Below are 505,229 nucleotides of genomic sequence, written 5' to 3'. Positions count from 1 at the left end.
GGAGCATCCCCGCAGCTCTGCTGAAGATGCAAAGAAACATTCAATTGTTCGTTTGCCTTTTCCTGGGGATTCTGGCTCTCATCATGCGATGCTTTGGGGCATCCCCATGGTCGCACGGCAGGACCATGGCTGGATGTGGGTGCTGAGCTCAGAAACGAGCTGGGGCTGAGCTGGGGGGATATTGTGCATCCCGCAGCATCCTATGCTCACCCACATGGCTGGGAGGAGGGTGACAGGGCAAAACCCCCAATTTCAGGGACCTGGGGGAGGCACCGCTCTCCTTCCACGTGTGGGACATCCCTGCTCCCTTTCTTCTTCCCACTTGGCCTCCCGCAGTGAAGGTCGGGGAGCTGCTGAGATCTGCCGGCTTGTCTCTTGGGGGCTGCTGGGCACGGCTGGTGTTAGAAAGGCACCCGAAATGCCCCATCCACTGCCCTGCGGCTGAACTGGCCCAGCAGAACCATTAAATGACTCTGAAATACCAGCGCTAATCTGGCTTCTCCTCTTTATTGACTCCCTTTCTCCATCGGGCAGCGCTGACCCCCACCGCTGAGGAACCGTGAGCGAAGGCGATGGTTATCCCACGGCCCAGCAGTGGCAGCTGAGAGTTATAAAATCTCTATAAACATATAGTTTCACCCCACATCTCATTCCTGAGCCTCTGCCAGAGCTGGAAGAAATATTAGTTTATCTCGTCGATAGCACAGAATATTCCCTCGACTGCCGAAAGGGCTCCCTTATCGCCCTTTTAATTTCCTTTCTAGTGCTACGGGGCAGGATGAAAAGCCACGGGCACCATCACTGCCGGCTACAAGAGCCTCGCACCGGGCTGAGCTCGGAGCTGGAAGTCTGCGGTGGGGATGGTGTCTATGCCAGGGGAGGTTGAGTTCAATCCCGCCATCCCCTTCCCAGGGAATAGAAATAATGGACTAAATCCCCAGAAAAAAGCAAATGTTACTCCACGCTGCCTGCAAGCAGGGGTGCAATGCTGCTGTGTTCATTGCAAGGGGGAGGCTGAACAAGGTCGGACCCACACCTGAGCTTTCCTGCTCGACTCTGCCTTTTAATTTCTGTTCAACTGAAATGAGAGTCATTAAAGAGGACTCGGCACCCGACGACCACACTAAGCAGCTGCTGGGGCTCCCATTTTGCTGTTTATACTGGGCAGAAGACACAGTGGGATGACACCACCAGCATTTTGGCTTGTACCAGCACTAGTGTGGCCAGCAGGACCAGGGCAGTGTCCAAAGGGCAACGGAGCTGGTGAGGGGCTGGAGCACAAGTGTGATGGGAGTGGCTGAGGGACCTGGGGGGTTCAGCTGGAGAACAGGAGCTGAGGGGAGACCTTCTGATCTCTGAACTGCCTGAAAGGAGCTTGGAGCCAGGGGGGTCGGGCTCTGCTCCCCAGGAACAAGCGCCAGGAGCAGAGGAAATGGCCTCAAGTTGCGCCAGGGGAGGTTGAGGTTGGATGTGGGGAACAATTTCTTCCCCAAAGGGCTGTGGGGCATTGGAAAAGGCTGCCCAGGGCAGTGCTGGAGTCACCAGCCCTGGAGGGGTTTAAAAGCTGAATAGATGAGGTTCTTAGGGACATGGGTTAGTGCCAGGGCTGGGTTAATGGTTGGACAAGATGATCTTAAAGGTCTTTTCCAACCACAATAATCCTATGATTCCATGACATCTTGCTGGGTTGTATCTGTGTGCCATGGAAGGTGGGGAACAGCACTGCAGGGCTAAGAGAAACTGCAGCCACCGGCCCCGTGCCGAGGAACCCGGTACAACCTGCTGCTCCTTCACAGGATGGGGCTCATCCCATTGGCCCCAGCCGCCTGCTGCCCCATGCCCAGCCTGGCGAGCATCGCTCCTCCCGGAGCTCAGCATCCAAGGGCCCTCAGCAGCACTTGCAGCAGGGAAATGCCCCTTGCGTGGAAAGCTTGTATTTGTGAGGAATAAATGCCCCCCAGACCCTCTGCGAGGGGCGGGGAAGTGGAAGGAAATTTGGGCAATAAAAGAGTCCCAACCATGTTACCCCTGATCAGCTCATGCTCAGCACTAGCAAAGGTGTCCAAAACACTTGGGGTTTATTAAGCAGCTCTTCACTGTCCTTGGACACCTGAAAGGTTTGCAGGTACCTAAAATGAATGCCCTTGTCCCCTCTAGACCTGCTGGGATCAGAGGGCTCACACCCTGAGGCTGCCAATGTTGTTTTTAAGCCATTACAACCTGATGTTTGGCTGGGATTAAATTGGTCACCACAGCAAACTTCCCCAGCTGAGCAGGTAGGAACAGGGCAGCAGCACGGTACGCCAAGACTCTGTTTAAATATTTGGAGCTCTGCTATTTAACAATAACGTCCAGAGGTTACATTCGGAAAAGGGCCAGTTATTTTAAGAGGGATTAATTAGCCAACTTTCCCATCTTTAATAGTGTTGCAGGAATAGAAAGTGTCATACACATATGGATCCTACACACCCAGTGATCCACTGAGGGTGGGTTTGCAAAGGGCATAAAATGCTTCCAAGCCCAGGCAGAGCCAAGTGTGTTTTGGGCCGAGTTAGTTTTACTGGGGTGGCTGCGGAGAGGGACAGGGACACCAAAGGAACCACAGGTGCATTTTTGATGGTTTTCTCTTCCCCATGGAAAGGGGAGAAAGTGTGCATCTGTGCCTCTTTACAGACTGTCCCATCCCACGCTGCTGCTGCCATTTGGGGATGATATAGAACACCGGTGCTGGGTGCTGGTGTTTGCTCTGGGCTCTGCTGCATTGGTACAGGGTCAGCAGGATGTAGCTGAATAAGCTGGAGCAGAGGTAATGTGGTAAGGTGAGGTTTGTGGTGTTGATAAGATGGAAAATATAAAGGTGTTTTGGGCTAGAAGTTGTCTTTGCTGGGGGGTCACATTGTGCTCATCACTTGGGAGCCCAGGGAGGTGTCTGGAGCCCATCGTGTTGGGGATGTAAAGCACCTGATTGTCCTCTGAAGGAGCCTCCATCTGTGTTTTCAGGGCGAGGGTGATGGAAGTGGTGATGTATTTGTGATTTGTAACGAGCTTTTAAAAGAAATCAGCAATCCTCGTTTGAAAAGCAGAACAATGTGCAAGAAATCATTGAGGTTTTTCTTCCTTATTTCAGAAAACATAGTTGTAATGAAACAGCAGTGATGGGTAAATAATAAAAGCCTTTTGTGTGCCTTGCTCATACTTGATAAAGTATAAAGCCCCTCTGATGCAGGGCTCAGAGTGGGCAGAAAATATTCCACCTGAGCAACAGCAATTAATGCACTTGGTTTTGTCTTTGTTGTGCTCTGTAAATATAATTCTGAGCAGCAAATAAGCAGATAAGCTTCACCCAGACATAATAAGACGAATATCCTTTTCTTCTGGCTCTGCTGGGAAGAGAATTTCTCTCTACTTGTGCAGCTGTTGGAGGAAAATAGCTGCAATAAATTGCTTGGGAATTTGCAAACAGCAAACATGGTCTGCAACATTAACAAAATTACTGTATAAATGAGTAAAGAAGCACCGGGGAGAATATTCTTGTTTATATCATGAGCATTCCTTTGACAGAGTTTTAGGCTGGAAGAACTTTAGGAACTTTCGTGGCACGAAAGCGTTTTGTTCTGCTGGTGAGTGCCCGTTTGCCCTCCTGCTGCGCCTGGAGCTGCTTTTCTGCCCATGGTGCAAATCTCCTGCAGCAGACGCGTTTTTTGGGGGGAGAACGGGTCGAATTGGGTACTTGAGAGAGGATGCTGGAGCTTTACACCTCATGGTGGAGAAAGAGCAGGAATTGCTGACTCAGCGGATAGGTGATGCTCAGCATCAGCACCCAGCGTGTGCGCAGGGGCTGGAGCGGGGAGGTGCTGAGCTGCTGGTTTTAAATGGGAGCAAAACACGGGTTCGAGCAACTGTGTGTGGATGCGCTCTCTGCCTAAGCTATCCCTGAATTTAATCTGGGTATAAATCCTCTTCTTGAACTCAAATGTTGCTGAATTGCTCGGCTCTGAGACATGATGCTGCTCTGCCCCAGGGCTGGTTGCATTTGGCGGGTGAGAAAACCCCCTTGTCTCTTAATTGCCTCCATACAAGGACGCTAAGTTTCAAGTAGTGCCGTGAATCCTCTTACCCACCCCGTGCAAAGCATCCTCTCAGTAGCTGGAACTTATCTCTTTGCCTTCATTTCTTACCAGTAAAATGGGAACAAAACTTCCCAGCGGATTGTGCGGTCCTTTGTGCTCCAGACTTGCCTCCAAGCATTTGAAAACATCACCCCAAGTGATGAAAAGCTGAGGGTGCAGCTGCTCCGGCTGGCCTGGGGAGACCCTCCTGCTCCAAGGTGAAGAACAGAACAGCAGGGATTTGAGGTGGAACTTGCAGAGATATTGGGTGAGATGAAGACCTGGCATACTGTTGGGTTTTAAGAGGCCTGAGCTGCTCCTATAAAACTAGCCTGGAAAACATCCTTCACTGTTTGGGCAGGGTTGTCTGGTGGTTGGTCTGGTGTGTGGGGGCCAGTTGTGTTGTGTGCTGTTATTTGTTTTGGTGTTTTTTTGTGAAAGTCCTATTGAAAACTTCATTAACCTACCGCAGAGAGTATCCCAAGAGAAGAAGAGAATCCCAAGAGAATCCGAAGAGAATCCCAAACGACCTGCGAGCTCTCTGTGCAACATCTCTGCTGGTAAAGGTGGTGTTAAACCCACAGGTTATGTGCTGAATTCAGTGGTGTGGCTGCTGAATCCTTGTTTCTCTGTGATAACGAGCAGCTCTCCAGTTCTCCCACAGCAGCACAGCGTCTGCTATTACAGATGAGTGACCTCCCCAACACAGTGACCTCCCCAAATACAGTGACCTCTGCTTCGGGGCACGATACTTTACATGGTTTCTCTGTGCAAAACGTCAATTTTATGCAAACTGGCGCCTCTTGCTTTCTGAGGGTTGTGTTTCTGGGTGCCTGGTGGGCGATCATCCCCTCGCAGGTGCTGAGAGCTGCTTCTGTTTCTTGGCAGAGCGCTTGCCAGAGCCTCTGCCGCCGCACGAACGTGCCGTTTGCTGCCTCTGCATCTGCCCTGCCTGCAGAAACCTGCCCTGTGGGTACAAGTGCACGTTGTTTCACATGGTGCTTGGATCTCAATGCAAAATCAGGTTTTTCCATGTATTTGCAATGTCACCACAATTCTTCACAGATTGCATGCAGAAACAAGTCAGAGCAGGGATGTGTGGCTTGGCTAAGCGCAGCTTTCCCTGCCCTTCCAGCATGGGAAGGAAGATGCAGCTGCCTAAGGGGAGGTCCCAGTGGACAGTCTTCCTCACAGCCCTGATGAGGACAGGCTGGGACGTGGGGTGTTCAGCTGGAGAAGAGGAGCTCCAGAGAGACCTTATTGCAGCCTTTCTGTACTTAAAAGGGGCTGATAAGAAAGATGGGGTCAGATTTCAGCAGGTTCTAATGGTTTTAAACTAAAGGAGGGAGATTCAGGCTGGACATGAGAAAGAAATTGTTGGCCCTGAGGGTGGTGAGAGCCTGGTCCATGTTGGCCCGAGAGGTGGTGGATGAACCATCCCTGGAGACATCCCAGGCCAGGCTGGACGGGGCTCTGAGCAACCTGAGCTGGTGAAGATGTCCCTGCTCATGGCAGGGGGGGCACTGGGGAGCTGGGAAGGTCCCTTCAACACAAACCACCCTGTGATTCTATCCTGGTGCCATCCCTGCCCTGCAGACCTGGACCAAGGGAACCTTGGTGCTGTGGTGTCCAGCTCCTGCTGATGCTGGGCAGAGGATGACGATGGGAGCACAAAAGGGGTCACTGGGAGCTGCTGCCCCACAAGCTGTGGGGGAGATGATCAGCCAGACCTGAGCTGTTCTATTTCTCTGGAACAACAGTTTTGCTGCATATTGGGTTCTGTTAAAGGAATTCAATTTAGAAAACATTATGCTGGGTAAAGGATGAGAAGAGCAAAACATTATGGCTAAATAATTTCAATTAACCATTCCAGACCTTTCTTGCTAATTCAGTTGAAATAAGTGCCGCCTGGTCTACAGACCTGCAGAACTGAGATCCCTGTGCAAACGCAGCTTCAACGTCTACAACAACTTCATCCAGCTGAGAGCTGGACCTAAGGACGCGCTGTTTTGATGTTATCAAGCCTTATTTCTTGAAGCAAAACAGAGAAGGAAAAACCTGGACTGTGAAATAGAGCTCAGATACCTCTTCTGCAGTCAGTCCTTGCTGCCACTTAACTTGGCACATGTGACAATTTTCAAGCTGATTTTTTAAATCGATGTAAACATCCAAGTAGTGCCTAGAACTAGACAAATTGTCTAACTCAGTTCTACTCTGGAAAAACAACCCAGCTCCAAATGCGAAGCTTTACCAGAAGTCTTTGGCAATCAACCATGCTTTTGAAAGCTAGCAGGTACTCATGCTAGAGGAAGTTAATACACTGTTCAGATTAGTTATTCTTTTTCTTTGACCTTTTAAGTTGTTGCCCTTGGTATTAAGAAGCCAAGTGGTGTCGGGATGTTCACCTTCCCCAGCTGCACTTCAGGCTGATTTTCAGATTTGGATGACAGAAATATTTACTCATGTTTGAGTGCTAGAAATTCCTGGGGTTTCAGCTCAAAAATCAAAGGAAGCCGCAACACAGGGAGATTGGGAATTGTTGTACAGCCCTGACCAGCCTGGCTGGGCTTCATCCTCACTATATCTCTGCCAGCTTTAATTTCTGCAGGGAACGTCTTCCCTGAGCTTCCCAGCCAGCTCTGATTCCTCCAGTCCTCTTCTCTGGCATCGTAAGGAATCAACAAAGAAGTGTTGAAAATAGCTTTTTTTTCCCAAGGTGTTTACATACCTCCCCTATTCACTTGTCTAAACGTGTCTTCCTTCTGGTTGTTTTCCTTTCTTGTGTGAAGTCCTAATTTGGATTACAAATTCCTTGGGTCAAAGACCATGTGGCGGCAGAAGTTCGTGGACTGTGTGGTTATGGGCACAAATAACCTCAGAAGGCACAGTATAAACTCTCAGATCTTTCAGTGCCTTTCTTTTCTAGCATGGTGGAAAATCCTGCTTGCTCTCCTCAATCCAGCATCTTTCTATTCTTTCCCATTTTTCCCTGTTTTCACTCTCTAACTTCACATTTCTCTTGCTGCTCTCTCTGATGTGTCTTTCACCCATATCTGCTTGTGCAGGGGGGGAAACAAAAAAGCTTTGATTATTTTTCCTCTTAGCAGGAAAAGCAGCTCCCGCACGGGGCGACCTGAGCTTGTGCTGCTCGGACTCTGCTGGGCTCTGTGTTTGAGGACAAACTGTTGCTACTGCATGAGCTCTGGGGATTTTGCTTTTCCGAGCCCCCCGGCTCCCATCACCTGTCCCACACTCCCTGTGTCAGGTTACCCAGAAGATCCTGGGTTTTGATGGGCTCTGTGGGGTTGTTTTCTTTTCTCTTTCAAGAACAGCAGAGCTCTTGATGATGTTGGTTTGTGCATCTTTGCTCTGCTGGAGAGATGCAGGCCTGGGAGCTGTCAAGGAGCCTCTTTTATGAGCACTTTAAAGCAAAAAAAAATGAAACTGGTGCCTGAGGAGTAGATAGAACTAGCGAAGCTGTTTTATCTTTGCTGTTTGTCTGTACATGGGGTTGGGGCAAGGAGGATCCTACAGAGTGTTGCAAACGCATGTAGGGTAAAGCAGTTAATAGGATGAAAATGAGATCAATACCCAGGACTTAATTAAGAAGCTGTTTTTATTCATGTCCCAGGAGAAAAGTCCCCCCAGATCAGAGACTCCAAACCTGTGCTGATCGCAGGCTTGCACAGGCTGTGTCCTGCAGGCCACCGACAGCCCAGCAGCCTTATTCAATGTTATTTTCAACTGCGTCCTCAGTAGATAACAAGAGAAGGCAACGAGGGAAGAAATGAGGATTCAACCCAGTGGTCCTTCAGCTTTGGGAGCTGCTGCTCAGAGTTGTGTGGATATTTGGGGTTAGTCTGTGCAACCCCTAAAATCCTGTACGTGGTTTCTTTTGTGCATGAGCGTATCACCTTCTGAGCACCGAGAGGGTTGATAGGGCTCCAAGGTGGGATGAGGAGGGAATGCAAAGAGTGCCTAATGCTTCTCTTGGGAAGCACTGAGCTCTTTTGCTTTTATGCCTCTCGCAAAGCAAAATGAGCTTGATGTGTTTATTTCTCAGTGAAGTGAAAAATGCAGCCGTTCCCAAGAACTAATCCTTTATTAAACTGTCTGAAATAGGAACAGTAAAGACCTCGGTAAAGAGAAATATTCCAAACAGTGAGCTGGGCTGCTCAGTGTGGTGTTGGATGTTTTAGGACTAAAGCAAACAACCAATTTTTGATTAAAGTCTTGAAGTTTTATCTTGGTTACATATCAGATGAGGCACTTGGAAAGGCTGGAAAATGGATGGTGCAGAGCACACCTGGCAGTGTGAGCTCGGTGCTGGACCTGGTGTCTGCAGGGCAGGATGGAGCTGGGAGGAAGCTGAAGAGCAGAGCTGTGCACAACCACCTCAGCAGGGAGGAGAGGCCTCAAACTGGGATAAAAGGCTGTGCTCCTGTCAGGCTTTTCCATTCCCAGATAGTGTAAATCAGTCGCAGTGAGGCTTGCTGGTTTATATGGGATTGGTTTTGCTGGTAACTATTCCCCTGTTTGTGCCCTCTGCTGCTGTTGGTATCTGAGCAAAAGCCAGGTTTTATTAACGCACCTCCGGACTCTCCTTTGTTTTGAGAACTATCTTTTCTACAAATCATACTACTTTTTTATTTGGATGGAATTATCAACCTGTGTGGCTGTAGCTACCTGCTCGAGTGCTGTGCTCTACTCTCCCTCCCCAGAAATGGCTGCTGGCCACGTCCCTGCTGCGTCCATGGTGGTTCAATGGGGCTCATCTGGGCTGTTGTCCCCTCCAGCCCTGTTGCCTCTGATGGCTGTTTAGAGCAGGGAGTGTTTCTGGCAGCTTTGTGAGCACAAGGATGTACCATTCCCCATGGTTCCCACTCAGCTCAGGCCACAAAACCAACTGGTGTTCCTGTCAGAAATGCCCTGAAACCATTGCCACAACCTTGCTGCCCATCTGGGAGATGCCATCGACCTTACTCAGCTCATACCTGATGAGTCAAGTCTTGCTCTCACTACAGCTTCTGGTGCTCTTAACTCTGTCCTTATTGTTCAAAAGTGTAGAGAGCTCAGTGTGCTGCACACCAACCACTTCTGCCCATCGACCGACTCCTGGTCCTGGTGGTCTTGACCTTCAGCCCTCATGGGGCTGCTCTGCAGCCTCGAGTGAATGGTCCCATGGGGACGAAGGGTGGCGATGGTGCTGGGAGCTGAGCTGACCACCCTCCTCACCAGCATTAATGCACATTTCTGTTCTACCCGAGTGATGATCCCTCTAATTTCCATGTTCCAGGAGACGATGTCAAGTGGATACTGAATGCCCCATTCACTGGCAGAGAAACGTATCCCTCCCTGGAACACTTGCGAGCCGTAATTACTGTGTTTAACTTGCAGAGATGCCAGTATTTAAAACACTGGCTGTACGTTTGTATTTTGCCAAGGAGTAACTTGAATAGTGAACACCATCATTTGATGGGAACATGGGGACTCGCCTCTTCCCTGGGAGGGTGGGGGACGAGGCCGTCACACCGCTGTGCTCATGGAAGAAAACTGGCCTGGGGAGAGGAGCAGTCCTGGTCGCATCTGAAGGTCTTTGCTGAGCTCACTGAAGAAGCATTTAGAAGCAGCATTTGATCACGCAGGCTTCTTAGATGTCAAAGACAACATCAAACAGCTGGACATGAAAGGCAGGCTGCTCCTGGGACGTGGCCTTGCCTTCCTCGGCTGGGTGTTGAGTACCAGCCCTCCCTGAGTTCTTCTTTCTCCATGAAAGGTCCAAGTGTTGCAGCATATTGAGATGGGATAAATTCCAAAGAGAGAGAGAGACGGTGGGGTCTGAATTTTTTTTTGATCCAGATCAGGAAAGATTTTATTTTAAGACCGTAAGCAATTCCCTGATCCAAGAAAACCAAGTGATGGCACAGGAGTGTTTTCTCACTAAGAATAATGCAATCACGGGCTTGAAGAATTTTTTTTAAATACTTGTGACCTCCCTTTGGTTTCCCAAAGGTTTTCTTAATAAGGCTAGATTTTGTCTTGCAAAACACTTCAACTGCAGCCAGGGTGAAAAAGACCTGGAGCTGTATGTTAGTCTAACCAGTGAGGTCCTGGGGAAGGAAGCAACCAGCAGCACTTGATGGGGTATTGTCACCTTCAGGCGCTGTGTTGTGTGTTTGGTGGTGGGACATCACCTTCTGAACGGTCCCAGCCTGGAAATAGTAGACATGGCCCCTGTGTGAGCTGGATGGTGCCCCTCACCACATCTTTGGTGTCACTGTCACATTTGGGGGCTACAGCACCATCAGCAGGCGTGTCCCACCACGCTCTCAGTTGCTGTTGGGGATGAAAAACACGTTGCAGTAAGTTAAGTGCTGACTTCATTAGGAACTGGGTGCCTGTTGCTGAGGCGCTTATGAGAATCCCACTGGGCCATAAATGCTTTTTGAAACTTTGCCTTAAAGTAGTTTTTAAAAATGGAAATGCTTTAGAGATGTTTACAGCGTGCTTGTTTTCCACAAGCTGGCAATAGGTTTAGTGCTTGTGAAGAGTTGCCAGATACCTTCAAGGCCCCTCTTCTGACCAGTGGATTCCGCTTGCTGCCAAAACTCAGACAAGAAAATGGGTGTTCTAGTCCTAAATCTGCTTTGCTTTATTGTATTTATTATTTAGAGTCCCTGTTCTTACCAGTTCTTGCAACGTGGCATTATTAGCTCCAGTTTCTTCCTCTAATTTCCCACTTTTTGGCACTGCTGGGCCTCTTCTGCAGCACTACGTGCTGAAAAGTTTCTCAGCTTTGCTATGTTTAGACAGTTTCTCCTGTTCATGGGTCAGGCAGGCAGATGCAGTTATATACAGCAAGGGTTTGAAATATGAACTCTTCAGCCATCTGACTTGCAGTAAATGTTTAGGTTTGACATGTGCTCTGTTTGCTGATTAAAATTATTTTCTTGGTAATAGAAGCTCTCAGTATCTTCTCTAATGTGAGGAGAAATCATTAAGTCCTCTCAGTAATGCAAATAAATAATGCCTTTGGAGAGTCCTGATTGCATCATAAATCATCAGAGTTGTGTTCCTGAGGTGCCACCTCCTCGTGTCCTGGTGCTGAATGATTGCAGCAGGGTTTTAGCACGCGCTGAATACAGATCACCTGCTGGCCCCTAATGCCACCTGTAATGTCACCACCTGAAGAGCCTGGTGACGCTGTGGTGTCCCTGATACCTGGTTATGGGCTCTTATTGTTTTATGTAACCACTTTATAACAGGGATGGAGCATCTTGGGGTTTTTGACTCTTTCCTCCAAGTAGCCCAATCATAGATAGAAATGCTGCCATTCCTCCATCTGTACTGAGGTCAAAGCACATAAGACCTGGCCTGACAGAATCCAGTGTTATGCTATAATCATATATATACACATTTATGTATGTATATTTTTAAATATATATCTTCATGCAGATAGCAACATTTTGTTTGTTTGCTCTGGTGCTGTTAGAGCTTTGGGAGCCCATACTGAGCATCTGGGCACCTACCAGGGCAGCTGGGGCAAATATCATGGAGAAAGGTGCAACTTTTCCACTAATTACCCAACAGGACGTAACTATTGGATTCTGAAAAGTTTCTATCATACTCATTCCTCAAGTTGTAGCCTGTGTGCTCTGTCCTTGAGGTTTGTCTTCCAAGAAGACTGAGAAGAGGTGGTGGAACCTCTGTTGTGCATTACCCCAGTGATGAGACAGCAGGAGCACTGGTGAGGGTGTGTCACACTGAAAGTGCCTGATCCATGATGCTTGCTGGTTGTGTGAGCATGTGGCTTATTGACTTGGTTTTGTAAAGGGCTGGATAGTGTCAGGTATGATCAGAGGTGGGTGTTTAGAGAGAGGAAAAGTTTCTGGTGGAAACTTGGAGCCTTAAAGACTTGAGGTGCCACCAAGGTTAGGGAGCAGCTGGGCAGGGGGGTTGCAGCTTTGGGTGGAGGTTCTTCAACAGCAAGGGGCAGAACAGGTGTCCCCAGGTAAGTGTCTTCACTTGTGTGTTTTTGAGAGCTGCTCTAGGAAGAGCTAGAATCCTAAAGATTTTTAGAAATGTCTCATGTTGCATATAATGTCTCCAGTTACCTACAGCAGGTTCCAGTGCTGGAAACCAGCACATGAACAAAAATCCTCCCTTCATCCCTGCAAGTGACTGAATGGACCCACCATGGGCCAAAGTTGCTGTTCCCATCTTTTGAGAGGAAACTTCTCTTGTGCAGAGCAGAGGTGACTTGTTGCTTCGGGAGGCTCAGCTGAAAGCTTTTCGGAATGCAGCTTCCCTCTGCTGAGACAGACTGGCTTGTTTTTAGTCTGGCCCATTTACAGAGTGGCACATGAGCATGGAGAGGAGCTGCAGCAGCAGCTCTGTGCTCTGAGAGAATCAGTCTGTGCACAGACCAGTGTCTCACGTTGCCTGACCCCAGAGAAGGAGGAGAAGGATCTGGACCCCTCTGCAGGGATGAGAGCCCTGGCTTTCCCAGGGTCTACATCCTGGGAGGAAGAGCTGGTGGTGGGCAGGGGGTGCTCTCCTCCTACCTGCTCCCAGAGCTTGTGGGAATTGGCAAGGAGTGGCCAAGTATCTGTATAAATATCTGAAGAAGCCATACACAGCCATGCTGAGGATGGACGAGCTGTGTAGCTCAGCACTGGCAACTGCCTAAAATCTGATGCCAGCCCTGAGGCTGTGTCTTGTGCTCCTGAGGGAGCCATAAGCAGAGCGGCTGCAGAGATGCTGCTGATGCTGATATCCCTGGGCTGGGCAGGAGGCTGTAAACCTCCCCAGGCAATTTCTCTTGCAAATCATTAGTGTTTCAAAAGTGTTGTATAAGCCAGAAACCTGCTTAATTTATAAGGCCATGCTTCTGCATGCCAGGGATTGTGCTGTCTGGTGAGCTCAGGCAGAGCCAAAGGCAGAGGTGACAGCTGGGGCGATATGTGCCTGCAGAAGAGCTGCCTCCTGTCTGTGGGTGCGGGTCGGTGGTACCCACAGCCATGGCTGGGATGGGGTGCGGGGTGAGAGGATTTTCATAGAATCCTAGAATCATTTTGTTCGAAAAGAACTTTAAGATTGAGTCCAACCATTAACCCACCCCTGGCACTGACCCACATCCCTGAGAACCTCATCTCTGCGTTTGTTCAACCCCACCAGGGATGGTGACTCCAGCACTGCCCTGGGCAGCCTGTTCCAATGCCCCACAGCCCTTTAAATTCTGGCTGTGCTGGAACAGAGGGAGCTGGAGCCTGATAAAAATCCCGAGGCTGCAGCAAGCGGCTGCCACATCCCCCAGCTCCCACCTGCACCAGGGCTGAGAGACCCATTGGGAAGGGGAACCCACGGGGTGCTGGGTTGGTCCAACCCTTCTATGGCTGCAGAATGGCTTCTGCAGGATTCATCTGCCCCTTGACATTTGTGATGATGATGAGCAATTTTCCCCTTTGCTCGCTGTCACAGGTCTCAGCAGCATGGGGCTGGGCAGGGGAAGCAGCTGGGGCTGCAGTGAACGGTTTTCCTCCCAGACAGCTTCCAACATTCTTCCCAGCAGCCCTGGGCACTCTGAGGAGTCCAGACCTTTGCTGGGGCTTCTGTCCTTGTGCACCGGCTCAGGAGCAGCCTGTGCTCTGGTTCTTCCACCCCAGGGTTTCCAGCCTCTCTCCCTTGGCACCGGGAATCACCTCCCAGCAGCTGGTACTTATTGACCAAGGCAGAAGTACCTTAAAACGCTGGTGATCATCTACTTTTGTCTTTGGGATTGACACTAATTCACACCCTTTTAACCCCTCTGTGCTGGCTTTATCACCTGAAAAAAAATCTTCAGATTGCTCGCTTACCTCTTTAGTGCAGTAATATTTGTCTAGTGACGGGGTTTCCCCTGTCCTGTGACCCCGAGGGTTGATTTTCAGCCTTTACCACCTTTCTGTTTGGCTGCAAACTGTGTGGCCCCCATCTTAATGAGGTGCTCAGATTCCTTTGCTCCCCCATCTGCAGAGAGCAGAATTGTGCCCCTGTGTCTGCTGCTCCTGGCCAGGACATGGCACTGCCAGGGGTGGGGCACCCAGCTCCCTTCCGTGGGCTTGTGGCCAGGAGGAGCTGTAGCCCTGTTAGCACATCTCAAGTCCAAAGTGTAGCAGCTCCCTCTACCCCATTGCCAAGGAGCGAGTCCCAGCAGGTTTTTCTTTATGCCATCTATAGGTGTGACGGGTCTCCTGGGCAATGAGCTCATGTTCCGGGTGGTTTTGCTGGCTCATAACCCAAATTTTCTGCCACCATTGAGGGACAGCAGACCCCCCGCTTCATTTAATGTTTGTGCAATGAGGGTAAGTGATGTGCTTAAAGGATTAACTCCTCATTTTCCTCAGCCTCTCTTCACTTTACCATATAATCCAACAGAGAGGTAGAGATTGCTGTATCTTGTGTGTGACCACAAGAGATTAATTAAACAGTAAGCCCTAATTACTGAAGCTAAGGCTGACCGACTTACTGTGCCTTGTAAAATAGCTGAATACTTAATTTACACTAGAGTGTGGACATAACTTTCACCATTAGCTGAATAAACAACGAGCACTGAAGCTAAACGGATTGGTTGCCTGATAGGTGTACCATTATAAATGTGTACCATTATATAGGTGTACCATTATAAATGGAGGTATCTCCTGGCACAGGCGCCTGGCTCTTGTCTGCCTCACTCAGGCTGGCCAACAGATACAAAAGAGCGCTTTTTCTTTTGTAAGGGGGAGCTGCTTTACAATGCATCAACCTGCCTTAAGCCTGGGGGATTCCCCACCTGTCAATATTATTCAGCTCTCAGGCTGCTTATCAAAGCCGTCGGTGTTTGCATTTTACTGCAGGATGGGGAAAAGAAATGGGGAAGCTATTGAAAGGCATAAACCAAAAACCCAACTCCCAGTGCAAGGCAGTGGAAGTAGGGCATCTTAGCTCCTATTTCTGCCTTTCAATATCTTCCTTAATAACAACAATAGATTCTGAGAAGTGAAAGTTAATCTGTAGCTCCAGAGCTTTTTATTGTGTTTCTCCCTTTTTGCGTGCATTAACCTTTCAGATCATAGAAGGCTGTGGATTGTGCAGTGCTTTTTTTAAATTGCTATTATTCTTGCTTGCCACATAGTTCCTGATCTGGTCCTAGGCAGAGTAACAGCACAGCCACCCATTAACTGTAGCTTGTTGAGCACTTCATCAGACCTTCAGTCTGTCTTTTATATTTATATATGAGATGGATTAAAGGTTCTGAGTGGGTTTGAAGCTTTGCTGAGCTGAGCACTCTGCAGAGGAGAAGAGGGATCATGGAGGGAATAACTGAAACAGGGAAAAGGTAAGCAAAGGGCATCTTGATGCCTGTTTCAAGATGGGAGAAATATAGAGATTTAAAGACCTCAGGTGTGTCCACGTGCCCAGGATCGTTAAGTGTGCCCATAGCAAAACCTGGTGAACCTCTGTGACAGTAGCACTCGCTGCATGTTGGTCCAAGTAACTCCTGTGTCTGCAGGATTTTGGGAAGGGGGAGAAGTTCCCACTGCACTGAATTTGCTTCTGCCTGTGTACCCAATGTGTGGCTGAATACGTATCCGCAATCTAATTCGGTTGGAATGAGTTAAATGCCCAATTTTTGAGACAGCTTCCATCCACTTTTTAGTATGCTTTATCTCTTTCATTTTGTGCCATGTGATCTGAAGATCCCATGCAGAAAACAAATCCTTGTTTTCTATAATCTCAGCTCATCACTAAAACCTATTCCTTTTCCTAGCCTCAGCAGACTAAAACCATCCTGAAACTGGGAAGATTTGGGATGCGCTAGTGAAAGGATTCAAAGATGGTTTGAGGACCATTTCCCTGCAACAGTGTTCTGCAAGAGGACACAATGTGTGAGTGTCACTAACCTGGTTCTGGCTTCACCAGGATTTCCTAAGCCTGTATTAAAAGATGAAGGTGAAGTCTCCTATTGCAGCTGCAGCACCTTTGCTACTGCCATTACTCTATATTGCTTCTTTGCTTTATAGTGTTGCCTTCTGGGAGATAAGCTTTCCCAGACAGCTGTTTCCAGCTGTTCCAGAGAAAAGCCTCTTCTTCTAGTACATGAAAATACTGTGGATGTTACCTGTTCCCTACATGTCCTCCCTCAGACACATGGCATATGCAAGTGTGTAATGAATGATGTTGCATACATAAAAGACCAACTTTTGCAAATGTTAGGTGCAGAAACACCCACCGAAGCTGCAGATATCTGGAAATCAAACCATCATCTTCCTTAGTTTTAGAAAATGAACTGTCACAGCAACAACCATCCTACAACTGAGGAAGAAATCGGCTTTGCAGTATGTTATTGTCGTTGAGTAATATTCTTCAAAACTTTAGAGGACCTTGGGAGTCTGGGTCCTTGTCACTGGGCATCTCACACTAAAACTTGACAGCTGTAAACATGGAACCATTTCCCTGTGTGTTCATTTCCTTGTATTTCATCTCTTTATGTCTGAATAGCTTCTCTTGCCCATCACTAAGACGACAGGCCCTTGCTCCTTGATCAATCTGTGTTCAATAATAATGGTGAAAGTAATCTAGTCAAAGTGGGATTCCTTTTGCGGTGTGATTTGACATGCACCTGGTGTGCTGGGAGCTCTGCATAATATACAGCAGATGTCTGCAGGGGACAAGTCCAGACACTGCTGGGTGTACGTGAGAGGAACCTGGACACAGGCTGTCCTCAACTTGTGTTGACCTTTGGGCAAGTGACTGATAATTTCCCCAACTTCTCTGACTTTCGTTTGCCAGCCCATCTAGCTCCTGCTCTGGACCAGAACAATCTTGATGCTCTATCAGTTTGTATGATGCTTCACACTCTTGGATTTCAAGAGTGATGCTCACCCAGAGCTCGGTCTGTACATTAGTTTGTCTAAAGTCAGATTTGAAAAAGTGTTTTGACATCTGCATGTTGAGAAGCATCTAGGCAGATTTTCAGAAGAGCCTCAGCAGAGGACAGACCTGAATCTTAATGAGGATTAGATGTCTAATCATTTTTGTACCACAGACGGATATGTACTGAAAGACAGGCTAAGGGTCACCAAATTCCCCTCTCTGGTGATCAAGTCCTCAGTTGAGTAGAGGTCCACAGCAATGGAAGAGAAGATATGAACTTGTTGCCTTGCCCCACTGTCTGGTTGGTCTTGGAGAGCAACCAATGGTGTAGAAATAATCTTAGAAATGCCAAAGAGAATAAAATTATTAAGCCTGATGTAAACCCAGTATTTTTTACCCACCACCTTATCACAGTTCCCATGCCATGAGCAGCGGGTATGCGCAGCCAGGTTGCTTTTCCACAGAGCAGAAACTGTGATGGTGCTGCTGGGGCTCGGACACTGTAAGTGTGACACTGGGCACCAGATAGAAGGGTTCTTGTCTGTCTCCACCACATGGACAGCCTTGCTTCACTATGTCTTGTGGGGTTTTTTGTAGTTACCCTTTGCTGTGAATTTTCTAGCATGTCATTATTCAGCCACGGGTCCTGCTTGTTGAAGGACTTTCTGGGCTGACTGCCTGGTTATTCAGCTACCTGGGATGTGAAGCAAAGATGCCAGCAGACTTAACACAGTTGACTTCTTCCACCAACAAGGAATGGCTGCTGGGTTTTGTGTCATGGTCCATCTACAAGGGAATTAAGTTCAAAAAAACAAAACAGGTGCAACTGCTCTTGGTCTCCTTGGGTTCACTCACAGTGGAGAGGTGATGTGGAGAAGATGCTAAGCTGGGACTCATGGTACCTGATTTTCCTTCCTGACCTGCTCTGTGACTGTGAGCACTGTGCCTCAGTTTCCCTTTCCTTCATTTGGACTGTTTAGCCTAAGCTCTTGTAAATAGTAAGGTGGGTCTGCTCTCCTGGGCTGTGAGAACTGTGTGGTGCTGTGGACTTGGGATGGTGCTGGTTTGGAGGTTTGGGCACCCCTTGTGTAGAGATGGAATTGCTGTGCGAGCCGAATCCAACGCGGGGGCTTTGCCATCAATATTCTCAGCCCAACCGAGGAGCTCTTGGGGACAGGGTCTCTTACTCTCCATTTGTACAGCAGCTAATGGTAATTGGTCCCACTGTTTTAGGATGCTGTTTGTATTACAGATGATACCACAATCATGACACAGGAGTAAGAGCTGTATCTCCCTGAAGCTTCTCTTTTCTTTTGTTCATGCTTTTGTGCTTTTATTCTTGATAAAAAGTAACAGAGCACCTTTGTCACTGCCCTCCCCTTGCTGCCTCTTGCATAATGCTGTTCTGCAATTGTCTGCCAGACTCAAGCACCATCTTTAACAAATTTCTCTACCTGCATCACAGCAGGATTTTCCTCTAGCACAGCTGGTGCAAAATACCAGCATGTGAAGGAGGAGAGCAGGAATTGCTGGCCAGGAATGCCTCAGTAAGCTACTTTTCTTGGTCTGGACTTTGCTGTGGGCTGGAAGGTGATGTGCAGTCTGGGGCTGTTTGTTTTTTAAGGAAATATGTTCTTGGGAGCTTCTCTCTTTGGCGATAGCCTGGGTCTACAGATTCAAGATGTGTGGGATTAAAGCGGCTGCTCTATTCCTCAACTTTATGAATTTTGTGAGGCAATAGCAGCCCAACTAGAGCTCTGTGAGCCCCGAGCTCACCTGGACACAGGTGTGCCAGGAAACCTTGTCCTTCCCTCTAGGCGGCACAAGGACCCAGGGGAGTCAGTCTGGTGGGCGTCTTCCTCTATTAAAGGATAAAATATTTTACTCTCCTGCTGCTGTTTCTGCAAATGTCCCTCTTAAGCTGCTTGCTGGGGGAGGACAGCTGAGATGTTTAGTTGCGTCCCCGAATTTTAGCCACCATCCCTCATATAGGACACCTGTGCTCATGTCTCCAGAGCAGAGCAAGCTGGAAGTCCAGTTCTTTGTGGTTCAACCAGAAACCTCCCCCAGGGATGGATCCAGACTGTCTCAGGACTCCCTGTGAGCTGCCTTGCCAGGTGAAATGAATGATGCGCTTTAACAAATGCCCCTGGATCATGTGCTTGCCGTGATCCAAGTGTCCCAGACATCCGACACACACAGACCTGTAATATTGTACCCTTTTCTCAGCAAGGCAGGCTGCTGCTTTCCAGATGGACGTGCTGCTCCATTAAACCCAGTCACCTGCCTCAGGCTTGGCGCTTGGGCTGGAGGTGAAAGTCCAGGGTGATGCTGGGTAGCCTGGCAAAGCTGCTGGTGGGGGCAAAACGGCTCCTGGTTGAAGCCAAGACAGCCAGTGCTGGCGAGCAGCGCCATTTATTCACCTCTCTCTTTGGGGCTTATGAGGAGGAACTGCTCATGACTACATCCACTTTTAGAATTTGCCATGAAATGCTCTTTGCCCTCCTGTAGTGGTAGATTATAGATGTCTGACCTGTTTCAGTGCTCCACATTTTTTGCTTTCTCTTAACTCCCCTGCTCTTTCTGTAATCTTAGAAAGCCCAAGTAAATCTTGATGCTTCCACTCTCAAAGCTAAATAATCCTTGCAACTGCAGTTTCTGTCTTTAAGGCTTTCGATGCTTAAGATGTGTGATCTTCTCTATGGTGGTGGTGCGGGGAATAAAACCCAAACCCCGAGCATGCAGGCTGAGAAAAGAGCAACCTGTGGTTTAATAGAACACGCCCATGACATGCTCGCATCGTTTTCTCGCTGTCACAAACGCCCCCACCACCCTGGCTGCTGACTCGGCTGCTGTGTCGTGATGGGGAGTTTGTTCTGGGAGAGGTGGGGTGCTTGGGTGGCTCTGGGGGGAGAGAAGGGGATGTGAGGATCGGAGTTTGACTTGATTCTCAATACCAACTGATGCAAGATACAGCACTTTAGTCTTGTCTCTTTTTTTGACTTTTCAGAACTGTTCTCCCCCATCTTGCATGGGGGAGGATGCAGACATGAAGATTTGTAGAAACCAATGTATTTATCTTTTCCAGACGCTGATTTGTATCAGAAGAGCTGGAGGATTATGGAAAATGGCATTTCCCCTTCTAGTGGTTAAAGAACCGTATTTTTCCATTGAAAAACAGAAGACCATAGCATATATTAGTTTTAGTGACCAAAAGCAAAGTGAAAAACTTGGACAACCAAATAAATCAGCTTTTCAGTTGAAACAAGAAATTAATTGCAGAAAAGTTGAAATGAAAATGTCTTTAGGGGAAAGTTTAAAGAGAAAAGAGCATTCTCCTGCCCTGTTCAGCCCAGGAGCTGTGAGCTCCCTGCACCCTCCTTCTAACTCGGTAAATAAATAAACTTTCCCTGATGATCCAGTTGTGTGAATCAGCCTAGCAGCATTCAGGAGTGAAGGCTCATAGGAGGAAACACTCCCATTTTAATCTCTGCCCAGGGACAGGAATCCCAAGCCAGTGGGAGCTGGAACAACCTTGTGGTGGCCAAAGTGTGAGGCCTCGTTTCCCAAAGACTTAGAATCACAGAACAGTTTGGGTTGACGAGACCTTCCCAGCTCCCCAGTGCCCCCCTGCCGTGAGCAGGGACATCTTCACCAGCTCAGGTTGCTCAGAGCCCCGTCCAGCCTGGCCTGGGATGTCTCCAGGGATGGTTCATCCACCACCTCTCTGGGCTTCAGCTTCTTTCTCCAGGCAAAGTTTTTTTCCTTTTTGTTTCCTCTGCAAATTATCTAAAACTGGGATTGAGGGGAAAGTTCTTTCATCATTCATGCACATGCATGGGAAGGGGACTTTGAGACTGGAGATTTTTCTTGCTGACCTTGTTCCCAGGGCTTGCAGAAGATGGGTTGGCTGTGTCAGGGTGGTTGGTGGCTCTGGCTGTGTCTGGCCCCCAAGGCAGCAGGGTGTGATGCACCTTCCTGCCTTGCTGCTTCCCTCTGTGGCTCTTTGAGTTCATGCTGCTCCTGGCTCACCTTGGCAGACTCTGGGGGTATCTTCTGGCTGTGCTGCAGCATGAGAAAGCCCTTCAGGTACAAATCCCTTGGGTAAAAATCCAGTTTCTTCTGGGGAGTCACCCTTTGGATATTGCTAGCCCTTATTTGTGCCATTTGCAGATATTGCCAGCCCTCTCACTGTCTACTGAAGCCAGCAGATGTTACTGGTACAGAATTGCCTAGTTGGTGTGTTGGTTTTGAACTGAGATGGCTTGGATGACTAAGTCAAAAAACACATTCACATGGAGTCCAGGGTTTCCTTACTATGGGGGAAGTGAAAATGTCCCCCTGTTGACAGCCCTGACTTCTATGGAGACTCTCTTCTAAAAGTTAAATGTTTGTCTTCCAGATTTAGCCTAAATGCAGCAGCATATCCTCACCAGCTACTGCAGTGATTGGAACAAGGGGGAGTCAGCTTTCTGACTTGTGGTGGATGGAAGCAACAGAGGCTGTCGGAATAAACAGGATTAAAGGCTTTCATCCATAAATACGGGATTAAAGGTAACCAGTGCTCTGCAGGAGTCATTCAAACCAAGGAGAAACAAAGTAAGTTGTCCAGAAGGGCGCAGCTCTCTGTTTGAACCCAGCCCGTATACACACAACCCTGCACCACCTTCTCTGTGTGTGCTGGCATGTGCATTCCCCCTCCACCTGTATCCGCCGGCCTCGTGGTCACAGGGTCTGCCCCCCAGTCCCCACCTTGGGCCCCCATTTCACACTGTTCCCCCCCCATTGCCTCCATCCTTCCCTGAGGCTCCTGATGGCACAGCTGGGGGGGACAGGAGCTCCGATGCCTGGCGGTGTCGGAGCCCGCGGCTGGGGGCACCCATGGGTGTAGCAGCTGGGCAGCGCACATCTGGGCAGCGGCGCGCAGGCGCTGGGGCCGCCTCGCCTGTTCCCCCCAGCCGGCGACACCCCCGGCCGGGGCTTTGCGAGCCCGCGGAGCCCTGCGCAGCGTGCGGACGGGAGAGGGGGGCCGATCCCTCCTTCCCTGGGGAGTGGCCGCGATTCTGCCGTATTTATCGGGCTTGGGCGGTGGCGGCCGGGCCGGGCCGGCTCCATCCTTCCCTCCCTCCCTGCCCGCCTCCCGGTGCCGGCGACTGGAGCGGGCGGAGCCGCCGCGGCCGATTGGCTCCGGGCATCACATGCGGCGGGGCCGGGCCGGAGCCGGGGCCGGGCTGGGCTGGGCTGGGCACGGCGGAGCGCTCCCGCGGCGGGCACACGGCAGCAGCGCAACCCCTTCCCAGCCCAGAGCCCCGCCGGACACCGCGGAAGGGACCGCGCCCGCCCCGCCGGCCATAACCCCCGCCGCTCCGGCCATGAGGTCCAGCCGGAGAGCCGGCACCTGTGCGGGGAGGTGAGCGGAGCCCCGGCGCCTTCCTCCGACCCCCGGCGGGGGAGAGAAGGGGGTGGAGGAAGGGAAAGAGAATTTTTTTATTATTATTATTATTATTTTTTTTTTAATTTTTAATCTGTATATTTGGCTGCTATCAATCCCGATCCCGCAACTGAAGCCCCCGGAGGGAGAAGTGCTGCACGCTGTGATGCGTCTTCCTCTCGCCTCGGCTGCCAGTTTGGATTGTAGCGCCCGGCTCTGTGCACTGAGAGAATGGCTCGGTTTGGGGATGATCTGCCGACCCGCTATGGAGGTGGAGGGCCGGCCGGGGCTGGAAGAGGGAGCAGCCGGCAAGGTGGCCCCCAGGCCGGCCAAAGGATGTATAAGCAGTCGATGGCTCAGAGGGCCAGGACTATGGCTCTCTACAACCCCATCCCTGTCAAACAGAACTGCTTCACAGTCAACAGATCCCTCTTCATCTTCAGTGAAGATAATGTTATACGGAAATACGCCAAGAGAATAACAGAATGGCCATATCCTTTCAGGGAGGGTGTGTGGGCACCGTGGGGAAGGTGGGGAGGGGGAGAAGGAGGCTGGGGGAAAGAGAAGCCAGGCAGCTAAGAAGGAGTGTGTGGTGCTAATGTAGATGTACGTGTGTGATCCCGGGTGTGTAATGGGTGTGTGTGATATGGATGCGTGTGCCTGACATAACGTACGGCCATGTAGCTGGGTATCATAGGAAATTGCTTCTGTGGGAACAGCAGAGTGTGCTTTTGACTATGCCAGGGGTGTGTAAGACACAGTGCATTTTGGTGTCTGTTTAGGTGTGAGATGTATGGTTGCATAGATTTACATTTCCTACAATATAAGTCAAATGCAAAGGGTTCTCTGAGGTTTATGCTAATGAATCCTGATTCTTATTTTTACCTTAGAACCTTTCAACTCTTCTTTCTCAGTCTGAATAGAACGTAGGTTAAAAATGGTGACACCTTAGCATTAAAGCTGCATTGGTAGTAGGGACTTTGATAGCTGAGGTACATTGTGAAATCCCATTGATACAATCTTTGCTGCTAGGTTTTTAGTACATCACCCCCTGAATCCATTAGAATCAACATGAATCTTGTCACTTTGATTAGATGCGTAGCCTAGGCTTAGGCTGTACTAAAATAAAAATAAACCAGAAAAGCTTTGTGGCAGAGGGAGGCAGTAAGTGGAGAGAGGGATCATCTGCTATATTGGAAAGGGGCAGATGCTTTCTGTCTCAGAACCAGCTCCCAGGCCAAATAAGCTGCAGCGATCTTCCTCAGAAGGGGGCTTTGCTTGTAATGATGCACACAGTGGGGTTGTAAGCTGTGAGAAAAGGGAAGCAGACTATTTGAGGTTACCAGGGAGCAGACACAGTGTTTGTGTGTGTGTGTGTGTGTATGTGTACAGGAGTGCATTACACTGGTGATCTCAAGGGAGCTGGTTATTTTATTTTCATTTGATATCACACACCTATTGATCCTCAGCTAACAACAGCAAGGCCTCCTCCCAGCCTCCTAGCAACACTTCCAATTGCCACAGAGGCCAGATCCCTGTCAGGCTTCCCCAGTTTTTACTTCTTGAGGGGCTAACAGGAAAAAAAATCAGTAGAGCGAATGCATCTCCTTTCCCCTGAACATACAGATGTATTTATCTCTCTGTCTGTATTACAGAATCACAGGGATTGCTCTACTTCCTCATCCATTTCTCCTTCCCTGCATTCAAGTCTGAATAAACAAGCTCCAAAGCCCTGGTGGCAGCCAGCGCATGGCGCTTCCTGCAAGGCTAGACGCAGTCTATCCCTCGCCTGTCTCTTGGGCCACTCGTCTGCGTCTTTCTTATGAAGTGTGGGGACAGGGGACCCCACATCGCTGTGTGTCTGTGAGTTCGGCAGAGCCACCAGCCGATCGGCCTGGGTGGGGTGGGGCGCTGTCCGCCGTGCTGAGCAGAGCTGTCCAGGGTGCTGAGTGGAGCAGTCCAGGGTGCTGAGCGGAGCTCCCCGCGGTGCTGAGCCGAGCTCTCCGCCGCCCTTGGGCCCCGCTGCCGCCCGCGGCTCTGCCCTGCGAGCACAGGAGCTGGGCACGGCTCAGCGCTGGAGATGGTGGCACAAGGTGAGGTGGTACCTAGTGCTGGGTTTCCCTTCTTTCCCATGAGATTGCTTTCCTCCTACATCCCGATAGCGTGCTGATGATTTGATTCTCACCAGGAGCGGGCATTGCAATCTAGCAGTAATTCATGTTTTGGACCTGCGTAGATGCTCTAAATGAAACTTTTCCAGCCCATTGCTTATTTACACTATGCACTCAAGTTAAATGACAGAATTTCTGAAGAACAAATCGGCAGATGGCATTCAGCTGTGTAATCTATTTTGGGGCACTTTAGCTTATCAATCTCATCTAAAAGTAATAATTATTAGTAGCTTTTGTTTCCTTTAGACCTTTTGATTTCTTGCTTCCAAATTCCTTGAGGAGGTCAGATTCTAAATCACTAACTCACTCAATGAAAAGAGTTTCCTACTTTTCTTCCAAATATACCCCAGAAAGACCTGAGGAAGTCAAGGAGACTAAATGTCTTCAAAAAAGATGAGAGATCCTAGAATGCTCAACTAATGTAACTGTTGAGGTAGAAACAGGATTTGAATGAGGTTCTCCTTGTGTTACACCGGTTTCTTCTTTAACTTCTGGTCCCCACTCCATTTGAATACATGATTTTAGCTACAATCATAGCCAATTGTATTGTGCTGGCTCTGGAACAACATTTACCGGATGGAGACAAGACACCTATGTCAGAGAGATTGGTGAGTTTTATTCATTTGTTCACTTTTTATTTTGTTTCTGGTTTAATATAAAAAGCAGTCAGCCACCCAGTGTTGTGAGGGCTCATATCTTATGTTAAATATCCGCATGTAAACAAATGGATATCGACCTTACAATCAGGAAAACTAAGTCAGTGACAACAAATATAACTCTAACCTCCTGATCCCATCTTCACAAGAATGCTTCATCACTCTAGCCAGCCCTGCCCAATTGCAGAAGAGATGGATCTCACATTATGATCTAAAGAGCAGCAAACCTAGGTTGCCTGTAAACCAAGATAGGAAGGGAATGCCAAATGCTTGGAATTATCTGTAGGATCAAATGAACTTCTGTGATATTTTCCCAGGAAGCGGTAGAACAGCGTAACCTTTTAGGATCATACGTCTTTCAGCTATTTTCCTGCTACAGTGTATACCAAGGACCCTACAAAGCAAACTTTGAATTTAGATGATTACCGTTCCCTTTCAAAAAAAGAAACCAACTTAGAGAGGAAAATAATTTACCCACAGGCTTTATGGTAATGAGCCCAATTACCTTATTTCAAAAGAAAATATAAGAAGAGCTTCAAAATAATTCTTCCATTTATCATCTCTGTAGGAGAAATGGGTAATATTTGGTTCGATTTTGCTCCTGCTGCTAATGATCTGGAACATCTTTCATGCCTAAATGCATTCATCCTGGTGCATGTTCAAAGGATAAATAAATATGGATACATATGTGTTTTACATGTAGATATTAAATTATGCAAAGACAATATTAAGCTTGCTGCCAGAAGCTAGAGCCTCTGAACGCTGGTTGCTACAGTTCCCAAGGTTGGTCCATACCAATGGGCAGCTCTCACAACCTCATTCTTCAGAAACAGGAAAAAGTGTGTAAGTGGTAGATCTAGAAAGAGCTTCAGGGTCTGCAAGTTGATACTGCTTGGAAACGTATCCGCTGATGCTGGCTGCCCACTTACATTGTGTTTGCTTAGTCTCTTTCTGCTTGAATTACTCCTAAGATCAAGAGATGAGGAAAAATGGAAGAAAATGCATGTATTTTGATCCTCCTGATCTTAAACATGCCTTTGTATGTTTTGGGATTGGTGAGCAAGGGAAGCCTGGGTTTTTAAGCAAAGCACAGGTTTAGACCCAGGGTAATGATCGATTTGGGGAACATTTGTGCTAGTGAAGCAGAAAAGTAGTTTTGTGGATGTTCTGGCTTGGTAACCTTTAGGTGATATAATAAAATTTAAGCAGCAGTAAGTATGGTTAGCAAATTGTTTCTATGTTCCTCTACCTTCAGTTCCTGCCCAAACCATTCCAAAGGGGGGCACTGGTATTACCTCCAAATTGTGTAAGACAACTGAACGAGTTAAATGCACGCACGGTCTCCACCTTGTTGGTGCTGCCTCGGTGGTGAAGGAAGAATTAACCCCTATTTTTTTGCCCTGGACACCGCTGTGCAGTATTGTCTTTGATCAAGATATTATGAAGCCATTTTAACTACAGCACATTTGTAACTCTGAAATATAAAGGCATTTATCATACCATAACACTGTGAATCTTTACAAGTCATGAAGTATTTTCTGTGTTCAACGTAAGCTGGGAAGAGTAATCATTGTGAATATGAAAAACTGTTTGCTGGTTTTCAAAGTGAAACCTCAGACTGCTCCTGCTGTTTCCGCAACCTGTAAGTTGTTTCATTGAAAATGTTACAAATCTGTGCTAAACCAGAATGGCTGAACATTCCCATACGTTTACATTTATAGGTTTGTTGAGCCAAATGATAAGTCCATGCAGAACAGCAGGTGCTTTATTACTGTCTTTGGCAGGAATGAAATTGGCCTTTTTTTGGTTAATGATTTATGGATATACCTTTTCTTCGCTTGGGTTCATTAAAATCTTGTTCAAGGAAAACCAAATCTGCCCGAATACTTTGTGCCACAGATACAGAGACAAAAATCTTAAGATTGCCTGAGGGAGGAGTCCATACGAATGTTTCCATGATTTTTCTCTTCTGATCAAAGTTTTACTATACATGACTCCCCAGAGACCCAAGATATGAACCTGCAGCGTGATCTCACTTGGCTGTTTTCTGCACTCATTTTACTTGTCAAGCAGAGTTAATTAAGCACATGGGAAGAGCAAGTGATGTCTCAGTATATGCAATATTTCAAGATTTGGAATGGTTGAGTTATAAGTAACATTTCTCTGTCCATTTTCTGTATGTAGTTTTTTGCACAGAAAGGCATTACTTGGCTCTAGGATGGAAATTCTGGCCTAAAGAACCAGCCCGATGGTTGAAGCATTTAGTGGTGAACTGGAGCATTGGCTTCAATTCCTCCAGACAAGACAAATAAGATCATTCTTGCCCTAGCAGGAGAATGAGCTACCCCCTAGGTTCTTGGCTGCTTTGAGCTGAGGGTCTCTCATGCTTTGGCTGCTGGGAGTGTTTACTTCATGTTAGTAACTATCCACTGGAACACAGATGCTGCAAACTTGCTACTGTCCATCTCAGCTGAGTGCCTTAGCCAATAGATTGTAGAGCCTGCCTCTCTCTGTCCTAATAAATATTGCATTTTTTTGTGCACACTGGAGTGATGCCAACTGAAAAGATGCTGAGGGAGTTGTACTGAGTGACCCAGAGCCTTGCAGTGAGAACTCCAAGTGTGGGAATGTGAGCTTCACTTCTGAGCCCTGGATGGCCTTGCGGGTGGATGCCTTGCTCATGATGCTCTCGGCTGTCCAGGCTGTGCCACACTCATTCTCTCCCCGTCTCCTTCCTGATTTCTCACTTTTTCATGAGAAGCTTCAGTAGACCATGGATCCGTCCCAGCTGACAGAGACGATACCAGAACTTGCGGTACAGAATATCTATTTTCTGCCACACCCCGGGGCACACCTGGTTTAAGACACAAGCGGGTCTGTAGGATGATCATCCCTGTGCCACTGTTGGGCTCTGACTGTCTGGCTCCCCTGGGTGGTTTTGATGTGAGGACAGAATATAACTGTTTTCTCAGATATTCAGCACGACAGCTCTTGCATTTCACTAATGCATTTAATTCTTTATCCTATCCTCAGGCGCTTTGTGCAATCGTATGTGGGCTGTTCATATTAACCTTTGCATGAACAAAGCCTTACACACCCAAACCTATCAAGGCTGTCACATCCAAAGGCCAAGGAAAGGCACCAAGACTTAGACTGAGAATAGTAATGACTTTCCAGACTCAGAAGTTGTTTCTGATCTGAAACATATTGATTAAATGCGTGTTTGGCCCAGTCTCAAGCTTTGCTGTGTCCACAGCAGACAACCTGCTGGCACAGCTCTGGCTGCTGCCCAGATTCTCCACCATCCTTCCAAACACACACACACACCGATACTCATCGTCACCTGCTTTCCCACTCACGAACCCGAGGAGCAGCACAGTCTGAAGGGGGCTGCGGGATGCCCTGGCAGCAGGATTTTGGAGGTGAGAGCAGTGGCATTTCAGTGCATACCACCCATGTCCTTGCCTGCCAGCTCATTCCATCAGATAGGCATGCAAATCCCTTTTTCCAGCAGCAGGCACCACTACCTAATGGGGCATAAACTTTATTTTTCATCTCATTGTTGTTACTGCCCTGATTCCTAGACTAAATTAGCATACATTTAGATAGGCTTTAGATCCTCTTTCTATCCCCTTTTACTTCCCTGGCTATTCACTGCCAACCCTATAGATAACAGTTTTCCTTTGTAATAAATACCCAAGCCCATCTGTGAGCCTTCCTGCTTCCTTAGAAGCTGACAAGAGCTTCTTTGACCCACTTCCTAAGAGCTCTGTGTAATCTTAGCTTTGGGAAGAGCATTTTCTATCAAACCCTTGAGTACCTGAAGCCTGGCTCTTTAAGGCTGGCAGCTGTAATCGCAAGGCACCTGACCTAGATTGAGCAAACGAGGGGTAGCAGAGTAGATATAAGGCTTCCACCAAGTGAGGAGGAGTGTATGTGGGTAAAGGTATTTTTTTTTAATGTTAGAAGAGTTATTTTTAGAGGTGTGCTAGTAGTTGTGGGATAGAAATATAGAAAGGGCTAGGAGGCCTTTGTTTGCAAAGGTTTTTTTTAATACTTGTTGAATTAGAAGGTGTTGTAAGGTTGAGGGGCAGGCAGTCTAGGCTGTTAGAAGGCTCCTGTGTGCATAAGGGAAAGCAGAGGAGCAGTAAGGTAATTTCTCCTCAAATCACACATGATGATTTCTGATCCTTCTCTTATTTTTTCCCCTGTTTTCTGTACTGGGTTGAAATCCTGGAGTTCCTTTAACTCTTGCTGTGGGCAAACTGCTGGAAGAAGACTCTTACTGTAGGATTTCTGTTGAAGGTCATAGAAGGTCTGATGGCCTTGCCTTGTTCCTTTTTCTCTGTGGGTAAACAGCACTGAGATGGGGAGCTGGAGTTTCTCAGTTTGGTACTGATACCTTCTGTGTTTTTTGAGCAGTGCCAGTAAGGCTCTGGGAAGGGGCAGAGGGCTTGGAGCTGCTGCTGTTAGTGGAAACAGCTTCTTGCCTGAAGGAGAAGCTAGTTTTGGGTTGTAGGTGTGATTTTGGTGTGTAGTTTTCTATTTTTTAAATTTTCCTATTCAGCAAAAGGGTCTCTTGCTCTGTTTTGCTGTCTGGCCACTGTGTATGTGTGTGACCCACAGGTGACTGGTCGTCTTGCCCAGTTGTAGAGGAAATGGAGGTGGAGTTGCTGGGGCTGGGAGAGGTGGAGGGGAGTATAGATATCACATAGGATGAAAGACAAAGTATATGGAGGAGCTGGGTTCACTGAGGTGTGTAGGGATACGATGTCTAAGTGTGTAAGCCTCTCTGGGAGGGCTGTGCTCTTATGTTGGTGTGGAAACCTGACTCTCTGTAACAGGTACCGTGCCTGAATCACAGGTCTGTGTGCTAGGGCTGGGTCAGTTGAGCAAGAGTTGCCATGTTTGTAAGATAAATTGCTGTACCCCAACTGATTCTTTCCTTGTTCTGTGGCCACAAGGCTTGACATTTATGTTCTTCCTGCATTAGAGAAGTAAAATCACCTTCTGTCATTAGTAGAATTGCCAAATGTAAACAACTGTGCGTCAAACAGCAACTCAATTCTTTAATGGTCAGAAATGCCAAAGTCACTGGAACAAAGATTTCTAGTCTCTTAATTTGGGTGTTTTTTCTGTTTTGGGTAGGCTGTTTTACTTCCATTGACTTCAGCTGAAACCATGGATCTATCATACATTTGAAAATTGGCTACAGGTGCCAAAGCTAATTAACGTGTTCTTGAAACTAATGCTCATTGCTTTCACCTCTTGCTTTGTTCCAGTTTCTTGCTCACATCTTCCAAATGTGAATGCTTCCTTTTGGCACCGAATTTGTGTTGAAACTCTTATCAGTAAAGTAGAATACTGAGAGATCTACTGCCACAGACAGAAAAAAAAAGTTTTAGTAAAACTTTGGAAATTAAGCTTGATTTTTCTCTTTAGTGTCTAGGACACAAAGCTGTGATCCCATAGCATACTGTGAGCCTGAGACACAAACCTTACTACTTCTGCTGTTAACTGAAGGGAATGGGTCTTTATTCCTGAACCAGATACACGGCAAAAGGAAAATAAATGAAACTGCAGCTGTGGAAATAGTGGAGAAAGAGTGAAGGAAGAACTGGTGGAATAAATGAGAAATAAATAATTTCCTGCCGGCATTTGCAAGGTTGCTGTGCTGTTACTCCCCAGGTTGCCCTCTTGTTCCAGTTTCCTGGATGAAGTGGAAATCACGTGTTTTTTCCATGTCAATAACTATGGAAATATGTGTTCTTGAGTTTATATATACCCTTAGAGCAAAATTGCAGTGTTAAAATTCCCTCTAGAATCTTGAGTAAAGGTGGAAAGTGTGGGGCGAAATGATGAAAGTCAGGGCAAATGGAATATTCTAGTGTGAAAAAAACCAGAACAAAACCCACACAAAATAAAAACAAACAAAACCCCAAACAAGTTTACCTTCAAGGAAATAATAATGTTCTTCTTTGTGCTTAATTCCAATAAGCTCAAACCTTTTGGTTTTTGGCTCTGTCTGGAGAGCTGGGAAGGGCGGGAAGTCAGTGCATGTAGTAGTTTGTGACTCTTGCTGTGGAAGCACATGTATCTCCTTAATGCCTTTGATTTTTATCCTTTTCCAGGATGACACCGAGCCGTATTTTATTGGAATATTTTGTTTTGAAGCCGGTATAAAAATCATCGCTCTGGGGTTTGTTTTTCATAAAGGCTCTTACCTCCGGAATGGTTGGAATGTGATGGATTTTGTCGTGGTCCTCACAGGGTAAGTGACCTCTTGCCATAAGTTTAAAGGAGATTCTTGCTTTGCTTTGTGTTGTTTTTTAATTGTAGGCTGGGATGGGAGCAATTTTAGTGAAATAGTACTAGAAAACGGCATTTCTGACTTTACTGTCTTTGAATAATGGCTGTTGTGCTGAATGAGTCGCTTTTGAAGTGTTGTTTGAACCAACTGAAAAGAGGTTTTTGGGATATTTATTGATATACATGCTGACACGTCTTATCCAGATGCTTACTGACGTTTCTCAGACTTTGCAGGTTCTAAATGACACTGGGTACTTGAACCTGATTTAAATCAATCTATCCTTCTGACATTACAGGATGACTTGAAAAGTCAACATGGAGTGGGTTAACAAATTAGATTTATCCCATTTTTAAGCTATTACAATTCTAAAATCAGTGACATTTCTGCAGGAATGGGTTTGGTCTTGCTAGAAAATAACTTTTCCAAAAGTAATTCAGAGGGGGTGCATGTCTTATAAAGGACAGAACTGACAATGTTACCTGTGTGTTTTGTACCTGGTTTGAAATGATATCACTGACTTATTTATTGGAAATGCTTACAGTATTTTTGTTACAGTTTCTATCTCTATTTATGCAGATGAATGTAATGCTAGCGGGTTATGAAATGCAAATGTTAAGTCCGACAAATTGTGCTTTAAAATTCCAACTGAAACATTCCAAAGGTCCACGTGAGGTCCCGATCTTGCAGCCTTCATCTTGGAAGGATTTCAGTTAGTTTTCCCCCCAGAAGGCTGCAGTCTGGCTCTTGTTATAAATATGCACTCATTTTGTACACCTTCTCTACTACTGTGTGACAAACATATATATTCTTTGCTCTGGTTAGTGGTGTAGAGTAGGATGCTGTTAGGAAGATGCTTGCGTACATATACAAATGTATTCATTAGGTACATTATCACTGTAATTCTATTTGCATTCGGTGTACCATGTGATAGAGCAATTGAGAGGCCAAAGGGAATTCTTTATGTATGGTGAAGAAGAAAATACATATTCAGGGCTTGATTCTCCTGCTGCTGGGGCTGGGTATTTAATCAATAGAAACATCAGTGGAGCTAAAAGGAGATTCAGATTTACATACTTGGAAGCAGAGGGGGCAGCAGGATGAAAAAGAATTAGCACAGATGCTACAATTATTCACACTGATGGTACGTTCTGATTCCTAGTTAGCACTATGGCCTTTTGTGTGTTTTAAAAAAATAAATATATAGATATAAAATCAAGGCCTTGATTCTGGAAAGGACTTGGGCGTGTGGTTTAATTTATCCTTCAGCAAGGAATTCAAGTACACATATAATTCAGCTGACTCTGGTGTTTCTCTACTTAAGATTATACATAAAAGCCTTCCTGAATTACAGCCATATTGCTATTTGTTTAGGCATGTTTTAGGTTTGTTTTTGTCATAAACACAGGCCAAAAATCAAAATAGAATTTTTTATTTAAAGCTGCCTAGCCGTGACTGAGATGCTCGGGGTTTTGCAGCAGTAGCTGAGACATTGTGTGTGTGCGTCTCGTGCTCGTGGCATCGCAATCCGATCGGTGATGCTCTAGGCGTGACCCCCGCGTCTTTCTGGTGCCGGTTTTATTGTGAGCACTGTTTTCAGCGCTCTTTGATCTCTGAGCATAATTCTGGAATATCGGCTTGATTAGACAGCTGTAATAAGGAACCCTGTTGCCATCTGCAAACATGCGTGTTCTTTTGAAGTACAATCCCGTTAACGTCAAAGCTGCTGGTTTCCAATGGTGATGCTGGCTGGGCTCTATTGAAATTGTCTTGTACATGGACTTCCCACCAGGCAGGCGATGCAGGGGAAGCAACGCGTAAACCCATCGACATCCAGTCCAAGAGTCATCCCCACTGGGGAAACCCACAGACCTCTAATTCTGTAATTCGAGGGCTGGATTCAGCCAGGCGCTTGAGCTCAGGCCTGGTTTTTGGTGTCTGGGGGGCCCTACTGAAAATAACAGGGTTACTCATGTGCTTGGTTAGTGCTTTCCTGAATCTGGGACTGTATTTCCAAACCCAATAATGAGGTGGAGGGACCTATATCAGAGAAATAACACTGAAAGATCTGCAGCTTCACACAGGGGATTGATTTAGTGTTTTCTCTGTAGCCTGTTGTTTTGCTCTGAATTTCTTAGCTCCTTATTATGTTCTCTCTCTGTTGCTGTGGGTCTGTGCTAGAAAGCAAGAGCTCCTCTTCCTTGGGCTCCCTTTGCTGGCCAGAAACCCTTTCATCTGCCCATTGCCTGTCCTAACTCAGCTAACAGGGGGAATTCTGAGCAAAGCTGTTTATTGGGAGCATCATCCTGGCATTTCTGCATTGAGACTTCAAAGGCAGGTTGCTGAGGAAAAGCATTTACTGCTGACAAACCTGGCTCATTCTCCAGAGAGGGGCTGGGAGGTGATGACTAAAGTAGAACCTTAATTCTTGTTTTTGTGGAAGGTAGTCTTGGATATGTGCGTTTTGAAAAAATGATCGAGGTCCTGTAATTTATTAGAGAATAACAGAAAGGGTGGTGCTAAGCTTGTACTTTGTGTTCTTATAGATAGGTATGACATCGGTTTTTGAAATATCGTTTTACTACTCTATCAAAAGCTTTTCTTTGCCATATGTGCAAGATTTCTACTTGAAAATGTTGCTTCATATTTCCCAGGCAGCTATCAGTATTCGGTTTCTAAGCTCGGTTTCACATTGATCTTCAATATTGTAGAGGGATTTTGATTTCTCTCTTTATTCTCGTGTAAGCATGAAAGATGATGAAAATGTGCTTCATGATACCACACACAGAGTTGTATACCTGCTAATCCTGTTGAGTGCATGTTCTTATGACGGTAAATGTTGAATGTCAGAAAATCTGATCTGATTTTCAGCTTTCAGCTAAAACCCAGGAAAGCCAAGAGCAGCTTGGCTCCCATTAGCTGTTTCCATAGGAAGAAGGGCAGCCAGTGTCTGGGTGTGTTTCGAAGGAGGCTGAGGGGGAAGGCTCTGCATTTATTGAACTTACCCGGATGTAAATATTCAAGTGATCATGCAGTAACCCTTTCCACCTGTTTTTCCAACTCCTTTTTCTGCTACTCAATGCCTGTACACTGGGATTATTGATAAATATGTATTTATTTTTATTTGCCTGCAATGATGGACATTTTGTTTGTCAAAAGGAGACAGTAGAACTTGTTAATCAGAAAATAAATCAGGGCTGTGTTACGTACAGCCAGGATCAATATCCTATTGAGCTCAACTGGAATCTAACAGATAGGGGACCAAAATGGCTTGGTTTGTTCTAGAAAACACTCCCTCTGTTCCTTGCCACAGCAATGCTGTGGTGCCTTTTTCTCATTTGCTTTCAAGGATTTGCTGTTAAGAAAGTCCTAGGAAAATAATGGATTGCTGCTCCTTCCAAGATTTTGTTTCCTCTGTCATTTATTTTTAGTTATTTCTTGTAAACTCCTCCAGTTGTAGATGGGAATTGAGGGAAGCTGCCCTGCTGTGATGTGCCTGTTGCTGTTGTGGAGAGACACACATATTTTATAGTTCCTGCTCATTTTATTTTCACATTTTTATGGGATTACGTTTGCTCCCGTGATGACATCAGCCATTAGCAGCTCTAAATCACACAGAAATGCGATTTATCAACTGGCCTGGGACTATATGATCTCAATGCACTCTTTCTAAGGGAGGAACAAAGGGACATCTTACGCTATTGCTGTAAGCTGTCTTGGGGTGGAAACCTCAGAAAGCCACAGCTGTCTTGGGAACAAAGTTGTCCCGACATCCAAACCCCTCAGACGACAGTGGATGGAGCGATGAGCCTGGATTCAAGACCTTGAGGTTTGACATCTGTTCTTGTTGGAGTTCATGGAAAGATTTATTTCTCCTGGTGTCCTGGATGCAAGAGCCTGAAGAACTGCTGGACTGGGCTAAATTATGAACACCCTCTCTAGCTGGAGCTGTGAAGGGGAATAATGGAGAACAAGGCATGGATAAAATGATCCTTACCTTCCTGATTCCCAAAATTCAGATGTCTAGGGATTTTTGAGGAGAATGTGTCCAATGGCTTTGAAACTATGTGGTCCAAGGGGATAATTCTTCTTGGCTATGTTTTGAAGCCTATCTGTACTTTTGGCTTCTTGATATCCTGGGTAATGGGTCTCATGGTTTAACTACATAACACAAGGTGCTGCTTATCCTTTTTTTATCACTAGCTACCTGAGGTTTCCATTGGTGCTTTCTAGATTTTGTATAGTAAGGTCTGGACAATAATAATTCTTTTTTTTCCTGCATGTTTTATGACTCTCCAGCATTTCCCTGGTCAGAGATTTATTCTGCCCAACCTCCCTTGACCTGGGAGCTTGTCAGTGCACCACTGACATGTACTACTGTTTGGTCCTTTCCTAGTTCTATCGTATCATCTTGGATGCAGTGCCCACAATCGCGTGCATTGTTTATTCAATACAAAGAGTTGCTAAAGACTGGTAAAAATAAATGGAGCACTTGAAAGTATCACACTCTGTCGTTTATGAGCAGAGTTAATTTTTTTGGCTTTCAGTCACCCTGGGGTGAACACTCTCGAAGAGTCCTGGTAGGTTCTTGAGCCAGTTGGATCAGCTGCCTGGATCTCTGGGTGGGATTGGCAGAGACAGCATGTGCCAGGCCTGGAGCTGCCAAATGATGTGCACAGAGCCTCTTGTGCTGTTACTGATGTCTCAGGCTGTCGGGAACAAATTAAAAAAGCTCAAATTATCTTGATTGTCTGGAGGACTGAGAAATGTGCTCCTAGCTCCGGGTGATGCTAATCATTTGGAAGGTAACTCATTTAGTAGCATAATAAAGACCTGTTCATCCTTGATGTTAGCTTTACAGTTACCGGGATCATCTTAGTATGTGGGCAGCCTGAGATGCTATTCCTGGTGCAGCGTATGAGGAGCAGCGGCAGCCTTGGTTGCAGTGACGGTTGTCAAAGGGGGAGGCATCAAAACTATCAAACCTGGTCTGTGCAGCAGGCTACGGACCTCTGATCTTTCAGTTCAAGGTGGATGTACCTCCTAGACAGGTTGTGGGGTGTGATGTGGCCATGAAAGGATTTGAGAAGTGAATGTCTGGTTTAGGGCTGGGATTCTGAAAGCTGTCAAATACACAGAAATAACTGTAGTTTCTTTTTTCTCCATATACATGTTCCTGCGCATTCAAAAGCCTTTGGACTAGGATGTCTGAATTATGGGATCCAACGTGGCTGGCTCTTGTGTACTCCTCAAAACACCTCAATCTTCCCACCCACAAATAACCACAGAATATAACAGTATGAAAAGCAAAATTAAAATGAAATTAAAACCCTTGGATGCCCTTCCAGCATCGCTTTAGACAGTGTGCTTGGTGCTTTGCCTACAAGCTTTAGATCTAGACACTCAGGGGATAAAGAGTCTAGGAGCAGGAAAATGTGGATTTCTCTTCGCTTTTCTGATATAGAACTTTTGGCACTTGTGTGCTAGAAAGCAAAGCTGAGCGGCAACAGGAGTTGGGAAAATGGATACTTTAAGAGCGACAAGCTTCATCTTGATTAGTTATCACAAGGAAAACGAGTAAGCCTCTTTGCATGGTTACACAGTCTGGGTGGTGATGGACTAAGGCTGATTGCTATTAGCACTGTGCATGAGTCATGCTAAGAGCGAAGCCTCTACAGATTTTAATGGAGCTGATCCTTGTTTTCAATTGTTTTTATGCTCTAATGATGGATGGATACTTGCTGGCTCAGAAAAGCTAAGGGTACCTTCTGAAATTAAATCAGATTAAAAAATTGGTCAAGGCAAAGGGAGTTTACCTGTTTTCCTGAACGCAAAGCATTAAATGCCAATCTGACTGGTGTATGGGGGTGGTAATGGAGGGAGAAAAGTAACTTTTTTTTGTTTGGAGGCAGAGAAAATGAGTGGTTAGTAACTGGAAGGGAAAAGGGCATGTGAGTTCTCAGTCTGAGCAGTCTAAAGTAGTTTGGAGTTCTGTTTTCTGTCCTTTTGTCATCTGGGCTCTTGGGGAGCTGCAGAAGCAGTTTCCTTCAAAGGAGAAGATGCTCGGCAGGGAGGAAGGATTTGTGGGCTCTAAACCCACCTTGGCAAATGTTCCTATTTCCTTTTATGCATTTTTACAGCCAGTTTTGCTCAGTGGGGCAGCAGGTTCCCTCAGACTGGATCTTGCTTTCCCTCTGGGCTCGTTTCATGGACCAAAGGGGGTCCCAGGCCATGCTGAGCCTGTTGGAGTGTTAATTAGGGCTTGTGTCTTTTTATGGGAGTTACAGCGGCTTTTGCGCATTGATTTTGGTGGGGGTGGGTAGAAGCAGGTTGGGTTAAGCAGGTGGACGTGTAATTGTGTAGCTGGCTGGTAAATTAACAGGAGATCCTCCTGAGCAGAGGAGGACTCAGGGCTGTGCTTGGAGGAAGGCTGCAGATGGTCACAGACTCTCAGGGGACCCGCGGGTGGGGACAGCTATTCCTTGGCAGAAGCCACCCTTGAAGCACGGCTCTGCTCTGGTTGTGGCAAACGGGATCTTTCAGGTCAGAGCACTTCTCAAGGGCAAATAGGTAATGAGATTGACGTGCTTCTCTCTTGTTTTATTAGAAGTGACTGCAAGGTATTGAATATCTGGTCTGTGAACTGATAAATGATGGTGCTGCACAACAAGAAGGCAGAAAGTTGAGGCACGGACAAATAACTTGTCTCTGAAGAGAGAGAAAAAAAAGCGTTTCTTCAGGTTTACATCTTGTGCTGCTTACTGTGTTTTGTGCCTGTTTATGCTGCTTTGAAGCTTTTTGTCCACAAAGAGGGGAGTGTCGGATGTGCTCTGAGGATGCGTATGTCTCCTTGGCCTTGAAGTTGGGCAGCTGTACAGTAAAAGTGGCCATCGCAGAGGAAGGGGCAGTGTGCTTTCTCAACAAATCCAGGCAGGATCACTAGTCTGGAGTCCAGACAGCATTTTCAGCTTTTTATGGCTCTCAAAGGGAGGCTGGTGGCAGGGAAATATTCTCTCTTACAAGTGGACCAGCCATAACACGTAAAGGCAATTGTGGAGACTGAAGGTGGGAAGAGGACTCTGAACATTGTGATCTGCTCCTAAAATCTGACCCTGCTCTGGCAATCATGTGGTGTGGAAATCTGCTTGACTGCTTGCTCTTCTCTATAGGTGGAAATCATTGCATACCCAGGTGATATTATAGCTGGGTGTGAATACTAGGAATTAAAAACCGAAACAACAAATAAAATTGCTGTTATGAAGTTTTCTAATGTTCCGTTTCTTAACGCTTTCCTGTTTAAAAACAAAACAAAAAACCCCAAGCCACCGAAGTCCTCTGTGTGATGTTGAGTGCTGTCTCATGATGAGATGAGGAGGAGTGTTCAGGATTTCTCAGGCTCTTGTTTCTCAAATGGTGCTTTTGCTGCTGTGTCCTGGTTCCCAAGCAGCAAAGTGCCTGCTTGTCTCAGATGGTAAGAGCTGGGCTGTGACTGTTGAAAAGCATGAGGATTTAGCAAATCAACCTAGGTTTAATTGTAATCTAATACTGAAAGCTAGGAGCAAGAGCATCACATTTGCACACGCATCCTTGAGTCCACAACTTAATCCAAAGGTTTTGGGTGTTTTGGGACGACTGCCTTTCTCAGGGCTCTCTGAAAACATGAGGGAAACTTAGTGGAGGAGGAAAACTCATCTTTCATGTTGTTCTTGAACCACTAACAAGATGTGTGGGATGTTCTGGCCAGGGCTTCTGTGCTGGAAGCTGGAACCAGGAGGATGAGTGACTCCACATCTCTTCACAGGTAACTCAAGCTCTAGCCTCAGCATTTGGGTACCTGGAGGTGCTCTTCAATGCCAAGGCTAGGCTCATGGCTTAACTTCAGCTCTCTTGGATCTTCTGTGCTGAAGGATCTGACTAATTCTGGATAGAGGGAAGTGATCTGCTCTGAGTGAGTTCGTATTACCAGTGGCTGCAGGATGGATGGGGCAGGGTGCATCGCAGGAGCTCCTGGCTGCATGGTGAGGCCACTTTTGTTCCATGGGGAAGCCTGGCAGCTTAGGCTGAGAAAGAAACCCCACTTCCTATGTTGGGCACATGTCAAACCTGTAGCGTGAGCTACAGGATTTGGAAAGTTGTCTGATCTTCACTAATGAGTATGGCCACCTAAACGGTGCTCTTCAGCTACAAATGAGAAATCTTTCCTTGCTGGCATGGTCAGCAAGAGCTAAATCAATGGCTGACAATAAATATAAGGTTTTGTTTCCTTCTCCTTCCTCTATTTTCTCATATGATGGTGGTCACGAAAACCACCTTTCATTGTCTTGATTAATAAATGAAACAAACTTATTTCTTCAGTGGACTCAGGGTGGAATATTGAGGAACAGGCTTCTCCAGTGGAAGTTCTTATTCTGTAAGTGCTGGTGATGTCTTGGTTTCAAGAGCTGGCTACAGGGGGATGTGTGTGTGTAGGTGGTTCTTGTGATCAGCTGTAGACTTTTAAAAGCATTCCTCTGGAGCAACAAGTTCAGGTCACTCCTAAGTTAAACTCCAGGTTTTAGCCAGTAATGGGTTTAGCTGTTGGCTCAGTTCAAGTCAGTTCATGTTGGGCTGTATAAGATTTAAGCGAGGAAAAGATCAGAAGTAGAGATCGGAGCAGTGCTGTGGTTCAGTGGGAATAGAAATTGTACCTAGGGCTCTCCAAAGAGGAGAGGGCTGCTCTCAGCGTGTCGTCCTTATACCATAAATCTGTTTGCAGATGCTGTAAATGTTGTTCCTTATGGATATTTCTGGAGAGAGGCTAAAGTTGACTCCCCTGCTTTGCCTCATTAAACATGTAAAAATTCCCGGTGAGGGTCTGCAAAAGGGACCCTGTGTCCGCCTGAGGGTTTAGAAATGTGTTGCTGATCCATGGGGTGATGTAGCGAGAAAGGAGTGAAGGACAGAAATTAACTCCTTAGAGGAGACAAAGGCTTTTTCAGCTACAGAATGTCCTTGTGCTGAAGAGCTCTCAAACTACACTGGGAACCAGAAATACTTAGTTGGATGTATCTCAGTTCTAGACCTAAAAGAACTTAAATTTAAGCTCTCAATTTATTTTCTGGTTAAAAAAAGAAAAAAAAAAAAAAAGATGAAAAAGTGAAGACTAAAAGACTGAACTGTCTTTTTGGCTTAGTTCCCCATTTAAACATCCTGACCAGCACCCTTGAATAGAGTTTAGGCATGTGAGTTTTGGAGGAGGGCTGTGAAAATGATTAAAGGGCTGAAGAAACATCCATTTAAGGAGAAATGAAAAGGTTGAGAGAGTTAAAATTAGAAGGAAAGTCTGATAAGGGTGAGATAGATAAAGAAAAAGAGAGAAAATCATGTTTCCCTATCTATTTTGGAAAGATTAAAAAAGCATCAGTAAAGAAATGGAAGTTTTAGAACTTCTTTACTAATGGAAATGTAATTAACTCGTCACAAGAACTTGCTTCAGCTGAACTGGTCTGTTTTGAGTCCTGGGACCAAAGGAGCCCAGAGATCATCTAGAGATTCACCAGAGGGGAAATGGGTTTTTGAAGGAGGATGATTAGGCCCTTTTGCTTCCCGGTGCTCCCAGAAATAAGTTAGGTGGAAATGTGAACAGGCTGTTTCATAATTGTCCTTTTATTTGTCTTGTAACTTCTTCTGAATCATGCCGGAGACACGACTCCTGAGCAGCAATCCAGTCTGTTCCAGCATGACCTGTGAAATACAGCAATATATGTCAAGGCTAAACTTTGTATTTTTATACATGAAACAATATCGATAGGAGTAGTGGTATTCCATCACTTAATGTCTGATTTAAAGATCAAATGTCTTTTTGCAAGCTGTGCTACAGCTTAGAGAGAAACTTCAATACTCCAATGCTGTGTTAAGGGTGCCCTCAAAACCTGCAAGCCGAAGCTCCAGTGAAAGATCCATGTTTGAAAATTGTCACTCATTTAAAATGAATCCAAGGTTGTTTCTAATAATGCAGGTGTCACTTTGAAGATGTTCTGGTTTTGTAGAGGAGGTGCTACAGAAATGGTACCGCTCTCTTTCCGTGGTGACACGTAGCCTTGTCCTTGTTTGGTTGGAGAAGGCTCTCCCTGTCTGCAGTATTCAACCTCTGCAGAATTTGGACCATGGAAGAAGACTCTGCAGGTGAAATTATCATGTCAGAGGGTGACCTAGACCTGAAGGAGGCTTCGGTCAGACCTAAAAACACATCCAGCTGCCAGATGTTGGGCACTGAAGCTCTCACGCTGGGTAGGAGTGTTAACAAACCTCCCTTCCAATGCCAAAAACATATCTCTGCTGCTTTTCTGGCCTCCAGTGTTGGGTGAAGGGTGGTAGCCAACAGCTGCATAAAGCGGTAGTGAGCTATTTCTGCACGGTGAAGAAATGTGCAGTGTTGCCTGGTTCATTTGGTGGTGGATGGGTAGCACCTCTCTTGATGGTCGTCAGATGTGGGTTTGGGGAAAAGATAAGATGAAAGCTTCAAGTCTTGGCTTGATAAAGACATGAACCACTGTATCCTGTCTTACATGGCTACAGGACAAAGATCAAAGTGCAGAAAACTCCTCAAATGTTCATTCTTCTTTTTAAATTCCATTATCTTCAAAACCCCATAACCACATGCTTCAAGCCAATGATACTGCAACAGTCCAAAAACATTTAGCTGTTAACATTTATATGCTCACCACTGATCTATGCAGATTATTTCTACCTGGAGAGATATGTGTTAAAATTATCTTCTCTTCCAATGCCAAATCCCAGTCTTGCTTACCTGCTTCCTGGGCAGGGGCACTAGGAATTCCTGCAGTCCTGTGGTCAGACATATTAATATCTCCCGGCCTGGACTGCCTGGTGAATCCTGAACTTGTTCCATAGTTTAAATTTGGTTTTGTGTGGTAATGAATAAAGTACTCAAGCAGGTTAGGTACAGTGTAGGTGGATTTGGAAATCCTAATCTTGGCTACCAGTTGTGGACAATAAGACCACTCCATGATCCTCTAAGTCTTTTATTAAGAGAATACTAATTTTTTTTCCATCCCAGGTTATAACATCAAAGCTAATTATAACAGGTGTAAAATGATGGTAACCCCTGACTTTCACAAGGAGTAAAAAGGACAAAGGAAGCTCAGCATGATCCCATTTCCTTGATTTAATTAGAAGACTTGAAAGAACATGAGACTATAGCAGCAGATAATGCTGTGTCTGAGGCAGATCCAGGATAATACAGTTTCAATTCTCTTGCCCAGCAGATCAAGCAGTTGAGTGAGATTTTGGGTGTCCTGTTTTTTTTTTGCTCATGTCATTGGCTAATAAAGGATTTTAGGCTGTTTTTTTGTGTCCACATTTCTGCTTCTAAAAATGAAGGTAATAATAGTACCTGAATTTGTAATGTACTAGTGAAAAATGCTGGTTGACAGTATTGAAAAGAAGTGAGTTTAAAATGTCTCAAAAGAAGTAAAAATAAGTCTTTAAAAATGTTGAAATCAAGTGAGGAGAATTTGAATCAGAAGTAAAATAGATGGTAACAGCATAATCTTCTAGAAATGCAGATGCTCACTCACAGTGAGTGGGAGAATTTTGCATGGAGCTCAGTGTTCATGTACCACGGGGAATGTGTTAAAAGGATGGTGTGCTACACAGGGGAAATTGCAAATGTGGGTGTCTGTCAGATTTTAACCTGAGGAAAGATTGGACCTTTGAGGGAGGTGACATGCTTTGAGTCAAAATGTCCAGAAGTATTGTCACCGATTTGCTAGGGAATAAAAAAAGAGTGGCTTCACTTTTGCTGGAGCAGAAGTGACTGAATGTCATCCATGGCAAAGTTAGCATTCAGGGTCATGTCCTGGCTTTAAATTGGCTTGAACCATGGGTGGATTTTGAAAAGAGATGGCTCGTGGTGCATATGGGGAGTGTATAAAAGAGACAAATTACAAGTCCTTCCTGGTGCCTCTTTCCCCAGGAGGAGGACAGAGGCCGTTATGGTTTCCTGCAGCACAAGCCTCCCTGGGTAAGCTGGTGCTGCTGAAGCCATGGGCTATATAACACTTGCCAGGTTCAGCTGTTTGGCTTTCAAAGATCTGAGAAATCAACTAATGCCTGCTTGGCATGAAGGAGCCCAGAGAACAAAAGCAAGCAGGACATATGTTTTATTTTTCTTCTTTTTGAAATCTGGAAGACCTCCAGCTCATCAAATGGTATTTCTGCTTCTGATGCCCTCTAGGGCTGCCCTCTGGTCTTGCTTGTGTGGGCAGGATGAGATAAACTTCTCTTGCAATTGCCAACCTCTGGTCTATAGCACTGGTGGGATCAATGTCATGTGAGATGGAATATGGGGAATTAGTGTCCCTTTTCCCCAGGTCACTGTGAAACTTCCTTGCCCGTTAGCAGGAATGGAGTAGCCCCCCTGCATCTTTGGAAACCTTTGTTCCTAGGGAGAAAGGTTTGGGTGAGGCTTAATTTCAGTCTAATAGCCTGTTAAAATCTTCACATGGTTTCTTTGAGAATGTCATTAAAAATCAATTACATTAATGGGGCTCAGTTGGAGATGTTCTGAAATATGGATAGGATCGAGAAAAGTGACTTTGCAAAACAGGGCCCTTGGTGCTGCAGACATTTGCTCTGCTTCATCTTCCCACTTATATGTATGGACCAAACCTGATCTTTGTTGTCAGCTCTGCCGCAGCCAACCTGTTCAGGACCAAGCAGTAAACTGCTGTGCAAAGCCATTGCCAGTGTGGTCAGGAGGAGGGAATTCTCCTTCACTGTTGCAGATGATGTCCCGACAGCACACTTGGGCTGCTTGCCTGAAGTTATCCCAGCATCACTGTCAGCTCAAGGAGCTCCTTCAGGCCTTAATCATAGAATCGCAGAATAGTTTGGGTTGAGGGGACCTTCAAAGCTCATTCAGTCCAACTCTGGCCATGAGCAGAGATATCTTCACCCAGACCAGGTTGTTCAAAGCCAACTGTAACTGTACAGTAGATGTCTGGTACTCCTTGCTGTTGGTGTTGCGGCATATCTATGACCTTACCATGTCATGGTGTGGCAAATGGTCCATGTTCTCACTCTGGTCCCAAACAGAAGGACTACTTACTGGCTGGGCTCCAGCCTGGCTGAATGGAGATCAGCTTTACTGCATGACAGCCAGCACAGGCTGGGTCATCTGGCCCCATCTGGGAAATAGTGGCACTGCCCAAGTGAGTGTGTTCAGAGGATGAATGGGTTGGAGCATCTTTAATAGTGACAGCAAGGGAGGTTGTGTGGCTTTCTGAAAAGGCCAGATAAGCAATGTTGTCCCCATTCTGCCTGCACTGAACAATATCTTCACCTCTAGTTCATAGCCTGAAACTTACCATCCTCTTGAATCTCATTTTATGCGCAACTGTGAGCTACTATTTTTCACATAGAAAATAGATGAAATGTAGGTTACACGCCTATTCCTCCCTTTAAAAAGCCTGTTTTATTCACTCGTCAGTGGATCTTTTTGTTTAAAAGCTGAAAACAACTCCTGAGAGGTTTGTAAACAAGCTCTTTTAAACATTAGGATGTGGTATGTACTTGCTTTAGCAGGTGGGTTGCACTGGATGATCTCCAGAGGTCCCACCCAACCCAAACCATCCTGCAATTCTGTATCACCCCAGCAAGCAGCTCCAGCGGAATGAGAGGATTGAGAAAATAACCTCCTGTCCATGGCTAGGTTGTTAAAAATTGCTTTAATGCATTTTGTGAAAGATGATCCTTACCCATGGAAAGAAGCCTGTGATAGTGTGAAGCTTGATGTCCTCGCAGGGGTGGTGCAGATGGTGTGTATGGCAGGGAAAGGTGAACCATGTGGGCACCTTGTTATGAGGTTGATCAGGACCTCGTATAAAGGAGGAACATCCTCCACTGCTGCTTACTTGGGGTGTGACTTAGCGGGTGCTCACACTGTGCTTGGGGCTGGACTAGAGGGATGGAGAACCACTGGTCTCCACACGTAGCTTATTCCTGGTGGTGGTGACATTGCTTTGGCTGTGCTGCTGGTGTAGGAAGCACAACTGAGCTGGGATGGCAATGAACATGCTGGTGAAAGCTCTTTACCAGGAGCCTCATGACACTGGGATGGATGGATTGAGGCAGGGCTGGGAAGGAACCTGTAGTAGCCACAGTGTTTTGGGGTAAAGAAAGCACAGGAGAGGGACAGAGCATCTTCAGCAGGACAGAGGCAAGGCCTTTGTGTATGTCCCTGCTGGGCTCCTTCTGTCTCACTTTTAGACTCCCAGCTCTTTGCAGGGATGTTTGTAGGGTGGGAGGAGATGTGTGAAATCCAGCTGCCTTATGCCAGTGTTTCCAAATGGTGTGTGGGCAGCTCAGCTGCAGGCAAGTGGTCGGAGGGACTCAGCCACGAGGCAAAGTCCCGTGGTGTTTGCAGCCAAGTGTCGGGCAGCTTGTGGGTGTCTGTGTGAGATGCAGGGAGAGCCTATGAGTCTTGAGTGCTGCCTCTTGTCCATGAGAAATTTTGTCTGCTAGTGAGTGCTCATCTTCACCAGGATCCATGGGTCATACTTACATCTGCTTTCCCCTTGGGGATGAGGGACTTGAGCAAAACCAAGACAACCAATACATTCTTTAAAACACTGGCAGCAATGCTTTGAGGACCCATGTGGTTGCTCTGTGTGCCTTGATTGAAGGACTTACAAGGTGTGGCTAAAAAGAGCAGTCTGTTGCCTTAGCTAAAGTGTTGACGCAAGGTGACAGGTAGAAAACTGCTGATCTGGTCCCCTTCAACAGAGCTGCATCCTGTGCAAGGGCTTCAGTTGGAATGTTATCACCCTTATTATCTCGGGGCTGACATCTAAGAGGGCACGTGAGCTCCTTGGGCTCCCTGCCTTCTTTGGCGCTGCTGCTGTGTCCAGCCTGCTGGATGTGCTTAAGATGCTGCAGGCCCTGGGAAGGTGGCATGGTGGAAATGGCTACCCAAATATTCAGGCTGTTTTGGCCACCTGAGGCTGGATAGCCGTGGCCTGTCTTTTGTGAGACACAGAATTAATGTTGTTAAAGCTTGGGCATTAAGTAGTCGGCTCCTGCAGCATGGAGCTAAGCTGCAGTCTGTGCTGCATGCAGATCCTCTTGTGCTATGATTAAAGCAAATTCAGCAGCATAAAACCCACCTCTTGCCACTTCCCACCTCATCCGGCCCCGAGTCTGGTTTGTGTGAGAGGAGGATCATGAAATCCATGAGCTCAATATGAGTGTAACGTCGTGGCAGAGAGATGGAAAGGGCATTGCTTAGACTAACCCCAGCCAGATTGACGGAGATGAGCCGTGTTTAAGGCAAATATCTGGGAACCAGGGATTTTTTTTTTAGCTTGTCTCTTGTTCATTTTCTCCCTGGCACCAGAACTGCAATTCCAGGAACCTTGGATATACTTGAGAGCATTTCTCAAACATGGATAAAAGTAATTAAACATCTCAGCTTTCTCCTTTTTAGACTCTTCAAACCTAGATTTAAGATAGGGACAAAATGTACAAGCTGAGATCTGACATCCTCTTCCAGCATCAAGAAGGGAAATGAAAGGAGGACAAGACTACACAGAGGCTCCAGTGCTGCTCCTGAAGCAAGGAGAGGTGGTTGGTTGCTGCCAGGTGCAGCCTTTCTTACTGTTCCCCTCTTCCCCCCCATAATTAAGCAGTTAAGTTTAGCTGTCTGATAGGTATGGAAATGTATGTAGCGCAACCACTTTGGTTGTGCAAATAGCTGGTGTTTTGGCTTGCTTGTACTCTGAAAATCAAGGCAATTGTTTCATGCCATGAACAAGCACTGAAAGAATCGAGTTTCGGATGAAAAGCAGATTGAAAGGACAAGATGACTGGGGAAAATGAGGAATAACTTTTTTGTCTAATCTAGATTAAGTCAACTTTTTGAGCTTTGAATACAGTCAATAACTTAAGTTTTATTTGTGAAATTGAAATGCAACATCCTTCCAAGCAGAGAAGACCAAACTCTAGAGGTTTCAATTTAACAATGTTGACGTACAAAATGTTCTCCACGTTCCTTTCCTTCAAGGAAATGTTTTGGCAAACTTAGTGTGAGTTACTGAAGTGTTGTGGTTGACCTAAATCTATGGTGGGGGGAATCTAACAAAAATTATCTGGCAAAAAATTTCTCTTTTGCTGCTGTAATACTCAGTTCCTGGGCAGAAGGCTCCAGCAGGCAGAGCATCCTTAATGATGCAGCCTTTTGCTGAAATGTCTTTGTTAATGAGTCTTCCTGATTGCTCTGAGCTGGCTGGTGTGGAGTGATGGCCCAGCCTGCAGAAGCTGAACTTCCACCTGCTTGGGCTGACTTCAGGGTTGTGCATCAGTGTTGGAGTCCTTGGAGTCATTTTGATGTACTGTGGGTCTCCATCTCCCTAGGAGCCACCCTGCTGTGCTCATCCCTGATGGAATCAGCATTACAGGATGGTTTGGGTTGGAAAGGACCATCCCAGCTCTCCCAGTGCCACCCTGCCATGAGCAGGGACATCTTCACCAGCTCAGGTTGCTCAGAGCCCCGTCCAGCCTGGTCTGGGATGTCTCCAGGGATGGTTCATCCACCACCTCTCTGGCCAACCTGGGCCAGGCTCTTACCACCCTCAGGGGCAACCATTTTTTTTCCTTATATCTAGCCTGAATCTCCCTCCTTTGGTTTAAAACCATCATCCCTTCTCCTGTTTCAACAGGCCCTGCTAAAAAGTCTGTCCCCATCCTTCTCATTGGCCCCTTTTAAGTCCGTAAAGGCCGCAATAAGGTCTCCCCAGAGCTTCTCTTCTCCAGCTGAACACCCCAGCTCTCTCAGCCTGTCCTCCCAGCAGAGCTGTTCCAGCCTCGGATCATTCCTGTGGCTCCTCTGGCCCCTCTCCAGCAGCTGCATGCGTGTCCTTTGCTGAGGACCCAGAGCTGGACCAGCACTGAAGGGGGTCTCACCAGAGCAGCGAAGCCATTGCTTGTGCTTGCTCCCATCACTTGCTCTCACCACTGCAGGCCTGAGACGCCTGCATTCAAGTCCACAGAGCAGGTGAGCATCCTGTTGGGATGGTGTGTGCTGTGCTACCGGGGTGCAGATGGTCTCCTTGCTCTGTTGAACATTAACTTGCATCCCTCTAGCACACCTGCCCTTGGAGCCTTTTACAGCCCTGCGTGTGGCACACACGTGATGGGTGGTGGTGTAGCTCTGTTTGCTCTCGGTGCTTTGCTCCTGTGGGGTGCAGCATAGTAGGGAGGAAGGTTTGTGGTCTGCCTTGTCCTGGATGCACCCATGGCATGGCAGAGAGCAGATGCTCAGTGGGGATGCTCCTAGAAGCAGGGTTATCCTGCTGGGCACCTGGTCTGTCTCCAGGTCGACTTGTACTGTCACAAAGCAAGCTTGATGCCCCAAAACCATGTTCTGTTCAGTGAATGCTTGGTCAGAAATGGGGAGGTGTTGGAACTAACCCTGTCTGGCAGCATGTCTGTGCTGAGTTGGTCTTTGATCATCCCCATGCTTCTCTGCTGGGCTCCAGCTTTGTGTGAGGCTGCAGAAGGGACCGCACTAATCTCATTTGCCGTCTTTGTTGTTCGCTGCACAGCCCCAGGTCTTATTTACAGCTCATGATCCAAACCATGGACTGAAGATGGGAATCTTCATTTCCTTCTAGGCCTTTTTTTAATGGACCTCATTGTTATAGTATGAGTGCTTCACACAAACGTTAATTCACTTTTACAACACCCCTGTGAGATAGACTTTGATGTTCCTTATTTTACAGTGGAAAGGGAGGTATAGGGATATGAAAGACAAAAGTAACCATTAATTTTCACTTAATACTTTCAAAGCATGTTTTTGGGAGCAGTGATAGGCTCATTTCTCCTGTATGGGCTTGTTCCCTGTCAAGTTTCAGGGCATGAAGCCAAAATGAAAGATTTCTGGGGCTTTTCATAAGTCACTGGAGTTTTCGTACAGTCCTCTTTGATTTAGGAAGGGGCTCTGCCACTTCATCAGTCACTGAAGAACACTCAGACCTCTAGAAAACTTCACCTGAAAGCAAAAAACTACAAACAATAAAAAGAGGTGGGAGCGTTTGGCTTTAAGTCTAGTGGTAACTTTATGTATTTCTTGTCTCATGATCCATAGATGTGTAGAGGAAGAAGAAAATCACGTAGGTGATGTGGTAAAGAACGTCTTAGTGGACGCTTTAGCTTAAAGATGACAGTTTATGCAACTTGCACTGAATGCTCATCTGAAACCTTCTACCACTCATCCCATCATTTAGCCCTGTTTGCCATCTGTTAGTGAAAAGTGACTTTTAAAGTTGTTGGTGATATAGCTGTACTGTGGAGGAAAAAAACCTCAGTGGTATTATTTCTTCACTTGGTATACATGTACTTTAGGAGGAAGATGTCCAAGAATAATTGAGATGAATCAGTTTTCTATATGTGGCTTGTTTGAATATTTAACATCTGAGATCTTGTGAAGCGAAAGGGGCAAGGAACAAACTCTGTTTATTTTTAGGACTGGAAAATGGATGAAGCTGTTGGCCTAGTTCGTGTGCTCCTTCCAGGAGGAGCAAGGGAGAGAACAATCACAAACGGAATGTGTCTTTGTGTGGTGGGGAGTATTTTTCATGGTTAATTAAGCTGACAAAACTGGTTAGTGTTCATATTGAATTTTTTCTGTTGCAGGGGGTGGGTGGAAGTAAGAAAGGACTTGTGGAAACTTGGGATAAAAATCTCTTCCTTCTTCTTGAAACTGATTTAATTTCAATTGTCAAAATTGAAAATTGTGTGAACTATATATACTGGGGAAAAAAGGTAAATAAAGTAAGGGAAGACCTCCTCTCTCTCTCCACCCCTTCACCATCCGGTTATAGTTGTTGCCTTAAAAGTTTACCCTTTTGACCAACTGGCTATAAGAAGAGGGGATATGAATCTGTGAATAGAGGAGCTCTGAGAATTAACCCAGCCCCTCACCACCCCCTGGTCCGTTTTCATTTGGGGAAACAAGGCTCAACCATTCAAAGATAAAATAAGTGGTATCTGTTTCCTTGGGCAGTAGGTGCTTCCTTGCTTTTCCAGCTACCACAATATTAACATCTTGGTAGTTTTGTGAGCATTTTCTCCTCCTCTGTACCTTTTGTGGCTGATGGTGGTTACAGTGGTTACAGTGAATGATGCTCCTTAATGCTACTGACCTGCTCACAAAAATTCAACTGATTGTCAAAGGAGTTATAAATAGTAACTAAGGCTTAATTTGGAGACAGGTCGGGAAGAAGTCTGTGCTTTTGTTACGCTTCTTACTGGAAGATCTTGCTGTTACTTCAAAATTAAAAATAAGAGCAAGATACATAGAAAGGATGGAAATAAACGAGGAAAAAATTTCCTTTCAGCTGAGACAGAATGGAAAATTTCTACCCAAAAGAAGAATATTTCTGGAAATGACAACTCAATGGCAATGTAATTCTCTAATGCATTCACTGTTAAGTGAGCATTATTTATACTGGAGGAAAGAAACACAATGTGGCATAAGTTTTGTTGCATGCTTGAAAAACAAAAAGAAAATCCATGAGCAGACATTCATAGTTTGCAAGTGGGGAGACTGGGATACAGATAAAGGATGAAGACTCCAGACTATTACTCCTGTAATTTGCATTTTGTTGGTGTGTATAAAATTAAATGAGAATTACATTTGTTTCAAGCAGAAGTCCTTAGCAGGCATAGGAAAAGCTGTCTGAAACATTAAGCGTATATTCAAACTAGTTTTCTCGGAATGAAATCATTAGAAGTAAATAGCTACTGTTTTCTTGCTGAGGTGGGATCATGTTCTCCATGTCGTTTTAACAGCAAATCTAACGCTGGTTTTGAGGCTTTTTTTGGAGAGGCAACTCATTCTTAGCCATGTGATCCTGCAAACCGCTGTTGTTTTATGTTAATGCTTGGATGCTTTTTGCTCCAAAGGGGAGTTGTAAACCCCAGCTGACTTGGGCTGGTTTGTGTGATTGACAGATTAGTTCAATCCTGGTGCAAATCTAAGCATGAGTTTTATTCTTCCTTCCCTCAGCCCTTCTAAAGGCGTTAGCATGGTTTGGGCCCTATGGTTGTTTGCTGCTGCTGTTCCTGTACCGTGGGCTCTGTGGTTGCCGGGACCTACATCTCCAAGGTCCCTTCCAAACGAAATGATTCTATGGTGGGGACCTGATATAGCTGCAGCCAGCATGGATAGCTGGGCCTGCAGGGTTCCTGTGTCCCATTAAATTATTCCCTCGGTGACAAAGGAGTCGGACTGGTGGCTAAAATATTTTCTCTTTGTAATGACTTTTTTGACTCAAAATTTATGGATGTCTTTATGCTCATAAAACATAGAAAGTATATTCTCTGTCCTATTCCAGCATCTCTTGTGTAAATTGGAATCCATCGCTTTGAAATTATGTCATTGCAAATGGGGTGGACGAGAAATAACGAAATATCTTGAACCCTCGTAACTTCAAATTAATGTCCTTTACTGCAGAGTAATTACGGTCCCATAAACTGATCCTTTGTACCTCTGAATTAGGCTTTCCAGCCCCTCATGCCACCAAGTCCTTCAAACTGTCCCTTTCAAGCTGGTCAGAACCAAAAATATGCATAGACACCAGGTCCTGATAATTTTTCAGCCCTTTAAATTGGTTTTGCAGAACTGTTTGAGGTCGGGAGTGTGACTGGACTGTCTCTCTGGGTGACTTTGTCTTGGGCACCGGCATGACTTGCAGTCACCCTGTTGCTTTTTAGGTCTCTCGAAGAGCATACCAATTTTGCAGCTCATTCTTGACCTTTTTGGAGCAAATAACGTTGCAGTCATCTTTTGTTGCAAATATGTTCTATCCTGTTCTTACAACTGTGAACAGATGCTTCTAGGAACATCTCACAATAGGATTTTTGCTGATGAAAGGAGAGGAAAAACTGAAGCCCTAGGTACAGGCCAACATAACTCCTGTCTTTATGTGTGTCAGGTTTGCTTCTGTTTCTCAGTGCCCGTGGCACAATGAAGGAGAATCTGGGCCTGGTTATTTCATGTGCAGCTCAGAAACAACTGGTGTCATTGAGTGTCTGGAAATTTCTATCTTCTCTCTTCCAGGAAAGTCTCTTCTCCCACTTAACCAGATTGATCTTGCTGAATTCTAAAATTGCTCTCTTGGTTATAGATGAGGGACTGACTCTGGTGTCTGAAAGGAGCCTTAGCAACATGAATATCTCTCCACAATTTTTAGGATGATTACTCTGTCTTACAGGCTAACAATCAGATTTTCCTCTTTCTTCTTTTGTGACTTGCACAGTTATGTTTTCAATTTGTCAATTCTTGTAGTATTATTCAATCTATTCTGTATAAATCTGAAGCCTGTGGCTGGTGTTTTTGTACCAGAAGCCGCCATACAGACAAGTTCCCTCTTTGCTACCTTAAAGTCTCTAAGGATGTGAAAGGCTGGACAACAATTTGGAGAGACTTCAACTTGTTTGTGGGCTGATGAATCTGCTCCATAATTACCTCATTTTTGATGACTAGTTGGTGCCAGAAGCTTCAGGAAAAATCAGCCCCAACCCGAACTACCATCAGTCATTAACCAGGGACTGACCCAATCAACCAGAGCTATTAAAAAATTTAAATATAATCTCTTAGGCGTCTGTCTCCGCATGCATCTCTGGAGCCTGCAGATCCACACTGGGTATTCTAAGAAAAGTTTTCAAAAGAGATTTAACTTCTCTCTCTTATGCTTAGGATCACAAGCGAGATGACCCTGATGATCTAAGTAAATGAATGTGCTGCCGTTGGACCATTTCATCTTAATAAGGATCATTTAGCACTATTCTATTTTTTCCGCTAGTCCAAAGGAGTTCTTCAAAGTAAGGGTCAAGGAACTCGATGCAGACAACTGATGCCATCCTCCGAGCTGTCCTTGCCAGCCACCCAGCTTTAAATATCTCCGATGACACTGAAAGGCTCCCCGCGGGGCTGCGAGAATCCAGAATGAATGAGTATCCTTGGATTAAATGATGATTAAGTGGCTGACGAAATGGGATGAATGAGGTGCTGCAAGGCAAGAACTCCTTCATTATAACAGCCGACCTCAGGCCAGATTTCCTCTATTTCCTCATCTGTAAAAAAGAAAATCTGTTGTGTCATGAGTTAAGGTTGAAGTTAATGCCTTAAAAGCCAACTTGCTCTGAAGGACAGAGATCACCTTTCTGTTCGTAGCACCTACGCCAATATTTCTGCACTACCAATGATCCTTAGTAGAATCTTTCATACAACAGGCTGGGACACGAGGCAGGTTTTTCCTAGGTTGAAATCCTTTGTGTGAGCTGTGTACCAAGTCAAAATAGCTCCACAAAGATGTCCCCTGAGGAAGGTTTTCATGATCCTGATGGAGATGGTCATGCTTCCAGCTTCTGTGCATCTTTCATCGAGGAGCTTGCAGCAGCTGGCAAGCAGACAACTATCAAATATCTCGTGAAAGACGAGAGAGAAATGTAACTATTACCCATCTTCTAGGAGATGAAACGGAGGAGGGAGGTAGTAGAATAGTAACAAAGCAACACAGAACAAAAATGCAGCCGTCTTGATGTTTGATTTAGGCAGTTGCCTGCTTTTTTAGGAGTAGGGAGAGGAGTGGATACAGAACATGCTAAATTCCTCCTCCTCTAGAGCTGTGTGTGAAGATCATTGCAGATCTTCCCAGTACAGATATAAAAGTGAGGCCCCAACCCAGCAAGGTCTCTGAGCCCACATGGCACTTCTAGCTGAACTGGGGTTTGTCATTTGAGTGTTTTTTTTTAGTCTTAGCCCCCTGGCAATGACACATCTTTGCATCTGCCTCCGTAAGCCTTCCTTGCACCTTTAGTTGCACATGGTTTCTTCTCAGCCTTCTGGCTGGGTCTTCAAAGTGCTGTTGTACGTCGTGAAACAGCTCCCTGCCATCCACCCCTGTGGTTGCATCTGTGTGCTACCTGAAGTGACTCTTACAACTTGTAAAACATCCTGAGATATTTTGCTAAGAGAGGTGCTGTACGCATTTAGGATGATGATTATTCAATCAAGGTGTCTCACCTGCACAGTTTGGTTTTACATAAAACCAATTACTACCTGAATGATGAGAAAAATGACCCATTGCAGTCTGGATGAAGAATCCCTGGCTCTTATAAAAGCTCAGCGCTGTGTCTAGGAGCTACTCGTTACGGCAATCTGACAGTTGAAGTAAAGAAGTGGAAATGTGGTTTCTGATGGAAAACTCCTTTAATTCTTTACAGTCATTGTGCATTTGAACAATAGTGTTATCTGGGTATCTCAAACACAGCAGGAAGCATCTCTGATATTTCCCAAATGAACTTGCTGCCCCCTCCCATCTTCTAAAAAGGAAAAAAAAGCATGCTTAAAATGGATAGATTACAATGACAAATATCAATGCTATTCTTTTGTATCAGTGCTGGAGATCTGTTTGCCTTCTTGGAAGTGACTATTTCTTCCACAATCAGTTGATTGACTTATTTCTTCTGGATGATGCTATTTTCTTGAGCCTTGCATATATTTCTATCAAGCAGAAATAGCAGGTGTGATTCTGGTCTTGTTCCCTGGTATAAGTCATTGCCATCAAGAGAATCTTGTCACCCACCTGAATCAGTACAGAGTCACAGAGAGCCTTGTTTTCCTGTATTCCAACTTATTTTGGTTAGTTTGACCAACTATTTAATGATCCTTTTCTTCAAATGAAGTCAGAGGTCTCCCTGAGATTGTTCTAAACAAGCTCTACAAGCTTCTTCATGCAGATTTAAGGCTGTGAGCAGTTTTCCTTGCAGTCTAGGTGATACATTCTGCCTCTCTGCACAGACCAGATGTCCAATGAATCCATGGAAAAATCTGGGTTTGAAGTGGTAACTGTTGACATGAAGTAACAGAAGGACGTGGCAATTTGGTGTGTGGGACATGGAAGGGCACATAGAGATGATCAGAAGGGCTCAAGATGGCTGAGACCAACACATTTTCCTCAATGCCGTGGAGCCTGATGGAGAACTCTGCAGTCCAGTTCATCCAGGCAGGCTGGAAGGGATGCAGACTGGGTATCAGAATTGCTTTTCATGTCAGATATATTTTGGTATAACTGAAAAATAACAGGATCTCTGCTTATGGGCAGTGTTACTGTCCTTTAATGTGTTCCTGGTGCTGGATAAATGTGGGTGGGCAAAGCTCTGCTGAGCTTTCTCAGCTGAAGCATCTTGTGAGTACAGGGGCTGTGTGGAGAAAGAAGAGATTGTATTTGCCAGCTTCAGGAGAATTCAGTAGGAAAAGAGCTGTTGTTGCGAGCAACGATGTGTTTTCTAGGTTTGGGTGCTGGGTGAGTCTGACAAGAGGTGGTTACCAGGCTATTGGCCACCCAGACTCTTGCCTAGGATAGGCAATACAAAGTCTTAGCTCTGGTTTAACTTCAGGGGCTGGTGCACATGAGGTCTCTTTCATCCTCATTTTTAAACTCTGTTTCTGACATATTTATAAGAGCTGTCACAAATGTGTTGTGGTGCAAGCAACGTTCATCAGTTGTGCTGAACAAAGGGCCTTCCAGAAGGCCAAAGAGACTACAGACATAGGGAAAGAAGCAATAACATAAGGGAGGAAAACATGAGATTTATTTTTTTCATCTGTTAATACATTTGTTGAAAGATGAGAATTTTGACCCAGAAGTGGGGAAGAAAATTTAAAGTCTTTCATTTTGAGTGCCCCTAATTATATTGCTTCTTTGTATTTGAAGTGATACTCTTTGACTTTATGCTTCGAAGCAGCACTGATCTAAACTGTAAATAAAATTAATTAAATGACTCAGACATCATAAATCCATTACCTTCTGGTCAGGCTAAATATCTGGTTGACCTAACATGGCTTCTCTCAGATGCTTTTCCCTAGGAAAGCACTTTCTTGCAACCTTTTTTCTCAATTTCTTCATTTGGATCATCAAACTGAAAAGTTCCCTTGTCCAACTCCAGGTGGCAATAATTATTTGTTTTTCTGTTGTTTCTACACTCAGAAATTTGATATTTTTTTTTCCCTTGGGGAATAGTCTGCAATCAGGATTTTCTGTTGCCAGTCTCCTGTGAAATGCATTCCTCTTGAATTAGAAGAGACCTGCCTGCTGGGAAGTACTTAAACCTGACAGGGAAACAAAGTCAATCTAGGAGAATGAGAAAACTAGGATAATGTTTCTGATTGTTTCCTTGGGCCAAGCCCTGTCAGGATGTTATGTAGAAATAAATGGTCCAGCATGATTAGAAAAACAGCTTTTATTCTGTTTATCTGGACTGATTTCACAGAATCTCAATGTCAGAGGTTGAAGGGACCTGGAAAGCTCATCCAGCGCAATCCCCCCATGGAGCAGGAACACCCAGATGAGGTTACACAGGAAGGTGTCCAGGCGGGTTGGAATGTCTGCACAGAAGGAGACTCCACAACCTCCCTGGGCAGCCTGGGCCAGGCTCTGCCACCCTCACCAGGAAGAAGTTTCTTCTCAAATTTAAGTGGAACCTCCTGTGTTCCAGTTTTTACCCATTGCCCCTTGTCCTATCACTGGTTGTCACCGAGAAGACCCTGGCTTCATCCTCCTGACACTCCCCTTTTCCATATTGATCCCCAGGAATGAGTCCCCCCTCAGTCTCCTCTTGTCCAGCTCCAGAGCCCCAGCTCCCTCAGCCTTTCCTCACACGGGAGATGCTCCACTCCCTTCAGCATCTTGGTGGCTGCGCTGGACTCTCTCCAGCAGTTCCCTGTCCTGCTGGAACTGAGGGGCCACAACTGGACACAATATTCCAGGTGTGGTCTCCCCAGGGCAGAGCAGAGGGGCAGGAGAACCTCTCTGACCTACTGACCACCCCCTTCTAACCCACCCCAGGTACCATTGGCCTTCCTGGCCACAAGGGCCCAGTGCTGGCTCATGGTCACCCTGCTGTCCCCAGGATCCCCAGGTCCCTTTCCCCTACATTTGAAACCTCTGTTGAGGAAGCATGTTGATAGGAAGAATATTCTGGTACATAAAGAATTAGCATGTTTACAGTTTTCTGTAGTCTGTAATGCCAGAATAAATACATGGAAAAAAAGATTCCTTCATGTGGCATTTGGGTGTTGCTGGTGGCAGCTCCTGGCTGCTAAATTCAGTTTAAAACATCTGAAGGTTCTACTGAAGAAGTTCAGACCTCAGAAGGAAACAAAAAAGCAATGCTGAAAGGTTAAGGAGCTCCTATCAGCGTTTTCCTGGAAAACAGGTGGTGTTACAGGTGCTTTTGTGTAACAAAGAGAAGGTTGGACAGTGTTCAAATGCTGGTGATCGGAAGGGGCTGCAGTCAAGCAGAAGATGCACCTAATCCAGGCAAGAGGCAGAAATGCATCTCTAAGCAAAGTTCCCTGGAGATGAAAGTGTAGGTGGCTCCTGCCCCATAGAGATCAAAGCCTTTTATTTTTTCTGTTTTCATTGGGAAAGTGTTTAAAAAAACCTGCACTGATTATTTCAAGTCTGAGTTTAGAAGAAGGGCAGTTTATATCGTTAAATCTCCCTGATCCTCCTAGGACAGGTGGATTGCTGAAGAATCATCTGAAGATTTCATTCCATTTTGTTTTTCCCTCATCACCTTCAGCCCCCTGCATTGATGGGGAGGACATGGAGTCCCCAGTTTTCTCTGGATTTTGATGAAGCTGTAAGAAAGCAGCCTACTCTTCATCTTATTTTCCACAAAACGCTTTGAAGGTTTAATGCTCTTTGTGACAAGCTTCGTGCTCATCAAATGAGGCTCTGGTGAGGTAGGGGAGGAATGAGCTTCAAGGCAAAATACCACTCAATAGCCATCCCCTCCATCCAGCCAAGGATTCACATGTCCCCTCTGCCCGAGAGTGAAAAGGAGCTAAAGTCAAATGAAAAATGATCGCACAGTGTCCGAAACAGATTCCTGGATGGAGTGTGTCGCCTGCCAATCACTGCCCTGAACGTGCCGTGTGCTTGTCGCCTTTTGTCTGGTCTTTTTTGGGCTGTGAGTTGTGTGTGGTGATGGGATTGTCTTACAGCCTGTTTGTTATACAACAATTTGCCCAAGATGGCCCTGGGCCAGTTGTAGCTGGGCCTGGGATCCCTTGGGCAGGAGAGGAGCAGCCGAGCCCTCCAGCCTTTTCCAAATGCTTCTCTACCTGGGATTTCTTCTGAGCTCAAGTCTGTGTTCATATATATATTTACATGCCTTTTTTCCCCCCAAGTTGTGTTGAGCTGGGAGCTTTGACACATTAATAACTTTATTTTCACTTGTCCCACCAGTTTCACCCCTCAGCCCAGGCAGGAACGGAGCAGATTTCATCTGACTTTTTAGGTTCCTCCTTCTATTGAGAATTTTCCAGTAACCCTGTTTTCAGGGTTTGGTCAGCTGTATACCCCATTGTGACCAAGTTCTTCTTCCATTTTGCATTGGATCTTCCAAAGAGGTACCATTTCTAGAGCTATTAAGGTGGAAAAGTATGTTTTTATATATCTGTATCTAAATGCACACACGCAACACTCCTCTCCCTGCCACCCTCACACACACATCTTTGAACTAAAATGCTTTCTTCCAGTGTTCCTAAATTCAAAGCACCTGAAGAATGCTTTTAATTTAAGTGAATTCCTTGTTACAGAAGCAGGTCTCAATCACAGATAATCTTACCTTCCACTCATCGTGTCTGAAATATTTTAATTTAAGAAATTATTACAAACCATTTAATTTTATTAACTTATATATCTGCATTTGCAAAGAGCCCATAGATGATCCAGGACTGCATTTTTACTAAGTCCTATACAAATATGAATTGGATCTGAAACCAATTAGAGGCTCAATTTCAACATGTAGGTCAGTCATTCATCTCTGGGTTGCCAGACATTATAGCTACTTTCTCCAGTACAATAGCTACACATCTGTATTTTGGGAACGGGATTCAGAAGAAATTAAGCTTGCATGTAAGACTGTAATTGTGGCATCTCTGCTGGCAGGAAACACTAACAGCATCTGCTTTAGCACTGATGTATATTGTATTTGTTAATGGCCCAGAAAAGTGGGTTGTGAAGATGCAAGGGTCAAAGTCTCGTGTAATTAGTGAGATCAGCCAAGACTGAAGGGTTTCAGCAGGCAGGCTTCAAGCTGGCAGGATGATCTAATAGCAGGTGGAAGTCGGTGCTGACAGCCGCAGAGAGACAGTTTATGCTATGGAAAGGATAATCTGAGCTTTTAGTTTGATAACAGCACCCTAAGTGAGTAGTAACCATGGGGAAGAGGGAGTGAGGTAGATCCAGGTGATGCTGTGGAGAGTGAGTACAAAATCTACTCAATGCGTGGCAATACTGAGAATAGTAATAAACATATTAGGATTAAAAATGTGTGTCATACTATGAACAAAAGACCCTTTCCTGAGCTACTCTCTCATCCTTGCATCTAATGGAGTATATGGAGCAGAAATAGATGTTGTCAAGATGAAAAACCAGTAGAACTAAAGCAATACTAATGACAAGTCTAGAGTCAGTTAATGTAGAGAGATGACTAAATGGAGACATGAGAAAGGCAAAAAATAAACGTTAGGCCAGTGAATCGGTGTCTCCTTTTCTTACTTATAAACCACAAGTAGAAATTGCATTTAACTATTGAAAATAGCAATAATAAAAGAACATGTGCAAGGAAGCACAGTGTTTGTACTTTGTGCAGAGGACACAAGCTGGAGAACTTAGTCCCTGGGTATTATCAACATTGAAGATCTGCATACGCAAGATCTCAGGGCAGTCCAGCATTGCCAGTGCTGCATTAAAGACACAGATGTGGTTGTGTTTTGTGGCATTTGCAAGCCTGGGAGGCAGGGAAGAAGGAGAGTGGGAAACACTCTGGGCTTTCCTGCCTCTTCTCCAAAGCGTTTGGTCCAGGCTGAAGTCAAAGATGGATTCTCTGAGGCATCTCATTCTCCAGAAAAGACCTTGCTGTGTGCAAGACTGTCTCCAGGCTGGGGTTGGATTTAAATCTGTTGTAGGTAGAAGGTTCAGCATCTCTGTGATCTGCTCCTGGGTGGTTCCTTTTCTCTAGCATCGAAATGTGCAAAAGAAAAGGCGAAGGGCGCTTTGTCCCCACCGTGTGCTGTGTGACCGCGCTGGGTGGGTGCGGGCGTGCGTGAGGGGGTGAGCAGGACCCTGTGCAACGGCAGCATCCTGGGGGCCACTGCATCGCAGAGAGGCGGTGGGCAGCTGGGGAGGAAGCCTGCCTGCACCTAAAAATAACGCCCAGGAGGCGGGCGGGGGATCTCCCCACCGGCACACATCTGTTCTCAGGCTGGCCCTGCTCCAGGCATCCTTCTCATCTACCCCACCTCGATCCGAAGTGGCTGGGCTCTCTGGTTGCTGTCACGTTGAAATGAGCTGGGGGAGAGACACTTCACCCATTTCCTCGCCTAGTTTCTATGGTGATATTCCACTCAACTGTTTTCAGCAGGTCTGAGTTTATTTCCCTGCAGATAAGACAGCCTATGCTTATATACTGCAGCCTGGGCTCTATGACTTGGCAACAAGCCGAGGGTTTGTACCACTGAAATTAAATGGCTCTAGGTAGAAGGTATTTCATGCTGGCTGTGGTGATAGCTGGCATTATCTCATAAAATAATATTTTGATTGTTTATTGGTGCTGTTTGACACGCTAAGCTGGAAGGCTGGGAAGCACTCGAAAATGTGCATTCTCATGTTCTTCCTCTGTGCTCCCTGGTGCAGAAAGCTTGGGGACTGCCAGCTCTGGCTTGGTGATGGCTGAAATACAGTGCATGATGTGGGAGGGAGGAAAAATGTGTGAGAGAAGGTGTTGGAAGCAGTGGGAAAGGGGCTGTGCTGGGGATGTTCAGGCTGGTTAGATCTGTGTGGACTCCAGGTGAGTAATTCTCACCCTTTCCTTCCATGAAGAAGCTGCTGCTGTTCCCACCCCTGCTCTACCTAGAAGGTCTTGGGGAGTGGGCCCACCTGCATTTTTCTCCAGCATGGACTGAATGCTTTGGCTGCTGGCAAGGGAAGGGGATGAATGTCCTGCGATGTGCAAGGGGATGATGGGCATCTGTCTCTTGGAGGCTGGTGTAGATCCATCCAGGCTGCTTGCTGAACACCTTCCCTTATGTTGGCTGACAGGGCTACTACAGCTCATCAATCCCTGTAGAAACTGTCAGTCATTGAGATCCCCATGGCCCCTGTCCTTCACTCGCATCCCAGAAAAGAGGGATTGGTGCCACTGCTTGGTGCACCACATACTACAGAGGGATGTGCAGCAGCTCAGCTTTGACTGTGGCGTGATTTGGGAATGGAGATGTTCTCTTTAGCCTTCTCCAAAGAAAATATGGTTTCAAACTTGCCTTTGCACCAGCACTGTTGCTGTGACAGGAATATTCTCTCCCTTTTGTTGTGTGTAGTTGTTTGTTCTTGCCAGACAACGTGACAAGTTTACTGAGGCTCATCTACCCTGGTCGCACCGGCATGTTTGCTGCAGGAGGATGCAAATAAACTTGGGGGGAAAATGGAAACCCCCACCCCAGCAAGCCAGGCTGTGACCTTTGACAGGACCCCAAAAGTATGGACAATTATTTTAATGATTTAATATAAGTTCCTAGAGGTGGGAGGGAAGAAGACAGGGAATACTGTAGCAGAACTCAAGGCAGTGATGCTGGTGATTGTGGTTTTGCTCTGAGCAGGAATACTCCTGTCCAGCAGCAAAAAGGAGGACAGGCAGTTCCAAATGCCAGGGCTGTGCCCTGGGGACCAGGGACCCTGCAGTGCATCCTGGAGCTGGCAGTGCAGCCAAGACCTGGTAAAGTCATAATATCTTAACAGCCACCTCACATTGCCCTGTGATCATTGGACTGTCAGCTCAGGTCTTCCTCATTCTCACTTCTTCACCTCCATGCCCTCAGGCTAAAGCCTGCTTCCAGTGCTGCCATCTTCACAAGTGTCTTGGAGCCTCAGTAATGCTGACTTTTCCCGTGGTTTCTGTGTGAGCAGGCAAGAAAGCAGGTCTGTTGTGGGCTCAGACAGCATCTGTGCCTTTGCAGGAAATGTGGTGGCACCGTCAAGTCTCCTGCAATGTGACGCAGGTAGTTGGCTGCTTCCCTCATACGCTTCACACCTCTCAGAAGTATGACTGATCTCACCAGTGGCATTTGAACATACCCACCACCGAAGCTCTGGGCTGACGCTTCCAGCAAATTCTGTTCCCTTTCAAAGGGCTTAGAGAAGACCTGTGAAAGCAAATGAAGATTTTGCTTAGTGAGTTGCAAATTTAAGCTCATCCCAGGCTCCCCCTGAAGATGCTGCCTGCCTCCCACAGCTGAGGTGACTGAGGATGGAGCATCTTCTAACCATGGGCTCAGCTCCCACTGTGTGCGATCAACCCTCTGCTCCTTGGCCAACTTTGGCAGCCAGGGCTCCTGTATGTGGAAGGGAGGAGGAAATCCTGCCCCAGGGTGAAGAAAGGATTTGGGGAAAATCACCGTTGTTTCTGGTGGGCTCAGAGTCCACTTGCAATGAATGTCGTGGAAAAAACACAGCACACCTCAAACAGCCCTTGGCCCTGGGGTTGCTCCCTGAAAGTCCTGACTCCATGGGGACAAGAAACATGATCTCATTCCCCTGTTTTTAAACATAAAATGTTTTCTTGGACCCAAATAGAAGATACTGATGTAGTGAGCAGAGTTGGGCAGTTCAGGAAACCTTCTAAATTTATTCCAGTCCTCCAGGACACTTATGGGCCCAGAGCACTCTCCAACTCCATGTTTTATAAGGAAAGTTTAGTACAGTTATGGTTATAGCCACTAAGCAACTATAGACAACTGACCTGTGTTGCAGTTAATTGTGCTGCTTTGGTTTATTTTTGTCCATCTCAGACTAACAGCTTGTCTGTCTGACAGAAGCTTGCTTTTTCTTTTCCCCTTCCAGTGAAGGATTATTAATAGATGAGGCATCAACAAAGAAAAGACCATTTGAGAAATAAGATGGGACACTTGCTTTACAGTGGAAAAAAAACAACAGCACACACCCACATGAAACATTCTTTTCTTTTTAAAGAACATTGACAAGAAAGCCCTCTTTCCTTCGGGAGGTGTTCGTATTCCCCAGAGTTCATGATTCAGCCAGCATTTCTGCCCTCTTCAAATAGATTGAAATCTGAAGGACTCTTTTTTTCCCCCCTATCATACTTGAATGATTTTAACTTAGGTCAGATGCTGACTTGCAAAAGGCTGGGCTTGAGCATCGTTTCCTTTTATCACTTCCATCTGAGACTTCTTGGTCTCTCTTCAGGCTCTAAATAAAATGGGACTAAACATAATAAAATCTTATACTTCAGGGCAAAATATAATTACCTGAAGGGATCAGGAAGAAATAGTTTTTCTTCTATGAACAGCACTGATTAATGCAATGTGGTTTGAGGGTGGTGTTTTTCCAACAAGCAGTTATGGGCTGCCCCTGGAAAAGGACTCCATGGGCCCAAGGTCTTTGCTTGTTATGTGCTGATGGCTCATTTCATGGGGCTTGGAAAGTGGATTTTGCGAAGCAAAGAAACTTTAGGCTCTGGGCTACTTTTGGAGTCAGAGCTGAAGTAGGACTTCACAGCAGGGTAGTACAGAGGAATTACAAGTGTTTGTGGAGAAGGAACGTGCTGCCTCTGTGTGGGCACCCAAAGGATGCCACCACTCATGGGATGCTGCTGCCCTGGCCACGCTTTCTGTTTGGCCTCCTGTGAAACCCAAGTGATATATTTGTCCTCAAAACTTGGCCCCTGTGGTGCTGTAACGCACTTTCTCTCAGCTCAACAAGCAGATCCCAAATGCTCAAATGGTTTTGGAGGAGAATTTATTTTGCCAGTGCAGCACCTGCCCTATTTCCCCGTGGATCCTGTTGAAACATTCCTTTCATTAGACAAATGCTTGAGAGTATTGGGAACACTGATGGGAAAAATGAAACATCACTGAGTTTAGCAGGAGAGGGCTTTTTTGAAGGCCTTGAGCCACCTTCATCTCAGCTACCTGGTGGGTAACAGCCTGAAGCTGATCTTTGCCAGGTGGCTTCAACACTAATTGTAGTCCTGGGACCAGCTGAGTGAGAAGGAGGATTAAAAAGGCAGAGGATCACTAGTTTCACCCCTGATGCCAAGAAGAGATGCTGAGGCTTGGGCACAGAAACCAGTTGAGCTGAGATCTGGGCTCTGGCATCACCTTTGGGGCTGAAGACGTGTTAGATGTGCGGCTGATGATGTGCTTGCTCCTCAATTCCTTCTTTCTGTGAAAAGAAGGTAACAGTACATGTCTGGTCTAAGTCTTGTGTCTTTTGAGAATACAGGTTTTGTGGGGCTAGATGTGTAATTTTTGTGTGCAAAAGCCAGTGTCTGTATGGGGTGTGATGGGGTGTTGACCCAGGTGAGTTTTGGCCTCTTGTGGTGTTGCATGGTGCTACTGGTTTCTGAACCTCAGGCTGCAGTTCCTGTGTTTTAGCATCACTTGGATTGAAACTGCTGGTTATTTTCCCATAGTGGCATAGAAATGACTATTTATTAGATAGCTAAAGCTTATGAAGGCCCTATGGAAAGAGAACGAAGGCTCTGCTGGTGTCCTTAATGGCGGGCTGTGAGAGCTGTGTGCTACGTGACGCAGGGAAGGCAGCAGCAGTGCCAGGCCTGCCTTCTGGAGAAGGTGGCTGAGTGTGAAACTGCCCTGTTAACCTTCTCCCTTGGGTTAAACCAAACAATAGCTGTGTTTCCTCATAGAACCAGAGTCTCACTCAAGCCAGGCCTCAGGTCCCCCCTAATTTGAGAGTGCATGTTGGAAAGGGAGAGCATGCTCAGATCAGTGCCTGGTACGTCTTGATTTGCACTATAGCTGCACGTATAATGATAATTTAGTGATCTAGGGTCACCCAACCCTAGTTTTTTCAATTTTCCTGTTTACTGCATGTGAAAATAAAGTAGCCATAGGAGCAGCACATTTATGTATCCCAGGACCTCCTGGCACGATGGGCTGTATTTATTAATAATATCATCTGTCCTGTTGGCTGCAGAGAATTGCTGGCTCAAGTACCATTAACATTTAAAAAAGCCTCTAAGAAAGTGATATAAAAAGAAACATAAAAAGGTGTATTATACTTCTGGAACTGAAATGTGAATTACGCAGAAAACAAGAAGTATAACAACTCCAAAAGTCCTGTTAGTTATGTATCTGAAAGGCGGAGATCTGCTGAGACTCCAGCTGCTTGGCCAGAAGTACGAGCACCAAAACTAATAATCTGGTGGCTATACCAGGACATGCACAAACAAGGGCATGTAACATTGACCATGGGATTCATAACTTTGCAAAATGTGGGCTTTTTTAATTGAACTTCAATCCTTAAGCTTATTAACAATTTTATTTCTGAAGTACCTTATTGGAGATGCTTAAGGTATTGCACAAGCTATAAAAACGCACTAATAAAGAAAATAGCTTCATAAAAAAGTACAGAAATGAAAAGAGACACTAAAAAGGTGCTATCAGCAAGACAGCAGCTGTTATGAGCCATGTATTGATGTCAAAATTGTGTCTTCTTGTGCTGTAAAGACTAATACTCTGCTACTGGGAGCTCAGATACCATTGTGACAGTACCAGGGTAAGACTTTGGGTAGAACAAGACGGATGGAAAGGGTGACGTGAAAGCAAAAAATGCCTTGTCAAGGGACTTACAGAAGCTCTGCCCAGTGAACACAAAGCTGTCCTCTTGGTATTTGTCTTGAATTGGGGCTTTTCTGGTATTCTGCTTATTTAGAGGTAGAAAACCTGTGTTATGCACTCATTTGTCCCTGTTCCAAGCCATTCCTGTCCTGCGAAGTTTCTGGTGCGAGGATTTCTGGAGCTACGGCTCCCGAGCACCGGTGTGCTGTCCTCGCTGTGCATTCCGTTATGTGCGATGGCAGGAATGTATGGATTCTACAAGCTGGGCTGGGAGTGGAAAAGGTCAGGGACTAGGAAGATGTGCAAAAAAGTGGCTTATCCAGTTTCCTCTGCTGAGCCCAGAGACAGACTTGACTATTGCACAACACTAGTGGCACAGCAAATTGTGCCTTTTGTAAGAAAGTGGGTTTTTTAATCAGTGGCAATTGCTATGTGATTTCTCAGAGAGAGGAGCAAAACATACCCCGCTTCCATCCCCACCTCCGTTTTCAGCCCCCAGTTTATTCTGCCTGGTCTATTTTTGACTTCCCAGAGTTACTGGGAGAACAAGATTAGTAACTGATCATTTATGCTGATTTTCTAAGTGCTGAAATGTCTTTCATTAAAGCTGTCATTCAAGGAAAAATGTTAAATTGTGTGTTCAGTTTCACCATGTGCTGCAACTATAGATGCAGCTTATATCCATGTCCCCGGGATGGAGAAATTTGGATGTTGCCGGTTGCGAAATTGCCTTGTCTTGAAAGGGAGGGGCAACAGAAGCAGCTGGAGGGGGTAATTGGTCCAGATTGTGCCTGATTTTGTCCCTGAATGCTCTTCTGAAAGCTGTTGTATGCTGGAGGTAGTTGCACGGAGCAGGACGTGGTGTGTCGGAGCGATGCTGTGTGTGTGATCCCTGCTTTTATGCAGCCACAGGTGAAGGTGCTCTCACGGCCTGAAGAAAGAAAGGGCTTGTTTATCAGCACTGTTGACAAGAAGAGTCTACTTCTGCCTCCCAAGGCTGCTGAAAATGCTTCCCAGTGTCTGACTTAAAGGCATTTACGGTCTGAAGGTGGGGGTGTGCTGCTCTCCAGGATGGAGGTGGTGTGGAAAGATGCCAGCCCAGTAAAAGCTTTCAGCAGGGCTCCCCGGGGGCGTGCTGGGGATTTGAGGCTGAGAAGGGATCTGGCCTCCAGCTCATCCTGTTAACTCCTCCGTGCCCGATCCAACGTTCCTCTCCTTCTCCCTGGCGCTTTGGTGTTTTTTGAAGGCGTTTTCCTCTGCTTAGCTCCAGAGCCACGTGCGGCTTTGCCGATATCCCACCGGCTGCTCAGCCAACCTGCCTTGCCCTTCCAGACTCCAACAAGGGCGCTGGGGTTGTACATGGCAAATAATTGGGCCCAGCCTGTGATCATCTCCTTTATTCCCTTTGTAACAGCAGGCAGCATCTGCAGTGCTGAAAGGCTGCTGCAATTACCCACCTTGCCACCCGTAGCTTCTCTCCGTAAGCTCCATTTTGATCCATGCTACTCCTGGCAACTTGTAGTATTACCTACCAGCGCTTTGATGTTCAGAGACTGAAGTATGTCGGAGGCAGCATAAAAATTGCATGTAATTATCTTTGGTCTGGGTCTACAGGAGTAAGGAAACATCAATATTGATGCGTGACAGCATTTATGTTTTATGTGCGAGCATATATATGTCCTCTCCTCCATATTCAGCAGGAGTTTTTGATCACTGCCTGTATGCTGCACCATTAGAGAGCTTCTCTGGTACTGCTTCCTTTCCTCCTGGGGCTGGGGGCTGGATGCCGCGGTGGCCCCCAGAGCTCTTTACAGCGGAAGGAGCCCGGTCCTGGGGGAACGGCAGTGGCCGCGCCGCCGGGAGGGAGCGAGGCAACAGCTTCCCAAAGTGTCTCTGCGCTGGTGTTTCTTCTCTGTCTGTACTTCTGCACCACCACGGGTATCAATGAATAATTCAGGCTGAAAGATGCGAGCTGGAGGATGAGTGCTCTTGTGGCTGGGAGAGGGGAGGTGGTGGGGAGGGGGTGCAGCAGCGACCCTGCAATTGCTGTGGAGCGGGGAAGGGAGGGCGTCAGCAGCGGGGTCTGTTGGTGGGGGTATATCCACTGGTTTGGGGACAGAAGAGAGGGCAGTGTGACTGTGGAGGGAGCTGGTTCAACTCTCCTTCACCTGAGGATGCAGGGGACATGCTGTAGTTCCTATATGCTATATATGAAGGGGTGGGTAGTGCAGAGAAGGGCTTGGCAATGTTTGGGCACATACCACGCCATATGGGAGAAAATCCTTGGCAACTCTGGTTCTCCCTGATTTGGCGTTAAATCACAGCCAGGACCAGGCATTTCACACCTCACCGTTCCTCCTGCACCCAACCTGCAGTTCCTGCTCTGCCTTTTCTTTCCAGTGTTGGTTGTGTTTGGACCATGTTGTTTAATAAGCAGCTGAATTTCAGCAGGAATTTGTGCCCCGAATACCTTTGAAGGTCATTCCCCTAAGAGGAGCATGTGGGGCAAACCCTCCCAGGGCAGAGTGGGATAGGGGAGCACGGGGTAGTGTTTGTGCAGAAGAGAAACATTGCATCCCTGACGGACCACACGTGGTGAAATGGGCCAGGGGAAGTACAGGGATGAGGTTCCAGTGGGACCTTGTCGTGTCCAGGTGGGATTTGCTCTGAACCAAAGCTTAGGAATGAGTTTAGACAAGTCTTTTTAGAAGATTAAATAACAAAGAGCCATGCACCAGAGGGAACCTGTGGGACAGCGGCATCATCCCCTTTGGGACAGAGCGTGTGCCAGGCAGAAAGCATCAGGGATGGTAGGATATCTCTCTCTGCTCACAGCAGCATCGGATGCTTGTAGTGCTGCAGTCTCAGCAGTGCCATACCCAGCTCTGCCCCAAAGTAGAGGCACATTCAGGCTTCTAAACTCCCAACCTTTTGCAGCTTCAACAAACCTGGATCTTGAATTTTGTGCACTGGGGTCTTGCTGACATCGCTCCAGCTTATGGAAAACAATCTGGTGTTTCTGAATGGGGCAAGGCTGGTAGGAGAGAGGCAGAAACTGATGGTGCTGCAGGACCAGAGGCACAGACAGAGGCTCTGGTAGCTGTGGGTTGGTCTTCTGGTGTGTAACACTATGGATTGGGTTCCTCCTGGCATTTCACGATGCCTTGGGACAATGAAAGTATTTCTATCCCTGTACTGGGCACTAATGAGGCCCAACCTTGAATCTTGGGGTCAGTTCTGGGCCTCTCACGACAAGAAAGACCTTGAGGTGCTGGAGTGAGTTGAGAGAAGGGAACAGAGCTGGTGAGGGGCTGGAGCACAAGTGTGATGGGAGCGGCTGAGGGACCTGGGGGGTTCAGCTGGAGAACAGGAGCTGAGGGGAGACCTTCTGATCTCTTAACTGCCTGAAAGGAGCTTGGAACTTGCCTTTTGATCTCTGAACTGCCTGAAAGGAGCTTGGAACCAGGGGGGGGTCAGGCTCTGCTCCCCAGGAACAAGTGCCAGGAGCAGAGGAAACGGCCTCAAGTTGCGCCAGGGGAGGTTGAGGTTGGATCTGGGGAACAATTTCTTCCTCAAAGGGCTGTGGGGCATTGGAACAGGCTGCTCAGGGCAGTGCTGGAGTCACCGTCCCTGGAGGGTTGGACAGATGGACATGAGGTTCTCAGGACATGGGGCAGGGCCGGGGTGGGTTAAGGGTTGGATTCGATAGTTTTAAGGGTCTCTTCCAACCAAAGTGATTCTGTGTTTATCTGATAAGCCATGCTGTGCGTGGGTGTATACCCACACAGAGGTCATGCTTACACCAGCTTCTCGCCCTTGAATATCCATCGTGGTGATTAAAGATCTGCCCTGGTCTCCGGGGAGCTGTGCTCATCTGCACGGATGTACCTGGGAGCATCATCTGGCCCGCCAAGCGAGCTCAACACACAAGATTTCATCAGCTTCTTCCTCCTGCGCCTCATTATTCCTATTCTCAACTCTCAGAGGAGTGATTTGATGAGAACTGCCACCGCTCTGGTATTTGTGACTGTGAATGGTTTCTCCTGGGGGAAGCTGCCATTTTGCTAATACCGCATCAAAATGGATTTCCTTCCCAGATATGGGGTAAACCACAGAAATAGCAAAAAAATAGACTCCCTCTTAGTTACTATGAAATTTATACCTCTCCATACATTCAGGAAGCGAAAGACATTTCCTGTGCTTTTTTGATCCTGTGGTCGTTTTTAAAATGTCCTTTACTGAGATGGCTTCATGACTTTGTCCCTTTCAGTAAATACAGGGTGGTATCTGTTGAACTAAAGCAGACGTGGCCATGATACATCATCAGGTTGTCAGTGTCACCTCCTCTTTATTTTTAAAATTTTCCTAATTACAATTGAGATACCTGGAAACACTTTTTTAGCAGCTTTCTGCTCTTTGTTGAAATGAGTTGCTTTGATGAGGATAATCCATTATGCTTCAAAGTGAGGTTGGGTTCTTGTAAGTAATCCTGTAAATTGAGTACCGCGGGGGCTTCTCATGCCAAACGAGAGCTGAGTAACTCAAAGGGGACAGAAATTTCTCTCTTAAGTTAAACACTAGTGGAACTTCACAGGACAATCCTGATGGATTTCCTGGAGTATGTTGGTTCATTGTGACATTTCCAAGAAAACTCAATTAATTCACAAATTTTCTTAAAATATAATAATTTTTAATGCTGGACTCGATGGATTGTGTCCCCTCAGTTATCTCATGGAAGGATGATGGATTTTGACGTAGCTGATCTCAAGAGCTTCTCTCTCTCTCTCTGTTTTGGTGGATTTATTCAGTTATTCATCGGTCCAATCTGATTGTGAACAGTGACACTGAATAAGTATTGGTTTTGGTTTATTTAAAAAGCCTTTCTTCCCCAAGATGCATTGTTTTAAGGAAGATTACAGTTGATATTCGTCTGGGTTGTTCAAATCTCTAAATAAATAACTTTTTGCTTTTATTTTTTAAAAAAAAAGACGGCTACCAACAGCTTTTATTTTCAACACATTGTAACCTACTTCTCCGCGCAGTTAAAAGCTGCCTCTGCTGCAAGGCGCTCATTGAAACTATGACCTAGGGCCCAGATTAAACAATCATTTTGCTTGTTTGTCCCCGTGTTGGCATATTTGATGTATTGCTGATCCAATTAAGTTTTCACACAGTGGTTGCATTGTTACTGCAGGACTTCTTTGTTTATTAACCTTTCTTAGTGAGAATTTCCTTCCATAACCCTCAGCAGATTGGACATATGTTAATCTCACACAATAGAGAAGAAGTGGTGTCAGGAAGAGATGAAGGAGCTGCGGTTCTGCGGGAGGAGTAACCAGGGCTCAGGTTGGGGGATTCAGCAGTTTGTGGGCTCACAGCTGCTGTTACAAAATTAAATGTTCCTGATGGTAAAAGAAATATATTTTTCCATCTATCCTTCCATTAAAGCTTTCCAAGTTAGGCAGTTTGCAACCTTGAATCATCCATATTTTTGTGGAAATAGACTTTTGCTCTCCATCATGTCACTATTGGCATTTCGACTGAATTATGTTTGTTCGCTATTACTGCAGACTAATAAGTCACTGAAGACCTGGGATGTTGTTTCTGCTCCTTGACTGGCTGGTGTTTGATATGCCGCAGAAACTATATTGTGGGAGGGCACCTTGGCTCCCAGGGACACCCCGGTTGGTTTTTGCCTGTGTGTGCACCGCACCACGTTGGGAGGAATAGGAGCTTGTATTCCCCTGGGTGGAATTTGCAGGGTTGTAAAACAAGGGCCGGAGGTGGGTGGTGTGTTTCTCATTGCGTGAGCAGCACGTTTGCTTACAGAGCCAGGAAATGGGTAGTGACTTGGGGCTCTCTGCTCCATGTCATTCAGGTGAGTGTGCTTAATAACACGTCTGATTTACTCCTCCCTGGAGCCCGTACCTAGAACCTCTGGCTGGAGATGCACAAATCCCCAGGACTCGGGCTGCAGAGCCAGCAGCATCTCCATGAAGGGGAAAATCTCCCATGTCTCTGTGCCTTTTCCAGCCCCACAGGGGAATAAATTTCCCCATGGAATGCGTGTGCATGGATCAGCTGCTCCTCACCATCACTGGCTGTATTACCAGGACTTCGGCTGAGAGAATTTGAATCACTGTGTTTGTGTGTTCTTGCTTTTAGTGTCCAGCAATGCTGCAATAATGGTCCCTCCAAGTGCAGGGGTTGAATGTTCTGGGTTTTGTTTCCTGGCACTGTTTTTCCTCTGCAAATTCTGGCAGAATAAGGAGTAAATCTCTTGTAAAATACTAGTGAAGCAAACCTTCCTCTTCAGGTGATGTACAGGTGTACAGAACCTCAGGTAACTGGGCTCCTCTCTATCACAATTCACTATGCACCAAGCCAGGTGTTGGTACCAGCTCCAAACCACATGCTCAACTCTGTCCCTAATCAGTGAAATCTCAGTAACGTACTTAAGCCAGTGGGATTTTCCTGTGGTTCAATGCAATGCTCACAGGCTTTGCTGGGTCGGGGCCTGCACCAATACTAACAGTGAAAATGAAAGTTGTTGATGCAGATTGCTTTCCATAACTTTAAACAAAACCCAGACTTATTTCCTCTTGGTTTTGTCTTGTAGCCAAAGTTTTCTGGACTTTTTTTGTTCTTCTGTTGCATCTACCCTGGAGCAACTTGCAACAGCCCAGGCTCTCTGCAGCTCATTTCCCCGCTTAGATATTTACTACCCTGCAACAACCCCTATAGGAATTCTTGCTTTAAGTAGCAACCTGAATCTTAGTAAGCTGTGAAGAGGGGGTGAAGGGTGTTTGACTTGCCGAGTGCTCTCTCTGACAAAGAACAAAAGTAAATAGCTTCTTCAGGCTTTACTCCAGTGTTCTGCTTTGACTGCGTTCTTTTTGAAGAACCTATGGCGTCTATAGTATCCTTTGAGAGAGCAGACTTAGCTTGCTGAAAGAAAAACATTGGGAGGGACTGGAAAAGAGCAAGGCTGGCTCCCAAACTCAACACACAGCTCTGTTACATCACTTAAAGAGAATTTTCTTTACTCTAGTTACCCCTAAAAATATGGATTAATAGTTCCAGCATACCAGGTATGTTGTTGCTTGGTTTGGGAAGCTGGTTAAGAGGGAAAATGCTTCAAAAACCTTGGGCATTCTTGACAATTCAACAGTTGTAACGTCAGACATGGAGCAGCATCCTGTTTCCTTCTGTTCGGCTGCTCAGCAGCTTTTCTGTACCAGCCCGATGCCGTGGGCAGCTGCCGGGGCACACTGAACCCCACGACACCTTGGGGGGGCTCTGTACCTATTAAGGACCTACAGTTCTGCCAGCACTGCCCTATTTTTTTTTTAATGCCTTAGATATTTTTAGATCATGAGTGACAAATATAGTTAATGCATTCAGCACTGACGTCAAACCCAGAGCCAGTGGGTAGCTGGAATAGCTAACATTTTATTTAATCATCTTGGTAAGCAATTTTTTTCCCCCTTCCATTCTTTTTCAGTTAGAGAAAGAGGATCTAGAAAGGCAGTTCAGGCTCGGCCAGGATGAGAGTATAGGGAAAGGTTGGTTTGTTTTGGTCTCCAAGAGGAGCCTCATTCTCCACCTTGTTGCTCTTCAGGCAATAATATATGTTGGAGAAGTGAGACTGAGATGCTGTCCTTTTGATCTGGCATCATCAAAATGTTGCTCTTAATAACTGGATAGTTATGTTTGTTCCTTTTTGTGCCCAGTCCACTGAAGATATGAATTACAGAGCAGTTACAGAGCTCTCGTGTTTTGCTGTGAAAGTCTGTAGTTCAGACCCAGGTACGTTGGTTGCTGGTATTTTAGCTGCCTGCCCCTGCCCGATGCAGTCAGGGCTGGATGAAGCATAAGCTTTCCATAGGAACGATGGAGCTGTGACCTTTCCGTGACATGAAGCACACGGAGAACTAGTGTGGGAATCAATCCAAGATATATTTGCACAAAAAGACAATGTCCACAGGCATCAACAGCAGCTGAGGTTGGCCCCAACCCTAGCTGTGGTTTATTTTTTGTATATAAAGTATTTGACTGTCTTTAGAGCTGGCCTTGGAGCTCAGCTCTGTGGGCTGACACTGAAGACTTGGCTGTTCCTGTGTGGACCATCCGGGCTTCATGGTTAACTTCTGCCTCCTTCTGGAACACATTCTTCCAAAAAGGTGTGGGAAGAAATAAATATTTTGGGGTATTATTATTTTGTCTGAATGCAAAAGTTCTTGTTGAAGTAGCACTCTTGATAAAAGAGATTGCCAGAAATGACGACTTCCAGTCATGCACCAGGGAGAACATAAGCACTGGCCTGCTTGATGCTTGAAATTTTCGTGTACAACCCCTCTTTTTACTAAGTTCTGCCATATCCAGCTCTCTCTTGGAAGGACCAATTTGGAGGAGCAGCGGATTCCGTTCAACTCTTCTGCGGGCTGGGTGGGAGCAGCAGCAACCTGTGTTTTGGCACTTGGCACCGCTGTTGCCGCAGCAAAGTGCTTGCTTTCCTTTTTCAAACACATCCACTGAGGGAAGGGGAATACGAGCCTCCCTTTGTAGGCGGCTGGAGGATTGAACAGCTGTGATTGCAAGGTGTGCTGTGCTCAGACAGGATTAAATCACAAGTTCCATTGCATTAGCGCCCAGCAGTAAGCTAAAGTATTGTAATACTGCATGATTAAAACTTGGAGACAGTGCAGGAGAGACACATTTCTACAGGTAGCTTTGGAGCTCACTTAATTGTTTTGCCTTAAAGCAGTCTGAGGATGTGCTAAAGCTTTGGCTTTGCTGAATGTATAGGCCTGTAAATAAGGTTTTTTAAGTCATGTAGTACCATGAAATAACTGCTTGCAGAGCAGTGGGGTGATATCCACGGGGGTCCCAGTGGGGGTCCATTACCATTGAGCCAGGTGGTGAGAAGAACTCTCTGGTGGCTCCAGGTGCTGGTTTGTGCTTGGCTGGTCCTGGTTCCTGTGCTTCCTTGCTCAGCCTTTGCTTCTGGCTGTGCCACAGCCGCTTGCTGTGAGCTAGCTTGTTATTCTGCTTGGGAACTGGAGGTTGTTTTACCTTGTGAGCCAGCGAAGCAGAGCTCTCTTGTACTTCTGGGGCACCCGCTGGCTAAACGCGAGGCTGACGAGCATCCCTGCGTCCTCCTGGGAGATGGACCATGTTTCCTGGCTCCCCCTGCTCTGCTGCTGCAGGGCAAAGCTGAGACATGCTGCACGCAGCCACCACCACAGCTGGGTCCACAAGGCTTTCTTATTGTTGAAGGATATCGGTAAAAGCGACTCCATGGCCCCTCGCCAGCAGGTTCTGCCTGTGCCCAAGACTGTTTTGCCTTCTTTGAGCCATCCAGCATGTCTTTCCCTTCCCAGTGCCAGCAGCTCCCATTATTTCAGCTCTTTCTCTAGGCTCGTTCTCCAGGTAATAATGTTCTTTCTCTGCAACAGTAAAACCAAACTTGTTTTTGGTGCACAGGTATCTTTGTGCTATTATGTGCTTTTTTTTCCCTTTGGAAATCAACATCACCGCAATCTGCATTCTAGAAGATTTTGGCGGGATTTTTGACCATTAACGGACTGGGGTCTGATCACTTTTATTATGGGGTACATTGATCCAGAAATGAGACAGTCTTGTGATTCATGTGTAGCTCAGACTGGATTTGGACCATAACCTGGTGTTGATTCAGCCAAAGAGCAATGACTTTCTACCCTAAATCGATTCTTAGGAAGGGTTCTGCTGGGACTCCTCTTTTCTCCCTGCCTAGTGAGCATATCAGGTAGGTGATCTCAACTGAAGCTTGCCAAATATTTTAATTTTGCCATACTCTCGCTGTTGCGAAGCTCAGCACGTTCCATAGTGAAATGAAGGTCAGTATCGAGCTGCATCAACTTTCTTCAGCTCAAATGCTTGAGGAAGGATTTGGGGTGCTGTGTTTTTGCTGTCTCCCCAGGGTTGGGGTGCCTGTAGGTGCCACCCTAGTATAATTGCAACTATTTGTCTGTCTCTAGGAAAAGGAATTGGGCTTGTTCATAGTCTTTCTGCTCTGCTGTGGGGCTGCATGGCCACTGCAGAACAGCCAGACCGATTCCCTTTGCTCAGACCTACGCAGCGTGGCTCAATGTCTTCAGCAAAGTGCTCTACATGGTAATTAAGTCGCATATGTGGCTCTGTAAGCACGCCACGAAGTCAATACCTCCAGTTCCTCTGCAGACACCCCCTGCCAGGGTATTTATAGCACACCTGCCTGTGGGTGGTGTGATTCTTTCGTGTAATTTTTTTTTTTTTTTAATATTTTCATTCATGAAGGATGAGGCCATGCCGCCCACTCGGGAGCGATGCTGTCATCCTGCGCTGCTGCAGGCACCCAAGCTCTGATTCCTGCACAGAGGTGCCCACTCTCTGCTGGGCATGGACCAAATCCCACTGCCCTGCACTGCTGAGGTGCCTCTTGGGGCTGTGGTTTTCACTCTGCTTGTACCCCCTTCTCCCACCTGAAAATCAGGGCTGCTTTACTAAGTTCCAAGTTGTACAGCCAGAATCCCTTCTTGCTTAAGTTTTTGTGACATTACTCCACCCCTTCAGCAGCTTCCCCAGCATCTCCAGCACCCACCCCTGCTTGCCTGCAGTCTCCCTCGCTGGTATCTTCATCACCCCCTTCTCCTTGACAGCTTATCTCCTGTTCCTGATGGACCCTGATGCCTTCCTTGATGCTTCAGGCCTACGCCACCTTCTTTCTCTTCCATGCTGTGGCCTTTCTAGGGAAAATTCCTTCCCTTTGCTTAATAAGATCCACTCTGTGTAAGCCCTAACTGCTGGCTTTGCTTCTGAGCCCTCCACCACCTTCCCGAACCACGTGTGGGATGGGAGCTGGGACGGTTGTGGCTTTTGGGCTCTTTGCTGTGCAGCTCAGGTATAGAATCACAGAACAGTTTGTGCTGAAGGGACCTCCCCAGCTCCCCCAGTGCCCCCCCTGCCATGAGCAGGGACATCTTCACCAGCTCAGGTTGCTCAGAGCCCCGTCCAGCCTGGCCTGGGATGTCTCCAGGGATGGTTCATCCACCACCTCTCTGGCCAACCTGGGCCAGGCTCTCACCACCCTCAGGGCCAACAATTTCTTCCTCATGTCCAGCCTGAATCTCCTCTCCTTTAGTTTAAAACCATCACCCCTTGTGCTATCACAACAGGCCCTGCTAAAAGGTCTGTCCCCATCTTTCTTATGGGCCCCTTTTAATCATGGAAAGGCTGCAATAAGATCTCCCTGGAGCTTCTCTTCTCCAAGCTGAACAACCCCATCTCAGCCTGGCCTCATAGGAGAGATGTTCCATCCCTTTTATCTGGGTGGTCCATGGTGTCTCATGGGCCTGGTGAACATGGAAAAGGGATGCAATGGAGAAACTGCATCACCCAAAAGGGATGCAAAACTGTGGCTGTTCTCAGCGCAAGGTGCCAGACACGGCGTACAGTGTCTGACCATGAGCAGGTGCCCACACGCCTCCGCACCAACAGACCTCAGAGGAGCCCATCCTGCTCATGCCTGGCATCCACCCAGGCTCTTCACAGTCTGAGACACGTGGACACCTGGACCAAACCCACTCCCTTTGCGCAAGCCACCAGCCCGCTGTCAGATGGTGGTTCTGCATCCCTGCTGCTCTGGGCTGGACAAATGCCCGCCAGGCTGCGGTAGCCCTGAGCTGCTGGGAATACTGGAGACCTGCAGGTAGACGTGTGCTGGGCTGCTGCACGTGGACCTGCCCAGCAGGAAAGCGTCAGGGTGATATTTTTGGCCTTGCCCTTCCTTAGGGATAGGGAATGTCGATACAATAAAACTCACTTAAATGCCGAATGTGAGGTTAAACATACTTGGAGGGCAGAGTTATTTTGTAGGCTTTTTAGACAGCTGCTGAGTGCACTGGAGGCTTTCAAGTGCAGTTTGGAGAAATAGATGAAATTTGTTGGAAGAATATGACCCCAATGCACAGGTGGCTTTGAAAGAGTAAACTTCTAGAATCACATACCAATAAACCCTCTAAACAAGGAAACCCAGGGATCAGTCTCTCTTTACTTTTTCTGGTATGGCTGCAAACACTTCCCCACCCCGCCCCGAATCTAATAAAAGAAAACATTTTGAAGAAATTAAGTCAGTTTAAACAGTGTGTTGTAGAGTGAGCTCTTCCGATAGCTCTCCAGTCCGTCTATGTGCTATGGAATGGGGGTTACTCAGAGCTGGTGACAAGTCGGAGCTGCCCTCCTGCTGACCCTCTGTGGTCCTGCTCCTGTTTCTGGAGCACTTTCTTCCATGTTTCTTCTATATTTCTTTACCTGGAGCCTCTGAGCACAAGGAGTTAGAATGGGAAGTGGGCACAAGGGACAGAGCTGCAGCAGGAGGGTTGAAGGGAAACTTCGAGCAGTTACAGAGCCAAGGCCCCTCTGGAAGATGTTTGGGTTTGGGCTAAAGGGTTTCAGGAACCGAGGGCAAATTCTCCCAAACACTAAGGAGAGCTTCAGCCATAGCAAGTGGTTTTAGGGTTATCAGGTCATGGCAGCTGCTTTCAACTTCTTTTAGTTCCTGATTCAGGAACATCTGGAGAGAAAGGTTCCTGTGTGTCACAAAAGCAGATTGAGCAGGATTTGGCTGCTCCAGAGCTCTGCTGAGCCAGATGAGTGAGTCTGGTGATATATGGACAGCGTGGGCTTTTTCTTTCTTTGTCCACATGTTTCTGGATCCCATCAACCAATCTCAAAGTGCTGCCAGCAGCTTTCTAGAAGAGAACGTGGGTTTTCTGTCTGCTAAGTGGCATCTTTCTGGGTCCCACTGACTGCAGCCAAAAAAGATTTGTTCTCTTAAAATATTTTCAAGTTATGCCCAGCAGCCTAAGCTTATAGTTTATGCCTATTCCTGTGACTTGAAGAGTCATTTGCTGTCGGTCAAAAGCAAGGAAAATGTTACGGCATCAGATGGGTAGCACTTTGCACCGGGGCAGTGATGGATTGAGCGAGCCCTGGGTCGTGTTTGATCTGGCACTCGCCGCCGCACGATCCTGGCTGGTTTTCAGCCCAGCACGTATTTGGTTTGCCATATTGCGCTGCGGTAAGTGGCAGCTCGGGCGAGACGTGGACGGGTTCCCAGTCCTGACCCTGCCCAAATGGGAGCCGCTGAGCTCTGGCTGCTGGAACTCGGTCCAGCTACAAGGGGATGGTTGGGATGGAAAAATAAATCTGTGCCTTCCCTCTTCCTATCCTCCCGAGGGTAATCGTCTTATGGGTCACTCCTATGACACTGCTGAGAGAGCAAGTGGTTTTTGCTGGTCCAGAGGTTTGAAGAAGGAGGAGGAAGGAGATGGGCAGGCTCAGGAGCGGTCCTGGGAAAGCTGAGCCCTGAGCTGGCACCAAGGGCAGGGAGGTGAAGCTGCTGCCAGCTGGGCTTGCAGATCTGGATGCTTCTGGATAATGTGACCCCCAATCTCTTCAGTGTGGGCATCACCACTCAGCATCTCTCTGCTCCCTGGTTGCAGCACCGTCAGCTCTTAAAACTGCGGCTGCTCAAACTTTCTGTAGTTTTCCCTTCTCATTGTTTTGTTCAGACTTGCATGGCTGCCCATGAGTTGCTTGTTTGGTTTTCTTTTTAAACAAAAGTCTCTTCTCTTTCAGTGCTCTTGGCTGCAGAACAGGGTTTTAAATCAGGACTGTACTGGCTCAAAATCTAGAAGAAGAATCCTTTTTGGGACTCCTTTGGAACACTCTCTGGCTTCCTCAGCCTTGTCTCTAGGCTTGTGAGTGGGGCTGAGATGTGCGCACACGGCAATGGCAGCGGGTTACGGGCACAGTCCCTGGCCGCTGAATTTCACTTCTGGTTTGATATCTCCAATGTAAGCTGCGAATTTCTGCCTGGAAGTGGCAGGCTGTCCTCCTGTATCAATATCATTCCGATCTGGTATTGCAAATCCCGTGCTATAAAAACATGATTAGGAGAGACACAATAAACAGAGCAGCCATCATTGAAACCACATAATGCATTGTGTCCTTACAATACAAATTTTTCCATTTCCTTTTCTAATTTCTGGTAATTGAGCTCAATGAGCCTGTTTGGAGCTGATTTCTCCGTACAGTTTTCTTTACATCTATTTCTGATTTCTGGCCTCACTCCAGCTGCTTGCTTGATGGTGCATTTTATTTTAGCTTCTTAATTTGCTGTTAGAGTTGTCAACACCACGGGGCCCCCTTGCTGCTTTGCTTTGCTTAAGTAGAGTGCCTATATTTCTTAGATTAGTTAACCACTTGGTTGCTGCTAATATAATAAACCTTGCAGGTGTTATTAGAAGACACCTGCTGTATTGGTGGCAGGTGAGTTTTAAGCAGGCAGTGGGTCTGCCAGGCTGTGCTGCTGGATGTGCCAGGTACAGAACAAGCCACGGATGCAGAAATAAATTTACTGGACTCATCCTCACGTGCTTTCAATTCTAGTGACGTCCTCGTGCAACTCGCAGCTGCCCAGCAACAGCCTCAAAGGACCAGCTGCAGATGCGGCTGTTGTCACTTCCCCCCATCCACATCCAGGTAATTGCATTTGAAAGGAATATTACAGACTCACAAGCTAGCTGTTAAGCACAGATCGCTCCGATCGCAGATCTGAGGAGGTCAAAATCTCCCTCTTTCCAAGCCCGTGCAGTTGTGCCGATCACTGCAGAGCGACATTGACCTGCAGCTCCCTCAGAGCTGGCACGCTGCCTTTGCACTTCTCTTTCACTCTGGTTTTTGTTGATGCAACAGAAAGCGTTTCCATCTTCTCTTGATGCAAGTAACAGACATGATCAAATCAGGGTTGTGATGAGGCAAAATGAAAACATGAGACACGAAACAGAAACGCAAACACTTTCCTTTGTGCTTTCCTTGTTCCCCTCTGTGGCTTTATAGAACTTTTCCCAGCATGTTTTTCTTGCATTACCCATTTGCATTTTGCAGAGCTTGGTTATGCAGGCAAAAAGTAGCTGTTTTGCAGGTGTCCTCATACGTTTTCACTTTTCCAGAAGATCTTTTTGACATAGTGCGTTCTCCTAGGCACTGCAGTGCTACTGCTGGTTGAAATGTCCCAGCTGGTCTGTGTTTGCTGCTGTCTGGATATAAAATACTGGTATTAGAATGTGTGAATCCCCTATGGGCCTGATTTTTTTTGAGCATTCACGTTGGTCCTTTGGGTTGATGGTCATGCGATTAGCTCTTGACGGTGGGACCGTGCTGTTGCCTGGTGGCTGTACAAGTCAGCTTATTCCATTGCTCACTGGAGAATCATCATTGAGAAAATAAAGCACATGTTTGTAGCTTGTTACTCAAATTCTGATCTGCTGCTTGGGCTGAATCATCACCCCTATGCATATAATCACTGTTTATTGTTTACCTTGCTTCTGAATTAATCAGTGAGTTGCTTTATAGAGAAGAAAGGAAGAAGCAGTTGTTTAACCTCGCTTGTGGCAAAATCTCTGGATTCCTCATTGCTGCAGAATCGCTTCTGCATCCTGGGCAAAATAACTTCCCTCACATTTCATACGTGGGGCTCATAGACTAGCACACAGTTGTGACTATTACCGCACTGGAGAATGTCCAATTATGCTTATTTTTTGTGTTATGTAGTAAGTAGGAATTAAAAAAAGCAGCTTAATCTCCTTGTGCTCTGTGATATACTAAGGAATGGGAAAGAATAACAATCCCTGCCATCATTATCTAGGTGTGGGGTGGACAAAACAGATGACCAAGGGAGATGTGGTTGCGCTGTGGGTAGGATTGAGCAGGAGAATGTAAAGCTAATGTACAAATTGCTGATACAAATTAGGCACTCTCAGCCAATGCCATCAATAGCACAGTTTCTTTTGCAGCAAAGAAACCAACTGCGATTACTTTCTGTTTATTAGCCAAACGAGGATTTTGTTGCTGTTGTTTTTTCTCCCTTGAACACAGACATCTGCAGAAGATGTACATCAGCCCACTTGTAGCTTGAATAGAAGAGGATTTTGAGCTTGATGATGATGGAAAAAAACCAATGGTTAACAGTTTCTAGCTTTAGTTCTCTGCTGGGTGCTCGTATTGACAAAGGCTGTCCACCCTTGGAGGCAAGTGGGTGTTGATTTGCATGGAAAGGAAGAAAGAAGATGATGCTGGACTGCAAAGTAGAAAAAAAGAATTGCCGTTAATTAGAGAAAACCCTGGATTCATCCCAGTTAACTTGAAGCACTTGAAAGAGGTACCTGCGTTAGAAGGCTGGGCGTCAGAGAGGAGTTCCACATATTGGAATTGCCCCAGGGGGCACCTCTGTGCATTGGGGGAGATAAATCAGAGCATGCGTGGGCAGCCGGTGTGCCGCAGGGTTATTCCGCCCCAATTTGTCTTTGCCAAACCCTCTCTGGTTCTGGTCTTCCCTTTCCCAGCCCTCCAGTGGGGTAATGACACTGAATGTGGCAGTGGAGGGACAGACCTCAGTGAGCTGGAGATCACAAAGCTAAATTAATTACTGGTTGGAAACAGCCTTGGCTTGTTAAGGTGGATTTTGCAGTTTGCAGCGCAGCCAGCAAGTCTCTGGCCATATGCAGGGAGTTGTAGACTTGTAGGGTTGGGGCTTCAGTTACCATCCCTACGCTTTTCCAGCCTGGTTTCCGAAATCTGAGGAGACTGCGGTGTGAAGCTCGGTGGCAGCGTGCCACGGAGCATGCCAGACGAGTGCATATTTACATCTTCTATGCAGAGCACACAAACCAGTTTTTACAGCCTGAGGTAAAACTTTAATAGTTGTTTGATGGTAAATTTCCATGTCAGCTGCTCAGGAATTTGGTTGCAGGGCCGAGCCAGGAGTAGCATATTGTAGCGGGGGGATTCCTGGTTATGTGAGAGCCACAAATGTGACCTGGTACGGCAGAGATCCAAGAGAAGAATGCGAAGTTTGAATGATAGCAGTTGCCTCATTCCAAGATGCAAATGAAACACCAAATGTTCAAGTTCAAGCTGGGGTGGCAGCTTTTTTTTTTTTATCCCCTCTTGAAGGATCTGGCCACCCCCAGACTGGGTCTGATGTAGTTTCTTTCTTGAACATATTGAAGGCAGAATTCATCATCTTGGTAACTTTTTCCATATGGCTGTTATTCCTCATGGAAATAGTTCTGTGTTTGGCTTCCTGTTCCCTGGTCCTCCTTTCCCATGTCTGTTTTTTTTCTTTCCCCTGCTTCAATGTCATTGTGGGTCCTTTGCAATTCCTATCTTGAAAATGCGCCCGGGTTGAATTTAGGATGAAAAATTAGCAGTTAGGTACGCGCAGGGATGCTGTCGCAGCACACACGTCTCTAGCCCACTTGTTCCCTCAGACGTACTCGCTCCTCCACATGGTACCGGCACCGGGCTCAGTCATCCCAGCTTGCACACACTCATTTATGGCCTTTGCCAAGTCCTCAGCTCCACCTCGGTGTCAAAAAGCAGAATAATTAAATCCGCATCACCTCTGTGCCACTCTGTGGTCTTTATACTAGCAGGTCTGTGTATGGATGCCTGTTGTCACTGGTCAGCTACTGAAAGGGAAAAAGGTTAGTGGGATTCTGTAGTTTTCTGAGAGCAAATCAAATCAGCAGCATGCTTTATGCTCCTTTATTAGAGCACCGCCTCTGCCCTTGGTTGCTGGGCCTGGTTGGGGAGTTTTGATTCAGAGTCCTGATCCTTGGCTGTGAATCCTGATTGAGGTCTTGCAGGTGTAACTGAAGCAGCCAAAAGAGGGGAGGAATTTTGGCAATGATGCTTTCACAGCCATCTCTTTTTCTTGATATTCTCAGTGACTAACACCTGATGCTGAAGTAGACTTGATCTTTGCTGGAGCAACCTCAACGTGCTATGTTGCTGGTTACGGTTCTGCACGAGTGCCAAGGGCTGACTCCCAACGAGCTGCTCAGGGCCAGCAGCTCTGGGCTCTGTTCAGCCTGCAGCATTGCAAAATGACGTTTAGTGGTGTAAATTGGTTGCCTGTGAAAGTTAGGAGCTGATGCTAACTCTGGAAAGAAAGAAAGAAACAGAATATAGGCTGCCCTCCCACGCTCTGCTCTGCCCTACACCTATATCTCAAACTACATTCATCTCGAAGGGAAGAGTTTGAGCGCTTGCTAAGCAGACTGAGAAACATCCATCTGAAAGCTCTGATGCTCATTTGATTTGCACTGTCTTGTTCGTCACATCCCCTTCTCCAGTAGTGCCGGGCAGTGGCAGCACCCACTTGGTGCCAAATACTGACTTCATTGGGAAGTCTGGCAGATCACAGGTCAAGCTCTGAATGACCAGATGGCAGCAAATTGCCTATTAGGTGAATAATTGTGTTTTCTGGAAGGGAACAGGACCTGCGGCTGACCTTTGTTCCCAAGAGACACTGCTTAGGAACCTTAGATATTGGTCCTGGAGCTGATGGCGTTTGGGGAACGTAGAGTCCTCCTGGCTCCCCTGGATGCTGGATAAGCATGGTACCCCTGCACATATGTAACCCATTGCAGTAAAGGCACTAATTAATTATATTTTTTTTTCTGTGGGGCAACATTAGATGGGGCCTGGAGACCAAGGAAAGCTTTGCTTTTGGATTTGAAGCTCTCCTGAGCTCCTGGCTTGTGGAGCCCTGAGGTTCGTAGGGGTTGTTGTGGGATACCAAGAAACACAGGAGGATGTTGTGTATGATGCTGGGCTCATTAGCACCACCTAGCAAATGAGAGTGAATAAAGTCCCTGAGAGAAGGCTGGAAAATAATTAAAGTAGATTAAAACCCCTGAAATGAGGAGGGAAGAATCACAAACTAAGTTGTCTTGGCCAGAAGCTGATTCATGTGGTAACTCCCAGATAGGGGACACTGAGAAACAGCCCAATTAGTGGCACAGGCTGATTGACAAATGCTCCAACCCCAAGCAAGTGCTGCCAGGGCTGGGACAGAGCTGGGGTGCAGAAACCACTGGCTGGCCTGGAAAAACTGGGTTGGGTGGGTCTCTGAGGGATCCTCTCTTGACACCCAAAAGAAACCAAATGCATTTAGATCTTCTCATAACACCTAAAAGGAATCAAATGCATTTAGAGCTTGTGTCATGTCCTCACCCAAAGCAGTTGATCTTTAAGAGAACAAAAAATAAATATTTTATTTTGTTTTTCTCTTTGCTTTCTTGGCAGTCTGTTCCCATTGTAACTGTGAAACAGCCAGACTCTCCCACCATAGCTTTGACCAGCCAGTGCAGCCCATGTTTGTGTGTGGACATTTGCTGCCTTCTCAGCTGAGATGTGAAATGCCTGAGCAAGCCCAGTGCTATAGAAATGGAATATTCTTTAACACAAGGGAGAAGGGAGCAAGTGGAATGGATGGCAGAAGCCTTTCCTGGGCTGTGCCAGTTGACATGCATTCAGCTTTTCCAGATAGAAGTGGTAGTTATGTTGCCTTCTACCCAAGATGTGTTTAATCCACGGGAGCATAACACTGCTGCAGTGGCTATCTGGATATTTCGGAGCAACTTATGGCGCTGCTGAGAAGGCAGCTGCATTACCTGTATCTTACAGACAATGTACTTGGTGTTATCCTTGATATTCAGCATTGTTCTATTAATTTCTCACATTAAAAGCTACTGCCCTTGTTCAGGAAGGAGAAGGGGTAAGGACAGACACGGGCATTGCTGCTTTGCTGTGTCCCACCTTCCAACAGAGGGGCAATTCTCTCTAGACGGGGAGGAGAGCAGCTTGGTTTCCTACAAAATAGCGATTCTTATGGCACCAGAGCTACTTGGCAAATATTTTCAAGTGCTAATTGAACAACACTACGTGCTTTTAACTTCCTTTACTGGACTATCTGATGATATTAATTCAGCCATGCAAGAATCTCTGGAAGTTGGATAAGTGTGATTGCTAATGCCTGTTTGTACACATGGGGAAACTGAGGCACACGCTGACTAAATGCCTCCAAGAGCCTGTGCATGGAGCTCCTTGCTCTAAATCACTGAACTCCTCTCAGATTTCCTTCCTCCTCTCTGCCCTGAAGTCAATGGTGGATTTTGCACTCTGGGAGATGGTAAATAATGGCTCCTGTCACTTGGTGTCATCCCCATGTGAGGACTGATGCCATATTATTGTGTTGCTACGGCAGAGCCTGACACAAACAGAGGCAATGGACTGTCAAATATTAAAATGTGACCTGTGACTGTTATCTTGGTGTGCAGATGTGTTTGCAGACTTAGGTCCTAATTTTCTTTCCAGTCTTTACCTGGTACAGTAGAGCTTTCTCTGACTCTGCTAGCACTTCCATTAGGAGCTTTTGTTTTAGGACATGCCCAGCTCTCACCCCATTCTTGTTAGCCAGACAAAGGTAACCTTTCAGGAAGCTGTTAAGATCCCACGTTTCCTCCCTGAAGTGTCAGTCTCAGCCATCTGTACCCCTTCTCTCACCCAGAGCTGACGCTCGTGCTTTTGTTTGCTCTGAATCTCCCACCCCAAGGCCAGAGCAAAAGCAGCCGGGTTCCTGCAGCATGTACCCGCTGCGCATTTCCCATTCCCAGATACCATCCTGCGACCCACCGCACTCACCAGCCTGACCGAGGGTTTGCTGTGGGGACGTGCAAGGTGGGTCTGAGGCAGCTTGGCAAACCCCAGATCACTGCGTCCAGCTGGGGCCACCCGAAACACCAGCCTGACACCTGCTGCAAGCATTTCTTGGCCTTCAGCAAGGACTAAAAGCCACTTTCACTGTTTCTAGTAACCACTGGAAGATTAGTTTAATGAAGAGTAATGACGAGCGTGTGCTAATTGCTGGCTCTGTTTCAGCCTGGGTCAGTCCCTTGGTTCCTCGGGTTATTTGTGGTTTCTCTGGCCGTTCCCTCCTGCTGGATCGGTTGGCAGAGGGGGGTCTCCCTAGAGCCCTCTGATGCTTCTCTCCTTGTGTGCCTCTAGTGAGCCAGCAGCACAGCACATTTCCCCCTTTAATTAGGTTAATGATGTGTAGGAGGCATCATGGCTGTTTGTTCAGCCCGGAAGCTCAGCCTGAGGCACCAGCGAGGGGACGTTTTGATGTTTGGATGTTGTGGGATGTGACGCTGTGCCAGAGGGACCCAAGCCAGCACGGTGTGAGCCACATACAACCACACAGGTGTGACACACTCCAGAGCCAATAGCCTGGGTGTCACCAGTGGGGACCATTCTGCCCTGGCTGAGATGCCCCTGCTCCCAGCAAAGGTGACCGGTTCAACTACTTGAAAGGAGGTTGTAGCATGGAGGCGGTTGGTCTTCTTCAGTATCAAGTGACTGCACAAGAGGAAACGGCCTCAAGTTGCGCCAGGGGAGGCTGAGGTTGCATCTGGGGAACAATTTATTCCCCAAAGGGCTGTGGGGCATTGGAACAGGCTGCCCAAGGCAGTGCTGGAGTCACCATCCCTGGAGGGCTGGACAGACGGACATGAGGTTCTCAGGGATATGGGTCAGTGCCAGGGGTTGGTTATGGTTGACCTTGATGATCTTGAGGGTCTCTTCCAAACAAATGTTTCTATAATTCTAAGAGAAGGGCTGTGCTCATGTGCTTTTGGCTCTGGAGCTACACTGAATATTGTGACACCGGTGGCATTGCACAGGGATGTGTCATGCAGCCCGAATAGGCACGGCTGCCCTCTTGCCTTGGTGTCCCATGCCACAGGGTGTACTGTGGTGACGTTGGAGAAATTTAGCTGCTCTCAGTTGTGTCATGACTAGAAGGTAAGTTTTAGGGTGTCTGTGTAGGTGTTCTATGCCATGCTGGAGAAGCCTGACTCCTTGCAGATCCATCCAGTAGCTGCTTGATGCACCTACAAGTCTTGCTCCATTCGTGCTGAAGGTCAAGGTTAACAACAAGCTCCCAAGTGATGTGCCTTGATTGTCCCCTCTGGCCCCAAGATTATGATTATCACAGGATGAACTCTTGTGGCATTTGGATTTGGAGTATTAACCAATTTCTCAAAGGTTAATATTAAGCGAGGATGATAAATAAGTAACGAGGCGCACCGGTGGTGTGATGAGAGATGTCTGGGAAATGCCTGGGTCTTGGTGAATTATCCTTGGGAAGCACTGAATTGTGCTGTGCTTAACAAGCCCAGCTCTAACCACTGCTTGGTGTGTTAAGTGTCCCCGTCTCTGCAGGAGTTGTCTCTGGCTGGTAATTTATCCCATTGAGATTTATATGCTTTCCTCTGGAGACTTTGTTTCAGTCCCTTGTGCTGGGCAAAGTGGCAGATGATGTGGAAAGACAGATTGTTTCCCCTTCGCTGCTGGGCACCAGCTCACCCTCAGTTTGATCCCATGGCAAGATCCTGAGGGCAGGGCTGATGGATGTGAGGAAGGGCTTGGTGTTTATATATAAATATATATATATAGATACTGTACCTGGGTTTGGGGTTTGCTTAAAAGGACACAGATTTACAGTCTTGAGGGCTTCCACTAGCACGAGATTTATAAGAGTTTGTTGTTAAACATGTCCTTCTCTTGCTGATTGACTGTGAATGGAGGAGCAGACTGGATTCCTGAGACTTATCCCTACAAATGCCTGCCACCCTGTCCTAAAAGATCCCAGGATTAAATTCCCATTGATGGCTGCCTTAGTTACCCTTATTGTTAACAGCTGAGATAGGAGACATGCAAAGAGTGCATTAGAAGGCTAAATATGCTCTGGAAAGATAAGAAGATGAGGATTAGTTAACTTGGCTGTGTCACAGTGACTGCTTGACATCTGCTTTGTGTGAAACGTTGTGTCATGTGACCAAAGTGGCTATTTTGGACCCAAAAAGCACCACCTGCTTGCACAGCCTCTGGAGGCCAGCAGACCAGGAGGGAGGAGATGGCCCCATCCTGTCCCTGAGCAGCCCCATGATAAACACCAGTCAGTGGTAGTGAGGCCAGAAACCAGAATTTCTTGCCATCCCCTTCAATATAGGAGGTTGCAAATGATGCAATTTTCTGCCTTTTGCTTGCAGTTCTCCTTGCTTCCCAGCTTAGGGGTTGGGGAAAGCTGGGACTACCAGTTCTCTGCACTATATTGCTTTTCAGAGCCCAGTTTATGCCAGTGGAGAAGACCAATGTCTTGTGCTTCAGTCTTTCTCACCGTTGTCCCCGCACTGCAGCACGGTGTCTGCAGTGGGGACCAGCTCTGCCACCCCATGCCCAATGGTGCTCCTGCCCTGCATGGGGCATCTCCTCACGCTCCTGGTGGCCATTGACATGTGAAGCTGGGCCAGGGGACCAGCCTGGCTCTGGACCACTTGTATAATGTGCAGAGCTTCTAAGTGGGACCTGCTGAGCCACAGCAGGGCTAAAATGTGGTCTCTCGCCTATAAATACAGTGAGTAGGCTGGTTTGCCTTGACTCAAGAATCTTTCCTCCCCTGGGAACATCCTAAACTTTCATGCCTGATGGAGCTGGAAGCACTAAAGAAACTAATTCCTCCCTATTAATTCCCCCTTGACTTTTCTCTCCCCTTGCTGGGGTTTTTAACCTCAGCTGTAGTTTGAGTGCTCCTGTCCCAGCTCCCTGGGTGAGGATGCTCTGCTGAGGGATGCCTTGGTGGTGGATATTGGAGAGTATTCCACAGATGGCTTCCTAGGAGAGAGGAAAATCTGAGGGTTCACTTGAAGAATGGTTTTGCAGAGGTATCTGTGGGCAATTTCCTTCTGATAAAGACAGACAACGTGAAGGGCAAGTGGTTGAAAGACTCAGGCCACCCTGCCAGGCTCAGACCTTGTGTGTGAATTTCCATCTGAGGGTCAGCCTGGAAGCAATAACCTCTCTGCTTCACTCATTGCTGGAACCAAAACTGAGCTGAATCTTAAAAAAATTCTCATATATTCTCTCAATTTGGTGTTTGAAGTTCAATCCTTCTTTTTATATATATTTTTTTCTTTATCTATATATATAAAAATATATATATTTATTTACTGCTCTGTTAATCCAGCCCCCAAGAACCTGGTGGAATTTTGGAGCTATGCCTCTCCCTTACCAGCTTGAAAATATTTCTATATTAAAGGCTCCAAGTTGCTAGTTCAATACTGATTCATTTTCATTCATTCCTGCTGCAATGGATAAACGAAGTATGCTGAGGAGCTAATTATTTTGGGATGTTTTAAACTGTTTCTGTAGCCAGGTGTTCTGGTTCTTATTTCTCACTTGGCCCCAACTCTGCCTCCTGCCAGCTGCTCCCATCAGTGCTCTGTTCTCTTGCCGTAGGGTGAATGGTTTGGATTATCAAAGCAATGCTTTGATAATTGTTTTCCTGGGTAAAGCGGACTCAGTGGCTCAGGTAACATTTGCTGAGTCCTCATGTTCCCCCCCCGAGCAGCACGTCTGTCCTGGCCCTTCGCTGCCTTTCTGGTACCACGGTGCTCTCACTGGGACCTCAAATTTCCTTTTTCTTTAGCAAATGATTATTTTTAGGAATGTCTAAATAGATTTTCGGCAGGAGGAGGCCTTTGCAGAGAGGAAGCGCTGTCTATCTGTAGCTCAGTATATCCGGCAGACCGGGTGTCGCTGAGCTCTGAGCTCATGCTGAACAGGGAAATGACTCAGAATAAAGAACAAACCTCCTGTTTTCTCCAGGTACAGAATGACAAGGGGCTGATGTAAAAAATTATATGTGTGTGAGATGTATATAAAGATATATATGTACACACACACACATAAAATCTGAGAAACTGGAAATATTGGTACTTCCCAGCACAGACATCACCTGGGGAGACCTGGGGCATCATCATTTGGGTCAATTGTAAATAAAGCTCCAGTCAAATAAAGCAGTTAAACGTTTTATTTTTCTTCTTAAAAATGCTCTGAAACATGTTTCTGTATCTGCTTAACTTGTCATGCTTCTTTCTTGCTTTCATCCTCATTTCTTGTCTGTCTGGTAACAGCAGCCTGGTTGTCTTTTAGGAGTTATTGCTTTCAGTTTGCAGGACAGTGCTTGGTGTCCTCCCAAGTATCTTAGGGATTAGAGGGGATATGTATTTATTTTGTGCTTCTTGCTCTCTGGCTTGCTGACTTTAACACCTTAGAATCCCCCTGAAACACGTCTTGTCCTGAGATTTGGGATTGATTCTTTTTCCTCCTGTTTCAGTGGCTTTCCTCACCGGCTCATAAATTTCACCAATAAATCTATGGACAGCAGCTTTAATGTTGTCAGCTGAAAACAGGTTTAAAGAAAATATCTGTGTAAGGAGCCAGATCGTCCTTAGCTTTAATTCTGATATCCCAATCCTGAAATTATGTATTTCAGTGGGAGAAAAAAAAAAAGGAGTGACGAGATTGGTTTTGTGCTAGTTTTGCTCTGTCATCCCAAGGTGGATCTGCAGCAGTTACCAGAAGAATCCTCCGGAGATGGAGATGAATCATTTCCCAGCTGAGGCGGGCGCTGGGAGAAGCCCGCAGAGCCGGGGGATGCTGTGCAGAAGGCTTTGCTGTCTTTGGTCTCCTCAGTAATAAGAACCTGTGGCTTCTTTTTGTGTTACTCCACACATGAAGATGCAGTTGCAACCCACTCAGGAGACAAACGATCCAAGTAAACAGCCGTTCCTATTTAGGCTTTACTATCTGCATTCTTTCATTTGCTTTAAAAACCAGGTTGAAATTTATGAGGCTGGTCCAAGCGTGTGGTGGATTGTAAACTGCTTAGGGACAGTGTGTGTCATTTGAGTTGAGTTTGCATGAAATCAACTCTAAGAGAGTCTGGAAACCCACAAGAATTCAGGAAATTCTGCTATAACTAATTTTCTGCTGAGTCTTTGCTGAAGGCTGCAGTGGACCCTGGAGGGTTATTGTTGCTCCCACGATTAGTCAGGCCGGACTTTGCTGCTCTTCTGGGGTGTGTGGTGTCCTCCCCCACGGCCAGGAGAAAGCCAAGTGGTGCTTTGCCCTCTCTGTCTCTTATGAGGAAAGGCTGAGAGAGCTGGGGCTGTTCAGCTGGAGAAGAGAAGCTGAGAGGGATCTTATCAGCGCTGATCAGTATCTCAGGGTGAGCATCAAGAGGATGGACCAGACTCTGTTCAGTGGTGCCCAACGCCAGGGTGAGGGGCAATGGGCACAGACTGAAACACAGGAGGCTCCATCTGAACATGAGCAGAAACTTGTTTGCTGGGAGGTGCCAGAGCCTGGCCCAGGCTGCCCAGAGCGGGTGTGGAGTCTCCTGCTCTGAGACATTCAAACCCCCTGGACCCACCTGTGTGATCTGCTCTGTGACCCTGCGTGAGCAGGGCTGGGCTGGGGATCTACAGAGGTCCCTTCATGCTAACCCTGAGAGTTGCCTGTGGCATTTGCTGGAGGGTTTTGAGGATGGTGATATTACAGGGTGTTTCAAAAAGATGGACCCCATTTCAAAGCAGTATATATTAATATTTCAAATTGGGTCCATCTTTTTGAAGCACCCTGTACTACAAGAGAAGAATTAGGCAGCACCTTGGGGTAAACAGAGAGACAGAGGAAGCCTGAGTGGGACAGTTATCTGCAGCTCAGACACTTATTTAATGTGGTTGCTTTCCTTGCTTTTCTGCAGAACATTTGACCCCTTTGTAGCAGGTTGGTTTCCTCCTTCCCCCTTATTTCATCCCAAGTGTTTCTGCTTTCACCCTATCACCTTCATCCTGGATAAAACCTCCAAAGGCACTTGCTGTTTCCTGCTCCTGATGCAGCTGTTACTGATCTTACTCATGGGCCCACCTACGTGGAAGTACTTTTTGGTGGCAGTAGGACCTGATTTTTGCTGTGGTCTTGCTGTGGGTGGGAAAGTAAGAGAGAAATCAGGGACTGTAACATTCACTTGGGAACAGCAGAGGGAGCTTGGAGATGGGTGCAGGATCCGGGCTGGGGGTTTGATCGATGTCTGGTTTGAAGGCTGCAGCTGGGGAGCTCTCCCATGGCCAGACAGCTTCACCTGTGTGAACGGGGAGGGAAGGGACAGGGGAGCTGAGCAGAGCTTTATTGCTCTCAGGGTGTGTGAGATCTCACAGGGGTTATATACTGCATTAACCTTTGTCTCCTCAGTGTTCTGGGAAGCTTTTGTACTTGGACCTCTCTGTTAAGCCCCAGAGCACAAGCTCAACTTAGCACTTAGAGCAGAGCTCCTCTTCCAGGACCCACCGGGGGGACACAAGTGGATGTGGCACAGGCTGGGAGGGAACCGGGCACTGTGAGGGGGAAAATACAGGGAAAGGAGCCAAATGTCCCTGGGCTCCTTCTCCCAGGTTTCCATTGGCTTTGTTACGTGGCCCTGGGCAAGGTAATTAACGTCTGTCCAGGCTGGGAGAGAGGAGCTGACACCAAAACACCAGCAGTGATGCCAAGTTCTGTGGGATTCGGTGGAACCACAACCGTGTGCTGGGGTTGGCAACTGTGGGAGACACGGGTACGACCCTGGGGCCTGGACACGTCTGTTTGCTGCGCTCCATCCAGACCATGTTAACAAAAGATTATCCTGCTTCATTTTTAACTGTAAAAGTTTGTTGGTTGTTAGTGGAAACAGACCCTACACCATCATGTTTTGCATGTCAAATGAAGGAAATGATGTGTCTGAGGAATGGCTCCATGCCATGCTGAGGCTGATGAAAAGCTTTCTTTTCATACAGCTACCCTATATCGTTCCCAGCTCATGTGTTTTGGGAGTTCATTTGTTGTTTCTCCTCTTTGTTAATCACTGCTGATAGCTCTTAGTCTAATGATTTAAGGTTTGGGGTGTTTGTTTTTTTTTTTTTTTTTTTTTTTTTTTGTTGGGTTCTTTTTCACTTCAGGATAAAGGCTAAAAAATACCCCAAATCCTAATCAACCTGTAAAGTTGCTGGGATAAGCAAGGACCAAAGGGCTGTGCAGCTTGTTAGTGCACGCACAAGGGAAATACCAGTGCTGAGCAATCCGAACAGCAAAAGCTGGCTGGGTTTATTGTATGTATAACATAGGTGCCGTCTGCTCCCCTGGAGCCGTGCTAAGTCGGGTCTTACTCATGCCGCTACTCGCATTAACGTGGAATTCGCACTCAGCACTGATGAACAAAGCAGGGTTTAGCGTGGGTTTAGCGCGGTGGTGCTTACACTGCTCAGATTATAAACCGCTTATAATGTTTGGCGTGCAAGTCCCTGCGGTGGGGAGCCCCTGGGGAACGGAGGGATCCCTCCCTGGGGCTCGGCTCCATGGGATTTACTCACTGCAGAGCCTGGCTTTACGGCATAAGCTGTTTGAGGTGGTGGTGGATATGTTTATTCGGCCAGACAGGGTGAGCTGCTGAGGCTGCATGTGTACGGTGTGTTGCTTTGTGGATAAAGCGTTGCAGATGTGCTTTTGCTGATTGGGGCAGGCTGGCATGAGAAATTACTGCCCTCCACTGCGGGTTCCTCTGCCTCTTAGGAGGTAACATCAGGGACAACCATAGGAAAATGCACCAAGTTTTTTAAGAGGGAAAGGAGGGAGGTGAAACAAGGTCACCCAAACCCTGATCCAAAGCTTGCTCCTGGCTTGCTGTAGGCAAAGCAGAGCAGGTTGCTTAGTTCTATCTCCAGAGCGGGTTGAGCTGAGCTGCATTATGAGCCGCATCCCCGAGGTGGGACGATTGCTTCCAACTGAGTAGGAGTTTCCTGCCTTGTCCTAGCGAGATCCATAAGAATGTTAGGGAAAATGAGGTGGTGGCCCAGTGTCACCTGGTCAAGATACAGCCCCAGCCCATCTCCTCTGGAAGCCCCTGGCTCCATCCTTCTTTAACATTTTAAATTTTAAAAATATAGTGCTAGAAAAAATTCAGTGCAGACTTCTCCACTTGTGTCCACCTCCCAAAGCCAGAGAGCAGCAGGGATGTGGTGTGAGCAGTGGGGTTTGGACCCTGTGGTGTGTCCTCTGCCTTCAGACCTTCAACTTGGAGCGTGGCTAATCAACAGGGCTATTTGAAAGGCAGCTGGTTTTCCCCCTCTGTCTTAATATTAAATGAAGAACAGGTGTATAACGAGAGGAGGGTGGTGTTTTTTGAGTGCAGCTGAGTTTGATTCTGTGTGCTGAAGGCATCAGAATTAAAAAAGAGATGCTTTTAAGGTCTGAAAAATGGAAATGAAATTAAATTAATGTCTTCAGAGTACCAAGGGAACAAGGCAAAGGCAATGATGAATGAAATAAACTGTGTGGTGACAGGAGTGAGGGGAAAAAATGAGAAACAGGGAAAAGAACAGAGAGGACATAGCAAGTGTGAGAAATAATATCCCTTGCCTGGTTCTGCGAAGGATTCGACTCCTGGCTTGATTTGAAATCAGTAGGAGTTGTGAGCATAAATATTGTTGTCATTCTGGCCCTCAGCTGTTTTGCTTAATTTTTTTTGGTATTAACACTGCAGTTTTTTGCTCTGCTTTTGGCAACATCTGGAACACCAACACCCAAGAAAAGCTCAGAAAGGTCAGAGGACCCGCTGCTGCCCACCCACGGGGACACGTCACGCTCAGCATCCCCAGCTGGCTCTGCTGGAGATGGGGGGATTTTACCAGTGCATTTCCAGCCTTCTTGGCACAGGATCTAGCCATGATTTGTAGCCAATAATTAAAAAAACCCCACCAAACAACAATAACAAACCCCCAGAAACAACCAGAAAAATCACCACCAACAAAACACCCCACACGATAAAAAAAATATAACAAACAAAAAACCAACAACCCACCAAAGATGGGCAACAAAGATGCTGAGGGGAGTGGAGCATCTCCCGTGTGAGGAAAGGCTGAGGGAGCTGGGACTCTGGAGCTGGACAAGAGGAGACTGAGGGGGGACTCATTCCTGGGGATCAATATGGAAAGGGGGAGTGTCAGGAGGATGGAGCCAGGCTCTTCTGGTGACAACCAGTGACAGGACAAGGGGCGATGGGTACAAACTGGAACACAGGAGGTTCCACTTAAATATGAGAAGAAACTTGTTCCCAGTGAGGGTGGCAGAGCCTGGCCCAGGCTGCCCAGGGGGGTTGTGGAGTCTCCTTCTGTGCAGACATTCCAACCCGCCTGGACACCTTCCTGTGTAACCTCATCTGGGTGTTCCTGCTCCATGGGGGGATTGCACTGCATGAGTTTTCCAGGTCCCTTCTGATCCCTGACACTCCGGGATTCTGTAAAATCCCAAACTACCAAATGAGAAGATGTTCCCATAAAGCACACCCAGACTAGCATCAGCCTCACTGCTTCTCATTGAGAAGTGCGATTACAGTTAATATAGCTTTAAGAATTAAAACAACTGTTACAAGCATTCTAGAGAAACAGTTCATCCTGTTAACCCAGCCAGGCAACAAATATTTGTGCCAGTTCAAGGTCAGGCAGAATGTGGAGTTTCCATCATGGAAAAGTATTTTGCAATGTCAAAATCTATGTTTGGAAGGTGAAATGTGGATCTTCCAGCACAATGAAAATGGCCTGTTTCAGATTCAATAAAAATACTTTCATTTTGTTTTCAGAATTTATTTTTGGTGTGACTTTTAATAAAATGAAAGTAAATGTGGTTTTAAAATAAGACTAAACATGTCCAACCTGATGATAAGACAGATTGCAGCTATTTTCCTAAATGAAGTTCTTAGGAATTTGACCCATTCTAGCAGGAAATTTTTATATGATCAAATTGTCATTTTCTGTCAGAAAACCATTCTTCCAGAAAATTTGCAGCCAGTTCTAATCAATATTTTCCTTTCTTGTGCCCTGGGCATCCTTGGAATCGAATGTTCTGGTACAGTTCATTGTAATGTTTTTCCTGCTCTCTGTGACATAATTCAACTAAATTGCACCTGGAGCCAGAGGAAGCTCCTCATAAGCCCTTCCTGCCTCCGAGCAGCTTCCACTGCAGCCTGCTGAGCTCAGCAGAATCTGCATCCCTTGCTCGAAGCTGCTGGAAGCGCTGCTGTTCTCCAACCCTCGCCCGGTCCCCGCTGCTGCTCCCTGCCTGAACTTGAACCTTTTAATACATCCTGACACTGCAGATGGTGTTCTCAGGGACATGGGTTAGTGCCAGGGTTGGGTTAATGGTTGGGCTTGATGATCTTGAGGGTCTTTTCCAACCAAAATGGTTCTGTGATTCTGTCCTTCTTATCCAAACCCCTGTGGCATCTTGTTGCATGTGGCTGGCTGTTTGCAGGCTGGGTGCTGCCCATCGTGGTGGTGGCAATGTGAGGAAAGGGGAGCACAAGGTTTGTGCTGGCCAGCAAGGCTTGCACCAGCATTTCTGCGCAAGGGGGAGCACTGACAAACTGTTGCTTTACTACAGAGGAGAGGATTGAGGTGGGAGCTGGGCTTGAGTCTTTGCATGTGGTAGCAGTTACAGGAGCGAACGGGAACTTTTGTGCTCGCTAAATTCCCCTTCTGCCTTTGATCCTTAATCCCACCAATGGGGGTTTTTGATGCTGGTCTGGCAGCATGAACATCCTGGCCCAGTTATAGGCATCTGGAGTCCAGCTCTGCCTCTCCCCCGTGCTGCTGGAAACCAAGCTGGGGAATCCCGGGAGGCGATGCACAGCGTCTCCGGTGCTGGGAGAGCAGCTGCTCCATGCCCCAAGGCATGTAGGCAGGGACCAGATGGGTGGGCATCTCTGCTGGCAGCCATCCTTAAGGCCATTTCAGTCCCCAGCTCCTTCTGCATGGAACAAACTCACGTGAGCATGTTGGAGTGTCGAGCGATACAGGAGATCTCAAAGGGTTGGGGTGAAATAAGCCCCAAGTGGTGTGTGGCACCAGGCAGTGCGGTGGGGTCGAGGGGAGCATCTCTCTGGGGTGGTGATTTGGGGCAGAGTGACCTGGAAAGGGGTCGAGAAGTGAGTGATTATTTGGCACCTATTGTTTTACCTGACATATCTGCTGAAGACTTGTTCTGCACATGTTTTCCTTATTGCATCATTAGCTCCTGATGAACTTCAGCCACATGACAGGTGAGATGAATCAGGTCTGTGAAGAAAAGGGAAGGAGGATGTTGGGTAAATAACTTCTAGAAGACACTTTCCTCTTCTCTGAGCCTTTGTAGCTCTGCTCATCCCCAGGAAGAACAGAACCCCCAGGATGGGCTTACTGCCTGGTGGTGGAAGCCATGGGTTTGGGAGAGATGGAGGGACAGGTCAGCAGCTCTGGGTACAAAGCTCCCGGTGGAGCAGAGAGCGTCTCTGCAGACTGGTCCCATCGCTTGGGCCATGGGGAAGCTTTGCCACCTTAGGTAAGACCAGCTCCTCATCCAGGTGGCAGCGAGGTCACCTCCTCCAGGGTGTCCATCACCTTGGAGCCTCTGCTACTGCAATGTAGCTCCCCTGGTGTGGAGCTCCAGGTGTGGGGTGGGCCAGGTCCAGGGGCCTCAGGGCATCCTTCTGAGCCTCATTTCTAGAACTTGGCCTATTATTTTCCATTTCTGCTGAACAATCTGAGAAAAATAAGCTCCAGCATGCTTGGTGGACCCTAGATACTCTTTTTTTTCATGAGACGTGAAAATGTGTCGCGGCATTTTGCTAGTTTTATATATATTTTAAAGCTTGTTTCTGCTGACATACTGAGAATTACTGAAGTTAACACACCATTTTGAACCACCTAATTTAGCAAACACCGAAAGGAAAGGTTTGATTACTCCTTCAGCTCTTCATTTTTCCCCGGCTGAGGCTATTTACTGTGTTCAGCCCAAATTAGCCAACGCTTTTGGTTTCACTCCACATGCATTTTCCTTTGATAAACTGTTTTTCAGAAGGAGTTCGCTCAGCTCTCTTCCATCCCCAATGTTTAAAATGAGAATGAAAATAATATTTCTCATCCTCAGAATGTGTTGAATGGGGAACTCATGTTATTTAGGATGCACACCAGTGCTTCTGTAAGGGAATCTGAGTGTGGGGGTTGAAGATGCTGTAATACATTCCATACAGATTTTATTTTCCTCAAGTGATATCTGTGTTCGTAGACAAACCAGGAATTTGCGCACGTGTGTGCCAGCAACCTATTTATTTGTGTGCCCCAAAAGGTGTTTTGTATGAAGACAACCTGTCTGGGGCTCTGAAAATCAGTAGCTGACTCTTAATTTTCCCTTGGGCAGCTGTAGAAGATGAGTTTCTCGTGTTGCTAATATCGAGGCTGAACCTTACCGAGAAATCTTATGTGTGTTTAAATTTTTATTAGGGTAATTACTGTAGAATAATTGAGAGTCTTGTACTGGTTTGACCTGTATCAATTAATTTGGTTTTCCCTTCAGTGGAAGAGAATGGTGCTCTCCACCATCTGAGGTTTTAGTTTAAAAGTACTTTTTTCCGCTCCTTCTGATGTGCTGCTGTGATTGAGAAAGAAAGAGAGGCGCTCTCTTTATGGATGGCTTTAATTGAAATTCACTTACAACACAAACGCTACAAATCTTCAAAGATGTTAGCAGTTAAGAGTCTCTGTGTAGATTTTAGATATGTTTTCCTTTTGGTATGAAGTAGAAAACTGCGTGTTAGGCCGTTACCTGTCTCTGGGGTGAGCAGGGAATTTGGGTTTGGCAGGGACATCTCTGCACTTCAGGCAGCTGGATCCGCTCTCCTGTTTAAATATGCAGCAGAAATATTCATGTGTCGCTTTGATTAGCCCTGCTCCAGAATTAATTTGCCCCTTGTCAGTGCTCACACATGGCTGAGGCAGGTGTAGACAATTTTGGCATCTTCCCTGTTCCTCTTATCGTCGCAGCTTGTGGTGTGTGAACGCCCTGACACGGGTCCCCGCAGGTCCCCAACACGTCACTGGTGCTGAGGAGGGGGTTGTGCATCTCCCTCCCGAAAGGTGCCTGGTCCCCCATGCAGGACATGTCCCCCCAGCCATGTGGAGGTGTGCAGCCCTTGTCCCTCCTGCTTGGTCATTCCCAGGTCCCTTTATCAGCTTGTGGGGTTTCTTTGTGGGTCAGCCACAAACCCGGCGTGCTGCACGTGAATCCAGCTGCTCATGAAACATATTGGCTTGCTTAGGGGTGAGGAATTTCAGAGAGATTTCAGTAATGCTGTGCTGGCTCGCAGGCACAGGAGCTGGTGTTCTTATTAGCCCTGTTATATATATGTGTGTGCTATGTACATATATCTGCCTTTTGTTCTCCTTTATGCCTTTTAAAGATGAAAAAGCTCGCTTAGATCACTGCAGCTGTGTGCCAACCTGCTGTTTGGGGAAGCGAGGGGAAGTGTTCGGTCGCTGGCTGGGTGTGCAGGGTTTGTCTTCAAAGCCTTTACCCTGCTGGGTTACACGTTGTTTTTGCAAGAGAACTTGGAGGGGCTCAGGGTGGTGATGGGGTTTGTGTGAAGCTGGGCCATGTCTGGGATGGTGCAGGGATCAGGCGTGCAGTGGGAAGGGCAGTGGACCCTGGGGACTGGAGGGGACAAAAGAAAGTTGTAAGTTTAAAGGTTTTTCCCAGATGAATCAGGGTTGTGACGTAGTAGAACAGGCTGCCCAGGGCAGTGCTGGAGTCACCATCCCTGGAGGGTTGAACAGATGTGGAGATGAGGTTCTCAGGGACATGTGTCAGTGCCAGGGTGGGTTAACAGTTAGACTCTATGATCTTGAGGGTCTCTTCCAACCAAAGTGATTCTATGAAATGGCATCTGTGGGGCAATCTTTTTAGAAATGTTTGTGCTGGACTAGAAGAGATGGCAAATAGCAATCTACCTCTCCTCATATTGCTTGGTGCCTCTTCCTAACCTCTAGTGTCTGATGAATGGGTTGTGCAGATCATTTTGTTGTGTTAAAAACCTCCTCCATGGTGGCCAGGAGAGAGGGAGGGGTTTGGTTCCTCGTGATGAGCAGGTCCTTGCCAAACCCAGAGCCTCTTAGAGGAAGCAAAATATGAACAGCTCCTCATTAAATGCCATTAATATCTAGAGCTGTAAGCTTTGGAGCAAAGGAAACCGCTCAAGCTGGTGTAACATAATTTATAAGAGGCATTGGCACTTGCGGGCTGGATGGGGGAGACCAGCACATGGCTTCTAATGGGAATACTTGGCCTGGGCCACAGAGGGAACCTGGGGTGGTGTCTGACCCTCTGCATTGCTCCTCTGCTGAGTAAAACCTTGAGCGCTGGTGTCCCCAGCCAGCACCGCTCTTCTCTGTGTGAATTATCACTGTTTCTTATTGCTGATGTTCTGTTAGTGGGGGAAGGCCCTCTCTTTGAGATGTTGTTGAGGTGCAGGGAGGGGAATGTGGTTCTGGCTCTGCAAGTCCCTTGCCCTTGTCCATCTGAGGTGTCCGGCTTGGCTTGCTGAGGAAGAGGAACTGCTTTCCACGATGCTTCATCCCACCCTGCCCGGGTGCTTCTCTTCACAGTGTATCGCCTTTGGGAGGTGGATGTAGAGGGACCATGAAGGATTAGCCTGTGTTTTGTGAGCGTTGAGGATCTTTAAGGTTGCAGTACGTCGTGCCAGGCTGGAGCTGCGCGGTGCTGTGCATGGTTTGAGGGCAATGGGGATGGTGTGAAAATCTCAGGTGCTGGTACTGGTGCCTGCGAAGGGCAAGCTTGTAGGCTGAGAGAAAAAGGCACTGGGCTGTCCCATATGGGAGGGGTAAAAGGTTTCAGGTCAGGCAAACCAGAAATCCCTTGGGACAGGTGTCTCAGTCCCTGCAGTCCCCGTGCTCACAGGTCTCCTGTCCAGAGGGAATCCAGCAGGTTTGGTGCCTCTGTCCGTTTGTCCTCCAAGGCTGCCTGTGAACAGCACAACCTTGCAGACGTGGCTGGTCTTCAGTGATTTCTTTTTGGCAGGGAGAGAAGAGAAGGACAGGGTAAAGCTCTAATTATAAAGCTACTCTTGCCAGATATTTCATGCTCCTAATTGCTGACACAGGCTGGCCTGGGATGTTTTTCTCCATCCTTTCCTACTTAAATAAATAAGTAAAAGCAGGTTAAAGGATGCTCATGTTTCAGAGCAAGCTGCGTGACAGATGAGAGAGGAGATTTCTCCAAGTGCTTTGGCCTGATCTTTTCATAGCTGCACTGAAAACCGTGGGGTGAGGGTGGTAGGGATTTATTGACCAGCAAGAGTGGCAAGAGGCACCTTCAATTTTGAAGGTGCAATTTGACTTCACCTTCCCAGCCCAGGGAGGAGATGAAAGCCTGCAGATGAGTCAATTATCTGAGCTGCAGGCGAACTCAGGCTGAGCGGCGGAGGAGAATTTGCTGACCTTGCACCCAACCGAGAGGCTGGGTATTGCGACGGAAGATGATCTGTCATTGAGGTGGGGGGCGCAGGAAAGTGCTGCTGCGGCTCGACCTGGCTGGAGGGAACACCTTGCAGGGCCGGCGATGGGAGAGGAGAATCTGTCCCAGGAGAGACGGTGCAGTGAGGGGTTGTCACTTGTTTGCTCTTCCAAACTCACTCGTTGTGGTGGAGGTTCTGAGACAGGCTGTGCTGCAGGGAGGCACTGGCTCTCCTGTGGCTTTTGCCTGGGTACCGAGCCAGGGGATAAGGATACTCAGAGAACTAATTTGATATATGCATTTTTAACTTGATGAAGTCTCATCAGCTCCGTAGCCCTGGGCTTTTCAAGTGTCTGGCCCTGGTGTCAGTGCAGAATTCAATGAGATTGTGCCTGTGAGTTGGCAGCATCACACTGCCTGGTGGGGTCTGCATTGCCTGAATGAGAACCAGATAAATTCTGCTGGTTTATGGTTCCTTTGCTACTGCCGTTGCCCACCTGGAAATAATGAGCGGGACAGATCTCTGGGATAAATGAAGGGTTCGAGAGGTATTTCTGTAAGCATGTGGGGATCTAAACTGCCACATTTGAAGGCAGAGGGGAAGCAGTGAGGGCGGGTGGAACATCCCATTGGATTGCACAACTGATTTTATCTGCCTTTGCTTCTCCCCCACTGCTTCATCCGGATTAATCCAGCTGCACTCAGCAGCTACCTGGGCAGAGTTGTTTACAGCCTGAAAGTTTTAAACCTCAGAAAGCACTAAACCAAGCCAAATCCCCTGTCCCAGTTGCCCCATCTCTATGCATAGCCGGTGGCTGGCTCCTCCCCACGCAGTTTCTGGAATGAGCTGGCTGGGTTTCTGGGAAGCGCACCCTGCAAAGCTGGAAAACACTGTTTTGCTGGAGTCGTGCACTGTCAGGAGATGCTGCTGGAAGGGCAGGTGTGGGATGCAGCAGTGCTTGCTTCCCACCCTGTCCTCCCGCAACGCAATTGTCCTCCGTCCCTTCACCCTGGTGACGCTGTTTTGAAGCCCCGGCTCCCACACAACCCTTCATTAGGGAGCTATAACTCCCCCAAACACCCTCCTGCTGCATCAGGTGTGCTCAGGAGGGTCAGCGGTGCACGGGGAGGATGTTATGAGCTGTTTGGGATGGGGCCTGTGCCCTTGAAGGAGCTGGGAGGGGTGATGCCAAGCACAGAAAAGCTCTGATGCTGCGTGAGGACTCTGTGCATGTCTGTGAGGATGCAGGACAGTCTGAGGGGTTGAGGTTTGTGACAGCATGAGGGGAAAATGAAACACTGTGATGCTGGGTAGGTCATGAGTGCTATTGAGTGGGAAGAGACAGAGAAAGGTCATGAGGTTGCGCCAGAGAAGGTTTAGATTGGATCTTGGGAACAATTTCTTCCCCGAAGGGCTCTGAGGCATTGGAACAGGCTGCCCAGGGCAGTGCTGGAGTCACCATCCCTGGAGGGTTGGACAGACGGACATGAGGTTCTCAGGGACATGGGGTGGGTTAGCAGTTGGACTTGATGATCTTGAGGATCTCTTTCAACCAAAATGATTCTGTGATTCTATGATCTGCTGGTGCCCAACAGAGCACTGGTGTGCACCTGTGTCCATGCTGGTTCTTCTGTGGTATCTAGAGATGTTGGCTGCTGGATGGTTTCTGGGGGCTGGGATCAAAGTCCTGGAACATTTTAGGTCTGTCTTAAAATGGGAAGTACTGGAGGTGTGGAGTAACGGCCCACAGACACCAAACTCTCAGTCCTAGGAAAATTAGTGCAAATTTTGATGTTGAGGAAACTCAGCTGATATGTTTTCACTTTGGGCTTTTTAGAACTTTCTGAATCATTAGAGTAACATTAAGGGGAAAAAAAAAAAATCCTCTTCTGCAATGGTGTCAGACAAACAGTGCAAGCTGTGGACACTGATCCTTCCAGGAGCTTTTGCAAAGTCCTGTCCTACCACTTAATTTGGAAAGAAGAAACTCTGGTGGTAATACTATAGAGGACACCATGTGGTCAGTTATGCATTGGTAAAAGACAGTAATTTTTCAAAATGTTCCCAAAAAGCTTATAATTAGTACAATTAAGTCTCTCAAGTGGTAATTTTATTCTACTCAGTAATCGTACGAAGCACAAAAAAACCCCCTATGAAACAATGCACCCAGCATATGTAAGCCGACATCTTGGTGTTGTGATCTGTACAATGTGTGCTTGTTTAAAATTATGTTTAGCTCATTCAATTCTGGGTACTTTATTGTCTCACAAAGAAGAGCCCTCGTGTTACTTCCACACTTAGAAACACGAGTGAGGATGGCTCATGGATCAAAAGTAGCTTTGGTCCAAATTCATGCAGTGAGACCGTTTGGGTGGAGTTGAAGGTGGGTGAGAGTTGGGGGGACACCCATGGTCTTGCACTGAGTTCCCTCTTCCACTCCGTGTCTCAGTTTCCCTTTTCATCTGCAACCTGCCGGCAACACGGTGAGCTGCTGTGGTGATGCTGGCATGGCACTCTCCCTACTGCATGAATCAGTGGGTTCACAAAATGAAAACACATTTTTATTTTCACATCCCCTTAGTCCTCCTGGTGGTTTGGAAACTGTCTGGAGAGCAGGATCCATGGTCCAGGTGCCTTGAAGCAAATCCTGGGGAGGTTTGGATTGGACATGAGGAAAAATTAATTAGTGGAGAGGGCTGTCGGGCATTGGGACAGGCTGCCCAGGGCAGTGCTGGAGTCACCATCCCTGGAGGGCTGGGCAGATGGAGATGAGGTTCTCAGGGACATGGGGCAGTGCCAGGGGTGGGTTAATGGTTGGATTCTGATCTTGAGGGTCTTTTCCACAAAAATGATTTACAGTTCTATAAATACATATTTGAGACTGTGCTGCCATGATTTGGGGTGCTCATGTCTGAAGGTGAACGCCCAAGGTTGCCTCAACCAGCTCTGCAGTGGGACACGGGCACCAGCCGAGAGCTCTGACTTGTTCCAAAATCATGGCTCCCCGCTCCTTCCTCCTCAGCCTTGATCTGCTCAATCTCACACACTGAACAGGCAATTAATTTTTACATTTGCCAGTGATTTTTGTGGTGGTCGGCCTTGTCGCTGCAAACATTAGCTGGAAAAGTTGTAGAAAGAAAGCACAAAGGTGGAAGAGGAGATAATTACCTTTCTAATATAATTACAGCTGGGCTGGTGAGCCTTTTATCTCAATCCATGTACTTCTGGTGGTAATACAATAACAGGCAAGGACTAAAATTTACTAGGTTATCGCTCGCCTAAGGCAGCCAGAGCTGTTTTCTCTCCACGGTGGGGAGGAGTTTGTTAGAGGAGATTTCAGATTAAATGACTGTGGAAGAGGATGATTTTGGAGGAGGAAAGAGCTGGGGGAGAAACCCTCTGTGCTGTTGAAGCAGCTGGGAGGGACGTGCACCATCCCATGTGTGAGCTTGTGTCTGGGGATGGTCCCGTCCATGGCTGAGGTGCTGCAGTTCAATGCAAACTGGGCTCTGGATGTGGAGCACAAAGATGGTTTGGTCTGTTTGTGTGCTGGAAGCAATTTCCCCATCAGGGCTGTTGTGTGTCCGTGCATGTGGGTGCTCTGCTTTGAACCATCTCTTCTGCGCCTGCCAGAGGAGCAGGGACGGCAGCAGATGGGGATGTGAGCCTGGGGAGGAGCCAAGTGCCTGTGTTAGAGCAGCAAAGCAGAATTATAGAATCATAAAATTATAGAATCATTTGTTTGGAAGAGATCCTCAAGATCATCAAGGCCAACCATAACCAACCCCTGGCACTAACCCATATCCCTGAGAACCTCATCTCCGCATTTGTTCGACCCTCCAGGGATGGTGACTCCAGCACTGCCCTGGGCAGCCTGTTCCAATGCCCCACAGCCCTTTGGGGAAGAAATTGTTCCCAAGATCCAATCTATCCTAATATCTCCCTTCCGCTCCCAAATCTCTTCCTTTGGCTGATCCCATACAATGTGCCATAGAAGAAAACTCCTCAGTTCTCTCCCACCAGGAAAGCCCTGTAGCAGTTTTGCTCTGAGCAATGTGGTGCTGTCCCCTCCACCCGGCTCGCCCCAGTTGAGCATGGAGAAGGGGATGAGTGGGTCTGGACAGCTGATCAAATTACAAAGCACTGAAAAGGTCAGAGCGGTACCGTTTGCTGTTAGCTTTCGCAGAACATAAGACGCATTACAATTCTGCTGTCTCATTTGTGTAACAAGAGACGAAAATGAAAAGGGGGAAAAAAGTCTTCCCTTCTGTAATCAGGTCAGGGAAATGGAAATATTGTAAGTTTAATTATTGTACTTAGTGGTAGCTTCCAGGGGCTTGATGTAGCTGCGTGTGCAACTCCAGACTCTAATTTCTCTGCCAAGAAGTTAAAACAGTCACTGCTGTAATGAATTCGTTCGCCTCAACTTTCTCCTCATTTTAGGTTCACCACCTTGGGTTTGGGCGCAGCGTGCACTCAGAATCCAAGAGGTGATGGGGTTGGGGAGAGATCAGTCCTGGTAGGTCAGTTTGAAGTGATTTAAAATGGAGTAAGATATGAGGATGAGTTTCTGGCTTAGGCAGAAGTGTGTGAAATGCTGAGGGCTGGGACAGCAACGACCAGGATACACGTGGATTCAGTGCCTCCTCTAAAGGGGGTGACAGGGCTGCGTGGAACAAGGTGGGACAGCACTGATGTGCTCTAACTGGGGACCTGCTGCAGTAAAATGGCCTCAGTGGATACACTGACCAAGCTGTCATTGAGTTTGGCTTTGCAGGAGATGGGTTCAAACTTGTATATCTTTACCTGCACACTCAAATCACAGTGAAAAAGCTGTTCCCAGCAGTGAGCAGGTCTACCCAAGCAGAGCCTTGTTCTTTCTAAAGCAAGATGCATAAATATAAAGGGTGTAGCTGTGTGCCCCAGAGAACTGCCTGCTGATTCCATCTCCATTGTTGGTTTTTGGAAACTTCTAGGCTAAAACGCTCTTTTTTTTTTTCTGAAGAAGAGAAGGGCCTGAGATAAATTCCAAATCCTGACTTCTGCCACAGCCTGTAAATTTGGCATCTCCAGAACCCAGGTGCAAACTGTAGCACTCCAGCTCCATCCTGTGCTCTTGGCAAAGCCAAACTGATGTTGCTTGGCATCCTCCGGCCTCTCTCTCTTTACCTTCTTGTTTTTCTCTCCTTCCTACAACCTGACTTGTCCTCATTTGCTGGAAACTTTGCTGGAGATCTGTGTCCTGTACAGCCCTAAGACCTGTTCTTCAGGTGAAGGACACATCTTGCCAAGTATGTTCCTTTGGAGGTGGATCTTGCTTGCCACAGCGTTGCATTCACTTCCCACCTCCTCCCTGAGCTGCAAAACCCACCTTGAACCTTCTGCTCTTCCTCAGCAAACTGTATTTGTGTTTAACTGAGCTTTCCTGCCCTCACCTCCATACATGTCAGGCTACTGGGCAATGTGACAAGCCAAAGGGCCACCATAAATCCATTGCTTCTCCACAAGTCACAAGAAACCAAAGGAGTTTCCTTGCCTGCCAGAAATGCGGTTTACTGTGACAAGCAGCACGCTCATACAGATATCAAAGTGCCATCAGTCATCTGAGCCACTGGCAGCTGAAAAGGCGAGTGGGTTTCCCTGAGAAATGGAGCTGGGAATGATGGGGGGACCTTGTGTCCCCTGGCGCACATGTGGCTCAGACCCCCATGGCGTGTCCCGATGGGCAGGAGCGATGAGCTCGCTTGGGCAAGGGCAGATTCCCTCCAGGTTTTGTGGATGGCTGCCCACAAATGCAAGTTTTTCCCCAACGAGTAACAGTGGAGGAAAAAATCCTGGTTCCAAAAGTTTTATTTCAAAAGGTAGAGTTTCCCCTGGGAAGTTTCAACCTGGTTTTAAGTGGAAATGCCTTCTTTCAGCCAATTTTATAGTATCTTTGCAGTTAAAAACAACCAAATAAAAATAAAGTCTGAAGTCACATTTGAAGTTAAAACAAAAGCAAAATGTTTTGTTTTTTTCCCACTGGAAAACTGAAATTGATGTTTCCCTGAAAACAAACATTTTTAGTGGAAAAAAGACTTTCTTCAGCACAAAAACCTTCTTTGCTGAATGCTTTTTTTCTAAGAACTAGCAATACTTCTTGATTTGCTTGAATTATTGCCACTATGATGCCACCTATTTGCATTTTGCCGGGGTGGCTCTTAACGTAGGAGTTACACAGTACAATGTTTTGTTCTGTTTCTGTTACTTGAGGCAGGGCTTAGAGCCCTGAAACTTGATGGCAATGCCGTCGTGCTGGGCGCTGCAGAGCTGTGGGAGGCGTCTGCCCTGAGCTATGGACCAGTGCAATGAACCGGGGAAAGAATCAGAGCACGAAGAAAGCAAGAAGTTGCTGTAGACCCCCAAACAAGCTGAGGATCTGATGGAAGATGATCTTTACATTTTTTAGGTGCTTCTCGTGCTGGTGTCTCCCCAGACATCAGTGCCATGGGTGCACTTTAGCCCCAACCCTCTGTCAGCATTTGTTACCCCATCCTGAGTTTTTTGATACAGGAATTACCAACTCAAGGCATTACCTGTGTGCTTTGGGGAGATGGACCAGGTGGTGGCGAGGATGGTGGTGAGGGGGACAAAGCGGGAGCCCAGATTTCCCCCCCCCGTGCCGCTTAGCTGCCATATCCACATCTGCAGCTGCCACGTCCACATCTGGAGCTGCCTCCTCCTGCCGTTTCCAGGGCTGTCAGAGAAAGGAATTGCTCATGGGTACGAAACCAGAGGGAAGGCGATGACTAAGCAAGTGTCAGAAACACTCTGGAAACCTGGCTGTGTCCTCCTTGCACCTCCCCTGGTCAGAGCTTAACGTGGTCTAGACAATGGTCTGCTCTGTGCAAACTCTCAGTTAACAGTGCTGATGGGCTGGAAATGTGCTCAGAGGTCCTTTCCTCCCTGTGTGGGGGTGGGTGCAGCCCTAGAGCTGCATTTTTTGGGGATTTTTTTCTGCTTGGAGAGCATCGAGTTGGGTCATTTAACAGAGAGGGATGTCATGGCCAGGAGAGGAACTGAATGGACAGAGACTTGAGCTGGGTGCTACAAGCCCTTTAGGGCTTAAACCAAATCAAATGCAAACCATCTCCTTCCTAAAAGTTGCAGCTGAAGCAAGAAAGTTATATTATAAAGAGAAAACAGCAGCATGGAGTGAAACAGTAACTTGTTTTGCTCACTCGATGATTAAACTCAAGTCAGAGCTTAAAGCCGCTCTTGCTGCTCTTGGTGGAGCTGACTCATGCGTTTTGAACACCAGGGATTGCCGGGCGCTGCTTCTGGTTTCTTTTTCTCTGCTTGTGCTTTTCTCTGTTGGCTCTAGAGGTAAGCCTGAGGTGATTTAGCTCCTAATGAAACACTTAACTCCAGTGCAGAAAAGCTAGGAGGGATTTCTGGACCATTTCACAGCAATAGGCTGCATCAACAAAAGGCATCTTGATGCTATTGGCCTCCGTCCCAAAATCCTTGGTGCTGTATTCTCATGCGCTGCCTTGTCATTAAGCTGAGGTGGACCACAGGGTACTTCTCTCCTTCAGTGAAGAAATTCCCCACAGATCTCACTTTCCTGACCCATAATTCAGGTCAACCTTCATGTCACCGGGAAAACTTGTCACAGCAAATCAGCAGCACCAGTGAAGCTAGAGGCTTGTCTGCTGGACTCTGTTGTCCATCTGTATTTCAGGTGACTGCAGCACATGGAGAAACTTGTCTGTCTGGTCAGTGGAGTGAAATGAGGCTCCAAAACCCATGACTGATGCAAGGACAGCCCCCCTGGAAAACTAATTTCCATCTCCTCCCTGTCGGCTTATAACTGCCCGATGGGCCCGAATGGACAGCTCTGGAAATCTGGAAAACACAAACATTTGCTGCTGTGCTGGGACCTGGTATGTCAGGTTTTCAGCCCAGAGCATATATTTTTTAATGGCTGGATTACACAGCCCAGAAATGTTGAGCTTATGATGAAAACGCTGCCAGACTTTTATCTGCAGCAATTCCGGCGTTCTTAACGGCCCAGTGGAGAGCGAAAGCCTCTGTTATTCGAACTGTCGATTAATTTAAGCACATTCCCCTCTCCTGTGATAAAGATGTCACTTCTCTGCACCGGTGACATTGGTCTGAGGTCCTGCCAGCTCTGCTCAGGGGGACATGGCTGCGGTACCATTGCTGGCTTGTAGGCGTCTGTGCACTCACGGTGGGTTTGGGAAGGGGATTTTCATGCTGGGGTGGGTGAAAAGGGATGGGGAAAGAGTGGGAAACCAGTGTGGGGAGGAGGGGGAGGAAAGCAGGACCATCAAACTGATGCTTGGAGACAGTGTGATCATGGGCATGCTTTGTATTGCATTGGGGGGATCCTCACCGTCATCGGCTGTTGCCTCCTGAGCGTGCTCTGTGTTCTCAGAACATCTTGACTCCAGGCCAGTGTGTACCTGGGTGTATCTAGTTAATTAGATTTTGTAGGCAACAAGCTGTTGTTTCTTCAGTCCCTTTGTCCATGGACCTTGGTGGTTTTTGACTCTGGTGCAAATTAGCTGAGCGCTGCTGCTCTCTCACAGACACACATCCCACAGAGGGTAAATTCAGGCAAACATCCTCCTCTTGCTGCACATCTGCTGTGCGGGGTCCTGGACACTAGAGCTCGATCCCTATTTCCCCAGCTTTGCCAAGGAGGAGCTGCTGTGATTGCTCCTTTGGATTCAAACAGGGGAAAAACAAGATTTAAGCATTAGAAAAAAATGAGATTGTTCAAACAGTTGAATAGTTGTGGGCTCATTTCGGGTGGGGATGATCAGGTGAGTAACTCCCCAGCAAATCTGGGTGATGGTGACTTGGATGCCTTGGTTCTAGCAGCCAAGTGTAACCAGAAGAGACTTTCTAATTAAGCCCTAAAGTTTCTGGGACTTCTCCTCTGGGATGGTTGTTCTCAGCCCTGGTGTTGTGTAGTCATTGTTGAATTATATCGTGTGGTGGCTGCACAGTGCTGGGCAGAAACATACTCTGAGGTTGCTGTGCTGCAAACAGAGCTTGCCTGGGGCTGCTCTGAGCTGAGCTTTATGTAGGCAAGATAGGGGGGAAAAAAGGGAGTTTCTGTCACCTGCATGAAATACTGTTCCCCAAGCACACAAGCTGACATGGCTAAATGATCCTAACAAAGAGAAGGGGAGAAGTTACGATTTCTGTTTTAAGTATGGAAGGAATAAATTCTGACTTTCTTGTGTCCACAGCACAGCTTGCAACAGGTTTAAAGCACGGTACAGATGGCTGTGTAATTATTGCCAACATCTACTCATTATATTAGATAAGGCCCTGGGTTTATTTAGCAGAAGCAGATGGAGGGAATACACAATATTTTAGATGTCTTGGCAAACTGTGTTTTCCTTAGAACAACATCGCGTATTTGCTGCGATAGTTCTGGCCAAAAAAAAAAATTCTGAGAAAGAGTGAGAATATCTTTGGGGAGTGACAATGAGGTGTGCGTTAAATAAGAGATATTATATTGCAATTCTTGAGATATCTAATGCCTTGTATTAATCTCATGTCAAGAGGAGAGTTTCAGCTTTCGTTTGAAAGTGTGTGTTTTTTTTGTGTCTCGTAGACTAAATATCACCCCAGCTGCCAATAGAATCTGAGGAATCAAGACATATAGAGAGCCCTAATATTATTCTCCTTTTAAAATGGTTTTATGGCTTTTAATCCAGCTGCCTACTTATTTCCAGAGTGTGACCACTGGCAATACTGCATCTCTGGGCAAGGGGCATGTACTGCAAGGTGGAAAATGCTTGGGGTTTGGGTCCTTTGAGGGCAGCACATTTGGATGGGATGTGTATGAGGAACATGTGTATCCCTCTGCTTGCTCAGAGCTCTCATGGGCAAACCCTCCTGCAGAGAGCAGTGACCTTGGTGACAAAGGGTGCCATCCCATCGCTGTGCAGTGGGTGGTGACCAGCCCCCTGGCCAGGCTTCAAGGGGAAGAGAATCTCTGTGCCCGCTTAAACAGGTACCTGATAGCTTTCCGGTCTTTGTCCTTCTTCAAACACTGGCCTATCAGAGGCATTTTGTGTGGGGACGTTTGCCAGTGGTGGATGGGGTGCAGTTGTCTTGTGTGGTTGAACTCAACTCCAGCATCATCCAGCATGTCTGGGAAGGCAGAGATGAGGGAGTCAGCACTGCCCAAGGGTCTAACGAGGTGGTGTAATGTGGTTGATACTTGGAGCCCATGACCTTGGGAAGCAGTCTGAGCCACTTAACATGCACGTGGGAATAACAACAAACCCAGTTTCTGTCTCAGCCCCTCCGGAGTTAAGCGTTTGCTCTCATCCGCAGCTTAAGCAGTTTCCTGTGAACTAAATGCTCAGTGTATCATGTGCTTGTGATGGTTTTAAACAGGTGCAAAAACCAGGTGATTAAATTAACTTGTCACCCAGTGTCCCCCCTGCCATGAGCAGGGACATCTTCACCAGCTCAGGTTGCTCAGAGCCCCGTCCAACCTGGCCTGGGATGTCTCCAGGGATGGTTCATCTACCACCTCTCTGGCCAACCTGGGCCAGGCTCTCACCACCCTCAGGGGCAAAACAACTCTTCCTCACGTCTATCCTGAACCTCCCCTCCTTTAGTTTGAAACCATCACCCCTTGTCCTATCACAACAGACCCTGCTAAAAAGTCTTCGAACCGTTTTGTTTTGCTTTTCAAACACTAGTGTAATTTGATAGTGATGACATTTTCTGCTCAACTCCTGAACAACTACTTCTGGGGACTGGCCAAATGCAGAGGGTGATGTGGTTCTGGTTCCAAATAACACGGATTTCGTCAGCGCTCCCAGGGCAGTCTGGCAAGGAGACTCTTGTTCGATGGGTTCTGTAAGGAAGGAGGTTTGGACACGTGCTTTTAGTGACTCAGATCTCTTCCCTCCTGTGGTGCCTGTGCTGCCCTGCTAGCCCACCTGGCAGAAAAACGCATCCCCCATCCACCGACCAGCTGTCCTGTGCCCTTTGCCCACTTTCGAACCACCAGCTCTTAGAGAGCAGAGTCGCGCTCCTCCCGACTTTCTGGCAGAGAAATAACAAGGAGTGTCTAGTTCGAGGGGTATTTTTCATGCAGGCAGGATTTGAGGGTTTGTATTTCTCAGGGAAATGGCATCTTTAAATCAAGTAAAAAGTATTTGCAGACTTGACATGAATTGCTTTTGCTAAAAAAACACATTAAAAGTCAGAATACTTCATTTTCGAATTTGACAAATGATACAAACAGTCCCAAATGATATTTTGTGTCTCTCTTTTCCTCCCCCACACCCTAATGTAAAAATACTTGAAACATTTTGCTGACCCTGAAATTCCCCCCTCTTCCTTACGAATCTTGTTTGCTACCAAGCTAAAACCCTTCTTAGCTTGTCCATACGCAAGAGACCATGGTGTGGGATGTGTGACCCCAGACATCTCCAGAAAAAGGCTTTGGGCTCCTGGCTGCTGCTCTCCACACCCTCTGATACCAGGTACAAAATTCCGGGGTGCCCATTTCTAAGAAGGAAAGCAGTGTCTCTGTCTCTCCTTTGTGATGTTAATGGAGCGAGACTCAAGGTATGACCTACTTTCCAGCCACAATGAAGCGCAGGATGGTTTTAACTCCTCTGTGCTCAGTTTTCCCAGTGTGAGCTCAATAAAATGTTTTGGACGTGTGCGTTTTCCTGCCAGCTGTCACCGCTTACTGCGGATGAGCCTCTTTGTCTACTCTGTGGTGTGGTATGTTCACATCTCTCCTGTGTAGAAGCAACAAGGACTTATTTGAGCAATTGCCTCATAGCTAGAATATCGTACTTCATCCTGAGCAGAAGCCAAGCCCTCAGCTCTCTGTAAAACCACATTTATTTTGTTGCAGTGTCGCACGCTGCAGGTCTTGCTGTAGCAGGAGTGTGTGTCTGCAGATGCTGCTCTCCCTGTCTTCTCCCTGGAGCCCGGCTCAGGAATTAGAGTCAGGAAAGTAGGTTGCAGGTGGTTTGTGGGGAAGGAATCCTGCTGTCATTTTGCTGTGTCTCCTCCCAGAACTCGGGAGCGTTTCTGCCACGTAAAGAGGATGAGAGAGTTCGGTTCATGTCCAGGCAGCTCGCTCTGTGCTGGGGGCTGGTGGAAGGTTTAGTGCTGGTTATAAAAGGCTCAGAAATGTACGTGTTTGGTGTGAGACCAAGGGATTAATTTGCTGTTTGTGCCTCTGAAGCAGAGCAACCCCTTATCATTGAATATTGTTATTAGTGTATTTTATTTTGCCCTCTGTTCTCTTCATGATGTAGCTAAAGAGAGGTCTGTTCTTCACCACAGTGAAGGCTGTTTTGATGGATACGTTCAGGTTTGGGATGAACATGTTTATCTCGGCAAGGGGATCAGCCTGAATTGCTCTGAGTAAGCTGATGTTAGGGAAAAGTTTGGGACCTGATACACAGTGTTGTAGATGTGCTTTGAAGAGGAGGAGTAGGCTTAGGTGCAATATGCAGATACCAGCTTCGGTGGTTAGACTTGGTGTTTGTCATCTGAAGGAGAGGCAGGGAGCTGGCAAGTTGGGGCTTTTCATGTGGGAGGGACCAGGCACAGCTGGTGGGGAAGTCACTGATGCAGTGATGGAGCCAACAGATGAACCTCGTAGTGCCATAAATTAAACGGTGCAATTAGCATGCCAGATCCACTTATCAGCTCAGACCTGGCATCAGCTGTGTGTCTTTGGTAGTCAAGATAAAGCTCACACACCGTGAAATCAAACTGAGTGAAAAGGGGCATCTTTCCAACAGCTCCACTCACGTGCAGGTTTGTGCTGTGGCTGGGAGGACCAGGAGCAGCAGGACTGATGGCTGTTTTGCTGTGGTCCAAACATGAACCAGGCTTGCTGTGCTGAACAGAGCGGCTGCTGGTGTCTGAGGGGCTCCCGGCACCCCTTGGCTGGTTGCCTCTGCTGACCTTCCTTTGAGTCCTGGGCAAGGAAATCATTCAGACCACATCACCAGCTTTTACTGACCCATCTCCTCAGCGTGTGCTCTGGAGCTAAGGAAATGAAAAATACTAATTTTGATTTGGGGTGCCTCTCAGCAGAGAGATGTCTGCTCTCAGCACTTGCTGCATCCTTTTACAGTCTTTAGTGTGTGCAGCTGGTGTGGTTTCTCCCTGTGGGTCTTGCTTGTTGGCTTCATGCCCCTTCAAGACTTTGGTACATGGCAGGAAAGGCAGGCAAGTGATGCCCAGTTGCCACAAGTTACTGGAGACCTTGGTGCCTCCTTCTCCACGGTGCTGCCTGTTTGCTGTTGATGCTTTGCTGACCTTGGAGGTCAGTGCCACAGGGCACCTAGATTTCTTGCTGTGATGCCTCCAATTATTCTCTATTTCTTGTTTGCCCTCCCTAAACCTGGTGCCTTCCTCCTGCAGCTCCTCCACCTGCTGCCCCGGTGACTCCACCAGATCTCACCTTGCGCAGGTGGAATCACAGAATCATTTTGGTTGGAAGAGACCCTCAAGATCATTGAGTCCAGCCAGGTCAGGGACCTTCTCCACTCCTGAGCAGCGGAGGAGGATTTGTAAGGAGTGGGTGGGCAAGGGTCACAGCACAGATAGAGAAGATGGTCAGCTCATGGACCACCCCTAGATAGGGGAGACATCTTTGAACTAGTCAGCCAATACTTATGAAAATATTTATTTTTCCCATTGGTTTCTATTTCCTGGGGGTCACTGGGGCTTGTTAAAAGTTGGCAGCCTGTGCCCAAAGACTCTGGGAAGGGGGTGATTTACTGGAGTTTTCTAGATTTTGAGGATGATGTTCCCAAGGTGTCTGCATTTGACAGAGTTGAATCTGTGGGTAAGAAGCAATGGTTACTGTCTCTTTTCATAAGACAGCTGCTGTACTGCTGGCTAGCTTTATCTGTTATTGAGGAAAGCTATCTGGTGGGTATTTAGCCTCTCTCCTAATCCTTCTGAAGAGATTGATTTGGTTCTTAGGAACAGGTGCTTGGGATAAACTCTTTGAAAAAATTGCTGCTTCTACTTACTTTCTAGGACTAGAGTTTATAATAAATAGAAAAGTTACATTAAAATTGCCTGCAATTCATGCAACTTCTCCTCTGGCTGAACCTGCTCTGGCACCTGCGCTGTCCAGTAACGAGATCCCCTTGGAAGTGTTAATACTTCCCGGTGATTAATCCCGCCGCTTTTTGCTGTGACTGCGTGTTATCGGCTCGCAAGCAGACGCGCTGAAGCTGCTGGACTCGCAGCCAGTCCCAGTTCCCTCCTGCACGTCTCCATTGTGATTTACAGACGGTGATGCCAGGAGATGATGGAAAACATGATCCATCACCTGCGGATACGTGTGTGCTGAGTGTGGCCTCGCCAGCTGCTCTTTGAGGCTGGACCCACGTTGTGGCTGCTCCTAGGAGTGCAGACACCTATAGAAACACTGTATTTGTGCTCGTCTATTCTTGGCTCTTGTTTGGGGTGTCTCCTGTATTTCTGTTCCTTCTCTTACTGCCTTGGGGGAGAAGCAAAAGCACCTCTGTCACCTGCTCCCTGAGAGACCATCTGGAAAAGATTCAATAAATCCACTAAAAGGCCATTAAGGAGCAATGACAAGGTGGGGAGGATCCTGAGGAGCAGAGTTAGCTTTTCCCTGCTCTAGTCCCTGGGTTTAGAGATCTGGGGCTAAGTTTGAAGCAGTTTTGAGGCATTTTCCTTGGTCAGGGTTTCATCATCATGTAGTTCTGAAAAATGCAGCGTCGTACATCTTGCTGAACCGGCACACAGAAATCGTGAGCTCCGAGGTACTTTAAGAAACAGATTGCTAATTATTTATGTTAGCATAACGTTCAGAAAGGAACTTTCCCTTCTTTCTTTGCTTTCTTTTATACCCAAAGGAATAAGCTAGTTTTATAATTTATTCCAGGCTTTGCCAGAACACGAGTTATCAAGCACTTATCACAAATTTGGCCTCTGTCTCTGCGAACAGATGTCAGTCAGAGCTTGGTAGTGGAGGTGGTGATACAGAAAGCAGCATTGAATCAAGTTATCGTGAAAGTGGGGAAGAAGTGCAGCCGTCCTGAGCACGGCTGGGCTGGCAGGACACGTGCCCAGGTCCCCAGCACCATGGGAGCACAGTGGGTTTGATGGTCGGCCATCCTGCTCGCAGGAGGAGTTTATTTCATTGCACTTAAACACTTGAAGTGCTATCAAATACAACATCCTAAAGCTACCAGATCTCCATGTTACATCCGTTAAGATGCAAAAAGGGCTGCAAATCAATTCATTTATTCTTCTTGGTGAGGTTATCTCCTAAAATCTTCTCTTTTGCTATTTTTTCAGCTTTCACAGCTTTTCCAGCACCGGTTTGCCCATCACCTCTGTTTTGTTCTGGGCTGTTGGCTGTGCAGCCGGGGATGCTTCGTGCTTGTCAGACAGCTCCTTTGATCTATTTCTCTTATTTCTAATGATAATTCCCTCCTTGTTCTGGCCTAACCCACAGTGGCTTCTGCAAGTTTTCAGCTGGAGCTGGGGGAAAAGTAGAACAGAATAATGGTACCTAGGCAAAGGTTATCTAGGGGATCACAGCACTAATGATGTGGGAATTAATGAATGATGGGGTGTTTGGCTGAGGGAAGGGCTGCCGTGGTTTGAGCAGACTGTTGGTAGCATTGAGCCTGTTACGAAGACAGGACTGGAACAAAGATCTCCAGCCATAGGAACATTTACAGGCACCATGGAACTATCTGATGGGGTCCCCCATTCCCTTCTATTTTGTCTTTGAATTTGGAAACAAAGCGATGAGCGTATCAAGCATCTCTCGTCTCAGCTTGTACCAGAAACCAGAGCTCCGCCTGATGACAGCACAAATCCATCTTAGCTCACTGGAGACTAATTGTGCTGTTAGTAGCAACATCCAATGTGGATGTTTGAGATTATCTTTTGACTTGAAGCGTGCGCTCTTCCCAGGCTGCCGAGGTTTATAAGTGAGCTATTAAGTTGTGAGGATGGAGAGAAGGAATGCAATCATTGCCATGGGTGCAAAAGATTAAATTAGAAGTCTCCGACTGCGATGGTTCTTAGTTTAAATTGTCTCCTGTTGCTTATGTTCAAACTGCTGATGTAATGCGAATTTTCTGGTCCTAAAAAATGTCGGAACAGGTGTCTCAGATATAGATACTCTGCTCCTCAGGTCCTGGCTTGTGCTGCCTCTCTTGCCATCCAACACCTCAGCATGTTTTTTTCCTGATCTCCAGCACCTCCTGCTGATGGAGTCTGGCCCTTTCCACACAGTGATGCTGCTACCGCTCCTCCCTAAGCCAGGCTTGGCAGCACTCAAGGACAGGGCTTATATCTGAGTGTAGCTATGCCCTGAACACTCCCTACACAACTGTGTCACCTGCAGCTAAGTTTGCCAGACATCCTGCATAATACATATTACACAGTAAAACTATATGTTTCATTTGAAATACTCTCTTTTTGTAGTATTTTTTATGGCAGCCTGTTACCAGGCAATGAGAAAAAGGCCCCTGGGCAGGTGGAGGTAAATCATGGGTGCACACTGTGGGCGCTCAGCATCTCTGTGCGCCAGCGTGGGACACTTGCTGTGTCCAGGTGTTTAATCCCCAGGGATTCAGTGCCCAGGTCTGGCAGCCTTCTCCCAGCTCTGGAATCCCAGGTTTCAGCTGGGTTTGCAAGCCCCTCTTGGGGAAGGGATGGCAAAGTGTCAGGTTGTGGTGGAGGTTGGGTCAGTCGTTGTAGCTAACAAAGTGCTGAGATCTTCTATGGTGAGTACCAAGTGCCTGGGGGCTTGCAGATCCCATCGGTGGGCTGGGGGCCTAGCTGTTTCCACCTTGGTAAAACAACCTGGGGACAAACCTGGTAAACTCACAGCAATTGCTTAAAATCACTTTAAATGGTGCTGTTGAGGAGGAGCTGATAAGAGGGTTTTTCATCAGTACTGACTGCATGGTTGGCTTGTGTTAGAAAAGCCCCATCTCAAATAAAGAATATTTCAGTTGAAGCATCATAGGAAGTGCTGCAGTAACTCACAAACAGGGGTTTGCTCTGCTCTCTGTGTGCCTTGCAGGCTCTTCGCTTAAGGAGTTTGCATCATTGTGGCTTGTGGACACTGACAATAGTTTTTTCTTTTGCTGGAACACTAAAGGCATTTCATTTCCTCTGTATGCACTTGAATTTTTAAGAATCATTTGGTTTGAGGGCTCTATTCCTTATCAGGGTAACTGCAGGGTATCAGAGGAAGTGTGTGCACCCGCTCACTGGATATTCTCCTCAAATAAGATACTCTGAACAAAAGTTAATTTTGCACATACAGAGTAAACTGTTTACCTAGAAACTCCTTCAGCTATTAGGAAACACCAGACACCAGTACGTGAATTATTTCTGCCGGAGAAGCTCTGGCAGATAATTTCTAGCATAAGAGAGGGTTTTATTGCTTACTGTACCCTGAGAAAGCGATATATGCCTTCCTGTAAGCACAGGGTGCTGCTCGTCAGTGGCCAGACCCAGCCCCATTCACTATGTATAAATAGCCCTATAAACAGGCAGATATTTTGGATTTTCTTATAAGCTAAGCAAGGCTCAGCAGCTCTGGAGGGGCATCTGAACTGATGATTTTCAGTGGATGCAATTTCTAATATAATCACAGGTACAAAGTTTAAAGCAGTTTGAACATTTGCTGTTTTTACACAAGACTTGTCTGTGGTTTGGATACAGGAATTTGCATTTAATCTCATCTTTTGCACCTCTCTTTGCTTTTGCAATTAGGATTTTAGCAACCGCTGGGACCGATTTTGACCTGCGGACCCTGCGAGCCGTCCGGGTGTTACGACCTCTGAAGCTCGTGTCGGGAATCCCAAGTGAGTGTCATGATAATGTCATCTTCAGAGGAGCTCTATGGCTTTTGGGGTGTCACACGCTCTTTCTGAGCAACATTTTCTCCCTCTGCTTCATCACGGTCTGTGGCTCCTGCCCTTGTGAGGTTCTGATTTTGTGTCTCCCCATTTTGGGTACAGCCTGCTAATTTTCACCACTACCTTCCCAAATTTTGCAGGTGAGCAGGAGGGGTTGGGGTTCAGCAGAGCCTTTAGGGCTGAGTGGATTCTCTGGGGTGTGAAGACCCAAATTTGCAGCTTTCAGGCTCCCAACCCCGAGTGTGGATCTTCTAACAGCTTCTACCAGCTGAGCATCCTGCATTGGGGATTTTACCCCTTAGATAAGGTGAAATAATGAAGGGAAGGAGCAGGTAGGACTTGGTGCTGCCTACACAATAGGCAGCTTGATATATTAATATTTTAGATGCTAATGTGAAGGGTCTGAATGCTTCGGTGAGGAGCTACATCACACCTTGCTGAGGCCCTGGAACCATCAATATCCCCACACTGTTGCTTACAGCCTTGTTTTTAGCCATGCTGTGAAAGCTGAGCATGCTGTGGTTTTTCCTCCTGTACAACCTAGAGCTGCACTCATACAAAAGCATGGTGTGTGCTTTTCTTCTACACTCTTAAGTATTTTTCCTCTCCAACAGATCTTCAGGCTTTATTTTTACACATGTACCTGATTGACCTTTGTAGTGCTGTGCAAGGTGACGAGACAATGATGAGCATTCTCCATACGTTAGGAGAGGTCACCAAGGTGTCTTTCAGCAGCTGCTTATCAATTAATTTTTTTGTTGTTATGTGCAACTGGACAATGTTATCTGACATTTCCATCTCTCCAGCCTTATCTCCCTTGGTTTTAATTGAAAATGAGTGTTGCTGCCAGTGGAAAAGCTGTGGATGGGTCGCCCTGGAGACAGGGGTTTGTTTCTGCAGAAATGGGGTGTGGAGGACATGGCAGCATCGTGGCTTTTTTGTGCCTTATGGAGGGGAGGCAGCTCCTGCACAGCTCAGTGCATCCTGCCCCCGGGACAGTGGGTACCGCAGCAGCGCCCAGCTCTGCTCCTGCATCCACGGAGCTGCCTTAAGGACTGGGCCCAGCTCCAGGATGAGTTTTAAGACTCCACCGGCTTCAGGAAAAGTCATCTTTTTGGTCTCTGAAGCTGGAGAGAGCTTTGAATCGGTGATTTCAACAAAAGGAGTCAGAAAAAGATAAATCTCCTGCTTGTCTCTCTCACATCTTGAGTATATTATGGCTGTAGCAGCATCTTTATTGCACCCTGGGAAAAGCAGCATTGCTCGATATTGCCAATCCTTAGAACCCCCTCTCTCCTACCTCACCCCACCCCAAGCCCTTGTTTTCCTTCCCTCGCCGTTTACGTGTTTTGCTTTGTCCCCACAGGCTTGCAGGTTGTCCTCAAGTCCATCATGAAGGCGATGGTGCCCTTGCTTCAGATCGGGCTGCTCCTCTTCTTCGCCATCGTGATGTTTGCCATCATCGGGCTGGAGTTCTACATGGGCAAGTTTCACAAAACCTGCTTCTCTAACGAGACGGGTGAGTGTCGAGCTTCACTGCCACCCCAACATATCATCTTGATGCTTCCAGCCCCCTCAGTTTGATTGGGATGCTTTCTATCCTGCTCTTATGTTGCTTTTCCTTGTCTATGTTGCTTGCATTTTTCCCCCTTTTTACCCACCTATATTCAGAGTTAACAAGCTTTTGTGCTTGGTCCACACAAGAGTGAGATGAAGGTTCTGAGGTCTGCCTCTCATGGGATTATTTTTTTCATAGCAGAAATGCAGAACCACATGCCTGTTGTTCCAGCTTGTTGAAGGGAGGGGGGTTTTGTCGTTATCTTTTTGATTCCTTGGTGTCTGTTTACATTTTCATCAGTTTTAGCTCTATAAACAGCTGCTGAACACTGACTTTCCTTGCAGGGTTTCTGGAGCAAGTTGCATGGGTATGAGAACATCAGGGAGAAACAGTGAGGTTGGGAAGACTGGGAGTGACCAAAAAAAGGGGGGGACACACAACAGATGGAAGGCAAGAAGCCCTTTGATGGAGAAAGGATTTAAGCGTCCTTCGAAGAGAGCAGGGCAAGGGAAATTGGGTAAATGTGTCTGCATGGGGATGAATGATTAACCCCAGAGATGGAGGTGGAGTGATGCCCAGAGACCCTCGCTGGGACCTGCTGCTGTGCCAAAGCCCCCTGCTTGTCCACAGCTCAGAACTTATCCCAAATTAAAAAAAAAAAAAAAAAAAAGCAAAAAAACCCAGAACCCACCCATTTTTTAGTGTAATTTTAAAATATTCCTTTACAGCAGTGATAATATATGTTGGTTATCTGGGCTATCCACAGACAAAAATGTTATTTTTGTCTGCAAAAGATTGCAACTTAAAGTACAATTGACCGTCTTTAAAAACACAGTCTTGTGTTTTCAGTGATTATCACTAATAGGTCGTAATATTGATTTATTTGTATGCATTCAAATGATAATAAACCAACATCCCAGCCAAATCTCTGGGCATCCTTCACAGCGCTTTCTAACAACAACATGGAAACAGTTTAATATATTCAGTTCACACAGAGCCAAATCACGGTGAGTCTTTTTGCTTATGTTCTTATGTAACGTTAGAAAACCAGAACACAACTTGTAAAGGACGGTCAGGTGTTAGAGATGGCTTGTGAGTGGAGCACAACGATTCTTGGGGAAAAAGAAGGAGTTTTTGGACTGGATTTGTAGAGGAGGAAGATCTTCTTGTGTGGGGGTGTGTTCATGGCGAGCAGAACAGGTCACAGCCCCCTGCGCTGCCTCAGCAATTACAGAGGACCAGTAACAGTGACAATACGGGTGTGCAGGGAGCACAAGCGCTCTTGGTGGGGTGGCGGAGAGAAAGCAATTACCAACAGGTTTGTGTTTTCTAGGAGCACTTTCAGGTCTGTTAAATTGCAGCCTCAGAATGAGGTGGGTGATTTTTCTCTTTGCATCCTTCATTTGCAGGGAGCAGCCGCAGGCTGAGCTCTGAGGATCTTGCTACCCTCTTTCCCCAAAAATAAGACAGGGTCTTATACAATTTTTGCTTCAAAAGGTGCTTCCTTTTTTACATGTATAGCGGCCTGGACACTATTCAAATTGACCGATTTTTTTTAATGAACTGTAACTAGGGCTTATTTTTGGAGTAGGGCTTATATTTTGAGCATCCTGAAAAATCATGCTAGGGCTTATTTTTTGGGGTAGAGTTTTATATTTGGGGAAACAGGGCAATGCACTGACTTTAGCCATTGGGCTAAAGAGAAAAAAGATTAAAATATATATATATATATTCTTTTTTTCCCCTCTTCTCAGAAACTAGTTAACTTAAACGGGAAAAGACAGCCCAAATCTGTTTGCATTCTCTGCAGACAAGGCTCTGACATCAGTGGTGACTGAGAGATGGCTCTGCCAGGCTCGGGGACAGAGAACAGATTTTAGTCACGTGTAATGTCGTGTGTAGGTGACTCTCGCTTGCTGGGCAGCCCCCAGCTGGGAATCGGGAGCGCAGCCGAATAACTCTGCATCGCAGCACCTGGTATCTCAGTGGGGGGACACGGCGTGGCCGGCCTCATCCCCCCGAATCCCCTCGCTGGGCAGTGTGGGAAAGCGCCTGCGTTTACAGGCACCGGTCTCTGCTTTTCTCAAGGGCTGATGAACTGGTTGTTGGATGAATTACAGGGATCGATTCACCCCGCTCGGCGGGAAATGGGGTGATGGTTTTTCTGGAAAGGCAGAGAGCGGTGAGGTTTCCTGGCGCTGCGGTCCCTTGTGAGCGGAGCAGCAAGAGCATCCCACAAAACCATCAACCGAGCTTTTTAAAGCCTAAGTGCTCATCGTCTCCAAAGAGGTGCATTAATAAGGCCGGCACTGAATACTGCGGGCTCCAAAGGCTGGTTTAGGGGTGGAAATGTGAACCTTGTTGAAGAGATGCCTCTACCAGAAGGTTGTATATTGGAGGATGATGCCCCAAATTGAGCAAACGCTTGGGATTTTTCCTGAAATCAGGAGCTGTACGAGAGGTACCAGCTGTTACTTCAGGACATCATGGAAGGAACCGAGTAGAGGTGTCAACAGCAATGTTGCTCAAGCCCTGGGTAGGTCAGTAATAAACTGCAATCAAGAGGAATGTTGGGGACCAAAATATGGCAAAAGGGTCATTCAAGGCCTCTGCCACTCAGCCTGTTCTAAGCCAGTGAAAACTTTATTTGAATGAAAAATGGGTAAAAATGAATGGCAGTGCATGTTCCAGCGGATGCCTGACTTGTTTTCCTCACCCCACATCCTCCTGTTGCGCTGAGACATGATTTTGAAGCAGCTGAGCCAGCCCAAGTGCTCCAGGGTAGGAGGGCATCACGTTTGATTCCCTGGATTCCCTGTTTCCCTTGAGACTCTGCTTTTCTCTGTCATCTCCAGCCACAGGATAGGGGCACCAGTTCTGGTTTCCTTTACAAAAAGAAAAAAAAAAAAAAAAAGAAAAAAAAAAAAAAAAGGAAACCAAAACCCCATAGTCCTACTTAGTAGACATGCATTGTATTTTCAAGAGCATTACCCAGCAACAAAAGGCCAAACAGACATAAAACCGGATTCTCTTTCAAGGCACACTCTCAAACGGTCTGTGAGAGCCGGATTCAGTGTTTTCTTTTTGTAGGCTTCTCTTAGTAAGCCCTTGTGAAAGCCTGTGGTGACCCATATGGGAGCTGCAAAGAGATGCCCTGTATTAAGGTGTTGAGCCAACAGGAAAACATGTCACACAAACACACATATATATATATATTTATCCTGGAGCCATAGTGACAATTTTGTTTTCCTCCTGCAGACTTTGCTCTATGGAATGATTATTCCTAATTATTGTTAGTGCTGATCTTGTTTTCCCCCTGATGAATCTGATTTTGTGCAGTTTGCTGCTCTGTTACCGTAACATGTCACTTTTAAAACCCTTTAATATTCCCCAAATTGCATCTCTGTGTAAACAGGAATATTACTTGCTCTATTTATTTACTTTGAAAACCCAGCACTTCAGTTTTCCGAACTGCTCTGTGTTGGTGCTCGCAGCGTCTCTGGGGGGCTGCAATGCTCCAGATTCTACAGCTGACTCTGGAAGACGCTGACCAACCTTCTGGCCAGCCCTTGTGGTCCTTAGTGGTGAGAGACCCTTTCTCCTTTGACTTCTTTGAGAAACCCCATCCCTGCTGCACGCAAGGTTGCCAGCTGGACGCTTTCCCTGCCATGGGTACCTGCGCTCCATAGCTTTGCCCTTTTGAGCAGAAATATGAGGTTTACAGAGGAGCTGGAGCTCTTAGGCTACTCGCAGGCTGCTGTGGTGGCACCGCCTTCTGCTGAAGCCAAGGGATCCTCATGCAGCTGAGGTCTCACGTCTGTATCTGGGCAACTTTGGGCTGTCCACAAGCAGGTCTTGCTTAAGCCACTGGTGTAAATTTGCCCTTTTGCTTTAATGTTATTGTGCCAGTAGTTAGCCCTTAGCTATGCTCTGTGAGGGTCTGTTGTTGGCTCATGTGTTTGGAGTGTGCACCGTCCCTAAGGTCTTACTTTTAACATGCTGGGTTTTTTTGTGCTATTTGTCATATATGCCATGGCTGAACACTTGGACAAACTTTAAATTATAGGCACTGCAGGGATAGTTTTGCTCCACCCTGCCACTAAACCATCTCTTACAACATATATAAATGATTACATGTGTGTAATGACTTCTACACGCCCGTAGCAGCACGGGGAAGCCTGAACTGGAGCAGACGTCCCTGCAGCGGTGCAGGAAGGATGCAGCAGCACCAGCTGCTCTAATGGCTTCAGTCGGTGACTTTTTCCTGGTTGTTGTTCTCTGCAGGTGACGAGGTGGGAGATTTTCCGTGCGGAGAGGAGCCCCCTGCCCGGCAGTGCGAGAGCGGGACCACCTGCAGGGAGTACTGGCAAGGGCCCAACTACGGCATCACCAACTTCGACAACATCCTCTTCGCTGTGCTCACCGTCTTCCAGTGCATCACCATGGAGGGATGGACCGACATCCTCTACAATGTGAGTCTGATGGGGCATCTCCTGAGATGCTGTTGCACAATGTGTTAGTTTGGAAATGATTGTTCTGGAGAGAAAAAGAACAATAAGTAATTTTGTTTGGGCGTTTTCCCCTTGTTGATTAGCACCTCGCCCTGCTTTTTAGGAGGATTGTTCCTGTTTTCTTGAGGGTTGTTTTGCAGGTCCTGGAAAAGCCTTTGAACCACTGCTGTGGCCTGTGGTGGTTTGAGGCTGCAGATTTGCTTACCTACAACGTGATGTCCTGTGTCAAGTGTGGTGTTAGCATCTGTAAGAATTGGTATGTGTCCCTCCAAGGTGCTGGTGTGCTCAGCTGTAAGATGGCTGGATGTGTAGGAGAAAGTTCTCACAATGTCTCATAGAAAATGACTTACTAAACTGCACAATACAGGGTGGCAAAACTAGTGAACCATTAATATTTTGTACCTAGAGGTTTCCTCTCCTGGCCAGGTCTATCCTTCCTGTCCAGACTTGTAGTCTACATCAATGAACAGCACCAGCTGGATGTGAGCACTGACATCCGGTACTAGTTTGGGCAACTCCAATACCATTTTACAAAGCCTTGTTGGTCACCTTCATGCTTGGCATGACTCCATTGGCTGTAGAGAAGATACATCAGGTTGAATTTCCTCACCAGGGTCTTTGCTGGCTGTATCTCCTGCCAGCTGGGACCAGGACTGTCATAGCCGCTTGAGGTTGGAACCTCTTGATTGGTTTTACTGTTTCAAATTTTACAAAGAGTAGGGCAACCTCACGCAGTTAGCAAGATCTGAATTGGCTCTGCTGTCTTTCAGGCAGAGCGATGCTCTCATGTGTGTCTGTAATTTAAACCTACCCTTTCGAGGCATCCTGTCTTGAGATGCAAGCACTAACCCTTGCTAACCAGCTGGGAATGGAGCCTTTCAGCTGGTTTCCAGTGTCCGTACCATATTCCGTTGCAAAATGTGGCAGCTGCTCTTTGGGAGCTGTACGGGGCCCGTGTGTCTGTTGCAGACCTGTTGTCCCCAGTTTTGTGATTTGCTTAGATCTTCACATGTTTCTGAAGTCGTGTTGATAGCAATGTGTGGCTGCACCGCCTTCTTCTGTCTGTTGACTGTAGAAGGAAGGATCATCTGACAGCCAAAGGAAGGACAAACTGACAGCCACACATAGATGATCTGAATTATCCCCTGGTGTTCTAGTCAGAAGTGCCAATGTGGACAAATAACTAAGGTAGGCATTAATAATGTTTCCAGACCATTTCACTGGCTGGTAGGACTGCAGAGTGTTCAGTCTGCTTCGTTATAGACTCTAGACCCATGCTGGGCTCTTTTGCAGGCTTTTCTGTGGGGGTTTCTGTAGCAACAGGAAAGTATTATTAATATCAACCACAGTAAATTGCAAGGTACAAATCAGAGGTGTTTGAAGTCAATATACCTGATATATTACCTTCTCTGTTTATTGCTCAGTTCCTCCAGTTCTTCCCAGTCTCTACCTGCTTGGAACAATGTCTAGAAGAGCCCATTTCCCACACTGCTTGTCCTCCCTTTGCCCTGAAACTTCATCACACAACCAGTTACTCCCATTCTCATTCAGCAATCCTGCTCCATCCTTCTAGTGCCAATCGTTGTAAGAAAAGCCCATTAGCATCCTGACTGGAATTGATTAATCAATATGTGGTGTATTAGATCATCTTCTCCCAAACTGCCTTTTGTACCACATGCAAAAACCAGAGCTTACTATTGGGATATCGATTTTGGGGGTTGCTTTGAAGATTATTATAGCATCATTCTTGATACCCATTAATCTAATTGGAAAGAGATGCCCGGATGAGATGCAGCGGGTATTTGTTGTGCAATGTCAGACCTTGCCCGAGACCCCAAGTTAGGGTTTAATGCTTGGCAGGCTCAGGTCTCTGGCAGGTATGAGGGTCTCTGCATGTTCTGTGTGTTGGGTGGGGGGTGAGGGTGTATGTTGTGCTACAGAACCACTTGGCAGATGCTGCTCATGTAACTACTAGAGCAGACAGCTCTGTCCCCTGTCCCTGCCCCACGTGCTGTGTCACCCCATGCCCGTGCTGCTCCGCTTGCCAAGGAGCTGGCTGAACTTTTGCAGGTTAGTAGCCGAGAAAAGCCGTGAGTGGAGAAAATCCACTCTGTGCAGCCCTTCACTTTTTCAGAGCCTCAGTCATCTGCTCTTTTCTGGCTGCTCGGCTTTCGTCTTGGTTTCTTCTGTGCCCACTCTAAGTTCGACAAATTTAAAAATGAAACAAAAGCCCAAACCACACTGAAGCAATGATGGAAAAACCAGTGTGGTGGGTGTTACAAAGATGCAGTTGTCAGGCTGTGCAGAGGTTGCAGCAATGCAATCAGCCCATCTTTACAACACCAGTCAACCCAGCAACTGCACAGTAATGCCGCCCGAGGCAGTTGGGTCCTTACTGGACCCGTATTGGCAAGAAGCTGGAAGATGTTACATCTTGCCCCCAGAACCTGAACGGTGTGGTGAGCAAGCATGTATGAGGGTCCTTCCCATTGGTTTTGGAAGATCGATAAGTCAGGCAGAATATTTAGGCTCAGACAACGGCTGAATGCCAGAGGTTATTACTTGTTTAGGAAGCTTTGATTCACCACTTGGCTTTTCCACTGCTGAGGAGAATGTTTTTGGTGAGGAAACTTTTGCAATGGTGGAGCTGGTTTCCCTCCTCAAGGAAACCAGCATTCCCTGATGCAGGATACTCATCAGAGCTGAGCTATGAACCTACTTTCAATGTGCTGCTTAATTAAGATTTGCAAAAGGCTGTGGGACCACAAAAGGCAAGATATGGTCTATGTAAACTGTGATTATGCATCAGTAAAAAAAGAAAAGGCTGGTGCTTTTGTTGCACTAACTAGAAAGTGGGAAAAGCTGCTGTTCCTCAGGCTTAGCAGAGCCCTTCCCTCATTCCTCCGTTTGTGTGCCCGCTGTCTTGTGTTGGCTTGGTTTAGTTGGGGTAGGTTTTGTTGCCTTGCTTGTGCAGACCCTCTCCCTTCCTGCTGCTCAAGCAGACAGCCCCACATGGGGTCTATTCTTAGGGCTGAAATTCCTTTGATGCCAGGCAGTCTAGGACTGAGACCCATTACAGGGAAGCTGAGGTTAAGACCGGCTTCCTTAATGGGTCATTCATTTCCTTCTGGAAAATGGTGATTGATTGATTGATTGCTCTGCATCAATAGGGCTTTGTTATTGCTTCTCTTTTCCTGCTACTCCATTTGCTGTGGGGTGTTCGGAAGAGTTGGGTGTTTAGTTTGCAGTGGTGATGGCTGCGCTCAGCTGAAGGGTGAGGTGAACTTTACCAGTTCAGCATTAATTTAACTCTGTCTTGAAAGCAGCTTGGAGAACAAAATGTGGGTCTGTGGTGGCATCAGGCAAGCTCAAAGGTTTGGTATAAACCAATGTTCAGGAAAGAGGGAGCTTGGGCTCGAGTGTGGTGCTTTGGCTCCAGTCTTTCCAAAGCAAAGAGCTTTGTTGTGAAGGGTTGTTTAGTCAGTTCTAAAGGATTCAGATGACTTTATAGGCGGTCCAGATGCAGCCTTCCTACAGATTGAGAGAAAAATAGCATCAAAGGCTAGACTTTGCAGCAAGTAATCCACCTTGCAAGTATTCACTCCTTCTCCTGTGATAAATGGAGGAATTATGAGGGAAGGGAGAACACAAGTTCACAAATCTCAGCCCAATTTTTCCCTGCTGATCCTCTGTTTATACTTTCACAGAGTTTTATTTTAATTAGGGCCAATGAAAGCTTTCTAGCAAGATTTTATCTGGAAAGTGATTTATGCTTAAAGCAAAAAGACTGAATCATCAGTTGGGTGAAGTGCTATAAGAATAAGCTGGGGAAAACTCCTTCTTGAATCAGCAGCACGACAGCACCAGAGTAATTGCTCCGAACAAGCTCTCCTGGGGGCTGCAGATTTGTCAGCTCTGACCTGTTTCTACTCACAAAGCTCCAAGGACCAACAGGTGTTTTAGGAAAGCTGTTGTGTCCTGAGGACTGGGAAGCACCTTTTCTTCAGCAAATGAAATGCACTTACCTCTTGCGAATTCAAGGCTTCAGCATGACCCGAAACACACTGGTAGCCTTCAGTGAGATAGTTTGGGCAGACCTAGCACTGGAACTGGTTTAGCTTGGAGCTCAGTGCTTTTTGTTGCATACTCAGTGGATTGGGAAGATTTCTGAGCTCTTTGCTGTGGTTGTTACAGTTCAAACTAGCTGGTCTGTACCCCTCCGTGAGGTGTAGTCACATCTCTGCAGTGAAGGTCCATTAGGAGCTTCCAGGGAGCTGAGGAATATGGTTTGTGGTCCCAGGTCTCCTGCAGAAAATTGTGGGTCACACCTGATTCATCTGAAGTTCACTGAAGTCTTGATGTTGGCTTTCAAAGAGCTGGGTTTTCACCTTTTATCTTTTCTCTACAGAAGTTCAAAGCTACATGATGGAATTTGCTTTGCAAAATAGGGGCTCCGTGCAGGAAAGGAGAAATGTCAGAGTGTACACTCGCTCTCTTTTGATCTTAATGGCAAGAGATTTTCATGTGTCTTCTATATTTTGTTGTCAAATATTAGTGTCCAGTGGGTATTTCAAGACTGTGGATGAGGCCTAACTTAATATGCCTCTAAGTAGGAATGAGCAGTTCAAATAAAATGTAAGTTTACCCTAAATTGGATCCCAACTAGAACTTTATCCTCACTGAATTTAGAATAGCTTATGATTCACTTGGTATTTCTCTTTGAATTTCTTGATTGCTATAAAGGTACAGAAATGGAAGGCCATAATGTAACAGTTTTATTTCCAGCCCAACACAGAGGTGGTTGTGTTGGCGGGATGGCGAATGTGTTGGCGGGGATGAAGAGAATTTGTTTGACCCAGTTGTTTGGAGACCAAAGACATATATGATTCCTCCTGGGATCAAGACCCACCATGCTTTCAGTCACCCTTAAACCTGTGAGTTAAGGCTTTTAAAGGTGACTTAAGTGGCTTTTTGCTGGCCTTTTGCTCATGATTGTGCTTTCCTGTGAGGTTATGCACTTGGCTTTCCTGATGTGTCACACCTGCTTTGGTACAGCAGTAAATGCAATAGCAAAGTCTGTGGGACTGCGGGAAGGTGGCTTTGAAATGGCTCTTCTCTCTTAACACAGCTAACATGCTGTTGTCTGCTGTCTGTTAAAAGTGACCTGAGGCCACTAAGATACAAATCCAAAATTGTTTATAGTGATATTTGTGTGTCCTGGGGCTTGGCAGTCTGTGGCATCAGTGGCTGAGGAGGTTTGTGATGGGCTCGGTCTCCTGGGATTACTCCTTGTGCATGTGTGTGAGTATCAGCTCTCATTCTGAGTTAACATATTGAGGAGCAAAACTGTTTAGGCAGCAAAAGTGTGAGCAGACAGGAAAAGGGGGGGAAATGGCTGCTTTCCTTACAGTGTGTTAATAGGAAGAATAAGCACGAGGAAATGTTGTGTTTTGCTGCTCTGAATCACACAAGAAGTTGGTGATGTGGTTTCTTTCTTTTACGCTGCATTCTCTTTTGTGTCCAAAGGACAAGCTTTGCTCCAGTTAAATGTGGGGTGCCAGGACCCAGGACTTGGAGAGCAGCACCTGCAAAACAGAGTTAGGGACATGGTTTAGTGCTAGATCTAGGTTATGGTTGGACTCAATGATCTTGAGGGTCTCTTCCAATCAAAATGATTCTATGATTAACTTATTATCTATGATTGGCATTACCAGCTGCACAAAAGCCCCATGAAAAGAAGGATGCTCTGCCTTCACTTAGGCTTTCTGATATAGTGAGCTGGAACGCTCTCTGGGAGCATAGGATGTGGCCAAGGCTTCAAGATTTCCTGGGTCTTCAAAGAGGTGGCCATAGCCTTGGTGGAGATTTAATAATGCAGCACACAGTGGGAAGTGAGGAACAATAGCTGAAAATGATCAATAACTGCTAAGAGTGGTGTGAAGAAATGTGCCACCACAGCCTTATCTGTAGCAAGGAGCCTGTTCTGCTTTCCCTTTTTCTAAGAGCATTTCAGATCCAAGAGCGCACAGCATCTGCCTCACAGCTGGGTTACACACAGAGTGTAAAACGTCCCCTGGGCCTGCCTGGGGGACAGATTACCCTTGGGACCTGGTGTTGAACTTTTCTTGTCACTGCACGTTTGCTCTTGGAAATGCACTGAGTGCCAAGGGAGATGCCCAGGACCAGACGCTGTGTTATGGAGCCAGCAGAGCGTGTGTAACACCATGGAGACGGGAGCTGAGTTCCTCTGCTAACATGGATGTAATTGTGCGCTCTTTCTCCTGGCAGTTTCATAAAAGAGAAAAAAATCCCCTAATGTTGTTAGTGTTGAATTGCATTCACTGTTGAGTTAGGATGACTTTAATCTGCTAATAAGAATCAGCCGTCTTCTACGTGCGCACAGAGGTGATGGATAACTCCGTGCTTCTCACTGCTGCTGCGGGGTTGGTGCTGATTTCTTGTGTTTTGGTACCATCAGTCTCTTAAAGGAAAGCTGGGCAGGGATGGTAGGACTGAGAAGAGGCAGCCAAGAGCCTGGCAGCAGCTTTGAATGCAGGATGGGTGCGATAGTGAATACCTGTGGGAGAAGAAAGGAAAAGATTAGACTGTGGATTGGTGTTTGTGCAGAACAGGTGCTGAAAGTCTGCACAAGGCAGGGACTGACTTAAAGGTCACCGAGCCCTGGCAAGAGAAGCACAGAACAGATCAGCCGAACTATTAAGCACAAAACCATGTCTGGAAGCCCTAGCTGTATCCTTGCAGTGTGTGAAACCCATCCTGACAGAGAGCACACGGACTGCACATTGCCCATGTCCCATTTATACCTGTTCTGAGGTCTCGGATGGGTTGATGGATAGACCTTCTGCCAGCTGGTTATAGAGGCATGAATTTCACCCTTGTTTCCTGCTGATTTTAAGCCTGTTCCATCCCATTAACTTGTAACAACACATGTTTTGCCTGAATGGCAGGGATGATTGTTATTATGTAGAAAAATTAGTTGTCTTAGGTCAATGTTTCCTCATTTAGATTATCATTATCGCTTCTGTGTGATAGTCATCTAGGTCTCAGCATATCTCTCAAGTCTCAAAAAGAATCACCTATTGCTTGTGCCCTGCTGCCAGGCAGAAACCTGGTGGCATAAGAGTAACAAAACATCTCTGTTCCCCAAAACCATCCCTAGATCTCCGTGTCTGAACTGTCCTGAGCATCTTGCTCTTGCACAGAAGGTGGACTGGATTTCTTGTCTCCCTTTTCCCCAGAGAGAAGCCTCACAACAGGCTTTAGAGTAAAATATTTGCTACTAATGAGACCTTGTCAGTTAATGTAGACAAGGTGGTGTATAATAAATTGGTGTGTTCATCAACACACTTGTAGTTCAGCTGCAAAATCCTTTGGAGATCACTGAGCAAGTAGCACAAGTTTCCCCTGCTGAACTGATCTGCTCTGCTGGCCCCTGTGAGGGGCAAAACACATAGTAAATGGAGGAATCTGTACAACGGTGCGGGATGATGAGCTGTCTGTACAACAGTCTTGTACCAGTCTCAATCCTGCCTTGGCTGCTATCTATTTATTTATGCTTTACTCCTGGATTTTGGAAGGTCATAAGGCCTGTTTGCCAAAGGGCTGAACTCCCAGATTTTTTAGGGATGCAGCGTTACTGCATGGCAGGCTTTTGCATATTTCTGGAAGGTTTTGCAGCAATCCAAAGATATTGTAATAGAAGAAGTGGAGTATGTCTAAGGCTAATATATCTTTGAAATGTTTAGATACCAAGATGGGTGCAATCCATGTCTCTGACCGTGCCTGGGTGTCCATCTGTCTGTAACCACAGACTGTCTGACCCTATGTCCACATGGACGTTTTCTCTAAGACTAGAAGAACCAGGACATTTCAGCCCCAATTCAGCAAATCACCTTGTTCAGAAAAGCACTCAAGCAAATGTGTAGAGCTGAGCAAGAGCTTAAGTGCCTTGCTGAATTTTCTGCATTTTATTTGATGTCTCAGTGAAGGTTTATTCAAAATGACTGTGGGGTTGCCACCTCCAGGTTTAATAGGAGACATTTGAGATATACAGCAGGAGAGTGACATATATCATAGAAACTCAAAGAGCCCCTTCAGCAGAGGAACTACTCTCTGAAAAGAAATGAACATCTCCAAACAACAGCTTAATCATCAGTGCTTGCCAAGAAGTGAAAACTCCAGCTGAAGAAATTCACTTGCAGCTTGACAACGTTATAGCATCGAGGGTACAAGCAGCTCTCTTACATGCCCAACAATTGCTTTCCTACACAGGATGAAAACGGCAGCTGCGTGCTTTCAGAATGACACCAGTCTGCTTATGCCGTGACTGCTACATCTGTGCTTGGAGTGGAGCGGAATAACAAAACACTTCTAAGAAAACCAAAAGCGAAGACCTTGCTTGCTCTTGTAGTTCCTACGGCAACTCAAAATACCAGCGGCGAGGTTCTCTTGCAGGAGAGGATGGTTGTGCGTGGGCTCTGGGAGAAAGTCTTTGTTCATTAATCCGCAAACCATGTAGGAACAAAGGCAGGCTGCTGTAACTGGTCTAGTAGTGGTGCAACTGGCATCTTGGCTGTGGGATGAGCAGGATGCTCAGTGTGTGGGTGAAAGGCAGCTCGGGGGGTGCTGAGCTTAGGGAACCCCACAAATGGGGGGTATCAGGGCCATTTTCGGTGTTGTGTAGACAGTAGAGAGGCAGAGAACAGTCTGCTCGGGCAGGGATCCTCTGTGGTCAGTCCTACATGAGGGTATCATGAGGGTGCTACAACAAGGAGTAAGCTGAAGCTGTGCTTTGGCAGAAGGTGCCATCATTCTCCTTTGCCTTCAGGGTCAGCACTAGTGACATTTGAGCCTCTCTCCTCCTTTTTATAGAATGGGTTGGAAGGGACCTTCCCAGCTCCCCAGTGCCCCCCCTGCCATGAGCAGGGACATCTTCACCAGCTCAGGTTGCTCAGAGCCCCGTCCAGCCTGGCCTGGGATGTCTCCAGGGATGGTTCATCCACCACCTCTCTGGAAAACGTGTTTTTTCTCCAAGAGATAAGTTCCCAGTGCTATATAGATTTTCAGATAGGAAATTTATAATCCAGGGTTTGTTTAATTTGGTTTGTTTGTTTGTTTTCCAGCAACATTTTCATATTCTTGTGTTAACTTGTGCCAAAATCCAGCAAATCTTTTTGCGAGTCATCTGCAGAAGGAAAATTGCCCAGTAACTGTGGAAAGCAGGATAACTGCTCATGAAACAAGGTAAACTCTAGATCAAAGTCACCAGTCCAGACTGAAAAGTCACACAAGACTGAGAGAGTTCATCTGCCTGGGTTCGTAGCCATGTAAGATCTCAGGATGCAGCCCAAGCAGCTGGAGAACTTGCATTAATTGTTATGGTGGAAGCACCAGCTGTCATTCAGCTGGATTAAAAAACATATTTACTCATCTGTTTCCGAACAGAGAAGCGGGTAAATCTGGAGCAATTATTCTGTGCAGAGCTTGTAGTGCTGTAGCAATGGTGGTACCGGCCAGGTGTCAGCTCCTCGCAGGGCTCCGTCTCCATGGGAGGAACACAAGAGGACAAAGCAGATCGTTCCATTTTAGTTTTGACCAAGTGTTTCCCAACGTGGCAGGTGTAACCTGAAGCATTTGCAACTGTGTTTTAATAATGGTTAAGTCACCTCCCCATCAACACGGCAAGAAAATCTCAAGGTACCTGCTTATTTTAGGGTTAGTTTGTTTATAGCACAGCCTGGGGCAGAATTCTTGCTCTTTGGCAGGTCCTCTCCCAGCGAAGATTCTTAGAATGTGGAGGAGAGCAACTCTGGGCCAGCCTCATAATTTTCTGCAGACTTAATGAATTTACACTATAGTAAATATTTTCACACTTTAATTTGGAATTTCACAGTTTCTATTCAAATTTGGAACAATTTGGCAAGGCTTGTGGTTAAGAAAAAAAAATACCCCTTTTCCCTGTAGCAGACAGTCCTTTTCTATTTAAAATCTCAACATAAAACCTCATCAGACATCTTTAGATAGAACTTAGAGGATCATGACCAACTGTTTTTTGTTTTATCTGAAACAGGAAGACTGTAGTGATAAACTACAGTCCTGGGAAGTGGGGTTTGCATTGACAAAGGACTGTTGGACTTGGGGATTGGGCATGTTTTGAAGTTTAATGTGACTGAGCTCTCGGCTCCAGCTGGTTCTGTGAGCTGTAGATATATCTACAAGGATGTTTTCTGCTTATAATTAACTGGAGGAGAGGCTGTACCACAGGACGTAGTCTCGTTAGGAGACAAAATGAGAAGGTGGCCCAACCTAAATAGATCGATAGTCTGCACAATCGCAATCCTCTGCTGAAGAACACACGTGTGTAGTAGCCTATCGCTGAAATTTTATACAATGGAATCAAGACTTTAAATCATTTTAACAGTTTTCTGCTATTGAAAATTTCTTAGGAAACTTTTGGCCTGCAATGTTTAGAGTGAAAATCAGTGCTTGAGGTTTATAGGCTTTATTATTTCAGGAAGTATCTAGAGCTGCATTTAAGATAATGAGGAAGCCTGTGCACTATTCTTAGAACTGTCATTATCTGCAACGACTTTGGGCATTGACCCAATATTTCTTGTGTTCAAAGTCAGACAATGATTGAGTATTGGATTGTTTCAGTGTTCTGGGAATCAGTCCATGTGATTGCTTCTGTCTTGCTGACTTAGGGGCTGCAGAGCACAGGGGCTGCTGAGTGGGAGGAAAAGTTTGTTCTGCATCTGTTCACTAGACCAACAAAACCCATGTGTTGGTCTGAATGCATCCTTATTCTTGTCTAAATATCACATGGATCTATGAACGACCAAACCGAAGAGAACTCTAAATATACATGTCTGTGTGTATACGTGTGTGTATTTATCCCTCCTTATGACTTCAGGAGTACATTTGGGAATGGCTTTGGCCCTTCAGTGCAAGACAGACCTGAAGCCTTTTGGTTGGCTTTGCAATGTAAGAAAAAGCACCAAGAGAGCAGTGAATTTATTCTGAGTGTAACTCATCTTACACAGGAGTCTTGTCGAGCAATGAGTGACATGCAAAGCACTCTTGCTTTCCAAGAATTTTAAACTTAAAAGCAGTGCCCGTTTTTCAGGGAGCAACCCTTCCTCAGACTCTGCACAACCCAAGCACCTCTGTGCTAACCTGGTGTGGGGCCCTGGCAGAACTCTCTTATTGGAAAACAGAACTCTGTGTCCCTCAGAGCAAAGAAACGTGAAGAAAACAGTGTGAGGCACCTGTGGTGCTGATTTGAATTGTAGAGTATCTTGGAGTTTGGCTGGATGAATTGGCTGCCCCCTTAGCATCTTGGTTTGAGCCACATTTAGGTGAAACTATTTTAATTACTTGGGCTTACTGGCTATTTGGCTTTTAGATTTATGATTAATATTGAATGCAGGTAGGAAAGGTTGCTCTTTGTTGGGTGGTGCTTTTGAGGGCATTGAGATAAATGGGTCTGGCTTGGTGTGGGTGACCCTGTGGCACTGTTGGGTGACCTGCTTTGGTGACCCTCATCAAGCAAAAGGTTTTGTGGTTGCAAGTAGCCCATGAGATGCATTTGGGTGCCTCTGGTTATAGCTTTGATTTTTCTGGGCTCTGTTCATCATTGTGCCGTTAACTTGCCGTATGACTGCAGAAGGTGCTCATGTACCTAAATTGCAGGTTCTAGATGGCTTCAGAGCCATAAGTGCCCAGAGGGGTTCTACAGGGTGACCGGTTGTGTGGTTGTTGGGGAAATTCTTCCTCCTCCATAGGTCTGGCCTTCCTCATCGTGAACATGCCGTTACCTTTTACAAGCAGGAAATGCCTAGGCCAAATTTACATTCATAATTAAAGTCCACAGCTATTTAAAAATAAATTAAAGGGGAGGAGTGATTAGAAAAAAAAGATTAAAAAAGAACCGGCCAGCCTGTAATTTTTGACAGTGAAAGAGCTTCCACAGAGCCAGGCAGGCACGCTCATGAATAAGGCAGCTGAGTGAGTCCACACCAGCAGGGGAAAGAATGAATTTTTTATCAAGAAATCCTGTTAGCATATTTACGTATTGATTTATTGGTGCCGTAAGCCTTCGGATCAAGGCATAAAACATCAGCAGTTTTGCCTTTTTGGTCTCTTCAGTGCTGTAACGCTGGAGAAGGGGAGAAACAAAGGGAAGGATTTGCTTCTGAATTAACTTTATTACTACATTCAATGACTATATTTAAAACGTGTTCATACCCAGCTAGCAGTATTGTAGCAAAATCAAAATGCTGCCAGCTTCTAGGTTTTTACTTGTTAGTCTTCTGGTATTTGGGTTTATTTTATGCATCTGGATGCTGTCCTCTGAAAGTCCAGCTCCTGGATTCGTGTGCTCGAGAGAACTATAGCTCCCTTCCTCTCTTGTTTGGGACTTTCAAACCCTTGTCGTTGTAAAGAAAAGCTAGAAAACTTGAATCCTAAAGTATCAAAAGCCAAAAGGCTATTTATCCAGGTGTTTGTACTTATTTTTCCTTTTGGAAAAAAGGAAAAAAAGCATCTTTCCCAATTGTTCTTGCTGGAGTGATGATAATGTCAGTGACAATAAGACAGTGACTTCTAAGAATACAGAGTGGTTACATACACACAAATTATGCTTTCAGAGTGATTTTCTGAAAAAATGCAGCTTACACCAACAATGCCAAAGGGGTGCTTTAATTTTAGCACCCCAAGCTCGTTACAGATTCGACTGGGCTCTTGGTTCAAGGGGATAAGACTTAATGCCAGTCTTGGTGTCTCAGTCCTCATCCATAGCTGGTGCTGCTAAAGCTTTTAAAGTCTATAGCAGAGGTTGGTTGTGTGTGGTCTCAGGCCAGGAGCAGTTTGGTTTTGTGATATACTCTGGATTTTGATCCTAGCAGGGAACAGCTCTGTGTTCTGCTTCTCTAAACAGCAAGTGGCTGTAGGGCTGGGTGCAAGTGACTTCTCTCTTTTGGGGGCAGAAGGATCATCCTTGTCTCAAACCAGCATCAATTTTGGTGTCTTGAGACTCAAAGGATTTTCAAATATTTTACATCTGATGCCCACTTGAGAACCAGGAATTATGAATGGATCTGAGGAGCAGCTGGAGGAATTTAACAAGGTGGACTGTTACTACAGTAGTGCAGTAGACTAACCTCTATCCTGAAGGTAAAAAGGAAGAGTGGAGTAACTCAAAGATCTTCTGTGAAGGCAGAGGTTCTCCTCAGAAACACCAACTAGAGTGTAAATGTGCTAGGAGTTTAGAGCATCTCTTCCCAGAGACTTCAGGTTGAGCAGGCATTGCACTCAGGACTTGATTGCCTTTGGCCAAGGTTTGATGTAGAAAGGAATGCAGAGGCTGGTGGGATCTCTGAATGCTTTTTGTACAACTGCTGGTCTTCAGGACAACAGGTATCCCATCCCACAGGGCCCCTAGAAAGCACATCCTCTGCCATGAAATGCTTTCTAGTGTCCAAAACTCATTTGGGACCTACCCAAAAGGCACAGGAAGCACAATCGTAATGTGCTCTAGGAGATCAGGACAACCTTCAGTCTCCAGTTGTTGGCTGGACCTCAGATGGACCTTAGGCCTCCCTTATTGTTGTGTTCAGGAACTTCAGATGTAACATTTGGACTTGAACCTACTAAGTTTGTATGAAGCCTGTGTACTTCATGCTTCATCTGTGAAAGCACTTTGTACGTTCCAGAAGCAAAGATCAACCCTTTGGGATATTTTGGTAACATGGACTATGCAGCAGCCCAGAGAAGTGACTGGTTTAAATGTCATTTGAGTCTCTGACTATTTTGTGAGTACAGTAGGTTGTCATTGACTCCACAGACTGGACTTGGAATGGCTTTTCTCAGCAAATTTGGGTGTTCTGCCCTTATACCTTCTTGTACAAGGTCTGTCAGTCTCTGATGAATAGATCAGCAGGATTTACTTGGTGTCTAGAGAAAATGTGCTGGGTAAGGCAGGCTTCATGCCCTTATTGTATACGTTTTTAATATTTTTTATTTTGTTCTTGGTAATTTCTGTGTTCACTTAATCCTAGGAATATGAAGAGATAGAAATAAATCAACCTTAAATAACGTTGCTAATTAACAGAAGTAGCAAGGAGAGAATGGTGAAAAATCGGATGAAGGGTAAATAGAGTTCATGTCTTGAAGACAGTTGAGAGTTTTCCCCAATGCAAAAGCACTTACCTAAGGGAAGATTACCCTTTAATTGCCCCAAATAAGTCAGGCTCTGCCGTTGATTAGATTAAAGTGAGTAAACTCTAGGTGTCCTATACATTTTGATTAAACATAGTAAAGAGCTAATGGTCTGTGGTGTTTCAGCTTTGGCTGTATCTGTCAGATTAGAGCCCTTCTTTATTGAACCCCTCTCTGGAAACATTTCCAAAGGATTATGTGTTAGCCTATTAATGGCTTGTTTTTCGCATAGATGGACAACGTGCTGAGCAACGTGATGGCAGAATTTCTTCCTTGGAGATCCGGGGCAATCACCTGAGGGTTGCTACTCCTGTCAAAAGTGGCTGAACGAAGAAACTCTTGTAAGCAGCAGAGACAAAGAGTGTAGTTTTGTTCCTCTACTGGTAGAAAAGTGGAGTGACTCTAAGCCTAAAGAAGTTTACAGTAGCTTGAGAGCCCAAAGCAGCATTTTTGCATGGCCAGGAAACCTAAGCTAGAGATCGACCAGCGTGGACCTTGTCCTGGGATTTGGTGCCCATGTTGGTGCTGGTACACGGCAGGATGGTCTGTGACTTTACACTCTTGTAGATGCTGCCTTTAAGGTCTCATTTAAAGCTCCAAAGTCAACAGCTGAACACCTATAAAGGCATTTTGGTTGCTGGCAGAGGAGCTCTGGTCAAGGTTGCTGTGCAGCTCCTGTCTCTGAGAGATGCCTGTCACCCGTAGCAGTAGGGAATTTGTCCCTGAGCTATGAAGCCTGGAGTGTGTTGCTTAACTCTGACTGTGTACAGGAGAGAGTTTTCATCATGTTGAGTGTATCTATGGAGGTGCAGGTGATGAAGGGGGTTTGCCATGGAGGGTTAGTTGCCCCTGTGTGAGCAATGCCTGGCAGCTGGCCCTGACATCCTACCCTGTGCAGCAGCTTTTTCAGTGCAAATTGAAGTTGTTAGGAAGTCTGTATAATTTATATTAATTATAGGTTTACAGTAAAATCAGTGTGTTCACAAGTGCGTCTGTGGTGACCTGAGGTGACCTGGTGTAGTCTTGTGTGTTGGACATACCTCAATTTTCTTTTCCTCTCTGTACAGGAATCCAAGTGGAGACAGCAGCTGTTTTGGAAGAAGGTCAAAGAGAATGATGGTGTTTTGGTCAAAACCCCAGAAATTAGGAGCTGAAATGCAAGATTTTATTGTTTATTGCAGCACAGCAGCCTCCAAACAGGGTATCCAGCCCCTGTCACCTGCCATTTTCCTATGGCAAAGGTCTTTGCTCTGCTGCTTTTGTGTTGCCCAAGAGGATTCAATCAGGTTCAGCAGTGTTTAGTAACTATTTGAATAAGTTGTTTAAACATGTGCTGTCGCTGCCTGACTCACTCGGTCCTTGGCACACACTGGATGGGGTTGCTTGCAGTGCGGGGTGGTGGTACCAGCCAGGAGGAGCCATCAGCTCCAGGTTGCAGATCTGTCAGGTCTCGATTCACCTGTGGGGCATGGCCTTAGGACTCAGTCTGCTGGCTGCTGGTCTGTTGCACACGTGCCTAGCTGTGTGGGAATCCCCCATCCCTCTTAACACATGAAATATAGATTTAGGTCATGTTGCATCAGCCGGAGGAGAGTGGGAGGTTGTGGGCAGTGGTGTTGTCTGTTTAAAGAAGGTCTTGTTGTGATAGGACAAGGGGTGATGGTTTTAAACTAAAGGAGGGGAGATTCAGGGTGGACATGAGGAAGGAATTGTTGGCCCTGAGGGTGATGAGAGCCTGGCCCAGGTTGGCCAGAGAGGTGGTGGATGAACCATCCCTGGAGACATCCCAGGCCAGGCTGGACGGGGCTCTGAGCAACCTGAGCTGGTGAAGATGTCCCTGCTCATGGCAGGGGTGGCACTGGGGGAGCTGGGAAGGTCCCTTCAACACAAACTATGCCATGATTTTGGGGATTATGGGCTGTAGGTGCCTGAGGTACAGTTCTCTGGGTATCACCATGACCCCAGAAGTGTCCCTTAGACTTCTTGTGCCTCAGTTTCCCACTGTGAAGCACCTCTCCTGTGGGAGTCTTGTGCTGTCTGCTTTAATGGACATGAGCTGTTCAGTGCCTGGGGCACCCCTGGAGCAGGGGTTCAGCTCGATGTTGGCACTGATAGGTGCTGGTTGCAAGGAGCACTATGACTGTTGCTGACCAGTGGGTTCTTTGGCTCCTGAGCAGCAAAGAAGCCTTTCTGTAAGCCCTTATGTATTTGGATGTGATTCTGGCACATCACGACAAGTATTCAGTTTCTCCTTCTTCCCTGTCGGGTTAGACCTGTGGTTAGGATCAAGTAGCCCTGACAGTCAGCCAGGCGTTACACCAGTGAAATGTTGTAGCTGGAACATTAAAATTGATTTGATCTCTTGGCTCATCCTGCTTAATGAGCAAGCCTGGAGCTGGACCACAGCCCAAAGGCCGGTGTCTCCATGGGCAGAGCTGCCTCCTCACTCAGCATGGCCGAGGTGCCTGTGGGACTCGGGGGGTTTTCCCTGCAGGGCAGGAGTTCGGTTTTCCTGGCAGCAAACAGGTTTGGTTTATTAAAGCACCTCACCATGGCAGAGCTGGTGGCATAAACTGTGATTGGTTTCAAGTGTGTTTGGGAAAGATGCTGCATGCCTGTGAAGGCTCTGCTTTCTCATAAGAGGTTTGCTGTCCATCCTCTTGCCCGGTGTTTTGCCCTTTAGTTGGTCCTGGATTCCTGTGTGCGAAGTGGAGCAAACATAGCGAGTCCCTACACTACATAAGGTAGTCTAGCAAACGCCCAGAGGAAAATGGTTAATTACTCGTATTTCAGCACATTTCATTTTTCAGGGCTTTGATCGCGGCATGGAATTGTGGATCTGTCGCCAAGTTTGGGCTTCAAATGAATAAATAAATGATAAACGATCATTTGGCAGCAATGAACCTACTGCACTCCCTTTGCATGTTTATGTGGTTTTTCCTTCTCCCATCTGTTCCCTTCCTCCAGCTCTTCCTTGCCGGTTGGCTCTCAAGCCCCTTGCCTGGCTGAATGGGATGCACTTGCTCCAACCAGAGACACGAGGTTCTGACACCTTGGTCGACAAAATGAGAGTTAAAACCAGCCTCTAAATACAAAAGCACAGGTTTTCCTCTGTAATCCCAGGAGAGCAGGCTGGGGTTGTACCCAACATTTTCCCCGTGTGCTGGGGAAGAAGCACTGAGGAAGGGTGTCCTTCTCTGAACACATCTGTAGAGATGCGGTGCAGGACAACAGGCAAAGAAAACAGCTGAAAGCAGAGGGGAATGGAAAGATGAAATAGCGAACAAAGACGTGGTGCTGCTGGGATGTGGTAACACGTATTACAAAAGGCATTAAAAAATTGCGATGAGAGACTAGGCTGCGCAGTTTCCCTTATCTTTCTGCTCTCATTTTACCAGCCTGTTTTCTCTTCAAATGAATTTGTCTGTCACATGCTGGTTTTGCCTTTAGCAGGGGTGGTTGGTGGTGAGGTTAGTTAGTCCCTGTTCCTCTCGGGTGAGTCACTGATCAACTGACACAGATATTTCTGAAGATGTTTGCTATTTGGAGAGATGCTTGTCATGTGTTTGATCCAGAATACGTTCCTTGAGGAAGAATTTGTGCAGACATGCACTATATTCAGAATGTCTCAGAAGGTATTTACTTGTATTAAGTGAGATGCCTGTAAGAAATGCTGTGACATCTGTCGCCCACAAGACACATTGGTTTTGCTTGTTGGTCGGCTGACTTCTACTTACGCAGAGACATTTTGAGGTGGCATCAAGCACCTGCACAGCTGAAATGCTCATGGATGCATTTAAAGCCCTTCCTCTCTCTGTAAACCCTTCTGCAAGCAAAATTACGCTTGTGAATCTGATGGGGAATAGTGACCAGAAAGCACCGCAGATAATAAGTAAAAGGCACTGATATCAGCTAGAATTAATGCATTTTGTGCAAGCTACTGTTTGAGAGTCTTTCTCTGTGATGTCTGCCAGCCTCTGTGGTTGGGCAGGTAAGGAGCTCTGTGTTTGTTATTCTTTACCCTCTGTTGTAGGAGGAGAATGTCTTTGAGTCTTTTCTTTCTGCTTCCCCTTTGCCCTCCCTTACGCCCAACATCAGCTTCTCAAATGGCTGCATTCTGCACTCACAAGAAAAATTCACATTTTTCTCAGCATTTGGCTTCAGTAAACGGCCATGTGGCATTTTACTTTTCAGCAGTTCCTTAAAGAGCTCCCTTGTGGCTGCTGAATGCAGAAACTTTGTCATAAACGAAACCACCCTTCCCTCCCCTTAGTCCGGCCTGCTGCTTACTGGGGGAGCCTCAGATGGGTTTTGATGACAGAAGCCCCAAGTGCTGAGTTAGCAGATCTGGAAGCCAAATCACTCTGAAGATGCCTTGTTTTCTTGCAGATTACTTGTCTTCTCCCGCTCTGTGTGCACGAGAAAGGTTCTGGGCACGGTGCCACGCGCTGCCTTAATTGCAGCCCAGATTAATGGAAGGCTGTGGTTCCCTCCTGTTGTGGGGTGTCTCGATACAGATGGAAATACGACGGCTGATGCTCAGCGCATGGGAAGGCAGAGCTGAGGTGGGGAGGGAGGAGGTTGGTGTAGGAAACCTGCACAGGGCAGGTCACTTAAAAACGCGTTTTGGCCCCGCTGCAGGGTCAGCCTGGGGCTGTGGAATTAGGTGAATCTTCTCACTGGAGCCAATGACAAGTGTGTGGATGGTGGGACAATCAACTTGGTTCATCAGCTCTTTTGTTGACATTTCAACCTGATCTGGTTCAAGATGTCTCTGCTTATTGCATGGGGGTTGGACTAGATGACCTTTGAAGGTCCCTTCTGACCAAAACTCTTCTGTGATTCTGGTGAACATAACAGGACAAACCAGTACATCAGCGGTGGACAGACCTGTGGAAATCTGAGGGCAATGTCTCCTGCCCTCTGCCCTGCTTTTCTGGATGGTATTTTGTTTCTGAGGCTGATTATTATTTGTTTTTAAATTTCTCCCTTTCTTTTGTTTTTCAGACAAATGATGCTGCAGGAAACACCTGGAACTGGCTTTACTTCATCCCCCTCATCATCATTGGCTCTTTCTTCATGCTCAACTTGGTGCTGGGTGTCTTATCAGGGTAAGACGCTCATGATTTTTTTATCTCCAGCTGGATACGAAAACAGAAGATGTGTTGGTTTTAGAACTGTGAGAGGATGTAGGTGGAAAAGAGAAGCTGGGGTGACACATCATGCTGTAGATTGTCCCGCTTCACATGTCTCCTATCCCGTCCTTTCCTTGCGGTGTGATGTTTCTGTAGGACTATAGAGCCATAGGATGGAGGATAAGCTGGTGAAAAATCAGTAATGGAGATTATTCTGAATTCAGAGCCAAGAGCTAAGGGAGGTCCCTGGAATTATACTGGCTTGGGTCTGTGCAGCCAACACTCCTGTGTCATCTTGAAAACCCACCAGGAAACCAGCGATGCCAGTATAAATACTTCAGTGCTGGAGCTGGACATCAGTGTTCATAACACATTTGGTTCAACTGTGTAGCATGGAGAAACGTGAAGATCAAGCAAAAGGCAATTTAAAGATGTCAGGTTTTGTTGTTGGTTGCAGGTTTTGTTTGTTTGGTTGTTTTTCTCATCTCTAGCTGTTTAAGCCAGTGTCTGAATTTTGGGACACACTGGCCTCTTGATGTTCAAACCTCTGGATTCAGCCAAGGTTTTGGTGTTTGTTGCATGTGAGTTTTGGGTTTGGGCCATTGTAGAGATCAAGGTGCCAAGTTTTGAACCTTAGTTGGAACATCACCAGCATCTGTGGAACTTTGATCTGGAATTAACAACTTGATTCATCCTAATGACTTGCAAGCCCTTAGACTTGGGCACAGTTTCTTCTTAGCCCATCCAGGTGATCTAGATTATATAGATTTATCAAGATCTAGGTTTATTTCTGGCTCTTGGCAGCACAGGAAGAGAGAAAAGAGTTAACGTTGCTGAGTGGTAAAAGCCCTTCAGTGCTGCACCTTTGCTCTTTAATCACCAAGGAAAGAAAAATGTTTTCCAAAGAACAGATGAATGCTTCATTTTTTTTGTTTTGTGGAGGATCCTTGTCCTCCAAACACACGCTGGGGCAGGGAGCAGCAGTTTTATTGGAGGACGGGGACGTGTGCTGCTCCAGGTCACGGAGAAGGACAAGTCGTGCACTTTGCTTTTCCTCCGGCCCAGGAATAAGGGTCATGATCAATGACCGATCAAAGCCATTCAGCAGACATCCTGTTGTATCTGAGGCTTTGGAAAGGAGCACTTCATGACCACGCTTCTCTGACAGATGATTTAAAACGAGGCCCAGAGCCAGGGCTGAGTGCGGTTCATTAGGTAGTTCATCTTCCTCGTTCCGCGGCGGGGTCAGCCCGCGTTGGCTGTAATGATACTTGTGATTTAAAACAAAACGCAGAAGCCTACAGGCTCCCGGCCCTTAGTGCTGGATTCAAACGTGCTTGGTGACCGAAAGATGGAAACCTCTCTCTGGCTCTGCTGAAAGCCTCTTGTTGCTTGGGGCAAAATATGAATATTATATAAATGTGCATCTTCTTTAAAAAAATGCAGCTCTGTGCATCAGGTTTCCCTTTGTTAGTCGCAAGGATGATAAAACGTTCTTCACAGAGGGAAGCGTTTAATTTCTACTTTGCATAGTGGCTTGACGTCCTTGGCTGGAATAATTCCTGGGAAGAAGCTGAAGAAAACAAACATCGTATAAGTGTTGACCACACTGCCCAGAGGGCTGCTGGGCTTGCAGCTATTGAGCAATGAAGGAAACTGGGTACATCTGAATGGACTGGTCGTGAGAAGGCACCAGAATGATGGAAAGACCCTCTGAAGGCAGAGACTGTTGCCATTATATGCTTTAGCCAAAAGCCCCAGACAGTATTGTAGTAATAATAATAAATAATAATAATAATAATAAATTGTTGGAGATTATTATGAGCATGACTGCACATAGAGAAGGGGTTATTGGCAAATGCACATTGACTTCCATACGGTAGAGACTCCTGGCAATATCCCACATTCCTAGTCCAGTAAAACCAAGTTGATTCAGGGTTAGGGGTTCTACCAAGAGCCCATGAACAGGGTTAACTCAGCAATCACGCACCTGCTTCTTATTGTCATGACCTGTGCAGCTCACAGCCTTTGATATCGTCTTGGCTGTATCCCGGGGTGATGTGATGCTCTGCTCTCCTTCTCCACACATCACGAGAGGGAGCAGTGGGGTAGTGAGAGGGGATGTAATTCCCCCAGGAGTAATTGCAAAGCTGAGGTTGGGTCACTGGTTTCCTGGTCAGGTTGTATTTTATTTTCTGATATTTTGCCATATAGATCAGCAGCATTAGGGGGTTAAGTTTCATGGTACTATATCTCAGAAAGCCACAGAAAAAGCTTTTATCTGAGCATTTTTCGTTACTGTTAGTTTTGAGCTATTTCCTCTCATGTATTTGCGTTCCTCAGTGGGCAGTAAGGAAGCTGCAAATTTCTGCAGTAGGTATGTAGATGCTATCACAGATCATAGTAATATAAATAACCTAAAATGACAACAAGTTATTGAGCTTCCTATGACATTAGATTATACAGAGTTTTGCCATAACTAGTGATGGAATTTTCTACCTTCCTGTAGTTATTTGTGGACACATGTCAAGACTGGGTGGATACTTAATGTGAGCGGGTTTAGCTCCTGGTTTATCTGCTGAGCAGCGCAGGCAGTCTGACCCGGTTGGGATCCCAAGCCTGATCTGCTAGCAAAATGTGGAAGCATTTGCATCACAAATGCTACAGAAGAGATGAGACCTGCTTTAAAATAAAGAGCAAACCACCTTTCCCCTCTGCTGATTCTTCTGGAATTATAATAAAAGCCGAGACAAGCAAGTGACAGGGAGATGTGGAAATCTGTAAGTGTTGGTAAAAACTTGCTATAAAAATAACTCCTAATCTTGGGCCACTGTTGGTATGACAAAAATCTCTGACTACCTGTCTAAAGATGTAATGAAAAGCATATTGACTCCATAATTCAGATTAAATGAGACTCTGCCTGCTGTACAGGGTGTCCTCCTCATGCGTGGTGATCAAAGCGCTGCCAGCGCTCTTGTAATCACTTAATATTTAAAAACCCTCCCCAAATGGTGCGCTCTGCCTTCCGCTCCTTTCCCCTCCCTAATGGGTCCCACTAGGGACCAGACTCTGCTTGTGCCACCAAGTATCCAGATTTCCCCAATGATCCTAAGACATCGGGTGTGGAATTACTGCAAACATCTTATTTCTGATGGTGCGATAGGGATGTTGGGCTTTCCAAAGGTGGGTCTCTGACTGGGGAAACTGGTAGCAGCTCCACTTGCCAGGTTGAAAGACAGACTGTGCTGTTCTCCAGATGTGTGGATGGCAGGATTTAGAGTTTTCCTGGGGCACTGCAGTGGTCAGAGTTGTACAATGAACTGCAATTGCCCTTCAGCACAGCATCCCTTATACTGTGGAGTGGTGGTAATGTGGGTTTGTTCCTTTGCTGGGGATTTTCCTCTCTGCTCCTTGCTGTGTATTACCCCCACTTTCTGTTTTCCCGCTCTGGTGCTTGACCCCTCCATGAGCTGATAAAGCTCAATAGCCCCACAGAAATTAATAGAGCAGGAAAAGCACAGATTATTTTCTTCTGGAGGAGCTTTTATGTAGTGCCATAGTGATTCAAGAGAAGATCAGGACTGTACAGAGCAGAAGCAAGAGGGAGATTTCTCTCCCCTTTGGTAGCATTAAGACATTTGGTTGGTTCATTTGCTTCTTCACTGTAGAGGTCTGTCTGCTTGATCAAGAAGGGCAGATGCAGGGTGTGTTCATGTTGAGGTCACTGTCCAAACCTGCAACCCCCCAGTCACAGACACACACAAAAAGAGGAAAATGATAGATTTAGAAGAAAAGAAAAAAAGATTAGACACCTGGTTGAAGTTCTACTGGCCCATCCATCCACCCACAGGACAAAACAGATTTCGTTCGTACTAGAGAGCTGCCCTTGACTTTATTTCTTTGTTTTAATCACGAGAAGCTATTCTAGCTGTGCTAACCTTATTCCAGAAAGCCAAGGCACCTTGTTTCCCAGAGAGGAGCATTTTGGAAGGTTTCCAGTGCAGAGTGGAACAACAGCAACAGTGAAAATGTTTAGGAATTTGTATCCATAATGTATTTCTCTTGAAACATCTTTCTGTGTTGCCTGGGGTGGGTGGTTATTCTTACTTATTAGATTATTTGTAAACTTTTGGTGACTTAGGCAGCAATAAAGGCATCAATCACAGGGAATGCAAGCTTTCCACAGGAAAAGAGTTTGACTGGCTCTGGTGGAACTGTGGGAATGTTCTGGCTCCAAGTCATGCCGAGAAGGGTTGACCCCAGATACCTTTCAGTTTTCCCTAAACAGAGTTGTTTGCTGCTTGGGACATCATGGGATTTGGCTTCAGTTCTGACCAGAAAATGCCCTGTGATGATCCTGATGAATTATTGATTGAACTCCGCACAGGGTTCTGCAGTTTACAGTGAGGCAGGAAAAAATACCCCCCATTGAACTGAGAAATCCAGACCAATGCCCTTTATCTTTTCTGCCTTTGCACTGTTTTCTTGCTGCAGTCCCCTGCCCCCCTGCTCTGGCAGCCGTTGCCACCAAGAGATGAGAACGCATCTCCATGTACACCTTAGTTTCCTGGTGTTCTATCCCTTAGCAGTGATTTCCAGTGCTGCTTTTCTCCTCCTGCTGCCATTCAGCTGGTGGGAGTTTTCTACACCCCGGCTGTTGAGCTGGGTATTAATTTTGCCTGGTAATGAGCAGGATGATTCTGTACAATACATTTGTGAGTGTTTTGATGCTTCGGATTACACAATGCAAAGTGGATAAACGTTATCATGGGGATGCTGTGGAGAAGATGATTTAACTTATTTCAAGGCTAAGTGCTTTTTGGCTCCGTTTCACGCGGCGGTGGGGAGCGGTGAGGGTGGAGACACAGCAGGAGCGCTGGCCAGAGAGGGCAGTGCTCTGCGAATGATGCATTGGAATTCTGAGAGTGAAAAATGCTGCTCGGCCACTCCTCAAATATTTATGGTGAAGCCTGAGGTATTTCCAGACCAGCCGGTAAAGAGTAATGATCTTTCCTGAGGTTTACTCATCCGGTTGCAATAACCAAGCACCGCAATGGCCAGTTTGCATCTTCTCTGCTTAAGTGTTATTGTACCATAACACGGTCCAGAGCTCCTCTGTCCTGAGATTCTCTTATATGCCTTTTGTTGTATGAGACCACCTGGTGTAAGAACTGCAGGGAGACCTTTTCAGTGGATGCAGCATCTTTGTGGCAGCAGGAGCCTGGCAAGGGATGTAGCTACAGATCATGCTGGCGCCTTGCAGGTGAACAAGGCTCAGGGCAAAGAGAGATTTAATTCCTCCCTGCTGCACCGGTCGTGTGCTCCGGTCTCCCCAGGGCATTTCTGAGGGTTGTACTTTGGGTCCAGGGGCTTTTGCAGTGTTGGATCAGCTCCCTGGGGCGAAACACAGTCCCACCCAGACCTCACTGAACCGACCGTCTCAGTGACTTGCTCTGCTGAGTTTCATGACAGGTTTTCCCATCCTGAGGATTTTTGCCAGGTTGAGATCATAAAACTTCAGCCTGCAAGACGTGCAGAGGCTGGAGGAGAATCAGGCTGATTAATTTGTCATAATGGCAAAGTGTTCTTTTGTCCTCCTTCTCCCTCATTACAGAGACAATCATTCATTTTCCCTGCAAATTTGTTCCAAGTTCACTGCTACCTGCTGTGATCTGACTTTGGCTGGTGTTAATTATTTGCAGCAGAAGAGCTGCATCATGAAAAGATATGAGATTCTGCTGCATTCTCATTGCTTTTAGTCTTTCCTCAGCCTGTGCTTAAAAAGGAGAGGAACCAAAGGGCAAAAGAAAGATGTTCTTTCCTGGTTTTCCTTGCTCATCACCCTTTTCAACAAAGCCATCGTTGCAAGCAAGAAATGCGGGAGCAGCACGTGTGTTTCGTGCAGGAGGAGTCAGGGAGCCACAACTTTCCATGTGAGCTTTGTCTCACCGAGATGAATGTCCTATTGAATGTGGATCCTTTGCTTCCTTTGTGCCTTTGGTTAGTACAGGAGAGATGGACTACATTTATTTGTCCTTCTGTTAAGCTGCAATGGAAATTAAAGCCTATAATGCAGGAATGATACATAGGAGACCTAAATTTGAATTTTCTGGGGCTGCTGCTTTGACTCTGGGGTGGAGACTTGGTGAACGGAGCCAGACGTTCATCCAGGAATTGCTGTAGGCTGATACCGTGAGATAAATGGTGATTTTTAATTCTTCTTTTCTCTTTATTGTTGCCTCCTTCGGGCCAGGTTTGCCCAGCTGTGGCATTCGCAGCATTTCAAATTGGATTAGGTGGAATCAAAGTGAAATCGGCACAAGCCGAATGTAAAAACAAAAGGCAGGCAGATGCATTGAAGGCTTCACCTCTGCGCTGTTCCTCTTTCGAGAGATACAAGATGTAGCCCATATCTGGCTTGCATTTGAAGCATCTTCCTGTTATGTGCAGTGATAAAAGTGCCTGTGAAGCCTGGCTCGGTGCTGCGAGATCAATCTCACAGCGATACTTTCATCCTTTATCAGCTGGTTGAGGAGAGCTATATTTTCGCCCTCTTTAGAGAGCACACAGAAGCAGCTCTAGCTGTGCAGGATTGATTGAGCCAGTCCTTACTCTTAAATGGTGGATATGAGGATGGGTTAAGCAGCTCAGCCAGCTGGGTCTGTACATCTGGGCTCAGTCTGGGACAGATGGATGTGCCCCCTCAGATCATACCCAGTGTGATCTCACCCAGCTGTAGCGCTAGGTGAGATAGCAACATATAATGCTGTGTGTATTTGAGATTTTGGGCAGCTGATGGGACAGGATGGGGAGGAGGAGGAGCCACAGAGCTTGGTCATCCTCAGCACTAAGAAATCTCAGTCCTTCTCTGGGCTTTCCTCATTTGGTAACAACATTCAAAACTCCAAGCTCTCAGCAAACCACCATTATGGGCAGGAAAATAATATCTTAGAAGTACCAAATGTCATTAGCATAGAGAAATTCTTAGCGATGGTTTTGCTGGTGAATCAGTTGCTTGGGTTCATCATTCCAGCACTTTCCAGTATGATCTCTCTGCACCCTGGGATGTGCTTTCTTGCACCTCCCTTGGGTTTGCTGTTCACCCAAATGAGGTGCATTTCTGTACTTTTCCTTCTTGCTCCAGACAGGCTTTCTAATCAGCTTTGCCTGTGTTCAGTGCTGACCTGGGCCTGACTTTTACAGGTATTTAAACCAAGTGATTTTACAATACTTTACATGTAAATTAAAGGGCAGAGTTATTTTTAGTTTTGCCCACACATTTCTCTGCACATGAAGATTTTGTCTGTGAATAAAAATAACCATACCTTGGCTCATCCTGGAATCTTCCTGGGGCTTATTGCAGTGAATATATCTGATGCTATAGTAAAGAAACCAAGATCCTTGCTGATCCCCTCTTATTTTCCTTGCAGCCCTTCTGGGTGCAAGGTGCTGGCTATGAACACAGCCGAGCCACATGCTGTTGGTTTTACAGCTTCCCAGCTACAGACCTCCACACCATGTCCAGGCAGCTGGAAATTGCGCTGCTTGTCTATGTATTCCTGGATTTATTGGGTTTGAAATCTTTTTTCCTAAGCCAAATTTGATTCTAGCTTCCACGTGTGTTTCTAACTCAGCAGCACCCACCCAGGTTTGCGCACTGAAGGGGAATGATGCTCTTTCTCCCATTCCCTCTCCCCTTGCCTCCCGTGTGCTGCTGTGAATAATTCAGCCCCTGCTGTCACTGCTTCTCCTCATCTCCCAGAGGAGCTTTTGTGAGAACACCAAAGGTTGGTGCCTTTGAGGTGGGTGTCCTGCTGGGCATCATCCCGGCAGGATCGCTGTTCTGGTGTCACTGCCTCCCCGGCAGACCCTTTCAGGCTCTCGAGCTCTGTTGTGGGCTGAGGTGAGTCCTTTAATCTCTCAAAGAGTTCAAAGGGTTGCTGGTGCTGCTGTTGACACGGTTCCCTCGTGACAGTGCACCCCGCTGAAGCAAAATGCTTCAGGAATTGAGGGAACGTGGTCTCTGCTGTTCCTGCTCGGATTCTAAGCTTTGCTGTTGTGCTCTGGATACACAGTTTCCTACCTGGTGTCCTGTCCACCTCCTAAACTACCACAGCACCCACAGGAGCGGTGAGGATGCTCAGCAGGTCCCCAGGGCGCTGATCACCTGCTTTTCTCTCCTTTCCCTCCCCACTGCCCATGTTGCTCCTGCTCCCCATGGGCTCGCTCTCTTTCTTTCTGCCAGGACTCGCTCGCTACCTTTGTCTCTGAAATAAAAGGTTTGCAGAGGTAAAATAAATATTAAGCACAGCCAAGACTTTGTGCCCTTAGTTGTATCAATGGTTACAGGCATCAAGGCATTAGGATTTTTTGTTGCATCCACCAGAGGCTTCCCCTTATAAAGGATTTACTGTTCTCCAGGAAGAGAAAAGACAGAGATATGAACCTGCAGAACAAATTCTTTCCCTGGAGCAAGAATCTGCCTTGCAATAAACAGGTGGATGCTGATGCAGTTAGTGAATGAAACGTTAGGAGTATTAACCGAATCAGACCCTGGTGAAGCAAACCATGTGGGGCTTTGCAGGATGGTGTGTATGAGGTAGCAAAATCAATCACACAAGTATTGCAGGAGCTGCAGGATGGCAGGAGCACGAGGAGGCGCTGGCTCAGCAGGGATGTGTTACCACGTTAGTTTAACTAACTTCACCCACGCTGTTCAGATTCGGTTGGATTAGGGTAAGGTGGCAAACTCCAGCATCAGAAACAGAGACCTGAGAGGGAAAGGAAAAATTAACTGAAGGCTCTTTCTCTATTTCCTTCACACAGTTAATTAAACAAAATAAATGGTAAGAAATGGATTTCCACCCTTAAAATGCAATTCAGTGTTTCTGCTTGCATGTGGATGCTCTCAAGATGCTGGGAAGCTTGGATGTGTGTGTGTTCCCTGTGTTGGTAGGTTACCCTAAGGCACATCTGGAGCAACTACAGCCCCAAGCAAGTGGTCACAGCCTGCCAAGAGCACAAGAGATTTGATTTTACTGAAAAATAGAGATAGTATTACGTTTATATTACCACTCTTATCATCCAACACGTTCATACATCTGGGGTGTTATAAGTGCGTGTTCTTATCTCTCTGATCTCTTTGCAGCCTGTTGCAGAAATTCCTACCTCAGCTTGCTCTTGCTGGAGGATTACTGAACCTTTGGTGGATAATCCACACCGGGTTTCTTTTGAGGTTCTTTCCTTGCTGATTGTGAAAGGGGTCGACTGAAACCGAGAGGAATTTGTAACACTTTGCCCCTGAGTAGCACAACACTGGTGATTTTGTACCGTCCTTCGGGCACGTTTGCTGCTCCGGTCCGCATGTCAGTGCGCTGGCCGGCCGACAGGGGGTTAATTCCCCGGGTCGCTGCGGGTGGCACGGCCGGGGCAGGCGACCCCAAACCGGGGCGGGCCCGGCGGGCTCGGTTGTCTCCGGGCCGGGCGGTTCGGGGTTGTTGTGCCCGGGCCGGGGGGGTTCGGCGGGGGCTGCGGTCACAACCGGCTTGTGCTGCGAAAGAGGCGAGAGACGCGTCGGGATCGCCACGTGGTGAGAGGTTGTGCCTTGTTGTTGTTGTTTGGTTTTTGTGCCTTTTTTTCCCCCCCTTCTCCTTTTTTCTTCTCTTCTGTCAAACTGCTCTTACCCCAACCCACGAGTTTTGCCTTTGCTTCCCGATTCTCCTCCCCATCCCCCGGGGCAGGCCTGGGGAGCAGCCCATGTTTTTACCTGCTGGGTGGGGGGGCTGGGGCTGGACTGGGCCAGACTGGCACCCAGAGGAGTTGGTGTTTTCCATCTTTGTAGAATCACAGAATAGTTTGGGTTGAAGGGACCTCCCCAGTGCCCCCCTGCCATGAGCAGGGACATCTTCACCAGCTCAGGTTGCTCAGAGCCCCGTCCAGCCTGGCCTGGGATGTCTCCAGGGATGGTTCATCCACCACCTCTCTGGCCAACCTGGGCCAGGCTCTCACCACCCTCAGGGGCAACAGTTTCTTTCTTATATCTAATACAAATCTCCCTCTTTCAGTTTAAAGCCATCAACCTTTGTCCTGTCTGTACATGCCCTTGTAAAAAGTCCCTCTCCAGCTTTCCAGTAGGTCCCTTTATTTAGGTACTGGATGGCTGTTCTAAGGTCTCCCTGGAGCATTCTCTTCTTCAGGCTTAACAACCCCAACTCTGTCTCACTTGTGTTCATAGCAGAGGTGTTCCAGCCCTTTGAGCATCTTCATGGCCTCCTCTGGACTTCAACAGCTTCTGTTGAGGGCTCAGAGCCAGATGCAGCACTGCAGGTCCCTTGATTTCACATGCCATCCAGGCTGAACTTTGCTCATTGCTTTGACATACTTGGACTGGAGATAAAGTCAATCCTAAAACTGTTTGTTTTGGGGTTTTTTTGTTGTTGTTTCTTGGTCTGGGCTCTTTTTTTAAATGAAAAAAAAAAATTTTAGGCTTAGAATTCTAGAAGTGCTTAACCACTGCTTTCTGGGATTCCTTGGTGGAGTCCTTCTGGGATCTGCGCTGCTTTCTGCTCACTTTGAACAGTGCTTTACATTCAGCAGACAAAGCCTTTTCTCCCGTGTTAATATCTGAAATTTCATGAGATCCTGTGTAGCTCCTTGATATCGTTCTGAATGAGGAGCTGACTACCTGTGCTGCTGTCATGAGCACTGTTAGTGGCAGCGACGCTGTATCATCCCTCTCTGCCTCTTCCCTGTGAGTGGGAAGTGTTTCTGTCTGCTTTCTAAGCAGAAAACATGAGCTGCAGAGGTTTAATGGTGTGATCAGTGTTGTAGCAGGCCGGCTGTCGCGAGCCCCGGGACCGTGCCATGAAACCCAGGACCGGGAGGCGCGTTACATGATGCTTCATCTCAGCTCCCTGCTGCCCTATAGGAAAGTTAATCGGAGACTCAGGGGGTGAAGATTGTGGCTTGTTTTCCTTTTTTTTTTTTTTTTTTCTGTGACAGTGTTTGTAATTTAAGACCAACATGGATAAAGTACTTGAAATAATTTTATTTGTTTATAATGTTTTACTGACCCTGGTGGTTACTCCCGAGTTGACCTTGGCCCTTTTGTGGCTGGGGAGGCTCTTGAATTTCCCTGAAGTGGCTATTCCAGTGTGTATATACACTGAGATTTATTTTACTCTTCCACTCACCAAGGTGATAAGCAACAATCATCCATTTTCCTGCTCACTTTAAGCACCGACCACTCTTGAGAAGAAAAATGTGATGCATTGAGCTTGACTGGTATGGCATATGGTTTCCATAATGAATGCCCTTCCTTTGATTTGTTTGTTCCTGCTGTCTCTATAGAATCAGTTATTCACAACTGTCATGTTGTAACTAAAATGCATTGTAGTCACCTACCCAGGCCGAGCTCTGCTTCCTCCAAAGCCACATCTTCTGTTGCTGTGCTGCGTGTAGGAGTAGAATCATAGAACTACAGGATGGTTTGGGCTGAAGGGACCTTCCCAGCTCCCCAGTGCCCCCCCTGCCATGAGCAGGGACATCTTCAGCAGCTCAGGTTGCTCAGAGCCCCGTCCAGCCTGGCCTGGGATGTCTCCAGGGATGGTTCATCCACCACCTCTCTGGCCAACCTGGGCCAGGCTCTCACCACCCTCAGGGGCAACAATTTCTACCTCATGTCCAGCCTGAACCTCCCTCCTTTAGTTTAAACCACCACCCCTTGTCCTATCACAACAGGCCCTGCTCAAAAGTCTGTCCACATCCTTCTTATTGGCCCGTTTTAAGTACTGAAAGCATTTTGAGCTTTTAGCTTTCCTTCTTCTAATTCTGCCCCAAAAAGAGCTGAAATATCAGTGTTTTGGGTGGCTTTTGGTGCACATGGTGGTTGATGAGAGCCTAGGATGAGTGAACAGCTTTCAATATTCCTCATTCCAGAACTGGCCAAAGTGTGGAGGACCAGCTGGGAAGAAAGTCCTGGATGTAAAGCAGGGTGGGAGGAAGCACATTTCCAGCTTGAGTTTCCTATCTGGTGATTTGGGAGATTTTTGCAAGTCAGTGACATAAATAGAAATTATGCTGAATAAAAGAGGAAAATTTACTGCTACCAGACCTTCCCATGGGACTTTCTGTGTTTTCATTTAGAACTGGCAGGAAAACTGCCATTTTGACAGAATTTTTCCCTTTTCTTTGAATATGTTCTGAAATTTTGTTGAAGAGCTCTCAGACAGAAATTCTGGGAGTTTTCCAGTTGCTGCAGATGGGGAATGTTTCAGTTTGTGAATAGTGATGAACATAGTGGAAGAGAGACACATGCATGCTTTTATTAATGCATTTCATAAAGAAAAACACAGTCTTTTCACAAGTTCCAGCTTCATCAAACCTCTCTTATCTCCTGGAAATAAGAGGTAGGAGATCTAGATGCAAGTGCTACATTCCTCTGCCAGGCAGACTGTACATCAGGACACTCCAGCCTTCAACCTGGACTGTTTTGCTGCAGCTCAGTAGCTCTCAGAACACGTGGGATGAGCTGAGACCCAAGGTACTGTTGTCTTCTCGGCCTTCCTAGCTTCTACGGCAATGCCAAATCTGCTGGTTCCAGAGGACAGGAGGGTGCAGGCGGTTTAAACCTCAGCAGCGTTCCTCACTGGTGTCTTGCAAAAAGTGTGCACAGCTGTAGAGAAACTACTGAAGGTTTGCAACTTAGCAAAGTTTGTCTCCTCGTTTTATTACGTGTTTAAAGTTGAGATTAAAGGGACAAGTCCTAGGTAGCTTTTGTTTTCCTTAGGCCAGACAGGAGCTGGCGGAGGATGAAAGGCTTTGCAAGGAAAGCTTTCCCTTGCCTGCTCCAGAGGGGCGAGAGGTGGCTTAGAGCCCAGAAAGCCAAACGTATCTTGGGCAGCATCCCCAGCAGTGTGGGTAACAGGAGGAGGGAGGTGATTGTCCCCTCTGCCCTGCTCTGGTGAGACCCCCCTGCAGTGCTGGTCCAGCTCTGGGTCCTCAGCACAGGACACACATGAACCTGCTGGAGAGGGGCCAGAGGAGCCACAGGAATGATCCGAGGCTGGAACAGCTCTGCTGGAGGACAGGCTGAGAGAGCTGGGGTGTTCAGCTGAAGAAGAGAAGCTCTGGGGAGACCTTAGACCAATGAGAAGGATGGGGACAGACTTTTTAGCAGGGCCTGTTGCAGTAGAACAAGGGGTGATGGTTTTAAACTAAAGAAGGGAGATTCAGGCTGGACATGAGGAAGAAATTGCTGACCTGAGGGTGGTGAGAGCCTGGCCCAGGTTGGCCAGAGAGGTGGTGGATGAACCATCCCTGGAGACATCCCAGGCCAGGCTGGACGGGGCTCTGAGCAACCTGAGCTGGTGAAGATGTCCCTGCTCACTGTGGGGGTTGGAATGGGTGAGCTGTGAAGGTCCCTTCAATCCAAACTGTTCTATGATTCTTTGATCTGCTGTCCCCCCTGCCTGCTGTGGTCCTTCATGACCCTCCCCGCGGGGTTTTACCTCTTGCTCCCATCCGGCACAGCTGGGAAATTTGCGGTGGCACAATCTTGTAACGCAGGAAATGTGTCCCCTCCACGTCTGGCAGTTTATAAATGCACGTTGTCACTTTGCACTGTCTGATCTCATTCCTCCACTTCCAGAGAGAAATCAAAACTGAGAGGAGGTCCCTGGCCTTGACCAGCAGGCACTGAACCAGAGATGAGAACATTAGAAAGGAAGAGGGGGAAATCAGCGATCCAGCTAACACATGCAGGATCCCAACTCACTGGCAAACCTGTGCTGAATGCCAAGGAGGAGCTGTCGGTTCAGAGCGATGTTTCGGCTTCCTCCGTTTCAAGGATGGGGTCGTGGGCTGTGCTGTCAGGTGGGGGACGGGAGAGGGGAGTCAAGAGCCTGGGATGCACTGCCAAAATCAAGATAACGGCTCAGCCGATGGCAGCTCTCACATCAGTGGGTGGCATCAACGTTTGTCGTGGTACTGAGCAGAGTTCACCCTGCAGTCCCCTCTCTGTGGGTCAGACAGTCCTGTCAAATGAAGAACAAGTATCAGCTTTGAAGTGTTAAGTGTAGACTGTGGATATAAAGCTGGTCTGGCACCTGCAGTTCCTTTTTCCCTATTCTTCCACCTTCTTCCCATCTCCTCCTCCTTGCTGGCTTCTGAGGAGCACGTGAGGGTAATGAACGGGTGATCAGGTGGGATTTTTACTGAAGAATAATGATTAACTAAAGATTTGCAACAGTTAACTGAAGGTTTGAAAGACACAGCAAAGTTAAGATGCCAAATGAGCGAACCTCTGGTGTACATGAAGGAGAAAAGCCTGATCCCACATCTAACTGTGCAGATGAAGCAATTGTGGGTCACTGTAGTGTGTCCTCAAAGAGAGGGGTTGCAGAGGATGGTTCAGAGCTCCATAATTATATATGGGCATGTACATCTCCAGGTGGGTCATCAGAAGCTTCCCAGTGATTTGAATTAGCCTGGGAAAGGCCCCAGTGCGGGTCTCTTGGGGGTGGTGTCTGCACTTTTGTCCCAGCGTTGTTTCAAATGATGCAGTAGGATATACTGGGACAAGATTTTTGCAATGGTTGTGTGAACTTTGCTTTCTGACTCCCCTCTACAGTCCTGTTTTAATGATTTGATGTCAAGGTACTTGCTTTCGAGCAAATGGCAGGATCATTGTTACCCTCGACCCAGAGCATCTGGCCTCTTTCACCTTCACCCCAGAGCACCCATCCTCACTTGTAACTCTCGTTTGACTTGTGTTTGGCAAAGTCGACTTAAGTCTGGGAAGACTCAGAGAGAGGTTAACGGGGAAGAGTAGATATCTTTTACAAGACAGACTGTGTGTCTGTGACATAATATTGTGCTTCTAGAGGAAATTCTGCTGTGGGGTGAGTGGTGCGGAGGGATGGAGGACAGTTTTTAGTGTTGGGGATAATAATTTGTATTGGGTAACTGGACAGGTATACGTGGTTGTGCTTCAGGATCTTATTGTGACGGACACAGAACAAAAGCGTGTGCATGTGGCGCTTTGCCGTCCTTGTTCAGGATGGAAGAGGCAGAGAAACAACTGAGCTGCAATCAAAGTAGTAGTTGGTTGGACAACAACATAGTTTGCTGTTGTCTCCACTCACTACGGCTGTCATTAACTTCACAGGCTTCATGAACACAAGCCGAAAGATGAAAAGGGGCTGCGTGTTTTCCCTGGCCGCTTGTGACATGTTCCCTTTCATTCTTCTCTCTCCATAGTGAATTTGCCAAAGAACGAGAAAGGGTAGAAAATCGTCGAGCTTTCCTGAAGCTCCGTAGGCAGCAGCAAATTGAACGGGAGCTCAATGGTTACTTGGAGTGGATCTTCAAAGCAGGTAAGGCCAGACATCTCCTGATCTTGGTTCAATATGTTTGTGGCAAGTGGAGTCTGGTGATGACAGAGGACAGTGGCCACAGAACCGACTAGTCTTTGGTGTTGCTGGCCATTGAGATGTTGCTTTTGTTGGGCTTGTTTCTGAGCAGTCACACTGAAGCTATTGCAAAACATCTGAGTTTGGTTAAGCAAAAACAAAGGAACTGGGCCAACCTTCTTTATTGCCGAGTTCAAAACAATTGTCTTAATACAGTATAATATAAAAAGTGATACAGTGCCCAAAGTCTCCACAGTGGGGAAACTGTTCCCTTATAAAAGTCATTTATATTTTATTTACTTTCCACCACAGCTGTTTTATAAGCCTCCCTTGCTGTGATGGTAAAATACACTGGAGTGTCATTTTTATGAGCTACAGAGATCACTTTCATGAAACTCACCCCAGCACATATTAACATTGCTTTATAACCATTATAACTGAGCATTGCACTTTATTGCAAGCCGTGAGCAACTTTAAAAAGGACCCAAATGCACTAATTTAACAAAAAATAGCCTGCTTTTCTTTTCCTTTTTTATCAGACAGTAAAGATTACCAATAGACCTTCTGCATTTCAGAGTAGCTGATACATAGATTGACATGGCCATAGTGCAGTTCATTCACATAGCACCAGAAAAACTTCTGGGGCTGAATTGCTTCCTTGCTTGCTTTTCTGAGAAGCTGGAACATCTGAAGGAAAATGCCTTTTAAAGCAATGATGGGCAGAAAAAGAAGCTGTTGTTTTTCAAATAGATTTTCAGGTGCCTTTCTAGGCACATCAGCTTCATCCTTGCCCTTCACAGATGGGAAAACAGAGGCCCAGCGTTATATAGAGACTGACCTGATGTCAGCCGGGAGATCAGTGGCAGAACTGGCCCCTGGTGCTCCTGAAAGCCCTGTTGTCATTCCTCGTTTGGAAATCTATGCTGATGCCAGAGGCCTAAGGAGCTAAAACGTGCCTGCACGAGTAGTTTCGTGGTCATGACAACTCTTTGCAGTGTTGCATGAACTGGAGCATCCCGGTGCTGTTCTGTGTAGTGGTGGCTCTTTTTTAGGATTTATAGCTTTAGTTCCATGTGCATAACCTGGGTATCAGCATTTTCAGGTGGATCCCACTGAAGCGCTGTGCCAGCCCGTGTGCCCAGGGCTCTGTGGGGTCCCCTGGGAGCACAGGGGTGACTGCGGTACCTGCCCAGGGGACAGAGGTCTGGGCAGGACTTTCAACAGCCTGGCCAGGGAGGAGAAACACTGAAGCACCGAAATGTAAAATAGGAAGACGGAACAGCAGTTTATGTGGTGGCTTGAACCCATTATTTCCCCTGGTGCTACACAGGGTGACAATTGATTGTCAGCCGTGTTGATGGGCTTTCATTCACTGTGACTGTTCCACAGCAACTGCCCCCAGTTAGGTAACCACACTTCATTCTGTGGTCATTCAATGAAGGAATCATTCACTTTCCATTCATCGTTTGTTTCCCCATTTGTTTACAGCTTTCGTGCTGCCTCAAATTCAAATTGATTAACAGTTGATCCGGTGGCTGGACTAGAGTGCACCATGGTTCTTCCATCTTGCTTTTATGACTCTTGTGATCTCTCAGTCTCTAAATCCTGGTGTCCTCTCAGTAAATTAAAGAGGAGAATTCCCTTGCAGGGGCGGGGGTTGCTCATTTTAATTTTGGTGACTGTTCTGCCAAGAAGAGCGATGCAGAGGTCATTAGCAAAACTTGGCTGAAAGTTGAGGTGGGAAAGTTATAAAACAAAGAGTCCCTGCTCTGATTTTACATCCTCTGGGAATGGCTGGTTATTCTATTTATGTGTTGCCAGTGCTGAATAAATGCCACATCAGTATGGAGTGAAACTGCTTTAAAATGCCCATCTTTTTATTTTATCTAGTAACCCAAAATTCAGAAGGTTTTCTGGAACAGGAAAGTGTGTGCAAAATAGCTGAATTAGGGAATAATAAAAATACGCTGTACAGGCATTGTTGAAAATACAATAGGAATATATAAAAAGCTTCCTAGTACAGCTGAATAATAGCAATGATTAAAATCAACTTAGTAAATCTTTGAATACAAAAGGTAGCGTGAAGGCAAAGCAAAGCAGATAACTGAGAGAATTCAGGCACTGACATTTGGGGCTGTGCTGTCGACGGGGTTTTCCCGTTGGAGAGGCCAGGATTTCACCTACGAAATGATAATGAATTTCCAAAGTAGATAATCAGTTTTTCTTGTCCAGGACCGTGTGTGGGACAATGGCCAAAGCCAACTGCTCGGGTGGAATCACAGTGATCACAGCAGTCCAGCCTGGGCAGAGATCTGCACCAGCCCCGGGCAGTGGGGTGTGATGAGCTGTTTGCATGAAAGAGAGAGCAAAACTCATGGTGTTCTGCTCTAATGTAACTCTGGAGGATTTTGTTATTATTCATGCAAATATTTAATTGTTTTTAAATCCTTCTAGCATCCTTGACCTCATTGAATCTTGTAGCAAGGAGTTCCACATGTTAACAGCCGGTTTTCTTTTGAAAACACACCCAACAGTGTGTCCTGTCCTTGATTTTACGTACGTTACCTTTCCGCAGTGAGAGGAAGAGTGCAGGAGCGCACTTCATATTTCTTGTTATTGCTTTTTTCTCTACCTTGTTTCATGTTGTTTTTTCTGCTCCAAAGCATGCAGAACCAATCTGCTCAACCCCCTCTCTTCCCATGGAGGTCTCTCCAGGCTTCTCATATTTATAATGTCCTCCCTGAGCGTTTTGTTTGTTCATTTTTTTCTCATTTATTTTTGATGCAAGGTAGGAAGAGCGGAAAGCTGCATTCTGGTGATTCACAAAGTGGCATCTTAATACTTAATCTGATTGCTTTCGCTCTGTAGTGTTTTACATATTTCGAGTAGTTGCTGGAGCTGGGAAGGAGGTTTCCTTGTTCTGGGTAGTGCTCAGGTTTTTATCACAAGGGCTGTAACTAGTTTAGGACCAAGGAAAGTATTTGAGTGACTAAATTCCCTCCTTCATCTGTTCACTGCCTCCCATTTGGCAACACTGATTTTAATTTGACGTTGTGCTCATCACTTATTGACCACTCTTGAGTGTCTTTAATGTTTCTCACAGCCTTTCTCTATTAATAATCTGGATTATGTTATATTATCTCTTGCATTAGAAAGGTGGTTCAGGTAAAATTTCGGAATTGTTTACTATCAACCCTTTCTTGTACTGAAATTGTAGACTGTTTAGTCCTCCAGAAGAAAACAACGGGTCTTTGTTTTCTCCCTCTTAAGTGCTGAGTTGAGCGTGTTCCAGACCCGGTCTAACGACTTGTCTTACATTTGTGTTGTAAGAACGAAACTTCTTTAATAGCTGGTTCTTGAGTAATTGCTTTTTTTGCTTTTGGTGATGCTTTATTTTTTTTTTCCCATTGGTAAAATAAGATTATAAAAAAGAAGCAAATATAAATAAAAAGTGCTTGTGAAGGTTTCAGTGAGGTGCGTTGGTAGAGCTGAAAGATTTTGGTGCCAGCTCACTGTGGATAAATCACCAAAAGTGCAGCTGTGGTCCAAACTGAAGCCAACACAGCTCAGACTGTTTCAAACATGGACTGTTTAATATAGTCAGCAGCATATCTGCTTGAGGGATCTATACCAAGGTGTTTTAAGCAGTGACAACCTTAATGTGCAAATACTTGTCTGAGCTACACTTAATAGAGGAAGCCTTAATTGATGAAGTGCTTAATAAATGCCTTTTTAACAAAGGGTTGGGGAACAGAAGAGAAAATTATAACACTGTTAATGTGTTGAAGCATTGAACTTAGATTGCATGACTTGAAAGAAAAAAATCAGCCTACGGTCTGACTGATTTCCTTGGTGTTTGAATTGACTTTCTACACTTAGGATTATACAGAGGCCAGGTATGAAGTTTCCGGCTTTACTTATTTCTCAGATGCATGTTGAAGAATGAATACATAGAGTGGTCAGGAGGGTTTTAATATTTTCAAATGAGATAACAGGTGATTTCATGTAAAGTTCCCATATCATAAGGCCCAGACAAGGCAAGGAAGGTTGTAACTCAGTAGAGTCTTTTGGAGGCTGTCAAGACAAAATGTTGTGCCACCTTAAATGACTTATAAATCTGAAAGTTTCTTCAAATCTGTAAGATTTTCAATGTTATAAAACTAGTGCGAGTTAGAGGCCAGAAATAATGATCAAATCCTATAATTTCTTTCATCTCACAGAATTTAGGCCAAAAATTCAAATCGTGATTGTCATGTCAGTCTCATAAACATTGAATATTATTTCAAAGTGAACTGTATGGGTCAGTTAGAAACAGACATGTAATCTTAAATTTATATTGAACAATAAAGTCAACTCTCTGGTGGTATTTTTTAGTAAATTCCTTAAAGGGACCAACTCTTCCCACCTCTAAAAAGGAGGTGATACAGGTGTAAAAATCAGTGCTTCACACTGTTGTTTCTCTGGGCATGAAATGACAGTTTTCTTCCCCAAATAACTGTCTTCAGTTCAACCAATGTCAAATGAAGTCTTGTTGGTGCTGAGCAAATCCTGTCCTGTTCCACCACTCTGCTCTTTGGTTCGTATTTTCATTGGGCTCTGTGCAAAGCCAGTAGCAAGTCAATTTGAAATTGTGCCTTCTAGAGGCAAAAAAAATGGCAAAGCCAAGCAACGTAATCCATGCAAATGATTTTGCCCCTGCTGCTTTCTCCATTATACTCCTCAAAACTGCAGCAACTATTGGGCTGTCATGCTGCATTTCCAACGAAGAGCGGAGACCTAGAAGTTTTCTGCGTGGAGTAAAGCGCTTACCAGCCCACAAATATTCTTTTGAAGGTGTTTCTCTTATCTTCCAAGGACATGCATCATTTTGAAACCATTCTGCTCAGAGACTGGAAGCCTTTCAGTTCAGAGCTAACCAAGCTTCATGTCTCTTTTATTTTACTTCTTTCTGAGTCCATGTCTTTCACACAGCACTGGTTGCGAGTGTTTCTTTGCTCCTGGAGTAAGCAGGCTTTGGCAATGGGTTTAATCTTTCTCTTCCAGCTTATGGTAACTCAAATGCAATTTCTTGACATGACAAAGCTTTATGAACCTCAGGTTTCAGCTTTCTGTAGGAGAAACAGAGCAACAAGCTGCTTGATACAGCCTGAAAAATCCACCTACATACCTACATCAGTGAGAAAGGGCAGCAATGTGTGTGAGATGGGGAGAGAGATACTGCAAGAAGGACAAATCGGAGTTCCCCATGAGAGCATGGCACCTTCTTTCAAAGGATGCATTTTAATTAACTTTTTCTACTTAACAAATCTGAAGCTTCAACAGTTAAATTCAGTTGTTCTTCCTTTTTTCTGACTCCTGGTGTCTGTTGAACGTGAATTATTTCCCGTAATCTGCTCTTCTTTTGAGCCCACAATATCCCATCTTCCCACGCCAAAGAGAAGGAGAAGGGGCACCGTGTTCTCTGCTGCTTTGCCTGGGTTGTTCAGCTTCCCAGTTCCTCAATATAAGGTTTGCTTTTATTTCCATTCCTGTAACATGCTGCGTCTTGTCTGTACTTAATGACCAGCAATTAATCTTAGTGCTGAGCTACCTCGCACTCTGATACCCTTGCAAAGCCCCCGTGGCTTCGTTTGGAGGCTAGAAATTGCAGTTTTGATACGGTCTCTTTGTCAAATATTTCTTCTAATGTAGAGGGACTGTTGTTGGGGTATTTTTCAGGCATCCTAATTATTTTCTTCCAGTCTCTGTGTTAGTGCTGACTAAAGGCAACACAGCTTCCGATCTTCTGCTTAGGTGTATGGTTAAGAAAAAAGAGCAAAGTCCTAGCAATGATGACTAGCCTGCTGAGCTGTGGTATTGCTTGGGTCTGAAGGAAGATTCTTGCTCTCCAGATAGCTGGGTAAAGAAACTGGAGTGGGTGGTTCGTTATGAAGAGGGGAATCATGGAGGAGGTGCTACAGTTTCCCAGTGGCCTTTCTGTCTTCCTCCCCCTGTGCAAGAGGGGCACGGGGTAAGAAACGCGGCTCTCTCAGCCATCCTGTCCTCCACAGGCTTGTAACTGGGAGATTCAGTGGGGTCAGGTTGGTGGCAGCCGGGACAGGTACCTGCTGCATCCAGCTCAGCTGCTTTAGAGCGGGGATGTGATAAATCCGAGGTTGGACCTTGCTGTTTTTTCGTTTTACAGAGGAGGTCATGCTGGCAGAGGAAGACAAGAATGCAGAAGAGAAATCTCCTCTGGACGGTAGGTCGTTTTGCTGTGCCGTTCTCCTCCTGTGACACGAGAGAGGCTCACGTGCTGCCCGCTGACATGGCTTTCTGTTGTCACCAGGAGGGTGTGAGGAACACGCTTTTGCATGCACTTGGCAGCAGTCGGGCTAAAGAGTCCCTTTGCCCGTACCGGGTCTTTTTGAGGTTGCAGGTGGATGATGAGCAGTTATGTGACACACCACACTGGGATGGGGGTCAGTCGGTCCCTACGCTGCCTGTGGGCCCGCAGCATGACGGGGATGCCCCGTCAGGCTCTGCCGAGCGTGGCTGGCCGCGTCTACCTGCAGGTCGTGGTAGGGTTAGGCTGCAGATCGGATGCCAGAAAAGAAATGCGTTGACCGAGAGAAGGCAGGGCTCTAAACTGAGGTTTCCAAAAGGATTTGGCCAAGAGACTAAGACCCCTGTTACTTGTAAGCAGTAAGACATAACAGGGTGTGGTGATCCTCTCTTCCGACGTGTGACCCTAGCGTTGCAGGACGGCTGGAGCTCCAGACACAGCGAGGCCGCGGGGACCGCTCTCCCTGCGCCTCCAGACCCAGGAGCTCTTAGGGTGCGACAGCCAGTCAAAGTTCAGTTAAAGATTCTTCCCTCTCCCTTTTCTGACCATCTTTCGTCCTCCCATGTCTCCTCCTTTCCCCTCCCCTCCCTTTTCCCTCCTCTTTTTTTTTCTCCTCCCGTTCACTGTCAGGGAGGGCCGCCTCGGAAGGGCCGATTCAACAAGGCACGGCACCGGCAGAGACTAGCAGCGGCAGCAGCTACAACAGTGAGTGGATTGCAAATCACCAGGGGCTCAGGCGGGACAGGGCTTCCCCCCCGCCGCCCCACGCACCCAGGTCACCGGCGATGCTTCCCGGGTGGTTTTTTGCACCTCACTCCGAGCCACACGGCTCCTTGGGGCATCAGGCGCCCACCTGCCAGCCCACGTTGGCCAACCTGGTGACCTGTGCTCGGGGAGGACTCGGGGATGGAAGAGCTGGGGTTGAAGAAGGTCAGGGCTGAGGTGTGCTTGGCAAATCTTGGTGTGTGTGTGTGGGTGTGTGTGCGCTGGGGAAGTTTGTCCAGCACATGGGTGCAGCCAGGGCTGTTAGTCTCGAGCTTTCTGTACTTAAAAGGGACTGTTAAGAAAGATGGGGAGACTTTTGAGCAGGGCCTGTTGAAACAGGAGAAGGGGTGATGGTTTTAAACTGGAAGAGGATAAATTCAGACTAGATAAAAGGAAGAAATTGTTGCCCCTGAGGGTGGTGAGAGCCTGGCCCAGGTTGGCCAGAGAGGTGGTGGATGAACCATCCCTGGAGACATCCCAGGCCAGGCTGGATGGGGCTCTGAGCAACCTGAGCTGGTGAGATGTCCCTGCTCATGGCAGGGGGGGCACTGGGGGAGCTGGGAAGGTCCCTTCAACCCAAACTACTCTATGATTCTGTGAAATGAGTGTCTGGAAGAGTAGTCTGAAAAGCTGAGTGGTGTAAGTGAACTAGAGGTGGGTGCAGACTGTGGCGTAAACACCCAGGTGTGCTAAACCTCCCTCTATACCAGTAAGCTAGAAGAGCATGGTAGTGTTTCCAGCCTTGAAGCCCACTGATACGAAGCAGCCTACATCTATGCTGGGAAATTGTCTTAATCTCAAAACCAGGGGGACATTGCATCCAAGGTACCTGTAGAGATGGCACGACCTAACTGCTAAACATGTGCAGGACGTTTTGGAGGGAGAAGATAAAGAAGAAGGTATTTATTCCCTACCAGGGAATGTTGTAAAACTGTAATCCCAGGGCTTGGTTGTGTTTCAGTACTGGGGATGGCCCTGGACATGCTGGAGTGTACTGGGACAGGTGCAGCCTGAAGGACCCAAAATCTGGTGTTGCTGGGAGTGAGGGTTCAGCCTACTGCTGGGTGGCGAAGTGGTTATTTGTAAAAAATTGGATCCAGAGCACTTATTCAGAGCATCCTCTCCTCTTCAAGCTCCTCCAAACCTGAGTGATGCTCTGGGAGTTTCCTCAAGTGACAAAAGCAATAACACTTGCCTTAGCTGTGGAGGAAGAAGCGCATCCATTTCTCTGCCAAGGAGGGGAAATTTGTGTAGGGTGGGGGGATCCTCTCGTATGACCCGACCCCCCGGGCAGTCGCTGCAGAGTGAGTGGGTTTGCTGTGTGTGCCTACTGAACAGAATGTATCACCACACCGTGGGGTGTCTTACTGCTGATAGCAAACGGTGCTTAGTTACTGTGTGTCTTGAAGCTGTTACCAAACTGTACCAACGTTATTTTTCTCTGCTAGTTCTCAAGGTTTTGCAGGTAGGTGGTCACGGGACCAGTGTCCGCTCCTGCGTTACCCCTGTGCACCGGGTGAGCGGTGCCGACCTCTCCGAGCCTTAAGCTGCAGTTCTCTTTCCCTGTCGAGTAGAACGGTGTAGAGACACTCTCCCTATAAACGATGCTGTTGGACAAAGCGTGTTTTCAAAGGGCTCTGACATCCCCAGAGGGAAGGAATTGTACAGTGGGTGCTGTTAAGAGCGCGTTCAGTGATTTGTGGCGGTTGCTTTCAACGTAGCATTTCTGCTGCTTTAGGCATCGCTCTGTGGTGAGCTGTATCCGAGCACCGTAAACGCTAACTTCTTAATGGTGCACACTGTAAACAGCATTAATGTTTTTAGTGGTTAGAAGCACTCATCTCCTAACCCACTGGGGCTCAGGAAGATTCAGTGACCCTGCCCAGCAATTCTGCTGTGCTAAAAGGTCCAGTGGCTGCAGTGACCCCCCCCCACCCTCCTGCATCTGCTGGGGTGAAGTGTGAGCATGCAGACCTGTGCCTGGCAAGCCTTCACGATCTCGAAGGTTAAATAAATCAACAACCCTGGCATCAAAGCATGTGGAGGCCCTGCAAGGTTGTAGGTTGACTGATTTGCTCCACCTTAGCCTTGTGTGGGAGCTTTAAGCTGGCATTGGGAAGTAAATGCTGGCCCTGGAGAGTGACGGGAGGGGGAGAGAGAATCCACTCTGAATGCTCACGGGGCATTTTCTCTTTAATTTGCACACAGTGTTGAAAAGAGCTGCAATAAAGAAGAGCAAAAATGACCTGATTCATGCTGAAGAAGGTGAGGACCATTTCACAGACATTTGCTCCGTTGGTGAGTACTGGCTTTGCATTCGCCGAGGTTTAGATCTCCGCCTAAACATGTTCACGTCGCGTTTCCTCCGAACATCTCCTTTGCTCCAGAAGTTGCAGTTTTAAGAAGAATTATCCCTGCTCCTGCAGCAGCTCTCAACTTAGCAAAACAAATGGCTTTGTGGCTTCACCCCAATGCTGCCCTGCTCAGCTCTTGCATGCTACACCCATTTAAAAAGCCCTGCTAAAATGCTTGGAGAGCCCGTGCTGGGTTGGCCATACTGCGATTCTGCTTGGAACACGCTTATTTAAGCTAATGAAGCCCAAATACGTCAAACAATGCTGCTAAGGCTCATCTGTTGCAGGGAGGAGAGGAAGTGGACACTTAGTCACATCTGTCACTAATGCACAGCGTGTGGTTTTTCAGCCTTCGCCGTGTGAATGGTTACTGTGAGGTGCTGAGCAGTGGCCCTGTTTGTCATATTCTTGCCTTAGAAGAGGGTCTTAAAGCAATTCTTCACGTTTTTAAAGCCAGATATGGAGATACGCACCTGTGTGCATGCAATTACCTGCATGCCTCCAATGCAGGGTGTAGCATCACTGCAGGGTGTAGCATCAGTGGTGCAATTTTGGTACGTTTAGCTCTGGAGAATGAGATGCTGTCAGGCGACAGAGGTGCTGCTCGTTCTGCAGTTAAGGGAGAATGACTTCCCTTCTGGGATGTTGCAGTGAGGCAGGTTTGAGGTTTGCAAGGGGAGGAAGGCTCTGAGCACACAGCACCACATTTGGACATGAGCAGAGACCTTTCAGTCGTGGGTTTTTACTTGCTGGCTGGGGAAACATCTTCCTGAGTGCTTTGCAGTTAGCTGTTTTGCTTATTCCTGTCCCTGTTGTTTGAGTCTGTATTTCGCTTTGCTGCTGAAGCAGCAGATGTTCTCATTATCTTCCAAAGAAACGTCTTGGCACCCCAGTTACCACAAAGCAGCAAATCCTGGATGTATGAGAGTAGCAGCACAAACGGTACATTTGAGAGTATGTTTCTGTATATGCTTGCAAGCATGAGTGCCTCAAAGGCTCTTTGGAAGTTGGGCATTAACATTTTAAGAGATTACAACTGCTGCTGGAGTTTTTTTTCCCCCTTTAAGTGAAGACCTGGTTGCAGGAAATGAATGTTGCTCAGCATGTTACTGACACCATCACCCACTGTTGAGCTGCCGCAGTCCCCAGGCTGAGCAGGCTGCAGGTTTTGTGGCTAAACTGCCGACAGTTCTGAGAGTTGCTGAAAGATGACAAAAATGCAGCAACCGTGTGCATTTTTGGTTGGTTTTATTCCGAGCAGCTTGGATCCCTGCATGGATAACAAGGAATGGACATTTTTTGGAACATTTGCTCATGGTTGCAATAATTATGAGGTCTTTGCATTCACATCCAAGTCCCTCCAGGCTCTGGGCACCCATGCCACGCAAACAGATCTTTGAATTCAGCGTTTCAGGTGGCAACGGATGACGGAGCATCTGGACTTGTGGATAATCTGATGCAGAGCTGGGAACTGTCTCGGGAGCATATGGCCGGGAAAATAACAGCAGTGCTTTCCACCTTCTGCGAGTGGTTCACCCACTTGGGAAAAGCGTTTTTGATTCATGAAACAAGGCAGAAAAAGAAGAAATGGATAATGCAGATAGTTCTGCAGGCTCCTGAAAAGGCTGAAACTCTGCCTAACATAAACAATCAGATCATATGGGCAATTATGCATAAAGAATGTGTTTTTGAGAAAAGGCTTTTTGGGATGGTTTTCTGTAATGCCTTGCTGATGGGAGCGTAAGGAGAGTGGAAGAACTAACAATGTAATTACCAAGTGCAATGTGAAGATGCAGACCAGAGTGGTACAGACTTCGACAGGTCTCTTGCTGGCCATTGACTGAATGTGTTGCACTTTAATTCAAACACAAGTACCTCAATGAGCCTTATAATTGCATTATAAAGCTCTATAGTGGTAAACACTTCCCAGTGTGTTCTCTGGAGTTGTTCCTAACATTTATACTTTTCTTTCCTCCTAACGCTCAGCCTTCCTTTCCGCACTAATCCGCGTGCAGCAGGAGATGCTGCTCCTTCTGCCTTCTCACCCTCTATGCTGCACCAGACACAGGACACTGTCTTGATTGCCAGACGGTGAAGCCTGGAGAAGTGGACATTTCCTACATTAGATTAGTTTAAATACTGCTGCTTTTGTTTTCTGGAAGATCAGTAGAACCATTAGAGAGGGGGTGAAAGGGCAGCAGACTATTCCCATGCAAATCTGACAGCATAGGCTGGCTTGAATATCTGAGAAGTCTTTACCTGCTAAACAGTAATATGATACGGTGCAGCCTGTTTCGTGTCGTTGTTTTAAAGCAATAGATGAGCACCATTTTCTTGTAATTGCTGACGGAAAGATTATCAAACATAGCAACAGCATACTAAGCTTTCTGCAAGGAGTTTGTTCAAAGCCTGGCCAGGGCCAGCTCTGCATTTGGGGTGTTGGTGGATGGCCAAAAGTGTGAAACGGAGCAGAGAGCTTGCTTTCTATTTGGGAGACAGCACAGCATGCTCTTATGTAGCTGTGAGGCTTGGAGAACCCATTGGTGTCACATCTGGATGCTTCATCCTTTCTGTGAGTGCTGTGTTTGATGTTACTGAAGGATGAAACAGGGTGAGATTCCCACCCCTTCCAAGTATTGAAATGCAAGCAAGCACACTCAAAAATCTGGCTGCCTCAGCCGGAACACATTGTTCATGTAACTCAGCTGTCTCAAATGACAGCCCATGCAAGTCACCTACTCTCATGGTGCTTGGTCCAAGACAGGATGATGTGTGTCCTGGTCAGCCCTACCTGCTGGGACGCTCTGGCCCATGATGGGGAAGGGCAATAGTGTATTATCTTGCCACAAACCATCTTAGAATCATAGAAACATTTTCGTTAGAAGAGACCCTCAATCATCAAGTCCAGCCATTAACCCAGCCCTGGCACTGCACCATGTCCCTGAGAACCTCATGTCCGTCTGTCCAACCCTCCAGGGCTGGTGACTCCAGCACTGCCCTGGGCAGCCTGTTCCAATGCCCCACAGCCCTTTGGGGAAGAAATTGTTCCCCACATCCAACCTCAACCTCCCCTGGCGCAACTTGAGGCCGTTTCCTCTGCTCCTGGCGCTTGTTCCTGGGGAGCAGAGCCTGACCCCCCTGGCTCCAAGCTCCTTTCAGGCAGCTCAGAGATCAGAAGGTCTCCCCTCAGCTCCTGTTCTCCAGCTGAACCCCCCAGGTCCCTCAGCCGCTCCCATCACACTTGTGCTCCAAAAGCACAAAAGCCAAAGGTTTGGTAGCAGTTTCGGAGCAGTGCCAGCACAGTGGGAAACAGGTAGCGGGCAGCCTGCAGCAATCACGATTTTCCTGGCTTGCAACAGCGTCTGTGGCTGTTGCAGAGGAACTCCAAGGGATGTGTGTTTGGTATTAACGTGCGCTGATTTCTCCTGCCTCAGCACTGGCTGGAAATTTGCCTTTTCATCATGTGTTTCAACAGTGCCTGTGACCGCAGGGGGAGAGCTTACATTAGAAATAATTTCTTCTGTCAGCTTCCTATTGTTAAAACATTTGACTCTTTTCCAGGGTTTGAGGCCAGACTCGAAATGCAGCTGATATAGGCAGAATTGATACAAATGAGTAGCTGTGCCCAAAATATGATGCATGGAGGCAGATTGAGCCCTCTGCTGTAGAAATATATGAAGTAGTGGATTAAAATAAGGAGACTTCAATCAATTCAGTAGTAAAGACTGGATCTTTGCCTGGTTCTTGGAGCAGGGGAAATAGGGACCAGCTGTTGCCAGCTACCCAGCTCCAAGGAGACATGGCCAGAAATGCCACTGTGACTGGTACTTTCTGTCCTTCCAGTCAATCGTGAACCCAAAAGTTATGGGTTAAACTGGGATCAAGTCCAGCCATTAACCCAGCCCTGGCACTGCCCCATGTCCCTAAGAACCTCATGTCCGTCTGTCCAACCCTCCAGGGATGGTGACTCCAGCACTGCCCTGGGCAGCCTGTTCCAATGCCCCACAGCCCTTTGGGGAAGAAATTGTTCCCCACATCCAACCTCAACCTTCCCTGGTGCAAATTGAGGCCGTTTCCTCTGCTCCTGGCGCTTGTTCCTGGGGAGCAGAGACCAACACCCTCCATGCTGCCCAGTTTCTTTAGATAGTGGGGTTGGGCATTCATTTATGAAGTTCTAAAATCTCAGCATTCACCCTCACGATGCCATTGCCAGCAAGATGCCCTTGCTCAGCCCATAGTCAGCGCTCCAGCTTCTGCTCAGCCGTGTTTCTGGTGCTTGGGAGAGGGTCTGTGTGCCCGGGAACGTCCTCCAGCCTTTCACCTGCTGGGATGTGGGGTGGTGACTCTGCTTTCTGTCCTAGGGTCTCCTTTTGCCCGTGCCAGTTTGAAGAGTGGGAAGAATGAGAGCTCATCCTACTTCAGGAGGAAAGAGAAAATGTTCCGGTTCTTCATCCGGCGCATGGTGAAAGCTCAGAGCTTCTACTGGATCGTCCTCTGCGTGGTGGCCCTCAACACGCTGTGTGTCGCGATGGTGCACTATGACCAGCCGGAGAAGCTCACCACTGCGCTGTGTGAGTACCGGGGACTCCACCTGTCCTCCGATGAGGTCTGGTGTCTTTGATTGCTCCGAGCACTGTTACATCCCATAAGGTTTGTTTTTTTGGGGGTCAGAAATGCATTAATGAATGGTTGTAGTAACTCAAGAGTAATTGAGTCATAAAAATCAGAAAAACATGATACTGATTTGAGCTGAGAATGTCATCCCAAACATTGTCTGAAACTTGAGATTCAACCACATTTAGATTTTGTAGCGCTGCAGGAGAATTTGTTCCGTAACCAGCTTTATGAAAGAAGGGGAATGACTCCGTGCTTGGGTAAAAGGCGGTTTCTCTGTCTGATCAGCATCTGCAGGATTCCTGCTGCTTTGCAGCTGATCTGATCCCATGGCTGGTTCCTGTTGTGGACACTCTTAAAGCTCTACTGGGGCTGATGTCCCTGGGGTGGCAGGACGTACAGTGGCCGCTGCTGCTCGGGAAATAAAAAGGTCCATTGGTGTTTAAGGAATCATAAAGTGATTTACTACAGTTGTAGCAGTTATTGTCTTATTCTTTAAAATGCTGCAACTTTACAGCAGGACTTTTTTTGATAATTGTTTCTTCCTTACTAATAGTGTGTGATCAGATGGGGTAAAAGTCATGATGCTCTCCAGTGAAAATAGGTACAGTAGTGATAGACATAATACTATACAGGTTATACATATTTTTGCAAAAGCTTTTATTTTAGCTTGGTTCCTATGGTCCGTTATCAGTTTAGGTTCAGATGGTCTGTTTTAAGTGCTTTTGAAGTCTAATTTCATTATTTTTTTAAATTGCATCTTGTTCTGTCCTGTGATGAATAATCAGTGGAGGCAGCTGTCTGCAGTCAAAGCCTTTACACACCACGGTGTTACACTGAGGCTACAGACTTGCTCACAAAGCCTGTTTTAAAAACGCAACATGAAGGAGAGAGCTTTTTTCATTTATTTTAATTAAGATTGCAGGTTATGACCCCTAGAGCTCCAAAACCTGTAGGAATATGGTGACGCTGCAAGTTTTTCCTTCTGAGGGGAAGGGATGGAGAGTTTGTTTCTGGACGACAGAGCCATTGCGTTTGTCACTTCTGGATCTATACAATGGTCAGGAAGAAATCTTTTTGCAGTACTTGATATTCAGATGTAGCTGCTTCAGGATTTAAGTAAAACTTCTGAAGCCACAGAAGGCTAGGAAAAAAACCCCAAATATTTTAAACAGTCTGACTTAATAACTGTGGCTTAGATCATTAAAGATACTTATCTACCTAATTTTCATTGATTTCTTTATAAATTAGATACTTAAACATTTCTAGCCCTAGATCCTCAAGTCTTACCTTATTACAAGGAATCAAAATTTGAAGCTTTTTTTATAGACCTAAAAGGTCAAGAAATACCAGCTGCTCTGGCTTGAAAACCTCCCTGTTAATCGTTGATGGAACATTTAATCCCACCAGGTAAATGGAGCTCTAACAAGAGATGCAGAAGGACAGAAATTTCTTTCAACTCTTTTTTTTTATTCCCCCAAGATTTAGACTGAAAAGAGAGACAGACTTACCCAGAGAAGTCAGTCTTGCTTATTCATTTCCTAAATTTAACAGATGAAATAATAAGCTGGATTGGCAGAGTAAGTAGAAGTTTGAGGCTTAGGATTTCCTTTTGAATTAGGACTAAATGTCTAGAAAAGAACCAATGCTTGAGTCTTTCAGTTCAAGAAAGGCGGCTTTAGATTTCCAAACTAAGCTTTAGGAACACCTTATGCAGTAACTTTTCTAAGAGAACATGAAGATATCTGTCAGCCAGCAACTTCTATTTAATAGAAGGGATGGAAGGGATTTTCTGTTGATTAGAATTAAAGATGTGTTGCCATGTGGGAAACTTTTCTGGGACAGAGACCATCATTTATTTTCCCAACCTACCTTAGTTGAAGGAAAAAAGTAAGGACAGTTGAACTTGTGTTGTGCCTGGGATCAGGGACTGGGGTGGATCCTTCTTTTGGGAGCTCTGGGTATGTCTATAACACACAGTATTGTGAATTAGCTTCAGAAAAGTGATTCGTTGAGTTGTTTTTAATGGAAAAGTCAAAAAAATGCCAAGGAACCCTGTGTTCTTGGAAGTTATAATAAACCCTCAGCATCCTCCCAGCCATTGGTACTTTCCTGGGTCTCATCTGCCCTTGATGTACCTTTGGATCATTGTACTGTCTTTACTGCAAGACCCAAGTGTCTTTGGTCAATAAGGAAACACCTGGGCAGGTATTTCACAAATCAATCCCTTAGACTCACTAAAACCCATACCAGTAGCTACAGATAAATACTGTTAGAAACAACAGTGAGGGCACAGGTAAAGCCAGAACGTCTGAGCAATCACAGGTTTTGTGGATGGTGCGAGCATTGGGTCTTTAAACGGAGTGGTACAAGATTAGCCATTGTGACATAGAGAATAAAAGCCAGAGATGCAGAATGAATGGTCATCATGGAAATTTAAGATACTATAGATAATTTTCTCCCTCTTTTTTTTTTTCTTTAAAGATAGTTTTCTCCAAGACAAGAAGCAGAGGTGCCCTTGGTTCCTTGCCTCTGCCCTGTCTTATGGCACAGTGTAATAGAAACTCTGGGAAGAAACTTATTGTAGCACAATTTTACAATGGAGAGCGTGTCCCCCGAAAAGGCTTACAAGTCCAAACTCTTAAACTACAGGAGCCCTGTACTTCCAAACCCTCCCAGCTTTTCAGGGTGATGAGCTGTACTACCATATTCATGCCCATCTTTGTGTTTAGTGCAACCTGAAGGTTTCTGCCTGTTTTCCTGGAGATGGTGTAGTTATCATGACATAATCTTTCCTATTACTCTAAAGCTTAATATTTAATACAGGGGATATTTTACACCTTAAGGTGCGTGGACTAACTGGTTGTTTTGTTACTGCACTCAGGGTAAGGCTGGACTTGGCCCCTCTTCTGCGTGCACTAAACCACAACCAGCCTGATGAACCCTTCAGCAAATACATTTGTGAAGGAGCTCCTGGAAAGCCCCATTCTGCCCGAGATTTGTGCACAAATCCATTAGATACAGCTAGAACAAGATATCACAAAGCCAGGGGATTTGAAGCAGCTCCTGGAAATACTTGGCAAAATCCTTTAAGTGTAAGAGTGACAGAGTTTAAAAATGGCTTTAAAGTTAAGCCATGAGGAGCGAACTTCACTAAGAGGAGCAGGACTTGGCTAGTCTGATGTAGAACAAGAGAGAAATAGCCAATTCTAATGATGTGGTTTCATGGAAGGTGCTTAGAAATGAAGTGCCGAGGAGTTTTGTGAAGTGCATCAGTGGGAGAGGAGCGTGGAAACAAGTCTGGCAGGATCTGCTAAACCCTGAAACTCTACCCAGGACCTCTAATTCAATTATACCTGTCCCTCTGGGGAGAAGTTTAATTACATTACAAATTAATTTTACTTAAAGAATGGTTGGTAAAAGCCTACGGGTCTGCATTGATTTATTTTTCCCCTGGTCTTTTCTTTTAACTTTTGTGCTGTTGAATTGTACTGATTAGCTTTCTCTGTTTGATATTCCATGTTGCTGCAACTGCTTTGAAAAAGGAACCGTAGGAGCTTTAGAAAGGGGCTTGGGATTTCTTTAGTCTTATTGAAAGAGCCGATGAGAAATTCTTTGAATTCTTGGGGTGTGGTGGAGAACAGGACATCCTTTATGCCCCTGTAATTATCCCCAAATTAGAGCGGATATTTTCCATCTCTGCATGGGGAGGACTCCAGTGCCACGTTGCTACAGGAGTTTTCTCATACATGGACACATGGCATGTTCTGCTCACCAAAGCATGGGCCTTCGATTAAATAAGTTACAATTCTGTATAAAAGTATGTATTTCATGCAGCCACACATAATTGTCATCAGTTTGGGGTAATTTCCACCATTGCAGGTATTCTCAGAAAAAAAGAGACTTCTGTTGAAAGGCAACTCTCTAATCCAGCCTTGAAAAGCATCCCTGAGGTCTAGAGCAGTGATGGATATCCCTCTGGATATGAATATGCAGCATTTGCAATTGCGAGTAAAGGCTTTTTGAACTGAGCATATTTATTTATGTCTGCTGAGCATTTCTACATCTTCTTGGTCAAAGAGGAGGAAGTTCTACTTCACCGAGGTTCTGCTCCCGGTTGGTTTAATGTATGGGGAGCATGAGCAGAGGAAACCAAAGCGGGAGGCTCGGCACGTGCTCCTGATGACATCGGGCTGGGAAACGGGGCAGAAATTGAATTAATCCACGGGTGATTGACAAAAAAGGGCCGCTAACTATCTAATTCAAACTTATAGGGCAAAAAAGATGCTAGCACAGCCTTTGCCAATAGCACAAATTTGAAATTGAATCAGAGTACTTGTATCAAACTTTTTTTCTTTAAATCACATTACAAAATGCTTCTGCTTGAGGCAGATTAAATTACATGTGGGGTCTGAATACCAGGAGGTCCAAACAATGAAATTGCATTTTCAATTATATGGGCAGGGCTGTGTCAGGAGAAATGGTGCTTCTGATCCCTCCATTGGAGAAGCTGATTCGTTTTGACTCAATTGCTTCTGCCCAAGGAGTTCACTATGTCCACGTTTTCCTTCCCTCCACCCCTTGCCCTCATGGTGCTGGTTTGTAGCACCCGGTATCTGCTGAAATACATGATATAAGAGATATTGCTGCCTATCTGGAACTCTGCTCTTGGTGGAAGTCACCAGCTGTGGAAGAACAAATTGAGTGGTTCTTTCAAGAGCTGCTGAAGGAAGTTGTTTCTTGGATGTTCTCAGTTTCGAACATTTTCTGGGCTTTGTTTGTGGTGGGTTTTGTTTGTTTTTGTTGTTTTTTTGGTTGTTGTTTTCAAATCAAATATTTCTCGATTCTGATTTGCTTACAGAGGGCATTGGCCAGCTTTGTTTCTCCTCTGACGTTCTGGTTTTGCAGGTGTGTTTGCAGGATGTGTCAGTCTGTTGATGGAACGTTGCACTGGTTGATACCTGGGTTTTTTTGTTCATGCTCCTGCTGGATGGGCAACTGAGCATTAATCCTTGTTTCTTTCCTCCTTTTTCTTCTTTTGGAATGATGGTAACTTGGCAAAGTACACTGAGATCTCTTGGTGAAAATCACAATAAAACCCCTCCTACCTAGTATTCTTGTTATTCTGTGAAAGAATATGGAGTGGACCTGAAACGTAACTCTTAAAGGTGAGTTTGTGGATGGAGAAGGGGATAAGAATCCCCTGCCGGAGTGAGTTATGGTGGGGCTTGTGCAATATTTTCTGTAGGACCCACCTGACAGTTTTAGGTTTTGCCTGCTAACTAAGCCAGGCCACCAGTTTCAAAGCACTGGTTTGGTATCAATCCTCATGGTAGGGAGAATTGACTCTCAAGTCATTCCAATAAGCACCATCGAGCTTGCGGAGGGAGCAATTCCAGTCAGCACAAACTCTGGTCCAAGGTTTCCCTCTGGGCTAATGACTGAAACAGGTGACAACGGCAGCACAAATTCTTCCACGCCCGGAGAAGATGCATCTGCTTTATTGGAGGAGTTTTGCCTTCTGGTTCTTACCATTTCCAAAGTACATCAGGTGCAGTATGGAAGTTCAGGATCTGGCCTGGAAGGTAGTTTAAGCTTCTGATTTACAGGGCCAGCTGCCAATAATTAAGGCTTTTAACATTCTTACTACTTCACAATCACAACTTTTTAAATTATGTGCAAGGAAATTCAATACCACTGAACATGTGTTTTTAAAAAATTCTCTATTTTTCTATTATTGCACTTGTCAGTCACCTCATTTCATGGCAGACATTGGTTCACCTGGTCCCTTTCCCGCACCCTCTGCCCCTGTACAGTCAGATGGATTGTCAGTGTAGCTGTAGGTAACTCCCTACTCCGGACTCCCTTGTGTTGGAAGCAGCTGTTTGCTCACTGGACTCTTGCCTCTGTTGTCAGAAAAGTCGTAGCGTGGTACAGGTGTGAACAAGCTTGTCCTAGGAAGTTCCAAGCTCAAAGGGAGCTGGAGATGTGCTGCTCCTTGAGCACTGAGAGCCAGCGATGGAGCCTACATCTTGGTAAGAAAAAGGCTGAGAAGTCTGCAGACTTCATCATCTTATTCCTCAAACGTGAATGCTTTGCCCTTGAAAGTCATCTTTAATGATATTGCTCCTGTTTTCAAGGAGAGTAGGTTACATGATGTAATTAATACGCTCCTGGTATTTCCTCCCATATTGCAAATGTTGGCAGAAGTGTCCTTGCAGGCTCCTCACTGAAGCGTTAATAAAACCTTTCTCATCTAGTTAATGTTTCCTGGATTTTAGTTAACATTATGCCCATGATATTTCATGACTGCCTTTTGTTTAAAATTTAGAACTCCTTTTTTATTTTTGATAATTGAGGCCATATTTTTCAAGCATTTTCAAGAGACAAGCAGCAATTTGAGATGGACTTGGGCCAGCCACGTTCACTCAATTCTAAATGTGCAAGGCAGTGAATGGAGTGAAACCCAAGTAGTTTGAAAGGACCCATGTTCCCTCCCCTCTCTTTCCACACACTCATTAGCTGAAACCATGTATTGCAAGAGGTGTACAAAGCTCCCAGGATTTTAGATTATCCAGCTGCAATTTTTCATCTTGCAGCTTGTATCTGTTGCCCCTTGTCTGTCCGTGTGCACCTGTGAGACAAGTTTGGTGTCATCTCTCTATCTATCCTGGAATCATAAAACTGAAATTCCAGCAGACACCTTTCCTGTAGCATATTGAAGTGCTGGAGCGGGTCCAGAGAAGAGCAACAAGACTGGGGAAGGGACTTGAGTGCAAGCCCTATGGGGAGAGGCTGAGGGAGCTGGGCTTGTTTAGTCTGGAGAAGAGGAGGCTTAGAGCTGAGCTCAGCACTCTCCAGAACTACCTGAAGGGCAGTTCTAGCCAGGTGGGGATTGGTCTCTTCTCCCAGGCATCAGCAATAGGACAAGGGGCCATGGGCTTCAACTCTGCCAGGGGAAATGGAGGCTGGAGATCAGAAAGCAATTCTCTGCAGAGAGAGTGGTCAGGATTGGAATGGCTGCCCAGGGAGGTGCTGGACTCACCGGCCCTGGAGGTTTTGAAACTGAGATTGGACATGGCACTTAGTGCCATGATCTAGTCAATGGGCTGGAGTTGGACCAAGGGTTGGACTGGATGATCTCTGAGGTCTTTTCCAACCCAGTCGATTCTGTGATTCTGTGATCTGCGCTGCTGCAGCATCCGAGAACCTTCTGTGATGTGCGGAGCAATGGGATTAATCTCTGCACTTTGAAGTTTGATTCTGTTCCTCATCTTTTCTCCAGAGGGAGAGGTTTGCCTTATGCTCTTTAGTTTGTTTTGGGAGTCTAGAGGTGTTTTACCCTTTTTGTGTTTGTTTTTAGCGTTCCATTGTTTCTGTTGCTCATTGGCCTCCAGATCCAAACTTGCATGACCTATAATGCCAACAGCAGCGTTTTCTGTAGCTTTGAGTCCTAAAAACTTGATCTGGAAATTATACTCCCAGCTATGTTCTTTCTGCCCTTTTTTTCATCATAGGTGATAAATTTTCCCATCAAAAGCTTCACAGCCTATTTTCCTGTGAAGCAGAAGGAAACAGAACTTGCTCTTCCATAATTATATGGTTACACAGACATAATAAAAATAAATGTGGCTATGTGCTAACAGTAGACACAACACCCCTGAACATGAGCTCTCAGAGGCATCAGTTCCTTTGGGTATGAAGGTATTTTTATCATGAGAGGATGTTACAAAATCTCACACCCCTCTCCCAAAAGTGCCTGTTTTATGTAGGTATGGGAGTCCTAAATATACATTTGCAAAACATTATCTGTGCAATTAAATTAGACCTTTAGATAAATTAGCTCCAGAGCTTCTTTTGAAATTTATTTACAAAGGTGATGAGAATATTTAGTACTCATAGCAAGCATCCCACAGTACAGATGAAACATTGCATTTATGGTTCTTGAAGGCTGAATACAACTCAGGTGCATGTAGAAATAATGGTGTGAAACTGTCCTTGGTGTCTTGTTTGGCATTGCAAAGGGATTTTCTTCTGGCAGGAGGCAGTCGGTGTTGTGGAAACGTACCATTGCTCCCCACATGAAGAGATGAGCCTACCAAGGTCTTGTGGACTAATTAGATCTGTTTTCCTCTTTCCAGATTTTGCAGAGTTTGTTTTTCTGGGTCTGTTCCTTACTGAGATGTCACTGAAGATGTATGGGCTGGGGCCGAGAAATTACTTCCACTCTTCATTCAACTGCTTTGACTTTGGGGTGAGTAGGTTTCGGCTTCATGGATGGAGCGTGTGGCTCTCCCGTTATCGGATGGTGTTGGGCATTGCAAGGTGAGTGTGGGAATCCATGGCAAGTGGTGCTGTAAGCAGTCGTTGGATAAATTAGCTGCAGTGAAACACATTAAGCTCCCCCTCGTTCTCATCCTTCTTGAAGAAATGTGGCAGCCGGGGGTTTTGTTTCCTTGGTGAGCTACGTGTTCGCAGCATCAGCTCCAGTAAATGCTCTGATTACTGGGAGATTCCCTCTGCCTTTTAAATGAGGTGACTGAAAGACAAAAAACCCACACATCTTATTTGCTCATCTCCCCTATCGCCCATTTAATGGCCTTTACCTCAAGATACATAGGCAGCACTTTTCAAACATGAGTGCTCAGAAGTGGAAATCTAAACACACGATTAGGTGATGGAAAGGCAATAACTCACATCCGTTTATTGCAGGCTCTCCTCCTTGTACTAAAACTAAAGCTTCAAAGTGTGAGTAGTGGGGCCAGTTTTGACTCCATCTAACCAAGAGCATCGCATGCAAATGTTAATTTTAATTCATTAAAAGCTACTAGGTTGTAATCTGTCCTCACAGAGGTTAACTCAGCTTCTCTTATCTTCAGTGTGGGCTGAGCACTGCATCCCACAGCGTGAATCAGTCTGTAAGATTTCTGTAACAGAGCAGATACAAAGCTTATGATGCAGCCAGGAGCAAGGGGAAAACATTCAGTTCATTGTACCCATCATCCAGCCCTTCTCTCCAAGATTTAGTCTGTTATTTCTAGCCTTTATCTGGCAAAGTACTGGGGGTAGTTCTTCTCCCCTATAAAGCTAAAATCCCTTCTTCAGCACTGCTCCCACAAGGTAGGAAAAAGTATTTTTACCTTTGGTAAGTGGCCGCTAAATGCAGCTAAAGTCAACTTGTCCCGTTTTTGATCACGTCAAAAGGAAAACTCAGAGCTAAATAGACTAAATAGACATTGAGATTCAACCAGCCCATGAGTTCCCTGTGTCCGACAGACTGAGGTGTTGCACCCGATGTGAGGATCTCCTCTCTGGGGTGTCCATTGAGCACTTGGTGTCTCAGAGCATGGAATTGCATCGTGCTGCTCTCCTGGCTGCACAGGATAATGCACAGAGTCTGTAGTCTGTCGTGAGAGGAAACCGGAGCACAGATAACACCGATAATGTAAGACAGCTGGATGTTTGCACATTCAGAGTTGTGCCTGAACAAAGGGCCAGAGAGGTTCCCTGCAACTAAAAGCAGCCAATTCATGGAAAGTTGAACTGCAAGTTGTCTTGCAATAGCTGGAATGAAGAGTGTGCCCACAGAAAACAAAGGGGCTGACCCCTCTGCGTGCCTGATGACCCCAGCTTCTGTAAGCTGAGTCTAAGACATTTGGCAGCCAAGCAGTATTGCCTAATTAGACTTTTAAGAGTGTCGTTGCCTCCTTTGCATTCCTAGTGACAGATGCTACATCGATGCATGTCACCAATGGATTAAACAGGCTCTTGGCTGCCATTTTCTTTGGATTCTTGTATCCAGGATGCTCCTTCCACAGCAAGAAGAGCTTGTCATGGACAGGTGATTTAGGAGCCTGCATTATGCAAGAGATAAACCTACCGTGTGTCTCTGTTTTGTGGCATGCTATGGTGAGTGCAGCGCTGCAATAAGCTTTGCCGAGTGTTTCCCCAGGAGGTAAAGCTGTTGGTCCAATTCTAATTCTTCCTCCCTTAGAGAATCCACTGGGATCCTGCTTCTAGCTGTGTTTCTTCCTCCTCACCCACCTTCCAGCCCCCAGAATTAATTCAGCTACTTCACCCCCACTGGAATATCCCACAGATCTGTAGTCAGTTTAGTTTGACAAACCATCAAGATGAAACCGCTCAAATGCAAAGCAAGTGAAGCAACAAATCAGAGCAACATCAGCCTTGGGAGAAACAGTCCGGTGGGGTCTCATGTGAAACAACTCCCAGGGGGCCATGGTGAAATGCCAGGAAAATTAATTATCAGTGTAACATGTGGAGGATCTGAGGAAAGGTTTTTGCTGATTCATGAGGGGTTTCCAAGAGTGATAGATTGGAGGAGAGAAATTTTAGTTCCTTCTTTCTGTGATGGGAGAAACAGGATGAGCAGCTGTTGTGGATCTCCCTTTCCCGCTACATTTTCTCAAGCAGAGCTGTGTTTTTCAAAAGACATCCAGGTTTCTGTTTATAAAGGGGTTTCCGAGCTGGTGCGCCCCCCAGCACTGTGCTCAGACACAGCTCTGCTGGCCCTGACTGCCCATTAACACTCCCCTTCACAGCACAAACCGCTCACGGGATCGCTGATAATGTGTTCATGGTGAGCGTCACGCAACCGGGGACCACAGACCACGGGAGCTCTGAAATGCGTGGTTAATGCAAGTAATAACAGTAGTTGGCAGCAAAATGCCTGCCTTCTCTTATTAACCGTGCAGCAACCTGTGTTGATATAATTGTCCTTTCCATTTGTGCTTAACCTATTACTATTTTGCCTTTTTTGTAATAAAGGTTGAAGAGATTTCTTTATTGCTTGAAGTTAATTCTCTGCCAGCCTTAAACAGACAAAACAAAACTTAAAAGACTACCTTGATTAGGGACGTATTTTTCAGTAGCATAATCTGGGAGCCTGGCAGACAATTGGATGTGCATGCTAGAGGCTTTGCAGGATCTCTTAATAGCGATTATCTTAATCGGTGTCCTAAAGACTCTCAGTTGCCAGAAATTTCGGGTAAGTCTTGCCCAGAGCTGAGCTTTGCTGTTCTGCAGCGCTGGGGCTGAAGCCTTTTGGTGCTTGTGATGGGAAGGGAGGACAAGGCAGCGTCCCCCTGCTCCAGCTGTGTGGGGTGGGAAATGGAAGTCTTGGCGTTTGTTGTTTAGCCGATGTAGAGGAAAAAATACGCTGTCCCTCAAAAAAAGTTATTTTAAGGTAGTTTACTTGCTAGAGAAGAAAGCAACAAGTTCCTATATGTGGTTCCCTGTGCTGCTTCCAGGTATTGCGCTTTTTCAGACTGGGCTGCAAAAAGTTGGAACAAGAAGTTTTAGTGCTGTTCACTAGTTCATGAGTTTGCTGAAACCATCACAGCCCAAACTCTGATCCTTGTTCTCTCCAGAACTAAGCAGAAGTTTTGCCTTGTGTAAAATGGATTCTTCTTGCAGGTCATCGTGGGAAGTATATTTGAAGTTATTTGGGCTGCGGTGAAACCAGGTACCTCGTTCGGCATCAGTGTGTTGAGAGCCCTTCGACTGCTGCGCATTTTCAAAGTAACAAAGTACGTCCAGCTCCCTTTCTGCTCATATGAGGCTTTCAGTACCATATGAAATCTGTCTCACCAGCCTCCCAGCAAGTGTTAGCGCTTACCACAGATGTAAAAACCAAACAGATGAAGTCAACACAAACTACCCCAAAAAAACCCCTCCTTTTCAGGACAGTGAGTGAAGTTCTCACCCCCTGATGCTGGAGTTCCCTTGACCTATTTAAGTGGATTTTTCCCCAGACATGATGTTACTATGATTAACAGAAGCCATTTCTAGTCTACCTGCTTTGAGTAATTGATGGTAATAGATCTTCTGATTGGTATGTCCCAAATCAGTGTGACTGCAGATGGCAATTGTTAAAAAGTTAAATTAGAGCCGGGCTAAAAGGTGAGAGCAGGATGTGGTACGAGGGGATGCAGCCTAAGAGGAGCTAAAATGCAGCAAGGAGAAAACAGCTTCACGTGTTTTCCTCTTTGTCAGGACAGAAGTGAATGGGCGCTGGCATCTCTAGAAATGCAACTTGTCCTGGTGCTCTGTAGCCTGACATATTTGGTGCTGAGCTATTCCAGGACAAGACAGAGCTTCTGCGTGTAGTTCGTGTCCGGTTGTGTTAACTGTGATGTGCAAGCCCCCGGCTTGTGGCAGATTTTGCCTGAAGCTGCTGTGTCAAGCCGGGGAGGACTGTGTGAGGAGCAAACCCTTCCCGCTCTCCAAGGAGAGCAGCTCAGTCCCTCTTGCTTAGGGGCTGACCCCGAGCAGGTCTGGCTGCAACTTTTTCAATGGAAGATTTTCTCCTGAGAGACCAAAGTTTCTCCTGAAACCTCTGTCACTGTGTTATGGACGTAACTCTTCTTGGAACGGGTGCAATGGGAGCACAAGATCCTCCTTCTCCTGGGATGGATGTGCCTGTATCGTCCTCAGCAGAGAAACATGGGGTGATTCAGTCTGCCCAGCTACACCTGCAGGAAGGAAGAGGAGGAAAATGAAGACAAAGAGGAAAGAAAGGATGGTGTTTCTGCTCTTCTGACTCAAGCTCGGAGCTTCTCTCCCCATCAGGAGATCAGACAAATCCCTGGGCTTCCTTCTGCTGGGTACCCAGGGAGGAGCTCAGTGTGTGAGTCTGTCCCCAAAACTGCACCAGAGGACATACAGGTAGAGGATGCTGCTGCCGAGAGTGACCTTGGGATGGCGGCTCCCAACACCAAGTTATGAAATGAGCGAGGTCACTGGAGAAAAAGAGACACAGGTTTCCCCCTGTGATCTCAGACTCAAAACATTTAACAGAGGACACGTGAAATGGCTCTAAATCACTCGTTTCCCACCGCCTGCTCCAGCCCCTTTGTTCCACATACCTGTCTGTCCAAAAGGAGATTGTCGAAGAGCTCCTCTGCTTAATAGCTCTTTCTGCATTTTCTGATTCATTAGTTTTCCTAATATAAATGCTCCCTGCCTGCTCTCAGCAGGGCAATAAGGCCAGGAACGAGAGCTGTTTCTGAGCACCCTCCCTGGCACACCGTCACCCCGTGCCTGCCAGTGTGCCAGGGGACGAAACAGCAAACTGGCTTCAGTAGCCAGCCAGATGCAACTTGGATGTGTCAGTGGTTGAGCTGAACCACCCCCTCTTGTCATGTTGGAGTTAAGGTCCCGGATTTGTTTTCATCCTCTAAGGATGTTGCTTGGTCCTGGACGCTGAAACCCTGTGGTTGAATTGCCCCGCACTGAAGGCATCGCTGGGCATGAATGTGGGTGTTAAATGTCAGCAGGAATGTTTAAACGTGTGGGAGTTTAAGTCCACATGTGAATACTGGCATTGAGTAAGTTAGAAGGACACGCTGCAAAGATGTTCTGGTGGAAATGAGCTATTTATTCCTGAGTTGCATCTGATGAAGAGGAGAGTTTACCATCCCTGCATTCAGTCTTGCCTTGATGATATCAATAAATCTATGGTTTTGACACCCCTGCTGATGCAAAAGGTTGAAATCCATACCAGGAAAGGGGTTAGTGAGGAACTGAACTGAACCTTGCACTGCAAACGACTGCTCTGCACAAGCACACATGCACTGGGGTGACCATCTCTGCCCTTGCAATACTACAACAGGTTTTGCCCCTCAGTGAGCTGTATTTTCCCATTATAAAGGGGAGTTCAAATATGCTGATATTCCTTGCCATTCTTTTCATTTTGTTCTAATAAGAAAATAGATCTTATTAATTTTTACCTAAGCCTTTTCTCTCACTCATGTTGTCTCTTGGCTGCTCTGGTCTCCAACGCAGGTACTGGAATTCCCTGAGGAATCTGGTGGTCTCCTTGCTCAACTCCATGAAGTCCATCATCAGTTTGCTTTTCCTACTGTTCCTGTTCATCGTGGTGTTTGCTTTGCTGGGGATGCAGCTCTTTGGAGGACAGTAAGTCTGATCAATCCTTGTCCTGGCAGGGCTTATGTGAAAGCAAGCAGGACAAGGGGGACAATGGGGACAAGGGCTGCAGGGCTCATAATATTCTCATTCTGAGTGCAGATGTCAGCCCTGGACTGCTGAGATGTGATCTCTGGTTTATAGGAGAATAGCTCCTGTTCTGGTGTTTTTCCTGGAGCTGAATTCATAGAGTCACAGAACAGTTTGGGTTGAAGGGCCCTTCCCAGCTCCCCAGTGCCACCCCTGCCATGAGCAGGGACATCTTCACCAGCTCAGGTTGCTCAGAGCCCCGTCCAGCCTGGCCTGGGATGTCTCCAGGGATGGTTCATCCACCACCTCTCTGGCCAACCTGGGCCAGGCTCTCACCACCCTCAGGGCAACAGTTTCTTCCTTTTATCTAGTCTGAATTTATCCTCTTTCAGTTTTAAAACATTACCCCTTGTCCTCTTGTAACAGACCCTGCTATTTTATCTTAAGAAAATAAAATTAAATGACTACAAAGAAGGCAACTTCAATTGACTTCCATACTTGAGAACAAAAACTTATTGGAATGGTTTGTTCCACAGAAAGCATTTGAGGTTTTTATTGTTCTTTTTAATTGCGGATGAAAATGAATTTCAAAGCATCAGAATTTTCTCCAGGAATAAAATTGAGTTTCTGCTAATAGTTCTGTTAAGCATCTTCTCAGAGACGCTGTGTTTCCCACTGCGCTTGCCTGGGGTGATTGTTATTGCCAGGTGGAACAAATGTTGCACTCTGACTCAGGTTACAGGCTATTACAAACAACTCTCCTGCAGTCTGGTACCTTATTGCTTTTGTTTTTATTTCTCTATTTTCTCTAGATTCAACTTCCAAGATGAAACACCAACGACAAATTTCGATACCTTCCCTGCTGCCATCCTCACAGTATTCCAGGTAAAGCCATCGCTTGTTCTGAGTGAGCATAAGAAAATACTTTCCTGGGCATCCCTTCCTGCTTATGAGCTCCCCAAAAATCTGTGGAATTTAGGAAAGAGAGAGTCCTTCCTTCTCATGAATTTTGCCACATTTGACCAATCAATGTGTCATTAAAAATTAGTGCAGTAGAATTAAGGAAAGTAGGAAATATAGAAATACATAGAAAGAAATAGATATATATATATGTATTTGCTATATTGATAAGAGAAAATGTGTGTTGATAAAGTAGACATTTCTGGGCTGAGCTTAAAGGCTGTGCGTGCCCAGGCTGTCGCCTGCTGTACCCCCAGGGCTGGATGCTGCGGTGACAGCACCGGCACGTGCTGCAGAAATCGTCCCGTCTGAAATCCCAACAGCCCCTGTGTGGTTGACCTGTTCCACTTTCTCCTCTGGTTGCCATAATTTAATGAGGAGAGAGCCCCGAGGCAGTAGGGAAATCATGTAGCATTTTCCACAGTAATAGCTCAAGATAAGATAATGCTGGATAAGAATTACGATCAGTGGGGGAGCACGGGAAGAGGCATCAGCCCTGGGCAAGTTCACGTGATGGCAGGAAGGAGTTGTAATTCTGGCAGACACGTTGCTCGGATTTAAGAGCCCAGTTTTGCAGCCGCTCCCTGTGTGCCTTTTTAAAACAGTTATTTCAGGTGTTTCAGGAGAGAGCTGGGGATGCTGCATCCTGTGCCATGTGCAGGTAACACTCAGGTCTCTGGAAAACCACATGGCTTTTATTTTTATGTATTTATGAAGTTCTACTATATATATTGTCCTACACAAATTGTTGACGTGGGCTTGAGCTGAGACTTGACCTCAGCGAGGCTTAGATGATGTATTTCAATGTCCCCTTCCAAAAAGGGTTAAAAACATTGAGCTGATGACAATTTTTGGATTAAAACAGAAAAAGAGTCTAAAAGAAAATGTGTCCTGTGACCTCTGCATAAGCAGCTTCCTCTGGGTTTTGCTTCTCTCCAGATGTGAAGCAGGTTCAGTGGTACTTACCTCAGAGGATATTGCAAATCATGGTAGATTAATATTTGCATAGTATTTTAGTAGTCATCAAAGCAAGGGCTTACAGAAACCTAAAGGTATTGCCACGGAGCCGGATCTGAACCCCGGGCAGGCTCCGGATATGAGCATCTGGACATTTTGATGTTATTTTGCTTTGGGACTGTAGCTATCTCTTGAGAGTACTTAGTTGAAATACTTATTTTCTATTCCTGAGATAAATACTCCTGTAATGTAGTGGCTGTGGGATGAAGGAAAACACTGTTGGTTTTATGAAGTATGTGTAAAACATCAGAGCTACGAATTAAAACCTTCAGCACTGAATTAACTCAGTGCATGCTTGCAGAGGGATTTTGATAACCTCTGCTCCCAGTCCACCCCACTCCTCCCCTGAATTTCAAATATCGTGTCAACATTATTTCAATATGGGCTTTGGATGCTCTTCTAACCTCGTCTCCCACTAACTCAGGCGAGCCAGCGGGCTCGTTTGGTTGCCGCTCTAATGAGCAAAGCAGCATTGTTCAGTGAACGCATTCGATGTGTTGAACAAATATAATAAAGCCAGATACACCCTGTTTGTCCCTGATCTTAAACAAAGCCTTGTGCAGCCTGTCTAGCCCATTTTAGTTCAGCAGACCTGGCTGGATCATGATCCTCTGTCACGCGACTCCCAGGACACATTTTGTCACCCAGGAGCTGGGTGAACTCAACACTGGGTGCAATGAGCCCCGCCGTCCCCAAATTCTCTTTGAACAGCATCCTGCATTTTTCTCCAGCTCCTGGCTCCCAAGAAGGTCTCTGTGAGCTCATTGCCAAACTGTGTATATACAAAATAAAAACACAAACTGTATATATATTCATATATATATCTCTTTAGGCCACAACAGCTCTTGAAAGCTGTTTTTATTCCATCACCTAGTGGCTTGTCAGCCAAGCCTAAGTATTAAATGCTGAGTCGCACTGGACAAAATGTTCTGGGGTGACCAAAAGCAGCTTTGGGCCTGGGGGAAAAACAAAACGTTTGGGTTTTGTCTTACTCCACAGTCCTCAGTTCTTGCCCCTCTCCCTCTGCAATGCTGTCCTTTCTCTCCTGTAGCAAGAAGTTCTTACAACATCCATAAATGCAGACTTTCTAGAGCAGGAAGGCTTATTTACTGCATGTGCTCTGCTACCCAGTTGCTTAAGTAATTCCTCCAGCTAATGGGTGACAGCACAAACAGTGGGAAGGACACAGGTCCAAGTGTCTGTCCCCTTGCCAGGGCCTCAGAGCATCCTCGGCTCTGCCTGGGCAGGCTGGTTAGTTTAGACCGTTTATCATTTGTTTTCCTTTAAGTTTTTGTTCCACTTCCAAAATAACACAGTTGGATTTTGGAGCCCAGACCCCAACCTGCTGGATTTGTCTATGTACAGCCCATGATTTGTGATACTTTCAACTCCCAGTCTTCTGCAGGGCATAGGAGGGTTCCCAATGGTTTCCTTTCCACAAATGTTTGAGTGAATAGAAATTACTTTGTGGTTATTCGCAGAAAGCAGGAACAGTTGTGAATTCATGGAGATTACATGAATGCAAGTTTGCGAACAGTGTTTTCCATAACTGAATGACAGAGCTGAAAGCCCAGTGCCCTGGTTCAAATTCTCCGGCGTAAATCTAGAGTAACTCCAATGGCGTGGGTCGGGCTTGAGCTGAATTAGTTGAGACTAGATACTGCATTTCGGAAACAAGTTTGTGTATGCACTGTATGTCCTTGTGTCTAAACTTGCTCTCAGCCTATTGCTGTCATCAGCAGCCACCCTGCAGCAAGAAATTTTCTCTCTGTCAGCAGATGACAACTAGTCTGGAATTTGCGATTGTTTTCAGCATGTTGTATGCACATGGGATTTGATTACTACAGCACACAGCAAACTTTGACCTTTTTTTGTTGATTGCTTCTACTGAACACAAAGATAACATACTGTTTAGGAATTTGAGCTCCATATCTCATTGGGCAGGTTTTACTGTACTAAAAGTCACTGTTGTGTGACTCTGCCATGGTGGGCAGGTGAAGTGCTGAGTGTTGCTGTGTTACGGTCACTGGTGGAGAGCGGGAATGGCAGGCTGTTCAAATGAGTGCACAATTAGCATCTCGCCTACTGAGTCTTAGATCTTTTAACTTCTTATGATTGATTTTTCTATTATTCGTGTTCTTGCTGATTAGCCGTGACACCTCCCTGGGGAGCCTGTTCCAGTGTCCAGCACCCTCTGGGTGAAGAACCTTTTCCTAATGTGCAACCTGAACCTCACCTGGCACATCTTTCTGCCGTTCCTTCCCATTTCTTAGCACCCCCAGACCTTCACTGCTTTGTCTTTCCTTTGAGTCACTCTTTCTTCTTCTCTCTCGAATTTTGCTGTGCAGATCCTGACAGGAGAAGACTGGAACGCTGTGATGTACCACGGGATAGAGTCGCAGGGTGGTGTCCGCTCAGGGATGTTCTCCTCCATTTACTTCATCGTCCTGACGTTGTTTGGTAACTGTATCCTTACACGTTGCCTTGTGTTGGTGACACAGTGTGCCACATGCCCTGCCTGGGGTGCTAGAAATATCTAGTTTTGTTTAAATTCTCACACCCACATTTATGCCTTTTAAAACCAAATCATTGGTATAGCTCCTTAGAACACTGGTGTGGCCAGCAGGACCAGCACAGTGACCGTCCCCTGTCCCGGGCACTGGTGAGGCTGCACCTTGAATCCTGGGGTCAGTTTTGGGCCCCTCACGCCAAAAAAGGCCTTGAGGTGCTTGAGCGAGTGGAGAGAAGGGAACGGAGCTGGTGAGGGGCTGGAGCACAAGTGTGATGGAGCGGCTGAGGGACCTGGGGGGTTCAGCTGGAGAACAGGAGCTGAGTGGAGACCTTCTGATCTCTGAACTGCCTGAAAGGAGCTTGGAGCCAGGGGGGGTCAGGCTCTGCTCCCCAGGAACAAGCGCCAGGAGCAGAGGAAACGGCCTCAAGTTGCGCCAGGGGAGGTTGAGGTTGGATGTGGGGAACAATTTCTTCCCCAAAGGGCTGTGGGGCATTGGAACAGGCTGCCCAGGGCAGTGCTGGAGTCACCATCCCTGGAGGGTTGGACAGACGGACATGAGGTTCTCAGGACACGGGGCAGTGCCAGGGGTGGGCTATGGTTAAAATCAATGATCTTGGGGGTCTCTTCCAACCAAAATGATTCTGTGATTCTCTGATCAGCACCCATGGACTGCCTGGTAGGGCTCTGGCTCTTTGTTTTGCATGAAATCTCATTAGCACGAGGAACTGGGATGGGGACCAGCGGAGCACGCAGTGTGTGAGCTGTCCTTGACATACCAGTGTGTTTCTGTGGGATTTATCCTGTTAACAGGCACCGTCAGAGCCAGAGCAGCCGTGTCACTGGGGCTGGCTCCATAGCTGTGCTCAGACATCGGCTCATGGGGGGCAATGTGCTCCCTTCTAGAAAACAGGAGGCCTTGGAAAACTGGGTCAATGGAGAGCTGGGAGGGAGGGAGATCTCAAAATCCTCAAGGCTTGGCATTTGGAAATGAGATTAAGCTATAATCAGGCTTGACAGCAGGGCTGGGAGACTTTCAACCTTAGAGCAGCCAAGATTGAGCATTTTTGAGGAACAGGATATAAATTCCCTTCTTCCACCTTTAATTCAAAGAGGGGACTTCTCCCTTGTCCTTTAGTTTTCATGAAAAGAGAAAGAGCGGGGGATGTTGAGAGGAGGGAGTAAGGACCCGATTCACCTCCTGCCACTGCCATGAATTTGGGGTTTGCCCCCGCTCGCCCTGGCTCAGTGGTGAGTCGAAACCGTGTCCATATTCTCCCCAAATATCATCCTGGCAGAGGACAGCTGTCTTGCTTTCCGTTCTGCTGTCCTAGAAGGCTTTTTCCACCAACTTCTAGCAATCAGAGTTTGTATCTGTTAATTTATATGGAGATTTACATCCGTGTTGGTGAATTAGAAGCTTGGCCCAGATAGTTTCTGTAGAAATTCAGTTTGAGAGCATCAACTGCTTTCACAGGGAGCCTGTAAGAGCCTTTCTGTATCGCACGTGGACCCATTTGCTTTAAGGGAGAAAACTGAGGCTGGAGTGTGTGGTGGAGAACATGGGGTTAAATCTTTCCCTTGTCTCTTTACCGTGGGAATTGCAGCAGTAAACCCCCTAACGCTTGCGCTGGTATTTCAGACAGTGTTGCAGCAAGGTCAGTGCTACCCCTGCTTGTCACCAGCTCTGGGTTTGATGCCGAGAGCAAGCAGCAGGCAGTCATTTATCTCTGAGGGACAGCTGAACTGTGTGACTTGCCAGGGACTTAACTTATCATAAACTGTCAAAACGTAACCAGGAATGTCTGAAAATAAAGTGTTGTTTGCCAGGAAAGAGCCGTTTGGCATTTTTGCGGTTAGTTAAATAGTCATTAACGTCACTGATGTTGCGGTTCCCCAGCAATGTTAGGGACAGGTCGGTGTACGGGGTGCGGTACGTGGCTGAGTCTCGGGGTCATCTTCCCAAGGAGAGCCCCAGAGCCCAGCAAATGTCAAGAGGCCACCCTATAGAGAGCAGTTGTTGATCCCATTAATTATAGATCAATGTGAACTGTCTTTTCTGCTCCAGCTGAGGAATTCACAAAGATCTCCTTGCTATGCCTTACAGAAAGCCCTCCAAAAAGCTTAAAAAATGTACGCGTTTTATGCAATTTATTTTGTTTTATTGTATCTCAGGTGTGGATTTGTCACCAGCTCTCCCCACACAGTTGTTCATTGTGACTGAATTTCCTAAGTGGATCTTTTTGTTTTCATTTTCTTATATCACTACAGTTGAAAATAGTCCAAGCCCCTTCTGGATGCTGATCAGCTTCTGCACTTTGTTTCCTCTGCTGGGAGGGGTTTTCGGTTTCTGAAGGTTGGTGTTTGGTGAGGCCACTTTTGAGTTTAGGAGCACTGGATCAAATCATGTTAGGGAATTGGCATAGGTGGTTTTTGGTCAGCTTGCAAAATCTGCTCTTTTTAAACATGAGGGGTCTCCTTATTTTTCCCCCAGAGCTGCTGGGGGTATGGTGGTTGTTCTTTTTCATTAAGAAGAAAGGCGGGTGGGTGCCGACTTCCCCCACTTCTCACTACAGCTCAGTTGTTTCTTTGAATCCATTTACTTTTGCAAGGGGCTATCGCAGGAAAAGATCCAGAAACTTTCGTAGAATCATAGAATGGTTTAGGTTGGAAGGGGTTGCCTCGACCCATGGGCAGGACCTTGCACTTGGCCTTGTTGAACTTCATGACACTTTCATGGGTCCACCTTCCAAGCATGTCGAGGTCCCTCTGGATGGCATCCCTCCCACAGCACACAGCTTGGTGTCATCCATAAATGATGTTGTTTTTGGAAACTGGAAGCCTCTTGTGTTATGTTCCCAGTTCCAGAAAGTCTGTGTGGAGCCAGACCTCCACATCTGAACTGGTTTAATTGAAGTAGTATGATTAGAGTAACAGCAGGATTTGGCCCATGTGCTAGGAAATTACACCATGCCTGCATTCATTGTTATCCAGTTAATTGATAAACTGAGGCATCTGTGGGCTGGGGAGACCTGGACCAGAGGCTGGAGTCTGGGTGATATTTGGGAGTCTCCGAGCTCTGCACAAAGGGCTGAGGGACCTTTTGGGGGCAGAAACACTCTTGTCTACCAGACAGTGTCTGCTTGGAGATGGATCAAAACAGCATGATCTGTTAAAAAAAAAGAGATTAATTATATTTCCAGTGGTTGATTATGTTACACAAGACATTTTCAGCATGTGTGTGTAGGAGGCAGGGGTAGGAAGACAGTTTTATTGCCGAGACATTTATTCCCAGAGCAGGAGGCTTGGAAGCATTTCCAACGTGTTGGAAACATCCCAGAGGAAACAAACCCAAACAGCCGGCACCCCAGCGGTGCCACGGGCAGCGGTGCCTGAACCTCCCTGCCCGCACCCCGTCTTCCCTGCCCGCACCCCCTGCCTACAAGTGATAGCACAACCCATGGTTCAAAGGAAATGGGGAAATTAGTATCTTTGCAGCTGAAAAGTTGATGGAGCTCTGACTTCAGCATGGGAGGGAGGTGATTGTTTCAGCGTTGTCTTTCCCTTAGTCTTATTCTTTATCTGCTTGGCTCAGTGGGATTAAGGTTCTCCAGCCTTGAGCTCCTCTCTGTCATGCTGGAACAGAGGAAGGAGAAGTTGATGGGCATCACAGTTCAAACCTCTGTCTGTCCCAGAGCAATCATCTTCGCGTGATATAAACCTCCATTCCATGTTACATCACACAGAAACCTGATGGGTGACCTGGTCTTTGTCTGGGAGAAACCCTGGGGTTCTGCATCCCCTCCCCTGCAAGGCTGGGTAATCTGGATGCAGATGCATCCTAAGAAATTAAAATCCAGCTCCTGCTTCCCCTGTCTCAAGCAAAGGCTCCCGTTTTGATAGACAACCGGGCTCTGGAGACACTCATCTCAGTGGGGATTAGAGACATGAACATCTTGGCTGAGTTATGTTTGGTGAAAGCTCTCGAGAGAGAAAGCAAAGAGCCCTTGAGCTGGTTGTTTTGGGCTGGTTTTGGTCCCTGGGAAGTCTCTTGAAGCTGGGCCAATGTGGGGCAACGGCTCCCCAGCCAGCAGTGCCCGCAGGCTGCTGGAGCAGGAGGGTTTCTGGGCAGGCTCCTGTTTGACAGAGATGACGGTGGTAGATGAATCAGCCTCTTTTTATAGAGAAACCCCAGGTGCCTCCTTCAGGTATCCTTCTGGGAAACAGAAAGCAATCAGAGGGGCACTGAGGTGTCCCAAAATCCTGGTGTGGGTTTGCCAGCACTGCAGGAGCTCACATCTCACCTCTCCTCCCCTGCTGGAGTGATTGCCTGGCTCCCCCAGCATGCTGCCCTTGTCCCTCGGTCCTGCCTTTGCCGCAGCATTGCTTTGGGCATTGTCTCCAACTCACAGCCCAAAACAGGGACAACTTAATCCCCCAGAAAATAATTGGATTAGTTGCCTAAAGCTGCTGCACTCAGCGTATGGGGATCTGCATCTGGTCCCGGGCTGGGATGTGGCTCTGGTGAGGTCAGTGCGATACAAACATGATGTCACTCATGAGATCAACTTCATTCTCATGTACGTTCATTTTTAGACGAGCAGTCGTAGCTTTACACTTTTATGGAGTGAGTAAGTCTCCTGTCACCAGGTGATGTGCAAGAGCAAAAGGCGTTTTCTTCTTGCAGAGTAGTTTAGCCTTAGGTTTGCTTTGCTTGCTCTCCTTTCATATGCAAAGGTATCTGATTTACAGTTGTTCTGGGGCTGTTTTGCAGACGCATAGCTGGAATAACAACAATAAAATATATGAAGGGACAAGCAAGAGCTGAAATTGTTAAGTGGAGAAATTAAAATAAAAGATGAATAAATAATGGTAGGGAAATGTTATGTCCTAGTGATAGAAGGCAGTGCTCTGCAGAGAGGCCCAGGCTCGCGTGGGCACTGGCGGTTGTTTCACTGGGCTGTGTGCGATTTGGCCTGGACTAATGGGCCGTTTTAATGAGCAGAGCTCGTTAGCTGGGGCTGGGTGTCCTGCTAACAGGCTGCTGTAGCTGTGCTCTGTGGGATGCTGCAGCATTCAGGATAGAGGACGTCCGTGGCGGTCTAATTGTCATATTGACTTGAGTGGTAAGTCATGATAGTTTCCTCCCAACAGTATGCAATGCAGCAGTGACCTAAGCTTAACTTTTTCATGGTTCCCAATGTCTTTATATAGCTATATCTTAATATTGCACAAATGTTGTGTTTAAATTGTCCGTTTTCCAGGAAATCTACCAGTTGTCCTTTTAAACAAAGGGGAAATACGAAGATTAAACCTTCTGTGTGTGTGTATGGGTGGTAGTGTAGGTGTGGATTTTCAGATATTCTGTAATGAAAAAGCAGGGGCTGTTGATATTCTGGGACCCCCACATGGTCCTGTCCCCGCTGCACCCACGGTGCTGTAAATAAATCCCTTCGGCTCAGTGTGTGTCCTCAGCAGGGATTTTTGTGGGCAAGAGGCAAATGGGTGTCCAGCACCTGCAGAACTGGATTAAAAATGAAGACAAAGCAGTGATGCAAGGGGGCAATCCATAATATATTGATGATTGTACGTGGGGAAAGAGGGGCAGCGGCAGCAGAAGGGGAGCAGTTTTTACTCTATTTGCTGTATGAAGATTATTTTTCCTTAGCTGCTCCCCAAAAGATACACTTCTCAATGTCTTCTTGGCCATCGCTGTTGACAATCTGGCGAACGCCCAAGAGCTGACCAAGGTACGTATGAGATTTCTGTTTCTTCAAACCTAAACCACAGCCACTGGATCTAAAGCGCATGTTACCGACCCCTCCAGACACCCCGAGAGTTCCTCCAGAGCCTGTTCATGCACTCTCTATTTATCTATTTATCTCTTTGCATTGCAGAGGGACCTGGAGGTTTATTCTTATTCAGGTTTGTTTCATTTCAGGCTTGTTCCAATGAACTATTTCATGTTCCTTAGTTTCATTTTATGATGGAGTGGGCAGTGGGCATTGCTCATCCCGCTGCTGCAAGGGCATTCGTAGCATTTGCTGTTCTCAAGAGCAGAGGTGAAGCAATTAACAGGTTTTGGCTGATGTGAAGCTGAGGCACGGGGAAACGCAGGTGTTGTATCTCTGCTTTCGCTGTCTCATACTAATGTTTTATACCTTGCTGAGTTTTGGGATGAATCAAAGCGTTAATGTTCTCCGGTCAGCTCCCTGGAAAACAGCTTGCAGAGGCTGTTGTGAATACACAGCGATCTGCTTGCCTCTCACCGGGGGCAAGAGCAATCTGAGGCACAGGCAGGAAGGCAGGTCCTGGCAAGAGATGGAAATGGCACCAGCGTAATTCTATGTGCAGATTTACTACGTATCGGAGCATTCCCTATGGAGAAAATCTTATAGCCTCACTGTTGCGCAGGAAGGATTGCAAATGCAGCAGTTTGACTTGGTATTATTACACACTTTTGATTTCTCGTTGCAGCATACTCGGTTGTATTTATGAGGCAGTATTAGGTTTTGTTTGCACATTTCTAGCGCGTTCCCACTGAGCACATAAAACCACGCACAGCCCATCGCTGCGCTGCTCCATCGCCGTAAGTCACAGTGACCCGCTGGTGGCAAAACCAGCACCATATCCACCTTAGCACTTGTATTTTATAAGCGTTATATACTCCATATAGGGCGAGAGGATCACTAACCACGAGCTTATGCAGCAGCGGGCAAGGATGTTTTCTCTTTTTGGAGTTGTAGAAAGGTGCAGTAGTTGATGGATACGCAATGTAACTCTACAGTTGAGGGACACAAGAGATTCCTAGGAGTTTCCTACCCCGCTCCAGCTGCTGAAGACCAAAGCAGCCAACCATTCCCAGTTTTTCCCTTAGAGCAGCTCAGCTGTTTCTGTTCTTTCCAAAGCCCACAGAAATCTCGCATCGTGCATCCTCCCAGCCTTGTCAGGAGAGTTATGGGCATCCCGCGCGTGTTCTAAGAAAGAAGATCAGCCCCAGCGCAGTTCTTGGATAATAAAGCTCATCCTACTTCTTTCTTAATCCTTTTAGTGCTTTCTTGTGAATATTTCAGCAGCTGACTGAGACGGTTAGTGACCTGACTTTGGAGGTGTTTATAAAGTATAATTAAATATTGATGGATTCAGCAGCACTGCCAAATCATAAAGCTTCTTGAGAAACTTTTTTTTTGCTTTAATTTTATTTATGATCCCCCAAAATCGCTAGGGCTTTCAAAAGAAGAGGAAAAAGATAAAAGTAATTCAATTATATAGCATACCTGGAGAATGAGGGATTTATTGCTAAGTAAATATGATCATGCAAAACCAAAAATGGCCCGGAGATATAATTAAGTTACTCAGGAGTCAGTTGATCTCAGGAGACTTTTCTTGACATTTATGCTATAAAACTAATCAAGATCAGTGCTGCATGTAATGTGGGAAAACCATAAGCAGTTTGCAACTGCCTCTGTTTTGGAAAGAATCTTCAGGGCTGAAGTGTTTAAACCAACATGGCCAATTCTGGATGCTAATTTGGACATGTTTTATTGTGGTATTTGAACATTTCTCAGTAGTCTTAGCTGGGCCATGTGACCTGTAATAGAAGTTATCATAATAGTAGTTATATTTAACTTAAGCTTGATCATCCACTGTCTGTTACAAAACTCACCGGTACTTTGGAATGAGTCATTTTGGGGAAAGAATAAAAAAGAAGAAAGAATCACCTTCTTTGCTTTGAATATATAAAGAATCTGTTCTCCAGCCTCTACCTCTCTCTCCCCCGGTCTCTCTCCTCCTGTGCTGGCTCTTCCTTATCACTGACTTAAACTCTGCCAATTTAATTTCTAGTGATTTATCAGAACTATCCTGAATCTCTTTGATTACCTACCCTCTACTAGTTTTTTTCTGTATATTGGCAAGTTTTTCTTCTTGTTCACTTAGAGTGGAATGGAGTCTGGAGAAGAGGAGGCTTAGAGCTGAGCTCAGCACTCTCTAGAACTACCTGAAGGGCAGTTCTAGCCAGGTGGGGCTTGGTCTCTTCTCCCAGGCATCAGCAATAGGACAAGGGGCCATGGGCTCCAACTCTGCCAGGGGAAATTGAGGCTGGAGATCAGAAAGCAATTCTTTGCAGAGAGAGTGGTCAGGCATTGGAATGGCTGCCCAGGGAGGTGCTGGACTCACCGGCCCTGGAGGTTTTGAAACTGAGATTGGACATGACACTTAGTGCCATGATCTAGTCAACGGACTGGAGTTGGACCAAGGGTTGGACTGGATGATCTCTGAGATCTTTTCCAACCCAGTTGATTCTGTGATTCTGTGAAAGTTGCACCCCAAATTTGCTTTTAAAATCTTCTCTCCGCTGACCATCCTGTGATGTCTCCGGTGACACAGAGCAGTTTGTTCTTCATCCTCCTTAAACAGACATGTAAAGCTGCCACAAGCAACCATTTATTTCCCTAAATATCCTAAAGCACCAAGTGTGTTCTCTGATTTCTGTGCAATGCCAGCAATCCGTCAGAAAACAGTATAAAAACATGCGGTGTGGGATAGGAGGGCTGTGTGAATTTTATATAAAAATACATTAAAATTTGAGGAATCCCCAGAAATAATGGACTGAAGTGGCAAAAAACAGAGAGTCTAAAGGCTGTGAAGACCCCTCCTTATTATTCCCAGTGGAGAGGGATTCAGTTGGGTGAACTTAATAATGATGGTAGTGGCAGTAGAGCTGGCAGAGTGAGACTGATTGATGGATGGATGGGTGGATGGATGGACGGACATATGGATGTTGTCACAGCTCAGAGCTGACCTCAGTCACCTGCTATCACACCCTTGTGTGCTTCCAGCAGAATAAGATGAGCCTGTGCCCCAGTGAGACCCCACAGGGTAAGGATCAGGTGAAACATTAATTAATTTTGTAGCGATCTGCAATCTCTGGGTAGAAGGAGCTGCAGAAATATCCCGAAGCAGTCACCTGCTAAAGAGTGTGCTTGTTCTGGCTTAGGAACGGCTGCAATTATAATGACAACAGGTATTTTCTGCTCTTACTTTGAGATATCAACTCCAGCAGAATTACTGATGCACTGGGGAGAATGGAGTTGGAGCTACAAATTGTAAAGAGATGCTAAAAGCTGCACCTGGTGCTTTAGAGGCACAGAAAGAAAAATCAAGAGCTTTGAATGTACGTGATTTTGACACTAGTAGGGTGCTCAAGAGAAGAAACAACATGAAGATACCTGTGGAATGAAAGAAAACCCTTAAAAGCCTTTTTATTTAGGACCTCATTCCTCAAAAGATTCATATTCTGCAGATACCCTTGACTTAGAGTGGGCTTCCAAATCACTGGTAGATTTAATGGAAGTTGGCAGTGGAGGAACATTGGCTTTGTATATCTGTTCAGTGGGGCTTTCTTCATGGCCTGTCTCAGGTTCTTCATTCACTACAGTAGGAATTTACTTGTTACAGGTTTGCTAATATTTGGAAACAAAAAAAAAACTTTACTGGTAGCAGATTTTTTTTATCAGTTTCCTATAATTTGTTTTTTCTTTGAAATGAGAGATGGAAAACAGTTTCAAAATTAGTTCAGTCGAAGCAAATAACACTGAAGTCAGAGCCAGGCATTGTTTATGCGTATGGTATTCAGGAAGGATAAATCTATATGACTTCCGATTTGAAAGCTCGCTATCTTCCTGTCTGCTTTTGTTATTTTAAGCATCTCTTCACAGCATTACCTTTGAAGAGCAGAGGTACACCCGTGGCATTTCATACCATTTGACAGAAGAGGCTGGGACTGCTCTTATCTTGACATATGGTTATTCCTTGAATACGTGTGACGCTGATGTTGCCATCTCAGGATCTGTGTTTATCCTGCCATGATTTTACTGTCGAATTTAACTGGCTAGAAAGTTCAAAAGAAGTTTAACCTAAATGACCGTTGAAGATGGACCAGGCTGTTCCTTTGCCTTTTGCCCTCATTTCATCGCTTAAGATCCTGTAGTGTGAACTTGAGTGCTATTTCTCTTATCATTACACCAGGTAGGAGGAAATAAATCACAGTTATACTCTGCAGGAATGTGCGATGTCAATAGAGGTTAAAAACCCCCGTGATCTGGGGATATACAAAAGCATGAACCTAACAATCTTCTGATCTATGCTGAAGTCAACAAACTACTCTTTAATATAGCTCTTCCTTTCACTCTTTGCCTTGTAAGTCCCAGGAGATTCAACTGAAATAAGAAGAAATATCAGGGGTAAAACTGGTGTGAGCAGGACCAGTGAAATCCTGGAACTTATTGTTACAGAAAAGTCCCATTGGCCAGAAGTCATGGAGGATTTGGGAGCCTGTCTGATACATTTTGTTAGGACTTTAGAATGTCTTACACGTGCAAGACAGAGATAAATGGGGCTCCTTTCCCCCCAGAAACATCACATTCGTGGTCAGGTCTCTCCCTGCTCAGCCATAATCGCCTACTTGGATCTTAAGTGATAAGAGGAGACCCAAAGAGGTAAGAAAACTTGGCAAGGGAGATGTGTTCTTGGTAAAAATGCAGTGAGCAATGGCCCAAACCTTACATTTCTCATCCTGACTGGCTGTTGTTGGCACCAGGACCATACCCAGGGGTCCTTGAAAGAGGTTAGGAAGTTCTGTTTTATTTTTAACAAGTTTCCAGCATTCTTGCAGTGTGGCAGTGACAGTCACGTTTGACCCGTGCCTGGGGAGCTCTGGTTGTTGTTGTGACATGATGCACGCTCTGATTTGTCGTGATTCTCTGCACCAGGACGAGGAGGAGATGGAAGAGGCCACCAACCAAAAGCTCGCCCTGCAAAAGGCCAAGGAGGTGGCCGAAGTCAGCCCCATGTCTGCAGCGAACATCTCCATAGCCGCGTAAGCATTCTTTTCTTATTTGAGATCTTTGTCGTTTGGTTTTCGTTTTTCAATGTCAAAATATGTCTGTTCAAGTGGAGCATCCCATAGTCCTCTGTGAGCCCTTTTATATCATCTGTGTTACTGACAGGGCTTCAGGTTGACTGAATACTTCAGTGCTGATCGCTTAACCATGAATTTAATTGAGTATTTTTGTTTTAGTTTGTTTTTTGTAATGTCTCATTGTTTGTCTTGCTGTAAATAACTGTATTTTAGAAGGATTTTTTAAGCTGTCCTTGGATAGATTTCACCAGGTGAAGTGATTAACAATTCACTTTGGATTTTTAATTATGAGAGGTATGCGCACATATAATGTATTAAGTAATTTTTAATCATCTCTGCTTTAAGAATTGAAGTATGAAGGTATCCTCCTAAATACTGGACTGAAAAATGTGCTTGGGTGGTCTTTGCTGTTTGAAAGAGTGCTGGGTTGAATAAAATCGCATATGTTGAATAGTCACTGGTTTGTAGCTAGAAACATCAGTTTACATTTTCAGATGCAAGCTTTTCTGCAGGGACATGGACAATGCACAGGTTCTGTGATACCAGAATCCTTGGAAAACATTGCGTTGGCACCCACCTTTTCATATACACTGATCTAAACTAGAGGGAAAAACTGATATTTGGGTGGAAATACCTGTCTGGGTGTTGCTGAGGGTGGTGCAGCCTTCTGTCTACGTGGGATTATGGGCCTGTGTTTGAGACATGCCTACCCTGAATGGATTTACTTTAATGTTCTACATAAAGGTTCATTTACCTCTTCTGGAATTTTAGCAACAGGGCTTCCAGCATCAAAAATCTGGCCATGAATTGTACTGAGAGCTGCTGATATTTTCCTGCTCCCTTTTAGGGGAGATCTCCAAAGGCTGCAAAAGCTCAAGCACAGAAAGAGAAATTTTCAGGAGTTTAATCCACTACATCAAAGACAATAGGCCAAATGGAGTCAGTTCATTATATGTGAAGGAAAAAGTAATATTAATTTGACTGTGTTGTTCTTCTTCTTACAATTTTATTTTGCAATTACTGCTTTAATCAGCTCCTATTCATGCCGTGTCTGTTTGTTGGTTTGGAATATAATCCTTTTCTTACAATGATTTCCTGTCTAGTCTTGAAAAGAAGTCAAATGAGGATATTTGCTCTTGCCCTTTGATGGATTTCCTGGTACTGTTATTTTAAAATGCAAGAGAATAATGCTTATTTTCTCCTCCTTTAATCAGAAGCGTAGTGCCTGTGAAGATTTCCTGGAAATCAGAAAAAAACCACCCTAATGAGGCTCAGATTTCACACCACATTGTTGGTTGCTTAAAATAACCTTATTCCACGATTTTTTACCAGGCGCTTTCACCTGTTTTTCAGTATCACAGGGCCGGTGTTGCGACAACAATAGCAAGCATGTACAAAATTGTGGATTTCTGCTTGTTTTGCTTCAAATTGTATCTGCCCAGATCTCTACCTGCCACATTTGTACTGGCGGATAATTAGTCTTGCAAATGACCACATTTGAAAGTGCAGTTGTTCCTTCCGTGTCTGTTAACCACAACAGCATCGTGCACGCTGTGTGGGAGCATCGTTTACCAGCCATCGCGTGACTCCTCGTTATCTTGGCTTTAGTGCCAGCGAGGTGCTTACAAAGCTCACGGGACTTTAATTTGGAAAAAAACCCATGACGTTGAGGTCAATAGGTTGACAACCCAATGGACAACGACATAGAGGAGAAGGCGAGCGAGAAATTAGATGTTTTATGAGCGAGAAATAGGTGTATGGATGGCTTGCTGGCTGATGGTCCAAAAGATATTTAATGAATGCATGCCAAAGCAATTTGTTCAATATATAAATACATCCCTGGTGAGCTCCAAAGGGACATAGCAGCTACAGCTTTCAGGTTTGCAGCGCCCATGCCTTGGATATCTCTATCTGGTGCAGTTGGGCTGATGATGGGGACCCATGGTTGACAGCCAGCTGGACCCAGCTCCAGAGCCCCAGCTCCCTCAGCCTTTCCTCACACGGGAGATGCTCCACTCCCTTCAGCATCTTGGTGGCTGCACTGGACTCTCTCCAGCAGTTCCCTGTCCTGCTGGAACTGAGGGGCCACAACTGGACACAATATTCCAGGTGTGGTCTCCCCAGGGCAGAGCAGAGGGGCAGGAGAACCTCTCTGACCTACTGACCACCCCCTTCTAACCCACCCCAGGTACCATTGGCTTCCTGGCCACAAGGGCCCAGTGCTGGCTCATGGTCATCCTGCTGTCCACCAGGACCTCCAAGTCCCTTTCTCCTACGCTGCTCTCTAATAGGTCATTCCCCAACTTATACTGGAACCTGGGGTTGTTCCTACCCAGATGCAAGTGGGTCCAGCTCCCACAGAGGTGATAAAGCCGTCCTGGGGCTGAGTTTGATGACAAGTCACATCGATTGTTCTACTGTTTCACCATCAAGGTGCTGTGCTTGCAGTTTGGCTTCTTTCCCTTGTCAGTCCTACATCAAGGACTAAGAACCTGTTTTCCTTCCCTTAAAGCTCCTTCCAGGCCATCGCAAACTCTGTAGTGTTGTATCTGCTCCTCCACCTCCAACATTTTCCTGTGCAGACGCCGTTTATCTGCACTGGTTCTTCTGCTCTCCTCTGCCATCCAGCCTCTCTTCATAACTGAGCTCCAGAAAATACTCAATTTATTGCCCAGTTGCAAAACATAATTTCCCAGGCTTAAGAAACTGGTTCTTATTTAGGGTGTCAGCCTGCTTGGAGGGTCCCACGAGATACCTTCACCCTGACACGTGCTGCTGTGGGAGCCCCTGATGGTTTTAGCTTGATGGATGGTGAAGCACTACAGTGTCACGGGGATATGTTTTAATAATATACTCATTATTACAGCAGTGTCGAGATATCATCTATCTTGCAACTGACTCCAAGTGCTTTATTACAATTTCTGCTTGCATTTAGGTTTTAGCTTCTTCTTCATCGATCTCCCAGGATTTTTATGGTTTGTCTTCTGCTCCACCCAAGGGATTTGAAGTGACCAGACTTGTCTGACTGCACTTTGTTTTTTCACCTGGTGAACTCTATCCTGTTTGTTTTGCATTTATTCAGGATTAAGAGCTAGGATGGTACGTTGGTTTTGTCATTGTTGCAATGTTTGGTTTAAAACAGAATACACGTTTAACATGTGTTTATTGCCTTTTGATTTCAGCCCATTGTTTCATTCCTATTTTTGTCATTTGTTTTTGTTTTCTGTTTAGCATTTTCCTTGCTTTGTTGTTTCTGGAGGTGAGTTTCTGGGTTTGTTCAGTTTGCCCAGCGTTGTCTTTAAGACCCTCTGTTTCGTACGACATTTAAACCACTCGGCCTCTTGAACTGAGCGACTGTACAGACCGACGGGTCTTTCGAGCAAACCATTGGTGCAGCTTCCTTGGTGGTGAGAATGGAGGAGGCGGGAAAGGGAAATTATGCACATGATGGACGTGCAAAACATTTTGCAACCCCACTGGAAAAGTGCCGGTGGAAGGGAAGAGCCATCAGGTTCATTCCCACATGTGGCACAAAGACCTCGGCGCAAACACAGTTTTATTTTCTGTATTTGCCTAATCCAAAGGCCGAACTCCCCGCATTTGGGTTCCTCCTCCTCCATCTTTTCTGTTCCAGCCGGAGATGCACCAATGGCACGTACAAAAGGGGCTGCAGTAGTTTTGGGCCAGCAGACCAGCTGGGGAGGACACAAACTGGCTCACCCTGCCCGTGTATTTTCCAATGGCCCCTCTTCACCTTTTCTTGGGAAAAATTTTAAAATAGCAATCACAACAGCAAGCAAATGCTAAATTTGTAGGAACTTGCTAAGTAGTAATGCTGAAATCATGCTGAGTGAAGCTCTTTGCATTTTGTTACTCATGGGTTATGGGTTACAGTTGTAGCCAGACTCAAGGAAATTATTTAAGGATTAGTGTAGGCTGTGAGTTCTGGATGGGAGAGTTTCCCAGATGTGGTGGCTGAAATTTAGTCAGAAGTGGCACAGACAGTTCAAGCAACATGGGCACAGACTTAAACCTGGTCTATCGTACTGCCCATTACCCTTTTTCAAAGTGACATGTGTTTCCCAGGACAACCTTCCAACCTCTAGAGACCCCTTCCTCTCTCCAGGCTCTGACTGGTTTCTGCTGGTCCCCCACATGGTTGGTCAAAGAAGTTTACATTTTAATTGCATTGCCTGTTCATGTGTTGCCTGTTGATTACTCATTAGAAAAGTGCCAAGAGCAAATCCTGGTGGCACATCACTGCACAGTGACTCCTCAGAGGTGTCTGTCCCTTTTGTACAGGTCTGGGGATGAAGTGGGGGGGAGTTGCTCTGTTTCTCCAGGACATTTTTCCATCTCAGAGGTTCCATATTTTCCTTTTGTCTTGGGAATACTGTGGTCTGTTTCCAAATCCCTGTTGGGCCGTGGGTACCCAACAGGACCCAGCAAGAAGCCTGTCTGAACACCCGGCCGGTGAAACGGCCCGTGTTGGGTGATGTGTAGACTAGAAGAGGTGTTCTTTTTCTCTTGCTGGCTTGTGATTTCTTCCCTTTCTTTTTCCCCCCTAAGTGTGTTGCTGTGTGAGGTACTGTGATTCCTCCCATTAGCTTAGCTTTTTGCCCTTGCTGTTGGTGTATCGGTGACTCAGCTACACCTAAAGACACTCTCTTGTGCTCTGTGCCTCACGGATGGTAAGTAGCATCAAGCAAAACTCAAGTGCTTCTTTCATTGTGATTTGGAAAGGAAGTTGTCTCTGCTTTGTGACTTTACACCGTGCTCTTCCAGCACTGATTTAGTCAAGCTTACAGTTTCAAAACTCCAGCAATGGAGCAGAGGAGTGAACTTGGAGCGCTGCAGGACTCGCATAGCGCTGGCTGGCCAAGGCACAAGGACACTTGGCAGGATCAGAGCGTGGTCTCCATCCTGCACTGCACCAAATGAGCCAGGGATAGATGCAAAGGTTCATTCCAGCCTCCTGCTGGGGGATGCTGAGATCTGCTTTCAGCAATCAAAAGCAAAATTTCCACAGGTATTACATAACGTCGGTGCTGACTCTCAGGTAAATTAGGGCAGTCCTGTACATTCTCCTCCATCGTTTTGCACCTGTTTCACCCAAGAAATTTCTTACCTGTGCTTGAGGAATTTGTACAACCAAGGGCTTGTTCTCTGCAGGTTTTAGCTGATATTCTGGGGGTTCAGCATTAAGGGGTCCCCAGCTTGAGAAACCTGGAAACAATAATTTTCCTGGCAGGCAAGCAGGGCACAACAACCCCGCTTTGACTCCTGCTCCTGTTTCATCTGGCATGCTACAAATGTAGAAATACTGAAGTTTAGGCAAAACACCTGACTGTTTAGGAGATTCTTGGCTGTAAGGAAGACTTTTATGATGCCTTTCACAATTTCACTTCTATTGGTTCCAGGTTTCTTGACCTCTGGATTATTGTGTTATATACTTCACCTGGGCCATCATTTTTGTCCAGAGTAATCCATTAATTTTAAGTAAATGTGTTTTTAAAACTGTGCTTATATGACATCCAAAGAACATTAGATTTTAACTTGACCTTCTGATTTGCTGGTGTTGATTGTTGACAGATTAAAACTTAAATGGAAACAGGAGAAAAAATGCTGCAACTGAAAACTCAAATTCAGGAGGTGAAGGGATGTGCAGAGGATTCTTCATAGGATGAAGGTTGATAAAAATAATTGTTTATAACTTTTACAAAATTAATGCCTCAAGCCAAGATCTATTAAGATATTTAGAATCCTGTTTTCCATATATTCTTTGGCAAAGGAAGAATAAGCTATTTTCCTGTGTAATTCAGTAATTTCTGTATTTAGAACCCCCCACGTATAACGGTGTTTATACAAACACTGGATGGAGGAGAATCTACAAAAAGGCTTGTGAACTGAAACAAGCTCCTTCCAATACTGTGTAATCCCCCGCCTAAGCTGCAGCAGAGCTCTGGTTTTAGCCTCGGCGACCCGTATTTGGATGGGCTGAGCTCACAGAGGTAGGTGCCTCTGAACAGTAAACCTGAGGCAGGGACCAAGCAGAACCAGCCTGGCGCCAGCTGCTGGGGTCCAGCTGGATTTCGGTTCTCTGGATGCAGCTCAGGGTCCTCCCTCCGGACCCCGTTCATCTCCGTGCTGAGGCTTCTTGCTCGTGCCCCAGGGAATTAACATCCTGCTCCCACTGGGATAGAATTATTTGCAGCACAGCTGTAAAAGCAATCACCACCTGTTTCTACAAAGACCTCCACCCTGAGGTCCTAAAGATGACTTCTGCGGAGGATTTGCATTGTGTGAGTATAGCGGTTGAAGGCATAAAGTCCTAATATCATTGTGTGGCTTTTGGTTCACTTTTTATTTTTTTCCCATTTTGGTTCCGTTTTTGGTTCTTTAGTTGTTTCCCTGTTAACTAGAAGGTGGCGTGTCTGTGGCTTCCACACTTTCTGAAGCTTGCCTGGTCTCCTACCAAGATGCACGCTGCCGTCTGCATTCGATAGGACGCAGCCTGTATGAGTCTCCTCCCGATGTCTTTTATGGTTTCTCTTCTCCTCCTTTTTTTTTTATTTTCTCACTTTTTGTTTTCTTTGTTTGTTTTGTTTTTGCATGTGCAGTTTTGTAAAGCAAACTCGAGGTACTGTATCTCGCAGCTCGTCAGTCTCCAGCGTAAATTCACCGTGAGTTGCTCTCTGTTACGATATTCAGTAAATGGATTTATATCTATATTTATAAACCTCCCTCTTTCCCCATCCCTGATGCCTTCACTCCCCCCTTGTTTCTTCCAAAAATCATTCCCATCATTGTGGAAAACCTCCAGACCAACATACGGTGGAAGGACTGGAAGGTGTGCGACATCACCATATAATGCTTGTGATTTGATTGTGAGCAACTCTGTAGTATTTTGTACATTGACTGTGATTTATTTTCCCCCATTCCTTTGTTCTTCTCCCATCTCCTTAATTATTTTCTTTTGTTCCCTCCTTAACTATTTTCCCTCACCTGCCCTCATTTGGTGGTTCGTCTTGTTCTCACTTGTATTTTTGTCCTTTGTGTTTATTATGTGCTGGGCTGATGGCTTTGATGTTCCACCAGTGTTTGCACTTCTGGTTCTATAGGAGAACAGGGTCCTACCACGAGTGCGCTCTTTAACCAAAGCTGGAGGAGGCTTTTAAAGAAAAAATCCGGGAAACAGGGCCCAAGTGAGACCAAATTGGAAAATTCTTGGGAAACTTATACTCATGAGAGCACTGGTTATGCCTGAGCTCTCTAAACTTCTCAAATTGGAGATTAAAGCTACAGATATTGCAAAAATGAGGCACTCAGCAACCTCCTATGTACCTGTGGGTGAGTGAACACAGTGGTAGACTTTCCATTCACTCCACGCACTTCCTAACAAACAAATCTTGCTGGCTTGGCTGTGAATCACGGGTGCGCTTTGACACCAATGCAGGTTTGTAGAAAGTACCATTGTTTCCTGCCAAATAATACAGTGAAACTTGCCATCAGCTTCTCATTAACCCATCTTAGTGTCTTTGCTTTGGGTTATACTGTTACTGTTAGACGTTGTCTTTCTTCTTTAATGCAATTCACGCACACATGGTTTTGTCCTTATGTGCACCATAGCAAGTACCAAAGGTGAAGCAAAGGTGGTTTTGGGGATCCTTGTCCACTGGTGGATCTTAGCCATGTTTGTATTAAAAATATGTTGCTACTGTGTGCAGATTGAGCTTCTGTGACCAAGGCTGAACTTTTGCGACTGGCAAAAGTAGGTGTGACATGTCTGTGCTGACGTCTGAGATCTCACAGGGTTGGGATGGTGAAAATTAAAGGAGTAGACAAGACTGAGGCAACTTTTGACTCAGTTCTTCTGATGGATTTCCTGGCTGATGGGAGACTTGACAGGCAGAAAGGTATGGAGAGAGGTCTGCTGCTCTTTGGCTCTCTCTCAGCTGCCTTACCCCTGGCAGGAGAGAGGGGTGGTTGAAGGTGGTGGTGGAGCAGAGGTGCTGCCATCCCTCCCAACGCTTGAATTCCCCCCGGCAGAAGGCTAAAGTTGCGCCAATGGCCTCAAGTTGCACCAGAGAAAGTTCATATTGGATATTAGGAAATATTTCTTTCCAGAAAGCGTTGTGAAGCACTGGAACAGGCTGCCCAGGGCAGTGGTGGAGTCACCGTCCCTGGAGGGTTGAACAGATGGAGATGAGGTTCTCAGGGACCTGGGGTAGTGCCAGGGGTATGTTAACAGTTGGACTCGATGATCTTGAGGGTTTTTTCCAGCCCAAATGATTCTATGATTCTAAGTTGCATCAAACCAGTCCAAGGCGATGTTTGCATGAGTGGGAATAAAGCCTCGAAAGAATGAAAAATGTGGCCCCTTTTCCAGACTTCCAGAGACAGAGCTGCCTTCTCAAAGGATGAAATCAAACTGCAGGTACTGAAATCTCCTTGGAAGGAGGATTTGCCCACGTTTGGAGGCGTTTGCCATCGAGGTTTGTTGCTGACTCCCCACCAGCAATAGAGATGGTATAATAGAGGCTTCTTTTGCTGATATGACTCACATCTGTTCTCTGAACAGAAAAATTTTGACTGCAAAAAGCTCTAACTGAGGCTTCTCATCCTTTTTAACATTTCTATGCACCGTCTGGGCAGTAATTGTAATTTCATATGCAAACCAGGGCCGGTTTTGATGGGTGAGCTGAATGTGCATTTTCTTTCTGTGGGTTTATAAAGAGCATTTCCCCAGCAAAACCCCTTGTTTTGATTAAATAGTTGACTGGACCCAGAACGGTCTGTGATGTATAGAAGTACCAGTCACCACAGTGCATCAGTCGAGCCCCCTGAAGTGCAAAGACATCTGAAGGCCTTATTTACTCGGTATAAATCTCATGGTTAGAAATGTTGTTTTTCTTTTAAATTCAAATAGATGAACTGGAATAACTCCTCTTAGGGACATGCAGGTGGGGTGAACTCCTGGATGAACATTACTAAATGTTCAGGATGCCTTTATATCACTCACTGTGAGATCTATTGCTGTAATTATACTGAATAGATAAGTGGTCTAATTTTTGTGCACAGATGAAATTTGAACAGTAATCTACTAATCCAAAAGAGCTTTTTAAAAAGTGCAAAAAATCCCTGCTCCTTTTTCTCCCTTTAATATTAATCAGTAAGAACCAGGATCTGTGAAACCGTGGTCGTCTGTTCTGAAGGAACAAAACTCATTCAACACTCTTGAGATACAGAGGGTTGGGTTTTCCCCCATGTTCTTTCTTTGATTATTTTTCTAAAAAACTCTAAAATGGTAAGAGTCTGAGGACAAAATAGTGGATCTATCTGCTTAAAAAGAAATTTTAAAAATAAATTTTAAAAATACTACTAATAAAAAGATCAAGGTGAGTAATTTTCTTTGCTAATTCCAGGCTTTCATGCTATAACAAATTTATGAAAGAAGAGGTGCGAGCAGCGTGAAATCCATTTTTAATTCACTGAGGAGAGGTAATTAAATGCAGATATTCTCTGGTTCTTTAAGTAGATCAACCTTTATCTTAAATACATACTGAAACAGGCAACTAATTTCCGTGTGCATAGGTGATGACACACAGTTCCGTGAATAATTATGTTGGGTTTTTTTCCAATAATATATATTCAAGAGTTATGGGATCTTGAATTTTCAGATGAATCCTCATATTGCTGGTTAAATCCAAACCGTTGCATTTAGTAACTTGAAGTTTTTGTTGTATGGCTGTTGTTTAGTGCTTATTTCTAATAGGATCTAGAGGTATCAGTCGTTGCTTGGACATGAAAAGTGGCATGTTCTTAGGGCATTTTCTAGAATGGTAAATAAAGCAAAACCCAGCGTTTCACAAGCTGGGGATTCTTTTGTTTCCAGAAGTGCCGAACACCTGCACTTGCCATGATTTATTTATATTTTCCAGAATAAACTTGGTGTTCTTTGAGCAGTTTTTCCCACCCCAACCATCACAGCACATCTCTGCAGCATCCACCCGGCTGCAGACAGGCTGATAACACAGAGAGGAAAATGAAAAAGCTTCAATATCTCCTCCCCGGATGAATCTGTCATTGGCCATCCAAGAACCCAAATTGTTCTTGATCTCTATCGCTTGCTTGTGTATATTCACTGTCTGGGCCATCTGCTTTGTTTCCATCCTCACTGTGCAAAAAGGGGCTGTGACTTCATTCCCGGATGAGTTTTGTCTTGGCTTTTATCAAAAACCCGAAGCTCACGGTGGGACTTTGGCTGTAACAGAGTCTGGTCGGGGCAGCGCAGTGCATGGGCACTTCAGAAGAAAACAATAATTTAGAGTAAGTGTAATTTGACTGGATTTTAGGAGAAATTAATGGTTCCACATATTTAGACTCAGTGTGCTTTTTTTAAATCAGGCCGTAGTGATATGGCTTTTAACTTTCATATTTTTATTTTACTTTTAACTCGCCCTGTTGTTTATTGCAGAGGCTGCAATTGCTTGGTCACAATTCATAACTGAAATACCAAACAAATCTTGACGTCTTAGAGCAATAGGGAGCAGCGTGCAGGGTGGCGAGTTATGGTTGAGCGAAATAATTCTGTTCTTCTGAAGAAAGTCCAGCTGGTAGCAATATAACTTTTGCAATGTTAACACCAGGAAGCTTTGGCTTGGGTGAACTTCACAAAGCTTTACAAACCCAAGTGCTGCAGCTGCTTTCAAACCCAAAGCAGCAGCTTATAACGATTTTTCGTGCTCATAGGTGGCTATGGACACCACATGGGAGTGGCAGCGAAATGTGACTTTGGTTCTGTTCCACACCTTGCTCTGAAAGGCATTTCCAGTTTCAGTAGCAAGGACATGATATGTGGCCAGTATTATTTTAGGCTTAGCCCACGTTCCAAATTTAGGGTCTCTAGCTAATAGACATCAGTGGAAATGTGAAAGTGTTTTCGCTCTGAGAAACTGCAATAACAAAAATTCTGATATATGAAAGCAAAATCTAATTCAAGAATAATACTGGAAGAGCGTGATGCACATGGTTGCCGCTCATCAAGAAGAAAAGGTGCTAAAGCAGCCGAGCAGCAGCTCCCGGGGTCACTGGCAAAGCGAATTTAAACAGTAGCGGTGAGTTCGGCTGAAAGAAAATTGATTTATCAGATCAAACAGAGAGAAAACCTTCTGCTCTGTGTGTGCCCACTCCAGACTAGACTGCGGCTTTGTGTTTTCCAAGTGGAAAATGGAGACGTGGAGAGAGCTTCTCCGAGTTTATGAACAGAAAACAGTGTTTTAGTGGGAAGATTTTTGCACGGCGTTTTCCGTTGGCACTGTATTTTAACAAGAAATTCCCTTTCATCTGTAATCTTTCCGACCCATGACCTAACACGGAGGTGTTTTTAACATCAAATTATTATGTTCAGAGTCAGCTTTCATTCATTATTTACTAAAGTAAAATTTTAAGGATTGCATGTACATAGCTGATTAAACCGGTAGTTCTGGGAAGCAAAGTGCCATTAACTAAAGCAGTGTTTTCAAAGGTCATGGAAACAAAATCTTTAATCATTAAGGAATACCCTATGATTAGAATATGACTAAAAATATGCTTTCCTTTCTTGAACAATCTAAGCAGTGACTGGTTGCATTTTTAATTTATACCAATATTAGTCACTGCTTCATTAATATGAATTTTATTTGATTCTGCATTAATTTAATGGGTTTGTTCTTAGCCACAGGCAGGAGTTGTTGGACTGCTGACTTCTTAATCCAAGCAGAAACACTGGAGCTACTTAGAAAAGCGTATTAACAGTAATACATACTGCAACATTTCAGGCCCAGAGGACCTGAAAACTGAGTATATTGCCAGTACCCTTCAAAGAGCTCAAAGTATTCTGTAGACAGAAAATAGGGATGGGAAGTAATTGTAAAGACAGTGAATTAATCTTTGTACCATGTCTGTAAATCAGAGGTGATAAATGCAATTTTCTTAATGGATTCAGGAGGATTTTAAGAAGCAAACAGCAAACAGGATTTCAGATAAGGAGTTGGCTTCGTAAAGAGATAGTTTTCTCTTGTGGAAAGAAATATTTGTTATCACAAAGGCTCGTTTTTATCAGTTTGGCCAAGCCATGCTACGCTGCGGCGTATCGTGCAAACCGCAGATGGTTTGCGTTCATACAGCGCTTAATGATTGAAATAATTAACTGGACCAAACGCTGGAGGAAGCGATTTTGTCCTGTGTTTTTCCATCTCTTCTGCTATTCTTTGTGTGTGCATCAGCACCGCATCCCCACAGGCAGGGGGTTGTAATGAAACCATTTTGCTTTAAGGTGACGTTCCTGTTGTGCCAGGAGTAAGTTGAAAAGCAACAGGAGAGGAGAAGCTGCCACGCGTGTCCCTGTTCAGGTGCCGTGGGAACTTGTAGAAAGCAAGAGTCAGATAAATGTATTTGGACAAGCAGACAACACATTCCGTCCACTTGCTGCTGCTTTGGCTCTGAAAGGCCCTAAACACTGTCCCCGGAGGGACCGACCTGCTCGGTTGCTTTACTTCCAGTTTTCTCCAGCAGATTTGATTCGCACTGTCACTTGCTCCTGATGTTCTTGACTGGTTTGAACATGATAACGAGCTTGCAGGCAGGCTTCACATTTTCCTGATTTTGTTTTCACTGCCCTTTATTTCCTGATGATTTCTGTGGGTGCTGTATCTTTGCATGCAGAAAGAAGAAAGGATGCAGTTTTTACGTCTGAACCTCCTGCTCTTTGGCTTGCTAGTAAGCAAAGCCAGCGGGTGGCAATCACCTCCGCTAATTGTGTCGACGTTCAGGATGCATCTCATTTCTAGATGCAGAGACATTTGAGTCTGTAACTTCTGTGACTGTTTAAGGAAGGGATTTTAGCAAAATAGGCTTAGTTAATATGTGCATCACTTGGCTTCTCCAGGTTCTCAGGGGTGTACAGAGCTGACAGCACCTTTCAGTTAGTTATGAGTCATGTACCGTGGAAGCTTTAGCACCTCAGAGATAATTTAAAGGCTGATTTGTGTTCTTGGCATAAAAGAAACACATCTAAAAAACCTTTCCTGAAGTGATGCATCTTGTGTCAGATCTAGCAGCAGGTCATGAGTTTCCCCTCTGTGCTGTGTGATGAGCACCAGCCCTGCATCCTCATCCTCCTCACCACATCCAGGCTGAGTTAGATTTTCTTTATATCTTGGCTTTGGGCTCAGCTCAGGCACTTATGGAGGGGCTGTGTCCATGGAAATTGCCTGATGGCTTGTTGTGTGTTTTACTTTGGAGAGTCTCTGCAGGGAGGCTGGGGCTTCGCATCCCACCCCTGCGTGGTGCCCGTGGAAATGAAGCGCTGGGTGGTGCATGTGGAATAGGTGGTTGTGCTCTTCTTCCCCGTGCTCATGGTTTGTAGATAAATTGAAGGTTTCAGTCAGCATAAGGGCAGCTTCCCAACTCTTAACTCGTTAGTACTAGTCATTACTTCACTGTTGACAGCTCGCTCTGGCTGTTCAAGGCACAAAACACAAGCTGGTCCCTGCCCCAAGGACTTTCATTACCAAGTGAGAAATGTCCGCTGTGAACAACAGTCTGGTGGCAGCTCAGACATGCATGTACACGTCCCTAAGCTGCCTTGTTTCCCTGAGCCTGTGCTGCTAAAGAGGAGGTTTATTTTTGCAGCCCAGCTCCGTTTAGCAGAGCTGGATCCAGAGCACCCTGTCCATCCTGGAGGGTGTGCAGGACATCCCGGGACACCCGTCCCAGGCAGCTCTGTCCCTCTGTGCCCATCTCTGCTGACATGAAGAGCTGTGAACACACCTGTCCCAGGCAGCTCCATCCCTCTATGTACATCTCTGCTGATGTGGAGAGCTGCAAACACACGCGGCTTCTCATGGGAAATCCTGGGCAGTCACAGGCTTTGCATGTTACTCATGAATTCTTTCTAAAACCAAGTAAATCTGCTGGTGAGTGACACCATTTCAATCTCTCTTAATGCTGAACTGGAAAGAAATGGCCAGTTATTGCCTGCAAGTTGTTGCCTGCTATGGTGTGGCCGTTCATCCTTGTGCCAGCGTCACTGGGTTGGCTTGGGGATGCTCTCTGCTAAGGACTCTGCTTTTCCTTTGGTGTGGGATTTGTGGCGAGTGGGGCTCTAAGCTATGTTTCCAGTGCCTTCTGGTCTCATTTATGTTCAGAACTGTGATTTTTGTCACCTGTTCCTCTGCTGTGGTGTTAATGGGGCACTCAGCTGCTAGAAAATCGGTCCTCTTGGGAAGAGGGGACGTAGATTTTTAGTTTTGGTGATGAGCTCTGCTCACTCCGATTCCTCGATTAAATCAGATTCCTTCACATCCACATGGGTTCCCTCATCCCGTCTGCAGTGCGTGTTTAAGAAGTAGTTTTGTCTCTTTAGCGGAAGCAGGCAGCAGCGCCCTCCGTACAGATCCGACCCCAGCACAGCTCAGCCATGCAAAGCCTTTCCGACAGCTCCCCCGTGCTACACGAACGCTCTCCCCCAGGGTCCCCACATGGTGACAGACCCTGGCAGTCCAAATCAGCACATACACATGCAAAAGCCGCTTTTTTCTATTGTCAGGGGAGTCCAGAAAGCATGTAAGGAAAAATGCATCTGCCTCCCTATTTCCACAGCCTGGTGTGTAGTGTGTGAAGTGCTGGAGGTGGGTGAACCCTCTGGCTGCAGAGATCAGCCCGAATGGTAAATGGAGACATCTGAGCAGGCTGCTGGAATGGAAGTCATTTTCCTCTCTTTGTTAGAAGAAGTTTCATTAAGGAAGAAAATGGGTGCTGATCCTCCACCAGGCTAAATCCACAGCTCCGCCCTAAAAGCCAGTGAGTTTGCTTTGATTTTGTGCAAAAGCAGAATTTGACTTGCAGGCTTTAGGAGGAAAGAAAAAAAGCCTTCCCTTCCTCCAGTCGCTAGCCAGGTGATCCATTTGCGTGTGGTGGTCAGAAACCAAGTGCTGTGCTGAAAAATCAAAGTATGAAGGCAATGCCAATGGAGGCGTCTCCATCATAGTGATGAGAAAGACAGAAAAGAGTGGTGTCTCCAGGGGATAGAGGTGCTGTCATCACATCCGTGACCCTCCCAGTCCCTCAGGTCTTTTCATGGTACACAGAACAGTTTTATTTTCTTGTACTTTTTTGGACTCGGTGATGCTTGGGCTGGATGGTCCATCCTCACCTCGGAAGGATGCTGCAGGGTGAGAGCAACAGCTCTTCTGCGCCAGCGGCCAGTGGGGTGTGCAGCCTGAAAAGGGCTCTCGCTGGGTGGGGGGGTGGTCACAGGGGGCTCAGATCCTCAGGGCCAGATTTCATTCCCCCTGCTCCTCCCACCAATCTAACTCGTCTTTCTTGCTGCAAATTTTGCTCATCCAGATGTTTCCAGCTGGGGACAAAGGTGCTCTTAACTGTGGGGAAGCTTTCTAGGCTGTTTAAAAGCTCTGGCTGTGCTATATGACTTTTGTGCACAGAGACTTTAACCCTTTGCACTATACCTGAGGCTTCCAAGGGGGGATGGCAACATTTTAGAAATCAAGATACCTTCTTTCCAGAGGGCCTGTTTCATAGTGCCTAATGCGTGTGGGGGCAAACTAACACTGATGATCCTGCTGGCTTTCCCTGCTCATGTTCTCCGCCAGCCATTCTCTCTCCATTCCTTTAATTTCTTGGCTCAACCCTCTAATCCCCTGTATTAGCTGAAAATTTCCTCTTTTTTTTTTTGGTTGCTCTTTAGAGAACTGATGCACCATTGGGCACTAACTTTACATCTTCCTCCCCTCCTTTAGCAAGCAGCAGAATTCCTCCAAATCCAAGTCGGTTTGGGAACAGAGGACCAGCCAGATCCGGATGCACAATTTCCGAGCCAGCTGCGAGGCGCTGTACAACGAGCTGGACCCGGAGGAGCGGGTGCGTTACGCCACCACCCTTCACATTCGGCCCGACATGAAGACTCATTTGGATCGACCACTGGTGGTAGAGCCGAGGGCCGAAGGGAGGAACAACATCAGCAAGCTGAGCCCTGTGGACGTGCAGGAGGTGGAGCAGAGCAAAGTTGGCTCTACCGATGGGGCAGAAGCTCCACGGAAGCACCACCGGCATCGGGAGAAGGACAAACTGGGCGAGCAGGAGAAGGGTGACGTGACTAAGGATGAAAATGGGGAGTCTGGTGCCAACAATAAGGAGGAGCGGCACAGACAGCACAGGAGCCGCAGCAAGGAGGTGGAAGGGGGGGGTAAGGAAGGGAAAAGCGAGCGCAGCAGGGGTCAGGATGGGGGAAAGAGGCACCATCGCCGAGGGTCGGTGGAAGAAGGTGCTGAGAAGGAGCACCGCAGGCATCGGACTCACCGGCACTCCGCCGAACGGCAGGGCAAGGAAGGCAACGGGACGGTCAACGGGGCCAGGGGCGAGCGGCGTTCCCGACACCGGGGAGGGTCGAGGGCTGCGAACCGGGAAGGGGAACCCGGGTCCAAGGGCGAGAATGGAGAAGAGCCTCACAGGCGGCACCGGTTCAGGAACAGGGCGCTGTCGACGTATGATTCGGTGGAGAAGGAGAGCGGGGAGAAGGAGGGGGAGGCTGGCGAGAAGGAGCACCGGAACCATCAGCCCAAGTAAGTGAGCGCTGCGTGGCCGGGCTCGTCCCTGGGACGGCTTGGGGGCACAAAACCCCAAACATGGTTCGGGAAATGACTTATTCTAACCTGCAGTTCTGCTTTGCTTAAATTAATAACGACAGAGGGTCCCAAAGATGATTTTGGTCCGTGATGGACCATAGCACAACTCAATTTTACAGAAGGAAATATTGATACAAATACCAACAGAGCCTCTAGGACATAATGTGGAGCAGCAAATTTCGCAGCCTCTGACAGAAGTTTTCAAGACATTTTTAAATGGCAGCCAGTCTTGCTTATTAGACCTTTGTGGGTTTTTTTTATGTTAAACCTGTCAGCTGCATCACCAGTTGTTACAGCACGTGGCTTCTTCCATTAAGAGCAATGATGTACCCCATTTGGTTTAATTCTTATGTAAGTCAAGTGAGAAAAATAGTACTCGTGAAGCATTTAGAGTAGTTAATAAAGAAGGATAGATTGCCTTTTCAGCTTTATTAGTCTGATGGAAAAGAAATTTCACTGGGATTCTTTAGAACAGAGTTCATGTCACCATGGAGAGTTGTGAGTGGCACTGCGATAATAATTTTCCTGTCTATATTATCTTCCTTTCAGACACATTTCAAAACACTTTGCATACGGTTTAGTTCCATCACGTGCACAAGCTCACTTTCCTCCTCATGGAAACAGAGATGCTGCTGCAGAGGAATGCAGAAGCTATTTAGCTGCTCACAGCAACACTACAGAGTGGTTTAGGGCTGGAAAAGACAATCAGCAATTTTAAATAATCCCGCAGGAGAACATTAAGAAGCAGCACATCAGACTCCATTTAGAAACCAGCTGATGCTGGAAAGCTAATGTCACTGTTACAGGAAAGTGCCGTGTGGTCCTTGCTTATGAACCTCAGTTCTGAGTCTCATTAAATCGAATAAAGTGATGTTCATTGGCGCAGTTCCTCTCAGTATTGTACATGGATGTTGGTCCAGAAGGTCCCAGAGGAAAAGGTCACATACTGTGCTATTAGTAAGCTGTCCTGCAGTCTGTGGCTTATCTGCAAAGGACTTTCATGAAGAAAACAGTCTATGAAACCCAGCAAGAGGTGCAGCATCAGGGGACATGTGTTCTCTGAGTCATTCTCAGGACATATTTACTAAAAATCTGTTTTTCGGCCTTAGGGAGAATCAGTGTGAGATTGAGGCCAGTGGGAGTGTGAGTGTCCCGGTGCACACCCTTCCCAGCACCTACCTGCAGAAAGTGCTGGAGCAGCCGGAAGATGCCGACAACCAGAAGAACGTGACGCGGATGATTCAGCCGCCTCTGGACAAAACCACCACTGTGAACATCCCCGTCACTATCACCGCCCCGCCGGGGGAAACCACCGTCATACCAAGTGAGTGTCTTGGGCCCTCTGCTTTTTGCTGTTGAAATTGCTAGAAAAGAGACAACTTTCCAAGGAGCTAGCAGCGCACCTTGGGTGATGGGGGGCTCTCCTGGCCACCGCCATCCTTGCGATAAGTGGACAAGAGAGTTTGTTGGTGACCTGGGCTCTTATAGTTCATGCATTTTGCAAGAACCCAGAACGCAAGGGCCATCTATGGATCTGGAAAGCACCGTGTAAGGTTCCCCGGATGTGGTTCACCCTGAGCACATCCAAGATACAAAGAGCAAGCAAAACAACAAAATGTAGTAACAAAACTGGGCAGTAAAACTGCTGCAAACCAGTCAAGACCTTGTTGCGAGCACGGGAGTAGATCCTCTGCATTATCACCTTCCTCTGCTGCCGTGCTGCAAACTCCCACCCCAGCAGCCCTGTGCTATTGTTCCTCTGGTGCCCTGGGGGCCTGACTGACCCCCCAGCAAGAGACAGTGGCGACAGTGGCATTGCATTTGAAGCCACCAACTCAATTCACGCTTCTTGGTTCATTAGCAGACCTGGCTGTGGAGCAGCAGGTCTCCCCTGGCTGCAGAGCTCTCACAGCATCCACGGAGTGACTCTGCTGCTTCAGATTCCTGCAGGCTGTGTAAATTCAGAGCTTTTTGCACACCTCTGCATCTCGGTTTCAGCAGATCCACCTTAGCTTCTCCTCTCCCAGAGCTCTGTGCCTTGGATCTATCAGCACAGATCGATGCTGTTTTGCAGATAGTCCCAAGATCATCATCCCCACGCTCTGCTCTGCACCTCCAGCCTGTTCTGAGCAGCGTGTGGCTCATCCTGGCTGTGTAGGCTCAGCCTATAGAGAGGTCTTGAGATCTGGGGATGCCCGGGAGAGACACAGTATCACATCCAAGAAATCCTCAGGCTGCTAGGACAATGCTTTCCAAGAGCCACATCCATAGCTACGCATTTTGTTGTTTGCTTGTTTGTTTTTTCACTGTGTTTTCAGCCACCCAAGACTTGTCTGTTTGTTGTCTGTCTTCTTAAATGGTAATTTTACTATGTGGCAATACTGAGTTCCTGCCAATCACAATTTATCAGGCACTCTCTGGCCATTTCCTATGTATCTGGTTTGAGATAATGTAGGGAGTTTATTGAACATGTCACTCACATATAATGAAATGTCATTCTGTTGCAAAATAAAACAAAAAATAATAAAAAAAGGCACCTAACATGTAATAAGTGGGTGGGATTTTGGATTCTAAATCCTGTGAATTAATAGACAAGTATATATACCTGTCTGAGAAGAGAATTTGCAGCATAAAATGTTTTCAAGTTTGTATATTGGAAATTATCTTAGGTAAATTATCCTATAAATCCACTGCAAGGAGCCTTATGATCAGAATCAGAGTGTGTATTTCTACCCTTTGGGAGTGAGGTTCAGAACAATCTTCTAGAAGGGGTCACATAAGTTAAAAACCTGATGTGAGATGGAGCTGGACACCTTTATACATGGGGTGCTGCGCCAAAACTGGGGTGCACTGTGCAGGCACGAAGCAGGGGGGTCCAAGAAGTCCCTTCCATGTCTGTGTTCCTAATGTTGGGAAGTTCAGCAGCCTTAGCCCCAAAATTGTTAAAGCTCATCTGTTAATTGGTGCTTTTCCATGTTCCAAAGGCAATTGTGCTACTGATCTCTATGGGAGAAGATACAGAATTATGAGGCTGGTTAGACTTGCTGTCTTTTTCTTCTTTCCAAGGATCCCTAGTTGATCCTCTCTCCCTAATAATTTATGATATTTGGGATGGGATTTCCATCCCCCATTTGGCAGCTAATGTGAGATTTCTTTGTTTGTCTGCATTGGGCATCTTCATTTCCTCACCATTTCTGATGTATTGCTCATCAGCGCAGCAGTTAAGGAGTATAATTGCAGTGTATATCATACTGTAGTAAATAGCGGCAATAATAATCAAATGATTGTTCATCACATTTAATCATCGGATTCAAAGGCTGTTTGCTATCCCAGCTGCATTGTTTGCATATCCAGCTGTTGCAGGCAGGCTGCTGTGGGGAGACTGCAGATTTTTAACTCTCTCGTTTCTGTTTCCTTCAATTCACATTGCAGTGAACAGCGTGGAATTTGAAAGCAAAACAGAGGAGAAGAAAGACGATGACTTGACAAAAGATGGGCCTAAACCAATCTTGCCTTACAGTTCCATGTTCATCTTAAGTCCTACAAATCCGTAAGTCCTCTGACTATCTAATACCTCTTATGGGTTATTTGAAGCAATAACATTAGTTTGATCCTCATCTCTGCCAATCAAACACGTTGGGAAATTAAATAAAAGCTTATATACACTGCGGACCAGATGTTGGGATATTTATTCCTAAGGGGATAAACTGCCAGTATAGGGAAATGATGATGCTTTGTGCATAGACCCTTAGTGCCCTACTGATGGTCAGGTGAGCTGTAGACCATTGAAGAATGGGAGGATGGAATGTCCCTGGGAGAAGATGCGACCAGGAGAAGCAACTTGGGGGGTGGTTTTGGTGTCATCTAAATCTTGCAGCTTCCTCAGCTGGAACTCACGTTCTTTCCATGCTAGTAACCTCACATCACTGAAAACTTTGAACTTCTGGGAAAAAAGTGAATATTTTTCATTTGCCAAGGCTGAGAGTACAGCTTGTGGGATCTGCTGGGATTACAGCGTTTCTTCCGCTTCAGGCATCTGTGCCTCATGGGGAGCTTTGTACTCAGAGCCTGTAAACACTAAATGTCTTGCTCCGAAGGGCTGCAGGATGAGACAAGAGCAGCAGGGGTTGTAATAATTGTAGCATGAAGGCCTGTGAGTCATTTCAAGCAGTAACTTAAGGTAACGGAGGGCATTGGAAACTTCTGCCAACACAGAGATCTACTAGGAGCAGATGTGATCATTTCCCTCTGGCTCCAGTAGACTTGTTGCAAATCCACGATGTTGCCCTCTGAGGTTGTACCCTGCATGCTCAGATAACCCCAAAAGCTGGACTAAAAGGCCACTGAGAAAAAATCAAAGCTCACTGGGAGAGAGAAGTTCTAGTAACATAGGGCTAAGGGGAAATAACGAGATGAAGATGGAGCTTGAGGAACATCAGCAACTTGTTCTTCCTCTGGACACGATGCAGGCCCAGCGGGATCTCAGGTGTTTTGGCTGGTGTTGACTTCTCCAGAGAGGTCTTCCTGCTTTTTAGGGTACAAAGGTTTTCCCCTTCTGGGAAGAATCAATGGAATGTATCACTTTCCAAGTGCCACCCGCCCTCCTAGAACAGACATGCATTTGATGAAATGATTTCTCAAGCACTGCTGGCAGTTTACAAATTCTCCTGCATCTCACTGCTGGTATAAATGATGAAGATTTAAAAATAGGCACTTGTTATTTCTTCGATGAATTGGGTTTGATGCATGAATTACAGTTACAAATGTTGTCTTTCACTTCTATGGATTCACAGAGCACAAAGATGATAATCCTGTTCCGTCAGATTGATAACCAGAGTTGAGGGTCCACAAAAGCACTTTTCTTCATGTTATTCTGTATCAAATCTGTTTGTAATTCTTTTTGGTTCTGAGTCTGTCAGCAATCCAGAGAAAATGAGTATATAAGTACATGTGAAAATTTAATTCTATCTGTTCAGGTATTTGCTTAGAGAAAATGTGATATAGTAGCTGAATTACATTCTCAGATAGCAAGATTGTTGGCAAGTTACACCCATAATTTGATTCTCAGACAGAACCTAAGTCCTTTATTCAGATGACAAATAAGGTGCAAATGTAGAGTTGTACGTGCAGGTCAGTATTTGTGAATTGTGGTCAGATAGCGTTATGAGCTGAAATTTGTGAATAGTTTCGCATTGCTTAGAACTCGAGCATTTGTCACTTTTCTTGGGCACAATTTGTGAACAAAAAGATTAGGTTAAAGTAATCAAATACATTACTGCAAAGTTTATAAAGCATATCTTAGAATAAAGTACAGGCAGAAGTACTTGGCAAGAGAAATTGCTAGAAGTAATGTAATACTCATAGCTACCAAGCCGCTTTCAGCTAGGAGTCTCAAAGTGCATGGCTCATATCTCAATTTTAAAGGGATTAGTCGATATTACAAGGATTTCAAAACTAGTTTTGAGTTCACAGGACTTTTACATGTGAGTTCAAAGTGAAAAGAATGGGGGGGGGGTGGTATATAAACACAGTTTGTAGGATTGATTCTCAATGCTTGAAAGCTCTCAGTGCCCCCTTGATGGATGTCATTGCTTTGTAGAGGGGGCAGGGAGCAGTGCAGAGATGTTAGACATCTGTAAATCTCACCACAAACTGGAGTTTAAAGCCATCGATCCTGGGTTTTGTTTTCTTATTATCATAAGAGGAATCCAAAGGGTGATATTCCTGGTGAACTTTGTCCTTCTGCCACTCTTTCATACTGCTGTGCTTGACTTGCACCCCCTGCAATCCCCTCCCTTGTGCTTCCTTTTGTAGGATTCGGCGTCTGTTCCACTACATCGTCAACCTGCGCTATTTCGAGATGGTCATCCTCATCGTCATAGCCCTCAGCAGCATTGCCCTGGCTGCAGAAGACCCCGTCCAAGCCGAGTCCCCAAGGAACGATGTGAGTACCAACCAACACAAACACAATAAAGTTGTTCTGCTTCTCCCAGCAGTTTTGCACATGGTGCGTCTGTTCCCATCTCCAAAGGTTAACAAGGTGCACTGGCAAGCAGAAAACTGGAGCTTTCTCTAATAATGTATTCGACTAGCTTGTCCCACTATCAAAATGCTCACAATTCCTGCCCCTTCATGCTGTTTCAACCACATCTGATTATAAGAACCTAAAAATCATTGGTGATTTAGCTGGTGTGAATTATGTGGGTGAAGCCTGAAAAGCTTTTGCATTGTTTGGCAATGGGAAGGTCACAACCCAGGGCTCACATTGTCCTAAGATCCCCATCTTGCTAAAGCAGAGCTTGAGGAAGTAAAACCAGCTATGACTTGTTATCTTGGTGGGGCATGGCAGCAGCCTCCTAGAACTAGTAGAAAATCTGCTTGTCCATGAATGTCAAACCAAACTCGGAGACTTTGGGTGCTGTTATAGCAGGAGTAGGAGTCAGTCACCTTTCACATGAGAGTACGTGGCCCAGCAGTGTTCATGAGGCAGATAGCTGGGGGTCTTTTTTCAACCACATTCACGTGAGAACATTGGCACAGAGCTGGTCACAGTTACATGGACCCCACAGAACTGAAGATTAAGTGTAGAAACTGCAAGATGCAGTTGCCTAATTTTGCACTCTTTAGGGTAGATAGTTGCAGTATGCAGATATCATGTGATACTTACATTGACTTAATATCCATTTGCTATGTATAATCGTGTGAATCTGACTGTGAATAGATGCTTCCCATCCACAGAATTATGTTAAAATATAGGAGATCTATAGATATTTAATGGACTGGTATTGCCTCCTGTGTCTCAACCTGCTCAGTATTGGCTTTTTCCAGACAAGGACCCACTAATTCCTGTATTGGTAATGAGCTGAAGTAGCTATGAGCCATCCCTCTTCATCCTTAATAACCGTGCAATCAGTTTTACCAGACTTTATCACTCTCTTACTCTCCTGAGGTCTTTAATGGTACTATCATCAGCTACACCAGAGAGAAGCCCAGGCTGCGACACACATGCTGCAAACAAGCTCTTTAGGAAAGGATATTCAAATATTTCCATTTGGAATATCCATTTTGCCTTAATAAACCTGCCAGATACGCAGGTGCGCTGAAGCAGCCCATGGGCAGGCATACTGCAGTCTGGCAAGGACTGGAAAAAATGTTGCTGTTTGAATCAGACGATTCGAGTTTGTGCCTGAACTGTTTTAAAGCATCTCATGAGATGACATATGTGAGATGGGGATTGGTCTCTTCTCCCAGGCAGTCAGAAATAGGACAAGGGGGCATGGGCTTCAACTCTGCCAGGGGAAATTGAGGCTTAGAGCTGAGCTCAGCACTCTCTAGAACTACCTGAAGGGCAGTTCTAGCCAGGTGGGGATTGGTCTCTTCTCCCAGGCAGTCAGCAATAGGACAAGGGGCCATGGGCTTCAACTCTGCCAGGGGAAATTGAGGCTGGAGATCAGAAAGCAATTCTTTGCAGAGAGAGTGGTCAGGCATTGGAATGGCTGCCCAGGGAGGTGCTGGACTCACCGGCCATGGAGGTTTTTAAACTGAGATTGGACATGGCACTTAGTGCCATGATCTAGTGAATGGACTGGAGTTGGACCAAGGGTTGGACTGGATGATCTCTGAGGTCTTTTCCAACCCAGTCGATTCTGTGATATACTTATTGTATCAAATAGGCCATTGATAGAATAAACTTTTTGCTCTTTGCAGATTATTTCAGTGTGTAGTCTCCCCTAATGCACATTTCTCTTCCCCATTTAGGCTCTGAAATACTTGGATTATATATTTACGGGCGTCTTTACCTTTGAGATGGTGATCAAGGTAAGTTGTTTTCTTTTCAAGCAGAAAGGTTCATCTCTTCCTTTCGGTTTTACACTCATCTGCTTCTGGGAAGCCAGATAAAGAGAGCGGAACATGATGGAGCTCCCTGGGGCAGCTGGGCAGGTGGTGGTGACGGAAGACTTTAACTCAGGAGCTGTGCTCAGAAGTAGCCAGTGCACAACAAATGCCTTTCTGTGGTGGCTCTTCTGGTTTCCTTAATCTCACATTTTATGGAGGAAAATCAGGCTATCTTTTGTTGCTGTGGTTGTGTAAGACAATAAGAAATGTGGGTGCCTGATGCAGAAATATCTGCATGTGGATAAGGACACAGGAGCTGATAGAGCTTACTGAGGCACATCTGATACCTCCCTTTTCCTTTGCTGGTCAGAAATACTTATAGCAACTGACTCTTGGTTTGTCCTGTTTCAAAATGTCAAGGGTTTATCATCTTTACTCAGCGGAATGATAGTTTTTGCTAAGACGATGGAGTGATAACTTTCCAGAAAGCACGACTCTAATAGTCAGGATTTATTCTTGGGGTAACAATGGACTTATTTTTGCTGCCAGGGCAAGATGCAGAAGAGATGCAAGATTGTTTGTTCGGTAAAAGGATGTGAAGCTATATGAGGAAAGCAGCTTTACATGGGTAGTTATAGGGCTCTCGGAAAAGCAGATGAAATGTCTGGCATGGGCTTGGAAACTCAAGTCTAGAAGGTCTTTAGCAGCACTGTAAGGCGAGACTCATCTCGCACAGGAGCAAGTCAGGCTGCGCCGAGCAGCATCTTTCAGCACGTGCCCTGGAGCAAACATATTTCTCTGTTGCATTTGACTGTGGGTCTTCCCGTCCTCTCTGTGTTTTATGGTGTAACATCCTGTGCCAGTTGTTAATTCCTATCTGTTAGTTGGGGGTAGAATAAAATTAAACTGTTTGGCTATTACATACGCAGACTGCTTTTCCCATAAACTAACATGTGTCTGTGCAAAGAATCCCATGCAGCAGTTGGCACTCGTGTCTCTCATGTTTCTGGTTACAGTTTATTGACTTCAGCTTTAGTTTTGACAGAGCTCTTGGTGCCTGTTAGAGGTAGACAGCTTGGCCGAGCGTCTAGGGCAGGGCTGTAGGAGTAGTTATATTTATACAGTCCTAAAACTACATTCAGCCCTTTGAAGGCAACCGCAAGGTTGGTGTGGCCCCTGCTGAAAATGAGTTTGACGCCCCTGCTCTAGAGGTTACCTGGCTGCTGTGAAGCCCTGAAGAAGAGCTTGCAAAGGGTCATTTGATCAAGGACATTCCTCTGTACCTCGGTAGCGTTGATTTGGTACTTGTTTTAGTAAAACTCTTTCTTTTCCTGTGTTTTCTCCCAAGATGATTGACTTGGGGCTGTTACTCCACCCTGGCTCCTACTTCCGTGACCTGTGGAATATCCTGGACTTCATTGTGGTCAGTGGGGCCTTGGTGGCATTTGCCTTCTCGTAAGTACATTTTCCTTAACATCCCAATTTCTAGGAATAGGTTACAGAGGAGGCAGGATGCTGACCTGGGGCTGCTTGAAGTGTAGTGTTTGTGGCTCAATTTCTTAGCAAAATATTCAGTTTCTGCCCTTTATCGTCTTGTAGCTGGGAGGAAGAAAAAGAAAATACCTAAATTTGTGTTGTAGAATCTATTGAAAATTCTCCCACCGTTAGGGTAAGTCCATTCAAACACTGAACCAAGATTTTTGTGACCTTCTGGCCGACTCCTTTTCAAGGACACATTATAACAGTTTGTGGCAGTCTTTCGTCTTCAGACAATTGTTTTAAAAGATGTTCTTACTTTGAAAAAATAGTTAATGAAATCAGCTGGTAACTCAGTGGACTCTGCCAAACATTATTCCTAGAGTCATGGGTATTTCTGGTTCATATAACTTGGTATTTCTCTCCTCCTCTCTCATTCAGGGTACTTGCATTTCCAGAGTTTCACTTCTAAGGCTGATTGCACCCTCCCTCTATTACAGCTCTCTGTTTATGACAATAAATAATGTTCTTCTTTAATGTCATGGAGGATTTCGAGCAACAGACACAGAAGAACGTCTTTTAAAAACAAAGATTAGTGTTTCGTTTGAGCATTTTTTTCTGAAGAGACCAGAGGAAGAGCGATGTGGGTCCTTCAGAACCTGGGGAGCTCAAAGTTGGCTGGTGGAAAGAAATGTTCCACCTGTAGTACCAGGCCAAGGAATAATGGTATTGTGAGTGTTTTCCCAATAAGCTCTTAGGAGATGACCTGGAAATAGACTACAAGACTTGGCCAGTTCAATATTCTGCTAAATTAGCCTTGAGTAATTACTGTGAACATTTAGCCCGTGCCCAAACTCCCCTCACGCGTTTTGTTGACGTGATGATTGGTGAAGGCGAAGAAATTATCCATGTTTTACGTGCTATTTAGAAACAGCATTCACCTTAGTCAGGGAACTGTGGAAGTGTATCTTGTACCTTTTAGACTGACGGTAATTTTTAGGCAGACAGCCACAGGTGATGAAAAAATATCGGCATGTCCCTCACAGCGCACAAAGTTACTGGGACCTTTCTGGTGAGGTTGGCCTGGAATATTGCTCAGGAGCTTTTCATCTTCTGAGGTGTCAAAATTTGTTTCACATTAAGACCGTGAGATTTGTATTTTAAATCTTCTATTCTTCATAGCAAATGCTGGATTTAAAAAAAAACAACTCTGAGCTACTTTGACCAAGGAGTAGATGGACACAAGTTGATGGGATTGACATTTATGAGTTTTGAGCCAGTTGAGGAGTGACACTTGGCGATATTGGGCTTTCTGTGCCCAATCCTACACCAGAGAATTGGTTAGATCTTGGAGCAAGTTGTATCTAATATAAGTTTTTCAAAGGGAGACTGTCCTCTCCTCTTTAAAGACTTTGTCACTATTCATTAAAATTCATTTTCTGAGGAGCCGAGTGCCATTATCTCAAGTTAGAATTGCTGGTCTGGTGAGTGTCTTGCTTATCTAAAATTTGGCATCCAAAACCAGGCTGCTTTTTAAGCTTGACCAAACATGTGTGTGGCTTATTTTCCCTGCACATTAAATGTGTTAGCGTAAAACCTTTCTGAACTGGATGTGGTCAAACTGAGTTAAGCAAAAACTTACTGTAAAAAAGTTTAGCAAGTTAACGGAGCTCCTCTGAATTGGAGAGAGGTATAAAAGTAAAACAGTATTAGTCACAAGTATTAGTTTGGAAAACAATATTACTCAAGTCTGCGGTTCACTGAGAATTTCTCTTTTCCATTAAGAATTCAGATTTTCAAGGCAGACCGGTAGAAAAGGGGCATTTTGTGAGCCCTTCAGAACAGCTTCATGTGCTGTGAGAACAAACATCAGGGTTTGCCTTTAAAACATCGGCTCTTTGCACAGGATTTTCTTTTGGACAAGTTATGGATTAAAATGAATGCATTTTAATCCTTCTGAGTCTTTTTATGCTCAGGTTTTATATTGGGCCATGAATATCTAGCAGCACCTTGTCAGCCTTTAAAGAAATTATAATACCTGCACATCCCCTGACTGTGCTTCATAATAGCATGCCCCAAGCTGCTATTTTACATGCTCCTTGAGTAAGTATTGAGCAGGGATTTACAGAAAATGAATGCATAAAACCTACCTGACTATTTGCTGTCTCGCAGATTAAAGCAAGTCAAACCTATTTCTGAGACTCGGAAAGATTTGCATTTCTTCTGTGATTTGTATTGTGGCCGCAACCTCTGCTGCGTGTCCATGTTTCAGCCGGCGATGAGGGTGGGCATCCAGTTCAGAGAATGCTTGTAGTATCTCTGGTGTAATCTGAGAGCAGGAAATCCAGTCGTTAGTAGATGAGATGACATTTTCTCTGCTTCTGCTGGTCCCGTTACAAATAATAACCAGCCTGGGACTGCGCAGATGAAAATTGGGGAGATAATCATGTCCTTAGCTCAAGTGCGTTGTTTGGTTCAACCAGACGGACATACTGAGCCTGCTGAATTTTGATAATCCCCAAAACGAGCTTTTGGAAAATAAACGGAGTAATTTTCATTGTTTTGTTAGTGGGATTTTTCTAGCAAACACTGCAGTCCTGTCACCCATCGTCAGTATCACTGTACGACTGTATTTAACATGGCTGTTCCCAGTTTTTGTTTGCAAGAATACACCATTGCCACTCAGGGGGTGTGATTTAATTCATGCACGTTCTTGACCTCGTTGGTGTCCAGGCGAAGGTGACGTCAATCCACTTCTTGACGCATAGACATGTCACTGAAAACCTAGGAAAAGAAAAACGGAGCTCCCTGAAACGCTTCCATCTGCAATATTGCAGCAGCCCGTGTTTGTTTAGGCATCCGAGATGTTATAAGTCACTGCTGCAAGGTACATAAAATCCACCTCAGCCTCTCAAACCATTTTACCTTCTGCCTGTAGCTCTTTAGAAGCTATTCTGTGCCTGATTCTGGTTCGAAAAATTCAAATCAAGGCCCCCAGTGAGATGCTAGAAATATTAATAATACTGCTGATGATAATATCTTCCATTTAGCAATGTATTTCAAAGTGAAATTCATCTCTTTTTCTAGAGACAAACATGCCACAAACATACAGGCTTGTTTTAGTCTTTGGGGAAATAGAAGTAGAGAAGCTTAAAGCAGGCTATAGTAAATTTGCCATCAAAATTTACCAGCCCCAAGTGTAAAATCTCCGCATTCAATAGAAAGAGCTGATGAATAGCAGCAAAGAGATTGCGTTTTTTTCCATTTTCAACAACAGGAAGGTGCCTGAGGTGCGTGGAATTTCACACAACTCTTTGAAAAAGCAAATAGCATTTGCCAAACGAAGTTTTTACCTCCCAAAGTGCCAGGAGGATGACGGTGTGTTTGCCCTGTCTGCTTGTCAGTCGAAGGGCTGATGCACCACGGGGAGGGTGTGTGGTATATGCTCTATAACCAACCTGTTGCTTCCTTGCTTGTTTATTTAGATGAATATTGAGTCGGTGGGTGTGGGACGGGATGGGATGATCCACCAGCACGGATCTGGATGTGCATGGGGTGCACTGTATCGCCTTTTGCTTCTGTTTGTCATTGACTCTGCTCTTTCTTTGTCTTCTTCTTGCTGGAATCTCTCTCTAGGAGTTTCATGGGGTAATATGTTATTCCTGTCTCTTCCTGCACTGTTATGCCTGTCAAACGTGTGTACACACACTTGCCACTGTGGAAACGACCCATGTTACACCCATCGCATCGACTCCTTTGTCCCTTTAATGCTCATTATTCAGTGAAATGTATTTTCCCTTAACAGTCCTCATTCATCCTAATTTTCTTTAAGTAGCAGATAGAAGCCAAATAGAGCAGAGAGTCAGAAACTATAAGAAGCAGGTATTTTGTACCAAAAAGATTTGAGGGGATGACTTAGTGGGTACATCTTCAATGTGTGAGTTGCAAATCTTAATAACTAATGAAGCAGTTTTACTCTCATTCAGAGAATTGCATGTCTAAACTGCATTAGCAGTGCTTGGAAGCTCCAGGCATAATTTTGTGCAGTTTGCGCAACGTGTCTCAGCCTGGATTCAGGATTCGGCACCTGAGAATGGAGAAAAACCTTTGACATGAAAACATAGCGTAGGGAGATTATCGAGAGGTTGGCAGGAGGGATTTGTAAAGGAGAAGGCAGCAAAAATTGCATTTAACCATTTGCAGGGAGGCGGCGATTTTGTTGTCGGTGCCGTACAGAGCAGATAACCCAGAATGCCATGAAAAGGATGGAGAAAAGGTCTTTGACGCGCTCCAGGAAATCGGGAGCTTGTTTCTTCCTTCTGTCTAGGAAAGCAGGTCGCTTAGACCCGGGCAGAGGATGGCTCTGTGCTTGGGCAGAGTTGCGTGGCCTCATTTACCTTTCGGTGCAGGAATTCGCTTTCTGCTTTGGGGATTACGGGCAATCGCAAAAGGCGGCGACTCCACCCTGCTCTGAATATTTGATGATGTGACTCCAAAAGGCCCATGTTACATGAAATCAGAGCTGCTGGCAGCGTCTGCAGAAACAAGAAGCTTCCATTTTAAAGGACTATTAAATTTTAAAGGATCTTTTATTTATTAAAGGAAAAAAGGCCGCACAAAGCTCTTTTCAAATATTTGAAATGTTTTAAATAAATGAGCAGCAAACTGCCCCAGAAAAAAAAACCCAGAACTGGCCTAATGCGACTAGAAGTGACCTAATGCTTTTATTTTTTTGTCCTTGTGATGTTCTTTTTTAAAGTCACCAGCCTTCTGTTTGCTGTCTGTCTTTATCCTGCTTGCTCTTTTGAATTTTGTAGTTGTTATTTTGAGGTCACCCAAGATCTTGTTCTTCCGTAGCAATCTATTTTTGTTGTGAGAAATATTCTGGTCACATGTGTGCTCGTATACACCTTTTGACTGAACCCCAGTTCCATCTGGACCTTTTATTTTGTGGGACATCTGGCTTTGTACTAGAGTGGCATAGAAAACAATATTTGCGGAGGCGCCTCTTCCGAACGCCAAAACCAATTCTTAAGGTCTTATTTGACAGGCTGGAATATTTGCGGAAGATCCATTTAATTAAAATGCAATTTGCAGCACTGTAGTTCAGAGTACCAGTCTGTTGAAAAAGCTTTCTCCTATAGCAGAAGCCTTGCTGTGGCAAGAAATAAATGTGGTTTTTCAGGATGCTCTATATGACTTAGATCATAAATCCCATTAACATTTAATTGCCTCATGCTCTTTATTTGCTTAGGTCTGAAAAGAGGGGGGAAAAAAAAGCAATTAGCCCTTCTTAGTGTCCTTCATTCATGCAGAAGGAATTTTGCAGGAGTGGAGCTGCCTGCCTGTCACCTCCAAGCTCTCACTGCAGTCATCATCTTCCTCTCCCATACACCCAGGAGGAAAGATTTGCTCTTCCCCACCTCTTCACTGGTCCCCAGTAGGTCTGTTTAACCTTCCTGGAAATATTAAGTCCACAGAGGAGTCCTGAACTAGCTCATTCAGAGCCAAAAATTGTCTCTGTTCTTGTCTTGAACTTGCCTTCCAGGACACCAGTCGTCATTTAGCTCAAACACACGGCAGCACACTAAGCGGGTGTTCAGGTGTCCGTGATGAGGAGCACTGGAAGGTGCTGTGCAGAAATACTCTGTGGTTCTGCCTGATCCTAGGTGAGGGCTGCTGAGGTTTATCAGCTCAGTTCCTACCGGCCAGTGGCTATGCTGCTAAGCCAGGCTTGTGTGTGTTAATCTACAAATCAGAAATGTGGCCACAAAGGATTGAAAATGGAATATATTTCTGGGTCAAGATGCCCTGCCTCCTACATACCAATTTTTTTCTCTCCTGTTTCCCCAACCACATCTCTCAACCCTCTCACCTTCACTCTTCTTCTCTCATCTCTACTTTCCTCAGCTCCTGCCTCTTTCAGGCTGGACATGAGGAAGAAATTGTTGTCCCTGAGGGTGGTGAGAGCCTGGCCCAGGTTGGCCAGAGAGGTGGTGGATGAACCATCCCTGGAGACATCCCAGGCCAGGCTGGACGGGGCTCTGAGCAACCTGAGCTGGTGAAGATGTCCCTGCTCATGGCAGGGGGGGGCACTGGGGGAGCTGGGAAAGTCCCTTCAACCCAAACCGTTCTGTAATTTGGTGATTCCTCATGCCCTCCTGCCCTGCCTTCTTCACCCAGTTAAACCCCAAATCACTGGGCTACCTGGAGCAAGTTGACTGCAAGGAGAGCCAAGGTGATGGACATGTGCTTGGTGACCATCAACCCTGGGGACAGGCTGGCCAAGCCAGGTGGTTTCTTGTTCCCAGTAACCTATTTCCCCTTCTGCTCCCCTCCTGCCACTGACTGTCCTCCCCAAGAGGCTGAATTAGTTGTTCTGCAGCCAGGACATTGCTAAGGACCAGCCAAAGCTGCCTGGGGAGCAGAATCGTAGAATCAGAGGATAGTTCAGGTGAGTAGGGGAGCTCCAGTTGGGCCGGCCCAGCAGGGAGTTGCGGTGACAGAGAGGCCAGGGCAGGGACCGGTGCTTGATAGGACATGGTGATTTGAAAGCAAGTGTGCAAAGCCAAATGTGGGCCAGATCTTCAGATATGCTAAAACATGAAGAGAAAGACAGAAAAAGTTACGGTGGTTGTGTCTGCTTCATCTGGACCAAATTTAAAGGGTCTCTAATGTGAATTGAAAATTATTTCTTCTAAATGTCTAATAGTTATTCTGCAATATTAAATCAGTCCTGTAAGTCCATGAGTGTTAGCTCAACTACCTGAATTTACAGACATGTCAGGTTCCAGCTGTGGCTGATTAAAATGGCCCTAAAGCAGCCCTGAAAGACAAACCAGAGAGAGGAGGTAAATCTCTCTCTTCTTCCCCCTCTTTTCCATTTCTATTAAATCATGTGCAAAGGCAGCTTGTGTTCAATGTCTGTATCGTTCAGTTAAAACCCATGGCCCTCCAAAAATCCCTGTGTCTGGCTGCTTATTGGATTTCAGGACAACTGTCTGTTAATTGGAGGAAAAGATCAGAGATGAGACAGGAATGCGTGTTTCTAGGTTGCAGATTCTAGTCCACTGTTAGCATTGAGTAGTACAGTATTAATATTGAGATACTAGTCTTTTAGAAGCAGATAGAGTGCAGAAAGTCACGTCTGGCAGGGTGGGGGGAAGCTTTGCAGTCCACGGCATGCACATACATCTTGTGGGAGTCTTGGGTTAGTTATTTGTGTTTCTATTGCTTTCCTGTTGGAGAAGATAAATGTTTAGCAATGTGAAGGAGTTTAGAATAGGTAGATCAGCATCTGCTCAACGTGTTGTCCATTCACGCCTGTGTTACTCCAGTACCGTCTCAGACCCAAACCTAGAGTCATGAATAAAAACCCTATAGAAGATTTTCATCCCATTTTTCACTTCATGCGAAATGAAGGGGAATGTCATTGTTTTGCTGTTGCATTGGAAGAAGATGTAACTGTGTCTTGGAAGGGGGTAAAATACAATTTTTTAAATTTATTTCGGAAGTGCACGAGGAAGTAAACGCTGTAAAAACTTCTTAGTGGTAACAAGAGGAGTGATCTCAAGTCTTGCACAAAGTTTTAATCAAAACCTGAAGCCTGCATGCTTAAGTGGGAAGTTGCCCTAGCACTGCTCTAGGCATGTAATATGCCGTCATATTACATGTTCCCGCATGGATTTGGTAGCATGTCTTCCGAGAGAGACCCAAGGATGAGGCTACGGGCATGGAGAGCAGGAGAGCAGCTCTGGTCCCTTGGAGACGCTCCAGTTCCCTCTGGGCATAAATGTCTCTGCCAGAGGAGTGCAAGAAGCTCACAGAGAAACGTCCTCCTGTCTCACCCAGGTGTCTGGGAGGGACAAGAGCCACGTGTGACTTGGGATGAAGGTACTGAGCCTCCTTTGCTGGTGGCCGCAGCCGGTGTGTGTTGCTGCCCTGGCTTGGACCCTTGTCTGGGTGGGGAGTTGGGGCAGGAAGGTCACCAGATCCTGGGTGACGCTTGGTGGCCTCAGCGAGGTGACCGAAGGCTGGAGAGCGTGAGTGGCTGAACACGAGGACCATGTCCTGCTCCAGCCTTCCTCCCGCACACGGCTCAGGTGGGCATCCCTCTGCAGTCCTCACCAGTACTGGGCATCCCCGGGGAGGATGGCGCCCAAAAACTGAAAAAAAAACATAATCTCTCACACACACACACACAAAAACCACCACAACCAAAAACTCACCGAGCATCTACAGATGTTCCAGTGAATGACCTGAGGACCAAACTCTTCCCTCTGTTGTTCTTGTGCCTTTTGTCCCTTGCAGAGGAACCAAAGGCAAGGACATCAACACCATCAAGTCCCTGCGAGTTCTGCGGGTCCTGAGGCCGCTGAAGACCATTAAACGGCTGCCAAAACTCAAGGTTAGAGAATACCCACAAATCTTTCCTTCTCTCGAGGTTTGTAAACTGATCTGACTGGAAGCTGATGGTCTAAACTTAATCCAAGTTATTTTTGTTCCTTTTATTTTTTTTTTCTATTTATCTGTTTGCCAGATTTATAAGAATAGCTGTGCAGATGTTTAGTAAATGTCAAACAATTATTTCTTTTGCAAACACTGTGTGCAATATTATGAATTATTGTGAACCCACATTAAAATCAAACTTCTAAAAAACACAAAAAAATGCAAATAAATTGAATTACAGTTTGTAAGTGTGATGCTTTTAATAGTGATCCAAGAGAAATAGGTTTTGAAGCGTTTGACTTTCCCTAGAGAAATTAATATGAATATTGCCAGATTTTCCACAGGCTGTCTAACAAGAAATGGCATTGCTATATGAGGGTTTTTAATCTGTTCATCTTTTCTGTTAAAGAATATACAGTGCAGGGTTTTATAGCAGTACCCTTTCATCTCTAGAATACTAAGTCATCTAGTAAAATAAACGTAATGGTTGTTACTTATACAACTCCATTTCAAGAGCACTTTGAGATACAGCCAACCCCTGGAAGCAAAGAATGGAAGGAGTTACAAAATTTAATCATTTCTGAGTTTGGGGGACTCTTGGGTACCTGTTATAGAAGGTCTTTGTGTTGGCATCAGTGCTTGCAGGCTCTGTTCTGTGAGAGATGGAGAAAAAGCGATGGGGGTTTTTGCAATGGTGAAACTCTGGTAATTCCTGTTTTCACGTAGTGGCACGTCAAAATCAGGGCTAGCTGTTTTATAGATGTACTTTTGTCCTTACCCTCTATTCGTCCTTAAATAATTTTGATTTTATGCATGTTTATGCCTGCTAAATTTATCTCAAAAGATAAGGAAGAGTAATGTTGAGCAATGTAGAAAATGGTCTTTATTTGCTTAGAAATTTGAAATGTACAGCTCTTAGGTCACAAAACATCAACCGTAGCTTAGTCCTACACTAGGACGCCGATTGCTCGCTTTTCATTGAATGTCTTCCTTATTTTCAAGCCTTTTTACAGAGTAATTTTACCTCTTCTAAAGATGTATTCAGAAATCCTTATGTGAAGCAGAAGACATATTCATATGGTTTGTCTTCAAAATTATTTCATTTTCTTTTTCCTAGATGTGGTCTTGTACGCAACAATCAGCATGGTTAATTGGCTGATTAGGGACATTGCCAGTGTTTTAATTCAGGATTTCTGGGTTGTGTCAGGAGTGTAATTTTGTGAATTATTCACCTCTATTCGGAGGAACTGGAACACTATTGTACGAACCCCGTGCTTGGGCAGTAAGGCTGCTCAATTTCTATTTATTATGACAAACTTCTCAGACTAAAATTAAACTGCAAATTTCTTGTAACAATGAATCAGTGACTAATAACCAAATAATAAATGTATTTGAGAAGTTCATTGCAGGGAGTTCAGAACTGACATATGCTGACTAGATTAGTCACATTTTCTTTTGATAGACAGTACATTAGAAAGATACTATTCAAAGCATTTGGTTGGTTTGTATCTGGTATATTTTCTTCATTATTCGAACAGTTCAAATAACGATCAACGAGTGACACATTTGATGACTTTTTACCTGTGCACTGGGAACGAATTAAGCAGATGTAGGAAGCCAGTGAGATTTCTCACAGCTCGAGTATGACTCTTGGTCAAACTCTTGGTGTGCAAGTCCATGGAACCATCCATGGGTTGTAGGTTGAGTTGTTACTTCCAAATCTAGTGAGCTGTTCGATGCACTCTTCTCTCGACCCCTGACCCTTGTTCTTCTCTGTCCCCAGGCTGTCTTTGACTGCGTGGTGAATTCCCTGAAGAACGTCCTCAATATCCTCATAGTTTACATGCTCTTCATGTTCATTTTTGCTGTCATTGCTGTGCAGCTCTTCAAAGGCAGATTCTTCTACTGCACGGATGAGTCGAAGGAGCTGGAGAAGGACTGCAGGTACACGAGGAAGAGTGTGACCAGCGGGTCGAGGGAGGTTTATCCTCCCCCTCTACTCTGCCCTGGTGAGGCTGCATCTGCAGTTCTGTGTCCAGTTCTGGGCTCCCCAGTTTAAGAAGGACAAGGAATTACTGGAGGGATTCCAGGGGCAGGCTACAAATGGTCTGGAGCGTCTTTCTCCCCACCAGCTGTCCCTGGTCCTTCTCACATTAAGTTGCTGAGAGGTCTGGAGCACCTTTCTGATGAGGAGAGGCTGAGAGAGCTGGGGCTGTTCAGCTGGAGAAGAGAAGTTGAGAGAGATCTTATCAGTGCTGATCAATATCTCAGGGTGAGCATCAGGAGGATGGACCAGACTCTGTCCGGTGGTGCCCTAACACCAGGGTGAGGGGCAATGGGCACAGACTGAAACACAGGAGGCTCCATGTGAACATGAGCAGAAACTTGTTTGCTGGGAGGTGCCAGAGCCTGCCCCAGGCTGCCCAGAGCGGGTGTGGAGTCTCCTGCTCTGAGACATTCAAACCCCCCGGACCCAGCTGTGTGATCTGCTCTGTGACCCTGCGTGAGCAGGGCTGGGCTGGGGATCTACAGAGGTCCCTTCAGCCCCAACCAGCCTGTGATCCTGTACGGCTGGGGGCAAGGGTTGGTGGGGGGAACTCAAACTTCCTCTGGCAGCAGCATCTCTCTTAACTGTACCAAAACTGCGTTGGTTGCATATCTGCTGAGCTTGAGGTCTCTCCTGTAAATCCCAGCAATGCTTCAGCACAATTACCCTAGAGGTGAATTTTCCCTTTTGTTGTTTTAATAGCTGCATTGTTCCCAGCTCTGATCTAGCAAATACTTACTCAAATGCTTAATGATACAGGGGAGAGGCTTCTTTTCCCAGGGAGGGCTAGGTGTGATTGTAAGATAAAGAGTTTTTGAAGGTATGGGGTGATTCATTTTTCTACCTGCTGCCTTGATTCTTAAGGCTTGTATGAATTAAAAAAACATAATGAATAAATAACCAGAAGTGAGTCGGGTAGGAAGTTAAAGAGCTCCCAATTAGCTAGAAAAGAGGTCAGTATTTGAATATGTTAAAAGCCCTGTCATGCTTTGTCCTTTGCAGTAGGTTGTCAAGGTGTTTTACTCACTGCAATGTGCTTCTTTCTCACTCCCCTTTTGTCTTGGCACCCAAACCGCATCCTCAGCACCAGCCAGGTCCTCCCGTGTCACCCCTCTCCTGCCACCTTGCAAGCACAGGACACGTCCCCGGTGGGATCACCTGCATGCAGCAGCCGTGGAGGCTGTCGCTGCAGTTCTTCCTTGCAATAAAACTGATATATTACAGAAAGAAATGTGAAACCATATAAGAACATGGAGGGGAACTTTCCATATGCCAGGTCCCTTGGCCCGTCAAAGCAGGATCCAGTTAGGAGCTGGATTCAACTCTGAAGTAGGAGCCAGACACTTTTCTCCATCAAGCAGCAGAGTCTTCTATAGGGTCAGATAATTTAAGGGCCAGCCTGCTGTTAATTGCCAGCATTTTCCTAGTGGATAAATGTCCTGATTATGATTCCTTTAATTTCTAGACTTCAGGTCCAGTTCCTGTGGCTCAAAATGTCTGAGAAAATGGTCTTTACTTCTATTACAAACCTAGGGGCTGTCTTTTTGTTTGTCTTTAATACATAGTGCTGTCAGACTCCGCTGCTGGGGCTTTTCATCGCTCCTCAGTGAGTCATACGCAGTGGCTGATTTGGTTTAGTTGTCTCATTTGTTCCGAATCCCTGTTTATCTTAGGGGTCAGTACCTCGATTATGAAAAAAACGAGGTGGAGGCGCAGCCCAGGGAATGGAAAAAATACGAGTTCCACTACGACAACGTGCTCTGGGCTCTGCTGACGCTCTTCACTGTGTCCACGGGCGAAGGGTGGCCCACGTGAGTACCCGGGGCTGGTAGGGTCAGTGATCGCGCAGGGAACAGCAGCTTCCACAGCTCTGGGGGACACGTGGACGGCAGGTGACCTGTGAAATAAGAATAGTCTTTTATCAACTGAGCTTTTAGTTTCCCGTGTGTGATTATTGGGTGAATCAGCAGGCAGGGCTCTGCGTTTTTCTTGACGTTCTTCTGAGCTTGCACAGGGATGCGTAGGGAGTTTTCAGTACTTACTAGCTCACTTGCTGCGGTCTTTTGGACTTGCACACCTTTCTCAGGTGTAAAATTGATAATGGGAATGCGAGAAAATGTGGGGAAAAAGTATTGTGATCTATGCTGAAAGTATGCTGGGTGTGACAGTCCCAAAATTATATTTACTGTTCAGCACATGACTTTATTTTGGCACGCTTCCCTGCTGGGACACATGGAGTACAATTCACAGTCAGGGTTTCTCCATGGCAGGCCTTCCCTCTCCTCCACATTCAGCTATTTCATAAAATAAAGAATAAAACATGCAGCATCAGTCTTCCTTCTCCGGTCCCTCACTGTGTTCCCCTACTCAGAGATCATCAACCCCTTTATTTTCCCACCTTTACTTCATCCCTGTTGAGCTGAGAAGAGAAGCCAGATCTGACTGTATCCTCTCCCCTCGGCCAGGGGGATCAGTGGATCTGGACACAGCAAATCTCCATCATTCTGCAGAATGGTGAAAACAAGGGTTTCCCTAAAAATATCCTCATGGAAGACTTCTTCCCAGCCATAGGGATGGGAGTGAGTTTGACCTGAGCATATGTAGAAAACCCTCCATGTGAGTGAAGGCCAGTGAGCGACTATCAGGGTGTCATTGGTGCTTCACACGGATTTCATTGACTTGTCTTCTCTCTTTGCCCTTGATTGCAGCGTGCTGAAGCACTCGGTGGATGCCACCTACGAGGAACAGGGTCCCAGCCCTGGCTACCGAATGGAAATGTCTATCTTTTACGTGGTGTATTTTGTTGTCTTCCCTTTTTTCTTTGTCAACATCTTTGTGGCGTTAATCATCATCACCTTCCAAGAGCAAGGAGATAAAGTGATGTCAGAGTGCAGCCTTGAGAAAAATGAGGTACCCGCATCTTCTGAATCCAGAGTTGGGGGCTCAGAGCACCTTGATATGGTTGGAAGCCAAATCCTCATCCCTCCTGTGCCGTGGGGGCTTTAGAGCATTCGGTACCTGAGGGTGTAGAGACCAAACAAGTTACAGACCATTCCAGCTTTTGCATAAAAACAAAACCGGGGAGAGCCCTTGAAAGCTGCACGTTAATAAACACTGTCACACATCTCCATGGACTAAACCTCTGCTTCAGAGTGAATATAGACTTACGTCTTAGATCAAGCATGTACATTTGAAAGGAGACAGATATATTTGGCTTTTTAGAGTCATCAGGAATCAAATGGAACAATTGCTGCTGCTCCGCAAAGGAACAGTCCTCTGGCCAGGCTGCTCCTGTTGCCTGGCTGAGATGATGTGCTCCTGATGGCAGCCAAAATTAAGACCAGGGCAAGCACATACGAGGCTTTTCTTTAACGCCCTAGCAAAAAAACCCATCATTTTCAGCTCAGGAACCTCCTGAGTTGCACGTGCTTTGTCTTTAGTTAGCAACATCTGTGTATCTTCCTTTGTGGATGTACCCAGTTTCCTCCTGAGCTCATGCAGATTTTTAGCATCTGCCATATTCTTCCTCTGCGGTCCCACAGCCTCAGTGGCCTATTGTGCAAAGAACCATCTCTTTTCATTTCTTTTGAAACTGGAACCTGATTTTTGATGAAAAGAGATGACTTCTTACTCAATTCTTAATTAGTGCATTGTTTGCCTATGTGAATAAAAAGTCCAAAATAAAGCAGAATATTTAGAGGTGCTTTATCCACATTATTTTTCAATAGAGCAGAAAATACTTTTGCACTAATTTAAGACTTTGAATTTTTATCTAAATCCAAAATGAAAAAATGCTTCACAATCAAAACTTCTTGTGGGTAGAAACCAATTTTTAATGCAGTTTTATTCTCATAATGATGTGAACAGAAATAGCCAACTAATGGAGTCTTTGAGAGTTCACCTAGTAATGTTTATTGGATAATTTATTGGTTGAGTTCAGTTCACATTTTATGAGATGTTATTAGCTGGACAAGTTTGGCTGTGTGTGAGAGCATACCTGGGTTTCACAATACTTTATTTTAAATGTAGATAATGTCTTTACATATCCTCCAGTTTCTACAATTACATATCAGGAGGAATTGGCAGAGGGTTTTCTGAGTGTGGGTTCCCCCTGCATGGGAAGGGATGGGGCTGCCATGGAAGGCGCTCTCCTAGGATTGCACAGGCCATAGGAGTGTTGTAGGGTTTAAAATATCAGTGAATACCCAAAATCGATTATAATTTAAGGATCCTGTGTTGCGTTTTACAGGGGGAGTCAGTGCTTGCATCATGTCTGAGAAACTCTTAAAAAACCACCCTCCACTACCACTTGTTCTCCCAACAATGTCCTGAGTGATAGAGACTGCCAGCCCTGTTCTTGTATTCTTTTCATCCCATTTTTGTTTTGTAGAGGGCCTGCATAGACTTCGCCATAAGTGCCAAGCCACTGACCCGCTACATGCCGCAGAACAAGCAATCCTTTCAGTACAAGATGTGGAAATTCGTGGTGTCCCCTCCCTTTGAGTATTTTATCATGGTCATGATTGCACTCAATACCATTGTCCTAATGATGAAGGTTAGTGGCATGTTACTGAATCTTTGCAATTTGGGTCTAGTGAATGTGGTGTCTGCCGGAGAGGCTTTGTACACTCGCCTCTTCTCATCTGCCTGATGTTTTTAAGATGCCTTGTGGGATTCCTTTGGTCTCCAAAGGGAGGTGGTATAGTTGTGATTTTACAGTGAGCTGTGGTTTTTACCCTGAGGGTGGTGAGAGCCTGGCCCAGGTTGGCCAGAGAGGTGGTGGATGAACCATCCCTGGAGACATCCCAGGCCAGGCTGGACGGGGCTCTGAGCAACCTGAGCTGGTGAAGATGTCCCTGCTCATGGCAGGGGGGGCACTGGGGGAGTTGGGAAGGGCCCTTCAACACAAACTGTTCTCTGATTCTACGTGGTGAGATACTGTAAATGGAATTCCCCTGCACGAGGCTGGTTTGGCCCTCAGCCTGTTCAGCGTGTGGCCAGTGGGATGGGAACTGGGCTTTGCAGGTCTGGAGCTCCTGGCATGACCTGGGACTCCTGCCAAAGAACAGGGTCACTTCTTGGGCATGCTCAAAATCCAGCCATCCCAGGGGAATTACTCATAGTTGTGGCAGTGTTGAGCTGCTGGGACATGATACACGGTGTTTAGGAGGAGGCGCAGGTGGCTGCGTGTTGTGGACAATCTTCCCTCCTGACTCCAGCCTCGAGTATCTTCACAGTCAAGTAGTCACCATGTTTTCAGGGTCTGCGGGTATGAAACACCGTTCTGCACTCATGCTCAGGTTTCAAAAATGTCTTTCCTCCCTCCTGTTACATGTTGTGCTTGCACAAGGAGATGTACCCCAGCAATTCTCCCAGTCCTGGGGTTATCCCAGCAGCACCATTTAGACAGCATGTAAGCGATGGTGGGCTTCTGGAGTGGCATGAATAACTGTGGTGTAACCCCAAGTCTTGCTTAAAGTGAGCACCAAATCTGGACTAAAGTGGGCAGGAGTCTTGCAGTCAGGCAAGTCAGCTGGGAAGGTTTTATTCTGTAAGTGATCTTCTAGTAACAGCCTTTCTTCCATCCTGGTTTAGTTCTATGATGCTCCAGAAGCATATGAAGAAATGTTGAAATGCCTGAATATTGTGTTCACGTCCATGTTCTCAATGGAGTGTGTGCTGAAGATCATTGCCTTTGGTGTGCTGGTATGTGCCCTCCTTGTCCACTTTCAGCTGTTTTCTCTCTACATTAAATGCTTATATTTCATGACATGCATTTAAAAAGAAGCAAACAAAAAGAACCTGTCTTGCAAAAAGAAAATAACCGCATGATCCCTTTATCCCCCTTGTGTTTTCATTTGACAGAATTATTTCCGAGATGCCTGGAATGTCTTTGATTTTGTAACAGTGTTGGGAAGTATTACTGATATTTTAGTAACAGAGATTGCGGTAAGTACAGTTTACTCAATTTGCTTCATTTACTGATAAAGTTGTAGCTCGTCAAGATGTTACATCTTCTTTCTACCAGCCTTATTCCCTCGAGCTGCCTCTGGGACTCATGTGATGATGTCCTGGGTGACCTGGCAGCCTGGTTCCATCTCCTGCTCTGTCCATGGAGATGAGCAGGGCTGTCTGCGCCAAAAACTGTCCTGCAAATAGCTGTGGTGGGAACGACAGTGTGAGTGACTCTGCTGGGAAACAGTCTCTCTTTCTCATTCAGGAAAGGACTCTAACCCTGAGCTGGTTTTGCCTATTAATGGAAAAATCCTGTTGAATTTAAGAGAGGGAAAAGTTCAAAAGGGTTCTGTTGTGGACTGGTGTTTTGTAGTGTGAGGTGCTTTGCAGGGCACACACATGGGTCTGCGCCATGGGGCTCCCAACCAAAATTGGGCACAGGGCAGAGTGAAGGGGAGAGATGACGGAAACATAGGAATGGCCAGGAACTCATCAGCCTGTGCAGTTTGGGTTGGGGGAGCACGGTGCTTTTCTGCTACGTGCACAAAAGCTTTGCAGGGCAATTATTACAACAAACAAAGACCAAACTTTGGAAGGACTGCTCTCTCCCTGCTGATGAGCCCTGTAGATTACATGAAGTGTACAAACTTGCCATTAAATTATACAGGATTTTTCCATAAGGGCAGCAAATGTCTGACTTGAACCTTGACAGCCTGCTATTATCTAATTCACAAATTGTACCTCTCTTCTCCCAATGCATGTTTTAGCTGATGATGCTTTATCTGTATGTGACGAACTTGAACTTTACCATCATTTTTTTCTCCTCAGTCCCTGGGATTTGCTTATAGATTTGTTTTATATGTGCTAGGAACTGTGCCCCCCAAACTTCTTTACAGGACATTGAGATGGTGGTGAAGACCATATTACTGTTTCTAACAAAACACATTATTACCTAACTTCCTTGGTACAAAAAAAGCACAGAAAAACAAAAGTAAGAGTGATATCCATTTAACAGTTGGTGAATCCTATCTTGTAGACTTTGGATTACCTTTAGTTTTTAATGCATGTCTTACAGCAAGCGTAAAGTCACATGGATCAAACACAAGGTCTGACTAACACTTCTCTGGGTGCTTAGGAGATTTATCGCGCTGCAGGCAGGCACTGGACACCTCTGCTCCCTCTGCTGTGGGACACACTTTCTTGTACCCAAACCTTTGCCTTGGTCGGAAAATTAGTGAAAACCTTTCCAAGTCAGCCACAAACAGGGCTTGACGCTTCTCTTGCCCCTGTCCTTCAGCCACTTTTACCATGAGGAAGCAGCACGGCCAACTCCCACATGGTAGGGAAGCCTGTGATCTCTCCAAGACTGGTGTCTTCTCCTTCACAACACTAAACTTATTCAAATTCTCCTTTGTACGGCTATTTCGCAGGCAGAGAGCAGCCAGTGCTGTTGCCCATTCCCTGCCAGGCAGGCGCTGGTCCCTGTCTGGGGCTGTATGTGCATATCCCCAGGGTTTTGGAAGCAGCAGCTGTTAGGGGTAGGAGGGTCTGTGTGCAGGCAGAGGGTCCCCAACCCTCTCCTGGTCTTTGGGCTGGAAAGTAAATGTGCTCCCAAACACCCTCGCCTGAGTTGGGAGGCACTGATGCAGTAACCTCCACTCTGCACTAATTTCCATGGTTTCCAGCATCAAAGACAGCAGCAATTTGGGGATGCCTTTGAAGTATGAGTTACCTCTAAAAACAGTCAGTAAACTCCAGTAAGGTTGAGCTCCCAAGCACCTGTACATCTTTCCATTATTCTCCCAGATGGTAATTGAGAGGCTTTTGGTTTATCAGTAACTAGATTCCATTAAGTCAAACCTTAGAGAGGACTCTCTAATGTGGTTTAACAGCTTTCCCAGCAGTGTCTCTAATACAGAGCTGCTCACAAATATGTCTTGAATATAAAAGCCATATGTCCCCCAGGAACGCTTGGTCCTCTGTCTCAGTCCATAGACCTGTTTCAAGGGTCACCCATGAGGGTGTTGAGACCCTGGAACAGGTTGCCCAGAGAAGCTGTGGATGTCCCATCCCTGGAAGTGTTCAAGTTCAGGTTGGATGGGGCTTTGAGCAACCTGACATGATGGATGTTGTCCCTGCTCATGGCAGAGGGGTTGGAGCTAGATGGTCTTTAAGGTCCCTTCCAACCGAAACTGTTCTCTGATCTATGCTTCTATGATTTGAGTTCTGCTCTCTTTAAATCTTTCCCTTATGCAGCATTTCTGTACAGCCATCGTTTCTCCTTCCTATGTGCTTTCCCCCCACAGAGAGTGCCCAGATGTCCCCCCTATCTTCTTGTTAGACTTGTTTTTTTCAAACCTTCTTTCATACAGCTCCTCTCTGATCTCTCCCCAGCCTGTGCTGGATGAACTTTCATTCTGCACAAAACACCGTAGCTGATGCTCACTTAACCCCATTTCAGCTTTTTGGCTTGGTGCACGACTAGAGGTGCAGCAGCTTGTTATGGAGCTGAGAATTACTAAAGAGAACAGGTTTTTACTCGTCACCACCCAGAGCTGTGTCCACAATGGGGGATGTCCCCTTCTCCATTTGCCTTCCCCAGCCCTAGGCTCTCCTTAGCCAATGGGCAGTCATGGGGACACTTGGGTGGTAGTGCCCGTTAGTCCTTCCCTGGGCATCCAGCCCTGTGATTACCAATAATAATGATAATAATAATAACAAACAGTTCCCACAGGAGGGTTTCTCAGGCTGAGAAGCCCAGGTGACAGCCACAACCTGACCATGACAGTCATTCCTCATCTGTCCCCTCAACAGCTGCCCATGAAGCCCCCAGCTCCTTGCAAAGGGGGGGATGCTCTTGGGTATGACATTGAGATCAGGCTTGCAAATAGTTTTCTCCATGAGCATCTTCCAGCTGTAAACGTTCTCCAAGGTAAATAAACCTGCTCACCTGGGCGGTCTCATCTTGAGAGACTCGGCTCCCACCAGCCTTGCTGCGTTGGTATTTTTAACCCACTTGAAAAGTAAAGATAAAAGGAAAAGAAATGTGTTGGTTAATTGCTTTATTTTAATTTTGTAGTCGTGTCATATATAATTTACTTTGTGAATGCAGTGGAATATATATATTTTTTTATTTCCTTAGGCAAAAAAATCACGTATGTCAGTTTTTTTACCCTCCCAGCAATGGAAGTAAAATGGTAAAATAGGTGGCATTAAGGACAAGCAGTCCCTGCAGACACAGCGGCCTGAGGGGCTGAGTGGGTGTATGACAAACTGACATCTATTTCTATGCCTGGAAATACAAAAAAAAGCATACTGAGAAGTGTTTGTGAATTGTCTCCCAATTTGCATTACAAAATGAAATGCAAATAACTACTGCACTGTCTGCGTTACCTTTAGGATCTCAGAATCTGTTTTGGTTTGAAGCATTTTTTTATTTATATAACTACCATAAAATAACACTCCCAAAAGCACAGAAGTTTTTTTCCAGTGAAATTTTCAGAGTTTCCTTTTTTGCTTGTCCTGATTACTCATTTTCTCTTTTGTTTCCTGTTTTGTTCTTTATTTTCCTTATCTACCTGCTGAATCACGCCATCCAATCAACATACAATGCGAAAACCATGTCTCCGTCTGTATGTTGTGCACCTGCTGCTCAAAAAACTAATAATTTGTAAATAATCTTGCAAATACCCATCCATGAAAACATCACATATAGGACACGGTTGGTTTCATTGAATTTAAACAATTATTTAAATTCTCTGCTTTTATTTTCTCTCGTTTTTCTTTAATTTAATTCGTTTTGATGAGATTTCCGATTGCACTGGTGAAAAAGCCTCACTGCAGCGTGCCTCAAAACTGGCTTCTGTTCTGCATCTCCTTCCCCTTAGCTAATTGGTGACGTGAGGCAAATGCAGTTACCAATAGCCTGTTCTCCGCTGTTTGTTACACCCGACAATGATAAAGGGGAGACTGACACTTGCTTTATTTTGGTGGAAAATTGAATGAGAATAGGAGGGAAGGATCCATCTGGATGACGTGGAGTAGAGCTTGCTGGGAAACCCTTCGTTTTGTAAGTGGTGCTACCCAATTTGGTTCTTTATTATTAGATGTGTTGAGCTTTCTGCAAAGGGAAGCCGTACGTTTAAGAGGACAGCCTTACAGGTGTTCTAAGCCCATGGGTTGCACTGTATTGTAAGGCAAAAAGAAATCAAAGCTATTACAGACTTGCTTCCCTCAAATCCAAAAAGAATTCATAGGAAAGAGCAATTTCTATTCAACGTCAAAAACTCTTTGTGATACCAGCACATAGAAGCGTTTTGCCACCACAGTGGACACAGAGTCCCTGGATCAAAAGGCAAACATCTCAAGTAAAATCCATAAGCCGTGTTATGAACAGGGCTGAAAAATACTGGGAACCATAACCCACTGGGAATTTAGTGCCTGATTCCAAAGATGCCTTTGGAAATACTGGCCCCATCTTTGAAAATCATAAATTAAGCAAAAGAGGACGAATAAAGAAAAATACAGTCTAAAAATACATATATTCTTCCATTCTTGGCTATGGTTAATAACACAAATGAGACCATAAGCTTATGAAAAATACTTGCTTGGCCACCTGACAACAGCTCTTGGAGCTGCATTGACATCTGGACTTTCTGTTGCACAGTTGCTGTTAAGAAACAAATCAGAGCAAATCTTCACGGCAGACGGCAAATGAGCTCCGGGTGTGCTCCACAGAGGGTCACGGGAGGGAATTTTATGCTAGGAAAGAAGAAAATGACAATGTATAAGTTACAAGTTTGTCTAGTGCGGTCTGAGAAGGGAATTCTGTGTGCTTCTGGCAGCGTTACAGATGTGTGGAAGCTGTGAGGGTCATCAGGGGCTGTCTTTGGAGATGTCATCATGGGCTGTCTTTGGAGATGTGATCTTCTGCCCCGTGGCCCAGGCAGCACAAATAAGTGCTCTGGCATCAGCTGCACACATGAAAATATACTGGAAAAAATCAGCTTCTCTCCGTTTGGCCAAATTTGGGCCTTGTTGCTGTTCATTTTACAGGTTGAAGATTTAAATGCTCATCCTGCAGTTTGTTAGGATTGCAGACTCTGGTCATGCATCCAAATCCAGGCTCCTCCTATCACTCAGCATCCAAGCCAGACCTCTGAAGCACCAAGTCGTCCTCGGGAGCTGCCTCCTTCCTTCCACTGCAGGCTGAAAGGTCGTGGGGAACAAGGAGAGATACGGGCATCACACACATAAAATCATATTTCCAGTGTTCCTGGCTCAGGATGAAAGGACATGATACGATATTGTGTAATGGCAGAGCCCCCAGGACTCAGTTAAGTGTGGTAAAAATCTTCAACCTCTTAAATTTATCAAGGGTTTTCCTCGGGCTTCAGAGGAAGTGAAGACGGACATTTAAATGGGAGCACAATCCTTTCCTTGATTCTTGTTCCTTAGCAGAACAGCTTCATTCTTGTTGATGCCAGATGAAGAGAGCTGCCAAAGCTGCCTGAGTGACCCTGTTCTTGGCTTGATCAGATTCCTCTGCCCACGATTCTTTGTAATTTTGGGTGAGACCTTCATTTTGAGGACAGAAATCTGAAGTTTCAAGTCTAGGGGTTGGTTATGTTCTGCAGCCGGGCTGCAGGAAGAAACAAGGATGAGCAGCTCAACTTCTGCCAATTTGTTTGCTTTGTGGCAGCACAACGTAATACTCCTTCACTAAATCCTGCAGAACACGTCCCGCCACGGCATGAAAACCACATATTCCCACTGCGGATTTAAAAATCCAAACCACCTATCCACAGAACGGGGATTTTTTTGTCACTGGTGTACAGGACAGAATTCGTTCTGCATCCCTGTGGACCGTGTTGGGGAGGAAACCACTCTGCTGCTGAAGGTGCTGGAGGAACAGATGCAGGCGATGGCTGCACACCCTGTTTTTCGTGGCTTTTGTACTTTTTGGTATGGAAAAACACCCTAAGAAAGAGTAAAAGAGCAGGCTGCACATGGCAGGACAAGAATCGGTGCTGGTTCTTTATCTGTGATGTCTGCTCTCCGTTTCTCTCTGGCTTTGCAGTTTGCTCCAGAGATGCATCGCTCGGCTGAGCTTTGGCCACACTCCTGGCGTGGGAAGCGATGGCACAGACCCCTGGGTGTACCAGAGCCCCCTCTTTTAGGAAAATAGCGACAGGCCAGGGGGAAGCATTTTTCCAACATAATTTCTAGTCCTGAGATGGATCATAAAGCTCCGGTGAGCGCCGGTCAGCCGTTAGCATCTGTGCAACAGAAAAACGAACAACAACCTGGAAAGATCGATCTTGCTAAGGTGGCTAAGTGGGGGGAGAGTTGGTGCAAAACACTGTGATGCACAAGAAATATCGCAATGTGGAGTTTCCCCTTTAACTGCATGCAGTTCTAATTCCTGCCTGGGCGGTGGAGGTGTCGAAGGACTGGTTTTCTACGCGGTGTGCTGAGGGTTACATACGCCAAGCCCTTCCATCCATCACGAGCGTGTGTAACTTTGCCTCCCTATGAACAGCGTGGAGAACCGTCCTTCGAACAGTCTGGGGATGTGGGTGACGGGGGATTTTCCTGGGTTGCGAGTGATTCACCACGGAGTGGAGGCTTTTGCTGCACTTTAGGAAACAGCAACGCATGAGTCAAATGGGGGGTTTGGGGCTGGGAGGAGAAAGAAAAAGGTTATGGGCTGTTTGTCCCTCCAAATCCCGGGAAGTGGGGGGTTATAGACACAACTACACAGTTTTGAGCCCCCTGCTTCATGCTGCATTCATACAGACCTTGTATAGAGCCTCATGTAGCGCGGGGGTACCCTGTGCTAAGCATCACCTTGCAGTCAGCCCAGCCCAAAGCAGCTGTTTAGCATAATGTCAGCTGTGATTAAGAGATTAGAGCAAAGTCTGAGCAAAACAATGTTGCTGCTAAGCTACAGTAAGGTGGAAAGAGGGAGGTAAGGCAGGTTCATACACAGAGAGATGGATCCTACCTCTGCACCTGCTCCTTGGAGGATCCTTAGGCTGGTGCATGGGAAAGACCTGGCTTGAACCTTGCTCCAAACGTGATACCTTGTCAGACTTGCAGGCCTGATGCTCAAGTGCTGTGAATATTTTGTATTAGGTCTGATCCAGTTCTCGCTGGTGGGAAAACTTCCCATAGATTTAAAGGGGCTCTGGGTTAAACCTCCGCCCTGCTCCGAACCCTGTGGAGATTCAGCAGCCTGCACAGCACGGGGGTTGCAAGGACCGGGTTGTTGATGGACCCATTATCCAGCCATGGTCCAGCTCTGCACCACAGGTCTTATAGATATAAATTTATATTCATATATATTTATAAAGCACCCATCGTCATATTGATAAATATTCTTCGGAACCACTCTGATGGCCCTTACCTGCTAAGGTGAGTTCAGCCGGTGAAGGGAATGTAAGCGGTGTGAAAAATAACACAGAAGCTGATGCTAAGAGTCAAACGTTGAATTTTTAGCGCCTGTTTTACTGACCTTGAGCAACCCAGGGAAATCCTCGCTTGTGTTTTGCCTGCCAGAGCTGCTTTCTGTTGCTGGCTTGAATGAGCTCAGTGTTGTCCGCTCTTTCATTGAACATACCTATGCTTTTCTCTTTTCTCTTTATTTGAGGATTGAGTCTGATATATGGTCTGTGCCTAACTCTGAGCTGCTTGCGTTTTTAACGTGAGAGAAACCGAGTGCATGCCTGAGACTGATTTCTTGAACTCATTGATGGGATTGGTGGAATGCGATGCTAATGGCCCCAAAACTGAGCTGGCACTTGAATAAATGAATAGATCCAACAAGCCCCACCAAATTCAGCGTGAGCTCTGTAGCTAAATGAGCAAGCAACGTGGGTCACTTCAATATGACTGGGTGTCTTCTGGTAAAACAATAATACAAGGGAAAGACTATTTTTGCTCATCTCTATCAACAAGAGCTCGTTATGGTTATGTTTTCCACTCCACTGCTTGATAGTTTCAAGTGGGATGCTTTCTCTCATTAGCTAACTCAGTCAAATAAGTGGCTGTGAACAGAGATTCACAAATAAGTGAATTGGAATCAGTACGGAAAGGGGGGATATTTTTGATCTCCTTAAAATAGGAGGGCAAGAGGGATCTGGCTTTTGCATGTTTTGTTTTGGAAAGAACCCTCTCTAGATTAGCTCATTGGGGCAAGCAACCTCTTTTCCCTGAAGGCAGGAAAAAAACGGGGTGCGGGGTGGGAAGAATCACACAAAGCAAATGGAAATCAGAATCTGTCTCCAGCAGTTTTTTGATCCACCTGCGAAGGTACATTTTATACTAATTAAAAACCCAGCAGGTTCCTAAGGCACCCTCCTGCTGTTGGACACTCAGCCTCCCCAATTGATTTGCTGCCATTGATCCATCTTCCAAACAGCCTTGGTGGTGCCATTTCTCCTTGAAAAGCCTGTCCAGTCTCATGGTGTATAAACATTTTAAACCTCCAGGTTAGAAAACATCCTCATTCTTTCAAGGATGTTTTAATCTTCACTGGACAATGCCATTCTTTGTTATGGTAGAGGCTGCATACACAGTCCCTTGCAACTGTCTTGGCTTAAGTTCAATGCATTGTAGAAAGCAAGCTGACCAAGACTTCAAAACAACCTTATTCTTTATAAAATCATAATACGGCACCATTACCTCTCCCTGAGTCTTCAGAGGGAGAAAATCTGCCTTACTCAAAGAAAACCAGACCTCCATGGACAGCGTGAAAGGCCCTTTTCCTTTTCTATTGTTGACCCAGTAGCAGAGGGGAGGGCTCTTGTGGAGAGGGATTTTCTCATACTTGCTGCATGTGGAGTGATCTGCACTGACGAATGTTTCTTTTGGAAGGTTTTCTGGTGGCCGATTTGCTGCTTAGATCGTGAAGCTGGTAATTTTAATTTCTTTTTTGCGGGCTGTGGTTTCCAAGCGCGTTAATTGCTGAAGGACACAAACCCTTTACTTTCCGCAGGACAACTTCATCAACCTCAGCTTCCTGCGGCTCTTCAGGGCAGCCAGACTTATCAAACTTCTTCGCCAGGGTTACACTATCCGCATCTTGCTCTGGACCTTCGTGCAGTCTTTTAAGGTGAGTTTTAGGCAGGGAAGAAACATGGGGAGGTGATAACGCTCGGCACGTCTGTAGCATCACCCGTTGAGTGTCAAAGAGCTTCCCCTTGCCAAGGGAACGGCCTTTCTGCACCTCTACAAAGCAATTACAGGAATATTAATTCTGCATAAGAGTTGACTGGTTTGCACTGAGCATCCCCTGAGCACCACAGGTGCTGAGCATTTTGGGAGATGGGGCTGAAAGCCGGACAGCTGCTCATGCAGACTCACGGCAAGTGTGCAATGCTCAGTTTGCCCTTGAAACTACCACAAAATCCCTATGGCAAAGTCTTGGGACTCAGGTATTAGCATAATGCAACAGGAGTCTAGCCCTAGAACAAGACTTCTCATTTTTCTCAGCTATTTACTAATTAAGAGACATTAATTACCCATTCATTTAACCTGACTGGAAAGCAGCTATTACTCCCAGCTCGGGTGTCATAATTACATTTTAGCCTTCACTGATATCTTGCTAAAATTCTGAATCTTTTTCTCTTCCTGGAGTTGCAGTCTGTGCCCGTTTCAGAGCAGGAACTTGAATGAACATTTTTTCTCATACTAAATTTACAGCAAGGTCATTAAAAATTAATGTTTGTACAATTATGCATAGAAAGTGCCGGTGCCTGCCAGTAGCTCCAGCACTTGCTGCAAAGCTTCTTATTGTGTTTTCCATGCTTATCTGCCTGTGAGGATGTATAGAAAGCCCAGACTGTTTTGTGATCAATGAAAACCTGGCTCCAGGGGTTTGTCTCCTGAAAGCTGCCAGAATTGTTCATATTCTCTTCCCAGTTCCTTCATCTGAAGGGCAAACACCACAAAACCGAGTGCTGACCATGAATTAAATGCTCCCAGCTGACATGCATTTGCTGTCACTCATGCCACCTTCTCCTTTTCCACAGGCCTTGCCTTATGTGTGTCTCCTCATTGCGATGCTCTTCTTCATCTATGCCATTATTGGCATGCAGGTAAAATTTTAGCTTTAATATTGACAATAAGTCACCTGGTTTTCTCCTGCTGGTTCAGGGTGCAAATGGGTTCTTGCCTGCACAGCAGGATCAACACCTGACTTAGGACAAGGCGAAAGTCCCGTGTCAGGTAAATCAGAAGTGTGAAAAATGCCATTTTTGCTACCCTTATTGCCAGAACTTGTGTTGAACGTGGCCCTGGGTGTACAGATATTTTTGGGGGGGCCATGGGCAGGCAAAGTGGCAGAACAGCATCTCTAGGGACAACGGTGGGCAGCTGTGTCCCCACAGGCAGGGACAAACCTGGGTACAGCACAGCAAGAGTTTTCTTGGCCTGGGGTGGAGCTGAACTGTGGTGTTGGAAAGGGTCTGCATGAAGGCAAAGCACGTTAACTGATTCTTTTCTCCATTTGATCACTACAATGTGTTTTTATCTCCCTCTTCAGCACAGAAATTATTCTACCTTTTGAGATCCCTTGAACCAGACCAAATTATTTTCCTACCTTTTTTTGTTTCCAACTCCCCTTGATCTGCCTTTGCTGACAAATTCAACGTGAGGGTGCATTTGGCCTGAATCCCTTCTGTTTCTGTGCAGGTGTTTGGTAACATCGCACTAGATGATGAAACCTCCATTAATCGGCACAATAACTTCCGTACCTTCCTCCAAGCCCTGATGCTTCTGTTCAGGTAAATAGAGAATAAAATATGATAAGACTTGCATGTGAGCAATAAATAAGTCCTTTTTTTCCCCATGTGCCAGTTTAGCTACTGAGATTTAGGGGTGTGAAGTGTCACTGAGTATGACAGATCTGATTCGACACACCAGCATCTCCACAAAGTGACACCCAGTGCTGCGGCACCCCATTTCAGCTCAGATAGAAGATTAATGTAAAACAGGACCCCCCTAATTTAACTGATCAATGCGGTTCCTGTTGTGAAGCTTACTTTTTATTTTTTAAGGAATAATTCCTTTAATTGGTCATTTTTGCATTACGAACAAGTTAATGCTTCATACATCAACACCACCCCTGCTTCAGAGTGAAAGCATTTCCATCTGGGTTCATTCTGCCTGGAAACAGAGAGTTTTCCAATGACAAGGAGGCAAGGAAATGACAAATTTTCATTTTCAGGCCCAGCAAAAATGAAATGTGGGCCCTGCTCCAAATGGGGGCAGCTTGGGGAAGAATTCACTTAGCCAGCCGTGTGGTGTGGAGAGCCAGCGGTTAATAACCGCTCTGGCCCCACAAGGCTCGGTTCTGCGGATTATGCAGCGCTTGTAACTGGATATCATGCCTGGGATTTGGTTTGCATGGTTTCTGTGAAGCCAGACGGAAATGCAATTAGCCCTCTCTAGCTCAGAATAATCACTCGACTCAAAACTTCGAGTTTTAATAAAACCGGATAATTATTCGGTCTGGTGTCCCAGACCTCCTGGTCCCGTTCCAGACCTGGGCGGCAGCCACAGTGGGACGGAGAGGACAGAGGCAGCAGGAGTGGGTTCTGCACAAGGGAATGGGGCTTCTGCATTCATTTTTGGGGGATGGAATCTGCCCTATAATTCAGAGTAGCCTGGAGTTTACATAGAGTACCAAGTTTTCTCCAAGAGCAGGGGGAAGGTTTGTGAGACAGGTCTGTGAACAGCCCTGCACAGGTCGGGCTGCTCATAGGGCTGCGGAGAGACACCACTAAAAGCATCTCTGGGTGTGATGCAGAATTTATGGGGGGATAAATCTGAGGTTATGTAGGAAGTCAGAGTGAGGGAACAAGGGGATCCCCTGCCTTCTGATCCATCTCTTTACACTGCAGGGAATGATTTGTTTGGAGGACAGACACTCTGGGACGGCACAGTTTTTTCTTTCGGCTATTTTTCTTCCTTTAGTAGAAATAGAAGTTATAAAGGAAGGAGGGAAATTATGAAGAAAACCCAGGAGACTGTCATGAAAACAGGACCCAAGCCACTGTGACCAACCAGACAAACCTGGTGTTTCTGTATCTGCTTGATAAAGGAAATAAGAGATTGGGGTGGAAAATCCTGGCTTTGTTTCCCTTCATCTCCCATGTGTTTGCAGCCAGCACCAGGACAGAAGAGGAAACAATCTAAACTCTGTTTACTCACGTTGGCGCTTTGCACTTGCTGTGTTTAAATCAGTCTGGTTTTATTCTCTGCAAAACCAATGAAGCTCAGCCTGCGTGAGCCTGCTCGGGTTTTTTTACATCCCCTGTGACAGGGGGAGATGTTCCTTCTTTATTTTATGTCAACACTTCAGATTCCTAATGTAAAGACAGCCTCTCCACCTGAAGACAACCTTTCTTCTTGATTACTGTAGTTAATTGGGCACAGGGATGATGTGAGGAGGGTGTTTGGGTGGGCTGGCCGAGCTCACCCTCTGCCCTCCCGTCCCCAGGAGCGCCACGGGGGAAGCCTGGCACGAGATCATGCTGTCCTGCCTCAGCAACAGAGCCTGCGACCCGCTCTCCGGCCTCACCAAGAACGAATGCGGCAGCGATTTTGCCTATTTCTACTTCGTGTCTTTCATCTTCCTCTGCTCCTTCCTGGTAAGTCCATCCCCACCTCTCCCAAAGTGGAGTCTCTGGTGTGGTTCCCTCCCCACCCCTTTGCTTTCTCCTCCTCCTTAATTATGATTTATACAACGTTACGAGGTGGGTTCACTGAAAACCGTTTATCATCCTGGCGATAAAATCCCTTTAATCCCCAAAGAGATCATTTAGTCATTAGTTTGAAGGGAAGGTTTTTATCTTCCTTCCCACAGGGGGGATCTAATATTTGGAATTAAGCACTAATCGGTTTTGTCTTGATTTGTAGCATGGTCCTTTGAAGAAGGGCAATGGGGAGGGCAGGGTGAGAATGGCCAAGAAAACATTTGTTCAGAAGTGCTGGTGGCAAGCAGCTGGGAGCATCACACTTATTTGATGCCCTGTGTTTTGTTTTGCTTTGTTAAATAAGTGCAATGATTATTTTCTTCTGCAATGGTGCCGGGAAAGCTTTAGACATGGAAGTACACAGGGCTGTTGTACTTGATCTGTGCCATCATACGGGGCTGGGTCTAAGCTTTAATAGGTGCCAGTGTCTTTCTGATCACTTCCATACATGAAAAGCTCTCTGCTCCCAGGGCTTGGTTCACTTCCCTGCACCCCTGGGACAGGGGAATGGAAAACGAGCAACAGGGACCCAATTAAACTTCAAGCAGGAAGAGATGAAAGTCCCGGCTCTGAAATGCAGCAAAAAGCAACATATCAAGCCTACAATTCAGTTCCATGGCTTAGCTTTAAAATATAAGATTTAACTTTTTGTGTAGCCAATTCCTCCTATCAATCAGAAACCTTTAACGAGGAGAAAGAGGTACACGTGGCAGTTTGATGCTGGGTATAGACAGACCAAGTTCAGTGGCCCCTGCTGAGATCCTTTGTCTGACTTCTGTTGCCCCTTTGACATCCCACGGTTTATTTCTTCTGCATATATTAAAAAACATGCAGCCCTGAAAGCTTATACAAAGCTAATGCTCCTTTTACTGATTCCTTCAGCGCTCTGTATTTTAAAGCCAAATTTTTTTCCTTGTACAAATCCTTAACCCAGCATCAGACATTCTCATTGTTCTTTTCAAGCGCGTTATTGTTCCTAAAGCTTTTGCTGGCAGAGAGAGGGGAGAGCCCTGGTGAAGGGCAAAGGCAGGGAGGGCTCCAAAAACAGGCAGCAGAAAGCCAAGCAGCTGGGCTGCTACAGGGCAGGGCTGTAACTCATTTCTTAAAATGCATTTGGCACTTCATTGCAAGGAAACATGTGGTTCCCCACAAGTGGTTAAAGCATTACAGAGCTACAGCCTTGCCAGGAGGGCATGTTTTTATGGTTTGTTCGATGTTGTTACACTGTAGATTGGAGGGGAGATGGATAATGAATTGGTTTTTAAATGTTATTTCTGGCTCTTTTTGGATGTCCAGCCTGGCATAATTTTCCTCCTGTAATTTACACTGTTGAAAAATATAAATTGAAATGTAAAAATATACAGGAACTTTAGAAACAGCTGTACAGAAGCAGGGGAAAACTGTACCAATCCTTGGCCAGAGCTGGGAGCAATGGAAAGGGACTTGGGATCAAGGGGCAAAGTCTCAAAAGTTTTGCTGTCTCGTGATGCTCTGGGAGTACCAATCTATGTGTGGGGTACTCACGGCACATGGGTGAGCCCTGCTGATGTGGTGATGGTGCTGCAGCCTTTGAGCAGCTCATCGACAGCAGGTTTCGTCATCCCTGTCCGGTACTGCATGGTGCACTTCAACGGCATCCTTGGCTTGTCCAGGCTGTGCTGCACTCAGACCTGCCAGCATCCGGGGTGGCACGAGCTACTGGCCTCGTTCCCCAAACGCAGCAGAGTTGTTTGATCATAGAATCACAGAATGATTTGTGTTGAAGGGACCTTCCCAGCTCCCCAGTGCCCCCCCTGCCATGAGCAGGGACATCTTCACCAGCTCAGGTTGCTTAGAGCCCCATCCAGCCTGTCCTGGGATGTCTCCAGGGATGGTTCATCTACCACCTCTCTGGCCAACCTGGGCCAGTGTTTCACCAGCAGCGTGAATCTCCCCTCCTTGAGTTTAAAACCATCAGCCCTTGTCCTATCACAACAGGCAGTGTAGAGCTGTGTTTGAGCTGCCAGGCCCTGACACTGAGCTGCAGGAGTGAATCCACACGCGTTGCTGCAGGGGCAGGAGCCGTGTTTGCAGCTGAGGCACAGGCAGGGCTGTGTGCTCGGTGCTCTGCAGCTTGGCCTGAAGAAGACCATTGGGTGGTGTGAGACACCTGGTGCCTTGTGCCACCTGGGTTGTTATCCAGCACAGGAGCACCCGTTTCCTCCTGCTCTTCCATTCCGCTGGCTACAGCTTGATCTTTTCCCATTGAACTCCTCGTGCCGCTTCCGTTGGCTTTAATAAGAGAAGAATCTTTATATACCAGAAGCCTTTGCTGGGCTCTGTGTTAGACAACGGCCATTAGGGACAGGAGCCTTTTATGTGTCCTGGCCCTCATCTAGCTGGGGATCTTTGAAGGTTTGAATTGTTACGAGTCTAAAATAGGACATTCAGGCTGAAGAACGGGGTTTTTTTTTCTAGCTGTTCTTTTCTTGATGTGCCTTGCTATGAAAGTGATGGAATGAGTTCCTATCAGCTGTTTCATTTAATGGTGAAGAGAAGCTGGGAGAGAATTCGGAGAAGGGAACGGAGCTGGTGAGGGGCTGGAGCACAAGTGTGATGGGAGCGGCTGAGGGACCTGGGGGGTTCAGCTGGAGAACAGGAGCTGAGGGGAGACCTTCTGATCTCTGAACTGCCTGAAAGGAGCTTGGAGCCAGGGGGGGTCGGGCTCTGCTCCCCAGGAACAAGCGCCAGGAGCAGAGGAAACGGCCTCAAGTTGCGCCAGGGGAGGTTGAGGTTGGATCTGGGAACAATTTCTTCCCCAAAGGGCTGTGGGGCATTGGAACAGGCTGCCCAGGGCAGTGCTGGAGTCACCATCCCTGGAGAGTTGGACAGACGTGGAGGTTGGACTTGATCATCTTGAGGGTCTTTTCCAACCAAAATGATTCTATGATTCTGTTCTCCAGGGTGCAGATTCTTATAGAACCCACACACCCTGCTGAGGGAATTGTACCCTCTCCCAGCTTCTTTTGTCTTTTCTCCCTAACTGTGTTGTTGCTCTATCTCTGCAGATGTTGAACCTCTTTGTGGCTGTGATTATGGACAACTTTGAATACCTGACAAGAGACTCTTCCATCCTTGGGCCCCATCATTTGGATGAGTTTGTTCGTGTCTGGGCTGAATATGACCCTGCTGCCTGGTATGTACACTGTTGAACATGGAGAAATGGATACACATTGTGTGTAAATACCATTCCTGTGCCCACTAACAGCCTGTTCTTAACGTTAGTCCAGCTCCAGAAGGAAAACTACTCCAAAGCTTGAGGTAATGTTGGAGATAATTGCTCCAGCTTAACTCACGGTGCGATGGAGATGAACAAACCTGATGTCATTACAACGGCGTTTCCTTCATATAGACATGAGACAGATATAAAGAAACAAACCAGGAAAGCAAAATGCACAGTCCTTCCCACACACATGGCCAAAAATTAACAGGTTAATTTCAAATTATCTTGGCTAAATGGCTGAGCAGAAAAGATGTTTTGCATTTCCAGAAGCTTTGATTGCCTTTTGTTTCTGCATCCCAGTTCGGAGACAAAAATATGCTGAATTTCTTGCCATTGGCAGCACTTCAGGTAACCTGGGAGTCCAAGCCTTGCGATACCTCATTCATGCAGCATTTCTCTCCCAGTTTAGAAGCACCTTAATGGTTTCACAAATCCTTTGCAAAGGCCTGAGGGCACGCACACATCAAAATTCCAGTTTTCAAGGTGCTGTCTCTCCTGTAGAAGGAGATGATGAGCCCCACTGCTTTGCAGATGACTCAGGTGCTGCAGACCCAGCTGCATCATTTGCTCTCACCCACCTGTGAGGCAGTGGGGAGCAACCTGGTGTTTCTCAGCATTAGGCTGGTTTGCTGAAAATGTGATTTTTTTTAAACAGACATTTCTCATCAAACCCGATGTTTTGCTCTTGGAAGCCTCCTTGTAATGGCATCAAATCGGAGAGGGGAATTTTGTTCATATTTTAGCTTTTGGACTTGCAGCTGAAACATAAGATGTGCAAAATATAAATAAGAAGAAAATGCGATAAGCCAAGCTCTGGAAGCATTTCAGTTCTCAGGGAGCCTCTGATAATATTTTCCTGAAATATGAGTGTGCTAAAGGAGGAAATGGTTTTCTCACAGCCAGACGGTGAGGTGTTTGGTTTTATGGTTTTATCTCTCTGGTTTTTGTTATTCAGACTCTGGAGAAGGGGCACTGCTGGGGCCAACGTGAGTGCTGAAGCATTTTAAGGAATTTTTCAAAAATAAGGGAATAGCTTTGACCAGAGATCACTTGTAGGCTGACTTCAATATATCGCTTGTTGAGGGTTTATGATTGCAGGGTGACAATAAAACCCTGGCAGATGTATTGTTAACCTCCTCTCCTCCCTCCCTTTCCCCCTTTTGTCCCTCCCTCTCCCCCTTCCCACTCAGGACAGGTGATCGGGAGGGAAAGAAGGACAGAGAGAAGAGAGTTGGAAAAATTAACAATGTTTTACTGATGCTACTATTAAGAATAGAGAAAATAATACAAAATATACAAAACCAATCTTGAAAGTCCCAGCAACTCCAGAGCCGGCAGCCGAAGTCCTGGACTGGACTCTGCAGCCAAGCGGAGCTGGATTCAGTCTCTGTCTAGGCCTCAGTTCGCAGGGACAACTAGCAAGGTCGTCTCCTAATGTTTGCCATAAGGAAAAGGGAAAAAAAAGGATGAGATCCTCATGATCTCCCGCTTTTATATGAAGTATTCACCTGAATGGAATGTTATACACAGTTGGTCAGTTTCTTTGTTACCTGTTTCTTGTTGCCCCTCTCAGGAGATGTCCATCCATCCTTATCAATAACTTCCCATTCCATTGCTATGTTTACCAAACCATGTATCTGCTTCTCCAGGAAAATGCATCTAATATGAAGCTTTAGCTGACAGGCAAATTGACTAAAAGAGAAACTTGTTTTTTAACAAAACCAGGACATCGCTTTTCTCCGTTACCCAGAGAAAGCTACTGCACAACAGTCCTGCTTATTTTCATTTCTAGATGCTCCGAGATACAGGTCACAGTAATTTCCTTGATATTCTGCAGCTTTGGAATTTGCCTGATGGGAGACTGTTTTTTTTCATTTAAAGCTCTGCTGATTTCGTATCCATTCTCCTCCCTACGAGCTGCTCTGCAATGAATCTACTCTGTACTCGTAATGAAGCTGCCTCCAGCTCCTCCAGTCTTTTCACTCCTTTGTTTCCCTTCAGTAGGGACAGATGCAGAAAGTGTTTGTATAATCAGCAGCTCAAACTCCCCGCTAGGATGCAATTAAACCGCTTTAAAATCTCAGTTAAATTGATTTAGGCTAACTTTAAATGTAAACCTATTCCAAAATGCCTGCGTCTCTCTGAACTGTGTGTGATTTTAACTAGCTCAAAGCCACCCATACCATGAGCCTGCAAATATACAGCACATAGACTAGCAGCTTGTAATCTCCAAGCAGATTTTCATTACCACATGCTTTGTAACACAGACAAGTCCTTTGTGGGTATTTGGCAGGCAGTAAATAGCTTTTCTTTTTCCTTCCCTTTTTCAAATCCGGTCCTATCTCTTACCACTAGAAAATCTCAATGAGACCGAAAACTTGGGGAGTGCCCCTTCTCCCCTTAAAAAATAATCTTGGCTCTGATTAGCGTCTGTGGGAGGAGCAACACACCTGCAAGGGAAAAAATAGTATCCATGTGCTTTTTTAATGTTTATCTGTTCAGGAACTTTCCACCTGTAAGAGACACAAGCATTAAGTTTACAGAATGATTTGCTCGCTCTGTTAACTCTGAGCATAGAGGTTACGTTTTGTGAGTCACTCGGGGCCCAAACCTTTTCACTTCTAGAGCCGTTAATACAGAATATGTCATATATTAAGATTCTAATTCTGTTTTTCTCTAATCTTGTTCCCGTTTTGCTCTGGTGTGAAGCTGTTGATGTTAGCCAAGTGACCAGGGGCAGAACTGTGAACCAAAGGACAGCCAAGACGTGATGCTCAAGGCTTGATCCTAAAACATGGGCACGTTCTGGATTTTCTGTGTGTGAATAGTCCCACTGAAATCACTTAGGTTTGCATAAGTAGGACTAACATTTCCACAATTTAAAAGTAATCTGAAGTGCATTCACTTTTTAAGGCCAGAACAGATCTTTTGATCATTTGGGCTCAACTCCTGTGAAGCTCTGGACATGGTATTTCACTATAGATGCCCATGGACTGAGCTTAATAATTTGTTCTTTTAAGGAATGGCTCCCAGCAGTGCACCCCGTTTTGATCCAAAGACAAAGGATCCAGTTCTTATTCAGCTGTTCGTTCCTCTAGTTGCTCAAACTCATTGTAAGAAAACGTCGATCTAATTTTTGTTTCCCATGTCAGCCGTCTCCTTTTAGCATTTCAGCTCCCAGTATACGGATGTATAGGGGAATGATAAATAATCACCATCGCATAATTTGAAAGAAAGACTTAGTGTTTGTCCACTTTCTATAGCTTGACACCCTCGATGAAAGATGCTGCATGGCCAAAGAGTACAAGTGTTGTTATACTTTTGTTATATAGATAATATTTTAAGCATAACATGTGTGGCTGTTTCCAATGTCATCTTTGTTTCTGTTACAAAATCCAACTTACTGTAAAGTTTTGTGGGGAAAACCATTCAAAATGAAGTAAAGCAAAGCAGCTAGTAGATGTGTGACGCTCAGGAGTGGTAAGTATGTGGAAGTTGTTGGATTTAGAGCTGGCAGAAGCCTCAGACTCGGATAAAGAGAGAGCGAGAGAACCAGGACACACGCAGCGGTTTGATCCAGGGCTGTGGTTAACAAGTGAAAACACTGAATTTAAGGATGAACAAGGAAAGAGAAGAAAATTGCATTTATATCCACTGTTACCTTTCAAAATACATAGAGTGAGTGCTTTAAGTCTTTTGTGTCCCCCTCCCCAGTGCACACCCCCTATAGGTTTTGGAAATGCTGGTCCTGCTGCCCCATTCCATCAGTTGCTCCCAGCGGAACCTTCAGTGGGCGGGAGGAGATGCAGGTGCTTCCAAACCAGAGCTTTTTTCATCACTTCTTGAGATAAAAGGGGTGCTGATGGAAAGGAAGAAAACTCAGAGAGATTTAAACAACCGGGGAAAAAAAATGCCTGTTTGTCATAATTTGCTGCCATGACCTCCCGATGCAGTTTATCTGTTGGTTTTCAAGCCTTCCACGGACTCTCAGAGAGCTCAGAGAACTGCTGATTTATGTTTTCTACACTCTGGTTTTACAAAACCATTCTAAAATGTCAGTAAACTTCTCGACTCAGTTAAACCAATATAGTTTTTATAACCACGATTAGGCCTGCGGCCAAGACTTGCACAGTTCCATTTGGTCTGTTTCTAAATTAATAGTTTTGAGTTGATTGCGAAGACTTTGAATAGACCTTAATTTTTCACGTCCAAAAAAGCAGTAATATTGAAGGAGACGTTCCAAAATATTCCAGCCTTCTTTATATAATGTACCAAAATAAACATAGCGAAGCTCAATCATCTCATTTTTCTTTAGAGGTCACTTTGAAGTTCAGCGCAGCTCTTTTTGTACATGATTTGGTTACTTACAAAAGATTAAGAAATCTAATCCTGCTGTTAAATTAGCTGAAAATATTGTTGGGAGTTAATGAGATTGACCATAAAGCTACCTCGAGGCACCTAATTTCACCTCCTGGTAACGACGGCTGGATTTTCCCGGTGCCGATGGCCAGGACAGCTCTCGAAATGGCAATTTCTGGACTTGCAGCTAATTATTTATTGTCTGTGCCACAGAGTACAGCTCTGCTGGGGTTATGTAGGTGGGAGCAGTGGAAGGCGGAGGTGCTGGAGCTCTTTTTAACCAGCTCATTTGAATCCCGGGAATAATCCAGCAAATAGGCGATTTGTGTGCTGGGGGCTCTGGTTTTGCTGGGCGGCTGCAGTTGCTGGGTAGGGGCTGTCTGGAGGCGGATGGGAATAAAACGTTAGTGATAAAGGTAACCAGATGCCATGTTTGGAAAGCCTGGCACATGGCACTGAAGGTTTAGCAGAAGAAAACCCAAGGATAGAGCTTTTTTTGAGCAGCTGGAAGTTCTCTCTCTCTCTCTCGGTCTGTGTTAAAGTGCCTTATTCATTGCAAACCCACTTGCTCTCAGACTAACTTTGCTTTTCAGCTCCTTTGGCCCTTCCAGCTTCTATTTGCCTGGGGAAAAACTGATTCCTCTCAGTTTTTGCTGTCATAACGTCTGATGTTTTCTTTCCAGTTGCCGGATTCATTATAAGGATATGTACAATTTGTTACGTGTAATTGCTCCACCCCTGGGCTTAGGAAAGAAGTGCCCGCATAGGGTGGCATACAAGGTTTGGAACTTGAGAGGCTCCCTCCAGCATTTTCAGTTCTGGTTTTCTTTCTTTTGACCCCTCCCGAGTGCAAACGCAAATGGTGCGGGAAAGAAACCGTAATATAACTAACCCCTTGCCTGAAAAAGGAATGATTGACTGACTGCCTCCTTTTTCCTCTGTGCATCTCGTCCCCGTCTCCTCCCACACCCCAGCTGGCTGGAGACAGGCAGCTTTATGAGACAGTGAACCCTCCAGCTCCCATCATGCCGGCTCAAGGTGGGAAGTGTTGGGAAGAGCAACACAAGCATCATCTCAGCACTTTATATATGCACATCGGAGAGAAATGTCAGCCCAAGATTTCCAGGGAATAGCAAGTCCGTTTTGTTTGGGCTCCTTAGGATTGCCGCTCCAGTTGAATGACCGATGTTTGAAGCTTTTCCTGAGCTGGAAAGATTTGATCTGGGCTCTGGTTACCTGGGCAGCAGAGTGGGATGGGAGAGATGAAGGGATGAACTTTTCACAGTGCAGCAGCCAGAGGTTGCTGGGGGAGCAACCTGAGATCCGGAGCTATGATGGCCATCTAGTGCAACCTCCTGCCTCGTGGCACAGGAGAAGTACACTGTGCTTGGGAGCCGAGGGGGGAGATTAGGATAGATCTTGCCAACAAATCAGCCCAGGATGGCACTGGGCTTAGTGGGGTCCCAGTTACAGGCTGGGTTTTCTTGCAGCTGCTGCATGGAGAGGAGAAGGAGAGGATGAAGGAGGGACAAGGGGAAGCAGCAGCATGGAGTTGCCATGGCTTTTCTCTTTCACTCCAGTCCAGGTGTTTTTGACACCTGGTTGGGCATTAAGAGTTAATGAGTGTTGCAGAGGAGGCATAAGACCCTGTACCTGTAGCCAGGGAGCAGGGGCAGAAGAGAGAGGCCAGGGAGAAGCTATTGGCTGTAATTACAACTGGTGTCTCTCAGCAGCCTCTAAATTAGCTCAGGGCTATAAAAACCTGGGTGGTATTTTAACTGCATTAGTTACCAAGTACAGGAATAGATGTTTTTGGCTGGGTAAGTTCTCTCTTCCACCCACCCTCTCCTGCATCAATGCTTCACACATTGAGACCCGTGTCAGGGCTGGTGTGTGGCTGCTGGAGCTGTCCTGATGGAGAAAGGGGTTTTGCTTGACTGCTTAGGTCTCAGTTTCCCTCCTAGTATAGTGGAGATGCTAATATTGTCCTGCTTTTCCAGGGGTTAAACATTAATTACTAATAGGCCACAGTATACTCAGGTCTCCTCAGGTGACTGGTAGCACTGATTTGCACAGTATAATTAGCAGGCAGCTCACTCGGAAAACAGAATGAGATTCTCACCGTCATGTTCCCAGTTTCAGTAGTCAGAAAAGGGCAAAGCGGGAGAATTCTATGTGGTTTCTGCATCCCTTGTTTTTCAGAGCAGGATTTTCTTTGTCACCAGTGTGCTCTGAAGGTAGATGCCATCAGCATGGGCTGTTCTAAGGGCTGTTTCCCAAATCGCTACAATTCCCAGTTCCCTCTAACATGTAGGACAGCCAGCTGCCCTCAGAGACAGCCAGGTGACATTGGCTTGATGAAGGAAGGACCTCATCAAATGTAAGGGAGAAACAGATGCCCCCTTCCACCACCTTCTTGCAAATCGAGTGCTGGGCTCTGATTTTGTTAAACCTGGATTCAAGCTGGCTGAGGTTTTGCAGAATTGCACCCTCAGCTTGGAGTCAGAGCAGTCCCAAACACAGCAGGACTTGCTTTTTGCTTCTCTCACAGCCTGTAGGCTGAGCTGCAAACCCAACTCTTTATTCACTGCGGGAAAGCTGAATACTTTTTTGAAGCCCCGTCTCTCCCTGTCCCATAACTCTGCCTACCAGCCCTCCCTGGCATGGTGAAACAGTCCCTCCATCGACTGGTTTGGGGGGGCGAGAAGGGGCAGCGTCCCTCTGCCCCCACAAAGAGCAAGCAGAACCCGAGCCCCCCCCACCCCTCACCCCAGCAGGGACATCAGTGGTTCCCCGCAGGGACCCGGGGGCAGCTCTGGATGTCCTAGAGGATGCGTTGGGTGTTGGAGCAGCAACGGCAGCCGAGAAACCTTCCTCTTCCCCCACCTCTTCCTTTTGCTTTCCTGAGAAATCTGATTAACCGGATCTCTGTTTTCTTGTCTGCTTCCCCTCTTCTCTCCTCGTTTTCATTTGCTCCCTTGTGTTGCCCTTTTCCCCCTCCCCTTCCTCTTTTATTTTTTGCCCCCTCCCACCCGGTCTGGTTTGATTTCTGTGTTCTCTTGCTTTTGCCTCCCTCCCTTTGGTTCCCAGCGGGCGCATCAGTTACACAGACATGTATGAGATGCTGAGACACATGTCCCCACCTCTAGGCCTTGGGAAGAAATGCCCGGCTCGCGTTGCCTATAAGGTAGACCAACCCCCTATAGAAACTCCTGCCAAACCACCAGCTTTTTGTGCCGTGGCTGAAGCGAGCGCTGGTTTTCTGTGACTTTAGTGTTGTTCTCCTGGACTTTTCTGGTGCTTTCTCTGCTTTCCAAGCAGATTGGATTTTGGATCTTCTGCTTTTCTTTTTTATAACCTTTTTTTGGTCTTTGAAACTATGGCACGTCAATTTGTCTTTCTAACTATGTCTCTGCTATCTCTATCAGTGTTTCTCTCTCTCCTCTCTCATTCTGCTTCCATTCAGGCTAATTTGTGGAAGGAGGGTTCTAATGAGCAAATTACCCCACCAGTATGATCTCCATTTATCTTCCTACAGCTCTTTGACTATCCATTTCACTAGCCCTTCAGTAGTATGCTGGTTTTCCCCCCGCCTCTTAATTAGATCAGAGTAATTAGAGTAGGCAGTACTGTGGGAGGTTGCAAGCTATTAAACAGAGGCAACACCAGAAGGGCTCCTTAAGCACCCTTGTGAAAGAAATTATTTTAACCGAAAACATTTAAGACAGTAAGATGAAGAAATCACTCAAACTTATTGTTTATTGTGGAAAACTTTGCAATTGAGCCACAAAAACGTGTTCTATCCGAAAGGCTGCCAGCTGCTGCCTTTCAGACGCTGCCTGATGAATGCGGTGGAAACTCAGAGAGACGCGGAGTTAAATCACGGAGCAGACCCAGACTCCAGGGAAAGCCCATCTTGGTGCTTGGAAATTTGCATTTGCAGGGGCGATTCCTTGGAAGCTTTTAATGTTCATCCTCACAGTTTTGGAGGGAAGAGGTTTCTCATAAGCATTTAGCACTGGTGTGATTGAGCATCCATCAAACTCAACAGGGTTGGGTTTTTTTGCTGTTGGCCTCATTTCACCCACCACCAAGCCGAATTACCACACTGTGCTTGGTGCAATGGTGGATCCAGATCACAACATCCCCTCCAACAGTGCTTGTTCTTTCACTGAGGCCATGTGAAAACAAGATTTTGCAGAGAGACTCAAGCTAAACCCAAACATAGGCCTTCCTTTGTGTAAGGCACTTAGAAGCAAGAAGAGCTTAAGATACAGATTCCTACAAGATCCGTCCTCAGTTTGTTAGGATTTAAAATAAAAATTAAACATATCCTCAAAGCTAGTCAGTTTGATCTCTTTTCTGTATTCCTTTTGATTTGTTTCTGGCCACTTTGGCAGCTGCTTTAAAAGAGCATCTTGGTTATGAGCAGTTTGTAGCCACCATTCCCTAACTCAGCTTGAGAAACCCAACCACCTCCAAATGCCAACTCCCAGGCCTCAGCTGCTCGGGTTAGATGGGTGGATAGATAAACATTTATATGGAGATAGCAATTATGCATGGAAACCCGATGCTTTTAAAGCAATCAGTGGCTCCTTTTAGCACCTCTGAGTTTCCACTGACTTCAAACGGAGCCGAGTCCCTGCGGAAAGGCCGGCAGGAGGTGCTGGCAGCCAGAGCTGCTCCGCGGTCACACCTGCGGACCAGAAACATAAAGCACTTTTTAAAATCTTGTACAGTTAAAAAAGGAAGAAAATAAAAGGGGAAAAAAAAAGCTTATGTGTTAAAATAGGCATTTTAAGCAAGCCTTTTGGCTGATTTTCTAGCGTGGTGTCTTCATGCCCCTATGTGATGGTTGCAGCAGATTTCCCCGGGCAGAGACACGGCAAATGTCCCTTCCCTGGTCTGTCTTCTCCCTGCAACTTAGTTGGAATCTAGTTTAAGTCGTTTTCCTTTACAGAACAAATCCACACAACGTATACACATATGAATGATTTATTTTTAAAATACAGACTCCTGATTTTTTTTTTTTAAGACCTCTTTAATTTTTTACCCATCTACTAAGAGACCTCTAACAGGTGTCTGTGTATGGCTGAACCACAAGTAGAGATGGGTTCAAGTCAAACAGCTCCAGCCTGGGCTGAACATCACATTTCTCTGAGCTTGTAGGTGACCAGATTCATTTTGCACATTATCGGCAAGCCCAAAACTACAGAAATACAGATTGAGACCAGATCTGAATTTTCCCCAGGCTGTAAGGCTGCAGCTTGGCCTGACCCCCGCTCCAGCTGTGGCTGCTGATAAACCTAAATGCTCATGGGGACACAGGACCCATTTGTGCTCCCTCCCTCCTCCCCTGTGTGTGCAGCGCTAGGGACAGCACGTCCATGGGGACAGATGGTGCTGAGCATCTCCCCACAGACAGCAGCTGCTGGGTGTCCCCCCATCCCAGTGTCACTCTTGCTGTCCCCCCACAGTTGATGCGACACTTGGGGAGGACAGTGCAGCCCCCTCAGCCCGAGCAGAGGGACAGCAACCCCTTGTCCTGCAGCCAGGGCTCTGTCTCTGTTTCTGCTCTCTGCCTCTGAACCAAATACTTTTTTTAAAACTTCACTGTTCTGTCTGGCAAAAGGTCTTTTGCCCCATGCCCTTTTTCTTTCCATATACGTTTTTCCCAGTCCTTTCCATTTTGTGTGTTTTTCCCTCTGTCTTTGTGTCGCCTTCTCAGTACGTGCGCACTGTCGTTTCATTTGGAAGTTGCCCTCTTTGCAGCATCCTCGGCTCCTGTCCTTCCTGTCTGCTGTTTTCTGCTTCCCCTCTCTCAACTCTTCTCCTTGCTCAGCATGACCAGCCTCTGCATTTGGGGCGCGTTGCATGCTGCTCGCCCGGCGGTGAACGTGTGGGGTCCGGGAGAGCTCTGTCCTGCACTGGGGGGTGAGGAAAGGGGGTAAGAAATTGATCTTAAAACCACTTTTATCTAGGCAGATGAAAAGAGGGAAGAAAACCACTCTGACTTCGATTTGGTATCTTGTTTGCTGGTCCATTTTCAGATGAGACTGGTGGTGTTTTTCCACTCTGTGGTCTGTATTTTGTAGTGAAGGGTCCTGGGGTTTATGTGCTATTCAGTAGTAGCAATAGAGCAGCAGCCAGCTTTGCCATCACCTGGAGTCAGTCCATCTTTTGCACACAGAGCTTTGGATGTATCTTTAGAGCAAATGGCAGAAGCAGATGCCTGTGATGCTGCTAAATCCCTCTTTTTGGCAGTAAAATGCTGTTGAGATATCTTGGAGACATCTGCAAGAGTGGGCCTGAGGGTGTGATTCTTAGGAACAATATGATGCTAGGAGAGGTGATAACCCAAACCTTTCCCCTCTGCTCTCCAGAGTTATCTTTTTACCTTCTTCTCCGGGGACAGGAGAAGTCGGCATCACCAGCAGACACGTCTCCAGCTCTGTCCTAATTCCAGACAAAGCCCTGCTGGGATCTGCAGGGCGATGCTGGCAGCTAGAGGTGGCTCTTGACTTAATTTTGTGATTGTTAGTGCTGTCAAGCACGTTTTTGCACACTCTGGTTCATTGCAGGGCTCAGGAGGGCTCTGGCTCTCCCTTTAGCACCTCCTGATGTGGCCAAGATTCCTGGATATGTGGTGGGGCTGATCCTGGAGCTGGGCTGGCTCCCCATCCACAGCAGGGCTGCACCTCACCTTGCCCATCACTGCTGTGTGGATTTTAAAATCCAAATTAGGTCCCTGAAGGCTAAACAAGAGTTGGAATGGTCCATTTGCTATAGCTGCCCAGCCTTGCTGCCTCTTCTGCACAGAGATTGCTGGACAAGGAGCAAGATTGCACCTACTGCAGGTAGGATGGCAGGTCCAGGTGTGTGCCAGAGCCCACATTTTGGGGCACAGACGTAGCTCCTCTGCTGGCCAAGGGAGGGGGAAGGTCGTGGCCAATCTCTCTGAAGGCAACAAAAGAGTTAAATAAGAGTAGAATAATTACAACTAGGTCGGGGTGAATTATTCATATAATAGCAAATAATTTATTCACCCAACTCAGCCTCATTTCCCACAAGCAGTGCTCCACTGTCCTGGATTTATTCACGGTTGGGGATTATTCCCAGAGCAGTTGTTGTCCCAGGGGCTGCGCAGGAGCTGCTGATGGGGTGCTCTAAATAATTCACATCCACCAGGGTGACAGTTTTCCTGGCGTTCCTGGCTCCATCTGCTCCTCGTCCTGCTAATGTTTGGACCAACAGCGAATAAAATCTACAGTGCAGATATTTCTGCTCAGTGCTCGCTTTCTGGGTCAGGCTGGGAACCAGCAGGAGACCTTTTATCCCGGCTTTTGATACCAGGATGAATTTTCCACCAAGTTCCCTGTCTATTCGGACATTGTCCAAGAAGTTTCGAAGCAGAATATCTGCAGAAATCAAATGCTGAAAGGACGTAAATTCTGCTTGACACAAAGATTTGCTTTCTCCTTAGCGATGTCTTTGTTATTTGCAATTGAATCGCTATTAGAAGCTGCACCCCTCCTGACCACACAAGTAACTGAAGCAAAAAGTGTTAACTAACCTCAGCTGTAATTGGTGACTACCTCGTTATCTGCACTGAGTTAATTAGGAGACTCTAGAGACAATATTGCAGCTCCTGCCTCTGGGGCCTTTTCCTGCAGAAACATTAACGAGCTCCCTTGGCCCTTGCTGGGGAGGGAGATGCCTCCAAATCAGCCTAATTAAAACCAAGGGTGGAGGAGGGATCCCCCGGCGCTGTTGGGAATCAGGAGCGGGGACTCCATCTGCTGCTGGTGCTTCTCCTCAAACCCTCCCCAGGAAAACCGAGTTGAAGGGAGAAAGAGGAGGATGAAGAGGAGCAGCACGGGGAGCCCTTTTCTGCCATGTCTGAGTGCTCGAGAGGGATTTTTACCTTTATTTCCCTGCTCCTTAGTTATTATTCACCTGAATGCCCCTCATTTGGAATCGTCCCAGGGCACCCCAAGTGATGCTTTTTATTGGTGCAGGGAAGCGTTGGGTTCCCTGCCATCTGCATCGGCAGGCTCGTGCGTTTTCCATCTGGGGTTTAGAAAGATGGAAAATTATCCAAATTGGTTTTATTTTTTTTAATCAAATGTTTACATCATGTTCCAAAGCACAAGGAACTGCTAAGGCATGGCCTTGAAGTGCAAATCGAGCCAGAAGAAACAGTATAAATGGGGGAGATATTAATTTTACTTTAAACTGTGTGAAGGCTAAACAAATGCTTGAGGGTTTTTTAAACCATGTTGTTGCCCATGCTGTATGAAAACATCGAGATTTTCTCTTATATCGTGATTAGGGATGTTCTTCACTAATTTTTCAATTAGCAGGTTTGGGTCAATCAGAATATTTGACTCTGATAAATTTTACCAGTTTCGATTGGATTCCAGTTCCTTTTAAATGGGTTGTAATGAAATGGAAGTTAATTAAAATATAGGTAATACTATAAAGTAGCCTTGAAAGGATTGAAATTTCTTGCTCTGCATATATTGGCAGGAGATTTTTTTTTTACGTTAAAGTTGTTTTATAATATTAGAGGGGAAAATGAAGATTTCTTTTTCTTTGCCATTTTAGTTGCATTTCCAGCACTAGGAAAATACAGCAGGAATGTGCAGGAAGTTGAGGTGCCGAGTCCTTTCCCAGGTGGCTGTGCCAGTGTCCGGCTGCCTCCTCAGCTCCTCTGGGTGACAACAGTGTTGGGGACATAGTGTGAGCACGTCCCACCTCATCCCTCGCCTCCCACATGGGGCACTGACAAAGCTGTTTTCAATCAAAAATGAATCAATTCCTTTCTTCCAGCTGCTGCTTGTTCAGTGGGAGGTCTCCCAGAAATGTGGTGTGTAGAATGATTTAGGTTGGAAGAGACCCTCAAGATCATTGAGTCCAACCATAACCTAGATCTAGTACTAACCCTTGCCCATAAGAACTTCATCTGTACATCTTTTGAAGATGTCCAGGGATGGTATCCATTTAAGCAATATATTTTTTCAAGTCAGGGGCTTCCAAGAAGGTAGTTTTTACTGATGTCTGGAGGGATCTAGGGTGGATTGTAGCTGAGACTTGTTGGGCTGAGCTGCAGCAGGTTATAAGGCTCTTCTGACCTCTTTTATGGCTTTTTTTTGCTAAGAAATGGGCAGCTGTTCTGCCCTGGTAGGTGCAACTTGCAGCCCACCTGCAGTTCAAGTGCTCCTCAGCTTGGCTACCTACAGCCCATCCCAGGGGAAGATGGGGAGATGCATCCCAGTTTGTCACCCTGATGAAAAGGAGAGAGTGGGACATCCCATCCAAGCCAGACCAAGCCTGTCCTCTCCTGATGGGACTGGTAGAGCTGCCATCCCCAGCTTGGGGCTGCGAGATAGGCAAGGAAGGACACAGCAATCTCATTTTCTGTTAGTTGATGGTTTACCAGATTGGAAATTGTGATGACTTAAAGGTGTCTGGGTTGACTTGTTGGACCAGTTTGCATATTGGGATGGGAAAAATGCTGTAGACCAGGCAGTACAGGCAGCAATGTGGTTTGGGGAGAAACTCTTCCATGGAGGCAGCTGTTAGCAGCACTCCCACCCAGAACTTAAGCGTAGGTTTTGCTGAGCCAAGTGTGCAATTGCAAGTGTGTATCCCCTTGGGAAATTTCCTTCTAAGTCTTTTTAAAGAAGTTTTGCAGGAAGGACCTTCATACAGCATTGCAGCAGATACCTGTGATGTGGCTTGTGTTCAGCATTCATGTACTTTGTGAATTTGGTCTAGAAAGTGAGCTGAGGGACCCAGGATGACTCAGTCACCAGAAGTTTTTTGGTGCTGGTTTTTGTGAGGATAGAGCTCTCCTGGGGAATTATTTCTCATTTGCTTGTTCTACACTTCCATGTATCTTTCTCTCTCCATCCCTTAACTCTCTCCCACTGAACTGGGATTCAGTGGGACCTTGTGAGTGGTAACTGGGCTCTATTTGACATAATACTTGTGTTGCAACTTTTTGTGTGCTGAGGGCAAAAGTCTGAATTAAAATGCTGTTTCATTTGATGAAAGTGAACAGAAAATATTGTTGTAGTGTTGCCAGCATTTGATACTGTCATTGAATTATAAAGGCAGGAGAGCCTTGGCTTTGATTTCCCTATCTCTGAGGCCTGTCACATGTGGAAGATGACCTCTGGGCATGCTTTAAGAAAGCTCTTGGAGCTTACAATGGTTTGCCTCAAACTTCAGGAGATGGGGCAGGTTGTTACATGAGTCCCTGCAGCATGCAACAAGTTCTGAAGAAGAATAAGATAAATAAGGAGGATTTGGCTCCTCTGAATGTCGGCTCACTTCAGAGGCAGATGTTTTGCACTGGACCAGTGCCCTGTGTCTTCTCTCTGCCCACCACATGTCCCCTCTGGGGGGAACATTTTCTCCTTGGCTCAGAGAAGATCCCAGGGCTGGAGTCTGTCTTCTCTCAGGGCACCAAAATCATAGAATCGTGGAATCATTTTGGTTGGAAGAGACCCTCAAGATCATTGAGTCCAACTGTTACCCCACCCCTGGCATTAACCCATGTCCCTGAGAACCTCATCTCCATCTGTCCAACCCTCCAGGGATGGTGACTCCAGCACTGCTCTGGGCAGCCTGTTCCAATGCCCCACAGCCGTTTCCAGGAATAACTTGTTCCCAAGATCCAATCAGCCTAAGGCAGCTCAGATCATAGTTCTGGGAAACTGTGTCTTGGAGGTTTCTCTAAGCAGGCTGTGTACAAAATACATCATCATGGGTCCACTCTGGAGCCTGCAGAGCTGTTGTACAGTGCACTCAGGTGCCTCCTGTTGTCATTGTCACCAACAGTGCCTTCCTCACATCCTGCTCACTGGCAAGGCCACCTGCACAGCTGGAAGAGTCACTTCTTTGGTGGAGCTGAATCCTTGAATGCAGGATGCAAATCCCCCATCATCTTAAATGGTGCCAAGTCCCATTTATTTCTGTCGCTCCTGTTGCAGAGGCAGAATAGAGGTGAAGGAAGCTGGTGTAGGAAGGGATGGCAGAGGTGGCTCCATGGTTTCTCTCTCCTGAGCGGGCTGCTTTGGCACCTGCCACATCTCGAGGCTGCAGATGTAATTGGAAGCTGTCAGGAGTAGGGTACCAGGCTGTGAAATGGGGTGGGAACATTCAAACTGACTTCTTTTGGAAGAACTGTCCGAGTAGGATTGCAGTACAAATGTTGGCACATCAGTTGTTTAACCACTAAAACTCCTGAAAAGGAGCTGACGTTTATATGGAGAAGATGTGTTTTAGCTCAGCGCACAAAAAGTTCGCACACGTTTGTAATGTGGCTATTTGTAAGGGCTCCAGCGGGGAGAAGGGAGGATGGGGGGGAGCATCCTGATCCCCGCTCATAGCCACCGTGTTTCTCTCCCCAGCGCCTGGTGCGGATGAACATGCCAATCTCACCTGAAGATTTAACCGTCCACTTCACATCCACGCTGATGGCCCTGATCCGCACTGCCCTGGAAATCAAACTGGCCTCAGGTGAGAGGGAGGTGACGTATCACAGCACATTTGGGCTCAAACCCCAACTTGGCTGTTGGCTTGGTGTCCTCCCCAAACCCCAGAAATCCCCAGGTGGAAATCCTATTTTTCTATTGCTTGCCAGTCACCTGCCTGCACCCAAGGACCCGGGAGCTTTGGGGACAGGCAACAGAGGGGTCCTGAGCATCACTCTGCCTTTGGGGTGACTGTAATCTGTTCAACCTGGTAATAAGATATGGAGAGCCTTGGTTACAGAATCTCTGTGCTTGGTGCTGTATAACAGAAACAGGAGTTTCCATACCTCTTTTCTAGACTATTCCAGCACGAGGAAAAAACAACAGCCCTTCCTCTCCAGTTGCTGTCTGCTGGCAGCAAAGCAGCGGCTCCAAGTGCCATGAACCGCTTTCTGCCATGAGATAAAGTTTAAGTGTTTAATCAGGCATATGCTTGTCTTCCCAATTAAACATTGCAATGTAATAAAATACACTGGCCTTTTCTCTGGGTCATTACACTGTTTAATCAGGCTGGCTGGGGACAGAATCAAGGCATGACCAGGCAAAGCACCCTTGTACCCAATTTAAAAGCTTGCAGGAGGTAACAATGTTCTTATGAGGGAAGGGTGAGCAGGGTTAGGATGTTGTTCTTTCTTGAAGTGGTTTTAGGCCAGCACTTCAACTTCTCTATATTGATACCTCCCTCATACATTGCTTAAACTTTGCCCTTGAGATGCTTTGGGGAGGCGCTGCTGGAAGAAGACAAAACGTTGAGGTCACTGGGACTCCCCTGGGGAGCGACACCCAGTATCAGATACTCATTTCTAAGGGTGAATTTAGGACTGCCTGGAATTTTAGGGAACAGCCTCTTATTTTAGTAAAAACCTCTAGATAAGGACAGCGAGAGTTTGTATTATTTTAGGACTCTGGTTACCTGTCAGCAATGGTAATCCAAACAGTTTTTCAGTTGAAAAAGGCTCCCCCCACCCTTTTAACTGCCCACTGGAAGGGAACCAGACATCAGAGCTCCGCTGACAGTGCTGGATTCTTTCTAAGGTTTATATGTGCTGTGGCTTGTGAATTTTTGACCTATTTTGTTGTTAGGTGTTCTGTTTGAATAGGTTTTGGGTGCTACATTTAATTGAGTCTTTAGTGGGACTGACAGGGCCTTAATAAACACTCCCTAATGAGCCTCCGTGTGGGAGTTCAAACCATGATGTAGCAGAGTACCCAGAGCCTCCTTCCATTACTTTTCTCTTAGAAAAATAATCTCTGTCATTCAGATGAAGTACTTAATTGCCTACTGTGCTGTGCATTCATTTGTGAGCTGCCCTGTTGGCTTACATCCACTTTAATCACTTTCCACTTGTGTATTGAGACCTCACTTTGGTCATTTTAATAACACCACTGTATTCAGCTCTTTCTGGTTTATATTGGGGTATAGCAGTTGTTTGCTGCTGATACAGGAGAGCGCACCTCGTTGCCAAAACTTTGGTGAGAGTTGTTGGTAGAAAGGGTTTATAATCAGTCATGGCATTGCTCATAGTCCAGCACCTCAGACCAGGTCCTGAGAGGTGCTGCTGCTTTCTGCTGACACTGTCCAGCACCTGCAGTCAGGTAGAATAAGTCTAAGCTTAAGTTTAGGCCCCAAGGAACAGCAGAGGGTCAGCAGGTTGAAGTGATGATGGTCCTGATGAGTTCATGGAGGAGGTCACCAATTCCCTTTGCAATGTAGAGTCACAGAATAGTTTGGGTCAAAGGGACCTTCCCAGGTCGCCCAGTGCCACCCCTGCCATGAGCAGGGACATCTTCACCAGTTCAGGTTGCTCAGAGCCCCGTCCAGCCTGGCCTGGGATGTCTCCAGGGATGGGGCATCTACCACCTCTCTGGACAACCCATAGCTGGTGCCGCCTTGGTGCTCTGGAGAAGTGGGAGTTGGGAAATGCGTCCCCTGTGCTTGCTGTGCAAGTTGTGGTGTGTGCTGACAGGACAAGGGGTTTTCACTCTTCTTAATGTGCTCCTTTCTCTCCCCTCCCTTTCTGCAGGGGGTGTTAAACAGAACCAGTGTGACGCTGAGTTGAGAAAGGAGATCTCGCTGGTTTGGCCCAATCTGTCCCAGAAGACTCTGGATTTGCTGGTGCCTCCTCACAAACGTAAGTGGTTCATGGGGAAGCACCTACCCCATCCCAGCCACCCGAGAAGCCCATGGGGGGTTTGTCCCTCTGTGTCTGCTGTGTCCCCAGTCCCATCTGAGTGCACAGAGGATGCAGCAAAGAAACCCAGTGCAGGTCAGCATTTAGGGATCCCCTGTTCCCAGCCCACACCTCCGTGCCACAGCCACATGAGGCACAGGGAAGCTGAGGCCACATTTAGGCCTGTCTTTCATTATGCTGCAGTAGATTTCCTGTACTTAGGAAAAAAAAAAAAAAAAACAAAAAACAAAAAACACCAGCTCCACGAAGGGACTGATGCCCTGTGTGGCCTCTTTCAGAGCTTTTTTGTAGCTTTGGCTGCCTCCAGCCTGTGCATTACGGGACAGGAGAGCAACGTCTACCATCTAGGCTCCAGAAATATAGAAGAAAAATAAAGGTTTCAGAAAACTTACAGCATCAGAAGTGAGGTATTTTGGGGCTAAAGGCCTTTGTGTTACTTGATGTCCTGGGTGAACGTGCTGAGAAAATGGGAAGTTATTATCTTGATTGGCCAAGACAAGGGCTCTGGATTTCTGATTAATGAGAAACTGCGCAGAGCAATAAAGGCACTGTTAATGAAGAAAAACAAGGGAGCTGAGAAGGCGCAAATCAGTGGGTAGTGACTGCTTAAGTATTTTCTTTCCCTTCTCTCTTGATGCCTCAATATGTGCTGCTTTAACTCTTCGCTCAGCTGCCATGCAGGGAAGGGCTGGTAGCAAAGCTGTGAGAAAAGACATCTGGAAAAGTGAAATACTCTTTAAATGTATATTAGCCCACTATGACTGAGGTGACTGTAATTCAAAGAAAAAGGAATAAGGCTTCTTTGTTGATAAAAAGCTGGCCATGGATCTGGTATTAATTTAGCAATTCTTGTGTCAGCAATCCTTACAATGCCACAGAGTTTTCCTGCCTGTCTTTTTTCTACACGGTCTCTGTGAACGTTTGAGAGCTAGAGATGGGCCATCCTCCTCCAATGGGGACGGCAGCAACAGGCAAAGCTCTGCAGAAATCTGTTGTAACCGTTTGTTTTCTTCCCCCCACTTCTCTGTGTCTGTTTTGCCTCCTTATTTTAACATCCCCTCTCCTTTCTCCTTGTTTTTTATGCCTCTTTGTTGTTATTTCTTGTGCTTTTTTGACTTATTCTTCCCTTCTCCTGATCCTTTCCCCTTCCTCACCCGAACGTCTCTGCTGCGTTTTGCGCTCCTCTGGCAGCCGATGAGATGACCGTGGGGAAGGTCTACGCGGCACTGATGATATTTGACTTCTACAAGCAGAACAAGAACAGCAGGGAACAAGTCCACCAGCCTGCCGGGGGCCTGTGCCAGGTACTCCGCCAAAATAGGTTCTTCCTGCTCCTCCCTCTTGGGTAGTTTCTTCTCCAGCCTTGGGCAGCATCTCTTGTGAGAGTCACCAGCACATTTCATATAGAAAGTCTGGATGCTCGTCCAGGCGGGATTTGAAAACGCTGTCTCAAAAACACCCAGATATTAGGAAAAAAAACATCCTGCAGTTGACTTTTTCAGTAGGTCTGGAAAGATGTTTTCCAAAAAATGTCGAGTGACATTCGGTAGGCTAAGTCCTGTTTGCAGAAATGGCCTAGGGATTGCGACACACCAAAAGATTTCTTTGGAACACCAAAGAATTGGTGAAAGCTGGTGATAGTTTGGCTATAACGTGTTGAAGTTACTTTAGAAAATGGGAATTATTCTAGATAATTTTGGTTCTAATAGATTTGAAAATTTTTACAATTTCTTGAAAATATTCTCACCCAGCTGGCTTGGGATTGAAACCCCAGTGGTTTCCGATAGGACAGATACCCACTGATTTCATGATCATCCAGCTGATCTCCAGCTTGGGCTGTCTGTCTGTCTGTCTCGCAGACAGGAGGCTGGTGCAGACCCAGGGACACAATGGGCTGGCTGAATCTGCCACATCAGTGTATGAAATCCCTGCTGTGCCCTGGTGGTGCGGGAATACTTGTTAGAGGGAAGGGGGATTGCAGCAGAGCTGAGGGCAGCACTTGTCCTTCAGAGCCTCTTCCAGCCATGGGAAGGCTGGGATGTGCTTTCCGCTGGGCTGATCTTTCAAAGTGACAAATGGGCATTTTATTAACTAGAAAACATACTGCAGACTGTCTTCTCCATACACAGCTCTGTCTCTGACAACCTTTCCTTGTGCTTGGCAGCCTGGACCGGTGTCGCTCTTCCACCCCCTGAAGGCCACTTTGGAGCAGACCCAGCCAGCAGCATTCAGCAACGCCAAGGCATTCCTCCGCCAGAAGAGCTCGGCCTCGCTCAACAACGGGGGCGCCTTGTGAGTACCCCCGACCTCCCCACCAAAACTGTAACGCCAAGGGGGAACACACTGGCCATAGACACTAACCCCAACCGCTGCTGGACCAGTAGCTCTGGAGGTGGGAGCCCACAGCTGGTGACACCAAGACCAGCAGCCCCTTCATGCCATGGCTGGGACAGTTTCCTACCCAAATGTCTCCATGTGGCTTTGCTTCCCACTGTGCCTCATGGGCAGCTATCTTTGTGGTGGTAGTGTTGGGTTCTCCAGAGCTACGTGTTTTCTTAATGGTCTCCTCTACATTTTAACTGGAGAACTTTCCATTGTGGCTGGTCTTAAGTGTGAGTTTACTTAGAGGAATTTGGGATCGTTGCAAAACAACTAAGCAAACATCAGCCACCAATACAGTGAGTTTTTTGGAGTAAAAAGGTCGTTGTGAACAAAAAAGTCCCTCAAGCTCACGGCTCTTGGTAACACCAAGAGCTTCTTGGGACTTTCCAGGACAGAATCTGGTTGGACAAAACAATTCCTCCACAGAAAGCTTCCCAAACACTTACAGTAACAGTGATTCCTAATCAATTCTCCATTTCCTGCTCTTCCTCGGGTGACTTTCCTCTGGGTGAAAAGTGCTGTGGACTTTTAGTGATAGACATCTGAGGTTTCAGTGTCCCAAGTGACCCTGATGGTGAAACTGACACCAGACTCAAGAGTTAAACCCAAGGCCATTTGTACCACTGTATATTCAGAGAATGTACTTCAGTATTTGTTGGGCCAATGCCATTCATGGCTATTCATCTAATGAGTCTTGCATACATAATTTGCCCAAACTCCAGAATTCTCAATTTTTCTTTGCAGAACTTAAGCTGTAGAAGTTTGCTTTCTTTAGTTACTGAAAAACAACCAACCAACCAACAACGTGTTGCCTGGTTTAACTTCTCTGTCGCTTGTGGGATCTTCAGGCTATATAGAAAGTGGCCCTGGCAAAACCCAGGGGACCTTATAGCTTCACCAGCAGGTGTGCCTACCCTGCAGCCAGTTTCACAAGTAGAACCTCAAAGGGTATCTGAGCGGTTTAGCTTCAACACAATAAGGTCAGTAAAATCCCTCTTTTCTTTCTGACAGGCCAGCGCCAGAGGGGGGGATCAAAGAGTCCAGTTCTTGGGGGACCCAACGCACCCAGGACGTGTTTTATGAAACCAGAACACCAGCTTTTGAACGAGGCCACTCAGAAGAAATCCCCATTGAACGGGTGAGTAAACAGCTGAAGACAGACTGAAATGCAGTAAATTTTAATAGATATCTGGTTACATGCTTCCCTGAGAGCTGAAGAGGTCTTCTGCCCCTTGAGTCATTGTTGACTCAATGAACAACAATTGAACGTTGTTCTCTATTACAATCCAAAGCTTGCTTGGATGTTATGGAAAAAATCCAAACCTGACAGATGTGTATGTGGACATGCTTTCCCTGGAATTAGGTGCCTGCTGCGATAGGTTACTTAGGGTTAGCATCTCCAAGTTGTCCCTTTGTCTGAGTCTCATTGTCATTAGTGTACAAACTCAGAGGAGAGGTCTCACAGGTCAGAGATGGTGGAAGAGCTTGGCCCATTCATGTCCTTGTTGAAGACAGCACTGTAGATAAAGTAAGCTCTTTCTTAGAATCATAGAATCGTTCTGATTGGAAAAGATCTCCAAGATCAAGTCCAACCGTTAACCCACCCCTGGCACTACCCCATGTCCCTGAGAACCTCATGTCCGTCTGTCCAACCCTCCAGGGCTGGTGACTCCAGCACTGCCCTGGGCAGCCTGTTCCAATGCCCCACAGCCCTTTGGGGAAGAAATTGTTCCCAGATCCAACCTCAACCTCCCCTGGCGCAACTTGAGGCCGTTTCCTCTGCTCCTGGCGCTTGTTCCTGGGGAGCAGAGCCCGACCCCCCTGGCTCCAAGCTCCTTTCAGGCAGTTCAGAGATCAGAAGGTCTCCCCTCAGCTCCTGTTCTCCAGCTGAACCCCCCAGGTTCCTCAGCCGCTCCCATCACACTTGTGCTCCAGATGCTTCACCAGCTCTGTTGACCTTCTCTAAATTCTCTCCCAGCTTCTCTTCACAATTGAATTGAACTTAGCAGAAGCTTGCTCAAATGATGGCTTCAAAGCTGATGTTCACATTCTTGCTACTGAAACCATTTCTTCTTTCTATCAGGTGGTAGAAATGAGAGAAATCAGCCCCACGCTTGCCAATGGAGAGCACCAACCAGGCCTGGAGAGCCAGGGGCGAGCGGCTTCCATGCCGCGCCTGGCTGCCGAAACTCAAGTGAGTGAGGAGGCTTTTCTGGTGGTGGGAGATGGAGAGTGGGTTGGGAACTCAGTCTCTTCTCTCTGCTTGTTGTGTTGCTGGAAGTTATTTGTGAATATTTGTTTTAGAATATATTTGCTGAACCTGGAGACAAGTAACAAGCCTTTGTACTTGGATGGCAGGTATTCATAGAATCACAGAATGGCTTGGGTTGAAGGGCCCTTCCCAGCTCCCCCAGTGCCACCCCTGCCATGAGCAGGGACATCTTCACCAGCTCAGGTTGCTCAGAGCCCCGTCCAGCCTGGCCTGGGATGTCTCCAGGGATGGTTCATCCACCACCTCTCTGGGCTGTTTCAGTCTTGTGTAGACACAGTGTTTCCTCCATTTTATTTCTTCCTGGTGGCAGCAAGAAGCGACCCAGAGAAATCCCTCTGGCTGGACACCTACCCAAGAGTGTCTGTTCTCATTAACCAGGGGCAATACTGTTTGCCAGCCTGTATTCCTGAAGGCATGATTTCCCACCATCTATCCAGACAGCCAGGCAAGGCATGCTCCTGTGTCCTGGCTGTCAAAAAAGCTGGAGAAGTGCTGTGATTCTCTGTGATTAATGTAGTAGGCACAGAAAACATCAGGCAGCCTGTGCCTGGAAGGCTTCACTGAGACACTAATCAGCCTCTCTGTTTTTTATTCTCTTCCCATAGTATTTAGCATAGACCATATTGTGACTTTGGTCAATAAAATCTCATTGAGGATTTCCCTTCTTTCAATTCTTTTAAAGAAACCTCCCTATTAGAGTTGACTTTTACAGCAACCTGTGGATGCTCCTGATTGCATAGGGTGTCATGTTTTATCCCCAATCATTTTTGGGCATTTCACGTGTTCGTTGCTAGCTCATTGTCCCAGATACTCCCCGGTCACTGTCCTGTGTATCAGAACATCTCACCACTCGTAGCTGTGTCTCTCATTCCAAGGGCCTGATCCATACACTCAGGAGTGAGCAGCCCGTGGGGCTGTTCCCGTTGCTCTCCATGGGAAGCAAAATGTGAAAGATATGTTGCACCCCAAAACTAAAAGCCTGTGTGCTGCAGACGCAGCAATAGCTCCAGCAGGTATCATCTCTTTGCTCATGTGCTTAGGCTGGCACAAGCTGCGTTTCATCGGCGGGCAAAATTCCCAGGTGGCTGCAGAACCTGCAGTCTTTGTACTGGAGCTGAATTCTCCGTGTTATCAGGAGCACCACTCAACGTGCTTAATAAATGAAACAGACCCCAAAGCAGAGCCATAGCCCCTCCCTTCCCCCTTCCCAGAACAATGTTGTCTTTTATTCCAGACCACAAGCAGCATCTCTTCTCCCAAGGCATGAGCCTTTCCTGGGGAAACTCCTCTGCATTGCAGCCAGATATTTGCAGACATGAGTTCCCCAGGACACGGCTGCCCCACGTGAAAGCTGCTTAATCTCGTTATGAATCAGGCCCGTAATACCCGAGCAGATCTAACCTCATTTAATAATACAATGTTTTGGTGGTTGTAGCTTCAGCTGAATAACCGATGTACTTTCTGTGTGTGTCTCCCCCTCCATCCCCTCCACCCTCCCCCTCACGTGCTGCTTCTGCTCCCCTAAACTCTGAATTCTTTATAACTCTTATTTGCAATGCTTTCTGTTTCTGGATGTCTCCCTTTCTGTTTGCCTGTCATTCCTGTCTTTTTATGTTCCACTTTTTTTAAAAAACCCTTCTAATCTCACCTCTTCGCCCCTCTTTGCTGTCCTCCCCTGTCACCTCCCCTCCCTTGTCGTCATCGTGTCTGCTGCACATCTGCCGTGATGTCTGACACTGGCTGTACTGTGGGGCTGCTTCAAATAATGTCTCTCATCTTGTCCGAATTGTTTGCAGAGGAGCAAAGCACGGTCACCTGGGAGTTACCTAGCAGTATGTAGTTTGCACTAAGTTGTATCCTATTAAATTCATATTAAGAAATAATTAACCTTCCTTAACCCTTTACTTCCCCCCTTCTCATTTGGAGTCCAATCTTGCACCGACGCAGCCGCTATCTCTTTCCACTTTGCCGCAGTCCCCTCGATCCACAGTTGCACGCCGCACGCTGTAACAGCAGGGACTTTTTGTTTGGTTTGCTTATTTCTTTGGTTTTTTGTATGCCTTGTTGCACAGGAATTTAGGAAGTGAAAACAATTGGTTTGGTAATGAAGAAGCAATTAGTAACTCTCAGAAGGGTTATGGTGTAGTCTCCCAAGGCTTGTGGAGAGGCTGTGCGTGCCCCGTGAACGTAACGAGAGCATTGTCAGGATTTATGGAAAGGGTATTCATCACTTTGCCGCTTCTCATTAGTGTCAATAGGGACTTTTGTCTTTGGAATAAGCACAAAACCAAGTCCGAAGTCCGAAAAGAAATGTTGATTTCTTATCACTTTGGCTGGATTTTTTGTTGGGAAATTTCTGTTGCCTTCTTCCTGGCACTCCTATGTGGATTTTTGAAATCCGGATAAGTGTTTTTAGTGGGAAGAATTCTCACTTTTCACTCTTTTGCCCATCACACCATTCAGTTTACAGAACCTCTTTGCCTTCCTCCATCTTCAGGCTCAACAATAAGCAAGGAGGACAAACATATAATTTCTTGCCCACAGAGCAAGGGCCACCAGAAGAGACAAACGCAGGACACCATGAGCCCAGGGATGTCCCGATGTCCCTGTGCCCCCCAAAACCAGCAGCATCTGCCTTGTGCCCCCCAAAACCAGCAGCATCTGCCTTGTGCCCCTGACAAACCTTCCAGCTCCACCACTCCACCTTGCTCTGTGCTGGAAAGCACCAAAATTTGGGTAACTGCCTAGCAAGAGAGCACCAGACAAAAATTCAGCCCAGACTCCACCTTTGCGCAGATGATAATCCACCTGCACCAGCCCGCTGGGAGGGAGAGCAGTTCTTTCCACTCAAAATAAGGAGCAGAGCTGCAAAACAACTGGCTTGATGTTGTGCAAATAGCACAGGGCACCAGAGATCTGAATTGCAGGATAAGCAAATAAAATAGCATAGACAGTAAAAATAATACAGGGCTCTTTGGAAAGGTTACAGTGAACAAAGTAAATGTTCTGCGAGAAGCATTGTTGGAGGCATATATTGGATTGTGAATGAAACACGTGTAAGAGCTGAGGGACCTGGGGATATCTTGAGCTCTTTCCCCACCAGGCTGGACCACTGTGCTCCAAGGTTGGTCCTCTGCCACCAGTTTTGATGCTGTGGTGGACCAGGGAAAGCTCCAGAGGATGGATGAAGCTCTGTCTCCACCACAGAGCCAACTGGAGGCCAGCAGAGTGACAGAGGACACGTGGGAATTGTCCTTGTTTTCTGAGCTTTACCCCTGGGCAGTAGGGAAGGGAAAGGCTGTGTGAATAGCTGTCCTGCAGTCTTGGTTTCTGCAGAGCATCTTTGTGAGGTTTTGAGCCAAAAGGGAAGGGAGAAGTGTCTGGAGCTGTTGCTGGCCCAGGGACAGGACCCAGCAGTGACCGTGTGAGACGGTGTTACTGTGCTCAGTGTCCAGATGTTTGGCCACAAATGATTTGAAAACAGCATTAGCAAACACCGATAGTCATTTTTAGAGAAGTCGTGGTAGAATTGCAGGACACACACACTATCCTACTTGGCCCAGCCACAAGGGCTTCAAGGAGTGATGGTGGTTTAAATGTTTGATGTGAATTGTCTTCGATTGCAGGGAGATAGAAGTAATAATGCCTTGGTGGCTTGGCCTGTCCCTTGCCCACTTATTCTTGATTTTTATTCCCTCTCCATGTGACACCCAGCAACGCTTTCCTGCTTTCCTCTTTGGAGTTGCTTTGGGATGACCTTGTGCCCTGAAGCAGCTTCAGGCAACACTGGTCTTGGAGAATCACTTTTGAGATGCTTGGCTGTTGTGCTGCCCTGTGCCCTGCTCACCTCCTGGTGACTCCTGTGCCGCTGTGTTTGGTGTGACATGTTGCACATCGCTCTGCGCCCGTGGCACCTGCGGGTTGGCGCTCTGCTAAAAGTAAAGCCCATTTCAGCAAACCGAGATCACGTTCACTCCTCCACCTTTAGCACCACTCAATCTACCATCCCACGAGTCCTTCTGCCCATTCTAGTTACACCCAATTAACTATTTTCCTCCTTCCCCTCCTTGCCCCTTTCTCTTGCTGTAAAACCCTCCCCATGGTGGGAAGCGAGAGCCGAGCAGGGCGCAGCGCCAGCGCTCATCCTGCTCCATGTCTCCATCTGCCTTGCAGCCCATCCCGGACACGAGCCCCATGAAACGCTCCGTCTCCACGCTGACCCCACAGCGGCCTCACCCCATGCACCTCTATGAGTACTCCTTGGAGCGCATGCCGCCGGAGCAAGGGCATCACCACCACCACCACCGCTGCCACCGGCGGAAAGAGAAGAAGCAGAAGTCCTTGGACAGGTCCCCCCATCAGCTGGCCGACGGAGAAGCTGGTAAGTGCTTTGCAAACAAGGATTTGTCCATCGTCCTCCTCTCTTTGTGATGCACAGCGGTCATTGGATGTGCTTTGGGGTCCTGTCTGCACAGCCCTCCCTTGTCTCCCATGTTGGACAAGCCCAACAAGACCTCCCTGGCCCATACTTGGGAGTTCCTCCCATGTTGGTGACTCCCAAACAATGTTCTTCTTTCAGTGGCCCAGTCTGGTGAGTCTTCTTCCAAGGACAAGAAGCAGGAACGTGGCCGATCCCAAGAGAGGAAGCAACACTCCTCCTCCTCCTCCGAAAAGCAGCGTTTCTACTCCTGCGACCGCTATGGCAGCCGGGACCGTTCTCAGCCCAAGTCTGCAGATCAGAGCAGACCCACCTCACCCAACGGAGGCCCAGAGCAAGGTCCACACAGACAGGTGAGGAGGTGCAGGGTGGGAAGAGAGCCCTAAGGTCTTCCAGGGATGTATGCACCCTTTCTATGTTTTGCTTAAAATGAGACAGAATGGGGAAGGAATGCTGGGCAGTAGGAGGTAAAGCCTTTGAGATCCTGCTTGGTACTTCACATCCAAGACAGGGATGCACGTGTCACTTGGTGACTCTTTAGCAGCCACCTGTAGAGTGAGGGACCCCACTGCCAAGGACACCCTTGCTCCCCGTTCAAGCAGAGCAGCCAGGGAGATAGGACTATGGGTCTAGAGCAGTAAGGCTGAAATGTGGGGGAAACAGAGAAAGGAGAGGGTGAAAATGAAAGAAGAGAAAGGCCAAGTCTTGCTTTCCAGGCTGTGAAAGATGGGAGGTGTTGGCCCAGCAGCAAATGCCACATCGGTCCCTGATGCTTGCAGAGCGGCGGCTGCAGTGAGGGACACCCCCACTGCTCCCCAGAAAACACGGGGTTTGCATCTTCTTCTGATAGATAGGACACGGCTCATGGCAACTGCTGCTGAAATAGCCTCTGCACCCAGCACTGCCCAGCTTATCCTCAAAGCTCTGCTGGAAAATCCCAGCAGAACAGCACAAGCGTTGACTGACAGCCCAACATGCAACAACCTGATGGTTTTTATAGGAAGGAAGAGCCGCTCTTTAAAGATTGCAGGTCTGACCTCAAAATGTTAGGTCATGAAAGGCTGAGGGCTTTTTAAAACACACTCACAGGGCTATTCATCTGCTGCCCTGGGAGAATGGAAACAGAAATGCCAAAACAAGGGCCTGTCCCTCTCACTCACGGCATTTTTTAATTTGCTGTAGCTTAGCTCACTCCCACATGTTTCTATTAGTAACTCTGGAAGCTGCCAGACTTCTATAACATTCAAAAATCCAATGTCTGATATTAAAGAGAAAGTAAACAATTTTTCTTTAAGGAGCCCTCTTGTTAAAGCACACCCAAAAAGCTTGTGTTTGTTGTTTTTTTTTTTCCAGAAAGTGCCTATTTAATTAAAATACATTTCATTCCCCAAAACTATCAAAAAATAGTCTGCCCCAAATCCTCCTTCCACATAACCCAGTTTTGACCACAAAGATGCTCCCCAACATCAGCATTCACAACCATCGGGTGAAGTTCTGCAAAAATCCCCCCCAAAGCCAAGAGTACCGTTTTGCAAAATTGTATTTGCAAAACAATAAAAGAAACCCAAAACATACTGTATGCTTTTGAGCTGCTCCCGCCTAGTTCAGGTAAGGCGCATGTCGAGCCCATGTATGGTGTGGATGCCTTTCCTCCGGACAGTGTCCCCTTCTGTTGGAGTCCTACCGATTCTCTGATCGTTTCTGTTCTTATCTACTGCTTGCAGAACTTTAGTTCTCCAGCTCTTTACATCTCGTGTTGGATGATTTCTCAAGAACCTCCTCCCCCTAACTGTGCTTGTCTAAACTCTCTCTTTTTTGCTTTTCTTTCCTCTTGTGACTTGTCTCTCCCTCTTGTTGCTTCTCCTTCTGTTTGATACCTGCCTGCCTTTGTGTTTGTCTGGTGTTTCCCTTTTTTATTTTTTGATTTGCTTTGTTCCAATTTTTATGTAGGGCAGTGGTTCAGTTAATGGGAGCCCCTTGCTGTCGACATCTGGTGCTAGTACCCCATGCCGGGGCCGGAGGCAGCTCCCACAGACTCCACTGACCCCCCGCCCCAGCATCACTTACAAGACCGCTAACTCCTCGCCCGTGCACTTCACCAGTTTCCAAACCGGCCTCCCCACTTTCTCCCCGGGACGTCTGAGCCGTGGTTTATCCGAGCACAACGCGCTGCTGCGGGGGGACCAGCAGCCCACCCCGCCAGCGGTGGCCCGCATCGGCTCCGACCCCTACCTGGGCCACCGCGATGACGGTGACAGCCCCTACCGCGCCGTGCCAGAGGACACGCTCACCTTCGAGGAGGCGGTGGCCACCAACTCGGGACGCTCCTCAAGGACTTCTTACGTCTCCTCCTTGACCTCCCAGTCTCACCAGATCCGCAGGGTGCCCAACGGGTACCACTACACGCTGGGGCTCAACGCGGGCTCCGGGACTGGCACCAGAGGACGTAGCTACTACCACGAAGCCGACGAGGATGACTGGTGCTAGCGGCGTGGCGGAGCCCCTCGAGGTGTGCGCGTTTAAAATCGATGAGTTTTATCATCTGGAAGGCTGCGTGCTCCCACGCGCGCCGTGCCCGGGGCCGGACGGACCCGCGGGGCAGCCCCCGATGCGAGAACTGCTCTGCCTCCGCTCCGGAGACGCTCCTGCAGCCCTTTTCTTTATTTTTCCCCTTTTCTTTTTCTTTTTTCTTTTTATTTTTCACTAGACAAACGGAGGAAGAAGGCTCCCTCCTTAGGGGGAGGGCAGCGGAGGGAGCGCATCTCTCTCCCCTCGCCCGCCTCCCGACTGCCTTGTCTAGTTCAACGACACCAGATGCCAAATCCGCGACTCATGCGAGAAGAGCGGTCCTGACCTTTGACGGCGGAAAAAAAAACAGTCTGTCGATCCTTTTCGCAGTTTTTGTTGGGCTATTTCTTAATTAATTTATTATTCTATTATTTTTTCCCCGGTCAGGGTGGGAGTCGGGGGTTGCAAACACGCACGAACAAAGATCGCATCCGCGTTTTATCTCCTTCACCGCTAAGAGGAAAGAGAGGTACCCAAGAAACTGGAAGAGGAGAAACACAAACCAGAACAAAGGACGGTCCCTCGGGACTTGATGTTCAGCCCCAGCAAAGCTTTTCGGCACAGCCAGGGACCCGTCTCCGCGCTGACCGAGGGCTCCGGCAGCCGGGACTCGGCTCGGACGCCGCTGCCGTGTTGAATCTGTTTTATTTAACTCACCACCACGTCGGGTCCTTCCCACTGACACACAATGAAGCCACAAGAGAGCTACTTTGTAAGGACTGTTTCCTTGCTGCTGAGACTTTTCTTTCTGTCCCCTCTCTCCTGTCGACCACCACACGCCCCTCACTGTTTTGTCTTGTTTACAATATAAGCTTGATTTAGCAAAAAACAACGAAAAAATGAAAAAAAAAATCCAGAAAAGAAAAAAAGGCGGAAAAAGTGTAGGGGTGAGAAGAGGAAATGTTATTGGTTTTATATCAAGCTATTAGATAGAACTTTAACTTTTCATTGTGTGCATTTTTGTAAATTGTACAGTAAAAAAAAAAAAATAAGAAAAAAAAAAGAAAAAAAATACTCTTTATGTAGAGAATTAGTCCAATTGTCATTCCAGGTCCCACCGTTTCTACCGAATGCTCCAGTTGTTCACTACTAAGTGCCTAACCTTTGAAATCTTTCACAGCGACGATGTGACCTCTCGCTTCGACGCATCAGAGCGCGGGGAGGGCGGGAGGAGCGGGGGGAGCCGCAGGTTCCGCGGGACACGCAGCAGCCCACGTCGCGTTACTGGACGGTGTATTCGAGTACCAGGCTGGAAGCTGACAGGGGGGAAGACGCACGTGCTTTGGGCTTGGTTTGGGTTTTGTTGGCCTTTTATTTTTCTCTTTAATATATCTGTTAACTGATGGGAGGGGAGCGACTGCAGCAAACAAAACCGGCCTTTTCTCATTGAGTAGCATTGGAGATGCAGGTGGAAAAGGAGAGAGATGCTCTGGCAGGAGCAGCAGTGTCGCTCGTGCTGTGGGGCTGCGAGAGCTCTGGCCGCGCTCCACGGTGCATCATTTGTGCTGAGAGCAGTCGGGGAGAGTCTTATTTTTATGGCCCGCTAAGAGAAGGTTATGAAGAAAGATAATAATACTAAGCAAAACCTCTAATTCTGATTCTCAGGGATGAGATTTCTGTGTTCTTGCAATGACTCTTGTGTTGGATGATTTCTTTAATTTGGGGCGCAGGGTGGCCGGAGGATACGGCGTACACTGATAAAAGGTTAAGGGTGGGATGTGCCGGATGAGCCCATCACTAAAAATGCTGATAGGAAAGAGAAGAGGGTTGGATGGATTCATTTTTAGAGCCCCAGAACTGTGACAGTTCCCGAGGAGAAGCCTGAGGATGGGCAGAGATCCTGCTGGACCCCGGGGACGTGCTTTGTCACTGGGGTGGTTGGAGGGTATTGGATGCTGCCGAAACGCTCAGGAGGTCTCTTGTGGTCTCAGCAAAAGTCTTTCAGCCTTGGGCAGAGAACAAGCTGCTCCAGGGTGGTTCTTCACGTCTCCTGTAGCTCTTCTGTTTGAGGAAATTCAACCTGGTTTTGTTTCTTTCTGTGTTTTAGGGTTGTTTTTTTTTTTGTTCTGTTACTTACTAATAATCTCTGGCCAATCTCATCCCTGGATTCTGCTAAAGGAAAAACCTCGTGTCTCTATCTTTGTCTCTGTATTTCTGTGCACTTTGAATAAAGGGAGTGTGGTGGGCAGAGATCCGCCATGGGTAACGGCTGTGATTTGCAACCAGAGGGCTATGCAACCAGACGACACGTTCGGAAACACATCCCAAAAACAGGCAGAAAGACCTTCATCCATCCTGTAGCTTTATCTGCTGGATTTCCCTGTTTCAGGCGTCAGCACGATTGTGACCAAACGTTTTCTACGTTTTCCTTACCTGAAGGCACAAACACGTTATTTGAGATTTTAAAGAAAACATTGCCATTTTAGTCCAGGCAGGGGAGGGAAGACGCGATCTCTGGCAGCGCACGCAGACATTGTACCCACAGTAGAAAGCAAAACAGACGTCTTTCTGTCCTGAAGAATTTTGGCTTTTCCCCACTCTGATTTCCCTTTCCTGTCCCATTTCAGATCCCCAAACCCCTCGTCCCACACTAACACACTGTCGGGAAGCGATGGCCAAACAGTGGCCACACGGTGGCCTTGGGCCACTCCATTTTTTAGGCAGGACATGAAGAAGAATCTCAAGTTGTTTAACCCTTCACTCGCCTCGTAGGGCTCAATGACAGTGACAGACAAGCCTGACCACAATTGTTCATAACCCTTTTCCCACCTTTTTTTACAGCCTCTCTGCTGTCTCTTCAATGCATACATGATATTTCCAAGAACCCTCATAGTGAGTTGCCAAACTTGAATTGCACCGATCAGTTTTCTGCATCCAGAACCAGTCTCGTAGTGGCTGTACTTTGACTAAGTAATGTTTGCATGTAAAATATATACATATATACATATATATAAAAAGTATGTGCATGGAAAATGTTTATCTTCGTACTTTTTTGATACAATGTATTCATCAGTTGTTAATTTTTAATTATATTTGATATAAATTGGGGGTTTGTTGCAAAACTTTATATTTAAAAAAACAGTGTTAAAAATGATAAAAGTTCCAACCATGCAACACAAGCGGAACTTTACCCAAAAAAAAGGGGGGAAAGATAAAACAAAAGGTTCTGTGATTGCATAGTTTGCTGCCTGAATAATATTTATCAGCCAAACTTTGAACTCTGCAGTTGTTTCTACAATTACATTTTGTATGAAGCAAAGTCCTTGAATTAAAATAAAAACTTAGCAAAAAAAAAACCAAACAACCCTTAGCAATTCAGAGCTGGTGTGTGCAGTGTGCCTAGTGACCGGGAGTGCAGCCTGTGGCTAGTGGAGAGTCATGGGGGGCAACCTGGCTCGAGCGCCACGCTGAGCGCTGGCCCCTGCGATCCGGTGTAAAACCGGGTTTAGCTAAGCCTGAGTCAGGATGCTGTAAGAAATTGGCCGTGTCTGTTGGTTTCTTTTGTGCGTGAGGTGTTGATTCCTGGAGCCGAACAGGCAGCAAAGTCATGTCATTTAGGTTGAGGGTTACAAAACATCCCAGCAGTGATTGATTCCTTCTGAGTTTTTAGCAAAGGGATGTTAGGCTAACGGTTGGACTCGATCTTAAAGGTCTTGTCCAACCAAAATGATTCTGTGATTCTCATGTTGATGTGCAAAAATATTTAGGACGCAGCTCCCTTTAGCATTAACCCTTATTAAACCTTAAACCTACTCCCAGCAAGTGTTGCTGGTGTTACCTCAGGCACGAGCGTGGAAATCGGTGCCATGTGGGGTTGGTTTGGTGTCAGGAGTCTGGCACGTGTCCAGGGTGTGATATTGTACTTGTAGATAATAATAATAATAATAACAACAATAATAATACTTGCTGAGTGTACCTTGAAGTTCTTACTCCCAAGGCTTGCACTGAGCAGAAGAAAAACCCAAAGTCTGTTGGTACACAAGGCAGGAACCTTTGATATCTTTGGATAACTGGAGAATCACCTTCATCCCCTACCAAGGTGAAAAATGCACTGCATGCATCTCCTTCATTGGGGCGTGGTGTTGTGACACTTCTGGTAACATCAAGGAGTCTCCAAAAAGTTATTCAACTCTTCTTCTATTTTGTTGCATCATGTCTGTGATGAGACCATCCAAGGTCCCACCTAAGGTTTGGGTATTGTGGGAAATGCGGTACATTCAAAGAAAAGGTCTTTCACCCTCCTGATCACCAGTTCAGGCTGTAGCATGTGAAGATAATTATTTTGCTTGAGGTCACACAGCAAATTGTTGGCAAAATTTGGAGCAGAATAACTTCTCTTGGCTTGCAGGCTGTACAGGGTTTGGGTTTCTTTGGTTTCTTGAGTGGGACAACCCTGGAGCATAACGGAGAAGACTAAGATTTTTGTTGAAACGTTAAGATATCCCAAACAAACAGGACGAAGGGAGATTTCTGAATGTGTCTGAGCAGCATACAGGGAAAGGTTTGGAAAATAGTGCAAGGTTTGTGAATCAGTGTGCATCCCGACTCCAGCAGCGCCGAGTCCGCTCCACCGCGCCTCCGCGGAGCTGGAACCTGCCTGGAACACCAGATGAGTGACATCTCCCCTCCAGATGTGTGTCACAGAGCAGCTCCAGAACCAGCGTACAATCCCAGCTGTGTTTTCAAATCCTAAAAGCCTTTCAGGGAATTTCTCTTCTCTCTTCTTTTCTCTTCTCTTCTCTTCTCTTCTCTTCTCTTCTCTTCTCTTCTCTTCTCTTCTCTTCTCTTCTCTTCTCTTCTCTTCTCTTCTCTTCTCTTCTCTTCTCTTCTCTTCTCTTCTCTTCTCTTCTCTTCTCTCCTCTCCTCTCCTCTCCTCTCCTCTCCTCTCCTCTCCTCTCCTCTCCTCTCCTCTCCTCTCCTCTCCTCTCCTCTCCTCTCCTCTCCTCTCCTCTCCTCTCCTCTCCTCTCCTCTCCTCTCCTCTCCCTTCTCTTCTCCCCTTTCTCTTCCCCCCCTTCTCTTCCCCCTTCTCTTCTTTTTCCCTCTCCTTTCCTCTTTCTTCCCTTCATCTTCTCCTCCCCTCTCTTTGTATTTCTCCTTATTTCAGTTGTATTCTTCCCATCCTTTGCTTTTGAGTTCAGCTGAACTTTACAAAACAGCTCCGTTTTTGTACCTCGTCCCCAGCACGTCTCGTTTCTCATGTCGGGTGTCACACTGTCCCTGTGAAGCTGCCGGGAGCGGGTTTGCACGGGGTCTCTGCCCCGCAGGGACACATCTTGCTGGCACAGACTGCTCCATCTCTGCTCCACACATCCCCATGGATAAATCTGGGCTTGGGATCACTATTTCTACATACGACACCCCCACACCTCAGTTTACCATTAGGGGGTAGCATTTTCAGGCTTTTTCTACATTCTAGGGAAACCAAAAAAAACAACTGGATAAAGGCTGATACATCTCCCCTGGTCAATTTTTGAGAGTTATTCCCTGAAATATTTGCCTTAGGATGCAGAAAACTTGGGGCGAGACACTGAATACACCTGAGTTTGAGCAGTGCAGGTAACTTGACTTTTTGTACTCCCAGCATCATCTGGCTGATTCCCCGTTCCAGCCACATTTGCAGAGGGTGCCTGTAGATTCCTGCGTGCCCTCCGAACTGATTAATTACCTGTCCCGGTGGAATTCATCCCTTTTGATCAGCCCTAAGCAGATCTCCTGGTATTTCTAGGGCTGAGGAAAGCACTGTTTTCAGAAAGCACCATAACGAGCCTCAGCTCAACACTGTCCCTCAGCTCATTGCAAAGTATTTCACAGAAGAGGCTGGTTTTGCATCTTCATGTGATTAAAAACAAATAAACCGAGACACCTCAAGGAGACTGAATTGCTCAGGGTCACCCCGCAAGTGAGCGCAGAAGCAAGGACAAGGTCTCCTGAGCTCCTGCAGGTTATTCTGTCTCTGTGTTTTAAACCACTGATGTGTGCATGATTGTTTTTTTACATTTACAGGCTGCTAGTGGGGTGTTAGCGGGGTGACACCAGGATTTTGGCATCACACTAGCAGACGCATTGGTTCGCTGGAGGGAATTCAAAGCAAAGAGCAATGATAAAAAATGCCGAAAGGCCGGGGACCGATGGCGGTAGCTGTGAGGAGCTCTGTTGGTGATATAGAGGGGGCTCTGATAAGGCTCTGCAAATGTTTATGGGGGTGAAGTCTTGAGGCAAGTGAGTCAGCACGAAGGAGCTGCTGAGGCTGTTTGAGGTCTGAGCAAACTGATGGAAACACCGCAACGGAGCCTTTTGCCCACGGGGAGAGCATGGGACCTGCTGGTGCAGCAGAGCTGCGTTAACTCAAAGAAAACAGTGTCTATAACCATAGTTTATTCATTTTATCCTCATCTCCACTTTCTGTCACTGCTCTGAAACAGAATATCCCAGTTTTGCCTGTGTCTTTTTATAATTTCTCTGTTTCTGGCAGCATTTCGTCTGCCCAGCACGGCGCAAGCAGAGGAGGAAGAGTCGTCACGATCCTTGCCCAGCTGCTCCCGCACAAAAACCTGAAATACCATAGGGATGTAAAGCCCCATTTTCTCTCAGAAGGCTGCAGAAGGGAGTGAATGCGCTTGTGTTACTGGATCCAGCAAAGTGACAGTGCATTTAAAAAGGTGATGAGCTGAGCCAACAGGACTGTGGCAGAGTAAATGCCTTCTGCAAGGTTTTATTTCTCCTCGTGGAGCAGAAAGCATTTTAAAGACCTGGTTCTGCAGGTGGCCCACCTAAGCCACTGGTCCTGCGGTGGGATGGTGGGATGTGGAAGGAGCGGAGGGCAGAGTTTCTGCGTGTCCCACAGCACAGACCGGCTGCAGGACAGAGCCCCGAGATGGAACAGATGTGCTGCTGGGACAGATGGGGACAGCCGTGGAAATCAATGGGATTTAGCAACACCTGAGAAGGGAAAGCCGAGCCCGTGTCATGTGTTCTTGACAAATAAAGTCCTCTACACAGCAAAGCAAATGACTCCTGAGCGTGTCTGACCTTCATTTCCCTGATAAGCTGAGTTGGTGCATGGCAGGGGAAGGGGCAGAGAGGGGGGACCTGGTGAGATTTAACCCCTGTAATGCCAAGAAGGGGGTGAACTGTCCCAGGGTCTGGGTGAGGAGAGTGGGGATTAAACCCAGATGACTAGGAGAGCTGGGGTCCCTCCCTCACCCCAAAACGCCAGTTGGGAGGCTGATCTGTTCCCATCACCCTGTGGACACAGGGTCAGGCACCCCACTGGGAGAAGCAGCGAGCTGGGACACATCTTGGGGGGCAAAGCACCCAAAACAAAACACTTGCAGCAACTTTTATTTGTGAGGGATGCACGTCTCCTTTACCTATTACCTACGGAGGTGAAACCAGCACATGATGGGGGGGTCATTAACCCTGCAGCCCCTGGTTTAGGTACAGGCATGTGTCTGTGTTACCCCCTGCTGCTCTGCACACATAGAAACATAGTGGTTGGAAAAGACCTTCAAGAGCACCGAGTCCAACCTTTAACCCACCCCTGGCACTGCCCCATGTCCCTGAGAACCTCATGTCCGTCTGTCCAACCCTCCAGGGATGGTGACTCCAGCACTGCCCTGGGCAGCCTGTTCCAATGCCCCACAGCCCTTTGGGGAAGAAATTGTTCCCCAGATCCAACCTCAATCTCCCGTGGTGCAACTTGAGGCCGCTTCCTCTTGTTCTATCACTTACAACTTGGAAGAAAAAAGCGATCCCCCCGGTTCCAACCTCCTTCCAGGCAGCTGCAGAGAGCGAGCGGCTCTCCCCTCAGCTCCTGTTCTCCAGGGCACGCCGGGGCAACCCCCGCTCCAAGCCCTGCGTTGGAAGCGCCTCTGATTCTGGGGAGGGGGGCAGAGGGGGACATTAACCCCTGCAGCACCGGGCCCGCAGGAGTGTGTGCCAACCCTCGCAGAGGTGCGTGTGGGGAAGGGGGCGGAGGGAAGGGGGTGTCCCCGGCGCGGGGCGGGGGCGGCGGGGCCGGGCGCACGATGCGCTGCGGGGCGCGGGCGCTGGCGCTGCTCTGCGCCCTGTCCCTGTGCCTGTGCCCGGCGGGGCTGGAGCTCCCCGAGCCGGGCTCGGGGCTGCACGCAGGTAGGAACGCACCGGGGCGGGGGGGGGGCGGTCACGCTATCCCCCCCCCATGCATGCGGTCGGTGGGGGCATGGCGGCGGTCCCGGTGCTGGGCGCGGCGCTCCCCGCTAGGATGCACTGTCCGCCCGCTCTGCAGCCCCGCCGGTACCGGTGCCCCCGCAGCCGGGGCAATGCGGGGTGCGGTGGCGGTTCCCAGGGGGGGACACCTTGGGGCTCTGGCCGCGGGGCAGCCTCGCTTGTTTTGCGTACAGAAAGGCTCCCCCCCACACCCCCAACGGCATCCCCATGGGAGCGTTTGGCGGTGTTAGGAAGGTCTCTCTTTGGGGGGGGTCTTGGTGTGGTGTAAGGGTCTCGGTGGCAGGGGCACAGTGTCCCTCTCCCTGCACGAGCAGGGCAGTTGGGCTTGCCGGGGTTTGTGCATGGCTTCTCTGATGTGGAATAGAACATAATGAGCCACTGCTGGAGCTCTTGTACCTGGGGCACAGCAGCACCTCTCCATGTCCCTCATCTTTCCCTTCTATGGCTGATCACTGAGTCACCGTCTTGAAACTTTTCATGAAACTTTAGGGAACGTTGAGTCCTGTCCCTCCCGGTGGCTGGAGCCCCTGAGCAGCTCCCACCTGCGACGGACAGAATGGGGTTTGGGCCCCTCACGCTATAAAATGAGGCGCAGAACTGGTTTGTCTTACAAAAACTTCAAGCAATCAGTTCCCAAAGCTCGGCATGTGGGTCTGGGACTTTTCACTGGAAAGTGTTGGGCTGTGTGGGGCATGGCAAATATGTTAATAAAGTGACTATAAAAAAGGACGTTTATTTTGAAGGAAGGCTGACTTGTTTCTAGGACACTCATTTCTGCATTCACCTTGTGCTAACATGTACAGGTCCCAGTCAGAGGTGGTGACCCCATGCCTCAGTTCACTGCACAAACCCCTGCCCAAAAACGTGTGTCTGAGTATGCCAGAGGGTTTGATACAGCCACATCGGTGGGAACGTGTTTCCGAGAGGGAAAGCATTGATGTATCTCAGTAGAGTTTAACTCCGCTTGGAAACGGCTGGAGCGCTGCAGTTCACAGCCTGGGAAACTGAGCTGGGAATCGCATTTCAGGGGCTGGAACTGGAGCAAAATCCAAGTAGGGATAAGGTGCAGGGGAACAGGGACTTGGGAGGTGGTAACTCCAGTGAGGGCCTGGGGGGGAGTGGAGCAGCAGAGAGGGGGCGTCTGCAGCCCAGTGTTTCTCTGGGCATAGAAGAGAAGAGCTGCAGGTGTCTCTTGGCTGCAGCAGCATTATGAAGCTTTATGTTTGTATGTTTTTATTCCCTTCGGGTCATGGAGCAGCCTTGAGGAGGGTTTGACCGGGCATCATCCAGGTGTGTGGCATTACCCATTGATCACTGCCCAGGCTGATAAAGGTCGTGACTTTGGGCAGGTTTTCAGGTTTTGTTGTAGAACCTGCTGGTGAATGGGGCACAGTCTTCCAGATATGTGAGTTTCTCAAACTTTGGTATAAAATAAGGCAGTTCTTTGGGGCTGAGGCTCTTACTTTTCACCCAGTCCCTACCAATGGTGCATTTCTTCTCTGAGGAAGGCCTGTGCAGCACAGCTGCAATCAATATCCTTAAGTAGATGGATGGGGAATGAGGAGCAGATGCTTGCAGAGCTTGACTGGCCATCCTGACCTTGGAGCTGGGCTTGGCTTTGCAAGCTGGAGCAGTGACCTGCGGTACTCGTGCAGCCGGGTGCTTTGCACACTGAGCCTGAGTCAAATGGAGAATAATTGAAACGGAGAGCGAGTGCCAGAGGAGAGCAGGTAATAACAGAGTTGGTGTCCAGAGCCGGTAGGACCTTGTTGAGGTTGTGTGTTCCCTCTGGTCCACGCAGAGGAGAGGGCACAGTGTGTGGCGTTTGTGGCACCTCAGGGTTGGAAGGAATTTAGGATCCATTTCTTAGATGGATCCACTAGGAAATGGGGATCCATTTCTTCTTTTTTGCTTGCTCAAGCTTGGTTGGAATTAGATGATTTGTTGGTGCCTCCTGTGCCTCTGCTTAGGTTGGTGCTTCTGCAGCATCCCTGTTGTGGGGCTGGCATCGTCTCCTCTCCCCTGTCTGGCTGGAACGCTGGTTCATGTGGCTCATGCTTGGGAGAGGCCAGTTTATAACTTCATAAGCCCCAGCTGGGGCTTTGGGTTGTAAAAGCAGGAGGTGAATCCGTCTGGGAGAGAAACTGGGCTGTCACCACTTACTGTGTTTGTAGCTGGTACCAAAGGATACTCGCTGATGATCTCGGGAGGGACGAGGGTGCCAGAAACAGGAGGGAACTGACTCTAGTGTGCAGGGAATGGGGATGCTCGGTGTCCTGTCCCCTATCAGTGCTGCTCCCTTGGAGCACACCCATAGCCTTTACAGCAAGTGATGTTTGCACTGGTTCAAACCTGTCCCTTGAGCCCTAATCCATGCATTCCCTGAAGCAGCAAACCGGCCTGGAAATGGTGGAGGGGTTGATTTTCAGGGGAGTATTTTAATGCAGCAGGTGGGAGCTGCGTGTAAGCTGGTGTGGGCAAGGCAAAGCCCCAAGTACCTCCTTCCCAAGGCTGAATTCTTCAATTTGCACCTTTTTTTTTTGTGCTTTGAGTTGTAACGATTCCTGAATGAGACCCCTGGCAGTGCTGTGGGTCTGTGCTGGTGGGGACTCAGTTGGAAGAGTGGCACTGACAATGTTCCTGTGATTTTTGGGGTGCTGGGGGGATGCACAAGCCCTGGCTGCTGCTGAGAGTTCCCCCTATTGTCCCGATGTGCTGGAACCAGTGGGAACAACATGGGTGTTGGGGCTTTGCTGAGCTCACCTTGCTGTTCAGGGGATGCTCTGGTTAAAGAAGAGGAGGAAATTGGGAAACTTCCTTGGTGTGGTGGGAATCCAGTTGCTTTGGGGCTCGTGGGAGCTGTTCTTTTCCCCATAAAGTGCAATAACTGCAATTGCAACCCAGCTCAACAAAACACAAACTCCCTAAACCAACCCAGAAAAATCCCGTCTGGGAACGTGACCCAAAAATAAACGCTCATGGACAATTTGCCATTAATTAAAGCTTAGAGTCGCCCAATTAAAATCTGCTTAATTAAGGGATAAGTGGCATCTGAAAATGTAACGCTTGGCTCCTGCAGATGGTATTTCTTGCTTGAGGGTTGGTGAAAGTGGTCTGTGAGTAAATTATCCTCCCAGAGGTCTGGTGCTCTGAAATGCCCAATACAGTGTTGCACAGCAAGGATCTGGTGTCTTATGCTATTGTGTGCCTGCAATTATGACGTGCACAAGGATTTTGCAAACTAAACATTTAACCCACTGTAAATACGCAAAATCACACAGGATAACCATGAGCCAGCACTGTGCCTTTGTGGCCAGGAAGGCCAATGGTACCTGGGGTGTATTACAAGGGGGGTGGTCAGTAGGTCAGAGAGGTTCTCCTTCCCCTCTACTCCACCCTGGTGAGACCCCATCTGGAATATTGTGTCCAGTTGTGGCCCCTCAGTTCCAGCAGGACAGGGAACTGCTGGAGAGAGTCCAGCGCAGCCACCAAGATGCTGAAGGGAGTGGAGCGTCTCCCATGTGAGGAAAGGCTGAGGGAGTTGGGTCTCTTTAGTTTGGAGAAGAGGAGACTGAGGGGTGACCTTATTAATGCTTATAAATATATAAAGGGTGAGTGCCATGAGGATGGAGCCAGGCTCTTCTTGGTGGCAAACAATGATAGGACAAGGGGTAATGGGATCAAGCTGGAACACAAGAGGTTCCACAAAAATTTAAGAAGAAACTTCTTCATGGTGAGGGTGACAGAGCCTGGCCCAGGCTGCCCAGGGAGGTTGTGGAGTCTCCTTCCCTGGAGACATTCAAACCCGCCTGGACATGTTCCTGTGCGACCTCACCTAGGTGTTCCTGCTCCAGCAGGGGGATTGGACTAGATGATCTTTTGAGGTCCCTTCCAATCTCAGACATACTGTGATAAATTGCAATGCATCAGTACCGTTTGTGTATGTGCAGTAGAATATGTTTAATAGGATAGAAATCATGGTTTTGCGTGTGCAGGTGTATATATAAAATTTACAAAATTATGGTAGTCTTAACTAGTTTGCAAGTCAAATTGCTTGAAAATCTAGAAATAGCAGATTTGCATGCTTCATGTCATCTCTATTTGACCCTCCAGTGCACGCACATTACTATGGAGTCCTCAATTAGGTGATTAAATGGTATTATTTTTTTCCCCCCTCACACAACCTTAAATTGTGCATGGGAAGTGGTGTGACTGCAGAGGTCACTGCCTCTGTCCCCAGCTGTGCCACCTTCCCCTGTGCATGTTTGCCCCTGCGAAGGCAGAGAATGAATGATTAAAACTTCAGGGTTTGCAGGAGTTATAAGAGTCCCTAGACAGAGCTCGCCAGTATATTTTTACAACGCAGCTTTTATCTCAGAGGTCTTCTTAGCCAAGGTTTTCTGCACCAGAGGATGGAGGGGAGAGCCAGCCCAGGCTTGTTGTGCTGCGGGTGCATCCGACGGGGGCTGGAAGGATGGCCGTGGGGATGCTGCAGGGGGTGAGATGTCCAGCCAACGGGTCGGTCTGCTCTCTCTCAAAAAGAAGGCTCAAAACCTGGACAATTTGGTGTGGTGGTTTCTGCACCAGGCCTGACAGAGCACATCTGTTTTCCTACATGATGTGCAAGCTGTCCTGTCATAGCGGGAAGACTCAGAAGCTGGTTTGTTCCTAATGGGCTGCAGTGAACGATTGTCCTCGCAGCTGAAAAACTCACCCCCCACATCTGAAGTTTGCTGAGCATCAGTTTCCAGATGTTATCTGCTGGATAAAAGAGCCTTTTTCTGCCCTAAAATAATCCAGTTCCTTTGTCTGTGAATTGGGAGGAGGTGGGTAGAGGCAGGAGCCCTTGCTGCCTTCCCTTGGACACAAATGCCATCACTCAGGTCACTCATAACTTTTGGGGTTTTGGGTGTATCCCTGTTTGCACTGAACCCAATGCAGTTGGGTACCCACTCGTTTGGGTGCTTTGGGACCCCCAGCCTGCATGTGGCCCCAGTTTCTCCAGAGGAGAAGGCGCTGACCGGGGTTTGGGATGTGGCACGTGCTGCGTGTTTTCATGCTGCTGTCACCAAATGCCGCTTTCCCAAGGTGACGGGTGGCACACGATGCTTATGGCAAAGCTGTAAGGGACAGGGACGCTGGGGTGCAGAGACACTAGGTGGGTGTGCGCAGGCACAGAGCTGGTACCAATCCTAGTGCTGCCATATCCAGACAGCTGCTGTGATGTTTAACTTTGCTGAACTTGAGCTGTTTGCAATGAAAAGTCTTCCCGTTATATGTCTGCCTCATGCTGAATTATTTGAAATAATTCTGTCCGGCAGTTCCCAGGATCCCCGTCTTCAGCATGTATTTGTATTGCTGTAAGCTGGAGTGCAGACCTGAAGTTTGGCAGCATCCCCACAATAAATTCTTCCAGATTAGACCCAGTTATAAAATGTTAAAACGTTCCACGAGCAATGGGCCATGCGGAGCCTCATTTCCTAAAAATTCTCTCTCCCTGTTGATTATTAAGTGTCCACTCTGTGTGCCAGCAGGTCTGGACCATGCCATGGGCCTGCTCCCATGTCCCCACATATGCCACTATGCTGAGCACATAAGGACTGAGATTCAGCCAGGGATGCTTGCACTGCTTACACCTCTATTTTTTGCATGTGGTAGGTGGAAATCATTACATGTAAATTCCAGTGTGCTGGGTTTTCAAGGGTGGATGAGTGCCTTTCCTTAAGGGAAGATTTTTCTAGAGGAGAAGTGTAATGGATAGCCAGCATGCTGCAGGTTTATGATCATATAAACTTCTCCAGGGAGTTGAGCTGGATGATACAAGCATCACACCCGTGGAAAAATAAACAGTTTGCACTGGGCTGTGCGCTGTTACGCCCAACCCAGTGCCTGTCCTTGTCGAATTATTGACAGAAGCGCCGCTGCTCTCCCAGCCAAGCAGCTCCAGCTCCTGGTGCTCAAGCCCAGGCTAAGCCGGGCTGGTTTGAGGTTAGATTCCCGTGAGATGGAGGGGTTTGGGGCTGAGGACAGAGGGTTTGGTGTGAGAGGCAGCTGGGGGTGGCTGTTCCCACCCCTCGCCTCGGGCCAGGCTCCCAAAAGTCGCTCTGATTTCTTGCAGGGGCAGCCACCATCTGCTCCTGGTTGAGGTCCCGGCTGCGCTGCGGGGGCTGACGTAACATCGTTCCACCCTGGCCAAGGCAGCCAGAGCTCTTTGTGTATGTTCACTGTGTGCTATATATAAATATAACATCAATCTTGGCTCTCAGAAGCCTCGCAGTGATTGTGGGGCTGGTGCTAAGCCCCTGTGCTGGCTGTGGTGCCGCTGTCGGTAGCTGTGACTGGTTACGGCTCATCCCCTGAGGAGAGGAACTCGCTACCCGCATCCCTGTGGCATCTGGGATTGTTCCTTCCTCTGGGGCTTTGTTATCTTTGGGTCTCGTTTGGGAAGGACTGCTCGGGACTCCCTTTGGAGAGGTGGTGGGTACCAGGTGGCTCGTGGGGGCTTGGTCGTCATGGCCCTGGCTGGGTGCAGACTCAGGTTTGGCTCCGCAGGGTGTGAGGAGGGAGCCCTCTTCCTCAGGGGTGCTCTGGCATCTCGTAGGGTCCATGCAGGTGTTGCAGCTCTTGCCCAGGCAGGGAAAGGCTCTCCCCCTGCTCCTACCTGTCAGCCCAGCAGCATTTCAGGGCACAGACATGAGCACAGAAACCTCATTTCCTTCAGCTAAAGAGAGAGCGGAGGGCTGTTCACCCTGACCTGCCATCGCACAGCAAGATCATTATTCCATTTTTGTGCTTTGCTCCCTATTTTTAAGCAGACCAGGCTGGCCAGGCAGGGTCTGTCCCCTTCTGTGACATTGCAGTGACCGTGGGAGAGCTCAGCCAAGTATCCTTGGCTCCACCAGCTGCATCCCAGGGTGTAGCGGTGCGGTGAGACCTGGTCCTGCCGGCACTGCCACGGGCTCTGCATGGCTGAGCAAACGGTGACGGTGGCAGAGGGAAGTGCTGCCTGGCTGCCAGCTGGTGGCAAAGAGACTCCTTGTCCCCACAGTCACTTCACTGTGCGAAAGCTTAATTCAACCTGCAGCCCCTGTGACGGAGCAGCCGTCTGAAAAACCATCAATTAAGAAAAAAACCTCTCTAAAACTTACACTCTCCTCCCCTGCCTTTCCTGCTCCATGAATTCAGGAGAGCAACACAGTGACAAAAATCAGCTTCTGTTTAGGGCATGTCAACCTTGACAGTGTGTCTCCATCCCACCATGATGGCAATTAGTGCAGCACTAATTACCCATGTGGAGTTTTGCCGAGCTTCCCCATCCCTCCCAGCAGTGTAATTCCTGCAGGTTAAAGGCCACCTCAGGTCACATCGGGCGTATCCCAGTGCCGTTGGGGACAAGGGTGCCCTGGCATGTAGCTCTTGGTGCTGAGAGGGACGGATGGACAGAGGGATGCAGCAGCCCCTCAACCTGTGTCCAGGAGTCTCTTTATTTCATCAGATTTGCCACAGCGGTTTCATAGACATGTTGCAGCAGCTCTGCAGGAAGGGGCACCAGGATTTGCTGCGATAAGGTGCATTTCTTTTCCCTAATTTGCTTTCCACCCAACCCCTGGTGCCCAGCATTTCTGGGAGGGATGAGGAGATGTGTTTGCTCTCTGGGAGCAATGTTGGCTCCAACGTGTCCCCATCCCTGGTACCCCCTGCACGTGTCCCTCTGGGATGCTGTGAGGTGTGGGTGCAGCATGGCCAATGCTGCTCATTCTGGGTGTTTAGCAGCCTGACCCCCTGTCCCCATCAAATCACAGAATCATAGAACAATCATAGAACATCCAGGCTGGAAGGGACCTCAAAAGATCATCCGCTCCAACATTTTGTGGGTAAGGGAGCCTGGATGAGATTGTTTAGCACCCTGTCCAATTGCACCTTGAAACTGGAAAGCACTGGGATGGGGTGGCCGTGACACAGAGCAGGGCTGTAGGGTGACACCAGACAGATGCTGCTTTTGCTCTCTCTCTAATGGCTCTGAGCTGAGATCTCTTTGCCAGACAAACTGTAGCCGGGCAGTAGATCATGTGCCATTAGCTCCTCACTTTCTCTCTTTTTTTAAATATATATATTTTTTTTTAAACCTGCTAGACATGATGTTTTGAAGAAGTGCTGTTATTCTGCTTGATTGCTCTGTTTTATGCTTATCTGTTCCCTCTCTCACCCCTGGGGGTGCCAGTGTTTGTGCTGCTGCAATTTCATCAGGGTGCTCTGGATCATAACAGAGAGAAGTGGGAATCGATGGGCTTGTGTGGAGCCGATCCCATAGCTGGGGGAGAATGCCGTGTTGCAGCGCGAGAGCTGAGGATGATGTGATTTCTCCTTGTAAGGTGTAAATCAGAAGAGATATTAGAAATAACCCCAGAAATGAAGACCATGAACTGTAGGATGAGGAAGGAGGGTGAGGAGAATTTATTGGCATATTCTCTGTGTACAGCACCATGCGAGACCCAGATCCAGTGTGTTTTGGGGTGCTTGTATGTCTCTATACTCAAAATTAAGTGTGTGTATATTCAAGATTGAGTGTGAGTTCATGCTACAGGTGAAGCATAGGTTTTCAGAGTGGAAGATGTGCATTTTACTATGACTACTGCTTTCCTGCTGCTGAACCTTTCTTTCTAAGCCCCATTTTCAACGGCAGCATCCACTGGGAGTGGGAAATGTTGGACTGGAGAGGCAGGTTAAACGAGTTGCCATCCAACGAAGGCATCTGCCGCACAGGGGTGAAACCTTCAGTTTGACAGCGTTGCGTTGTTAATACTTCCTGAAGTCCTTGAATAGACCAATTAACCAGCTGGGGTTTGCCTGTGGAAATGCTGCTCTGTGTTTTGGCAGGTGGCGATGTACCGGGGCTGAGTGAGATGTTCTGCAATGAAAGCCATTAAAAGGTCATTAGCGAAGCAGAGGGGTTTTGAAGTTGAATGAAGTTGAATCGCGTTTTCTGGCAGCGAGCTTTGCATGAGCAGATTTTAAACAACTCCTATGCTATTTTTTTTTTCCCTTTATTATTTCCTTACTAGAGTATTTGGAATGTTTTAACTTTAAGGGTGGCATACTGAAAGATTTGGGTGAGAGATGAGAGAAGAGACAGAGGACCCGGTCTTCATCGTGTGGATGGGTCCTCCTCACCCTGGCCAGTGAGTAGGGGATGTGGGGTGTGGAAGTTAAACTGAGCTGCAAAAGAAGAGGGAGAAAGAGAGAAAAACCAGTGGACACACACTCTGCACATAGATTTTGAGTAACTTAAAGAGCAGCTTTTTGGCCTGGTGGCTTTGCTCTTCTATATCATTTGCGAACTCCTGCCTGTGTCCAAGCAGCTCCTCGGTGCCTCGCCGGTGTTTTCCCCATGGATTCTCTACCAGAGGTTTAACCACAGCTGGCACCGCAGCACAGAGATGCTTTGTGGTGAGGCCGGCAGAGGTTTTGCAGGAGCTCGGTGGTTGCAATCAGCTGGCTGCAGGGTCTTGTGTTCTTCCAGGACAGGGTGGGTGGTGCATGGACCTTCATTCCCAGCAGCACATGAAGGGAATCATAGAATCAGATGATTTGATTTGGTTGCACAAAGACCGCGGTTCTGTCTTGTGGCCTCAGAGCGAACGAACCCTGGCAACCAAGCCCCGAGCTCTCTACCCCAACCTAAATGAAAAGATGTGCAATGAGTTCTGGTTTCATGTTGATAACTCCAAGGTTTTGTACCCATCTGGGAGGAGAGAAGGGCCTGAATTCCTCATGCAGGAATGTTTGAGCAAGACTTCAGCCTGGGCAGATGACAGGTCCCGTGCTGGCCCCTCCATCTTCTGTAGGCAGCAAAAAAAAGGGCAGCTGGAAACCACCCCCAGCTTTCCCTGACACGCTGCATTGTGGGGCCAGGGGCACTGCAGGGACAATTTCTTCACCAAAGGGCTGTGGGGCATTGGAACAGGCTGCCCAGGGCAGTGCTGGAGTCACCATCCCTGGAGGGTTGGACAGATGCAGAGATGAGGTTCTCAGGGACATGGGGCAGTGCCAGGGGTGGGTTGATGGACTCAATGGTCTTGAGGGTCTCTTCCAACCAAAATGATTCTATGGTCTCCCTGGGGCTCATGGAATCAGAAGTCATCCTGTTCAGGCTGGACAGGTCTTGCAAAACCACATACTGTGTTTAACACTGGAGGTCCCCAGCGTTTCCCTCCTTGGCAGGGTGAACCTTTAAGCTGCTGAACTTGCTTTGAGCAAAAACTCCTTCTGGTGGGTCTTTTTAAGGAGATCAAGCTCCTGCCTGGGGTAGGTGGTTTTCTAATTCCTTATTAATGGGTTCATTTTATAACACCTTGCTCATGGTTTTCCTCTCCAAATGAGTGGTCTTTTGGGAATCCTATACCTTCTGCACTTAAAATGCTGTTAATTTTCTTCCACATGTCCACTGGTTTTAATTGTAACCTCTCACGTTAACTGTAACAACCCATATGTTGATTGTATATATTATTTAATTGGCTGCTGGCCCACCTCATGGTTGGGTTGTGGTGGAGTTTCAGTTGCTGGGAAGACTTGAAATCTAGATGAGCTGTTTTTCCAACCGGGAAATATGTTTTTCCAAATTCAGCCACAGCTGTTGGTCTTAAGCTGGAGATCTGCTTGGGCATATTCTTTGTAGAACATCACATCGCAGTGGTGGGGTTTTTTCTAGCTTGAAAATGGATAGATAGGAGGAGATCCCACACTTAGCAACCGGTTGTGTACTACTTGATGGATGCCGACTGGGCACAAGTGACCCAAAATGAAACTAAAGCAGCAAAAAGCTGCACCTCACTGTGTTGCCTTAGAAGACAGTACTTAGAAGCCATATCTTTGGTTCCTGTGGTTTAGTTTTATAATTTTTAGTCTAAAATATACAAGACAATAATGATTTTGGGTGGGGAGTGACTGTGCCCCAGAAGCTGGTGTTACTGGGGTAACTGATGTTATTGGGGTAGCTGCTTGTGGCTCTCTGGAAGAGCTGGGCTTGTGAGAAATTGGGGTTTATGGCTGTGGAGATACTGCAAGTCTGTTTAACATCACATGCAGTGGCAGGAGGCAGAGAGGGAGATTTTCGTAGCATAATTCACGTTGGAAGAGACTTCTGGGGCCCATGAAGAGCAGGTCCATTGATCCAGGCCATTGAAAGGGCCACCTGGAGGTGACCACTGCTGGGTGACTGTTTTCCTACACAGGCATAAGTGGCATTTTCAAGATTGTTCCTTTGTGTCTGGGCTCTTATTTCTGATACGTGCAGTCTGGTGTAGTTTACCTTGGTCTTGAGCCCTGGAAAGAAGTGTCTGGGGTTACGTCAGAGCCTGCAGCTTTCTCCTTTCAAGTACAGGGTGTCAACTGATACTTGAATGTGCAAGGGGAAGGGGAGACGGGGCTGACACACTCCAGGAGGTCCCAGGGTGTGGAGGGAGCTCCAAGCCTTGTCCATGTGGGAATTGCAACTCCCAGTGCAGCATTTCATTCCCACAAAGATGGGAAGGAGGGCGAACATCGATAGCTGGAGGCTGATCCTAAACCGCCTGGTTGCAACTCCCTTGGAGGCATTAAGGTGATGGAGGAAGGAGCATCCCAGGCTGTCCCGGGTCGGTTTCCTCCCCATCCTTTCATTTCAGCCCAGGGACCCCCCTGCCTTGCGGCTTCCTGCGTCTCCTGAGCCAAACATGTGCAAATGTGACCGTCAATCCCACCCTGGATGGTTTTTACACGCACAGGCTGGTATTTCCTCCCAGCTCCTTCTCCCCCTGCACGGCCCCTTCACAAAGAACAGAGTCAGGCATCACTCCTGACCTTGACCTCTGCGCCTCCTCCCAAAATAGGAAGCATCTGTCAGGCATGTGCTTCCTGGTGGAGCTGCAGGGACGTTACACGGGCTGTGCCTTGTCCTCAAGCTCCCCGCTGGACGTTGATGGGTGGTCACTCCCAGGAACCATGTAAAATCCCCCCAATCTGCGACTTATTGTGGGTATTTTACTTGCTGGCAGTAAGCTGCAAGGCCAGGTGGCAAGGATTGCTTTGCACAAGCTGGGAATGTTTTAATGTCTTAGAAAGAGAAACCTCGAAACCTTCCACCAGAAGGATTTCTCCCGTTGTGATATTTGATACAGTATACAGCTTAAAAAATAATTCCTGGCGTTTATGGGGCAGAATGGGATATAGTGTTTTAGTTTAGCAAACCCTTCTCTTTTGGTCTGGGAAGTGAGCCCACAGGTCGAGCTTTTCTTTTCAACCATCACACAGAGGTGGCAGGGCAGCAGGATAATGTGCTGTGCACTTCGGTGAAGCTGGAGAGATACCAGGGTGGGTTATGGGTGAAACTCATACTAGAGGAGTTCTGGTGTTTTCCAGCATCTATGTGTCTATAAAGATGGTAAGTTGAGTGGTTCTCTTGACTGCTCCAGAGTATGTAGCACTAGAGGTGATTTGCAAGTGAGGTGGAATAGAGATGCACTGGAGTATTCCCAGAGATGTTATCAGACATGGTCCTGAGGTGCTTAAACAGGAGATATGTCTACACAGAGGAAAAATATACTGGGGGATGTTCTTCATGTTGGCTGCTTCAAGGTAAAGGTCCAGTGAAGTTGAGGGAGGGTGGGCTTGGGGACCTGCTTTGATGGACCTTGGTGGAGCCCCTCCTGGGGGGTGGTGAAGTGGTGCCTCCAGCACAGTTTGGTGTTCAACAGCTTCTCTCCACACAAATCCTGGTTTATCTATTTGTCTGGAGCCTTCTGAGCTGTAGATCAAGCATTATGGGATGAATGTGACCCGTGAGGCTTGGCTGAAATGAGACTTTACAAGAAGAGGAGATCTTTTTGCTTGGGGGCATCTTGGGGTCCCTGGCCCCAATGCCATGAGCTGCTGCTATCTCAGGCATCAGGAAGTTTGCCATGAAACTTGAAGGTTCACAGGCACCTAGGAATACTTTGGGTTTAAAAATGACAGGGGAGGGGGAGAGGTGGGAGACGATCAGCTCTGTGAAACACTGAGTGTAAAGAACTTGGAGAAGCATTCGGGAGTTGAGTAAAGGTTGAAACCACAACAATTCAAGAGTTTGTGCAGGAAAAATTGGCAGCTGCAAGTGTGGAATGAATCACAAATGCGCACATGTTTTGCCCGAGGTGAAAGTCAGAGTGCTTTTTGGCTGTGAAATGTCAGCTTGTTAGTCTGGGAAACACTCATTTTTAATTTTTGCTTTATTCTTGTGAGCTGTGTTGAAGGGAGAAGTCGGGACTGATCCTGCCCTGCTCTGCCCCAGGCTGTGCTGGTGCATGAGGCTCTTGTGCTTCTTTCTTCCTTTCATTCCTGCTCCCTCTCTGCAGGTCTTCCAGGGCAGATGATGCGTGGTAGCTAGATACAACCTCCAAAATGCTGTTCTTGATCAAATGAATGTTAATACCAGGTCAGAGCCTGAGCACTGACTCTCACAACAGCATATCTAAAAGTGAAGAAAGCAGAAATCGATCCCTGCAAAGTGCAGTGTGCTTCACTTGCCTGCAATGGAAAACTTTCCCTTTGATTAAGTGCACTGGTACTGATTTAGGTTTGGACATTAGTCGTATGCTGAGAAACAGGAGCTGGTAGAGGCACTTGCAAGGCTCAATGGCTAAGCTCAGCTCAGGCAGGTCCAGCTCCTGCAGCCCGGGACTGTGGCAGGTGTGGGCTCCTGGGGAGCAGCATCTGTCTGTCCCCGCTCCCTTGACATGGGACGATTGCTGCTTTGCAGGGAATGCCAATATCTCCAGAGTGATTCATTGCAGCACCAAGTGGCTGTATATTAGCAAAGGTAGACAGTGTGCTGACCTCTAGCCATTATTTTCAAGGGGGAAATTTGCCTTGCTGAAGGAAGGCATGGCTAAGAGAGTTTCACTGAGTTAGGGTGGGTTTGGACAGAGGTGGGAGGTTTGCCAGACACTTGTGGAACAGGGAGTCTCCTACATTAAGTAGAATCACAGGATAGTTTTGATTGAAGGGACCTTCCCAGCTCCACCAGTGCCCTCCCTGCCATGAGCAGGGACATCTTCACCAGCTCAGGTTGCTCAGAGCCCCGTCCAGCCTGGCCTGGGATGTGGATGCTGATTGGCACCGTCTGCATGGGTTTAAGTTAACCTGAGGCTCCTTTTTGTTCCGTCTGGGTAGATCTGCTGTTGTGACCACCAGAAACGAAGTTGCTCTTGTGGGTGCTGTTGTCTGACCCAATGGGGCAGCTCCGGTGTTCAAACATCAGGTTCCCTGGGGCTGGAAGCTTTACTGCTGCTGCTTTCCCACAGGTTTTTTTGATACTTTGATTATAACTTGGAGAACAGGAGTTGCAGAGGTCCTGAGCCAACGTGCGTGTTTTCGCGGTGTGACAGATGGCTCTTGGCACACGATCAGACCCTTTCTGGTGCCTTTCACCGGTGACTAACATCTGGGCATATCGCCTTAGAGCTGGCTTGCCTTGCACATTGCCGATGATATCAGGTTTAAGCTTCAGTTTTTCAGCCTCGGATGATGTTACACGTACAGTTTAAAACCTCTGTTAGACTAAACCAAGCGAACCAATTCTTCACTAGCAGAAGGATCAGGGTAGTTTGGAGGAAGGGTTTGGTTTTAGGGTACACCAAGCCCCTATTTGCTGAAATGAGAGGAATTCCCAGGGTGGGCTCCCTGGACATATTTATTTTTATTTTCTCAGGCTGTAATCTCTCCCAGATGTGTATGTCTGCAGCAGAAGATAATACCAACCCGACTGTTTCCCTTGTTACTCAAGATACTTTCAACATTGTTGAAATAATAGCTCGAGCTGAACTTTTGCCAGACTTTAAAATAACTCATCTAAGACAATGGGAGGTTTAGCTGGAGAAACATTTATGAAGATCAACTTTAATGGAGAAAAAGGGGACAGAGGTATTTCAAAAGTAGATGTTTCCCATCAAACTGCTGCTTCATTCCAAAACTCTGAAATTGCGTTTCCTTTTGTAAGAAATCTTTCTGCCTTTACCTCTGCATTTCACTTTTGTAGCTTCTGGTGTATATTTTGCGGATTCCCTCTGCCATTTGGTGAAAAAAGGGGAATTAGGAGGTAAAGCGAAGCCTTCCACCTCCATCCTTTCCTACCGCTGCAAAGGGGACACTTTCGTGTTGCCCCCCACAGCTGGCTTTCCTACCCCCACAACGTCTTGCTGAGATTTTAAAAATGCATCCCGCTCTGCCTTAGGAGGTATCCAAGACTTCACAAAACATCATGAAAGCTCAAAAGTAAGAGAGAGAAAGAAAGTGGTATATGTCCAGGTATCTCTTAGGCAGCCCAGGCTCCCCAGGACAGGAAAGACTTCAGCTCAGGTCTCTGCTCACACAGACTCTGCCTTTGGCTCAGCAAATCCTGACACCACAGGGAGTTGGGAGGAAGCAGCAGGAAAGACTCACTCGGTTCCTGCCCTTTTCCTCTCCTCCGAGCATCTGCTGTTGGAGCCAGGGATGGGGGCTGGAGGGACCTCCTGGCAGTCCTGACCTTGAAGTCTGCCAGATCTAGAGAAGAGAAGCTCCAGGGAGACCTTATTGTGGCCTTTCTGTACTTAGGAGGGGCCCATAAGAAAGATGGGAACAGAGGTTTGAGCAGGGCCTGTTGTGATACAACAAGGGGTGATGGTTTTAAATTAAAGGAAGGAGATTCAGGGTGGACATGAGGAAGAGATTCTTGACCCTGAGGGTGGTGAGAGCCTGGCCCAGGTTGGCCAGAGAGGTGGTGGATGAACCATCCCTGGAGACATCCCAGGCCAGGCTGGACGGGGCTCTGAGCAACCTGAGCTGGTGAAGATGTCCCTGCTCATGGTGGGGGTGGCACTGGGGGAGCTGGGAAGGTCCCTCCAACACAAACTGTTCTGTGATTCTAAGCCTTGGCCATGGGAGCTTGGCGGGACAAGGGGGGTGGTGTGCACACCAACATACGTGAGAGGATTCTGAAAATTAGGGGTACAACCTCTGGCTGTGCCGTGGGCTGCCCTCCATGGGGCTGAGCATCCCACCCAGAGGAGGTTTTCATTGTAATTCCTTCACTGCATTTCTCTGGTGGCTTTGTGCGTATTTCCGTGGGTGTCTTCCAACCCTACAAAACAAAACAGCAGAGAGGAAGGGTCTTGGAAAGCTGGTGCAGGAAACAAGCCCCTGGAGTGTGATAGTTTGTAGAATTTGCTATTAATTTCTTTTGACAGCAGAGCAACAAAAGAAAGTTTATTTACTAACAACAGTGAGAGCCAATGTTGTTGGGACTTGTCCCCACTCAGTGGCGCACAAGTTTTACTAATATGTTTTTTAGTTGTTTTAAATAAATCCCACAGAATCCTCTGCATACGCAGTGTAGACCAATTCCAACCTGGTTTATGCTGATTCACTGTAATTCAGTAATTAAGTTTAATTGCCGTGAGGTGGACTTGAACAGATAGAAGAGTGACTGTGCAGGGATTTGCACAAGTTTAAATGAAATCCATTTAAAAATGCCCCCTAGCTAAAACTGTCAAGCCCTGAATATAGATAAAGCATCAGGTCCACAGTGTTTTGTTTGAGCAAAGTGTGGGTTTGATCTCAACCCAATAATAATTGCTGTCGGTGTTCCAGGAGGGGACAGGACATGGGTGCACAGAACACAGGAGGGAGGAACAGGGGTGGATATGTGGAGAATGGGGGATAGGAGACAGTCCAGGGATGGGCAAGGCTGGGACAAAGTGTGCTACCCAGAGCATTTCCCCAGAGACCAGGAGCTTTGGGTTGAGGTTCATTGTCTTGGATGCTCAGGAAGGACATGGTTGAGGAGCAGTGTGGGATCTCACAGTACGTGTCTTGGGAAGGTTAGGAGTGGCTTCTTTTTGGTTTTCTTATTAAAAACAAACAAACAACAAACACAAAACCAACAAACCCAAACCAAACCAACCCAAATGAGGCCACTCTTGGGGTGAGATTTTTCACGCCATCCTATGACTGGGGCAGTTGGGATTTGCAGAGAGAAGACCTGATGAGGATGGTGAAGCTGAAGGCTGAAGTGCCCACCAAGGCCACTTCCCTGATCCCGTGGCCACTCTGGTTTCATCGTCTTCATTGTGGGTTTAGCAAGTCCCAATTCTTAAACTCTTTGCTTTCCTGCTCCCGTTGCTCTTCTCAGAAAACTTCTTTGCAGACTCTTCTTTTTATGCCACTTGGCCTAATTTTTCTTGTAGCCAGCGTATCCTTATTCGGGGTCATTCCCGACTTCCAGCAGCTCTCCCTCCTCCCCAGGCTTTGTCCCCAAAAGCCCCGTCCCTGTCCCACAGAGCCCCTCACGCTGGGCCCGTACAAAGGAGCGGCAGACACCTGCAGATCTGCGTCATGAGCTTGAAAAGAAACCTGTGCTCCGATTTTTCCTGTCCAAACAATGTGTACGGCTAGTTCTTTTCTTTTGAGAAGGTTTCGCTTCCCTGAAGATTTCTGTCCTCTCTGTGGGTGGATGGTTGCATTCACTCTTCCACTAATAGGTACAACGTTCTCAGTGAGAAATGTACTTTTTCTTTTTTTCTTCCTGCTTTGGCTCTGTCCCCTTCAACTTCCAGCCAGTGGTCAAAACCAAATTATCTCTGCTCTCCAGAGCAGGGAGACGAAGGTTGAAATCCTGCTGCGTAACCTCTGAATGCGGGTCCGTTGCTGCAAGCTGGCTGCGCTTTGGCTTAAACCTGGTCTCATGTGGCTTGTGGTGTTGCCCTTAAAAAGAAATTATGAGGTGTCAAGGGAAATGGGAACAGCAGGGATCAAACGTGGCACAGGAGGTGACACAGATGGCTGCCGTGGACATTATTTATGTTACAAGCAATGCTGGGGTAGAAAGAAAAGCAGGAAGAGCTGCTGGAGGGTTGATGTTCTGCAAACACAACACTACTGAGGTGTCCTTGACCTTGTCCACCCCATGTGCAGAGTCATCAGGCAAGTCCAAACAAATATGAAGCTGCCACCTTGGATCCCCTTGGTTCAGAGAAGGTCAAGACACAACCTCCAAGCCTGAGAAGGTCTTTCAAGAGGCAAAGGGTGGAGGAGAGTGAGGTGTTGAGAGAGGGGTGGAGGAGCATCGGTGTTTTGGGAGGGTCTTCTTGTTTAGAGTGCTTGGTTATGGACCATGGCTGTGCTCATGTGGTGGTGTCAGCGGTGTGAGCTGCCAGGAAACACTTGTCCCTGTGTAAAAGCCTTTTTTCCATCACTTCATGCAGAGAGCCTTTATTATTAAATTCTAGCTGGTATGTATGAGCTTCTTTAATTCAGAGCTTGCAAACACAGCTGAAGTGCATGGCCTGTGATCCTAAGCAGACTTTTATCAGGACATTTTCATGAGACGCTCAGAGATTAGAGGAACAAAGGACCCGTTAGGTCATATGCTCCATTTCCAGCCAGCAAGTGCCAGGGCTGTCCTCCCAGCTTGTCCCCAGGCCTTGGCCAGCCCAGTTGTTTCAGGTCCCAACCAGTGGTGCCACGTCCAAGGGAAGTGACTCAGTCTGACAAATCCTTTTACAAGCTCTCCCAGGGCTCCAATTATGCTTTATGCTTTTTAGTATCATTCCCTTTTCCCTCATTTCCCTCCTTTGGGGAGAACATAAAGCAGAGTATAAGCTTCACATGTGCAAGCATGAATGGTCATTTTTCTGTATTTGCAACCCCAGGGTGTCCCCCCAAGGAATGTCTTCCAATGGGATGGGGTGGTAGGGGGCCACAGCTGAACCCTGCCTGGGTCCTGAGAGCACTAATGAGCCTTAATGGCCCTGACCAGCCTCATCTGGAGCTTCCACCCACACCCTCAGCCCAGGAGCCCCATTTAAGCTCAGTCCTGTGCCCCAAGCTCTCCCCTGAGCTGTGATACAGGGTGCTGCTCTCCAGCCCTGCCTCTGACTTAGTCCCCTGGATGAACAAATGCTGGTTGTAACTTGTGTCCTGGTAGGTATGTTTGTCTCTTAGGTGGACTTTGCACCTGCACTTGTAGCCTTGTTTCCAGCCCAGCTTCTGCCCATGGAGACATCCCAGGCCAGGCTGGACGGGGCTCTGAGCAACCTGAGCTGGTGAAGATGTCCCTGCTCATGGCAGGGGTGGCACTGAATGAACTGGGAAGGTCCCTTCAACCCAAACCATGCTATGATTCTATGTCTCCCTTTGCACTTGACTGTACTTCATGGTGGACCCAGGACCTGGTTCACGTTCATGGTTAGCCTTGGCTGGGGGTGCTCAAGCACCCAGTTCCCAGGGCTTGGCTCTGCCTGTTGGTGGCACTGCCCACGCTGGGGTCCCTCAGCTCCTGCCGTGCCAGCCCATGGGGGGCAGCCGCCCCTTGGTGCTCCCTGTCACCATCCCTCTCCACTGCCCAGACCAGGCTGGTGGGTCCCTGTACACCCATCAGGTTCCCAGTTGGCCTCACAGAGTAACCAGAATCCCTCTCCACAATGTTCCCTGTCAAAGGATGTATGTACCTCTGGGGCTGTCCATCTGTGTCACCAGTCTGACCAAGACATGTTTTCTGTTTCTCTTCTTCTTCCTTTGGAATTTTAAGTCTCTGTGGGGCCAAAAGACTGATGAAGGCAGGAAAACCCGATATTGAAAACGCAGTTGTGTGCTATGACCATACCCTGCCCAGCAAAACTTCCACGTACGTGTGTTATTTCTGGTACTGTCTCCAGCTGCAGCTTGTGTAGGAAGACCTGATAGAATCCACTAAACTCACACTTGTCTGCCTGTAATCACCAGCAAAGCTGATTGGTGATGGGAGCTGCAGCCCCTGGAGATGGACCATGCGGGTCTTGGCACATTCACTGGTGTCAGCAGCTGGGAAATCGCCTCCCAAAACTGCTTGGGAATGAGAAGGGACAAACATTCCTGTTTATTTTGGGTTTTTTTCCCCCATCCATCAGCTATGTTTGGTCTCATATTAATTCCCCACGCTGTGCACACACATCACTTGCAGCACTGATAAACTCCTCCAACTCGGTACCATTTCAGGGTTTATGACTGTTCAGGTCTCTGAGGGCTCAGCCCTGCACCCTGTCAGGCTTGGTACTATTTTTGGTTCCTGGTGCCAAAGGCTGTTGCATGTTGACATTGCTGAGCTGAGGGTTGCCTGGGAACATGTTGATGCTGTGACCATGTGGGGAGTTGGGGAAACCCCAGGTGAAATCCCAGGTCACTACAAATAGCCATGTGTCCTGCAGGACTGCATTCCCTGCCCTCCTCCCCAGCACAGGACTCTTTCTCTTGCAAAACCTTCGGAGGAGGTGGTGGTAGGACTGCTATGTTAGCATCTGAACTGGATCAAAGCAGCTTTCTGCTCAATTGACTTGTTATTTTCCAGAGCAGCAGATCTATACGGTGCGTATATCCCCTGTCAGGCTGCAGCACACCCGAGGCTGTTCATCTGCCCACCAATAAATCTCGCACCTCATCGGCAGTGGGATTTAGAGTGAATACGGAGGCTGGATGCCTCCCAAGCGATGGCAGATGCGAGTGCAGATGGTACTGGCAGGATTCCCATTGACAAGTCATCAAGTGGGCTTGTCCAGGCCCTCCCCGTAAAGGGGCTGTGGTGGATCTGGAGTGATCTCATGGGCCTGTCCCTTGTCCCCACCCCTTGCAGGTGGCAGGGTTGTTGCCCACTGCCCAGCGGTGTCAAGGCGTGACAAGAAAGGAGAGAACTGGTTAGAGATGTCTTGGAGGTAGAAACTGTGTATGGGTAGAGCCAGATGTCTGCAGGTTTGGGGGTTTTTTTGCTAATGGAGGGGAACAAAAAATGTTGTGGTTTTAAACAAATTTTTGTTCAGCTGTTTCTGTAGTTGAATGATTCTTTAGTTAAAGAATGAACCTGGAAAAGGAATGTCTGTTCACCAAGAGAATCAAAAACTCCTCGTGAGACTGAAGTGATGGTGCTGCCAAGTAACCCAGACCAGGATCTCTCACCCAATTCAAACCATCTTGCATGTTCGGAGTGTAGTTTTGAAGGTGGACTTTGACGTGCCGGGAAAGGTTTATTGCATAATACACAGCTCCTGATGGAGCTCCTTCCTGACCTTGTCGCAGCAATGAGCCCTGTGTTGGGTGGAGGAGAGTGCTCCTGTCCTCTGGTCAGGACACAGTAACCTCAGCCCACTCCTTTGTCCAGTTCTTTATTGAAACTAGACAGACTTCAGCAAGGAAGCTTGGGAAAGGGCCGAGCAGGGTTTTCTGTACACATCTGATTCAGGACTTGTGTTTTAGGACATTTGTGTCCTAGGCTTTGCTTTATAGTCCTGAGCATCCTCACTATATAAAGGTACCACCACTGCTAGGGTAGGAATCACCCTTCATGTGTTTGGGACACTGGCCTTGAAACGTCCTCTGTTTCAATAAATGTCACCTGGCTGCCTCTGAAGTTATCTGAATGTTTATTTTGGTCTGAGTTTGCTGAATTTGTGAATTATTTTGATTTCCCCTAATTGCATTCTTTCCTTCCTGAAGGTTTTGTCTGTCATGTAGTAGGAAGAACAAAGAGAGCAGAGCCCTGTAGTGAAGGTGTCTCAGCTGCTGAGCATCTCTTTTTTTCCTTCCCCAATGCAGATGAAGTGGACTTGCTGGACAAAATTACTTCCCATGCGCAGGACCTCAGCAATATTTCCTTCAGCTATGATGAAGCCAACTGCAGCGTCCTGGAGATCGGGCAGTATGCGACCCTCAACATCCCGACCAGGGAGGCGTTTGGGGACAGGTGGGCTGGGCTGGGGGAGTGGTGCTCAAAATCATCTCTTACATGCTTGTTGGTTTGAGGGCTTACTTTAACACCTTATTCTGTAACAACACAAAGAGAACACATTCACTCTGGTGTTACGAGCTCGGTGCTTCTTCTTATTCTTCCATCTTTATTGGTTGCAGAATCATAGAATAGTTTGGGTTGAAGGGACCTTCCAATTTCATCCAGTCCAACCCCTGCCATGAGCAGGGACATCTTCACCAGCTCAGGTTGCTCAGAGCCCTGTCCAGCCTGGCCTGGGATGTCTCCAGGGATGGGGCATCCACCACCTCTCTGGTCATGCGCAGGAAGACACATTGGCACAGTGGTTGACTGACCATTTCCAGGAGGAAGACCTCTCTGCTCCAGTACAGAACTGGAGAGAGCAAGAGAGGCAGCACAGCCATGTCCATCAGCATTGCTTGATGCCAAACTCTGTGGAGACCTAGAACAGGTCAGACCTTTGCTGTACTTGCTAAGGGGCTGTAGCTTGCTGTGGACAAGGATGCTCTGAGAGAAGGCAGCGTTGAAGAGCTTCTTGTAACAGGGTCACCATCCAGTCTCAGAGGTGGGCAGGGCAGGCGTCCCATGGAAAGTCATGCACAGCCACACAAGCATGTGCTGATATTGCACCTGGGATACATTAAGGTTATATGGGGGATGCTAATTTTGCCTTTGCTGCTTCTTTTTGTGTCCCTGACCTTACAACCTGAATGGCTGTTTGCTCTTGGCTTTTCATGTTTTGTCTTCACTGGGTTCATTTGTACTGAGACTTTTTATGTCCTAAGAGGGCAGCTGGGAGTGATCCAGCAGCTGCTGCAGGACACCATGTGTTGCTTCTTTCTGCCAGGTTTGCAGATGAGCTGAGTGTGCTGATGAAGCTCAGGTACTTCCTGAAGGAGGACACTAGCCTGGTGACCATCCTTAGCCACCGGAGCCACGTGCTCTTCCAGATCAGGATTAACCCCTACGCCTTGGTCTTTGTCACCACCAGAAGGAGACACTATGAGTAAGTTCCAGCTCAGGTGCTTTTTTCTGCCTTTTCATGCTTCCTTTTCTACTTCCAAGTTAAGGTTCCTTGCTATGGGCTTTGAGCAGTGCTGCTCTGACACCAACTCAGCTGAATCAAAGTTGTGTCCCCGCTCCTGGATGATGGTCACTCAGACCTGGTGCTGTGACTGCACAGGTAGTCACTGCCTAACTCAACTCTGTCAAAATGATGCAGATCTGGAAAACAGATCAAATAACAAAAAGATTCAAATGCCTGGGGGATAAATCGAGTGGGGAGAGACACAAATACAGGTAATTTTCAGGTGGCCTCAACTGCTTGTAGACATACCCAAATCTATTGAATAGAAATAGCATTCCTGTGCTGGAAGAGAAGTGATGGTGCTGACTTGTGACTTGATTTCTCTTGTACTGTCCTTGGCATCTGCACTAAGGATGGATATGTGGGGGACCCTGAGAGCTGGTAAGGGTGAAGCCCAGTCCTGCATAAGGTGTGGGACCAAAGTTTCATGTTGTGCCTCTTCCCTTCCCCTCCGGGGCACGCAGGTTCCCAGTTTCCCTTCTCGGCGACGGGCACTGGCACCAAGTTGCTCTCAGCATCTCCTTGGAGAGGCTGGAGCTGCACGTGGACTGTCGGCTGGTGGACAGAGTGAGCTGGTCCAACTACTTCGGGATGGGAGTGAACACTGACGGGCTGATCATCATCGGGGGCCTGATTGAGTCCTTTGAGATCCCCTTTAAGGTGAGAGCTGGGCAGACCTCGCAGGGCTGGCTTTGAGGACATGATCTGCTCTAGCTGCATGAAGTGAGGCTGCAGCACCCCTCTGAAGGAACCCGTTGCCTTCTCTTCCTAAAACACACCATTTATTTTCAGAGTTGGGGAGGGTGAGCTTTGCAAAGGCTTTGAATTGTGTAAAGTGCTTGTTTTGGGGTCAGAACAAGATAAATGCCAGCAGTCACATCAGCTGTAGAGACCTCTAGGTTACGGACTTACACTCATCCTCTCTTCTTGACCATGATTTGTACCATGTCTGTGCAGTCACCATACCAAGTATTTGGTTGGGGAGGTTGTCCCATGCATGTGTTGAAGATAAAATCCCTACTTTGAGGGCTTTACAAGCAAACAGTTCCCGGTGGGGCAGTGTAGATGGCCTTGTTAAAATGCCTGATAAATCCAAGGCTGTCAGGCTGTGTGTTGAAACATCTGATGGTCAGCCTCAAACTGAGGGCATCAAACAAATCTAGCTCTTACAGAAAAAATCCAAGTGGCATTTCTGAGACCAGCCTCTGGTTTGTATCATCAGTCTGAAGGTCTTCTCCATTCCTGTGTGGTACCTCTCTCCTTGTCCCTGGTTCATAGTGGGCTGCCTACCTGCTCCAGCCTGAGGATGACGGTTTCAGCTCATTTAGCGAGGTCAGCTGGCAGCTCGGACATGTTCCTCTCTGCTTTTGCTGCTGCTGGGAGGCAGCAGAGGAGCACTGGGTGGACAGAGCCAGCTCAGATGTTCCCCTCAACAGTCGTGTCATGCAGAAAAGCTGCTTTGAGTATCAGTGGAGCCTTGTTGCTAACTAATTATTTCAGTTGCCCTGAGCTTAATGAAGGAAATGTGAAAGCAGCCTAGTGAGGCAGGGAGTCATAGAATCATAGAATGATTTGGGTTGGAAGGGAGCTTAATGCTCATCCAATCCAGCTGTGCCATGAGCAGGGACATCATCACCAGCTCAGGTTGCTCAGAGCCCCGTCCAGCCTGGCCTGGGATGTCTCCAGGGATGGTTCATCCACCACCTCTCTGGCCAACCTGGGCCAGGCTCTCACCACCCTCATGGGGAAGAAAAAGCCCTTTTTTAATCAGTTTTGATTCTGACAAGTGCAGAATCTTGGAGGTTTGCCTTATGCAGACAAACAGGCATCTCTATGTATCTACCTGCCTCCCTCCTCTGTTTGCTGGTCTGTGCTGGGAGTCCAATATCGTACTTTGTTTTTCTTTGTTAAATCCTCTCCTTTACAGAATATTTTCTCTTTGTTCTCTCTCCTCATACACCCTTGTTTTCAGCAGGGCTTTTGCTGCCACTGTAGTCCCCAGTGAACAGCCCTCACTCAGAGATGTGGTGTTTGGGTGTGCGAGGGTGACGGAGGAGGTTCAGACCATCTCTGCCTGCAGACAGCCAGCTATCACCCTGTCGAGGGGTCCCTTTGGGTACCTTCTGCACTGGGGTTCTGCACAGGCTGGCCCAGGGAAGGATGCTCTTTTGGGAATAAAGAGTAAGGGCCTGATCCTGCAGTGTGATTAGCATCACTTGAATCCTCACTGTTACTTAATTCAAGAGTAGCTTGCACATTGCTGACTCTTAGCAACGTTCCCAGGATCTTTGCGTCCAGCTCTTGAGGATGGGGAGTAAATGCTGATTGCCTAAACCAGCCTGTTAAGAAGTCCCTGGTTATGAGAGGCTGGAGACCCTTGCTCAGACCTTTCCTGCTCCTCTGGAGGAAACGTGATTAAATTGTGGTTTCTGTGTCTCTTCCTCCCCAGGGTGCTCTACAGCAACTGACTTTTGTGATGGGAGACCCAGCAGCCGCCGGCGAGCACTGCCGCAGCTACAATGCAGCATGCATAAACTCCTTCAACCTCAACCGCTCCGGTTACCTGTGGGAGCTTCCACCATCCTGGCCAGAGGTGTGTCTGGGAGCACCTAAGAAATTTGGGAGTTGCTGGTCCAAGCTCTTATTTTGAATATTAGGAAAAAATCATCATGAAAAGGGTTGTCAGGCATTGGAACAGGCTGCCCAGGGCAGTGGTGGAGTCACCATCCCTGGAGGGGTTTAAAGGGCTTTTAGATGAGGTTCTTAGGGACATGGGTTAGTGCTAGAGTTAGGTTATGGTTGGACTTGATGATCCTGAGAGTCTCTTCCAACTGAAATGATTCTATGATTCAAATGAAAGGACCAACTCAAGGCATTAATGCAGCCTGGAATCACTTGGGTCTGCAGCTGGAGCTGAGATGCAAGGAGGTGATGGTGGCCAGCACATGGGGTGGTTCTTCTTTCACCATCCAAACCCTCCCTTCAAGTCATAGATGGGTTTGGTGCCGTTGAAGAATGAGTTAGAAGGAGAGTTTCTGAGCCAAAGCAAGCCCGGGTGTGTGTATGATTGTATGTGCTCATGTGTTGAACACAGGAAAGTTTTTAGTAGCTGTTGATTAATGCTGCAGCTGCAGCTTTGCTTCTGGGAAAGGGTGAAAGCAGTGGGGAATGGTACAGCAATTTGAAATTCTTGCTCCCTGCCAGCAGGATTGCTGCATTGCACCCTTTGCATTGTCCTTTCAAAGGCTGTTTTGTTTGCTGGAAAGTGGAAGTTTTGTGGATTTTCCTTTTATTACACTGTCCAGCAATTTTTCAAGAAATACATCTGGGCCAAAAAGCCCAGATCACACAATAAATCCCCAAAGACGCAAAGCACCCAGGCTTTGTGTGGGAGCTGCAGCTGGCCCAGGGAGACACCTCCTCTCTCCAGGCCAAGTGTCTGGAAGGGCCTCCAAGCTGCCTGGCAGAGGTTTGGGAATGTCCGTGTTTGGCACAAACCTCCCACGTGTCATCCCCTTTTCTGATGGTGTAGCGAGGAGCTGGGAAGGGGCAGTGTCACAGGAGGGAACTGGGTGTAGGATGGGGCATCTGCCCTCTCTGGGTCCTGCCCAAAGTTTCTTTCCACTGGGATCCTGGTGCTGGCAGGTCCAGGCAGCAAAGAGACCGGTGACACCACCCAGTGTCACCACAGCCCTACAGTAATGGCTCCATTCCCCAGCATGGGCTGCATCAGTTTCCATGTTTATTATTTTAAGAGGAGGATTTTAGGAAAAGCCCTGATCATAAGGGATTACCTGGAGCTGGCTTTTACAGAGGAGCAAATGCAGAGAAGGGCAAGTGTGTGGTGCAGAGGAGGGACGAGCAGCTCAGGCTGGTTGTCTGCCTGCTCCAAGAGAGATCAGTGTGTCTGAGCTACCAGAAAACACGACCCATGGTCATCCCCAAGATGCTGCCTGGCATTTCTCTTGCTGACAGCCCTTAGGTACCGTCTGTACCTCTGAGGTAAGTTGGATTCGCTCCCTAGAGCTAAGAAGACAAGTCACTGATTTAAAAGATACAGGATGTGTCCTCTGAGCCTGCAAGGTGAAGGGCTCCTCTTAATCTGCTCTTAATATCTGTATTATCCTGTGCTTTATAGGCCTGGAGCACTCACCTGAGTGATTCCAGTGGTTTACCCAGCAGGGAAATGGTTTTATTTAAAGCGTCAGTAAGTTGACTGCAAGTGGGAACCCGCAGGATAATTCTGCCCCACATCACACCAGTTCCCATCCCTTGTTGGCCTTTCTTGAGGCTAATAAGCTTCAGAAACAAACGAAACCACAAAAACCACCCAAAGACTCAAGAGGCTTAGTGGGAAGCCGTTCCCTCATGTTGCTATGAATGACTAGTTCCCAGTGTACATTCCCAGGATGTTTCCTGTGCTGGAGCCAGTAATGAGCACGTGCTGAAGTCAACGCAGGTCCTTGGGCAGTGATATTTTTCCTCTTTCTCTCTCCAACTGTTTAGGTGCCAAAAGAAACCAATGAAATCCAGGACTCATCTGCTCAGGTACGTCTGTCCTGAATTGCTGCAGGGGGTATGTGCAGGGAACCCCCTCCCCAGGTCTCTCTGGTGTGTGTCACTGACTTCATGGCTCCTAGAGAAATGAGTTTCTCTAATGAGCAATCTGTTAAAAAGCTAAAATACCCAGGCAAGGCTACAAGATAGAATTTTCTTTATTGCAACATCTCTCTTTAGTAGTTTAACTACAGTTAACTACCTGAAAGGAGGTTGTAGTGAGGAGGGTGTTGGTCTCTTCTCCCAAGTAACAAGCCACAGGATGAGAGGAAATGGCCTCAAGTTGCCCCAGGGGAGGTTGAGGTTGGATCTTGGGAGCAATTTCTTCCCTGAAAGGGCTGTGGAGCATTGGAACAGGCTGCCCAGGGCAGTGCTGGAGTCACCATCCCTGGAGGGTTGGACAGACGGAGATGAGGTTCTCAGGACATGGGGCAGTGCCAGGGCTGGGTTGACGGTTGGACTCAATGATCTTGAGGGTCTCTTCCAACCGAGATGATTCTATGTCTTTGAGCAGGTGGAGGACAGGTTGACTTTAGGTGACCTTCCTGAGTGTTTGCATTGAGCCCAAGAGGGGTGGTGTAGTGCAGGTGGTGATGAGATGGATCAGGCCACTGCCTGCAGCTTGGAGGGAAGGAAATGGTGAGGTGGGTGGGGGTGGCAGGTCTCTTGCATGGCACAGGAAAAAGCAGGAGGCTAGATGACTGATGCTTCCACCCACGTGTGGGATGTGAATGTCTGTCTGGGGAAGACCTGCTGCTGGCCGTGGGTGTGATTCTGGGGTTGCAGGGTATCACGCTGCCTTGGCTCCCCAGGAGTCCAGTGATGGGAGGGAGGTGTGTGCTCCCAGGTCCCACTGGTGCTCATGGGGCTGGGGGCTGCCTCCTCCTCTCGGAGCTGCTCTGGCATCTGGACAATATGTCTCCAGATCTTCCACATACATAGGAGAAAATGAGCGATTGCTCACAGTGAGGCAGGCTGCAAGTCCTTTAAGTTTGCGATCCTTTATTTGCGATTTCCAGCCAAGGTTTGTTTTTCAAGTTGATGCAAACAGACATCCTGAGGGGGAGACCTGCCAGCAAATGTAAACTGAGATTTTTGTGTGACTGAGCAGTAAGGAGCCCTTTCCCATTTCCCCCGGCCCTCCCAGGTGTCACCATTAACTATTCGAGGCTGCTCTCTGTTCTCACGCCTGGTTTAAACTGTCTGGCTACACCTTGCTAACTCCTTCATGCAAACTACTCTTCACATATGGCCAAGTGGCCTTTCGCAGCTGGTCCGTACTGGGCGCTCTGGGGTTTAATTGTGATACAGCAGCAGCCAGGCTCCCAGCTCATGGGTCAGGTTTGTAATGCTGATTGTGAACCGAGATGGCAAAATCGCTCTTCCTGAGTGTGTCTGAAAGGTGATCCCTGCCTCCCTGAGATTAGTCTTAAGTCCCGACGGATCCTGTTTAGGATGTGCCCCATCTGATGCTCATTTGGCAGCTGGTTTTGCTGGCAGTGGTTCTCTCAGCGACCGGTGTGAATTGGTGAGATGTTGCCGTAATAAGAAAAACGGTGAAATTCATAGGTCTACAAGGGAAAACTAATGATATTGTGGATATGGGACAAGTTTATTTTTCAAGCACTTAATCAGGACCAGAGGCGCCTCAGGATCTTTGGCATTTGGATTTATTAGAAGACAAAAATGCGCTACTAACACGTTACAGTTTGAAAATAATGAAGAGCAGATCAGCTCTGCTGCAGGGACAATCCAAAGCTACATTTTGTAGTTAAGCTTTCTGTGCCTTTTTTCATTTAGAAGTATAATAATTTAGTATATTGATGAATTCCTTAATTGCTAATTAGAGCTAAATAATTATGGAGGGCTAGGGTGATGGTGGGGGAAGATGTAAGCTGATGAAGGCAATAGATTGGATGTTTGATACCGGTGAATTATACCTGAATTGACGTCTCCTCCTTTTGTGATTGTTTATTTTTCTGAGAGGCTGATTGTAATTTATGAATAATCTTCAAGCAATGGATGGTATTGAGCCACTGCTGCCTTTTGTCTTCTATTTGCCTGTACTAAATGTGAGCAAGAGGGCTGAGCTGATGACTAAACTGAATGGTTTTTGCCAAAGCAATTTAATCTGGGCTCTGAAGGCCATTCAACCAAAAGTCAAATAAAGCTTAAATCCTACTGATTTCCAAAATGTCACAGGTTTAATTATCTGGGCAGTTCAAGCTACTTCTGAGATTATTTCTTGATATGAAAATGCAGTGAAAGCTCTCTGAAAATGCTCAGTTTGTCCACGGCATGTCTGTTCTTTCATGCTCAGGTTTGTTATTGAGCAAAATTGGTGTTGCAGCCACTTGTTCAGTCTCAATCAATCCTAAAACTGCTGGTAGCTCCTTAAATAATTACAGCTCAGTAGTGACCAACACAGTCACTGAGCCCAAAAATGCTGCATTTCAGCAGTGGGGGCTGCACGTTCCTCCTCCTTGCCATTGTCTTTGCTCTTCATAACTACAAAAACCCAAGGTAGGTCTCTTATTAATGTCTCAGTGCTTCCGCAGGGATTCAAGATTTTCATCCTGGGCTCTGTTGTTGGAGTTTGGCGAGAGTCTTATTTAGCAGCGTGGTATTTTTCCAGTTAGCAGGTGGCCTGACTCCATGGTGATGGGCTGGGGGGAATAACGGGGCAGATCTTCAGCCCAAAAGGGGAGTTGCGAAGTGAGGCTGATATCGCTGGTTTAGCTTTCTGACGTGTGTCAGCCGGCAGCCAGGGAGCTCCTTGCAAATGAGTTTTCAGAAGCGCTTCCAGGGAGCAGGAGGCCAAATAAACCAGAAGAGCATGTGGGCAAATGCTTGTCTCTGCTGCTGATTTTGCATGTGCTTAAAGAGGAGGAGCTGCTCCTGTGCAGCACGATTCATGAGTGTGTATTTCAGCTGGGTCCAGTGGAGAATATGGACCACTATGATCTTGGACATTACTATGAACTGGATGTCAAAAAAATTCGTTGTGATGTTTTGTTGCTTGCTACCAAGTCTGAGTTTTAACTAAAAATTATTTTGTTGTTGTTGAGGTTTTAAAATATCCAATGTACTCAGTAAAAATGTTACTGTACAGAATTGGATCATTAGTTTTTGATCCTACCAAGAAACATTCCAGTTGAATAAAGCAAATCACAATGTGGTGCTCTTGATGATTAAGAGCCTTGAAATAGGCTCTACCAAGCCTGACCTAACTGAAAACCTACAGCAGCTCGTTACTCCAGTTGTCTGGGCTCCTGTAGAGACGTTCGGAGCTGGGTTTTCACCTTTTTGCTGGTTAGGAAGTCAGTTGAGTTTTTTGGATCATGGTATTGAGCCCTGCGAACCGAAAAGCCCTACAGGAGTCTAAAATCGTTACATCAATGCTGTTATCTTTGCCAACAAACCGCTCTTAATCTCCTCAGCCAAGATACCAAGTTACATGGCAACTCTTTTCGAAACCGTGGCATTAATTGCATTATCTGTGGTTTATTTAATAATGAGCCTCATATCAGTTGCTCTGTTGTTTTGTTTGGGCTCAGCTTTGGGGGAGAGGTCTGTAATTACACGAGGTCCCCTGTTTGCCTTTTTTTTGCATATTGGCACAACATAAAGCTTTTTCCCAATCCCCTGGATCTTCTCCAGATTTCTGTGCCAAATAAGAAAAAAATACCAGTGTTTGTGTTTGGCAGAGCTTGCTATTTTAACACTTTGTAGTTTGAATTATGGGGATGGGATTGAGACGCCCCCCCTCCTCCTTGTCACTTCTGGAATGGAAAGTATTTTGTTGTCATCTGAATTTTCCCAAATGTGGACAGAAATGTGGCTCCTCCAGCTCCATCTTCCCCGTGTGCTGCAAGGGGGGACGGCTGGGTCAGAGATTTGTTGCATCCTCCTTGCCCAAGTCAGTTGTCTACAAATCACAGACTCTGCATTGCTTGTCACATGCCAAATCTCTTTGTGTTCTGTTTTATGACAGATCATCCATAATGGCTGCTTTCAATTTGTGCTCATTCCCCACTTCCCATATCTAATTTCTGGAGGGTTGTAAACCCCCATGCCTTCTGCCTCAACTCTTATGCTTTTGGGCAACTCCTGAGCTGTTTAAAACAGTTCCAAATTTGTCTTTCTCAGCTGGTTCTTCTCTAAATTTGGCCTATTTAAAGGAGCAGCCATGTGTGCTATTGATTTTGGCTTTTCATTCTGTTTACACAGAACCTATATAATTTGGTCGTGATTACTTATGCCGAAGAGACCAGTAACTTTTAGCTTAGAGACCCATTTCCCCTGAGCTCGTCAGATGAGAGTTTCCAGTACAGACCTTTCCCATGCCAGATGTTGAAGTCGAATTAAAATAATGCACGTCTGCAATGTGTAGAATTCAAGGCTGCAGTAAAAATAACATTTAAACCTGGAGTTTCAGGAGAGTGGGGACAGAGCTCGAGCCACCATACTCTTCCTTACCTGATGCCATCTGCCAGCTGTGCATTAGATGTCTTATCCATGGGTGACCTTCCTTTGAGAACTGGCTTTTAAATCTGTGGCTTTGCAGAGCTGTTTTCATGAGGCATTTTTTTAAAGCTGGGTCTCCCTTTGTCCTCTGCCTGTCAAATGATTTCTGGTTAATGATGCCCATGGGCTTAATCATCCAACCCTGTGGTGCCCGGTGGACCAGAGAGGTACCGATACCTTTCATTAATTTCCCTCTTTAAGATGCACAGAGTGAAGCACCAAGTTCTCTTAAAAGCGGCTGTGGCTGAAACTTTTCAATGCTGTGGTTTCATGTGTTGCAAAATGTGTTTTAAGGAAATTAGCGTTTGGGTCAAAGCTGCCGAAGTTGTTGGTTGAAGGATAAATAGAAGTCAGGTTGAAAAGCTGAAGTAGTCTGTGTTTTTTTTTTCCACCATTAAAGCTATATTTCAAGACTGGCTTTAGTAAGAAAACAGAAGTGTGATATCAAATCCATACTACTTAAAAAATTATTTTTTAAAAATAAAAACTAAATTCTTATTTCAACTTATAAAGAAATGGTTGTGGTTTTTACCACCTCTGGAGATTGCTGCATAGAGAACAAGTATTCACGTTGTTCCCTTTGAGGAACCTGCTGTTGACAGTGACAGTCAGCCAGGTGGTCACAGATCTCTGCTCACATTTGTCCTCCTCTTAAGGGCTCATCTGGGTGTATAAATGAGGAACGGAGCTGTTGAGGTTCTCTCCAAAGGGGCTTCTCAGACCTGGCAGGGACCTGCTGTGGTCGTGCTGTCCTGGCCGGGCAGGGAGGACCATGGTGAAGCTCGGGAGCACCTGCATGGACTTGGGCTCCAAACCTCAAGCAGATCCTCCTTCTAGCTAAAAGAAGGTGGGGTGGAAGCCTGGCTTGTAGGATGGCAGGTGATGTCAGGGCAGGATTGGTTGCATCAGGGACCCAATTTTGTCATGCCTTCAGGCAAACTTTTACAGGCATATGTCAGCATCTCTCTGAGGACATCTGCTACTGGTGATGTGTGATGGGGTCAAGGGAGGGGGCTTAGAAACCTCCCCTCTGCTTTCATGAGGGGTTTGGTAGGACCCTTGCAGCTTCTCTGCCTGGGATCTTAAGGTATGTCTAGGTATCAGGTGGCTTCTCTTATTTTGACAGTTTAACAGCAAAAATAATAATTAAAACAAAAATACTCCTGTGTAACAGTGCATTAAGATCTTTCTTGCTACAGACATTCACATGGCAGCCCATAGAAATCTGAGCCCAGTCTCCATGGCAGCAGCCAGTGCTGCAGATGAGAAACTGTCCTGAAAAACCCTCCAGCATCTCCTGGCTGGTGGGGCCTGGGGACCAGGGCAGGTCACTGCTCACACTGGAGATCCTCTCTGTGCAGTGGGTGCCTGGGAAGACGCGTTGCCTTAGGGCTCCTCTTGGAGATGGATGCGCATGGCTGTGTGAACAGGGAATGGGGAATCATCCAGTGAGGTTTTTCTAGGGGGAGTGTAGCAGAGGGCTACAAGGATGCTGAGGGGTCTGGAGCATCTTTCTTGTAAGGAAAGGCTGAGAGAGCTGGGGCTGTTCAGCTGGAGAAGCTGAGAGGGATCTTATTGATGCCAATAAATATCTCCAGGGTGGGTGTCAAGAGGATGGACCAGACTCTGTTCAGTGGTGCCCAGTGACAGGGTGAGGGGCAACAGGCACGGACTGAAATGCAGGAGGGTCCATCTGAACATGAGGAGAAACTTCTTTACTTTGAGGTGCCAGAGCCTGGCCCAGGCTGCCCAGAGCGGGTGTGGAGTCTCCTTCTCTGAGACATTCAAACCCCCTGGACCGACCTGTATGACCTGCTCTGGTGACCCTGCGTGAGCAGGGTTGGACTGGGTCCTTATCTGCAGAATCACCAGTTCTGGCAGTGCAGTTGGTGTTTTTTGTGCTTGCTGTTCATACAAATCCAACTTGGTGCTCCCAAGTGAACCTGAGTCTTGGGTCCATGGTGCAACACTGAAGCAGAGCCAAGTAATGGGTTCAATCACCAGAAGATAGGATGGGAAGTATGCTCCATATCTCCTTGTGTGGCTCTGCTCCCCTTTTGCAACCCCGCAAGGCAAGCGTGGGCCTGCATCTCCCTCTAGTGACTTCTCGCAGACTATCTCTCCACCAGCTGAGTAGCACCAGCACCAAGGAGTCACCAGCCAGGGCTGAGGTCCCATCAGCTCTTCTGGGTGCCATGCCCTGGGTTGTCTGTGCCCCATGGAGCTCAGTGAGAGTGTGGAGCAAGCTCTGAGTGGGGGTGGTGGCTGTGTGGGGCTGATGGAGAGGTGACGGTCCTTCACAGCCACCAAACAACGCAATCCTGGTCTGTGGCTCAGTGTGCAAGCCCAGTCTGAGGCGCTTAAACTGGTCCTGGGTATAAAACCAATGTATACTTTAGATGCAGGTAAACTCTTTAAAATTTAACTCTGTCTCCATATTCAGCACTTTCATCTTGAGTGTAGATATTTTTATTGATATTGCCGTTTCTCTCCATCCATGGTGCCCAGGCTCTGCTGGTGGTTGTGGGGCTGACAGAATTATTTATTGTGACCTGGGACCATTTATCATGGCAGCTGAAGACAGAACGAGTCCCCTGCAAGCCATTGCCTTAAATTAAGTTGCCGCAAGCATCCAGGAGGTTCCACTTGTGTCTGCCTTCCCTTCCCAGCCCTCGGAGATCTGCCAGGAGCACCATTGCAGCTGCCTGGCGGCGGATGAGATGTGTGCTGGGGGCTGCAGCTCCTGTGCCGTTCCCCTGAGACCACCGGGAGCCTTGAAATATGTAGAAGCAGCAAAATCAAAGGCTGAAGGAACAGCCTGATCCCTAGTGTAACTCTATACATTTGCTTTAATGGTTTTAATAATTGCTCTCAAGCTTGGATTCCTGTCATTAAGCTTTTCTCCTGATGCCCCTCCAGCATAGAAAATTGGGGGGGAGGACCATGGCAGTGGGAGGTTTGTGTGAGCGTGGTCCATGCGGAGAACTGGCTTGTGTCCCTTGTGAAGGGTGAGTTTTGTTTTGCACGTGGCTGAACTAACCTGCCCATCACCAACCAGCTTCCCTGGGGCTCACAAGCCCTGGGCTGCTCTGTGTCCCCAGGGGCACTCGTGTCCGCAGGAAATTAAGAATCACAAAGCGTGTTGAGTGGGGAGAGGGGAAAAGTGAAAACTTAAAATTTCATTTTTTTTTCCTTTTTGTCTTTTCAGGACTCCAGACTCACTGATTCAGGTTTGACCCTGGGACCACCTTGGACATGGGAGAACACCCAGGAGACCCTCAACTTCCAGCCTGATGGGAGCGACCTCACTTCACCCTCTGCCACTGAGATGCTGTCAGCTGAGGAGGAGGAGGACGACAGCCTCTCTATTGAGGATGAAGGGTTTGAGCTGTTGAACTCCACCTATAATAAAATCACCGGCCCCGGCAGGCCAGGGCTTGGCAGGAGCATCCCGCGGGTCACTGGTAGTTCTGGTGAGTCCATAGTCATGGTTTTGTTTGTTTCTCCTGTGCACTGTCATGATGTCTGAGTACCTGATGGTGCTTTTATCCACCCAGGACCCTCCATGAAAATGCACAAAGCAGCCAAGAAGGAGCGTGCCTCCGAGCCCTGGGAAGAGAACGTCACCACGGAGAAGCTAAGGGGTGACACGGGCGCCTGGCAGCAGCTCTTGCCCGGCAAACCTGGTGATGCCATCACCGACCTGGATGTGCCAACCACCTTCACCAAGGTCTCCCCATCAGCACGTCAGGCAGCCACCCCCAAAGGAGATGTGCTTCAAGGTCCCCTGGGGACGGGGTCCACGGCAGGTGTCCTGGAGCAACCTCTGGTAGCAACCAACCCTGATGTCCCAGGGCCTGGGGACAGTGCTGCCCACCCAGGACAGCCCATCTCACCGGTGGGACACGGGCAGCAGGGTCACATTAAGCCGGGACCACCAGGGCTGCCAGGACCACCAGGGCTGCCGGTGAGTGGTGGAGACGATGACTGTGGGAGGGAGGGATGGGTGGTGGTGTGTCTCTCCTTCAGGGCAGGTGGTGGGCACCTTACAATTGGAAACTGGGCAGGGAATACTCTGTGTGTGCAACATGTGTCTGTGCACCAGCCCGACCCTGCAAGAGGGTTTTGTGATGTCTGTGAAGATGTTTTAAAACTAAAGGAGGGAGATTCAGGCTGGACATGAGGAAGGAATTTTTGGCACTGAGAGTGGTGAGAGCCTGGCCCAGGTTGGCCAGAGAGGTGGTGGATGAACCATCCCTGGAGACATCCCAGGCCAGGCTGGACGGGGCTCTGAGCAACCTGAGCTGGTGAAGATGTCCCTGCTCATGGCAGGGGGGGCACTGGGGAGCTGGGAAGGTCCCTTCAACACAAACTGTTCTGTGATTCTATGATTCCCTTAACCCCACTGCCCTAGAGATGGTCTCAAGTCATTTAGCCAGTTGTTGGTCTTTATTTCCCTCTGTCCTGCCCAGAGGCGGAGGGCTCAGGGCATCTCCTCCAGCCCCGGTCCCTGCAGCAAACCCCAGGTGTCAGCCCGCAGCCCCCCCGGCATCACTGTCCTTTGCTTCTCTACCATAGAAACACCCCAAAACTTGTTGTGGTTCAGAGCAGAGCATTGAATTTGTTGTGAAATACAATGTTTTGATTGTTTTTCAGATTATTCATCCATTGTAGCAGATGAAAAAAAAAAGGAAATATAAAAAAATCAGTAAACTTAGAGTAGATAAATCTTCATTGAGAAGTAACTGAAAAAATGTTTTTACATTTTTTTCCCCATATTTATTTCATCTGCCAAAATTATTTCCCTGGTTTGCTAAAGTTTCTTAACAATTCCTCTAGAAAATTACATTTTATTTACCCAGTGCCACTGCCAGAAGTGACCATGGGCATCTTCTCCTTCCCCCAGGCAGACACCCACATAAAAGGTGTCTGGGATATCCTGAGCTCAGGGCTGCCAGGGGGGGTTCATCTGGGGGCTGCAGGGCAAGTCTCCATGCACAATTAGTTTTATGGCTGTATTTGAAGGTCCTGGCACTAAATCCGTCATCAATGAGCCAGACTTTGCAGGATACTGGTTAAATTTAGAAACGCCAGCTTCCCCCTCGAGCCGTCTCCTTGCTCTTGCAGCCATTGCCTGCAAAATGTAGAAGAAAATAGCAAAAGGAGCAGATGCTGAAGGATGAAAAAATCCTGGGAGTGAAGGAAACGTCACGACGTTTGACAGCCCTGCTGTCAGCCAGCGGGAGGGGACCCAGCCGTGAGGGAATTGCTTTTCCCTCCTGTAGAAAGCATTAAGATGGGGGTTTTTCTTGGTTGTGAGCATCCTGGATGGACACACAGGTACGAACAGCTCCATCACAGAGTTAGGAGTATGGGTTTGTGATGCTGGTGCAAGGGGGTATAGGTTGAAGCTTTGCAGTGGCAGATGAGGTTCTTAGGGATGTGGGCTAGTGCCAGGGTTGGGTTAATGGCTGGTCTTGATGAGCTTGAGCATCTCTTCCCACCAAAATGATTTTATGAATCTATGATCTAATTTATATCTGCAGCCAGGCTGGACATGATGAGCCTGTCCCCAGGCATCTTGCAACGGGCACCCAATGCTCATAGGAGAATCCCAGTGATTCCAAACTGGGCACCTTCCTGCAGAACTGGTCTCTCAGCAGCACATATCCAGCTACTTAAAGCAGGGGTGCTGGGCGAATAAACGGGGGGCTGCCTGGCACTGGGAGGGATCTCTGCCCGTTCTGGTGCATGTTTTAACATGGAGTACATTGGCAGGAATTGTTTTATTTTACTTCCTTCAGCAGCACCCAAGGTTTGAAAATCAGAGCAGAGCTGTCAACATCACTGCTGCTGCCTGTGCCGTTCGGCACGAACACACAGAATCACAGAATGATAGAACAGAAGGGACCTTCAAAGGTCACCTAGTCCATGCTGTACTCGAACCGAGCTCAGAGGGTCCCCAGTCCCTGTGTAAGGGGAACTGAGTAATGAAGCATTTTAGATGATGATGTTCCCCTTGGCAAAGCATCCCTTGGTGCCAAAGCTGTTTTTGGACATGCAGCTTCACCTTTTACCCATCCCATGGGCACAAGGTAGCGAGGTGGGGGCTGCCAAAGTGGCTGTGGGGATGCAGCCATGTCTGTAATTCGTGGGGATCGTCTGTTTGCAAGCTCAGAACAAAAGCAGCGGCTGTAATTGATGGCTCAGAGCCGCACCTCTGCGGCAGACAGACGCTGTGCTGCAGCCGGCGTGTTGTCAGTCTCTGCTGACATCTTCCAGGTAGATTTCTTCCATTGAGAAAAGCCAGGATCTCCCAACTGGTTTTGTTTCTGTCAGGACGGATGTTTTGGGAAGCCTTGAAGTGGGGTCACCGCTTGGCCAAATTGTGCACTTTAGACTAGGGTCGTGCTACATCAGATCTCACACAAGTTTGAAGCTGCAGATGTTTGCAACCTTGTCCAAACTAGTGTTTGAGCGGGTGGCCGTGATCCAGCTTTATGGGATTTTCTTCCTAACATGCTGCCTTTCTTCACCAGGTGTCAGGAAATGTGCTTCTGCTCCCTGGCCTTATGGGCTGGGGTGTTTCTGGGATGGATGCTGCAGGATTATGCCGCTCAGCTGGCTGAGCAGAGCTGCATAAAATGGGGTGCACCCTCCTCCCTGCCTGTATAAAATGGGGTTTTTCTTTGAGACTCAATGCTGCCAGTTTGCTCTGAATCAGCTGTTTTCAGTTCCTGCTTCCCTGGGGCTGGGATGGCAATGGTCACCCACTTCCCTGGGTGGCTGTGGCACTGTTCACCCAGCCACCATGGGATGTCCCCTGGTTTGGGGGAATCCTGCTTTGGGGTCACACAGCCCCCCTCCTTTGCTTTCAGGGCTGTCCTGGGAGACGTGGACTGGTGGGACCCAAAGGAGACAAAGTGAGTATTGAGGAAAATGTAGGAAGGTATGGGATGTGGTGTAAGTTCTGGGGCAGACACCACAGATGGTTTGGGTTAGTTTGGGTGTTTTTCATCAAGAGGGCAGTGTGAGTTTCTGAAGCTGCAGCCTGGTGACACTTTATGTACATTTGTAAGAGGAAATAACTCATTTTATGGGGTATTTTAAGCCCAGGCTCAGGACTGAGTGTGGACAAGCTGCTGTCTTTCATCTGAGCCATTTGATGGCTCTGCAGAGGTGACAGAGCTGGGAGATGAAGCAGCTTTAGCTCAGCTCACCTAGAAGAGGGACACTGGCATGTCCCAAAGTCCAGCTCCATGCTGTACCCACCAAGTCGTCTTGGAGGGACGTCTGTCCCCCGGCACCGCATTGCTCGGACCCGCAGCTGCCCGTCCTGCTCCAGAACCCAGCACAGCCCAGTTCCATCTCGGGCTGCATGCAGCATTGCCTCATGTATGGACAGACGCTCGGACATGCTCTGGGTTAAGGGTGGTGCCTCAGTTTCCCCATCAGTAAAACAGCAAGCATGCTCCTAACCACCTTTGCACAGCAGTTTCCATCTTTCCCAAGCTGTAGAGGGGCAAACTCGTTGCCTCATGAGTCGTGTAGCTTCCATGTGTGTTATAGCTTCAATACCTGTAGCATTTAGATAGGGCATAGGTGTGTACCTGTGAACCTCATTCCTTTTGCTTTCTGTGGTATCAGGGTTATTTAGATGTTAAGAGCTGTTTTGAACCCAGGAATTGTGAATGTGCCTACACCCAGACTTTGCTCAGACGCTCATTTGAGTCAGAACCTGTGTCCAGCCTGTGCTGGTTGGTTTTAAGGAGCTGCCCTTGTCTTCCTAGGGGTACCCTGGAGCCATGGGGCGGATGGGCCCCCCAGGAGACCCTGGCCCTATGGGCATCCCTGGTGTCCCCACCGTTGTCCTCTGGAGGAACTCCAGAGAGGACTGGCAGACGTTCACGGTGAGTTACAGCACTCGGGGAGTTCTGGTTACACCTCCCCATCAGCTCCCATGCGCACATCTCTGTGCTGCTGGGGTGGGAGCTGAGGGGAAGGATTTGTGATGGTTTGTGATTCCTGATCTGCTGGGTGGGAGGACAGAGGTGGAGAGGCAGGTGGGGACAGAGGGAGGATGCCACAGAGAGAGATGCTGCTGTCCTTGTGTGAGATGGGATCGGTGTGTGCCCTGTTTCAGCTGTGCTCACACAGCTGCCCATCCCTCTGTCCCCTGCCAGATCTTGGGTCCCCATGGTGCACACATGTCCATGACCTCCCAAGGGTTTTTCATGTCCTGCCTCTGTAATGTGGGGGCTGAAGAAGATCCAAACTGTGCAGACAGCAGCCCCGCTCCTGCTTCGTGCTGCTGGTTACACAGCATTGCCCCTGTTTCCCACCACAACCCAGTTCTCTGCCATCACCCAGCTGTGTGCTGTGGCTTTAGCTCACAGGGCTTGTGCCCATCATGCTTCGTGCTGACGTATTTTCTGACCCAAGCCTGGCTGCTGTGGGGAGCTCAGGAGCAGGGATGGGAGCTGCAGGGAGACAGCAGTGCTGCAGCTGCTATCCTAATTCTAAAATTGTTCTGTGATTCTGAACCACTGGGTTTCTAACTGCCTTGGGCACTTCACTGACGCGGGGCTGGAGGTCCCTGGAGGGGGGATGCTCTCTGTGTTGTGTGTCTGTGATGTCGCTCTGATGGGACTGCAATCTGTCCAGATAATATGAGCTGCCTGAAGCAGAGCTGGGCAGAGCAGCTTGCAAGGGAAGCTGGTGGAACAGGCAGAGTAATGGGCTGGATGCTCTGGCTTTCTAAAAGCTTTAATGACCTTGTGCAGGACATTTGACTTCCGAACTTCAGCTCATTCATTTGTGAAGAGGCTATAGCACACTGTGCTCCAGGGCAAATGCCTGTAATGCTGGAAGAACAATACAGTGAGGAGGAGCTCTGCTCTGCCAGGGCAGCACATGTCGAGGAAGGGATGATGCTGGCCAGAGGGGACAAGGGAGAGAGTGGCCTTATGCCGATTGGGCTCTCAGCTCAGGTTGACCAACCTGTCCTTGGGCCAGACCTGCCCTTTGCAGTTTGTGTTGGAATGGATCAAAGCAGCTGCAAAGGATAAATACCAGATTCCTCCTGGGAAGCATAGGAGAGCAGATCATTGGGATGTACCTTAGTTGACCTGGTGGACCTCTGTGTTCTCCTGTCCTGCTGCTCTTGACCAATGGCTGTGCCGGTGTTAGTGCTCACCAGACCCATTGCAGGTACACAGAGCAAACAGGAACAGGAGACAGGGAGCTGGAAGTGTTGTCCAAAGCAGCCTGCAGTGCCAGAGAGCATCCCCAGGGCAATCACCTTGCTCGCAGGGTGTCTGGGGTGGACACCTGCATAACCAATTCAAAGCACTACAGCATTTCACAGGGCTCCTGATGCTCCTTGCTTTGTACGCTCAGCCAGAATTGCATAATTTTGTTTTCCTGCTTGCATTTGGAAAAGGACCTCAGGCTTCATTCTCCTGCAGGCAGGAACATTCGTACCTATGGATGTCGATACAGACCGTGATTTCTTTGGTGTGCTACCACCTTTGGGAACGCTGTGGAGAGCGGATGGTGTCGTGTTTGGGGAGCTGGAGGCTGCCAGGGCCCTGGCCGCAGCTCCCAGGGATTTATGTGCTGGAGCTTGGCCCCACGCTTTTGGCAAAGTGCCGATCTGGAGAGGAAGGCTGCGTCTGGTGAGGATGACGTGGGGCACCCGAAATCCGTGCTGGGCTATTGTGTCTGTGGCCGTATGACCCCGGCAGTGCTGGCGGCGGCGTTTTGCTTGGCAGCAGGATACAGGAGTGCAAAGCTCTAGGCTGGGTTTTGCTAATCTTTGTTGAGATAGCGCAGGGGTGAAAAGCTGAGAGCTGGCTGCTGTGAGGATGGGGGGGCTGGTTCTGCGGCGCACTTCAATGTCCTGGGGGGCTGGAGAAATGCTGTGACTGGGGACAGGGCTGCTCTTGGGACCTGAGGGTTTGTGCTTGGGGGCTGCAGGGGGGAATTGGGGGCTGCTGGGGTTTGTTATGGACTCAGCCTTTGGGAAGTGCAAGTCAGAGGAGCCACCTCTCAGCCCAGGGGATGTGACATAGTGCGACAGACCGAGACACCAATGGATGTTGGTGACCATCCCTGGAGCAGTTATGGCCATTGAGGTGCTCCATAGCCTCTTTATGCTGAAACAAGCCTTTGATGTTCATGGGAATTGAGCAAAACCAGCCTGAAGCCACTGAGATTCTGCCCCAAGCCCCGTCCTGTGTTTTTATTTGCGACAGGGTGACAGACGTTGGGTTTGCCAAGACATTGTCTTGGTGTAACTGGAAGGGCAGGAGCTGTCGCTGTCTTGTTCTGGCAGCCTTGACTTTGGAAGTGGTGGAGACCCCAGAGCCTGAGAAAGAGAACAGGAGCTCCTGCTGGGAAAGGAGGGCTGGGAACCATACAGCGAAAGAAAACATTGCTCCGTGCAAAAAAGAGAAAACCTCTAGGGATTTACTGCTACTGCAATTAATTTCTCTCCTCTCTACTTGGCGCCTGGTGCTCCAAAATAAGAGTTCACATCTCCTGTGGGGTTTTTTTCCCCTCCTTTTTAAAAGGTTGGATTTTTTTTTTAAGCCTAATGAGATAATATCCTGTCCTGAGTGAACCCAAGTTCACCAATTCCTAAGATAAGGCAAAAGCTCCAACCTCACCATAAAGATTTTGTGAGCCGTTTTTGAGGGAAATGAGCACTGGCCGGGCAGAGGAGCAAGGCCAGGCCATGGCAGGCTGGCAAGGGCTGCACACCTTGGGATAATTTGGGTGATCAGTTTGGGATCAGCTTGAAAGGAACCGAGACGCCTGGTGCAGCGTTTGAGCTGGTTAAATCCATTCATCCATCCATCACCTGCACCCCAGAGCCCCTCTCATTGTTAGAAATATTTCCACATGTTGAAAGGTCTGTGTTTATTTTCCTTAGTGAGCTCCTTGGTTTTTTCCCTTCTGTCTCTTCTGGTATCAGCGGATGGATCATTGGAGGGGGGGCAGGTGGGGGTTTCCAGCACAAAGCTGGTGGGGACATGGGGATCCTGCCCCTCCAGCCACTTGGGGTTGGGCTGAGGAGCAGGGGGGGGTGTTTCTCAGCCAGGATTATATGTTGCTATGATGGGATTAGCCCACCCTGAGACTTTTGGGTGTTTTCTTTTCTCTTTGTGGTCATCTGGTCTTCTAAAACTATTGGAGGAGCATGAAAGCTTTGGCTGGATATCTCATCTGTGCCTTGGGATGGGGCTGGTAAGGACAAGGTTTCCCACCTGGGGCAAACTGCAGTGTCAAAACAGCTGGTTTTAGTCCAACCTGGGCTAAATATGATGGTATTTCTGACCTCTCCACAAGCAAAACATTTCCAGTGTCCCAAGGCTGCTGGGCATCCATGGGGGAGCTGAATTTCAGCAAACGTCAGAAGAAATGGGCTCTCTGTCTTAATTTGCTAATGAGACCAGTAGTTCATTATCTCCTGTACATTGTTCTCATATTAAGCCTTCTCCTGTGACTGGCATAAACACAGTATATAAAAAACAATAATAAATGAATTTGAGGACTGGGTCATTGCTGTGTCTTCCCAAGCAACAGGAAAAAGACTTTGAAACCAGCAAAAAGGGATTTGAGTTATTTTAATTTTTGTTTATATTTTGCTTTTTTTCCCATTCTCCTTTCAGCAATCGTCATTTTACCAGCTTCTGCACGCGGGCTGGCCGGTGAGTATCGCTCGTCAATAACTTTCCATGGTTTATTTTTCCCTCGGCTTGGTCAGCTGGGATTTTCTCTCTCCAGGGTCTTCAGCAGTGATATCTATTTTACCTAAACTTCTCTTTTTCTTTTATCCAGAGAAAACCCGGAGCCCCTGGGCCCCCAGGACATCCAGGGAAAACAGGAGCACCTGTAAGTAAGAAACCCCCTGGTGTCCACCCACTGCCACCTCATTGTCACCCTGCTGCCACCCCTGGTCCATCCCCAGCCACTTCCACAGCCCCGGGCTGTCCCAAAAAGCATCTCTGTAATTATGGCCTCGGGACTGGGTTTCAAAGAAGCCTAATGGTTTTCTTGTCTACTTCCCACCAAAAACTGGGTGATGTTTGGTATCTAACTCCCTGGGTTTTGTTGGCAGACACTGCTGGTTTATCTTTCTGGGATATCAGGTCCCTGAGCTGTCCCATGTCCCCCTCTCCAGGGTGACAGGCAGATGTGAATGTGAATCTTCCCACTCTGCCCTTCCCAAGGCCACCTCTGGGCATCACTCATTGTCCTGTGACAGCCACTGCAGGGCTCTGGCTGCTTTCGCCACGGGCTGGGACAGGGGGACACGTTTGGTGACTTGAGCCCTGTTTGTGCACAGGGACCCAGTGGAGATCCAGGGGAACCAGGCGAGAAGGGCCAACGGGGGTACATGGTGAGTGGGGATGCTGGGGGAACCCCAGCTGTGGGGTGGGGAGGGGAGGCTTGGTTGTGGGGACAACCTGGTTTGGAGACGTTGGGTAAGCCCTAAGGTCTGTCCTGGGGACCCTCTGAGACCCTGTCCCTCTGGGATGGAACCCTGGAGTGCTGGACAAGGGACAACTGTGACAGGTTTGCTGCTGGTTTGGGAACTGTGCATGGAAATGTGTGCCTGGTTTGAGGGGCATGGGAGGTGGTGCCCTGGACCCTTCTCACAGACTCCCAGCCTGGTTGGGTTGCAGGGACCTCTGTAGATCCCCAGCCCAGCCCTGCTCACGCAGGGTCACAGAGCAGATCACACAGGTGGCTCCAGGGGGTTTGAATGTCTCAGAGAAGGAGACTCCACACCCGCTCTGGGCAGCCTGGGCCAGGCTCTGGCACCTCCCAGCAAACAAGTTTCTGCTCATGTTCAGATGGAGCCTCCTGTGTTTCAGTCTGTGCCCGTTGCCCCTCGCCCTGGCGTTGGGCACCACTGAACAGAGTCTGATCCACCCTCTGACACCCACCCTGAGATATTGATCAGCATCAATAAGATCCCTCTCAGCTTCTCCAGCTGAACAGCCCCAGCTCTCTCAGTGTCTCCTCATCACAAAGATGCTCCAGACCCCTCAGCAACTTTGTGTCCCTCCACTGGACTCTCTCCAGTTATTCCTTGTCCTTCTTAAACCAGGAGCCCAGAACTGGACACAGTATTCCAGATTGAATTTATTAGTTTCATAATGATGTGGATTTTTTTGAATTTCCCGTGCTTGGCTTTTCTCCCCAGGGTGAGCCCGGGCTGCAGGGCTTGCCGGGACGTGCGGGTTATCCCGGCTCGGACGGTTTCCCTGGCCTGGACGGCAAACCTGGCCCGTGGGGGCTGCCGGGAGAGCAGGTGAGCTCTAGGCAGGGCCCTGGAATGGCCAGTGTTGGGGAGGGAACTGCAGCCCCGAGCATTGGACAGGAGACAAGGGGCTCCTAATGCTGCTGCTCTTCATGTTCGCTTACCTCCTTTAACTAAAAGAAGCCTACAAATCCAGGCAGTCCCAGATTAGTGCCTCAAGGTTCATGTTTCCCAAAAAACAGAATATGATGTGTGTGTTGAGGTGCAGCTGGGACAACCTGAGTGCTGCAGATCCTGAGCATCCCTGAGCATGAGGGCTGGGATGCTCTTCTGCATCCGAACCTCCTTGTTGCATTTACAGGAGAAAACGGGGAGGGGAAAGGAAGAAGGAAAGAAAGGAGGAAGGAAGGAAGAAGGAAAGGAAGGAAGGAAAGGAAGGGAAGGAGGGAATTACAGACTCCCTGGGTAGTATTCAAGCTCTGAAGGTTGTCATTTTGCAGTGTGGCAGTCCCTGCCCTTTTCCAGACCCACAGCAGCAATCCCTGGGGAATATGGGCAATGCACCTGGGCTGGAAGGTTTCTCAGGGGGCTTTTGGAGAATGATGACAAGGACTGGACCGTGCTGAGAGCTTTGGGGTCTCAGCAGCCCCCCAGGAGTCCGCACAGGGGTGGCTCTGGGCAGGAGGCCACAGTGGGGAGGTGGGACGGGGCCGGGCAGGGGTGGGAGGTGGTGGGTGTCTCCCCAGCACCCACTGTGCTCCTTTCCCCAGGGACCACAAGGCTTCCAGGGTGACCAGGGAATGGCTGGCGAGAAGGGAGAAGAGGTAAGCTGCTCTCATCTGCTGTGGGCACGATTCGCTGCCAGCCCCAGTCCAGCACACATACTTAATGCCAACCAGTAGGAGCTTTTTGTTACTGGTTTCACTGGTACTGCACCAGCAGTGCCCAGTACCCATGTCCCACCCCCTCAGCCTGTGACACGCACGTGCCAGCCTGATGTTGGGGGACAGCATGGGGTCCCTGTTGTCACCCTCCAGCTGTGCGGGGTCCAGCTGACAAGTGCTCAGTGTCCCCAGCTGCCCAGCCCAGGGGGCCCTGGGGGCTGCTGGTGCATAGCACTGCAGTCAGGGCTTTGTCACCCAGGGTATAAAATGTCCATAAAAAAGCAAATATTAGTGGTTTCTATTGCTTTTTTTCCTTTTCCCCCCACCAGTCTTTTTAAGCCAAAATGTTCAGACCTAACCAAGAGATTCTGGCCCTGATCTTCTCTGAGGTTTGCTCAGCCTGGGGTATTTGAAACCTGATTTCTTCTTTCTGAAACAGCAATCTCACGTCACTTATGATACAGGGGGGTTCAAAAAGATGGACCCAATTTCAAAGCAGCATACAGGGTGTTTTAAAAAGATGGACCTAATTTGGAATCACTGTATCCCTGCAACCACAAACCATCCATGAATGAAACTCTTGCCACGTGAAAGGGCAGGGCATAGTGTTTCAAGTTATTATGGCTAGATAACTCATTAAACTGTTTGTAAATTTTTCGTGTAATTGTAATGTGTTGCCATCATGAAATATATGGCTTTGAAATTGGGTCCATCTATTTGAAACACCTTGTGTATCTTTTCTGGCTCACACTTAGGACCCTCCTGCCCATGAGCCTCATCCCAGCATCCAGGAGAATCTCTTGCCCTTGGTCTTGACCTCTCTGTTCTTGAGCCCTCAGCAGCTGCGGACACATAAGCTTTGCCCCATGAAGCTCTTTTCCTTCCCCAGTGCCACCATGTGCAGCCCAGGGCACCGTGATGTCCCCAAGGCACTAGTGATGGCCGTGGCCCTGCCACCTGGTGCCATGGAGAGCCCTGTCCCATCACTGGCGGTGCTGGGACACCTCTGTGTCACTGTCATGCATGGCATGGTGCAGCCCCAGCTTGAGACACAGGTGTGGGGTGGCCACAGTGCAGTGACACTGTGCTGAGGACAAGCAGCCAGGCTTTGCTTCTGGGGCTGCCTCATTTCGCACAAGTTTAAGGGTCCCTATCCCCAGTCTTGTGGGGCACAGCAGCCACGTTTTGGGTCCTGATGGTCCAGCTGGGGCTCACACGTCCTTGTTGTTCCTGTTTCAGGGTTTTTTGGGAGACCCTGGAGCAGCTGGGGACAAAGGAGAGAAGGGAGCGAAGGTGAGGGTGTCTGTCCTTGCACCTCCAGCCCTGCCTGTCTCGGGCAGGGGGTTGTTCCCTCCCTGCTGTCCCACCACCCCAAGCTCCATCCTCCATCGCTCAGGCTGCTCTTGGCTTTTCCAGGGAGTGAAGGGAGAAAATGGCCTGCCGGGTCCTGCTGGGCTTCACGTGAGTTAACGTGTCTTGTGGTGGCTCCTTCCCTCCATCCCGTTTCCTGAGCTGTCCCTTTTTCTGCAGTGGCCTCAGCTCCATCCCTGGCTCCATCCCATGTTCCCTGGCTTTAGGCAGAGCCCTCAAGGTCTCTGCTCCCCCGACCCTTCTGTGATGGATGGGACAATGGCAGCTGCTGCCTTGGGGTGGGCACCTAGCTGATGATTTTTTCCTGTCTTTTCTCCCAGGGGATGTCGGGTCTGAAGGGTGCGATGGGCTTCCAGGGCCCCGTGGGGCCGGAGGTGAGTGGGTTTGCTGGCGGGTTTTGCTTTCTGTGTCACTAACCCTCCCCAAGGAGCCACATTCTCCTGCTGCTCCCACTGGGCCCAGGAGGGAGGGCTTGGGCTTTGCAGGTCAGTGCCCCTACGTTGTGGTCTGATCTTACAAAACCCTTCTTTTATTTTTAGCGTTCAGGGGGAAAAAAAAAAAACCTACATCTACATAATCCTTTTGCAGTTTTGCATCTGTGTCTGTCCTGGAAGTAGCTCTTATTAATTGGGAAATTGCTCTGGAGCAACCAGGCACATTGTCCCTCTGCATGTCTGCAGGAGCCTCCCTTTGCCTACAACATCTGCATGGACATTTGCATCCCAGCTCGTTCTCCTGGCTGGTGATAAGAGAAATGAGCCTTTGCAGATCACATTGCCTTGCGGTTTATTTTCGGTGACCACCTTCAGCTGAGATGACTCCCAGGCTGCCGGCACCTGGGTTTTTCCACGCTGCTGTCAGCATGCTGATAGCTTCACTGCTGCCGTGGCTGTGGGAGAAATCTCAGCCAGGGGAGGGTTTGCAGAGGGTTTAAGAAGAAAACTGAAGTGATTTGGTGGTGGTGGATGGAAACACCTTTCTAATACGAAGCAAGTTGGGGAGGTAGGGGCTGGCCAGGTAGGGACATCAAGTAGCTGGTACTTGATGCAAAGAAAACAGAGAGTTTGGGATGTGAAGACTAAAAAGAGAGAATCAAAGCAAAACAGGCTGGAACACACAGATCCCAGGATCCTTTCTCTCCTGCTCCAGGGAGAAGGTGGCTCAGTGGGTGCCCCGGGTCCTGTTGGCCCCATGGTAAGTCACAGCTTTGGGGTTCAAAGTGCTGCTGAAACACAGGTGGTGGCTGGGCTGGCAGGGGCCGCTGCCATCTGGGATGTGCCATGGTGTCCTGCCCACCTTCATCCCTTCTGCTGGTGCCCACCTGGAAAGGATACGCTTGCTGAAACTGCAGCTGCCTTATAGTGGAGGGCGGAAAATTGCATGTTACAAATCATGTTAAAACACACACACCAGCAAAGCCCCTCCAGCACCCCCACCAGCCTGGGGCTGCCCCACTGCCATGGGAGGTGCTGGGACGCCCGTCCTGGTGCCCATGGCTGTGGGACTGAGCCTGCTCTGGCATTGCAGGGGGAGCCAGGCCAGCCGGGAGCAGTGGGGTGCCCAGGTGTCAATGGCTCTCAGGTGGGTCTGTACTGCTGTCCCCCCTTTGCTGTTTGGCGTTCTCCAGCCACTGCACTCACCCCATCCCATCCCTCTCCTGCTCTCTCCCCAGGGAGAAATGGGTCCCCCCGGCTCACCTGGCCCACGGGGCCCCCAGGTACGTGGGTATGTGACTGCACCTGAAGACTTGGGGTGTCTTGGGACAGATTGGGGGGTGTCCTGAGGGTCACCCAGCTTGGAGGGGTCTGCTCCAGCTGGGTTGTGATCTCAACCCACTCCAAAATCTGCAAAGAGGCTGAGATGGGGGGGTGGGAATCCCTTCCATACCCTTCACAGCGAGGGATGGGGGGGGTTCCCCGTGGACTCAGCAGGGTGGTCTTTCCCAGGAAGGGTTTTACAAATGTGCATGGGGATTTAGTTCTAATGGCAGCTCGTCATCCCCCACTGTTTTTGCAGGGACCGCAGGGCTTGCAGGGCAGACGTGGCCCCCCTGGCCCCAGGGGTGTGCAGGTAAGCAGGTGCTGTCCTGGCACAGAGCTCACCATGTCCCTGAGGTGTGGGTCCCCTCACCTGTGCACTTGCTGAGCAAGGACAGAGTTGCTGGGACTTGTCCCCACACTCCTGGCAAATGGGCACAAAGTCCTTGACCCTGCAGGTCTTTGTGGCCCCCCAGGAGGGGTGCAGGGGTGCGAAAGGCCATGCCCCGTGGACAGGATGTGCAGGAGGGGGGCCAAGGGAAGGGTGAGCTGATGGGGACATGGTCCCTGGGGTGTGACACACAGCTCCTGGGGGGCCGGGCAGGGTTCCTCTGGGCTGGGGGCTCATCCACAGAGCAGGACAGCGAGCAGTGTCCCTCTTCTTAGCCCTCGTAGGACAAAGGGTGATGGTTTAAACTAAAGGAGGGAGATTCAGGCTGGACATGAGGAAGAAATTGTTGCCCTGAGGGTGGTGAGAGCCTGGCCCAGGTTGCCCAGAGAGGTGGTGGATGAACCATCCCTGGAGACATCCCAGGCCAGGCTGGACGGGGCTCTGAGCAACCTGAGCTGGTGAAGATGTCCCTGCTCATGGCAGGGGGTGCACTGGGGGAGCTGGGAAGGTCCCTTCAACACAAACTGTTCCATGATTCTCTCAACTCTCCACCCACCTTTCTTTTCCTCAGGGTCCAGCTGGGATGGAGGGATCAGCTGGTCCCAAAGGAGACACCGTAAGAGCTTCTCATTGACTGCTTTTGACGTTATGGGGTGAAGCCTGAGGGCTTCCGTGGAGGGACATGAGAGCTGGGGTGAAGGGTCCCTGTCCCTGCTTTTTGAGGGGAGAAGGGGGCAGCACTTGCAGCAGACCTGACAAATGAAGCCAGAAGGTCCCTGGCAGCCCCGTCGGGGAACATGGTGGGGTTGGATGCTCCCTGATCCTACACTGCTCTTGCAGGGCACAGACGGTGTCCCCGGGCTGAGGGGACAGCTGGGACAGGAGGGCCCTGGGGTAAGTCCATGGGAGCAGGTGGCTGGGTGCGGGGTACCCTTGTCTTCCCCCTCGCAGCACCCCAAAGCACCGGGTGGGATGCCCTGCTCCCCCTGCCATCCTAGCCTCCTGCAGGGCTGATGGGGCACAAGGGCTGCTGGGGGTGACAAGGGTGACAAGGCCAGGGCAGCCTGGCCTCCCTCGTCACCGAGGTGTCCCAGCTGAGCATGGCCATCAGTGCATTTGCTTCTTATTGCTGCAACCCTGACACACAGAGCTGAAAACTGGTCCTTGCGAGAGGGATGAGGGATCCAGGGTGGGATGCAGGTTGTGCATTTCGGAGGCTAACAGGAACCTCATCCTCACACTAGTGGCTGCTGTGTGGGTGGGGGCAGCCTGGGGAGGGCTTTTGCATCCACTGGTCCCCGTTGGGGAGCAAATCCCACTGTGGCATCAGCAGCAACAGCTCTGCAAAGCTGAACCTTGTCTCCAATTTATCAACATCTTCCCAACCTGTGGGAGCATTGCCAGCCTCCATGAGTTCATGGCATGTGATATTTTGCTGTGTTTTTAGTTTTGTTTTTTAACTTGTGTTTTGTGTCTCCCTCTGAAGGGGTTTATTGGGCTGCCAGGTTCAAAAGGCACCCAAGGAGAGCAGGTGAGTGATGGAACCCATGCCATGCCCGGCTTGGGATGCAGGAGAGCTGCATTACAGCAGCCCAAAGCACCAGCTTTGTGTGCTATGCCGGTATTAAGACTTGACATTTGAATAGGTGGCAAATGCAGTGCTTTGGGAAGGCAGAGCTGCACTTGGCCTTGCCTGGCTTTGCTAAAAGGAGCTTTGAGACAGCATGGTGCATCCTTAAGCTATTTTCTGCTTTGGGCAGGCAGCAAGGGAAGCAGGAATGCTTTAATGTGTGTCAAGGGGCACAGTGATGAGGACAAGGTGCTTGTCATCGTCCTGCAGCTGGGTGCTGGGGGTGGGATTGGCACGGGATGCTGTGGCAGTAATGCTTTGGTAGGAATGAACCCAAAAGTTCTGGATCTCCCCTGCCATGGGGAGCAGATCCTGCATGTAGTTACTTTCAGCTCCAAAAGGCCCCTTGGGAGCAAAGCTGTGATCTAAATGGGGCAAAACTAACTTTCTTTGCATGCACTGCACACTTGGATTGCAAGGAGAGGCATAGCGTGGTTCCCTTAGCTTACCCTCTGCTCTTGCAGGGCTGTCGAGGTCCAGGTGGATCCAAGGGAGACCTGGGAGCCAAAGGAGACAAGGTACCATGTACCCAGGGTTGTGGGGGGAGTTCCTCAAGCTGGTGCCCTTTCTGGTGTTCAAATGTGCTATTTCCCTGCCAGTGGATGAGTTTATGTGGATGTCCAGGCACCCAGAGGCATTTGCTTTGGAGAACTGTGAGAGCTGCTGCCCCTGATCCATCCTTCCCTGCTCCGTCTTGCTTTGGCTGTTTAAAAATGTTATACTGTCCCAGGGATGCTCTCCAAGCAGGGTTGTGGAGTGTTCACCCAGAGCAACCTCCTGCCAAAATCTGGGGGTACAGAGAAGTGGGACAACAAGCGAAGGGCTCTTCAGGGGCTCCTGTCCACGGGTGGGGGAACCCCAGGCACCAGCTCCCCCTCCTGTTTGCAGCTCATGCAAGATGGGCCCCTGTGAGCCCCACTGGGACATTCTGCATCTTATTCCTCAGGGTCCCTGCGGAGCACAGGGAGCTGAAGGACCCCCTGGGATTCGGGGCCAGGTCGGCTCACAGGGCTTTCCCGGCCCCCGCGGTGCAGCAGGACCCCGGGGACCAGAGGTAAGTGCCGTGGCTGCTCTGGGGTGACGCGTGGTGGGACACATGTGCACCCAGTGTCACGCCATGGGGTGGGTGGTGTGGGGAGGGGCAGCCCTGCAGGATGTGGGCAGGATGGGCAGCGCTGCCTTGTCCCAGCCCTGCCCAGCGATGGATGCCATGGCTCAGCACCCATTACAGAGCCATATCATGCAGTGCTGCTCTCTCCTGCTGCCTGATCCTGGCTCCCCTCCAGCATCCTGGGCATCTCCACCACCCTCTTCCTCCTTCCATGGGCTGAAGGCTCACCACAGTCAAAAGCCCACCTGGCAGTACTGGTGTTTCATAAAATCATTTTGGTTGGAAGAGACCCTCAAGATTGTTAACCCAGCCCTGGTGCTACCCCGTGTCCCTGAGAACCTCATGTCCGTCTGTCCAACCCTCCAGGGATGGTGACTCCAGCACTGCCCTGGGCAGCCTGTTCCAATGCCCCACAGCCCTTTGGGGAACAAATTGTTCCCAGATCCAACCTCAACCTCCCCTGGTGCAACTTGAGGCCATTTCCTCTGCTCCTGGTGCTTGTCCCTGGGGAGCAGAGCCCGACCCCCCTGGCTCCAAGCTCCTTTCAGGCAGTTCAGAGATCAGAAGGTCTCCCCTCAGCTCCTGTTCTCCAGCTGAACCCCCCAGGTCCCTCAGCCGCTCCCATCACACTTGTGCTCCAGCCCCTCACCAGCTCCGTTCCCTTCTCTCAACTCACTGCAGCACCTCTTGGTGTGAGTAGCTCAAATGCAGGGAGCTTTTCTGTAGGCAGAGAGCGTCCCAGCAAAGGGAAAGGAAACAGCTCAAACCAAGGGCACAGTTGAATTGTGGCACCTGTTGGCACGTGGGTCAGACTGGGCTCACAAGGAGTCTGACGGACTCTTCTCCTCTCTCCTTGCAGGGGCAGGAAGGCCAGATGGGCCTGGCAGGGCTGAACAACAGCGAGGGACCCAAGGTCAGTGCCAGCCATTGTGTCCCCTGCTTCCCCATGGAGGGATGTGGCCACCCTGCCTGTGACCTCCTGCATGGTCCCAGCACCCAGGGGACAGCACCATGCTGCACCCACAGCCTCTTGTTCCCCCACCCCTCCGTGACATCCCTGCGCCTGCCACAGCCCCACACCACCCACAGAGGTGGTGGAGGCTGGATGAGTCCTGGGATTGGGGGGTTTGGGAGGTGCTGCAGGGTGACCCAAGTGACCATGTGTCCCTCCCTGTGAATTTTAGGGAGGCCGAGGACCTGATGGCCCAAAGGGAACTCCAGGACCACGGGGAGCCCGGGTAACTAATGGGTGCTGGTACTTGTAGCTGAATGTTGGAGCGTCTTCGGCTGTGAGAGATTGAAACAACCCTGCAGCCCCCTTGCCGGGTGGCTTGGGGCAGAGATGGGGCACCTTGGGGGGCAGCTTTGCCATGGAAAGGCCCCAAAATATGCAGTGTTATTGTTGGCAGAAGGATGCTTTTCCTAACGTTTGCTGTTTTGCAGGGCCGCATGGGTCAGCGTGGGCTGGTCGGAGACCCCGGGCTGCCCGTGAGTAGATGTCCCATGTCCCTGTGCTGGCACATGGTGCTGTTGGTGCTGGGACAGAGAAGCCAGTTCTCAGGAAGCAGCATTCCCAAGTGTGGATAGATCACAGGGTCAGGCTCTGCTTAGGAATTTGCACAGGATAAGCTGGGGATGAGCAGCTTGGGCTTTTGCACGTTGCACACAGCATTTTGACAATCCACCTGCAACTTCCCTCCTACCGTGGGCATAGAAAATTCAGGAAATAACAATTTTTTAAGAAAATCCTGTGAAGCTGTACTTGGTGAAGGAGCCAGGAATAAATAGCTGGGGCAAAAGGGGTAAAATACATGGTCAGAGTGTTCACAGTAAGAGTGGTTTTCCTCCCACACTTCTGTTATTTCCCAGCAATCGCATCCTGAGGTGGGATGGAGCAGGAGGAGCTGTACAGGGATGAGCTGTGTGCTAATGAACCCAGGGCTCAGTATAGACCAGATGAGCACCCAGGGGCCCATGTCATCATTGATTCAGCACCTTTTAATACTGGAGGGGAGCTGTGGAGCTGGATGAACCCTTGGTGGGGGCACCCAGCTGTGGGACTCCCCTTTCTTGAGACCAGACTCTACTTGCAGGGCTTGCGGGGCATCCCAGGAGCAGAAGGCGCAGAAGGAAAGCCTGGTACCCAGGTTCCCATCCTCCACTCTGTACTTGGGTGAGGGCTGGGGTGGGGGGTTGTGTCAAGAGGGCTAACAAAGCCCAGCAAGAGGGGGGAGCTTTCCAACTCCTCCATCCCTGTGGCCCTTGAAACCATTTTGGACATCGCTATGTGTGTGGGCTGGCACAGTGGGACTGGGAGAGGCGGTTCTGCCTCCCCATCCTCATCATCACCTGCCTTATGATACAGGGTCTCCCAGGAACCACAGGCAACCCAGGCAGAAGGGGACCACCGGTGAGTAGAGTTGCATGGCTGCCTGATTTCTGCCCTTCATCCCCTCTGCTCAGCTTTCTCCCCTTGGGCATGTGCGTCAAAAGCATGTCCATGGGATGGGGTGCGGGTGGTGGGTGGCCCAGGTGCTCCTCTGGCTGCGGCTGCAGGCAGGGACCTGCCAAGCATTGTGCTGAACGGGAACGGAGCAGCACGTTTAAGTACTGGCTATTGCAAAATGATTGCTTACCCCTGATGCTCCTATCCTAAACAGGCCCATCAGCAAGACCTGGGCTGGCAGCAAGTTTTCCCTTCTGTCGGGTTTGTTTATTCTTCCTCTGAGATGCGAAAGTGGAAAACAAAAACAAACAAAACAAAAAACAAAACCAAAAACAACCTGACGTTACCCTCAAAACAAAATATGAAAAATGTTCTGCTCTGGGTCAGAGATGCTCTGAATTTGCCATGAGCTGTCTGGCTGTGCGTGTGGGTGTTTTCTGTGTGCACACAGCCGCTCTACTTCAGCAATAAGAACCAAAGAGCTGGTCTGAAGTGGGAAGCCCCAGCACTGCCTTTGATGGGCTGAGCTGTTCTCCTGGGCACTGGGCTTGGCTTTGGGTTGGTCTCAGACCACAAACTCCCAGGGAAAAGCCTTTCCATCCCTCCTGCCTTCCCTCCATTCCTCAACTTCTGCCCTTTCTCCCAGGGTTTTGCTGGCTCGCAGGGGGCTCGTGGACACACAGGACCTCCTGGATCAATAGTAAGGAAAAACCTTCTTTCTGCGTGAATCCTACTTTTTACTTAGTCTGCCGAGCAGCGTGGGTGGGAAGTCAGTGAGGTGTCCAGCAAGGATGGATGCCACTGGTGGGGGATAAAGGATTGCCCCCTCTTTGTGGACCGACAGAGGATCTTTTCTTATTAAAAACCATAAAGAAGCCTCAGTGGCAGGAATAGCTGGGGGTGGGGAAGAGCAGAATAGTTTCTGGAGAGAATCAGGCTGCACAAGGGGCTTTGCAGCTTCTCCAAGCCTAGTGAGGTCTCATGGGGGACACCAGCCCCAACAACCCGGTTTGGAGCAGGTCACACATGTCTGTGAGCACAGAAGCAGCAGAGGGGTTCAGTGGGGCTTGTCTCATCTCAGCCTTTTGAGTGACACCTCCTTCCCGAATATTTCCAAAGGGTTCCCTGGGAAAACCTGGCTCTGACGGAGACCCGGGTTCCCTGGGCCCAAAGGTGAGAGCTGGGGCTTGGGGGGGCATGAATGTGCTGGGAGGGCTGTTTGGGGCAGTGATGAGGGTGAACAGCCCTGAGAGGCTCTGGGCAGCCATGGCGGAACCTGTGAGGTTGCACGAGCTCGGGTGTGGACACCAAGGCTGGGAAGATGCCCTCCCACATCCCGGGAGTGGAGCTTTGTTAATGCCATTGTCTCGCCTGGCAGGGGCTGCCCGGGAAACCTGGCTTGGAGGGGCTGCAGGGACCTGTTGGCACCTACGTGAGTGACGGAGCTGCCCATGGAGGGGGGGACGGTCCTGCCTGCCCATGGGCAGCAGCCAGGTTGGGGGGACATGGTGCTGCCACCAGGCAGTGCTCCTGTGGTGCCAGGGTCCTGTCTGTCCCCAGGCCAGAGCTCAGCCTTGGCATCCACCTTCCCCCAAACCCTGGAGATGCCCTGGCTGCCTCCTAACACCATCCTCTCCACAGGGCTACCCAGGACTTGCTGGTGACCGCGGCAGGCCGGGGCGCAGGGGAGACAAGGTAGGGCTGGGAGATCCAGCACAGGGGTGAGGGATGCGCCAAGGTGGGGGTCCAGGCTTCAGCAATGTTTCTGGGTTGGGCTGTTGAGCGCAGTGGATGGGTTTGGGTGATGTTTGTAAATGGTCTCCATCAGACATACCAGGCAGGTGTCAGGAGGGGAACAGCTGCAGGTGGCTCCCACATTCTGTAAGAAAGATGGGGACAGACGTTTTAGCGTGGCCTGTTATGATAGGATAAGGGGTCATGGTTTTAAACTAAAGAAGGGAGATTCAGGCTGGACATAAGGAAGAAATTGTTGCCCTCAGGGTGGTGAGAGCCTGGCCCAGGTTGGCCAGAGAGGTGGTGGATGAACCATCCCTGGAGACATCCCAGGCCAGGCTGGACGGGGCTCTGAGCAACCTGAGCTGGTGAAGATGTCCCTGCTCATGGCAGGGGGGGCACTGGGGGAGCTGGAAAGGTCCCTTCAACCCAAACTATTCTATGTTTCTATGAATGTATGTTGGGTGAACTGATGGTTGTCCAGCACTTCATCTGCCCAAACTCCCTTAGTTTGTTATAAGACATCAGGCAGCTGGATTGTCTTTTTCTTTAAGAGTTTACTGCATTAAAACATAACAGCAGAAAGGAAATCTTTCTTGCCTCCCAACAGGGGGAGAGGGGAGCCCAAGGCCCACCGGGATTTCCAGGAAAAGCTGGTCCCAAGGTGAGTGCTCTTTGCTGCCGCCCTGGGCAGCTCCATTCCCCCCAGCACAGAGCGAGTGGCCTTTGCTGGGCTTCCTGTAGGAAAATGGCAAACCTTTGCTACAGGGATCAAGGGGCTAAACTGGGGAGGGGGGAGCAGTGGGGGCTGTGGTGTGGGGCTGTCATTGCCTTCTCCTCCCACAGGCCCTGCCAGGTCCCCCTGGTCCACGAGGTGCTCCCGGCTCCCAGGTAGGTAGGGCTTGTGTGCTCCCATGTACCCAGCTCACTCCGCTCCCTCCCCTGCCATCCCGCATGGATGTGCAATATTCTACAATATATACTGTGTGCTTCAGCAACATAGACCCCAAACCCATTTGTAGAAGCAGGCAAGACCCTGGTCCTGCTCATTGCCAGCTGGGTTTTGTCGTGCTGCTGCATGGACACCGCTGAGCTGGCCTGGGCACGCGGGGTTTGTCCGAGCAAGACTTGACCCTGCCCGTGGTCCCCTGTGTCCCCACGCTGTGACCATGCTGCTGAGCACCCTTCTCATTTCAGGGCAGAGCAGGAGACCCAGGTCCTCGAGGGCTTCCAGGGCTGCCGGTAAGTGGGAGAGCTGTAGCTCACAGAGATGCTCTGTGGGCTGAAGATGGGTGATGTCCCATGGGGTGAAAGATGGGTACCCACACTGGTCTGGTCACAGGGCAGAGAATGACCCAAACCCTGCATGGGTAGCTGGGTGGTCACAAGTTGAGCAAGGGGACAGCAGTGGCCTCCTGCACACACAGTGATGAGCCACTGGTACCACCCATGGTGGCACAACTGCTTCAGGCCCGGGGCCCCCACTGGCATTGACCTCTCTGGAGCTGCACCCCGCACTGTGTTTCCAGGTGCTAAGTCACCTTTTGGCCTTGCAGGGTGTCCCTGGCCCACGGGGGCTGGATGGTGTCCCTGGGAAACCTGGCTCAGCAGGAGAAATGGGGGCTCCTGGAGTGGCTGGTGCTGCTGGCCTGCCTGGGTACCCGGTGAGTGCAGATGTGGCTCCTTCAACTGATGCCCAACATGATCTCCTGCCTCAGCGGGGTGCAACAATTTTGCTGGTGCAACACTTTTGGGGAGCTTCCAAAAGCACCTGCAGAAAGGGAAGGGAAAGGGCAGCTGGTGCAAGGGGTCTGGAGAAGCTGTGAGTGGTTTTTCTGTCCATGCGGATGTGATGGGATGCGGGATTCCAGCCTCTGCCACCCACACTCAGGAGCTGCGAAGGCTTCATGATTGAAGGCAATACCTTGCTGCTGATGTGGACTGTTCGTTTTCAGGGACGGGAAGGTCCAAATGGACCTGAAGGACCTTCAGGGATGAGAGGAGAGAAGGTAAGGACAGAGAATGTGCTTTGGTTCCCCTTGCTGGCCCTGTGAGTCAGGAGCTGCCCAGCTCACTCTGGTTGCCCAAAGGGAATGTCTTCCTCCCAGTTGGCCACTGGCTTTGCTCAGTGGGATGGGGATTTAAGTGCGAGGTGAGATAAGAGCCGTGCAAGCCCTCCTGTGGGGCTGGGGCAGTGGTTGTGTGTGGAGGACCACCAGGGCTGCCTGTCCTCATGTCTGTGTGTCCTCTGGCAGGGTGACACGGGACATCCTGGGGAAGCGGGTGTCAGCGGGCTGGATGGCGAGCAGGTACGTCAGTGTGGGAGCCCTGTTCTCCCCTCACTCTAGAGCCTGCATCTCCCTGCGATCCACCCCGGGGATGGGAAACGAAGGGAGGAGGATGCTGATCCTCAACTAAAACTGAAGGTTAAAGCTGTGTCTGCATTAGCTGAACCAGAAGCTTTGTGCAACGTGGGGTAAACGAGCCATGCTGGGCTGTGTGTTTCCTCCCCAGGGACCACCAGGACCACCAGGAGCCGAGGGTCACCCGGGACCTAAAGGCGAGCAGGTGGGTTCCCACAGGGGCTGGCACCTAAATCCATGTGGGGCTATTTGAAATCATCCCCCTCCAGCACGCTCGTGCTTGGAGTTTGATGTTGCTGGGCAAGGGTCTGGGGTCCCCTCAAAGTTGGGGACACCTGGTACAAGGAAAGCTGGGGTGTCTGTGCAGTGAGAAATGATAGAGACCAGAGCCAGGCTTAGCTGGAAAATCAGCCAAGAATAATGCTGGTTGTGTTCATCCCATCCAGGGAGAGGCAGGAACCTGCGGAGCTCCAGGCGTTAGTGGGGATCCTGGAGAGCCGGGAGACGATGGCCCAGAGGGGCCACCAGGGAGGCCCGGGGAGCGAGGGAAGGAGGTAGGTGAGCCGGGTGACACAAGGGTGGTCACCACTGCCCACCAGTGTCCCTGCCAGGGGATGGGATGGGGACAGAAAAGGTGTCAGTGCTCTGAACAGCTGCCCTGCTACAGCTTTGCCACAGGCAGACTGAGGTGCCCCTGGGGAAGGTGGGGGCTGATGCTTTGGGGTCTCCTTGCTGGGTAAGGTGCTGTGCTCAACATTTTGTTCTCACTTGCTTTTGGGCTGGCATGGGTCATGGCTGGGTGTGGCCTCCTGGGGCAGGTGACACTGTGGGGCTGTCTCATACCCAGCACCAAAATCCCAGCCAGAGGAGCAGGGGGAAGCCTGTGGAAGTCAGAGCTCAGTTTTTAACCCTGCCAGGTCAGGGCTGGGGAGCAACGGCTGCATCTGATGCTGATATTTCCCCTCTGGGCAGGGTGACACCGGTGATGCTGGAGACCCGGGTGAGCCAGGACCACAGGGACAGAAGGTGAGGAGTGCCCCTAATGCTGTCCCTCCTTGGGGACACCCATAGCTGCTTGGTTTGGTGTTGTGGGGGCAAAGCAGGACAGTGTTGTCCATGTGGCTGTGGACCACTGGAGATGTGGGGCTCAGACCTGGCATCAGCACCTCTCCTGAGCACCCTCAGGTGTGCAGCACCCACTGAAAGGGTGAAACACGTTGTCTCCATGCAGAGGCTCATTTAATTGCTATTTTTTTTTCTTCTGTGGTGACACCTCTGTCTCCATCCCCGAGCAGGGTGACACTGGTCCCAGGGGTCTTCCTGGAGCACCTGGTCCAGGAGCTGCTGCGGGAGAAATTGGAGAAAAAGGCCACAAAGGAGAGAAGGGCCAGGAAGGTTTGCTGGCAAGTACAGCGAGGATCTGCCCCAGCCCCCTGGGTTCCCTGTGTCCCCCCAGGTGGGTGGTTGGGCGCTGGGTGCCAAGGAGCGAGGCTCACCCCCAACGGGAAACTTTGGGCTGCAGAAAATACTGGGAACCGGCAAATCTCTGTAAATATAGGGAGCTACATGGCTCACAGGCATGACACCAAAACTGGGTCTTGTTGGTACAAGGGGATGGTTTAAACTTAGTAGGCAGCTGGGGTTGGTGCTGCCTCCAGCCCCCTGGGGCTGGGACCCCGCTGAGCCTGGCTCTGCTCTGTCCCAGGGCCAGGTCGGTGTCACCGGAGCTGCGGGATCCGCTGGAGCCAGAGGATGGTTTGTAAGTCAGCTCATCTCCCTCCTCCTGTTTCGGCTGATCACAGATCTGGCGTGGCAGGTGGGGGGATATGGCTGTGACTGGGAGCACTGGGCAGGGTTGAGTCAATATGGCTCCTTTGCTTGTGCCCTTAATAGGGTGTGACTGGTCTCCGAGGTCCTCCTGGGCACGACGGTCCCGAGGGAGTGAAGGTACAGCAGGGTGATGGCTCCGACCCTTCATCTCTGGGTGAAAAGCCTTTTTCTGGTCTTTTCCCAAGCTCTGCTTTCTGCCACGTGCTGGAGCTGGGTCAGGCCTGGGCAGGCTGGTGACCGGGGGGACCTGCCATGGGGGCGCTCCCTGCTTTCTTGCCTGAGATCCAAAGTCAACGAGGCAAGGAAGGGCTTTGCCAGGGACAGAACTGTATCTCCTCCTTCCTCAGGGAGATCCAGGGCCACGAGGCATGAACGGACCTGCTGGTGCTGCTGGATTCGAGGTATCAATGCCCAGGATCTTGTAGAGCTCCCAAAGGCTTTCCCAGTGCTCCACTGTTACCAACACAAACAAAAGCCCAAAGGATTTATTGCCCCTTAACTATCCAGGCCAGGGGGTTCAGCAGTGAGAAGGGGGTTTTAATGCCTCACAGCTTGGTACTGACTCCCAGGAGGTACTTACATGCCCTCACCCCAAAAGTGAGACCATTTCAGTTTGACACCCAGGGGTGCCTTGGGGAAGAGCAGCTCTTGCTGTCACATCACATCCACTCCCATACGGAGCCAGGTGCTGCCTGGGCATGACCTTTGGGCAGCTGAATACGCTGCAAGGGAGATGATGCTTAAAATACTCACAGAGGGCCTGAGCACCACGCACGTGGTGGTGAGAGGCTGATTCTAAATCCCCAACAACCCCACAGGGACTCGCTGGAGATGATGGAGTCAAGGGAGACAGCGGCAAGCCTGGCCTGGTGGTGAGTACCAGCCCTGCTCTGGCAAAACATCCCTGGAAAAGAGGTTTGGTCACACCTTGTGATGGAGCAGCCGAGCCTGGGGCTGGGTATCACCTGCTGGGGTGGCCACAAAGTGGCCTCTGCCAGCCGGAGTGCCGGGACACGTCTCCTGTGTCCTGCCCAGCAATGGCTTTAACCGAGTCATCATTTCCTTGGCTTTCCTAGAGCCAAAGCTTCTTAAAGGCACTTTAATACAGCTATTAAAAACCATGCATAAGCGCCACAGCTGTTGTGCAATTAATGCTCGGCTGTTGCAGTCTGCCTGATGCAGGTCCAGGGCATTTGGATTCCCCCTGTTCTGCTTTCACAGAGTGAATCCATGGGTGTCTGTAAGGTCAGGGGGCTGCAGGAACTGCCCTGTGCTCAGGAGCGCTTGTGCTGCTCTGAGGTGCATTTTGTGGTTGGGGTTCTGATGTGTGCAGAGCCGCAGGTGTCTTATTGCTGCCCTGCTCTCAGCTGCAGGATAAATCCCATTTGCATCCCAGTTTTCCCGTGTTGCGATGCTGCTCTGCCTGGGTGCGACATGCCCTTAACTCGGGTGATTGTTTCTGCTGGGAGAGGATGTGATGTGCCCTCAAGGGGCGACTGCTGGACGGGGGTGTCAGTGTCCCCTCATCTCTGTGCTCCACAGGGTGCAGCAGGTCCCCAGGGACGGGCCGGTGTCCCTGGGCTCCAGGGGTACACTGGGCATCAAGGAGTGAGAGGAGTAGCGGGTGGCAAGGGGGATCCAGGCCGGCAGGTAACTCCTTTCTCTGCCTGGGGACATGCAGGGGACATCCCTGTGGGATGGCCATCCCCTGCATAGCTATGTTCCCAGAGGTCCCTGGGGGGACAACCTAGTCCAGACCCTGGGGCAAGGCAGCTGGCTCTGTACTCACCCTCCTGCCTTCCCCTGAGTAACCTGGAGCTGATTCCAACCTTGTGTTTTGTCCCCAAATTAACCTCAGGGTCCTCTTGGGCCACCGGGTGAAGCTGGAGCCATGGGGCCGAGTGGCACTGAGGTGAGTGAGCTCCTCTGGCCCCTTCTCCGCTCCGGCTGTTCTTGCAGCCCAGGATTTGGTTGAATAACCCTAGAAGTTATTCTGCAGAGTTGGGTTGATCTTTGTTTTGCTTCCCAGGGCATGGCAGGTGCGAAAGGGGAGCCGGGCAAGCCAGGAAAACCAGGGCAAATGGTGAGGAAGGGGATGGGGATGTCCTGGTGCTCCTGGGTGTGGGTCGCAGGGTACCAGAATCTCCCTCTACAGCCAGTTGCTATGTGGGCATCACCTCCTGCTCCTGTGAAACAGCCATGCAGCTCCTCTTCGCCCAGCCTGCTATGGAAAAGGGGCAAAAATCCCAAATGGAGACATCAGCTTAGAGTATCCTCCTGTGCACACTGTGACGAGAGCGGGCGGGAGGCTGGAGGGGGCACGTCCCTGGAACATTATCCTTACAGATGGGTTTTCTTCTCCTTTGGGATTATTAGGGGTCTCCGGGACAAGCCGGTCTGAAAGGGCGGAAAGGTCGCAAAGGAGAAAAGGTACCTTTGAAATTGTCCTCTGCGGGTGGCACCTGAGGGGGACTGGCCATGGGGCATGGGTGGCTGAGCCTGGGCTGGTCAACCCTGCTGTGGTCCAGGGGGAATGACCTCAGGTGAACCTGTTTCTCCCCACTATGAAGGCAGCTGCACATCCATATCTGGCAAACACAGAGCCCTGAGATGATCTTGGGCTGCCTTAGCTGGTTTTTGGGTGAGGGGCTGGCAAGTATCCCCAGCTCAGCCCTCAGCCTCACAGGGCTGCCTCTGTCCCAGCTCAGGTGTCCCTGGGGGGTGACAGGGGACCTCCCCTTTATGTGCCAGCTCTGCATCATGGCCTTGGTGTCCATCCCCAGGGTCCCACAGTGCCTGGTAGCTCTGTTCCCCTCCCCACGCAGGCAGCAGCCCCTTGTCCCCAGTCCCAGCCATGTGACTGGGCTGCTGCTGTCCCATGTCTCCCATCTCTTCTTCCACCCAGGGCGATGTGGGACGTGAAGGGGAAGAAGGGGCCCCTGGAGAAGCTGGCAGACGGGTAAATGGCACCGTTGTCCCCATGCAGGGTGGCGGGAGGCACGAAGCTGATGCTGGGAACCCGCAGAGGTCTTACAGAGGGGCCCCAGTTTGCTGGGGGTTCAGCATCCCTGGGGGGACAGCAAGGGAGATGGGGCAGACAGCTTAGTGCCTTTAACACACTTGAATTGCTCATGAGTCTTTAATCTGTTGTTTCCAGGGCAAGCGAGGCAGGGTGGGCCACCGGCCCCCGAGAGGTCCCCGGGGACCCAAGGTAGGTTGGCTTTGCCCTGCTGGGGGTGCAGATTGGGGGTGCAGCTTGGGGGTGCTCCCACCTGCCTGAGCCCCAGGTTTAGAAAAGGATGGGTCAATATAGACAATATGTCAAAATAGAAGGTATATCAACATAGAGAATAGGTCAAGAAAGCCCTTGAGGTGCTGGAGCGAGTTCAGAGAAAGGAACGGAGCTGGTGAGGGGCTGGAGCACAAGTGTGATGGAGCGGCTGAGGGACCTGGGGGGTTCAGCTGGAGAACAGGAGCTGAGGGGAGACCTTCTGATCTCTGAACTGCCTGAAAGGAGCTTGGAGCCAGGGGGGGTCGGGCTCTGCTCCCCAGGAACAAGTGCCAGGAGCAGAGGAAACGGCCTCAAGTTGCGCCAGGGGAGGTTGAGGTTGGATCTGGGGAACAATTTCTTCCCCAAAGGGCTGTGGGGCATTGGAACAGGCTGCCCAGGGCAGTGCTGGAGTCACCATCCCTGGACAGTTGGACAGACAGAGATGAGGTTCTCAAGGACACGGAGTAGTGCCAGGGGTGGGTTAATGGTTGGGTTCAATGCTCTTGAGGGTCTCTTCCAACCAAAATGATTCTATGATTAGAGGCATCATGTCACTGGAGGGCTCTGTTCCCCCATCCCTTCCAGTTCATGGGGGGGTCTCCCACACCCCAGCTGCTCTCCCTGCAAGAGGCACTGGGATCACTCCTGCCCTGCTCTCACTGCACCACTGTGCCCCAGCCAGGCTCTCTTGGTTTTGCATTTCAGGGCTACCCAGGTGACGAGGGGCCAGAAGGACCTCAGGGCCCCCAAGGACTCTATGTGAGTATTAGCTCCAAGGTTTTGGGGTGCCAGTGCTCCCCATTTGGCTCCCGTGGGTCCCATGCAACCTTGCTCTGCAAACAACCAAAGCAGAGAGTTATTTAAAACAAATGAAGTTTTTGGGTGTTTCATCCATCCATTGCTCATCCATTTCATCTTGCCTTCTGCTCCCAAATGAGCATCGCAGCACTGTGTGTGCAGTCAGGCAAATCACATAGTTTCCAATGTATTGTTCTAGAAGCCAAATCCTTCCAGTTAAGCATCTGATGACTGGCAGTGCCGAGTGCTGACAGAGAACTGGCTCGAGCCGGGACCTACCCAGGTTTGCATGGCTGGAGGAACCAGCTGCACTGCAGCAGCCAGCATGAGCCAACAAAACTACTGAAATATTTCTTTTTACTTACTGGAAATGGCTTTTTCTGTATTTAAAATAAAAATCCCAGCTTTGGAAGCTTCACAAGACAAAGCTGGGGTGTTCTGTAACCAGCCAAGGCACCTGAACTGCATTTTTAATGGGGTTTGCTGAGGGATCCTACTGAAAGCAAGAATCACAGATTTGATGAGAAATGCCTCAAAGTCTCTAAAACTGCCTGAAATCCTCAGAATCCCTGTGGCAATCTCGGCTGTGGTGAGGTCCCTCCTGGCTCAGCCGCAGTGTGATGTGGTGCCATGTCGTTTCTCTCTTAGGGCATCCCGGGGCTGAAGGGCATGAAAGGAGACCCTGGTCCCAAAGGACACAAGGTGGGTGACATGCCCTCGGTACAGTGAGAACTCTGGGCACAGTTTGCATTTAATTAGTGGGATGCAATCAGTTATTCCCCTTTTCTTGAAGCCCAGTCACTGCAGCATCCTTCTTTGGGGCTTGACCACGGCATCCCCTGATACTGGGAGGTGGGACCTTTAGATTTTCTCCAAACCCATGTTTTTTAGCAGCCTCGTGGCATGGCAAGCAGAAGTGTGCAATCTTTTAATCCCCTGTTCTCGCACAACTGCTGACTGATGAGCTGATGGGTCCAACCTTGGCCCCAGAAACCAAGCGCATCCTCACGGTCCCATCCATCAGCCACGAGGCTGTAAATAAGAGCGACAAGTAGTCCCTGGCGGCGGGTAGTTGCTTGTAGCCTTCAGGAAAATGAAACCCCAGTAATAAATAAAGCTTTCAATTTATTGCAAGCTAAATGAGCAATGGCAAAAGTTAAAAGCCAGGGCGTTCAGCAAGGCCAGAGCTGGGAGAGCAGGCGGGGGGGCTGCAGGCAGCAGCTGCACAGGGCTTTCTGCTGTGTGGGGGTTTCTGCTCCTGCTCCACCAGATTTTAGCACACAAGGAGTTTTCTGTATTTTTTCAGCGTGTTTCCTAGGAACTTCCAAGGTTTCCTGGAATGATATTTTAGTCTGGGATAAAATACTTTCAGTTTTGCCTTCGCAGCTGAGCAGGGGAGGCAGACGCTCTATTGCATCATCCTACTTCCCCAGCAATATGGGCACAGTTAATTCTACCAAATTGGATGGTTGGGTTTGGTTTTTCTTCCAGATGCTTTGCAGCCAGCCATAACAGAATTTCCCATTTCCAGCTCCTTACTAGAGATGTTTGGCCAAGGAAAATGTGTCCCCATGCAGGTGCCTCTTGTCAGCGTCAGGCAGCAAAAGCCCCATTGCCCACCCAAGGAGATGTCCCCGATGCAATAACCAGAGTAGGGGTCCCTGTGCCCACCCTCTGGGGCAGAGCCCCCAGCCCAGGCTGGTGTCCCAGGGTGGTTCTAGTGTCCCCTTTGTCACCAATGTTCTCCCTCACTCTCTCCTAGGGCGAGAAGGGTAGTGGGGGTGACCCAGGCCAGCAAGGGGATGATGGCTTCAAGGTAAGTGAGGGGTTTTGCTCTTTTCCTCCCTCCCCTTGGTCTCTTGTCACCCTGTGTGACACCCTGTCACATCTCCTAGGGCAAGCCAGGACCCCATGGTGTCCCAGGGAGGCCAGGACCCAAGGGACAGCAGGTAAGGACAGGGTGGATGGCAGGAACCAAGATGAGTATTTGCGGTGATTTCCTGATTTTTCAATGGAAAATCCACCTGGGGAAGGGGCTGGGTTGCAGAAGGACGTAGGGCTGGGGGTTGCCCCGTGCAGCACCCTGGCCTTTTCTGGTGTCTGCAGGGTGACAGTGGCCGCCCTGGCCCACGGGGACACCCTGGCATCCCTGGGACACCGGTGAGTCCTTCACCCTCCCGGCAGGTTTGGGGTTCACTCCTGGCCCCGTGGGGGTTACAGTGGGATGGGGCTTTGGTCCCACCTGTCCCCCTTATCTGGGTCTTGTTCGTCTCTTTCAGGGCTTATCTGGACCCAAAGTAAGTCAGGGGGAGTGCCTGGAGCTGGTGCTGTGGGGCACCCTCCCCTCCTGCCCTGTTCCTGGGGTGCAGGGTGGCCCTATGGGGCACCCCGGGGTGCAGCATCTCTCCATCTTGTTGTTCTTCCCTCCTTGTGCAGGGGCTGAAAGGCTTTCCAGGGCTGCCAGGACCCCAAGGCACACCAGGCCTGCCGGTAAGTGGGGCCGGTGACGTCCCTTCTGCCAAAATTTGGGTCCTTTGCTCCCTAAAATGTGGCAGTGGGGTCCCACCGTGCCACACCGTGGGGATGGCTGGCTGCTGGCGCTGTTGGAGGAGCTGCAAGCCTGCTGGGGGCTTGTGGGCAGCAGCCAGCATGACCAGCGTTGTCATTGTCACCCAGGGTCTGGCCGGCTCCCCTGGTCCCCGCGGACCCACAGTGATGCTGTCTGGGGAGGAGCTGCGGGTGAGTGCGTTGGCGAGGTGGGGGTGAGGGGTTTCCAGCCCCACTTCTGTGGGTGCCACCCTGGGGGGAAGGGGCTGACAGCAATGCTGTCCCATGTCCCAATGCTCCTGAGGTCCTCTCTGCACAAGGTCCTTGCAGGAAGAGCAAGCAGATGTGGTTGATCCCACTCCCACCATGCTTAGCCTTGTCCCCTGCATGTCCCATGCCTTCCCTGAGCACCTGGTGATGCTCCTGCCCAAAATAAGAAGTGGGGGGCTAATATCAGCTTGCTTCTATCTCCCTCATTTTTTTTTCAGCACCTAATTTATCCATCCAGCCACCTGAATTACACTGCGGTCTGGGCTCTGCTGGACACCCTAAGCCGGGAGCTGCAAGCCCTCATAGAGCATCCCAATGGCACCAAAACCAACCCTGCAGCCACCTGCAAGGAGCTGCTGCTGGCTCATCCCAGCCTGCCTGACGGTACTGGGGTGCACGTGGGGTTCCCCCACCTTGACTCCTGACCTGGGGAGCCCTCCCAGCGCCGGGATGGCTCTCCAGATCCAGGGACAAGGTGGGGGGACAAGCAGCTCTTTGCAGTTAAGAGGGGATGAGGATTTGGTCATGAGCTGGGTTTCACAGACATCCGGGGAGGATGGAGCTTGCAGCCAGGGATGTGCCACAAGCTGAGCTGGGATGGCACCATGTAGCACCCTCCCTGTGCCAAAAACTGGGTGCCAGGAGCTCCCCTCTGCCTCCCCCCAGGGCAATACTACATTGACCCCAACCAGGGCAGCCCCCAGGACGCGTTGGTGGCCTTCTGCAACTTCACAGCGGGCGGTGAGACCTGCATAGCCCCCGTCCACAACCAGGTATGGGATGGCTTTCGTGGGGCAGCTTCAGCCCCGTGTTCCCCCTTGGGGCAGATGAGAATGAGGGTTTGTAGGGCTGGGAAGGACAGTGTGGCCGGTCCCTTGCCATGGTGACCGCTGCCAGCACAGGGAGATGTTGAAGCAGTTTGTGGTGATGATCCTGGTGACAGTGTGTGACCAGGCTACATGGGCTGGTACGACTGGATCCTTGTTCTGGTGGTGCCACCATCCCTGCCGGGACAGCATGACATGGTCCCCGCTCCCCACAGGTCCCCATCAAGGCTTGGCTGAGCACCTACACCTCTAAGGACACCTTTGAGTGGTTCAGCACCCTGCCCGGGGGCTTCCTGGTGAGTGTCCAGTGGGACACCAAGGGGACATGAAGCCCATCTCATGGGGTTGGGGGTTTCCCAGTGTCTGTCCCACTGTAGTGAGTGATGCCTGCGCACAAGGTCCTGCTGGCCATGCATGGTGGGACACTACACCTTCTGTCTCTGCAAGAAAACCCAAACCAACTGAATCCTGCCCAGTGTTCAATCAGGGGAGCACAGACCCCTCCAAGCCACCCCCGCTACTTCTTTTTGTCTCTGGTTGTCCCTGTAGCTGGAGTACGCAGGGGCCAGCCCGGTGCAGCTCCGCTTCCTCCGCCTGCACAGCCACCGGGCCAGCCAGAAGGTCTCCTACTCCTGCCGACCGGCCCCCCAGCACAGCCAGCCCCAGCCCGAGAAGGAAATCCGCTTCCTGGCCGATTCCCAGGAGCAGAGCTATGCGGCCAGCCTGCAGGGCTGCCTGGTGAGCTTGGCCAGGACCAGACCCTCTGCTCTGCTTGGAAGAGCCCCCTGACATTTGCAGAGCCCCTTGGCATGTGTTTGCATCTCCAGGGTTTAGGATAGACCTGGTGTCTGAGGGTTCACAGAGTGGGATGGGGCTGAGGACCATCTTCTCCATGGTCCCAAGGAGCTGCCCTAGTCCTGGGGATGGGGCAGGGGATGGGGTGGCCTCCAGGGGACATTGGGGAGGCCACATTGCTGCAGAAGCCATACAAGGCTGGGGATGGAGACTTGTCTCCTGGGGGGTGTTGGATGGATGAAGTTCAGAGAAGGGAACGGAGCTGGTGAGGGGCTGGAGCACAAGTGTGATGGGAGCGGCTGAGGGACCTGGGGGGTTCAGCTGGAGAACAGGAGCTGAGGGGAGACCTTCTGATCTCTGAACTGCCTGAAAGGGGCTTGGAGCCAGGGGGGGTCGGGCTCTGCTCCCCAGGAACAAGCGCCAGGAGCAGAGGAAACGGCCTCAAGTTGCGCCAGGGGAGGTTGAGGTTGGATGTGGGGCACAATTTCTTCCCCAAAGGGCTGTGGGGCATTGGAACAGGCTGCCCAGGGCAGTGCTGGAGTCACCATCCCTGGAGGGGTTGGACAGATGGAGATGAGGTTCTCAGGACATAGGGAAGTGCCAGGGTTGATGGTTGGACTCGAGGATCTGGAGGGTCTCTTCCAACCAAAGTGGTTCTATGGAGTAACCAGAGCGGTGCAGGGGACAGTGGGGGCTCCAGAAGGGTTTCAATGCTGCTCAGCTGCCCCTGGTGCTTATTTCAGCTGGACAATGACTCCTTCATCACCGACACCATCTTCCAGTTCAGCACGGAGGAGCTCTCCCTGCTGCCCCTGCGGGACCTGGCCGTCTTCCACAACGGCGATGCCTCCCACCAGTTTGGTTTCACAGTTGGACCAGTTTGCTTCAGCTGAAACCGGTGCCACCCAAACTGAGCCAGCCAGTTCCCTCCCCACCCAAGAACTGGGGACATGTTTGGAGTCTGGAGGTGGCACAGGACTTCCTGGAGTTGCCAGTTCTGTTTTCGAGACGCCTGTTTGTAGCTGCATTATGCCCTGGACTACACTTCCTTCTGGAGTAGGAGAATATTGTTTACAGAAGTCATTTCTCTATAAATTATATATATTGTATATATGAGAGAAGATGCTCATTTAATGACTGATTGAGGCTCATATAACAATGGTGCCCTATCTGCTTAAAAAACAAACAAACAAACAAACAAAAAACACAACAAAACAAAAATACCCACCAAACCAAAAAAAAAAACAACAAGAAGCAGCATGAACACCTCATTAAAAAAAAAGGCAAAAAAAGGCTTGCATGGGGAGGAAAGGAAAGGGAAAGGGAAAAGGCTCTGCTTTGGGCAACTGCTTGGAGCTGGGAGATACAGACAAACCCGCGGGCAGGCCCTGGGGCCATTGTGGGCATCAGCACCGGTTTGCGTTTGGGGAAACTGAGGCAGGGGCAGCCCAGCGCTCCTTGGTGTCATGGGGATGTCACAAGGAGCGAGCAGCTCCGTGCTGGGAAGGGCAGTTCCCTCCGCTCTGTCCCGCCTCTCTCAGCAAAATGCTGGGGGGGAAAAAACAAACCGAAACAAACCTTTCAAAACTTCCCGTTTCGCAGCTGCCGGGTTGCGAAGCCGCGGCGCTGCCCCCCGGGAAAACGGCACAAAGACCCGGAACGCGCTGCGGGGCCTCGGGCGGGTGGGGGGCGAGAGGAAGCGAAGCCCCGGGGGATCCCGCTGCCCCTTCCCAGGGGGTGACGCGGAAAGGGGGTGCGGGAGGGGCGGGGACACGGGCAGCCCCGCCTCCCCCCCCCGCACTACAACTCCCGGGGAGCCCTGCGCGCGCGTCACGCGCCCGCGCCGGGACGAGCTGAGCGGAGCTCGGTTAGATCGAGTCTGGCTGAGCCGCACCGGGACGGGCCCCGCGCCGCCGCCATGCAGGTGAGACGCGCCGAGCCGAGCTGAGCCGAACCGGGGGGGTACTGGGCCGAGGGGGCCGTGACGGGCACAGCTCCAGTGTGAGGCTGGATGCAGCCCGGCTGCTCCCGTAAATCCTCTCCTGAAACCCCGCAGCTACCTGGGGACGAGTTGCGGTATCGCCGTTCACCCTCCGGCACCGCGTCCTGCTGCTGGAGCTTCGGCGCGGTTCTCGTTTCTCCCGGGTTCTCGTTTCTCCCCATGCTTCACCTCGTGTTTCCCCCCCCGTGCTGTACCGGGGCTGCGCCAGAGCAGGGTGGGCTGTTTGTCTGTCTGTCTGCTCCTCGCACCCCTGGGCTGCTGTGTCCCCACCACCCACTCGCCCATCACCCGTGGAGGAGCTGTTGAGGGTGCAAACTTGCAGCAAAACTCTCAGCGTGGCTCAAGTCACAGCGCAGGGCTCAAACCATCCTGCTGGAGCAAGTTTGCCTCATACTCTGAGCTCAGACATGGTGTTTAATGCTACCGGGTCCCCCCAATTTGCTGGCACCAGCCCCCCCACAGCAGCATCCCTGCAAGTTCTGGGAGCAGCTCACACCAGCTCCAAGGACCATGCAGCTGTGGGGACACCTCCCCAGGCCACCATGTCCCCAGCGTGGGGCTGCAGGTTGGGCCGGCTGGGACAGTGTCCCACTTGTCATGTTTTTGTGCAGATCATGGGTTGGTGCAATACAAACCAACAAGCTCATCCTGATGCATGAGACTGGGTGTCCCAGCCAGACCTGAGCAGCGGGCTGGGGTGCACCGGGCAGCCTGACATGGCTCCACACAGGCACTGCCAGCAAAGAGTAACCCCAAAACTGCAGCAGATTCAGCTGCTAAACGCACGTGTTGTGCACAGGATATTTTTCAGCAGCTTTGTGCATGCGAACACCTGCACGGTGCACAGGAGGAGCTGGGTGCAGCTGTACCTGGACACAGCTGAATCATCTGCGTGGGCAGGTGGGTGAGGACAGGACCGCGTCCCTCCCACGAATATCCCAATCCTGTTGCGTTACCCCGGAGCATAATTCCCCTTTTGCAAAGAGCACAGAGATTTTTTAGGACTTGCCCTGTTGACCTTTGCAAATGCATCTCACCCAGAGGGATGCTGTCTCTGGAGAAATCATCGCTGTAGCATCAGGGAAAGGAGCAAAGGGCTGTTGACCCAAGAAGCATCATTTTGGCTTTACAGTACCCAAAAACACATGGTGTTACCCCAGGCTGGGAGACGTGGTGCATTATGGGATCTTCTGCCCATCGCTTCTGTTTCCCTGTGGGTAAAATAATGTTACCTCCTTCTTGCACAGCATTGCAGACTTGTGGGTGAAACCTGCAAAGGAGAAACAGCTCCATTTAAAGGCTAATTATCATTAATTTGTTGCCAAAAGAAGCTTGAAAGTTGGAGTCAATTAAGTGTGCTAATGTGTTTTGGGTAAGGAGCGGCCAAAGGGTGTAATTAGAGCCTGGCTGTGCCGTGGACACCTGGGTATCCAATGGTGTTTCTGGCCGAGGCCAGACCCATCAGCCGCATCTGCTGGTGTCAGTAACAGCGGGTACGTGCAGCCAAAACTGGGTTGATGTGAAGGGGAAAAAAACCACAACTAAATTCTATTTTTGGTGGCAAAATGAACTGTGGTATCAGTTCTGTAGGTGTGTTTGGTAAAGAAGACCAATACTTGCTTCTCCTGTTTTACAGTGCCAAAGATCAGGGTTTGATGCCTTCGTAGGTTCTGACAGTCCTAGGTCAGACAGACAGACAGCGCTTGTATTCATGCTCTTCTGCCAGGGAGGCATCCCTGGAGGAGCCTGTTTCGGCTCTGGGTGCTTTGGCCAGTCCCGGTGATGCCGGCAGAGAAATGCGGAGGCTGGCTGGGCTCTGATCTCCAGCTGGTTTCACTTTGGGCTACAGACGGTGGCCACCAGCCTCTGTCCCTCTCCCACGGGCCTTCTCTTCTCAGATTTGGGCTAATGAAGTCCTGGGCTCGTCTCTCTTTACCGCGGGGATAAACTCTGGCTTTTTCTCTCCAGCCCAGACACACACAGGAGCTGCTGCTAGAGGTGACGATTGTCCTGCTAGAAGCAAAGGGAAGAGCTAAGCCTGGTCAGCGTGACTGTGATTTTTCAGTCCAAGTTCCTCTTCCCGTTTCAGGAATCAGGGGAAAAACAAATTGTACCATTTTGTAAAACCCCACTAAGCATCGATGTCAGGGCTCAGCCCTTCGGGGTGGTGGGTTCATCTGACCCATCGTCCCAAGCCCTAACACTGCCCTTTCCTTCCAGATGACCTTCTATTTCTCGGACACGGCCGTGCTGCTTTTTGATTTCTGGAGCGTCCACACTCCTGCAGGTACACTGCCAGCCCCCCCTCTCCCAGACACCCCTCTGTCTGTCTGTCCACCACTGACTGTGCTCTCTGCCTGGGGAAAGACTGCAGGGCAGAGAAACAAAGAGCGGCTTTGCATTTCCGCAGGAGCAGTTAGTGATGGGCTGGGAAGGGGAACCAGGGACCACCCACCATTAATGCTGGGCACTTGCTCCATGGGGGGGTCTGGACAGAGCTGTGAGGGCAGTGCCTAGTTTGGGCAGAGCATCTCCTACCCCATGAGCAGTGCTGTGCCCTGGGAATGCCCCGGGCAGGAGTCATGGGTCATCAAATTGTTGTGGCTGGAAAAGGCCTTTTAAGGTCATCAAGTCCAACCGTTAACCCACCCCTGGCACTGCCACATGTCTCTGAGAACCTCATCTCTGTCTGTCCAACCCTCCAGGGATGGTGACTCCAGCACTGCCCTGGGCAGCCTGTTCCAATGCCCCACAGCCCTTTGGGGAAGAAATTGTTCCCCACATCCAACCTCAAGCTCCCCTGGCGCAACTTGAGGCTGATCCCCCTGAGGTGACAGCAGTGGGAGGCAGGTGTGGGAATCATCCCCCCCACAGCCACTCACTGACAGCTCAGCTTCCGTTTTGCTTGTACGCTCTTTCTTTTTTTCAGTTATTTTTCTAGCATCATGTTTTAACTCCCACGTTTTTGTGGAGTCAACTCAAAGGTATTTATTTTTTTCAGAGCAACCTGCCACCGAAAGTGCTCCCTAGAAATTTAGAGGGAGGATTGGGCTAAATACACCATTTCTCAACACTCCCCAGACCTGTCGCTCCAACCCAACCCCTATCCCAGGAGTGATCCCTTCCCTCCACCCTATGGATGTGCCCAAGTGCTCCGTGCCAGGACCCATTATCCCCTCCACTTGCCCCCATGTCCCCTCTCCCACCATCAGATGACACTGGGTGGTGACACGGGGCAGTGACGGGTTGTTCCTGGCAGGGATGGCTCTCTCAGTGCTGGTGATCCTGCTGCTGTCCGTGCTCTACGAAGCCATCAAGATGGGCAAAGCCGTGTTGCTGCGGCAGGCGCTGCTGGCGCTGCCCCGCAGCCTCAGCCGGGAGTCGCTGGTGGAGCCAGAGGAGACGGACACCAGCCCCCCCGAGGGCAGGTACACAGTGTGCCCTGTGTCCCCTGGGGCTGGCTGTTTGGAGGGGAAAAAGGTTATAAAGGGGCAGCTGGAGAGTGACAGGCTCCCAGGAAAGGGGATGTGTCCAACTTTGGGAGGTGGCCCTGGGGACATCCTGGCCCCTCCAGGTATTCTGGGAGGTGTCCAAGGTGTTTTTCTGCTGTTTTAAATGCTCACATTGCCTCAGGAGCCACTGTGGGCACAGGGGGGTCCCCGTGATTCAGGGTTGGGTGCAAGCAGCAGCTCAGGCACCCCAGCAAGGCTGGTCCGGGTGTTTCCTTCCCAGCACAACCCATTGGAGCCAAGCTGGGGGTTTTTGCTCTTGTATTAAATCTCAGGCCATGCCTGAGGCTGCCAACTCCTTAATTATATCCTCCCTGTTCCTTTGGAATGGGATTTCCCCCTGTGCTGCTTTTTGCAGCCACCATCCCTCTCCCTGCTCCCCAAACCCACCTCTGGCCACTCTGGGATGCTGGGCTGGGGCGGGGGGAAGATGCTGGGCTGCCCCAGTCCCTCACTGATGGGTTTCCCTTCTTCTTCCACAGGTGGTTTCAGTACCACGTCGCCCAGACGCTATTCCACGTGATGCAGGTGGTGCTGGGCTACATGGTGATGTTGGCCGTCATGTCCTACAATGCCTGGATCTTCCTGGGGGCCATTGTGGGTTCCACGCTGGGCTATTTCGTGGTGTACCCCCTGCTCGGCCGGGGCTAGGCAGCCTCCCATGGGACAGTGGGCGATGTGCTCTGCACCTCCTGCTACTTTGTCTGGAATAGCTGCTGTCACTTCTGCTGGGTCTGTCCTTGTTCCCATGCTGTGCGGGACGCAGCAGCCCAGGGACTCGCTGTCGGGACCCTCGGTGCTGGCGCTGGGGAAGGGCAGTCCCATGGCCAGTGCTTTGTCACACTGCCGCCATCCTCGGCAGGTGGCTGTCCCCACAGCTCTCAGGGAGCTTTATCTGGGTGATTCCCCATCGCTGGAGACATCCCAGGCCAGGCTGGACGGGGCTCGGAGCAACCTGAGCTGGTGAAGATGTCCCTGCTCATGGCAGGGGTGGCACTGGATGAGCTGGGAAGGTCCCTTCAACCCATACTAACTATTATTTCCTTTGTGCCCCCACTTTTTTTACGGAGCTCATCCTGGCTGACACAGTGGGGACAGGTACCCCTGCCCAGAGCTGCCCTGCACCAAGCCCCTCTTCACACAGTGCCTTCTGGGGATAACGGGGGTCCTGCTGCCCCCCCAGGCCCCTTCTCCTGTGCAATGCTTCAGGGATGGGGTTGGAGAAGCCCCCCAGCCATTGGCATGGCTATGCCGAGGAGAGGCTCCTGCTGCGGGTACCTCTTGCTGCTTCCTTGGGACACCCCTTTTAATAAAATCATGTCGGTCATTCGGCTCCTGGTGTGTGATGGTGCAGGGTAGGCCTAGGATGTGACGCCTCCCAGGTCCCCCAGCCCTACCCCCCTTCAGGAGGGTGGTTCAGGAGTAAGAAGAGTCTCCTCTGGCTTTAAATAAAGCTTTTCCATTTTATTAATTATTATAAGCATATTTTAAACATTTGTATAACTTTCTTAATAAAATATCCTGGAAGAGACAGGTTTTAAGTTCCCAAAGCAAGGCACTGTGGGGTGGCTCCCCAAGTGGGTTAGGCTGGGCACCCCCCTTCAGAGGCATCTAAAATACAGGCAGGTGTTGGGGTGCTGGTCTGTGCACACACATAAGTCTCACACTTGTGAGTCTTGACAGTCCCCGGCAGCTCAGGGTCTTTCAGCATCTCTGCATGGGGCTGCGTGAGTCCTGTCCCCCCACCCTGGGTTGCCAGCAAACCACTGTTAAAGCCCCAGCTCTTTGCCTGACCATCACTGCAGGTGCCAAAACCTGCAGTGCCCAAGAGCCAGATAAATCGTCTGTGCACAGTGCTGGGGAGCTCTGGAGAGCAAGAGCCAGGATGGCATGGCCAGCCTGAGCCCAGGGGCTGCCCCGTCCTGCCCAGCAAAGCTGGAGATGTGTGAGTGCTGTCTTCCCCGGAAGTTTTGTGCTTTGGACTTAAATAGCTGCTAGAAGACCCCAGGGTGAGGGCGGCCAGCGCAAGCAATGGGCACTCTGAGTCCAGCCTGGGTGCCTTTAGCCCAGCCTGGGTGCTGTGAGCTCAGCTTGGGTGTTCTAAGCCCAGCCTGGGTGCTGTTAGCCCTCCTGCTCCAGCTCTTGCCCCATCAGCAGCAGTTGGAGCCACCTGGTATCACTGTATCCCTACCACCCACCATCATGTTTTTCCATCTTTCTCAGTGACCCTGCTCCCACCGGCATTCCCAGAGCTGTCTGGGCGGGATGGTGGGGGCCAGGCTGCCAGGAAACCCCCCCAGGGTGGGGTAGGGGACAAGCCACCCAGGGCAGACAGGACCATCCCACACACCCATCCAGAGCAGGGTGCCAGCCCCCCCTGCCCCCAGCAGCCCCAGGCACTCCTGCTGGGGGCAGATAAAGCATCTCTTCAGTAGAACATCAGAAAATAAGGCAGAAGGACAGAACAGAGTGCAGGGGGTGCCCCATGTCAGGCTGGGGGCCTCCCCCAGTACGACCCAGTAAGACCAGTTGGCTGTGGCAAGCCCTGTGCAGCAACAGGGACCCCCCCCAGCCAGGCAATCAGGTCTCGGTGTTTCCCATCCCCTCCCTCTCCATCCCCAGCAGCACAGTGGGTCCTTTTCCCCTACCCCAAACCCCAGCCTCACCGGGGCCAGTCCATGATGGGGGGGGGCCCGTGGCTAGAACTCAGTCTGCACCCCCTCGCTGCTCTCTGTCGTGCCCGTGAGCTGTGGGGAGCTGCAATCGCTGCCAGGTGGGGACACCTCACCCGTCTCCTTGTCACTGGGCTGGTGGCAAGGTGACCCAGTGGATGGTGATGGGGTCTCGGCTCCGAGTATGGGTGATGCTGGTGTGGCATGGGACACCCCGGCCTCTGATGGGACATCAGCTCTGGGTGCAGGTGATGCTGGTGTGGTGTGAGGCACCTCAGCTCCTGAGGGCAAATCAGCTTCGGGTGCAGGGGATGCCTGTGCAGCATGTTGCACCCCAGCCCCTGATGGGACACTGGCTCTAGGTGCAGGTGACGGTGGTGTGGCATGTTGCACGCTGGCTTCTAATGGAACATCAGCTCCAGGCACAGGTGATACTGGTGCAGCATGCGGCACCCCTGCCTCTGATGGGACACCAGCTCTGGGTTTGGGTGATGGCGGTGCAGCGTGTTGCACGCTGGCTTCTGATGGGACATCGGCTCTGGGCACAGGTGACGCTGGCATGGGTGATGCTGGTGCAACATGTTGCACCACAGCCTCTGACAGGACGTCTGCTCCGGGTGCAGGCGATGCTGGTGCGGTGCAGTGTACCCCATCCCCTTGGATGGCTGGACCCTGGGAGGGGACATCACCTGGGACAGCCTCTGCCACTGCCACCTCCTTGGTGGCACTGCTCTCTCGTGTGGCATCGGTACCGTTTGTCAGCTGCTCCTCCACTTCATCCCCAAGGCTCTCCTTGGCCAGCGCCTCCCGGATCTTCTCCACCCCATCTGGGGAGCTCGGCGGTGCCCCGGGATCCGGCTTGGGGGAGCCAGGCTGCAGCAGCACCTCAGCACCCACCTCATAGGGCAGGACCCCCTCGTCATCTTGGATCACCGACACCACTTGCTTGGCTCTGCGGCGTTTCTCGGTGGCCAGCTCGGCCTCAGGCTGTCCGCCATGCTCCTCGGCCCAGTCGATGGGGACACCCTCGCCCAGGAGGTGCAGGTTGGGATCGCTGTTGTGCATGACCATGCTGTCGCGATACAGGTTGTGCTTCCGCTGCACGGCCGCCTCCTTCACAGCTGGAGCACCGAGAGAGATGTCAGATGGGCTGTGGGGACGGGGCAGCGCCCGCTGGGCTCGGGCAGTGCTCCCAGTCCCCTGCGTGGTGTGGGGTGCAGGGAGGGGGCTGCAGCTGGGCAGTGGGGGCTCAGCCCTGCCAGTGGGAACAGCGGCTCCTGGTACAGCCCCAGCACTCTGCATGGGGCCATCCCCTCCTTGTACAACCCCCAGCACCCTACCTCGTGCCACCCTCTCCTCCTATGGTCCCCAGCACACTGCACAGGGTCACCCCTCCTCACACAGCTCCCAGCACCCTGAATGGAGTCACCCCCTCTTCCTATGGTCCCCAGCACCCTACATGGGGTCATCCCTTCTCATATAGCCACCAGCACCCTGCACAGGGTTACCCCATCCTCCTGCATTCTCCAGCACCCATCATAAGCCCTCCAGGTGCTGCTAAGCCCAGGCTCAGCTCAGCCCCGCAAAGGTTCAGAGCTCAGCAGGTCTATGCCCCCCTGGTGCGGCAGGACCCTACCTTGCATTATGTCCTTCATCACGGACTGCAGCACCACCTCCTCGTACGTGTTCTCCACCAGGATGAAGCTGGCAAAGTCCTCGAAGATCAGCTCTTGAAACTTGGCCAACTCCTGCCGTGGGGGAGAGGCCATTCAGCGTTGGGGGGACGGGGTGGGGGGATGCTGCAGCCTCTCCAAAGGGGTGGTCTTTCTCCCACTACCCCCAAAACTTTACCCTCTTACCCCCTTGCAGGTTGGCGCCAGCTTTTTCAGCAGGAAGGGGATGGTGATCTGCAGCAGGGCCTCCCTGAAGAACTTCTTCCGCACAGTGCTGCTGTCATAGTCGAATTTCTGCAGAATAAAAGGGCAGCCCCGAGTCAGTAAGGGCTGCAGTTTGTCCCCCCTCCAGCACATTTGCACAAGCAGGTTCCTCTGCCCACCCCCCGTCTTTCTCTCCAGCTGGTTCTCGGTCTGCCTGAGCCTGGGTAGGAGCCATGTCCTGCACCACTGCTGGCAGAAGGGTTTGTGGGCCAGTCCGAACCCTGGGTGGCTTTCATAGAGATGTATGTGGTCAGAGGGACAAGGGGTAGTGGGCTCAGACTGAATCACAGGAGGTTCCATCTGAACATGAGGAGAAACTTGTTTGCTGGGAGGTGCCAGAGCCTGGCCCAGGCTGCCCAGAGCGGGTGTGGAGTCTCCTTCTCTGAGACATTCAAACCCCCTGGAGCCACCTGTGTGATCTGCTCTGTGACCCTGCGTGAGCAGGGGTTGGGCTGGCTGATCCCCAGATGTCCCTGGAACCTGTTATGATTCTGTGGGGGGACCCAGCTCTTCCAAGTGATTTCCCACTCACCCACCCACAGTAAAATGCATGAAAAATGTCAACATAAAGACGTATTTCCCCACAAGACTTCTGTTAAAATCGGTAAGGTCACTTGTGGCCTCTTCCCCAAACTGCTGGCCCATGGAACAAGGGCACCGAAAGTCATTGAAGCCCCAGACCCACCACCCCTCACCTTGAGCACCCTCTCGAGGATGCGCTGGATGGACTTGCAGACGTCATCTTTGCCCTGCAGCTTCCCCAGGTCCTGATGGAGCAACGTCTCGAATGTGTAGACAGCATCATCCATTTGCTGTGGGCAGAGGCAGATGGTCACCATGTGGGGGCACACAGAGAGACCAACCATGGGGGTGGGCAAGGGGCTCTTTGGGGGCACTGCCACACCGAGATGAGCCTCCACACTGATATGGTCCCTGGCAGCCCAGTCTGGCAATGGAGCTGGGGAAGGGGCTGGAGCACAAGTGTGATGGGAGCGGCTGAGGGACCTGGGGGGTTCAGCTGGAGAACAGGAGCTGAGGGGAGACCTGAACTGCCTGAAAGGAGCTTGGAGCCAGTGGGGGTCGGGCTCTGCTCCCCAGGAACAAGCGCCAGGAGCAGAGGAAACGGCCTCAAGTTGCACCAGGGGAGGCTGAGGCTGTATGTGGGGAACAATTTCTTCCCCAAAGGGCTGTGGGGCATTGGAACAGGCTGCCCAGGGCAGTGCTGGAGTCACCATCCCTGGAGGGTTGGACAGACGGAGACGAGGTTCTCAGGACATGGGGCAATGCCAGGGGTGGATGAATGATTGGACTCTATGATCTTGAAGGTCTCTTCCAACCAAAATGATTCTATGGTTCTATGACCACACACCTTTAGCTGTCTGCCAATGACATGAAGGTCCCTGAGACAACACAGACATCCTGGCCAAACCCCTATCTGGGTTATCCCCTATCCCCTCTCTGCTCACACTCCCCACCCCTCTGTGCTCAGCCCAGGGGGACATGGGAGGACCCCAGTCCCCATCCCACCTGTCTCATGTGGATCTGGGCTCTCTGCTTGAAGACAGACGTGCTGGAGACATCGAACCGCTGCTGAAGGCCCTCCAGTTTCAGCTGGTCCATCTTCTCGTAACATGACTGCATCTTCACGGGGTGGAAGGCCAGGTGGGAAAGCTTCTCCATGTACTGAGGATAAAGTCAAGCTTAGCAGGGCAGGACATGCCACACCACGTGGCCTTCATCCCCATGTATTTTCTCAGCCTGGAGTGCCCCAGCTCCATCCACTCCAGCAATGCCAGCATGACCAGTCCTAACACCCATAAGTCAGCAAGAAGCATCACCAGCTCTCACCTCTGCCAGCTTCTCCACACCACCTTCGTTGACGATGTTCATGTTCATGTCTGTCACCTCCTTGAAGAACACCTCCCGCGCCTCAGCAAAGCCCTGGCTTGTGGGGGTCATCAGGGCCTCCAGGATGGAGGAGATGTAGGGCTGGACGTGGTTACGGACGCAGACCTCCGCTTTGGGGAGGATGAATGCTGGGCAGAGAGCGGGGAGAAGCATGGTGAGGCTCCTCCTTCACCCTTCCAGCTCTTCAGATCAGGTCCTAAACCCACCCTAGGGCCAGGGACCTGGCCCTCTCCCCAAGTCCCACCAGGAGTGGTGTCCCAGACTTGCAAAACAATGCAAATGGTTCTTGCAAGGGGCCCTTGGTCTGTATTGAACCTGGTCCTGCCGCATTGCCTTATCCAGGCTATCACTGCCTACCTTGACTCACACCTCCTGGGACAATGCATCACCCCACAGGGCTGTACCTCGGATCTTGCTGGCCAAGTGCTCCTTCGATGTGATGATCTGATCCATGTCTGTGCGGATAGTGCTCTCCATCTGGGGCCGCTCCTGCTCACACTTGGCCGTCACTGCATCGTACTGGGCCTTGGTCTGCTCATACACCATCCTATAGACGGCATCCGAGATCTGGCGAGAGACAGGTGGAGTGGTCAGCATCCTCCCACACCTCATGCTGCCCCCACTAACCATCTTGTCCAGCATCAAATGCCTCCTGAGCCTTCGCCCATGTCCTGACCAGACCTCTCCTCGCACTCTGGCACTAGGTTTTCCACACCAGGGTCATCCCAGCTGGGTGAGATGAAGCCCCCATGGTGCAGAAGATACTTCAAAGTGGTGCCTGAGGGGCACAGAGCCAAGTGCTGCTCCAGGTAGGGTTGGGGATGCTGCAAGTCTGGGGATACTGGTGGTCCAGCAATGCTGATGGTCCAGGGATGCTGGTGGTCCAGGGATGCTGGTGGGCCAGGGATGGTGGTGGGCCAGGCAGGAGAGCCCCTAACCCCATTTCAAAGCTATACCCTGCCTGTGGTCTCAGGAACCAACCTCATGAGTGGGATGGAGCCATTCGCTGATGCTTCAAGCTCACTTTGCAGCCAAACGCTGTGATTTTGGGGTCAGCGGGAGGCAGAGCCTTCCCCCGTCTCCCTCCCTCGGGTTTCCCAGCTCTGCAGCTAAGACCGCAGCTACTGAAAAAGCAGAGTTTGTGCACTTTTAGGCTGCTCCAGCAGCATGTTATGAGCCTGGTGATAATTAACTATCAGCTTTTAAGGTTTTCACAGGCTGTTTTGAAGAGCCCTCGGTCTTTCGCAATGCTCCAGGCTGGATTTAGCCAGCGCTGCTCTAAAAATGGCTCTCGCTAAATATAGCCAGGACGGGCTTTGCTCCAGGGCTGGGCTTCCTCCTGTTTGCTTCCCTGGCCCCAGGGACAGGCAGTGGCAGGCAGGGACGGTCAGGGCTGCTGCAGGGCGACAACAAGGAGCTTTAAAAAGCCACAGCAGAGAATGAGGATGGACTCTTTAGTGGCTGGAGAGGGGGTAATGTGGCGGGTAGTGATCCCAGTGTGCCAGTGCAGTCCCCAAAGCAGAGGCAGCACAGGGGTGGGGGGGGAGGTGACAATGTCCCCCCCCAGCCCCACACCTGGATCCAGGTCCGCTGGCGCTCCGGAGCTTTGCCCTTCAGACGGGGGCCGATGGTGGTCCGCAGCTCGGGGAGCAGCTCCTCCATCACCAGGTTGCTCAGGACCTGCAAAGGCAGGAGGAGGTTTTGGGGACCTTGCTCAGCCTGTACCCTTCACCCCACAACCCGAGCTCTGGGGGACAGGTCCTCACCTGGGTTTCATTGCCACACAGCATGTCCCAGGTGCCGTACTGCTCCTTTGCCTGGCGGTACATGCGGATGGCATCTGTAAAGGCTGGAGCCTCCACTTTGGAGTCCTCAGAGATCCCTGGGGTGGGGACAGGGGGACGAGTAAGAATTGGGAGTGAGGGGCAGCCCCAGCCCACCAGCACGGAGGATCCCCCATGTCCCCCACACCCCTGCAAGGAGTCCAGGGTTGTCACCAGGGGTGGGGGATCCCCTCCTGAGGCCCTGTCTGTAACTGGGTGCAGGGCAGCAGACCTCAGATAAACTCATGGCTGGGGGGGTCCCACTCTGTCCACAGACTGACCTGCCCCCCAGAGCCAGACAAAGGGTAGGGCGGTAGAACGGGGGTGCTCAGGGACTTGATGATCACTCATGGCATGGCAGCAGCAGGGGCTCAGAAGGTTGGGGGCTTCAGTGACCCCCACCAGCACAGCAGGACGGGACGGGGAGGGGCTGGAGGAACTGGGGGCCCTGCAAGGAATGGTGCAGCTGGGGAGGAAGAGGAAAGTGGCTGAGAGGCGCTGGGATGAGTCAGGTCCCGTCCCTGAGCCTGTGGGAGGGACATTAGGCTATCCCTGAGGTGTCACTGCCATGAGTCACCACAGCCTGGCTCCCGGGGCCACTGGCACGAGGGGGGATCGGGCATACCCCCACCCTCTTGTGGCACTCATCATGGGGAGCACAGGGTGCTGGGAGCCACATGCCGCGTGCAGGAGAAGATGGAGACAGTGGAACGCTGCTGGCACATGTCCCACACATGTCCCTGCCTTGTTCCAGGCTGCAGAGGCGCCTGCCAGTTGGAGAGGAACACTCCTGGGGGTGAACTGCCCCAAAACCCCCAATCTCCCTCCTGGAACTCTGCCAGGAGGGAGGTGGGATGGGACCCAGCCCTGTGGCAAAGGGTCCCCTGGCACAGTGATGACAGTAGAGGGTTGTGGCACATCCCCAGACCCCCCAGCAAGCCAGTGTCCTGGGGAGCTGCAGCCAGAGGTGGCTTCTCCCCTCCTGGGGTGGTGAGTGGATCTTTTCCAACACACAGATTTTTCTAAGATGATTACATTTAACTCCAAGCCTAAGCAGCTTTTCCTAAGGGGCAGCTTAATATACAGGAGGGGAAAAAAAATGCTGAGAAAGTAAAATCTGGCCCTTTCTCAGTGCTCAGGGGGAGCTGGACCAGAGTTGTGCTTCCAGGGACCAGTGCTTCTCCATCCATGGAGCTCAGTGTCACCTCCCAGGTGGGACAACCTGACATTGGCTTCAGTCTCCTGCCAGAGCTGCTACAGCCAATCCTCATCCTCCAAACCACCCAGGATTCACCCCACAGAAAGCCACCGGGATCAGCCCCACCAAAGTCACTTGTCCCTGGCTGAGCATCACCCCAGGGACACCCAGACAGGGTTGGCTGCACAAAGCCACTGTGCCACCTCACAGGGCAAATTTCATGAATTGGCTTCATTAATGTGAGGCTAATTAAGCACTGATATGAGCTTGCCTTTGTTGGGGATGGGAAGCAACCACCCAGGCCTGGACCCTGTCCTGGAAAGGGTCCAGGGGTGACTGTGTCCCCAACACTGGAGAGTGATGCTACACCTTGACTTTTGCAAAATCCACCCTGCTCACAGCACAGGATCATCTCTTTCTCGCTGAGGGAACAGTGCTGAAGAAGAAATGGCTGTTTGAAAAGGCTTTTTGCCCAAAACACAGCCTGCCTGAAATAAAGGATGAAAGTCAGTGGGGTGGGCACTGCTCCAGCCCCACGTGTCACCATATTGGGCAAAGAGACCATGTTGGAGCAGCCAAGGGCACCCAGGGTCCAGGGAAACCAGGCTGGACACCTCCTGAGTGAGGAACGATGTTGCACGTCCCTCCCCGGTCCTTACAAAAGAGCTGGTGTTACAAAAACACAGTCTGAGAAAGGGAGGTGAAAATTCCCACACTAATCACAACTGGAGGCAGACACAGAGCCTCTAATTTGGGAAAAAAAAAAAGTTAAAATTGCTTGACAACAACAAAAGAGCTTTCATGGGATTTGAAACAGTATCCTGGAGCTTACAGGAGCAGCGAGGGGCAGAAATGGAGCTCGGGGGGGTGAAAGAACTATCTCACAGAGAAACCCAGGATGCAGAAATGCAGAAACCCACCAGCACAGACTGTCCTGGGGCCGCTGCCCACCCTGGGAGGGTTTTTTATCACATGTGAGGAGGAGGAGGAGAGGGAGGAGGGGAGGTAATAGCACAGCTCTGGCTGGCAGCAGGGTCATATCTCTCCTTTCTCCTGCAGCAGCACCCGGGTGGGGGACATTAAAAATAAATACGCTGGCTTGTTGTTAGTATGAGAAGTCAATTTCTCTTTTATCAGGAGCTGGTTTTGCTCACAGTGACCCGGTATTGTGGGTCCAGCCAATGAGCACGGGGATCCCTGGGTGCTGAACCATGCGTGGCAATGATGGTGCAGCAGCATGCCAGGGCAACGAGGGGCAGGAGGGTCATTGCACCCCTAAAGGAGCCCAAGCTCCTTCAGGACATGCTCATCCTGATGAGCCTGGACACCCCCGACTCACCATCACTGCATGGATGTGTTTGGTAGCGAGGAGCACCAAAAGGAAGGGAAAGAGCAAAGTTCTCAGATTAAATCTAACATGGGAGGATGGAAACCGCCACCGAAACGCGGGCTCAGAATATAGCTCCGTTCCTCTGCTCCCTAACCAGCAGCTCTGGCAAAATTGGGGCTACATGCAGTGAAAGAAGCACTAAAAAAAATAGACAGCATCACCCTTTGCCCACTAAAAGACCCAATTTTGAGCTGGTTGCAGTGCTGGCACCTCCTTCCCCAGGAATCTTCTCGCCATTTGTGGCACCGCTGGGACCTGGGGCTCAGCCCAGGAGCACACGGGCCCCAGCTGAACAGGAAAATCGTGTTTTCCTGCCAGAGTATCGCTGACACGGGAGGCAGGTCCTGCCGCAGCCCCGCACCCCCGGGTCCTCCCGCACCGAGCCCGGGCGGTGCCAGCGGGTGGGGAGCGGGACGGTGGTGCTTGCAGGTTTGATTACTTTAATTACCAAATATTTTCTACCTCAGGGTGGAAAATAGGCACCAGGGTGACTCTCGAACCAGGCTCCGTGCTGGTTCCTGCAAATGCTGCCTGCCCTGGAGTGGGCACCGTGTTCTGTATGGGATGAAGCTGGGCACAGAGATGCACCGGTTGTCTGGAGGACCCCACAGCCCCCCTGCTCAGGGAGAGGATGAAATGCTTAATGATCTCAAATCTTGGGTTCACTTCTGGGCCTTTCACGACAAGAAAGAGGTGCTGGAGTGAGTTCAGAGGAGGGAACGGAGCTGGTGAGGGGCTGGAGCACAAGTGTAATGGAGCGGCTGAGGGACCTGGGGGGTTCAGCTGGAGAACAGGAGCTGAGGGGAGACCTTCTGATCTCTGAACTGCCTGAAAGGAGCTTGGAGCCAGGGGGGTCGGGCTCTGCTCCCCAGGAACAAGCGCCAGGAGCAGAGGAAACGGCCTCCAGTTGCGCCAGGGGAGGTTGAGGTTGGATCTGGGAACAATTTCTTCCCCAAAGGGCTGTGGGGCATTGGAACAGGCTGCCCAGGGCAGTGCTGGAGTCACCGTCCCTGGAGGGTTGGACAGACAGAGATGAGGCTCTCAGGGACATGGGGCAGTGCCAGGGGTGGGTTAATGGTTGGACTCGATGATCTTGCGTGTGTCTTCCAACCAAAATGATTCTATGATGCTCAACAACTCCCAGTCAGTTCCTCCTCTTGAACCCCAAATCATCTCCTTAGGCCCCAAACCCAACCCAGCCACCCCTCTGGAGCAGGAGTATGATGCTCTCCCCACCCTGGAGCCTCCCTGCTTCCCCCCAGCATCACTCACCGTTATTGCAGTGCCGGACACAGTCCTGGAAAACTGCCCGCCACTTCTCCTGCTCCTTGCCCGTCATCACGCAGAAGTAATAGTGCCGGGCATAGGGGTGCCAGAGGATGAGGGGGAAATCTGTGGGGCACTTCAGGATGGGGGATTGCCCCGATTTGGGTGTCACACCTGTGGAGGGGGGAAGGATGCTTTGAAGAGGGAATGGGGTAAGAGGACAGACTTTTCAGCAGGGCATGTTGCAACAGGACAAGGGGCGATGATTTTAAACTATAAGAGGGGAGATTCAGGCTGGACATGAGGAAGAAATTGTTGTCCCTGAGGGTGGTGAGAGCCTGGCCCGGGTTGACCAGAGAGGTGGTGGATGAACCATCCCTGGAGACATCCCAGGCCAGGCTGGACGGGGCTCGGAGCAACCTGAGCTGGTGAAGATGTCCCTGCTCATGGCAGGGTGGCACTGGGGGAGCTTCAAAGGTCCCTTCAACACAAACTTTTCTGTCATTCTATGACAGTGAACGGGTGATGGCTGGTCCTCCCGGAGGTCTGGATGGAAAAGTTGGAGCTGCTGCCTTCACCCAGCAATCCCCAGAACAGGGAGGTGGCAGCAGCTCAGGGCATCTCTTGTGGAGCCACAGACACATTTTCCTTCCTTTCCTGTTTTCTGTGGCAGGACTTGAGCAGCAGAAACCTCACACAGCTTCCTACACCTTGTGGAGAGGATGGGGCTGTTCTCCTTCCCCACAGCCCTGCACCCCAAAACCATCCATTCCTGAAGGTCTACAGGGATGTCCACACCCCCAAACCACCCCTTCCCAAAGGTCCTGAGAGATGCCCAGCAGCTTGGGGGTGGCAGGGGACCGTGAGCATCCCTCCTTGCCCCGCAATCACCAGAACACTCACCGGGGAGGCTGTTGTTCACCAGCTCCAGGTACCGCTCCACGGAGGTGAGGATCTTGTAGCCAGCGCTGTTGACCAGCACGCGGGGCGGTAGGTCCCGCTCATAGGCCTGAGCAGAAAAAGATGGTCACGGATAACGGGGAGGACGGCCACACCACTGCAGTGATGGGGTGTCCCCCACTGGAGATGGGTGGCAGGGTGATGTCCCTCACCAGTTTGTTCTCATAAAGGACCAAGCCGTAGTTGTGCGGGACCACGCAGAAGCGGTTCCTCCACTTCTTGTTCTCCTCGATGTACTGGAAGAGGTTGCCCGAGTAGATGACGTGGTCCTCCAGTGGGACCTGTGGGCAGGAGACACATAGTGGGTGGCACATGGGTGGTGAGGTTCCCAGCTGTTTAGCCCTTCATCCTACAGTCACAGCCTGGCATGGGGAGCTCAGCAAGGTCCATTGGTGGTGGTTTGGGTGGAGTTTTCTGCATTAGGGCTATGCTGAGTGTCTCTATGTTCACCACTTGATCGTCTCCTATAGCATTGTAAATTTAGATGCCTGAATAGATGTCTGTGTGACAACCTGGGGGTTCCACATGCGCAGCCCCAGAAAACCACAGAGGGGCTGTTCATACAGCAGCTAAGTTGCACATGGTCACCATGACGGTGGTCACACCTCTGTCCATGTCATCTCCTTCCTGGGAGACGATGCACCAAGCTCCGCTGAGTGACCCGAGCTCACTTGGCCAAGTGGCAGTTTAGGGCAGAGCTTCCATCAGCAATTCCCAACCTCAGCGTTCAGAGAAGGGAACGAAGCTGGTGAGGGGCTGGAGCACAAGTGTGATGGGAGTGGCTGAGGGACCTGGGGGTTCAGCTGGAGAACAGGAGCTGAGGGGAGACCTTCTGATCTCTGAGCTGCCTGAAAGGAGCTTGGAGCCAGGGGGGTCGGTCTCTGCTCCCCAGGAACAAGCGCCAGGAGCAGAGGAAACGGCCTCAAGTTGCGCCAGGGGAGGTTGAGGTTGGATCTGGGGAACAATTTCTTCCCCAAAGGGCTGTGGGGCATTGGAACAGGCTGCCCAGGGCAGTGCTGGAGTCACCATCCCTGGAGGGTTGGACAGATGGAGATGAGGTTCTCAGGACATGGGGCAGTGCCAGGGGTAAGTTAATGGTTGGACTCGATGATCTTGAGTGTGTCTTCCAACCAAAATGATTTTACGTTTCTATGATTCAACTGCTGCCATTTCCCCAGGCTGGGGCGGGCAGGACCATTCCTGGTGCTCCTCAGTAGTGGCCATCAGCCAGAAGATCCTGCCAGGGTGAAGGTCAGAGGCAAGCTGCAAATGGCAGGAACCTTTGCATGGGCTCCTAATGGGACATGGAAGAGAAATTGCAAAAATCAACCCCATAGAGCTCAGCACCAGATGATGCTCAAATGCTCTGGGCTTCATGGAGGACCAGCAACAGAAACAGGATGAGGACATCCCGTGTTCCTGAGCACCTCCTGTGATGAGCAGCCCATCGCCAGCCCTTTTTGGCCCACATGCCGGCAGCCTTTACACCGTTCCAAACACAGGCTGGCTGAGCAAGCCAAGAATTTGTCCCAAGAATTTTTATGATCCCAGGAACATAAACAAGAGCCGAGAGCTCTCGTGAGAGAGGGATCGTGCAGCAGCCGCCTCTCCTGCCGTGGCCACCCACCATCCACCATGGTGGCCATCAAGAGGGACCAGCCAGGCCATGGGTCCCACTATGCACCCAGTACCACAACCTTTCCCTCTCTGCATCTCCTGGTTCACAGACACCCCATTGCCTCCTCCCAGCCCCCGCACACCCTTGACTTGCAGGGAGGTCTGAGAGCAGCTTGGCTCAGCAAACAGGCTGACAGCACCTCGCTGCTCCCTCCTGCTTTCCAAAGCCCTGGGAAGGGGGAGAAGAAGCACAAAGCCCTGTGGGGCTGGGGGACAGAGGGAGCGATGAGACCCTCAACCCAAAGGCCACCACCCAGGATAGGGACAGAAAGGTGGTGCCAGTTCTGGGAGTCCCCATCAGCATCTCACTGGGGTGGCTCATCCAAGGAGAAATCATTCCATATAAATGAGTTTCAAAAGTGCTGCCCAAGGCACATGAAGCCCTATGGACTGTCTGCTGACATAAAATCCAGGCTGAGCCCTGATGCAGGTCCAGGGGATGCTTGGATGGGGAATGGCTGCTTGTGGCCATGAGCATCACAGTGTCCGTCCCTTCCTTGCACACCCTCCTCACCCAGGGGAGGCTCCGAGGCAGCACCACCCAACCCCGGTAAATATTTGGGACAGGCAGGTATGTGCCAAATTGCCAGGCTGGGCAGGTCAGGGCTGGGGGGGATGGCACTGCCTGCATCCCTGCTGCGGGGAGGGGGAGACAAGACTGAGTACGTTGGCTTTGGGACTCAGTCAGGAGAGGCTGTTATGAGAAGAGACGATGCTTGGGGACAGTTTTCAGGGGTGCTGTTGAAGAAGCCAAAAGTAGAAACATTTATTCATTGCTCTCATTGCAGCTGCTTCTTGCTGCCATTTCAGGTGACCAAGGCACACTCTGGACCCCAGCGCAGCTCGTCCTCTCCACTCAGGAGGGACACCAGCCCCTGGTATCACCTCTGAGCACCACGTCCCCACAGAGGTGGCAAGAAAAAAAAGGTATGAAATAAATAGAATAGATAAACAAGTGTTAGATCCCAGCTAGACCTACTCGAGGCCTGGGAGAACACTTCCCTGCATCTTCTTGACTTTTTGGGCATATTTGGGGAGCGCGAAGCCCAGCTGGAGGAGATGCCATCCCCAGCTCCTTGCAGAGCCACCCCACAGACATGCAGGTCCCAGGGTGTTTGGAGCCCCAGTACATTCCAGTGACAATGTGAGGACCCCAGCAGAGGACGGGCAGCAGATGGGACAAGAGGAATGTCCCATTTATATGCCGGTGCTTCCAAAGGCTTGCAGGGCGTCCCTGACCTCCCCGCCTTGCCGCTGTTCCCCAGACATTCCAGGGCTGCTTGATGGAGCCTTTTAATGAAGCAACCAACCTTGGGAGGGAGAAACATTTACATTTACACCCCGAGGGGGGGCTGAAGGCATCTGCCAGGGATGCCTTGCCCAGGACACCAGGCTCCCGGATCCTGCCTGGGAACCTCCACACCTTTATTTTGCTCCACACACCCAGAAGCTTCCCAAGGAGATGGGACATGGCCAGGTGACACTTTTGTGGGTGAGCCAGGGAGACAATCATTGTGAGCACCCAGAGCTCCAACCTCATAGATGCAATTTCAAGATTTCTTAAGAAAACAACCCTTTAAGGCCCAGACAGAAGCAGAAGCCCATCCCCATGTGCAATCACATCTCCTGCTGCTTTCAAGGAGCACCCACAGGACAGTGGCTCCACCAACCTGGCCAGGGAGGGACCCCAAACCCTGTGTGCTGCTGAGAATCCCCAGCTGATGTGCATCTGCCTTTGGAGGTGGGAGGGGAGTGCAGGATCCATCCCCAGGTGCTGGAACCCCCAGCAACATGAGGGGATGCTTGGAGACCCTTTGCTAGGCAGAAGACAAATGACTGCTGGAGATCAGACTCACAGCCACCTCCTCTGCCCCCACAGGGACAAAGACACCTGCCAGGGGTTTCCTACCCCTCCCGAGGCATTTGCTTGGACCCAGGAGCAGGACAACAGCCCAGCATACCCTGCTCAGGGTGCCCCTGGGGACAAGGGGGTCCCAAGAGCTCCTGCCAGCCCTGTCACCAAGCACAGCCACCCCTGGGGGGTCCAGCTATGCCCCTGCTTGATGGGTATGGAGTGTGCTTGTTGCATGGGTTGGGAAAGACAATCAACCCAGGGAGCCCCATGAATGGTGCCTGATGCCACGGGGATGGGCTGGACCAGTGGCACGGGGACATTCCCCCCCTGCAGGGTGGGACAGGGAGTGGGGATGTGCCCGGGCTTTGGGGGGGACACCAGTCTGTGCTCTCTGGGCAGGGGGATGGAGCTTCCCACCGGCTCTTACCTTGCGGTGGAGTAGCTGGGCCTGTGGCCCCCCGTTGCCTTCGATCTCATAGCGGACGCTGTTGAAGAGCGCTACGCCATACTGCTCCTTGTAACACCGACAAAACTCCCCCAGCACCTTCCCCGTCCTCTCTGCAAGGAGAGAGCAGAGCCACATCAGGCACAAGCTGGATTTGGGGGTCTTCTTGCTGCAGACCCCCCCTGACATCCCGCAAGGACACCTTTCCCCCACCCACCCTCCTGCCCATCAGAGTGCGGGGGCCACCTCCCTGTCCAGGCCAGGGACTCATTTGGGGTCAGCACCATCTTTTTTTGGCCTTTCACGTTAATGCCACAGATTCCTCTCCCGGGCAGGAAATTCCTGACATTAAGCTGATTCCGGTGATGCTGACGGCTTCCCGTGCCCCTTGCGGCTCCCCCGCCCCACTCCGACCGCCTTGGCTGGCTGAGATTGGGGGGAAAATCCCCCTCTTCAGCCCCAAACATCGCTCCCCCCAAACCCTGGTGTGTCCCCATTAGCACCATCCTCCAGCATGGCTGGGCAGCTCCAGGCTCCTCAACAGGAGGATTTGAAGGGGAAAGGACAGCCTGGCCCCCATCATGCTCCCCATGTCACCACCCCAGGACCCTGACCTCCAAACTGGGGTGATCCCGAGGTGCTGGAAGAGCCTGAGATGCCGGGTGCCCCCCTGCACCCCACACCAGAGGAGGTCCCGCTCCATCCTGAGGCAGAACCCTTCCCTGGCAGCACCTTGATAAAGGGGGGGCATTGCAAACCCACCCCCCCCAGCAGTCGGGACGATGCTTTCCCAGCCCCAGGAAAGCCTTGCTCCTCCTGGGGCAACGGCCACAGCCGGGGAATGGGGTCATCACCCCATCACCCCCATCGCGAGCACCCCAGCCCCATACACACCCCACCCCATACAGCACCCACTCTACCCTCACCCCAGCTCCAGATCCCTCCTACACCAATAACCCCATCACAAAGCATCCCAGATCCAGGAACGCAACTCCCCCCAGAGCTGCCTTTGGCACACGGAGCCTCAACTTTTGAATTTCACTCTCAACTTTGCTCCAGAGCCTGTGAAAAGGAAAGAATTTGAGTCGCCTCCAAGTATTTCTGAGGGCTCAGGCTCTGCCAGGGCACAGGCGATGGGCGCGGGGAGGAACAGTGCTGGCTCTGCATCCCCAGAGCGGGAGCCAGCACGATGCTGGGGGCATCGACCCAGACAAAACAGACCCTCGCGCCAGCCCCGGCACAGCTCTGCGGGAGCCAAAACCTCCCGCAGCGGCAGACCCAGACCCGTGATCGCAGCCAAACCCGAGCAGCTTGCTCCAGGGTGCTGCAAATCCCCGTGGGTTGAGCAGCTCCAGAGGAAAACGCCGCCCAAGGAGGGCGGCTGGGGGCAGAGAAACCCGTCCCCGAGGAGATGCTGGCACCGCGATGGGCCAAACACCACGCCGGGGCTGCAAATCCCTTTGCATTTAGGCAACCTTTTTTTTTCTCAGTGAGGAATGAGACGACTGCACGTCCCAGCAGAGAATTCCTCACCCCCGATTTTGGCATTTTCTCCTGGAAAAGAGCTCGCTCGCAGTCACGCCGCGCTCGCGTCTGCACCGCAGCTCCTGTCTGCACAACTGTGTGATCCTGGCCGGGGCACTGGGCAGTGATGCTGACAGCTGAGATTTAAATGGACATTTTGTGGTTTCATTTCCTTTCAGCTCATGGGAAATAAAAAAAGAACCCCCAGTCCCCGGGGCGGGTGAGGCGGCTTAGTCACTCATTCTTGCCTGATTAACAACGGGGGCAATTAGGAGGGCTTAAGTAAATGGAAAAGCAAAAGTCGATGACTTGCAAACATTGAAACAAAAGATTTGCAGTCAAATATCCAAGGTGACTAAAGCTCCCCCGGCCCAGCAGGCCCCTCTGGGATGAAAAGGGGATGCTGGCGACACTGGGCTGGGATATATTTGTTATATCAATATATAATCTAAAAGAGAAAAAAAAATCCACCTCATGGTTAGTTTTTCCTATTTAATAAAACGCTGCAAATAAAAACAATATTGTAAATTGTACAAATATACCAGATAGTACAATTTGATGACAGTTTTCTAAGAATATTTGTAGCGTGAAGAAAAGCAATAAACTAATATTTCTTGGCTAGTTTTTCATTGTCTTGAACAGTCTAAGCAGAGGTGACAGTCCCCTCTGTCCAGAGGGGGACAGGGGACAGCGCAGACTCCAGCACATCCCTCTGGTTCCTGGCAAGGGCAGGGGGAAGCCACCAGCTCCATGGTGGCAGAGGGGTGACCACAACCACCGCCTGGCTCAGCAGGAGCCCCCGTGCCAGCACCTCTGGGCACATGCTCCATCTCTCCCGCCGTCCCTCCCCATGACTAAGCCGCACGTGGCGGCTGTGGGCAGAGATAAAGGGGCTCTGTCTGCAGCAGCTGCACACAGAGGAGCAGAAAAAGGGCTCTGGGCACCCCAGTGCTGGGCAAACCCCCAAGGTCAGGCTGGACACAGGGCTGGGGGCGATGCAGGGAGCAAGGAGAATTATCTCATAGATACCTGGTTATCTCATAGAATCATGGAACGGTTTGGACTGAAGGGACCTTCCCAGCTCCCCCAGTGCCACCCCTGCCACGAGCAGGGACATCTTCACCAGCTCAGGTTGCTCAGAGCCCCGTCCAGCCTGGCCTGGGATGTCTCCAGGGATGGTTCATCCACCACCTCTCTGGCCAACCTGGGCCAGGCTCTCACCACCCTCAGGGACAACAATTTCTTCCTCGTGTCTCGCAGGGTCTGGCTATGTCACATCCCTGCCAGATCCCCAGGGACCCACACAGCCACCCACCCAGCCAGCACCCCCACTGCGAGGACACCCTGACAGTGGGATGGAACAGGCAGCACAGGTTTGTCCTTGTCCTGGGTGACGCCCAAGGATCATGGAGCCTGAGGCTTGTCTGGGCGAAACCAGCCTGGAGAGGCAGCTCCTGCTCCTGCCACCCCCTCAACCGGTCGTGCCACTGCAGCTGTCACCAGTCACAAAGCCGTGCACAATGGCATGGACTGGCCGGGTAGGTGACAACCCCTGGACCAGCCGGTGCTGCCAGTGTTGGGGTTTGCACCCCCAAAGGCATGTAGAGAGGTCAGAGCCCGGCCACAGCAGCCCTGGTCTGGTGTCAGTCCCTTTGAAGCAGGGCAGGAGGTGGATCTCACCCTCAGAAGGACTCCAAAAGCTGCCCGAGCTGGTCCAGCAGCCTGGGCTGCCTACGTCCTGCCCTCAGAAGCATCCCCTGCCTCACACATACACATCCCACGGCAGAACCCAGCTCTTATCCTGACCTCCCATATGACCAGGGCCAGCTCCAGCACCTCTTAGAGCGAAGCCAAGGGGAAAAAGAAATGAGCTCCAGGTCTCACCCAGAGACCTTATCTCCTGGAGCACAGCACAGACAGCCCGACCGTGTTCTTCCCTCCAGCTGCCTGCATTTGCTGCCCGTGGTTTGTATCACCACGGTGGGGAGATCAGTGCTCCAGAAACACCATCCTGGCACCTCTGTCTTGCAGAGAGCCCTGTCAGCAGGAAGGCAGAGCTCATTTTCCTCATTACCCTCGAAATCATGTGAAAATGAGAGTGATGCTTTAAATAGTCCAGGCCACGGCCAGCAGAGTCAGCAGATCTGGTAGCAGGGATGTCAGATCTTGCACAGGTTTTGCTGCAAAGTTTTTTTGACCCCCATTCAACAGTGTTACCCTTCCTGCTCTCCATCCTCTCAATGCATCCATGACCTATGGAGGTATCTGCAGGATCAGGGCTGTTGCAGCATCACAGCACGTCCCAGGTGGGACAGAGCCCAGCAGGGTCAGGGACGTGGCTCAGGTGGTTTCCCAGAGCTGGAGACCGGCTTGGGTTCCCCCAGCACTGGGCAGGCTCTGTCGGGGATGCTCAGCAAAGCTGCTCTTCAGATGAGCATCCCCCCATATCCCTTCAAAGATGACTGATCAGCTGAGGTTGTTTCTAATGTAGCAGGATCTTGAGTGGGCAGCAAAGGGTTAACACGTAAGGGGAAAAGGTAGGGGAGGGTGCACTGCTCCTCTGCACCCAAAACAGCCAGCACCCCTCTGGGGACACAGAGCTGCCTCCTGTCCCTTGGGCTGTCCCCTGGGGCATGGCCACCACTTTTGTGTCCTCCCAAGGGCCAGGGAGCGGGTCCCCAAGCCCTGAGCAGGGTGGCATCGCTGCAAGTGTGCATGGCCAGGAGGGAGCACCCAGGGGACGGGGTTCTCCCAAATGCACCCCACGGGGTACAGGGACAGCAGGGACAGGGTGCTGCAGATGAACAGCTTGTGCCTCAAGCAGCACATGTATCCACACACCCCCATGCACAAACATGCACAAACACGCACATACATGCACATACACACCCCGCCATGCACACACCCATGCACACTTACACATACACCCCCATGCACACACTCATGCCCACACACGCCCTTGCACACTCCTACACACACATAAACCCCACCAGGAGAGGCTGAAGGCCACGTCTGACAAATCCATGCAGGAAGAGTCATCCACAACCTCCCTTCAGCCCACATCCCGTTTTGCAAGCCCCAAGCCCCACATCCACACCCTCCAGAGACCATGTCATCCTTCTGCTGCTGTTTAAATACAGTCAGAGGGGTGAGGGTGCCTTTGAAATCCCAACCCTCCCCAGGACCCCCTGGGTTTATGCAGCTGAGACGAGTGGGAGGGGGAGCAGCAGCTGGGAGGCGGGTGCCCAAGCCCTTGAGGGATGCCGCAGGGATGTCTCACCATGGCAGGGAATTTTCCCCCTGATCCAGAAAAAAATAAGAAAATAAAGGACAAAAATCTCATTGAAGCAGAGCCCCCGGGCCAGCTGATCCGTGGCCCCCGCACTCATGACAAAGCCTCTCCTGGCTCATTTCCCTGGCCGCCATGGGACAGCCTGACTCAGGGGGGCCGCAGGAAACCCCCAGTTCGCCCAGCCACCATGCAGGTGTCCCTTGTCCCCTTGTTGCCGGCTCAGCAAGGGGTTGATGGCACAAGCAGATGCGTGGGGGACCATGCCTCTACCCCCGTGAAGGTCCCTCTGTGTCACAGTGGTGATGGCCTGTGCCATGGTGGCAATCCATAGGACATCCCACTGGCAGGGGATGTGTGAGCAGCGTGTGCTGGCCCGGCCAAGCTTGCCAAGGCTGCAGGAAGGAGTTAATCACTAATTTAGCCAGTAAATGATTAGCGAGCGGGGGCAGGTTGCTGGGGAGAGTGGAGGCTCTCAGCAGCCCCAAACCAGTGACACTGACAGGGACATCCATGGGTGGCACACAGTGCCACCAGCCCACACCTCGGGGAGGCAGGAATGGACAGAAGACAATTTCCACCCAGATAAGGGCAGAAGAAAAACAAAAGTGCCCCCCCTTACCCAGCCACTGGCTGCTGGGTGCAGGCAGGGGTGCCGGTGCAAGGTGGGGGGGCACTGCTCATGGGGACACCCTGTGGCATCCTTGGCTGTCCCCAGCATCACAGGGAGCAGCCGCCAGGCTGCCGGTTCCCATGCCCACTGTGTGAGGGGGTAGCGGAGCCACCGGCATTCTGCCTGTGCCAGGCTGGTGGGATGGGAGCCGGGCAGGACGGGCAGTGCCACCATGCATGTGATGCCTGGAACGTCACCCAAGCGCCGACTTTCCCACGCTGGCCCCCTGCCTGTGCCCCATCCCTCGCATCCCGTTCTCGGGCTGCTCCAGCTTTTCCCAGCAAGGGAAAATGGGGACAAGGACATCGCGGGGAGGTTAATGCCACCATCACCCCTCACAGCGGGGCTGCTCCAGCAATCCTGCACTGCTGCCTGGTCTAAATGTGCCCAGGGGGCTTCCTCGCTGCCCCCGGCCACCCTTGTGTGCCCCAAATCCTGGCATTATGCAGACAACAAGTCTGGGCATCCCCCACCAAGGGTGCACAGCACAGCAGGAACAGGGTGCACACATAGATGGGGTGCACAGCACACACGGATGGGGTGCTGAGCCAGACCTCAAACCAGCAGCATCCTATGAGCCCTGAGCACCACTGGAGCTGCTGAGCTGGGAGTTACCCACAGACACATGCTGTCCCCACCAGGCACACAGCCCCGCTGCTGTGTCACCCAGCCTGCCCGCCGGCTCGTCCCTCCACAGTGCTGAGTGGGGCTTAGCGCAGGCTCATCCCTATGAGATTTTGGGAAAGGCAGTGTGACAGGGCACATGATGGCTCTGTGCAGGCTGAGCATCAGCAACACAGTGACAACTCACAGAATGGACTGTGCAAGAGGTGCCACTGTCAGCCGAGCATACAGAAGAGCTGCGAGCTGCTGCATCTCCCTGCAGGAGCAACTCGCAGCAACAACGGGTGCACTCAAGGGGTTAAGCCCCAGCTGGCACTTCAGGATTTTGAGAATTTGAATGAGTTCATTTCCACCCAGAAAACACAAACTCCTTCACATGGGCCTGACTCAGCCTGGCTGAGCATCCCCTGAGCATCCCCCTGGGAGGGGGTTTCCAGCACAGGCTCTCAGGGCGATCCTGGGGCTGGAGGGGACAGGAACCAGCTCCCCAACTGGGAGGACACCGTGGCAGAAAAGGGGCTGAAGATGGGCTTGTTCCTGATAAAAGCAAAATCCAGGTGCTGACCCAGTATCCCTTCATATTTTCCTCTCTCATACAGACCAGGCAAGACTGAAACAGGGAAAAACAAATTGCGGGGGGAGGAAACAAAGACTGGGGACAGTTTCCCTCCCTGCACCCAAATGCACCCATCTCAGAAACCCACCCAAAATTAGCACGGGATGTTGCTGCTCCAGTGTGCTATTGGGATTTAGACTGAGCTTATCTGGAACAATCCGGGAGCAGCCTGCTTCCAGTGCCTGCCCCAGCTCTTTGCTCCTTCCTCTGATGCTGGCACCTGGGACATAGCCCAGCACTAGGGGACCCGGCAGGATGGGGATCGCTGCCTGGCTCCAGCACCATCCCAAAACCCATAGGAATATTTTCAGCTAGAAATCAGCTCGGAGGCACGGGCTGGGCTGGGGCTGAGCCGAGCAGCCGGCTGGCCTCTGACTCACGCCTTTGTGGGGAAGGGTGGGCAGGACGGGGGCTGAGCAGCAGGAAGGGATGAGGCAGTGGAGCCTCAGAGGAGAAACCAGCTGGGCCCAGGCCTGAACCGGTTGATCCTCTCTCGCCCTGCCTTTGCAAGGCTCGGCTCTGCCCCCGGATGAGTCAGAAGCACCCATGGTGCCAGCTCAGGGCTGGGGCACCCGTTGGGGACATGGCACTGTGCTTTGCCGCCTGCAAGGTGCACCCCATCACCAGCGCCCAGCACCCTGAGGCGTCCCCCATCCCGACTGCTGGCAGCACCCTGTGTCCCTGCGGATGTCCCTGCGGGTCTGTCCCCACCGTGGCAGCACCCACCCCGTGGCCCAGCACCGCACCCAGCCGTGGCAGTTGCACCATGGCTGCACCACGGTTGCACCACACCACTCCCCTCCCAGCCCCGAGCAAACAAACTTGCCGACACGGAGCTGTGCTTGGCGCGGCTGCGGCCAGATCTAAAGCAGCCCACGGAACCCACGGGGCCGAAAACAAAGCAGAACATTCAGCAGCGGTTCCTCAGCCTTAGAACAGAATAAAAATCCTCGACTGCGCTTCAGACACCTTTCACCCGCTGCTCCTGCGCCCCAGTCCCAACCACAAAGCTGGACTCAGCCCCCTGCATCAGCCCCACAGCTTGGGGCGCATCCAGCCCAGCAGACAAGGGATTAGTGCCTGGCTACGTGCCGGCGGGTGTTTGTGGATGCTGGTCTCCTGCTGCTCCCCGGGAACAAGGCTGCTGCGGGGCTGTGTGCAAGGAATGTCCATGTGAATAACAAACAGCATTCGGAGCCTTTGAACGTCTCTGGAGAAGCCGGTCAGGGCTGGACTGAGCCCAGCGCGAGATGACTGCCCTGAACCTCCCTGCACAAACAGCCTCCGAGGGATGGGGGCAGGAGAAGACCCCTCCCTGCCCACTCAGCCCTGCCTGATCCCAGCAAGACCCTCCTGCCCCACTCCTTCCCCTTTACCTTCAGGGGTGATACTTCAAAGCCACTGGGCACAGGTGCCCACACAGCACCCCAGCTGGGCTAAACCCACCCCATGTTAAAGTGCCACCTGGCTGGTGGGCACAGCAACCAGGTTCGAGGCCACCAGAAGAGGTGGCTGCACTGGCAGAACAGTCAGGAGACATCCCACGGGCAGGGAGGTGGCTGTGGGGAGGTGAAGCATCCCAATGGAGCAGACTGGCTCAAGCTGGGTACCACCCCCAAACCCCACGCTGGACCAGGACCCACTGCCCTCATCCCAGCTGCAGTCGCATCATCCCACATGTCTCATGCCCCAGAGACCCATCAGTGTCTGGTCAGGCTGGAAAAGAGCTGCCAGCCCTTTGGCGCTCACCCCAGTCTGGTGCTGCCCCACAGCAGGGTGGGACGCACCATCACCCCTCCCCAGATAAGGCCCTGCTCATCTGCCACCACCAGTGTGGCAGCATTGCACCAACTCCGGCATGGTGCCACCTCCACTGTGGCCGAGCCAACACCAGGGTACAGGCAGTGGGACTGTGGGTGTGCACCGAGAGCTACAGGAACAGGGGGGTCCCCAGGGCAAAGGGGTCAGATCAGACTTGGACATCCCTGGGTCTGTCATGTTCCGGGTGCCAGGGACAGCAGGGGGTGGGTGTTCCTTGCTCTGGGATGCCCCAGCAAATGCTTCTGCGCTCCGCAGGGGAGAAGCAGCCGGTCCCCTCGTGCCCCCGTGCCCAGCGCAGGGAGAGGAGCTGATCCTGGCACACTCTCTCTCCACTGAGCTGCCTGGTGACAGTGGGAAACCCAATCCAGCGTGGCGGGAGGAGGCCAAACAAAGACTTTTATGTACATCCACAAAAAACAAAAACCAAGAGGTATTTGAACAAAACAGCCCCGAGACTGTGCTGGGCTCTGTCGCACAAGACAGAGCAGCCTAGCCTCCTGAAACCGTGGCAGGACAGAGGGGCTCCACCTGCCCCACAGCACCCATCCCACACCACGTCCCCGTGCCTGTTCCCTCCGCCCCACGAAGGGCAATGCCCCAGCCCAGGGTGGCCGTGGGATCAGTGTCTCCCAAAGCTGAGGATGCTCCAGAAGCACCAGGGTTCCTGGTGAACTGTGGATGTCTCTTGGCAGTGGGCACCAGCCCAATAGGGCTGGCAACTAGTGCCACGCAGCACAGAGCATCACCAGCGTCTTCCTCACTGCAGGAGGATGGGCAGAGTAAAGCAGCTCCTAGGAGAGAGCCAGACACTCTTGACAGGATGTCCCCAAGGCAGGAATGTTCCCAATGTGGGGACACTCCCAAGGCAAGGCTCTGTCCTTGTCTCAGGTGATGCGCTGCATGCGTTGGAAGCAGAGGAAGGGGATCAGGATACTTCCTATGGCTGAGCCATCATCACTTTGTGTACCTGGGAGCTGGCAGCCCTGCTCTGCTGCCCCATGTAGTGGCACTGCGGTCACCCCAGCTTTGGGGCATGTCCCTTGATGCAGGGAAACCCCTCAAGGGGCATCACGCATATTGCTGAGCAGAGCTGGCAGAGGGAGCCAGCAGAAGTGTCCCATGCCCCAGGAGCCACCAACGCAGCAAGAAGGGAAGGAGGTCCTGCCCTGGGTCCCCTGCCAGCTCCAAGGCAGAGTGTCCCATCCATCCCTGCTGTGTGGGGACATCCCATTGTGGGGACTCCTATGGCAAAGGGATCCAAGCCCCCCAGAGCAGGGCTGGGGACAGATCCTTGCCAGAGAAGGGCAGGAGGGCACAGAGAAGGGCATAGCGCTCTACCAGCCAGAGCTGGGACCTGTGCTGAATGCTGCTGCCCTTTCCCTTTGAAAAAGGGGAAAAGGTGGAGTTTTACTCCTTCCTCCCCCTCCGCTCTGGGCAGGCTGGGAGGAAATCTGCTTGTTGTGAGCGCTGGGCTCTGCTCTGCCCCTTCCTCCCCACTGGCCCCCTAGCACTGGGCTCCCCACAGAGCTGCTGTGGGCACATCCAGGCAAGGGGCAGGGCTCAGGGGCTGGGGGCACAGCCGCTGCCTGCAGCAAACGTGGGGTGATGCCTTCTGCAAACTGGGTGGTGGGACCAGACCTGGGTCCTGCAGGGGCAAAGCAGCTGCTCAGCCCTGTGCTGGGGTGCTCACATGCCTTCAAACCTCATGCTGGCAAGCTCCTGTGGACAAGCATCCCTGGAGCCCTCCAGCCTCTCTGCCTGCTGAAAAGCTCCGAGACACCGAGCCCAGGGTCCTGGTGCTGTGGGAGGCAAGAGCCCTGTTCTGCAAGCAGACAGCTCTCGAGATTCCCCCCATCTCCCTGCCCATTTGGGCTGCCTGCGGGGTTGTGAAATAAAGCCTGGTGGCAGGATGCTGTGAGAGGGATGGAAATGGGGAGGGTGGGTCCAATGCCACTCCCTCCCCACGGGCTGGGACCAGGCTCCTGGGTGTGTCCATAGGACCCACCACTCATTGCATCCCTATGGACCAGGGCTGTCTGCACACCTTCCCTGGGCTCTTACGGTGGCTGTTTCAGTGACCGTCCCCCACCCACATGGCACCTTCGCTGTTCCTAGCGTGGGGCTGGACGTGGAGCACCATGGCTACAGCAGGGCTAGAGGTGGGAGCCAGCAGCTTGTTGCAACCTGCCATGGGGCTTGGGAGCCCCTCAGTCCCCAGGAGGGTGGGATAGAGCTGACAGGGGTGTGCTGAGCCTCCCTGGGCTCTCAGCCAGCCTCTGCTGCAATCTGGGGATGGGGGGAGGTAAAGGCTTGGGAAACCCCAGCTTTTGGCTGTGCTTCCCTTGCAGGGTCCCTGCAATGGGAACGGGAATGTCTGACACTGCAGGGGGGGGGATCCTGCTCTATAGGGTGCTATTCTGTTCTGGGGATGACCCAGAAGAATGGCAGCAATGCCAGCTCTGCTCCTGCTCCCAGGCAGAACAGAGATGCCCTCCCTAAGTACCCCAGTATGCTCAAGGCAATGCTTTTGGATAAGCCCTTGCTGGGGGAGGCAGGAAAAGGGCCCCCAGGAGGGAAGGCAGCTTCTGCCCCAGGGCTGGAGGGCTCCTACCACCTGCCCATGCGGGAGGGCCACCGACACAAGAGGTCCCCACAGCGGGTGATGTCCCCTGCTCCGACACGCTGGCTCTGAGCAAGCCCCATGCCCTGACACGACGGCTGCAGGTAAGCCCTGGCTTGCCAGAACCAGCCCTTCCCCGCTGGCAGGGAGCCCTGACATGCCAGGGGAGTTATTTATTTCACGATGAAAGAAGACACACTCTTCTTTACGAGAAAGCACTCCACATCTCCAGCACATTGCAGTGCCGATCCCTCGGAGCCTCCCTGCACCCGTCCCACCCCAGGGCAGGGTGAGGTTTTCAGCCTCAAGACCAACCCCAGAGCCCAACACCAGCAGCCACTGCCTCCCGTGCTGGTTGGAGCTGAGCTGTGGCCATGGCAAGGAAACGAGTGTCATGATTTAGGAAGCCACAGCAATCTCCCCCCCAGCACACCACAGCCAGACACTTTTCTGTGTTTGCTGGGCACCCCCAGACCCGACCCCACAGCCCATCCTATTGGCACCCAGCTTCCTGGCAGGAGAAGGATGCTCCTCGGTGATGCTGGGGACAAGCAGCCACTGAAGCTCCACAAGTGTCATTGGAGAGGAAAGGATGTGGATTCAGCACCAGGGGTGAGGCTCGGTGTCACCTCTGCCACCATTGCGTGGGCTGGTGTCTGTAGGAATTCCCACCCCAATTAACAGCTGGTTTATTCACAAATTAACGGGCTGGTGACTCCCTGAAGATGCCAGAACAAGGTGTGAGCTCCCAGGAACCCTCCCTGCTCTGCCGCCCACCTTCCCATCCCTCTGGCTGCAGAAACAGCTGGCAGCTCCTGCCACATCCCTGGGCTCTCCCACTCACCCAGGACCACCAGCCCCACGGGACAGAACCAACCAGCTCCTGCCACCCCCTAAAGAAGGTGACCATGGGGCTGGGACGCAACAGAAGAGGAGTTATTCCAGCATGGGGGAAGAACTTCACCCAGCCCTTTGCTCAGTGCACCTATTGCCCCAGACAAGAGGGGACACTGTGCAAAAACCTCAAGGCACCTGGTGACATCTTGGCTTTCCCAGAACCCCTGGCAGGACACCCTGCACCAGCCACCCTCATGTCCCCAGGCGATGGTGGCCGTGCTGGGCATCCTTGTGCATGGCGGGAGAGCGAGCCCCTGCTCCAGCCCACAGAGCACATCGGGAGCAACTCCTAACCCACATTTGGGAGGAAGAGGAGGAGGAAGCAGCCAAAGGGTGTTGACAAACAAGCTGGGTGACTCACCCCAGGACAATGTCAGAAGCAGGGTGGCAGAAGGAAGCACTTACTGGCTGCCCCATCACAACTGCTCCTCAAGCCCATACATGGTCATGGAGACCCTGGAGAAAGGGAGGCAGGAGCTGCTGGTAGCGCTGCCTGACAACCACCCTGGTGTAAATCCCCTGGTGTAAACCCCCAATTGCCCCACCAGCCCCAGTGCAGCGGGACACCCCTGGTGCTGGCACGGATGCTGCCCACACACCTGGTCCAGCAGCTGGAGGATGGTCCAGTCCCACCAGCGGGAGGAAAGACCATGATCCTGAGCCACCAACAAACAAGTCACGCGTGTGTGGCTTGTGACCTTTTGAGAGACGTTGACATCAGCCTCACCGCAGCCACCACCACGTGGGCTGGCACAGAGCACGGGACCTTCGCAGCATGGCTGTGGTGGCAGAGGGGCCCACATCATGCATGGCATGGGAAGGCTGTTTTCACCTCCTTCCTGCCTTTAACCCTCCTGCAATGCTGACAGCTCTGCACCCAGCAGGGAGGAAAAGACCTGGCCCAGGCTCTCCCCGTATCCCTGCAGCACCAGGATTTGCTGCGTGTCCAGCCAGTGCAGTTCTGCTGCTGCATGGGGGCTGCAGCCATGGGGAGCAACACCAAGACCAGAGATCCCCCGTCCCTCCTGTAATTAGGGGTCACGTCAGCCTGGGCAGCTCCTCCAAACTCGCCAAAACTGGGAGGACAACTGGGACGAGTTTCTTGGAGAAGGGATGGATTCCTCCCCGGGTGCCGGCAGGAGCAGCAGCAGTGGAGAACAGGCCAAGTGAGGCAGGAAAACCCGGAGTTTTCCCCGCCACGTTGCTTTGCATGCCTGACAGCAAGTCATGCCTTGCCTGTCGGCTTACGGCCCCTCCCAGCTCTGGGGGCTCTGCACCCAGCGAGCAGCCCGAGCAGAGAGGTGCTTAGCGAACCCAGTAGGCTCCAGTTTCTCCCAGGAAGGTGTCCCAGTACAACTGTGGATCTCCCCTACTCACCCTGAGAGCTCAGAGCTGCAGCACAGCTCAGAACAGGTACCAACTTAATCTCCATAATCCTATTTCACAGGAATATTATTTCCCCCATGAAAACTTGTCTGCAGCCCACACGGGCTGAAACCCCCCTGTGTAACAGCTCAGTCCCTGCCAGGGTGCAGCTGTCCAGCCTGGCCTTGCAAATACCTCATTTCTGGCCCAGCAAGACAGATTCCTGCATAGGAAACCCAGCTGAGCCTCTCCTTGTGATTCTTCCCAGGCTCTTCAGGACTAAGACCACAGGGCTTGGACAGGGAGCAGCCTCTGTACGGAGAACTAGTAAGTTAAAGGGAGATTCGGGATGTGCTTTGAACCCAACCATGTTGCGGAGAGCAAGACTCGACACCGTGTCACACGCAGACTGGATCAGCCGCGTTGAGCTTTAACTGTGCGCCACGAAAACCCCACAGCGTGTTACAAGCTCGCCTTCAAAGTTCACAAACCTGCTGGCGTCCTGCTGAGCCACATACCACGTAAGCATTCCTGCCAGCGTCCCAGGACAGCGGGGCCTGGCCAGCATCAGGTGGGCTCCACCGTACACCATAAGACATCAAGCCCGTGTGCCGGTACCCCGGCAGCTGCACCCTGTTGCTCCATCAGTGCCAGAACCACAGCAGCTTTTTCCCCAAAGACCTTGGGGAAAAAGGACTTCAAAGCCACTCCTGTGGCTTTATGGCGGAGCCAGAGGAAAGATATTGCAGAACCACCACCAAAACCCGGTGATCCCTGAGCCCTTGAGCTCCCAACAAGGTGCACAAGGTCCAACATGAAGCCACCCGATGAGATGCAGCTTTGCGGGGGGGTTGCTTAAGCCAGCGGACAGCAGGGTTTTTCAGCCTGGGGAGCTGAAACCGAAGCACAAAAGGGCTCAGAGGTCAAGTCTTGCCTGCTCAGGAGCCCCAGGGAACGAAGCGCCCGCATCACAAGTGACGCAAGGCGGCTCAGGGCGGGGGGGCACGGCACCCCGACGGAGGGGTGACCCCACTTATGGGGGTCAAGCATGTCACCGCAGGCGCTAATTAGCAGCCCTGCCCTCCCCAGCCATCGCTTTGCACAAAACCGTGCCTGTACAGATGCCGTAATCCCACGTTCCGTGATTCCGGGGCGGCACTGACCAGACATCCTGCGCCGGGCAGACGTCCCGGGACGGCTGGGATCTCAATAACCACATTGTCACCCTTCCCCATCACACGGTGGCAGGGGAACTGCTGTGTCCTGCCCGTGCTGTGGGAGGACAGGGGCATCCTGGGGTACCCCAGGGGTGCAGCCAGTCCCTTCCCCTACCCCAGAACTCTCCCCCAGCATTGCTAAGAGGGAGAAAGTTCATCTGCCGGCCCAGCCCCAGCAAACCCCATGTTGACAGTGGTTTCCCTGCACAGGACCCGGCTTGCCGGCATCTCTCCGGAGCGCAGCTCCCCCCTTCCCTCCCAGCCGCCCGGGGAAGCTCAGCGCACGAACACGCTCCCCGGTCTCCGGAGCCAACACAAACACCCCCGGCACAACCCAGCCTTTCATTTGGGAGGCAGACAGGCACCTCGGCTGCCTCCCTCACCGCCCCCCCCGCCCCGGGCTGTGCCCAGCCAAGGGGACAGGCAAAAACACAGTGAAACTGCAACGTGGTGGAAAGAAAGAAAGAGAAAAAAAAAGAAAAAGTTGAAAGTGCGGGAGAGAGGGGAAGAGCAGCCGGGGGACCCTCGGGAACACGGGGGGTGTGTGTCCCCCGCATGGACTGAGAAGAAGGATGGGGAGAACCCGGGTGGGATACGTGGGGAGCGCGCCCGGGGCTCACCCGCGATGTGCTGGCGGCGACCCTCGTCCAGGTGCGTGGAGACCACATCTCCCATGGCGAGCGGAGCCGGCCGGGCCGGGCGGCGGCAGGAGGAGGAGGAAGAGGAGAAGAAAGAGGAGGAGGAGAAGGAGGAGGAAGGCCGCGCCCGGGGCGGTCAGGCAGCGCGGCGCCCCATGGCAGCCCCAGCCCGGCCACTCCTCCCGCACCGCCCCGCTGCAGTCGCGCCAGCACCCCCCGCCTCCTCCTGATAATTAGCCGCTCTAATTTGCTGGCTGGGGGATGGGGGTGGCTCAAGGAGAGCGGTTGTGCCACCCCCCCCACCCCGGGGTGCTGGGAAGCCCCCCCAGCTTATTGGCATCGCTGTGCCACGTCCCTCCCCACCGCACACAGCGGGGGGACCCTGCCAGCTCCCGCGGCTGCTGGCGCCAGGGAAACCATCCCTGTCTTGGCACCGGCCTCCTCCGCTCCTGACATTGCTTCACGGGGCGATTGCAACACCCGCTCCTCTCTTTCTACCTGCGCCCTCACGCCCAGGTCCTCAGCAGCCGCAACCTTGAGCTCTGCTCGATGGCAACGTGAAGGGCGGCCAAGGAGCGGGGCAGAGCGGGAGGCGGGCGAGGGGCCCCGCTCCTCCCCGGTCCCCCGGCCAGCTCTCATCATACGGGACAATGGCATGGAAAAACTCAAGTTGCCTTAAAGCACTCTCTGGCCATGGATTCTGGACCAGGAGTTGTTTGGTCCCACTCTCCCAGGGTGGGGCAAGCCAGGAGAAGGATGGCACGTCCCAAATCGACCAGCATCACTGGTGAGCTGAAGGGTACACTCAAAAGGCAATACTAGAACCAGTAATGAGGTACCAGTCTTGCAAAATTCCCTTAACACACACCGCCGGAGCTGAAAATCCCCTGCCCGGATCCGTAGGGTGCTGCTGGGTGAGGGGTGAGCACGCAGACCCGGGGCTGCTCCCCCAGGGAGGGAAGAAGCAGCCGGGGCTGGGCGGCTGGAGGAAGCGGTGGAAAAGCTCCTCCTTCCCCTGCTGTTGCTGTAGCTCCTTTCCCAGGAGCAACAGGCGGAAACAGCCCTCGTAGGATACTCGGCGAGCTGCCTGTGCAGGATCCGGCCGGAGGAAAGGCCTTGGCTGTACCGATTCCAGAGCCCTGGGCACAGCGAGAAGCCGGGGTGTGACCAAGGGAGGAAGAGGAGGAGGAAGAGGGAGGACGTGGCAGCGTGGCCAGAAAGCTCAGGCTGTTCCCAGCTGCAGGGCGGCTCTGGGAACTCTGTGCTGAGGTGCTTCCCTGCCTTGGGATTGCTCTGGACCCTGGATGCTTCTGTGCCACTGGGAGCTCAGGCTGGTCTGGGCAAAGCTTGGCTTAACCGCGGCCAGGTTGCTTGGCTAGGTCTAGGCTATCTGGGGTGGAAATGGCTCTGAGGTTGTGCCGTGAGTCTTTTCCTGGGCTGGACTGTTTACCCGGCGGTGGGAGGGAGGAGTGGAGGTGGCCAGCCCTGCAGTGAGGCATCCTGTTTATCCTTCCCAAAATAGCTCTTCTTGGCTGGCCACAGGCTGCTGGGCTGGGGAGGGGGCCAGGAGGCTGCTCACAGCTCTCCCTGCCAGCAGCCACCAGCCCTGTCCCGAAATGGTGCCCACCACCCACCTGGCACTAACACCCATGTGGGGAAGGACCAGGGGCTCCTTCATCCCCACCGTGCCAGGATGTTGTCACCCTGGGGCCAAACATCCCCCTGCGTGGGGAGGGATGCAGATGCTCCCACGCCAGGCTGGGCTCTGCTGAAGCCAAACACTCAACACGAAGCCAAAGAACATCAGGACATCAGCCACCATCCAGATGCCACCCTGCATCTGGGGTATCCCCTGGACTGGGTTTACCCCACCAAGGATGCCCCCCAAGCATCAGCCCTTTCCTTCTTAACATGTTTCTTACCCCTGAAGTCATTTCAAAGGGAAATGGCTTCAAAGCTGAAATATTTACCTTTTTCTCTTTGCAATGCCCCATAAGAAGCCTTTACCCTCAGCAGCAAGTTTGTTTGCTTGGCCAAAATGCTATTGAAATCAAGAGATTCTCATGGGAAATTTAGCTATAGCGAAAACTCATTTCCAATAGAATATTGTTCCACTGAAGGCTTTTAAACACTTTCCCCAGCACTGATCCCCAAGGAGTCTGGCTCTGAATTCATTGTAAGTCTGCCTTAGAAGGGTGATGGTATTTAAAAGAAATGCATCTCTCTCCCTCAAATAGAAAAAAGAAATTAATATCTACCCATGATAATAACTTCATTATTAGAAACCAAGCTTCATTTCTTCAACAGAAGCAATGTATGGAATACAATTTAGGCAGTGCACACACAGACCTGCTAAATAGACTGCATAAGTAGTATAAACCCCTTATTTCTGAAAAATCAATCCATGTAAGCACTGGAGCACACGATGCTGAGCCATTACCTGTCTCTGCCTACTGACGTATTTCTTAAATAAGAAAAAAACCCCTAATTAAAAGGCATAAAAAAGAGAGCAGTGATATTGTTGATTTGCAAACAGGAAGGTTATATTTGTGGCACTCAGAAATAGAGTGTCAACAGAGACTGGAGACCGTAACGCAGACACAGAGGCTGTTTCTGAGGCTTGAAAAACCACCTGAAGATGAGCACGGCATGCCGGCACCATTAGTCAGTGTTGTGCAGTGGCACAGTGACGAGCTTTTGCTGCAGGCTGGCTGGTGGCAGAGACAGGCTCAGCTGCTAGAACTTGGGAGGGGGGAAATAAATGAGTTACCAGAAGGGTTTTGTCATGATGTGAGGCGTCTGGTGGCTCAAAGCACAGCAGTGGTATCACGCTGAGCACTTCTCGATGTATTCCCATGTGGCTACGCACAGAAGAGATTGTCCCAAACATGGTCCTGGTTAGGGTCTTCTCCATCCCCTCTGCCCTGCTGGGTACCTGAGGAGGATGGGGACAGGGATGAGGATAGGGACAGGGATGAGGACGGTTCATCCTTCCTCTCCTACTGCCAGCTTCTGGGAGCAGCATGGGGCAGAGCCCATCCTTGCCCTGCTCAAGCATTGAGCCCCACCATGACAGGACAGGGGGTGCAGACAGAGCCCCCCACTGCTCTCCTGCTTCCTCTCTCCCCCATGGTGTCTTTAAATTCAGCCCCCTTTGCACTGCCTGTGTGCAAGGGAGGCTCATTCCTTCGGCACAGGGACTGGCAGCATCACCCCGCTCTCCTTCTCCGCATCCCTCTGCAAAGGCACCGGCTCTGGGTGTTGCCTCTGCCAAAGGAGGAGCTGAGCACTGCTGGGGTCAGGAACCCTCGGCAGCCCTGAGCAGCAAATGCAGCAGCTCCTGCACCGCAGATGATGCTCAAATGAGTTTATCAAGGCCAGCCCCACATCTTCCCCCCATGCCGGGCCTGCAAGCAAACCCAGCCCGGACATCCCTCCTGTTAGAGACTGTGCAGATACAGAATTTTTAAAAATTACACTGTGATAAAGTCTAATCATCCCAGCTAATTACATTTCACTAAACAGATGGAAATAATACTTATCTGTCTGGAGCTGACTGAATTACCCCAGCTTCAAAATGAAGGATTTCCCTCTCAATATAGCCTGGGAGAATAAAATGCTCTCATGGTTTCAAGCAGCTGCCTGGGACTGTGGCGATGGCAGCAGCAATCTGAGATAGTCCCCAAACCAGCAAAGCCCTCATGTGAAGCCTGAGGCTGGTGCAGAAGTTCGCCATGACGAGCAAAGTACTCTAAACCTCTTCTTCACCCTCCAGGGAACCCAGTACATCTCCTGGATGATCCTGATGCCCCAATCCATGTCTGTGAGTGAGCATCTTTTTTTAAAAAGCTGATTATTTAGGATATTTTTATGCTCACAGCAGTCAAACCAAGCCAGGCAGGGTCTGTGTGCTCACCTCCCTGCCCCTTCAGCTGGTTCCCCTGGACGGTACCCACGGGGAGGGTCACCCTGCCTTGCTCCCCTTGGATTTTCCGTGTGGTCATTACCATGGTGTAAAATCTGACCTCTCAGCAGCAAAGGTGGTTGATGCACCTGCAGAGAGCCCAGAAACCAGCTGTCCCACACCACTTACTGCCACCAGGACCTGCTGAATTCCTGCAACCACAAAACACAGCAGTACATTGCGAAATAAAGCTTTCAGCCCAGTAAATATTTATTTCCCTTTTCTGACACCAGGAGCAATCAGCGGAGTTTTCCTTTCACTTTCATTGACCCCAGGCCAAGGATCTGTTTCTACCACAGCCGGATCATCTGGAAACCCGATCACTTTGAGGGAAGAGCCTGGGGGTACTTGCGGGCAGAAGGTGCAGCCGGCGGGATTTCAGGGTGTCCCTTGCAAATACAGATGCGTATGTTTCTCCAGTGGCCCTGGCAGCCAGCACAGCCCAGCTCAGGCCACCATCCATGGGGGGACAGCCACACACAAACCCACCCAGGGTCACCTCTAAGGCCTCGGAGCTGAACAAGCCTTGTCCTTGTCACAGGACACTGCTGCGGCACAGGGTCTGAGCAAGCCAAGGCTGGGCAGGAGGGAAAAGCACCAGCAAACAAAGGTGTGAACGTGCCCTCCTGCAGGGGGCTGCTTGTCTTCACTGGAACCAGTCTTGGCGCAATTAACAGCTATATAATTGCAGCAGTAAAACTTGTTTCTGCTGATAAAGCCGAGGGTGGCTCTGCCTGGCCCCACAGGGCTGTGGCTGCTGTGCCTGTGGTTCAGGAACGGTCCCATGGGTTGTCGCACCCTCGGTCCCACTGACCCCAGCGGGATTTGCTGTGTCCGCGCAGTGCTCAGAGATATTATAACAAGGTGATTAAGCAGTGCTGAATCAGGCCTGTCACCACCCCGGGTTTTGCTGAATCAGGGCCAGATCCTGGGCAGGATCAATAACCCCCAGCTCCAGCCTGTGAGCAGAGGGATGGAGAGGACCAGCTCCAAGCCTGGCCTTGGCTGGGGAGCAACTTGGGACCCTGCAAAAAACCACAAGGCAGTCCCATGGGGCTGTGGCAGGCAGCGCAGGGGTCGGGGGGTGCCCGGGACGGTCACCCCCACCCACACATCCCCGTGGGTCAGCACCCAGCCGCCTGCGAGCATCCAACCGTCTGCGAGAATCCCGTGGCAGGGCGGGGGGACCAGCAGGGCTGGTGGACCAGCAGGGCCAGGGGACCGCAGCCCCCCCGGGCTTGCAGAGGGCACGGGTGGAGCAGGTGGCTCATGTGGATCACCATTCCCCTCTGCTGGTCGCGACTGGGATAACTGGTCGCCGCCAGCCAGGCTTTGGCAGTGCAGTCTGCAGAGGGTGCGACAGCCTGGCCGTCCGGGCAAGGCGTGATCATGGTGCATGGGGGCCAGCAGGTGGAGGGAGGGGATTGTCCCCTCTGCCCCACTCTGGTGAGACCCCCTGCAGTGCTGGTCCAGCTCTGGGTCCTCAGCACAGGACACACACGGACCTGCTGGAGAGGGGCCAGAGGAGCCACAGAAATGATCCGAGGCTGGAACAGCTCTGCTGGGAGGACAGGCTGAGAAAGTTGGGATGTTCAGCTGGGGAAGAGAAGCTCCAGGGAGACCTTATTGTGGCCATTCCGTACTTAAAAGGGGCCAATAAGAAAGATGGGGACAAACTTCTGAGCAGGGCCTGTTGCAATAGGACAAGGGGTGATGGTTTTAAACTAAAGGAAGGAGATTCAGGCCAGACATGAGGAAGAAATTGTTGGCCCTGAGGGTGGTGAGAACCTGGCCCAGGTTGGCCAGAGAGGTGGTGGATGAACCATCCCTGGAGACATCCCAGGCCAGGCTGGACGGGGCTCTGAGCAACCTGAGCTGGTGAAGATGTCCCAGCTCATGGCAGGGGGGGCACTGGGGGAGCTGGGAAGGTCCCTTCAACCCAAACTATTCTGTGATTCCATGATTCTATGATTCTGTGGGCACTGTGACTGGCATTAGCATGGGCAGGGCAGAGAGCCTGTCAGTGGGTCCTGGGGGAGTCCCAGGGCTGACCCTGGCATTGAGCCAGGGGGGTATTTGCTTGAGCCTGGGGTCATGTCAGCGGTGTCCTGGCGGATTCTTGTGACTGACCCTGACATCACACCGGGGAGCCTGGGCTTGACACCGGGAACCATGGCTCTGTCAGAAGCACCAACATGGGCAGGGTGTTTGGGAACAGAAACAGGCACTGGCACCACTATGGGCACAGGCATGGGCACCAGCACTGGCATGGCGTACTGTCACTGGCACGGGCACTGGGATGAGCACCAGCTATGGGCACCCAGAACAAGTACTTCTACTCAGCTGTCATGCCTCCCTGTCTCCAGCGAAAACACCGGACCCTTGGAGATTATTAACCTCAAGCAACTTCACCCCAGGCAGCTCATGGGGATGAAAGCAACAGGTGACACCGTGCCTGCCCCTGCAGTCACTTTCCTTTGGGACACATTCAGGGTGAAACATTTGGCTTCATCATTACCAGTTTGTCTCTGCCTGCTCTGAGGGTGGGGTGGAAGCAGCCCCAAGGATGGCTGCATCCCCCAGGAGGATGGAGACTGAGAGACTTCCCCCTCCCTGGCGTTCTAGAGGAGGCTTTTTGAATGAAGCAAGTGTCACTCTTTCTTCCTTTATTTTCTTTCTTTCTTCTTTCTTTCTTTCTCTCTTTCTCTCTCTCTCTTTCTTTCTTTCTTTCTTCCTTTCTTCCTTTCTTCCTTTCTTCCTTTCTTTCCTTTCTTTCCTTTCTTTCCTTTCTTTCTTTCCTTTCTTTCTTTTCTTTCCTTTCTTTCTTTTCCTGCCTTTGCCTGCCTTCCTTCCTTCCTGCCACATGGGATGAATGCAAGTGACCCATCCAATTGTTGGGGAGCTGAGTGTCCCTGAGGGCAGGGAAGGGGGGTACCACAAGCACCCCCAGCAGGTGGGTCGCAGCTCACCTATAGCTCCATACATGTGCCGTGTTTTTGCCCACAGATGAGCGATGCTCGGCCTCGCGGGGCAGATTGACAGTGAGATGGGAAAGCAATATAAATACCTCGCTCTTAAATAGCCTGCTGGTATTTATAGCCTCTGGTTGGCAGAGAGGCCGGCGGCTCTGACAAATGCAACTCCAGCTCATTTTTAAGGAAACATTGAAAATAACAGGTTTGAAAGCAGACGATAGAGATGCATGTCTGCCTGGCCCAGGGTTGCTGGGAACCCAGGCATCCGGGCTGGAGCAGGGGCCCTTGTCACCCCACTGTCCCTCCTTCACTGTCCTGTGTCCCCAGGTGCCCCCTGTCATGCCCTGCCTCTAGGTGATGGAGTGAGCCATATATTTGGCCATAAATATATATATCTATAAGTATACCTGTGTGCACAGCCTGCCCCTGGAGCACTCTGCCGTTAGCTCAGGTTCTGCACTAGCACTGCATCGTTTCCCACCTCCTTTTCCATTTTTCTCCCATTGCCCCGTTACCCCCTGCCCAGGCTGGGAAGGGGGGGCACAGAAACACTCTGATGCCCTCAGCACAGCCCTGGGGGCCAGCTCAGTGTCCCCCCACAGCAGCTCGCAGCCCTGGCACCCACCCTGCACCCAGCCCAGAGGGAAGACACCTTCCTGCCGTGCCAGGTGCCGTGTGAACGTGCAGCCTTTGCCCTGAGGTTTATGAGATTTACAGCCCTGGCCATGCCCATTGTGAGTGGGTGGCCATGGGGTGTCTGCATTGTGTGTGGGGGAATATTTTACTGCAAAATAAGCCTGATACACCATGGGGACCCCTCCCTGATGCCCCAGGCAGGGTGTCTTCCCCAAAGTGGATGCTGCAGCTGTGGGATGGGGGGGCAGGTTTCCTACAGCCCCATGGCCTGGGGGGGGTGGGTGCAGAGGTTTCCCTCGGTGCTGGCAAAATAAACCCGGAGGTGCAAAGCTCAGCCATGGAGGGTGTGAGGGGGGGTTGTGATGCTGAGTGCAAGGGGGTGATGCTGAGTGCAATGGGGGGAATGGTGGGCACCAGAGCGGGGTGGTGGTTGTGGAGGGGGGATGCTGTGTGAAAGGGGGTGATGCTGGCAAAGGGGGATGCAATGGGGGGGATGGTGAGTACCGGAATTGGGATGGTGGTTGTGGAAGGGAGATGCTGGGTGCTGGGAGCGGGATGGTGGGTACCAGGGGAGGTGGTAGCTGTGGAGAGGGGATGCAAGGGGGGAGATGCTGCGGGCGGGGATAGTGAGTACCGGGATTGAGATGGTGGTTGTGGAGGTTGTGAAGGGGAGATGCTGGGTGCTGGGGAAGGGGGTGGCACGCTGGGTACAATGGGGGGGATGCTGTGTGCAGGGAGGGGATGCTGGATGCAATGCGGGGAGAAGCTTGGTGCAGAGGGGGATGTTGTGTGCAGGGGTGCAGGGTACGGGAGTGGACGCTGGGTGCAATGAGGGGGACGCTGGGTGCTAGGGAGCTCTGGGTGCCAGGGGGCGCTCCGCCGCGGTCGCTGCGCTGCGGCGCGGGGCGGGGCGGGGGCGGGCACAGTGACGCGCATCCCGTCGCCCCCCCCGTCCCTCCCCCCGCGCGGTCAGCTGAGCCCCGCCGCGCCACCGGAGCCCGCTGCCCCCCCCCGCCCGCCCCGGCCCGCCCGTTCTTCCCCCCCCTTCCCTCCCGCCGCATCCCTGCGCCCGCCACCCGCAGCCTCGCCCGGCTGTGTGCGTGTGTGTGCCCCCCCCGGATCCTTCCCCAGCTGCTGCGGACCCCCCCGGCACGGCGACATGGCCCCTGTCGGACTCAAGGCTGTGGTGGGAGAAAGTAAGATCCGCGTCCGGCCGCGTTACTTGCGCACCCCGTGGGGGAAGGGGGGGTGAAGCTGCCCAGGCTCCCGCTCCCCTTTTCCGCGGGTGGGGGGCTGCAGTGGATGCGCAATACGGACCCTTGGGGCGGCATCAGCCCCCGGCGGGGGTGGGGGGACGGGACCCCCGTGGGGCAGCGGGCAGGACGTGGGGAAAAGGCGTCCCCACGGTTTGGGGGGGGGGTCGTGGTTTGCAGTCTCCTTCCGGGTTTTATTTATTTATATTTTTTAGGGGTGTGTGTTGAGGCTGTTGGGATTTTTCTGCAGTGCTGAGGGGAGGGGAGGAGAAGGGGGCGGTGGAAAAAGTCGGGGGGGGTAAAGAGGGAAGTGAGAGGTGCTGGAGTCTTCCCCGTATCCGGCTCCGGGCGGGGGGGGAATCGCCCCATCAGACCATAATCAGCAAAACCAACCGGGACCCCCCATGAGGGTCTGGGGTCGCGGGGTGGGGGGGGCACAGGGATGTCCGGCAGTGCAGAATTCCCCCCCCGCGCCGCGGCGATGACAGGCCGGGCGCCTCGGCTTTGTCTGCCGCAAATCCTGCTTTCATGGAGGTTTATTTTCTCAATTTTCCTGGACGTGACTTCGCTTCCCTGATCCCGGGGCAGCCGTGTCCCCCCCTCCAGACCCCTCCCGGATATTTCTGTGCCCTTCGGGGTCGCTATTTTTGGCGGCCGAGCCGCGGGGTGGGGGGAACGGAGCAGCCCCGGGTTTGCTTCCTCCTTCCCCGGCTGTTGCAAGATGATATTTTCAACGTCTTGATGGCGGAGGGGAAGGGGGGGGGGGTGTTCTCCAAAACGCCCGAGGGTGGGGGGGTAGGCGTCGGCTCCTTTGCCCGTAGCCAAAATTAAAGCGAAAAGCTCCACGTTATAGAAAAAAAATATATATAAATAAACCAAGAGCAGAAAGGGTAGGAAACGGTGGAAACTTCCCCCGGGCTCCCCGCAGCCATGGAAAGCCTTTTTCGTCCCTCCCCGCGCCTCTTGCATGATTTATTTCCGTGGCATCGTCGCCAGCCGGGGGGGGCGGTTGGTGTGTAATCCGGGGGGGGGGGGTACGTGGGTGAAACCCCCGCGGGTGGGTTTGGCTCCGTTGTGCAGCGAAACCTCCCGCCCAGGCTGCAGATGGTGCGGCCGGGGCTGGTGGTGTGATCGGGTGGGTGGTGATGGGAGGGGAGGGGGGGATATCCCCCTGGATTCATGTCCCTGCTTCCTTCCCAGTCGTAACCTACCCTGGGGATGGGGCGGGGATGCACCATCCCTATGCCCCTTACCCGCCTCAGCACCCTGGGGTGCTGCGTGGCGGGGGAGGGAGGGTTTAGAGCCGTCCAGCTGCAAAATGAAAGCGAAAAGGGCAGGGAAATAGCCCGTTGTTTCTGTGCTGCAGGATCAGCTTTGGGGAGGGGGGAGGTTGGCTGTTGTGCTTTGCTGTTTTTTCTTTGGGGGGGGTTGGTCCCCTCGCCTTAGCAGGAGGCAAGGGAGGGGGGCTGGAGCAGCTGCCCACGCACCCCCAGGCAGGGCCCCATCCAGTGCCCTCGCTAAACGGGGGACAGAGACCAGTGCCACTTATTTTCATTCATTGTCTGTGCGCTGAAATAGGCTGGGAGAGAGCACACACACACACACAGGTTCAAGGCAGCATCATGGAAATCTGGCTCAGTCCTTCCCTTCAGGGTTTAATAACAAACCGCTCTGTTCTTCGCTGAAAAATGTATTCTGGGCTGAAAATGATAACTGGTAACTGGGCATTGATGCTGTAGCAGGGCTATCGGGAAGGTGTGGGTGTCTGACAGGGGAGAGCAAGGTTTGTGCAGGCAAAATGCTGCAGAGGAGCGAGGGACGGGGCCCTCAGAGGAGCACCCTGCGGGGTCCAGCCCTGCGCTCCCACCTGGGCTCGAGCTGCTCCGCAGGCTGCTGTGGGAAGCTCTTGGTCTCGGTGGGCTGGTTCCTTGCCTTGGGATGCTGTTTGCAGATGGAGCTGCTCCCTCAGAGTCAGGACCCATCCTCAGGGTCCCCAGACCTCCCCCTCCCCTGGCCACCAATGCGGCTAGCACAAGATTTCCCTGGCTGTCCCTCACTGCGCCAGTCTGATTGCAGACAGGGATTCCCCCAAGCTTTACCTGCAGGAGAAGATGTTTGTTCATAAGGAGCAAGAGGTCCAAGCCTGGGGCTGACCCTGGGGCAGAGCATCTCTACTGCGCTGCCTCCTGAGGAGGAGGGGAGGGAGGAAGGATGCTGCCGCGTTGCCATGGCTCGCTCTGCCACCCCCCTCCGGAGCTGCATTCTGCCCTGGCTTCCTTCCAGACCCGGATTATTCTTGTGACCAGCTGGTGCCATAACAAGGCAGGTTTTGACGGCCCCTGGAGAGGTGGGAGGAGGTGGGCAGGGGGATGAGTGTTGCAGGAGGGTGAGTGTTGCAGGAGATGGGCAGAACCAGATTGTCACCCCCAGAGCCAGGGGGTGTGTGCTGGGGGGTCTGTCCCTGCACCTCCTGCAGTCTCCAGCAACGATGGCTGCATCCCTCCAGGACTCGCTTTCACCTGAGTGCATTCAGCCCCGGAGGCCATGCCTGAGGACCAGGTCCTCCTGGTGTGTCTTCTGCTCCCTCTGTGGTCACCTCCCAGTGAACCCACTGGAGAACCAGTCGCTTTGCTCTGGTTCTGGTTGGAAAAATTTGACTCACATCTGAGAACATACATCCCCAAATCTTCATCTAAACCCCCACCATGTGGACATTCCTCCCATCTTCTTGCCCCAGGACCTCCTTGGATCTTCTCAGGGCAGCCTGCCCCGAGCTGCCCAGCCTGGTCCCCGCTCTCCTGCAGCAGCCTGCAGTGGAGGGGAGGAGGAGGCTGGGTTTACTTCACTGAGCCATCGCCAGCAAGGCAAAACTGGCTGTGCTACAGGGGTGACACCTGTGCAGCACTTGCCACCACAGTGGGCTGCTGCAGGACACATAGCCAGAGCACACGGTGGTGGTACCAGTGCTGGATCTGAAAATCGCTGGACCCCTTCACCTGCAAGAGGAGAGAGACCTCCCAAGGGCTTCCTTTTGCTCATGTTGCTGTCATGGACAGATTGGTGCAGAGCAGACCCAGGATAAAGGAGCACCGTGCTCGCTTCCAGAGACAGCAAGAAAACACCTTTCTCCCAGGACAGCAGCCGATTCTCCATGGAGCATCCCTGTCTATAGAGCCTCCCGCAGAGCAGACCCCTGCCTGGGTGCCTGCCATCACCACACCGAGGAACCTCGTGGTTAAATCCTGCCTGGACAAGGTCTGATGTGCCCTCCACACCCATGCACAGCACTCAACTGCCGTATCGTGTCACTTGGTGTCCCCATCTGTACCTCTTGAGGGTCCTCCCCTCCCTGGCTGGGTGCTGGGATGCAATGGCTCTGGGACAAGGCTCATGCTGTGCTGCACCTCGGGGGGACAGGGAGGTGGCACAGGCCTCGGGGCACAGCCAGGGACCCTGGAGACCTGCAGCCGGGTGGCTGGTGACTGAGTCACCCAGGCTGCTGGGAGCACCACCCCGCTGCCACCAACCCTGGGCTGAGGGCACAGGGGGACTTTGGGGGCCAGATGCTGCCCCTCAGGGATGCTCTGAGCCCATCTCAGAGTACAAGGCTTTTGTGCTACCCGGAGCCAGGTCTGACAAGCAGAGGAGGAAGAGGAGGCAGCAAAGGACCAGTGAGAACGTCGCAGGGATGCGCGTCGCATCCTCCTCCCTGCATGGGGGCAGAGCCTTCAGCCCTGCCGTGATCTTGGTGTGCTGGTGCCGTGGCTGGGGGAGGAGGAGAGGGTCTCCCATGGGTGATCCAGTCCCTTCCTGGGCATCCCACCCTCCCAGTCCCCTCCTCGGGGAGTCCCCAGGGTGGCGCAGTGCTGCCTGCCCCGCGGGTGGGTACAGGAACGGGCCCTTGGCAAAGCCTCTGCTGGGGTCTGTATCACTTGCCCTTTTGGGATCCTGTCACCAGAATCTGTCACATTTCCAACATCGGCTCTGAGTTGGAAAAGCTCGGAAAAAAATATGTGCAAAATTCAGGACTCACCTTCCCACACAGTGCAGAGCAATTTCAGTCTCCAAACCACGGTTTACACCAGGTGCTGAGGAAAACTTGCTAGTACGTGGCCATGGAAGGTTACCAAGAATGACAACCCTCACTTTGGCAGGTCTGCATCCACCTACTGGTGTCTGCATGTGCAAGGAGACTGAAAAAGCCACCAAAGTAGAGGACTTAGGCTTTTTCCCTCTTAAAAAATAATAAAAAAAAAAATATGTATATATATGGCCTGGGTTTAATTCCCCTGCGCCTCTCAGGAAGAACATCCCAGGAGTGATTTCCTCCCTCTTCCCACAAAATCAACACATTTATAAAGAGAATCATCATCACATGGCTTTTGGTTGCACGCTGAGAAGCAGATGCTGTGTCCACCAACTCACAGTGCGGGAAGGAACTTGGCTCTGGCATTTCGGAGAGCACAGAAATAGATCAGGCTGAAGGTGCGTTCGTTTAGGGGCTTCTACATCATTCACACAAACACGTGAATGTGTACACATGCACGTCAACATGCATGTTGTAGGGTCACAGATGGAGACCATCGGATGGTTTGACGTTGTGCCAAGAGAGCAGCAAAGACCATTCAGAGTTGGACCAGACAGGCTGCCCTCCATCCCATCCCATCTCATCCCATCCCCAGCATCTGCATGGGCACAGAGGACCAGCCCAGCCTGGATTCCCAGTGAGCTGAGCCTGGAGTGCCCCAGTTTGTTGGTGTTTTCCTCCCTTTTGGTTCAAGACCAAGAGAAGAACCAGCTCAGAAAGTCACAGCCACACGTGTAGGATGGAGTGACTTACCCCTGGGACAGGGTCACCTCCCCTCCAGGACACTGTGACACCCTGTGTGTACCTTCCTGCTGCAAGAAAGCTCTTGGCTTCTCTTGGCACTGAAGCATCGCCAGTGTTGGCTGCACCAAGCCTGCAGCCAACACCAGCCAGGTCCAGCATCTCTGCTGGGGATGGAAACACCTGGTGGAAGAGGACAAGCGATAGTGAAGGGTGATGCCTTCAAAGGGGACCTGATGTGGTCTGTGGCGCATTGACCCTACCCAAATGAAGCAGCTCTGCTCAACTCCCAGATCCTCAAGCAGACCCACGGGAACCGGGCCGGGAGTGATCCCGCAGGGAAAACCTCTGTGAATTTTACCCCGTTTCTCCGGTGCAGTCAATGAGAGTGACTCGTGGGCATGATCCTGCATCTCATTTCCCTTATTTCCTTTTGGGCATGTTATTAAATTTCTAAAGAGTTCAAGACCTCCAGATCTCTGTCCTCCTTCTCTCCAGGCTGTGCAGGTTTGCTCTGGCTTTGGCTGGCAGGTGTAAATACATATATACTCCATGAGAGCAGTGCAAATAGGAAAAGGAGGAATTAATCACAGGTTACTATGATTACTCTGACTAATCCTTGAAGCTGGAGCCCCGGCAGCAACGCAGGGTTGCGCAGCTCCCTGGAGCAGCACAAATACTGCTCGGCGTGGCTTTGACATGTGGCGTGTTCCACCAGGGGACATGAGGGAGATGTGTGGTGCTCTGGATGAGAAAATACCAAAGTTCTCCTCATCCAGGGTTGGGGAGGAAAAGATGAAGCTGAACCTGGGCAATTCTGCCCATACAGGACTTAGCACAGCTGGACGGCGCCTGGGCTGCACCAAGAACAGGTTCTTACATGAGGAACGTGTCCTTCAGAAAGGCTGAGGTCTTCCAGGTGGGCATCCGAAATAATCTAGTGAGAAAAATTGGTGTTCAGGGCATTGGCTGCTGGAGGGGAGATGTTTGAGACTTGCTTGGTTTATGGACACAGGGGTCTCCAGGCTCAAATAATCCTTGAGATGGTTCTTAGCCATGCTGAAGGATGTCAATGGGATTGACAGCCTTCCTACCATCCTCAGGTTCGTAGGGCCTGGTTTAGGATAGGATAGGATTAGAATAGAATAGAATAGAATAGAATAGAATAGAATAGAATAGAATAGAATAGAATAGAATAGAATAGAATAGAATAGAATAATTTCAGATGGAATGGACCTACAATGATCATGTAATCCAAAAGATTACATCCAAGGATGTTCAGAGGTAGATAAGTGCTCCACTACATTCAAACGTGGTTGTATCTGTGTAACATTTACACCGTCTTAAGCAATTAGCTAATGAACCGGCAAAAAAGCAGTTGCCAAGCCAACCCAAAGCCAAACATGTTCGTCTTGGAGATGCATCGTGACAGCTTTTTAAGAGAAGTGGGTCTCGAGCAAACCTCTCTGTGGATTTCTGTGACCTGGCTCTCCAGAGCTGCTCCAGGATTTTGGATCCCAGACCAGAGGACATGTGGGGAGAGCGAAAGGACTGAGCCCTGCCTGTGACAGAGGGAAAAGCCCGTGTTTAGGACCACCTGTAGGACCTTGGGCAATTCTGCTGCCTATCCGTAAAGCATCCATAAAGCAACTTCAGCTTCCCTGACCACTTCAGAGAAAGGTGTGCAGCCCATGAAGTCCTGGGATGTGCCAGCAAAGGAGCATTTCTGAGCAGCGGGACTTCAGCCTCCTGCATTGCTCCAGGAGGGACAGGCTTGGCCGTGGGTGCAGCATCTTTCACCCATCCTAGGGCTCCAGGATGCGGTGGTGGCCAGGACAAGGTTTTACTGCTCTTTCTGCAGCAGGATAACGGGCTTAGAGCATCCCAAAATGGTGCACTTGGTCACGGCTTTGTTGGCGCATGCACAAGCGGTGGCAGGGTTAGTCCCTCTTCCCCCAGAACCAGTTGGAGACGTGGGGCTGGTTGCTTTTGCCATGAGCAAGCGAGGCAAAGCTGGCTTGGAGAAAGGCTGCCTGCCCCGCTCAGTGTAAATAACGTGGGCTAAGCCTCTTGGAGTGACGTGTGGGCTCAAGTCCTACTAGGCCACCATGTCACCAGCACCTGGCTTTGCTTGAAAACAATGCAGTGGGTCATTTTCATGCCATGTGTCACCCTGAGAATGAGCCCAACTGCAGGTGGTGGGCTGGGGGAAGTGGTTGCTCTCAACCATGTGATTGTTTTAAACTAAAGGAGAAGAGATTCAGACTGGACATGAGGAAGAAGTTGTTGGCCCTGAGGGTGGTGAGAGCCTGGCCCAGGTTGGCCAGAGAGGTGGTGGATGAACCATCCCTGGAGACATCCCAGGCCAGGCTGGACGGGGCTCTGAGCAACCTGAGCTGGTGAAGGTGTCCCTGCTCATGGCAGGGGGGACACTGGGGGAGCTGGGAAGGGCCCTTCAACACAAACCATCCTGTGATTCTGTGATCTCCATGATTGCACTTTTAGGACCACATTACTCAAGAGCACTGGAGGTCTCACTTTTGTAGGTGAGATGTGCTTCCTTATCCACAGGCACTGGTGTTGTCTCTACATTGGGGGAAGTCTCTCTGTATTGTCTGCTCTTGGTAGAAATTGTAATTAAAATTCTTCCATCCTGAAGGAAACAGAAGCAACGTGGTAGGTCCTGGAACTCGGTTTATTTCCAAGATGAAAAGCTCGACTGTGAGCGTCACCCGCTGACGTTCGAGCCCAAAAGCTCTGGCTGGCCAGACCATTTGGGGACACGGGCGGCAACATCTGACCTGCTAATGTGGGGACGTGAGAGCTCTGCTTCCCGGGAGGCGTCCGGGCTTGACTTGAGGACCTTGGGGAATGGAAGAGCTGCTGTTTCCCCCATGAGTCTCTTGCTCATTCTATAATGTTCCCTGAGTGTGGAATTGGGTGCCAGTGGGGACCAACCTCTGACCGGGGCACAGACACCCTAAAACCACAAAGCCCAGAGCAGTCACAGAGCAATCACACTCCAAGGTGCCCAGTTTCCACTCTGGGAGGCCCATCGTGGTGCCAGGATCAGGCCAGGGGACATGACACTTTTGTCACCAGGAGGTTGACAGCCAGGCAGGTGCTCCCTGCATCGCACACATCCAGCTCAACCCCTACACATGCAAAAGAGTGAGGGAGTCCCCAAAAAGCGAGGCTCTGAGGACAAAATGTCACCTGCAGCAGCTGCCACAGCAAGGACAAGCTCCTGGCTGGCCAAGGCCGCATTTTGAGGAGCCCCAAGCCCCTGTCCCCCCACTTGCCGCAGCAAGCAGAGGGTGCTGGGAGCACCGTGGGAGCCTTTGCACTGACAGCACTCCCAGCCTCCTTCCATCCTTCTCTCCTTCTACCCTTCCTTCCTCTCCCAGCCCCGGAGCAAAGCCGTATTTTCATGGCAGGGCAGGACTTCTTTCTGGCTGCTCACAGACCTGGACCCTTCCCGACCAGTATCGCTGCCTGGCACTGGTGCAGCGGCGCTTTAGTCCCGTGGTTTGGGATGGAGGTTGTGGGATGGAGGTTGTGGGTGTGGGATGGAGGGCGCCTGCGTTCTGCCTTGTAAACAGCACAGTTATTCCTGGATCCTTGATCCGAGGAAGGAGCCAAATGTGAGTAATGAAAGGAGGAGGAGGAGGGTTGTGCTGGCATCCTGCCATCCTGGCCCCACACAGGACCAGAGAGCAGGACCAGGGATGTGCTGTTAGGGTTAGGAAAACAATTCCTGGTTCAGTTTTTTGCACGTGGGTGACCTGGTTTCGGGTGGGCAGCACACAGGGGTGCAGGCAGCATCCTTCCCCCTCCAGCAGCACCCCGCCAATGCACTCGGGGTACAGACCCAATCCCACTCACTCTCCGTCCCCTCTCTGTGGCCCAGAGATGCCCCACACCCCTTTTACTGATGGAGAGGCTAAGGGATGTGACCCAGGGCAGGCAGGACCAGCAGTTCGTGGCCAGCATCCTTCTGGGCTCCCCAAGGAGATGGATGTGCAGTGGCGGGAAATTTAGGTCCCAAACTGCTACATGTAAACCCAGATCGAGGTTTACCTGGGGAACTGGTACCCGTAGGGTCACTGCCACAGGGGAAGGGTCCCAAGGCTGGGCCAGGAAGGGTGAAACCCTCACTACCATCTCCCCCACACCTCTGCCTTTTCTAATCTAGAAACATCTCTAAATTGGGTTTTAATTGGGCATTTCCATCCCAATCCCTGGAATCAGAGAGTTGGAGCAAAACCCTCCCGGGGTGGACACAGGCTCACCAGGGCAGTTCCCAGCATGTCCCTGCTCTGCGAGGGGTGGTGCTTCATACACTGGGGTAAAACGGGGACCTTTGGGGTCTTGGGAACACCTCATGTCCCCCAACACAGATGTTTAGGCAGCACATTGGTCTGGCAGGAGGACAAGTCCCTATTCAAGCAAGGCTTGAAACCCCCTCCCTGCAACCCAGCCCCAAAAGGTGACGTCCCCGTCCCGCTGCTGGGGCCACCTCCTTGCATGGCCTTAACCTGCACCCCATGGGGAGCAGCCCCACAGCCTGGCCTGGGCTGTCTGTGCCTGGGAATATGGGTGCAGGGTGTCCCCAGCCCTGGGGGTCCCTGGGGTGCAGGGGGACCCTCAGGTGCTGCTGTCCCGGCTGGTTGCATAAGCCCAGCAGCTGCGGGAGGTGAAATGGGATTGCGGGGGATTACAAGGAACAGGCTCAGGCCACTGGGTTCTTGTTTCTAAAAGGAGCTCTTAAGCTGCTGTTGTTTTCCTTTGGATTAGGGATGAGACATGTGGGGTGGCCCCCAGCTCCCCAGAGGGACCCCCCGACCCTCTGCCAGCCTGTGGCTCCTCACTGGCACAGGCCCCGTCTGTTAGTACCAAACATGAGAGAAAAATGGGGCTGGGGGGTGACCACCCCTCCCTGGGTACCCCAAAACCCCCCATCTCCTCCCCACATCCCCAGGAGAGGCACTGGGGGAGCAGGGCTGGCTGTGACCCCACACATGGGGGGTTCAGTGACCCCAGCGCAGACCCTGCTGCTGCCAGTGGGCCCCAGAGTGTTATGGGGGGGAACTTGGGGTGCTCACAGCCCCCCCTGTACTCCTTCTCTTGCAGAGATTATGCATGATGTGATCCGGAAAGTGAAGAAGAAGGGCGAATGGAAGGTAAGCACCAAACGCTGGGGGGGTCAAGAGCTGAGGAGGGTGATGGGAAGAAAGCAGAGCAGGGGGTGGGGGTGGGCAGGGAGTCCCCAGAGCAGGCAGGGGGGTGGGAAGGGCAGTTCCCAGCTGTGCCCCCTGCTCACAGCCCCTCTGCACAGGTGCTGGTGGTGGACCAGCTCAGCATGCGGATGCTCTCCTCCTGCTGCAAGATGACCGACATCATGACCGAGGGCATCACCAGTGAGTACCGGCTCCCAGCCACCTCTCCCAAACCTCGCTGTGGGAAAGGCAAAACCAGGGGGCCTGCAAAGGCACCTTCAGGCTGGCAGGAGCCAGTCAAGGCAGCGGCATGGCCCCCCCCAGCCCCGTCCCATGTGGGATGGAGATGCGCTGCCTCCCATCACTCATGGCCAACTGTCTTGGAGCCGGGTTGATGTTTCACAGCCTCCCTCCTTGGCTGCGGGAGCTGGAGGAGCCTGAACGCCTTGTTTCCTGGCTGTATCTCAGTCCAAGGAGGAGGAGACCAGGTGTAATTTTATGTCAGCCCCATAAATAGCTCCCTGCAGCACCTGGGAAGGAGAAGGAAACCCCAGACAGTGCACTGGGAGGTGTTGGGGTGGTGGGGGTTTGCCCCAGCCCGGGTATCACCAGAGCATCACCCCAGCGTGGTACCCTCCTGTGCAGGGATGTGAGAATAAACCAATAAACCAAAAACCGAATCCACCAGCCCCCAGGACCTGCCAGACACCCCCACACACACCCCAATGGGGTGCCACAGGGATGGGACAAGCTGGGGACATTCCCTGTCCCAGCTTCCAAGTGGGCAAGGTGAGTGACTGGGGACGTTTTGGACGTGGAGGGGTTGGCAGGGCTGGTCCTGTGCTGCCGTGGGGTACCTGACACCTAACATGTCGCTGCCTGCACCTGTCCCTGCCACGGCCCCTGTTTTCTCCCCCAGTTGTTGAAGACATCAACAAGCGCCGGGAGCCGCTGCCCAGCCTGGAGGCCGTTTATCTCATCACCCCTTCTGAGAAGGTGAACATGGGGGTTGCGGAGGCCTTTGGCGGGGGGATGCCCATGCTGGGATGGGCATCTGCGCCCATGGGCAGCATCTCGGCCCCAGCAAGGCTGGGGGTGCAGAGGGGCAGAGTGTCCCCTGCACCAAGAGGGGGGACATCGGGTGACCCTGTTGAGATGCCCACAGTGCCACCGTCCCCAGCCCAGGCGATCCCTTCTCTCTTGCAGTCCATCCACTCCCTCATCAACGACTTCAAGGATCCCCCCACCTCCAAGTACCGAGCTGCCCATGTCTTCTTCACTGACTGTGAGTACTGGGGGTCACGGCTCCCACCCTATTGCACCCTGGAACCCCAGCTCCCCCCATACACCTCCCGGTCCAGAGAGAAGGAGCAGGAGCAAACTGTGGGGTGGCAGCCCCATCCTGCCCATGGCACTGAGTGTCTCCGAGTGCAGATGGGTGATTTTCATCACCAAACGGAAGGCTGGATCTCAGCACCCCGGGGCAGGCCTCCTCCAAGACAGAAATGGGGGCCATGGAAAGTCCCTATCCCTAAAATACATCTGAGCGTGGATGGAGGGATGCTGAGTGCTACCCTCCTCCTCCTCCCCTTGCAGCCTGCCCCGACGCCCTCTTCAACGAGCTGGTGAAATCCCGCGCTGCCAAGGTTATCAAAACCCTGACGGAGATCAACATCGCCTTCCTCCCCTCCGAGTCCCAGGTGAGGCCGGGGTGGGACCGTCCCTGCTGGGGTGGTCTGGGGATGGGGCAGTCGGGGAATGCTCCAGGTTCCTTCTCCAGCCCGTTGGGGTTTGTGTAGGAGCCCCTGAAGCCACCATGCACCCCTCTGTCCCAGCCGGCTCCCCACCTCCCACTCCGCTCTTTCTCCCTGTCTCCTTTGATTACTTCTCAGGGCTGATCTGCTTGGGGGGTATTTAGCAGGTGCTGGGCCTTGGCCATCTCTACGCCCCCCCAGCACAGCCCCCAGCCAGGGGACAGGGAGGGACAGATGGTGTGGGACCTGATTGGTGCCGTTAACTCTTTGAGCTGCAGCATTTCTGTGGAGGTGACTTCTTGGCATCCCCACACATAGCCACATTGGCTTCTGGTCTTTACTGGTGGCATGGCCAGGAAGCAGCAGGTCCCCACTTGTCCCCAGGTCTCTGCTTCCCTGCCTGGGAGCAGGTGACTGTTGTGGGCAGGAGCTGGGGGGGGCTCCTGCCTTCTCGGCTCATCCTGGGTGGCTACACGTGGGTAGGGAGCATGCCATGGAGCCAGAGCTGGCAGACCAAAGCCCAAGAGCTGCTCCGAGCATCATTGAGATCCAGCTGGGAGTTAAATCTGGAGTTAAATCCTGTTTCCAAAGCCACCAGAGTGTCCTGCGGGGCCGCTCTCCTCTGGCCACCCCCCTCTAACCTCCCTCCTGCTGCACCTCCCAGGTTTATTCCCTGGATTCGGCCGACTCCTTCCAAAGCTTTTACAGCCCCCACAAGGCCCAGATGAAGAACCCGATCCTGGAGCGGCTGGCGGAGCAGATCGCCACGCTGTGCGCCACGCTGAAGGAGTACCCGGCTGTGCGGTACCGGGGGTAAGGGCACCCCGGGACCGGCCATCCCCCCACAGCACGGCAGAGCTGGGGCGATGCTGAGCATGGAGGAAACGGCCTCAGGTTGCACCAGGGGAGGTTGAGGTTGGATCTTGGGAACAATTTCTTCCCCAAAGGGCTGTGGGGCATTGGAACAGGCTGCCCAGGGCAGTGCTGGAGTCACCATCCCTGGAGGGTTGGACAGACGGACATGAGGTTCTCAGGGACATGGGGCAGTGCCAGGGGTGAGGGAATGGCTAGACTTAGTGATCTTGAGGGTATTTTCCAACCAAAATGATTCTGTGAGGCCATGCTGTGTCCTGTGTGGGTGTGGGGATGAAGGACAGGGTGGGATGGACAGACACCTGCACTCAGTGTAAAAACAGACTTGAAAATGCTCTGGAGAGGTGGGTGGGGGTTGGGACCCTAAAATCCAAGTGGCACCAAGGCAAAGCAGAGCATGGCAAAGAGAAGTGGAAATGGGTAACAAAAGCTGCTCAGGTGCCTCCTCTCCCATGAGCCAAGGATGCTGCACAGGGAAACAGCAGCTCCTCCCCATCCCCTGCTGGTGAGAGCCACCCAGGGAGCTCACCCCTCCCTCTGCATCCCCCAGGGACAACAAGGACAATGCGATGCTGGCGCAGCTCATCCAGGACAAGCTGGACGCCTACAAGGCTGATGACCCCACCATGGGTGAGGTGAGTGGGAACAGCATTGCAGCCCTGATGGGGATGCTGGGGTCGTGCTCCACTCTTCAAGTCCCACTTAAGCTTGGCTATGCAGCAGTTGCAGACCCCGAGTGGGAACCCCGAAATGGCCCTGGCTTCCCCTGAGCGCCTATGAGGCTGGAGGGGTCCCTGGCCTTGATGCTTATGGCCCCCCTGGCTCTGCAGGGTCCGGACAAGGCTCGTTCCCAGCTCCTCATCCTGGACCGTGGCTTCGACCCTGCGTCCCCGGTGCTGCATGAGCTGACCTTCCAGGCCATGAGCTATGACCTGCTGCCCATCGAGAACGACGTCTATAAGTGAGTGCAGTGCTGCTGTCCCTCCATGACCCCCCCGAGCAGGATTTGGAAGCTCAGCCATGAAGCCTGAGCCTCAGCATCCCTCCATCCATCACAAGTCATCGGGTGGGAGAAACCACTCCTGCCTGCAGCCTGGCAGGTGTGATGGGCAGGACTGATGCCCCATCACTGGAGACATCCCAGGCCAGGCTGGACGGGGCTCTGAGCAACCTGAGCTGGTGAAGATGTCCCTGCTCATGGCAGGGGTGGCACTGGGGGAGCTGGGAAGGTCCCTTCAACACAAACCATTCTGTGATTCTATGAAAAGGGGCTTTCCCAGCCTTCAGCCCTCCCATCATTTGGCAGCTGAAGGGGTACAAGAAAGCAAGATGTGAAACAGAGTTGAAATAATGTCACCTCACTTCCGGCAGAGCTAAGAATAATGTTGCCCCGTGTCCCCCCAACTTACCTAGAGCCACCACAGCAAGGGAACCATGTTCCCCCCAGCCCTGTCCCCCCTGTGACACTCCTGCCCTCTCCCCAGGTACGAGACGAGCGGCATCGGGGAAGCCCGGATCAAAGAGGTTCTCCTGGATGAGGATGATGACCTGTGGGTCACCTTGCGCCACAAACACATCGCCGAGGTGTCCCAGTGAGTGTCTCTGCGGATGGTTTGCTGGCTACTTGGGACATCGGCATTGCCACCCACTCTGCTGCTCAGGGTCCCCTCCCAACTGACACTGTGTTCTCCTGTCCCCAGGGAGGTGACCCGGTCCCTGAAGGAGTTTTCTTCGAGCAAGAGGATGAACACAGGCGATAAGGTGACCTGACTGTGCCTGCTAAGCAGGTGACGGGCGCCTGGGGGCTCGGCCGTGTGCTGGCACATGGTGGGGTCTCCTGGGGACACCCGATGGGGACCTCCATAAAGGGACAAGGGTGCTGAGGGCTCTGACAGCAGGCAATGGCTGTGGGGTGGCAGCTGGGGAAATGGGGTGCCTTGGGAGTGCCCTAACGCTAACTCGCAAGGTGGCAAGTGTGCTTGCCCCCACCATGGGGTCTGTCCCCCCCAGCAGCCTTTGTCCCCAGCCCATTCCCATCCTGAGACCCCCTGAGCTGGTGTTAGTGAGGGTACCTTGGTGAAAATTGGGTGTAAAAATGGCCAGAAGCTGAAAGCACCACCTCAGCCTCAGCCAAGTGCCCAAGGATCCTGGAGGAAGGTCCTGGGTGGGGTTTCTCCCCTCGATATTCTGATGTGTAGAGCTGCAGACCCCTCCCTGCCCCACAGACCTGGCAATGCTACAACTGGTGTCACCAAACCCCTGCAAGGGGCTCTCACGGGGACAGAAGTCCTTAGCAGAGTCATCCCCTCCCTTCTCAAGGTTCCTAAGTCCCTGAGAGTGACAATGTCTCCTTCCATTGCAGACCACCATGAGGGACCTGTCCCAGATGCTGAAGAAGATGCCACAGTACCAGAAGGAGCTCAGCAAGGTATAAGGTGGGGGGATGCCCTTGCAGAGCCCACCTGGGGAGCAGGCAATGGCAGCTGCTCTGGAGGGTCCCCATGTGGTGGCACAGGGACCTTGGGCTGCCACCAGCCCTGCCAGTGTAACCACATGGCTTGTGTGTCCCCAGTACTCGACCCATCTGCACCTGGCCGAGGACTGCATGAAACACTACCAGGGCACGGTGGACAAGCTCTGCCGAGTTGAACAGGTACCGGCTCCCCCAGCCCCACATCCACATGGGGACAAACTGGGACCACCAGCTCCTGCCCCACAGCTCAGCATGGAGCCGTGGGGTGATGAGTACGTGTGTTTTCTGCAGGACCTGGCCATGGGCACTGATGCTGAAGGCGAGAAGATCAAGGACCCCATGAGGGCCATTGTCCCCATCCTGCTGGATGGGAACGTCAGCACCTATGACAAGATCCGCATCATCTTGCTCTACATCTTCCTGAAGAACGGTGAGGAGGAGAGCTGGGCAGGGCTGGGTGAGACGTGCAGGCAGCTCCGGGTGACAGAGTGCTCAGGGTTTGGCCAAGATAAGCGAGAGGGAAAAGCTCAACCCTGTCCCCACAACCACCACCAAGCCAGGTGTCCTAAGGTGACAATGGAGCAACCATGTCCCCACGGGAGGCATTTCTCAGGAGGATACCATCTCCCCATTGCATTTCCAGGTATCACTGAGGAGAACCTGAACAAGCTGATCCAGCACGCTCAGATCCCAGCAGAGGACAGCGAGATCATCACCAACATGGCCCACCTCGGGGTGCCCATCATCACAGACGTGAGTGCCCATCCCCAGCTTTCCACGGCCCGCCTCACCCCTCAGAAGGACCATGTCGCCTATGGGAACTGCGTACTCCCTGAGATGCTCCCATCTCCCATCTGGGGTGTCCCCGGTCCCACAGCTGGAGCCCCCGTGTCTCAGGGTGTCCCCATCTGTCTTCTCCCCAGTCCACCCTGCGCCGCCGGAGCAAGCCGGAGCGGAAGGAGCGGATCAGCGAGCAAACCTACCAGCTCTCCCGATGGACCCCGGTCATTAAGGACATCATGGAGGTGAGCCGGCATGCATGGGGACAGGGGACAGAGCAGGGACCCCAGCACCGCCCAGGAAGGGACCTGTGGAGAGCTGGCTGCTGCCAGCCCAAACCTGGCACCTCTGCCCAACACGTGCCCTCCAGGCTGCTCGCTGCCTGTCATTGAAACAAGGGTGGGATGTTTTGGCAGCTTTCCCTGTTCTCCATGTGCACACTGGCGCCAGGTGGAATGCACGGCATCCCCGCGGTACAAAATGCAGTAACCTAGCTGGTTGCTCCTTGTGACATGATGGACATGGCTGAGTGGCCTTGTCACAGCATCACCCATGTCCCAGCTGAGCTGGGGGACAGGCATAGTGCCATTCACTGCTGCCTGTGCCTGCGGGAGCTGCCTCTGAGTTCTGTGCTCGGGTAGCACTGGGCAGAGCCAGAAAGTGTTTTCTCCAGGTGCTGCCATCCTCCTGACCCACTCTGTCCTGGTCACCCCTTGGCTGGAGCAGCCTCTTGGGGTTTACCCGGAGCTGGGGAGGTCCCAGGCACCAAAACTACACCCCAACACAGACATTTCCCACCTGCTCAGACAGACAGACAGACCCTGGAGTCACATTTTGGGGAGGAGGCATCTCACTGCAGCTCAGGACCACCTGCTCCCAGGCACTGATGACAAGCAGAGCCCCAGTTCCCTCGATATCCAGAACCACACATAACACCAGCTCCTGCCTTCGTCTACCACAGCCCGTGTAAACCCTCACTGGGGTGGCTCCATGCCCAGGGCACCCCTAAACCTGCTTCCCAGGACCAGAGGGCACCATACAGAGCAACAACATCTCACACTATGATATCAACCCTCCACCACTGAAAAAAGCAAAGAGCATGTCCCTTACCCCAGGGTTGTCTCTCAGATGTGAAGCCTCCAGCTCAGTGCATGCTCCTGAGCTTCCCAGAAAAATCACTGCACCCTGGCCACCCCTTACCCTACCTCCCCTGACACCCCCAAACTCAGGGCGAACCTTCCCTGTCCCCCCATGCTGCAGCCCCCTGCCCCACAGCCGCCATGCACTACCCTCCTTCCCCCAAGTGCATCCCCTTACACGAACACAGCCACATTGTTCTGAAAAGCAAGGCTATGCAAATATATGCAAATGAATCCTGACCCAACTGGACCAGTCCTTCTGGGCAGGGGGGCTGGGGGCTGTGCCTGGCTCCTCACTGACCCCGATGGGGACTCTCTGCCCGCAGGACGCCATCGATGACAAGCTGGACACCAAGCACTACCCATACATCTCCACCCGTTCCTCTGCCTCCTTCAGCACCACCGCTGTCAGGTGCGTCCCCCCTCCCTCCCCTATACATCGGCACCTATAGCACCATGGGCATCCACCCCTCACCTGCCTGGAGGGGCTGTATCCATCAGCAGGTCTGTGAGCTGCTCTGCCCTCATTTAGGCATTCCGTGCCTCAGTTTCCCTACCTGTAACAGCTGGCTGGAAAGCTGGACTCAACCTGCCCCAGCAGCAGTTCGGAAGCTGATTAATGTGTGGTTTTAGTTAAGATGTGCACTCAATGCATAGTTTGTTGGTGAGTGTCCTCCCCACCCTTCATCCCTCTCCTCTCCCTCTCCAGCGCTCGCTATGGCCACTGGCACAAGAACAAGGCCCCCGGCGAGTACCGAAGCGGCCCCCGCCTCATCATCTTCATCCTGGGCGGTGTCAGCATGAACGAGATGCGCTGCGCCTACGAGGTGACACAAGCCAGCGGCAAGTGGGAAGTGCTAATAGGTGAGTGAGCGGGAGCCGGGCCGGACCCTGTGCCCCGTCGTGTGGCTGCTCATCCCACGCTCCCTTCTCCGTCCCACAAACTCCCGGCTCCAGATGGGTATGGGAGCAGGAGCTCTGTGGAAAGGTCTTCTCCTGCCGCCCAGTGTCACCTCTGTGTCCCTGCTCCCCAGGGACAGGGCATGTCCCTCCATCAATCGCCATTTTTGCTTCCATTTTTCTTCTCCCTGTCTGGTTTTCTTCAGGCAAAACTGGGTGAAAGAAGGGAGTTTTGCATCTTGAATCGCTCGTGTTGCACCCTCATCTTTGAGGTCATTTCAGGGAGAAAAAATAAAGAGCTGTGCAACACTGCACAGCAACCGCAGTATGCACTGTGCGTGCAACAGGGGATGCATTCTCTTGTTGCACAAATGCTGCATGTCCTGTCGCATTGTGTGTGCAACTAGACATGTGTTGTGGGCTCAATCTCAGCACCCTAAAGAGCTGTGTGGGATATGATGGAAGCCCCACCAGATCTTAGCAAGGAGCTTTTAGCTCCACTGAAATTCCCCTGGGGAAGCACAGCTGGATACACACCTTGTAGGGCAGGGGCAGGAGCCCCTCACCGTCTCATCTGATCCCTGGATTCTTGCTTGAGGCAGCTGGTAGAGCCTTTTGCCAGCATCTCACCTACTCCTTGTGTTCCCCTGGGAGCAGCAGCCCCTTCTCCATCACCTCCTGGTGCCCCCAAATGTGTGTCCCCCCCACCGGACCCACTGCCACCCCCCAGCTCCATCCCGCCTCTCGCCCATCTCATCCTGCGTCTCTCCGGGGACCATCCCCTGCATGTGCCTACGATGCTCCGGGTGGCAACCGCGTCCTTCCTCACCCCCAAAAAAAGGTGGTGGGGGGGTCTTGGCGCAGCCGTCAGCCCCGCTCTGTTCTCCCGCAGGTTCTACTCACATTCTCACTCCCACCAAATTTCTCATGGACCTGAGGCACCCCGACTTCAGGGACTCTACTAGGGTGTCATTTGAGGATCAGGCTCCAGCAATGGAGTGAGCCAAAGAAACCAAGTAAAGGCAGCTTACTAATGAAAAAAAGAAACTCTTCCTCCCCGAAGGGTTTTCTTTGATTCTTCCGTTCCTCCTTTCTTTAATTATTGTTTTGGGTTTCGTTTCCGTTTGGTTCTCTGATAAGAAAATGCTTGCGGTTCCTCCTACCAGGTGGAAAAGCATCCAGCGCCGCTCCATCATCCCTCTGCCATGTCTCTTGGCCGGACCTGGCCGGCTCCTTCATGCCATGAGTTCCCCCCTGACAGGGCCAGAGGGGCCAGGGCCGGCGGGTCGGGGTCCTGCCTGCCCGGTGAAGGTGTCCCGGGACATGTGGGCAGCAGTGGGCGCAGCCCCGGTGCTTGTCCCCGCTCTGACCCCTCCATGTCCCCTATGGCAAAGTCTGGGTCCCCCAGCCTGGGGTGTGATGGGGCTGAAATCCTGAGTTGATGGGTAACAAAAATGGTCTGAGGCTGGAACTGCTCTGCTGAGAGGACAGGCTGAGAGAAAGAGAGCTCCAGGGAGACCTTATTGCAGCCTTTCTGTGCTTAAAAGGGACGGATGAGAAATACGGGGACAGACTTTTCAGCAGGGCCTGTTGTGATAGGACAAGAGGTGATGGTTTTAAACTAAAGGAGGGGAGATTCAGGCTGGACACGAGGAAGAAATTGTTGCCCTGAGGGTGGTGAGAGCCTGGCCCAGGTTGGCCAGAGAGGTGGTGGATGAACCATCCCTGGAGACATCCCAGGCCAGGCTGGACGGGGCTCTGAGCAACCTGAGCTGGTGAAGATGTCCCTGCTCATGGCAGGGGTTGGAACTAGATGTTCTATAAGGTCCTTTCCAACCCAAACCATTCTGTGATTCTACAACTCCCTGCCTTACTAGGCTGCCTTCACACTTCCTTCCTTCATTAAGCTCCAACCCAAACTATTCTATAGTTCTGATTCTATTACCTGTGGAGGGTCCCTCCCTGCCCGCCTGCTGCCTGCTCCCTGCCTGCACCTCTTGCCTTCTCACCCCCGTGGCTTTTTGGCCACCCCAACAAGCCCAGGAGCCACCCCACGGACCAGGCACCTCCCAGCTCCACCCATCCCCTTCATTCCTTCATGTCTCCTTTTCCGTTCCTTTCCCGTTATCCGCCCCCTCCTCCCCCAACCTCCCCCCACCCCACAGCCGTACATTTCCTCGCAAGCATTTCCACGGCGCGCGGGGCCATCGCCGCAGGTAAGGCCTCGCCGGGGGGAACCGGGGACAGCGGCCGGGGCACAATGGGGAGGGCTCTCAAAACCATCACTGATGCTCCCCGCTCCTTTTCCTCTACCCCCGCAGGGTCCACACACATCCTCACCCCACAGAAGCTGCTGGACACGCTGAAGAAACTCAATAAAACAGAGGAAGAAAGCAGCAGTTAAAAGGAAACGCCGCCACCGACTCGATGCTGAATTCGCCCCCTTGCCGGGCGCGCAGCCCCGGGTGCGACCCCCCCGCACCCACCCCAGCCCGGCCCCGCTTTCTTGTGTTGACTCCCCGCCCCTCCCGCTGCCTTCCCCATCTCATTTTATCCACAGGGAGGGGACAACAGCCAAAACCAAAATATATATATATATTAAGAAAACCGATGCATTGTGTTTAAAAGAGGAAAAGGAAAGAATATCAATATATTTGTAGCTGCAGCTGTCTGAAGCACCCAGGAGCGCATTGCTGAATAACCCATCTGCCCATTGCTAGCGAATGATGGTGACAAAAAAACAACCGGAAAAATACCATTGTCCAAAAGTTTTGCTCCTCATTGGGGTCATGTATGGATGAACGTATGGACACGCCATCATCACTCCGGCCTCTGCTTTGGGGGGGGTCCCCGCCACCATCGCCTGCCCCTTGTCTTTTGGGGTGGCAGGTGCTCCCACCAGATGTGCACGCCAACATCTGGCCTGGGGCGGGGAGGGGCTGCACCCAGGATGCTTCACGCTGTGGCAATTCCCATGCGAAAAAGGGACCAAAACGGTCAAAACCTGGAGACGGGGCCCATTTGCTCGCATGGCCCCACCCCCCCCCCTTCCCCAGGTGCTCCTTAGAATGCATATATATATATATATATAAAATAAAAGTTTAATTTATATCTATCCCTCTCCATCCCACGGCAGCTCGGCCCCCCCGTGCCCGGCTCCGCTCGTGTCGTCCCGTGGTGAAGCGTTTCTGAGCGTGCTGTCGCCCCGAGACCCCCCCCTGGACTCTGTGTATATTAATGACTGTGTCTTGTGATGTTCTTACAAGCTTGGTGTATAGTGATTTAATCAAACCTCTGATTTTAGTTCTTTCGGTGTTTGTTTTTTTTCTAATTATTATTATTTTTACACCCCAGGATTGCCCCCCGCTCCCTCCCCCGCCATTAGGTGCACTGCAATATTTTGGGGTCCATCGTTTTGTTCTCTCCCTCTGAAGGCTGTGACCCCCCTTTTCCTTCCCCCAAATCTCTTTCTTGCCTCGTTGGTGGTTAGGCCCCCCTCTTCCCTACCCATCTGTTCCTTGCCCATAAAGTTAAATATATATTTTTAGGGCAAAGGCTGTATCATTGCACTGATATTTGTTGATTCCCCCTTGGTCCTCCCACCCCGTTTGAGTTCCTTCTCGGTTTAGCAATGCAAATGCTTCAGGTTCTTGTATGTTGGACATTATCGTTTGGTTATTATTTTTTTTTTCTGTTACAGTTATTTATATAAAAAATAATTTATCAAAAAGGAAAACTATAAAAAAAAAAACAACCAATCTAGTCTGTCTTGGAACTTGTTTACCTTGAAATTACTGGAATCTAAATGTTTGAAAGTGTTGAAGCACAAACATGTATCATCTCTGTATCTCTGTTCTTCTGTACTAAAGCACTCGAGTGATTCAATAAAAGCGATTTCCATCCCTAGTGCAACCGGGGCTCTGCTGTGCCGCTTGCTCGGGGCCAGGACAGGGGAAATGTTCTCACCAAGCCCCCAAAATGCCTCCCTGGGAGAGATCCTGGTGCGGCGATGCTAAAACACACCCGAGAAATGACTTCGGAAAGGAAGAAACACCCCGCAAGCCAACCAACCGTGTTTATTTTGTTCAAAAATAGGTGATTATCTTTGTATAAAATACCATCCAAATGGCTCTGCTGGTTATTACAAAATAGGAGATGCGGGAAAACAACATATTATTTCTTGGCTATGGCGTTTGGGATAAAAGACACAGAAATCCTCTTTAAAATGCCCCCCAAACCCACACATCTCCCCCCAAAGTGGGGGGCAGCCCCATTGCTGTCCCCACTCACTGTGCCGGTTGCAGGATTGGGGCTCAGTGGCTATTGAGCTTTTCGGGAGGTTCTGGACCTGAGTAACTCACCAGGGGTGTTAGCGACCCCCCCCCAAAATGAGGGTCTTCATACAAAAAAGTATTACAAAAATAAATAAGTTTGACAGGGGCACTTTAGGTAGGTCCTACACATAAACACAGCTGGGTTTCAGTGTCACTGCAGGGGATGGACGGGGGGGTTTGGCTGGACCCATCCTGCCCCTGCTTTGGTCTCATGGGGTGATTAGTTTTCTATCAACCCAAATCCCCTGGGTATCCCAAGAAAATCCCCAAATCCTTCATTTTTCTGCCCGGATGACACTGAGTGGCCACATCCAGCGACAGACAAAAAAATGAACAAACAAAACAAACCTCAAATGCCCTAAGGATTATGCTGGAAATTAAAAACAAAACATATGTGTCTATATATAGACACACACAAACACATATTATATATATTGTGGATCAACCCCAAAAGTGATTTAGCTGCTTGCTAGCTACCTTGAAGAAAAATAATTCACATGAAATCAGATAGAAAAAAGAGCTTTTCCCAGGGAGGACCCGGCTCAGTTCAAGTCCAAGGGCAGAGTGGAGGATGGAGGGGGGGACACGGGTTGCGCCCCGGGCATTGAGTCCTCAGCCTCAAGGCTGGGAAAAGGAATAATATAGAATAAAATAGGGAAATGTGGGTGTTTCTGCCCATACAGGCACAGAGGTAAACACAGCTGCCAACGGGGATCCACCTGGGTTGCAGGATGTCCTACACAAAGTAGGGGGTGGCACCTGCCTTGGGGGACACATCCAGGGGATGGTGCCCTCCTGCCGGGGCGCTGCAGGTCTTAGGACATCTCTGCCCTTTCCCTGCAGCTTGGATGGTCCTGCAAACAGACAGACAGATGGACAACCGATGCAGGTCTAAGGCAAGCGGGATGGGGCTGAGAGCAGAACCCTGTGGAGATGCCTCCAGCCCCACTGCTGCCCACAGATCTGGCAGATATGCTGATGGGGGAACCGTCCTCTTCCTTGTGGCCCCACCAAGGGCAGGGGGTTTCAGGAGGACCATCAGAAGAGGCAGGAGCCCCGCAGGGCCCGTGCCCGGCTCAGCTCGGTGGCCAGCGCCCGGCCCATGCGGGTGGTGGTGACCCCGACGCTCCGCGCAGCCTCCAGAGCCCGGCTTAGGGACCGGTCCAGCTCCTCCAGCCCCCCCCGGGCTGGGCAGTGGTGGGGGGCAGCAGCAGGAGGCTGTTCTGTGGGGTGCTGGGGGGAGACCCCAGCTGGGGTTGGAGCTGAGGTAGGTACCGCTGGGGAGCAGAAGCTGGAGAGAAGAAGGAGACACATGCTTTGGTGTGCTCTGTGGGCTGTGACCACCCCTCCCCAGGGCTCTGTGACCCCCCCATTGCCCAGAGCTCTGTGCTTTCCCCCCGCCTTGTTTCTCATGCCTCTCCCCGACCTCGTCCATCTCCAACCCCCAGCACCCATCTCCCTGTGCTCACCCCCATGTAGACCCCCGAAAAGGGAGCCAGGGGCTGTGTGATCCCCCTCCCCGTCCCTGTGAGCTGCCACCCAGGCTCTGCGGGCAAAGCAGCAGGTCCCTGGGGGGGCACAGCCCCTCCCGGGTTCAGCCTCCTCCCCAGGGAGATGCTGAACCCCCATATCGCCCCCCCACCGCAGAGCATCCTTACAGCACAGAGGGGACATAAGGCACTAGGGGGACAGGCGCCAGGCAGCCGATGGCGGTGGTGGCAGCGGTGGCAGCTGGGCTGGTCATCAAGTACCACAGTCCGGGATGCTCCAGCTTCTTGGCACGGGGACCAACACGGGAGCCTGGGGGGAATGTGCCACCGGGGACACGCTCTGCTGTGGGGACAAAGGTGGCCAGATGTCCTCGGGGTGTCAGATGTCCCCAGGGGTGTTAGATGTCCCCAGGGGGGTGCATCAAGTGGCAGCCCCAGGTGCACACCCCCATGCTATGCTGGGCTGTCACTTCTGGGTGGAAACACCCATGTCCCCTGGGAGTGGGTGGTGGCACCACCGGCTGTCACTTCTGTCCTCAAGCAGTGTGCCAGCACTGTGCCAGGTGTCTGAGGGTTGTTCCCTGTCCCCCCACACCAACCCCCATGAGGGGACAAGCCATGCCAAGCATGTGCCACCCCTGTCACCCACCGTGTGCAGCTCTGTCCCTGCCGTCAGGTGCTGGGGCACCCATGGGTGCCCGGCACGTGGCGCAGCGTGCCCTCCTTGGGGTGCTGTGCTGGGGCGGCCTCACAGCATCACCCACCCAGGAGCCGGCTGCGGAGAGAGGAGCAAGGGTGTTGGGGACTGTCCCCGTGCAGGACGAGCAGGGGTGGTGTGGGGGGCCACAACGGGGTGACCAAAGGGACACCCCAGAAGGGGCTCGGGTTGCTCCCGGGGTCACTCACTTGATGGTGTCCCACTCCTGTGGCACCGGGGGCACTCCTGGGTGTCCGGCTCTTCTCGGGGTGCCGGGGCAGCACGTGGTGTCACCGCCTGGTACCGTGTCCCTGTCAACACCCAGTGTCAGCACAGGGGGGACCCCAATGCAGGGGCAGCTCTCCTGAGCCCTAAGCACTGCCTGCTGCTGGCACCCACCTGTGTACTGTCCCCGAAATGTCACCACATCCGGGGGGCTCCCAGGGCTCTTGTGTGGGGAGGGGGTGGCCTGCGCCCTGGCGGAGGGGGGGTCCGACTTGGAGGCTGCAGCAAAGGAGGGAGGAGTTGGGGAGACCCAATGGGTTCTTGCCCCACATCCACAGGATTTGGCCCTGGGCTGAGCGCTGCTGTGTTCCACTGGGCCACCTGCCCTGTGCCATGGTCTCACAGCCCCCAGCACCCAGCTCCATTTGGGGCAGCGGTGCTCAGGGAGGAGCGTGTCCCCGCTGTCCCCTCCATACCCACCCCAGGGGAGTCCCACTTACTGGTGTCCAGCTCCGACCTGTCCCGCGGCAGCGATGCCGACCTCCCCCTCCTCACAGGAGGGACCCCAAGGGCCACCTGGCCCCGCGCTCGGGGACTCGGCTCCCTGTGGAGGGCACAGAGCCATTGTCAACAGACAGACACCTCATTGCCACCTCATGCATTTCCATCCCCACCACAGCCCAGCTGCCCATCCTCATGAGCCCAACCTCCCCGGGGCCACTGCAGAAACAGGACAACCTGGGGCTGGGGGTGTCCCCACACCCATGGGAAATGGTGCTGCCGCCAACCAGGGGTGGCTGCTGCCATGCCCCCCACCCCAGGGTCCCTCCTACCACGTACCCCGAACATGCTGTGTCCTTGGGAGATGATGAGCTGAGGGTCACTGGCTGCCTTCTGCCCGGGGGGGCACAGGGGGTGGCTTTTCCCTCGGGATGGCTGCGAGAATGGCGCAGACTCTCCTCCAGCCGCCGCCGCAGCCGCCGCACCTCGTCCCGCAGCGCCCGGATGGCCTGGCTGCACAGGACAGAGGCCACGGTGAGGGGTGCCCGCGGCCAGCCAGGCTGGGGGGAGCAGCCCTGGTGCCCCTGGACCCCACACCAGCCCCCCAGTCCCACTGGCCAAGACTGAACAGCTCAGGCTGTGATGCCCCACAAAGCCAAGCCTGGGGCTCAGGCTCAGCCAGCCCACACGTGTCAAGAGTTCAGAGGACTCAGCCCCAGCCCAGAGCCAGCCCTGCTAGAAGGGAAAAATCTGCTGCTGCCCAACGGAAGATGCTGGTGCCTTAGAACCACAGAATCACAGAACAGTTTGGTTGAAGGGACCTTCCCAGCTCCCCCAGTGCCAGCCCTGCCATGAGCAGGGACATCTTCACCAGCTCAGGTTGCTCAGAGCCCCGTCCAGCCTGGCCTGGGATGTCTCCAGGGATGGTTCATCCACCACCTCTCTGGCCAACCTGGGCCAGGCTCTCACCACCCTCAGGGCAACAATTTCTACCTCATGTCCAGCCTGAATCTCCCTCCTTTAGTTTAAAACCATCACCCCTTGTCCTATCACAACAGGCCCTGCTAAAAAGTCTGTCCCCATTTTTCTTATCGGCCCCTTTTAAGTCCAGGAAGACCACAATAAGGTCTCCCCGGAGCTTCTCTTCTCCAGGCTGAAAGAAGCCCCCAAAGCCTTTGGAGACTTGGTCTCTGTGTCATTTGGGGGGACTCAGCCCAGTCTGGGACACATGGACACTCACTCACGCTCCAGGCGGGAGCCCAGCAGGTCACAGTGAGACGGGTCGAGGGATGGCAGTTCGGAGGACAGCAGTTCAGGGAACAGTGGCTCTGGAGACAGAGGGGTGGTCGCCAGGTCCCTGGCCGTGCTCAGGGGGTGGCCGCCAGCGCTGGCGCAGCTTCTGCCTTCCGAGTCTGTGTGAGCTGGGGAGAAGGGGGGACAGTCAGAAGAGGTCGGCAGTGTAGGACAGGGGGGTGTCACCCCCAGAACAGACTGGGAGAGCAGAGCCAGCAAGCGGGGGGCACCCCCAGACCAGCATCCCAAGGGGGTTGGGGCACCCCATACATCAGAGCTGGTATTCCCCCAAATTTCTGTCCCTGGGGACACATCTCCCCACAAACGCTCTCTACTCACTGCTGTTGCCGTCGGGCCCCCCCTCGCTGCCCCCGCTCTCGGCCCAGCGGGCTGGCGAGCTGCTCTGTGAGGGGGTACTGGGGGGCTGGTGGGGCCCCCCTGTGCCATCCGTGGGGTAGATGCCCATCAGCGCCGGCTCGGGGGGATGCGCGGGTGCCTCTCTCTTCCACAGAGGACGGAGGGTGGTGGGGATGGGGATGGAGGGTTCCAGAGAGCCAGGGGTCCTGGGGAGGGGACAGGTGATGCAGGCAGCCCCCACAGCTTGTCCCCCCAGCCATGTGCCACCCAGCACATCCCCAGCCCCAACAGCACCCCGCCCCTGCTCCCCACCTCTCCCCCATTCCTGCTCCCCTTTGATGCCCCAAATTCCTCCAGACAGCCCACCCATGTCCCCAAATCGCCCCCCAGGGTGTGGGCAGGGACCCAGAGCCATACCCGGTGCCGGGGGGCCGGTGCTCGGGGGTGTGCACAGGGGGTGACACCCTGCTGGCCTCTGAGCCCATGAAGCCACTGTCCGTCTCTGGTGACACGATGCGCTGATCCTGCAGAGGCAGCAGGTGGGGCAGGATTGGTGCCCCACACCCCAGGACCCCCTGGCAGGGTCAGAGGTCCCCAGGACCCCCTGGCGAGGTCTGGGGGTGCTAGTGGATGGGGAACCTCAGTCTCGGGGGACTCACCTTGCGGAGACGGTGCTGGGTGACAGCGCTGCCCGCCCTGCTGCTGCGGTGGGACAGGGACACCCGTGGTGCCTCTGGAAGCCCCAGGGGAGGCTTGGTTGTGGCTGGTGGTTCCTCAGCGGTGACTGGGGACAGGTGGCCCTGTGTGCCTCCTCGCCATGGGGGCTCCTTGGGGGACAGTGGTGCTGCTCTCTGCTCCAGGGGGTGCCTGTGGGGAGAGGATGGAGCAGGAATAACAGGGCAGAGCAGCCCCAAATGTGGGAAAAGGCTCTGGTGCAGCCAGCTCTCCCATGGAGGCTGTTAACTCTGAAACCTATCAACGGCAGTGATGTAAAACCTGAGGCATGACATAAAACCTCCTGCTCACCCTGCCTGGGAGACTTGTGCGTCCACAACACTTACAAGGGGGAGGTCTCGAGGTCAGCCCCCTCCTCTAGTGACCGTGTCCTGCAGGGGACCTTGCTGGGGCTACCGTCCCCTGCCCTGGGCCCATCCACCTCCTCCAGGGACCCGCTCTCTGCCAGGCTCAGCTGCTCCAGGCTCAGCGACTCCGGCAAGGACTTGAAGTGCTTGTACCTGGGGGAGACCCATAGGCAGGAGCTGGTGGGGTTTGGGGACCCACTCTTTGCCTGCTCCCCCCATCCCCACACAGGGGCACTCACTGCGCCAGCAGGTCACCAAAATCCTCCTCCACTCGGAGCTGCTTGCGCCAGAGGGGCCGGGGCAGTCTCCCTGTCACCTCCTCGCTGTCTCCCACTGTCCCCCGGGGACCCTCCATCAGCACCGGGCTCTGCAGGGCACAGCAAAAAGGGGTCACAGAAGCACTCCCCGCCCCGAGGTGCAGCAGGGTGCCCCCGCCCCAGCATCTTCACACCCCCCAGCTTGCCCAGCTCACCTCGGGACGTGGGGAGTGGGCAGCCGGCGGTGGGGAAGGGGCTGTGGGGGAGCGGGGCTTGGCTGGGAGCTGCAGGGGGGGCTGCCCCCCGGCCCCCAGCTCCAGCCGCTCCTTCAGCTCCTCCAGCCGCAGCCCCAGCCAGAAAATCTCTCCTTCCACCACCCTGCAAGACAGCGACCATCAGTGCTGGGGTGACACAGAACCCCATAATGCGGGGGCTGGCAGAACTGTGGCTGGGGGCTCTGCCAGCGGGGAGGGGGACAAATACCAACCGGTCAGGGTCGAAGTCCCCCGAGTCCCCCGGGTGCTGCTGTCGGGCTTGCAGGTACGCCCGCTCCAGCGCGTCCTGCGCCTCCTTCAGCTTCCTGAACCTCTGCGGCACAAGGGTGGTGATGTCCCAGCCTGGTCCCTGCCACCCCCCAGCCCCACCGTGTGTCGCCAGTGCGGGGTGTCGGGAAGAGGCTCACACACCTGGAGCTGCTCCGGGGATGGGGGATTCCCTGCCCGGATCCAGTCTTCGAGGGCCTCAACCTATGTGAAGAAAAAGGGCTGAGCCCCCCGCCTGCTGCAGCCCCCCATCGCACATCCCCCCATCTGGGACCTGCCTGTGCCTGCAGCTTATGGGTCTGCCCTGCCAGCCTCTGTGTCAGCGGGGTCCCTGGGATCCCTGGGCAGCGACATGACCCTGGGCAGGTGGGGCAGCCCCACCTGGGTGAAGAGGGGGAATGATTTTGGGGTGATGACCCCCCATCTGATGGTGCTGCTGCTGGAGCTGCAAGAAAACACGAGGACAAGGTGATGCTGAGGACCCCCCCAGCACTAGTTCCCCCAGGGCGGGGAAGCAGTGACACCCCAAACCTGGGACAGGAGGGTGAGGAGCTGAAGAGGGGAACAGGGGGTGACCCACCTCCAGCTGGGGGGGCCGGGGTTGTGCTGAACGCCGCCGTGCTGGCCCGCGGGATGCTGAGGGACATGACGCGGCAGCCGGTGCCCACGGTGCCCGTGGCGAGGGGGTGGCTGGGCCGTGGCGGGTCGGCGTACAGGCTCACCTGGGGAGGGACAGGGGATTTGGGGCACCCACCCTGCACCGCAAAGCAGCCATCCCCATGGGGACAGCATGCAGGTGGGAGTGAGGATGGGGGTCACAGCTGGACACCATCCGTGCCTCAGTTTCCCCACCTGCTCAGTGGTGCAGGAGGCAGTGAGGGTGACAGCACTGCCATTTTGGAGCTGTTTTGGCTCAGCCCCCTGCCTGGCGCAGAGGGGAGCCCGCTGCTTGCGGGGGGGGGGCACAGCAGCCCCCCGGTTTTGCTGTGGGCTCTGTGGCAGCCTCACCCCCGCTCCCTGGGCTGGGGTGGCTAAACCGCAGCTCCCCAAGAGGAAAAGTGGGGCGAGGGGGGAGGAAGACACCCCTGGGGAGGGGGAGCAGAGCGGGGAGCTCCCCCCGCAGCCGTCCCAGCCCCAGCACCCACCCTGGCACCCAGGCGCAGCTGGTCGATGGTGTTCTCAGCCTCCGCGTACTTGGTCAGCAGCTTGTGGTAGTCATCCTGCGGAGAGGGGACACACAGCAGGTGACGGCACCGGGTGCAGGGGACAGGGGTTCAAGGGAGGCTGGGTGGGGGTCCCATGGATTGGGGGCAGCCTGGGGTGCAGAAACCTGTTGCCCAAAGCACCCAGCTGGCACAGATGTGGCCCTGGTTTCACTGAATGGGGGTGACCCTCTCCTCCAGGGGACAGAAGGGCAGCCCAGGGGACAAGCATCGCAGGCGAAGAGCACTGTGGGAGGGCACAGGCATCCTTGGAGGGGACATGAGCATCCCAAGCATCCCTGCCTCCAGCCTGAGCACTGCCTGGATCCCTGCCTGCATCTCTGCCTGCTCACCAGCCCCTGCGCAGGGTTGGGAAGGGATGAGCAGTCCCACACCCCTCCATGGGTGACACAGGGACAGCTCATGGGACTGGTAATCTGCAGCCCATGGTCCCCACCAACCCCAGAGACCCTCCCAGTCAGGCCTCTCCGGCTGAACTTGGGAGCTGGGTGTTACCTGGAGCTGCTGCACCAGCGCGGTGGCTTGTCGGGGGGACCTGAACTCCTGTGGCAGCCCGGCGGTGGCAGTGGGGGGCTCGGGGGGGACACCCTCCCCACTGCTCAGCAGCACCTCCCGCACAATTTCGGCTGGGGACTTGAAGCCGACGGGGCCCCTCGGGGCTGCGGGGTTGGGGGGCAGTGCTCGGCCCCGTGGTGGCCGGTAGCTCTGGTCGATCTTCACCCGCGCCGCCACCTTGGAGAGGTCAGGCAGGGGGTGGTTGAGCCGCCCCCGGCCATACTGGGTGTACTGGGTGCCACTGGCTGTGCCGGTCCCCAGTCCTGAGGGACCTCTCATCCCCTTGTCACCCACGTGCCGCTGTCGGGGGCTCAGGGACCGCGATGGCCGGCCAGGCTGGGGCAGCAGCACCGCGGGTGTCACTTTCTTGGGCACCTGTGACCTGTTGTGCAGTTGGGGTGCAGGGGGGGGCCCAGCACCCAGGGGCTCCTCGGTGGGTGCTGAGTCAGGGGTGCCAGGGGCTGGCAGCCCTGTCCCAGTCAGCTGGGACTTGGGGACAGGATCGACGCTGGTGGCATCACAGAGGTCGTTGTCGGAGAGGTGCAGCTGGAGGCTCCGGCTTGGGGTCCAGCCCTGCCTGTGTCCCCTACCGGTGTTCCCAGACGTGTCCCAGCCCCGGTGCCGGTGGGAGGGGGTGGTGGGGCTGTGGCTGACATCTGACAGCCCTGAGATGTCACCACCGTCCGTGCTGCAGCCGTGGGGCTGGCAGAGAGCCCGGCCACCCCGCAGCACCTCGGGGCTGCCGCTGGACCCTGAGCCCCACCGGCCCTCGTAGGAGAGCTCAGCATAAGGGTCCCCATCACTCTCTGCCCCCCAGGGCCCCTCATCCCCCCTGGAACTGCCCCGCTCCTCCTCCTCCAGGTGCTGCCGGGGGTGCCAGGGACTCTCCTCCACCAGGGACCCCTCCTCCAGGTCCTCGCTGTGTCCTGCAAAACACCCACGCAGCGGGGCTGCCACCAGCTGGCCGGTGTCCCCGGTCCCCTCACAGCCCCCCCGGCTCCAGCAGCTCCTGGGACACCCGGGTCCCTCCATGAAGGGGGAGGACTCACCCCACGGTGGGCTCCTGGCATCCTCCCCCAGGCCAATGACCCCGTCCTCATCCATGCGCCTTTCAAAGTCGTCGTCGTCGTCTTCCTCCTCCTCCTCCTCCTCCTCTCCCTCCCAGCGCGTCAGCTCTGTTTGTGTCCAGCGCAGCCATGGTGCCGGGCTGGCCATGGCCCGCGGGCACCGCGTCACTGTCACTTGTGCCGCTTCATGTCCCAGCAGCAGTGGTGGCGGGCTGGGGACCTCCTTGTTGTAAATGTAGGTCACATCATCGCTGCCTCGTCCTGGCGGGGCTGAGGGAGAGGGAGGGATGCTCAGTGGGACACCATGGGCAAGTTTGAGGTCCCCCCACCCTGTTGCCAGGGCTTCACCTGTCCCCCAGGTCCTGGGGACAAGAACAACCCCTCACAATGGCAGGTGACACCCTCAGGACACCCTGCGTCCCACTATCAGGACAAGGAAGCCAGAGCTGCTGCATCCCTCATGGCCGCAATGGTTCCCAGAGCCCCCCAGGGCCACCCCAAAAGGCATTTCCCCCAGAGACCGGGGGCACCCAGCCTGTGACAGCACCCTCCAGATGTCACCATGGCCAGGCAGCCATGGCCTGGGGACCATCAGCGGTGCCACCCCGGCACAGGACAGGGATGGAGGGGCAGGAGCACCCCAAGGTCCCTTTGGCTCTGGGGGCTGACAGTGAGAGGGATCACGGTCGAGGCCTCGCACACTCACTACACTGATGACCTAAAAGCAGGAGCTCGCCCTCGCTCCGCTCCTCGGGGTGCCGGCGTTCCCCGAGCCACAGCAGCGGATGGAGAGGCACCAGATGCCGAAAACCCAACCATGGGGCGGGTGATGAGAAACGGGGTTTTCCCAGCAACATTGCTGCGGCTGGATTTGAGCCCCCGCACCTCAGTTTTGGCCATGGGGTGCTGGAGGAGGCAGCTGCCAACGTGCTGGTACTGAACACTATGCTGGCATCACCAGCATCACCCCACAGCATCCCCACCCCAACGCCCGAGTGTGGCGGAGCAACCAGCCCCAGGAGGGATGCACTCACCCCGTACCAGCATCCCCCCAACATCCCCATCGCCATGACCCCATTGGGGGTCCCCAAGTACCCCAAAACCTCCCTGCGCCTGCGGGGTAGCTGAGCTTTTGCAGAAGTAGGAAAACCACGCTCGGTGCTTCCTGCAAATTTGCAGGCGGCCGCAAGATTTTTAACCCCATCAAGCCCTGCGTGGCAGGGGCCCATCCCTCCTTCCGTGCTGCTTTTCATTAAAACCTTCACTTTTTTAGGCCAGTTTGGAGCAAAACGCCAAAGTAAAATGGGGTGGATCCCTGAAACCAAAAGTCATTGGGATGAGGGTCCTCCAGGAGGACAAGCAGCCCCAAAATTCAGCGATATGGCCCCAGAATTCAGCCCATATCCTGAATTTCCAAGGGGGGTCCACCTGGGCCCCACCCCAAGATGCTCCTGGCGTCCCAGGAAACACTGCGGCCGTAACCAGGCACCCCGTGCGTCCTGGCACATTTGTAAGTGGCAATTAATCCAGCTCGTTACTGTGTAATTAGTGGCACGCGGAGGAGAGCTTGCGCAAACTCTGCCTGCTAACAAAACCACAGCTTGGTCCCTGGGGTGCCTGCATTTAGCTGGGGGGGTGCTGTGGTGATCTGGGGGTGCTGCTGGCATGAGGATGGTGGTGATGAGTAGCATGGTCCAGGAAAGTCCTCTAAGCTGCCCCAAAGCCTCAGATCCACAAGGCCCCTGCTTTAAATCCCGCTATTAGTGGGGTTTTGGGTTTTTATTCAGGTGCCAATTGGCATCAGGGTCCTCAGGCATCGTCGTGCTCCCAGCCCTGCCTGCATCCCTGTGGCTTTATGGGCAGGGAGCAAACCTTGAAACATCCCTTAGGGTCTTGGAAACCTCCCGGAGAGTTTGCAGAAGGTTTTTTTTCCCTGTACGCTGGCCAGGCAACTGCACTTTCTGCACCTGGAGATGCTCACAGCTTCTCTTGCCTCCAGGGAGGACGGGGTTGCCCATGGGATGCTTCAGGCTCTGCAGCTTCTCAACGCAGCTTAAAGCGCGATTTTGGCTTTAGCCCCTCTCTGAGGTGGGATGTTTCCAGCCCCAAGCCCTTTCCTGCATCCCGGGCCAGAGAAGCAGCACAACAACGTGCCCCCCAGCCCACCTCAAGCCCCACAGCACCCCTGGGAGTTGAGGAGCCTCAAATAGCAGCCCCAGCTTGGGGAAAGGAGCCTGTGGGTCCCAGGGTTAAAACGTTTCCTACCCAGTTTGGCCAGGCTGGTGCCTGGATCATCCTAACACGTACGCCATAGGTTGTCACCCCCTTTCTAAGCAGCATCCCCCCAGCTGCACTGCCCACAACAGCTGCAGTCCACAGGGTCTTGCAAATCCAGCCACGTCTATCAGCTTCCCAAAAAGTCCCTCCACTGATGGTCACGGTGGTGAGAGAGAAAAATCCAGGGTTTTATTTTCCCCTTTAAGTGAGTTGCTCGCTGTTATTGGTAGCGCAGAAGAGCTTGAAGAACCATGTGGTTACGCATTCGGGAACCACAAAGCAAATGCAAACAAAGGGCTAAAAAGAAACTTAAAAGCATCAGCTGGAAAATGTCTTTTACACTTGAACTCTTCTCTGCCCGAGACCCTCGGACTTGAATTCTGCCTTGGGGGGTGCTCGGGGTTGTGATGAGCGCTGCCAGGTCTTAGCTTGTCCATGTCCCCTCATCTATGATCCCCTCCACAGGCAGCTTCATGCTCGGCCACTGGGACCCTGTTCAGTGCTATGGGACAGGGACGTGCAGGGCTGAGACCGCCAAACTCATTGCACGAGTGACGCAGAAGAACAGCGTTGAGGTCGAGGCCCCGTCACCACTTCTGGGTTTATCGGTGGTGACAGCAAAGGAGATGCCGCATCCACAGCCCCAGGGCTCGCTCGGTGACATCGGGGGGGGGGTGACAGGGCTGCTGTCACTCTGCCTTCGCTGCTTCATCAACCCTGCACACAGCAGGCGGGTTGTGGGGGGCTCTAAGCCCCCACTTCCATCCCTGTGGCTTGAAGGCCACATCCCTTGAGTGATGGAGAATAACCCACCCTGTGCCCCAAAAGAAAATTGCCATCCATCGCCTGGGAGGGGGGTTAAAGACCCCCCCGAGTCCCAGACGGGCACGAATGTGCCCGTCTGGGACTCGGGGGGGTCTTTAACCCTCCTCCTGGGCAGAGGATGGATATTCTATGTTCCTGAACCACCAGCTTATCTCCCAGAGGTGCTGGGCACCCCTATCCCTGTAGGGATCCACTAAAAAGACCTGGCTAAAAAGCTCTGCAGCCCGAGGCTCTGCAGGAGATGCTGTATAAAAACACACATCTTTTTCTGCTTGAGCGTCTAAAAAGCCCCTCGCAGGAGCGGCACGTTAGCGTTCTCACCCGAAACATCTCTTTTGGAGGGGTAAAGCAGCCAGAACGGCCTCTATTTGGAACTTGGCAAGGGGCATCTGCACTCCAGGAGGGAGGAATTCCTGGTTTATAAACCCTTTTTTATTTTTAAAGCCCACAGAGTCTCGTTTTTATGAGCGTGAAAGAGAGCAGAGAAGCGGAAACGCCGCTTTCTTAGTTTGCGCCGTTTCTAAGACAAGGGAGAAACCATCAGAGTGAGGAGGAGCTCGACAAACCCTCCTCATCCTCTGAAATCACACACGTCTGTTACTACACCATTGCTCTCAAGCCCATGTGCCCCCAAGTCCCTCTGCATGGAGGGGCCGTTTCCCCCCCAGCTCCCCTGAGCCAGTACATCCCCACATATGGGAACCAAAACCCCACGGAAACGGCAAAAACGGCTTCTCTGCATCACTCACATCAGAGCGAAGACTCATGGCAGGGCAGGAAGCTGCACCCACGGCCACTTTTCTACCTCCTACCCAACACAGGGCCCTGTCCTCATTTGGGACAGTGTTGTCCCCAGGTCCTGTGGGTTTACATTCTGGGGTTGAACCCCAATCTGTCTGCTGGAGCTGGGGGCTGCTGACGGCCATAATGCCTGTGAAGAGCGGCCTTAAGGATTAATCCCTGTCTGCAGAGAGCTGCCACCAAGCCGGTGGCACAGAGATCCCTTCTTATCTCAGAGGTGGCAGGGGACATGGGAGGGCGGTGGGGGACACGGGAGGGCAGCCAGTCCTGAGCAGTGTGTGGTGGGGTTATAACCAGCAAACAGCATCATGCATCGACTGCTAAACCCTCCGGGGAGTCCATAAACCCCCCCTGCCTGAACCGTTCTGAATGGGTGCTGCAGAGCAAGGGAAACCCACGACACCCACGGGCACCCGCTGACTTTAAGGAACGCAGCTGCCCTTTAAATAAAACAAGGAACTGAAGCTGAAGGTAGCTCTTGCAACTTCCTCGGAGGAGCCGCAGGCAGCGACACGGCCTCGTGTCCCGCAACCTCCGCGCTTGGCTTCGTGCCGCCCTTCGTGGCCGCGGCCACACCAGCCTGATGAAACCCTCCCGAAATCTGCGCACAAGCCGGGCGGCAGATTCGACCTTGGGCGGGGAGGAAGCACCGGAATAAGGAAAGTTATGACAAGTTTTGCCTTGGGCCATGAAGGCTCTGATGGCGTGGGCAGGACACATGTTGGCGATGAGCGACACAGCAGCATGTCCCGCGCCCTCCCGCTGCATCTCCGCAGCCACAGGGACCCTGGTGGGGCTGGGGGTTCCCCGTCTCCGTCCAAGGACCTCAACCACCTCCCAGCTGTGAGTCAGCCCTGCCAGAGCCGGGCTCAGCAGAGCCGGAGGGTGGTAGACGCGGCCCCCAGGATGGGGCCAGCCCTGAGAGCCCCCAGCTGTACATCCAGCGGTGCCCCCAGCGGTGCCCCCTCCTTCCCTCCAGCTGCAGCAGGCGCCTTGCAGCGAGCAGCCGCGCAGCGCTGGCCCCACGCCCCGAGCCAGCCCCGGCCCCCCGAATCACAGCTGGGGCGGCACATCTGGCCCCGGGGGCACCGCTGGAGGGGAACCGCTGGAGGGGAACCGCTGGAGGGGGCCCCCCGCCCCGCGCATGCAACAGCTGCCCCGCGGCCGCTCACCTGCAGGGTGGGCGCGACTGGTCCCTCCTCGCCCGCTGCTGTGCGGCTCCGCACGGCGGCCCCGGCCCTGTTCCCGTTCCCGGCTCCGTTCCCGTTCCCGGCTCCGCTCGCCGCCGCCGCCGCCGCCGCCTCCCGGCCCGGCCCCGCCGGACAATAGCGGGTCCCGCCGGCGGCGGAGGTGGGCGGGGCCTGCGCCCTCATTAACATCCCTCCCGCTCCTAGCCAATCCGCGCACGCCGCCGAGCGGGGACCGGAAGGCTATTAGCATAAACCCGCCCCTCCCCTATATTTGCATAACGAGAAGCAGGCAGCCAATCAGAGCCGCGGCTTAAGGTTCTCATTGTCATAATTTATGCAGCGCGGGCACCCCCTGCTGGGGCGCGGCGGGGCCGCGGTTGCCCCATTCCGGGGGATGTCCAGCGGGGACGGGAATGGAGTGTCCCCTTCCCGGGCCCGGGGTAGCTTTTCCCATCGCCACCTCATGGCGGTGCTGGAGAATGCTTTACCTTCCTACCCGCCATGTCCCAGCCCCGAAGAAGCCCCCACAAACCCAGCCTTTTTCTAACCCGATAGATTTATTGAAAAATTAAAAGCACAAGCTCTGTATATATAAATACGACGACATTGCCAGCAATATACAAGGCCTCCGGTTGCTCTCTCTGCATCCCCACCCATGGTCGGCACCACTCACCTGGGTACAGGGGCAAACACCCAAGGGAGCAGCAGCCACCTGAAAACCCTCCAGCCTGAACCACAGGCCCACCTTGCTCTGTGTGTGGCACTCGAATGACAGCGGAGACACCCAGACCCCCGCCATCCTCCCACCCCACTGCCCAGCTTGGACGAGGGGGAGAGGGTGTGTTCCTAAGGGCAGCCCCCCCACCCCAGAGAGGACGGGCATGGAGACTTTAATGGACGTGCACTGATTTCTGCCCGTTCTCACCCACCCTACCCAGGCAGTGAGAGTCTGCGGTGGGTGAGGGGACATCTGGGGACAAGCTGGGGGTGTCTGCACGTGCGGGTGAGGGCTCTGCATGGTGGGATGCTGCTTTCACACCTCGGCGCTGCCTTTCATCCCCATTTGGGTGCTCCCTGCCCCAAGCCACGCTCCCAAACCCCACTCAGGTTCCTAAAGGGCGACGTTGAATTCTGTGACCAAGAAATCAATGTAGTCCTTTTCCTTCAGCTTAAAGGCTTCAGCGATGATGCGGGCGGCTTCCCGGTGCTCTTTGCCCCGTAGCCCCGTGCCGTTCACCTCCAAAATGACGTGGCCCACCTTCAGCTTCCCACAGTTGTGCGCCGAGCCCCCACGCTGCAGGAGACAGGGGGTCAGCTCGTGCTCCCCCCACCCCCAACTCAACCCATGGATAAAATACAGGTAAGCTGGAGAAAATGGGAAATATTTCGTTTCCGTCATACTCAGCCTGACCCATTGAACACGGGGCCTGTTGTGATGGGACAAGCGTGATGGTTTTAAACTAAAGGAGAGGATATTGAGATTACACACAAGGAAGAAATTGTTGTCCCTGATGGTGGTGAGAGCCTGGCCCAGGTTGGCCAGAGAGGTGGTGGATGAACCATCCCTGGAGACATCCCAGGCCAGGCTGGACGGGGCTCTGAGCAACCTGAGCTGCTGAAGATGTCCCTGCTCATGGCAGGGGTTGGAACTAGATGATCTATAAGGTCCTTTCCAACCCAAACCATTCTGTGATTCTATGAAATGAAACATTTCACATTTTGGAAAGTGGGGATGAATTTGGCTTCCCCCCTGCTTGCTCCTGGAGCACAGCGCCAGCTGGGATGGCCAAGAATAACCAAGGCGCAGTCAGCTCTGCGTTAGTTTTGCTGTAAATAACTTGAATTTTGCCCTAAGTAAACAGCAGAGGAAACAGTGTGGGGAGAGAGATCTCCAGGGCTCAGTTCCCCAGCTCTCATCCACCATTCCCCCTCCCCAATCCCCTATCTGAGCAAGAAAAAGGGCATTTCCAGACATATAGGGACATCAGCCAAGCCTTTGGGGCTGCCCGCACCCCTCTGAAATGTCTGCAGCAAATCCTTGGCTCCCAGGATGTGTTCTGTGGTGTGGGATCATCCACACAGCACAAATGTAATCCTCAGCAACCCCCCAGCAGAGTGAGGCCTGGGGCTATAGGAGGGGAAACCCATCTCCAAAATCCCCTCTGGGGCAGGGTTGTGGCTGAAGGGCTTTCCTGAGCCTGTGCAGGGAGGAGCGGGACGGGACGTGCATTGAGTTCTCATTCTCAGCCCAGCCTACCTGGATGGTGACGATGCGGGGCAGCGGCTGCCGCGTGTTCGCTCCCCCCTCGATGGCGATCCCCAGGGTGGGTGCGCTCTTGGACACTCGGATCAGACACGATGTGGGCTCCAGGAGCCCCGGCTGAGAGGATTTACGTATCTTTAGGTTAGAAATTGCAGACAGGATTCATTCTTTTAAGTGACGACAACACAGGGAGAGATGGCAGTGCTGCCGAGGAGGCCGGGCACGTTCACCCAGGGCTGGCTTCCAGGGGAGAGGGATGGACATGATGCCCACAGTTGCTCTCTGACTCTTGACATCCAAGATCCCAGCCTGGAAGGGCTTGGGGAGTTGCAGAGCAGCTTTGCAACCGCCTGCCTACACCCCTCAAACTTGCCACCATCAGAAACCCTCCACTTCTGGTATCTGGTGTCACCTGCCCTTCCAGGCAACAGGAGACTTCACTGTGCCCTGCGGATGTCCCCTGAGGGCCAGGAGCTCTGCCACATCCCAAGCAGCTGTTTGCTGGGGCTGGGATGGACCAGATTTACTCAGGATAGGGTGAATCAGCCTACGTGCCCCTCTCAGCCATTCCTGCTTCCCTTCCCCACAGCTCAGCCCACCAGCGAGCTGACTCAGCTCCTCAAACAAGAGGCTAAATAACCCATCAAAGCATTAACGAGGAAGGAGTGGGGAGCAGCGCTGTCCCTTGGCACCCTTGGGTGCCCACCCCGGGGCCCCTGGGCACCCAGCCTCACCGGCTTGGAGGCCCCTTCTGCCATCCCCTCGCTCCTCGCCACCTCCTTGAGGCTTCGGCTTTTCCCAGGGACCGGCTGCCGGCTCTTGTCTTTGCCGCTCGTCTCCACCTCCCCGATGTCCACCCCGCTGTCCTCGCTGAGGGTCTGCCCGCTGTCCGACAGCTGGGAGAGCGTGGAGGCTGGGGAGAGACGGGGCGGTTAGAGGTCGGGCAGCGCGGCCCTGCGGCCGGCCGAGCACCCACGGGCCGGAGGGAGGACGTGTCACCCGCTCCCAGGGCTGGGCAGCACCCCTGGGATTTAGACCTGGACTTCAGAGCGGGGTTCCCAAGTGGATCCCTCCTCAAGAGCAAAGGTGAGCACAGGGAGCATCAAGGAACAAGTAGCTTCACACCCAGGTCCAGGATCCAACCCAGATCCTGAACTGGGATGGAAGTAGAGGGCAATGAGTTCAGAGATTCTGCTGGAGGCCAGCTGGAGCCAACTTGTGCTTGGATGGTATGGGACAGATTTGAAAGGAGGTTATAAAATGGAGGGTGTTGGGCTCTGCTCCCAGGTAACAAGTGATAGGACAAGAGGAAATGGCCTCAAGTTGCACCAGGGGAGGTTTAGGTTGGATATTAGGAAAAAATTATTTGTGGAAAGGGCTGTCGGGCATTGGAACAGGCTGCCCAGGGCAGTGGAGTCACCATCCCTGCAGCTGTTTAAAAGGCATTTAGACAAGGTTCTCAGGAACATGGTTTAGTGCTACATTTAGGTTATGGTTGGACTCGATCCTGAGGGTCTCTTCCAACTGAAATGATTCTATAATCTGACCCAGGAGGGGCTGGGGACAGACCCAAGCAGAGAGGAGCTGCATGGTAGGAGCTTTCTCCCCTTGGAGGACAAAAGCTCTGAGTGCAGATCGAGGTTCTGCCTCTGGAAACGGGTGTCAGGGACCGGGGTGTGACAGCAGCTGCAGAGAGGGCTGAAGGTCCAGGAATCAGCCCTGGGGCTTGGAGGAACAGGGGTGACACTGCTGACACCCCTCGGGCAGGATCCGGCCTCCGTTCAGTGCCATGAGCACGCTCCACTCGGTCTTTATCCTAAGATGAAGCAACTAATTGCAGGGGGAGGATGGTACCACAGGAGGGCGACAAAGTCACTCGTAGCGGGTCCCACAGAGCCTGGCTGCAAACAGGACATTTCGAGGGGGCTGACAGACGCTCTTCCCTCACTCCCACTTCTTTTTCCCGGGATATGCTCAGGACAAATCTGATTATCAAGCTCAGTGCAGGCACAATTAGACTTTTTCTTTTTTTTTTTCCCCTCAAAAAATCCGGAGTTAATGGGAAAAATGAGAATTGCTTCTTTTAAAACTCCACTGGAAGCAGATTTTATGACCTAACGCAGCAAAGCCCACACAAGAGAGAAATTGCAATCAACAGCCTAACAGAGCTTGGTCTAAAGGTCAGCCTGAATTGCGCTGGGAACCCAGGGAGGCTTTGCAGAGCGAGCTGGATGCCGACGGGGAGCTGCTGGCTGCCCTGGGCCCCACAGGTTTGCCAGCGTTGCCAAAACCCAGAGCCAAGGGCTTTGTCTCAGAGATTAACACCACTACACTGCGGAAAGCTTTATGTGTTTCCTGGATTTTCACTACTTCTGTTTTTTTTAAGCCATGATGCTGTCAAGCTGTTCTCTGCAACTGAAAATTCATCCCAGGGAAAAAAAAGCAAATGAACACATGGCTACCAACCACCACATCGATCCAGGCTCTGTGGTTTTTACCCTGCCCTATTGACTTGGAGTTTGAATCAAAATCACAATGTTTGCCCCCGTGGCCCCTCCATGGCTGCCATCTCACGTCCCTGCTGGGAAAGGGGATGCTCTGCAAGCAAGGCTGGTGCTCAGGCAGGGACCTGTAGCCTGATGGAGGCATTTTCCAACTCCCTCCCCAGTTCCTGCCCTCAATATCTGCTTCTGTTTTCTCCCTTGAGGAACACCCCAGAGAGGGTTTTTTCATCCTGTGGTTCATAACACGACACCCACCTCTGGCCTGGGGCAGGGGCCTCACTTCATTGACGTCGGGTTCGCTGTTGGGTTGGTGAACCTCCACCATGATGAAGTGCTGGTTGGCCACAGCCTGGGGGCTGCCCTTGTCCGGCGGAGGAGGGGCCGGGTGGGGTGGGGGGGGCGGAGGGGATGGGGAAGGGGGGCTCTGAAGCCCACCGGCTGCAGCGCTGTCTGGGGATGGGCTCTTCAACCTCGTTGGGGACTGGACCCTGGGGAAGGGACCAATGGGGTGCTGGCTGACCAAGGAGAGCTGGGCATCCATCTGCCTCCTGGAGCTGCGCAGGGCTGGGGAGATGGTGGCATAGATAGCGCCGGGGACAGACTCCTCGGTGGAGGTGGTGGCAGTGGAAGTCACGCTGACCGTGTCCTTCTCGGGGTAGCTAGGAGGGGGCGTGGGGTTTCGGGGGGCCACGAAGAAGAGGCCGGACTGAGAGGACTCGGAGGAAGGGCGCTTGGGCTTGTCCTGCCCTGGGTGCCTGTGCTGGGCAGCAGAGGGGTCCAGCATCTGAGGGGCTGAAGGAGGAGGTGGAGGCTTGAAGTTGGGTGGTTCATCTGGGAAGGAGGAGAGATCATCCTGCCAGAGCAAGGACAGAAGTTTTTAGGACACCAGACTCAGCTGCAAGAACTTCCTCAGGCTCAGTCACCTGCATCTGCCTTCTCATAGTGACTGTGGCAAAACGAGGCAATTTTCATAAAAACACCTTTCTGACCTTATTGGCAACAAGAATATGACTCACAAGTGAAGATGATTAGAGAACAAAATACCCAATTTTTGCTTTGGTTAGCACAGATGCTACTCTTATTCAGACAGCTAACTCCTAATCAATATGATTAATTTACTTCAGTGACTGCTGTGACATACACGGGGCATTGATGTAGCAAAAAGCTGCAGAAGCTGAGGCAAAACCCCGTATCATCAGTATCTCAGCTCCCACCCGAGGTGCAGCAGCACAGCATGGTGTCTTACCAGGGAGATGTCTGGCAGGGTGTTGATGCTGCTTTGGTGGCCGTCTCCACCTCCCTCCAGCTCCGACGTGTTCTGATAAGGCAAAGAAAGAAAATAAAACCAGGTCAGAGCAGCCAGGAGCAACCACCGCAGTGCCAGCACCACAGGGAACATGCAGAGTGATGCAGGGCACTGCACAAACCCCCCTGACAAGGCCAGTCTTTCACCCAGAGGTTTTTGTTTCCTTGGACATTCTGGGGAGACTCACACATCACGCAAGTAAAGCAGCTTTGGTGGGATGCGCTCTCCCAAGCTAAGCAGCGTGCTCAAAGCATGCTGTGAACCTGAGCTACCGGGGCAATTTCTGCTTCTCCTCTTAACCCAAATCCCAGCTCCTTCTGTTTAATTTGGGAGGGGAGGGACCAGCTCTGAGGGCTGAAGGTTCAATACCTGGATCTTTCCCAGGAAAAGGGCAATAGAAAAGTTTAAAAGCCCCCTCGCAAACCAGAGCAGTTGGTCTCAGATGCAAACAGAAGCTGCTGCCACCACCTTCCCTTTCTGAGTCAAAATGACATTAGAAAATGTCACAACACAGCTCTGAACGCATCCCAGCTCCAGAAATCAAGGAGGGATTGTCAGATCCATCGGTCTGTCTGCAGAGGGGCAGCTGTCAGTCAGGATGGACCCAGGGTGAGGAGGTGGATACAGCCAAGCAGAGCAAACAGGCACCCTGGCTAAGGAACAGCAGGGCTGGCAAGGCCGGGGTGAGCGGCACAGGCTGGGTGCACAGCTCTGTCTTGGTAAAGCCAAGCATGAACCCAGCTGGTCCTGAGTCTAGCCCAGAGCTGTGGCTCTGCTGCTGGCTTTGCCCCAGGTGGGTACCAGACACCTCCTGGGGGACGCTGTGACGATGTGACACATCCCCAGCTCCCTCTGATCCCCCTGCAAGAGCAAACCCAGACTCAGCGCCCCCTTCCCACGGTAACTCCCGATCTGGAGGTGCCGCTGCTGCTCAGAAAGGGCGCAGTTCCTTTCTGTCACGTTCACAGGGATGTTTGTGCTGGAACAGGCAGGGTACAGTTTGTGTTTAACTGCGTGTTATTTATTGCAGGGTAAACAACTGATTAGTTGAAATGCTGGTGCATCTGCTTTTCCCCCATCTGCTGGAGGCTGCTGCTGTGCCTGTTAAGACGTTAGCGTCCCAAAATAGACACGGGAGACATTAGAGAAGCTGCAAAAACATTGATGGAAAGTGCTTTTAGCTCTGTGGTTTCAGAAGGAACCCTGGAGAATGAGAACTAAAAGAAATGGCTTGTTCAGAGAGTGACAAGTAAAGTATTAGCTTGGGAAATCATTCCTTCCTCTGACAAGGGTTGATTTCATCATCAATTAATCCAACATAAAGGCAGGTGGCTTTTGAAAGGGAAACATCCCCTGCCCCTCCGTGGGTTGCTGACTGTGCGGCCAAGCCAGGGCAGAATTGAGATTTGGCTGAAGCATTTGACAGGAGCAACAGAAAGAAAAGGCTTCAGTCAGACCTGACACTGCACAGGGCTGTGCAAATCCAAGCAGCAGCACGAAGGACACAGTGACACCACGTCTGAGGCTGGAGGAGGAGGCAAGTAGGGCTATTTCAAAAGCAATCTGCCTTCGTATTGATTAAAATGACCATGAACTTCTCTGGGCTGTGCACACATTAGCAACAGGTCTTCAGATTTGATTGAAGTGCCAATGAGTTTAAAAGCTCGAGTGCCATCGTGTCCCTGTGTGACGCCAAGGAGCAGGGATGCTCAGCCGGGCAAAAGGCAGCACTGGGGAAACTGCACCGAACTGCAGCAGCGCGCTTGCCGCAGAGCTCCCTCCTTTTGCCATCGTTTCCTCTAACGAGAAAGCTGTTCTGCAGAAAGCTGCCCAAATATCACCCTCCCCCTGCACCAGCCCATGCCCAGATGCTGCCCAAAGCCTTTAATCCAGCCAAATGGCTGCGTGCAGGGGGACAGGAGCCATGGTGGAGATGGTGGCATTTCAGCTTGGCCACTTTTGGGAGGATCTCAGCTGCGTCCCTGACTCTCCACTCGGCAGCCCTGTCTGTGCCGGCCCCAACCTGCCTCCAAGAGTTCACTGAGCTGCTGGCAAAGGCTTGAGGACCAGACCCCTGTGCCATGACCGGGAGCAGCCTGCCATCAAATAGGCATAGTTACATCGCTATTAAAAGAGAAGAGTGCCCCATGTCCTCCCACAAAAATCTGGCAGTGCCTTTTCCCCTAGCCCTGCCACTGAACTCCGTGCCCATCACCATGACATCAAGCCCATCCCATGTGCCATGTCGCAGCCTCATAGCTGGGACCAGTCTGCACCCAGACGTGAATCCTCCTGGCATAGGGAGGGGGCTCAGCCAGCTGCACCCCGTGTCCCCCCACCAGACAGCCCTGAGCCCCTCCCCCCCCAAACAGGGACACCAACACTGCTCATCTTCTTCAGGGCACTTTTTTCTGCTGAAGTGTGCATGCAGGAGATTTGCCTTTGCCCAAGCTTAGTACTTCAGGGGCAAAAGCAATTAAATAGAAATTGCTCTGGGCTATAAAATGTAATGGCTTTTAAGCCAAGCACATTTGCTTTCAGGAATTGGATATTTTAAGACTCTGCTTTCCTGGATTTCCCTTGAAAGACCCACCGAAGTCACATGCCACTGCTCTGAAAAATGAGCATTTATCAAGGAGGCTGCTCCTCTTACCGACTATCCGCTCCTTCACCCCATCTATTTTCTGGTTACTTATAGAAACTGGGGGCCAGGGGAGGCCCCTCCGGCCCCTCTGCAGGGTGCAGCTGGGAGACTTTGGTCCTTCCTGCCTTGTGCAGAGTCCACAGCAAGAGCGATGGAGCTGGAGAGCATCCTTCAGACAGGCAGCCAGTTTCTGTTCACAGATTAAGTGGTGGAGAAACTGCCACCTCCCTGGGGAATACAACCCAACCTTTAATTAACCTCACAGCTCCAAATGAGTCCCTTCTTTTCCAGTTACTGCTAATGACTGCTTTGCAGAGCTACTCAGCCTGACTCCTGCAGGGTTTAGAGCTTTAACAACCATGCTAGCCTGAGAATAAGCCTAGCTTTCCTCCTCTCTCCCCTTCCCTCTCCCAGCCCACAGCTCCTGTCCCTGCCTTCTCTGATTCTAGGAACTCTGAGGGTGACACAATGACCCCCCGGCAGTGGCTTCACATTGTCTCTGTCCTCATCACCTAAGAGGATTGTGCCAAGAACATGCGATCCCTCCACATGGGATGTCTGTGTCCATGCTGGAGAGGGTAAGAAGACAGCAGGGAGCTGGACCAGCTCCGTGACGGGGGACATAGGTGAGGACAATGTCCTCTGTTTCTCTGCTCTCTCTCCGGGGACAGAGATCAGTCACCAAAGAGGCATCCTCCTCCCAACCAAGAGCTCCGCTATGACAGAGGATTTCTGAGGCTCTCTTCACATCCATTTCTAGCCTTTCAAAAGTCTGCAGGAGGATTTCTCCAAGGCTGAACACGCACAAAGCTGAGTGCACCAACCCCTCCTGCACTGGAGCACAGATTTTTGCAGATGCAAAGCCCATAAGGAAAATTCTCCCCTATCCCTGAGGCTGTGTGATGGGATGTGACCAGACTACTGGTATTTAGCCAGGATGCCCATACAGAGAGACAGCAGCAGGCAGAGCAGGCAGGGAGGGCAGTCAGGGGTCCACCAGGCATTAATGCTGCTGATCCTTCTGAAAACTCAGCCCTGAGCTGTCCGGGGCTTTCATGCAAGTGGTAGCAGCTGGGTTTGGTTCAAGGCTGAGTCTTGTCCACAGCACCGAGGCCTGCAGCTGAGCTGGGGAAATAGCTCTGGAATGGCTCAGCAGAGCCACAGGATGAAAAAGCAGAGCTGGGTGAAAGCAGACGGCCGTTCACGTGGCCGAGTCGCATGCAGGCCCCGGACAGCCTGTACCCGCCTCCCGCCCGACGCACATTCGCGCGCTCAGCCCGTCTACTATGGCAACCGCAGCACTCAAACTCCCCGTGTCAATGACGGCCCCTACCTCCATCAGGTCTATTAGCCACAAGAGCCGCTCCTGGGGACGTGCGAGGGGAAAAGCAGATTAAAACAACCATAAAAGCGAAAACGTAACATCAGGGAGGATGTGGAACAAATGAGGGAGATGAGCAAATCCCGGCACCATGCACCCCTCCTCCCCCAAACCCACGCTGTACAATCCACATCCAGCTGCACCCAGTGCTGAACGTGATGGCTGCAACAAGCCCCCCATGTGCTGCAGGGGCAACAGCAGCAGGGGCATAGGGCAGAACAGTGTGGAGCAGTTTGGGAGCTCGGCCCCTCCTCTTTCTCCCCTGTTAGCTGAGATGAGCACTCATCCTACTCAAAAGTGGCCTATACAAAGATGGGGACAGACTTTTGAGCAGGCCCTGTTGTGATAGGACAAGGGGTGATGGTTTTAAACTAAACGAGGGAGATTCAGGCTGGACATGAGGAAGAAATTGTTGCCCTGAGGGTGGTGAGAGCCTGGCCCAGGTTGGCCAGAGAGGTGGTGGATGAACCATCCCTGAGACATCCCAGGCCAGGCTGGATGGGGCTCTGAGCAACCTGAGCTGGTGAAGATGTCCCTGCTCATGGCAGGGGTGGCACTGGCGAGCTGGGAAGGTCCCTTCAACCCAAACTGTTCTGTGATTCTATGATCCACCACAAACCAGTGGTCTTTGCTTGGCAGCCCAGGCACAAGGGATAGCACAGGAACAGGGCATCATGCTCAGCAAGTCCTAGCAGACCTGTGCGAGCTCTCTGATACTTCAGACTTTCCCAGCAGGCCTTCAGAGAGCAGCACAAAACTCACTTTATTTTTCCTGATTCAGAAAGGATCTCGCTTGAATCCATCCGGAACAGAGCATATGGCTGTCCTATGGGTATTTGTGAAGTCAACAGGATAAAAACCACAGCTCTGATGCTCTGTAACTCTCTGAGGCCTCTTGGGAGGCTGGACTATCCTGGGTGGGCAGGCAAAGTCCCAGGAAAGCTCCAGCCTCCCCCCCCAGGCTGTGTTGCCTGGGCTCTCCAGCACAGTCCTGCTCACCCCGGTCATGGGCTGGTTTGCTTGCTGACACATTAACAAAAAGCCCATTGTCATCCCTTCTTTTCATGAAGGTTTTAATTTCCAAGGTTGCTAATGCATTTATGATGAAAGGCATTTTATGGCCAGGAAATTAATTTCGGGGCTGTGTGCCTGCACACTCTGAGGTGATTACGATAAGTTAATTAGACGGTGCGTGCAATGAAGACCTGGCAGAGAGACGTGGGAGAGCTGATGCTTAACGCTGGAGAGTGGGCAGGGGCTGGGACACGATGCAGCTGGTCTGGCCGCTGTGGTCCCTGCTGGGACAGGGAGCAGGAACCAGCATCTTTAAGGAGGTGATTTAAAAGCAACAGCCAGAGCTGGTGAATAGCAGCAGGAATGGTGTGGCAGTGACAAGTCACTGAGATTTGCGTGGATTTAGCTTGCATTGCACCATGGAGGTCCTGGAAATGAAGCAGACTTCATGCCTTGCTGGGGACAAAGGGCAGGCAAAGCACCAGGCCCAGTCCCCATGCTGAGGACAGTGGCATGTCAGTCTCAGGGCCACAGAAATACCAAGCACATGTCACAAAATCACCTTATTGCACCTACAAATCACATTATTGCACCCAGCCCGCAAGGAATAAAAAAAGCTTTGGGGGAACCCATTGGGGAAGCAGAGTGAACAGGGCTCCCCGTGGGTGAAATGTCTCCAGAGCAGTGCAGGGAAGCGCGTTTGTTGTAAGGCTGCCAGGAGCAGGTGTTGAATGAAAAAGGAAGGGATGGACTCACCCGGGCTGAGCTGACGGTGGTGGCAGTGAAGTGGCTGCTGGAGGAAGAGACGGTGTCGCTGTAGGACATCATGGAGTAGGAGTCGGTGCTGATGCTGGGCCCCGAGGGCTGCCGGGCCTTCATGGACTCGATCTCTCTCTTCAGCACCAAGTTGTCGAAGCGGTCGAGGTCTTGCGGGGAGATGACACCCCGCACCTCTGAAAGCAGTGAGAACTGCACCAGGCAGACAGGCAACCAGAGAGAGGTTGGAGAATGATCATATTCCTGGGTAGGCAAAGACCCATCCTCCCACATTGCTCAACAGCGCTAATGAGATGTACTACCAGGTAATACACGAGGAGGTTTTGTCCTAAACTTTACCAGAAGCTCCCCTTTTGCTGCACACCAGCCTGTATCCCCCATAATGTCCCACATCTGGACTTTGCTTTCATACTCTCACCCTTGACCCTGAGCAGATAACCTTGGAGGCACAAGCCACACTGTGACAATGGCTCAGTCCCATGGGTACAAGAAACTGTCCCCAACTTTGGTGTGGGTCTCACCTTAGCATGTGTGTTGAGTAGCTCGAAGAGCGCCATGACCAGAGCATCCACAGAGATATTGCCCTCCTTATACTCGTCAAGGTAGTAGCCCATAGTTGCCCGCTCCTGTTCGTTCAGCAGGTGCCGTGCTTGCTCCTCCAGCATGACTCGGGTCTGGTTCACCATGGTGCTCAGCGTTACCTGCGAGCCGGCCAGGCCCCGGTAAAACACAGGCTGCAGAAGAAGACAAGAGGTAGGTTTTGGTCTGGGATGCTGAGGAATCAGCTGCTGAGAGGAGAGAGCTGTCTAAGAACTGTCCCCTTGCTCAGGTTTTGCCCACCAGCCCAAGCTGGCCATGTTCCAGCCCACCGCCCTCACCCCACAGCCTGTGGCAAAGCTGGAAAACGAGACTGGAAGGGGGATGCTGAGAGTAACTGGAGGCAGTTACCTCTGTGGATTCACCACCATGGCCACTCACTCAGTGCCACTACTTGTCTGGGTAACTCCATAGTTGTGATTATGCAGCACCAGTTGAATAAACAAAACTGCTTCTCAGCTCTGTTCAGCAAGCATGGATGCCATCCCTTGACCAGCTATTGATTTAATAACAGCCAGTGTTCCTCTTGGCAGACCTGGGGCTTCCCATCTTTGTAAAAGGCATATAATTTAGTTCTAGGTAGCCCTGCGAGCAGCAGGGGTTTGGACTCGATCCTTATGGGCCCCTTCCAACTTGAGATATTCTAAGATTCAATGTTTTTGCCGCCGCTGCAAGCTCAAAGCAGACCCTGGTGAAGAAAGAGCCACTGGCAACCAAGGGAGTCCCACAGAGAGACATGTCTGGCTGCAGATGAAAGGCTTTTCGCTCTGCGAGGGATTTCTAAGAGGAGGTCCTTGCTGTTCCCCTCCCTGACAGGGCTGGCACGATCAGCATAGGGACACAGAGCCAGACAAACCCCTGACTGTCGCAGGGACACTGAGGAGTTGAGGCTGGGGAGCACGTTTTGCCAGCAAACAGTCAAAGCTGTTATCAGCAACAGCCACCTGTGAAACCTTCCTGCTTTATTTCCATTTAAAGGAAACACACTTTGCAAAGAAGTGTTTGGATAAGACACGCTGGCATGGAGCTGCAGCCACAGCACGGGGTAAGTCCCTGCTGCTGTGCTGGGGAGGGCTGGTTCAGCCCTTCTTTGGGGTTGGGGACAACCCTGAGGCAGCCACCACAGTCACCTCTGAGGGTCCCCACAGTCCTTGCCCATGTATGATCATGGCCCCTTGCGCATTAACGTGATAATTCCCAGGCTTAGAGACATCAGATGTGCAGCAGAACTGCCCCACCAGCAGCACTGTTTGTAGAAATGCAGCTGGCAAAGCGAGATGGGCCGGAGAAAGTTAAACCTCATGGTCCTCATGGAACTAACATCACTTTTACAATCAGGTGCACAAAGCACTCCCTCCCATAGAAAACTGGGGACACGATGGTAATTTTTTCACAAGGCATCGGGAAGGTCTGACATCTCTTACCCGGGCTGTGGCCTCTGCAGCGTGATCACCCACCGCCCTGCAAGGAGGGAGAAGATCAGTCAGCACCGAGTGCCCTGTGCTTGTCACCCACCACCTGCCACAAGATCTGTTCTGTCCTCTCTGTGCCTGTAAGTTAAAAGCTGCTGGTCTGAGAGAACAGGGAAGGGGCAGCAGCACGTTGTCCAGACCTGACCCACCTTACAGCCCAGAGATGTCATCTTCTAAGCACCAGATTTGGGGGCCACACACCACAGCACTGGGGTTTCTCCCACAGACCCGCTCCCGATGCACATCTCAGTGCCACCCCACACCTGTTCTGAGTGATGCATGTGCCCTAGAGAGCTCCGGGTCAGCAGACCAACACAGCAACCTCACCTAAGTGTACCAAGCACATACCCTGCCGAGCTGACGAAGGTCTCTCCGATCTGGGAGCTCGCTATCCACCTGGTCTCGTCCACGGTGGTGCGCGCATGGGGGAGCCTCCCGATGTCCTTCACTGTCATGATGAGGTGGCGGGAAGACTTGAGCAGCTTCACCGCCTCGTCGTGGGGGATGCTGAGGAAGCTCCTGCCGTTCACCTCCAGGATCTGGTCTCCTACCTGTGGAGTCAGGATGGGGTGAGACTGGCAGGCCCTGGGGCTTTCCTGTTAGGAATATGCCTTCTTCTGCCTCCTTCTCCCACCAGGGAGGAGCTACTGAGTCTACCCCACCACCAAATTAGGACCACATCAAGAAAGACAAGGAAGAAGGGCCAAGTGCCAGTGGCTGGAGACCAAGCACTCAAGCTGACAGCCAGTAAAGGACCAGTCTGGAGGAGCCTGTTTAGGACCCCAAGTCAGACCAATCTGCCCAGTCTTCCTGATTAACTAGATCTGCAGACCCACTTGGTTAGAAACAAACCCCAGAGAATATAAAGACTTCCAGCCCTGATCCCTCCTGCTGATCTGGGACACCAGGAACCATTTGGGGAAGCTTTGGATCTCTGTGCAGCAGGGAGCATTCCGTGTGAGCATCTCACCAGCCTCCAGCTCTCTGCAGGATCTGGGACAGCTGGATTCCATCTCTCCTCTCCTCCCATTTCCTCTCCAGCTGCCCCTTCAGAGCTTCCATTTGGTGGCCAGGGCCTTTGCTGTGATCAGGAGCTTCCCTGACAGCCTGGCAATGTTCAAGACCCAGCACACATGCGGCATTTCCTCCTTTACCCCAGGTCCTCTCTCTTTGTTTCTAAGGCATTCAGAGCCACTCCTCCTCACCTCCGTATCACAGTTCACCCTGCTTCTGATAAGCCATGTCTTTGAAACTGCCTTTTCATATCTTTGCTTAACCACAGGCTCTGTCAAAACACAGTCTTATTTTCTTTATGCTGCAATGCCAGCAGAATGAGACACTCCTTTAAATAACTGGCCTCTATCTTGGAGAAGAGGAGAAAAGAGGGAGTGAGAAGAATTTCTAAGGCAGAAGAAATAACCTGGAGAGTTAATATGATCCTTTCAGCTCAGGGCATCTCGTTCTGCCACTGGGTCAAGGAAGCCTCAGAGGACTGGGATTAATTCTCCAGATTCTTTAAATCATTTATTCACGTGAGAAGCCATGATTAACCACTGCCAAGTCTACACAGTGGGCTGTGACACTGCTGTCACCCCAGTTTCCAGTGCTACCCTAAACTTTGCTGGGGTGAAACAGTGGGCATCAGGACTACCACCAGCACAGCTCAGCGTAAATCACGACAGATCCGACAGCTGCTCTGGTGGGAAGGGAGGCAGCTGACGGTTCCAGGAAGCAGCAGCCAATCTGCAAACTGCAGTACAGCGTTTGGACACTTGGACATGGCCTCTGTTTCATGCTACAGCCACGCTGAGGCTCACAAGAGCACAGGAGCAGGGTTTGCATCAGCTGCTCTGCAGGAACAGCATTACCAGCTGAGACAAAAGATGGTTGGGGCTCTGGCAGTAGGGCTGACACACATATGGGCAGTTTGCACACTCAAATGCACATTCCCACTCGATTTCTGCCAGCCTGGGGCATCTACATGGTCGATCCAACAACCACCGAGGCTTCAAGGTGAACAAGATCCCTGTCAAGGGACCCGCTGATCGCACTTTGTGTTCCCAGGACAATGTTTCCATTCCTCTAGCGAAGGGCTGTTGGGAACTGAGAACAGAGACACAGGGAGAAAAGTTCTAGAGAAGGGAAACAGAAATGATTAGTGGCAGATGCAGGTGCCAGCAAAAGGAGAGATCAAAAAGATTAGGCCTGTTAAATTTAGAGAGGAGATAATGTGTGGGGAGCTTGATGAGGCTGTACAAAATAATGCTGGCGATAATGAGAAGCTAGAGAAGGGCCCCTGTTCATCCTTCATCCTGATGAAAGGACGGAGGATGCTCAGGGAGGCTGGAAGGACGCTCTGAGTGGCGTCGATAGGAGAAAAGGACCTGGAGCAAACACACCAGATGCAGCAGAGCTCAGTTCTGCATTCAGCTCTGTCCAGTGACCGCAAGCAGATTTGCCTTGTTCTTTTGGGGACAGTTCCTTCCTCCATGACAAACAGAGAGGCTGGCGGACAGCCAGGGCTGTGACAGCACCAGGGAGCTCCATCCCCAACACCGCTGTCAGGGCCCCTGAGGTTTGTCCTCACATGGGTCAGACGATGCCCTCTGCTCATCTTCAAAACTGCTGTTAACGGGGCAGCAACACAGCTAATAAGGCAAAAACGAAGGTGTAGGTAAGAGAAACCCAAAGTCCTATAGCCAGCTGAGAAGCGAGCTGAATCCTTCAAGCTGGGCTGATGGCAGCCTGCAGCTCAAGGGGAAGAGTGAGCACGTGACAGATCATAGAATCATAGAATACTGGGTTGGAAGGGACCACAAAGATCATCTGGTCTAACCCTTCCTGGCAAAATCGCATCGCAGCAGCTGCCACGAGGCCCCGGTGCTGGCACAGCGCAGGTCCGGCTGCACCATCTTTCTCCTTTGGCTCCTGTACGATGCTCAAATCAGGAGGTCCTGCAAACCGAGCTGCCTGCTCTTGGCTGGTCCTTCCCTCCTCAGCCTTCCCTGTGGAAGAACAGAGACAGCACTGGGTACGGGCTTTGCAGGTCACGACCAGGGGACTGTAGCCCTTTACACCGGCTGGATGAAGAGGAGAGGGCACAGAGCAAGGGTGGGATACTCACAGATACTCAAACCTACACCAGATGATTGCAGAGCAGAGATCAGTGGTCAAAATCATGTGCCAGGGATGTGAAAATTCCCTGGTTTGAAAGGAAGAGCCTGAGGCCAAGATCAGCTCTGTGAACCAGCTCAAGGAACCAGGGACACGCAGCTCCACCTGAGCTGAGCCACCGAGACCGAGAAATGGGAAAGGAGGGAGCCCAAGGGAAGGCAAACGACACAAATGACCACAGTGCCAACAATCGGACCCCAGAAATAGCTCAGGTTCCCTCCAAGCTCTGTCAGCTTTAAACCAACAATCAGAAAATGTCTGACCACCAACATAACAGGGAGGGTAAATTACACAAGTGCCTAAACTGCCAAGAGAAAGGTGCATTCAGGTGCAATGAGCATCAGCTCCCAGGTCTCCCTAATCCACTGGAGCGGAATTTGCTGCTCATATAAGTGCACCAGGCTCACTGCAGCACCAAAATGATGAAAATCCAAATTTGATTAGATAAGTTTTATTGCAATTATGAATCTTTAATAGTTTTCCCTATCAAGGATTAAACTTTCATGACTTTTTTTGTTCAGGACAGTTATACAGATTTGATAACCTTTAATTTCTTAAGAGGGGACCAAAAGGAACCTGGCAAACCCTCGCTGTATCGGAGAGACCTGAGGGGCCCTGGAGAAGCTATCTGATCTCTCTGTGCCTGTCCTTCATCGCTGCCTCAACATCGATTTTGAGTTCTTCATGGCTCTCTGGTCTCTCATGCTCTGCTATTACAGTGCCCAACACAAAACCACTTCTATCTGGTGCTACCAGAGCATTAACACTGGGTGAGAACAACATCCACAAAACACTGGGGTGAGTTTCAGCACCTCGTGCATGGGGAAAAAAAAAACCTTGCAAAAATAATTGCTGGTGAAGGGCAGATAAGGGAATTGTCAGACAGCTCCATTGCCCGCAAATCAGCCTATCTTGATAGGCTCCTATTAGAGCTGGAAAGAATTTTTTGCTAATTAGCATAGATAATAATTATTTTTTTCCCCTTAAGTCAAGGACAATTGGGAAGGTAACAAAAGGCTGCAGAGATGCAAAAGAACCAGCTATTCAAACAAAAGTTGACCCCGGTGAATTATTTGCTGTGTGCATAGATCCAAACCAGCACAGAATTTAAAAGTAATAATAAGACACACAAAAAGTTGCAATAAATCACGGAAAAAATATTTTCCTGGATATTTCAGGAACAAGTTTTCAGTTGTGCTCAGCTAATGGTGGGTGGATATAATGGGACCTACCGAGGGCCTGATCACTCCTGAAAATGAGATTATTCTCATTTCCTAGGGAAAAATCTACCGTGAAATGCAGGGGCTGAATATAACATATAAAAGGTGATTGACCACAAACAAGGAGCGGAGTTCACAAATAACACACCCCAATGAGGGGCTGGGCTCTTTTTTCTGGAGGCAGAGAATAACATGGGAAAGGGAGGTGCAGTCGAGAGATTTAATGACCTGAGACAAGGGTTCTGAGCACCTAAAGTCTCTTAAAAATAATCAAATTTAGCTCTGGGAGAAATTCAGTCACACAGAAAAATAGGTGAGGGATTTTAAACATCAGTTAACATTAAATGACACCAAATTGAGCTGGGACTAACAGGACTAATAGGATGCAAAATGGTTTGGCATCGGCACTAGGTCTTATTTAATGCCACTAATGTGCGAGAAGAGAGGTTAAATTACACTCGTGGATACCACTAAAGCAGAAGGAGTCTCTCCCTAGCACAAATAATTACTAAAAGCAGACCTTAGGAAATTAAAAATATGGGCTGGAAAAAGTATGAGTCAATTTGGAAACGGTCAAATTAAGACTTGCAGAAAAATAAGGAGGTTCTCAACTTCCCCAGGAGAGAAACAAAATGTGGCAGATGATCCATGGCCACCAAGGTGAACACGGCGTGTTGGAAGGATGAGACCGATTTGGGAGCAAGGCAAGGGACCAGCAGGTGCCAAGTGTTGTCTGAAAACATGTTCTTGTCCCCAAACGCCTTGCAAAACAAACCTAAGGAACAAAGTCGGCAATGAAATTGGGCCAGAAGAAAAGGCTGGCTCTTGGGGTAGGCAATTTAAGTAATGATTGTCCCCATGGAGGTGGCATCGCGTGAGGGACCACTCCTCATTTTGTGTGCCACAACCACCCACCTCCTCAGTGAATTTCTCACCCTACAGCTCATTCCCCAGACTACGACACAGCCAAGAGGCTCTTTTCTCATTCTTTTCAGTATCTTTGTCTACATGCAGACCTCAAAATACAAGCCAGTTTTCAAGAGGCTTCATCACTGCCACCGATGATGTAAAATCATTCATCTCTTCCTATTTACAGTCTCCCTTTTTCTCTTGTATATGGATATACATGGATCGTTGTGGCATTTTTTTTTATTCCGGCCTTTACGCTGGGAACTCAATATTGAGTTGTTTGTTCCAAGAAAACTACTTGAAATCTGCTATTTCTGATGTGAAGGTCAAGGAGAGGAGAAAAAAATGGTCTTAAAAAAGAAACCTGACAAAATAAACCACCAGAAAAAATGATCAAGGAAGAAATTGGGATGAGCTGAGCCACGAACACCAGCGGAACAAGCTCAGCGCCTGCATCGCTGTGAACGTCACGTAGGAGACAGAAAGGACAAAAGCTGAAAGCAAACAAGACTGGCTCACGTTCCTCCTCTGCAGTTCTCTGCTAACCTGCACTTTTTCAGCCGGAGAACTTAGAACGAGGCAGCAGATTTTAAAATAAGCCCAAAGAACACGTTGTCAGAACTTTTATGAATGAATAAACATCAAGAAGGCCAAGGCCAAGGGTATGAATATTTAATTATGGACGGACTGCTGCAGAGCGCTCTGCAGGGCTGTGGTACCAAACTGGCTCCAGCGGGGCCACATCTCCCCCAGGTCCCCATCTCGGGACCATGGCCCTGTTTCTGTAGCAGGCAAATGCAGCTTAGGTTTCAGGCCTGAGTGAAATGTCCTTGGGTTTGACTGGCTTTCAACACCATGCTGTTCATCCTTTCATCTAAATTTAAGGGAAATTTAAAATACGCATTAAAACATTCAAGATTTGGTGTCACGGATGAAAGGTTTTCCCTAAAATGAAAAGTCTGGCAGAATCGACTCGTAAGCAATTCTGGTAACAGATTCAGTGGAAGAAGCAAAACCCACAGAAGCATCCACTGCCTGGGAAGTCTGGAGGATCCTTCCCATTGACTTCAGCAAGGTTGTGTGTTTGTTCAGAGGGCAATGAATTATCTGGAAATCACATTTACCCATCGAGTTCTTCCCTCCTTGTGGTACCACCCAGAGCAGTGCAGGGAGCATGTGGTCCAGTCTAAACCCCCGTGTCTAACAGCAGAACAAAGACCTTTCTTTATCTCCAAATCTCCAGGCAGCTCTAAATTTGCAGCCTGCAGCACACTCAAATCAGAGAAGTGTCCGTGCGTATCTGAAATCGCATAAAGCTTGATGTTCAGAAAAGCATCAGCCTGCTGGCCCGCACAAATCAGCCACTAGAAAACAGAACAGCATGGAGAGAGATATAAGGAATTGATAGGCAGAGGCTCCGGTGTGCAAACAATTGCCATTGCGTGGGCACGGTGCTCGGCAGGGACGGAGAGGAGCAGCGGACACCGCACATGTGCTTCGAGTACAGCCTGAGGGTGATTTTCTCGCCTCCCTGGCAGGCGTGAAGTGAGAGCTGGTACAGAGGGAAGGGTAGAGCAGCTCAGAGGTGATGTGTGTCCACAGTGGGATGAATTAGATGTAGGATCTCACTTTACAAGAGGTCCAAAGCAAAACTGCAGCCAGCTCCAGACCTGTGCAGCCTCAGACAGGCCCAGCCAACCCACAGAGCATCCTTTAGGAACCTGTTTGACCTGGATGTAGCTGGAGGTCCCACCAAGCGAGGCTGCTGATAGATCAGCTCTGCTCTAGCCCTGAGGCTGATCCTGCTGTTTCTGCTTTGTTAAGACATGATCTTTGTGAATGCCAAAGCTGCGGTAGGAAACCAGCACGTGCCTGTCCCGCCGCAGCAAGCCCGGCCTCTTCTCATCACACGTTCCCTGCAGGCATAATGGGTTTGGGTGTGAGATGCAGGAAGAGGGCAGAGGACCAGGAGTTTTAATGGAAAACTCTTCTCCGCCAGCTCAGGAGCGAGTTCCTTCCCCTGCCGGCTCTGGGCTGAACTCTCAGATATCTCCACCAAAAACATGCCCATCCCCAGGCTGCCTCAAGGGGGATAAATCAGGTGTGGGAGTGCACTAAGACAGAAGGCAAGCACAACTTACTTCTGAAGTTGCAAGGCACTATTTCTCTCTGCACAACCACCTTGCTCCCTCCAGGCTTGGAAGCCAAAATGTCCAAAGAACCTGCCTTGAAAAGCTGTGTTGAGAAATGCAACGTTCACCTCTCCAGTGGGGACACAGAGGCAGAACGGCAGCAGTGACACACTGATGTGTCCCCACAGCCACAGCGTGTGAAGCTTTACCGGCATCACTCTTACCTTTAAGCCAGTGCTCTCTGCTTCGGAGCCCTTATCTACTCCGGTGATGTAGATGCCCAGGGAATATTCAGCCCCTCCTCGGATCATGAGGCCCAGGGATTTCCCTTCATTCAGGACCAGATTCACCTGCAGAGGAGGAGGAAGAGTCCTTTATGTGGTGTCAGCTCCGTGGTTCTGACAACAGCCACGTCCCCCCACTGCCACCAGTTCTTCCGCTTCTGTAGATGCCTCTGCACAGCCATATACCTTATTATCACTAATTAATAACGCCAGGACAGATTTTTCCCATCTATCCTTCCCAGAGCAGGCAGCACATACTGCAACAGATGTTTAATATTTTCCACAAACCTCTGACAGGCTGAAGTACCAACGCAGCACCTGGACAGCTGTTTTCCCCACCAAATGCTGGCCGCGGGGCTGATTTTGCAAGGTATGGCCAAGCTGTTAGCCAGCTTCCCATCTGCCTTCTTCCAGCCTCTTACTCTGAGGGCCTGATGATATATTAAAGTTCAGGTGAGAATTTAGAGTGAATGAGCAAGCTGGTATTTAGCTCCCTCGAGGACTCTCAATTTAAAATGGCCTTTGTTCACTCGCTGCACGACATTTTCTACATGAAAACCTCCAAGGTTTAGGGTTCTTTTTTTGCTTTTGTCCCAGGTCTTAAGCCAGTTCTGGAGAAAAGCAGCCAGCAGGAATAAAAACAAACGAGAAAGGCCAAAATGTGTTTCACACTGATAGGAAAAGACTGTTTGTGAATGGTTTTTATGTTTAAAACTCTTCATCACAGTCAAATCGAAAGCTTGTCCATTTACCTGGATGGGAAAGTCATTTCCAGCTTCAAGTCACTAATTAACCTGCCTTTCTGAAGGACGTGGCATCACAGAGGGAATTCAGCCCAGCCTTAAGGAGGATGGTATTGAAAACCCATTTTTTAATCTTGGTGGTGGTGCAGCAGCAAGAGAAAAATCAGCAGCAGGACATAAACCTACCTAAGGACAGAATACTGCAGAATTCTATACTTTAAGAAATGGATGCCAAAACAGCTCCTAATTTTCTATATCAGTATCACCCTGGCTGGCAATTGCATGAAAGCCTCATCAGCTATGTGTGTTTTATTGATCTGCATCCCACAAACGCACTGGGGACAGGGGCAGGGTCTCAGCTCCCCGTGCTCCAGGAACAGCTGGAAAGCTGGAGAGAGAACTGGAAATATATTAACTACCTGTATCAGCATCCATGTCCAGGGCTGGACAAAACTGACGTTCCCCGGCTTAGTCCTTCCCCTGCTTTAAAGTGCACAAAGTGCTGGAAACAATTTTAGGATTGAAGTATTATAAAGGAACCGTAAAGAGACCTTCACGCTTCAGGCACAGAGGAAAGCGGGACATCGCACCCACCCAGCAGAGCGTTTGTCTGTCAAAATCAAGGGCAGTTTAACTTTATCTTTACATGAGAACATTGCTCTGGATAGAGACAGATTACTTTATGGAACATTTCACTGGGTTTTATTAAAACCAGAAAAATATTAAACTCTCCCAAAGTACTTCTGTTTTCTCCCCTTCTAACGACATTCAGCATTTCCCTTCTACTGTAACTTCTTCACTACATCGTGGCCATGCCTCCCAAAAATTCCCCAACTTTGGGAAAAATACAAGTAGCAGAAATGCAGCAAAGTGCATGGAATCACAGATCAGGGTCTGGTAATGCACATAACCCCTCTATGAGCCCCTGAACAAATACATGTGCCAGCACTTCACTGGAATTAGCAACAGGTGGGGTAGCTCCATACCAAGACATTTACATTTCCCTTTAACACTCTCCCGACCGGCTGGTAAGCTGAGAAGCTGCTCTCCCCACCACGATAACATCAGATCGAGTAAGAGATACTCCCTCTCCCTATAAACCTGACTGCTGGGTGAGCTGGTTTGTTTACACACGTACCAGGCAAATCTATTCTTCAAGAAGCAGAAAGCAATGAATACAGCCTGGAGCAATAACGGGCTGAAAGACCTTCCTGCAAAGCCAAACTGCGTGAAAAAAAAAGCTAAGCACTACTTAAGAATATGTCCCTGCTGGCAATCCCAGAAAGTTGGGTTGTTGAGGACTTAATTGCATTTCTTAATCAACTAATGTCTACGCCTCTCCAAATAAACCCCGCAGAAATTGCAATAGAAACCCAGGGTGCCGGGAAAAGCATGGCAGGAGGGGAAATAACTCCTTTGGGAACATTTGGTTTATTGGCAAACTGCAGATTTAGGGAATAGCTGAAAAATAAAGCAGGTGCTCACAGGCAGGGGGCTCAGTTTGATCAGACTGGGGAGCGACAAGGGGGGCAGGAGGAGCAGAGAGAAAGCGCCCAGGAGCCAAACCGAGTGATAAGCCGATTGCAAGGAGGAAGCAAAGGCTGAGATACCCCATGTTAAGGGATAAGAAGGGAGATATTTTGCACACTGTTTCCCAAGGCTGCCCCAGAGATGGGGCACAGCACAGAGACAGTGGCAGGTGGGGTGACACCATCATGCCAGCTGCCCACAGTCCTGTCCCATCAGGGACACCTCTCCCGCACCATACGCCCACGGTCCTGGCACGGCTGTGGGGTGGGAGGGAGACTGTGGGGAGACAGCAAAGCACAGACCAAGCTCTGCTGTCCATGGAGGGAGGTAAATGTGTCCAGTCCGACCAGGCTGTTGTTTCCAGCCGTTCTCACCACCGTGACTTGATCCTGTCACAATGGAAAGCACTGGTCCCCCTGGGGACAGACCCCAACACACTGTGTCCTGGACCAAGTGCTTCTGCTTGGCCTTTTCCACTCAGGTAAATGGGTTTGTCCGCGTATGATTAACACTTCTGTGCAAGTCTTGCTTCATTTTGGTTACATTTCCACTTTGTTTCCTCCCTCCTTGACTCCCTCCCTGTTCTGCTGCCAGGCAGGAGTCCAGAGAAGCTGTAACATACCTCAGGGATCACTCCCAGCTGCTCTAACACCATCCTAAAAGAGAAACAGCAAGCAAGGCTGTGCAGGAATGCAGCTATTCTGTGGGGGGAACAGAGGACATCCAGGTAAGGAACCCCCCAACACCTTGCTGAGAAAGACCAGGTGTTCCCAGGCCCGCAGCAGCACAGACCTGCACGGTCCCCATCTCGTCCTCCGTGCCGCACCAAGGCTGTGTCCAGCCCCGGGCTGCTCCTGTGCCTACAACACAGAAGCATTTGGAAGATCAGGGTCACAATTTTAATTTCAATTTCAACACTGAAACATCTGCTGCCTCCTGTAGCAGGAAATGAAGGAAACAAATGCCATCATTGGTACTGTGTTTGCTCTGAGTTGATTCTTGCATGGGATTTCGTTTCTCCACGTTTATGAAATTACCTGTTGACAGATTCAATTTTGCCATTGGAACAAGCGCTTTCAAACAAGAATTACTCTGCATCAGTACGATTCAGCACACAGCTGAGTGGCTGAGAAGGTTTCACCCATGCTGACAGCTATTTCCACGCTATTACTGCTACCACACAACAAAAACAACACTTAAGGAGGCTCACAGGGCTCATCCTCCTCCTGCTTCCCAAGGAAACCCCCCGGCTTATGTCTAGACACCCTGCAAATATGGGAGCACAGTCCCAGGGACAGAGAGCCAGCTCACAACCCATTCACTGAGGCACTGGGAGCAGTGGGGTCCCCACTGCTCGGGGAGCTGGATCCATCAGAGCTGCCTCAACACCAACCACCACCCAGGCTGGGCTTGGTAAAGCCACACTGGGGATTTTGCTGTCACAGCTACCCTGGGAGCCACCTCCAAGGGTGTTTAATATGAACACAGCTGCAGTGCTGCCTCTGGCTACACAACAGACGTGTGGGGCAGAAGTTTGCAAAGAGGTTATTACAGCAGGTGTGTGCATCTCCCATGGCTGAGAGGTGACACTCAGGGCAGAGGGACCAGCAGACAACAGCAGCAGTAGTGCAGGACAGTCTTTAAGCCAAGCCTTAGCACAGCAGCACTGCCCAGATCTTGGTCACACTGCTGTTGAGCCCAACAGCCACCTCTCCATGGGGCTGCTCGACTCCTGCAGCACATTAATTACCGCTTTGGGATGTTTGAAGTGCCTGAAACAACAAAAAGATGAGGTAAGGTCTGATCCAAGGCACATTTTGGGGTCAGTCTGCTGCGACAGTGCTCCAGGCCACCAAGGCAGCAGGATACCTTTTGTCCCTGAGGAACTGGGGGACCAGGGGTTCATGTCACATCCTCCAGTCACCACAGGGAACTAACCACATACCCCCAAGCAGCCTGGACACGGTTCTGGCTGTAAAGCAAACCAGCAAGGTCAGAGTGAGCAAACAGCGAGAGACACAGGGAGTTGTACCACTTCACACTGAAAATGTCATTACAATCTAATAGAAAGAAATCCTTCCTTATCTCTCCTGCATCTCTTATCCTTCATGCTCAAGTAGTCACCATTAGCGTCTCAATCGTTTAAGCCACACAATGTTATCACAGATACAGCTTTTGTTTTTTATAATAATTATAGCTACTTTTGAATACAGAACAGCCTGAAGGCAAGGAGACATTCACACTCTCTTCTTTACATATATTTTCTTTCTTCTGCTGCACCAAAAGCTTAAAGGAACAAGCAGCTCCCCTGGCAATAAGCACATTAGAGCAACGATTCAGCTGATGAAATGGCATTTCTCAGAGAGTTAGCAGTCTGACACTTGCCGAGCATTTTGCACAGTTCATCTTCCTCCTGGCTCAAGAGCACCTATGAGTTTCTGCTGGCTGATGGTTTCCAAAGTGCTTTTAATGAAATAAAGTTTTGATCCCAGAACTACACCAATGACAATTCACAGGCCAAATGGTCCTTGCGGTTGTGAAAAATCTAGAGGACTTAAGCCTGAACATATCCTAAAAATCAAACTGCTCTGAAGCACAAGGTGAGCACTGGGAGCCGGTCCCACCTTTCCAGCACAGAGGCCCCATCCTCTGTTGGGGTGGCACTGGGGACCGTCACCTGTCACATTGCCACCTGGAAACAGGTGGCTCTAAGAACGTTTCACCAGAGCTTTGCACTAGTGCAAGCCTTTCATTTCACATTTATTACTGACCACCATCGCTGGCTGCTTCACCTACAGGGAAGATGGGAACTGGGCCCTAATCAAACCCTGGATCCTCTGATTGCGACTCCAGGAAAGGCTGAGGGAAGGCAACAGATTAATAATAGCAAAACTTGGGAAATATAGCCACCTCTTCTACTTGGCACAGACACACAGATATGGAAAGTGTAAAGATACCTCCTTCGTTCCATCATTCACTTTAGTTCACACATCCCTTCTTGTGCCTTCTCATGAGAAGGCCTGTTAAGTCAGGTCTACACTGAATAACTGGCCCAGATCTTACCATTCACCTCCTGCTCATCCACACAAAACAGCCTGTGCCCCAAGTTTGCTGCAAGCTGGATTTTAGCCCAGAACCACTGAATGGAACAAGATCATAGAATCATTTTGGTTGGAAAAGACACTTAAGATCACTGTGTCCAACCATAACTTAACTCCGGCACTAACCCATGTCCCTAAGAGCCTCATCTCTGTGTCTTTTAACCCCTCCAGGGATGGTGACTCCACCACTGCCCTGGGCAGCCTGTTCCAATGCCCCACAGCCCTTTCCATGAAGAAATGTTTCCTAATATCTGATCTAAATCTCCCTGGCACAACTTGAGATGGTGAAGGCAAAGCCAGTGGACAGCTGACAATCCCCCAGTCACTTCCCAAAGCCCCATGGTGGCTTCTTCCACAGCTGAGAACGAAGGAATCCCAGTGTCCACCCAAAACTACCACAGAAAGGCAAAGGCAAGGAATGTGTCAGCTCTAGGCCAGTAATGCTGGGTGCCTTCTGTCCTGATCCCATAGCAAAGCTGTGCAGGGAGGTCAGACTGACCCCACAGCTGGATGCCCAACCACCCCCGCTCCACAGCTCCACCCCACCGCCCGGTGGGACCGCGCAGGGACACAGCCGTGTGCCAGGTCCCTCCTCCGCCAGACGGATCGGTTACACTATCACCATTTCAAGCCTTTTGATAATGAATGCTCCTGCCTCCAGATAAGCAAACTTGTTAAACTACGCTACAAAACCCATCCTTTCAGGCATACAGAACAGATGTGCTGGAGGGAAAGGTAGCCAGACAGGGATATCTCTGTTGCCTGATGAATGTCAGATGCCTCCACCAACCTTGAATTTAACCTTGGAAAAGCTGGAAATACCACCTGAACTACAGCGGCGTTGCAGGCTCACTGAACTGTAGCAACGCATTAGCAAACTTGCTGGTTTACATCACTTCTCCTGCTGTAGGGCTGAAGTCTGATCTCTGCTGTACTTTCCCAAATGGTGCCTGTTTGAAAGCTTTTGCATATGTATTCCAGGACGCTCAGATCAATCAGAAATAGGAGAGAAAGAGGGGAAAAAATAACCAGCTAATCCCCAGCCCTTCCCTCAGAACGTAAAGCCATCCAGAAATCAAATAGCCCTTGGGGGTACCTGTCAATTCCGGTTGACTGGGCTGAATTAACCAGGGATATGTTGCATTTATTTGCATGATATTTGTGAACAGAATAACCCCACTTTCAACAGATATATATATATTTATCTCTACAGATACAAAAAAAAATAAAGGAGGAAAAAACTAGAGGCAGGCTGTTTCTGTGTTCTGGCACATGTTTCCATCTCTCAGCGGTGCACAGAAAGCCAGGACAAAGCGACTCAGTAATTCGTGCCCTGAAGCATGCGTTCAGACAAATGACACAGGCAGTCACGCCAAATAACTCCTCTCCAATCTACCGGCCAGGTCAGGCTCTCCATGTTGCCATCCAGCCTCTGATCACAGTGGTGCTTTATTCCGCCACCATCTGGCAGAGCAAGGCACCTCTGGACACAGAACTGTCCGGGTGGCCCGAGTCATTTAACAGCTGTGGCATCCAGTAATTTTCTTTTGCTGGTCTTACAGATGGGAATTCAGGAGGGCAGGTTATTGCAACACACACACCAAGCCTTGTGCATTCGCACCAATGAGCAGGAGCTGGGTTTGGACACAGGCTCAAGGCAGTGCAAGAAGTGGATGGGTCATGGTGGTATTCTGAGCAACCTTGGGTCCCACCAGAGCTGACAGCTACTGCTGAAAGCACTTCTGAACCACCAAGCGAGGGAGAACGGTGCATTGTGCTTGTGGCCAGCAAGGACAGACGCCATTATCGGGGCAAGGAGAAGACCTCTGGCAGTGCCAGATAATTCCCAGGGCTGGAACAACACTGGGCTGAGAGTTTCTGTTAGAAGGGGGGGCGCATGGCCCACGCGGCACAGAGGGACAGGATGGGAACAGAGTGACCGATGTCACCGGTGACACACCACAGAGGAGACAAGCCTGGAGGTTGAATACAGCCGGTTCTCACGATGCCAGGGCTGCCCTCTGCGTCACATCTTTGCACAATCGTTTCTGTGAGCTTTAAATATTTCCTGCAATGGCCACTGACTCTTCCCAGGCTAATAAAGGGGACTTCAACCCCTGCCCTGGGGTCAAAGCATGATCCTGCACTAGAAGAAGGCAAAGGGCTGACTGTTTGATGCAATACCAAGGAAAGGAAGAAGAAACTCAGAATTTGGAAGAGCCAGGTGGAGAACGAGGGTCATCACCACTCTGCACACCCGGGCAAAAGGTCCTGAAGCCAGCAAGCCACAGGCTGGTAGCACCATGAAGACTGCGCCTCCCACCCAAGGCCGGCAAATCTTCCCAGTGCTGCAAAGAGGCATCACAGCAATGGCACCAGAGAATCACAGCTCAGAACAAGGGTAGCCACTCTGTGTGCCAAGGTCCTAAAGCCCAGCTCAGCTAGAATGGTGAGCAACTTGGACCTGAGGCCCCCCACACCTTGGGAATGAGTGTATCCAACAGCAGCCAAGCCCAGCATGGATGCTCTTTGAAGTTTAACATGGCTTTCATTCAACTTGGCTTCATTCCCTTCCAAAGCAGATTAAGCTATGGTAATTAAAGCTCTTTTAACTTGCAAAGTTCAGTTGGATTCATTTTCCTGTGTACATCCTCTGGGAGCCAGCCCTGATGAGCTCGGGACCAGGAGCAGCAGAGGAAGGTGCTTTGGTGTGATGACCGGACAGTGCAGCAGCCGAGCAGCCCGGGGACAACCAGAGCACCTGTGACTGCGTCTCCATGGGGGCTGACGGGAAAGGGCTGCCTGGGGCCCAGGGATGTGAAGAGCTGCAGGATTCTGAGCAGTTCACCTTGATACAGAGCAAGGAGTAAAGGAACACTGTGCAGAGAAACACCTCCTACCTACAGCTTCAAAGAGTCACTGCTGGCCCTGTCAAGGTGACACTGAGGGATAGGGGGTGGGGAACACCAGCAAGGCAGCACTGCCTGCCTTTCTCTTCTCTTTAAAGTAAAAATAATGGGGCTTTCTCCCTTGTGGCCCACATGAATATTTCATCAGCAAAACACCTCATCCTCTATCAGATTTTCTGCACTCTGGCTGAGGTGGGAAGCTGCAGGTTACAGATTCCTCCACAGCCTTTCCAGGTGGAACTGAGGACATTTTGGGCATACAAACTAAGTGCTGGGGACAGCCAGAGTGACTCAGGATAACAGGATGGAAATATGTCAAGGCTCCAAGCAACTCCATGCCTTTGGGAAGCAAGTACCTCGCTCGCTCACATGACAGTACTTTGATATCCCATGAATACTGGTGAGGAAAAAACATGTCCTGCTTGTACCAGACAAACTGGTTCCCTATCCATCACCACTGAGAGCATGAGCAGACTCTTCCCAACCCAAGCTATTCTATGATTCCCCAGCCTATCTTTCAGTGCAAGGGCATCTGAACACTGTTCCTCTGCATCTACAAGTCTCCAGGTCTGTTTGGGCATGGGAAGCACATGGGAGGAGAAACACTAAATCCCTGAGATCAGATACTGCAGCTTGAACTTATCCTCAGCTGGCTTCACTTATTATAAGGCTGATTTCTAAGGAGGGAAGGCTCACAGCAAGAGGACTGGAATTAGGTGTGCTGATATGCTTTCCTTTCTGTCGAAGACCCAAGATGCAGGCTCTGCTGGAGTGGCCAGCACTGGCCAGACACCACCAGCTCCCCTGGGTACCATTACAAAAGCCGTTTGTTACAAAAGCCATTTCCTTTCCTTCCCACTCCATTTTCATTTGCCAGGGGCTTTTGCACAGCACTGCTCAGGCCCTTCCCGGCTCAGCCTGCCTTTTCCCAAACAGAAAAGGAAAATCCTCCACTTTGCTTGATAGCATAACTGCCAAGAGACACAAGAAAGCCTGATGAGAACACCTGAGGAAAGACCTGAAACACATGCAGAAGGGCAGTAATGCACTCTGAGATCCAGCCCTCCAAATCTATGAGAACACAACATCCACGTCAGCCTCTCAGTGACCACATTGGCCACGGTCTCCAGCCAAAACCACCACCTCTTCAAGAAAAGCCTTAAAAGCAGTTTCTGGTCTGACCACTGTTCTGGCAGGACCCTCATAACCAGACAAGCTTCATCTGTCTCCAGCTCAGGTTCTACTTGCGCCAAGTGGGAACAACGCCAACCCATCCTGTCCTGTAGGATTCCTCAGGGGAGACGAAGAGAGAGCTACAGACCTAAGGAGAAAACCAGGATGCAGAGTATCCCAGAGACAGACTATCCCAAGGGAGGCCAGAATCACATGAATGAAAAGCAAAAAGGGAACAAGGAGGCTTGGTACCTACAGGTAACCGCAGACAGGTCCCTGTGGCTGTGGCTGTCCCCCTTGCTCACCTTTTTCTCATCTCCCTCTTGCAGGAGCTGGAGGTGGCTCCTCTTCTCGCTGTCCTTGCGGAGGGAGCTGTTCTGGTGGTGGGGCAGTCCTGTCGGCGGGGACACGCTCCGGCCCTGCGGGTCCACCCAGGTGTAGATGTGGTTGGTGACATAACCCCCAGGGATGCGTCCCACCGAATGTACAGACAGGTTCAGCTTCTTGCAGCCTTTCAGCACCTGGAAGACAGACCAAGGAGGGAGTTAATGCCTAAGGAGGGGGAAGGACAATCTTCCCTGGGACTCTAGGGTGACACGGCTTCGATCTTCCTTGAGGTTGAAAGATGTCAAGCTACTCTGCAACCACCAGCTGAATGAATGAGCTACACAAACTAGTGAAAGAAGTGGGATTTCTTCTGTTCTGTCTTGAATAACAACAGTGTTATGGCGAAGCTGCTGCTGACAGCGAAAACATGCTCATCCCAACAGCCAGGGAAAGAGCCAGATGAAGGAGAGTATGGGAGGCAAGGTGGGTAGTGACATGGCCAGAGGAACCTCAGTGTGGGCTGAACCTGAGACTGAGCCGCTTCTGCAGCCTTGGAGAGGAGTCGGAGCAGGACAGGGATCAATGCTGGAGGACAACAGCACTGCTGGTCCCCTCAGCTCACCCCGAGCTCTGCCACAGGAAACGCTCCACAATGCTCCCAGAAATTCAGCCTCTGTTGCCATTTCATTACCAGCTGCTTCCCCAGCACAAGTAGTCAATTAATGAGTACAAGAGTTAATAAATATATACATAGATTTGAAACAGCATGCACCGAGATGACCTTGCGATCCAGATAAGCCCATTTGCAATTGTTCCTCCATTCCTCCAGCCTCCACTGTGAGAAGCTGACATAAGCTTTATAATAAATTTAAATCAACATATAGGAGCTCTCTCTCGGGACAGCTGTACATGCTGATCCCTTCTGAGGCCTCAGGAACATCAGTGCTCCAGATCTGCTCTCAGAAAGGAGATGCTTTGGGTTCTGTATTTTTCCCCACATATATACATCCTTTTGATGAGCTGCTCCTGCACGGTCTCCTCTCCCCACTGAGCAGAGAAGCTCCCGAGCGAAGCTCGTGACCGGGAAGAACTAATACCAGCAGCTCTTCGATAAAGAGTAATATCGCCAGTAATACTGGGCTGGCCGAGTCCCAGCTCTGACCTGGCAACGCTTCTGTCCTTCCCTGCCAGAGCCAGAGAGAATCCAGCTCGCCAATTCCCAGTTCAGCATCTCCATCACATACAGTAATTTGGCTGCAACTTTGTCACATGCTCCCAAGGTCATCACGTGCCTGGAGAGCTTAAACGAGAACTGCGAAACCAACAGCCCCATCAGAACAACCGCAGAGCACTTTGACATTCTGGGCTGCTCACTAACTCTGGTCCGTGTCCTCTCAAACCCATCCTCTGTAGGCATGTGGAACCCAGCCTGGCCAGCAGACAGGAGAGGTGCTCACCACACTCCAGTCTTGCTGGCATCAGCCCAAGTGCCACTGGGACAATGGAGCTATTCCCGAGCCCCCCGTCCACACCTGGGTACCACTCAAAGGGACACCACCGCGCAGGTGCCCAGCCACGCCTCAGGGCACAGTTCAGCTTCCCAAGCCAAAGCCCCTTCATCAGCTGCCACACCGACACACTCAGGATGATCTGAACTCCACAGCAATGAGCTGGGGGTGGCAGGGGGGCTTCTCATCTACTCTAGACCTACCAGCACAGAGTGACCCCTATTGTTTCTGTGGGGGCTGTACCCCATCTCAATCTCTTCCCCTGCTCCCTGCATTTGCTGCCACCCCATTCCCACAGCGGTCTTTTTGGGACTGACGCAGGGATCCCATCTCCTCCCTTCCTCAAAGCATTCAACCTGGCAGGGGAGGGGGGACCAAGAATAACCTCTGGGAGAAGGGACACCAGGAGAAGTGACAGGGACTCCCGCTCTACGCTGGGAACAGGGCAGTGGTCGTTGCTCAAGGTGGCAGCAAGCAGAGCACTGGCTGTTCCCATCCTACCTCAGCTAAATGTCACCCCCTGAAAGCACAGGAACAGCAGCAGAGCCATTCTCTGGAGGCACGGGAAAATTTCCAGGGATGAGAGGCCAGAGATTTACAAGGGACTTTTTATGTCCCCCTGCAGCTCCCTTGACAAGGCCACCAGGAGATGGGATCTCAGTCAGAGGGAGATGTTTTATGCATGAAGGTGACAGCAGCGAACCGGGAGGCCAGGAGAGCAGCCGCCTGGCTCAAGACACCAGCCTCAGCACAAGAGGAGGGAGGGAAGCCGGGGGTGCCCATCGGGACATTGCTGGTGACAGCCTCTCCCAGCAGAAGGCTGGTGACACTCTGTATAGTCCTTTATACATTTACGGAGGCTTCTCGAGGACTCAGCAAGTGAAGCAGTTTCCTGCCCAGCGCAGTGTTTCTCCTCTGACATCCACACACCAAACTAGAATTTAACAAAGCACTTGGCTTGCAGAGCTGCAAAGCGATGAGGCACCAGGTGAGCCAAACAGGAGAAGCTTCCATCATACATCCAAATAGAGACAAGAATCACTATCTGCAGCTGTGGTGAGTTTCAAGCAAGCAGAGCTACTCTCCATCTCCCTGCCGTGGAAGAAACACTGATGTTTCCCGCTCTGTGGTTTTGTTTCTGGCTTTACCAAGGCTGGTGCATCTGTTCATCCTCTGGTTTGTAGGAATGCCCCTCCTGGCATCTGGGAAGAAGTCTGTTGCCTTTGAGAGAAAGAGGAAAAACGGTGGTCCCAGTGGTATTAGAGGAGATCTCTGGAACAGGAGAAGTGGTGCAGTGCTCTGGTGGGAACACACTGGGTCAGCAGCCCATGCAGAGGGACCATCACTCACAGCCCGTGACTCATCCTGCACACAAAACCAATCCCATGCTGACCTGGGGGGCTTCACCCCTGTCCCCACTGAGCCCCCAGCTCAGCCACGGGGACCCCCAGCACATCTGCCATGCCAGCAGGGCCAACCACTTCCACTGGTGTGTTTTTCCTACTTATCATCCCTGTGCTTTGACAAGCTGTAGCCTTTAGATTGGGAGCCAAAAACCCTCCAGCTGTTACAGATCCTGACATAATAAGTGCCTCAGTTTCCATGTATTGAGGCTGACAAATCATCTGCTTTTGGAAATAAGGCTGAGACAACTCCAACAGCAAGTCCCCTCCAGAGCTCGTTCATCTGGATGTTCCACCCAGGCACAGAAGACAGACCCAGGATGACTTTCTCACCAAGCCTGGGGCATGAGGCAGGTGCCCTCCGCAGCTGCTCCCCACTCCACCCCATTTCACCCCTTCTGCTCTGCTAATGCACATTTCCACCAGGCTCTCCACAGCTTTCGGAGTCTGGAGAAAACAAGGTTGATTTGACATCCCAAATAAGTTGGCAGGTAATTTTCTCATCCACTGAGCATGATCATCCAGCACCTTTGGAAAGTTAGCAGCACATGATAACTACTCTCTCCTGCCAGCTGTTCTTCAGGTCATTACAAAGTGCTTTGGGAGAAGCCTCCCTCCAAAGGATGCTCTAGCCTCCTATGAGGAATCCAAGCGACCACCCAGAGGAGCATTTGCCATAAATTTCTTAACACCATCTTGGTTCTGACAGTTTTTATTGCTACATCACTGGGATACAGAGTAGATTTAATGGGGTCATTTATGCCTGCGACTAAGGTAATGAGGTGCAGCCTACTGCTGCACTACCGCTGGGCCAGGATCTTACCGCCTGCTTTCCAAGCGATGCAAGGCCAAGCTTTGTAAGCCTGAGGGCTGCAGGGGGCTTTGGGCAGCCCAACTCCCCTCCAGCTGTAGCTGAGGTACCCAAGGAATCCACTTCAGAATGAGAACTGAGGTACAAGCCTTGCATCTAATAGAAGAAAGTGCTTTGAGCATAGAGGTGCTGCAAAAATGGAAATCATTAATAGCCGTGAGGCAGTGGGAGCCTCTGCAAGCTCTTGGGGACACCAGCGCTAGGGGACAATGACAACTGTGTTAGAAATAGGCGACTCAGCAGCTCGGGCAGGATGCAGTGGCCAAGGATGCAGCGGCAAAGCCATTTGTCACAGGGGAGGAGGTGGCCATCAAGGACCATTTCTACTGCAGAAGGCAGGACCCATTTTCTAACTGGTCTCCCTGAACATCAAGCGATCAGCAGGAATCATTACCCAGCCCTATCACATCAGCTTCTCCCGCACTGTGCATCCACCATGGACCCTTGGAATGTATTTGCAGAGGGTCCCAAAGCCCACTTGAGCACAGGCTTTCAGCCAGCTGCACTGTCCCCTTGGTTAAGAGGGTTTTGTGACAGGTCTTCACCGCTGTCCCCTCCTCCCTCGCAAGCCTCCAGGCTGCTGGTCCCTGCGCTCATTGAGCGCTTTGCCTCTCCCAGTGAGGTGTCACAGCGTCAGCGAGCTGGCACGAGTCCACTGACCTCGATTTTGCTGTCAGCCCTATTCATAAAGCAACAACAGCAAGCGAGAGGGCCAGCACCTGCCCACACGAACAATACACTTCCCATGAAGCAGGTCACCCCAGCTCCCTGGGACAAAAGGACAAGCTCTTCAAGGCAGTTTTTATCTAACCTAAAAAGCATGGGGGCCATGGAGAGAAAGGATGGGGATACTACAAGAACTTCTTCCTCACAGACATGCAAGTTGTCTCGTGTTCAATGCCTGAAGAGATATCACCACAAAACCAACCAAAAAATTCATCCCACAAGCTTTTTGGTAAAGCGGATTATTTGATGGGCACACTGAACACAACCTATTTGCAGCAGACGACTAAATAAAATTATTCCACCTCCTTAATCCCCTCTGCAGAATTCAGGCAGCACAGACTGTGTCTCCATTTCTTTTCTCAAGCCATTTCAGGGACTTGATACACGTTTTTCAGTGCTGCTGTGTTTTGCTCCAGACTCAGATGAAATTTGGCTTTGCCCCATTCATAATGCATTTGAAGACTGTGATAGGAAAGGTTTAACACTGGCACCACAGTGTGCAAGCACACCTGCTAGAAGACAAACTTAAGGAAATAATTTAGTTGAATTTGGGGATCAGTGCCAAAACATTTAGCAGGGAAACAGTCACCAACTGCCTAGAAATGTTATTAGAAGTGGCAAGTGCCAGAGATAGGCAGATTGATTCCAGGAGGCCACTGATCCCCTGACAACACACTATTTAATTATCTATTGAGTCCTCCGAGAGTGAAGTAGGTTATTTAAAATAATCAAAAATGGGAAACACACATCTCACGTACCCACACTTCGCACCTTTTTAAACAACAAAATAAGCCAAACCGACACACAATGCAGCGTGTTCTTTGCTACGATCAAGACTGACGGCTGCCGCCCCTCCCTGACACCCACCCGTGCCAGGTCACTCTCGCCCAGCACGTCTTGCATTACTGAAGGTTCTCCTCTCCCGCCTTCCAAATTTTCCCCTTGTTCTTTCCACTTCTCGAGGGCGACGAAAGGTTGAAGGCTGCGTAAAAGCATCTCCCCCGCCTTCAAACCCCACCCCCCTTGTAGGAATGCAGATGTCAGAAATCAATGACAATTAATCACCAGTATTCTTCTGACAGCCTGAATAAAATATGCGTCTCGTACGGATACAGCCCACTCACCTTCGCCACTAATGAAATGAGCAATCTATTCCAATTCATTCCGTTAGTGGGTAGATCACAGTTTGATACAAGAAGCATTAAGTATGAGCCATCCTCCCCCTTGCTGCAGACGCAAGCTGCTTTCTTCTGGCAATAAGAGACTCGCCAGAGCTGTTTGGCTCCTTGGGCAGCTCAAATAATGGGCAGCCAAGCGCTTGCTCCATTTGCGAGCTCCAAAGGTCAGTGCGGAGGTTATCAATCATCGAAGTACCACGCAATTTCGCACCAAGTCCCAAAAAAGTAAGGCATGGGCTTTTAAAAAATAGCTGCGAGGGGGAAAGAAATGCAGAGATACCACAGGAGGGAGGCAGAGGGAGCTTTTACAGCATGTTCCAACACCGTGGAGGGAACAATTTGCAGAAGTTTGTCTAACCGCTATTTCCTGCCCTGTCCTGGGGTGACACAGGTGGACTCGGGCAGTTTTAAGCTGGTGGGCTCAGCTAGAATGAGCAAAGCCATCTCAGTGGCAGTAGGAATGACAAGAGTCCCTATGTCTACGGAGCAGGGGGCTGCAGGGGCAGCACTGCCAGAGCTTCCGCAGAACCACCGATTGAGCCACATCAGCTAAATGGTTTCTCTGCAGGTGGAAAGGCCAGAGCAGAAGACAACAGACAGACAGACCGCCTGCCTGCCTGCCCCCAAAGCCTTGCTCCAGAGATCCACTGCAGGCAGGACAAATATAAGACTATTACAGCTCCCACTACACACCTTGGTTAAGGCCAAGTTTGCCAGATGACATGCAAACACACAGGGAGAGGTTGTCCCCTGCCCAAGACTTCAGCCGTAAATAAGATGCTTCAGATCAAGTATATCCTCCCCCCATCTACAGACGAAGAGCAGGGAACTGCTTCTGTGCAGAGGAACTGGGAGATGCGTCTGCGCTGACGTACACAAACAGTTCATCCCTGTGCTGCTGGGGAACGCGGAAAACTGGTCCAGGAAAACAGCGACACAGAGGCAGGTGGGGAGAAGGGGATCGGAGGACGGCTGGAGGGGAGAGGAGGGGCCACAGATAGAGTGCTGGGCAAGAGGAACCAGAGAAGGACACAGTAGGTAACAGCACAGGAGATGGAGGGTGTGAAATGGCCTGTCAGGAAGATAAAAGGCAATTACAGGAGGCACAGTCCAACTTCCCCACCTCTGCCAAGGCAAAGGTGACAGCACTTTGGTTTTCAAGTGGTGGCGTTTATGCAAATAAATGCAAATTGATGCATAATTGTGGTGATTGCACACATTTAGCCCCAAGGCACCAGGAAGCCCACGACCCTTTCACCTGGAAAGGTCAAATGCAACCTTAGCTCCAGGGCTTCTCCCTCACCCCTCCAATGACTGACACCCCCATCCCTGCTCACAGACAACAGAGCTGTCATCTCAAAGGTGGTCACTGCCCTGTGCATCCCTCAGGCAAGTCCAGGACAATGTAGAAAAACAGCAGAAAACTCTACAAAGCTTTATTTCAATGCCAGCCTGGAAAGCTGTTTGGGTGCTTCCTGGGGTGAGAGGGAGCACGAGGGGAATCCCTTCCTCTTGTCTTCTCATTCCACTCCACACAAAGTGATGCTGAAAAATATCACGACAGCCAACAACAAACTCATATTGTCTAGATATAGTTTTTTCCACCAAATAACTAACCAACTTTGAAATGATCAACTGGGGGAAATGAGCCAGACACCTGATGATGCACCAAGGATGCACTGTCAGTGTCTTCACAAATCGGGGGCCTTTCCAGCCTCCCCTGCAGCACTTCCCACCCTGAAAGTGACAGACACATTTTCTGAGTCCAGCAGTGGGAAGGTGGCAGGAAAAGAGCTTCTCCAGGCTGCCCAGGTCTCTGCTTCACTTGTATTTACTTACTAAGCACTTGGTGGTCCGTGACAGGGAGAATTCACAGAGCACCCAGTCAAATGAAACTAAGCCAAATCATTTTAGCAGATGCATTGTCAGTTCAGGCAAGGGGATTTAGAGCTGAATAATTCTCTGAGCAGACGTGGCATTGAGGAAGATGTCAAGAAAATCCATCATCTTCCCTAAGGACAGAGGAACCGAGCAAAAGAATTTTAACTCACCAGCTAAGCTGCACACTAATGCTTTTGTTTCCTTCTAATGGGCACAGGAAGGAAAGACAGGCTTTTCTGCTTTGGGTTATCTTACCAATTTCCCTACAGAGACAAAACTGTTTATTTACAAGGAGCCTACTAAATAATATTTATGCTTCAAGAACTCAAGAATGCCCTAACAGTACTAACCCTGATGAAAAAGCCAATACCCATTTCGAGTACTATCATCCTTGCATTATGGGGAGAAGAGATATTAAGGACTTCATTCTAATCTCTCACATCAGCATAATGTCATTTGATTTCATTAGAGCTGATTGTGATTTTCTAGTGTAGTGAAGGGAAGCAGATGACTAAGTAACTTGCCCACTGAGGGCTATCAATGGCAAAGCAGGAAATATAACCTGCTCCTAACTCCAGTGCAACAGCTAAAGCCACGTTACCACAGGTGCTCTCTGTGTGTGCAAGTTCACCCCTCTCCAAGCTGCACATGGTATTAATTTGATCAGCTCAGAGGAGCTGACGGTGACAACGGCCATCGCCTCTCGGTCCATGTTGGGCCAACCGAACCGGCTGAGGTCCAGCGCTCGGGTCTGCTCCACCGGTGCCATCCGATCCGTCTGTGAAACCAGGAATGCCACTTGACAGACCTAAAAACTAATTTAAAATGCAGATACCTTCAAGTTCAAGAGTTTTCCCCTCCCCTTTTCCTAGAGGAAGATCCTGGTGACTTTACACTTGCCACCCTCAGTCTCTGAGCTCAGCTGGCTACACAAGTTAAAATGGAAACTCTTTGCAAGACAGAAAAGCAGAGCAGGAACCTGTGGTATCAACAGCACCTGCATTTTAAGCTGTAGGTGCTTTTTTTGTACGCAGTTCTTGGGTATTTTTGTTTTTAAGCAGAACAGAGTCCAAGGAATAGGTTACTGCTCCAACTATTGGGGTAGATGCTGGTCACATCCTTCTCTTCCGTGCTCCAGCTCCCTGAGATCCCTTGGGAAGGCGAGAGGTTTGTAGCATCTGGATCAGCCACTGACTTCTAAAAATACACAGACAAACAGAGAAGCAAGCAGGCATTTAAAGGAACAAGGCTGACATCCATGCGGGATCAGGGGATCGATGTATTGCTTTCATTCGTTCATCCCAGTCACGATCGGGTGTGATGGTCCACAACTCCATGTACTTGGAAGGGTTAAAAACCAACCAAAGAACCAAGCTGTACTCCATCCTGCCAGCTGCAGCAGCGCCTGTACAGTACAGTGCTTACTGACTACAGCAAGGAAGCAGTCTCAGACAATGATAATCAATTAATTGGGCATCACAAGAAAGAATGAATGAGATTTGCTTTCTTCTAAGTTGCCTGGAAGGTAAAATTTCTCTAAATATGCTTCCAAGGCCCAAGGCTGCACATATCTCTGGTCTTTTAGCAATATCACAAGTGCCCCCCAAGAACTAGCAGCTGTAGTCTGTTCTACCTCGTATGAAAAGCTACAGTCTCTGAAAAGATCACCTTGTTTGCCATCATGAAAGTCCAAATGAATGGAACATAAAAGGAGTTTTAACCTCCTTTTAAATTATTTGTCAATGTCCGCTTGACACTATCAGTGTAGGAGATGGAAAAGCTGGTTTGGAAGGAGCCTTCCCAGAGAGCTGCTGCAGGAGCATCACAGGAGGGACAGCCGGCAGAGACCTTCGTCTTGTCCTTCATCTGCCTCATCACAAGCCTTCCCCTGGCCCCACCGCGCCGGCAGCAGAACCCACAGCTTGTCCCCAAAGCCACTCAGAAGGACCCAAGACTTGAACTACCCCAGCTCCTTCAGAATAAACCCGATGCGAGTCCATTGACTCTGGCGAAGCTACCACAGATTTACACCAGGATGAAAGAATTGTGTTTCCTAAGACCAATGCATACCAATTAGTCTAGTTTTGGTGATTTTGATGAGGCTCATCCAGATTTACCCAGCTGTCAGCAGGAACAAAAAGACACGGCAGGGCAAATGATGGCATAGGTGCAGCTCTTCTGAAGTTGGTGTAGCTCATTAAGCCAAATCCTCAAACAGGAACGATCCAGAGTCATGATACTTCACACTTTCTCTTCTCCTTAAATGATTTAAAGGGCATAAAAACCTAATGCAACGCAACCAAAGTAGGGGGTGTGGGGGGAAAGGGAGTGCGAGTTTCATGCAAACCCCAGAGTAGGGGAGAAATACCTCCCTGTGTAACGTTTTGATGGTTTAAAACCACAAGCTCCTCAATTTTAACCACTCTGGAGAAAATATTACAGCTTATAAATTCAGCCCAACTGCTACAATATGAACCATCTACTATATAGCAAGGCTGGTGAAAGCTAAGCGAGCTCTAAAAATATGACAGACAACACGAACTTCTCCACTTACACCATAATTCAAATTACAGTGATCTTTTGCAGAAGTGCACTCTTGAATGCCAGAATGATAGAGCTATAATTGTAATGGAGTAATTTAATTTTGATTTGGATGAAATATGGAACACAAAGCAGACAAAGCATAAAGCTCTGCTATTCATATGAAGGTAAAGAAGCTGGTCATTAAGTGAAATGATTTGGAGTGCTTAGGTAATCTTGTCATTTAAGTCAGAATTCCACTTTCTAATCTGATTTCCACTAAAATATCTACAAACCCCATTGCACTGGTCACAGGTCACCAGTCAGTTTTCAGCTGTGACAGCGTGTAGCTTATTACTTTTGTCTTCTTTGCCCATTCTCGTGGCAGTTTTCATTGAGTGCCACGATCCCACTTTTGGTACGGCACAGCTCTGAACAACGCCGGAAAATACAAGGTAGGAGATAGAAATTGCTGGAGTGCTGGAAAACAGCTGGGTCACTCCTGCATGGCCAGACATGCATGAAAATACAGCAACCGAGCTATCATGATTTGTTAAATGAATGCAGTAGCTGTGCGAATGCTTTTACAAGATCGCAAAACCAAGTTTAGGCCATGTGTGTATTCTCTGCTCCATCCAAACAGCTGCCTCACTGCCCGTAGTCACAGCCGGGCACCCCTAAGCACCCCGACAGACAGAAAGTTGATTTCTGGTTCAGTAAGTTTGTCATCTCGCCCCGGAGAGCGTGATGTGCCAGCAGTGGAAGAGCCTTCCTGATCTCCACAGTTGTTTTATACCCTGAAGAACAAGCTTTGACAACTTCTCTCACAACAACATCGTTCTGCATATTATGAATAATAGCGCTGCCCTAGACAGACAGTTCCTTGCTGCAGGACAGGCGGGATGGAAGCGCAGCACAGGAACGTGCTCCCTCACAGACAGATGGAGAGCCAGACCATCGCTGCACGCACAGAACGGGAGCTGTGCCTTCATCAGACAGATGAGAGAGCTCGGCACATCTCCTCCACTAAGGCAGGCAGGCAGCGTTCGGGAAATCGAGCTACACAGCGTGGTTTTGTATTAAGAAAGCCTCCCTCTGCTCACCTTTTTCCCCCCCTCTCTGTATTTGATCCTGAGCACGGTGTACGCATAAATTCCATGAACAAACCCAGCTCTGGTTCAAGCCTGTATCCAATATTTCTCTTTCCCATGATCCACTACAGAGCAGAGGAACAGACACAAGCGAGGATGTTGGGACACAGGGAGGTTTAGTCTGCTTGAGGAGACCAGAGCACAGCCAGAGCCCTTCACAGAGCTGTTAACATGTCAAGACAGCCCGAGATCCTGAGTTTCAAGGAGAAGCAGAGAATACGGGGTCAAGTCACCCTGTCCATCATTGCCTCTTATCCCTGAAGCTTTGACACCCTGCACGACGGCCAAAACATGGTCTGACGTGTTTGTATCTTAACCCCAGAGAAATTCTCCTTTAGCATCACTAAATGCAATCTGCCCTTCATTCCCCTGCTCCCAAGTGTGGTGTGCAAGGACAAATTAGCACTTGCTTAACTTTGAAAGCCTCCAGGGGAACTATTACAGCCGTAGGGTAAATCACTCTATGACTCTTCCCAAGGAAATAAGTGTTTCTACCACCACTACATGGGTCACGAAACCCTCCCCAGATGTAACACAAGTGCAGGAGCTCTCAAAGATGCCAGGACAGCTGGGCGAATGATGAAACTGTTGTTTAAAGGGGTTCAGCTCACAGGCTGACAATTTCCAAGATTCTCTTTCATTATTAAGATCACACTAGCAAAATATAGCTCTTGTTCACAGAACAACCCCTTGGCAAACTGCATCCTACGGGAATTATTTCTGTGCAGGAAGCATTTAGTTTCACTCAATAGTGTCTCAAAGCCATCGTGTACATTATATCAGAGAACAAACAGAAAGTGATGTGAATTACCCAGCAGAGCAGGTTGAATTAGAGATGAAGTCACTTAACAGACCAGAGCATTTCTGACACCTGGTTTCTATCCATAGCCAAAATACAGGGTGGGTTTTTTTGTTTGTTTGTTTTAAATCTTCAGGGTAAAAATTGCAGACTAACTTTCAAAAGCTTACACTGCTGTTGTTCTATCATTAGGAACAACAAAAGAGAAATGCCTACAAATCTTTTATCTGCTCTCATGATTAGTAGGGACTCAATTCCAGCCTGGAAGACGTGCCTTTGCTTGGGGCACAGATTTAAAGATGGGTAGGGAGCACACAGGTTGGCTGTGAAGATGCTGTTCAAAGCTGTGTAAGATTAATTCACTGTCGGAGGAACACGCCACATGAAGCAGTCTGTAAACAGGAGTGCTTCAGTTTATTCTCGAAGAATTAACACACAAACAACTGCAAAACAGTCTTGCCACCCCAGATCCCTGTTCTCCATGTACTGCATACAAATTGCTGCTCTAAAAGTCGATTCTCTGCACTGCTGTCCCATGCTGTCCCTCCTGAGCTGAGCCCACTAGCCACAAGATCATCCCCGTGAACGATCTGTGTCACTCAAACATGGACGTTGCCTCAAAACACGGAGTTTCAAGCAAAAATCCTGCAGTTTATGGGGCTCCCGTGCTCAGCATTACATGAAAGCTTTCATTGATAGCATCCCTGCTGGCATGCGCTACAACAGGTCTCTGGGGCATATGGAAAGGTGTAGTGCTGCAGGAAAAGCTGGGGGCACTTCAGTTGTGTAACTGTTCTCTTTCTCCCCCTGACACAGCCAGAGGGGATCTGGGATCTGCTCTTGCTTTGGACACTCTGCAGTCCTGCAGTGGGTGTTCTGCTTCTCCGTGCCTCGGTTTCCCCACCTTTGGGAGGTGAAAACATGGTACAGCAGCTAGAGTACATGCCTTAAACCCGGCTCAAGCAGATCTCTAACTTCCACAAGACTCCCAGACTGAAAGGGAGACACAAACAACATCGTTATGTTTCAGAGACGTTGCAATAAAGAAAAGTATCTCTCGGCTCCGAGGGGACAAACCTGCCGTGCCAGAAACTGCAGACGATGCCAGGCTGACCCCCAGCAGCCTGTTCCCGCCCGTGCTATCAGCAGGAACCGTTATTTTCACCGTAAACTTCCCGGTTGGGCTTCACCCACGGCTGGTGCCCGCACGGCGGCGGGACGAGCCCGATGTCTCCGGCACGATGCGAACCCGGCGCCGCTCCGCTCCGCGCAGCCCAGGGGCTGCAGGTTCCCACCGCCACGTCCCGGAGAGCCGGGGGGGAACCGGGACGGAGCAGCGAGCGAAGCCGGGGATGGGGGTGAGGCTGGACGGGGCGCACAGAGACAACGCTCGGGGAAAGCAGCGGGGCGGGGGGACACGCACAGCCGGCAGCTCCGGGAGGGGCAGAGCGGGATGAAGCGAAGCCCGGGACGGGGGGCACAGCAGCCGGAGCCCCCTTACCTTGACCGCCTCGGCGTGGGTCACCCTGTCCAAGGACTTGCCGTTGACACCCAGGATCTGATCACCGACGCGCAGCCCCTCCCGCTCGGCCAGCGAGCCCGGCTCCACCAGGGACACGTAGATCCCCACGCCGTGCTCGGCCCCTCCGCGGATGCTGAAGCCCAGGCCCTCGTGGGCCTTGCTCCGCCGCAGGGTCACCTGCCGCAGCTCCCCGGGGACCACGGGCGGCGGGGCGGGGGCCGGCGGGGGGCGGCCAGGCGGCGGCAGGTAGGGCCCCTCGGCCGTGTACTGGTCGAAGAGCAGCTGGTCGGAGCGCGGCAGGACGAGGCGGAGCAGCGGCAGGAGCTGGCGGCGCCGGGGCCCGTCGAGGAGGGCGCGGAGGGAGCGCACCAGGTCGTAGACGTTGCGGCGGCCGTGGTAAGCGTTGAGGCAGAGGATGAAGCGCTCCCGCTCCGCCTCGCTCAGCAGCGCCGTCAGCGCCTGGTGCAGCCGCCGCACGTTGGCGGACAGCGGCCGCGGCACCGGTCCCGCCGCCGAGCCCAGGGAGCCCGACGACGAGGAGGACGAGTGCACCGACACGCCGTCCAGCTCCGCGCTCATGGCGCCGGGCGGGACCAGACGGGACCGGCCCGAAGCGGGAGCGGAGCCCGGACCCTGCCGCCCCGCTCCAACTGCCGCCCCGCTCCACCTGCCGCCCGCTCGCCGGCGCCTCACGGCGGCTCCCCAGGAAGTGACGTGTCCGCCGTTGCCGGGAGACGGGTTATACAGAGCGGCCCCAGCGGCGGGACCGCGCCCCCCCCTCACACCCCCGGCCCGCCCAGCGCCCCGCCCCCGCGGCAATTAGCGCGGCCGCTCATTAGCGGGGGACACGCGGTGTGACAGGGCGGGATCAGCCCTGCCCCGGGACCGCCCACCCGCCCGGGCTGAGGCCGGAGCGCAGCTCATCTCAGGGATGAGCTGCGCAGGGACAGTGGCACCTGGGCCGGGCACGGGATGAGGAACGGCAGGTGGGGGCGGACAGCAGGGACACAAAGTCACTGAATCTTTCTGGTTGGAAAAGACCCTTAACATCATCAAGTCCAACCCTTATTCCAACCCTGTCACTAACCCATGTCCCTGAGAACCTCGTCTCCGTGCCTGTTCAACCCCTCCAGGGATGGTGACTCCAGCACTGCCCTGGGCAGCCTGTTCCAATGCCCCACAGCCCTTTGGGGAAGAAATTGTTCCCAATATCCAACCTCAACCTCCCCTGGCACAACTTGAAGCCATTTCCTCTCATCCTATCACTTGTTCCTTGGGAGAAGAGACCAACAGCTACCATACTACAACCTCCTTCCAGGTAGTTGTAGAGCCCTTCCACTGTCCCTCAGGTCACAGAACAGCAGCAAACACTGTTCCTGGCACCTCAGCCCGCAGTGCTGGGAGGGGACACACAGCAAAGCCACACTGGCGAGCAGGAGGAATCAGCTTACAGCCCAGGAGAACAGCCTGCCCGGGGCACACGGCACCTGTCACTTGACCCACACAGCTGTTTTTCCATTGCCCAGTGCGTCAAATGATGGATTGTCATTAAGTTATAGCACTAGTGATTATAACTACTAAGTTATAATACTGGTAATTCATCCATTCAGCTGCTATTCAGCAGAGAACTTCAGCGCAGGCTTCATTTTAATCACAAGTCAATGGGATTCAGGCACGTGCATTATGGACAGGGCATTAAAGCAATATAGGACAGAATAGAATCATTTTGGTTGGGAGAGACCTTTAAGATCATCGAGTCCAACCATAAACTAAATCTAGCACTAACCCATGTCCCTAAGAGCCTCATCTATACATCTTTTTAAAATTTATGATGTTTGGCTTGGAGTCAAACCCAAAGTCAGTGCAATTAACCATCCTTCATTTACTAAATGCAGGCTGAGTTGGCTGCCCCAGAGAAGCCCCTCAATGAGGGATCCTGATGATCTGGATCCAGCAATCCAGGAGCCAGCAGGGTTGCAAACAGCTGGAATTGCCAACCAGAGCGTGGATCAGGGGGACTCAGGGGGGCACATTCTGGGCTGGGACTCTTTCAGAGGCCTGGGCACCTTCTTTTCTGCTTTCACACCCCTAACTTGGGACTTCAGATCTGAAAGTGAAGCATTGAGACTAGAAGTCAGTGCAGAAATCCAGAGACTGCTTTTCCAGTTGCTGGATGAATTATTTCTTACTACAGGAGGTTTTAGTTTCTTTTACATCTCTGGAGCACTGAGCAAAGACCATTTTCCACCTCAGTCATTTCAAATCTTTCTGTCATCACTGAAGTGCCATCTATCCACTGCAGCAGAGGCAGATTAAACCTAATTTCTCAGATGCATGTTGATAGCAATAGAATTCATTTTGTTCGTGGATATGATGGAAGAGCTTTAACAGCTGCCTTACAAGTAGTTTTATATATTAAGGCTTTGTTGAAGCTTTCAATGCCTTGTTTGAAACAAAACTAAACAAAGCAGATTGCTAATTGAAATTCGGGTTCTAACCGTGGGTGATAAATAAGCAGATGGAACAGTCAACATTACTGGAAAAAAAGGAACAACACAGGACTGAAAAGTGAGTAAAAACAAAAATACGCCTACATAAGGCAAACAAAATAAGAGGAGGGCAAACAAGGTATTGCACTCAAACACAATTTCAATGCTTAGTACCCCACTCAAAGACTCCTCTATTTAAAGCACTACTCTTCCCACAAGCACAGTAGCTGAACGTTTCCAACCTTTTTTTATCCTTTGAGAAGACCAGGTATGTTAACACGAGCAGATGCAGAAAGAGCTGCCCCTGTGCTGCAGCTCCAGTTCTTCCCAGTTCAGCAGAGCACGGCAGTGCTCAAACCACAGCCACTGCGGCATTTACTGACCCCAGCTGCACATTCCATCCCTGGTATTTTGACCACTACTCCAGAAACTATCACAAAGCCCATTCACCAAGCCTAAGACAACTTCCATTCAATGTTACCCAGCAGAAACACACACAACGTCCACACATTTGAAAGTAATTCTGTTTTTCATTGCAGCTACAGCCCTGCCAGGGGATGCTGTTCATCCTTGGGATGTCCCATCCAGCTGCCACTCACCATGGACCACCCCATGGTGACCCCCAGAGCAGGGCTGGATGTGATGCCTGTTCTAGTTTCTGCTCACAAAACACATGAAGTTTTGCTCCCCAGATAGTTCACACATTGCGCAACTTGGGTCTTCATCATGCACTGTCCAGCCAGGGACACCCACTGCTTTTCCTTTGGAGAAGAAAGGGATTGAGATCTTCTTCTAGAACCTCAGCTTTTAAGTGAAGCTGATTAATTTCTAGAGGCTTTATCCTTTCCACAGCTTTAAGCACTTAAGCCACGCAGTTGAGAGAGCAGCACATGGCCTTGGGCCAGAGGGGTAAGAGGGGGTTCGTCTCGGGCACAGGAGTGTTCCCACCCCTGAATAAAACCTCTCAAAGCTTTCCCAGTACAAGTAACACAGCTGAGCGAATAAAGCTGAGCTTGCGAGACCTGTGCAGGGCTGGGCAGCTCAATGGGCCAGATTCTCACTGCTGTAAATCAAAATAGTCCTTTGGGAAAGGGAGCTCTGCCAGCTGGGGAGCTGTCAGCAATGGCTGGGGATGGAAAGTCAATGCCACACACAATGGCAATTACTCTGCAAACATCCAGGCAAATGGTCCTTGGGAGCTTAGACAGTGAACACTGAAGGTGCCAACGTTATTTCCTGGGGCAAGTCCTGACTGAATGGGACCTTTTGTAACCCAAGGAGATGCACAGAAGGTGGCAATGGAACTCCAGGACCATCACACACAGCCAGGAGCTCAACCCTCAAACAGTATTTCAGAACCACCACCCAGCTTGCACAGCAGTGCCTTACGGCTAGCAAGAGCCAAGAAGGTGTTATTCATTTGTTTTTTAAAGTCATCTTTGCAGCGCAAAAATAATCCCATGCATTTGCTGAGTGCCAGATGAATAAATTGCCTAACCTTTCCACTTTAATCCACTGCAATCACTTTCCAGAGCACTCTTTGAAAAGTGAGCTCCACGTTTCCAGAGCAGCTGCGCTCCTAATTAAAAGGCATTGTAGCAAGAAGACAACAAAACATAATTCTGGTTGGAAATGCCTCACTGAAGAGTTGGAGGACAGAGCTGAGCTGCAATGAGGGACGGAGAGGCAGCAGCTGCCTGTGCTGCTGGGCTCCTTAAGAGAGTATTAGGGGATGGCTGGCACTCGGGGCTGCCTCTTGGCTAAATCCCTGTTTAGCAGATTGGCTCCCAATCCCCCAGCCCTGGCCGGCTGCACCAATTTGTGCAGCGTGAACATGTGCTTTCCTCAGCATGGGCGAGAATCAGCTGAGCGCTGTGGCTGAGCAGGCTACAGAAATAGCCAACGCAGAGGAAAAAGCATCATGAGGGTCTCGTGACAGAAATCCTGGGCCCCACAGGTCCCACCACCTCACCAGTTGTCTTGCGGTAAAGCTGGATCCAGCACAATTCAAACACAAGGTCCCCACTGCGCTTGGAGCTGCACAAACAGCTGAGATGCACGTTCCATCTCTCCAGGTGTAACAGGCAGAAGTCGGATTTAAAGAAAAGCCCCAGGAGCAGTGAGAAATCATCATTTCAAGGGGGATTTTCTGAGCCCTGAGTTATGAGCGTAAATGTAATCCACTCACAACAGGAATGTTTCCAATTTATTGGCCCTGCAGTGCTTAATCAGACCAAGTTCAATTTGACACGTCCCAGCAAACAGGCAGAGGTAGATGCTGAAGAGCATGGTTCAAGCAGGCAGAGGAGGCAGGGAACTCAGACACCACTTAAGTCCTTCTGTATCTACAAATCTTTATGCTCATATTGCTCAGTGCCACACTGAGCCTGTTAGTGAGCAAAGCCAGCTTGAAACAGGTTCAGCTGGGAGGGAATTTGTTGTTTTCCATTATGCAAGAGATCAAATTTTAGCTCCAAACCACTGAGACATAATGTTTCCATAGGGTGGACACCACAGGTTTAAAGTTTATCAGTCATTTAGATACTGCTTGGATTAAAAAGTTAATAAAATCATAGAACAATAGTTCTACTTATACTACCAGAAATATTTTAGTGCCACTGGAATACTTTGACACTTATTAAAACCCCAAAACCAAGGCAATTCAAATTAAAACCACATTTGGGAAAAGCATTTGCTTTAGATAAAGCTACATTTTCTGGTGGAAGAAAAACCCCTTTCCAAGTAGAAGTAGTTTTGCCCAGATTTGCCTGCAGTGATCTCTCCACTGTGCCAACACCACTGAGTGTAACCCTGCATCACAGTGCCAGGCAGTTTAAAAGCTGCAGTCCTCTTCCTCCCCTCTCCAGCAATTCCTTGCTCTCTCTAGTCCCTTTTGAAATGCCTGAAAGAAAAAGCCAATTGCACCACCAGCTTTTTTTTAATGTCCAGCACAAATCATCCGTACATCACCATGTGGGCCTGGGTGTTACACACAGGCAAAGCAGAGCCTTGCTGAGGGTTTGGACACCTTGGCCATTAAATTTCTGGGCATATAAAGGACACGGAGCCTGTTCATGAGGGTTGATTGTCCTTAGGTGTGAGAGGTGAAGTCTCCAGAGCGGTGGTATAGGCAGCCTTGGGGTGTGAATAACTTGCTCCACAGGACTGGGCTTATTAACAGTGGAAATTGTCAAGCAAGTGCAATATTCTCACCCGGATGAGCTGGGTGGCTGCATTTGCATGTGAAGTTGCAGGATGCTTCTAGAGGGAAGAGCACAGACTCTTCATCCTCAGTGTTGCCTTTATGCACAGCCTGGGGTCTACCTTGCACACGGACGGTGCTGTGGTGCAAATGTATGCCTCCAATGCTGAATTCTCCTGCTGGGTACATCATTTCCCTAGCCTAATGGCCTAATTAGTCTCCACCCTTCACGCAAGGGCTGCCTGACACTGTCTGCACACCAGAGCTTGGACTTCTCTAGTTGAGGCACCCAAACTGATGCAGCAGCCCCTTTCATCACAGAGATGCTCCCAATCCCATCACACATGAGCTGTGGCACTTACAGCAGTCACTGCAGCTGGAGAACACCAAATGAATTTGGGGGAAGTACAGTCCCTTTCTGAGGAGCTCTAAACAATCCAACAATTTTGGAACAGGCGTGAGCATTGCAGAGCTCATTTGCACAAGTTCAGCCTCCCAGTAGGTGGGAAATTCAGGGGCTTCGCTCACACTGACAATTGACAAACCCACACAGAGCTAATATAATTTGAAGTTATTTATCTAATTTGAAGACATTTATCTAATTCAAATGAATTTATCTAAGTCCGCTACTAGTGGAAGCCTGTCAGTCTAGCAGGATTTATGAGCCGACCTCCCCGCCACATTTTCTGCAGCGGTGGAAA

General features: G+C 49.7%; 7 protein-coding genes across 33 annotated transcripts; 4 read left to right on the top strand and 3 right to left on the bottom strand.

Annotated features, from left to right (window-relative positions):
- Positions 1-22,116: 22,116 nt before the first annotated feature.
- On the top strand, positions 22,117-299,932 carry CACNA1B (calcium voltage-gated channel subunit alpha1 B). 16 transcript variants are annotated; one of them, XM_065035994.1, is made up of 48 exons: positions 22,117-22,925; positions 25,108-25,213; positions 31,393-31,532; positions 120,257-120,348; positions 121,769-121,921; positions 126,245-126,432; positions 145,717-145,820; positions 161,103-161,218; positions 167,439-167,495; positions 168,210-168,284; positions 170,553-170,642; positions 175,060-175,269; positions 183,454-183,566; positions 186,749-186,861; positions 189,119-189,250; positions 190,102-190,174; positions 193,615-193,732; positions 199,458-199,525; positions 204,548-204,654; positions 211,317-211,379; positions 220,497-221,318; positions 222,491-222,705; positions 224,814-224,931; positions 227,196-227,325; positions 229,140-229,199; positions 230,566-230,672; positions 239,004-239,100; positions 240,925-241,085; positions 242,862-242,999; positions 243,897-244,098; positions 245,579-245,743; positions 246,784-246,894; positions 247,054-247,137; positions 256,142-256,258; positions 257,178-257,243; positions 257,839-257,930; positions 259,649-259,799; positions 262,952-263,079; positions 270,616-270,712; positions 278,946-279,054; positions 281,093-281,200; positions 282,452-282,564; positions 283,425-283,552; positions 284,654-284,780; positions 285,726-285,836; positions 290,088-290,295; positions 290,494-290,705; positions 299,394-299,932. In XM_065035994.1, exons 1-48 carry the CDS (start codon positions 22,666-22,668, stop codon positions 299,484-299,486), a joined length of 6,648 nt encoding a protein of 2,215 aa, XP_064892066.1. In that variant the 5' UTR covers positions 22,117-22,665; the 3' UTR covers positions 299,487-299,932. The 16 variants fall into 16 exon arrangements, with proteins under 16 accessions (XP_064892066.1, XP_064892067.1, XP_064892057.1 ...); XM_065035995.1 differs by lacking the exon at positions 299,394-299,932 and adding an exon at positions 292,308-292,544 and having other exon boundaries at positions 22,119-22,925; XM_065035985.1 differs by lacking the exons at positions 270,616-270,712; positions 299,394-299,932 and adding exons at positions 268,209-268,305; positions 292,303-296,224 and having other exon boundaries at positions 22,120-22,925.
- A 966-nt stretch (positions 299,933-300,898) lies between these two features.
- LOC106146053 (collagen alpha-1(I) chain-like) lies at positions 300,899-371,493 on the top strand. Of its 5 annotated transcripts, XM_065035975.1 has the most exons (70): positions 300,899-301,051; positions 322,742-322,889; positions 323,761-323,919; positions 324,465-324,660; positions 326,450-326,593; positions 328,507-328,548; positions 336,293-336,557; positions 336,642-337,051; positions 339,963-340,007; positions 340,875-340,994; positions 342,552-342,761; positions 344,760-344,798; positions 344,929-344,982; positions 345,437-345,490; positions 346,301-346,408; positions 347,128-347,181; positions 348,481-348,534; positions 348,658-348,702; positions 348,933-348,986; positions 349,762-349,806; positions 350,140-350,193; positions 350,285-350,329; positions 350,629-350,682; positions 351,332-351,376; positions 351,601-351,654; positions 352,247-352,291; positions 352,855-352,908; positions 353,337-353,444; positions 354,361-354,414; positions 354,686-354,739; positions 354,945-354,989; positions 355,595-355,648; positions 355,867-355,911; positions 356,594-356,647; positions 357,067-357,120; positions 357,326-357,379; positions 357,589-357,642; positions 358,292-358,345; positions 358,528-358,572; positions 358,879-358,923; positions 359,238-359,345; positions 359,637-359,690; positions 359,937-359,990; positions 360,196-360,249; positions 360,491-360,598; positions 361,017-361,070; positions 361,340-361,447; positions 361,750-361,803; positions 361,938-361,991; positions 362,222-362,275; positions 362,693-362,746; positions 363,417-363,524; positions 363,733-363,786; positions 363,904-363,957; positions 364,251-364,304; positions 364,780-364,833; positions 365,032-365,085; positions 365,851-365,904; positions 366,592-366,645; positions 367,706-367,759; positions 367,839-367,892; positions 368,050-368,103; positions 368,223-368,240; positions 368,380-368,433; positions 368,620-368,682; positions 368,979-369,144; positions 369,427-369,533; positions 369,803-369,883; positions 370,137-370,325; positions 371,126-371,493. In XM_065035975.1, exons 1-70 carry the CDS (start codon positions 300,949-300,951, stop codon positions 371,273-371,275), a joined length of 5,652 nt encoding a protein of 1,883 aa, XP_064892047.1. In that variant the 5' UTR covers positions 300,899-300,948; the 3' UTR covers positions 371,276-371,493. The 5 variants fall into 5 exon arrangements, with proteins under 5 accessions (XP_064892047.1, XP_064892050.1, XP_064892049.1 ...); XM_065035978.1 differs by lacking the exon at positions 342,552-342,761; XM_065035977.1 differs by lacking the exon at positions 363,417-363,524.
- A 680-nt stretch (positions 371,494-372,173) lies between these two features.
- Positions 372,174-377,364, top strand: SLC31A2 (solute carrier family 31 member 2). Its single transcript, XM_065035983.1, has 4 exons — positions 372,174-372,306; positions 374,605-374,671; positions 375,644-375,812; positions 376,376-377,364. The coding sequence occupies exons 1-4, from the start codon at positions 372,301-372,303 to the stop codon at positions 376,542-376,544; spliced, it is 411 nt and encodes a 136-aa protein (XP_064892055.1). The 5' UTR covers positions 372,174-372,300; the 3' UTR covers positions 376,545-377,364.
- On the bottom strand, positions 377,333-408,492 carry NIBAN2 (niban apoptosis regulator 2). The gene is made up of 14 exons (XM_065035980.1): positions 408,291-408,492; positions 393,007-393,137; positions 389,200-389,328; positions 388,991-389,096; positions 388,094-388,261; positions 384,177-384,292; positions 383,986-384,090; positions 382,815-382,977; positions 382,351-382,538; positions 382,030-382,185; positions 381,198-381,314; positions 380,425-380,532; positions 380,202-380,313; positions 377,333-379,686 (listed from the first exon to the last, which is right to left on the bottom strand). The coding sequence occupies exons 1-14, from the start codon at positions 408,343-408,345 to the stop codon at positions 378,593-378,595; spliced, it is 2,748 nt and encodes a 915-aa protein (XP_064892052.1). The 5' UTR covers positions 408,346-408,492; the 3' UTR covers positions 377,333-378,592.
- An 8,347-nt stretch (positions 408,493-416,839) lies between these two features.
- On the top strand, positions 416,840-439,014 carry STXBP1 (syntaxin binding protein 1). 3 transcript variants are annotated; one of them, XM_021287544.2, is made up of 20 exons: positions 416,863-417,079; positions 427,098-427,147; positions 427,303-427,384; positions 428,103-428,179; positions 428,390-428,468; positions 428,780-428,883; positions 429,602-429,750; positions 430,361-430,445; positions 430,641-430,771; positions 431,295-431,402; positions 431,511-431,571; positions 432,173-432,238; positions 432,383-432,463; positions 432,575-432,713; positions 432,927-433,036; positions 433,207-433,308; positions 434,529-434,614; positions 434,912-435,066; positions 435,995-436,118; positions 437,424-439,014. In XM_021287544.2, exons 1-19 carry the CDS (start codon positions 417,043-417,045, stop codon positions 436,102-436,104), a joined length of 1,812 nt encoding a protein of 603 aa, XP_021143219.2. In that variant the 5' UTR covers positions 416,863-417,042; the 3' UTR covers positions 436,105-436,118; positions 437,424-439,014. The 3 variants fall into 3 exon arrangements, with proteins under 3 accessions (XP_005498454.2, XP_021143219.2, XP_021143229.1); XM_005498397.3 differs by lacking the exon at positions 435,995-436,118 and having other exon boundaries at positions 416,840-417,079; XM_021287554.2 differs by lacking the exons at positions 416,863-417,079; positions 427,098-427,147; positions 427,303-427,384 and adding an exon at positions 427,824-427,972.
- A 150-nt stretch (positions 439,015-439,164) lies between these two features.
- On the bottom strand, positions 439,165-454,083 carry AKNA (AT-hook transcription factor). 5 transcript variants are annotated; one of them, XM_065035967.1, is made up of 22 exons: positions 453,801-454,083; positions 448,708-448,995; positions 447,599-448,584; positions 447,026-447,100; positions 446,461-446,602; positions 446,159-446,325; positions 446,025-446,084; positions 445,826-445,926; positions 445,554-445,716; positions 445,321-445,448; positions 445,061-445,258; positions 444,659-444,866; positions 444,417-444,523; positions 443,982-444,205; positions 443,590-443,770; positions 442,689-442,862; positions 442,349-442,452; positions 442,023-442,127; positions 441,833-441,934; positions 441,576-441,701; positions 441,095-441,269; positions 439,165-440,727 (listed from the first exon to the last, which is right to left on the bottom strand). In XM_065035967.1, exons 1-22 carry the CDS (start codon positions 454,066-454,068, stop codon positions 440,475-440,477), a joined length of 4,335 nt encoding a protein of 1,444 aa, XP_064892039.1. In that variant the 5' UTR covers positions 454,069-454,083; the 3' UTR covers positions 439,165-440,474. The 5 variants fall into 5 exon arrangements, with proteins under 5 accessions (XP_064892039.1, XP_064892040.1, XP_064892043.1 ...); XM_065035968.1 differs by having other exon boundaries at positions 441,095-441,266; XM_065035971.1 differs by having other exon boundaries at positions 445,061-445,234.
- Positions 454,084-454,356: 273 nt separating this feature from the next.
- Positions 454,357-499,538, bottom strand: WHRN (whirlin). 2 transcript variants are annotated; one of them, XM_065035973.1, is made up of 13 exons: positions 498,817-499,537; positions 485,257-485,472; positions 475,436-475,561; positions 468,125-468,327; positions 467,729-467,765; positions 466,229-466,441; positions 465,687-465,899; positions 463,869-463,901; positions 459,832-459,903; positions 458,841-459,438; positions 456,816-456,994; positions 456,076-456,198; positions 454,357-455,112 (listed from the first exon to the last, which is right to left on the bottom strand). In XM_065035973.1, the coding sequence occupies exons 1-13, from the start codon at positions 499,414-499,416 to the stop codon at positions 454,930-454,932; spliced, it is 2,796 nt and encodes a 931-aa protein (XP_064892045.1). In that variant the 5' UTR covers positions 499,417-499,537; the 3' UTR covers positions 454,357-454,929. The 2 variants fall into 2 exon arrangements, with proteins under 2 accessions (XP_064892045.1, XP_064892046.1); XM_065035974.1 differs by lacking the exon at positions 463,869-463,901 and having other exon boundaries at positions 498,817-499,538.
- Between the last annotated feature and the right edge of the window lie 5,691 nt (positions 499,539-505,229).

The sequence above is a fragment of the Columba livia genome, chromosome 19 (assembly GCF_036013475.1).
Source record: "Columba livia isolate bColLiv1 breed racing homer chromosome 19, bColLiv1.pat.W.v2, whole genome shotgun sequence".
Lineage (NCBI taxonomy): Eukaryota > Metazoa > Chordata > Aves > Columbiformes > Columbidae > Columba > Columba livia.
Note: the sequence above shows the minus strand (reverse complement) of the source record. Positions and strands in the feature narration are given on the sequence as shown.

Coding starts and splice junctions, on each gene's coding strand:
- WHRN (XM_065035973.1), bottom strand. CDS start 499,416: ATGAGCGCGGAGCTGGACGGCGTGTCGGTGCACTCGTCCTCCTCGTCG. Junction 467,766..468,124: donor ACCTTCGTCAGCTCGGCAGG/GTATGTGCTTGG, acceptor CCCTCCTTGCAG/GGCGGTGGGTGATCACGCTG. Junction 466,442..467,728: donor CTGCAGAGGCCACAGCCCGG/GTAAGAGATGTC, acceptor CTTCTTCTGCAG/CCTGTGTTTTACCGGGGCCT.
- AKNA (XM_065035967.1), bottom strand. CDS start 454,068: ATGCTAATAGCCTTCCGGTCCCCGCTCGGCGGCGTGCGCGGATTGGCT. Junction 445,449..445,553: donor CCCACTCCCCACGTCCCGAG/GTGAGCTGGGCA, acceptor TGTGCCCTGCAG/AGCCCGGTGCTGATGGAGGG. Junction 444,524..444,658: donor CCCAGCACCGTCTCCGCAAG/GTGAGTCCCCCG, acceptor CTGCCTCTGCAG/GATCAGCGCATCGTGTCACC.
- SLC31A2 (XM_065035983.1), top strand. Junction 374,672..375,643: donor GAGCGTCCACACTCCTGCAG/GTACACTGCCAG, acceptor TGTTCCTGGCAG/GGATGGCTCTCTCAGTGCTG. Junction 375,813..376,375: donor ACCAGCCCCCCCGAGGGCAG/GTACACAGTGTG, acceptor CTTCTTCCACAG/GTGGTTTCAGTACCACGTCG.
- NIBAN2 (XM_065035980.1), bottom strand. CDS start 408,345: ATGGGAGATGTGGTCTCCACGCACCTGGACGAGGGTCGCCGCCAGCAC. Junction 389,097..389,199: donor TCCTTTATGAGAACAAACTG/GTGAGGGACATC, acceptor TTTTCTGCTCAG/GCCTATGAGCGGGACCTACC. Junction 384,293..388,093: donor TGTCCGGCACTGCAATAACG/GTGAGTGATGCT, acceptor TCCCCACCCCAG/GGATCTCTGAGGACTCCAAA.
- CACNA1B (XM_065035985.1), top strand. CDS start 22,666: ATGGCTCGGTTTGGGGATGATCTGCCGACCCGCTATGGAGGTGGAGGG. Junction 190,175..193,614: donor CCATCCTCACAGTATTCCAG/GTAAAGCCATCG, acceptor TTTGCTGTGCAG/ATCCTGACAGGAGAAGACTG. Junction 241,086..242,861: donor GAGCTGGAGAAGGACTGCAG/GTACACGAGGAA, acceptor TGTTTATCTTAG/GGGTCAGTACCTCGATTATG.
- LOC106146053 (XM_065035975.1), top strand. CDS start 300,949: ATGCGCTGCGGGGCGCGGGCGCTGGCGCTGCTCTGCGCCCTGTCCCTG. Junction 337,052..339,962: donor CAGGACCACCAGGGCTGCCG/GTGAGTGGTGGA, acceptor CTTTGCTTTCAG/GGCTGTCCTGGGAGACGTGG. Junction 340,995..342,551: donor AGGACTGGCAGACGTTCACG/GTGAGTTACAGC, acceptor ATTCTCCTGCAG/GCAGGAACATTCGTACCTAT.
- STXBP1 (XM_021287544.2), top strand. CDS start 417,043: ATGGCCCCTGTCGGACTCAAGGCTGTGGTGGGAGAAA. Junction 417,080..427,097: donor CAAGGCTGTGGTGGGAGAAA/GTAAGATCCGCG, acceptor CTTCTCTTGCAG/AGATTATGCATGATGTGATC. Junction 431,572..432,172: donor GGATGAACACAGGCGATAAG/GTGACCTGACTG, acceptor CTTCCATTGCAG/ACCACCATGAGGGACCTGTC.